Source organism: Leopardus geoffroyi, chromosome C1 (assembly GCF_018350155.1).
Source record: "Leopardus geoffroyi isolate Oge1 chromosome C1, O.geoffroyi_Oge1_pat1.0, whole genome shotgun sequence".
NCBI lineage: Eukaryota > Metazoa > Chordata > Mammalia > Carnivora > Felidae > Leopardus > Leopardus geoffroyi.
Genome location: NC_059328.1, coordinates 92,870,841 through 93,441,010, shown reverse-complemented (window position 1 = coordinate 93,441,010; position 570,170 = coordinate 92,870,841). Strand labels below are relative to the sequence as shown.

The 570,170-nt window shown below is 43.8% G+C and overlaps 18 protein-coding genes, 4 long non-coding RNA genes, 1 other non-coding gene and 2 pseudogenes across 70 annotated transcripts in view; 12 read left to right on the top strand and 13 right to left on the bottom strand.

Annotated features, from left to right (window-relative positions):
- GPR61 (G protein-coupled receptor 61) overlaps positions 1-6,039 on the bottom strand; it is a 6,835-nt gene extending 796 nt beyond the window's left edge. The window contains exons 1-3 of the mRNA XM_045478565.1: positions 5,944-6,039; positions 3,061-3,250; positions 593-2,821 (exon numbers count right to left, since the gene is read on the bottom strand). Of these exons, the coding sequence (XP_045334521.1) occupies positions 848-2,203 (1,356 nt within the window). The 5' untranslated portion in view covers positions 2,204-2,821; positions 3,061-3,250; positions 5,944-6,039 and the 3' untranslated portion in view covers positions 593-847. The remainder of the gene's footprint in view (positions 1-592; positions 2,822-3,060; positions 3,251-5,943) is intronic.
- Positions 6,040-32,234: 26,195 nt separating this feature from the next.
- On the top strand, positions 32,235-37,777 carry AMIGO1 (adhesion molecule with Ig like domain 1). Of its 2 annotated transcripts, none has more exons than XM_045478558.1 (2): positions 32,235-32,579; positions 32,978-37,777. In XM_045478558.1, exon 2 carries the CDS (start codon positions 33,043-33,045, stop codon positions 34,522-34,524), a length of 1,482 nt encoding a protein of 493 aa, XP_045334514.1. In that variant the 5' UTR covers positions 32,235-32,579; positions 32,978-33,042; the 3' UTR covers positions 34,525-37,777. The 2 variants fall into 2 exon arrangements, with proteins under 2 accessions (XP_045334514.1, XP_045334513.1); XM_045478557.1 differs by having other exon boundaries at positions 32,400-32,513.
- Positions 37,778-41,283: 3,506 nt separating this feature from the next.
- On the bottom strand, positions 41,284-48,171 carry LOC123598393 (probable transmembrane reductase CYB561D1). 2 transcript variants are annotated; one of them, XM_045478559.1, is made up of 3 exons: positions 46,723-48,171; positions 46,150-46,187; positions 41,284-45,558 (listed from the first exon to the last, which is right to left on the bottom strand). In XM_045478559.1, the coding sequence occupies exons 1-3, from the start codon at positions 46,868-46,870 to the stop codon at positions 45,055-45,057; spliced, it is 690 nt and encodes a 229-aa protein (XP_045334515.1). In that variant the 5' UTR covers positions 46,871-48,171; the 3' UTR covers positions 41,284-45,054. The 2 variants fall into 2 exon arrangements, with proteins under 2 accessions (XP_045334515.1, XP_045334516.1); XM_045478560.1 differs by lacking the exon at positions 46,150-46,187 and having other exon boundaries at positions 46,856-48,171.
- Positions 48,172-48,287: 116 nt separating this feature from the next.
- On the bottom strand, positions 48,288-56,908 carry ATXN7L2 (ataxin 7 like 2). Of its 4 annotated transcripts, none has more exons than XR_006712581.1 (11): positions 56,737-56,907; positions 54,755-54,820; positions 54,488-54,592; positions 53,876-54,083; positions 53,286-53,572; positions 52,611-52,693; positions 52,004-52,254; positions 51,012-51,210; positions 50,747-50,868; positions 49,293-50,256; positions 48,288-48,442 (listed from the first exon to the last, which is right to left on the bottom strand). XR_006712581.1 is itself a non-coding variant. In XM_045478555.1 (11 exons), the coding sequence occupies exons 1-11, from the start codon at positions 56,861-56,863 to the stop codon at positions 48,428-48,430; spliced, it is 2,259 nt and encodes a 752-aa protein (XP_045334511.1). In that variant the 5' UTR covers positions 56,864-56,907; the 3' UTR covers positions 48,288-48,427. The 4 variants fall into 4 exon arrangements, 3 of the variants coding, with proteins under 3 accessions (XP_045334511.1, XP_045334512.1, XP_045334510.1); XM_045478555.1 differs by having other exon boundaries at positions 49,461-50,256; XM_045478556.1 differs by having other exon boundaries at positions 48,288-50,256; positions 53,286-53,476; positions 56,737-56,908.
- Positions 56,909-58,574: 1,666 nt separating this feature from the next.
- On the bottom strand, positions 58,575-72,833 carry SYPL2 (synaptophysin like 2). The gene is made up of 6 exons (XM_045478553.1): positions 72,481-72,833; positions 72,246-72,320; positions 65,532-65,656; positions 64,297-64,498; positions 62,712-62,903; positions 58,575-61,355 (listed from the first exon to the last, which is right to left on the bottom strand). The coding sequence occupies exons 1-6, from the start codon at positions 72,532-72,534 to the stop codon at positions 61,203-61,205; spliced, it is 801 nt and encodes a 266-aa protein (XP_045334509.1). The 5' UTR covers positions 72,535-72,833; the 3' UTR covers positions 58,575-61,202.
- A 21,841-nt stretch (positions 72,834-94,674) lies between these two features.
- On the bottom strand, positions 94,675-105,177 carry LOC123598387. 3 transcript variants are annotated; one of them, XR_006712579.1, is made up of 5 exons: positions 104,976-105,177; positions 104,717-104,773; positions 97,888-99,797; positions 96,182-96,370; positions 94,675-96,079 (listed from the first exon to the last, which is right to left on the bottom strand). It is a non-coding gene; the product is annotated as an uncharacterized LOC123598387 (long non-coding RNA). The 3 variants fall into 3 exon arrangements; XR_006712578.1 differs by lacking the exon at positions 104,976-105,177 and having other exon boundaries at positions 104,717-104,969; XR_006712577.1 differs by lacking the exons at positions 104,717-104,773; positions 104,976-105,177 and having other exon boundaries at positions 97,888-102,234.
- An 89-nt stretch (positions 105,178-105,266) lies between these two features.
- Positions 105,267-129,370, top strand: PSMA5 (proteasome 20S subunit alpha 5). The gene is made up of 9 exons (XM_045478552.1): positions 105,267-105,438; positions 109,515-109,581; positions 115,910-116,036; positions 118,469-118,536; positions 119,445-119,552; positions 119,692-119,750; positions 120,634-120,736; positions 121,747-121,833; positions 129,119-129,370. The coding sequence occupies exons 1-9, from the start codon at positions 105,410-105,412 to the stop codon at positions 129,194-129,196; spliced, it is 726 nt and encodes a 241-aa protein (XP_045334508.1). The 5' UTR covers positions 105,267-105,409; the 3' UTR covers positions 129,197-129,370.
- Positions 129,371-133,092: 3,722 nt separating this feature from the next.
- On the top strand, positions 133,093-201,216 carry SORT1 (sortilin 1). Of its 3 annotated transcripts, none has more exons than XM_045478539.1 (20): positions 133,093-133,457; positions 155,743-155,802; positions 157,240-157,313; positions 167,082-167,184; positions 167,723-167,887; positions 171,824-171,897; positions 175,903-175,952; positions 176,833-176,960; positions 180,094-180,238; positions 181,221-181,376; positions 183,013-183,119; positions 185,991-186,093; positions 186,432-186,600; positions 187,435-187,625; positions 189,863-190,052; positions 193,657-193,773; positions 194,383-194,491; positions 195,917-196,023; positions 196,299-196,422; positions 196,639-201,216. In XM_045478539.1, the coding sequence occupies exons 1-20, from the start codon at positions 133,146-133,148 to the stop codon at positions 196,651-196,653; spliced, it is 2,499 nt and encodes an 832-aa protein (XP_045334495.1). In that variant the 5' UTR covers positions 133,093-133,145; the 3' UTR covers positions 196,654-201,216. The 3 variants fall into 3 exon arrangements, with proteins under 3 accessions (XP_045334495.1, XP_045334494.1, XP_045334496.1); XM_045478538.1 differs by having other exon boundaries at positions 133,109-133,457; positions 176,830-176,960; XM_045478540.1 differs by lacking the exon at positions 133,093-133,457 and adding an exon at positions 136,923-137,012 and having other exon boundaries at positions 176,830-176,960.
- A 45-nt stretch (positions 201,217-201,261) lies between these two features.
- MYBPHL (myosin binding protein H like) lies at positions 201,262-220,286 on the top strand. Of its 7 annotated transcripts, none has more exons than XM_045478546.1 (11): positions 201,262-201,372; positions 203,129-203,195; positions 203,690-203,878; positions 212,441-212,529; positions 213,090-213,285; positions 213,499-213,638; positions 213,782-213,941; positions 214,044-214,180; positions 215,272-215,458; positions 216,618-216,663; positions 217,819-217,913. In XM_045478546.1, coding segments are annotated over exons 2-10 (1,110 nt in total). In that variant the 5' UTR covers positions 201,262-201,372; positions 203,129-203,194; the 3' UTR covers positions 216,629-216,663; positions 217,819-217,913. The 7 variants fall into 7 exon arrangements, 6 of the variants coding, with proteins under 6 accessions (XP_045334502.1, XP_045334500.1, XP_045334501.1 ...); XM_045478544.1 differs by having other exon boundaries at positions 203,129-203,205; XR_006712575.1 differs by adding an exon at positions 217,206-217,256 and having other exon boundaries at positions 201,335-203,878.
- On the bottom strand, positions 211,039-221,432 carry LOC123598388. Its single transcript, XR_006712580.1, has 2 exons — positions 220,297-221,432; positions 211,039-212,107 (listed from the first exon to the last, which is right to left on the bottom strand). It is a non-coding gene; the product is annotated as an uncharacterized LOC123598388 (long non-coding RNA).
- A 181-nt stretch (positions 221,433-221,613) lies between these two features.
- On the top strand, positions 221,614-225,980 carry PSRC1 (proline and serine rich coiled-coil 1). 5 transcript variants are annotated; one of them, XM_045478551.1, is made up of 8 exons: positions 221,614-222,122; positions 222,595-222,652; positions 222,744-222,801; positions 223,258-223,699; positions 224,053-224,196; positions 224,388-224,506; positions 224,809-224,902; positions 225,328-225,980. In XM_045478551.1, the coding sequence occupies exons 1-8, from the start codon at positions 222,090-222,092 to the stop codon at positions 225,526-225,528; spliced, it is 1,149 nt and encodes a 382-aa protein (XP_045334507.1). In that variant the 5' UTR covers positions 221,614-222,089; the 3' UTR covers positions 225,529-225,980. The 5 variants fall into 5 exon arrangements, with proteins under 5 accessions (XP_045334507.1, XP_045334504.1, XP_045334503.1 ...); XM_045478547.1 differs by having other exon boundaries at positions 221,832-222,122; positions 224,053-224,167; positions 224,258-224,506; positions 225,328-225,943; XM_045478550.1 differs by lacking the exon at positions 221,614-222,122 and adding an exon at positions 222,147-222,221 and having other exon boundaries at positions 224,053-224,167; positions 224,258-224,506; positions 225,328-225,943.
- A 1,176-nt stretch (positions 225,981-227,156) lies between these two features.
- Positions 227,157-253,923, bottom strand: CELSR2 (cadherin EGF LAG seven-pass G-type receptor 2). Of its 4 annotated transcripts, none has more exons than XM_045478534.1 (34): positions 250,102-253,923; positions 245,112-245,759; positions 242,976-243,198; positions 242,450-242,565; positions 242,185-242,273; positions 241,644-241,801; positions 241,054-241,217; positions 240,775-240,900; positions 240,244-240,410; positions 239,676-239,963; positions 239,418-239,592; positions 239,042-239,183; positions 238,763-238,883; positions 238,182-238,365; positions 237,904-238,005; positions 237,172-237,266; positions 236,747-236,956; positions 236,080-236,263; positions 235,851-235,979; positions 235,584-235,764; positions 235,256-235,423; positions 235,031-235,157; positions 234,716-234,916; positions 234,166-234,340; positions 233,733-233,845; positions 233,523-233,602; positions 233,309-233,435; positions 233,096-233,218; positions 232,346-232,473; positions 231,807-231,895; positions 231,507-231,701; positions 231,208-231,378; positions 230,826-231,060; positions 227,157-227,714 (listed from the first exon to the last, which is right to left on the bottom strand). In XM_045478534.1, the coding sequence occupies exons 1-34, from the start codon at positions 253,427-253,429 to the stop codon at positions 227,390-227,392; spliced, it is 9,087 nt and encodes a 3,028-aa protein (XP_045334490.1). In that variant the 5' UTR covers positions 253,430-253,923; the 3' UTR covers positions 227,157-227,389. The 4 variants fall into 4 exon arrangements, with proteins under 4 accessions (XP_045334490.1, XP_045334491.1, XP_045334492.1 ...); XM_045478536.1 differs by lacking the exon at positions 227,157-227,714 and adding an exon at positions 228,758-230,506; XM_045478537.1 differs by lacking the exon at positions 227,157-227,714 and adding an exon at positions 228,758-230,363.
- Positions 253,924-263,542: 9,619 nt separating this feature from the next.
- SARS1 (seryl-tRNA synthetase 1) lies at positions 263,543-285,978 on the bottom strand. Its single transcript, XM_045478529.1, has 11 exons — positions 285,742-285,978; positions 278,627-278,697; positions 273,691-273,768; positions 272,268-272,426; positions 271,140-271,283; positions 270,218-270,373; positions 266,698-266,919; positions 266,011-266,140; positions 265,586-265,743; positions 264,314-264,443; positions 263,543-263,972 (listed from the first exon to the last, which is right to left on the bottom strand). Exons 1-11 carry the CDS (start codon positions 285,875-285,877, stop codon positions 263,815-263,817), a joined length of 1,542 nt encoding a protein of 513 aa, XP_045334485.1. The 5' UTR covers positions 285,878-285,978; the 3' UTR covers positions 263,543-263,814.
- LOC123598378 lies at positions 285,943-289,316 on the top strand. The gene is made up of 3 exons (XR_006712573.1): positions 285,943-286,052; positions 288,234-288,293; positions 288,962-289,316. It is a non-coding gene; the product is annotated as an uncharacterized LOC123598378 (long non-coding RNA).
- Positions 289,317-293,275: 3,959 nt separating this feature from the next.
- Positions 293,276-367,060, bottom strand: ELAPOR1 (endosome-lysosome associated apoptosis and autophagy regulator 1). Of its 4 annotated transcripts, XM_045478525.1 has the most exons (24): positions 367,045-367,060; positions 366,621-366,829; positions 329,649-329,769; positions 326,873-327,065; positions 321,684-321,831; positions 320,675-320,755; positions 319,988-320,093; positions 319,690-319,839; positions 312,875-312,963; positions 308,566-308,743; positions 307,756-307,884; positions 307,270-307,360; positions 305,193-305,298; positions 304,786-304,923; positions 303,999-304,262; positions 302,525-302,698; positions 298,093-298,273; positions 297,691-297,787; positions 297,120-297,221; positions 295,669-295,795; positions 295,413-295,591; positions 294,726-294,891; positions 294,427-294,482; positions 293,276-293,561 (listed from the first exon to the last, which is right to left on the bottom strand). In XM_045478525.1, exons 2-24 carry the CDS (start codon positions 366,771-366,773, stop codon positions 293,528-293,530), a joined length of 3,063 nt encoding a protein of 1,020 aa, XP_045334481.1. In that variant the 5' UTR covers positions 366,774-366,829; positions 367,045-367,060; the 3' UTR covers positions 293,276-293,527. The 4 variants fall into 4 exon arrangements, with proteins under 4 accessions (XP_045334481.1, XP_045334483.1, XP_045334482.1 ...); XM_045478527.1 differs by lacking the exons at positions 294,427-294,482; positions 367,045-367,060 and having other exon boundaries at positions 293,276-293,592; positions 366,621-366,965; XM_045478526.1 differs by lacking the exons at positions 294,427-294,482; positions 367,045-367,060 and having other exon boundaries at positions 366,621-366,964.
- On the top strand, positions 331,321-346,966 carry LOC123598379. Its single transcript, XR_006712574.1, has 2 exons — positions 331,321-331,360; positions 345,580-346,966. It is a non-coding gene; the product is annotated as an uncharacterized LOC123598379 (long non-coding RNA).
- CFAP276 (cilia and flagella associated protein 276) lies at positions 367,051-378,033 on the top strand. 2 transcript variants are annotated; one of them, XM_045478531.1, is made up of 5 exons: positions 367,051-367,359; positions 376,190-376,306; positions 376,831-376,946; positions 377,313-377,443; positions 377,886-378,033. In XM_045478531.1, exons 1-5 carry the CDS (start codon positions 367,057-367,059, stop codon positions 377,954-377,956), a joined length of 738 nt encoding a protein of 245 aa, XP_045334487.1. In that variant the 5' UTR covers positions 367,051-367,056; the 3' UTR covers positions 377,957-378,033. The 2 variants fall into 2 exon arrangements, with proteins under 2 accessions (XP_045334487.1, XP_045334486.1); XM_045478530.1 differs by lacking the exon at positions 367,051-367,359 and adding an exon at positions 367,414-368,010.
- A 1,352-nt stretch (positions 378,034-379,385) lies between these two features.
- Positions 379,386-379,796, bottom strand: LOC123600273. The gene has a single exon (XR_006713630.1). It is a non-coding gene; the product is annotated as a small Cajal body-specific RNA 2 (non-coding RNA).
- Positions 379,797-381,029: 1,233 nt separating this feature from the next.
- On the bottom strand, positions 381,030-386,478 carry TMEM167B (transmembrane protein 167B). The gene is made up of 3 exons (XM_045478533.1): positions 386,331-386,478; positions 384,063-384,194; positions 381,030-383,524 (listed from the first exon to the last, which is right to left on the bottom strand). Exons 1-3 carry the CDS (start codon positions 386,338-386,340, stop codon positions 383,442-383,444), a joined length of 225 nt encoding a protein of 74 aa, XP_045334489.1. The 5' UTR covers positions 386,341-386,478; the 3' UTR covers positions 381,030-383,441.
- Positions 386,479-397,634: 11,156 nt separating this feature from the next.
- TAF13 (TATA-box binding protein associated factor 13) lies at positions 397,635-405,617 on the top strand. Its single transcript, XM_045478532.1, has 4 exons — positions 397,635-397,756; positions 398,610-398,688; positions 402,566-402,663; positions 404,960-405,617. Exons 1-4 carry the CDS (start codon positions 397,730-397,732, stop codon positions 405,128-405,130), a joined length of 375 nt encoding a protein of 124 aa, XP_045334488.1. The 5' UTR covers positions 397,635-397,729; the 3' UTR covers positions 405,131-405,617.
- Positions 405,618-407,466: 1,849 nt separating this feature from the next.
- LOC123596836 lies at positions 407,467-408,467 on the bottom strand (annotated as a pseudogene).
- An 8,529-nt stretch (positions 408,468-416,996) lies between these two features.
- Positions 416,997-487,151, top strand: WDR47 (WD repeat domain 47). 14 transcript variants are annotated; one of them, XM_045478511.1, is made up of 16 exons: positions 416,997-417,326; positions 432,511-432,558; positions 435,734-435,900; positions 438,099-438,182; positions 442,853-442,958; positions 445,379-446,181; positions 451,220-451,346; positions 459,249-459,427; positions 463,265-463,525; positions 465,851-465,926; positions 468,437-468,594; positions 470,893-471,062; positions 471,829-472,005; positions 472,685-472,816; positions 481,997-482,215; positions 485,797-487,151. In XM_045478511.1, exons 3-16 carry the CDS (start codon positions 435,743-435,745, stop codon positions 485,937-485,939), a joined length of 2,793 nt encoding a protein of 930 aa, XP_045334467.1. In that variant the 5' UTR covers positions 416,997-417,326; positions 432,511-432,558; positions 435,734-435,742; the 3' UTR covers positions 485,940-487,151. The 14 variants fall into 14 exon arrangements, with proteins under 14 accessions (XP_045334467.1, XP_045334468.1, XP_045334466.1 ...); XM_045478516.1 differs by having other exon boundaries at positions 416,999-417,326; positions 442,853-442,937; XM_045478518.1 differs by having other exon boundaries at positions 417,000-417,326; positions 442,853-442,937; positions 451,223-451,346.
- A 2,660-nt stretch (positions 487,152-489,811) lies between these two features.
- Positions 489,812-494,645, top strand: LOC123596835 (annotated as a pseudogene).
- A 247-nt stretch (positions 494,646-494,892) lies between these two features.
- CLCC1 (chloride channel CLIC like 1) lies at positions 494,893-520,793 on the top strand. 4 transcript variants are annotated; one of them, XM_045478507.1, is made up of 11 exons: positions 494,893-494,987; positions 504,625-504,765; positions 505,184-505,285; positions 508,307-508,414; positions 510,834-511,055; positions 511,297-511,437; positions 513,039-513,132; positions 514,631-514,728; positions 514,988-515,134; positions 517,638-517,979; positions 519,403-520,793. In XM_045478507.1, exons 2-11 carry the CDS (start codon positions 504,637-504,639, stop codon positions 519,658-519,660), a joined length of 1,641 nt encoding a protein of 546 aa, XP_045334463.1. In that variant the 5' UTR covers positions 494,893-494,987; positions 504,625-504,636; the 3' UTR covers positions 519,661-520,793. The 4 variants fall into 4 exon arrangements, with proteins under 4 accessions (XP_045334463.1, XP_045334465.1, XP_045334464.1 ...); XM_045478508.1 differs by having other exon boundaries at positions 494,986-495,340; XM_045478506.1 differs by lacking the exon at positions 494,893-494,987 and adding an exon at positions 495,011-495,345.
- A 1,699-nt stretch (positions 520,794-522,492) lies between these two features.
- GPSM2 (G protein signaling modulator 2) lies at positions 522,493-569,711 on the bottom strand. Of its 6 annotated transcripts, none has more exons than XM_045478503.1 (15): positions 569,370-569,483; positions 557,550-557,854; positions 549,242-549,463; positions 548,734-548,869; positions 548,262-548,404; positions 547,599-547,722; positions 547,375-547,490; positions 544,684-544,839; positions 543,457-543,565; positions 542,148-542,277; positions 539,578-539,648; positions 535,141-535,317; positions 532,461-532,620; positions 531,384-531,601; positions 522,493-523,263 (listed from the first exon to the last, which is right to left on the bottom strand). In XM_045478503.1, exons 2-15 carry the CDS (start codon positions 557,603-557,605, stop codon positions 523,036-523,038), a joined length of 2,046 nt encoding a protein of 681 aa, XP_045334459.1. In that variant the 5' UTR covers positions 557,606-557,854; positions 569,370-569,483; the 3' UTR covers positions 522,493-523,035. The 6 variants fall into 6 exon arrangements, 5 of the variants coding, with proteins under 5 accessions (XP_045334459.1, XP_045334460.1, XP_045334458.1 ...); XM_045478504.1 differs by lacking the exon at positions 569,370-569,483 and adding an exon at positions 569,161-569,183 and having other exon boundaries at positions 531,384-531,568; XM_045478502.1 differs by lacking the exon at positions 569,370-569,483 and adding an exon at positions 569,161-569,181.
- Positions 569,712-570,170: the final 459 nt, after the last annotated feature.

The following is a 570,170-nucleotide window of genomic DNA, read 5'->3' as shown; positions in this document are numbered from 1 at the left end:
TCTTAGCCATTCAAATGCTAACCCCCACCTTCAGCCATCCAACTCCCAATCTTTCCACTTCTTCATTCTAAAAAAATGAGGAGAAAGAGCCATCCTGTCATATCCTTGCCTTTGCTGAGATCAAGCCCCAAGCTTGATCTCCCATGTGAAGTAGAGCGACAGAAGAATAGAACAGAAGGGCTCTTCCTCGAGGGTGGGAGAGAGCTGCAGTCAGCTTTCCTGCCTTCTACTCTCTGTACCCTGGCTGCTATTTCCCCCTTGCTTCTGGCCAAACTCAGGAAAGGAATAAATCCAGCTGGCCCTCAGGTCTAAAACTAGAAAAAGAGCCATTAACTCAAATGGAAACATTTGGCTGTACTTTATTTCGTTCTTCTTAAACCTAGCAAGGAAAGGAGAAGACAAAGATTTTCTTACCTTGCCTGAGTGCAGTTACTGCCCTGGACAATTGCACTGAAAGATGAAATATCCTAAAGGACCCCCAGTTTAACTCCAAACCTGGCCTGCTGCTCTATACCCTCCAACTCCTACCCTTCGAGAGTTTCCCTGCTTCCTGAGGCATGGAAAGTTCACTGGTTGAAAGGCATTATCTCACCTTGGTGACCGTTTATTCTCATTACCATCTCACCAGGTTCCCTCCCCCAGTAGTCAAGGATCAGAGCCATGTCCAAGGCTTTTGCCACACGTTCATCCTGTTGGCATTGTTCCTGACCCAGAAAAAGCTAAGCAAAAGCTGTGTGCAGAGACCCCAGCCCCAGCCCCTGCTAGCTGGGAAAAGGTGATCCCACAAGATGTTCCTTCAGTCATCAATGGCCCCAGCCCCATCTCCCTCCAAGTGTCCAGAAGCCCATCAGGATTCCAGTCGAGGTGAGGGGGCAGGCCGGAGGTAGCTGTCCGACATGATGATGTCGCTGGTGAGTTGTTGCTCCAGGAACTCCGAGGTCTCCTCAGCTATCTGGCCTGGAATTCGAAAGTCAACGGCGGGTGGCTCCTGCTTGGGGCTGGGTACTGGTCGGGAAACCCAGGACTCGGAGGGACAGCCAGTACCCTGAAGGAACTGCAGGAAGTTCTCCTCAATGGAGCCCTCCCGGCTAGGTAGCCTCAGCTCCTCCTCCGGAGCTGGCTTGAAGAAGCAGACAAACTGCTTGCTGAGCTCGCCCCGGATCTGCCGGTTGAGACATCCGTAGAAGAAAGGGTTGGAAGTGAAGCAGAAGTAGCCGATCCAGGTCACCACGTTCTCCACCTGCCCGGTCGAAATGGGCTGAGCACTCAGGGCCACGTAGAGGTGGAAAGAAAAGTAGGGCAACCAACAGAGCAGGAACTGTCCCCCCACAGCTAGGAGGACCACCGCAGCCTTCCCTCCCCCGAACGTCCGGTGCGGAGTGGTCTGGGGAGCCCCCGAGCTGGTGACCATGGTGGAGCGGCTGCTGAGAGACTCGGAGCGTTGCCGGGGCGTCTCCATCCACGTGGGCAGCGGTCCGTGCTGCATGGCAGCCACTCGAGCTACTCGGAACATGCTGCAGTAAACCACAAGGATAAGGAGCAGAGGCAACAAAAAGTAAAGGGCAGCAAAGACCACCACGAAAAGCTGGCAGTAGGCACTGTGGCTCCATTGGAGTGAGCAGCCTGGGGGGGTGCTGGGCGCTCCCTCCTCCCGGGAGACCCTTCCCAACACTGGCACAGAAGCCATGGCCAAGGCTTTCACCCACACACCCACCAGCACAGAGGCCACCAGCCCCAGCGTCATGCGCACCTCGTAGCGCATGGGGTGGACAACGTAATAGTAGCGCTCCACGTTGATGGCCGACACCGAGAGAATGGCCAGGCTTACGAAGCATATGCTCAGGAACAAGTAGAGGCGGCAGGCAACCTCCCCAAAGAGGTCATGGTCAAAGAGGGCAGAGCTGGAGAGCATGGCCAGGGGCATGAGGGTCAGGGCAGCCAACAGGTCCACCAGGCACAGGTGGAAGACGAAGACGAATTTTCGGAGGGCAGGTGTCTTGGCGATAACAGCCATCACAGCGGCGTTGCCAGCCACAGCGATCAAGTCCAGCAGGAGCATGAAGAAGAGGGCCACAGATTCTGAGGCCACGTCCCGCAGCCCCACCTCTGGGACCCCACTGGCAGTAGAGGGACCTGGCGTTTGAGGGACCCTCCCCAGAGTGGAAGAGTTCCCTGATGACTGGGGGATGGGAGAGGACTCCATGGGGCCGGAAGAGGACACCCAGGGCACCTCCCGTCACAGGCCCATCCCCCATCCTAGTCCAGTGACCCTGGGATGGCCAGCCCAGGCCCAGGCTTCCCAATTTGGTGTGTGGGGATGGGGGGGGAGGGCGCCTCCTGCTGGAGCCTCCTGGACAGGCTCTCACCGCCAGCCTCCCAGGTCAGACTGTGCATAGGGAACGGAGGGCTCAGAAGCTCATCTCTCCTTTCTGGAAGGTGGTGGCTCTGGTCCACCTTGGTGACGTCGAAGAAGCAGGAGATGTGAGAGATGCTGGAGCCTCACTCACTCAACACTCCACCTTCTGAGTGGTCTCGGGCTCCTTGTTTCTTTTCCTTTCCTCTGTTCTCCATACCCTTCTCCCCTCTCAGGGATTGTTATCCAGAGATTCTAAATCCTCTTTCTCCCTCTCCCGGGGTCCCGCTGAGGTCCAGGATAGTGCCCCAGTTTTAAAGTTGCTTATGTAAATTTCCCGATTTCTTGACTCTCCAAATGGCAGGAGCTGTTGGGGAGTAGAAGGGACACAGGATCTGTTTCCAGTTTCAGGTCTGGGAATTGCTAACTCTGTGACTCTTGTGAACTTCAGTTTCCTCACAAAGACATCTGTAAAATGAAGAGAATAATATCTACTTCACAACTGTGTTTGGAGGGTCCGGTGAGACTTCATAACAATACTACCAATAAGCATAATATTTACATGGTGCTTTCCACATGCCAAACCCTGTTCTAAGCACTGTACGTAAATAAACTCATTTTAATCCTCACACAACCTATGAGGTAGATGTTATTCTTATCCCCATTTTGCAATTGATGAAACAGGCCTAGAGAGGGGAAATAATTACCAAAAGTGGCAAGGTCTGCATGTGTACCCGCAGCCCAAGCACTCGGGCTCCAGGGCCAGTACTCTACCCACCAGACGGTGCCCCCCACGGCGGCTGGAACGCAGTAGGCATTCGATGAATAGTCGTTGAACTTGAACCACCTCTAAAAATGTCTGTCAGTGTTCTGGGGCTCCCATTTGGAAGAGATCACCTGAAAGGGGGAAGGACCTTGCTTTAGTCTCCTGTGACATCACCACCCCCCAAGACACAGAGTTGCCATTTGGGGAGTGTTGAAAAGGAACAGTGAAAACAAAATGTCCCAGCTGGAAGGAAGCTGGGATGTCAGCTCATCCAGCCTCCACTGCCCCCCGAGCCAGAAGGGGTAAGTCACTTGACAGCTGCCCTTCCTCACCCACTCATTAGCTTCTCAAGGCCACTGTGCCCCTGCAGATGGGAGACGAAATGCTCCCAACCTCACACTCCCCAGGTCCCAGGTCTCTGATCACTGGAGCAGATCCCTGGCCCAGAGTCCTCCTGGTCCTGGACTGTTAGCAGAATCCAGAGTAAGGAGGGAGGAGTAGGTGTCTAAGAGGGGCACAGGGGTGAGAGAGGGTAGGTCACTGTTATCATGGAAATAGGGGAGCATAAAGCAGAGAAGGCAACTGAAGGAAATTGGGAGAGGACGAAGTCTGGGGTTTCAGCGTCCCTCATTTCTCCTGATCAAAGGGCAGGTCAAATGTTTTATGTGTCTCATTATCCATATTAAGTTTGCATATAATTGAAATAATAATGCAATTATAAATTATTTTCATTTCCATATCCTATTCTTACAGTCTCTCAGTATAATGTGTGAAGGTATGCAAATTAGAGGCAAACTATGGACATGCCAAGTCTGATGGGCTGTCTGTAGACAAGTCACAAGTTCCATGGATCAGTTTCTTCATCTGTAAAATGGGAAGGTCGAACTGGACGACCGCCAAGATTCCCATATCTGACAACACTTAATGACTCTGTGAGTTCCTGGGCTATAAAGGGCCTTGTGGTTGCTCGATTAAAAAACCCATCGTGGGGCATCTGGGTGGCTCAGTCGTGACTTCAGCTCAGGGCATGATCTCGTGGTTTGTAATTTCGAGCCCTGCATCAGGCTCTGCACTGATAGTGCAGAGCCTGCTTGGGATTCTCTCCCTCCCTCCCTCTCTCTCTCTCTCTCAAAATAAATAAACTTAAAAAAAAAAAACAACATCATTTCTCTGACTGTAATGAAGTGGACCATGTAAGGCAGACAGGCCCCATTCCCTCTCCATAGTTACAGCCTTACAACCACCCTTGGGTTTTGGCATTACCACCAACCTTGCACTAATGCATGCAATAAGTACTCAATATAACTTTGTCAATTATATCAAACTCAAACTTCTCTGTTAAATCCCTGCCCCTGAGTACATACTCCCAAATACACTCAGTAGATCAACTATGTGCCAGCCAGGGGACTCTGCTTTGGAAAGGGTAACCTGGGCTCCTGGACTGGGGGCAGCCCTAACTTTGGACAATTGCCTAGAGAGATGCCTTTCCCCAGGGATAACAGAAAGCTCGTTTCACAATTAAAATGGCCACATAGGCTCAGGGTCTACAGAGAAGGTGAAGAGAGGGCTCAAAAGTGGAGACATCAGCTTCTCACAAGACAGTCTGACAGAAAAAAATGCAGAGAGCAACGCTAGGGGAGGTGTCCTTGCCCCTTACTCTCCAGGCCGTGACTTCTTCGTCCCTTCCACCTGGGAGTGGGGCCCAGAAGATGTGGCTCTGAGGCCCTGGGAGCTGAAGGATAGGCCTCCGTGTCTGCATGGACATCAAGAGTCTGCCAGCAAGGTGCACCCAGGGTCCCAGACTGAGGGAAGCAGACATGGTATCCACGTGGAGATGGAGGGGGTTCTGTGCAGCCATGATGGAGCCCTAGGCAAGAAGGTATTGGACGTTTCTCATTTCCATAGCCCCCTCGGCCTTGCCGGTATCTCCACACTGACTCCTAAATACCAGGATTCCAATTTACCTCCTAACAGATGGACCAACATTCCTGCTCCCCAGCACCCTTCTCACTGATGGGGGGGGGGGGGGCGTTGGGGATGAGAGGGTTGTGCATGACGGTGTCAGAGGGGAAGCCCAGAGAGCCTCACTCCACCCCTAGCTCACATCATCATGCCTTCTCACATGCTCTCATCTTCCCACTGCTTCCTTCCAGCAAGCCCTCCCTCACCTCCAGCACCTCTCAGTACCTGGCAGGCTTTGCCACCACAGGGGCTAAAGTCTGGTCTCCCAGCAAGGGCATGGTCAAGTTACAAATATCCTTGTTTCAGGATGCAAGATGTGCATAAGTGCCGAGCCCAAGGCCACAGAGGTGTCGTTGGGATTCGCATGCACCTGTTTCCCAAATACAGAGCTTCCACCTCAAGAACCCGAGCCCAGCCTTTCTTCAGACAAGAGCATGCCCCCTCGTAAGCCAGGGGAGATTTCCAGGGGGCTACCACACCTCTCCCCAGCAGAGTTGCCCACGCCCAGGACACAGAGTTGCCCATGAGCGTAGATATCAAGGGACCCACTCCTAGGATGTGGGGTACCCATCTCTATGACATGGAGCAAGACAGATGGGGAACCCTGTCTGCCCGTGGGATGTGGGTACTCCCGCTGGCAGGAGATCAACCCCAATCTCTAGGCTTCAGACATGCCCACACCCCAATACTGCCTTTGAGATACCTGGGAGCCCATCCCTTGACAAAACTGCCCACCATAAGGTAGGGTGGGCTGGGTGGGCTGGTCCCTGGGACACAGAGCTACCCTCCTGCAGAGTACCTCAGCACTCACCATCAGGCCATCGGACTGGCCCCCATTCCTGGCCTAGTCGGCAACTCCTACCTTTGCTGAGCAGCTCCCGGCTCCCATGTGATAGCTCCTCTCAGCTGATGCTTCTCCAAGGCTGCTGAAGCCTGAACCACTGCAGTGAGCAGTGAGAGGCAGCCGGCAGAGCAAGATGCTCCACGAGCTTCTGGGTCCTAATGGCCTCCTGCTTCCCACCCAGCCCCTTGGAGCCACTTCTGAAGCAAGGAGCCAGGCACCAGTGCCCCCAGGGAAGACACCCAGGGGTGGTTCCAATCCCCCTCACTTCTCTCAGGCTGCTGGACTGGCATCCCAAAACTCTAGTGGGACTAGGTGACCGTAGGCAGGGGAGACACTCCTGGCCAGCTTGATGAAGTATAAAGGGTATTTAGCATCAGAAAAATCCATTTTGTATTTTTTTTAATACAATTTATTGTCAAGTTAGCTAACAGACAGCGTTTACAGTGTATTCTTGGCTTCGGGAGTTGATTCCCATGATTCATTGCTTGCATACAACACCCAGTGCTCATAGAAAATCCAGGTTTAAGGCCTGGCTCTGACACTTACTAGTTGTATGACCTTGGGCAAGTCACTTGCCATTCCCGGCCATAGATTTCTTACCTGTTCAAAGAGAATATAGGAGAGATGATCCTGAGGCTCCTGACAGCCGTGCCACTGCATGCTTCCGTGTGACATTAGAACAAAGATGCCCTTATTAGCAGGCCAGTTAGTGCAGACACAGGGTGCCGGGGTTAGGCCTGGCAGCGGCCAAGACTTCAGGGTCTGGCTTCTTTGGCAGATACCAAATATGTACAAAGGATAGGTTTAGGAGTGACATTCAGTTTTGTTTTCATTTTTTTTTTTTTGAGAGAAAGAGAGAGAGAGACAGAGCAAGAGCAGGGGAGGGGCAGAGAGAGAGGGAGACACAGAATCAGAAGCAGGCTCCAGGCTCTGAGCCCTCAGCACAGAGCCCAATGTGGGGGCTCGAACTCATGGACCATGAGATCATGACCCAAGCTGAAGTCGGACGCTCAAACGACTGAGCCACACAGGTGCCCCAGACATTCAGTTTTGAAGGGGAGCTAAAGGCCTTGTCCTAACCCTGCATTTGTCCCTCAAACAGGCAAATTACCATTGTTTTCTTAGATTGTAAATTTCTTTGGTGTGGTCTGTGAAAACTTATGGGGATGGGGGGGTGGGGTGGGATCCACAATGCTTCTCCCTGAAGATAAAGCGGGCACCAGGGACTAGGGAAGGCTCAGGTTAATCTGGATTTATAGGACTGGACTGAGCTGGGGTACATTATCCATGGAGGGTCCAAGGCCATGTTGTTAAGCCTTTGGAGGTGAGATGGAGAAGGATGGCTTCCCACTATGAAGAAGCGATCACTTCCCTTAGGTATATGACTGACACCCAAGGATAGGATCCTAATATTGCAGAGCTCTAAGACATCCTACAGGACAAAGCATCCATGTTTCTGAGGCCCAGAGATGTGAAGAGATTGTCCAAAGCCACAGATGGCAGAGACATGAGATCGGACCAGGAATTCAGACAGGATAACCTACTCCAGAGCCCTCTGCCCAGAGACTTGCCTATCCAGAAATTCCTTTTTGTCCTCAAAAGGGAAGAAAGAGAGTTCTGGAATTGTTTACCAGACCTAACCCACAGAGCCATAAGAACAATGAATTAATTACCCAGAAAACCCAGAGAGAGCAAGGTGGCTGCCCCAGGCCCCAGGTCACCTGCAAAGAGGCCCCCGACCATCCCAGAGCTGGAGCAGTGATCGCCAGTATCCCCCCCACCATTTCTCGAGCTCTTACGAGTGCCAGGTCCTTTACATACAGTACCTCCACTCCCCACACAAGTTCTATGAGGCAGCCTTTATTCCCCTTACTTTATGGATGAGGAAAGGGCGCCAGAGGTTAAGTGACTTTCCGCAGATCATACACATAGGAAGTGCCAGAGCCAATATTTGAACCCAGGTCTGTTTGGAGCCAAGACATGTACTCTTTCCTCCGTGCTCCCTCTGGAGACCTAACATGAGACTCTGGGCTGAAGCCCTAAAGCCTATTCCATAGAAGTGGCCACTGCCTTTCAAGCAACAGCCTAAAACAAAACTACATATACCTTAGTACAGGGAAATGAAATTAAAATATCAAATGTAAACCTGTAGACAGCCAAATGATTTTTATCAAACCCTGTGCTGACATGTTGGCAGGATCATCTTGAGATCAGTCAAACCCTCTGGGATCAATCAGGTAAAACCTAATCAGCACCCACATGCTTCCTACAGGGGCCCAGCCAATGCCCCCTTCGAAGGATTGAGAAAGAACCAGGGCAGACTCAGGCTCATCAGAACAGGATTATAGAAAGAGCACTGGATTGGGAAGAAAACCTTGGTTCTAGCTGAGCTCTACTCTATTGGTTGGTGGTAAGACCTTGGCCTGTAAGTTGACCATCTGTGCCTTAGTTTTTCTATCTATAAAATGGGCAAAAATTGGGGCACCTGGGTGGCTCAGTTGGTTAAGCATCCGACTTCGGCTCAGAGCACGATGTCACAGTTCATGAGTTCGAGCCCCACATCAGGCTCTGTGCTGACAGCTCAGAGCCTGGATCCTGTTTCCGATTCTGTGTCTCCTTCTCTGTGCCGCTCCCCTACTCATGCTCTGTCTCTCTCTCTCTCTCTCTCTCAAAAATAAGTAAGCATTAAAAAAAATTGTTTAAAATGGGCACAAATTCTTAACACCCCCCCCCAACCCCTAGTTTATTGAATAGGGATAGGAAGTCTGAAATACAAACACAGCCTTCTTTTCAGGCTTGGGGGAGCTAGCCAAACAACTGGTGTGGCAGCCAGCGGGCAGAGTCTCCAGGCCCTGAGGCCCCTCCCAGAGAGCTGTTAGGACAGGTGGTTCCAAGGAGGCAGTGGACCTTGGAGCATCCTCTCAGCTGCTGAAAGCCATTTTGGTTTGGGAGTACGGAGGGAGGGAAAACTTCCTGTCCTGGCCCTGGGGCAGCTGATGACAATAATAATAATAACAGCGATGATATGATGATGGTGGTGGAGATACCACTTTTCGAGGGCCCGGCCTGCGGAGGCACTTCTTATGCTGTATCTCATTAAATGATCGAAATCAGCATTTGGAATAGCTATTGACATTACCTGCCACCATCCCATCCTGCCAATCCTTCTTTTTAGAGTTTAGCGCAATGGAAGATGGGGCAGACCAAGGTGGAGAAACTGGGGTGGTCACACAGACCACGTCAGAAATCCACTGCCCACCATGCCGCATGCAGGCCCAGAAATGGGCTCCTGTTACACTGGGGGCAGCGGCACCCCTCTCCTCAGTATTGTGACGGGCTCCCTGGTCCTAAGGTCTAATTTCTCCATCCCAGACTTGCTCCTTGGGGCGGCCCTGTCCCACTCACCCTTGCCCACCGGCACCCCTTGACAGGGTCACATCCGCCCTATGCTCCCCGGCCTCCCCCAGCCCTTTCCTGCTCCCTCAGGAGGAGACCTGGAAGCGAACCAAGTGTACCTTTCATCTGTCCATCCACCTAGTCAATAAATATCTATCAAATACCTTTTATGTGCCTACAGCTCTCTCCCAGTAACTCCTCACCTGCTTAGTGGCACCCACGGCCCTCCTCCGTTCTCTCTGCCTCTGTTGAAACCTGCTTTCAGGAAAGAGGCTGATAAATCCACTCACGCTGATAGCAGCTAATGTGTTCCCTCTCCCAGGGATATTAACAATTTAACAGGGAACAAAGGGAAGAAGCTGAATGCTGGGATTCCAGCATCGACCAGGGGTGTCCCTGAGATCCCACAACGTGGACTGTCAGTTCAGCCGCCCACTCCCCAGCCTGGGCTTGCCCCCCAGGATGCCAGCATTGGATCTTCTCTGCACCCCCCACATCCACATGGACACCCAGCTCTCCCCACACAGACAGCAGGCTCACAGCTGGGACCTCCCCGCCGTGGCCCATGGCTGGCTGTCCAGATCCCCTGTACCAGCACCAGCCATGCCTGCTCCCCGGGCACCCACCCCTGTGCCCACGATCTGGGGGCCAGGCTGAGGGGCTGAAGACGAAAGCAGAGTGAGAGCCTTTCCATTCCCTTTATTCCCCCCATAGTCTGGCCTACACCCCCTGCCAGGAGCCAGGATCCAACGGTATATTCAGCCTGCAGCTGCCACTGGTCATGTGAGCCCATTGCTAGGTTACAGGGACCCAAAAATAAATCCTTCCCAACCAGATTAGAAACTGGGGGCCTTGGATGAACCAGGCTCAAAAGAGTGGCAGGAACACCCACAGTGCATGTGCAGGCCAGGCCTGCTAGGAGACAGGGGAGCCTTCCCCATATGGCCCACCCTTCTTCCATCAGTTGGGGCTCAAGGCTGGACCCCCAAAGAAAAACTACAGACAGTTCCTGGGTCCTTGACAACTATACAATAAGTAGGTCTACAGGGGGAGTGGGTCTTCCTAACAGTCAGGGATTGCTTGGGCAATGCCTCTCTCCCTGTTCTTCCCATCCAACCTCCCCACCATCTGCCTACCCTCTGAAAGCCCCATCCCACCCCCAGTGCACCCACAGGGCACCATTAACCATTTTCCCTGTGGCCTGTGAAGCAATCTGTATCAACTGCCCTTTTCCAGGCTCAGGAAGGGAGATCCAGCAGGGACACAGTACTGGACACTTTCACAGAGTTCCACAACAATCTTCTGAGTTAGATTTAAGTAACTCCATTCATAAATGTGGAAACTGAAGCTCAGAGAGGTTAACTGACTTTCTCAGAGCCACACAGTTGAGCAGCTGGGCTTCACATCCCAGATCTGTATCTACTGAGGATGGGGATGTGGCAAGGAAGAGGACAGGGAAGCATAACAAAGGAAGGGGAATCCTTGAAAACCCTTCCCTGTGGTCTGATAACTGGGCACTCGACTTGCTCGGAACTGGGTACACCGTCTACTATTGCCACCCACCTCCACGCCCTCTAAGCCAGGCTACCACTTGGGCTCTGTCACCTTCTCTGAGAAACACTGTTCAGGACCTAGTTAGGGTCATTCCTGGTGCTCAGGCCTGGGGGGAGGGGGCATATACAACTCCCCACTGATCAGCACCCCTCTACTTCAGAACCTTGACATGGAATCAGAATAGCAGAACTCAAAGGGTCATAGGTGGCCAGGTACCTATTTTATAGATGAATAGGCCCAGAGAGGGGAAGTAACTTGCCCAAGGCTACCCAGCTGACCAGTGAAGGAGATGAGAATCCAAGCCTCCAGATTCCTACCTCCCTTTTTGTTTTTGGCCTGTCATTAAGGATGCAGCCAGTTGGGGTCCATCAGACCTGATGCTGAGGTCAACCTGCGGTTCCCCTAACACCCGGTGCCCTTTTAACCCTGCCCAGTCCCCTGTTCTCCCCAGCAAGGTTTTGAGGATGCCTAGACTCCCCACTCACTTCCGCACTCAGGTCCTGGCCTCCCCATTCTGAACATACCTCTATAGTCTCCTAAAGCTTTGGAGCACCCCCTCCCCACCCCCTTCAGCTCCCAACAGCCCAAACTGCAAGCTCCCTTTCACCCAATACAAGAAGTGTTTATTGAGTACCTACTCTATGAAAATGTCTGTGTAGGGGGTGAGAGGGATGAAAGGAAAATGATGCAATGATGATGAAAATGATGAAAACAAAACTTGCCCTTCTGGTGCTTACCATCTAAGATAGGGATGATGCAAGTTATAAGCTTCCAGAGAGAATCTGAGTGCTGTGGAGATTTAAAGGGAAAAAAAAAAAAAAAAAAAAGTGAACCACTCCCTCAGGAAATCTGGGCAGACTTCATGAAGGAAGTGGCATGGGTCTTAAAGGGGAGCATTGAATTTTCACTGGCAGTAAAGGAAGGGGGTCAAGGAAGAGAAGAGTCAAGGAGAAAGGAGTTGGTCTAGAAAAAAAAAACATGGGGACAGGCAAGTTTAGGGAATATCAGGGTACTGTGACTTGTTCAGTTTGACTGAAAAATAATTCACATGAAGGGAAGAAGTGAGAATGGAGAGGTAGATTGGTCAGGCTGTGGGTAAGCCAGACTGAAAGGCCAACACAGCAAAATGTTTTGAACAGGGAAATGAAGGACCTCAGATGTGCTGTCTCCTGTCTTTTCAGTGAGTCAGTCAATAAGTATTTACTGAACTCACAAGTTCCAGAGTGAGGGGTTGAACTCAAGGCTGGGAATTTTCCTTGTCATTCAGGCCCAGAAGGAGGGAAAACATACAGGTCACCAAGGACATGGTGTCTTCGAACACACAACAGAGTCAACTCAGAGGAAAGGGGAGATCAGAGACGAAGCAATGAGACCATGTGACATTCATGGCCCCAGGTGGGGCTCTCAGAGTGACCTGTGTGTCCATTCCGTGCGGAGGAGGTAAAATGTGGAGCGGTAGGATAATTTGAGTGCCTGGAAATCCTCCCATCTAGATTCGCGGTGTCATAAGAAATTGCCTGACCTGATGTGCAGGGACACGGCACCCTGGACCTCCCACTGCTCATTCCTGTGCTGGACGGCCAGCTCACAGTTGGGTCCTCCGCTCTGGCCTAAGAACAAAGAGCTAGGCTGGGTTTCCCAACTTGGGCTCCACAGAGCACACTAGCAGTGCCTGCTTTCTGACTTGGGGTGGGGGGCACCCTTACTCTACATTTCTGGGTCAGTCCCAGCTAAATGAGGGGCCCTGATCCCATCAGCCCCACCGAACCCTCAGGCAGCCTGACCCTTCCTTCTGCAGGCTGGATGCTGCTAGGCACAGGGATACAGGCCCTGTGGCCTTTTTCCCAGACATTCTCCTTTTCTACAAAGTCCTCTCCATGGATTCCTGATCCACCAAAATACAGGACCCTCCCTAAATTCAATTCTTATGCCTTTCAGTCCAAGGAAGGCCAGGACTCCTCAGGGATTTGGAGAGATGGCCCCTTAGAGGGTGGCAATGGTCAGCCTGAGGACCATATTAGAGAATGGTAGGTGAAAGCTCGGTCTCTCAGATGGCCTAGCCTGGAAGGGTAGCCCTGCAGGGTCTAAATCAGCCCCACACTGGGGCAGGGGTCCTGGGATGGTGAAGACCTGGGCAGGAAGGAGGAAACTTCCCCCAGGCTGCCCTGATGGCCAATAGCCACAAGAGGGCAGTGTTGGCCACAGAGACTGAAACCTCAAGGGGACAGGCTGCTGCTACCTTGGAAATAAATCCCCACCCGTTTTGTCTTTCTTGGGGGACTTGCTGTCCTGAGTCCTGACCTTTTCACCTCTTTGACTTCCCACAATCTCTGCTGGGGGTTCAGGCAAGAGGACCAAGCCTCTAAGAGAAAATCCCCCCTGCTCCTAGGAGGTGCTTAGGAAGAGACGGACAGACTGGCATCCTGGAAGGAGCACTGAACTTGGAGTCCAGAGGCTGCATCTGCATAAGTGAGCAGTGCATTTGGGGCTACTCTCCTAATTCCTCTGAGCCTCAGTGTCGACTGAGGGCTTGGGATAGGCTTGTAGATGTCTCTAAGGTCCTTTGCAGCCTTAGAGTTTGAGTCTGAGTCAGCAGTTGTCCTTGAGTGGCTTCTCTCTCCAGGGCCCTGACAGCTTGAAAGATTCAGGGCCCCAGGGGCAGAGGGCAGGTGCAGGAAATAGCAGAGGGCACTTCTGCTCTGCAAACCGGTCATGCCTCTGGGAATCACAGTCAGGAAGAAATGCAGTGCTAGGACTGGCAAGAGACGCAGGAAGGGCCTCCTAGGGTCCGCTGGGCCTCAGAAAGACCCCTCTAAGGGCCTCCATCTGACTGACCTGTATATGACTGTGTGAACAGTAAGAAGGCTGGAGGCTGCCTGAAGGGTATCGCCCGCTAGGCCCAGGCTACCCAAAAAGCCTCAGGGCCAGATTGGGCTGCCTAACGTGGAGACTGCAGAAAGCCTAGATCCCCTCCCTCTCTGGCCTTTGCACGCCAGACTCTCCAGCAGCTGCCTCCTCTCCTCCCCCCCACATTACTCTGACCTCTGCTTCCAGTTCCCCACCTGCGCCCTCACCCCCAGAAAGCAGAGCTCACAGCCCGGATTCTAGGGGAAGATCCTTGCCCAACTCCAGATGAGCCCTGTTCCCTGTGCCTCTCTGACCCCAGCCATTCTCTCGATGCCTATGATTTCACACCAGGCCCCTGGACACACTGGCCAGCACCTACCCTTTGGGGCATCTGATCTGGCACCTGGGGCCTGACCCCACCCAGCACAGGGTGTATCCTACTTTTTGTGTCCCATCCCCTTTCTTCCCCGTGGCCCCATTTCTCACTTTTCTGTCTCTTATTTGGCTTCCCTTCTTTGATCTCTCAAGAATTCACTCTCAGTTCTTAGGCTTCTCCATGCCCCAGGACCTCTTCACCATGGGCCTCTGCTGCCCACCTCTCTGTTTCTTTGCCTCAGTGAATACCTTTCCCTTTCCATCTCTCTCTCCACCCTCACTTCCTCCTCTGCAGTGAACACATTGAGAATCTGATCCATCCTTCCCTGGACTGAGGGTATAAATAGCAGAGGGAGGCTGGGCCAGGAGCCAAATTTGCTCCCAGCCTCTTTCTTACAGTCCCAGGGTTTGGCATCTGGGACCAGTGGTGGGGAGGGTCCTGGGCAGGGTCTCAGGGGCAGGGGGTTGCAGGGTTGGAATCCAAGGCCAGGCCCAGACAGAGACTGAGGTGTCACAGCAAGCTGGGTGTCACAGGAGCTTCCCTTGCAGGCCAGGATCTCCCCACCAGCCTATCCGCCCCCACCTGACATGGTTATGGAAGCCCTTCTGCTGTAGAGAAGGAGCTCTGGGTCAGAAGACTCCCCAGGGCCACTCGAGGGCCCTGCCCCCCCCCCCCCCCCCCCCCAGGGCGCAGATGCGCGGGACCCAGGTGGCTGCCAGCAGACAGCAGCTGGGGACTGCGGTGGGAGTGGTGCCCTCAGGAAACAGGCCGCACTCTCACCCCAGCCGGCTCCCAGGCCTAATTAGACACCGGAACGGGCATTGATCGTCCCTGAGCTCATTATGTCACAGCTGGGGAACAGCTGGCCAGTTTTTTCCAGACCATTAGCTGCACCATGAAGTGAAGAGAGGGAGGGGGTGTGCAAGTAGGATCAATACCCCGTCTGTCTGTGGGGGAAGGAGCCCAGTGGCTGCCTCCTTTGGCACTCACAGGGCCGCGGCTCTCCGGGGCTGGGCTGCCAGGAGCTTAGCTCCTTGGAGTTCTCAAACAAAAGCTCAACTCCTTCCAGCCTGGAGGGACAGAATCGGGGTTGCTGGGCTGACCCTGACCTGGCCCTCTGAGGCTTCTCTCTCAGAGCATGAGCAGGGCAGGACAGAGGTTCAGGTTACCCACGCTGGTCTCAGAGGAGACCTTCAAAGTCCAACTCCTCTCCACCCCCACAGCAAGAGGACACCTCAGGCAGCTGCCTCTGCTGGCCCTGGGCCCACCTCTCTGTGCCCCTGGGTTCCGCCCGGCTTGGTTTCCTCTGGAGTGAGGAGATCGCAGGGGATGCTCTGCTCCTTGGGGGTTCCAGGTGGTAGAAGGAGGGAGGAAAGAGGTGATAGCTCTCATTCTCTTCCTCTCTCTACCTGGCTGGGAGGGAGGGTGGGGGTTGGGGGGTGGAGGCAGGTCAGCTGGGGGGCACCCAAGCAGGAGGAAAACTACCTACACTGCCTGACCCCAGGAGGCCCACTGTCAGAGGAGAGTTCAGGGTGAAGGGAACCAGCCTTTTATTTATGGAGTCATAAAATGTCAAGGCTGGAAGAGACCTCCAAAATATCCCAAGCCATCCTCCAGAGGGGGCAAGCAAGCTCTAATATGCCTGAAGCTCTACTATGCCCGGATGACTGCCATCAAGTGGCCCTAGTTTTCTCTGTTCCTGTCCTGTTTGTTCTATACTGAGTTCTAACATGCCCCATGATCTCTCTCGGGCACATGTCCTCAGGCCACTGGTGGAGGCTTCACTTACCAGGAGAGTTGTGAAGACTGATGGACCCTGAACTCCCCTCCACCCTGCCTCTACCCCTGCTCCTAGCCTCACCTTGGGGAACAGCACCAATTGGAGGAAGTCCTGTTGGGTCCAGATGCAGAGCTCCTGGGCAGTTTCCCTGCCCTGCTGAACAGAAGCCAGGCAGCGCCCTCTGCTCCCTAAACTTCCCACCGTGGCCTTGGTTTCCAGAATCAGCAGTGAATATAGAGCATGAGAGTCAGAAGGTCTGGTTTCCAGACCTGGGTTCCTTCTGGCTGGGCTCCAGCCCTGAAGAGCCAGCAGACTGATAGTAACTAGAGGTACAGAAACGGCAGAAAGGGCCTTTAAAATGTATTCCTCACATTACAGATGAGGAAACTGTGTCCCAGTGGGGAGAAGTGATTTGCTCAAGGACGCCTAGCTGGTTAAGGCAAATCCGAGACAGGTTTGCCAACTCCCAAACCATTCCTGACCGTGTTTTGGCCCATTCCACCACAGGACCTCAGCTACAAGTTCCAAAAGCCACTGATCAAGATCTAGTGGGTCACTCTTGACCCATCCAGCAGGTCCAAACAAAGCCAACAAATCGATCTCTAACAAACCCAGAGCACACCCTCTTTCTCACAGGGCTCTCAGAACACAGAGGGGACCTGGGGCCCATCAGAATGCTCCTTGGTCACACCACTGCCACCAGAAGTAGCCCCTTCTCCCATGAGCCTCCATCAGGTCAGCAACAGCTGCTACTCATGAGATCAAGCAAAGACCAGCTGGGCTCTGCTATGTCTGATGTTAATCTGTCTGCCTGTCTGTACAGGTGCAAAAGGTGCTTAGGGCAGAGGGAACCTAGTGATAACGTGGCATTGCTTGAACTTCCTCCAGCATGATTCACAGGGATGGAGTGAATTAGAAGAAATCAAGTATTGCTCCTTCTGCTGGCACTGTGAGGAAAGAGATGTCTACATGGGCCAGAAGACGACCCAGCAACTGGCCTGGGAATCAGAGAGGGCACTAGGTGAGGTCCCGGGGACCCAAAGCCACTGGCAGGACAGCCTCATCCTTATTCTCTTCTCTCTTGGCTCTAGACAGCAGGTGCAAAGACGTGAAATCCTTCTGGTTCTAGCAAAACCGGGGGGGGGGGGGGGGGGGGGGGGGGAGTGGCCAGACAGAAAGGACTTCTGGCATAGGTGGCTTTGCTGTGGACCATTGTATTAGAGAGCTCTGAGAAGCAGAGCAAGCAGGAAGCAGCGCCTCGAGGCAGGAAAGGGGTCATGAAAAGGGAGTGAGAGAGGTGCCGGCGACAGACCATCTCCAGTCAGTGTCATGGGAAGGAGTCCCGGCTGGATGTCCTATCAGTATCATTTATTAGCTCTGTGAACCGGGGCCAGTCCCGGCCTCTGGGACCGTCAGCCTTTCCTGACCTGTGAAAAGATACAGGGAGGAGTTTGCTGCACGGTTGCTGTGGCTCTAAGGCCCACATGAGGGAATATCAATGAGAGGCTTTGGAAAGTGTACAAACAGGAACGATGATTTTTATTACCCCATGCTGCTGTCTGTCAGCTCATCAGCAATGTGTAGCATTAGGACTCTGAATCCTAAGCTGCCAGAGAATGGTTTGTATCATAACACCGCGCGCACAAGCATTTTTGTCAGGAGTGACAGAAGCAAAGGAGCTTTCCTTCTAGAAGGGACTTCCCAGGCCCCACTAGCAGATGTTTATGAATCTATAACAGCATTCATCAGTCCCCACAGGGTCTCTCTGCTTGCAGAGAAGGCACCTAAAATCCAGGCTTCCAGGATGTGCGTGGACACACAAGGATACAGACACGTGCATCATGGCAATCCCTGGTGGCTTTGCCATCAGCTGCCCCCCTTCCAAGGTGCCAGACCTCCTCAGTTCTCAGACTATTAAAGGAGTAATGTTTTTGAGAAGAACAACGTTGTGATAGTAACCAGATGAAGCACTGAAAGAGATGTCAGTGAGGGACAGTTTTGCATTCATCAGCTGTAGTTTTCTGAGAGAAAAAAGATACCATTAATGATTATATTTGGGATCATTTTATGAATTTCAAAGGACTGTCACATATATTATTATTTAAGCCACATGGCATTCTTGTGAGACACACTATTTTCTGAGGCTTAGAGAGGTGAAGTGCCTTTTCCCAGATCACCCAACTACTAGGTGACAATCTGGGTCATTTATCCCAACTCCTGTCTGCTTTCCATGACTCTCCTGTTTCTCACCTCCCCTGAACATCCACCCCTCACCAAATGTCTCTCCTGCCTGAGACCAAAGGTACACATGTTCCGTGTACTATACTCTGCTGTATACCACACACTATTATAGTCTATGATCCTTTTAACTTTTTTTTTTGAAATGTCAAACTTACAGAAAAGTTGCAAGAAAGGTACAAAAAACTCCCCTATACCTTTTGCTGAGTCTCCTGATTTGTTTTACTTTTACCACACTTGCTGCATTTTGAGTATGTCCTTTGCCCTCTCCCCTCCCCCTCTTTCATGTACATATAAGTGTAATTTCTGACCCACTTGAGAGTGAGTTGTAGGCCTGGTGCCCCATTAATTCTTAACACTTCAGTACATAGTACCTCAAAACAAAGATATTCTCCCACATGACTACAGTACACATTATAATTAGGAAACTAACATTGATACAAAACTACCGCCTAATACAGAGACCCTGTTCCAATTTATCAGTTGGCAAAAAAAAAAAAAAAATTATCAGTTGGCATTCTAACGTAAGTTAGCGCCTTCCCACAGGGGAGGTGCAGAGAGAAAGGGAGACAGAGGATCCGAAGAAGGCTCTGTGCTGACAGCAGCGAGCCCAATGTGGGGCTTAAACTCACAAACCATGAGATCATGACCTGAGCTGAAGTCGAAAGCTTAACTGACTGAGCCACCCAGGTACCCCTGTATATTTTTTTTAATGTTTATTTATTTATTTGGAGAGAGAGAAAGAGTGGAAAAGGGAGAGCATGAGTGCAGGGGGTGGGGGCAGAGAGAGAGAGAATCCTAAGCATCCTGTCAGCACAGAGCCTGACACAGGGCTCACGAACCCTGAGATCATGACTTGAGCCAAAATCAAGAGTAGGTTTCTTAACCAACTGAGCCACATAGGTACCCCAAAATGAGAATTCATGAAGGATTTTTTTAAAGTTTACTTATTTTTAAGAAAGAGAGTGTGAGTGGGGGAAGGGCAGAGAAAGAGAGAGAATCCCAGGCAGGCTCCACGCTGTCAGTGTGGAGTCCAACGTGGGCATCAACCCCATGACCCTGGGATCATGACTTGAGCCTAAATCAAGAGTCAGACACTTAACCAACTGAGCTACCCAAGTGCCCCATGGATTCTGTATATTGAAAAAAAATTTTTTAATGTTTATTTATTTTGAGAGAGAGAGCACAAGCAGGGGCAGGGCAGAGAGAGAGGGAGAGAGAGAATCCCAAGCAGGATCCGTGCTGTCAGTGCAGAGCCCATCGTGGGGCTCGACCCCACAAACCATGGATAATGGCCTGAGCCAAAATCAAGAGTCCGTCGCTCAACTGACTAAGCCCAGGCACCTGGATCCTGTATATTTTTGACATGTTCCCATCATTCTTTGAGCCCTTCCTCACTTTACAGCATAACAAGATACTCCAGGCTCATCTAGTACTTTCAGGCTGATCAGTCCTGGTTCTTTTTAGTGGAAAATGATATTTAGAAACCAAGATCTGGGTGCTTGGTGTGCTTGCAGCTATTGGGTTATCATTGCTTTTAGGACCTCACAGCAGACAGAGTTAGAAATATATATGTGTGTACACACACATGCACACACACACACATCTATTTATATTAAAAACATGAGTTGAAACAAGGTACCCCAATTCTGATCTAATACCATGGGGTTTATTCCCTTTCCATAAATGTAACTCCTTTCACTAACCTCGACAAATATGGTGCCCATTATCCTCAATATATTATCTATTTTCTTAATTCCTTTACTTATAATCAATGTCCTAACCACACAGGCCATCTTCTCTAGCCCAGTTCACCAAACATGCCAGTTGACTCAGCCAAATCTTGGCCCCAACTCTGCTGACCATGTGGTCATCCATGTGGTCTCCATCCAGATCAAAGGGAAAGAGGACAGGAAGAGCACATTCCATAATTTTTTAAAGGATTAGATTTATTGAAGAGTTTGTTTTCATCACACAATGAAATCAATTTCACAGTCACTCAGATTTTCGTCATGTAACCTAGAGACATCTGTTCCAATAGTAGAGCACTGTTTATGTGTCCAATAGAGTTATAGAGACAATATTTATGAAGTTTTTTCTAGATTAATCTGAAAGACAAATTATAATATGCATATATTGATTCATTCTGCATTTTTAAAGCTTTCTCATAATCTATTTTATATTCATGCTAACTTTTGGAGATGACAATGTAGAAGCCCCTTGCCCTTACCAATAAGTTTGGAAACAAAACTTCATAGAAGATATATTGGAGACTGGTTGTTTACCAGACCATTTTCTTTTACTTCCTGTGTGCATAGCTTGACTACATTTCCCAGCCTCCCTTGCAGTCAGATGTGGTCACATGACAGAATTCTAGACAGTGGAATATGGGCAAAATTGATGAATGTCATTTCCAGACCTGGCCCGTAAACCTTCCACACAATTCTGCAGGCTCCCTGTCTCTTCCCCCATCTGCTGACTGAATATAGGGGATACTGTAAAGGATTTCAAAGCCTCTAGCAGTTAGCAGAGCCACAAGATGGACAGTGCTGGGTACCTGATTCACCCCATCAACTGAAGGCCATCAACTGAACATCAGTATTGAACTCTCATGTGAGTGAGAATGTCAACTTCTATTGTGACGAGCCATTGAGACTTGGGGGTTGTAAGTTACATCGATAGATCACCTTACCAATACAGAGAGTAAATGAATTGCCCAAATTTATCCTTTAGAAGCAATGAAGTATCGGGTGCCTGGCTGGCTCAGTCTTAATGTGGGTGACTCTTAATCTCAGGGTTGTAAGTTCAAGCCCCACGTTGGGTGTAGAGATTACTTAAAAATAAAAACTTAAAAGAAAAACGGGGCACCTGGGTGGCTCAATTGAGTGTCCAAATTTGGCTCAGGTCATGATCTTGCAGTTCAGTTCATGAGTTTGAGCCCCACACTGGGCTTGCTGCTGTCAGCATAGAGCCTGCTTCGGATTCTCTGTGCACTTGCACTCCCCCTGCTTGCTCACTCTCTCTCTTTCTCTCTCTCTCATATTCTCTCTCTCTCAAAAATAAATAAACATTAAAAAAAAAAAAAAGCAATGAAGCATAATGTTGAATGAAATCTTCTGAGGTTGAATGAGCCCTACCTGAGGGCTCTTCCCATCAGATAAGACCATGTACATGCATTTGATACCTCAGGACACTGTAACTCTATCTTTCAGAATGTCTCACTATTCTAAAAGTGACATTTTCCTCCTTTGCCCAGATATATATTAGTGCCTCCCCTTCTCCCTTTTCTTTTCCCAAGGGAACTGTGGCCCCGAGTTTGCTCTTTCATGGGCTTATCTTTATCAGATGGAAACATCGGGTTTGTCTAACACCTGATCTCTGGCAGAGAGAGACTTACCCAGCCTGTAGAGGTGAGTATCCCCAAGGAAAGGGAACAGTCCTACTTCCTACAAGTGGACTCTGTGGTTGGTGTGGAGGTGGTGACAAGGCCTGTAGTCTCAGGATAGATCTAAATCCCAGGGGTTCATGTTGATTTCTTCCTCTGAACACAATAGGCCAGCAGCAGTTACTGGTCACATACACATCCTGGCTTTTCATAAGCTGATAATTACTGGTTCAGCAAGTTAACACAGCCCAAGCTGCTAGAAATTTAAATCTTCCCAGAAAGGGTATTCCTCACCCTTCTCCCTCTAGGCAAGACAAGGTTTCAAGATTTGAGAGAGTGAGAGAAGTCAGGTATAGTGGGAGGAGAAGGTGGAGAACAATGCAACTAAACGAGGGAAAGGAAAACTCAGTCTGGAAATGTGGACACGAAGCATCAGAAGCTTTCTTAGTATGACAGTCCAAATTACAGAGTTAGAGTCACACAGTTATATTTAGAGCTAGGCAAAGCCCCAAGGGTCGCCTGACCTTCGTTTCATACGGAGGGAATCAAGGACCAGGGTGATTAAGAAGCAGGTCCAAGGTCACAGAAGTAGTCAAGGGTAGGACTAGAACCCAGACCTCTCAAGTCCCAGGCCAGTGCTCTTAGTACTTTCCTTCTCTGCTTGCAGGTCTGATGGGAGCCACTCAGTTCTAACAGTTGGAGCAGCAGATGTAATTAGGATACTAAGTGCTGGAGAGTGTGCTCCCTGAGGACCTATCTCTCCATGACCTTGGCCAACCCCCAAGCCTCCCTGAAAGCCTTTCTCTGCTTCTACCAGAAGCCAGCTCCCCTCACCCACCAGGGTCTGACACAAACAGTCTGTCTGGGGTGAGTCTCTCAATTCCAAGGTGAAGCAGGAGTGGGAACATCTCCATTTAGAATCCCAGAGTATCTGGGAAGGGAAAGTCTCCAGACTGGAAAGGCATGGAAATTTCCCTGAACCCAGAAGCATGCTTGGAATAGTATCAACTGCCGCATCACCACTCCAGCCCAGCCTTGTTAGTGAGGCAAGCCACAATCAGGAGATAATTAGCTTGCTGTTATTTATTCCCCACACTAATCAGCAGCCCACTGCTTGCACAGTGGAGAGGGCTCCCGCCCCCAGAGCTGTGGGGGTTCTCAGGGACCTTTAGTTACCAGCCAGGAAACAAGTAGCAGACAAAGGGCTGGGCAGAGGGGGAGAGGGAGGAGGAGACCACAGGACCTGGCGCCCGCAGGCTTCCCGCACAGCACAGCACGCAGCTCCCTGGGGAGAGGCAGCCCAGGGATCACCAGGAGCCCTAGGCAGTGCTACACTCCTCTGCGTTTTGTTCTTGGGGTTGGGCTCTGGTCGATAAAGGGCGGCCGGCCTTCAGCTCCTGTTCTGCCTCACTGCAGTCAAATTGCCTTTTTCCAAGGCGACTTTCAAAAAAAAAAAAAAAAAAATGACATTTATCAAAGCCTGCTGAGTGGTGACCTTGATGGGAGGGAGAGAGGGCGGGTATACTGTCTGTGGAAGCAGGCAAAGAAAATAAGAAAAACCCGGAGGGAAGGAAATGCTTTCAAACCTCAAAGTTTGGGGAACAATCGCAGATTGATGGCTGTAGGTTTGAGGACAGCCACTCCATGATCACCAGCACTCCCTCCTGCCTCCTTCCTCATCCTCACCAGCACATTCTTACTGGTCGTCCCTGTCTTTCCAGCGCGAAGAGGAGACCAAAGGTGCTCCATTCAAATAGCAATCTCTGGGAAGGGCTCAGACCTGTGTCTTGATAACTTTGTGAAATACTAAACCTTCGATCAGTGGCAGCTCCAAAATTTCTCTATAGGACAGGCTAAGAGGCCGCCCATTTGGTTGGAAGGTGGTGAGTAAGGGAAGGTGAAAGGCTTGTCCTGAAGTTATGTTTGCATAGCAAGTACCCTGGGGTTGCTCCCATATATTGTACACCTGTTTGGAATAGTGTAGATAAAGCCCTCTCATGCCACATCCTGGTGTCATTGCCACATAGGATACCCCAAAGAGGACTTAAGAGGCATCTGGTCAACCTCTGTCCCTACACAGGATTCCCCACAAGTTTGCTCAAGTCTCTTTTCTGGCCTCCTAAGCCCTTTGTACCCTGGCTCATATATTATGTCATTAAGCACTGTGGCCACCTGTGTCTGTTTCCTTTGCCAAACCATGACAGTTGAGAACGGAGACTGTTTCTTATGTGTCTACCTTTGTATTTCACTTTTCTACTCCTTTTCTTTAAAAAAAATTCTTTTTTATTTTGAGAGAGAGAGAGAGCACAAGCTGGGGAAGGGCAGAGAGAGAGGGAGCGAGGATCTGGAGCGGGGCTCTGTGCTGACAGCAGAGAGCCCGATGTGGGGCTTGAACTCACAAACCATGAGATCATGACCTGAGACAAAGTCGGATGCTTAACCGACTGAGCCACCCAGGCACCCCTCTCTTTTCTATTCCTAAACACTCACAGGATTTCTTGCTATAGGCTAATGAGGTGTGTGTGATAAAATGAATGAACAAACACATGAAAAGATATCCGTGCAAAGTAGTCATCTGGCCCCTGATTGAATGCTTTCTGTGATGGGGCGATCATTACCTCAAGATGGAAACAATCCATTATTGGACAATTGAAATGTCAGCAGATGTTTCTGTCCATGGGACAGAAATCTGCTTCTCTGACACTTCTCCCCAGTAGAACAGTTCTTTCCTTTAAAGGTCCTAAAGAACAGAAATCCTCAACCTAGGATTCCATGCATGAGCCTTCTAAGATCCCTGTCCCTAAGAAATGTGTATAAAATTTTGTGTGTCTGCCCATGTGCTTAAGGGAAGAGAATCCATTGGTTTCACAAAGGAGTCTGTATCACCAAATTTTAGAGCCACACTGCATTTGTTTACCCCCTCCTCCTCATGGAAATGTATACTAGACAAACCAAGAGGCCTCAAAATGCTTGCTTTTTTTAATTTTCCTTCCTTAATTTTCCAAAGAAAGCGGATCCCAAAGTTGTCATGTGTCATGAGCAAAATTAGCTCTGCTACTCTAACCACAGATGATTGGATGGGGATTAATTCACATACTGAAGTTGACCACATATGGGTGGGACACACAGGAGGCTGAAGGAAATGGTTTGATAGGAATTCTGCTCGAAAGCGTTCTCCATGTTAGATGGCAGCAATTTGACTCATCGCAATTCTCTTACTGGGGAAGTAGACATCCTTGTGGTACCCACAGAAGGTGGGTACTTTGGGGGCTGCAAGCCTCTTTCTGCCATTTCAAACCACTGTTTCAGTTCTCCAAACGTAGGAAGCATTGGGTCCACAGTGACTACAGCTAATAAAGCAACTCCCTAGCTACAGTAAACCTCTGTGAGGTCCTGCAAGAAAACTCTCTTCTGAAAACTATGAGGTATGACTCTTCTTTTTGGTTCCAAACATTCTAATATGCAACCATTCAACTTTCCAAAGGGGTTATTATGACTTCCTCCCAAAGTAAAAGGTCTCATTGCTAAGTCATCCCTCATGTACGAGCTATGATAGTATTCACATATACTCTCATTTAATCCTCATGAAACTCTTCTGATAGTGGTTCTCCAGTTTGGGGGTACCAAGAATCACCAGGCTTCACCTTAAGTACAGATTCCCAAGCCCCCATCTCCAGAGGTTCTAAGCAAGTCTGAAGTGGGCCTTGAAATCATCTTTTCCTTTAAATTCTTTGGAGATTCTGAGGCAAGCAGCCTGAGGCCCACCCAAGGAGAACACTGCCCTAACCTGTAATGTTTCCCAACTTCCCTGATGATCAAAATCCTTCCCAGACTCCTCTCACGAAATTTCTGGGTCCGCAGATCAGGGGCTCTGGAATTTTTTCATAGAGCAGGTATCATAGCTCCCATTTTTGTATATGAGAAAACTGAGGCCCAGAGTAACTTATCCACAGCCACACAGCTAGTTCACGACAGGGGTGAGACTAGAACCCAGCTCTCTTGACACAGTCCAGTGCTCTTTCTACTGGGACACAAAGGCCATACCACCTACAGAGAGCCCTGAACATAACAGGAGATCGACAGATGTTTGTGAAATTGGAAAGAATCCACGTACGTACTTTCTAGGTCCTAGAGGGAAGAAACCATTTCTAAAGCATATTTTCATCTCACTCCATGCAGCCTCACCCCAAGGTACATAACACAGTGGTCTGCCCTAGGGGTTCAACGGATTTTTTTTGTGAGAGAATGCATTATGATATGATTACTGGACTGTGGTAACATCCATCAGCTACCCCTGGCTGTGCTCCAGACTGTAAATGAGCTGTCCAGAGCTGAACTTGATACTCCAGCTATGGTTTGACCCTAAATGAGTGCAGGAGGAGCTCCTTTGCCCCGGGTTTTAAAGGCGCTGCTGCCTGTTCTGGGGAGCTGGAGCTTGCCCTTCCTGGTGGTCTGGTGTGTGCCCTCACAGAAAGAATAGGAACTGACTGCTCTATTGCTGACCCTGGGCTCTCCTCAGCAACTTCAGCCTCTACCATGGCTTTCCAATCCTAGCCCCTCCACTCATTAACGCTTATAATTCTGCTAGGCCCAAAGTCTGGGCCTGAAACCCTTGGAGAACATAGGCCACAAATTCAGATTCTGCCCCACCCCACCCCCAGTTCTGTCTGCTTTGTATTATCCCTGGAAGTGTTATGATGCATCGAAAAGAACCCGGAACAAGAATGAAAGATGTAACCCACTCCTACCTGCTCACATTTGTAGAGCATCTACTGCACGTTAGAGGATCTGTTAGGTACATGAACTCATTGAATCCCCACAACCCCATTAGGCAGGTCTTCTGATTGTGCCCATTTTACAGGTTATGTAATAGCTCAAGTCCCACAGTGAGTGGCAGAGCTAGAATATTACCTCAAGAAGCTTGGCTCCAGAGACTACGCTCTTAACCGCAAGGCCACACTCCCTCTTCAGGTTAACTCAGCTCTGCTGTGAACCGGCTTGTGAACTTGACTTCTAAGGTAGCTTCCAGTCCCGGTAGTCTAAACTTCTGTCATTATGGGTAAGGGTCAGACAGGCTAACATTATGATTAGCCTTAGAATCAGCTAAGAACAGTATAAGTGGTTGAAAAGCAGAAACTTCAGACATAAATGAATAGCTAAGGACTCAAAAAGCATCATTAGAGGAAAAAGATTAACTCGAAGAGTTAGTCCAATGGACTTAGATAAGGGAGAAAAATCCTTAACGGAAAGTTTAACATTCAGTTTAACCCTAATCCTCCCCCAAATCATAAAAGCACGGACTTCCTAAACAAGAATATTAACTTCCCAGATATAATACAAACTAATCAAGGATTCATAGATAAGAATTACTGATAAGTCTCACATGAGTTAGAATTTAATTTCAGATATAAAGCCTTTAGAAGTCAAAAGAGAGGACCGCATGTACAGGATGAGAAAATATTTCCAGACTGATGACAAAACTTCTTAACGAAAAAAGGCTAAACTCCTTTTGCAGGACCTCCTGGTTATCCAGGTTCACATGGCGGGAGCTCCAGAGAAGCCTTCTTTATAATAGTGCTTGGGAACAAACTCTTCCAATCTCTGGGACGTCTGCTCAGCTGCAGGGTGATTGTGGTCATAGAACCCCACCCCTAAAGGCTGAAATAACATTTTGTACCATGAATTTATTTGTCAGCAATATTTCAAAGACACATTTACCTGATGACTCAGTGCTGGGCTATTTTGAGACATCCATATGTGAGTGTCAAAAGTCAAGAAAGTTGTTCATGATTTAGCCATCAGGAGTGATTGCTCCCCTACAGGAGAAGAACCCTGACCAAGAGCACGAGCTGTAATTGAAGAAGGTGCCCTCAGATCTATTTGACAAACCTGAAAAGCCCTGGACACTGACAGGTGTCTATGGCACCCCTCTACCAGTCATTCCTTCTCTGCCCATGGTTAACATCCATATCTTGGCAGTTTCTCCAGATCAAGTGGAACTTCTGAGGAAGTGGACAGGGTTGAGGTAGAAATGGGTAAGGAGTAGGAAAAAAAGGGAGAGTCAGATGTCACTTGAATCCCCAAAAAGAGGAAATGTTTGCCTCCTCGGCAGTAAATAATGGGTGGGCCTGCTACAGGGCAAGCTAAAAGGTCAAAAGGGTCAGTGAAATGAGTGATAGCTTAAGGAGGGGGGAGAGAGGGGTGGCAACAGGAAGTCTCCAAGCTAAGGACCTTCAGGGACAAATCAAAAATGGTAACATGGGTGACCTGCTAGAGTTCAACCCAATGCTAAGGGCTTAAATTTTAGCCCTTTAAGCAATACTTAACAAAGGACTAATCTTTATTGCCACCCTTCCCAGAAATAGCTTCGTTTTAGAGCCTCCTCTTTTTGGAGATACTCCAGGAACTACAAAAATGGTGCTGATATTAGTTACATACCGGGGTTTGCCACAAAATATAAGAATGTTTAGGGGCACCTAGGTGGCTCAGTCGGTTGAGCGTCCAACTTTGGCTCAGGTCATGATCTCTCACTCCGTGAGTTCGAGCCCCACATTGGGCTCTGTGCTCTGCAAGCAGCTCGGAGCCTGGAGCCTGCTTCCGATTCTGTGTCTCCCTCTCTCTCTGCCCCTCCCCTGCTCATGCTCTGTGTCTCTCGCTCTCAAAAATGAATAAATGCTAAAAAAAATTTTTTAGTAAAAATAAAAAATATATAAGAATATTTAAAATTAAAAACTTTTTAAAATTTGAATTATTTAAATTTGTAAATATTTATAAGTTATAAAAGATAAACAGAGAAGGAGATCTTGTAAATCTGAATGAATGCTCCAAACAGGCAATACCCTAGAACATGGGAACAGGCAGGTAATTGGGCAAGGTAATCTACGCACATGTTGACAGCAAGACTGAAGGATCTCCTAACTTCTATGGAGAAAACTAGGAGTTTTTTAAAAGATAACACTTATAAATGATAAAGACCTTTCACAAACGTTAGCTCATTTGATCCCCAAAATAACCCAATGAAGTAGGCTCAAGTGCTATTATTGTTCCCATTTTACAGATAATGGAATGAGATTTGGTAGAAGAAAGCAAAATACCCAAAGTCACACAGCCAGTATATAGCTGCGACTTGTCCAAGCCCAAACCTTATGCTTATCCTTACTTCTACACAAGGCATTGAGACTAACATATAATAAATGTGCAAATTTAATGCAATTATTAATTAATTAATTCAACAAACATATTTTGAGTGCCTACCACTGGCCAGACCTAAGGCAAATCCCTGCTCTCAAGGAACTTACAAACTAATGGGGAAGCAGACATGTAAACAGACAAAACAGTAGGTGAAAAGTTCTATAAGGACATATACACGATGTGAAATGGAATCACAGAGGGGCGCCTGTGTGGCTCAGTCAGTTAAGCATCCAAGCATCCGACTTTGGCTCAGGTCATGATCTCACAGTCTGTGGGTTTGAGCCCCACGTTGAGCTCTGTGCTGGCAGCTCAGAGTCTGGAGCCTGTTTCGGACTCTGTGTCTCCCTCTCTCTCTCTTTCTCTCTCTACCCCTCCCCCATTCACTCTGTCTCTCAAAAATGACTAAACGTTAATAAAAAAAAAATTTTAATGGAATCACAGAAAGGAACACCTAAGTGTGTCCAGAAAATTAGACCACATTGTCCTAAAGAAGGGTGGCCAGTCCCATGGAGTCTTTAAAGCAGAGTCAAACATAGCTTCTTAGTAGGGTGTCTTCCTCCAGTCTTCTCCAGTTCTGATTCTGATGGCCAATACTAGCTATTGAGAAAAGAAAAAAAAAATACTTCTAGAATAGAGAAAACTAATTTATCTAGTCTCATAAGCTGGTAGACATATCCAACCTCTTTTGCTCAAATGCTGAGCTGACCAAACAACCTTCAAAATTGTATTTAGGAACACTGGGTTGATCCATTCCAGCAAGAGGATATAAATACCCACTATAAATAACCTGTTTATCCTACCAAGGTCTCCTTTTTGTTGTGAATTAATAGTTATTCTGGTCTAGAAAGCAGCTGTGAGAGAGTTAGCATCAGTCAATTCCCCATGCCAGTGCCATCCAATGGAATTTTCCATGATTTTGTTCAATAGGGTTAGCTAGCCACATGTGGTATCGAAACTGAAGAGGCAGTTTACGATGTTATTTAATTTTAATTAATTTAAATGACCACATGTAGCTAGTGGCTACCGATTTGGACAGCACAGCTCTAGACCCTTGCTACTCAAAGTGTGGTCTGTGACCTAGCAGGGTCTGCATCACCTTATGAGTTTGTTAGAAATACAGACTCTCAGGTTCTCCACCCTAGGCCTCTTGATTCAGAAATTGTATGTTAAAAAGATCCCCAGATTATCCATATGCACATTAAAATTTGAAAATGGCATGGTTACTTCTGGATGAGCTGGGGGGAAAAAAAAAGGATTGACTGAGGTCCCTATCTGTGATGACCTCTCCAAATTGCAGACTCCCACACTTGAGACTGGTGTCCAGCATAAGGGGCCCTCTTTCTTTGTATCTGTCTCTCCTCCATCCCTTAAGCATAAAGGGGAAAAGGGAGAGAAAGAAAGAACCTGGAACATGGGGTCTAAGGAAAGTTAGTATAGGATATGGGGGATGGGGTGGGAAGAGTATGTGTTCCTCAGGGATACTTATACAAAATAAAATGAGGGAATTCCCTTGATAATTACTGAATATGGATGATGGGTATATGGGAGTTCATTATACTATTTTCCCTACTTTTGTGTATGTTTGAAATTTTTCAAAATTAAGAAATAGATGTGATTTCAAAGAAGATGCGTGTGATCGTCAGCTTCCAAGATGGCCCCCAATGATCCTCTCCTTCTGGTATCCATGCCTTTGTGTGGTCTTCTTTCATACTGAATCAAGCCTGGTCCATGTGACCAAGGTGGAGATAACAGGCATGACCTTGGAGAGCCAGGTCATTGTGACTTCTGCCTTGCTCTCTCTTGGATCTCTAGCTCTAAAGGAAGTCAACTACTATGGTGTGAGGACACTCAAGCAGTCTTGTGGAGAGGCCTTTATGGAGAGGAGCCAAGGCCTCCTGCCATCAGTCAGCTGCAAGGGTGAGCCATGTAAGCAAGCTTCTGTGGAGTTGACTCTCTAGTCCCAGTCAAGCCTTCCAGTGACTGTACCTCCACCTGACATATGATTGCGACAGCGTGGGAGACCTGCATACCATCATTGCCTGCCAAGCAGTATCTGAATCTGTGACCAACAGAAGCCATGACAGACAATAAATGCATATTGTTGTAGTAAGCCACTGAGTTTTGGGGTAATTTGTTAAGCGGTAATAGAGTACTGATGCAATGTCATTTCAATACTTCCTCCTCCCTGAATACTCTCCCCACCTATCACTGATGTCTCAAATGAACAGGGAAAGATCTTTCACGCTATGCATAAGGTGAAATAACATGCTAATACCCCTTGAAGAGATAATACGTTCACTTAAATTCAACCTAAAACATATGTGACAGATATAAATTCTTTCTTTTTAAAACTCTTAGCAGGCTAATGTATTGAGACATTAATTTCAGTCTCGTTCCTGCTGTTGTAAGAAACTAGAAAGAATAAAAAGGTAATTTCTCCCTCAGGGTCTACCATCCCAAGAAACAGCTATAGTCTTGAGTTATAAAAGGTTTAAGCTCTTCTGACATCTCCCTCACTCCATGCCCAACCCCCAAAACCAAACACTGGTTAACAGCTTCTTGGTGTTTCAGGGACCATCCTAAAGAAGACCCCCCACCCTCCTCACTGTCCCCACTCCCGCTCCAGGCTTTATCTTGAGGATTAGGTCACAGAGAAACGATGTTGGAATTGCTCCGTAAGAGGAGGGGAAAGAGCCGGTACTGGTTCAGGAAAAGGGCAAGTGGCCAGGCCTGAGGGATGAACGACTTCCCCCCAGGCTGGGAAAGGTTTTGGAGGTTCCAAAAGTGGAAACCTATTCTTGGCTTGTATGAAATCTGTGTGTGTGTGTGTGTGTGTGTGTGTGCGCGCGCGCGTGCCCGTCAGGGGTGCAGTAGGGATCGCTTCATGGGTAGCCTGGGAAAGTGGGATCCCGGGGCCTGGACATACACCAAAGACCACCACTCCTTTACCTCCCTGGCTTGCAGGCTGTGGAAATGTATCCTTCAGTGGTTACCCCAAGGGTCGTGGAATAATAGCAGCAAGACTGAAACAAACACAAAAACAAGGCTCTTCCCCCCAAAGCTTCCCCCCCCCCCAAATATTGAGACTTCACAGACCTAGAGAGAGAAGTGGGGAACCTCAGAACGTGACTAATGAATTTCCCGCCAACACTGACAGGCGGGCGCTGAGCCAGATTTCTTTAATTTGTAGGATTAAAAGACATGTGACGCTTCCTGCCCCGGAGTCAGTTGCCGCGGATTCATTCCAGCTAGACCTAGTTTCCCTAGGAGAGATTTCGGTAGGTAGAAGCTTGGGGGCTGTGCAGAGAATGAAAGAAGGTGGAGGAAGTCAGAGAGGGGCTAGGGGCCAGAGTCCCTTCCTGACAGTTTCCGTCCTCAGGACCCCGCCCGGACCGCCTTCCGAGAAAGAACCACCTGGCGCGCGGCCGCCTGTCCGGCTCCGACACAAACACACGCACGTGCGCCCCGCCCCCGCCGCGCGCACGCGCCCCGAGGCTCCGGCGACGGGCGCGCGCGCGGTGCTCGCTGCCCCCACGCTGCTCCCTCCGCTCGGATCGCGGCGTCTCCAGGTCCCCGCACCGCTCCACGCGGGACCCGCGGAGCCGGAGGCGGCGGCCGTGGTCGGTGGGCTCTGGCGGGCACGGCGGTCGAGGCGGCGGCGCGGCGGAGCGGAGCCCGGCGAGTCCCCGGGAGGCGATGTGGCCGGGCGCGGGCGCCTGCGTAAGGCGGGCGCCGCGACAGGCCGGCCGGTGAGGCGCCGGGGGAGGCCGCGACGGAGCTCCCGGACCCGCCATGGGCTGAGACACGTCCTTGCCGAGCAGGTGCAGTGACCAGCGGTGCCGGGGGGAGCCCGCCCCCACAGGCCCCGGGAACCCTCAGCCCTGTCGGTAGGCGCCCTACCCAACCGGTGCCCTGTTGACCTTCCCTCGGCTCCTCCCCAGAGGCCCCGCTGACCCTGCTGTCAAACCCGCTGCAACCCCTGTGAAACCAACAGCTCCTAACAATCCCGGGCATACTCCCCATCCTACACTCCTGTGACCCCAGCCGGGTAGGCCCGTGTGCTCACCTCCTCCTCTGCCCAGTATTTTGAGCCCACTGCCTGCACAGCGCTTGGGAACTACCCAGCATCTCTTTCTCTCTTCTAGCCCAGCGTTGGGGTGGAGGGGAAGGGGGGGGGGGAGGGAGGAGGAAGGGTCCTTCCCTTCAGAGGCGCTAGTGACCACAAACCCAGGCTGTCTCTCTGAAGCCTGTAGTCAAAGTGAGCCTTCCTTCCTTATCCCACCAGAACATGCCCGGGTGACTCCCTCCCAGATCTTGCTGGTGGCCTTCCTCGCCCTTCCCAGTGACACTATGCAACCCCAGCGTGACCCGCGAGGCCTCTGGCTCCTGCTGCTGTCCTTGTTCCTGCTCCTCTTTGAGGTGGCCAGGGCTGCCCGTCCTGTGGTTAGCTGCCCTGCTGCCTGCCTGTGCGCCAGCAACATCCTCAGTTGCTCCAAGCAGCAGCTGCCCAACGTGCCCCACTCCTTACCCAGCTACACCGCACTGTTAGACCTCAGCCACAACAACCTGAGCCGCCTGCGGGCGGAGTGGACGCCCACACGCCTGATCCACCTGCAGTCCCTGCTGCTGAGCCACAACCACCTGAACTTCATCTCCTCTGAGGCCTTTTCCCCAGTGCCCAACCTGCGCTACCTGGACCTCTCCTCCAACCAGCTCCGTACACTGGACGAGTTCCTGTTCAGTGAACTACAAGCGCTAGAGGTGCTGCTGCTCTACAATAACCATATTATGGCAGTGGACCGCTGCGCCTTCGACGACATGACCCAGCTGCAGAAACTCTACTTGAGCCAGAACCAGATTTCCCGCTTCCCTCTGGAGCTGGTTAAGGAAGGAGCCAAGCTACCCAAACTAACACTCCTGGATCTCTCCTCCAACAAGCTGAAGAACTTGCCATTGCCCGACCTGCAGAAGCTGCCGGCATGGGTCAAGAACGGGCTGTACCTGCACAACAACCCCCTGCACTGTGACTGTGAGCTCTACCAGCTCTTTTCGCACTGGCAGTACCGGCAGCTGAGCTCCGTGATGGACTTTCAGGAGGACCTGTACTGTATGAGCTCCAAAAAGCTGCACAATGTCTTCAACCTGAGTTTCCTCAACTGCAGCGAGTACAAGGAGCGTGCCTGGGAAGCCCACTTGGGTGACACCTTGACCATCAAGTGTGACACCAAGCAGCAGGGCATGACCAAGGTGTGGGTGACGCCAAGCAACGAACGGGTGCTAGATGAGGTGGCCAACAGCACAGTGACCGTGTCCAAGGACGGCAGTCTTCATTTCCAGCAGGTGCAGGTTGAGGATGGGGGTGTGTACACCTGCTACGCCATGGGGGAGGCTTTCAATGAGACACTGTCTGTGGAGTTGAAAGTGTATAATTTCACCTTGCACGGACACCACGACACCCTCAACACAGCCTATACCACCCTAGTGGGCTGTATCCTCAGTGTGGTCCTGGTCCTCATATACCTGTACCTAACCCCTTGCCGATGCTGGTGCCGGGGTGTCGAGAAACCATCCAGCCATCAAGGAGACAGCCTCAGCTCTTCCATGCTTAGTACCACACCCAATCACGATCCTATGGCCGGTGGGGACAAGGATGATGGTTTTGACCGGCGGGTGGCTTTCCTGGAGCCTGCTGGCCCCGGGCAGGGTCAAAATGGCAAGCTGAAGCCAGGCAACACCCTGCCAGTGCCCGAGGCAACAGGCAAGGGCCAACGGAGGATGTCGGATCCAGAATCGGTCAGCTCGGTCTTCTCTGATACACCCATTGTGGTGTGAGCAGGATGGGTTGGTGGGGAGATTCTGCCCCAGGAGAGGTAATGCACCCCTGAAGGATATGAGGGGATGGAAGAGAGGGCTGGCTGCCCAAGGGAGTGGGTTCCCCCTGACCGTGAGGGAATTGGTCACGGGTACAATAGCTGGCATAGACCTCAACCAGGGTGTGGCTGCCACGATTTTCAAATACGGATATGTCAAATCCTTAGGCAAGTGCTACACCCTTACCCAAAGCCCTGGGAATTCTCAGTGCGGTGGAGGAAGAGGAGCATGTCTGAGTTGGGTGGGAATGAGGTAGGGGCGGGGGGAAGAGCAGATTCCCGAAACTTTTTTGAGGTCATCCCTAGCTCCTTAAAAGAGAATCATTTGGGGGAAAAAAATTTTTTTTTTCTATCTCTGCCCACCCACACCTGCGGTGTTGTGTGTGCTGGGGGTTGGGGGGATCTTCCATAGGAGCCACACTGGGGAAGAGCTGTAGTATCTTCTTTGGCCAGGAAGTCACACTTCACAGCTGGGGAAATTGGAAACCTTTGGGAAAGTGAGTCAGGAAAAGGCTGAGGCCTCAATCAGTAATGCTCCCCAAAGCTATTGTGAGGTTTCCCACTAATGCCTCTCTTTCCCGATGAGTCCTGGATGGACGGATCTTTGCAGGAGCCTGGCCTGTTGCCTGTCAGATATGGCAACAATGTGAGAGGTGGTATCTGTCCCTTGTCCCGGAACCAGTGGCACAGAGGGATACAGCATGAACGGAGGGGGTCTGTGTCACAGCATACGTGCCATCACAAAACTTGTAGACGGGGGATAAGCTCCAGATTTGCTAATTCCCCGGTTGGTGAAACCCTTGATTATCATTTGGTTCCCAGCACCTGTGTGTCAGACCAGGGTGGGGGCTGCCGGAGGCAGAGCTTTCATGGGTGCCTGCCACAGACGTGGGATATGGGGCTGCCTCACACTAGGCAGAGGAGGGTAAATCAACCTCTATTATGTAGCATCCAGCTGGACGTACCTGATTTCGTGTTTGCCATCTCTTCTCTCAGGCTTCTTAGCAAGTTCAGGTGGGATTGAGTTTTCCCTAATATGCTGCTCTGCAATGGGAGGAATCCTGGAAAGTCTGGCCCCAGCTGGGCTAGACTGTGCTTGGGCATGGAGGGAACCAGTTATGTATTTTCTCTGTGTTGACAAAGCAGCCTCTCTTAGATCTCACCCTGCTGCAGAGCCAAAGCACGGGATTTCATTATCCGAGGGGTTGGAATTCTGCCCCAGAATGGCAAGGCGGAGTGCAGCTTAGAGTTCTGCCCCTCTCCACAAGGTTCTAGGCAACCTTGTAACAGACAGTGGCACTGAACTCTCAGAAGGAAAGTTCTGCCACCTCCATCCCTCTCAGCCAGAGGTCTGTGCAGTTGTGGTGGTCAGGCCAGAGGAACTTAAGAACAGGCCCAACATTCCATTCCATCCAAGGCTGCAGAATACTTTGGGTCTGGAGATGACTGCGTCCCTTGACTATACTGCAGGCCCTGGGAGATGGGTGCTCTGAGCTTTGGCAAGGGGACCAGCAGGGCACAGGTGAAAATGTCCTCTGATGTTGGTCTTTTTCAGTGTCTTCCCTTCTCCCAACCAAGTCCCCTGTCCATTGGAAGTCCTCCAGATCTTCTAGCTTTCTGACCTGCTTTTTAGGTTCCAAGAGGTGTCATCGACCTGTGGGTGAGGGCTGCTTGCTAGGAGGGCCTGACTCCTGCTGCCTGTTGGGATGGGAAAGGGGACCGGAACGCAACATCTTCCCCTTGTCTGTGCCTGGGATGTCAAGACTGCTGTCCGTCCTTTAATTAGTAACCTCGTTTGTTGGGAGAGGTGCAGCCTTTCCCTCAAGTACTTGCATGCTCCTAGGTATGCACGCTTATAGGTACGCATGCACACCAGCACCTTGACTTCCACCAGGACAGTGATTCTTCAGTCCCCACTAACGTCCCCTGTCAGAGTGGGTTCCGCCTATGCTCACAGCTTCATGCACACAGCTTTTGTATCCCATAGGAGAGACAGTGACTGCGCCAGGCTCCCCAAATACCAACTCTTGTACTTTTAATTTCTGAACTCCCTGAAGCTTTACCCACATCTCCCTGGCACCAAATAACTTCTCTGCAAAGGCTGGGGTTAGGAGAACCACAGGTCAGGGCACCTGGGAAGAAGGGCCCATGAGGAGCTAGCTGGGTCTTCAGACCCCTCTGAAACCTTCCTTGGATGAAAGTCCATGTATGTGAGAAATAAATGTATAACTAGGTCAATGACCGACCCAGAAGGAAACTGGCAGGGGAGCAAGCAGCTAGAAGTTGTTCTCCCTGTGTTAACTGCCCCGGAAAGACAGGCGCATGAAGGAAAACTTGTCTGGTTATGTTCCAGAGACTTCTGGGGATTTTGTTAATGGAGCTATAGGAACCAGGCATCCCTCCTCTGACTTATTAGGGAACCTGGGAAAATTTCATCTCCGTGCTGCAATTTCCCGCTAGGCACCACCTAGGGCTCTGAAAATCTTTAAAAGTCAAATGAAATTGGCCTTCTAGAGCATTCTGAGTTCCTGAGGACTAAGAGGGCCATTCTCTTCATAAGTCCTACCCCGTTTAGGGACCAGGAAAAGGCCCCTCGTAAGGCCCTGTATCCCTACTGTATCCACTAGGTAGGCCCCTCATTTGAAAGACTGGTAGATGTGCCTAGCTGCCCCACCAAGAGATTGAACCGATTAGCCTCTTCCCATGGTTTCAGTTGATAGAACCCAAAGGCAGCTTTCTACTTGGGGGATTAGGTACTCAGTATATATGAGCTCACTAGAACCTTGTGTAGGAAACTGCCAGGTCTGGTTATAAGAAAAGGCTGAGAAATCACTTCCTCCCTTCCCCCCCACCCTGCACCCATAAACGAGACATGTCTCCCAGGAAGCAGCTGTCCCTGGAGACAGAATATGACAGGGCTCTACAATCTGTCTATGTGATTATTTGTGATCTATTTTCTTTGCTTGTATTTATGGGGCTCCTAGGAAGGGGCCAGGAGAGAGTACACTCAGCTGGGGACAGTAAAGCTGACTGATACCAATTTTCTGTGTGTTCTTTCCTCTGTACTTCCTTGTAGCCCTGCTGGCAAAGCAAGCAGGCCTCCCAGTCCGGGATCCTATCCCTCCCACTTATGTACAATCCAGGCTGGCAGACCTTGGAGCCTCTGGGCTCTGACACTAGACTATGATCATTAAACCTGGCTTGAGTCTCTGTTCTGGCATAGTCTGTGACTGCTTTATTTATCTTTTCAGCCTGTGGGTGGGGCTTTCTCTACCTCAGAAGTATGTGGCCTAAGTAAGGAGAGGTATTTAAATGCTATTATAAAGGCAAGGGTAGGATCCACATCCAGGCATGAAAATAGACCAGGGTCAACAAACTCCTTCTGTAAAGAGCCAGATAGTAAATACGTTAGGCTTTGCAGGCCATACACTCTCTGTTACAACTACTTAGTTGGTCCATTGTGATAGGAAGGCAGCCATAGACAGTACATAAACTAATGACTGTGGCTCTGTTCTAGTAAAAATTTATTTACAGACATTGAAATTTGAATTTCACATAATTTTAACATGGCTTTTGAGTTTTTTCAGCCATTTAAAAATGTTAAAACTCTTATTAGCTCACAGACCATACAAAACCCAGCAGTGGCCTGATTTTGGCCAGCAGACCATAGTTTCCCAACCTGATAGGATTCTCAAAAGAAATGCCACTGACCAGCAGGAGAGAGTTTAGAAATTCCTTTACCTGAGACTACAGCCTATAGATAATGAAGTCTTCCTAGATCCCTGGGGAGGAGGGCTGCCTCCCCACAGAGTTTTCTTAAAAGTCTGGATGAAGCCTACTAACCGTGCTATGGAAAACACTTGGACTGGATTAGAAGAATTGGTGGAAAGCAGCTCAGTTTCAGTATTTTGATTATTACCTGTATTTTTGCATGCTGTAAATGGTAACTAAGTTCGGCTAAAAGTATATTCATCGAATGGGCAAGTTAATATTCACAGATAGTTTAGCGTGTCCTGGGCGTTGCATACAACAGAGAAATGCAACCCCCAGGTTCTTGGTACAGACACAATCTATCAGGATTCTACTAAACTCTGAACAGGCAAATTCTTTGGGTACTCTCTGGGTACTTCTGGAAGGGGATTGTCGGGGTAGATTCCAAAAGGGGAGAGGAGATGGTATAAAGAAGAAAGAAAGGAATTTGAATCATTACCTAATTTCCTACATTGATAAAATCTTGGCCAGAGGGCAGCCCTCTGCTGTCTGGAAAGTTGTCTTGTTTTCTTCATGAGGAACAACCAAGTGGTGAAGAGATGGAGACACCTCACTCCAGCTACATCAGACAAATCAGCGCTGGCAGTCAGCGCAATGGCAGATGTTGATGCCAGAGTGCCCCCACAGTCTACATTTAAATAGCATTTTTTCATCTTTTCAAAGCAGCTTTTGCTGTGGCTGAGGTTGGCCAAGAAGGGGACGCTGGTAAAGAGAACAGGTCTGGGAAGACTGCTGGGAGTTCTCCCCTCTGTCATGGCCTGTGCCAAGCCCTGTCTCTGAGCCTGCAAAGTTGTGGTGCTCCCTTCTCCTACCTCCCAAGGCCATGGCTGCACCTCAGCCCCACACCCCCCATCCCCAAACCACAAGAAGTTCCCTAAGATTCTGGCCAAGACATGCAATTTTGTCTACCATGTCTTGTAGCACTCAGCTCCTCTTAGGTGGCATTTCGGCGGAGTGGTGGAGGCTAACAGGACAGTTGCCTTGTGGAACAGAAGTAGAAAGTTCAGTTGCATTGGCCAGCCTACTCTCCTTTCCATTTGACCTCTCACCTCCTTCCCTTCTGCAGTTGTAGCTCTTGTAGCACTTACCGTGTCTCCCAGGAAGCCACCGTGAAGCTCCTTTCCTCATCCACAATGTAGAAAAGGCTCAGGCCTATGCAGTAGGAAGGTTGGCTTTTCTGGTCTGGCTACAGTGAGCCTGTGCCAGATGTGTCCTTTCCTGGGGCTTGAGAGAGGAAGGCTAATGCAGCCGCTTCATCAAGCCCCTTCATCAGGCTTATATGCTGTCAGGTAGGAAATACCAAGTGGCAAAGATACTTAGATCTGCCCTGAGGCCTTCTAGTCTGTGTCAGTGTGGTTACTGTCCCACACATAGAGGGCGTGGAACCACAGTCTGAGAACCATTTTTCTGTGAGCCAGGACACAGAGCCTTGCAGGGAGCCTTCCAGGCACCCTACAGCACTGGCATGCATAAGGTGAGAGTCATTGGCCCCTAAGTTAGGGGTGTGTATATGCACGTGTGTGTGTGTGTGTGTGTGTGTGTGTGTGTGTGTACATGCAAGTAGGCACACGGGGAGGGAGGGGGAAGCACTGTAGCTGGACAGAAGTAGGTGCTGCGTTTCCCTCACCTCCCACTGCTCCTTCACTTGGACAGTTTGCTTTGGGTGGGGTCTAGCTAGAAACGCCCAGCTCAGTCCTGAGCCCGGTGAGATAACTGACAACCTGCTTTAAAGAGAGGGGTGCTGGGGGCCCCTCATGTATACTCAGTGAGACAAAGAGCTGAATCCTCTGGTACCACAGAATGGCCTGAAGTAGCTATTTAATCTGCTTTTAGCAGAGGTTAAAAAAAAATCATCTGGGAAATTCTGACAATAGCGGGTAGATTAAAAACTGGAACTCTTATTCCCTACACATTGGTGACTAGCCAAGCCTTCTGGGTGGATATCTAGGGGGAAGGCTTCTTACTGGATGTAATTTGGGTCTGCTTTAAGCTTAGCCCACTGCTGGGGACTGTCTACTTCAAAACACCCACCAGGGCAGTTCTGGGGCCCTGTCCTCCTGTATGTCACCTATATCTGCTCTGTGCCTGTGCTGGTGAGAACTGCTCAGGCTATGCCCACAACGCCTGACTAGTGTCTCACTGCTGGATCCCAGGATAGAAAAAAAACAATTGAGATAAAAAACTGAATACTGGAGCCTCTGCACTGCTGTTGTTCCTGCCTCTGTCTGTGCACTCCCAGCAGACTGCTGGCAGTTCTCAAATGGAATGGAAAGTATCCTTCCCCTAATTTGACATTTAAATAGAACTGCTGTCATGGGGTGTGTGTGTGTGTGTGTGTGTGTGTGTTTTAATTCCAATAAAGTCCTTTGAGGAGGGGACTGTGATCCTACTCCAAGAGCCTGTAACGAGGAGAGAGAAAACACTGCGAACAAGCTAGGGGCCGCGTGTGTCAGCTCTACATCTCCAGTGCCGGGCATGAGGGCCTGAGGCAGGCCTTGCTCAGCCTGGGGCTACAGGGGAAACCAGAGAGTCAGGGTGGCGGTGTTGTGTCCGTTACTATTGCTCCTGCCTCCCTGGCTTGCCTGCTCCACTTTTCCCTCAGAAGTGCAGAATTAGGTAGGAGAGATTCAGACAGACCAGCTCCAGGAACTTCAGGTTGGATGACGGAACAACTGCACTGATTTCCGGATTTACACCAGCCCCATGCCTTGAAACCAGCAGCACTTAGGGCTGGCTTTGCCGGGCTTGGTGGCTTTCCTGACAGGAGTGGATGAGAGCTGACCTTTCATCTAGAAGGAAGAAATGTGTGTGTGCTCTCGGATGGCTGACGACACAAGCTGCCAGGGACTTGGGTCCTCTACGCATCTTAGCTGTAACTGTTTATCGCCTCCCTATAAAAGAAGCATCAAACCCAGAGCCAGGCTGAATGAAAGAGTCAAGGACAAGAACATACTATCACCTGTTTACATTTAATACTTTGGACTTTCCAATGCCTGTTAACATGCATTTTCTTATCAGACCCTCACAACATCCCTGTGAGGTAGGTCAAACAGTAAGTGATTTGCCCACAGCCACACCAGTGTTAGGAGCTGAGCAAATGTAGACTGCAGCCCTCCTGGTTCCCAGGTCAATGTGCTTTTTACTGCATGATACACAGGCTCTTAGGTCAACCGGATACAGGAAGAGTGGAGCACTACCCCAGAAGCCTCCCTGCTCCCTAAGGTTGCAAAGGGCCACCAGAAATGCTGAGATTGGGGCATCAGGACCAGGGGTGTCCTCTGGAAGTTAAGACAGATAACAGAAGGAAGGACAGGAGTACTGGAGGTTCAGAGTCAATGACAGCCACTGCCACTCTCAGCAGAGCCTACGCTGTGTTCCCGTCTTGATCTTTGTCAGGTGAAAAGGCCTTAGTAATATACCCAGAGGAAGCTCAAGGCCCACTCCCAAAGGAAAGCAGCCTCAAGCCATGGTTAGGAAGTGAGACTCTGACCACCCCCTCCCCATTCCATTACACTCTAGCTGCCCAGAAGGAGGGGGAAGGTGAGGGCTGGCTGACTCAGCCTGCAAGTGCCTAGAGCCCTGGAGCTGAAAGGCCCCAGCACTGTGCAGCTAATGATTATTGTTAACTCTGAACAGGCCTTGGCACAGCAGCCAGCTGGCTCAGGGAAGATGCCTAGATCTCCCACAGTGAGGTTTGAAAAACAAGACCCAGAGCAGCCATGCACGGGGGTGGAAGGGTGGAGACAATGAGAAAGAAGGGACAGGCTGGTGTCAGGGACTGGGATGGGCAGTCTGCCCTGTGAGATGCTAGGGAGAGGAGAAACAGGCTGGCAAGGGGCGGCGGCCTACCTTTGATGCAGCTGAACAGCCAAGAAGGTGAGGCTGGAAGAATTAATTCCCCAAGACACAGGGCTCCTGCCATTCAACACCAACCCCAGCTCTGGTGGGGCTCAAGGGGAGTGGTTACGGGAAAGATGGGGGCTGGGGGAGGGGTCTGAACCCAGACTGGTAATCCTGTTACCATTTGGATTTGGTTACAAAAAACATCTACATTTCTAATGTCCTCAAGGTTGAGTTTAAAATATCATATTTGGAATCAAGTCTTAGTGAGCCTGATATGCAAATTTGTGCAAATGACATGCTTTTTTTTTTTTTTTTTTTTTTAATTTGAGCACCCTGGCTTTTTTTAAAAAAGACAGTACAGGCTGACTACTAGCAGCTTTCCCTAGCCAGGGAACAAGGGCAAAAGGGTAGACATTCGCTTCTTCCCCCAAGGCCTCTGCCTCATTGCTGAGGAGCCCAGCTAATATCCCAGATGGGGAGATAAAGAGAGGTGGGGGTAACAGAGGGTGTAGGGAGGAGGAAACACACAAGCAGGAGGCATATGTAGCAGGCAGCTACCTCTTCCCAGCTGGAGGAAGAGTGCCCTGGCACTGAGGTCTAATGGTTGTCCAGCTGCTGGCCCAGGATGTGAGGGCAGGTGGTGATGGGATTCAGAGAAGGGGGGCGGAAGTCCCCCCACAACCTGGCCAACCGGGAAGAAGGGCTCCTCCTGGTGACCTACTCCCTATACTGCAGTCAGGCTAAGCAGAAGACCACCTGTGCCCTCCTCTCGGCCCTGTGCCCTTGCCCTCCAGGCCTCCTGGTCAGATAGGTGACAGCTGGCGCCCCTTCCTCCTGCAGAATATAAATGACTTCCCCCTTCCTCCGAGGGCTGGGAATAGACATCAGCTGGCACAGCCCACGCAAACTGCCGGCTGTCAGCCCGCCTGCCCGCCCGCCCACCAGCCCCCGCACCACCTGGGAGGAGGCAACACCTCAGGCAGGCTCAGGCTTTATGGCGCTGCCTGCTTGGCTCGCAGAAACTGGTGAACCTCACCGGCCCTGTCACCCTGCTGTAGACAGGATGGGACTCCCAGCACTGGCTGTGACAGGGGGAGAGGAGATGGAGTCCCTGATCCGAGTGACACTAGGGAAGAATGCCCCAGGAACCATCTTCTCCAAGTTCAGACCACATTGGGTAGAAGAGCAGACAATGAAACAGGTATAATCGCTCTCTGAACAGCAGAGACCCCCTTTAGATGCTCTGGGTCTGGAGAGCTCCTGGAGATGCCATCTGACCCAATGAGATCCACTCAGAGGACGCTTGTGCCCTCGCAGTCCCAATTCCTGGACTGTTAAATCATACCAACCTCCTTGCTTCCGAGCCACCCAGACAGGAAGCTCTTACATCTTAGGAAGACCTGGGACATCTAAATTATTGCCATCTAGGAACGCCTGCCCTGCTCCTGGGACCTGGAGCTCCAGCCCCTACACCCAGACCTCCCAGAGTGTCCCCTGAGCTGTCTTTACTTGCCTCAACATCAGCTTTTCTGGCTTAGCCATCTTCAGTCCTTGTCATCATCTATGGAGGTCCATCTCTGCGACCAAGCCAGATCACAGTTAACCAGTCCGGCATCCACCCCTCACCACTGAGAATGGTCTGGGGAACTAGCTTCAGTTTGGAACAAGGAGGGGTCTCTGCAGGGAAGAGGACCTGGCCCTTTTTTGCCAACTGGCAACAAACTCAGCCCCCTCCTAGACCAAAGAGCTGGCAAGAGACCGCAACTGAGAAAAGCTTAGCTGAGAAAGGGACCAGGGAGACTTTGTTTTCCCTAGATCAGAAAAGCCCTACCCCTCTTCCTTAGCTCTTAGTTTGTTCTAAAAGTTTCAGAACACCTACATAAAGCTATGTGCTAAGGCAAGAATGTGAGCCCTAGGAAGGGCTGAACATGAGAAGCTCAGGACTGCTTTGCCACTGAGAACACATGTCAGGGAAGGTGCAAACCCATGACATGCAGCCCTCAAGCCCAGATTCTGAGGTGGGCTGAAGGAAGTTCTTAACTGAGCTAAGACGCCCAGCCAGGAGCCATAGGCTTGGTTAGGCCAATGCCCTTCTGCTCCTTCAAAAGCTTTAAAGTGACTTTAGTGCCTTTACTGTCTTGGAGTTCAAAAGAGCCTCACATGGGACCCTTCTTTCCACAGTGCCTGACCTTCTGTGCCCTAGTCCAGGAGCCAAATTGGCACAGATTCCTGGAAGGCCACAAAGACAGACCTGTCCCTTCAGAGGGATAAGAGAATAACAAATGTATGAATCACATCCTGAGTCTGCTTAGTGGTCCAGCCACCGTTCCAGAGCGGGGAGAGTGTTCTGTGACATCAACCTAACAGACACTGAATATTGGGAGATTGTTTAGAAACTCACCCATGACACAGATGTGGAAACTGAGGTCCTGAGGCATGTGACTTGCCTAAGGTTGCACATTAGAACCTACAGGAACCATAACCCATGGGCTCTCTCCACACTGCTGTCTCCAACAGACCCAAAGAGCCACTGTGCTCATTCATAAGTTACCGTAACCCAACTCTCCATCAGGAGCACAGGCAAGAAATGACTGCCAACACCACCACCGCCGCCGCCCAACACTTCTGTGTCCCATCAAGAGTGGAGGCTTCAGGACCAAGGCCCCCCCCCCATCACCTTCCACTTGCACCCAGTATATTTCCCCACTTGGGCCCCCTGAATCGTCGTCAACAATAGCAGTTTGGGTTTCTGTGGCCCCTGGCCCAGCTAAGAAGTACAAAAATCCTACCACTTCTGAAGTGGATCCCTTGAAGGTCACCAGAGGAAACATTTAAGTCCAAGGCAAGTGTCCCACCTACATTCAAAGTTCAGAGGAACTTACATTTCCATTTTCTTCTTTGGCAAGTAGGAGCTGGAGATCTGGTGCATGATCACCAGGGCCGGATAGAGGGGCAGTGCCAGGCACAGGTACCAGGCTGCACCTTTGATCTGGGCCTGGAACCACACTGAGTGCATGCCTAGGAACACCGTTCCTGTAGCCATCAGGTAGACCACCAGTCCACAAGTCAGATGGTAGAGCTTGAGGCGAGCCACCCTTGAGACTCTGGCTGCTCGAGGACAGAGGAGGCAGAGCCCACATAGTGCCTGACCACTAGTGGCCAGCAGGGTCAGAGCGCCTACCCAGCTGTGCCAGGACACCAGGTGGGGCAGCTCACTGCGGGTCCTGCTGGAGATGATGAAGCCCAGGCCCAGGGCTGCACAGAGGATGGCTAGGGTCTGCCCTGCCCAGTGGAGTCGGATCCGAGCCTTTCGGGAGCAGAAGAAGAACGGGGAGTGCTCAGGCGAGAAGAGCAGGATGGCCTCAGCCATGCAGAGGCAGAACTGTGAACACAGGAGAGGGCCCGTGAGCCTCAGGCCAGCTTGGAGGCCTAAGAAAAAAGGGGTGCTCTTATACATCCAAACAGGGAGTACAAAGGGTGGAGGCCAAAGAACTCCCACCAGGACCTCCTGCATCACAGGTCAGGATTTCTGGGCACAATGGAGAATCAACACTCGAGTGGAAGTTTTATCACTCAGGCTGACATCCATGCCCTACCTCCTCCTCCTCCTCCACAGGCAATGATTCCCACTTCTTGACCAATATTAAGCAAATCTTTGGCAAGTTCCTTAACTTTGAGGGGGTAGGGGTGTTGGGGGGGGGGTGATTGGACAACACCCCTTCTACTTCCTCCTTTCAGACCATAGGGGAGAAAGATACATCTTCCATACTCTCCCAACCCCCTTCAACCACTTGATACTAACTACAGCCCGGCCCTCCATGTCTCCCAATCATAGGTTGCAGGGAAAGATGGGGCCCTTGCTCTTTCCCCCACCTCTCTGAGCCTCAGAAAGGCTGCACGCCTTCGGAAGGCTGGATGCTTCCCTACGGGCATATTCTAACGAATCAGCTGCAGAAAAGAAGCCCAAACTCACCGCCAAGGCCATGAATACAGGGTGCCAGGAGAAAAGACCTAAGAATCAAAGAGAACAGACTGACGGCTGGGCACCATTGTTTCTGCCCCTGTGGCTGGCTGGAGCCCAAAAAATCTGGCTATAGGGGAAAGGTCAGTGTACTATCCCCAGCTCCAATCACGAATCAGGAGCTCCGTGCAAAGTGGAGCAGTCAAGGGGACTTACGATGACCAACTAAGGGGACAAATATACATCAATTTGGCCTGTGTTCCCCATTCGGCACCTCGCAGCTGTCAGCCCAGTCCTAGAACGGACCTTGGTCTTCTTTGCTTGTATTCTCCATGAGGGTCTCTGCTTCTGATGAGCTGAGGTCAGTTCAGTGTCTGCCTCTCCACCCCAGCACCCAGAGTCGGATCCTTCCAGGACCCACCTCCCGGGGACCCGCCCCACCACGCCCTTACTACCCTTCCACAGTACGCCTCCCCCCACCACTGCGGGGGTCCCCACGCCAGTTCTCCGAGCGCTCCAGGCGCCGCTCCTCCAGCATCCCGGCTCCGCCCCCTTTCCTGGCCCCGCCCCGCCTTGCACACTCACTGGTTCCCGGCCGGGACAGCACAGTCAGAAAGATGGTGAAGCCCAAAGCCACCAGGTGCGCCAAGATCCCACTGCCTCTCCGCAGCCAGCGGGTCAGTCTCGGCTCCCTCGCTGGAGCGGGAACCAGACCTACCTCCAGGGGCTGCATGGCCGGGCCGGCGCACACTCACAGCTGCTAGAGCGCGTCTTCCGGGTTTGCGATCGCGGAGGCGGCCGCGACGGCGGGAGAGGCCCCTCCCCGGGCCGCCGCCGGCAGTACGGCGGACTCGCCCACAGCGCCCTCTGTGGGCTGGGGGGAAAGCGCGTCGGCCCTAGGGAGCCCTGGGGGCAGAAGGGGACCCGACAGCAGGCGACCAGCCTGGTTTCTTCGGTCAACCTCATTTGCACCTTTCTGTCCACAAGGACTTACGCCTCAAGTAGCCTGTGGAAATTACACGTATGGTAACTGATTCCACCCAAACCCCAATCACAAACTTCGTACACTGAACCAAGAGCGTGAGACCAGTGGTTTGAAGTCTTCTAGAAACACTGGATTTCTCCACCTGCCTACACCCTCCTGCCATCCCTTCTTCTGGCTTGTTAAGGGAATAAGAGTCTTTTCCGCCTAAAAGCAAAGAGACCGAAAGGACAAGGCCAAAAAATAGTGCCCTGTGCCTGGTGAGTTCAGGTTTGAGGACCAAAGGAGGGACATGCACTAGTCTCCAGTGAGATAAAGGGAAGAACTAGGGCACACGCAGCCCTTCCCACCTCCACACCATCTGTTCAGTCCTGGGGAGCCAGGTGATCCTGAGGGACCAGGTCCTCCCACATTCCTGCTGCCTCCCACACCAGAAGTTCTGTAAGTGATCATACCCTTCCCCTTCTTGCCTCCAAAAAGGTGTGGTTCACCTTAAGGAGGCCTACCTGGGAGAGACCCTATCCCTTCCTGAAGGGCAAACCCACAGGCTACGGACAGAGACCAAAACAGGCTGTCCCGCAGAAATCACGGACATCCTTAGAGCAGTTACCAACTCAATTCGAGCTCCCCGAGTGGTTGAGAAAATAAGGCTGCTAGTGAGAGGCGGGAAGGGCAGGAACAGCTGAAGAGACTGAGGCAATAATTCAGAGATGGGATGGAGGTCCAGGACTGGATGGAGGCTGAAAAACTGGACAAGGGCCCTAGCTGACTCCCGCAGAGGTTCAGGGCAAAGACCTGAGAGTAGAGCCGGAGGTGTGGCTCCCCACCCGGTCAAGTTTCCCTTGATGACTGGAGTCATCTCTGGGGTAAAGACTCTGGCTAGCCTTGCTCACTCAGAGCGACATGCCTCATCATCTTATCTGAAGAGAAGACTTCCCCCATGACACAAACCCCAGCCATTTCCACATTGTTTAAAAGGACAAAAATATAAGAGCTAAGAGACATCTGCAGGCAAGAGATGGGAGCTGGAGTCTGGCTGCCCATCATCTTGGCCTCTTGGGGTGCGGATGGGGACAGCAAGGACACTCATTTTATTACATCTTTTTCCTTCCTTTTCTACGTTTCTGTTTTTACATTTTCTTAGCAGCAACAGAACAGGGAGACAGTCTTGAGGTATTTTAAAGAGTTTTTTTTTTTTTTTCTTAAAAAAAATAATATAAAGTTATAAAAAGCGGCAGCAGCCTGGGGCCCGGATCTGGAGGGGAGGAGGTGCTGGCGGCTCCATCGCAGTGGGCAGGCACTTTCTTGTTAATGGGCTTTAGACTGCAGGAAGACAAGAGGCAAGAGACACAGTCAGGCTGGGGGGCCTAGCAGGCCTCCTACCCGTGCACTGTGTGGACCATTGGAGCTAAAGCTTGCTTTTCTCCTGCTGGGCTGGTGAGGGAAGCTGGGTGAAGGGTGAAGGGAGAGATGAATGCTAGCCCAACAAGGACAGCCTGAAAACACCCATGTACACATGCACACACGTGTGGGGCACTGCCCCAAACCCTTTCATATGGGTGCCAGAGGATTTGGTGCACGTCTGGCCCGTGCCTGAACCGGAAGGGCATCCCCTGTCTCACCGCCAGTAAGTCCCTCCTGGCTGAGATCAAATGGATAGCCCATATAATGCTACTCCAGGACTGCCATCAGAAGAGGCACATAAACCTGGCTGCTGGCTTTACCAGAAACCCTGGAAAACTCGCCTAGCCCCTGAAAACCTGGAAGTGGGCACATGTGCAAGGTGGACACATATACGTATGTGGACCTTGGGTGGTGTTCCTGCCCTTGCATGCCCTGATGCCCAGAGGCAGAACCAAAGAACTGGACCAGCCTGCCCACCCTGCTGCCCAGCATGTCGGGCCACAGCTTGGCAACCCAGACTCCACCCCATTGCCCAAACCTTTCCCATCAGAGTTCATGGAGTCCAACTGCCTTTCCTTCAGGGGACAGAGGTAGCTCTAGTTCCTGGTGTGAAGGCCACAGCCAATTCAGAAAGTGGCCCTTTGATTAAAACAGAAGCAGGTGTCGGGGCAGGGGAGAGGCAGCATCTCTTTAGCTCAAGGGAGAGGGCTGGAGATAGAGGGAGGCCCATCAAACAAAAGCTAGGTTACCTTTCGAAGAGCTGACCTACCTCTCCCTAGAGAAGATGGCCCAGGAACTGTCTCAATTTCCTCTTTCATCCCTTCCCTACACAAACATTTACTTAGCACCTTCTCTGTGTCAGATCCCCACTGTGTATTCTACCCTCGTCCATCCTGACTTTTCCCTGCCCATGCTCTTCAGGGAGCTGGGCTGGTACCTTCAGTGTAGAACACTTCTCCTCAAAGGCCATGGCTGGACCCGGCTTCTTGCGGCGCACAGAACAGGCCGCATCAGCAGGGGCGCCAGCCTGGCAGTGCTTGGCCTTCACTGGCCGGCAGTAAGTGGCCAGGTTTTTCCGCTTCTTGGCTACCTCCTCCTCAGAGAGGCAATTGGTTGGCAGGGCCTTGGCTGGGTGTCCAGCCGCTCCCCGGTTGTCCAGCTGAGAAGCCTTGACTGGAGTAGGGGGCTGATGAGGGGAACCCCGACAGTCCAGGGGCCCTGCCCGCTTCACTCTTGGCCCCACTGTCCCATTAAGCCCCATGCCCAGGGCAGTTTTAGTCTTGGCCGAGAGGCCCCGGCAGCCAGAGGGTTTGCCTTTTCCAGGGGGATCCAGGATGCAGGTCCGTTTGAAAGTAGTGGGGCCTGGTGATAACTTTCGCTTTCGAGAAGGGGCCTCCACCTCAGCCCCATCCTTGCCTTTGGACGACTTGCTGGCCTTCGAAGGCGGGAGTTTGCTGAAGGATGGGGATGGCGTGTTGGCAGGCAGTGGTGAGGTGATGGCCTGGCTCCCGCCCATGCACTCCGCCTGGCTGCAGGCAGCTGCCACACTGGGGGAGCCTGCAGGGTAGCTGGGGACAAGGCCGTCCTTGGCGGGGGGCGTGGAGGCTGGGCAGGCGGGTCTGAGGGGTGGGCCTGGAAGGCGGGGGCAGCTGCCAGTAGAGGATGGGCTCAGGGGAGCAGCGAGTGCGGAGCTGACAAGGTGGGATGGAGGCTCAGCCGCCGGTGGGATCTTCCTGCAGCAGAGAGAGAGCTCCACTGAGATGCCAAGCAAACAAGAGGCCCTCCCTTCCGACATACACCAGTCTCTCCGCCCCACCTAGAGATGGCCCACAGAGCCCCGGCCTTGCTGCCATCTGCTGGGAGACACTGGAACTGAGGGTTAGGAAGACAGCACAGGGATAAGCAGGAATGCACTAGTATACACACCCATTAAGAACCTCGTTTCAAATTTCAGTTTGGACATCCCCTATCCCTAGTCACCCAAGAGGTACTGGAAGTGATGGCTAAGAGTCGGGATTCCCTCCCAGACCGCCCACCCATGCCCTGCCTTAGCCCAGCTTCAGGCTGCCAAGTTTTCCCGCCTCCTGTTCGTTCTATCTGGGGTCTTCCCGACAAACGCCGAACCACATCCATAGGTATGTGAGAAGAATTAGGGCTTCTGAAGCTCACGTATGTCTGGGGCTTGAGGTCTAGGGAGGGAAGTTCTGGGCCTGAGAGACTCACTTCCACATGTGTGAGCTGAGGTGCCGCTCCAGCATGGAGCTCAGTGCTGAGCAGAACCGGTCCAGCCGGCGGCTAAACACGTAGCATCCTGGACTCACCAGCCGGCTCCCAAACGTGCAGAACTAGAGGCAGAAGGAAGGTCCGTGGTTAGCGGGGCCTGGGATGCAGGGAGGGCTCCTGTACAAAGGATCTGACCTCCTCCCCGCACTGTGGGCCAGGAGGGCTGGGCCACCCCCCACCCCAGGTCCCTGCCCCAGGTCCTTACCGCCTGTGGCCGCGGGGGCCGGGTTGCATAATGGCAGTCAGGGGGGAGGTGGAGGTCGTCAGATGTCCCCTCCTCCTCACTCTCCTCGCTGGAGGCCTGGGCCCCACCCCGGGGCAGGGGAAAGGGGAACAGGCCTGGGTCCCCATCACCACCACAGGGGCCTTCATCATCCAACTCACTCTCAGAGGAGGCCCGGGACCTGGAAGGGCCAAAGGGGATGTGAGGGCGATGAGACTGAGACAGGAGTGGGTCGGGGTGGTGGTGTCCCTGAACCGCCAGGGCAGACACCCTGCTGGGCAATCAGACAAAGAGGAAGGAGGACAGGAAGGGAGGGAACAACAGAGCTCACATTGTAAGAGCCGGAAAGGTCAGGGGCCACAGCTCCCAAGGGATCCTCTCCCCAGCCCCTTCACTTCCCAGGCCCTGCCTCCTGGGGGGTGGGGGGTGGGGTGGGGAATCTGCTCCAGATTTGCCTTCTCCAGAAAATCTTCTGAGCTTAACTGCACCCAGCTCTGGTCAGCCCAGTCAATTCTCTCAACCCCCTTCTTGCATGAGCCTGTGAGCTGAGCCTGTTTCACGTCTGCCCCCTGTGTTACAGGCAGAGATGCATGTGTCTCCTTCCGGCAAGGCAGGCTCTCCCAGGGCTCCAGCGCAGCCTCTGCACACGAAGGGGCCAGTGAATGAATACAGTAGGACTGCCTCACCCAGGACCCTGACCCTTTCGGTTCCCCAGTTACAAGTTTTGGCCTGTCAGAAGCAGCTGGGAAAATGTTTTTATCCCAGGTACTGTTAACTGGCAAGCTACACAGAGCCTGAGGTACTACAGTATGCTTGGTTAGAAGCAGGTAGTCCCCTACTTCCACACCACTGCTGGGGGCCCCCAGGTATCCCCCCAACTCAGGGCAGAGTGAGACTCCCTGGGTCGATCTCCCGGGGTCCCTGATGGTTTCAGACCAAGTGTCCCCAGATGGGGGACTGGATCCTGGACTTACCTGGGCAGTGCACAGTATGGGTAGGTCTGCTTGGCGCGAGCAGAGAAGGTGCTGCTGGGGGCGGCCGCTGCCACAACCTGGACTGAAGAGGGGGGCTCCTGGGAGGGGCGCTCAAGAGTGGGCTCCTTGCGCCCTGGGCTCTTCTCCTTGGGAGACTCCCCTTTGCGAGAGTTGGCCTTCAGTTCTGCCACTAGCACATCAAAGTCCTTGGCTCGGCCCTGGACCTCCCGGCGCTGGTGCACTGAGTGGATCTAGAATAGGGTGAAGGGTGGGGAGGGGGTGTGAGCTGAGCAGGAGTAAGAGGCGGCAGTGTGCTCTAGCCTGGGCAAGTGGAGAAGGGGGCTGTGAGTATGTTTGTGGGTGTATTTGTGTGTCTTTGTTTCACTCCCCCAAAGGACCAGAACCTTCCATTGGAGTGGGGCAATCTGGAAGCCACCCCTACCTACTGTTCCACCGCGGGCCCACTGAGAACAGCCTCCTCTCCCCTTGCTTCACTGGGGCTTTACTCCCACCCCCTGAGCTGGATCTTGGCTAACGCTGTGGTTTCTCCCCTTGCCCAGGACCTGTGTGTGTGCTGTCCCTCACGGTGCGGTGGGACTGGGATTACCTTGCAGGTTAGCAGGCGGGTACAGATCTTTTTGGTCTCTGGGTTTATTACACCACACTGCCTGTTGAGGTCGCACTCCTTCCCTGTGGGGAAAACAGTTCCTGTGAACCCCATGGCCATTTCCCATGGAAAGGCCTAGGGAGAGCTGGGCCTGAGACACAAGAGCCTCTGGCGGTCAAGTCCAGGGCTGCGGCCTCCCAGAGAAACGCCTCCCAGCACCAGCAGCTCCCTGCTGGGCAAAAGAACTATCCCCATCCCCATGCCCAGCCCAGGCCCTCCTTTTAGCAATGCCAAGTCCAAAACAGGGCAACACATATCAAGAAACAAAAGCAGCCACAGGTATGTGGGATGCCAGAGAAACCAGCTGTGGGAGCAATCGGGTGCCCTGGATCTAGGTGAGAAAAGAGCTAAAGGTCAACAGCCCAGGGTGATGCCCTGCTTGGGCATAAGCTCCCTTAGCCTTGATCAGGAAACCTGGGCTGGAGAGAGCCTTCCTAGAAAGCAAGGAGTTTAAGCACGTGTCCACATCAAGGGATGACCATGGGCTCCCGTACCCTGCAACCAGTGATGGCCGGGCCCACTCGTTCCTGACCCCTTTCCATCAGGTCCAAGGACAAAGTAGTCCAAAAGGGTTCCCACTCTACCTTCCCGACCCCCAAGATCATGACTACTTACGAGCCATCTTCCGGTGGGTTTTGGGGGGCAGTCTGGCCCCACCAGGCTCCTTTTCAGGGGGGCTGCCTTCAGCCCGGTGACTGGGGCCCTCGCTGGGGGTCATCTCAATGCTCTCTCTCCCAGGAGGTTCTTTAGAAGGGGTTGCCATGGGGGTTTTTCCAGGGGAGTCCTTGGTGAGGCCACCAGGCTGGCTGAGGAAAGCAGAGGGCGGGGCCACCCTGATTCCGTGTCCATCGGGCTTCGGGAGACTGGACATCTTCTCCAGATTCACCACAGGCACGAAAAGGCTACATATGGAGAGAGGGTGTGGGCTGGGGGGCAGGGGGGCTGGGCCTGGGCCCTGGACTCTAGCCCAGAGCCATCTCCTTCCCAGCCCTGGAATTTGGGTGGGCTCCAGCAGGGGTGCAGAACATGGGAAAAGGGGACCCCATATGCCTTGGAACATATGGAAGGGAGCGGCAGAGAGAGCTGGCTGCCTCCTGCTGTGAGCAGTGCCCATGGCCCCACAGCTGCCTGCATTTGTGTTAATCCCTCCCTGGGCTAGGGTCAGGGTCAAGGCTGGTCTCAGGGAGTTTCCAGCCTCTCCTTACCAGAGGTTGTCCTTCTGTGTCTTATCAGGAGGCTGGTGGCCACGGCTCCGGGACCCCTGGCCCTTCTCCCTGGAGGTTTTGGTGGAACCTGGGGCCCTACAAGCTGGGCCCTGCCCATTCACTACATGGCATTTCTGAGAGCTGGCAGGGGCTGGAGGTGGGGGTGGGGCCCGGGCGTAAAGCTTGCTGAGGGGCCCATGTCTTCTTTCTGTCACCAGGAGGTGGAGAGAGTAATCGAGGTGAGTGATATCAACTGCCTCCTTCCCCAACCTCCTAGCCCTGCTCATAGACTCACAATACAAACTCTGGACTTTCCCAAGACTAGATTTTAAATTTGCCGTCTTCCCACCTGAATCTGAGCCTTCAAGACTCAAAAATTCTAGGATCCAGTTTCTTGAACCTTTTAGCTCTTCCTCTAATTCCACCAGATGCTAGAATTTTGCTCAAACAATCACTCTGACCTGCCACAATCCTCTGAAACCGCCCCCAGGACCTTCTGATCCCCAGCGCCTTCCCCTATTACCCACGTGACCTCCCAACTGACCCTGTCCTCAGAGTTCCGCGCTCCACCTTCCCCTGTTCCCTCTATCTCCTCCCTAGGGCGCCCCTCACCGCAGTGCTTCTGGAAAGCTTGAGGCTTCACCACTTGGCTGCAGTGGTTACACACAACCAAATAGAAGTCGTCATGGGCAGGGCAGTGCCCGAAGATGGACATGTCTGCAATGACAGAAGTCCTTATCACTGGGGCTGGGGATCCCAGGGTTTCCCTGTAAGATCAGAGAGCACTCCTACCCCCACTCAGAAGATACCCTCCCCACCCCCACCCCCACAGCCCCCCATCTGCCCCAGGTCCCAGCCCTAATGTGTGTCAACTCCCACCTTCTTTAATGAGGGTCATGGCATCCAACTTCTTTGTGTTTTTGTTACTCTCCTCCAACTCAGCCCCTGGAGGAGAAACACAGCTCAGAAGGCCCACCCCTACCCCAGAAGCCCCAACTCCTACCCAACCAGCACTGGCAGCCAAGCAGTAGGAAGCCCACACTCCCTAACAAGCTCCTGGTGCTCAGGACCACTTGGAGAAGCTTTCAGTGGGTCATTTTCAAGCGCCCATTCTTCCTTTACCTGCTACCTCTGCAATGAGCTAATTCCATTAGAAGGGATCCTGGCACCTTTCCTATGGACCCTTCACTCCAAGGTGCAAGTCAGGGTTCCACTGCTGACTAGCTGAGTGATTGTGGGTAAATATGATCTCCTTCTGGGCTTGCTTCCCCATTTAAATGAGAAACAATCCTTAGCATATTTTACTATACCCTTCTTGAGATTTCTTAGATGGGTCCTTTCTGCTACTCTGTGCCATACCAAACATATACTCTCCTAGGACTCCATCCCCATGAATGCAATTTTGTTCCACTTGGGTTACCATGGCACTGACAAAGTTACACCCAGCTTCTCAGGTCCTGCGTTGACAGGATGGTCACAGAGCACAGAAACTGCTGTATTGGGGGTCCTATGGCATCTTCAAAGTCCCCTTGGTCAGCTATGCAAGCCCCTCCCCTCTTTAGGAGGGCTTTGGGCAAGGGTTGCCCTTGTACCTCAGTTTCTGGGTTGATGACAAAAACATCTTAGCTGTGCAAAGCAGCTCTTTCCCCCATCCCCCTACCTCACTCCTCTCCCCTCCCCTCCTCTACGCCCCCTCCCTGTCCCTTGGAAAAAAAAATCAATTCTGAGTCACCAAACCCGTCTGATTCCATTTCCGGTTCTCAAAGCACCCAGACCCTGACAATGGCCCCATCCTTGCCCACCCAGCATGGGGCAGTCCTGGGGTAGCCTGGGCTTCCACTTAGATGTGCATCTAACGCCTACTAATAGATTTGCCCCTTTCTAGGATGAGAAGATCGCTGACAGTCTTACATAATCTCCAGATATGAGGGGTAGTGGGTTAGACATGCAAGAGACAAGGGGCAGCTCCCACTCTTAAGTCCGTTTAAATGCAGTGATGGGCAGAACTGAGCTGGGAGTCGGATGTCTCAAGAGGAGAACAAGTGTCATCAGAGACCGCTCCATGCGGTCTCCTCCTCCACCTCTTCTCACTTGCAAACTTCTTCAGGGCTGTGATGCCTGCTGTCACCCCAAAGGCCACGAGGCCAGGTGCCCCTTGGGGCCCAGGAGACAAAGATCAGCAGAAGGGGCTGTCAGCCCCCTTACTAAAGGCACTCAGGGGCCTAGAGAAGGTGGGGGTCAGGGGAGAGAGCCAAGAGGGAGGGCAAGAGGCCCGGGAAAGGACTGAGGGTTGCAGGCAGAGAGGGATGGATGGACGAAAGGAGGGAGGAAGGGAGGATGGATTGATGGATGGACCGACGAACTAATGCGGAGGGGGCGGGGGGGGGGTGGTCCAGTAGCACTGTAACCGGCAGGCAAACGCCGAGGAGGAGCAGGAGGTGTGGGGCAGAAGGCGAAAGAACAAGGGGGGTTGGGAGGGGGGCACAGAAGTGGGGTGCGTGGGAAACACGTGGAGAGGACTGTTGCGGACGGGGAAAGCCCTAGGCAGGTGCAGGAGGGGCGGAAGCTAGAGGACAGCAGGCGAAGAGAAAGATAAAGGCAAGCAGATGTGGGGGCAGGTACTGGGCACCGGCAGAAGCAGAGGTGGGCAGGGTGGGCTGCGGGCTGTGAGCCGGCGCTAGGACCCGGAGGCGCGAAGGTGACGGAGCAGGCGGGCACTAGGACCCGGCGGGTCCTTTGTTTGGGGGGCCGGGGAGCCGGACGGCGGCTCCCGTCGGCGGCTCCCCTCTGCTGGCGGGGGCCCGGAGAGGGGGAGGGGAGACAGTGATGGGGTCCCCGGACTCTAGGGGAGCTTCACTCACCGTCGGCCGCGGGCAGGTCGGCCCGTTCCACCCACGAGCTCCAGCTCTGTCCCGCGAAGTCATCGAGACTCGGCACCCGCCGCTCCAGAGCGGCCATTGCTGCCGCCGCGCGTTCACGCACCGCCATCACCGCCGCGGACGCGCGCCCGCCCCGGCGCCACCGCCGCGCGGGCCCCCTCCCCCCAAGCCCCGCCGCGGGCACGCCTCCCCTCTCCCTCCCACCTTTCCAGCTCACTCTTTGCGCAAGCGCAGCACAGGTTGCCTGCCCCTCACTCTCCCTCCCGCGTAGCCTTCTGGGAAATGTAGTCTTGGAGGGCGTGCTGTTGCCTACCGTGCTTGCTGCAAAAGCCCCTGCAAAATGCACAAATGCGGGGGGCAAAGAGACCAAAGCCCCAGGACCTCCTCTCCTAACCCTTGTGCATACATTCTTTGTGCTACCAGCCCACTCTTCCAAGCTCACTGCATACACACCTTAGCCCCAAACCTCTCTCTGCCCAAGACGCCCCTCTAAGCCGTGTCTCCGCCAGCTGGCTGGCGCCCCTTCCCGGGCTGGCGGTCAAGAAGCGACTTCGCTCCCCAGTAGATCGAATAGGGTAGGTGCAGGGAGGTGGGCGCTGTGAATCAGAAGGGCAAGGGGAGGGAGTCTGTAGGATGCGCTGAAGGACACAAGGGTTGGGGGGGGGGGAGAGTCCTCGTCTACCGTGTTGTGCTTCATCTGTGGGAAACCCACGCTGCCCTGATGCAGGGCAGAGGGTTGGAGTGGCGTTGTCTGGGTTTGGAAGGACCTAGATGAGCTGATCAAGATCACCTGTCAGGATGACAGAAGGCTATCTCCGAGCCAGAGCCAGCCCCGGAACTGGGGTGGCCCCGAGGCTGCTGGTGTTTGCGGCATCTCTGCTGATCCTTCTCTCCTCCTGAGAACTGCGATCGATACCCTGTGCCGCCTCTTCCCAAACCCTGGCTGGACCCCGACTCCATCCATCACTTTGGCTTCTTTTTCTAATGAATATTTTCTCTGCTGGAAGGGCTGCTACCAGAGCCTCAGCATAGGGAGATTTCTCATCAGATCTGTCATTTTCCTTGCTATGGCCTGGAAAATACCTTAATCATCCTCTTTCTTCTTCTCAGCTGATAACATTTCTTCCCACCCTCACACAATCAAGAGACAAAAGCCTACCCCGCCGCATCACACCAGAAAAGAGATACTAGTTCTCTTTTCCCTCTTCAACTCCTCACACCTCACCCCATATTAATTTCTTAAGCTAAAGGGAAACCAAATTGGAGGCAAATAAGTCAAGGTCTGTGACCTCAAGACCTCAGACTTTCTTCTCATTTTCACCCAGGGAAGGTTTAAGTACCGCAAAGATAATCTCTGAGAGCAGAGATCCTTAACCTGAGAACGACAGATGATCCCTAGGGGGTCCAGGAACTTGGTGAAATTGAATGCAATATTGTGTCCAAGATATAGGGAATGCAAGGTAGCATGTCAGAAGGGGGATAGAGGTGCAAGTTTGTTCAGAAAGAACCTTTATAGTTAAGAGGGCAAGGCATATGGCCTTCACCTCCTGACAGGAAGCTTGTCTGGGTCACAGAGCAAATGGAAACAGTACTGTGGAAGCCACTATCTCTTGCCTTTTGAGTTTACTGTAAATCTGCTAATGAGCCTCAGTTACTTTGGACAAATTGGTGCCACCAAAAGAGAAAATGCAGATTCTATTGCTTGGAGTGCAGCGTGGAAAGGAGTGGAATGATGTTTTGGTGGAAATACTTATATCTGTCCGATAACTTAAAGTAATGGGAGAAGAGGGGGGGAAAAAATCTCTGGAAGGGTTCTAGGCTTGGCTCCTTCATGGCAAATGCTTTGAAGCACTGTTTATTCAAATGTGTAATAACAAGCACCAGAAAACAACATGCAACATTCTCCCCCCACCCCGATCTTCAATCCTGGAAGTAGGAGACCTATGACCATGATAGTGGGGAGAACTCAAGTTCAGAAAAAGTCCTTGGTGGGTACCCTGGCAGAGTCAGAATTTAGGAGGGCAAAGGGCAAATGCCCTGCCTGTTAGCCTCCTGCAGTCTGAAGAAACCAGACACGGTCTCCTACCTTAGGCCCTACTAGGCAAAGCAGTAGTGCCAGCCCTGATTAGAGGGGATGTGAGTCCTATGAGGACAGCTCTGCCCTCAGCACTTGGCTGGAAGTTATGAGGTGAAGTAGCCTTTCCTCTTAGGGCGGTCATGGAGAGGCCATAGACTAAATCAAGGCCCTTCTGGATGAGAACAAGCTAGGCTCTTGAGGAAGAGAAAGAGCCTTCTCTGCTCTAGGGAGAGTTCTGGGCTAGGAGTCCTTGGCAGGAGTGAATATCCACCCCACCCCCCTTCCCCTAGCTCAAGGGCCAGTTGCTAACTTCAGCCCCCAAATGAGAACACTTTATCCATCACATTTCAAATAAATTATAAATACATACACAGAATCCAAACAAAGTTCCAGTAGAAGCTGCTCACAGACCCTCACAGGGGCCAGTTTAGAGAAAAATGGTCACCTCTTTGTTCTCTGTGTCTCTGGAGCTGCAGGCAAAACTGTTCCCCCCTTTTCCTTGAGTAACCATGGGGACAGCTCAGGACAGAGAGAGGTTCAGACTTAGAAACACTCTCATCCCCATCTCCTCTCCTCTCTCCTCAAATCCCTCCCCCAAAATCTAAAAAGAAAAATAAAACAAAAAACCTAATTATTTCACTGAAGGATTCTGGAGCATTTGAGGATGTAAATCTCACACTCCCCCTGTCAAGTGGGGAAACTCTGACCCAAAGAAATGACGGGCCCCAAATCAAAGGTCCTGTCTTCTGGGTACCCCAGGAAAGTGCACATTACTGGGGATGGTGTTTAGGGAGGTGAGAAGGTGGGAGGGGATGACTCAGTCCTGAGGAGAAATTGGCACAGGGCACATTCACCTTTGGGATGATAAGTGGGCTAATTGGCACTGGATCAGAAAATGGCTGGATTCTTCCTTCTTCATCCTTCCCTGAGCAGCCCTATGGCCAGGGCAGACTGAAGTGCTTCGAGCTGGGTAGGAGATGGATGGCCCTTTCCCAGTCAGCATTGACTCTTAGGCCCTGGGGTCCAGAGAGGGACTGAAGGAGGTGTCAGAAAGAGGAGACATATCAAAGACAAATATGGAACTGGGTCCCGAAGTGAAGAAGCACCAATAGCATTGGCCTGCCCTGGACTGGGGGTTTGGGTGGGGAGGGATAGAGCCTGGGAGAAATGAGGAAGCAGGGGAGGAACAGAGGGCAAACCGAGAGGGTGTGTCCTTTTGTAAAGGTGAGATAGGGGAGTATGAAAGAGGGGCCACAGAAGGAGTTGGGGGTTTGGGGGGAAATGAGCAGAGAATGAGGAAGAAATAGGCCCATCCATCCATGTCCTGGGGCTCTGGGGCAACTTAGCCTCATGGTGGTCCTCTGGGCCCTTCCAAAGCCCCTATATGGCCCCATAGGAATGAAAGGAAAGCCTGGACAGACATGGAAAAGGATCTTGAATGCCTCAGACCCAAGAGATTGGGGAAGGGAGATGGACAGAGAGGTTGGAGGCAGAGAGGGCTAAAAGGGAGTTGCTCCTAGACCCCTCATCTAGTGTCCCCTGTGTGAGACTAAGCCCAAGAAGGAGGACAGGGAAGAAGGTCAGGGGTTTCTAAGGCAAGTACGAGTTTACTATTGGTGGAAGGTGCACCAGCCTGGAGGGGTGGGAGGGCTAAGGGAATAGAAGAAACTGCTTCCCCAGCAAGTTTCCTGGCTTCAGTTTCTTGAAGTTGCAACCCAGTTGCAATATATCTGCTCCCCATTGAGTCTGGGCCTCATCAGGAGCCCCTACAGGGCTGTCTTCTAGACTAGTTGGCCTCCTGGGTTCCCACATGGTAGGCTCTGTGGGCAAGCAGATGCCAGAGGAAAAAGTGAGAAGCATACCGGGCTCAGGCTGACTGGAGATCAGGGCAGACACAAGGCTTAGATAACAACCATTGAAGAGGGGTCACTAAACCACTGGTGGGCCCTTCATGCAAGGGACCAGGAAGAAGGCTGCCAGCCAATTTCCCCTCCCCCCACTTTTATTGAAGCTGACAGGTTGATAGAAGTGGCTGCTAGGAACCAGTCTCCTGCCCCCAACCCTCTCCTGCAATGGGAGGCTGTAAGTGTACGAGGAAGACCCCAAGCAAAATGTTGGGGTCCAGGCCGTAGACAAGAAGCACTGAGCTCCTGCCATCCGAGGCTCCAGCAAGAGGAGAGATAGGAAGCCACTGGTAGGGCTGCTGGGGTTTCTGACAGCTGATGCCTGCCCATCCATCGACGACGTCTCAAAGCTCAAAGCCCAGAATGATGGAGGAGGGGAGTTGGAGAAGGAGGAAGAGGGAGGTCCTGGAAGCTGGAGGTGGTTGAAGAGGTGCTGTCCTGTTCAGGAGTAGCCAGGTGGGAGCTGCTTACTGCTTCTCCACCGCTCCCTGCTCAGCTGCGCTCTCCTGGCTGGGGCCCTGGCCCTGGTCCTGGTCCTGGCCCTGCCCATGCCACGGGGTCTCCTTGAACACAAACCAACAGTTCCCGGCCCACAGGAAGAAGTTGATAAAGCCGAAGAGCTGCAAAGACATCAGGGAAGTTTGTGAGAATAGTAAGGGGGGAACTGTGGGAACAGGGAGGAGGAGTTCCTATGAGGGGTGAAGGAAGAGGCACAGGGGGCTCAGAAGACTAAAACACAGAGAACTGGAGATACAGGCAGGGTTCAATGCTGATACCCACTAAGGGGATCTCTGGCAAAAGTCCCTAACTGTCCACAACATGCACCCAGGTTGTAGCTTGGTTGCTAGGAGAGTCTGGCCCCTGGAGTGAAGCATCATGCAAAGCAGAGCAAGGAGCAGGGGCTCTGGTGGTGCTTTCCAAAGCACTGTTAGGAGTGCCTTTTTCAAGGGTGGGTGTGACCAGAGCTGTCCAAGGTGCTCCTTTCTTAAGACCAGGGACCCAGCCCAGGCTATATTAAACTATTTATTCAAAAATACTTAAAAACCTATCAGCAGGAAGTATTGGGGTGGGGGAGGTGAACTGATATCAAAGCAATTAGCGTCGAAATGCATTAAAAATCAGATGGTTTGATGGATGAAGGGAGGCGGGTAGATGTGTGATAAAGCAAGTCTAGTAAAATGTTAATGGTGCAGTTTAGGCGATGAGTGTGTGGGTGTTCATTGTAAAATTCTTTCAACTTTGATGTGTGAAAATTTTTACAATAAAATGTTGGGGGCTAAAACTGATCAGAAGGGTTCCAGCAAGTTCTAGAAGGCTCCCTGGTGTGCCAGCGATTAAACCCTTTAGTTGCTGGGCCTTGAAGAGTTCCAGGCCATTTTCAGGGCAGGGCTAAGGTGACGGGGCATTTGAAAAGCTTCAGGCCTCAGCTATCTACCAACTGATATGGAAAGATTTCCCCATTCTAACAACTGGGATGGCCAAACATGTGCATACCTGCCGGACTCACACCTGCCCCAAACCCCTTTCCAGTCTAGAGGCCTAAGTGACAGTGAACCCCTTCTCACTCACTCTGGGTCTGCTCCCAGCCATGAACCCAGCCACAGCCTGTGCTCTCCTTCATATGCTCGCATGTGCACACATACACACACAAACACATATTGTAAAGGAGGAGTGGGAAGCAGTCACAAAGGGCATGCCTGGATGCGGGGAGAAGGGAAATGGGAAGACAGAGTACAGAAGGAGGAAAGAACAGGAGGCTAAATGGCTCTTGGGTTCCCCCCAAACCAAAATGTCTTCTCAGGGTCAGCCAGGGACCAGCAGCCATCCTTAGGTGCTAGGGTCACCGGCTCCAGTTGTAAGGGATGCCAGCTGGAGAGACACCCTATCTTTTTGTCCCGGAACCTGCTAGCCGGGACAGGCCTGGGCATCTGGGATAGCACTGCCTCCCCTGCCCCTTCAGTGGCCACAGGTCTCACCACAGAGATGTTGGCCAGTCCCATGGAGGGTGTGGCCCCAGCGCTGCACACTGCTTCCTCTCCATGGCACACAGACATGGCTGCGGTCAGGCTGGATGGCCGTGTGGCCCCCTTGATGTCTGTCAAGCCCTTGCCCCAGGCCGCTGCAGCTACCAGCCAGAAGAAGGTGAAGGAGACAGTCACGCAGAAGTCCTGAAAGGAGCAGAGGGACAAGAAATACACTCAGAAAGACCCCCGTGATTACTTCTTTTCCTCTTGCCAGAATGCATTGGGATCCTGGGGTCCCAGGACAGCCACCTCTTCCTATCCTACCCAATACTTAGAACCTCTGAGAGCCCAGATCATCTTTTTTTTTTTTTTCAACGTTTATTTATTTTTGGGACAGAGAGAGACAGAGCATGAACGGGGGAGGGGCAGAGAGAGAGGGAGACACAGAATCAGAAACAGGCTCCAGGCTCAGAGCCATCAGCCCAGAGCCCGACGTGGGGCTCGAACTCACGGACCGCGAGATCGTGACCTGGCTGAAGTCGGACGCTTAACCGACTGTGCCACCCAGGCGCCCCGAGCCCAGATCATCTTAAGGAATCTGTTCAATGCCACCAAAGGAACCTGCTACCCAGGGCCACCCCTCCCCATGCCCTCAGAACTGAGGTCAGGCAACAATGTATCAAGGCACCTGCTGGTCAATGTTACCCCCACATCCAAGTGGCCTAAACTCCCCACTCTCCCCTTCAAGCTTTTCCTCTGGTCACCATTGTTCAGCTACAACTGGTGTCAGAGTGAGAGCAGACTGCAAGAGACAAATGGGGTCCCCTGAAGCACCCCTTCCACCTTGCATGCCTGGGATAGGGAGACAGTAAAGGGGGAATAATATTAATGATAGCCAACACTTACTGAAGCTAACTATATACCAGATATTTTACATGCATTTTCACTTCATCTCCCCCAAACACTATGAAATAGGTATTATTTTTTTTATGTTTCTTTTTTTTTTTTTTGAGAGAGAGAGAGAGAGAGAGAGAGAGAGAGAAAGAAAGAAAGACAGAACACAAGTGGGGAAGGGGCAGAGAGAGAGGGAAACACAGTATCTGAAGCAGGCTCCAGGTTCAGAGTCATCAGCACAGAGGCTGACCCAGGGCTGGAACCCACAAACTGTGACCTCATGACCTGAGCCGAAGTGGGACACTTAACACCCCATGAGCCACCCAAGCGCCACCGAGATGGGTATTATTTTATCCCCATTTTATATTGAGGAAACTGAGGTTTATAGAGGATAAATGGCTTGTCCAAGAGCACAGAGCCAGTAAGGGACCGCCCTGGAATTTGAACCCAGGCAGCCCAACTCCAGAGCCCACTTCTTGATGCTGTTATGCCTCCTGTGAGCACAGCAAGTGACAGAAAGTTGGTAGAGGCAGAGTCATCGGAGCTGTGGGAACCACAGAACCCGAAGGGATCAACAAGGAAGAGCTGGCAGGGAGATTCAGGAGCTTCCACATATGGGTGTCCTCCCCTCTCACTCTGACATCAGTCTCAGAAAGCACATCTCTCAGTTTCTCCACCCCACTTCTGGCCTCTGCTTACTCACCACCAGGGGGAAACGCTTGTTCTCTGCATAGAGGTTGTGGAAGCGCAGGTAGACAACTAGTGCAGCCATGGTGTAGAAGAAGGAAAAGATGCCCAGGGTCACAAAGAACTCAGCGGGAGCAGAGAAATCCCCCATCAGGTGCATAGTCTTGGAGGTGGAGTCATCGTCGCAGAGGGGCATCTCATACTGGACCCGGTTCAACCTGCAGGTGGCAGGGGATGCCATCCTAAGCTCGGGGCAATCCTCTTCCTGTGGGGGCAGAGGACTGTACCTGCCCTAGGGGTAGTCCTGTGCTCATTCTCACCCTGGGACTCCTACAGAGCCAAGAAAGGGGGTGTGTGGGGAGGAATGCTTCTGGAGGGAACCCTGCAGTCAAGACAGGAATCTCCCTGGAATTCTGGTCAAACTCTACCTCCCGTTCAGCCACTACCCCACACTCGTCTACTTTGCCCAGATATGGTGACCGTGTAGTTCCAAGGATCTCCAGGGCCCTTCAGGTCACTACCACATTTTGCCCCTGGGAAAGGGGCACACAGGCCCACAGTGGCCAGGTTAGTTTGGACTTTCCCATTCCCAGGCCTCAGTCAGGCCCCCCAAATGAGACTATATGGGATAAAATAAGGAGAGAAAAACAAACACCCTGCAATATACAAGAGATAGTTAATCATTGGTACTAAAAATTTCTGGAAAGACAAGTCCTATTCCCAGTTCTCCTCTGAACAGTTGGGACTCCCCTCCCTAAGCTCCCAAGTAGCCCAGAAAGAGTATTCTTTTCTGCCTCCTGGTCAAGGTGCACATCCTTGTACTCTAGTGGTACCAGGTGAGCACCCCATGTCAACTCTTTAGGATCTTAGTACTAACAAGTTCCCTAACCTTCAAGGCAGGGAGGAGGTTGCTGAAGGTCAGAAGGACCTGCCCAACTAGCTGAGACTCCTATAAGCCTCCATCCCCAATTGCATGGGTTTTTTTCTGTAGGAACTATGTTATACCTGCTATTGGTTATCTATGGACTGGAACATTATTATGACAATGATCGATCTGAGGTTCCCCGATATTTTTCTATGGTTAGTCTGAAATTCCTAAAGGGTGGAAAGGACCCAAGTCCTGTAGTTCTATTTGAACCTGGAGTGGCACTCAACAAAAGGCCTTTAAGTTTCTGGAGAAGGAAGAGACCAAGCAGGTCCTGCCAAATAAGCGAGAGAGGCTGTGTGGGGTCAGAATCAATTCCTGCTCACCTGAAGGGATAGCCGAACAAAACAATGATGGAGCTCACATCCTTGGCTTCGTTGTTGCAGCGAACTGTTGCTCCTGTCTCCCCGCTGTAGGAGCCGCAGGACCCGAAGGCGAAAATAGCAAAGAGCTGAGGGAGAGGGAAGCCCCTTTGAGAGTCGGAAGGTATATCTCATCAGAACCACCTTCTGACTCTTAACAGGTGCAGATACGGTGGAGGGGACCAGGATTTCCTTTAATCAACTCCCTCCTGGGTAGGGACCCGTGGCTTCCATTGGTCTTCCAGCCTCAGGATGCTGTGTTCACTGCATCTGAGTCCTGGACCAAACAGTCAAATGAATGAGGTTGATTTTGAGTGGTGTCTGGGGGGAAGATAGAGAGAAAGAAGAAATGGACAGTTTCCACATCTCCCCATTGGATGTGACAGTGGAGAATATAGGTAGCCTCCTTAAGATGATAAGCAACACAATTTAGGCTTTTGGAAACTTCTAGGATAAAGGTGGACTTGAATTCCACCCCCCCCCCCACAAGGGAGAGGCACCCTAGAAATAGATTCCTCTGTGATGAGATCAGGCATGCTTTGGGATTCTTTCCATTTCTCCTTTGAAGCTGTCATTGAATCTTGTGGTTACCTTGTTGCTAACTTCCAGGGGCTCCCAGCCTCACTGGAGGTATAGCGAGAAGTGGCAACTTCCCCTTCCACCAAGCCTTCAGAGGGGCCAAGCGGGGAAGAGCTATGCTCCTCTTCCTCCAAAGGTACTTTTCCTTGCAGCAACAATGCTGGCTGCGTCCATGCTGACAGTCCTGGCCCACGCCCAGAGCAAAGTACCTTCCACTTGCCTTATCAGCCTCCACTGTTCCCCCTGCAGTGTTTCCCCTTGTTATCTGTTGATGCTGCCATTGCTCAGTGTTAAGAACCAGAAGCATTTCAGGTCACTTGAATTGTTTTCCTCTCCACCTTTCATCACATTTTACTAAACCTCCTGTCTTGAGTGAAATGAAATTTCCTCAACCTATGATTTTCTAATTTCTTTCTGGGGAAACACACTGGTTAGAAAAGGAGGTGAGAAACTGGAATCACTTATCCTCCCACATCATCTGTTCAGGCCCCGTTTCCTGTGCACTTACCTTATACGGGCTTGTATATGATGTAATCATTCTTATTAAGCACAGAGCTTATTCTGTTAATGATCATTTTCTGTATGTTTCTCCATATCTTGGACATTAAGCACCTAGAAGACAGCTCATCTACATCCCAGGCTTGCACCCAGAGTTTAGAATAAAGTTATGTGCACGTGATTTTGCTAACTCTTGATAGCGTTATGGAGTTTTGAAAAGAGACCTGGATTAGGGGTTTGGAAATCTGGATTCTAGTCCTGGCCCTGTCACTGATGAGCTGGGTGACCTTTAATAAGTAACTCTGTTCTCGGAGTCTCCGTTTTCCCGTCTGTTAAACAAGGGGTTTGGAGCAGGCAATCGAGAAGCCTTTCTCCCACTGGATGGGGGTAATACTATCAGCATGCTCTTGGCCGGGCTTGCTGGCAGCTGTGCTCTGCCCCTCGGCGGTGTCCGGTGCCACTGCCCCGCCTTGCATTGCCTGCCCTGGCAGATCTTCTCCATGCTGGAGCCATTGACCCATCTCTAAAGGTCACAATGAGCACCTCTGTTTCCAGGAGGTTTAGTTCAGACAACTGAGAATTGTCTCCATTGTAAAAAAAAAAAAACATCCAGGAAAGGAGACAGTATAACTCTCTCCAATGCCTGAATAGCCTCCTCATCTGGCTTAATTTACAGAGACTGCCGTAGAGCCCTGTTTGCTTATCTTGACAGAGCTGAAGAGAATTTGCCCAAAGCCTCTGCATCATTACCCTTTATATACTCCAAGCCTCCTCACTGGCATAACAATGATGCTTCTCTAGCTCTTCCTCATAGGAATTCTCTAACTTTTGTCAGCTCTATGAGCCTCTTGCAAGTAGCTTCTGGTGCTCAGAACTGGACACACAATTTAGAGCATCACATTCTAAGAAGGGCAGCATAGTTTTACCCAATAAAGTCCCCTAAGAAAATAGGTATTCCTAACTTGGGGCAACGGATGGTGAGTTATGGAGCCTTCTCTTCACTAGCACTTCCTTGACAGGCACTCCTGAACATCTACAGAAAGATGACACTTATGGAGCACCTACTGTGTACTGGCACTATCATTTAGTAGTGAATAAAAGAGAAAAATCTCTGTCTTCATGGAGCCTGTACTCTAGAGCTGCACTATCCACAATGCTACGTAGCCACTAGCCAAGTGTGGCTATTTACATTCAACTTCATTAAAATTTAAAACAATTAAAAATTCACAGTGACGCAGTCACATTTAGCCACATTTCAGGTGCCACATTTCAATAGCCACACGTGACTAGCAGGTTACCATATTGGACAACACAGATAATAGAACTTTTTCGTCACTGCCCAAAGTTCTGCTATGTCTGGATGATCACCTTGAGGTTCTGAAAATCCTGAATCCTGCTCTCTGATTTCTCAGAGAGTGAAATATACCATGAATATAGCACTAGCTGCATCCTCTTCTGTTCTGATTCTTTGAAAGTCAGGAATCCCTAAACACCTTACATAGCTCTTTATCAACCAGAATATATAATTAAATCTGAACATCACACAGTCACGAGATGACAAATCGCATAAAGTTTGTTATGTAAGTGGACAATGGGAAAAATCTGAGGGGAACTTCATAGATTCACAGGACGGCAGAGCAAAAAAGATCTTAGAGCTTATCAAGCCCCATGGTCTCATTTCACAGAGGTAGAAACTAAAGTCCCAAAAGATTAAGTGACTCTCCCAGGGTCACATTTAGCCATTGTGAGGGCCAGCCTTAGAATTCACATCTCTTGATTCCCTGTCCAGTGCTCTTTCTACTTAATCAACAAACAGTTATTAAGCGTTATTGTGCCAAGTGCTGGAAACACAAAGATGAGTAAGACCCGGTACCTTCTTTTAAGAGTGTACATCCGGAAAAAGAAAAAAAAAAAAAGTGTCATGCTCAAACAAATAAATAAAATAAAATTCTGCATCATAAAATTATTGAGGCTAAAAAAGGGGATCTCTCCTATGTTCAGGGAGGATTGTAAGGAGGCAGGGAGTAGCTCTGCACCTGGCATGCAGGAGCAGAGAAAGACACCCTGCCCGAGCCCATTCCACCTTTCTGTACCAGATTTGCTTTCTTCCTTAAATGTACCAGGTGACTGAACCACTGGGAAGAGCGGGAAAGAACTGAAACCATCCGTGTCACCAAGCATAAGGGTTTCTGAGTTGAGCAAACTGCTCAAAAAGAACAGGAGCCAAGGAGAGAGAGAGAGACAGAGAGGAGAGAGACAGAGACAGAGAGAGAGAGTCCCTGAGACAGGGAAGGGGTGGATCTCTGAAGTTCCGATGCCAACCTTCCACCTTCCTCCTCTTGGACCTGTGTTGCTAGGGACAGAGATGGCCCTATATTGCTCTCCACACCCTCCTCCTCCTGCCTCTGTATCTCTTTGGGAAAGATGTCAAAATAACCTTGCCAGTTAGGTGCTGACTTACTTGATGGTGATGATCCTTTGTCAGCCTTGGGGACACTACCATCCCTAGTTAGTGCAGAGCACAAGACAAGATCTCCCCTCCAATCTTACCCCTACAGTCATCTTATTGGTTTGATGGACTCTAATAGTATTCATTCTCATTTCCCCACACCAACTGAAATAGTTTATTTTCATTATAGAGACCCCAGAGCCAAGTAAGTGGCTTTGGCACCTCAAATTATTGATCAGGGGTACAGTTAATAATGATATGACTTATTATGGGAACATTGACAGAGTAATCCAGGAGGTTCCTTTGTGCCTTACCCTCAAAGTGAGGATCTGGCAGTGATATTTGAATAATCCAACCAAAGGACAAGTCTAGCTGAGAGTATGCATAAAGAGGAGATTTGGGGACAGGGGAGGTTTGGGAACAGGAGGAAAGGGAACCAACACTTGCTGAATATCTCCTGGACTGTCTGGGCTGAATGCTTGGATGCTTTACAGAAATTACCTCTTATAATCCTCCCAGTGAACCCATGAGATGGATCTTACCCTCATTTACAGATAAGAAACCGAGGCCCACAAAGATTTTGTTACTTACCCTAGGTACCTCAGATTCTATGGCTAGAAAGCAGAGGGCGCTGCATTTAAACCAAAGCCCATTGACCTAAAAATCTGCCTTTTTCCTTTTTTAAAGGAAACCAGTTCTTTAATACTTGGTCTATACCTGTGTTATTTTGCTAGCTTTCTGTAGACTTAGTGAGACTCCAGAACTGGGAATTGAAGTGAGATTAATTTCTGAATTAAAAAAAAAAGCCAAGCTCTAAGCCAAGCTCCTGAATAATAAAAGACTAACATTGCTTTCTTCTTACTAAGATTCCAGCAAAATTGCTTTTTGATAACAATGACAACAAGTTTTCAAGTATCATTACGATAAACGCAAGATCCGTGTTTTCTTTTTCTTTTTCGTTTTTTTCCTTTTCCAGTCAGGGTCATTTGATCCCCTCCAATAAGGAAATGAGTGAAAATCCCAAATGACATTTTCACTGTCATTTCTGGTGCTGGTTCCTGTGTACTTTTATATTAGCTCATCCTGCAGAGACTCAGGCAAGTGAAACTCACGCTCTGAATTCAGGCTGCTAGGATGGCAGTAAAGCAAATCATGTCTCCCTTTGATGCTGCCCTTCGAATGAAGGCTGAGTTCAGAGTCTAGCCCTGGGCCCCTGGATTTAGCATTATGAGAGAAAGGCATCACCCCTCTCTAAGAAGCTGAGGATCATAAAAGTCAAACGGTTCTTAACTCTTAGGGATCAGTGCTGACCCTGGGAGGAGACTGGATCATTTTCCTAGGCATTGTTTTGTGCAGCCTTTACAGAAATGTGGGTATTGGAGAAGGAGGGCATTGAGAAAAGGATAGAAGGATTGAAGAGGGAAGCTTTACAGAATCCCCCCATGAAGGATGATTCCATGGTCTAATAACCTCATTGTTTCCCTCATCCCTTGACAGTCTTTCTCAAATTTCCCTTAGATCCATTTGTCTAGTTTAATGATAAAATTGTACTCTTATATTTCAGGTTCTGCTCCTCATAATGGTTCCCTAGTTCTGGATGGCAGTCACATGGAGGCTTAATAACATTCTTATACGGCCACCACTGGTACTCAAGTGGTGGGTCAGAACAGGGAAGTGGGGGAGGTGAAAGAGCTCAGTCAGCAGTCCATCCAACTGCTCTTGAGGCAGTAGGGAGAGTGGAAAGTCCCCATCAGATCCCAGAGTTTGCACTTGGGAGCTCCTTGCCTGGCCTGTAGCCCCAGTCAAGGTCTCAGATATCCACAGATAACCCCAAATGCACTATTGCCCCTGAATTCCAGATCTGATGATTCTCATCCAAACGATGATTCAGGCAGGACTCAGTGACACAGTGCTAACTCCTGTCTCCAGTGAGTTAAAAGCCCTTTAGAACTCAATCATCCTCAGTATTAACAGTAACTTATTCCCTAGCTGAATTCTGTGCTGAAAGCACATTAATTAAGTTATTCACACACCATTTGGTGTGTGGACTGTCTAACTTAAATCTCTTCAGTTATAGTGCACTAAATGCTCCCAACTAGTTTTCATGATTTGAAAGAATGACTGCACCTGTCCACATTCCTAAATTATACTCAGGAGGCCTTGGGCACTTATAAGGACAGAGAACATACCAATATCTCAAAGCACCAGTGAGGCAAGGAGATGGTATTTGCCCTGGACAGTTACAGAGGAAACTGAGGCCATGGGCAAGTGATTTCTTCAAGGTCACAGGGTGAGTCTAATGAAGGACAATATTCTAGCATACCAACCATTTAGAGCAGAAGGGGACCCTCGGGATGGTGTGATCAACATTTAACTAATGTTGAAAACTGAGGTCCAAAGAAGTGACTTGCCCTAGGTCACATAGCTGGAAAAGGCAGGACCACATCTGAAACCCAGAGCCCCAGCTTCCCAGCTCAATGTTTTATCTTATTCTACAAGCCACATTTTGGCCATAGTGTGATTTTTATTGTCTTGATATTTTTTCTTTTATTTAATCCTAGAGCCATAGGCTTCATTCATTCATTCATTCATTCATTCATTCATTCATTCACTCTCTTACTCAGTTACAGGAACCCAGATTACTTTAGTGATCTCAGCAGGACAACCGCCAGCCAGACAGGACCCTGTCTCCCGAGTCAACCTTCAGGATCAGTCAGGTCCTGGTGGGTTTGGAGGCCGGACGGTTTCCCTCGCCCGCCTCATTCCCTCCTCTGCCCTCCGTGGATTTCCTTCTCCTCCTTGTCCTCCCTCCCCCCTCCTGCCACCGAAGAGTGGTATGTGCAGGATCAGAGTTCTGGAAAGGTTACACCCGGGTCCTCTCGCTCGGGTGAAATGTGAGCGCCCTGGGCAAGGGCGCCTTGCACATAGAAGGACCGAATCCCGGACTCCAAATGCCTTGCTCCTCACCCTCCTGCCATCAAGTGCTGGAGAAGCACCCCGGCCGCCCCTCCCCCGCCCACCTGTCGCCGCCCCCCACCCTTCCGCCAGGGCCGGCCGCAGCACCTCCCCGCCCCCCACTCCGGCCACATTGCTTCGGGTCAGCGTCACAGTCCAGGCTCCCGAAATAGCCCGCGGCTGGAGCATCGACTCACCCACTGGAGAACTTTGATGAAGCCCAGAGGCTCCTCCAGCCGCCTCCAGCGCATGCCCACCAGCAGACGGTCCACCTGCGGACACGGGGCCGACGAGGGGTCAGGGCGGTGGGGGGCCCAGGAAAGCGCCGGTTTTCCTCCCACTCCCACTCGGGAGAGGGGACGGAATAAGGGTCCGGCCCAACCCTGAGGTGGAGAAGGGGTGGTAAGACAGCCTCGGGCGCGCGGGGAGTACCTGCTGGCGCGGTGACTTGTCCGCTGCGCGACTGGGGCCCTCCGTCGAAGACATGCTGGCGCAGCGGGTCCGGGGCGCAGCGCGGGGGCTCGGCTCCCTGGCCGGGAGGCTGTGGGCACCGCGGTCGGGCCGGCGACTGCTGGCCGGAGGCGGGGGCAGCGAGCGGTGCGGGAGCGCGGACGGCCGTCGGCGGCCCGGGCTCCAGGCTGGCGGGGCGGGTCGCGGGGGCGCTGCAGCTCGCGCTCGCGGAGGCCGGGACCGAGGCTCAGCCCCTCCGGCTGCAGAAAGCCCTCGAGTCCGATTCAAACTTCTGTCAAACTCGGGAGCGCACTTGGCAGCCGAGTCACGTGGCGTGCGCTCGCGAACCCTCCTCCCGCCCCCTCTGCTCCCTGTCGACCGGCAGGGCGCCTTAAAGGGACCTGTGGCTTCCGCGGGCAGTTTGGCCGCGAGGGGGCTCAAGTTCGTTGCCAGAAGCCTCCAGGGCCAGTCCCAAGCCGTACACGACAGCCGCTGCAACTCATGGCCAAAGTCGGAACTAGCCTGGCGCTCTGGAACGCACGGGTTCTTGTTTTATCTTTTCTTATTTGCGTGGATTTGGAGCCGCTCTGCGCCGTTTTTCTCTTCTTCCACACCACAATACCTAGAACCGACAGGATTTTCATCAAGCATTATCAGTGTTGAGATAAGCTTCTAAACCTTAAGGTTAACAAACTGCTTGCTTTCAAAATCTCCAAGAGCCACTACAAGAGGGAATGGGCAACAGAACAGAAATTGCTCACTTTTTATTGTCTCGTTACGCTATTGTTTAATTTTTTAACAACAAAAGGTATTCATATATTAATGACTTAAGTTATTAATCATTAAAAAGTATAAACTCGATCTCCTTTAAAATGGAGAGTGAAAATAGTCTTTGAGGAATAGGGAACTTAGAGAATAATTTGCATTGAAAAGTTGACATTGTTGCATTATGATTGACCTTCAATCGGTGCCTAATTTTCAAAAAGTGTTAGGAGCCCCAAGTGAGCAATCATGAATATTACAGTGTAAGTAGTGTAAGTGTAAGTAGTGAAAGGTTAAGTGATTTGTCCAAGGTCACTGAGTGAGCCATGGGGCGGCAGCCAGGTGGAAAGAACCGGCCTGTTCTTCTGAAGAATTGACTTGTAAATATGGATCCCCCTCGTCACAAAGTCATTAATGGGAGTTCTCCTCTGGTAATTTAGAACGACTGCTTTTTGAACAAACATTTAGCTATTGTTAATACAATTCATTCCCTCATTGAGCAAGTGCCTTCCTGAGGTTGGGGTAGAAGGGAGTGACTGGACTTGAAAGAAACTTCTCTAGCATATTTCCATTGCAAATCTAGAGGAAATAAGAAACAACTGAGTCCCCAATCCAATTTTTTTTAAATTTTTTCATGTTTTTATTTATTTTTGAGACAGAGAGAGACAGAGCATGAACGGGGGAGGGGCAGAGAGAGAGGGAGACACAGAATCGGAAACAGGCTCCAGGTTCTGAGCCATCAGCCCAGAGCCCGACGCGGGGCTCGAACTCACGGACCGCGAGATCGTGACCTAGCTGAAGCCGGACGCTTAACCGACTGCGCCACCCAGGCGCCCCCCCAATCCAATTTTTAACACATTGTTCTGCAGTTTGAGGTTCCTTTACTATAGAATGGGAATAATAGTGTCTGCCCTACTTATTGCATCAGGTCAGCGTGAGGATTAAGTGGTGTAAGGTGTGTAAATGCCCACACTACACAAATATGAAATAATACTCATTACCAATGGCCTACAACAATATGCATACAACATATAACACAATCAGAAAAGAATTCAGAATAATACAAAAAAATCCCACACATCTAGGAACCAACCTTATTAAATTTTAACGCTTTTCCTGGTTTGTCTCAAATCCATTCTTTAGGGGCTTCTAGGTGGCTCAGCCGCCTCAGGTCATGGTCTCATCGTTCATGAATTTGAGACCCATATTGGGCTTGCTACAGTCACTGCAGAGCCTGCTTCAGATCCTCTGTCCCCTTCTCTCTTGGTCCCTCCTCCCCTTGCATGTGCGCACGCACGTGCGTGCTCCTTCTGTCTCAAAAAAAAATTCATTCTTTAACAAAATACAAAATTGCATATAAAACAAAACCTGTGCATACTGTGATATCATTCCCTCCCTCTCTCCTTCCTCCCCAGAAGTAACCACTATCCCACCCTGAATTTGTTTATTATTAGCTTCATGCATATTTTAATACTTTTACTGTATAATGACATATATCGATATACAATACATTAAATTTACCAGACTTACTATTGTTTCTCACATGGTTTTAAACTTTATCTAAATATTGTGCTTTAGGTAACCTTTAGCTCGTGGTTTTTTTGTTGTTTGTTGTTGTTTTTTACTTAACAGTGGGTTTATGAGAGTCGTCTAACCTGAGGCATACACCTTTTAGTCCCTTCGTTTTAACCATATAGAATTCCACAACATACATATACCACAGTGTATTATTCACATATTGATGGACATTTAGGTTACTTCCAAATATTTACTCTTCTAAACAGTGTTGCACTGAATGTGTACACACAGCACTGAATTTCCAACTTTCTTTTTTTTTTTTTCCTCTCTCTCAAACACAAACCTTGGTAAGAGACAAATTCTTATGACGTGACCATTATATAAACTGAAACAAACATTTCATAAAACATTCTCATTATTTTCTATTCCATTTCGTTAAAAAAAAAAAATCTGGCCATCCAAAAGCCAATGTAAGTTTTTCAAGGCCTAAAATTTATACAATTTGGGGGCCCCCTTTAGAAAAAGAATACAAAATTAGTAACCAGACCTTGGAAGAAGCTTTGCAAGTGAGGGAGCCTGAAGCTTAAATATCATTAGTTTCAGGGTAAATATCTCTCTGAGGAGACATACTAGATTGATTTAATGATTCACTAATAATGAGTTTCTACCAACAGTTTGATATTGTTCTATACCTAAAAGTGAGCCAGCTAGGGCATATGATGTGAACATTTCAACTTTGAGTTTTGATAAATGTATATACCCATGCAACCACCACCATGATCAAGATATAGAATATTTCCATCATTCCAAAGAGCTCCTTCTTGCCCTTTTGTAGTCAATCCTCACGCAACTACTGATCTGCACTCTGTCATTATAATTTAGTTTTGCTTTTTTCTAGAATTGCAAATAAATGGAATTATGCAGTATGTACTGTTTTGTGTCTGGCTTTTTTTTCACTCTGCATAGTTTTTGAGATTCATGTATATTGTTGTGCTTATCAGTAGATTGCTTCTTTTTGTGCTGAATAGTATTCCATCCATATTATGAAATATGATCCGTTGCAGTTTATCTATTCAATTGCCAAAGTATATTTGAGTTGTTCCTTTTTTTTCTTTATTCTTTTTTTGCTGTTTTGAGTAGACCTGACATAAACATTCTGGTATAGGTTTTTGAGTGAATATAAGTATTTATTTCTAGGGTAAATACCCAGAAATGAGAATTCTAGGTCATGTGTAAATAAATGTTCTTAACTTTATATAAAACTATCAAACTGTTTTCAAGAGTGGCTGTACCATTTTGCTTTCCCACCAACAATGTATTCCAGGTGCTTTGCATCTTCTCCAGCGCTTGGTATTATTAGCTATTTTGGGGTTTGTTTTGGCTTTTTGTTTCTTTCTCTTTTTTTAGCCATTCTGATAGGCAAATGGTGGTATCTCTTTGTGGTTTTAATTTGCATTTCCCCAATGGCTAATAATGTAGAACATCTTTTAATGTGCTTATTGGCCATATGTGTATCTTTGGTGAAGTGTCTGTTCAATTCTTTTGCCCATTTTTAAATTGGGTTGTTTCTTTTTTACAAATGAATTTTGAGAATTCTTTATATATTCTGAATGTAAGTCTTTTGTTGGATATGAGATTGGCAAATATTTTCTCCCCTCTGTAGTTTGTCTTTTCATTCTTTTAACTGTCTTTTGCAGAGCAAAGTTTTACATTTTTGTAAGTCTATTTTACTATTTTTTAAATGGATCATGCTTTTGGCATTATGTTTAACCACTCTGCTTAACCTTAGGTCACAAATATTTTCTCAAATATTCTCAATGTTTTAATTCTAAATGTGTTTTATTCTAAATGTTTTAATAGTTTTATGCTTTACACTTAGATGTTTTTGAGTTATTTTTTGTGTAAGGTTTGGGATTTAGGTTAGGGTTATTATTATTATTATTTGGCATGTAGATATCCTATTGTTCTAACAACTGTTTTTGAAAACACCATTCTTTCTCCATTTAATTGCTTTTGCACTTTTATAAAAAAAATCAATTGGCCATATTTGTGTGAGTCTATTTCTGGCCTTTCTATTTAATCTAAGTGTCTGTACTTTTGCCAATACCATACTGGCTCAGATACTGTAGTTTTCTAGTAAATCTTAAAATAGGCTAAAATGATTCCTCCAACTTTGGTCTTCAAAATTGTTTTAGCTATCTAGTTCCTTTGCATTTCAGTATAAATTTTAAAATCAGATGGTGTATATCTACAAAAAATTCTGCTGGGATATTGATTAGAATTGCATTAAATCTATAGATCAATTTAGGCAAAATTGACATCATTACTATGTTGTATTTTCCAGTCCATGAACACAGAATGCCTCTCCACTTATTTAGGTCTTCTTTGATTTCTGTATCAGCACTAGCAGTTTTAAGCATACAGATCATGTCCATGTTTTTGGTAGATTTATACCTGAATATTTAAATTTTTTGGAGCCACTATAAATGGTATAATTTTAAGTTCAAGTTTCTATTTGACAATTGCTAGAAACTGATATTTTTCTGTTGATCTAGTATCCTGTGACCTTTCTAAAACTTGCATTTTTGTTCCATGAAGTCTTTGTAGATTCTTTTGGGTTTTCTATATAGACAACTATGTTGTCTGCAAATTGGGACAGTTTTCTTTCTTTCTTTACAACATGAATGCCATTTATTTATTTTCCTTGCCTTACTTCACTGTCTAGGACTTGCAGTACAATGTTGAATATGTGTGGTGAGAGTGGACATCCTTGCCTCATACTTCTTCTTAAGAGAAACTATTCAGCCTTTCACCATTTAGTATGATATTAGCTCTAAGTGTTTCATAGATTGCCCTTATCAGGTTAAAGGTGTTCCTCTCTATTCCCAGTTTGCTGAAAGTTTTTGTTATGAATGGACGTTGAATTTTGTCAAATGCTTTTTCTGTATCAATTAATGATGCTCATGAACATTTTCTTCTATGGACTATCAGTATGATAGATTACATTGATATATTTTTTAGAATATTTAAAGATATATATTATAATTAAATAATATAATATGAAAATATATTTTTTAAAGATATGTATATATCTCCTGTCTCTGTCTCTCTGTCTCTCTGTCTGTATATATGTGTATACACACACACACACACACACACACACACACACACACACACAACCACACTTTATTTTTAGGACAGTTTAAGGTTCATGGCAAAATTGGGCAGAGAGTACAGAAAATTCCCACCTCCCTCTCCCTCTCTCTATACACAACCTCTCCCATCATCAACATCTTGAATCAGTATAGTACATTTATTTATTATAATCAATGAGTCAGCACTGACACATTATTATCAACCAAAGGCCACAGTTTACATTGGAGTTTACTCTTTGTGTTATATATTCTGTGGATTTTGACAAATGTATAATGACAAGTATTCACCCATATAGTATCATACAGAATAATCTCATTGCCTTAAAAATCCCTTATGTTCTACCCATTCATCTCTTCCTCCCCCAACCCTCTGGCAATCACTAATCTTCTTACTGCCTCCATAGTCTTGCCTTATCCAGAACACTATATAGTTGGAATCACCCAGCATGTAGCCTCTTCAGATTGGCTTCTTCACTTAGAAATATATCTTTAAGTTTCCTGTATGTCTTTTCATGGCTTAATAACTCATTTCTTTTTAGTGATGAATGATATCCCATTGTATGGATGTACCACCATTTATGTATCCATTCATCTACTGAAGGATATCTTGGTTGCTTCCAAGTTTTAACAATTATGGATAAAGCTGCTATAAATATCCATGGGCAGGTTTTTGTGTAGACATATGTTTTCAACTCATTTGAACAAATACCAAGGAGTATGATTGCTGGATTGTATGGAAGAGTATATTTAATTTTGCAAGAAACTGCCAAACTATATCCCAAACTGGCTGCACCATTTTGCATTTCCATCAACAATGAACGAGAGCTCCTGTTGCTCCACATCCTCATCAGCATTTGTTGTTGTCAGAGTTTTGGATCTTAGCCATTCTAATAGGTGTGCAGTGATATCCCCTTTTTTTAATTTGCAACTCCCTAATGAAGTATGATGTTGAGCATCTTTTCATATGCTTATTTGCCACCTGTAGTTCTTCTTTTTTATTTTTTTAAAGTTTATTTATTTTGAGAGAGCGTGTGCATGGAAGGGTCAGAGAGAGGGAGAGAGAGAGAATCCCAAGCAGGTTCTCCACCATTAACACATAGCCCGATGTGGGGCTCAAACTCACAATGGTGAGATCATGACCTGAGCCGAAGCCGTACACTTAACCGACTGAGCCACCCAGGAGCCCCTGTAGGTCCTTTTTGCTGAAGTGTCTGTTCAGATCTTTTCCCCATTTTAATTGGGTTGTCCATTTTCTTATTGTTGAGATTTAAGAGTTCTTTGTGTATTTGGGGTAACAGTCCTTTATCAGACATGTATTTTGCAAATATTTTCTCCAGTCTTTGGTTGGTCTACTTATCCTCTTGACAGTGTCTTTCTTATAGCAGAAGTTCATAACTTTAATAAAGTCAAACTTTTCAATTTTTTCTCTCATAGGTCATGGCTTTGGTGTTGTATCTAACGTTTATTTATTTTTTGGGACAGAGAGAGACAGAGCATGAACGGGGGAGGGGCAGAGAGAGAGGAAGACAAAGAATCGGAAGCAGGCTCCACGCTCTGAGCCATCAGCCCAGAGCCTGACACGGGGCTTGAACTCACGGACCGCGAGATCGTGACCTGAGCTGAAGTCAGACGCTTAACCGACTGAGCCACCCAGGCGCCCCTGGTGTTGTATCTAAAAAGTCACCACCAAACCTAAGGTCATTGAGATTTTCTCCTATGTTATCTTCTAATAGCTTCATAATTTTGCATTTTAGATTTAAGTCTAAAATCCACTTGAGTTAATTTTTGTGAAAAGTGTAAGGTCTGTGTCTAGCTTCTTTTTTTTTTTTTCTTTGCATATGGATATCCAGTTGTTCCAGTGTCATCTTTTGAAAAACCTATCCTTTCTCCATTGAATTGTCTTTGTTCTTTTGTCAAAGATCAGTTGACTGTATATATATATATATATATTTTTTTTTTTTAACTATATTTTTGTGGATCTATTAACTGTTTAGTGAATATTGAGCCAGCCTTGAATTTTTGGTCATGATATGTTATCCTTTATGTTTTCCCTTATATATATTCTGTAATATATACTTATATATTATATATTACTGAATTCAGTTTTCTAATATCTGTATTTGTGAGAGCTATTAGTTTGTAGTTTCCCTTTTTGGATTGTCTTTCTTTGGCTTTATTATCAAGGTAATGACAGCTACTGAAAGAGATGGAAAACATTCTCCTCTCTTATATTTTCTGGACAGCTACTGCTTTTTTTTTTTTTTTATGTTTATTTTTGAGAAAGAGAGACAGAGCATGAGTGGGGGAGGGGTAGAGAGAGAGGGAGACACAGAATCTGAAGCAGGCTCCAGACTCTGAGCAGTCAGCACAGAACCCGATGCAGGGCTCAAACTCACGAGCTGAGAGATCATGACCTGAGCCAAAGTCAGATGCTTAACTGACTGAGCCACCCACGTGCCCTGGGCTACTGCTTCTTAAAAAGCTGACACCATATTGTAATCAAACCAATTGCACAAAGTAATGCCACTCTCTCAACATTTTTTTTTAATCCATGAAATTATTCAATAGCAGATATTTCATTTTTTGAAAATTCTGCCTGTTAGGAGTAGAGCCACCCTATAACAGGAGATTTAGAGCTTGCTAAATTTCTGTCCTAATAGTTTTTGGTTTGTCTGTCTGTTTGTTTTACCTAATCTTGGGAGATGCTAAAAAATTCTTGGAGTTTGGTAAAATGACTTCTACTATCTGGAATCCTAATTCCATTGGATTGAGATTTATAAACAATTTGTAAAGGCCTAATACATCTCAAAAACCACTTAATCTTCATACATCCTTCTGAAGAAAACAGTTTAAGGGAAAATACATCATTGAGAGTAAATATCAATAGCTGTTATTATAATGAAAAATAAAATTCATGATGATTATTGTGTAAACAATGACTTAAAGATTTTTTTTGTGGAGCAAGTGACATAGGGAGGGAGAGCAATTTTACATAAATAAAGGCATAGAATGTGAACTATTGAGGGAAATTGGTAATCAGCAACATTACTTGCCCTGAAAATAGGAAGTATGAAGGGGAGTAGTAGAAAATAAAATTGGAATGGCAGTTAAAGAGCCTTGCATGATAAGCCTTTACAATTCACTGACTGCTTGCTCTTAGATTTTGAGCAGAAGAGGTAATATAGAAGTGGTTAAGGACCAAGCTCCACAGTCAGACAAATCTGAGTTCCACACCTAGTTCTGCCATGTAGTAGCTGTGTTTCTTTTTCAAGAGATTTAATTTCTCTAAGCTTTTGTTTTCTTATCTACAGAATAGGGTTAATGACAGTACCTACTACAAAGGGTTATTGTGAAGATTAGATAAGATGATGTATGATGAGCCTGGTGCCTGGCACATAGCAAATATTCAATAAATATTAGCGACTGCCTGATCAGAACTTCAGGAATATTAACCTGGCAGCAGTGTGCATAAATGGTATAAGCCTATGGCTTCCCTTTTTAAAACAGAACCAGGGCCTTTCAAGATCTGTGCCAAGAATATTTCACAAGTCAGACTCTCTAGGTGGCATTTCATGTCTCTGAAGTTGAATTAACAAGATTTAGAGGCTACTATGACTGAAGGTCAGAGGAGGAGTCATGATTGCATTATTATTTTCTATATTCCAGTGTTCCAGTGTACTCTATTACTTTTTTTTTTTTAATTTTTTTTTCAACGTTTATTTATTTTTGGGACAGAGAGAGACAGAGCATGAACGGGGGAGGGACAGAGAGAGAGGGAGACACAGAATCGGAAACAGGCTCCAGGCTCTGAGCCATCAGCCCAGAGCCTGACGCGGGGCTCGAACTCACGGACCGCGAGATCGTGACCTGGCTGAAGTCGGACGCTTAACCGACTGCGCCACCCAGGCGCCCCTCTATTACTTTTTTTCATGTTTATTTATTTATTTTGAGAGAGAGAGAGAGAGAGTGGGGAAGTGACAGAGAGACAGAGAGAGAGAGAGAGAGAGAGAGAATCCCAAGCAGGCTCCTTGCTGTCAGCACAGACCCTGACACTGGGCTCAATTCCATGAACTGTGAGATCACGACTTGAGCTGAAATCAGGAGTCAGACACTCAGGAGCACCTGGGTGGCTCAGTCAGCTGAGTGTTTGACTTCAGCTCATGATCTCACAGTTCGTGGGTTTGAGCCCTGTGTCATGCTCTGTACTGACAGCTCAGAGCCTGGAGCCTGCTTCAGATTCTGTCTCCCTCTCTCTTTGCCCCTCCCCCGCTCACACTCAGTCTCTCTCAAAATTAAATACACATTAAAAAGAAAAAAAGAGTTGGACACTCAACCAACTGAGCCACCCAGGCACCCCTGTACTGTTCTTTTTAAGAACCAAAATGGAGGTATTCTTGTTGGGGCAATACTATTATTTCAGACACTGGTCAGTAGCTTTACTCTTCTTAGCTCTTTTCAAATCCTCCTCCCTTCTGCTGCTCCAGCCAGCTCCTCATCACTGCCACCACAAGCCACCCCAGCCCCTCTTTACTACCCAATTCCAGCAACTCCCTTCTTCCAAATCCCCTCATCTTCCACCACACTCCCACAGGAAAAATGCTGAGCAAGGACTAGGAAGGAGGAGGCTGTGAAGTAGGAAATGTCCCCATAGGAGATGGGGAAGAGTCAGACCCAGTTAGGGTCATTTCTCTTGGGCTCACAGTGGAGAAGTAATTTTCAATAGAGGCAGTAGTCCTGAAAACTCTATGAGGAGCTAAACTGGGCAGGAAAGTCTTAAAGCTCTTCCAGACCAACACATCAGAGATGATGGATGTGTTTGGGAGGGAGTTGGGGAGAAGTGATGTTGAAGAAAGCCACAGAGACAGGAGTGGCCAAAAAGACATTTTGTAAGGTGTTTATAATTTTTGTTTTAAAATGTGTTAAATAATAGCTTCATTAATTTTTTAAAACTTTAATGAAATTTTAAGAAATACAGAACATGTAAAAAGTAAAATCCAGCATTTTGGTCTTGCAAGAAATTATAGTAGAAACATTAATAATACAATTTTGCCCTAGTATCATAACTACTCACTGAGAGCAGAATCAAAGAAGTGTGAAAGACCATTGAGGGCAGTTATAAAAATAAGGAATGTCATCAGGACTATAAACATTGTCCTGTACTGTAAGATATGATGTCATAATTAGAGTCCCAAATTGTTTTCCTCTCTCCCTACTCCTCTTTCTTTCTTTCTTTCTTTCTTTCTTTCTGAGAGAGAGAGGGAGGAAGATATCATAGTTTTCCTTTGCCTTCCTTTGATATCAGCTCCAAGTACCAAAAACTGGACTTTATTTCATTAAGTGTTCAGAATTTGTAAGGTAAAAATAAAATTGCTAACAACAACGACAATACCAAAATTCTGCTAACTCACATGCCTCTAAGCAAAAACCCTCTTCTATTGTTGCTTCTGATTTGCCTGACCAGGACACCAGATGAATAGTTAAGACTCTTTTAGCGCAGACCCCGACTCAACTAGGCTTGCGGAAAAGGTAATTTATTGCCTCCTGTAACTGAAAAGTCCAAGTTTTAGTCATGACTGGTTCCAGGGTCCCAAATCATAACACCAGAACCTGGGTTCTTCCTTTCTCTGTCTCTTCATCTCTTTGTTCTTGTTTCCTTTACATTGGTTTCATTTTCTAGCTGGATTCTTCCCCATGATACCCCACATGAGTCTGGCCTTACACTTTTTTTTTTTAAGTAACATTATCCTATAAGATATAGTTCATGCAAAAATAGACAATTTAATGAAGTAAAAGATAAGTGTTAATACTAATGTTCAACCTTGCTAGAAATCTAAGATTTGCAATTTTTTTGGCATATGTATGAAAAAAGCTATTATTAAAGATAATTCTCAGTGTGTAAGAGATGTAGGGGGCTGGACACCCTCATTTACAGTGAGGAACACATTTGGACATACTTTCAGAAAAGCTATAGCAAGATTTTGTTTGTTGTGACAGAAACTAAGTTTAAACTAGTTTAAGCAAAAAAAAAAGGGAGGGATTTTTTTTTTTTTTTTTTTTTTTGGCTCATGTGTGAAAAAGTCCAAGGAATGGAAGTGGCTTTATACGAAGTTGGATCCAGTAGTTCAAATGATTCATTCTGTCTCTACCTCTGTCTCTGCCTTTCATTGCTTGCCTCTGTGTGGCTATATTCTCAGACTCTCTATGTATGCATGGTAAAGAGATAGCTGCTGTAGACCCAAGTTTACATTGTCCTTACTCCTTGCTGTCTGGGTCAAGGAGATGGAGTTCTCTTACTGGCTAGACCAGGTCACCATCTCAACTCTGGAGCCTGGGAGCTGGATCAGCTCCATCTGAGCCACATGTTTGGGGTAGGATTACTATAGAATGGGAAAGGATTTTCCAAAGGCAGGAGAGCTGGGAAGGCAAATCTGTGTCCATACCATGGACAATTTGGCACTATGTACCCAAAGTCTCTAGAATATACAGGTCTCTGAGCTTAGTAACTCCAATTTTAGGACTTAATTCTAATGAAAGGACCAGAAACAAATTTTTATTCCTGCTGTGCCTGTGGTAATGGGTAGGAAGCAGAGAAGGAGGCCACTCTGGCCTTACATCCTAACAACCTAGCAACCCCATTAGGGCTGTAGGCAAAGTTCTGGGTAGAGCTTTCAGTGGCCCACTTTGGGCCACATTTGCATTTCAGGATCAGTCACTGTGGCCAAGGACTGGCCAGATCTTGGCTATGTGCCCATTCTTAGACTTTGTGGGTAGTATTAGTCCTACCAAAACCACAAAACTGAAAGTTAGAGAGACCTAGTTTCCCCCAAAGCAAATCAGGGTGCTTCTGCCTAAAGAAGAAAGAATAGACGGTGACCAAGCAAAAACAATTGACGTTCACTACATCAGATAACTAAACCTGTTAGAACTGCATCTGGAATCATGGCGAATTTACTCTAAGTGAGGATCCAGGAAAGTTTCCCCAAAATAAAGTCTGTCAACTCTGGTATATAAACTTTGTGACAGATATTTTGGTAGTTCCAAGTGGTTTTGCAGAGCTGAGGGCAGAGACATTCTTTTACAGAATCATCTTCCTCTCTGTCAGCTCTCTAAGTACAAGCATTTTTTAGGGTTTTATTCTCTGAATAATTAAGTTGTCACATAAATGATCTCTGGAGAAGATGAGTTGTACCATAATCTGACAAGCTGTATTTCTCTTTCCGAATTGCACCAGCAAGTCATTAGGTTTCCAAGAGAACCTCACAGGATACTTAAGCCACCGAGAATACAGATACAACAACTCCTAAGTGTAGTATTTAAGAACTAAAGGAATCTGCAATTGCTTTCCAGAATGCAGCTAATTTTCAAAATGAAGAGTCAGTTCAATAAATATCAACTGAATACTTTCACTACTGATTGCTTCCACAGTATTCATATCTGCATTTTCCCAATGATTGTACCCACGTTTTGCTTAAGGAAAGCCATTCATGGCCAAATGGTTTGGGTGTGATAAATCCCACCTCTGGCTTTAGAGGTAGGGTCTAATTGACTTATGGCAATACTCCTGGTCATGATAATTCATTCAAGGGTGGAAATGCCCCAATTCAAGCCAATTATACTCAATTCTTGGACATCTATTTGAATGATAAGAATATCTCTTTCTCTCCCCTATCCTCTTTAATTGAATATAAATCCACAAGCATATAACTTCAGGAACTACCGGCAGCCATCCTGCATCAGGAAGGGAGAGTTTGCCTGAGAATGAAGCCAGTCTCAAGAAAGACTAAAAGAGAAAAACCTGGTCACATTATTTGAGATGCTGGATTTGAGTTGTGCTGGTCACATTGAGTCCTAGATCATGCCATGCCTGAAGCAACATACTTGTGGACTTTTCGGTAACATGCCCCAATAAATTCCCTTTACTTTTTAAAGTCTGAGTAGGATTCTCTGCTACCTGTAATTCTGACACCATCCCCAACTGCAAAACAATTCTGATGTTAACCACTCAGAGTTGGTGTCAGACTCTGCAGGTTTAAGGGCACAGTCCTCAGCAAGACTGCCCTTACTTCAGACATCAGCCAAACTTTGGGGGCCTCCAGACCACTCACACTTTGGTCTAACTGGTGAAAATTCAGAGGTGCCCATGACCCCCTCATGTTAAAAATTTACAAGAATTGCTCACAGAACTCAGGAAGGTGCTATATGTACAATTACAGCTTTACTTTAAAAATACAAATCTGGGTCAGCCAAATGAAGAAATGCACAGGGTGAGGTCTGGGAGGGTCTTAAACACAGAACTTCCATGCCTTCTCCCTGTTGAGTCCAGACACATCACCTTCTCAGCACACCTGTGTTCACTACCCAGGAACTTCTCTGAACCTCAGTGTCCAGAGATTTTACTGGGATTTCATTACATAGGCATGGTTGTTTGGATTGTTGGCCACATGACTAAACTCAATTTCCAGCTATGTTAAAGATGCTTCCTCAAGCTCTCCCTCTTTTTTGTTGCCTGTGCCTCTTATTAGTTCAATGTCTCATCTTAGTTCTCACTCTTATTCCATGCCAGATTCCTACAGCTTTGGCCTCACTCTGCCAGCTTCCCTGCTTTGATTAAGCCCTGGGGGACGGGCTTAGTCTGGAACAGCAGGGGTAGAATTTCCTTGAGCCCATTTAACCTGCAAAGTCTGAAGACATTCTTGAAGATCCCCATTATCTGAAACAGAGTATATAGTTAAGGAGACATTTAAGTTGTTTCTCATCACTCCTTTTCCTTCTTATAAATTTTTTTGAGTTTCGTGTCATTCATCCACTCATCTTTTCTCCCCTCCCAATGCAATCATCTTCCAAACTCTTGGCTATTTTCCTCATTCTCTAAAAAGCACCTGGCTCATGGCCTTCCTCCCTCCTCAACTTCTGCCATTCTCTTGGGCAATTCTAAGGTCCATATGGCTTTCTCAGTTTCATGTTCTCATTATCTCCAATCCGATAAATTTCTTGTCAGCTCCATATCACCCATAATCTTCTTCTCTTTTCATGCTACAATCTCTCCCTAGGCTCTCTTATGGCTTTACACACAATCTGTGTGTGTTCGTGACTCCCAGTTATTTTTCTAGCTCAGACCTCTCTTCTGAAATCCATACCTCCACATTCAATTGCCTTTTTGGCATATCCCCTTACATATCTCATATTCATGCATCTCATATCTACCCTCTCAAAACTTATCTATTTTCTCCTGACTCTCCTCTGGCAAATCTCCTGCATTTCAGCAAATGATCCCACCAGCCATTTAGTTGTGCAATCTACCTTCTTCATCCCTTTGTTTATTCTATCACTAAGTCCTATCCATTTTACCGCTAAGATATATCTTGAATCTATTTATTTCTCACCATCCACACACTATCACCCAGCCCAAACAATCATCACCTTTTGCTTGGACTATTGCAATAATGTCCATCTGGTCTCTCTGCATTCATTCTTACATCCCTTCAATTCACTCTTTACACAGGAAGCATTATGACTCTTTTCTAATACAAATTTTATCTTGTTATTTTCCTACTTAAAACCTGTTAGAGGCTTCCTATTTTTCTTAGGATAATATTCCAGATCCTTTGAATGTTCAACAGGGGCTTACATGATCTGGTTTCCACAGTCTTTTTCACATGTTCTTCTGCCACAACCTCTCCTCATTCACGGGGCCAGTCACACTGGCCTTCTGTCTTCTCTGAAGATGCCAAGCTCTCTTATGTCTCAGAGTATTCATGAACACAGCTCCTTCTACCTTGAACATTCTCCATGCCCTAGTTCCACCTCCATATACCTGATACTGTGTGACAGGAGCTATGCCCCAAATAAGGAAACACCTCTCTTCTCTGAAGAAGTTCACAGTTTAGGGGTGCCTGGGTGGCTCAGTCGGTTAAGCATCTGACTTTGGCTCAGGTCATGATCCTGCAGTCTGTGAGTTTCAGCCCTGTGTCAGGCTCTGGGCTGACAGCTCAGAGCCTGAAGTCTGCTTTGGATTCTGTCTCCTGCTTTTTCTGCCCTTCCCTTGCTGGCACTTTGTCTCTTGTTCTCTCTCAAAAATAAACATTAACAAAAATAAATAGGTGTGCCTACGTGGCTCAGTCAGTTAAGTGTCCGACTTCGGTTCAGGTCATCAGTTCACAGTCCATGGGTTCAAGCCCTGCACTGGGCTCTGTGCTGACAGCCGGAGCCTGGAGCCTGTTTTGGATTGGGTGTCTCCCTCTCTCTCTCTCTGCCCCTCTCCTGCTCCCACTCTCTCTCTCAAAAATGTATAAATGCTTAAAAAATTTTTTTAATAATAAATGAGTTAAAAAAAAAAAAAGCTCACAGTTTAATAAGAGATATGCATAGGGGCACTTGGGTGGCTCAGTTGGTTGAGTGTCCGAGGATCAAGCCCCACGTCAGGCTCCAAGCTGAGTGTGGAGACTGCTTAAGATTCTCTCTCTCTCTCTCTCTCTCTGCTCTCCTCTCCTCTCTCTCTCCTTCTGCCCCTATCCCCCACTCATGCACTCTCTTTCTAAAAGAAAAAAAAAAAAGAGACATGCATATATGCAAAAAAATTCACCACTTATAATAAATGCAATAGAAGTATGGCCACAGGAAGATATTTATCTGTCTCTCAGAGTTAGGAAAGGGCACTTAAGTAAAAGAACCAGCATGTCTTAAAGACAGAGGCAAGGACATGAGGAGATATTACAAGTTTGGTACTACTGGAGGGTTATGATAAGAAGATGGTAGGAGACACCTTGGATGCTGTGTAAAGGGGCTTGAACTCCATCCAATATGCAAAGAGGGTGTTCCCTACAAAGAGTTTTATGAAGGAGAGACATGAATATCAAATTGGTAGTACTTTGAAAGAAAGGCCTGGATAAAAGAAGGTTAAAGTAAAAGTCAAGTAGGAGAATATTATAATAGTCCCAGCAACTGATGATGACAACTGAATAAAGGCAAAAGTAGTGGGAACAGAGAGAAGGTGGACTGAAGATATTTAAGAGGTAGAATTGATAGTACTTGATGACTGAACAAAACAGGTAAATTTCTTGTCCTTATAGAGCTTGCATTCTAGAATGAGACAGCAGATAATGCCCAATAAACAAATACATACATGATAGGATCCTTGTAGTGTTACAAGCTGTGAAAGAAAATAAAGCAGAGTAAAAGCACAGCAAATGAAGGAGAGAGTTACAGATAGAGCAGTCCCTGTAAGGAGGTGACATTTGAACAGAAAGTAAATGAGCCACATGAACATCTGAAGAAAGACTATTTCGGGAAGAGAGAACAGCAAGTGCAAATGGCCAGAGATCGGATATGTTGGTCATATGTTTGAAGAATAACAACAAGACTAGTATGCTTAAAGCATGGAAAAAAGGAAAGGGAGAGTGGAAGGAGATAAGGTCAGAATACACCAAGAGATCAGATGTTGAGTGCCTCATAGATAATGAAAAAACTTTGGATTTTATTTCAGTGTAATGCAAATCACTGGAGGGATTTGAACAAGGGAGTGGCACGTTCCATCTTATACTGTTAACAGGATCACTCCCAGTAGACTATAGTCAGGGAAGTGTGGAAGCTGGATAGCTGGTTAGGAGGAAGGGATCTAGGTGAAAGGTGATGGTGGTTTGGACTAGAGTAGAAGTGATCAAGATGGTGAGAACTGGTCACAATTGGGATATGTTTTGAAGGCAGAGCTGATGTAATGTGTTGACAGATTGAATGAGGGTAGAGAAGAGTCAACAATGATCCCAATATTTCTGCCTAGAGCAACAGGCTGAATCATGGAGCCATTTATTGAGATGGAGAAGATTGAAGGGAATTAGGTTTGATAGACAGGGACTGAAGAATTTAGTTTTCAGACATGTTCTAACAGTTTGGAATACTGTTAGACATTCGAGTAGCTACTAGAGATAGGAGTCTGAAGTTGAGGGGAGAGGTTGAGCCTGTAGATTATAATTTTTGGAATCATTAGCATACAGATGACATTTAAGATGATAGAATTGGTTAAGACTTTCTAAGGTGAATATAAACAAAAATTGAGTAGAAGTCCAAGGATGGAACACTGGAATACTCCAATACTTAAAGGTTGAAAAAAGATGATCCAACAAAGAAACTAAGAAGGAGTGACTAGTGAGATGAGAAGAAAATAAGTAGAGGGTGGGAGCCAGGTAAAGACAACTTTTCAAGAAAAAGGAAATGATCACCTGGCCAAGCTGCTGTTGGGTCATGTAAATTGAGAATTGGATTTGGCAACATGAAGGTTATTGGTGACCTTGATAAGAGGTCTCAGAAGAGTTTATAAAAGATAAAATGTTTATAAAATGTTTATAAAAGATTTTATGTATCATAAAGGTTAAGATACACTAGAGAGAAAGAAAGTGAGAAGTTTCACCATTTAAAGGGAACAGAGAGGTATTGTAGTAGCTGGAGAGACATGCTGTCAAGGCAGAGAGGTTTTTGTTTTTGTTTTTGCTTCTAAGGGAGAGAAGATTGGTGATCCATGAGGCGGGGGGGGAATTAGTGTGGAGGCAAAGTCCTTGCATAGGTGAGTTCTCTAGACACTTTTATATTTAGGCCAAGAGCTCAAGAAAGAGGTGGAGACTGGAGATACATAGTTTGAAGTGATTAACTTATATATGAAAGGGACAAAGGTGGGAGTGGATAAGTTGTTTGAAGAGAGGGAAAACAGAAGCCAAGGACAGAACCCTAAGGTATCAAAAAATTTAAGGGGCTCCTGGTGGCTCAGTCAGTTAAGCATCCAACTCTTTTCAGCTCAGGTTATGATCTCACAGTTCTTGGGTTTGAGCCCTGCACTGGGCTCTGCACTGGCAGTGCAGAGCCTGCTTGGGATCCTCTTTCTCTTTCTCCCTGACCCTCCCCTGCTCACACTCTCTATCTCAAAATAAATAAATAAACTTTAAAAATTAATTTAAAAAATTTAAAGGAATAAGGGGAGAAGGAATGTCCTCTATTTTCCAATTATTTTTATGCACATAGCACATGGCACATTGTTTTATCTCTCATGCTTGGAAAGCCCTCCCTTCCCTGGATTCATACCCATCTCTCATAGTACTTTATGTGAATCTTTATTAGCACTTGTTTCACTGCATTTACATTATAGGTCTTCTTTTTCCATCATCCTGAAAGCTCCCTCTGCCAAAAACTTTATTCATCTTTATATCTACAACTCTTAACATAATGCATAGTAAGTGCTAAATAAATGGTGCATGGAACAGAGGGAAGTTAATCCACAAATAGAATGTGAAATATATAAGTATTAGAAAGTGTCAATATGCATTTTATGACTCTAAAAGAAATATACATGTTGGAAAGAATTCACCAGTGAAGCCATCTGGAGTTTCATTTGTAGAAGATTTTAAATGATGAATTCAGTTTCTTTAAAATATAAAATACGGAATTTTCTATTTATTATTGTTTTAGTCTTAGTAAGTCTGTTTCTCAATAAAATTTTCCATTTCATCTATATCATCAAATTTATTGGTAAAAAGTTGTAACATCTCCTTATATTTTCAATGTCTATAGGACCTGTACTGATGTCCCCCTTTTTATTGCTGATATTGGTAATGTGTTTTTATGCACTCTTCCTTGATTAATCTTGCTAGGAGTTGATTAATTTTTTAGCTCTTTTGAAGATTATAAATTTTGGCTTTGTTGACTGTTGATTAATAAGTGTTGGCTCTTGTATGTCTGCTTTCTATTTCACTGATTTCTGATTTTATCTTTATTTCCTTTTACTTCCTTTTTCTTTTTACTTTCTTTGCATAAATTTGCTGTTTCTTTCTCTAAATTTCCCTGTGAGCTCTGAATCCTATGGGTAGTTCTCTAGCCAAAGTGGCCCATTAGTGGAATCCCAAGTCTCAAAGAAATGAGCCTGATTTATTACCCCAGATGCTCAGTCATTAGCTAGGACAAGGTTGTGAGAAGCATGGCCTCAGTTGTGAACATATTGGTGGATCAAGGTCAGTAGTTGGGGCCATTGATTAACTATGCTCTGCAAAGGGAATTCAGGGACCCATTTTCAGAACCACATTTCAACTCCTTTGCCCCAAAGATTTATTTCTTCATGCAGGTTTGGGGAGAAGCTCTTCCATGGTTCCCATGGGCCTCTCTTGCTGAAAGGAAACTTAGAAAAGGAAGGTTAGTAGGATGGACTACAGAAATTGATCTAGAGGTCACAAGTGATACTCATCCTCTCCCTTTTCCACTATCCACTCTAAATTCCTCTCACTTGCAGTTATCATCTTAGCAGGTCTTCGTGGTTTTTGTGGTGGTATAATCCAAAGCTTTATTCCTGGTCTGAGATTTTGGTAACTATACTTTGTCAGGTCATGGTCGCTGCATATGTTCAGTTACAGTGGGGCAAGGGAGTGTCAGGAGATGTCCAAGGGAACCACATGAATTCTGCTAAAAACAAACAAACAAAACCAAAAACAGTGCTACCTTTTCCTATTGATCAGGGTCAATTATCCTTGTCATGATTGTGACTCCTCTTTTTGCCTACTGGTCCCAGGAATAATGAGTCCAAAGTGCAGAAGTCATATCTTGTGGTTCAAAGGGACCCTTGCTGTGTCCTTTAATAGGAGTGCAATCTCTTTGATGACCAGTACCACCAGCCCCAACCCTATCAATCCCAGATTTGTGGATATGGGAAACACAACATCCTCTAGTGGGTCATTGGCAGTAAAAGTAAATGGGGGTGTTCCTACATCCATTTCTTAGTGGATCCATGTATTTTTTCTATTGGGAGTCATGAAGACCTCTGATTTATTTGTATAACACATCCTGAATTATAACTCCCAATTTTTTTCAGAATGTTATCCTTGAGTGGCTTTTCACCTGTGCCTTTAGAATGTCATTCTGGCTTTCTATGAGGTCAGCTTTTTCCGGATGGTATGGTATGTCCAGCGGATCCCATGGCCATGGGTGCACTCCCACACCTCTTTTACCATGAAGCAGGTACCCTGGTCAGATGCTATGTTACATAGGATTCTACATCTGTCGATCAGGCATTCCATAAGCCCCAATATAGTAATTTTGGCTAAGGATCTGTGGGTGGAAAGGAAAACCCATACCCAGAATAGCTATATATCTCTGTGAGAATGAACCACTGACTCCTTCAAGATGGAAGGGACCCAATGTAGTCAACTTGTCACCGAGTATCCAGTTGGTCTCCTTGAGTAATGGTGCCATACTGGGGACTCAGCATAAGTCTCTGTGATGACAGATTGGACATTATGGCATCAGTAGCTGTATCAGTCTTGGAAATTTGGAGTCCAAGCTTTTGGGCCTGTACATAGTCTCCATCCCTGCCACAAAGGCCCCTCCATTTATGTGCCTGTATTAGTTTCTTAGCACTGCCTTAACAAAGTACCACACATTTGGTGGTTTAAACAACAGATATGTAATTATCTTACGGTTCTGAAAGCTAGAAGTCTGAGCTCAATATGTCCATAGGCTTGGTTCCTTTTGAGGGCTGTGAAAGAAAATCTGTCCCATGCTTCTCCCCTAGCTTCTTGTGGTTTGCTGGCAATCTTTGGCATTCTTTGGCTTCTGCTACAACACCCTGATCTGTCTTTATCTTCCCATGGCATTCTCTCTGTGTATCTCTGTCTTCACATGGCTATCTGCTTATAAGAACATGAGTCACATTGAATTAGGGGACCACCCTACTCCAGTATGATGTCATCTTAACTAATTACATCTGCAACAGCCCTATTTCCAAATAAAGTCACAATTTAAGGTATTGGGGGTTAGAATTTCAACATAAGAATTTGAAAGGGGGAAAAAACATAATCCGTAAGAGTGCTTATAACACATCATGCAGGTTCCAAGGTGGCCATTGATTAAGGCTGGTAATGATAATTGGATGAGTCATTTTGTCTCCTTGATTGCTTAGTGCCTCTTCCCTGGTGGATGTGAGATATGATACAAAACTCCTCACACTTCATGCCCACTCCTGTATATTTATCCACATGACTCTACTCAAGATCTCCTTGTCTTTGGTCTTCTAGTCCTTTTCCTTCCAGGTGCCCTACTAGGTCTTCTGACAGGCCATTGACACCTGCCCAAGAATCTATATATATTCTTACTTCAGTCTGCTTCTCCTTATACTAAAAGCAGACGATCAGGGATGATCTTTGTAATTCTACCAACTGGGAAGATTTTCCTTCTTTGCTGTTTTTCAAAGACTCTGAAGAATGTAACTATAATGCAGCCACTATCTAATTTTGGTTTGTACCTACATACTAAGCTGACTCATCCATAAACCAAACTTAGGCTTTACCCTTCTTCCTTCAGCTGGTCATGGTATTGGTGCAGCTGTGGTGGGTTATATGGGGATGTGGGCTACCTGGTCATGCAGCTTACAAGTGCCCCAGTTGTGTTTGAGCTCCATCCTGTATGTACCATTTCCATCTTATAACAGATGCTGCTGGGTCCATCTGAACCAAAAGAACTCAGTCCATAATAAGTAGTTCTGGACACATGGTTACCTGATGTCCTGTGGTTAAGTGTTCTGTCTCCATCAAGGCTCAGTATCTATCTGGTTCTCACTAGTAGCTGGTTCTTAAAATGTGTATAATTCTCAGTTGCAGATGGCATGGCCTTGCTCCAGAGTCCTGAGGACTGCACTGTGATGTTTTTGCTAGGGCTTACCATAAGCTCTTTCTTAGTCAGCTTGGGCTTCCATGACAAAATACCATAGACTGGGTGGCTTAAACAACAGAAATTTATTTTCTCACAGTTCTAGAGGCCAGAAGTCCGAGATCAAGATGCCAGCATAATCAGGATCTGGTGAAAGCTCTCTTCCTGACTTGCAGACAGCTACCTTCTCACTGTATCCTTACAGGGCAGAGAAAGAGAGCTCTCTGGTGCCTCTTTGTCATCATATTGGGGATTAGGGCTTCAATGTATGAATTTGGAGGGGGACACATTCAGTCTATAACATTCCACCTGTGGCCCCCTAAAATTCACATCATTATTGCACACAAAATACATTCATTTCATCCCCAAATCTCCAAAGCTCTTAATTTATTCCAGCATCTAAAGTCTCATTTGAATATCATCTAAATCAGATAGAGTGAGACTGGAGGTATGATTCATCCTGAGGCAAAATTCCTCTCCAGCTGTGAATCTGTGAAATCAGACAAGTTATATACTTTCAAAATACAATAGTGGGATAGTAATAGGATAGACATTCTCATTACAAAAGGGAGAAGAAAGGGGTGATGGTCCCAAGCAAGCTCAAAATTTAGCAAGGCAAAGTCCATCAGATTTTAAGGCTTTAAAATAATCCTCCTTGGTTCAATGCTCTGCCCTCCAGGTCCAGTAGGTGGCAGCATCACCCCCAAGGTCCTGTTGGGTAGTCCCCCACCAAAGGCTGTTGAAACTGAGGTACTGTAGTGGCCCTGATGATCTCTTAATCACTGTCGGCATCATTTTCCCCTCTTCTTGCAGAATAGTGCATGTGTGCAGCTGAATAGCTCTATCATTCTGTCTTGTCAAATTCAATAAGCCCAACAGCCTTCCTTTGTTTGGTCCCATCTTCATCCCCTTCAGTTCAAATTGGCTGCATTTCTGCTCATATAATCCCATAAACTCTTTATCAAGTGATAATCAAGTTGTGCCATTGGTATTTTCTTTAGAACATGCTTTCTCATGTTTTTCAATATGGGTAGGCTGAGAAATCTCTAAATCATCAAGTTCTGGTTCCTTTTTGCTTAACAATTCCTTCTTCATCTCTCTCCTTTCACATTTTACTATAAGCAATCAGGAGGAACCAAGCCCCTCCTTCAATACTTTGCTTAGAAATCTCCTCAGCTAAATATCCAATTTCATCACTCACAAATTCTACCTTGCACAAGACAGAACACAGTTCAGCCAAGTTATTCACCACTTTATAACAAGGGTCACTTTTCCCACAATTTCCATTAACGTCCTCCTCATTTCCATCTGACGTCTCACCAGAATTGTCCTTAATGTCCATATTTGTAGCATGGACTTTAAAACTTTTCCAACTCCACTCATTATCCAGTTCCAAAGCAGCTTCCACATTTTTAGTTATTTGTTACAGCTACATTCCACGGCTGGTGTCAAGATCTGTATTAGCCAGGGATCTCCAGAGAAACAGAAACATTATAGTTATATAGATGTAGGTGTAAGTATAGATATAGATTGTATAGCTATAGCTATAGATTTATTATAAAGAATTGACTCACATGAGTATGGAGGCCAAGAAGTCCCAAGATCTGCAGTCATCAAGCTGGAGACCCAGGAGAGCTGATGTGTAGTTCCCAGTCTGAAGCCAACGGCCTGAGAACAAGGAAAGCCAATGGCGTGATTTCCAGTCTGAAAGTTGGCGGGTTCGAGATCCAAGAAGAGCTGATGTTTCAGTCCAAGCCTAAAGGCTGGAAAAGACCAACATCCTAGCTATGCAATCAAGCAGGAGTTCCCTTCTACTTAATCTTTTAGTTCTATTCAGGTCTTCAATTGATTGAATGAGGCCCACTTACATTAGGGATGGCAATCTGCTTTACTCATTCTACCAATCCAATGTTAACTTCATCTGGAAACACACCCACAGACACATGCAGAATAATGTTTGCCCAAATACCGGAGTACCCCATAGCCCAGCCAAGCTCCAAACTGCTTCTTTTCCTAGTCTGATACCTCCAATACAAGATTTTACTGGAATACATGGCCAAAGTGACAAAGATGTCTGTACTGTAGCCTGGACTTCTGAAGAGCCTTTCACCTGCTCTGGGCCCCAAAGCTGGAAATCTTCAATGTCACCTGGTAAATGGGCTGGAGCAGTATTCCTAAGTGTGGTATATGTTGCTCCAGAACCTAAAGAGATATACCAAGCCCTGTGCATTCTTCTCTGTGGTAAGGGATGCAAGACTTTCACTTTGGAAAGATATAATGGTACACTCTGAAAACCTCACTGAAGTGGCAAGTCCTTGAATCTTTATAGCATTTTTCTTCTATTCTCTGGAGCATTAGTCTTACCAATGCCTCCAGCATACTAGCCACTCCACTTGTACATTCTGACCGGCATATCATTGATGCAATGGGTCGGTGTGCTACTCTATGAGATGTTTAGGAGGTTCAGATTTCTTTGGACCTTATTACGACAGAGGGCAGAGTTAATCTATCCTTGAGGCAAAACTGTAAATGGTTATCTGTCCCACATGATCTTTCCTAATCAAAATGGAAAATAATTTGTTCAACAAACCACTGGCCACACGTCATGTCCTGATGCCTTATTAATCTGCACTAGCAATAGGACTATATAAAGCACAGCAGGTGCTATTGGGGCTGTGACTTGCTATGGTGGTCTAGAGTCATTCTCCAGGACCCATCTAGTTTCTGCAGGGGCCTGACTGGCTAATAAAATGGAGATATGATAGGGACCATCCTCCCACATTTCTTAGGTCTTTAATGGTGGCACTGATTTCCACCATGCCCCCTGGTATGTGATATTTTCATTTGTTTATTTTTTATTTTACTATGTTAGCCAGGTCTGGAAGGTCATTTTCAGGTGTTTCCACTTGGCCTTCTCCACTATGATAGCTCTTCACACAGGTCAAGCATTTAAATGTTGGTATAACTGCAGCTGCTAAGTGTATCAACTCCAATTACATACTCAAGAACTGAAGAAATGACCACTGGGTGGGTTCACAGACACAGTGGACCTACCCTAACTAGACTTTAGTCAGAACTCCAATTATTACCCAGTCCCCATTTGCCTCCACTCTAACAAGAGGCTATGACAATGCTTTGGGTCTCAGGATATTGATGTCTGTGTTGACTGAGTCCAATAGTTCTTAAATTTCTGGTTATTCCTCTTTCCCACTGTGTACAATCACTGAAGTAAATGGCCATAGATATCTTTAGCAAAGGACTAGGGAATCATAACACTTACATTTGCTGCAGTGCCGCAGGATCTGCCGCCTCTTAAGTCAACAAGTTTCAGATCTGAAAAGTGGCTCAGATCGGGATACTGAACAAGGGACGATGACTTTCTGGATGAAACCACCCTCAGTCTCCTGCTCCTCCGTTTTGGCCTTTTTTGGGTTGTAGATGTTAATAGGATTCCCACCTATTTTGCCCCTAGAGATACCAAGCTCTACATCCATCTCCACAACTCCCTGTGAGTCAAGCCCTCTTGGCTGCCACTTGTCAAATGTTGTTGGTCTTTTTAATTGTGGCCTTCTGGCTTCTAGTGACTAAGTGCCACTATCTGGCCTCTATTACTTGGGGAAGGGGAATATTTTTCCCATAATCATTAATGGGTCCTAACTCTGTGACTGCTGTTGTTAGCTCAGGAATGCAGAGAACTTCTTGGTGGTGGTGTCCCTTACCAGAGGATTTCTGATGGCCTTGGTGAATGGTGTATCTTCTGGGCCCTCCTGTGAAACAGAATCCTCTGATGGGTCTTCTGGCTTCACACATATCCATTCCAGCATGCCCACTTCCCCCAGTCTTTTAATTCATTCTTCTACCATATGCCCGGGCAACTGAGACATTTCTACTTTGCTCAGCATTGGCCATCACTTTCTCTAGGTTTCTAAGAGATTCCCCCGCCCATCCCTCCCATGAGTTTGTTACATCCTCCGTAAGAGTCCATGCAGTGTTAAATCCCGAGAAGAAAGTGCTGTCAATGAATTCTTGATTATCTAGTCTAATATTCCAGCCCCCATGATCAAGCAACCTCAAAACTCCTCTGACTTGTTTGTATATGCTAATTTTTACAGCTCCTTTGTATAGGATCTCTTTCCTCCTTTATTAGGTCAGGCAGGTTTTCAGCTTGGTTATGCTAGGATTTGATTCCATTTATTAGCATAGTAGCCAGTAGAGAAGGAGTGGCTCTGTAGTGTCTTTGAGCATGGAGGAAGTACTAGTTCTTACTACGAAGAGGTAGACTATCTCTGCAAGCTTTCAAAGTTCACGAGGGCCTACAGAGCTAAGATCCTTACGGTTGTGCATACAGATGTCCCATCCCTTGTTTCAGGCGTTCAGGCATTTTCAGCCAGGGCCCTGACCAGCTTTGGCTACATATTTAAATGTCTTTGGGGCTCTGTGCCTCTATCATGTCCCAAGTTTGTGGCATAACTGTGTCAGGTCTTCCACTATAGAGATAAAAGCCTTTTTGTAAGTTACTAAAGAGGTCCTCTTGTCTCTCATACTTGGCTATTAATCAAGGGGGACCTTTGCTTTTTCGTTATCCTGCCTGAGTGTCTATACAACTTAGCAGTAACCGGCCAACTCCATTGTCCTTGTAGGCATTGCCCTCCCCGACCCCCATGCATTTCAAATGCCTGAAATTATATTCTTTTCCTTCTCCTCCACTGGGATGTTTTCCCAGGCCACCACTGATGAAATCTTTAGCGCCTGGTCACCACCTTGTGCTGGGAAGTATCCATGTCCGTACACTACTCACGATAATATTGTCTTTGCCCACCAGATAGTGAGTGAGCCAGTTCTGAAACTTCATTTTATTTTCTAGCTTTCTTTTGTTTCTGTTTTTTGTTTTTGGACCTCTCTTGGTACCACTTGTGTTAGTTTGGACCCTCTGAGCAGCTGCCAAGGTGGTATTTGGCATAGCTAGGGCCGCCATTACAAAATACAGTACCGCAGACTGGATAGCATAAACAACAGAAATGTATTTCTCACAGTTGTGGAGTGTAGAAGTCCAAGATCAAGATATCAGCAGGATTGGTTTCTTCTGAGGCATCTCCCTTGGATTGTAGATGGCCACCTTCTTGCTGTATCCTCACATGCACTTCCTCTGCACACATGCCCTCAGCGTCTTTCTGGGTGTTCAAATTCCTCCTTACAAGGACACTAGTCAGATTGGATTAGGGTTCACCCTGACATCTTAATTGCCTTTATAAAGGACCTACATCCAAATACAGTCACATTCTGAGTTATGAAGGAGAGGGAAAAGAAAGGATGAGTAGGCATTATCTCAGACTGCAGCACAGTTCTGAGGGTTTCAGGTAGGCTGATGGATGATCCTCAAGCCAAAGCTACCCATTAGAGGAGTCCCAAATATTTCTACAATGAAGCTGCATTGCTCAGTCAGTTGCGTTTCACTGCTCAATAAAGCTCCTGCCATGCTTAGTCATTGGCCAGGACTGGCCAATTATTATTTCTTGGGGGACTTGCAATAATCAAAGCTAATTAAATCTGTCAATATCCTTGGCTCAAAATCTTTGCTTATTTGAAGATATTCTTACAAAATGACTGGAGTAAAAATAAATCATAAGGGGAAGCAGCCAAATCTAAACTGTCTCTTTATGTAAATAGCAAATCGTAGCTGCTAGAGATAAAAGTGGATAGATGGATTTGGGGAACAGGATATTTAAGAAGAGAAAGGGACCTAGATTATAGATTGATTTGAAATCACTTATGAAATTGTCCATGTAAGTATACCTTCTGCCATTCACCCAGGAATGCCTGACACAAAGTAATCATACAGGACATTTACTAACAAATCTGAGTATTTTCAATATTTGTTAGGCTAGTAGCTTTATGAAATTACTTCCTTTACTTCTAGTGGAATGACAAGGCTTCTAATCTGTAGATACTTTATTGTAATATAGTTAAGATCTCTGTGTTTCATCTCTTAAAATGATTACAGCAGCTTTTAATTAGGGGGTCATATTTCTTTCTTTGCAAAAATATGCAAAAAGTACCAAAATATGTGAAAGCTCTCATTCAGCAGGTGAATGCAGAACTTTCATTAATATCTAAATGATCTGCATTTCTCCAGGAAGAAACAGTCCTTTTCATCTCTCAGTATTTCACCTAAAAAGATTGTGACCAACAAACTTTCATCAATTTTATTTAAAACCACAAACCAACCAATAGGGGCGCCTGGGTGGCTCAGTCAATTGAGCGTCAGATTTCGGCTCAGGTCATGATCTCATTTTTCGTGAGTTCGCGCCCCGCGTTGGGCTCTGTGCTTACAGCTCAGAGCCTGGAGCCTCCTTCGGATTCTGTGTCTCCCTCTCTCTGCCCCTCCTCCTCTCATGCTCTCTCTCTGTCTCTCAAAAATAAATAAATGTAAAAAAAAAAAAAATTAAAAAACACAAACCAACCAATCAACCAACCAAACAAAAGCTCCACAAAGGAAATAAAAGAAAAAGAAATATTAGTGTTAAATTATATTTTAAGAGTGGCAATTTGAAATACTGAATTTTCTACTTACTCTAATTCTCTAAGTAACACATACATTAATCTCTATATAACTAGTGTGTTTACAGCAACCAGTTGATAATTGTCTATTTACTCAACAAATATTCTAGAGCATCTACTATATGCGAGGTACTAGGCTGAATAAGATGTAATACTGGTCCTCAAAGAACTCACATTTCAACTACTTTCCTTTTAAAGAAAATATTTATTTTTACTGTGGTAAAAATATACATAAAATTTATCATCATTAAATGTATAGTTCAGTGGCATTAACAATGTTCACTCTGTTGTGCAACCATTACCACCATCCATCCCCAGAACTTTATCATCATCCCACACTGAAATTCTGTGGCTGTTAAACAATAATTCTCCAGCCCCTTCTTCCCCTGCCCCAGGTAACCACTAGTCTACTTTCTGTCTCTATGAATTTGACTATTTTAGGTGCCTTATAGAAGTACAGTAAAACCTCGGTTTGTGAGTGTAATTCGTTCCAGAAACATGCTTGTAATCCAAAGCACTTGTATATCGAAGCGAAATTTCCCCATAAGAAATAATGGAAACTCATATAATTCATTCTACAACCTAAAAATATTCATATAAAAATGATTACAATACTGTAATAAAATACAAAATAATAAAGAAAATATACAGTATAAAGAAAAACAAATTAATGCACTTAAATTTTTTTTTTAATGGCTATTTATTTTAGGGGAGGGGCAGAGAGGGAGACACAGAATCTGAAGTAGGTTCTAGGTTCTGAACTGTCAGCATAGAGCCCAATGTGGGGCTCAAACCCACGAACCACGAGATCATGACCCAAGCCGAAGTTGGACACTTAACCAACTGAGCCACCCAGGTACCCTAACCTGCACTTACTTTTGAAAACCTTCGTGGCTGGTGTGAGGGAGACAAGAGAGAGGAGGATTATTGTGTAGGACAATTTTCACTGTCACTAAGGGAATCACTGCTATCTCAATGGAATCTTTTTCTTTTCATGCAACTTTAACAAGGAACTTATCCAATGACACTTGCTTTTGCCTCCTTTTGAGGATTTCGTGGAAATGTGACATCGCATTGTCATTAAACAGATTCATTGCTCACACTGCTACAGCCTTTTTTGGGTGGTGCTTTTCTACAAAATTTTGCACTGTTTCCCACATTTTACACATTTCTCTAATCTCATTTGAAGTGAGGGTTTCCTCTGCCTTTTTCTCTTCCTCCTCTGCAGACAAGATGCAAACATAGGCTTCTTATAAAATCTTGGAATTTCAGCCACTCGCATACCTCGTTCATACTTCTCGATGATTTCCTTCTTAACTTCCACCATAATCATCTCCTTCTTATTGCCTATTTTTTTCTGCATGGAGGCTATTATATATGCTCGCATGGATGTTGACTATAGTACAGATTAATAAACTCTTGCCATATACTGTATTTAATGTAACTGGCAATAAGGCAGCAGAGGAAAGGGTCCATATCTGCAGGCAGCCTGACCTACAATAAAGCAAAGCATTCCTAAGCTTACTCTTGTATGGAAAAGCAAAGGACTCTCCATAGGTGCTCTAAAGTGACAGAAAACACTAGTGCCAGTTGTGGGCACCTTCCAACGTTCTGAAAAATCACTGATTTCTGCCAAATGCTGCAGCCTGAGACTGAGCATGGGAGACGATCACCAATAATCCTGTAGAGAAAGAGAGAGAGAGAGAGAAAGAGAGAGAGAGAGACGGAGACACAGAATCTGAAACAGGCTCCAGGCTCTGAGCTGTCAGCACAGAGCCCTACACAGGGCTTGAACCCATAAGCTGTGAGATCATGACCTGAGCAGCAGTTGGACCCTTAATTGACTGAGCCACCTAGGTGCCGCGAGTTTCATTCCTTTTTAAGGCTAAAATAATATTTTGTCGTATGTACATACTACATTTTGTTTATCCTCAATTACTTTACTCTTAAATAGATAAACTCTCATTTTATTTCTTTCAAAGAGATACCATGAGGCTTTTAAAATTATTTTAAGCCAGTGTCTATAGCATCACACTAGCTGTCCAGATGCCAGTTCCCTGCTTTTGCTGCCACCAAAGTACGAGGTGCTCTCTTTTATGGTTTTAGTTTCTGAAACAATTTCCGACTCTTTTCTTCTATATCTCTTTTTATAAGTCATGGGGACAGTTATACATACTTTAGGGTGTCTTTTTTTAAAGTAGTAAAATTTCTAGTTTATGTGCAGTCAGAAATATTTACAAATTAGGTAATTACAGGTATGTAAAGAATTGATTTTGGGGATCAGTTCTTACTGGTTTCTTTATTTGGGTAGTATCTGCGGTCCACCAGGGACTATTCTGCCACAGTTCATTTTGTTCCAGGACCAATGTGCCTAGCTCTCCAATATGTTTAGATACCTTACTCAGTTTCTGAATGTAGCTCATTCTCTCATGCTTTAGTACATTTCTTTTTTGTCTTCTTTGGCTCCTTTATCATTTTTCTCAGAGGAACACTTGGTTCAACAATTGATGATACATTTATTGTATTGACTATGGGCAAGAAACTATACTAGGTGCTGGATTTTTAATGCCATGATGACCCATTTTCTTGGAGAAAACAAGAGTTCCCTTATTACCCACCATCAGCTACCGGCTCCCCTTCATTTATGATATATAGGGCACAAACACATTTACCCAGAGGAGATTCCACATTCAAGTGACTTTGTGGGGCAGTCACTGCCATATCTGATATCAGTAGGACACCTTGCATCCCTGAGTGTTCAGGAAATATTATCATGCTCAAGTACCTATATAGGTTTATAGGTAATACCTATGTAAGTATATAAGTAGTTACTATATATTAATTTCAAAAGAACTTTGAAAGAGTAGGCACAGTGAATTTAACAACACTTTTTCAACAGAAAGGCCACAATAGTTGACCAGAAACCTAGAGGATATTGTTCTTTTCACAGCAATCTAACAGATTGCTGAGGATTGCTACTTGGAACTTCTGTTTTATAAGTGTCAAACATCTGACTGGCTAGGGACCACAAAACGATATTCTTGTTGAATTTATGAAGGCAGGAAATAAATGAGAGGAAAAACAGAGCCCATACCCCAAAGGCATATTTCTACATACCGCCTCCCCCTCAACTGAAATGCCTCATTTACAAATCTAACCTACAGCCAAACATGAACTTTACTTGAGAAATACGGGGCCTGAAGGAGACTTGACCAGTGGTATCATATTCACTGGAAACAGAACCCTGGCATTTCTCTCTGTCATATACTGCCCATCAAATGACTTCTTACTTGGCTATCTTTCTTGAACAAATAATTCATTTTACAGTCTTTCTATGAAGTTGTGACGTTGCCCTTTTACCTTTAGGGAAGCGAAGCACAAAGCACACAAAGGCGGCACCGTCAGCTAAATTCTTCACGAATAACAGAAAAAGCAGAGAGCAATACGAATCTCAGATCCAAGGCGTTACCTGCTCTAAAACCTGTACTGGGAAGTGTGGGGTGGGGGGAGCCGGGAGGGCAAGGAATGGAAGGAAATGCTGGTAAAATTACCTTGACCAGGAGGAAACTTGGAGTCTTTTCCCACTGACTGAAGCCCACCAAACTTTTCTGAAACGAACCAGGGTAGGGTGGGCTGCGGCAAACGGACCCGCCCAAGGCGCCCGCTCGTTCCCACCGCAGCGCACCCCGTCACCGCCCACGGCGAGTCCCGGAGCTCTCCGCGCAGCACCTGGAAGACTGAGCCAGAGCCGGAAGCGCGGGGAATCCCGCGAAAGGCGGGGCTGGTGGAGGGCGTGGAGAAAAACCGGACCAATTTACTCCGGCGGGGATTATTGTACAAGGAGCCTATCAACTCCTCCGTACAAGTTCTCCCAATTGCCAATCTTGGGGCGGGTTCACACCTTCTCCAAAGGGAAGAATCTCCCCATCTCCCCACATGCCTAGGGCTCGGAGCGCCCCTAGCAACCACGCAAGATTTAAAGCGGAAGGACGGCCCTGGGCCGGAGGTCCCTGGAACCAACCGCGGCCTGGCAGGGAGGCACTTTGGCCCAATCACCTTGGCGGGAACTACAACCAACCAATAGGAAGCAGGCACTGACGGGCGGGCTGAAGGGGTCGCCTGCGCACGCGCAGTTGGAAGCAGGGCCTCAATTTTGTGGTGGTGTGGGTGAGTTGGGTGCTGTTGGACTCGTGTTGGCCCTCGGAAACCTCACGTAGCTGCTGCCAGCTTTTCCTGCCCTCGCCATGTTCCTCACCCGGTCTGAGTACGACAGGTCTGTGCGTCGGGAGAAAGTGGGTTCGGGGTTGTGAGTGGGCAGGACTGGGGCCCGGCCACGGCCTGGGTTCTGCCGTGTCATGGGGCGCCCCAGGAACCCGAGGCTGGCCCGGCCTGGGGATCTCTTGTCCTCCCCAGCCGCCTGCAGTGATTCCCCAAGCTAGACTCGCGCCAGGTGCTACCGCTGAGTCACTGCTGGGTCCCAACTCGGTGCGGAAGGGAGAAGCACCGCTTTGTGCTTGGGGAGGAAGGCCGAGGGGCCGCGACTCCGACCTTTAACCCGGAGAAGTCCAGGGGTCAACCCCTCCTCCGTTCATCTTTCGTGCTGAGTATGACTGCCTTTTTAAAAAATGTGAACGTGTTGCCTGAAAAAAAAAAAAAAAAAAAAAAAAAAAAAAGCTAGAGATTCTTTAATGGCTCTCATAATTTCAGCTCCCCCTTCCTTCTAGGGGAACAACCTCGTTTTCCGTTTCTTAGTTGTGGAAGTAGAGTAACCTTTCCTTTGGTTGAAATGTAGGAAGGCATGCTGGTATGTATAGTTTCTGCAAAAGTCTGAAAGTATTCTCAGCTATGCCCGGATGGAGTGTGGAGTCTGATTTTATAGGAACTGGAATTTAGAGTGGTTCTTAAGAGTTTCCTCATCACGCTGATTCCACTAGACCTAGACTTTTCGGACTTTTTGAGAAGCTTAAAGCAATTTAGTTTGTGTGTGTGTTAAGGCCAGATCTGTTTTTAAAATTAAGGTTGTGAGATTGTTGTATTCATTAAAAGAAAAAAAATATTTTTCAGGGCTTGGAAATGCTGAGTAAAATTGTACATAGACAATTCTCTAGACATTGTTACTTTCAGTTTCTGTTTGGGTAGGTTAGATTTTTCACATAGCTGCAAAGATGTTTTTGGGTTTTTTTGTTTGTTTGTTTGTTTGTTTGTTTAGCCAAGAAAGGCGGATGTTTTCTTTCTACCAGGTCTCTAGAAGCTGCATTTCTTGTCAAGTGTATGTTGATCCTGTCAAAAGTTTTATCACTTGGAACTCCCACTTTTTTTATGCTTTTACTGACTCAGAATATATATATGTGAAGTTTTAAAACTGACAGCTTTTCGTACTGTCCTGTAAAATGACTTGGTATTTATTTTCCAGAGCATTAAAAAAAACTCCTCCTTGGGTGATACAATTTTGAGTTAGGGGGTGTATGATAGACATTATTATCCTTATCAGAAAGTCTTTATTAAGGTTCTGTGATCACTTACTTAACACCTTCAATGAGTGCTATATGTTATTCATTTTTATATCCTCCCAACAATACCTAAAATACAGCCTTTTTAAATTCACTTAGCTAATATACGTGCATGCTTGCTGTGTACAAGACACTGTTCTAGTTACTGGCCATACAGCAGTGAACAAAATCAAGATTCTTGCTCTTAAATGGGAGCTTGCCTTTTAAAGAGCTATTTAAAAAATATAGTGCAAGTCAGAAGTGCTTTCATGTCATTAGAGAAATTCAAATCAAGTACTATAGAAAGTTTGTTGAGAGAGGTTGCATTCAATATTAGGGGGTCATGGAAAACTTTAAAAAGGAGCTGATATTTAAACTGAGTCTTGAGAAAGAGGAAGATTTTAATAAATATGGACTAAGTGTCAGTAGGTTGGAGGCAGAGAATATAGGATGAACAAAGGAGGGGCAGTGGGGAAACAGTGCCTGTTTGGGAACATTCTTTTCTGTGTGGTACATTTGATACATGTATGGGAGTGGTGAACTATGGGGAAAACAGGATGGTGCTAGATATTGGATGGATTTTTTTTGTAGTGAAGGAGTTTGGGTCACTATTTTTTTTCAAAAATTTTAAAGTGTTTTTATTTATTTTTGAGACAGAGAGAGTTAGAGCATGAGCAGGGGAGGGGCAGAGAGAGAGGGAGACAGAGAATCCGAAGCATGCTCCAGGCTCCAAGCTGTCAGCACAGAGCCCGACCCGGGGCTCGAACTCACAGACCGTGAGATCATGACCTGAGCTGAAGTCGGACACTCAACCCACTGAGCCACCCAGGCGCCCCTGGAGTTTGGGTCACTATTTAGGCAACCATGTGCTATTAATTTTTATTTGAAGAAGTTACATAATTGTGTTTTGCAGAGATTATTTGACAGGAGCAGAAGAAAGAGTGAGTCAATACCAGTTAGAAGGCTTACAATAGTTAGGTGAAAGGTAATGAGGTCGTTGAGAATGAAAGAAGAGTGTTGAGTTACCATGTGGGAGGAATTGATGTGACTTGGTATATGATTAATGTGGGAGAGGATGGGGAGAAATGAGTCAGATCATTCAGAACTTTCTAGCTTGGGGAACTGAGAGATTGCAGGTGTTTTAAAATAAAAATGAAATAGGAATGACAGGAGATGGAACTGATTTTGCAAGGATGGCTGGATTTAAAGAGATATTTCAGGTTGGAAGATACTGAGTGTTCGGTGCTAATGGGATATCCAAGTGAAAATGCTCAGGATTCATTAAATTAATCAGGGAAGAGGTCAGACCGGTAATAGAGGTTTGAGAGTAGTTGGTGCTTGATGTAAATGAAATAACCCAAAGAAACAGTGAAGTTTGAGAAGACAGCCAAGAGCAGAGCCCATATAAGGATGTAGTAATTAATACTATACTAGGATGAAGTGCCTGAATTAAGGTGAAAATACTGTATTCACATGGTACTTTATCACAAAATTCTTTCATACTCTGTGCAATTCAATATTAATTATCTTGTGATAGATGTACGATAGGTTTTGTTTTTTGTTTTTCATTTGAGGGAATTAAAGCTACTAAGTGGCAGAACTAGAACTTAATTTCAGTCTTCTGTCCTCAGACTTTTCACTCAGTGATTTTTAAAAATTGTTTCTAGAGTTCTGAACTTTTTTAATGACCTCTGGGATATTACCTCTGGGGCCAGGAGGATTCTGGGATGGTGAGATTCTCCTTTCACTCCTGATTTAGCCCAGAGTAATAATTCCCAGAGGCACTATAGTGGAACAATTCAAAGATAGGTCTCCGCAGTCACATTGCCTAAATCCTAATTCCACCTCTGCCTCTTACATGCTGACTAACTTTGGGCATATTACTCAACCTCTTTGTCAACTTTCACATCTGTGAAATACTATCTGTCTTTAAATGTTACTTCATAGGATTATTTTGAGGATTAAGTGAATTAAATAATTTAAAGGTTTATAACAATGCCAGGTATATAGTAGATATGCAGTAAATGTCAACTTGTATTATTACCTGTTTTGTATTTTCGGGGATACATATACTTTTTTTTTTTTTTTTTTTGAAGAAAGAGTTTTTGATAAAACAAATTTGAAAACACTGTGTTATATATCATGTTACATGTTATCAAATCCAAACTCTATAAGCCAAGGATCATAACTACTTTCATTCATTTGTTCAAGTATTTTTGAAGTGTCCATTGTGTGCAGAAGACTTTTATAGCTAGGACCATGATTGATGCCTCTTCTCCATAGGGATTTCCAACAGAATGGAACAAGAAAAGGTGGGAAGGTGTTTTAGAAAGAAAAAGAAGTCTAGTGTGTAATTGGTGTAAATATGTATGGAATGAATAAACTAGCTTAGGCTTTAGGAACGAGCCAGATCTCAGTCTGTTAAGATAGCAATACTAATTCATACAAATAAATAGAGAAATGTACCTGTAACTGACTTTTACTGAAAAGTATGATATTGACATTAAATGCATGTAATGTGAAGGGGAGAAGGATAAAAGCATATTGGGAATTGCCAGGTAGTTTTGGGGGCTTGAATTTACTGAGGGAATTCAGTTTGGTTCAGAGTTGAGGTAGAAAGCCCCTTGCTCTCATTTAATCAGTTTGAAGTCTCTGGGAGTACCACAGAAGTGTTCCATACATAAGTTCCATTTTCTTGAAAAGCTGTTAATGTACAAAACAGTAGCTACAGATTGTTTTGGGCAAAGGAGAATAATGACAACATGCATATCTTGTAGCTATTTGAGCTAGATGTCAAGGAACTTGAGTTTTGTTTCTCTACACTTTTTCTGACAATCTTTAATGCTTTTTTTAATTATAGGGGTGTGAATACTTTTTCTCCTGAAGGAAGATTATTTCAAGTGGAATATGCCATTGAAGCTATCAAGGTATAGTATCAAGTAGCAAGTTTTTGAAATTTCATGGCAACCTACTGCATTGCTGGCAGAACATTTGGAGTAAATGTGTTTTAGCTATCTCTCCCTTTTTTTTTTTTTTTAATGTTTTTATTTTATTTTTGAGAGAGAGAGCGAGGTATAGAATCTGAAGCAGGCTCCAGGCTCTGAGCTGTTGGCAAAGAGCCCGACGTGGGGGCTCCAACTCACAGAACCGTGAGATCATGACCTGAGCCGGAGTCTGACGCTTAACCGACTAAGCCACCCAGGCGCCCCATGTTTTAGCTATTTGTTTAGAAAATATTCTGTATCTCCCTTTACCCAACCACTAACCATTTTAATATCAATTTCAATCCTATTCCTGAAGCCTTTTGAACAGATAAATGCTTCATAATTATGTAAGTATCTTTTTCTCAGTGGGGCTGAAGGGACATGTTTGTGTTCATAATCCTCTTGGCTATAAAGAGAGGGATATAGAGGTCTAGACTTAGCATCTGGAAGATACTTTGAAAAATTGTTTAACTCATCACCTGTATTCGTAAAATTGTGGATTTGTACTGGACACTTTCAGGACTGAATAAGAGACGTGTCCTGTAATGTAACAAAATCAAATAGTTCAAACCAGTATTTTTTTTTTTTTTAACGTTTATTTATTATTGAGAGAGAGAGACAGAGCATGAGCAGGGGAGGGGCAGAGAGAGGGGGAGACACAGAATCTGAAGCAGGCTCCAGGCTCTGAGCTGTCAGCACAGAGCCTGACGCGGGGCTCGAACTCACAAACCACGAGATCATGACCTGAGCCAAAGTTGGTCGCTCAACCAACTGAGCCACCCAGGCGCCCCCAAACCAGTGTTAACAAAATCAGTAAGTGAGCTATCTATACTTAAAGTTAGTTATCACATGGGATCTGCATTTGTTGAATTACGGATAATCTAAGTTCTGATTTAGGTTATCCAAGGAAGGTCCAGGCATCAGTATTTTTAAGGGCTCCTTCAGTGATTCTAATATCTAGCAAGGATTGAGAGTCAGTGATCTAGATGAACCCATTACTCTGTGCTTCAGTCACCTCTACATCCCTAAATAACCTCTGTTTGTATAGTCCTAGTGATAGAATATTTTCTCACTAGATAGCTCATTCTGTTAGAAAACAATTCATAATGGTTTAGAAATTTATCCTTGTATTGAATCAAAAGTCTAGCTTCCTGGGGTGCTTGAGTGGCTCAGTTGGTATCGGCTCAGGTCATGATCTCATAGTTAGTTGGATCAAGCTCTGTGTCAGGCTCTGCACTGATAGCATGTAGCCTGATTGGGATTCTCTCTCTCCCTCTTTCTCTGCCTCTCTCTCTCTCTCTCTCTCTCAAAATAAATAAATAAACTGTAAAATAAATAAATCCAAAGTCTAGCTTCTTTGAAGTTTCCTTAGTTGTCCCTAGTTTTGTCCTTGAACCACACAGGATGTTTAAACCTTTTCCAAAAACAGTTCTTCAAATAATTGAAGAGAGCTACTGTGTTTCTAAGTTACCTATTACAAAAAGAGTGTATTATAGAAAACTATTGTATGAGAATCTAGAAAAGGGCAAAAGAGACTGTGATTAGTTGAAGACATAGAAGTAAAGGTGGAAGCACTATGATAGATGGTGGGACAGAAAGTGGTGGGCCAGCTACAAGTGCCTGTTTCTGATCATCTTTGCCCTGTATTGAAACCATACGTTATTATGAATTGTGAAAACTATGACGATTTCAAGCTGTGGCATTTAAAGATAATAGTCCTATCCAAGCCAAGAATAATCCTCAGTTTTGGGGGGGGTTCTTCTTTAAGCTTCTTACTGCTAGTAATTTTCAGATTGCTTAAAGATAATTAGAGACCATGTGATGTCTACCCTAGGTTGGGCTAAGATAGAAATAGCCATGTGACCCTTTAATAGATGTGACTTAACCCATGTGAAAATTCAGGCTCTTTGGTATTTAAACAACCTGGTTGTCGCCTTCGCAACTTATGAGTTGTCAATGAGAAAGCAATTTGATAACCATAAGTATTCAGTAGCATGAAAGGAGCTGGAGAAACGACTAAGAATGGCAAGTATAAGTTGTCATTTGGAGGTATGGTATGGATGGCATGGGTGAAAGACAGCGAGCAGAAGTGGGGAAAAAATGCCTTTGGAGTAGGTTTTTTGGGGGAAGGAAGGATAATCTGTGGAAGTGTCAAAATTACCATATTAAACTGAGCATGTGGACATTGGTTACTATGAGTTATACTAAAGAAATACTAGGTAGAGTCTTCAAATGTTCCCTTACTTCCTTTCCTCAGTCCCCACCAAGGGGTGGGGTGGACTTTAGGCAGAATTGTAATACTGAAATATCTGGGGTAAATGTAAGTGTTCGAAAGAAAATTCCCTTGATTTTGGTACATTTTATTACTTAGTCTGTCTTGAAAATATTAATCTTTTTTTTGGAGTGGAAACTTAGGAAGTTATTTAAGTTGGAGGCCAAACTGAACAGGCTGTGAATTCTTATAATATGAAAATCCTTCATCCACAAAATAGTTATAGTACCCAGGGACTATTGACATTTTGGACTGGATAATTCTTTGTTGAGAGACCATCCTGTGCATGGTAGAGTGTTCAGCGGGATTAGATGCTAGTAGCACTCACACTTCTAACTGTGACAACCAAAACTGTCTCTAGACTTTGTCCTCCAGATACATGTCCCCTGGAGGATAAAATGGCCCCTGGTTGAGAACAAGTCTGCCAGATAAAATTTAAAAGTAGATATAAAGGGGGTGTCTAGGTGGCTCAGTTAAGTGTACAACTTTGGCTCAGGTCATGATCTCACGGCTTGTGAGTTCAAGCCCCACATCAGGCTCTGTGCTGACAGCTCAGAGCCTGGAGCCTGCTTCAGATTTTGTGTCTCCCTCTCTTCCCCTTCCCCACTTGTGCGCACGCTCTCTCTCTCTCTCAAAAATAAATAAACATAAAAAAAAAAAAAGTAGATATAAAGTCTGTCCTGCTCTGTTCAGTTGGAGATTTAAGAGCAATGTACTATATGTAAAACAACTAGAGAACAACTAAGTGCCAAATTAAATTCTCTAGTAATATTTTCTGACTTTTACATTTTTATTCTTAAGGCATACCTGCATGTAGTTTTAGAATCAAAAGATAAAATAATTATATCAACCTTGTAACAAAAACAGCAATCCCTGAGGACTGCCCCCTCTATCTTCAGCTTCCCAAAAGCAACACTTTAAGATCTTTTAGCTGATAATTTTCTTGGCATTTGCTTCCATATTTCTAGCACAGAAGCAGACAGCCAGCAGAAGTGGGGAAAAAAAATTTGTTTTTGTTTAGATATTATCCACAGACTTTATAGACGATGAAGATTTTTGCCCCCAATGACACACATGGACACACACACACACGCTTTCCTCCTGGGGTGGAAGTACAGCAATTCACTCAATATATACTTTTGTGAGATCATTAGTCAACACTTATAGTCATATGACTATGTAAATAAATGTATTCACAGCTGAGCCATTTTTCCATTTCTGCACAATATTTTCCTGGAGTTAAGAGCTCTTCTTTTTTAAAAATTTGCTTAATTTAGTGTATACATGTCATAAATAATCCCCAAAGTCTCTCTGGGTTATATGTATCTTCTCAAAATTTCCAAGCACATTAGGTATCCAGTAAAGATTCTTAAAAATATCTTTGAGCTTCTGACCTGTTCCAATTCTGGACTAGTTCTCTGGGCATACTGCTTTTTCAATTTCTAAGCTCCTTTATTTTTTCCTTTTTCTTATTAGTGTCCTATTTTTGTTTTATGGATGAAATATATTCTTTAAGGATTTTTTTTTTAACTTTTCTTTCAATTTTTTTTTTTCTTGAATTGGTTAGATTCTTTAGAGCTATGTTTTTTAAGCTACAGGTCTTGACCAATTAGTGAGCATTGAAATCAATTTAGTGGGTCAAGGTAGCATTTCTTTTTGAGTGGAATAGAACAGTAGATATCAGAATGCCATGTTGATACTATTGGTGTTTCATTGTGTTTTTTTTCCCACGTTGTTTCTATTGTATTTATTTGTGTATGTTAGTATGTTTTGATCCTGATATAAGATATATTTCTTAATGTCGATTTTGTCCAAAATGTTTGAAAACTGTTCTAGAGAAAACTGCCCCTTCTCATTTCATGCCTGAAGGGTGTTTCAGCTACTAGCTTCAGAGAGCTGAATGGGGAAAGAAGGCTGAAGTTCTTAACCTTCAGCTAGTCATTCTTTACTTAATCCCCTGTTTTCATTCTGGTACTCCTGTGTTTGACTGTGCTTAGTGTCCCCCAATCCAAAGACCACTGTCTGTTTTACCCTTTCCAGAGTTTTCTATAGGAGTGGGGGTGGGAGCTGTCATCTAGCTTTATAGCCTAGGGGAGGGGATCTGGAAATCTGTTTCTTAGGTAACACTGAACTGATTTTGTGATTTTTAGCTCCTTTGTTTCTATTTCCAGAGGTCCCTTTCTTTTTTGGGATCCTATAATGTAAATCAGATGGTTTCTTGATTTTCTTTACTACTGGTTTAGGGTTCAGATTTCTCAGGTCTATTAAGTAAATTATCACTAACCTGTCTTCTTTCCTAGAAATTTTGTTGCTGTGTCTTTGCCCATTCTCTTTGTGCTAGTATATTTGTGCATCGCCCCCTACCCCCTGACCCTGCCATCCTTTAATTTTGTACTATTACGAGGCTAGGGGAAGGAGTAGAGCTAATGTGTGTGTTCAGTCTATACCTTTACCTAGAAGTATGAATGCCCATTTTTTACATAAAGTTCGTTAACAGTCCTCTCCTGTAGTTATGCATATATATTAAAAAAAAAAAAAAAAGCTGGTATATACATTTAAAAACATTTGTAAATAAAGTCACAACTTTATGCATTTGAAAAATAATTCACTTATGTATGAGACGTGATTATGCAGTCTGCAGTCATGTTAAGCATGTTATGCATAATGATTCATGAAATTCCTTGGACTCCTTTACAATAACAGGTTCCAGGAGTCTGATGCTTGCACTGGCAGACATTGCTTTGTGGAACTAACTAAATAATAATGGTAATTCAGGGGCACCTGGGTGGCTCAGTCAGTTAAGTGTCCAACTCTTGATTTCAGCTCAGGTCATGATCTCATGGTTTGTGAGTTAAGGGATAAATAATATGGCATGAGAAAATGGGTTGGGCTATACCTGGTAGATTTTGTTGGAGAATAATGAGTAATAAAGTTTGAAGTGAAAAGTGAGATTAGGTTTTGAGGGCTTTGGAAGCTTATTTGGATTTTATGTGACAGGCAATATAGGGAGATGTTAGTTCTTCAGAGAAGTATAATTAAAATAGCATTTTATTAGATCAGTTAGGCTATAACATGAAATATACATTAAGAGAGAGATTAAGATGGGGAACCTAAGTAAGAGGATGTTGAAGTCTAGGCATATAAGAAGAATGACTAATTTTGTTACTCATTTATTATGTGCCAGGCACCATTTTAAGCATTTTATGTATTAATATATTTACTTTCTTGATGTTTTATTACCCCCATCTTGCAGATAAAGAAACAGACATAGAGGAATCGGTGACTAGAATGGTGCCCTGAAGATGGGGAGATGAAATTAAGCTATATTGTAAACTGCTAGTGACCTCAAAAGATTAAGTTAATAATTATGTTTGTGGTGGTGTTTTTGTTTCTTCTTTTGTTTGTCTGTTTGTTTGTTTATTTTGAGGGAGAGGGAGAGAAAAAATCCCAGGCAGGCTCCATGCTGCCAGCACGGAGCCTGGCACAGGGCTCTATCTTACAAACTGTGAGATATGACCTGAGCCAAAATCAAGAGTTGGATGCTCAACCCACTGGGCCATCCAGGCACCTTTTTCCTTTTTTTAATGTACACTACTTTTCTGGAGGTCATGTAGATTTGAAAAATACTACCTTTGGGGACACGTCAAGAGGACAGAGGTGAAAAGAAAACATTCTAGTTTTATTACTTTTTTGCCCGTTGATGTTTAGAACCTTAGAATCTACCCCTCTCCAAAATATTGGCATTAGAGTTGATCATTTTCCAGATGTTTTCAAGACTTCATTGAACTTTTCCCTTTAGAAGAACAAAATCTGTAAATCAAGTGTTCCTGCCATTGACAGGAATAACACATTACTTATTAGGGTGCTGTTTATACTCTCTGAATACTTGGTATGGCTAATTGAAGCTTCTGTCTTGTGCAGTATTCAGAGAGATTCCTGGTGAGTATGTGAGACTGTTCTTTGACCTGTACATGATAACTATAACACGTTTCTTTTTAGCTTGGTTCTACAGCCATTGGGATTCAGACATCAGAGGGTGTGTGCCTAGCTGTGGAGAAGAGAATTACCTCCCCACTAATGGAGCCTAGCAGCATTGAGAAAATTGTAGAGATTGATGCTCACATAGGTAAGGAGTAGGGGGAAGTTGTTTTATAGGATCTGGCTTGGATTAATTAGTCTTCTTTGGTGTTCCACAGGAGGTTCATTAGATGAACATCTTATCCCCTTATTAGCTACTGTTTTCCAGGCAGTAAGCCAGTGTGCATAATATAGGAGTGGGAAGCAATTGTAGGGCTCAGCCTACTTCCAGAAGTTCCTTTCTCCTTCAAATTTAGACTTGGCGAATGTGATGGTTGTCGAAATATGTAAAGGTTGAATCATAGGCCAGCTCCCTGTAATGGCTGGGTCTTCAATGTTGCATAATGTTAGCCCTAGTAGGAAGCCATCTGGAGCAGAGGATCATGTGGAAAACTAGAGTGTCCACTAGAATGAGGAATTCTTAAAGGTCTTTAGAGTGACTAAGGTTCAGAGAGCATGAGAATAATAGATTTTGAACAGATCAGTCTTCTTCCTCTGTTTTCAGATTTATCTTTTTACTCCCTGTCTTCCCCTATATCCCCCACACCCCAGCACTCTTTTTTGTTTTTGTTTTGTTTTGGTCTCTGTTATAATTTCCCTGCCTTAGCTTCTGGCATCATTGTAGCATTACAGGGTGAGTAGTTCTGCATTTTAGTTGACTGTTCAAATTTTCTTAACCATTTAGTCATCTAATTAGTGGAATATTGGTAAAATAATTAGTTGCCTGGGAAGGCCTCAGAACCAATGCCATGGTGACTCCAGGAGCTTGACAGTATCTTTCAGATGTAGAAGCTGAGATTTAGTCTTTTAAGATAAGAACATTTTGTCTACTTAATCCCAAGTTGTGTGTCTGGAGGTAGATCAGTGTCACTTCATTCAGCAAATTGAGAACCTACCATGTGCCAGACCTATGCTAGTCACCAGGGATACAGAGAAAAATGAGACATAGTCCTTATGTTTCAGAAGCATACAGTCTGATAGTGGAGGTGGACATGTAAATAATTAAATGCAGTTGAGTGACGTAGGTGTTAAGAGAGGCTGTAGTATGTGCTCAGTAGGGGTACAAAAGAGGAAATCATTAGTTTTGTCTGGAACCAGTGGTAGTGGGACTTTCAGAAAAAGATTCCATAAAGCGATGCTTGAGCTGAGTTGAATTCTAAAAGATGAGGAAATGGTCACTAAGTGAACAAGTGTGTGGGTATAGGAAGGGAGAGCACTCCGGTCAGAGGGAATAGAAATGAGCAAACCCTTAGTGGTGTAAAATAGGGAATACCCTAGCACAAGAAGTTTGGTATGACTGGCAGGTGGACTGTAGCAAGAAATAAGTCTTGGATCAGACAGTAGAAGTCTTTTTACCATGCTAAAGAGCTTCAACTTGATGGGAAAGATTTTAAGCTTTGGGGTAATATCATCAGATTTTGAGAGAGAGAGAGTATGAGCAGGGGTGGGGCAGAGAGGGAGAAAGAGAGAATCTCAAGCAGGCTCTGCACTGTCAGCAAGGAGCCTGATGTGGGGCTTGACCCCACGAACCGTGAGATCATGACCTGAGCCTAAACCAAGAGTCAGATGCTTAACCAACTGAGCCACCCAGGTGCCCCCAGATTAGTCTTTTAGAAAGACAATTCTCATAACAAGGTTGCAGGTAGAGTGAAGGGGCCTGAGACTGGAGGTAGGGAGACCTGGAAAGAAATTTCCTTTAATCCAAATAGAAACAATGAGGGATTTAACCAAGGCAGTAGACAGAGAATGGACAATGTAAGGATTAATGCTGGACAGGTTAATCAGATGGAGATTGATAGAATTTGGGATCTGATTGGTTGTGAGGGCCAGGGAGTCTAGAAGGAAGAAAGAACTTGATTTGAGTTGGTGATATGTCCAAGTAGATATATTAAGGGAGTCATTGGCTTCATAGGTTTGAAATGTGGTAGTAAGGCTTAAGCTGGAAATACAGATTTCAAGTTATGGCATATAAAGTAACAGCTATAACGTTGGCATCTTGGACCATCAGGCAAACTTTCTTTCTAAACTAATTGGTTTGTATTTGGTCAGGGAGGTGAAAAAGCTTTTGATTTTATCCTGGGGCCTTCTATAGCTCATAGTGACATGGTTATTTTTTTCCTTATTTCTTCTGTTGGGATGTTAGTGTTCGCTTAGTTTGAAAGTGTATTGTGGTCTATGAGAATGCTAAAGGAATGCTTAAGGATGTAATATGTGAAAATTCATGCTTGTTTGGCTGTTCTTGCCTGTCTTCTATCTTAATACTGGACTTCTGAGTTATTGCAGATGGTTTTATTTATTTGTAGTATAATTATACTTGTGTTCAGTATAATCAAATAATTTCCCATCTAACCTCTTGGGTGTATTGCTATGGGATTGCATATGGCCGCCATGGTTCCATTCCAGTGTTTCAGTATTTCTTGAGTGGATGAAAGAGTTCTGCTAGGATTTGGCCCCTGGGTCACTATTGCTTTTACATTGCAGGTTGTGCCATGAGTGGGCTAATTGCTGATGCTAAGACTTTAATTGATAAAGCCAGAGTGGAGACACAGGTAAAATTAGCATCATCTCTCCTTTTTACCTTGATGCTTGAGTTCCTTGTTTAATGATGTAGCTGCCTGGGCTGTATTGCAGGTTATCTGTGTTAATATCAGATGTAGCTCTTAGGAGTGATTTTGGATAGACCACCTAGTTAATAACTTGTTGAGGCTTGGAGTCTAGCCATCCAACCATTGCAGCTTTAAGGAAGCCCTGGTAAATAGTGCTGACAGTCTCTTGCTTCTTTTTGATTTGCCTTAAATAAAGCAAGCATTGCACTACATTCTGTTCCCTAATTAACTGTGGGAGCACCATAGCAGGAAGTGGACATAGCTAAAGGACATTCTACCCCAACTGCCTTTGGTGCTGGGCTTGCAAGTAACAGCTCTCCTATGGTGAGTAGTGTTATGTACCAGGTCAAGAATGCTGATTTTGTTTTTTTCTTTAATTGAGTACCTGCTGCTTCGAGAAAAGACCAGTAAGAAAAAAATTCCTGATTGATAAAACTTTTTGCACTTATTTTCAACTTTGCTGTCAGTACTTATGTAAGAGTAAGTCATTTAATTTAAACACCAACACAGTGATAAGGTAGGCTCTTTGAGGGAAAGTGGCACTTAGCTGTTAGCGTTCACTTTGTGAAAAGACTAAGCTTAGTGCTGTGAAGGGCTAACTCTGTTTTTCAAGGGAATAATCCTCTAGTCCGTCATTAATGCTTAGGGTACTTTGATCACAGTTTCTTTCTAGAGCTATTTCTCTTCCTCTCATGTAGGCCCAAGCATTCAAGTTCAGTGTTAAGAAAAACACACTGGAGCTGAGCCTTCGGTTTGCAACCATAGTCCACAGGGATGTATGTAGTGAGATGGTGGACTGCTTTAATGCTTTTCTTATTTAAAAGTTAGACCACATTTTGCTCTTTTTCTAGAACCATTGGTTCACCTACAATGAGACAATGACCGTGGAGAGTGTGACTCAGGCTGTGTCCAATCTAGCTCTGCAGTTTGGAGAAGAAGATGCAGATCCAGGTGCTATGGTGAGTGTGGTGTTTGTGGCAAGTTTCCTTCTAAGGGACTTAGGACATTTGTCCTCTGAACATACCTTTACCAGCCCCTCTTACCTCCTGCTTCAGTAGCCATTTGTTTATCTTAATACCTCTTGTTTTTTGGTTCTAGTCTCGTCCCTTTGGAGTAGCACTGTTATTTGGAGGAGTTGATGAGAAAGGACCCCAGCTGTAAGAATTTGCCATTTTTTCCTGTTTCTTTTTTTGTAGAATTATTTTAATTTGGGATGGGGACTGGTTGTCTAAACTGAGAGGATTATTGTAGAATTATAAAAAATGAAGGGCTTCTAACTCTAAAGTTCAGTGATTCTGTGCTGTTTATACAAAGACAAGCATTCTGTGAAGAACTTCCCTGTTGGAACCACTGCTGATTCTGGAAAGAATTAAAAGCAACTTTGTTACTATAGTCAGGGTGTGTTTTAGAGCTTTGCTTTAGAATGCTGATTTGTTCCTTTTCCTCAAATATTATTTAGATAGGCATACACAAGTGCCATATTTATATCTTCTATACTTCTAAATCTCTGAGGAATGAATTAATTTTCTTAAACACTTTTTAAAAGATCTGGTTTCAGGTGCCTGGGTAGCTCAGTTGGTTGAGCGTCCAACTCTTGATTTTAGCCCAGGTCATGGTCCAGTGTCCTGGATTAAGTCCTGCATTGGGCTCCATGCTTAGCATGGAGCCTGCTTGGGATATTCTCACCTCTCTCTCTGCCCCTCCCTGGCTCGTGCATACTTGCTATCTTAAAATAAATAAACTTTAAAAATAAAATAAAAGATCTGGTTTCTATAGCTGCATGTGACTCTGCATGTGAATTTTGATCTCGGGGTTGTGAGTTGAGCCCCACATTGGGTATAGACATTACTTAAATAAACTTTAAAAAAAAAAAAATCTGGTTTCTCTAGGCATACAACATCTTTTGGACCTGTACCTCAGTATTTCAGTGGAATTTCCACTGCAGGGCCAAGCATTTATATTCTTTAGTGAGATACTTGTTACATAAAATGCCACCACTCTTAAGCATTTGTAACCCCCTTCTTTTGGGGGGTTTTGCAGGTTTCATATGGACCCATCTGGGACCTTTGTACAGTGTGATGCTCGAGCAATTGGCTCTGCTTCAGAGGGTGCCCAGAGCTCCTTGCAAGAAGTTTACCACAAGGTAATTGAGTACTCTCACAACTTTTATTATTATTTTATAAATCAAGGTATAATTTACATAAAATGGGAAGACCTTAAGCGTTCAGTTCTAGGAGTTCTAGGAGTACACACCCTCGTGACCACCACCTAAAACAAGATGGAGAACACTTCCATCACTCCCTGAAATGCTTATTTCCTCTCCATTCACTCTCTTCCTCCCTTTCAACTATGTTTACCACTGTAGATTAGTTTTGTCTGTTCTTGTCCTTTCTATAAATGCAGTCATACGGTTTATATTTTGCATTTGCCTTTTTTGTTCAATAATGCTGTTTTTAGGATCCATTCGACTTTTTGCACATATCAGTAGTTAATGCTGAGTGCTGTACCATGGTATAGATGACCTCGGTTTGTTTACTCTTTATCTTGAAAGCTTTACTTAACAGATATATTTCCTAGTCTGGCTCTAGAAGCAAGTAGACATTTGGCATTTTTTATCTTGTAGGATGGGAAGACTTGGCTTTGGGTAACTTGTTGTGGTTGAAGGCTATCTTACTTACTGGTTCACACAGAGATGTCTACTCCCCTCTACCCTTGATAGTATTGATTTTATGTGTGGAAGAAATTGGGTTCATGGGTTCAAAACACGGTACTACAAAAGCAGGTTTACTAAACCAGTGGGCTACCTTTTTAGATCATTTGGGAGTTGTGAATCATAGGATATTCCCAATATTATCTTGTTTCTGTATTAAAGGAGGATAACTAGAGAAGTGTAGCCCTTTCCACTTCTTCAAAGATCACTTAATATGAAAGTTGGTGACTTTGATCTGGTTCAAAATAAGACTTGAAACTTTGAATAAATGTATTCTACTTATTTACTGTTTACTTGAATTCTAGAGATACCTGGTAATGCACTGTACTTACTAAGCTGCTTGATTTAGTAATATTTGCTACATCATTCAGGGAGATAGGGGAAATCTTTGAAGGAAGGAGGAATTACATAATGGCTACTCTTCTTACCCTTTTTGTTTCAAGTCTATGACACTGAAAGAAGCCATCAAGTCTTCACTCATCATCCTCAAACAAGTAATGGAGGAGAAGCTGAATGCAACTAATATAGAGGTATTTTTCTCTTGTGGTGTTTTTTATTCAGATATCATAGCTCCCATATCTCCCATGGAGATAATCACATTTTGTATGCTCAGCCCTTAAGAAGTTATTGCTATCCTTTGAAGCTCCAATACTTCTATAATAGTAATAAGAATGGACTGTCCCCAAAACATGTTAACTTATCCTAGGACATTAGGAAAGTTGCCTGGAAGAGGTGATGCTGGAAAAAGGAAGAGAAGGGTACTCCAGGAAGAGGGAACAGACATGTGCAAAGGCTCAAAGATATAAAATAACATTGTATGTAAAGGAGGATTTGAGGGTTTTCTGAATGCTGGGGTGCAAGATATATGTAAGGTAGTGAGTGAGGTGGCAAGAGATGATACCAGAGAGTTGTGGACCAGATTCTGACTGCCCTTATTTAGGATGCTAAGAGTAGATGGGAGAAAAGGAGATAATGGTGAGTAAAAAGATAGTGTAGGTTTGCAGGTGAATTGAGAGAGAGGTCATGTATTTCCCTGGTGAATGTTAGATCATCTGCTGAGAGTGGGTGAATTCAACAGTAGAGTTAAGGCAAGTGGGAACTATTTGGAAGAGTCCTTATGGGCAGGGAAAAAGGAAGGCTGGGATAAGCAAAAGGACTGCTGGGCTACGTTAAAATACTAATGGAAAAAAAAACTAGTGGAGGCTCGATTTACCAGATTGTTATCACAAGTTAGGATGGAGGGGTGGCACCTGGGTGGTTCAGTCAGTTGAGGGTATGACTTCAGCTCAGGTCATGATCTCACAGTTTGTGGGTTCGGGCTCTGTGTTGGGCTCTGTGCTGACAGCTCAGAGCCTGGAACCTGCTTCAGATTCTGTGTCTCCGTTTCTCTGCCCTCCCCCCCCCCCCCCCACTCATGATCTTTCTCTATCTCTCATAAATAAATAAATAAACAAACAAACAAACAAACATTAAAAACAAGGGGGGAAAGCTGGAAAAAAAAAGTCAGGGTACAGGGTGCCTGGGTGGCTCAGTCGGTTGAGCGTCTGGCTCTTGGTTTCAGCTCAGGTCACAATCCCAGGGTCGTGGGATCGAGCCCTGCAGCAGGTTCTGTGCTGAGTGTGGAGCCTGCTTAAGATTCTCTCTGCTCCTCTCCCCTGCTTGCTCGCTCTCTGTCTCTTTCTGTCTCTCTCTCAAGTAAAAGAAGGGGAAAAAAAGGTCAAGATAGTGGTCATAATATTATATTTCAATTAAAAAATTTTTTAAAGGCAACTGTGTCTGTAATCACAAATCAGTAATTAAACCAATCAGCGCTTACCAGAATTATGTCAGCTGTACTCAGTGTGCATTGAGAAAATGTATGTTTCGGTTAATCCCTGGTGAAGGATGGCTGGTTAAGGGCTGACAAATGTCTTGCCATTAGAGCCAGCCAGCTTCCACAGGCTGCAGTGAAAGGGGCAAACTTGAATGCCAAAACAAGGGGCTGGCCTAAAGTTGGGAAAGCGTGGGTAGAATTGGAGAGAGGAGGTGGGGGGACAGAGGTGTTACTTCTTGAGCAGTAACAGGGAGAAGAGGAGTTTGGAATAGAAATGGAAAAACTTACTACATAAATACTATTTTTACACTTCCTTAGTAACAGTGATACTCCCGGTCTGACCCTTAGGAGGGAGTTTGTCAGTTCCTTTCTGGTACTTTGGGGGTGTTTGGTACTGAATGAGATAGGGTCTTGCCATTTCTTTTCTTCTTCTTCTTCTTTTTTTTTTTTTTTTAATGTTTATTTATTTATTTTGAGAGCAAGTGGATGAGGGACAGAGAAAGAGGCAGAGAGAGAATCTCAAGCAGGCTCTTTGCTGTCAATGCAGAGCCTGATACAGGGCTCTATCTCACAAATCATGAGATCACGACTTGAGCCGAGATCAAGAGTCGGACATTCTGCCATCTGAGCCACCCAGGCACCACGGGTCTTGGCATTTCTGCCAAAACTACCCCCTTCTTCCTACCTCAGAGTAATTCAGAGATAGCTCTGCTGATTTCACAATGCAGGTTCTGAGGTCTGCTTGGTTCAGTTGAAACTGCATAGATTTTTAGCTCATTCAGTTTCAGTGTTGCTTTGAAAAGAGCATCAGATGTGTTTCAGTCATGCTCTCTCATTGTTTTTTTAATGTTTATTTTTGAGAGACAGCGTGAGTGGGGGAGGGACACAGAGAGGGAGAAAGAATCCCAAGCAGGCTCCATCTGTGCTGTCAGCACAGAACCCGATGTGGGGCTAGAATGCACGAACTGTGAGATCATGACCTGAGCTGAAGTTAGATGCTTGACCAACTGAGCCACCCAGGAGCCCCCATGCTCTATCGTTAACTATATTACTCCCTGACTTAGTTATTTTTGCATTAAAAAAGGTCACTTTCACTTGTCTAAGACAGTTTACTCCACCAGTACTCTGATAGTTTCCAAATCTGACTGTCCATCAGTCTTTGCAAATGAAGTCCAGAAATCTGTACTTTTGAAATCTCCTTGGGTGATTTTGATGGTCAGTCTGAGAAAGTCAGGCATTTGGGGGCCCCTGCTCTACCAGTTGTCCCTTGGATCACCAGCCTGTCCTTCTCTACAAAAAAGGAAAATTTCCAAGCTGCATCTTTTTTTAGAAAAACAAAACAAATCACACCTTTGTTAACTCCTCCTTCTACCTAGTATCCTGTCTTAAAAAAAAAAAATCCACTTTGTTGAGATATAGTGTACATACTGTAAAATGTACCTATTTTAAGTATACAGTTCAGTGAATTTTGACAAATGTATAATCTGCTACCACAATTAAGGTATAGAACATTTCTACCATCCCAAAAAGTCTCCTCATGCCCCTTTTTAGTTCGTTCCTTCCCACTGATCTGCTTTTTGTCGTTATAGATTTGTCTTTCATGTTCTAGAATTTCATATAAATGGGTCACACAGTATGTGCTCTTTTGTGTCTAACTTCTTTCACTCAGCATAATGATTTTTGAAATTCATCTCGTGTGTATCAGTCTGTTACATGTTATTGCTGGGCGCTATTCCATTCATCCTTTTTTGTAATCTTTATTACTAGGTCTTTTCCCAAGAGAACCTATATCCATTGTCCTCACTGCTTCTCCCCTCATTTATTCCTCAATTGCTACCATTTGTTAGTGTTCTTAATATTTCCCTGGGACTTTCCTTATTTTGCTAAGTTAACTCCAGTTTGTCAGATTTCGTGGTCACTTTTTAAACCTATTATCTGACTTTTCTGAAGCAGACTCCTCAAATTTTTGACAATTCTATGAATTTTTTTTTAATGTTTTTGTTTTGAGACAGAGAGAGACAGCATGAGCAGGGGAGGGGCAGAGAGGGAGGGAGACACAGAATCCGAGGCAGGCTCCAGGCTCTGAGCTGTCGGCACAGACCCCGACGCGGGGCTCGAACTCACGGACCGTGATATCATGACCTGAGCTGAAGTCAGACGCTCAACCGACTGAGCCACCCAGGTGCCCCAAATTTTTGACAATTCTAAAACGAAACATTATCTTTCCTGAAAACCATTTCATCTTCCTGCCCTTCTAATCCTAGTTGATGATGCTACTGGTATGTATACCTGTCATTCACAGTAGAAACCTAGAAGACTTTGGCTTCCCTTTTTTTTCCCTTCACTGAATTGTTCCCTTCACTGTCTTTGCCCCCTTGTAAATAATTGTCATATCAGTGCCTCCTCTCCATCCCTACTTCCAGTGCCTTCTTTTGTTCAGGCACTCAATTTTCTCCTGCCTTGTATCCTTTCAGAGGTTTCCTAACTAGTCTTCCTGCCTCTAGCCTTGCCATCTTTCATTTCATTCCATTTCCTTCATTGTGCTCACTGAGGTTGATTTTCTAAATTACATATCTAGTCTTGATTGTTCTCCACTTGAAAACATCTTTTCTGGGGGCACCTGGGTGGTTCAGTCGGTTAAGCATCCGACTTCAGCTCAGGTCATGGTCTCGTGGTCCTTCAGTTCGAGCCCGATGTTGGGCTCTGTGCTGATAGTTCAGAGCTGGGAGCCTGCTTCAGATTCTGTGTTTCCCTCTCTCTCTCTGCCCTTCTCCCCACTCTCATGCTCTGTCTCTCTCAAAAAATAAACATTAAAAAAATTGAAAAAGAAATCTTTTCTGACTCCCGTCTATAAGATAAATCCCAAACTTCTTTCATGGTATGATAATTTACTGTTCTTAAGTCATATGTTTAATCTGTTAGGCACCTTGCTAAGCATTTTGCGTGCAATTGTTTCTTTTAATCCTCACAGTACCTCTCTCAGACTGGTATTCCTATTTCCATTTTACAAAAGAGGAAACTGAAGCTTTGAGAGGGTAGGACCTTGCTCAAAATAACAGTGGTAAATGATGGAGTCAAAATTTGAACCCAGCTGTGATTGGCATCCAGTACTTTTTCTTTTTTTTAATTTATTAATTTAGTTTTGAGAGAGAGAGAACACAAGTGAGGGAGGGGCCGAGACAGAGAGAGACACAGAATCTGAAGCAGGCTATAGGCTCTGAGCTGCCAGTGCAGAGGCCCGCTCAGGGCTCAAACCGATGAATCGTGAACATGGGTTCTCTCTTTGTTGAGAGAACATTTTTTTTAAGTCTGTTCCCAGATCAGATCTTCAGGTGTTTTAAAATGTTAGTAGTCTTTTTGTGTTTTTCCTGTAGGTGAAGTGGCAAATAATAAACATCATATCATTGGATTATGCTAATTATGACCTGACTTGAGCTGAAGTCAAATGCTTAACTGACTGAGCCACCCAGGCGCTCCTGTGCCCTGTACTTCTTTTTTTTTTCTTAATTTTTTAAATGTTTACTTGTTTTCAAGAGAGTGGAGGAGGGATAGAGGTGGGGGTGGACAGAGAATCTGAAGCAGGCTCTGTGCTGACAGCAGAGAGCCTGATGCGGGGCTCAAACCCACGAGCTGTGAGATCACGACCTGAACTGAAGTCAGACGCTTAACCGACTGAGCTACTCAGGTGCCTCCTGGGGTCCTGTACTTTTAACCACTATAGTATACTGTCTTTCCTACTTCGCCTCCCGTTTTATCTCCTCCCATATGCAGTCTCTGCTCTAGCCATTCAGAATTACTTCATTTTGCAAATATATCCTCTTGTTGCATGCTTTATACATGTGCACATTCCATCTGCTCTTCTGGTTCTCCACTGTGTGACCCATTTTTGAGTTGTGACACAACTCAAAAGTTGCTTCTCTTTGAAACCTTTCTTGACTCCCCCTAGATCACTCCTTTGTGCCTCTACATATGCTCAGCTCTCTTATAACACCTGGCATTAAAAGCATTTGGTGTCCAGCACCCTTAGTAAATAAAAGAGATTTTCTTTATCTTTGGATCCCTAATGCCTAGTACAATTATAACTAGTACATAAGTGCTTAATAATTAATTATTAATTGAATTAATGAAAGAAAATGTTTCACCTGTCTCACAGAGCTTTTTGAAAGAATAAGATAAATAGAAGAGTATCTTTCATATTCCCTATGTAAATAAGTTTATCATGATGCAAATGCAAGGGGTTATTTTTACTCATCTAGTGATGAGTGAGTACCTTCCTAAAGGCAGTATTTGGGTCTAGTCTTATTAGCACCAATTTACAGCCAGATTCTATCAGACTTTTCTATTCAGAGCTTTCCCGGTTTCTGTTTTTAGCCCCTGAAATGGTTTGGGAAGACTAGTCTATGAGCTGTGAGCAACTTGACAAAAAAATTCTGTAGGCCCTCACTCTTCTCTGCTTTATTGACCTTGTGTCTCTGTCCTCATGTCCTTGAAAGATGTAGTAATAACATTATTTTAATTTCCTTGGAATAGAGCCCATGGTCTATATGGACATGAATGATAATGTTTAACATGTATTTTATAAATATGTGTTCTGACATTTTGTGTAATTGGATAGATCTTTTGTTGGGAGAATCTAGTGGGGACTGCAGGCTTTGTTGAGAGAACATTTTTTTTTTAAGTCTGTTCCCAGATCAGATCTTCAGGTGTTTTAAAATGTTAGTAGTCTTTTTGTGTTTTTCCTGTAGGTGAAGCGGCAAATAATAAACATGATGTAATTGGATTATGCTATTTCTGGAAGTTTCAGATTATGTTAAATATCAGTAATGAATATTACCAAAAATACCCTAGTATGTTTAACTGTAAAGTCTAAAGAAAAAGGCAATAGGAGGAAATTTAAAACCAACACAACCACTTTTTAGGCAAATGTCAAATGGCACCTATTGCTCAGTATTGGCCCCCAAAACATGGGACTATGTTATCAGCAGAGGTGATAGAAAACTTGGTAGTTTTAGTTAAATTTGAAACTGTCTTCTGACCCTCGTATTTTATTGTTTAAATAGATTCTATCTGGACTGCTATTTATAACTAATATTTGTCAGTCTCAACTGATTTCCTGTGTTGGTGCTAATGGAATCCTTTTATTTTCATGGCTAGTCCTTTTAAAAAACAAAACAGGGGCACCTGGGTGGCTCAGTAGGTTGAGCGTCCGACTTTTGATCTCGGCTCAGGTCATGATCTCATGGTTCATGAGATCGAGCCTAATGCCTGGCTCTGTACCTCTCTCTCTCTCTCTCTCTCTCTCTCTCTCTCTCTCTCTCTGCCCCTCTTCTACTTGTGAGCATACACATGTGCACATGCGCTCTCTCTCTCTCTCTTCTCTTTGTCTCTCTAATGAACTTAAAACAGACTTTGTTGTTAAGTTGCATTATGAAAAATTTTAAAGAAAATAATATACCTAATAATAATCGGTAATTATTTGGTGCTTATTATAATGTTCTAGGCAGTGTTGTAAGCACTTTACACAGATTAACACATCTTCACAACTTCTGTATGAATTAGGTGCTATTGTTATTCCCATTTTACCGATAAAAATTAAAACACAGGGTGGCCAGGAAGCAAAGGTCACACAAGCTTCACTTCCAAGTGTGTAAACACACTTTTCATATATTTCTAAGGAAAAAGTACTGACCCCAAGTAATTTGCTGCTGCTTTTCTGATCCTTGTTGAAGTAGTGTCAAGAAATGACCATGACACCAGGCATTTGGTTAACTGCTATGTGGTCTGTTAACCTCAAAATAGAAAACTTGGTCAATAAGAATTTTTATTTGGAAGTCAGAGAGCTATTTTAGGAACCTGTGGCTGGAAAGGATATCCCTTGGATAGCAGATCCCTTAGTTCCTAATGAACAGCTGCATCACTAACACAGCTTCTCCTGACCATGCTAGTGCTATCAGCAGGGTAATCGAGCCCAGCTCATTAACCCTTCTCTGCTTTCTTTCCAGTTAGCCACGGTGCAGCCCGGCCAGAATTTCCACATGTTCACAAAGGAAGAACTTGAAGAGGTTATCAAGGACATTTAAAGAAGCATGATCCTCAGAACTTCTCTGGGACAATTTCAGTTCTCTTAAATGCTTTTAACTTTTATTTCCAGCTCCTGTTCCTTGGAAAATCTCCAGTGTATGTGCATTTTTTTTATGATGTCTGTACATAAAGACAGTTCTGAAATAAAGAAAAATTTAAAATTTGTTAATAGAGTATTCTCTTCTAATGCAGTCTTTTGTTCGAAATGCTCATTTTAGGGGACAAAAAGGATAGTGGTACTAATATCCCTATCCTATCAGAGTATCTATTCTAAATTGTTTTAGTGTCTGTCTACAACAGAATCAACTATCTCATGAATCCCTTGATGTTGGCAAATGAACTTAAGCTTGTCCAACTGTTCGCAATGGTTTAAAGATCTTAATACCATTGCGAATCCATTTCAGTGCCATAGTTTCACCTGATGAAATAGGTATTTTTGCTGCTATTTCTTATATGAAGGAGATGTTAACAACATGTTTTGAGGGTGGTAGTTCATTAAGCCAACTACAATGTTGTCTCATTTCTTGTGTGTTGATAGGTAATTTGGAAAGAGATTTTCACTTTATGAAGATAAGAAGAACTATAAGAGCTGCCATCTTATGACTCATTGAAATTATTTAAGGAATCTTTTGGAGCCCGCAAAATGGCCATATGAAATGGATATCATTATCATACAGATAAAGAATCTAAGGCTGTGTGTCCGTGGACACAGAAAATTAAGCTGTTGGGATTTGAACTCAGATTTTCTGGTTTCAAATCATCAACTCTTGATTTTACAATGCCAGGTCCCTTGAAGCCTACACACCTTCTAAGTAATAGGGAAATCTCATTGAGATTTGAAATGTACTTGCACTATCTACAACATGACTGGCTAATCCATATGTGGATAATGCAGAATTGATTGTGTATTATCTTCATTAACATTTGTAGGCAGTTGTCCATGATGTCAAAATAAATTATGATTATTTGAGTAGGTTGAATTCATACTAAACTTCATACTGTGTCTCCAGGCAACTCTCCTCCCCCCCCCCCCCCCCAAAAAAAAAAAAAACCACAGAAACTTGTGTTTATATGCCTTTGGAAATTACAATGACTGGAAACACTTGGAAGAAAACTTTTGCCCTGTATATACACATAAGGAGAGTAGGGAACCAGAGTGTATTGTCACCAATGTTCCGGAGACTGTTACGGTTATTTTAACCCTGTTACTAAATACACGGTAGGATGCCTGGCTGGCGCAAGTCAGTAGAGCATGGGACTCTTGATCTCAGGGTTGAGTGTAGAGATTACTTTTTAAATATGATAATCATGAGATTCGTTTCATGTTCACCAGTTATCAAATCCTGATAGAAAATGCCACCGAAAAATCCTATCGCAATTTCTACTTATTCAAATCTAACAAACTTACTGAGTACTTAACTTCCTATGTGCCAAGTAATAATGTATTAGGCATTGGGAATAGAGCTGTGAAAACAGTATGGTCTGTGCTCCCATGAAGCTTCTTGTGGGGAGAACTAGACCACAGCATTCCCTTTAATTCTGTGTAGGTTCATGCACAAAGTGTGCCGCTTTAGGGAGAGGTGAGAGTTGTGTCTCTGAATCATGGGTATTGTTTAAGGGAAAATAGATCTTAGCATATCTTCCATAGCCTCAGCTTACACTATTTTCCTCCTTACTGCCCAGGCAGTGTTACTTGTACCTTATACAACTGGTGAGGCAGTAAGTTTCATACCCTCTATAGCTCAAACTTTAGAATTCTTAAAAGGATTTCAGCATTCTTGAAAGAGATGGAACTTTGTGGGGTTTTTTTTTTTTTTTTGTAGAACTTTAAAACTTTCTACAACACTTCTTGTGTTCAATTTAAACAGAACCAGAAATAATCTCACTAGGAAAAGCGATAGTTTTGTGATGTGTAACTTTTCTGTTCATCTTTCTGCTATAGAATGTATCTTGGAGGAAAGTACAGTTTTGAGATAAGTAATCTATATATTTTAGTCCTACAAGTAAGGTAAGATCTTCTGTGCAGTATTTCACAAGGGAGATAAAGTGCAACCTCTGTATTTAGTGCCTGTGTCAGACAAAAGTAAAATACCAGAACAGTTTATTCACTCAAAACACTTCCTCAGTGCCATATGCAAAATGCCATGTCCCCAGAAGCTGGTAGAGTTAGAGGAAGGAAATATATATTTTGTAAGCATATGGTAACTAAAAGCAATATATTCAAAAGAGAAGGTGCACATAATTACAATTTACTACTTAGTTTAAAAGTGGATTTAGTAATTTCTCCAGGAGATGGCACTGTTGAGTTGGCTTTTTTCCTTCCAGGGCTGTAAGACAATAGACCATTCATCTTTGTGTCACCCAAACAAAGAAATATTCCTCTATAGCCCCTCTTCTTCCCCAGCTAATCACATGCTGCTGGAACTGACTGTCTTGTGATCTACTCCATAGTTGGCATAGATTAAAAAATAATCTGTATTTTAAAAAATAATCTGACACATGGTAATTAACAGAAAGGAACAAATTGTACACCGGTTTTCATGGAGCTTTGTCATTTCAGCAGCTGAGAACTTGGAAGACTATTCTAGTGATTTCACCACCCTGCTCAGATGCCATTCAAAAATTATTTTTCACTTCTCAGGTCTTATGGTTGTTGGGAAAAAAATGTAAATTTGTAAATCTTTTTGCTTGCAAATTAACATGAATAGGATTTTAATGTAAACATTGGGTTGGGTGCATTGCACCATTTTGCTCTACAGTGAATATTATATTCTCATTTGGGTTTACGTCCAGTTTATAGTTAAAAGTAGTTTTTAGTGGCTTTATCTGGGTGTAACATTTTGCAGACTTTGTATCTATTTGCTACATTTTCTACTGAACAATTTCTGGCATTCTGAAGGGACGGAGCCAGTAAAGATTAAAAACTGGTTTTACCTGCGCTGCATGTTCTAAAAGTTAAGTGTGCAGTTTCTTCAATAAAGAAAACAGCATGGGGGTTTTATTGATTAAAGGCAGGGTGCTGATTTAGGGGGCATTATACACTGAAAACCAAACTTGTGCAATGCACTCACCGCAGGGTTACGGCACTTTGGTAAAGACAACATGCACCTATGAAATGATTGTCTAAAGTAAGCACTGGGTAATTCTCTTGCCCCTTTTACCTGCCCCTGATTCTATGCTACTTTGTAACTCTGGGGGAACCAATGAGCAATTCTACCTTTGGCCTAACTCCCTGCAGAAGAAGAAAGTGAGTGAGACCATACATGGTGGAGGACTCTTCTTCAAGCTTGCATGAGTCACGGATGTCCTGATGTCTATCTGCCTCCGTAGGACTAGCCCACACAATTCACATTTACCTCTTTTGGCAGCAAGAAGGCTGCTACATAGACAATGAGTGCTCCAGTACGCGAGGGTTAAAAACCTGAAGCACCGGTTCATGACGAAGCCCCCTTTTTCCAGCTGAGCGAGCTCAGGGATTCCCTTAAGAGATTTTCCAGGCGCTGCCGCAATGAAAGGAATTTTAGGGGTGTCTGTGGGGAAGACGGGGGAATAATCTATTCCCCAACCTGGGGTTCCAGAGTGGGGCCGGGCGCCAAGAGCGGGGGGCTATGCGGGAGGGGTGGGGGAAGCTCCTACGCTAACTCTGGAAGCCCGGCCCCGGAGACGCCGGGCGATGGGGGGGATGACCTCAGCCGTCTCTGCCACGTTCCAGCCAATCAGTCCCGCATCTTGGCATCCGAATCCAGGACCCCCGAAGCCGGAGGCGACGCGAGCCAATGAGGAGTGGGCCGGGGAAGAAGGACAGGCGGCCAGCCTATGGGGGCGGAGAGGCCCGGCTGCGCGTATCCAAGGAGCGCCGGGCTCCGGCTCGGGGGTGTGGCGCGGCGCCGGCGGGGGTGGGCGGGCGCGCCGGGCGGCAGGTGTCGGCGGCGTCTGCATTCGGCGGCGATGGAGCGGCCCCGGGGAGCTGCGGTCGGCCTCTCGCGCTGGCCCCACGGCCTCGGCCTCCACCTCCTCCTCCTCCTGCAGCTGCTGCCGCCGGCGACCCTCGGCCAGGACCGGCTGGACGCGCCGCCGCCGCCCGCTGCGCCGCTGTCGCGCTGGTCCGGCCCCGTCGGGGTGAGCTGGGGGCTGCGCGCGGCCGCGCCCGGGGGCCCGGTTCCCCGCGGCGGCCGTTGGCGCCGCAGCGCGCTCGACGAGGACGAGGACTGCGGCCGGGTCCGGGACTTCGTCGCCAAGCTGGCCAACAACACGCACCAGGTGAGCGGGCGCCGGGCCCGGGTGCCGCCCGGACTGCGAGGTGCCGCCCCCGGGCCCCCGGCGGCCGCCTGCCCCGCCCGCGCAGCCCGCCCCTCTTTCTCCGTCCGCGCGCCTCGCGTCTCCTCCGGGGAGACCCGGGCCGCTCGCCTCGCCGCGGCCCCGAAACTGCGGCGGGCGGAGTCCGGCCCGGGAGCGGCCCGCGGGACGCCGCGGCCCGCGCGGCTGTGTTTCGTCACAGGGGAGGCAGCCTTCGACTTTCACGGCATTCTTTTTTTTTTTTTTAAGTTGTCAAAATCTCTTGTGCGTCGCTGTTTTTGCGTCTGTGTAAATAATTAGGATCCAATAGCGCTGTAACCCACTAGGCAACTGGAGGAATAATTACCTCTTAAGTGCTTGGAGAAGTTGGGCTGCGCAGAAGCAAAGGTGTGTCCTCGCTGGGTCAGTACTTTCAGGGTGGGTAGGCGGGTGTTCAGAAATCCCACGGCAGTTCCTAGGTTACTGTGTGTATTTTAATAGGCAAAGGAACAAGCTTGGAAGTAGGATGACAGTATATATGTGATCTCTCTTACGCCTTCACATTTGACCTTCTATCCTGGCTTTGGACTCTGACCAGGATGTCTTCATCCTGTTGTTAACAAGATTTCCAACAGTTAGGACGCACGTTGCAGATACTCTCCTTTGCGCTAGGTCCTAGTCAACAACTTTAGAAATTGTAGCATTTCTGGCCCTGGGGACAAGCCCCTCAACCTTTGCACACTACTGGCCTGACAAAGCCCATTGTTAAGAAGGTCCTGGCTCCTTGCTGCAGTGCAACATGGGCATCTTCCTCTTGTTTTTCTAGAACTAACAGTTTAATTGTTGTTACCCATATTTGCACAATGTCTTCTCAATTTAATATGTTCTTTGTTATAGCTCTTGCTCTTTCAAAGAGAGTTGCATGGGGGGACAGAGATGAGTGGCTAACTGCACTTGTCCATGTATAGCCACGTTCCCTGTCAGCCAGATCTCAGTCTCCCCCTGAACTATCATTCTCCCTCTGCCTGGACTATACTTGTTACCTGTGCAGAATTCTCAGATCTGCACTCCCCCCTCCCCCTAGGGCAACTGCAGTCAGGGCACAAGCAGTCAGGGGTAGCCGGGTAGCCCCATGTAAGGCATTCCAGGCAGGAGCTGTGGAAAGGTGGTGAAACTAGTGCTGACGGGTGGGACTGGTTGGATGCAGATTGGGTGGAGTGAGTACCGGGAAGACTTCCTGTTTGTGGAGGAAGAAATAATGTTGTAGACTTCCATCTCACGGTGGGGTGTTGAGAAAGGCCTTGCAGTACCGAAGCTGAACTTACAACAGGACCACTTCCTTCCTGGAGTCAGCTGGACACAGCATTCTTACTCCATATTTGATTCTTCTCTTGCTGGTTGACCTACCTAATTTAGGACCTGCTGCTCCTCCTGGATTTATTCCTGCAGAACCTTCCCTGATTGGCTTGACTTGATACGTCATTTGTAAACTATTGATTTTTAAAGCTAGAGGTTGAAAAAACTGGCTCAGGGGATTCTTAGGCCAAATCTACTCAAGAGCAGGTCTTAAAATCTGGTTCTTTGAGGTCCATATGAAAAGAAACTTCCCTCTGTTTCTCTCATTTTATTTAGCTACTGTTTCCAGTGTTTTGTTTTGTTTTTTTAGCTTTTTTTCTTAGTCTTTCAGTGACCTAATTTTATTTTTTTTATTTTTTTTTTTCAACGTTTATTTATTTTTGGGACAGAGAGAGACAGAGCATGAATGGGGGAGGGGCAGAGAGAGGGAGACACAGAATCGGAAACAGGCTCCAGGCTCTGAGCCATCAGGCCAGAGCCCGACGCGGGGCTCGAACTCACGGACCGTGAGATCGTGACCTGGCTGAAGTCGGACGCTCAACCGACTGCGCCACCCAGGCGCCCCTCAGTGACCTAATTTTAAATAGCTCTTTTTGCACTTGTTCATCGTCCATGATCTCTCCTTCAGAGATCCCATCCTATTTATAACATGTATATGTGGCCAGAGTGAAGCTGTTGTTAATATTCTTCACCTTAGACATGGTTGAGTAAAGCAGGTCTTAGAGGTCCACCTCCTTTTTTTTTTTTTTTTTTAATTTTAATGTTTATTTGAGAAAGAGAGAGAGAAGCAGCACGAGTGGAGGAGGGGCAGAGAGAGGGAGACACAGAATCCGAAGCAGGCTCCAGGCTCTGAGCTGTCTGCACAGAGCCCTACGCAGGGCTCGAACTCACGAACCGTGAGATCATGACCTGAGCCAAAGTCATGGCTTAACCGATTGAGCCACCCAGGTGCCCCAGAGATTCACCTCCTTAACAGGAATTGTTACATAGTGGTTTGTTCTGGTTTTCGCTTCTCTGTTTTTAGAAGTCATAATAAATCTTCCTGAACTATATTGAAGAGATCTAGTATTTGGGGATCTAGTATTTTATCTAGTATTTTATCTCACACTATAAATAGTGTGAGATAAAAGTATCAGCAGGACAAAACAACTTTTTTTTATCAGGGATATTGTATACTTTTGTACAGCTGGGAAAGTGCCATTTAGAGTAGTTTTTCATAAGATGACAGGATTCACTTCCCAAGGAAAATCAGAAGTTCTTGGTTCTCTTCTTATTTGCTAAAATGTGCTGTTCGTGTTAGACCACATTAATCCATGCCCTAAAAATGTTCAAGGTGTGCTGAATGATACCAGGAAAAGATAATTCAGACTGGACAATGAAAAGCCTCAGAAGGGTTTAGCAGATCTCCTGGACCTATGGTTTGTTTGACTTATGAGAATATGTTGGTGTTTCATCTTCCTTAAAAAGCAAGGTAGTTCTAAACCATGATAGCACTTTTCTGTTCTGGTTTAGGAGACCTGTGCCCTAATGACCTGAAACTCGGGCTCAATAAATACCCTTTTTGCCTCTAACCCAAAACTGTTTTCACGCCACCCTTTTTACTGATTCTTTCCTTTAAGTGCTTGGAATGCTCATGACATGTATAACCTTTGTACATGAGAGAAATTGAGCAAGCATAGAGATTTTATTAATGTTGGTTGCTAAGTTGGATTGCTTCAAAACATTCCTCCTATAAGTAGCCCTTTGAGGTTAGGCATGAAAACTGTCTTAAAGAAACAGATGAAATGCCTTGGCCGGAGTTACGGCGGTTGCTGACATAATTTCCTTCTCATTCCTGGGTTCAGACCATTTGATAATTTCCTTAAAACTTTCAAAAGTTATGATTAAAAGCCAGAAAACTGCTGCTCCTTCTCTGTCCTCCCTCTGCTGCTGTCATTAACTACTTCTTTACACATAACTTCCCAACTTCTACCCCAACATCAAAGCATCTGGTTTCTTAAGTAAACAGGCCCTGTGGAGAGACTGTGTTGTGTGTATGTCAGCTCTGAGAAGAATGTGTGTGTGTGCTTGTTGGTGCTGGCAAGGCTGAGTCCAGGCTGACAGGACTGAATGTGCCTGTTGGAGGTTCAAGGAGCTGCCACTTCTAGCCTGTCGTGGATCTTTGTAACACCCGGAAATCTGAAGGTCAGTGCCTTTAGCTCCCCTGCAACTTTCTAAGTGCCTCACTTATTCCAACATTCAACCTCTCTTCATACTACCTTCCCCGGCATTCCCAGCCACACCCTCGAGTTAATCTTCTCTTGAGTCCTGTTCCACCCATTGGTTTGGGGGTCAAAGAATAGGAATTCTGCAGGATTTCCTTCTTGGTCCTGGTTGAGCAGAATGAGCAAAATCCTCATGGGATTCTACTCCCATGCAGTATACTAATCAGAACTTTAACCCCTAATGGCTGTTAACATGCCGTATGCATTGGGGATTTCAGTTACAAGTATCAGCAGATTCGATGAAGTATATTTATCTGGGGAAAGGTTAGTTAGTCCTCATCTGAAGGTTGGCTGGGGTGAGGGTAGACAGCTACCCAGGCAGGACAAGTGGCTGAGAGGGAATGCAGCGTGACAATTAGGTAAGTTCTCTGCTGACTCAAATATTTGGCTCTGTGCCTAGTGATTTTTAATTAGAAATCTGAGTCTCTTGTCTGTTTGTGGAAATAATTGGGAGAAGGCTCATGTTCTGGTCAATTTCTAATGGTTATTTTCTTTCTGTAATGATAATAATAATAGGCTCTCCATCCTGCTGTTTTGATCTGATCTTTCGTGTCAGGTTCACGGAGGCTATTAGCAGCTTCTTCTGCACTCTGCCGATTTCTAATCGGCTCCTGCCAGCAAGCATTGGATTCTCAGTGGGTGACTGCAGAGACTGTGCTCCCCAACTTTGGCCTACTTGGCCTGTTATCCTTGTGTGATCATCACATCAGGGCAATGCTTAACACTGAGTGGTAGTGGTCGGTAGGAGTAATGTCTGCTCCTCTCCCTCCCTTTCTGTGCACCCCGACCCCTCAAGTTCTGTCTCTACAGAAAGTGAACTGTGTTTTAAGACTGAAGAAATGACGTTCAAATGTTTTAGGTGATTAGAAGCTAATATTAGCATACACAAAACTATCAAATTTAACATCTAATTTAAAAATACAGCTTTTTAAGGAAAAGGTGCTATGATAGTAGCTCCAAAAATATTTTGAAATAGATAGTGCATTTGTAAATTTCTAAAAAATTTTTCAGTTGCCTTCTTATCCTTTTGTAACCAGTGTTTCTTTTGCATCTTTTACTCTTTTTTAAAAATTTGGTGAAAATTGATTGGGGTGCCTGGGTGGCTCAGTCGATTAGGCATCCAACTCTTGGTTTTGGTTCAGGTCATGATCTCACAGTTTGTGGGTTTGAGCCCCTAGTTGGGCTCTGTGCTGGCAGTGCAGAGCCTGCTTGGGATTCTCTCTCTCCCTCGCTCTCTCTCTGCCCCTCCTCCACTTGCTCACTCTTGTTTTCTCTCTCTCAAAATAAATAAACATTTTTTAAAGTTTGGTGAAAATTTTTCTTTCCCATTGTCTAGGTAGCCATGTCACTGATCTTTATGTAAATGGGTTTGAGGAGTAAAATGGGCCTTGAGGAACATGCTAGTCAATTTCAGTCAGTTTTAGACAAGTTTTGTATTGTTGTTCTAATAGTGACTGTAATCAAAGCTGGGTTAGTAATATATATCTTTGAGCTAGCTGGGTCGAATGGATCTTCACGACAGACCCTTCAAATCTGTAGAGGTTTTTAAGTGAATGCTGGACATGTGGAGGGTTTTTTTTCTGTTGTTCTTTTTTTTTTGTTTGTTTGTTTTTTAAAGATTCAGGCTATTTTCCCTACTCTACTCTCAACCGTAGTCTCAGGAAACCACAGTAAAAACAGAATCTTCCATTCAGAGCCTGTGGTGTTTTGCTGAGAAAGTTTTCTGTGACTGTAATTTATTTTCTGTTTTGCATTTCGCTTTCTAGCCCTCAATTCCTCATCTACAACATGAGAAATTTTGGATTAGATTTAAAATGTCTAAAAAAATTCTGATTCATATGGAAGAGGAGGAGGCCAGAAGTTGTGATCACAAATGTTTATTGCTTGATTCCAAATTTAGAAGCAAATTGCGGCTGATCTGCTTCACAGTTGAACTTGAACATAGCCTGGGATTTCACATCTGGGGGTAATTTGTTACCACCTCCAGAGCTTGCTTCACTGAAATACCAGTGTTGTTAAAGATAGCAGGAGTATTTTTTTTCATATAATTATGAAAGACCTTTGACTTGTTTATTTTTTGGGTAGTACTTTATCATTCTTTGTTGCCTGAAGAATCTAATGCTAAGCAAATGCTAACCAAAGCTTTTGGATAGTCCAAAAGCAAACCCAGTAAATATATAATAGTAAATTTGTTTTTTCTCCTTCCCTACAGTACTTTGCCAAAACTGGGGCTTTTTTTTTTTTTTTTTTTTTTTTTTTTTGTCCTGACTGCTTGTATTTGATCTTTATTTATTTATTTATTTATTTATTTTTGGGACAGAGAGAGACAGAGCATGAACGGGGGAGGGGCAGAGAGAGAGGGAGACACAGAATCGGAAACAGGCTCCAGGCTCTGAGCCATCAGCCCAGAGCCTGACGCGGGGCTCGAACTCACGGACCGTGAGATCGTGACCTGGCTGAAGTCGGACGCTTAACCGACTGCGCCACCCGGGCGCCCCCTGACTGCTTGTATTTGAAAACAGATGGCCAGGGGGCCTGGGTGGCTCAGTCAGTTAAGTGTCCTACTTTGGCTCAGGTCATGATCTCACGGTTTGTGAGGTCAAGCCCCATATCGGGCTGTCTGCTGTCAGCACAGAGCTCACTTCGTATCCTCTGTCCCCCCTCTCTCTGCCCCTCCCCTGCTCTCTCCCTCTCTCTTTCTCTTTCAAAAATAAATAAATTAATAAAAAAGATTGTCAGTTTACCATTCGTATACTCAGTCCTGTGCTAGTTAGAAATGTATGTGTGATTAATTGACTTGATTTTTTTCATCAGAAGAAATGTATGTTTTTTTCCCTTCTAGGGCTTGAGTACTATCTCTCTCTTATTTGCTTTTGTTAAGAGTTTTGTTCTTCCTGTATTACCTAAGGAACTAAGCTCTAGTATTGTACTTAAGCCAATTTGTAAGTCTGTTCAACAGTAAGATCACCCTGAAGAATCAAGAGAATTGAACTGGGAAGAAAAATTTTGATGAACCTCATACTTCCCAGACAAGATGACTCAATCAAATGTCTATCTGGTACATACTATTTGTCAAAGGGATTCAAATTACAGATATGTTGTATATAAAATTCAAAAGAGAGATCTCAATACCCAGATTTGAGACCTTGTTCTGCTGCTTTATAGCTATGTGATTCATGGACAGTCACTTAACTTCTATGACCTTTATAAGTTTATAAACTAGATAAGCAGCTTTAGGATTATTTGGAGGGTCAAATATGAAGTTCTATCAAAATGTTTTGTTAAACGTATTATGTGGATGTCATTCATTTAAGCACTTACTAAACTGTATAGTGGAGTTCAGGCCTGTGCATCATCACAGGTAAACATTAAAGATATCCTCATTGGTGCTACTTTAAGGGTTTAGGTGTTCAGAGATGGCTTGATGAGAGTTTGGAAGAATTTTTGAAGAAGGCTTGACCACTACAGTGCGGTGGTCTGGGAAGGCCTCCTAGATGAAGAGAGAATCAAGGTATGGAGGTGATTATTAAGGAGATCTGTAAAGGCATGATGGAGGGAAATCCAACATATGCTCAGGGAATGGTCAATGGAGAGATGAGGAGTATGTCTAAGTTTTCCAGAAGAACATATAGAAGAGTCAAAAAAGGTAGTTCTTGGGCAGGGATGAGAAGAGGAAAGAGAGGGGATGTCTGGGCAGGGAATTTTGTGTTGGGACTTACATCTCTTAGTGCTAGAGAGGGGGCTAGAGGTAGAGAAACCAGAGGTGGAAATGGGGAGCCAAGAAGAGTTATTCTTTTTAGAAGTTGACCATTGCTGTGGTCTTGAAGAATGCGTCCAACAGGAGAATGGAATAGAGGGCAGTGCAGACCACCTTTTATACTTGAAGTGCTGAAGGTTCTAAGGAACACTCCTGGACTCCTGGACCTTGTTGGAGGAGGATGTGAGCCAAGGCATGAGAAACCCAGGAGTGATAAGACGAAGCCGAGGAACAGATTTCTCTGTTCTGAACATTTGTGAACAAGCATAAGGGTGAATTCTTGCTGATAATGTGCTAAACAGTTTGAATCATAGATTGTTAGGCTAATTAGCTGGTCATATCTCTTTTACTGATGAGGCTAAATTACTTGCATGTGGGCCAAGAACTGAGAGTAGAACACAGATGTCCCAACGTGGTGCTACATTTGGAAGTGTTTCATAGAGACATTTTAAATCAATGTGTTTGCTTTAGGGATAAGGCAAGGTTATAGACCCCTGATGTAAGTCATATAGTTATGAATTCTTCTCTGCTCCTTAAGGTCATTGTACCCTCAGCAGAACTCAATTAGCCTTTTTATTTTTTATTTTATATTTATTTTTGAGGACAGAGACAATGTGAGTGGGAGAGGGGCAGAGAGAGAAGCAGAGAGAGAATCCCAAGCCGGCTCCACGCTTACAGCACAGAGCCCAACATGGGTCTTGAACTCACAAAACTGTGAGACAATGACCTGAGCCAAAACCAAGAGTTGGATACTTGACTAACTGAGCCACCCAGGCACCTGTCAGCCTTTTTAAACCTCAGTTTCCCATCATATAAAATGGAGCATTATCAGAGGCTTTGAAGAGAAAATGTTTTGAACACCTTGAAGTACCATATGTGTGTTGTTTATGTCATTTCTTAATAAGCCCGTTGATCTGTTCTTGAGGCCACAGGCCCAAATGTCAACCAAATGATCCTGATAAATACCAACTCCAGGGGAACACGTGCATAAGCGGAGATACATGAGATGAGGTGGTTTTATCACTTGGCAGGGTTGGGTGACAGGCTTGGGCGGGGGTGGCAAGAAGGAAAGTGAGTCAAGATTGGCAGAAATATGAGAAGCGTATGTGTTCTTTTTATAACCTTCATGATTACATCAAAATTTTAACTTGTTAATATGATCGACAGTTTTTTGAGGCAGTGGTTAGGAGGGAACATGATCTCAGGTCAGACCTGGCTGGATTCAAACATCAGTGGTGATCATGGGCAGATTAATCTCAGTGAACCTTAGTCTTTTCGTCTATAAAATGGGTAGACTACTCTCTGTGTCTTAGGGTCATTGTGAAGAGAAAATGAGACATGGGATATAGTGTGTATTCATCCTTTATCATATCTTATAATGATTATTTCCACACAGCTTCTGATGCATTCCAGTTAGATGCTCAAATATTTGGGTATGCACTTAACTCTTTTTTTTTTTCATAGCTGTAATATTCCTAAGAGAGTTATTATGGCTACTCACAGGAACCAAATCTGGATTAAGAAATATGTATCACCTATGTCCTTGGACTTGGGATTTTAAGAAAAAGGGTATAAGGTGAGAGAGAGATTATTTGACCAAAGTGTCGTTCCTGAAGCTATGGAAGATGAAAGGGGGGAAATCATAATCCCACCATCATCAGCTACTTGCTCATTGGGTTCTATTAATTTCAAGTATATATAGCTATTTACTTATAGTTTTAAGGAATTCACAATTAGAACAAATGAGACTACTTATCATTTCATAGCTACTTCTCTTTCATTAAGCTTTAGTTTATTAGAGTTAGCGTCCGTGGTTTCAAGTTGACAGCCCTGAAATGGCACCTTGCCTGTTTCACCCTCATTTGGTAACTGAGCAGCCACTGTTAGCTTTGCACTGTGCCATCTTCTGTGGACTTTTAAGAAATATTAACGAGATGTGATCAGTACTTCTCAGGAACTTTGCTGGGAAGCAGAGCAGACCAGAATGTCAATGGAATTATTTTTTATTATGTGCATATCTCTTTAGGCTAACATTTCACCACTTCCTGGCCTCTGTTAACCCTCTGTTCCAGTTAGTGCGACCTTTTCACCAGTCCCTTGAGCTCATCATGGGCTAGGCTGCTTCTCCATCTTTGTGCGCATGGCTTTTCTTCCCATCTGAATGCCCTTCTAGCTCTAGGTGCTTTCTTCTGTTCTTTCCTACCACATTGAACTATGCCTTGTGATCTAGCACTTAACTGTAGTATTCTGTCTTGTATTCACTCTCATTTATTAAATTTCTTATTCCCCACATTATAAACTTCTTAAAGGTAGGAGCGATACTTGCACGATTCTTTCACCACGTTTGCCTCATACAGTGCTGGGGGAGACTGCAGTGTGTGGTCTGGAGTCAGGAGTTTGAATCTTTGCTCTGCGACTTACAAACTCTTTGACTCTGGACAAATGACTTAACCTCTTTGAACCCACTGCTTCATCTATAAAGTAGTAGTGCGTTATATATCATAAGCGCTCAGTTAAACTTCAGTGCCATTACTGGTTTTCTGTACTTAACAGTCGCTAATTGCCCGCCTTCCAAAACTTAGGCATCGGTCCTGGGAAGTGATGGTGAAACACAGCAGACAAGATCCCTCCTTTTATGAACCAGCAGGACAAAAATGAAAATTAAACAAATACATAATTATAAGTACAGTAACTACCCACAAGAACAAAAGTAACTACAGGAGAATAACTGACAGAGGGCCTTTTACTCTGGGGGCATTAGGAAGGACTTACTGAGAAATTATTTAAATTGATACTTGAAAATGAATAGAATTTTATCAGGAGGAGTATCCCAGGCAGAGAGAACTATATGTTCAAAGGCTTCAGGCTGGAAAGAGCTTGGTATGCCCTAGGATCAGGAAGAAGGCCCGTGTGGTTGTAGCAGAGGCTGTGAGGGTTTAGCCCCCACCTGTATTGGGGAGTGGCTGGCAGCTGGGACCCATCCCTTATCACTGTCTTGTCTTCGAAGTGGGACTAGGATGTAAAAAGTAAATGCTAACTGTTTTGAGACTTAGCTCATTTATTGGGCATAATCAGAATTGAATTATCTCATGAAAGTGAATTTTTCAAAAACTAAGCCTATCCTTTTAAATGCTACAGATTTTTTGTTTTTGTTTAATGGAAACTCTTCTAAAATATTTCTCTGCCTTCTTAGTCAACAGTATGACCCTGGATCATTTAGGAAGAGATTAAATTATGCTATCCCACCACTCACATTATTTTATTTTGTTATTTTATTTATTTATTTTTTTAAAGCATTAGAGTTACTTTTATTTGTACCCCCCACAATACAAGTTCTCCAGGTACTAAGGATTATCAGTAAATGTCCCTTCAGTGGTTGACCACAAAACGCTGAAGTTCTTTATAACATAGTACAAGTCATTTTTGATTCTCTCTCTCACATTCAATGTAGAATCTATCAGCAAATACTGTATTTTCTGATTCCAGACACACTTTAAATCCATCTACTTCTCTCCATTTCCATTGGCTAGCACTCCATTTCAAGCCACTGTAATCTTTCACCCAGATTCGTGCAATTGTCTCCTCATTTGTATCCTCTTTTTCATTCTTGGTTCTCTAGTCTATTTGCTTTTTTTTTTTTTTTTTTTTAATTTACATCCAAGTTAGTTAGCATATAGTGCAACAATGATTTCAGGAGTAGATTCCTTAACACCCTTACCCATTTAGCCCATCCCCCCCTCCCAAAACCCCTCCAGTAACCCTCTGTTTGTTCTCCATATTTAAGAGTCTCTTCTGTTTTTGCCCACTCCCTGTTTTTATATTATTTTTGCTTCCCTTCCCTTATGTTCACCTGTTTTGTCTCTTAAACTCCTCACATGAGTGAAATCATATGATATTTGTCTTTCTCTGACTAATTTCACGTAGCATAATACCCTCCAGTTCCATCCACGTAGTTGCAAATGGCAAGATTTCATTCTTTTTGATTGCTGAGTAATATTCCATTATATGTATACCACATCTTCTTTATCCATTCATCCATCGATGGACATTTGGGCTCTTTCCATACTTTGGCTATTGTTGCTGCTATAAACATGGAGGTGCATGGGTCCCTTCGAAATAGCACACCTGTATCCCTTAGATAAATGCCTAGTAGTGTAATTGCTGGGTCGTAGGGTAGTTCTGTTTTTAGTTGCTTTTGTTTTTAATTTTTAAAAAATGTTTATTTTTGAGAGAGAGAGAGAGACAGAGACAGAGCACAACCTGGAGAGGGCAGAGAGAAAGGGAGACACAGAATTCGAAGCAGACTCCAGGATCCGAGCTGTCAGCACAGAGCCCGATGCGGGGCTCCAACTCACGGTCGGCGAGATCATAACCTGAGCTGAAGTTGGTCGCTTAACCAACTGAGCCACCCAGGCACCCCTCACATTATTTTAATATGGTGTGGCATTCATGCCCTCAAGAGCTGTTGAGAATGTGGAGCTGTTTTCTCCCCTTTTGAACGGCCCGTTGTCTGTTCGTTGAAGTTTACTTTTTTTCCTACAAAAGTGATAGACCCCTTGCAATATCCTGTTCCTCTTTGCTGCTGATCCTGTCTTGAGATACACTATCCCCCAAATTTTGTTTGCTTCTTTTGTAAACTAAGAAAATGGATTCCTAATGTTAGACCATTCTAGCAAGTTTAGCAAATTGACTTAGAGTGATGGTCTGCAGGTTTATCTTAGAGGTCAAATGCATAGATTTCTACTGCACAGACCCTGGCACCAGAAGTCTCCCTTGCTTCCTTGCAGTGAGCATTCGGCTCTTTGGGGCTTCTGTGTAACGCAGGTTGCTGTTGCCCCCCCCCCCCCCTTTGCAACACTAGAGTGTTATGGAGCAGACAGCTGAATTTGTTTGTTTGTTTGTTTGTTTAAACAAAAAGCAGTGGAAAAGCAAACTGAGCGGTTAAATTATTGATGAGTCATAGACTCTTAAAGAACTAGAAATGTCACTCCAGCCCCCTTGCCTTGGTGGTGAAGTTAGGTTGTGTCGCTCACGCTCCACACAGCTTTCAGCAGAGCTGGAAATAAAATTCAGGTTGAATATTATCCCATTGCTCTCCTGTGTATCATCCTGCCTTGCAGAAGACTCTGAATAATTGAGTAGGTATGAAAACTTGTGTAATATTTGGTGTTTAGCTGTTTCATTTCTAAGAATAGTCTCCATGAGAACTGGAACATTTGTGATCTTATTTTTAGCTCATGTTTTATGATCCTTGCAGCGCCTTATTTAACAGAACTGAATTCTGTTAAGATTTTCTCCCTGCCTGCGAGAGCATCACCTAAGTTGTGTTCCAGACCTCTTTTGGACATCACTGTGTCCTTTCTGTCCCTGTGTTTCCTAGTTGGGGTTTGGAAGCCTGAATCTTAAATTCCCAGCTTTTATGGAATCACCAGGGCCCTGCCTTTTTATGTTATTTCATTTGATTCTTATTATTCCAGTGAGTGAAGGAGCATAATTCAGTTTTACTCTGGAGGAAATGGATGCCCAAGAGAGAAAATAATTTGTGCCTGTTTTTCCAACCAGCTAATAACTGGACTGGGCTTTTGCACCCACTTTTGTGGTTTTATTTTCACTATTACAGGCTGCCGTCTATAGATTAAAGGTCTAGCATGTTTTGCCTTCATTTTTAGACTTCTGTAGGAGGTGTGTTTTGGGGTATAAATGCTCCACAAGCACAGAATGTGTATTATTACTTCTGTTTCCCCAGTGCTCCAAATAGGGCATGGCCCATGGTAGACACACAGATGTACTTGTCACAAGAAGGAATCTGTGTGAACGATGCCATCATGGGATTCATTCCCTCGTTTACTAGCCAGAGAGATGGTTCCTGATGGCAGGACAGTTGGGTCATCTGCAAGTGCCTTTTCATCTGGGCCAGGCCCTGTGAACCTGACCCACACTTGGTCGTCCAGTGTTGGTTCTTCCAGTATTTTACTTTTGATCAGGTGTGTAACTAAAGACGGGCAGAAGTTTCTCGTTACCAAGTGGTTGTTTTTTTGTTTTTGTTTTTTTTCCCAAGCTACAGTGACTGTCAGGACTAACTTTAAGTTCTCCAAGCTATAGCAACAGTAATTAATTAGGCTTCTGGTTTAATTAGATGTGAAGACAAAGTTCTCCCCCTGAAGAATGTTGTGGTTTGTGGCCTTTCTCTTTTTCCAGGTGGAACTAGCAGTTGGCCACAGGACCAGAGAAATGGACATTTGTGGTAATTCATGGTCTCTAAAATGTGTGGACCTCAGGCTTTAAAATGGTAGGCAATAAATGCATGGATAAATCTTACTGCCAGCTGTCAAGGTGGATGTATTTCAGAGAAGGTGTTACAAGTTGTCCCTTACTCTCTTAACATGATGAATCCCTGAAAACCAATTTGGTTATAAATGCCAGCCAGCGATTCCCTGCTGCCCAGAGCTTCCCTACTGGGGGCAGTAAACGGCTGTCAGTACCATCTGGGACACTAGAAATCACTGTTCAACAGGTGATGAACAGAAGACTGTGAGTGTATCAGTGAATAATGATGTTAAGATGTGGTATTAGGGAGTCTACCTCAAATCAAGACCACCCATGTTAGTGTGACGGGGGGTCCGGGGTTCTCTGACCTGTCCTGTAACCTTCTGTTACACCCCATTAGCCAGTATTAATAGAAGAATAAACTGATATGTTCTATGTGTACTTTTTATACCACCCTTTTATATGTTCTTTCTTCAAAATAAAAATAACTTCTATAGTTTTATGTTTAAAAGTGATTCCTGATAGTTGGAGGTGGGGTGAGGAGTAATTCAGTCAATCCAGAAAAACTATAAAGAAGTATCACCATAAATTCTACCACTTAGAGACAGTTGCTGTTAAATTTTGAAGGACCTCCTTCCAGATGTCTGTTATCCATTAATACATGCACAGGATTTTATACACTATTCCATAACTTGCTTTGTACTCAACACATTAGGAATATTGTACCTTGCAATGTCAGTGACTACCTGAAACATTTTCAGCAGCACCTGGTATGTTGTTTGATTGCACACCATAGCTTATTTAACAAAGCTTTAATCCCTCACCTAGAATATACAGATACAGTGATAGTTTATGGGATTGTTATATGGATTAAATGATAATGTGTGAAGATGCTTTGCAATGAAGATGGCCTGTAGGAAGTGCTCAGTAGTTGTTAGCTGTGGTAAACACCCAGGTACAAACACATCTTTTGTTAAGATGTGTAATTACCCCCTATGATAAATTCCTAAGATTGGGTTTGTTGGGTCACAGGGTATGGGCATGAGTTCTGATTCACATCACCAAGCATCTCTTCAGAAAAGTGGTAGCAGTTGATATGCTCCCATGGACAGTGCACACAGGTGCCTGGTCTCCGTGCCCTCACTGGATACGTTCTGTCGAGCTTTTCTGGAAGGTGGAAACGCCATCACATTATTCTTCTTTGATTTCCTTTGGATTACTCGTGAAATTGAATAGCTTTTCATATGTTATGAGCTGTTTCCTTGTCCTTTGTGAATTGCTTGTTTGTGTCTTTTCCCTATTTTCTTTTGAGGCCTTTGTCTTTTTCTTACTGACTTGACAGCTCTTTTCTATAGTAACCCTTTGTCATGTTGCAAATAATTTTGACATTTTCAAACTTGCTATGTGGTATTTTTGCCATTAAAATTTTTATATAAAGTCAAAGTAATCCCTATATTATGTTACAGGTTCCGGTTTTTGCATCATTTTTTGTAATGGTCTTCTCATTCTGAGATTAAAAATAGTCACTCATCTTTTTAGGAGTTTGATTATTTGACTTTTTGTATTTAAATCTTGGCTGTATGTGGAATTTATTTGGGAGTGGGGTTAAGAAGGGTTTTGGGGATCCAGCTTATTTTTTCCAAATAGCTAGTTTTTCCAGCACTTGTACCACTAACTTGAAATGCTAGCTTCATCATACACTAAAAGAAACCTTGTCCAGTCTTGGACTTTGTTTTGTTCCATTGATCTGTCTTGTTCCTGTGCCAGTAACTGTGCTAGGAGATTAATAAGTCTGTCTCTAGAAGTAGCAAATTTCATGCTTACCTGCTCCTGATAGAATCAGACTGACATTTTACATAGCCAGTCTTAAATTGCTTCATTTCTGAGCTTCCTTCTGTAGGGTATGATTAAGTAATCTGAATTACTGTATTTACTCTGTGGTCCCACTGGATACTGGTTTTTGGATTGCTCATCACATAGACAGCATTTTTACATGGTTTCCCTTAATTTTGACCTGCTTCTAGATTGTACACTTGGCTGAGTGCTTAGCAATATGAAGTGGCCAGATCATGTTCTCTTTGTGCTAAATAATCTACCTCGTAGGCATACTACTTTGGAGCAACACAGCTATTGTTTTCCAGAAATAAAACATGCTTCAATTCTCCCCACCTTCTCCGTTTCAATTGTCAGGCATACAGCTAACATGTAACATCGTTTTTGCAACAGTGCTTGAGGTAGACATTCCCTCTACCTTCTGTTGGCTGGACTTCTTGACTCCTACATGTTTTCATATGTTCAGTATTTTAATATTGTGGGCTATTCATTGGTAATACTGTTCTGAGGGTTTGGGGTTTTCTCCTCTTAAAGGGATTATTCTGCCTTTCACTTCTTTATAGCCACAGAGCTTTGTCCTCGGCTCATATTTCTTTTATTCATCTTAACTTTGCTTTGATTTGAACAATTGAGCCATAACTTATGGGTTGATTAAGTTCAGCTGTATATACAATTGGAAACCTTGCCTATTTGAGCACGTAATCTTGTGGCCTCGTCTCTGTTTTCTTTGGGTATTTCAAGCAGAAGTACTTTTCTTCTCACATTTCCTTTTCCGTATTTTTATTTTCCTTCTATTCTTACCATAACTTGTCTATCCTGATCTTAAAATTCTTATTTATTTTAACAAGCACTTACAGCATCTACTGCACACTCAGTACTTTACTATAGATGGTATTAATATGCTCTTTGTGTTATCCTTTGAAATTTTTCAGAATGCTTACACGTATCTTTGTGTGTGTTCTACCGCACAACAACATTCCCGCGCCGTCTTGCTATTGCTTGTATCTGCTCCCACCTCTGTAAGCCCTGCTTAAATCTCAGTATGCAGACCATTGTTTCTTTGTACTCAAATGTTTGGATTTCTCTTCTGTGTAGTCTACCCCTGGCCAGTGTCTCCAAATACTTTGATGTGTTCAGGGCATCTTTACCAGTTTGGGCCATATGGAGTTGATGGTAACTATAAAAGGAAAGAGGAGTGAGGTCCCTATTGTAGGTGTGAGCACCCAGGAACATATCCTAGTGGCCACAGTGCTCTGGCTGGCAGAGGTGTAGGGAGAAACCCTGTTTAGCCATTATTTACTGAAATGTTGGTAATCATGGTAGAAGGAAGATAACGCACAGGTCAATAATGTTGGTAGCAAGAGTTTGTGAATAGACTTTTATGAGATATTTGTGGAGCACTTAATACGTATAAGACCTTGTGCTATATACCTGATGGGTAATACCAGATCACAGTGCCTGCCATCTAAGAATTCCTAGCGTAATTTGAGAGGCAACCAGATATGTAAATAGTTATAGTACCAGCAACATCTAGAAGTGCTGTGAGAATAATATCTAGGAAGAGACCATGTTAACTGCGATAATTAGGAACCAGAATGGTTGGTGTTACATGGAAAGGTGGGATTTTGCACTGGCGTAGTCCTTCTCTTGTGGCTGTCAAGAAGGAACACCCACCATACAGTACTGAGGGGCAGTGAACAATTTCAGAAGAACCTTCCTTTTCTAAAACCTGCATTTAAAAAATATTTTCAGTGGGTATAGAATTCCATCTTTACAGTTTTCCCCTAGTTCTTTAAAGATGCTGATCCACTGGCTTGCATTGTGTCTAAGGGGAAGTCTACTGATTCTTTGCTCTTCTGTATGTAATGTCATTTCTTCTTCTGAGTGCTTTTAAAATTCTTATCACTGGTTTTAAACATTCTGAATAGGATGTGCTTTGGTGTAGTTTTCATTGTGCTCCTTCAGCTTGGGATTTGTGAGCTTCTTAGCTCTCTGGGTTGATACTTTTCATTAAATCTGGGAAATTCGGGGCTCTTTATTTCTTCAGGGTTTTTTTCTATTCCCACCCCCCACATCTTCCGGACACTCCTATTACATATATATTAGGTTACTTGAAGTTCTATAGCTCAGTGGTGCTCTGTTCATTTTTCCGGTCATTTTGGCTGTGTCTCACTTGGATGGTTTCCATGGGTAGGGCTTCGAGTCTGTTCGTGTCCTCTTCTGCAGCGCCTCCTCTCCTGGAGATGCCATCCAGTGTAATTTTCATCCCAGACGCTGTAGTCCCCATCTCTACAAGTCCAATTTCAGTCTGTTTTGTATCTTCTGTGCCTTTATTTAGCATGCTCAATCTACTCTCTCACTTCTTGAACCTGTGGAGTATAATTACAGCTCTTTTAATGTCCTTGTCTATTCTATTATCTGTGTGATTTCTGGGTCATCTTGATTGATTTTTCTCATTATGGGTCCTGTTTTCTTGCTCCTTTGCACGCCTGGTTTTTTTGATTGAATGTTGGATATTGTGAATTTTATTTTCTTCAGTGCTAGATATTTTTATATTCCTATAAATATCTTGAACTTTGGTCTGGCACATAGTTAGGTTCCTTGGAAACGGATTGGTCCTTTTTTGTTCTTGTTTTTTTTTTTTTTTTGTTTTGTTTTGGTAAGCTTTTAAGGCAAGACCAGAACAGCATTGAGACAAGGGTTGATTTTTCTTCATTGGTGAAGTAGAGTTTTTCCAAGTATTCTCTCTAATTCCTTGTGAAATATGAGGTTTTCTCCTTTGGTTGTTGGGAGCAGGAATTATTTCTGCTCCTGGGTGAGGGCCACATATGGTCTTCAGTCCTTTCAGGTGGATCTTTCCCTGGTCTCAGGTAGCTTCCTCACACGCATGCACTGATGAGGACTCAGCTGAAGGCTTGGCAGGGTGGTTGGGAAGCCTCCATCTGTAGATCTCCAGAGTTTTCTTTCTGTCCAGCTCTTGCCTCTCTAGCACTCTACTACTGAACTCCAGCCTCTGTGGCCTCCCCAGACTATCAGCTCATCCCTTCAGACCTCTGGGCTCTGCCTGAGTTTCCCTCCCCTGCACTATGGTCTGGAAATTCTTCCCATACAGTAAGCCAGGGAGGCCTTTATTTGTTTCCCATGTCTCTGGGGTCATTGCCTTGAGATCCAGTGTCTTGAAAACTATTGTTTTACATATTCTGTGGGTTTTTTTTTTTTTGGCGGGGGGGCGGGGGGGGGGTTGTTTCAGGTGGGAAGGCAAATCTGGACCTTGTGACTTCACCTTGGCCAGGGGCAGAAATCCTCTCAGAACATAACTTTACATTTCATACTCCTTCCCATCATAGAGAAATTAAGTGGGTGTGGCCTTTTCACTTCATCATCTGCCTTTTCAGAGCTTCACAAGTAGTTCTTTTTTTTTTTTTTAATGTTTTTTATTTATTTTTGTGAGAGAGAGAGAGAGAACGTGCGCACGCCAGCAGGGGAGGGGCCAAGAGAGAGGGAGACACAAAATCTGAAGACAGGCTCCAGGCTCTGAGCTGTCAGCACAGAGCCTGATGCGGGACTTGAACTCACAAACTGTGAGATCATGACCTGAACTGAAGTCAGACGCTTAACTGACTGAGCCATCCAGACGTCCCCACAAATAGTTCTTAAAGAAAATGAATTGGATGTTTTGAGTGCCGTCCATATGCTATGCAGTATATTAGTTCCTAAAATGAAGGTTTTGTCCCTGCACGACATGGGCTTCAGGTCTAGTGAGGGAGGCAGACAAGGTTCTTGTTGCTGTAATTAAAAGTAACACATATTTTGAAACATTTTAAGATGCCACTGCAACATAGGGTGACATATACATTGTACCAAGTGTGATAAATGATTAACCATATGAACTGATGGCCTTTTGCCAACACTTGTGAATTCTGTCTCCTAACCATGACCAGGTTGCCCACCCTTTCCTGGCCATCCATAATTCTCTCTTTGCAGGAGTAGGATTGTATCTGTGCTCTTGGTCCCCCAACGCTCCTGGATCTGTCTTCTTTCCATATGACCTTTTCTTTCCACCTGAGGTTTGATCTGTTGTTAGATCTGATTTCATTTTTGTCTTTGACTTTCACTAGAATGAGAATGTTAAAGACTGGAACCTGGTCCTCATACAGGATGAGAAATAATTCCTGTTCCCCCCAAAAAAGTTAGTTGCTTCTGCCATGGATGGATGGGTGTTTTTCAATGAGTGTATGTGTTTTCAAAAGTAAAATGTAATTGGTTATTGGGAAGGGAAGAGAGGGAAGGTTAAGGGTAGCAGAAGACCACAATTATAGTTAATAAACCTGACCTGTATTTCCAGAGGAACTCTTTGGATGGTAAATGAGGTCAGCCATCCTTTGAGTTGTTCAGGTGAAGCTGGGAGTTGCTAGTGATAGCTAATAATCCTCCTTCTTCTGTGACTGGGCAACAGGAACATGTGAGTAATGCATTGACTAGGTCAGGTGTGTAGAGCTTTGTCTGAAAAGTGAGAGTTGTAGATCATGATTGGCTCAAGACTAACTATACTGTGGCCTGATCAAGATAGCCAGGACTCCGGTGGTGGAATTTTTCTTGTATCCTAGTCAGTTGTGGGGGCCAGAGCCTTCCTTGGAAAGATAGCCTATGTTTAGATGACTGTGAGGCCATGTGGTCTTTCTGGTGCCTGTGGTAGCTCTGGATATTCCTGTTCCTCAAGGAGCTCATTGATGTAATTTCAGACACTATATTCTCACTCAAGAGAACATGCTGTCTTGCTCTGTGTGCAGTATCTTACAAGACACATTGCTGTGTCAGTTTTTAAGCTTCTGGTTCCAGATGTCTCTAGCAGCCCTACGTTTTCTCAGATACTTGGCCAGCTTACATGTATGAATGGCCTTTCTGTTCTGCAGAGGCTGTGAGAAGCTCTGCCTAAGCATTTGAGAGTTAACCAGCATTTAGTCAGGCCCTCTGTGAGGCACTGATTGTACAAGAAATTGTACAAGAGCTTCTGCTGACTTCAAAGGTACTTACAGTCCAGAGGGGAAATAGCATAGGTGAATTCAGAAGCCCTTTCAGGAGAACCATGAAAGAAAATTAGAAGATAAGCAAAACAGTTAGTGTTTTGAGTCCTGTCTCTTCAGACCTCTCTGTTGGGGTAGCGGCTTGAGTGACCAAGCGGCTGGCCTCCCACCATTTATAGACATGTTCTATTTTGAGACTGAGTTGGTGGTTTGGGAAGGACGTATAATCATTTTCAACAAATGCTTATTGAGTGTGTAAAGTATTGTGGTAGGCATAAGGAATACCAACAAGTATAAAGTTATAGCCTCTGCTTCTAAGGAACTGCTGATACTCAGAAAGGCAGGGCATGCTTAAGATGAAAAAACTTAATAAGATATATGTCTTTGTAAGAGAAAAGCACATAATTGTCACCATTTAGTAGAACTAAATACTAGACTAATTAACTGCGCGGAGAGTGGGGCTTGAGGTGGTGGGGCATGTGGCAGAGGGAGAGGAAGTATCTTCACTTTTTACTATACATCTGCCCTGTGAACAACATGGGTTTGAACTGCATGGGTCCACTTACACGTGATTTTTTCTGATGAGTACAGTATTGTATATGTATTTTTCTCTTCCTTATGATTGCCTTTATAGTGTTTTATTTTCTCTAGCTTATTTTATTATAAGAATATAGCATATAATACATATACAAAATACGTGTGCATCTACTATTTATGATATTGGTGAGGCTTCCAGTCAACAGTAGCCTATTAGTAGTTATGTTTTGGGGGAGTTAAAAGTAATATGCGGATTTTTGACTGTACCAGGGGGTCAGCACCCCTGACCACCCCCCCCCCCCGCATTGTTCAAGGATTAACTGTATATATTTGTGTATGGTTGGAAATTTTTACCAAGTGCCATTGTTGCCTTTTTGGAATTCTTTCTTTATCAGTTAAAAAATGATAGAAACTAGTAGATTATACAAATAATGTTAGCCTTGAATATCTCTGCATGATAGGGTTACAAATGGTTTATATTTTCCTTATCATACCTCCCTACTATTGCCTACATTTTCTATAACGGATATGTATTATTTTATAAATAAAGTATTTGAAAACCAAAACCCTAAAGCATCTATGATGATGATTATAACTATAGTCCAACATGCTTACCATATCTTGGAATTAACACACCAGCTTTCCCTTTTCTTTCTCCTCACTCTTACCACGACAGTTAAGATTGTTCTTCTATCATAATCATCATCATCACTAAATAAAGGTGAAGTAGGGCATTGGCTCTTTGATTCTGTCCCTTGTCATTTTGGGTCAGTGAGTTAACCTAGGAGCCAAAGGAATCCAGCTATTAACTGCTCAGCTGTACTGTGAAGGCTGCCTTGAAAAATGTAAATTATGCTGATTGGGTTACAATTATATCTGTCAATGTGGGCTGTGATCTCTTGTTTTAAAGCATCCTAAGAATACTTTCTGTATCTTTATATTTAGTCCTGTTGGAGAAAGCAATTAGATTATTCCATCTCCCCATCTGGTGCAGTAAGAAAACTCATCTGCTTGGCTTACTTTGTATGAGAGAGAATTAAAATGTCCAAGTTGTTTGTAATTTGGGTTAAGTAGTTCAGTCCTGTCTCTCCCGAATTTTGTTCTGGGAATCCGTATCCCCTTATAATTATGAACTGAATTACTTTGAAAGTAATAGTGTTCTGAATTATTTAAGGAAGTCAAAGATCAAAAGACAGATGTCGTTTCTAAATGAATTTTCTTTTTCCTTGTAGCATGTGTTTGATGATCTCAGTGTCTCAGTATCCTTGTCCTGGGTTGGAGATGGCACTGGGGTAAGTAGTATTTTGAGTCTGTTAATTCAGCGTAGCAAGAAGATGTCGATTTTAGGAGTTTAAGCAATGAATGTTGTTACTTCCTGAAATAGTCTCCAACTTCAGTTGCAGAAAATGCATGTTTGCGGTACCGACTTTCAGGACGATGATTGGTTTGGTTTTGCTTTAGAACTGGAAGCATCTTGTGACCGCCTTCTTCCATAATAGGAAGATAGACACCATTTTAGTCTGTGGTGGCTGCTTGGCATCAAGATGAGCAAGAAGAAGAAAGAGAAAGGAGAGTGCCATGTGCTGAGACGGGAGCCTCACAATACTTGGGAAAACCCCTGTGTAGAAGCGGAAAACTGCACATTGCACATCTTGGCATTTTTCCTCCAAACTGTATTGTTCCTGTGTCCTTTCCCACAGTTAGTGTTGAAGGACTGTGGCGCCCATGGGCTCATGGTTGCTCAGCTCCCTCTGTTGTCCCTTCCCCACCACAGAGAAGCCGCTGCCAGGATCAGGGGCGTGAAAGGAGAGTTCTTTAGCTCCTTATCCCTGCTAGTATAGACAGTCTCCCAGTAGGAGGGTGTGCTGAGGGTGGCCTCAGGTCTTGAATCTAGGCTTGACGTTACCTGGCTCTGTGCCCTGCTGTCTGAACAAGGTCAGGGACCACAGCTCATACCCTCTGGGATTCTGGTAATGTATGTATCGTAGCATTTAGGCATGTGATGGCTATATCAGGAACCAAAAGAAATAATTTTGATGTTGAAAAGCAAGCTACAAATTACTTACTTTAATTAATTTTAAAACTTCTGGTAGACTGTCTCTTTAATCATGTCTTAGTTTCTTCTAAAATTTGGGTTGTATGCCAATTTCCATGATTTATCCATTTATCTAAGAGAGTTGGCATCTCCAGGATTTCTTGTTACATGGCTACCTGAGACTCCTTAGCCTGTTGTGCTAATCTGTCAGAATCTTTTCTCCATGCATATTTTTGTCTAGAAAAATAGTTACTTAAAAAATTAACTTCATGGAGAAATAACAGCAAGGAGAAGAAGGAAAGGACAGATGTATATGACACCGTGACTTCTATTAGAGCACCCGTACTATTCTAGGCTCTGTAAGCAGGAAGAGAGATGATCTTTACCTGAGAATATCTTACAATAATAGAGATACAAAGTGGTTAAACCCTTCCTTTATTATAATGTGTAGTTGATTACTTTTGCCTCACTGTTACAAGTGTATGTGATGGGACCATTTCAACAAAATGAGTTGAGATCTTGAATCATTGTGAGCCCTAGTAACTTGGTATGTCTTGGTTTTCTGATATTAACAGTACAGGCTACTACAGACCAGGGCTGTTGGCAGCCTCTTAGATGTGATTTAATCCCATCACATGCAGACATGTAATTAGACTATCTTTCTTATTGACTGCATGCTTTTGTCTCTTCCCAGATCATTCTAGTCTTGACTACCTTCCATGTACCACTGGTAATTATGACTTTTGGACAGTCCAAGCTATATCGAAGGTGAGATGTATAACATGTGGCTGGGGCATTGGCTGAGTAGCATATCTACTTTTATAGACTTGATGGAGTCTCAAAGCTGATTTAAAGGATCTTCTAGGCATCTTAAATTTTCACCAGACTGTCACACTCAGCACACTGAGTGCCTACTTAACAACCTGAAGAAATATGAAAAGGGATCTAGTTCCAAGGAGATTAGGCTGACATAATTGAGTGGCAAAACAATAAAGGAAGATGAAGGAAGAGTCCATAGGGATGTGTCTGTTAATTTAAATGGGTATTTATCTGTGGGAAAGTAGCATAGACTTTAACCACCTTTCTATTTATTATGATTTTTTATATCCCTGCAGTAGCACAAAATGGTTTTTATGTCCCTGAAATGGTTTTTACAGTCCTCACTATACCTCCTAAGTGAATGTGATTTATCTTATAATAAAATGGATACTGGGGCACCTGGGTGGCTCAGTTGGTTAAGTATCCAACTCTTGATTTCGGCTCGGGTCATGATCTCACGATTCATGGGATCGAGCCCTGCATCGGGTACTGCACTCAATAGCACGGAGCCTGCTTGGGATTCTTCCTCTCTCTTTCTCTCAAAGTAGATAACCAAGCATTTAGAAAAATGGGTACCTATTTTAAGCCCTAAACAGATTGTTTCCAGATCAGGAGGAGGTCCTCAGGTCAGACCTAACCCAAGTGCCTAATAGTGTTCACATTGGTAATGATGGTGGCTGGCAGTGTGTGTTCAGGAGTCATAACCTATACTGTGACATTCACAAGGTTTTAGAGTTGTCTTTTCAAAGATACAGGTTGGTTAAATAGTAGGTTCTTTACCTTAATTATAAGATTCAAGACCAGCCAACTCTCAGAAATTGCTGATTGTCTTCTCAGTCATTTGTGCCTATCCCATTTTTCCCCAAGGGACCTAAAGAATATGACATCCCAGCAGATGACATAGAAACTACCTGTAGGGCTCCCAGGAGCATTGTACTCTCTCAGTGTTCTTTATTTGACTGTTGGCATTCACTTCAACATGGAGTGAACCCATGTTGAAGCTCTGAGATGGATCAACCTAACCTCCCCTCCCTAGGAGGCATGATCACTGACTGCTGCTACTAAGCCTGGAGCCAGTGCTCTCTGCCCTTCCACACAGTGATGTTGGCTTAAAAATTTGCTAAGAAGGAATTGCCATCTGGAATTGTTGTAAGCTCCATAAAGGCAAGGTTCTTGACTAACTCGGAGTTCTCCAACAACCAGCCAAACAGCTGACTCATAGCAGGCAAGCAGTACATACTAATTGAATGAATGCATGTCTTGGCTTCTCTATAATTTTTAGGCTGATATTATTTTTTATTTGATAAAGATTGACAACACATTGTAGAATCCCAGTGCTAGAAAGGGCTATAATTTATAGGTGATTTTGTTTATTCATTTAGAACAGCGGTTGAAACATTTCAGACAGATGAAAAGTATCCTGTTTGGGAAAGGAAAAACTACATTTAAAAAATTTGTAACTCTTTCTAGTGTTTACAAAAACTTGCTGTCATAAAATCTTTCCATGTAATACAGTTTTTCTTACCAATTTACATTTCATTATAAAAGGAATACAACCGTATTATAAGACATTTGGAAATTTTAAAAGAAAAAAGTTCACCGTAAGGTATAATCTTAACTTATTTGCAGTTTATTATCTTGATTTTCCCCTTTAATATTATTCGTATGGCCACGTAGTCTTGGGAAGCAGCATGGTGCAGGGTAAAGTTGCCAGATTCTGTTGGCAAATAGGCCTGGGATTGAATCTCAGCACTATCATTTATTTGCAAGCAGAATGAACAAGTCATTTAGTTTCCCTAAATGTTTTGTCATCTATAAAAGAAAGATGATAACAATGGTCATCATAGACCATTACCATTACTAATGGTAACTGTTGCAAGTTATGCTTTGCAGTGGCTGGCGTGGAGTAAGAACTTGGTGGGGTCAGCTGCTGCCGTGCCAACAGCCAGGGATGGCTCGTAGCCAGCCTGTTCTGGCACTGCTGTACCAGTTGTTAAAATGAATTTGAAAGCCTCCTGTGCCAGTTGGTAAAAAGTGATTGCCTGCCCCCAGATGCTTCCATGGCTTCTACAAATGCACACATCCCCTTGCCGCTGCCAATATGCAAGTATTACTAACACCTCGTGTCACAGCCTGTACCCATTCTGATTGGTGAATGTTCATACCACGATACTTTTCATATCCCCTCTGCTGGTAACTCATCATTTTTGTTAGATTGACAGAATTAATCACTATCCTCTTGGAAACTCAGGTTGTAGCTAATTTTTTCAGGATTACTAATGCTGCTGTGATACATATCACACATGTATGTGTCATAGAAGGTGCTGATTTCCGGTTCATTTTTTAGTAGCAAATCCTCTCCTATTGATTCCAAAGAGCCATGTTGTGAAGGCTGTTCACTAAACTCTTCCTCCTCCAGGTTGAACTACCTTCTATCCCTATTGTCTGCATCACTTATTTGCTTGCCTTCTGAATTCACTTTTTATTCTCTATGTTGCTCTTTAATCGTGTGGCTAGAACTGTTCCTGACAGGTTCATGAGTCATACCCAGGGGGAGTAAAATGTATTTTCATGACTCTTTTTTCCCATCCTTTTGCTTTTCAATTTTGTGTTTACTTTAAGGCAGCCAAAACCAAAACAGAAACAGTATCGCTAAATGTCACTGTTAAAATACCTACTACCATCTGACTCAGCCCTTTTCATCCTATACTTGTCTAGTCTTGTGAGAAACCCCTAACATACATTTTACCAGAGGGCAGTGCTATTTGTTTCTGATAGTCTTATGTTACTAAGGTTCTTTTGCTTCATGTTGCACAGCAGCGTTTTTGTTTGGTTGTTTTTTGTTTTTGCCAAGGTCATTTTGAATATTAATTATTTCCTCCCTGCTGTGAAGTGAGACCTTTTCCAGAGTTTAGGTGGAAACTTTAAATATGCCTCGTTGCTTCTCCCCCTGGGCTGGCCTGGCTGCTGTGAAGTGACTCATGTTGTTGAACGTGCCAGCCAAGAGGCACGTGTTGCTTTGGAGGGGAGGGGGCAGTTCGATTAAGATGAGTCCTGAATAGGGGGAGGTTGCCCAACTGAAAAATAAAATAAAAGCCTTTTCAATCCACTCTGAGACTCTTCTGTTTTTTACAGCTCCCATGATTATATTACTTACTGGATTATCTTTCCGTACCAAATCTTATGTGGTCAAAGGTTCATTTGGGGTTCAAAGAAAAGGCACTTTCCTCACATGCCAGCTGCTCTGAGTAGTAGGGCCCAGAGGCTCACAGGATTAGAAAGAAGCTTTGTCACCTACGCTGAGTTAGAGGGAAGTATACGTTGGTCTTTAGGTTATAAAAAAGAATTGTGGGGGGGGCACCTGGGTGGCTCAGTCAGTTAAGCTTCCAACCTGGGCTCAGGCCACAATCTCACGGTTTATGAGTTTGAGCCCCGCATCGGGCTCCATGCTGACAGCGCAGAGCCTGGAGCCTGCTTCAGATTCTGTCTCCCTCTCTCTCTGCCCTTCCCCCTCTGGTGCTTGTGCGCGTGCTCGCTTTCTCTCTGTCTCTCTCTCTCTCAAAAATAAATGAACGTTTAAAAAAAATGAAAAAGAATTATGAGAAGATTTTGGAAATAAATAAAAGCCCTAGGCATTAATGATTAGGTAAAATTGAATAATAGTATCTTCAATTAAAAGAGTTATATTTGAATAGTTTAAATTTTGATTCTCTGTTAAGGAATAATTTATATAATAGGTTGTAAAGTTCATTTGCCTTTTTCAAATGTGAAGTTAAAAAGGAAATAAACTAGATCTGTGGTAAACATAATTTGGTTTTTGGCAACTGAAAGATATTTTGCACCTTTTTGTTTTATGGCCTCTTGAGGCTAACTTTTCGTTGTAAGATCAACTTAGTGAGACACATGTAAGCATTATTGTGCATCAAAATTCTGTACCTAATTACCGCAAAACTGCTGCTATGTTATTTCCTATTGAGAGTTGTTCAACTTTTGGAAATTAGTAAGGGCATCTTAAGAAATTTCAAATTAAATGGGGCGCCTGGGTGGCGCAGTCGGTTGAGCGTCCGACTTCAGCCAGGTCACGATCTCGCGGTCCGTGAGTTCGAGCCCCGCGTCGGGCTCTGGGCTGATGGCTCGGAGCCTGGAGCCTGTTTCCGATTCTGTGTCTCCCTCTCTCTCTGCCCCTCCCCCGTTCATGCTCTGTCTCTCTCTGTCCCCAAAATAAATAAACGTTGGAAAAAAAAAAATTAAAAAAATAAAAAATAAAAAATAAAAAAAAAATAAAAAAAAGAAATTTCAAATTAAAGTTTATTCCATAGTCAGTATAAATTTTTGAGGATGTTACTTGAAAGGTAAACTTAAAGGTATACAACAGATATTAAAGTATAGTAAGCTGGCTTCTCTAAGACATCTTGTATGACATTCTTTTAAATGATATGCTTGGTTCAGTTTTCACTGTAGTTTCACTACAGTTTTCACTGTAGATTATTAACAATGACTGCATATGCTACAAGGGTAGCGTAAAGTCCATTTTAAAACATATTTACTGTTCTTTTTCCTTAAAGAAAAAGTTTATTAAAATGTATGATGATGGCATTTTTACTAAAACTTCACTTTTACAAACTTAAGGCATATAAAAATCATGAAACTAGGTGGTTTTCATCACGTAGGAAATATTCCCATGAAAATACCTATTGCATTGCCTTGTCAACCAAAGCAAAATAAGGACACTGGATACATTCTCATGTTCCTTGTGATGAAAAGTTCTGGGACTTGGGGCACCTCGGTGGCTCAGTTGGTTAAGCATCTGATTCTTAAACTCGGCTTGGGTCATGATCTCACCATTGGTGGGATTGAGCCCCATGTCCGGCTCTGCTCTGACAGCATGGAGCCTGCTTGGGATTCTCTCTCTCCATCTCTATCTGCCCCTCTCCTGCTCGTGCTCTCTGTCAAAGTAAATAAATGAACATTTAAAAAAAAAAGTTCTGGGATCTTATCCACAATATCTTACCCTTTTTATTTTCCCACTTATATTTTCAAAATTTCTACAGAAAACCTGTATCCTTTTTTGCATAAGGATTAAAAAAAGATTAGAATTAAAAGACATTAGGGGCGCCTGGGTGGCGCAGTCGGTTAAGCGTCCGACTTCAGCCAGGTCATGATCTTGCAGTCCGTGAGTTCGAGCCCCGCGTTGGGCTCTGGGCTGATGGCTCAGAGCCTGGAGCCTGTTTCCGATTCTGTGTCTCCCTCTCTCTCTGCCCCTCCCCCGTTCATGCTCTGTCTCTCTCTGTCCCCAAAATAAATAAACGTTGAAAAAAAAAAAATTAAAAAAAAAAAAAAGAATTAAAAGACATTAGACAATTAGCATTAGACAATCGGGGTTAAATAAAAAGTCTTTTTTTTTTTTTTTTTTTAATTTTTTTTTTTTTCAACGTTTATTTATTTTTGGGACAGAGAGAGACAGAGCATGAACGGCGGAGGGGCAGAGAGAGAGGGAGACACAGAATCGGAAACAGGCTCCAGGCTCTGAGCCATCAGCCCAGAGCCTGACGCGGGGCTCGAACTCCCGGACCGCGAGATCGTGACCTGGCTGAAGTCGGACGCTTAACCGACTGCGCCACCCAGGCGCCCCTAAAAAGTCTTTTTTTCAGCCTAATGTAAATTCACATTCTGCCCATTTTACTGGCTGGTCTATGATTTGAGGTCTGTAATTATGTAGCCACATTTTAATATGCTACATTCTCCCTATTGGTCTTTTAACTGGAAATCTCAGTACAGCTGATTTTCATTTTTCTACAAAGTCTCCTTGAACGCTGAATTAGTGAATACTGAACCATTGCTCCTAGGGGAAAGAAAGAAAGGTTTAGGCTCCTGCAAACCTCTGATCACAACATTCATTTTTGTCAATTGGTCAGTACGTAACCTTGTTTTGTGTGTGCTTCTGTTGAAAGATACATTATTTAATATATCTTGATTCATTAATGTTGAGCTCACAACCAGATCCTGCTCAAAAGATGCTTATCTAACTCCTTTATTTTCTCCATGAGGCACATCAAAGCCTTCTTGTGTGCAGGAACACTAGGTAGCCCTTCAACACTGTGCTAAGGGGCTATTTTAAACAGCAGAATAACCAACAAAAAATGCAAAAATGCAGAAGGCGTGGTGCTAAATAGACTGTGAAGAAGACCCTTATTTGCAGTATTAGAGCTGGAACAAGAAGGCAGAGCAGCTCCCCGTTGGACCTCAGCTGGGAATGGGCACGCTGGGTTACTCAGATGTTCGTCACTCTGTGCATGCCTGCAAATGACTGCCAGAGTGCCATGAGTATTGATTTTAGGGTTACAAATACATTTGAGTGAGTAGTCACATTTGCACATATGGAGTCCGTGAACAATCAGGATCTAGTGTGTAAGCTTTCCTGATTAGTGAAAACGACAAAAGTGTAGTTGTTTTTTTTTAAGTTTATTGTCATCTTTGTTGCTTTTATGTTGCAATTTATAGCAACTTAATCATGGCAGAAATGAACTAAAGAAACAGAAAAATGGTTAGGCCTGAAAGCCAAGCAGACAAGGATATCTATGCTTGTTTGATTGTTGAGAAAATTAAAATGTAAGATTATCTGAGATATTGTAGAACTCTTATACTGTTCCATTTCATTAAATGTCTGCAGTTCAAATGCCTGGTATTACAAGTTCCAATGTATTGTAAATGAAAAGTGTTCAAAAACAAGGATGTAATTTTTGGCTGTTGACATTGGGGTTGAGTGTCAATATATGAGTCTTCTGGAAAAACCCTCTTTTGAGTCCTTCATCTTGCTAGGAATTTGCATGCTTTTACTAGAAGTTCCATGTGAGGATTACTTTTTTTTTTTTCATTTATTTTAATGTCTAGAGTTTTCTTGTTTTTTGGGGTTATTAGGTTATATTCCAATAATATTTTTATTTTAACAGTTTCTTGAGCTGTAAACACGTGCATATTGTTATGCACGTGTTTACAGCACAGATACATGCATAAGTGATCATTTCTTTTTGGCAACAAGAAATTGGTTATTTTTTGTTCAAAAGACTTGTTCCTAAAGCAGGTGGTTTCACAGGGTTTTGTTAACTTATCATTTGACTGCTGTTTATAATGCTATTCATTATCCTATGGAATTTGAAAATGGATTTATTTTTCAAAATGTTTCGTTGTTTTCCTTTCCATGATACATGTTGTGTGTGGATAAATGTGCTGATAGAAAATAAAATTACTTTAAAATAAAGTTTTGGGGCACCTGGGTGGCTCAGTTGGTTAAAGCGTCCAACTCTTGATTTTGGCTCAGGCCGTGATCTCATGGTCCGTTGTGAAATCGAGCTCCGCCTCAGGATCCACGCTGGGCGTGGAGCCTGCTTGGGATTCTCCCTCTCCCTCTCTCTCTGCCCCTCCCCGCTTACATGCACACTGTCTCTCAAGAAAAAAAATAAAATAATAAAGTGTTATATTAAAATGTATTCCTTGGCCTTATGTGGTCTTAGCAGAACCCTACCTAAATCCTAGCAGGTTGATACTAGTCCATTGTACTCCAGTTGTTTTTTAAGTGGCTAAGGTCGTGTCACAGATGATTTTTTGTTTTGTGCATTGTTGCTTTCTCTTTCTGAAGGGCAGGGATATGTTTTGTTGTGCCAAGTTCTTAAAAAGCAAGCAGGCTTGCCAACAGGTTTGTGGAGGTTCCCTGGGGATGTCATGAAGGAGGGGAGATTTGTAAGCTGGTGATAAGCAACTACAAACTCCTTTAGATGGTTGTCTGAGCGATTGATGATATGTGCCTTGTAGAGCTATGAATTGTTCGTGCATATCCCTTGACCTGCTGTCTGGAAGATAAGAACACTTTCTGTACTCCAAAGCCAAGGAAAGGGTAATAAAGGAATTGGTTGGGCACTGCCTAATCCCCAGTTTGTTTAGGAATCTTCTGTGTGTGTGTGTGTGTTAAGAAATGGGAAGAGTTATTCAGACAACCTAAAGTCACATGTAATTTGCTTTGCATACCTATGCAAACACTCACAAATACTGCCTTCCTGTCTTCTCTCAACTTCCTCTGAGCCCATCTTTACTGCCAGGCCACAAGCCCTGGCAAGGTAGCGGAAGACTGCAGGTTGTAAGAGAAAAACTCACAAATAATTAAAAGTTGGTCTAGTATGGGGCTGAGAGTTAAGAGAATTGCTTGTAGTTTTACAAGAATTGTAAAGAATTCTTACAAGAGTTAAGAGTTAAGAGAGTTAAGAGAATTGCTTGTAGTTTTACAAGAATTGTAAAGAATTCTCAGTTAACTAGAATTGCCCCTAGTTAACTCATAGACTTTTGACAGTTGCCTCCCGTTGAACCTCCTCATCTGTGAGGGTAGTCGAACAAAATGTCCCCAGTCCCTTGTATCTCTCATGTTCTGTGGTTCTGTGATTATTTGTTGAGGCTGCTACCAAAATTGTGCCATCTGTTAAGTCGTCTATTCTGTTGGTGAAGACCACTGCACGTTGCACTTATCACCAGGCAGTTGACTTGCAAAACATGGTGGTCTTCACTGATGAACATTTAGATTCAGTGAATGTGCAGATTTCACATTCTATGTCATGTTTTATCAGAACTGCACACAGTATTAAACCCGTCAGAGGTAGAGAGCTACTGATTTTTTTGCTTTTAACTTTCAAAATCGAAACACAAAATTGAATACCTCTCAAAGACATTGTTGGAATGAACCTTGGGGGAAAGCTTTGACAACCCAAGAGATGAGATTAAGTGTGTTTGTTTTCCCTAGCTGTGTTTTGTGTGCTGCGTGCACTAGAGGCCGGTACCTGGGACGGCAGCCTCTGGAAGTGGAGGACTTTAAGACTCCTGCTGCTGAGTTTACAGCTTTATCATGTGTACTGTGCATTAACAGATTAGTTAGGAGGCCTTTGGCTACATTTAGCAGACATCTCAACCCAAACTAGCTTAAATAATAAGGGAATTAATGGCGCATAACTAATACAGAAGTTATTCAGTCCAATGTCACAGACTCTGGAATTCCAGAATCCCCTCAGCAGTTCTCTCCATGTATGTTGGCTTATTTTTCAAGCTACACTCTCGTTGTGTCATAATGCCTGTAGCAATTTTTTGCTTTGTGTTCACATATTACAGTGTTGGGTTTCTCAAATTTTGCATTACTGACATTTGGGACCAGATAATTTTTTCTCATTGTGAAGCTGTCCTGTGCATTGTAGGATGTTCAGCAGAATCCTTGGCCTCTACCTACTAGATGCCAGTAGCATCTCACCCCTGAGTTGTTGATAATCATAAATGTCTCAAGATGTTACCAAACGTTTGCAGCTGGGGATGGGGGTGGGGGGCAAAAATACACTGATTGAGAACCACTGATCTAAAAGGAGACATCGTTTTGTCAGGTGGCTATCTTAAGTGTAAAGAAATGTGTTTCCTAAAAGACTCCAAATTCCCCTCTTTGGTCTTATTGGCTCATCCTGGGTCACTCCCCATTTCTGATCCCATCACTGGTAAGGGAATGCGATTTCCTTCAGACTAATCAGGCCCACCACCAAAGCTAGAGATGGAATCAGCCCCCCTGAGGCTGTTCAGGGGAGGATGAGCGCTTCAGCCAAGCCAGTGGGAAGGGGGAAAGGAAGGCAGGCAGGAGCCCAGCAGTGTCCTCATTGACCATCGCATTCTAATGTGTCTTGTTTTTCTTCCTCTCAGTGAGGACTATGGAAAGAACTTTAAGGATATTACAAATCTCATCAATAACACCTTCATTCGGACTGAGTTTGGCATGGCTATTGGTCCTGAGAATTCTGGAAAGGTGAGACTCATTCAGATACATACGAAGTTGTGCTTGGTACCACACGCAGGCTGTCAGATAATCGTGGAATGATCCGGTTGTACACAGCAGTATATTTAGTTTGCTGTTAGTGTATTTTTAAAATTAAACATAATTTAGTGCTGTTCATAAAAGAACAGAATTCAGCACACAGGATTTTTATTTATTTATTTATTTATTTTTGGTCCCTATTCCAAGATCCAGCCAGACTCTTTATAATTATGTAGTGGTTGTTGGCATCACAATGTATAATCCATGAGACAACATTTTAGTCTTTGGGCAACTAGCTAATCCCAAACTGAGCAGGCTACGTTCATAGTTATGACACGCTAGCTCAGTGTAGGATAACATTTGTTACAAGACTAATAGTTGAGGAGTGCAGTGCACAAACTAATATTACTGTTTTTATGACTCTTCTTACTTTTGAAAATTTTCTTAACACCTGGTGGAAATGGTGTAAGAACTTCCTGTGCTTTCATAGTATTATATTCTGTACCTGAACTTTTTTCTTCCTGATCAGGTGATTTTAACAGCAGAGGTGTCTGGAGGAAGTCATGGAGGAAGAATCTTTCGATCATCAGATTTTGCAAAGAACTTTGTTCAGACCAATCTCCCTTTTCACCCTCTGACTCAGATGATGTATAGCCCTCAGAATTCTGATTACCTGTTAGCCCTCAGCACTGAAGTAAGTATAATTGAGGAACTTGTCTTGCTTTTTTGCATTTTTATAGGCTCAAAATATACTGTTTTAAAAGGGTGCTCTAAGATATGCTCTTTATTTTTTTTATTTTTATTTTTTCCAATTATGTCCTTTTGAAATTTTTTTTCTTTTTCTCAATATATGAAATTTATTGTCAAATTGGTTTCCATACAACACCCAGTGCTCATCCCAAAAGGTGCCCTCCTCAATACTCATCACCCACCCTCCCCTCCCTCTCTCCCCCCATCAACCCTCAGTTTGTTCTCAGTTTTTTGTTGTTTTTTTTAATATATGAAATTTATTGTCAAATTGGTTTCCATACAACACCCAGTGCTCATCCCAAAAGATGCCCTCTTCAATGCCCATCACCTACTGTCCCTTCCCTCTGACCCCCTATCAACCCTCAGTTTGTTCTCAGTTTTTAAGAGTCTCTTATGCTTTGGCTCTCTCCCACTCTAACCTCTTTTTTGTTTTGTTTTTTTTTCCCCTTCCCCTCCGCCATGGGTTTCTGTTAAGTTTCTCAGGATCCACATAAGAGTGAAAACATATGGTATCTGTCTTTCTCTGTATGGCTTATTTCACTTAGCATCACACTCTCCAGTTCCATCCACGTTGCTACAAAGGGCCATATTTCATTCTTTCTCATTGCCACGTAATACTCCATTGTGTATATAAACCACAATTTCTTTATCCATTCATCAGTTGATGGACATTTAGGCTCTTTCCATAATTTGGCTATTGTTGAGAGTGCTGCTATAAACATTGGGGTACAAGTGCCCCTATGCATCAGTACCCCTGTATCCCTTGGGTAAATTCCTAGCAGTGCTACTGCTGGGTCATAGGGTAGGTCTATTTTTAATTTTTTGAGGAACCTCCACACTGTTTTCCAGAGTGGCTGCACCAGTTTGCATTCCCACCAACAGTGCAAGAGGGTAGGATATGCTCTTTATATTGGACTGCTTTCTAGTGACTTCTTAAGACATTAATTACGTATTTTTTGCATCTTTTTCCTATTTGGTAAGGGCATGATTTTCATGTGCTATCTAGTTCAGATAAGTATGCTATCTAGCTGTCATTCCAGTTTTTTTTAAGTGAATAAATGTGTACTATCAGAGTAACGAACTAGAAAACAGTTTAATGTATTCATTCTTATGCTGCAGGGGACATGCATAAATTGTCAAATTTCTGATGGTCTTATTCCTTTGCTATGGCCAAACCACATTTTTATGATTTTTTTTTTGTTAGTTCCCAGTATATAAAGCATATTGATTTCTGTCTTTGATACTCATGTATTAACTATCCAGAGTCTTAAATGTCTGCATCCCCTAGCACATTCCTCTACTGTTCCCAGAAACCTGTGTCCCTCCCTGACCCTCCCACCTCTCTTTTGAAAGATCCCTGGGGAACATGTGTCACTTTTCCTTTCCTAGAGGACCAGTCTTCTGTAGCATGGATTTTTAGGGCCCAAAGTGTCTGAGTTGCTAGACTATGATAATCATAATTATACTTTACATTTACATGGCTCTCTCTCATCTTATTTCTGATTTCTTCTGTCCAGCAACATCAGATAAAAACCCCTGGGAGACTGGTTTAATATGCAGTTCCTAGGCCCCAATCCAGATAGAGTCCATCAGTGACTTTTGGTTGTGAGGTGGCTAGTATTTTTAACAACCTTCGCGGCTGAGCCTGCACACTAAAATTTGAGAGCCATTGCTGTGGTGACTATTCTGGGACAGAAACTGGACCATCAATGTGGACAAGCTGGGCTGGCACAGGGAGGGTGAAGGGCACTGGAAGAGCAGTCTGGGTTCTGGGCCTTCGGTGAGCAGGGGGAAGGCTGGAAGATTCAAGGAAGGTCAAAGTTAGGTTTAGCCAAAGGAGGCCAGAGGAAGGAAACTGCCCTGCTGGATAGGCTTCAGATCTTAATGCAACAATTCCAGGAAGTTGGCCTCCAGCAGCTTGAGCTATAGGCCCTTCAAGGGAGCAGAGAGACCCCCAGAGGGATGGACAGAATCACCAGCCCCCCCTTTGACCACCTCATCACCATTACCAAGTGTCTTGAGATTATTGAAACATGCTATCCTCAGGAAGAGGTAGCCACGGTCTGCTTTTATACCTCAAATTTCTTCCAGTTAAGGATAAGTAGGAAGTAAAAATAATCAGTGTGGATAAGATGGACCAATATCTACTAAAGTGAAAACAGGTGATATCAGACCCTTACCTATTTCTAAGTAGAATTAGGTACCTTAGAAATGCTGGGAGGTAAAAATTACCAGAGGAGCAAAAGTTACAGAAGGAAGAATGGTGGATGAGAGTGGGAGAACACTGGGGGTAAATTCTGCCCAGACCATCCTCATTTAATCTCAGCTGCACCAGGACATCTCTGTCCCACCTCCTTTGGGTCTGGGCCCAGTAGGCTTGTGTTGTCGATATAGCTGACATTGTCCATCTTAATCTTACTAAGTCTCTGCTACATTTGAAAATACTGGCCAGTCTCGCCTTCTGGGAACTCAGTTGGCTTGGCTTTTAGGACTTCATTCCTTTGGTTCTTTCCTACCTTCTAACCATTCCTTCCTGGTCTCTTTCGTAAACTCCTGTCAACCTACCCTTGAGTCCCTACTGCTCATTTCACTGTGAGCGATCTCTTCCACGCTGACCATTTTAACTGCCACTGTAATTAATGTATAAGGCTCTCAAATCCGTATTTCTGGCTTCCTCCTAAGGCTCAGATTCCTATCTTGCTGCCCCTCTATACTGCTAAAGATCTCTCTCTCTCTCTCTCTCTCTCTCTCTCTCTCTCTCTCTCTCCCTGCCTTACAGGAAAAATCACCCAGTTCTACTGAATCTAGTTTCTAGATTCTGGAGCCTATTCTTCATAGCTGTGGTGTAGGGCCTCAGTAACTCTTCATGAACTAATGTGGCACTACTTTTTCATTACTTTTCCTGCTTCTGAACAGAAATCTACCCCTTTCCGATTGCCATCCAAGTACTCCACCTTTAAAAAAGTACAACTGAGGGGCGCCTGGGTGGCGCAGTCGGTTAAGCGTCCGACTTCAGCCAGGTCACGATCTCGCGGTCCGTGAGTTTGAGCCCCGTGTCAGGCTCTGGGCTGATGGCTCAGACCCTGGAGCCTGTTTCCGATTCTGTGTCTCCCTCTCTCTCTGCCCCTCCCCCGTTCATGCTCTGTCTCTGTCTGTCCCGAAAATAAATAAACGTTGAAAAAAAAAAAAAATTAAAAAAAAAAAAAAAAGTACAACTGAGGGCCCTCTGTGAGCTGACCCACACCTTTCTTCCAAGCATTAGTCCCTTCTTTCCTCACCTTGGAATTTGTGCTCCATCCGTGTCTGAAGGCTTTTAGCTCCCTGCCCACCCTGCGATGTTGACTCGCCTTGACTAGTACTGGGATATATTTGTGCAATAACATCCCATCTTCCCATTTTCCTTCTTTTGGTTACACTGTTCATTATTTAATATTAGTTCAGCTGTCTTCACAAACCATCTCTCATTCATTGCCCCTCCCCTCCCTACTCTCACCCCAGAGACCATGTTTCTGTAACTTACCACATTGTATCAAACTTCGTATCTGCGCCCCCACATTGTGTCAAACTTCATATCTGCACCCCTTGTTAAACTGTGAACTCTTTGAGAGCAGGGAGCGTATCTTATTTGTCTTTGTGTCTCCTGTGCACATCTGGTACAGTGCCTGGCATGTACTGGGCACTCCATGAGCACTTGTCATTCTGAACTTCCCAAACCCTGACACGGCCGCCATAAACCTGTGTATAGCGCAGACAGCTTATGGATGGAGCTTCAGTGTGTGTTTTTACTGTCCTGAATGATTGGATATGAATTATTGAGGGTCATGTAAGCAGCTGCACAAGACAAAGCTGGAATTCTGATAAGTCATTTATAATCTTTCAGAATGGCCTGTGGGTGTCCAAGGATTTTGGGGGAAAATGGGAAGAAATCCACAAAGCAGTGTGTTTGGCCAAATGGTGAGTAACAGAAGACTCCATCTGTGCAGAGCCCTAAACCTTTCCTGACAGGGCTGCCAAAAGTCACATGAGTAAATATTGAGCACTTACCATGTGCCAAGTACTCTTCAGAGTGCCCTAAGGGATACAAGAGAAGGGGTATGACCCAGATCTTGACCTGCAGGAGCCTCTAATTCTGCTGGGGAAGAATACTTAGTCTCACTAAATGTTAGAATATAAAGTGTAAAACAAGGCACGTGACTGAGTTGCTGCTGCCTGCAAAGGTGTAGTCTACATTAATGGTGACATCAGTTGGAAAGCATAAAGTACAGCTTTGAGTTGAGGACTTACGTACTTCCCTGTGCCCAGATTTATATTCCCTCATCTAGAGCTCCATTTCAGTCGTGTGGAATGTAGCACGGACTCAGGAAGAAAGCCCAGAGAGCTTCCAGGCCATCAGAGTCACCCTGTCCGTGCACCAGAAATCCTTCACTTCTCTTGCTGGGCCCCCACCCCCACCCAGTGCCTGCTTAAGATGATGCAGTGGAGGAGGAGCCCCTGGGTGGCTCAGCTGAGCATCTGACATGAGTTCAAGCCCTGTATCAGGCTCGCTGCTGCCGGCACACAAGAGCCAGCTTCAGATTCTCTGTCCCTCTCTCTCTCTGCCCCTCCCCCACTCATATTCATTCATTCTCTCTCTCTCTCAAAAAAAAAAAAAAAAAAAAAAAGTGCCTGGGTGGCTCAGTTGCTTAAGCATCTGACTTCTGCTCAGGTCATGATCTCTGTACTGACAGCTCAGAGCCTGGAGCTGCTTCGGATTATGTGTCTCCCTCCCTCTCTCTCTGCCCCTCCCCTGCTTGCACTCTGTCTCTCTCCCTCCAAAATAAACAAACATTAAAAAAAAAAAAAAAAAGCCAGATGATTCAGTGGAGGAGTTCTTACTCATGAGCAGATCACCTTTGTCCTAACTGGCTAGTCAGCGGCTTAACCTCTGGCTTTTGTGAAAGGAGATTTACTGGGGGAGTTTGGAAGATTGTTGAGCAAGAATTGTGTTAAAAACCTTCATACCTCCCAAATTCTGATTAGACTCACTCCCCTGTTTAGAACCTCTTTCTTCCTTCTCTTTGAGTAATTTCAACAAACTTGTTAATGTAGCTTCCCTGTGGATAGCAGATTGGTGCCAGAGGTGGGGTGTGTGAACACCAAGAACAAGCACACCCAGCCTGAGAATCCCCTGCCTGAGAGCTGCATGGAGGTGGGGGGACTGTCAAAGCAAGAGAAACAGAAACTGTAACAGGATGTGATTATTTGGTGCCAGATCAAGAGAGCACACGTACCTCAGTGACTTCTAATGGGAACACTGTGTTACAGTTTCCTGCGGTTGATGTTCGTGAAGATGACCCATAGTCCAAGGACGACTTTCATATTTAATGTCCTGGACTTAGGGAGTCAGGGAAATGTGTAATAGAGACATTGCTAAATATATCTACTGAAATTAAAGTATTAAAAAATATCGCTTGAATAAAATGGCCTTTTCCCAGGAAACACTGATTACATGAGGTTTTTACAGCACCACCAAGGGACACATGCCACATCTACATTTGTTCTTTTTTTTTTTTTAATATTTATTCATTTATTTTTGAGAGAGAGCACGCGTGTGCAGGTGAGGGAGAGAGAGAATCCCAAGCCAGCTCTACACTGTCAGCACAAAGCCCAATGCAAGGCTTGATCTCACGAACTGTGAGATTATGACCCGAACAGAAATCAATAGACGCTAAACTGACAGAGCCCCCCGGGCACCCCATTCACTGTGTGTGTTTCAGTGAACTGTGTTTGTGCCTTATGTAGTCTTATCATGAAAGAACTAACTTTTATTTATCTATCTATCTATCTATTTATTTATTAAAGTTTATTTATTTTGAGAGAGACAGAGTGAGTAGGGGAGGGGCAGAGACAGAGGGAGAGAGAGAAAACCCCAAGCAGGCTCTCTGCTGAGTCACCTCAACCGACTGAGCCACCCAGGTACCCCTGGAAGGAAGTAACTTTTAAAGTAACTAAGTTAACAGATTGCTTCACTCTTGATGGACCTAAAGTACATAGGGTGTTACTATAGTAAGACTCTAGTAATTTTGGTCATTAACACTCACTTTTATGGGAGCTCCGAGGTGGCTCAGTCAGTTGAGCATCCAACTACTGATTGAGGCTCAGGTCATGATCTCACACTCCAGCTCCCACATTGGCCTCCAGGCTGAGCGTGGAGCCTGCTTGGGATTCTCGCTCTCGCTCTCTCGCTCTCCCTCCTGCCTCCCTCCCTCTCTCCCTCTCAAAAGAAATAAGCATTAAAAAAAAGAAAGAAACCATAAACTCACCTTTACATATGTATATCAAATCACCACAGTGTGCACTTTAAGTGTTGTCAGTTATACCTCCAGAGTTCAAAGAAACAAACAGAAAATTCATCTTTAAAAGTGAAAGTTAAGGGGTGCCTGGCTGGCTCTATTGGTCCAGCATGTGACTCTTGATCTCCATGTTATGGGTTTGAGCCCCACATGGGGTGGAGAGATTACTTAAAAATTTTTTAAAGGTAAAAATTTATTTTTGAAAGGTATTTTGTATTCTGTATAATATTTTTTATTTTTGTAACTCGTTTTTCTGATTAGTGTCTAAGTATAGGATAACTGGTCTGCTGGCCACTGTTACCTCACCTTTTAGATGTTTGATTTCTAGGAATTGATAGCCTACAGTACCAAAGGAACGTGCTCAGACCCAGCACCTTCTGCTGGTGCTGGTTGATAAGTACCTTCAGGGTCTGAATTGACACCTTCCGCTGGTGCTGATCTAGAAGTACCATCAGGGTCTGAATCAACTTTCCTGAAAATTCCCTTTCCAAGTTCGAATTTAAATAATTCAACCTCTGACCTTGCTGTCTATTTGAGATGAAAGAACTAAGTTACTTAGCACATGCAAAGCATGGAACTTGGTTCTGAGGGGAAACAACAGAGCACAGAACTTCACACCTGTCCTAAGAATGCGATAATGTAAGAGGAGAGAGAAGACATAAACTGGTGGATTAAGATAATTAAATAGGAGACAAAGGAATGCCGAGTGGTTGGCACAGAGTAGCACAGTGCCCTGAAACGAGGTTTCTCAACTTTGTTGCTAACGGCGTTTGGAACCAGACAGTTCTTTGTTGTGGGGGAGCTGGCCTCTGCATCGCAGGGTGTTTAGCAGCATCTCTGGCCTCTGCCCACTAGATACTGGCAACAACTGCCCATCCCCCAGTTGTGACCACTGGAAATGACCCGGGGGAGCAAAATTGCCCCCAGTTGAGAATCACTGCTCCAGAATTTTGCAGCAAAGAAGCTTTCCAGTTGGAGTGCCAGGAAAAATTTCATAGAAGAGCTAGATTTTGGGGTGCGTGTGTGCCTCAGTCATTTGGGCATCTGACTCTTGGTTTTGGCTCAGGTCATTATCTCACAGTTATGAGTTGTGGGTCATGGGTTTGGCCCGCATCAGGCTCTCTGCTGTCTGCGTGGGGCCTGCTTTGATCCTCTGTCCCCTTCTCTCTCTCTCTGCCCCTCCCCTGCTCATGCTCTTTCTCTCTCTCTCAAAAATAAATAAACATTAAGAAAAAAATTTTTAATAAAAAAAAAAAGAGAAGAGCTAAATTTGAAGCTGGAGCCTAAAGATTGTGAGGGTAAGATTTGGTTACATGAGAGAGAAAAGCATTTTAAGCCAGAAACAGGAACAGCAAACGCAAGAGGCAGATTTGGACAGAGTAAGTAGGCCAGTCTGACCCGCTGAAAGAGTCCACGTGAAGAAGTAGTGGACTGGGGAAAATCCTGGGGCCGGGCTGGGGGGAACCTTGACCAGCGAGGCTGCGAGAGTCTGGCACGCAGCATCCCCAAAAGCTGTCTCAGCTGGCGCCTGCGGATGGAGTGTGTCATTAGTAGACTTGCCTGGAGCTCGTGACTGCAGTTGACAGCAGTCTTGAACTGTGTCTTTTCTGTCTTTGCCTCTTTGTAGGGGGTCAGAAAACACCATCTTCTTTACCACCTATGCAAACGGCTCTTGCAGTAAGTATATTTTAGTCCCAAATAAGAGTGTCCTGTTGTCCACTCACGGTTGTAAGAAGTAGAAACATCAAAGATCCTTCCATTGTCCTGTGATTTTAATAGCTAAAGATAACTGGCAATGATTTTTAAAATTTTGAAATTACAACCAGATTCAAATTTTAAAAGCACTGAGCCTAGATCAAATAAAAATGCAAGCCACACACAGAAGCAGTATACTTAATTTTAGTAACGCTTATACATAAAGTAAATATTAGACTACAAACAGTAACAAGTTGAAGTGCATAGTAATTTCTGCAAAAGAGCATGGAGGTTGTGTTTGTGTTGGTGGAAGTTGTTAGCTGTCCAGTCCATGGCACCATTTCAAAGCAGAAAACAATCCTTCATTTATTCATTCAACAAATCCATTCCATTTATCCATTCATTCACATGTGAGCACCTGCAGTAGTGTGCCAATCACCGTTCTCAGGATGGAGAGAGCAAGACACCCAAGGCCTGCTCTCATGGGGCATTCCAGTAGGGGTGTTAGGTGATCAGCAAGAAAACCAGAAACTCAAGACTACTTAAAATAAAATAAGATTGTTTCCAAGCATGAAGAAAGCAAAACAGGATGCTGTGGCTGTGACACGTTTATATAACACTGTATTTTAATTAAGTAAGCTTTATCTTTCTATCCAGTGCAAAACCTCACCTGTATAAAAATAAAACCCCATGTTAATTTCCTATGCCTAATGCTGTGTTATTTCATATTGTTACTTGATTAACATGCATAAGATTAAAAATCCTTTAGCTATAAAATTAAGAACATTCTAAAACAGTTGTTTTGAACTAGGGACTCACCAGTATGTGCAATTTTTATTAATATTTTGTCTTGTTTAAGAAGCTGACCTTGGGGCACTGGAATTATGGAGAACTTCAGACTTGGGGAAGAGCTTCAAAACCATCGGTGTGAAAATCTACTCCTTTGGTCTTGGGGGACGTTTCCTTTTTGCCTCTGTGATGGCTGATAAGGTGGGTATTGCCCTTTTTTTGGCGATTTCTAATATTCTGTAAATATGTCTCAAATGAGTCCCTTTTACTGCTAGGACTGACAGAGTTTCTTGCCTTTTTTGCAACGTGCACTAAGATTTGGAGGGAGTCTTCCTAGAAGTTGACTGATTCTTCAGGGCTACTCTGTAGCTCAGCCTGTTGTCACCACATGACCTGTGGTACCTGTTCTGGGATGCATGGCCCCAGTGTTTGGACTCTACTCAGACCTGGGCATCTGAAAAAAGCAGTCCCATTTGCTCATTATCCAGTAATGAAATAGTGACATTAATTGAGTACCACCTATATTCTAGGTGCTATTCTAGGTCCCAGGAATATAGCAGTGAACAACACAGATAAATGTCCTGCTCTCAGAGCTTATATTTAAGTAGGGAATTGGATCGACACTAAACTAATAAATATGATATTATAATATCAGTTAACAATTAAAACTATGAAGAAATCTATAGCTGAGTAAGGAAATAGAATGCATTAGGAACTGGAGCAGTGCTATTTTAGATAGGGTGGTTTGGATGGGCTGTCTGAGACCTGACTGAAGTGAGAACTTAGCTCTGTGTACATTTAGGCTGAAGAAACAGTAAGCACAAAGACCCTAGGATTGGAACATGCTGGAAATATTGAAGAACAGTGAGAAGGGCAGCATGGCTGGAGCACAGGGAAAGGTGGTCCAAAGAGGGGGAGCCAATGGCCTTTATAGGTCACAATTAAGAGCTTGGCTTTTTTTTTTTTTCTTTTAATCTGTTTATTTTTGAGAGAGTGCATCGGAGCGGGGCAGAGAAAGAGGGACAGAGGATCCAAAGCAGGCTCCAAGCTGACAGCAGAAGTCTGATGCAGGACTTGAACTCACAAACTGAACCGTGAGATAATGATCTGAGCCAAAGTCGGATGCTTAACCAACTGAGCCACCCGGGCACCCCAAGAGCATGGCTTTTATTCTTCATGTGTTGGAGAGCTATGAAGGGTTGTTAGCAAGGGAATGGTGTAAGTTGGCTGCTCTTTTGACAGAATAGGTAGGTGCAGGAACCAATAGCCTGACAAGGGGCAGGAATGGAAGAACCAAGAGAAGCTGGGAGGCCATGACAGCAGTGAGAGAAGATGGTAGGTTGGACCAGGCTATTAACGTGGATGAGAGAAGAAGTGGTTAAGAGTGTGGATATATTGTTAACGTGTTGCCAGTAGGATTTGCTGATGGATTAGGTGTGGATTGTGAGGGAATGAGAGGAACCCAGGATAACTTTAGTCTTTGGCCTGAGCAACTGGGTGAATGGTGGTACCATTTACTGAGATGGCAGAGACCACAAGAGGACCAAGTTTGTGGGAGGGAAATCAAGAATTCAGTTTTGGGTATGAGATGCCTGCTAGATATCTAAGTGGAAATGTTGAATAAGCATTCGGGTATATGAATCTCTCCAAATTATATGGTATATAAAGCTATATGACTAGATGTTATCTTCTGGAGGCCTGAGCATGGGCCAGAGCACCCTAGTAATGCTGAAAGGTTGGAAAGAGATGAAAATCCAGCAAAGAAGACTGAGAAGGAAGGACCAGGGAGGCGGGGAGTAGGGCAGGGCTTCCACGAAAGCCAAGGGGAGAAAGTGTTTCAAGCAGGAGGAGTGATCTGCTGTGTGAAACTCAACTAAAATACGTAATTAGATGAGTCCTGAGAATTGTCTACTGGAGTTGGCAAAGTGGAAGTTGTCAGTGACCTGGACAAGCGTGTTTTCATCAGAGCACTGGGGTTAACGGGCTGATTACAGCGGGTTCAGAGAAAGGGGGAGTGGAGACGGGGAAGTGGACACAGTAACTATACATAACTGTCTCAAGCAGTTTTGTGATCATCTTCCCAGCAGCCCTAGGAGCTGGCCTCTCACCTCAATTTGTATTTGAGGAAATTGAGTAACTTGCTTAGGGTCACCCAGAGATAGAACCCTGGTGGAAATCAGACCGACTGCTTCCAGAGTTAGCCTCCTACTCTGTACTGCTACTGTCTAGTGTGTGCTTTTTAATTCTAGTTTCTACCTGTAACAATGAGTAAGACCGAAAGTAAACATCTAGGTATAAGTTAGAGATAGGTTAAATGTACTTGTCACTAAATTTTAAAGAGTATTTAACATAAGGAAGCCCTAGGACTCATTCCTGTGCCCTGGCTAACTATGTCTAGTAGCTATTTTAAGCTATTTATCTGAAAGGAGGTGTTAATTGCCTACCTAACAGACTCCTTTCAACAGATAAATAGTCCCTGATCAGCTCCCCTATATTAATTTCTGCCTCTCCTTGGCCTCTTCCTAGCCTGTGCATGTTCCCTTCACTATGGCTGTTTAGAGAGACTTCCTTAAAGAGGAGACTGTCACATCTTGACTTCCCTGTGATCTCCCAAGCATGAGTTTCGTCTCCATTTTCTAGAATCTTAATTGTCTCATTCTTTGGGTTATACTAGGACTGTCTCAGAGGGACCTAACTTTGGTACAATAATCATCATTTTAAGAATTATCTGAGCAAGCATAGCGAATGGCTGTAAAGCCAAACTAAAGACGATCCCATCATACCCTTAGCTCTATTGAAGAAAATGGGAATGTCAGAGGTTGGGAGAATTACATCTTACAGGGCCATACCAGAATGAAGAAGCCAAAGAGGAAGCCAAGATAGCCTTGCTTACAATAGAATGGATTGTTCCATTGCCTGGAACTTCGCTAGGGGTTAGAAATTGCTTTGGTGGGGCGCCTGGGTGACTCAGTTGGTTGGGTGTCCAACTTTGACTAAGGTTATGATCTCGCGACTTGTGGGTTCGGGCCCCACATCGGGCTCTGTGCTGACAGCTTGGAGCCTGGAGCCCGATTTGGGCTTTGGATTCTGTGTCTCCCTCTCTCTCTGACCCTTCCCTGCTCGTGCTCTCTCTCTCTCAAAAATAAATAAACAAAAAAAAATTTAAGAAATTGTTTTGGTAATTGGTACTAGGACGTGTCATTTATAACGATTGTACCCAGTGAGGAAATGGAGAGTGAGATTTACAATTATGAATAATAATGTTCCTATTCATGTCCCTGCACATGGCATCTTGGTGGAAAATTGAAAAGTTAAATATTGGCATTTGTTCCAGGATACAACGAGAAGGATTCATGTATCAACAGATCAAGGGGACACGTGGAGCATGGCCCAGCTACCTTCTGTGGGGCAGGAACAGTTCTATTCTATTCTAGCAGCTAATGATGACATGGTGTTCATGCATGTAGATGAACCTGGAGGTAAAGAGCTTTTTTTAGTGGCCCACCCTTGAACGCATAGAGATTTAAACTTCAAGTTCTATTTTGAGCTTCCTTCTTATGTGTTGACATTTCCTCTTACCCCTAGGTTTTTATTAGTGTCCTACTGAATACTCTGTCTTAGAGATACTGTGTAGTCTCTGTTAAGAAGGCCCCTTCTTTTGGCTCTAGAATGTGGTTTATGTGTATGTCCAAGTATTCTAGAGCAGTGCTGCTCAAAGAATGGTCAGAGGACCGGTGCTATACGGTTTGCAAGCTCTTTGTTGCCAAGTAAGCACCAAAGCAATAGCAAACATTGAGAAACTCTTCTTACCATTTGACAAAGTAATTTTAGATCTGTTGAATCTAATCATTAAAACATTGAGGATTAGATTTTGTATTTCACTCTTCTTAGGATTAATTTTTATTATATTTTACAAAGGATCGGTTTGTGCCATAATAGAAATTTAAAAATTGATCCTTCACCAGGGCGCCTGGCTGGCTCAGAGGAGTATGCAACTCTTGATCTCGGGGTTGTGAGTTCGAGCCCCATGTTGGGTGTGGAGATTACTTAAATAAATAAAACTTAAAAAAAAAAAATTGATCCTTCACCACAGATAGTTCAAGAAGCGTTGGTTTAGAATATAAAGATTTAGAGGTATGTATGATATAAATTGAAGTGTATTGCCTCTGCCACCAGAATATATCTGGGAAGGGCTTTTCTGTGGCATCTGGTTAATTCATTCAACAAACAGTATCCACCAGACTGGGCACCAAGCTGGGTAGTAGAATTAAAGGTGGACATGAAAATCATGAGTATCAAACCATGGTTAATGCTCAGGTCTCTGCCGACATCATGAAGAGGGACAGTTGGCTAATGTATGCAGTCAGTCAGCCATTTAGTCATGTGTGTGGTTGGACTGTTGTTTTTCTCTCTGTTCCCTCCCCACAAGACTTACTGTTTTTGTTTGTTTGCCTATTTCAGATACCGGATTTGGCACAATCTTTACCTCAGATGATCGAGGCATTGTCTATTCCAAGTCCTTGGACCGACATCTCTACACCACCACAGGTGGCGAGACGGACTTTACCAATGTGACCTCCCTCCGCGGGGTCTACATAACAAGTGTGCTGTCAGAAGGTAAGTCTGGGCACAGCTGTCCTTCAGCTGAAAGTGTTGGGAGTCGAGACTTTCAGAAACAATGGTGTTCCTGTCCCCCCAGTACTGTTGCTTGCCTAGCCGGCAAGCCTATCCATGTCAATACTGGCTCTTCATTTTACATCAGTTATGGTAAATAGAACTAAAAAGAGCAAAGCAGCAGCAGATAGAAAGAAAGATTTTTTGGGTTCTATGTTGTGTAGAGGAAGTTTTAAATAAATGAAAGTTTTCTATATTGGGAGGTTTAGGCCTAGAGGAATGAGCCTGAGTTTGAACCACTTCCTGCTTTTCTCCTTGTAGAAGGCACAGCTGTAGCCGGCCAGCGTTCCTCTGCTGTTCTGCTCTGAGGTTCTGCAGAGCTCACCTTTGCTAAGGCCCAGTTATACAAATAAACACGTCACTCTAAAGTACAAAGACTCTTAAGGTTTTGTTTATAGATGTATTTATTTTTTTTGGTGGGAGGTGAGAGGTTGTTTTTATTGGTAAAGATCTTGCAGTGGTCGGCAAGGTCTTAAGCAGTACTGACCCGTTTCCTCCCACCCCTCTCCCCTCCACCCACTGCATTCTGGTCACTGCAGCCCTCTGCCAGTCGTTAAACACACCAGGCACACACACGCATGGTTTAGAGATTTTCAGGGACTGTTCTCTGTTTCCCCAGATATCTGCAAGGCTGACACCATCCTCCTCCCAATCTGTGCTCATATGTTGCTTTCTGAATAGAGCCATAGAGCCTGCCATGACTGTCCCACTGGGAGCTTGTCTGCCCTCCCCTAGTCACACACACACACTCAGCCCCTCTTTAGCAGGGCAGGATTTTCCATGGCACTTATTTTCCAACATACTATATAATTTACCTGTTTACAGTGTCTGGCGTTTGTCTGACCCTGCTAGAATGTACATTCACCAAGTTTTATTTCTGTTTTGTTCACTGAGATAGTCCCGAAGGCTCGCAGCAGTTTTCACATAGTAGGCATGCAATAAATATTTATTGACTAAATGAATTGTCCTTCATTTGCTTTCTTGTTTGATTTTCCTTGGGAAACTCAAAGCATATTGTCTCTGAATTTAAACTTGCAATAGTTTATGTCATTAAGAATAGAGAACAGGGAAGAGCATGTAGAAAAAAAAGGTATAGGAGAGATCGGGTATGGGGTAGTGGAAAGATGAAAATTAGGAATTATTGAGCCAGACTTAGGCACATACATTCAAATCTTGAGAGTCCCTATAACAAGCCTGGTATCCTGGCCTTATCCGAGTAAAGATTGGGATGCCTTCCCATTGTAGATTTTACCTTGAAGGCAAGCAAGCAAGGAAGGAGAATGGACATTAACCTGTTTGTGTTGGTAAGGAGAAAAAAGGTATTTTTTCAAGAGTATCAGTCTAGATGATTTCTGGAATCAGCTGAGTCCTATTCCGGTGGGAAGCCTTCTTCAAATAGCATAGAGTGCTGCTCAGTTACTCACCAACACTGAGCTGTTTTGTTGGATGTTACAAGCCTGTAGGACTCTAGAGTTCTAATGGCATTATGTAGCCCCAGGAGCGAGAGATCCCATGGTAAACTGAATTTAATAAGGTACTTCCAGTCTATCAGACTTAAGACTGTTCTTTTCCCATTCAGATAACTCTATCCAGACTATGATCACTTTTGACCAAGGAGGAAGGTGGAAGCACCTGAGGAAGCCTGAAAACAGTGAATGTGATGCTACAGCCAAAAACAAGAATGAGGTGTGTCTTACTCCATGTGTCCTGTGCAGCCATTGTGTCCTGCTCTGATCGGTTTCAGGCCTTTGAATAATGAAGTTTTGTACTTGATTAGTGACCACAGCTGCTACAGGTGGAAAGTTTGGAAATCAGAGTAATGAAAGTAATGTAGAATGTAGGAAAAGGAAAAGCCAAAATACTATGGACTATTTGTCTTTTAAAGAAAAAACAAAACTAAAGGCTAAAATTTTGTGTTTCACTAAACCACTGAATGAAAACAGAACGGAGGATGGGCCGGTGATCAGTTAAGAGTCAGCATGGCAACTATGAGACTTAAGGAATTCTACATGATGCCGGGGACCAGCCATTCATGAGCAGTGCAAAGCCGTGCTGGCCAGAAACAAACAGAAGAGAACTTGGCCTTCTCTTCCCCTCTGCCTGGGCTCCACACAGCCAGAGGGTGTGGATGGTGACACGGTAGGGCCCATGAATGCCAGAACTGGCCCCTCTGAGGAGAGGCTAAGAATAGAGATACAAAGGTATTGCTCCAGGAGATCCCAGGTTCCAGGAGTGATGGGTCTGGACAGACAAGAAAAAAAGAAAAGAGAAACAAGTCTTGTGTCTGGATGTTACAGAGTTTGAGAAGAGCTTCGGGGAACCCTGGGAGTTTTCCTCAAAAAATGACAGTGTTGGTGGTTCCCGAGCTCTTCTCAGAATACCTGTGGCCGATATCCACTCTGCTGTTGTAGGCGGGACTTTTTGTTTCGTTTTAAGAGCCTCAGACCGTGTAAGATAGTGTACCTGTACCACCCGGTGCCCTTTCTCCTTTCCCCTTTTTTTCCATCCCTCTACCGTGGCCTTGCCCTGTGCCTGCCCTCTTCACCTTGAGCCTGGGCGGTGCAGTGGCCTCTTTACTTGCCTGGCCACTCTCACACTCCATGCCTTTCCTTCCTCAGTACGTTTCAGGGTTCCCCTTTGCCTGTGAATAAAGTCTGTGCCTCTGACCTGGTGAGTGAAGGTCCTCTCCTCCCCTGTCAGGCTCTCTTCTGCCTTTTCATTGTCATTGTCCATCTGATCACTGGCATGTTCCTTGTAGCCCTCTGCTGCCCCCTGAACACCCTACATGCGCTCCTGCCTCGGTGGCACTGCCCACGTGACTCTTGGGAGATTTATGCGTGACTCTCCCAGTCCTGAGCCATTAGAAGCAGCGGAAATCCTGATCATCCTGAGGGCCCATCTTCACCTAGAATTAATCCTGCCTCTTCATGTTGTCTGTAGTTCGTGTGAATCCCTTTTTACTGCAGTAAAATATATGACATAAAATGAACATTTTATCCAACACAGACCTCTTTTAAAACATTAACTTTCATTGTGCTTTATAGCTCCACTGGTTTCTCAGAAATCTTAAAGACAGGACTGGGTCTTACTTTGAATCAGCACCACATCTTGTACGGTGTCTGAAGTATGTCAGGTATTCATCAAGTTTATTTGTGTGGAATCATGCTTTATCTTTATTTTCATGTTTTTTATTCACGCTTTAAATATTGATCAGAGGCTTCGGTGTAATGCAGGAATAAAATAAACTAAGCATTACACATGAGAAAATAATTGCATAATTTGCTCCTAAATATACTAATCTATTTTGGAATCAAGAATATCCCACTGAGACCATAACTCAACAACAGAAAAAACAAATACCCAAATTAAAAATGGTTAAAGGACTTGAGTAGACATTTCTGTATAGGAAATATACAAGGGGCGCCTGGGTGTCTCAGTCAGTTAGGTGTCTGACTTGATTTCAGCTCAGGTCATGATCTCACGGTTCATGAGTTCGAGCCCCGCATGATCTCATATGTTGACAGTAAGGAGTCTGCTTGGGATTCTGTCTCTCTCCTTCTCTCTCTGCTCTTCCCGTGCTCGCTCACTCTCTCTTAGAATAAACAAGCTTAAAAAAAATATATATATATATATATATACATGGCCAAAAACTCACATGAAAAGATGCTTGACATCACTAATTATTAAGAAAATGCAAATCAGAGCCACAGGGAGAGATCACCTCTCACGCCTCTCATGTACATTAGAATGGCTACTATCAAAAACAAGACAAAACAAAATAACGTGTTGCCAAGGATGTAGAGAAGTTGGAATCCTCATGCGTCGTTGGTGGGTATGAAAAATAGTGCAGTCACTATATGAAACAGTATGCGGTTCCTCAAAAAATTAAACAGAACTGCCATATGATCAGCAATCCTACTTCTGAGTATATATCCAAAAGAAAGCAGGGTCTCGAAGAAATATTTGCATGCTGATGTTCATAGTAACATTATTCACAGTAGCCAAAAGCTGGAAGCAACCCAAGTGTCCTTTGACAGATAAACGGAGAAGCAAAATGTGGCATATACATGCAATGGAATAATATTCTGCCTTCAATAAACTGACACATACCACAGCATGGATGAACCTTGAGGGCATAATGCTAAGTGAAATAAGCCAGTCATCAAAAGACAAATACTATGTGGTTCCACTTATATAAGGTACCTAGAATTGTCAGATTCATAGAAACAGAAAGTAGAATGGTGGTTTCCAGGGTCTGGAAGGAGGAGGAATGGGAGTTACTGTTTAATGGGTGTAGAGTTTTGGTTTCAAAAAGTTCTGGAGATGGATGGTGGTAATGGTTGCACAACAGTATAAATGTACTTAACCCCACTGAACTGTACACTTAAACACGGTTAAGATGGTAACTTTTATGGTATGTATTTTTTACCACAATTTTTTTTAAGAGAGTATCCCGCTGAAGTCTGGGTTAAATTCAAAGCTTTCTTAGAAGGCTCTGTGAGATGACTAAAAATTTACACCTTTGGTTTTAATCTGAGCTTTGGTTTCTTTTCACAGTGCAGCCTTCATATTCACGCTTCCTACAGCATCTCCCAGAAACTAAACGTTCCAATGGCCCCACTGTCAGAGCCTAAGGCCGTCGGCATAGTCATTGCCCATGGTGAGCAGCCCGCCCCCCATCTCCACAGGAGCAAGTAGCTGAGCACACTCAAACTCAGCCACAGCCTTGAATCCTATAAGAAAACCACCATACATGATGTTTACCATCCTTTGTGAAATTTCTCGAATAATAATGATACTCTGGGTTTTTCATTAGACTCCCCATCAGAGAGAGAAACATGACTTCCTTTCCCAACTTTTCAGTGGCCTTTTTTTCCTATTACAAGAGGTATGATGGGAAATAATCAGAGTAAATTCACTGAAAATTATTCTCTTGGCAGTAAACCCTCTCCGTTTCATTGCTGATTTTTGCTGATGAGATGGCGGATTGTGTTGCAGGTAGTGTAGGGGATGCCATTTCAGTGATGATCCCGGATGTGTACATCTCAGATGATGGGGGTTACTCCTGGACGAAGATGCTCGAAGGACCCCACTATTATACCATCCTGGATTCCGGAGGCATCATTGTGGCCATTGAGCACAGCAGCCATCCTATCAATGTGATTAAGTATGCATGAGCTCTGCTCCACCCACACTATCTGCATGGAGGGCAACTGTGGGATGTTTTTCTGTGGGAGGTAGGGATAGTTATGGACCCTGATTCAAACTTGTGCATTCTAAGAACTGTAGGGAACATTCTTAAAAGGATTGCATCTAGAGCAACCCACATTCAGTATCTTTGCTTTTTCTTCTGAGTTCCTCTAGCTAACATTTTTTGTCACTTTTTAAAAATACTCTTCTTTTGGGGCACTTGGGTAGCTCAGTTCGTTGAGCATCTGACTCTTGATTTCAGCTCAGGTCATGATTCCAGGGTCATGGAATTGAGCCCCAAGTCAGGCTCCGCAACGAGCCTGGAGCCTGCTTGGGATTCTCTGTCTCTCCCGCTGGCTTGCACATGTGTGCGGTCGCGCTCGCTCTCTCTCTCTCTCTCTCTCTCACTCTCTTTAAATAAATAAATAAATAAATAAATAATTTTTCTTTCTCTCCACAAGAATCATATAGAAGCATTTAAGCACTTTGGATGGAAAATTACTTCTTAAGCATAAGTTCTCTAAAATAATTTTGTATGTTTATTCAGAAGCCCATTCGTACATGGGTCGCTACCCTCTGTTTCCTTTGAAACAATTTTTATAAAGGCATTTTCTTCTATATTCTTTGAATGAATCTCTTTTACCAACCCTGTTATCTGTAGGCATTAAAAGTTTATATAGTTATCAGTCACTAAGCCATGACATAAATATGAGGGTTTTCTCTGGTTTGGGATCAAACAGCCAGAGTAGTTTCCTGATACTCCCGTACATGTTGATCCTCTGTCACGACTGTTCTCTAATTGTGGTTTCAGGTTCTCCACAGATGAAGGTCAGTGCTGGCAAACCTACATGTTCACCAAGGAGCCCATCTACTTTACCGGTCTAGCTTCAGAACCTGGCGCTCGGTCCATGAATATCAGCATATGGGGGTTCACAGAATCTTTCCTGACCCGCCAGTGGGTCTCCTATACCATTGATTTTAAAGATGTCCTTGAAAGGAACTGTGAGTAGAGTCTCCTTTGACCTTTTCTACCAGAACATATAAGCCTATTTTCCTAATAATCAGTTCAATTTCATTTCTTTTAGCTGGAATAAGAAAATGCATATGAGGGCCACTGGCTGACTCAGTCGGTACAGCACATGACTCTTGATTCCAGGGTTATGAGTTCAAGCCCCACGTTGGGCATGGAGCCTACTTAAAAAAAAAAGCATATGAAAGAGGATTGAAGGATGTTCAAGGCAATGCAATGAATGGTATCAGAAATGCAACTTCCTTCTTTGGACTAGCACTGTCCAAAAGAAATAAAATGAGGACCACATGTGCAATTTAAATTATTCTGTTGGCTGCATTATAGAAGTAAAAGAGGTGAAATTCACTTTAATAATAATATAAAATAATAAATCATCTTACTATACCTAAAATCATTTCAATATGTAGGCAGTGTTAAGAACTATCAATGTGGGGCCCTTGGGTGGCTCAGTCGGTTAAGCGTCCGACTTCACCTCAGGTCATGATCTCACAGTCTGTGAGTTCAAGCCCCATGTCTGGCTCTGTGCTGAAAGCTCAGAGCCTGGAGCCTGCTTCGGATTCTGTGACTCCCTCTCTCTCTGCCCCTCCCCTGCTCATGCTCTGTCTCTGTCTCTCAAAAAATAACATTAAAAAAAAAAAGAACTATCAGTGAAATATTTTATATTTTATATTTTTCTTCTAAGACTTCAAAATCCAGTGTATACTTTACCCTTACCCTTAGAGTAAATCTCACTTCAGACCAGCCGTGTGTGGCTAAGGCTGTAAGCGTGGCCTCACACTGTTGAAGCTCTGTAACACTTTATGGGACTTTTTTCTGCTTGTAAGGATAATGCGTCCTTGTGTTTATCTAAAATTATTTCATGACATTTCAGGGCTTTTCACCCTTGATTGCAACAGAACTATAAGAGAAGCGTTAGAGGAAAGTGTGTTGCATAGAGCATCTGATTATCAAAACGTTGAAGTGAGGAAGTATTCGTGTAAAGAGTTTTGGCTTGAATGTCAGTCACAGGTGAGGTTCTAGAGTGGCTACTGGGTGAACTCGAAGCCCACACTGACCATTTCAGAGTTCTGTGATGTCAGACTGGAAGGCATGTTAGAGGCATGGAAAATGGCTTCCGAAAAGGAGGTAAAATGCTCATTGCAAGGTGTTGCTAAAGAATCATAAGCAGACCCAGGCCCCGGTACCAAAGATGCTGACACTGTACTGAAAAATATGGAGGATAAAAGAGAAAACTGGAGAAAAGTCTCCCACCCTGCGAGCCGTGGTTTCTTGTTGGCATGTTATGATAAAAGACTTAAGGTTTCAAGTAGCTTTGTTTGAATATTGGTCCTGTTATTAGATGGCACAATGGGTCTGTTTCCTCAGAATGTTAGTGTAGTGACTCCTGGAGGAAGCAGAAGCACTGTTTGGGCCTTTTCTGCAAGGTGTTTACATATGATTTAATACCCGAGAGTCATTATTTAATATCCAGATTCATTAAATAGGCTGTGAAGGAGCTGGCTTGTGAGTTTTCCCCTCAGAAGGCAGCTCTACAGTTATCCCTGAAGTTTAACGCCATTAAAAGATTTGGTAGACACCTGCTCCCTAACAGACTCTGCGCTGGTCTTCGTATCCCAGAGGATAAAACCCTAATCCACAGTCTAGGCCATGGCCTTTGAGTCATTTCTCCAGGAGTGGGTGATACGACTTACAAAGCTGGATTGACTGTCATCAGCAGTCTACGTGAAAGCCAGTCATCTGAAGTTAAAAGTCTAGAAAGAGATTGTCTTCCCTTCTGTTTGAGGCAAACTAACGAGTGGTGAAACTGAACTCTAGCTTTTAGCTAACTGCTGTCTCCTGAAAGGAAACGCCTGGTTGCTTACCTGTGACAGCTCCTGCTGACCAACAGCACAGGTGTGCAAGACATGGAGGCAGCAGTCTCTCCATGTGGAAGGAAGCTTAGAGGTCCTCCATCCAGCTGCCCACTTTGAAGCAAATAAGCTTTTTCCTAATACTCAAACGGGCGGTGAGATGTGAAGTGTCCTCCTCTGACACGAGGAGGTGCCAACTGCTAGTAGGCTCCAACTGACGTAACTCTTGTCTGCAGTTCCAAAATGAGGCAGTGGGATGAGTCTGACATCCCCTTTTTCTTGTCCTCCCTCTCCTTTCAGCCTGGCAGCTGCCTCGCACACGTGGGTGCGGTGGCCTGAACAGCCTGTCTTCCCTTTAGGTGAGGAGAAGGACTATACTGTATGGCTGGCTCACTCTGCTGACCCTGGAGACTACGGAGACGGCTGCATCTTAGGCTACAAAGAACAGTACCTGCGGCTCCGCAAGTCGTCTGTCTGCCAGAATGGTCGGGACTATGTTGTGACCAAGCAGCCGTCCGTCTGCCCCTGCTCCCTGGAGGACTTCCTCTGGTATCAGCTTCCCTCACATCTCTGTCAGCCCCTTTGCTGTGCAGGAGGTAGTGAAAGACCGTTGACTTATAGTGCTGAAAAATATTCAAATCCTTTCTTCTCCACGGGTGGAGAACTGCTGCTCTTACTGAGGAAATGGAGGCACAGAGAAGGGACCGAGAGTTATTAGCAATTGGACAGGTAATATTATCAGGCCAGTCAGTCAGTTATTGGACAGGGCCAGCAACAGCCCCCAGGAATCCTGGCCTGACAGCAAGGGAGGGAGGTGTATAAGGAGGAAGAGAACTCAGAAACAGAGAGAGGAGAAAATAGGGCAGAAACACCAGGAAGGACAGTACAGGAGCTGGGAGGAAGTTGGAATTCATGTGTTCACTAAACACTGGCGGCCTGAGTTCAGCAGGTAGGGCACTAGGTTTTGGATCATCTGCAAGATTGAAGGAGACTGGAGGGGATGTTTGAGTACTGATGGTCCAGATGTCATATCAAGGTCTAGAGGCCATCCAGATGGACTGCCTCAAGTTCAGGACCATCTAGGCTGAAGGGTTAGTTACCCTACTGGCATGGACTTAGTTGATTACACAAGGGCAAGGCGGGCCCCAGGTAGCCAAGCAGGTTAAGTTAGGTCAAATAAGAGGCACTGCTTCCCATCACAGCCAGTAATCTTATGGAATTCATTACCTGCAAAACATACTGACAGGAAGTAAAAGTGGATCCTAAAAGATCTAGAAAAGGGACGCCTGGGTTGTTCATTCGGTTAAGCATCTGACCCTTGATTTCGGCTCAGGTCATGATCTCACAGTTCGTGGGTTTGAGCCCCGCATCAGGCTCCATGCTGGCACCAGGAAGCCTGCTTGGGATTCTCTCTCCCTCTGTCTACCCCTCCCCTGCTCATGCTTGCTCTCTCTCTCTCTCTCTCTCTCTCTCCCTCTCTCTCTCTTTCAAAGGTAAAAATTTTAAAAGGATCTGGAAAAGAATGCAGACAGGTAGCAGTCGTGTCCTCCCACATCACATTCTCTGGGACTGAGCGAACACCCAGTCTGGCCCGGTGTGGTTCCCCATGTGTGGCTCACATCTAAATGCAGAATGGGCCAGAGGTCTTGTCTTCTGTGTTTCCACAGGAAACAGGATCCTTCCGGTCACTGTGGTGTCATATTAGGGCTAGAGCTTGTTGACACTGGGACACTCTACATCCTAGACTGGACCCAGACCAGGCTCTTAATTACCTCACCTTCTGCTTTCCAGACAAGCTGTGCTTCTTCAGAGCTCCATGCCATTTTACCTGCTGCTTCCTTTGCCTGGAAAGTCTTCCCACATTCCCTGCCTGACCCCCAAGCTTGGGAGTTCCTATTTGTCCTCTAATACTTAGCTCAGTTCTCACCTCCGTAAAGCCTTCTCCAGCTTTCACTCATCTGGGCTTCTGCCATACAGCTCTTGCTGTGTTTTGGTTATTGTGCACAGGTTTGGTTCTACCAGTAAAGTCTCGACTCCTTGAGGGCATGTTGTATATGATCATCACTGAGTAGTCGTGATAGCAGCTGATGTTTCCTGAGCAGTAACTATACCAGGCACTGTCCCGAACAATTTATGTTTAACCATGGCAGCCCCCTGAGCTAGGTACTGTTGCCATTTCCATCTCACAAAGGGAGGAATGAAGGTTCAGAGGTTACCGCTAACTCGCCCACCATCACCCAGCCGGGAAGCGGCACGGCTGGAATGTGTGCATGGCAACTCGGCCCCAGAGCCTACACACTGTGCCACCCATGCCTAAGAAATGTGTACTCTGTGAGTGGGAAGGGCACTTTCCCGGACATTTCGGATTGGACATCCTAAAATTTTCACCCCCTCCGTGCTAGAGGGGTGGTGTCTTCTGCATCTTCTTACCCTGTCCCCTAAATATCTGTCACAAAAACCTTGAAGTGCAAGCATCATCTGTGTATTCCCCAAGCATCCATCGCATACTTGCTGTGCACAAGGCAGTGCAGAGTGATGGTGGAAAGCCTGTTATTGACTCTCCTGGTAAGATGCACGTAATTATGCTGTGAAACAGTGCCTTGAAGATGTAGAGAACCTAGAGGCTGTTCCGTCTAGAGCTGAAAGGAGATGGGTCAAAGGAGGCTTTGTGGAGGAGGCAGCATTGGAGCCGATCCCTGACAAGTGGCAGGACCTGACCTTGCACATCTGGGAAGAAGCAAATCATTGAAGCCGTGGACTGGCGTACGTGTAGATACCACCGGCATGCTCGGGAACGGTGTGTCGGGAGATAGGCCATGAGGGGAAGTCACAGAGGTCACGACAAAGAAGTGAGTAGGGTCCAGATAGGGCATGCCCAGGCTGAATTTTCGACTTCGATAATGGAAGGAAGGCAGTGCCCTGGACAAACATAGGGAAATGTTGGGAGAGGCTGGCTTGAAAGAGAATTTGTGACATATTTTGGACACTTTATTTGAAGGTCTGTCAGATTTAGGTGGTGACATCCAGCAGGTACTTGGAAATGGAGGATCAGAGCTCAAGAGAGGTAAAACCTGGAAGTTTAGTTGCAACAAATAATGAAGCTCGTGAAGGCAGAGCAGATACAGAGTAAGAGGATGACCTGTGGGCCGCAGGAAAGGGTCTGCATTTCCAGGCTAGGAAGATTGAAGTGCAAACCGTGCCGAGAGAAACCGGCGGGCACAGTTGCAACGGCAGGAGCAGGAGCAGGTGCTGTGTCGGGGCCACCACACAGGCAGGGCCAGAGAGGGCTCTCCACAGTGGCATGACTAGGGAGTCTTGGGGGCCTCAGACATTCGCTTCCAAGGTGATAACGGGGGTTGAAGCCACAATGCATGGAATAAAAAGGAAATGAGTACAATAGAACAAGTATAAAATATCCTTCTAAGAAGGATAAGGAAGAAGAGGGGGAAGGAAGAGGACATGTGCAGGCTAAGGGACTGATAGTCGGTCCATACCATCAGTGAAGCCAGATCCCAGGGCAGTAGGAAGGATGGGCCCAGGGCGCTCGTGTACGGGGTCAGCCTTGGAGAGGAGGCGGTATATTTCTTGGGAGAAACAGAGAAAGGGGGGTGGGATGGAGGGCACAACAGGCATTTGCACTGGAGACAAAGGTCATCTAAGAAGCTAAGAGGGACAGAAATGGGGCAGGCAGGAAAGATTTGGCATACACCCTATGGAATACCTCCCAAAAACATAATAATGAGCGATTTGGAGGTAAATAAAAAGATTCCTAAGCATAGTGGGTTTAGATCTGTCGCTGTTGCCACTGTTTCTCAGTGTCTTTGTTCTTGGTGCACAGTCCCCCCCCGCCCCCCTGCTTGCTGCAGTCATCCCCTTCCTGGAGTCCGCGTGGTCTGTGCAGGGCTCCCAGCCGCTGAGTCCTCAGTCCACGAGGCCTGATCCGTAAGCTGATGGTCCCCCAGTTTAGCCCTCTTCATGTCTGTCTTCCTGAACAGACCCTCTTTACAGATGACACAGGCCTTCCTGAGCTGCTCTCACGCAACCAAAAACTGGAATATTAAGCTTCCGCTGCTCCTCAGAAACCCTTCATTACTAGTCACTTAACTGTCTTTCAGCAACTCTGAAAGATACTTTCTTTGCTGACTCTTGGCAGTGATTTTGGCTACTTCCGTCCAGAAAATGACTCCAAATGTGTGGAGCAGCCAGAACTGAAGGGCCACGACCTGGAGTTTTGTCTGTATGGCAGAGAGGAGCACCTGACAACAAATGGGTGAGGCGGCTCTCCTCTCAAATTGTGACAGAGGAGTCTTCACCCTTCAGAGTGAGACCCCCACTCGCAGCACTCCACATCTCCAAGCACATGGCATTCTAGGGCACGCTAGCAAAACACTGTCTAACAGAACTTTGTGTGGTGCTGGAAATGCTCCCTAACCTGCTGTGTCCCATATGGTGGCTGCTGACCGTGTGCAGCAACTGAGGCACTGAATTAGTTTTAATTAGTTGAAATGTAAGTAGCTACTGCATTAGGCAGCGCTGCTCTGGAGGGGACATGGTGCCCCCTCCCCAGATACATATTTCCCCCTCCCATTTTTGTACCACGTGTTAATGTGCTTTCCCTGGGTCACAGTTCTTTGGCCCCATCTCTTAAGGCAGAATGGTGGGCATGTCCCCACAGCATGGCCAGGGATGCTTGGTCTGTTCAAGGCCTGAAACTACACAAAATGTCCCTGAAACATTCCTGTGGCTCTCCCCTCTGGCCTGAGAGGTGGTATAAGGTGGAGATGCTTTTCTGCACTTTTCAAATCTTGTTTTCAGGAACTAACAAGAATCCAGGGATACATCCTAGTGGTCTGATAAAAAATGTCTTCTGCCTTTTCAGGTACCGGAAAATTCCAGGAGACAGATGCCAAGGTGGAGTGAATCCAGTTCGAGAAGTAAAAGACTTGAAAAAGAAATGTACAAGTAACTTTTTGAGTCCTGAAAAGCAGGTATATGAAAGTAGTTCTGGTTTAGGTACCAGTGGGGTTTCCTGTTCTGCCAGGAACAAAAAACATTAAGAATTTTATTACTGAATAAAAGTGGCCGAACTACTTCCGGCGGGCTTTGCTTTGCACAGGAAACCATTAGGGTGGAGGATGGGTCATGCGACGCAGTGAGAAACTCGTCCCCAGAAACTTCTTTGTTGGGGGAACAAAGTGGAATTCTGTAAAGTTGTTCTGAGTCTAGGAAGCATCAAGTTGAGGACATTTCTGAGGCTGAGAGTCATTTAGGAAAAAGGCTTGAAGCCTGGCTATAAAGGACCGGAGTCTTGCACCGGAGTCTTGTGGAAGAGAGGAGCCCTGGGCCATAGGTTAGGTGGTCTCTGTTCCAAGTCATGCTGAGTGCGTACAGAGTGCAGAACTGAACGATGGTCTCAGTGGGTTGGTTTTGACATGGGCTGATTACAGATCTGTAGTACTGAACTGTCTGGCTGGGGTGTGGGAAATGGTAAAGAGGAAACCTCTTGATAAAGAAGTACTGGACCAGCAGTGGGACCGGGGCAGTAAACTGTGAACACCAGTTTCCTAACCCATAAAATGAGAGGCAGACAGTCCGCAGCCCCCTCCTCCCCAGCCTTCTAAGGACTGAGGGCCTGACGGAGGTGGGATTAGGAAGGTAGCGGGAGAAGAATGCGTGGGTGTGTGTACTTGTCAGGGGGCAGGTTCCTCCTCCTCTGCGCCCCCCCGCCCCCACCCCACACTCCTGGCAGCTGTCCTCAGTGTTTGTGTGTGTGTGATTGCACTGGACTCCCACCCACAGGAACACAGCTTGTCCCAGAATCCAGCTCTGCCTCCTCTTGGATACATTGAAAACACACATTCCCTATCTCCCACCCAGAAGCAGGTAGGTCACACTCAAACAATGATATGAAAAGGCCTATTTGTAAAAGCATACCAAAAATTAAGTAAAAACACGTCTCAGTGTTACATGCTGTCCTGCCTGATAAGGCATTGGCACAGCTTCTTCCCAGGTGCTGGCTCTGTTCCAGATTTTTCCAACCCCCTGTTACCATCGTGTCTCCCTTTCCTGCTGCACCCTTAAGTGCTCCACGACTTACACACTGGTAGCCGGGAACAGTCACGATTGCTGTTTGACCGAGCTCACTGCCAAGGGCTCCCAATGTTACTTTGACATGAAAGCCCCTGAGTCTGCACCATTCTGGCAGCTTCAAGGAGCTGAGGTTCTGGTTACCCTCTGCCACCAGTGATGCCCTCCTGATAGCACTGAGAGGGCCCATCGTGGGGGAGCTGGGAAAGCAGTAAATACCTAGAGACTGCGGATCATTCACAGAGAGGCCAGGGAAATGGGCAGTCTCCTTGAATTCAGTCCTAGAATATGCACACCTGAAATTGTTTGTGTTTTAATTTATCAAGAATTCCAAGTCCAATTCTGTTCCAATCATCCTGGCCACCGTGGGACTGATGCTGGTCACCGTCGTAGCAGGGGTGCTCCTCGTGAAGAAATACGTGTGTGGGGGAAGGTAAGAAGCATGGAAGTCAGTCAGAGGTACTGAATTCAAACCACAGAGTCAGCCAAGGGCGCACGGTTGAGTTTGCTCTTGGGCAAAAACTAGCTCGTTGAAGTGATGTCCCTAAAGCAGGAGGCCCAAATCAGAATTTATATTTTCCACACGCCGACCAGGAGCGTATATGTATGACTCATTCTGTGAACATTTAAAACTCGGAAAATCCACAGTCCTGTGAGAAACACATCCATCCTCACCGCATGAGGACTCACAGATGTTTCCACCCCCAGGTTCCTGGTGCATCGATACTCTGTGCTTCAGCAACATGCTGAGGCCAATGGTGTGGATGGCGTGGACGCTCTGGACACAGCCCCCCACATTAACAAGAGCGGCTATCACGACGACTCAGATGAGGTAAACCATTTCTTCCAGAGGGGTGGGCCACAAGTACAAAACAGGAGTGTTTCTTTTTCTGTTTATAATCAAGATCTGACTGAGGCAAAGGAGGGTAAAAGCCAGAAGCAGCAACTTAATGACTGTGAGAGTTGGCCAGCCCAGCAACTAGGTCATAACTTTCAAAATAGGAACTTTTTAGTGTGTAAATAATACGGTCTCTGTTTTTCTTCTCAGGACCTCCTGGAATAGCTCCTCCAAGGAGCTGGGACCGAGGACAGATGATGGAACCGCAGTACCTCTCACACTCCCTGTGGCTCCGAATGGGGGGAATAAATTTCCCATTGCGAGGGACCCAGCTCTGTTTCTGCTGCTTCCACCAAAGCCAAAAGGACCTTCACTAAAGAAATGCAGGGCGGGGGGTGGGGGGGGGAACCCTAAACACTCTCATAATTGGCCCTGAGAAGGGGGGGGAAATTTTTAATTCTTTAACTTTTTATTTCAAATTCTTTTTGCAAAGTATAGGTTCTTTTGGTTTTGTTTTTGTTTTTTAAGGGAAACGAAATGGAATCAGAAGGGAACGTTTCACTAACCCCACTCTCGCATGTTTTGCATGGCGCCTGCTTCAGGGCTCCTGCCAACCCCAGCATCAATGTTCACAACGCACCCGGTGCTGTCCCTGGGCTCTGCCGGCGACACAAAGCAGCTGCCGAGAGGGACTTGGAGGCTGCAATGACTGGCACGGCCCGGGCAGCCTTTCCCCGGCCAGGGACAGCCCTGCCCCGAGAACACTGCACACCAGCTCCTCACACACACCCTTTTCTTTCTTTCTTTTTTGGGGACCGTAGACCACAGTGGTGTTTCTTTTCCCCTGTTTAATCGGGGAGTATACCCTTGTCAGTTGCCCTTTGACAACTGACTTAACCATGTGCTTCTAAGACACTAAATCAGGAAAACTTAAAGGGCAATATTTTTAACTTGGGGCAGGAAGAAGGGAGCAGCAGAGAATTGACTAGATTTAGCACCTATTAAAGGACAAATTCTTGCTTCTTCCAAGATCTTTCCAACCGTGCTTCATGATTGTGCCAGTGGATTTGCTCAAGGACAGGGTTAGGGCTTGCCCCGGATGTCTGCCCAGGCCAAGTGACCTCTTTGCTAGAGCCGAGGGAGGGTGCCCGGTGTGGCCCCTACGGACTGAACATCACACAGTCTTCCATGTCCTCTGCCACCTGTTGGCACGGCGGTGAATCATCAGGATGGCCGTTTACTTGCGTGCCTCCTCTTGGATTGCTGTTGTACATGGAGCCAGGACTAAACACATTTTCAGATTTATAGGCTGTTTTTTTGAAAATCAGGACTTTATTACCAGGCTCTCCTCCTCACCCATTTTTCCCAGCTTTGCCAAGGAATATGTTGCCGTGAAACTTTTGGCCGAACCAACTGAAGACACACTTCCAGTGTAGGTGATGTTTTATGTGATACATTAGGTTCGTATTTTAAATTTAAGGAAATTTTCCATTTGGCACTTTTCAAATTAAGTTCACGGTAGAATGTAGTGAGGTGGATTTGAAGATGGCCATATAGTAGCGGCGAGCTGCAGTAGTTAGTTTTCATACGGCTTGGATGTTTGCTCGCCAGGAATATAGCATGGTACAAGCTTGGTCTTAGCATCCCTACTGTGCTGGCCACAGTTTCACCCAGTAATTATGATTGGGACATTCTTTGGTAACTGCCATTTTGCTGCTCGTTCATTTTATGGCTGTAAAGTCACAAAAAAGTAAATGTGCCAAATTAACTTTTGTCAGAATGAGTGAGCAGATGGCCGTGTTCTCTCCTCCCCAGAATGGATTAACAGCAGCAGGGAAAGTGGGAGAGGGGGTGGATGGAGAAGGTTGGAGACTTTGAAGCTGCAGGAAAATTAAATGAGTCAGGGAGCCCTAGTTAGAAAATAAAGTTAGGGCAGTTTTTGTGAAGAGGATTCATATTTGCTAGAATCCTAGCACTGGTCTTTTGGGAAAAGCTCATTCATGTGACCGGCTCACAAATGATGAAGTGTCAGCCTTTGTCCCAAACTCCCTCACCTCCTGTCCAAAGTGAATTTGATGCCCAGAAAAGACCCACTTCTGCTGCACACCTTTTGCCCACGGCATATACGTGTTACCCGTTGGAGTACCTGTGCCAGTATGCAGTATTTCTCTGATTCATTTTAGGATGTAGGAAAGTTAGTATTCTGTAACCAAGTATGGTTAAAGCTCTTTGCTTATAATGGTATCTGGGATTTCTGTAAAACCTGGCAGCTTTCAGAGGACTTCATTCGCAGTATGTCATTTGAACCTTACCACATCCTCAGTGAGATTCTTCCTTTGAAGGCGGGGGTTTGTAATACGCATTTTTAGGGGATGGAGCTGAGATACAAAAAGTGAGTAAATTGTCCAGGGTCCCTGTGTGTGATGAGCAGTGCCGGTTGGCCATTGGCCGTCTTCAGGGCTCACGACCTTGTTATGCGTGCAGGTGCTGGATACCTGGAGCGGGAAGGGCTTCTTTCTTCTGGATGATTTGCTGTTCTTTAGAAGGGTCAGTGGCATTTCTGTCAGAGCAGCGTGTGAAGCCTTTTTGTCACCTTGGTAAACGGCAAGTCTTATTCTCCTGTTTTTCACGGCTGAAAACACAAATGAATGGTGATTTTGAATATGTGTTTAGAAACTGCCCCTCACCTCGTTGCGGGCGTGGGATCTCCCTTGATGAGCCACCCCTCTCCATTCTCCTTGTTTGCTCGGCCCTGGCCGGCTAGCTAGCTAGTTCCCGTTGGTTGGAGGACTGCCAACAAGCCTGGCTCATTCCCTTCATTGGCTAGTTAGCTTTCCATATCAGCCTGCTCGCTCAGAAATGTATGCCCTCAGCCAGAAAGCATAACAGCCTAAATCCATGATAGCTTATGAGGGAAGACAAGTTCTAATTTGTTCTACTGATGTTAGGTTAGGAGCATTATCTTTGCGTAAAGTATAGCTTACCATTGTGTAATAAAATCCCAGGCTTGATGGTAGCAGGAGAGATTATTGCTGGAGGTTTCAGTGATAGAATTTAGCATTGTAAGATAAGTTGGACATGTCAGACTGTCCAGAGTGGTCTGGGCTTTTAAATTCAGGTGGAGAACTCACCATCCCTCACCTGTGACAGGTGTCTTGGACCTAAGGGGGGTTCTTGGTTTTCAGTGGGTCCAGAGACCAGGGATGCATATACCGAGGCTGGTGATTGAATGGGAACACCACTTTGAAGAATCAAAAGTGTTTGGAGGGTTCTGGCAGTTCTAAGCTGGGCTCAGGAGATTCAGTAGATTAGTTATAACTGAAATTGAGAACTTGCCATCTGCCTCTAACTAGGCTTTCCAGCGTGTACTTCTCTGATTCCTAGGTTTGCCTTTGGGCCTCTACATGCCCAAGCTGGCCTTTCATCCCTGACAGATGAGTCACGTGCTGGCCACCTCCAGCTCCTGCACCGGCTCTATAAAGCGCAGCCGGTTCTTCCGTGGCCTTGGTCACAATACCAGGGTACAGAGAGGGCTGGCCGGAGCTTCAGTCAGTTCTCTGTTTCTTAGGCAAATCATCCAAGTATGGGAGGTTCTCTTTCCCTTCAGGAGAGCTCTAAAGAGCCCTGCTTCTATATACAGTGGTTTAGAGCTCATCCTGCCCATTGTTGGTACATTCCCCTCACCCCTCACCCTGGATACTTGGAACTACTAAAATAAGAGATTCAGCTTTTCAATTTTGCTACTGCCTTGCCGCAAGCAGGGAAATAAACATGGACTTAAATGTCCTTTGAACAAAACCAAAGTGTAAGACTTGCCACATGACGGAGCGATAGGGAGGGCCAGACTTACCGGCACTGGCGCTCAGCAGGTGCCAGACCTTCTGTTTCATCTGCTGCCCGTTTGCCCAGCAGCTCTGGGAGCATCGTCCTGCCCGAGCAGAGCCCGGGCCTTGCCCTCATGAAGGATGATTGAAATAGCAGGACCATGTTGATTCCTTGGTTATGTCTCATTATAACAGTAAGAATCAGAACATTAATTTGAAACTGTCTTCAACAACTTGCTGTATGCATTTTTTTCACACCAGTACATTCTTAAGCATCCTTGTTTATATAGAATAACATAAACTAATCTGTACCTTTATATATATATATATGTACATATATACATGTATAAACTGTATAGTGTACATGTTAATGATTTATTGATGTGTCCCAAATCTTTCATGACATTCTCATCCTCCGCATGCCCTCAGTTTGTGGTCGGGTGACTTGAATGTTCCCCGATGATTCTGCCCACCTCCCGTGTTTGGACGTCTAGGGAAGGAGGGTTTTGGTCGTACCTTCCTTATCCTCATGCACAGAAATGCTCAGGGTCCCCATGTGCCTGTTGTTCAATCCTTTCTTGTCTCTTGTCCCCTTTCTGAGCATGTGGTCCCTCCCTGTCCTATAACTTCTCTGCCCCTTCCCCAAGTTGTGGGACAGCTGCCTTCCTACTAAAGTGTAAAGCAGTATTAACATCATTACTGCATGTGCGCTAAAAACCCAAGTTTTCTGTTCCCTTGGGACAGAAAATTGCATGTGGGGTGGGATAATCAAGTTTCAGTGACCCATGTCAGTTACACAACAAAAGCCAGACCCCATTACAAAATTCCACAAAACGGAAATCAAACTCAACTTTCTTTAGCATTGTGTAAATAAATCTGGATGTGTTTAACTTTGTACTGGTAATTTTCTGTATATTTGCAATATTTGGGTTAGAAATAAAACAGACTGGACTTTGTTACCTGACCTGTTGAAATGACTAAGCTGTAGTTTGTTAATATGTACAGTTTGTTAATATGGTAGATTTTCCAGTTTTCTGGCCTCAGAAATCAAACTCCAGCCACCAGAGAATAAGCCAGTAAAAGAGGCAGGACTGTGCATTTGTCACATGAGAGGTATTAGGTAAGTTGCGGGGGATTACTGTTTTTTCTTGTTCTTTCCGCTCCTAAAAGTCTACCTCCTGTGGGTATTTGTGGGGCCAGCTTTCTCGGTCTCACACCCACACACCCTTTCAGTACACTGCTACACTCTTCCTTCTGGACACAGCGGCATAGAATGACTCTCCTGAGTTAGATGCTCCTTCAGGCAGGTTTGACAGACAACAACCCTGCCTCTCTCAGGTTTCTCTTGCTGTTCTTACTCCTAGCCTGCCTGATCCATTTCATTTAAGGACATTCAAAGAGCTGCCGCTTTCCTCTCTCCCCAAACTTGTCTTTTAGGAGAGGTTCCTCCCCAACTCCCTTGAACCTTTAGCTGAGCCTTGAAAATTGCTTCTCAGTCTGCCATCTTGGGTGATATTTCCAATGAATACCTACTCTGACATCATGGTCTGAAGCTGAAGAGGCAAAAGATTTTGCTTCTAAGGAGCCCCGCCACCTGGCGGAAGAGTTCCTCCCCTAGGAGATTATGTATGTAATTTTATTTTCAGCAAGTCTATCTAACCTAGTGTCCTAAGACTTTACCAGAATCACTAAGGTTGCTTTTTCTGATGCAGATTCCTAGACCCCACCTAGACTCATTAAATTAGACTTCATGATGGACAGACCCTAAGAGTCTCCATTTTTACCTTGATTCTTTACACCTCTATTGCAACAAAGGGCTTAGACTGAAAGCCTAGACCAGTTTCACCAAAGGATGGGTTAAGTAGGGTGGAAAAAGGGGGTTTTGGAGTCTCCTGATGTCGGAACTCTGTACTTATAAAGTTGTTGGCTGGCTCAGGCAAAAGAAATCGGGCAGCCACCTTCACACGAATCCTGATGTGGCACCAAGTGCAGCCTCAGAGGTCCAGCCACACAGCTCCCTCTCGGCCATCCCAGCTCCTGATAAATAGGTTCCTGGGCCAGAAGGGTGTCTACTAGCTTTCCTGGCCTCAGCCCCTACACAAGTTGCAAAGGGGAGTTTCCATTGTAGCACAGGCTCCTGGGATCCTATCGACTCTGTCTCTAAATTGAGGGCTAGAGGGAAGAAATGAGTAAGGAGCTCATCCATTCAACCACACTCATTTTTTTTTTTTTTTCCATAAAAGAGGTGGTGGAAAGGAGGAAGGGGTATATGGTAACTCTGTACTTTCTACTCAACTTTGCTGTGAACCCTTTGAAGCTGCTCTAAAAATAAAGTCTTTCCACACACACACACAAAGGGGATGCTGGTTTCTGGAACAAAGAAAGTGAGGGTATGATAGGAAACCATTTGGACACAGTACAGAACGTGTAGAATGATGGCTTGGTAAGCCTAGAAATCCTATAGGACCTTTAGTATGTAACTAATGACACTTCCTATGCTCTGGCCATTTCCTTCGATTATTAGCATTTTAGCCTCAACACAGTCATGGCATCATCATCTCTGGTTTCAGAGCCCTGAGGTTCAGACTCGGTGATTTGCCCAGGGTCACCTAGCTAATGAGTGAGTAGCCCTGCCCGAAGTCACACACACATACTCTGACCTCATGCCCCTGGCTCCCCTCCACCACTGCTGCCTCTCGCTTTACTGGTACTTTATCTCAGAGGCAAGGGAGCTCTCAGAGGGCCACGTGCTGGCCCAACCTAAAAATAGCTCCCATTTATCAAGCACTTCGCTCTACTCTGCTAAGCACTTTGCACAGATTACCTCTTCTAATCCTCACAACCACCCTATGGGCATTACCGTCTCCATTTTACAGATGAGGAAACAGACCTGAGAGAGACTGTGATGCAAGTCGCACAAGCTAGTTGGTGATGGAGCCAAAAGTGAGTCCAGGTAGTCCAGCTCCAGAGGGCAGACTCTACCTTCCCCACCACTAGGGGGGTTGGCGGAGGGGATGGGGACAGACCCTGAAAAGGGCGAGTTGACAAGACTTTACAGCTCCCTGAACACGGCACAGAGAGAGAAGGAGCCGTTAAAGGTGAAAGGTGTGCAGGTGTGCGTGTGAACCGCTGAGCCTGCTAAGCCAGGAGCCCCATTGTATGATCTGTGTGCGCGGCCAGGGGAGCTGTTTGAAGCTCAAAGCTTACCACACACACCCCCACCCCACCCCCGGGCTGTGTGAGTGGGGCCACCTCAGTCCTCTTGCGGCTATTCTGGGCTGCTGTCTGATCTCCCTCTCTTCCCCGGCCCCTACTTCAGCCCTTCTGCTGGGAGTAGCCGGGTGGGAAAAGGCCAGGCCAGTTACATAAGCCCATGGCTGGGACCCCGGAGGCCAGGCTGGAGAGCAGGTGCTTAGCCCCTCCCTCACCACCAACAGTGAAAATCTCCCTCTGGAGCCCAGCCTCCGGGCGGCCCAGCATGGAGGCAGCCACAGCTCCCGAGGTGGCCTCCTCAGGATCCACACTGAAGGTGAAAGAAACGAGCCCAGCGGATGCAGAAGGACCCCCAGCTTCACCTCGACAGGAGGCCGGCAGCCCCATTCCCCAGCTCCTGTCCCCTATAGAAGGTGACCCGTGGGGTTGGGAAGGGTGGGGCGGCTGGGTGGTAGGAGTTGGGGAGGATATCCCTCACCCCCTGACTGTACCTCCTCAGGTTTGTGCAGAGGGAAGCTTCATGGGATTGGTGCCTAGGGTGGGGGAGCATTCATTGGAGCTCCCACCCCTTTGCTTGGTGGATTCTTACTTGCTGCTCATGTGTCTTTGCTGGGTTTGTGCTTTTTAGCTGAGAAGCCAGGGGATGGTGTATGTGACGCTTTCCAGCGACTAAAACTGATCTGTTTATATTTTTACCTTTAATAACATGTCTGTCCCAGGGACTGAGGACCTGATATATACCAGCCAGGAAGGGATTGAGGGGTGAGATGGTGGCCGTCTGGCTTAGAAGAGGGCAGTGAAAAACTTACAGCAACTGAGAAGCTGGTGGTGAACGGTCCATGACACTCTGCCTCTCCCTTGGCAGTGCCACAGGTCCAGGACCTACCCCAACACCCCAGCTGGCTCCCATGGAAAATCCCAGCCTCTCAGGGTCTGACCTCCATGGAAGCAGAGCCCATCCAGGAGAAGCATTTGGCCGCCCTTCCACAGTGGTCTCTCTGGGCCTCTAAGCGAAGAGGCGCTTTTGAGCCAGGAGGTGGTGGGCGCCCCTTCCAGTCCCAGGTTCCCTGCCAGCAGCCCAGCCACCCACTCCCCAGCTGCCCCTGGCTGAGGCCTCTGTCATGTTCACCTGGGGTGTCGCCCACGGTGCCTGGCTTGGCCGACCAGAGGTGGAAGGCAGGAGCCAGGCGTTTCCTGTCTCATGTGCAGTAACCGGCAGAAGGAACCACGGGGGCTGCCTCAAACATTTAAGACAGTTACCTGCACAAAGTCTCTACTTTTGGCCCCTCGACATCTTAAGTGCAGGGGATGCAGAGACCACAAACAAGAAACGCATGAAACCCGAGGGTAGGGAGCGGTAGAAGACGCTGTGACCTAGACTCAATTCCCAGGCTGCCTCCAGCAGCTTTGTGCCCTTGGACAAGCTAACCAACTACTCAGTTTCAATTTCCTCTCTGTAAAATGGTAATTACTACTGTCTACCTAGTAGGGGGTTAGGAGGACTGTTGAGGTGACCCAAAGTACCTGGGAAGAGGCCAAATGACAATGTGAGTAGATAATAAAATGTTTTCAAGTTAGGGGTGAAGACAGAGTTCTACCTGCAAACAGGGTTGAGTAGGGAAAGCTGGCTGCCACTCGTCATCCTCACGGGAGGCGCTGGGTTTCCAGGAGCTGTTTCAATGCCACAGGGAGAGAGCCGGCTGAGTTCCTTCCATTGAAAAAGAAGAGGTAGGGGAGCAGAGTTATTGTGAGCACACTAGGCTGGGATGGTCTTGAGACAGAAAACCATTTCTTCCGTAAGGATCCAGAGAATAAGCGACACAGGCAGAGAGAGAGTGAGAGCCGGGACTGCTGACTCCCAACTCGGCTGGTCTCCCTCCATAAGACCCTGGGGGAGGTCATCATCCGTCTCCGCCACGCTCCTCCCTCTGGCTGTGAGTGGGCACTCTGGGCCGTCGCTCCTGACAGCCCCCGGCCAGCCCCAAGTGCAGCCTCACCGCCCCCCCCCCCCCGCCACCACCCTCCCCCCCCCCCCCCCCCCCCCCCCCCCCCCCCGCGCCAGCAGCTCCACTCATTAGCATCCCAGAGGTCAGTGAAGGTAAGCAGTGCTTGTGATAGTTTGCAATATATGTTTGCATCTGTTATCTGCTTAGAGAGGACAAGGTCCTAGCTCTGTCCTGTGACCCTAGGAAAGTCATTGCACCTCTCTGGGCTTCCATTTTTTCATCTGTAAATTGAAGGATGACCTTTTGATGGCTGTGGACCCCTAGGAAAATCTGATGAAATCTGTAGAATCTTATCCCAGGAAAAATACTTAGAAAATGTTCAGGGGGCCCACAGAATCCCTGAAGCCCATTCAAAGGTCTTTCAGGGTGCCATGGACCCAGCCTAGATGGTCCCTATGTTCGCGTGAGCTCTAAGGTCTTTTTCTTCCTCTTAACCCCTCCTGTACCTCACGGGGAGCACCGCCGGACCCAGAGGAGCACTGCAGCGAGCGTGCGTGTGCACAGGAAACGGAGCAGGCACCAGGGGCAGACATGCATTTGCAACGTCAAAATAAATTGTAACTGGCCAACATGAGCTTTTAGTCAGGAAAGCCTACTATGTGGCTAGAAGATGAGCAGACGTAGGCGGCTGGCACTGGGAAACAAGTTTCCGTCTCCCCTCAGCACTGTACGGAGGCACTGGGTCCTGCAGGCAGCGCTGGGTGGGAGGCTGGGGGGCAGGCTGTACCCCTGCCATGGAGAAGAGGAGACCCTGAGACCCAGAGGAAGGGCCCAGCTGCTGCTTTCAAAATAACTGCATCTCTTTTCAATCCAAACTCTTCTGTGTCTTCCAGCCTTGGGAAGCTGGAGCCCATGCCTGGGAGCAACCTTCCTTTCCTTCTTCCTTCTTCCTGCTTTCCTCCATTCTTCCTATCTTCTTTCTTCCTCCTACAAATATTTTTTTTATGCCTATCATGTGCCACACACTGCTAAAGAAATAAAAATAGGCAAAAGTAACTCCCCTTGTGGAGATTACCTTCTAGTGTAAGGAGATAGATAATAAATAAATAAAATATGTAAGATGTCAGATGTGATAAACGCTGTGCCGAAAAATGAAGCAGAGAGGGAGGGCACAAAGTGCTGGGGGTGGGAAACATGTCGGCAGTTTTAAACAGGATATTCAGTGAAGGTCCCATTAATTAGGTGCTATTTGAGCAGCAACTGAAAGGAGATGAGAGAACAATGCATGCAGATACTTGGAGGGAATGTCTTCCATGCAGAGAGAACAGTCTGTGCAAAGGCTCTGAGGCAGGAGTGTGTGCCTTATGGGTTGGGGCCACTGGGCCTGTTGCAGCGTGAGGAAGAGAACAGTAGGTTTGCCGGCAGAGAGGTAGCAGGACCCTTGTGAAGACTGGTTCAACTCTGAGACTGGTGGGCAGCCTGGGCAGGGTTTAAGTGAGAAACTGACATGGTCAGCTATAGGGTTTAAGGATTCTTCTAGCTGCTGAGCTAAGAATAGGCTGTAGGCAGGCCTGAGACACTAGCAAGATCATCAACTAAGGATGAGGACGAGGGAGAAGGTATGGAGGTTTTAGAAGAGGGAGGTACCCAATAGTCACCTGGGAGAATAGGAGGCAGAGTGGACTAGAACTGCCAGGGGCCATTTGGAGTTAGTAGTCACTGCTCATGGCCATCAGCTTACCGTCAGCCTCGCTTGTGTTTTTCCCCAGCATGCAGATGTGGGCACTGAGTGGGTGGAAAGCATGTCACTGGGGTTGGCCATTGCTAGGAGAGTGCAGTGGAGTAAAAGAGGAGTAAGGAATTTGAGTGGGGACACAAGGGAGGGAGTGTAATGACTGGAATCTAAGGTGGGTGGGAGAGAGAGTGGTAACAGAGAGGGTGACAGGGAGTGAAGGGGTAGGAAGACAGGGGATCAGAGGTCTCAGTGGTGCTGACGGATGGCTGGTAGCTGGAGCGGCAGAAGGGGAGCACTCTAGGGGCAGAGGCTGTGCTCGTCGGGGTTTGCCAGCTGATGTAACAAAGAGGCCTCAGAACTGAAGGCTCAAAAACAATAGATGTTTATTTCTATGAAAAAGCTTCTGTTTCTATTTATTTCTATTAAAAACCGTTCTCCATGCAATGATTCCAGGACCCAGGCCTCTTCCCTCTTGTGGCTCTGCTGTGCCTCAGGGCCCTGTACTCAGCCACATGGCTGCAGCTAGCAGAAGAGGATGTAGAGAACGCATTTCTTGAAGGCCTTGGCTCAGAAGTGATTCTCGTCATTTCCACTTGCACTTCATTGGCAAGAGCTAGTCTGATGGTCCTATAGCGAGGGGGCCAGGGCAGCCCCTTCCCAGAAGGCGCTACACTGTGGGAGAGACAGTATGCATTTGGGCAGGCAGTTAGCCACCCTCTGTCGTAGAGGTGAGGAGAGAGTGAGGCGCTTGAAATTCAGATTACAGGGTCTGCAGTTACTCAGCTAGAGAATGACCAAAGGAACCAGGGGCTAGAGCCAGAGAGGACGACACTGCTGGAAGAGGGGTGGGCACAGACGTGAGGGGCCCTGCAGGAAATGGAAGTGGGGACGGGGGGGAGGGGTTGAGATCACGAAGATCTGGAACTGTACCAGAGAGAGTGGCCATCACACAGCAAGCGTGATGGGGAGGACCACCCCAAAGGTGGTGTCTGCTTCTCAGACAGCAGTTCCCTGTTTCTATGTCCTTCTGTTTTTTCCTGACCTTAGTTTCACCGTCTTCAAGAAGGTGACACTCCTGTCCCACAAGGTACTTTGGAGGTCACCCTTCCTGTGACCTCCTCCAGGCAAGTTTCTAATAAGGCCAAGTCCACAGCCTGTTTCAAAGCCATTGCTCACCTTGTGCATTTGCCCTGTATGGGTAGCCATTCACTCACACAGGCCCGAGCACACACACACACATGCGCATACCCCTACCCCCTTACACACATTCATGCACACCCTGTCACACACACTATCTCTCACACTTGCACACACACACACACACACACACACAGCTCCCTCCCTTCTTTTGATGTGTCTGTCTTGTTCCTTCACTCTCCAGGCCATAAGTAATAACATCAGTATGAACTACATGGCACTTCAGGAATTGCTGGAGGACAGGCTTTAACTGTGTAAAGGGAAATTTTGAGAGAATATGAACATCTGTTTCCCCATGAGCACAGAATAAGGAAATGGGCATAAACTTCAGCAGAATGAAATTAGGGTAGAATTAAGAGGAAATTTCTAATCAAGAGGAGTCAAGATCTTTGGACTTTAAGTAGTCTCCTTCTCTGTTCATTTTAAAGAAAGAATTAGACGACATTCTGTCTGAGGGAAAGACGACCCCACAGGTCAGAAGCCAATGTCTCTCAAAGGACTTTTTGTTTTCAAAATGCCTTTTCCCCTACACTCCATGAAGGGAGAAAACCAAATTGTGGCTGTCTCAAACTTGGTCTTAGAAAACCTAGGTTGTGGGGCATCTGGGTGACTCAGTAGGCTGAGTGTCCAACTTCGGCTCAGGTCATGATCTCACTGCTTGTGAGTTCGAGACCTGTATCGGGCTCTGTGCTGACTGCTCAGAGCCTGGAGCCTGCTTCAGATTCTGTGTGTCCCTCTCTCTCTCTCTGCCCCTCCCCTGCTTGCTCGCTGTCTCTCAAAAATAAACATTTAAAAAATTTAAAAAGAAAGAAAGAAAACCTAGGTTGTGCTTTAGGGCTCTAGTCTTTGGCTCACATCCCTCCTGGCATCTGAGGAGGAGAAAGACCTTGGGCTTCAGGGAAAAGCCATGTTTCCCCAAGGTTGGTACAATTAACACCTCTCTTGACTGCAGATGTGTGAAAAGAGATGCCCCAAATGAGCCCTCCAATTACCATTCTTAGCAAAGGGCGAGGGCCCAGGTCGAGCTGGGAAGGAGTGTGCCGCTGCCTGGGCACCTGCAGCTGCCACACTGTCTCCTGCCACCTCCTGCACTGTCAGCTGCTTTTGCCCAAGCCTGTCCTCCTTCCTCCCCCCCTCCCCCCCCCCCCCACTGTGGTCTGGGAGCCTGCTGAGAGCAGAATCCTCACCTACTAAGCCTCAGATTCAGAGCATTCTACTAACTTAACTTTGTCCCCTATCGATTCACATCTTGTCAGGGAATCCCACTTACAAAGAACTGGCACAGGCGCCCCCCAGGGAGGAAGAGACTGCCATGCTAGCTGTGGGCCCTTCTCCTCTGTCTCTGCCTCCGCTGGGATCCCTTCTGGACCCCGGCCCATTCTGCTCATCTTCCTCCGAATACCACCATCTTTAAAAAAAAATTTTTTTTAATGTTTATTTATTTTTGAGAGAGAGAGAGGCAGACTGCAAGCAGGGAAGGGGCAGAGTAAGAGGGAGACACAGAATCTGAAGCAGGCTCCAGGCTCTGTGCTGTCAGCACAGAGCCCGATGCGGGGCTCGAACTCACGGACCGCGAGATCATGACCTGAGCCGAAGTCGGCCGCTCAACCAACTGAGCCACCCAGGCGCCCCATGAATACCACCATCTTAATTTATGTTCCACATAAAATTATTTCTGTAATTGTTCTCCTTAGTTCAGGTGAACCAATGCTAACATCTTCCAAAGTATCTCTCTAAGAAACAAGAGAAACACTAAGTGGGCACAAATAGATCAGTGGGCATGCACCCCTCTATAGAAGCCCATTCCCCACCTGAGCTCTAAGCAGAGCAGGACTCAGACAACATATCTTTCAGGTGTGACGGCTGGTTTCCTCGCCTCAACCTTTTCAATTCTTGAGGGTATCCCTCTGCCTTCCCCTCTTTGCCACCTCCTCCTAAGAGCAAGATTACTGTCAGAGCCCTGACAAGGTGCGCAGGCCCAGGTGGACAGTGGAGGGCAGGTAAGGGGGCAGGTATGCTGTGCTCAGAGAACAGGCTCTTTGGACGTACATTTCTAGACGGAGAGGCAGCACAACTTCACAAGTGTGTTTCTCTCTCCGAGCCCTTTCCTCCCTGTCTTCTTGATCCTGGCGCTCATCAAGCTCCCTCTGCGTCATGCAGGCAGAGCAGGGGACAGAAGAGCCGGCTTCTCTCCAGCCCTCCCTCCAGCAAGTGTGAAGGGCTATTTCCTCATCCAACAGTAGGGAACCAAGCCCAACAAGATGAGGTTTTGACCCTCCTTTTCAACTGCCACCCTCTTTTTTTCAGAAAACCCTTAAGTCATATCCGCTCGTTCTCAACTCCTTGGTCGCTTGCCGAGAGGGCCACAGGAGAGGAACACATCACACAAACGCTTCTTCTGTGTTTCGTGCCCCGCCCCCTTCCAAACCGCCAAAGTCGAACAGAGGGCAACCAGAGAACTGTCGCCCAGCCGCCTGGGGCTCCATCGCTGTCACCGCCGTTCTTACTGGGGCGCCAGGCCCTGAGCGACACAGGCAGGCCAGCCGCTCAGAGCACCTGAGGAGGCCCCGTGTCACTTCGTTCCTGCTTTTGCCAGGGGCAGGGGTGGGTGAGGTGCAGTCTAAGAAGCACAGACCAGGAGGAAACATAAGCCACACAGTGAAAAAGGAAACTAGATAAATAAAAATGGACAGTGTGCGCTATCTGTGTTTATATTTATTTCCAAAGGCAAAAAGTGACCTCGGGGTGGTGACAGGGCAGACCATGGGAAGGAGGTTCCTGCTCTCTAAACAGTGGGCTACAAATTGAGGTGTAGGAAGAACACAGTAGAACCCCTACGTACTGTATTTTAAATTTCACCATTCAAAAGTTTGCATTGCATAATGTACATATTTAAACAGTTCAATTTGTAAGTGAACACACAGACCGTGGAGTGGAGTGCTCAGGAATGTATTGTCGGGAAATGTTACGTTATCAGAAAGTTTACAGCCCACTATCACACAGTGGTGCTGTTTGCCTCGGGAGTGACCTGGGTGAGGCTTTTTACGACTCCACAAAAGAATTGTGCAGAGAGGCCGGGGAGGTAGTGAGGAATGAGGCGCTGTCACATTCCACTTTTGACAACAGCAACAGGCGACTGTCTGCCTGAGGAAGAAGGAGACAGGAGCCCCGAGAAAGCTAGAAAATGGTGCAGTCTCAGCCAGGCCCCCAAGGGAACCAGGTGGGATGTTTGCACTTTCTCAGCCGAGGCAGCCCAAGCCCAAGACATCCGGAGAGGAAAGCGGTCACACCTGGTCGTCTTCCAAACCTCACACTCAGCACTTTTCCTGAGCGTCTCCTGCCTCCATCCTGGAAGCCAAGGGACATAAACTAATCCCTCGACTCACTGGAACAGGCCTGGAACATCAAGGAGCAGGGAGGGGTGGCCTAGTTTTTCCCAGATTCCCAGAGTCTGTTGGTACAAAGCGATCCTCCACCAACTGGAAGAGCATCGCACAGGTCGTCCAAGCAGGATAGCCACGCAGAGGAAGGGACCCAGACACCAGCTCCCTCTTCAGTGACGTCAGTGCTGTCCCGGTGGGTCCAGGGTGTTGACTCTGCCTGCAGAGTGGAAAACTTTCTCCTCCAGTGTGGCCTCAAACTGGGAAGCAGGGCTGACGCTTGGAGGTCCAGACTAACATTGAAAGTGGCTTTGATAAATGGAGTGCTGTTGAGGACAAATGCAGAAATGGGGTAGAAAGGCAAACCCCACAGGCTGGACCAGTCTGTGCACAAACAGAAAAAGGAAATCTCAGTTAATGAAGAGTCAGTAGCTGAGCATTACAAATTAAAAGAAGTAAGCGTCAGGCTCACATTCCAGTGCTTTCTGCCAAGACCTGAATGCTCTCCAGAGGATATTTCAGCCAATCACTCATCCCGAAATTCCAGCGAGACGAAGGGAGCAATCTTCCCATCCCCTAGGAGAGGACTGATTTGCCGAGCACCTGGGGCGTCTGCCCATGGAGCACAGCCGGGTGCAGTGTCCACCTCCTCTGAGCTCTGCGCCTCCCACTACAGGAGGCTCACCACCCACTGTTCTCTCTCCTTCTATCATTCAGAGCACCCCAAGATCTGGCTACCTCGCGCCCTGAGGCAGACCTATATCCGGAAGGTCGGAGACACCGTGAACCTACTAATCCCATTCCAGGTAAGCATGCTGGCCCCGTGCTGACTCCGTGTTGGGTCCGGGCCGGGACCAGGCCAGGGTGTTGATTTGGAAACAGATACTGAGAGTCCTGCTAGCAGTAGGGAAGTTGTCCTGGCCTGGAGTGGACGGGGCCAAGTCACCAGAAGTCTGAGGCAGAACGACTCTTCCCTCTGCACTCCTGAGGGGGGGATGGGGTGGGGCGTGCCCCCATGTGACCCGCTGAGGCTAACCTCTGCCCCTTGGTCAGCAGAGGTCTGGGAGCTCTCAGTTTGGAGGGTTCTCGGGAGTTTAGACAGCTATTGTTAGCCCCAGCTGCCTCGGGTGATCTAAACTCTCAGAGGGCGGGAGACTCAAAGCCAAACCCCTTCCTTCCTCCACATCCTTTCAGCTGTTGCTGAAAGATGCAGGTCCCCTGGGACAGTGTGCGAACTTCTAACTCAAGGCATTCACAGTTGCGAGTCCAGTCACCATGTGGACCTAGGGTGGATCTGGTCCCCACTGCAGCAGGGAGGGTCACGAGGTCTCTTGGGGCTGCTCAGCGCCTTACTCCCATTTCTCAGGGCAAACCCAAACCTCAAGCCACCTGGACACATGATGGCTGTGCCTTGGATGCCGGCCATGTGAGTGTGCGCAATGGGGAGCGGGACTCCATCCTCTTCATCCGAGAAGCCCAACGTGCTGACTCAGGTCGCTACCAGCTCAGCGTGCGGCTGGGCGAGCTGGAGGCCACTGCCACCATTGACATCCTGGTGATCGGTACAGTAGGGGGAGTGGGAGCAAGTTGGTCCTCAGGCTAGAGGAGCCATCACAGACAGCTGGGGAGGCCAGGGTGACTCCCCACACCGAGTGTGGGGCACAGTGGTGGGTGAGGGGGGGCATAGCTGAGCAGAGAAGGGGAAGGGCACCCCGAAGTGATTCCCATGCATATGTGAGCCTTACCCTGCCCACTGCCACGCTTGGCCCTTTCAGAGAGGCCAGGCCCTCCTCAGAATATCAAGTTGGTGGATGTTTGGGGCTCCAATGCTACTCTGGAGTGGACACCTCCCCAAGACACAGGCAACACGGCACTCCTCGGATACACCGTGCAGAAGGCTGACACAAAATCTGGGGTGAGGCGCAGCTAGGGAGGGAGTGGGGAGGGAGCAATCACACGTTCTGGAATGGGGCTCTGCTACCTCCATGCGGTGAGCCGAGGTGGAGTGAGTTCACAAAACAGGCATCTCATTCACGGCATCTTCTTGGGCCCCCAAAGCTGTGGTTCACGGTGCTGGAACGTTATCACCGCACCAGCTTCACAGTCTCCAACCTCATCGTGGGCAACTCCTATGCATTTCGAGTCTTTGCTGAGAACCAGTGCGGGCTCAGTGAGACAGCCCCCATCACTGCTGACCTTGCCCACATCCAGAAAGCAGGTGGGGCGCAGAGACTTGGAGCTGGGAAGGGTGGAGGGTGGAGAGTTGAAGAAGGGTGGGGGATCTCAGGCACTACAGCAGGGCCCTTCTCGGTCTCCTCAGCTACCCTTCGCAAGACTGGGGGGTTTGCACAGCGAGATTTCTCTGAAGCCCCAAAGTTCACCCAGCCTCTGGCAGACTGCACCACGGTCATGGGCTATGACACCCAGCTCTTCTGCTGCGTCCGCGCCTCTCCCAAGGTAAGCAGGAGTTCTGCATGGTGGCCGTGCTGTGCTGCTCCCTGCTCCTGCCCTCACCTCCGCTACGTGGGAGAGCATTCTAAAACATGTGTTCCCATCACCATCGCCTGCCTCTTCCACCGCAGGTTACGTAGGTTAGGAACAGCTAGGGCACTTAGAGTCCAAGACAGGCTGACGTGGATGATGTTTCCAGTTTTCCTTTTAGTGTCTGCTCCTCTTCTGCAAAGATCACTTGCCGATCTGCTGGCAGTTGGGCATGAGCTTCAAGTTGTCTCTCTGGCAGAGGTGATGGAGTCCCGCTGGTTTCTCCTTAGTCACCCACCACGCCTCACCTGCTCAGGGCCATATGCCTACCAGCTGTCTAGAGTTGAGGCCATAACCCTGAGCAAGTCTACTTCCGATCTAGTCACTACTTCTGTACACTACACCACGTAAAACATCACTAACAACCTTACCAAGGGGGCGCCTGGGTGGCTTAGACAGTAAGCAACTGACTTCAGCTCAGGTCATGATCTCGCGGTTCGTGAATTCGAGCCCCACATCAGGCTCTGTGCTGACAGCTCGGAGCCTGGAGCCTGCTTCGGATTCTGTGTCTCCCTCTCTCTCTGTCCATCCCCTGAGCAGAGACACTCTGTCTCTCTCTCTCTCAAGAATAAATAAACATTAAAATAAAATTTAAAAAAACCTAACAACCTTACCAAGTACCTTTTGCATAGGAGTCCTGGGCCAGAGTACTACATCTCAGAAAGAGGGTACCAATAAGCCCACTCTAGAAACTACTTTCTAACCAGAGGGGACAACAGTGACTCCCTAGCCAACAGTGGAAACAGAATATGAATGATTCAACAACGAACATACAAAAAAGAGGGGATTCTGAGGCCCGGTGCCTCAGGGGAAAGAACAGAAGGTCCTACCTTTTTTCTACTCAGGAATACTTGATGAACAAGGCAAGGTTTCAGGTGCTCATTTCAACCAACAGAAGGAGCCTGGGAAGATTTTGAGGATACCAGTAAGGGAACCCCTCCCCCAACGTAAGGAATGGGGAACTTTCTCACCACTCCCATGCTGGCCCCCTCACCCTTATCTTGCAGCCAAAGATCATCTGGCTGAAGAACAAGATGGATATCCAAGGCAACCCCAAGTACCGAGCCCTCACTCACCTGGGAATCTGCTCTCTCGAAATCCGCAAGCCTGGTCCCTTTGATGGGGGTATCTACACCTGCAAGGCAGTTAACCCCCTGGGGGAGGCATCTGTGGACTGTCGGGTGGATGTGAGAGGTAAGGGCAGAACTCATACCCTCTCTCCACAGCTGGAAAATTCAGGGGCAGAGCCACAAGCCTGCATGGAGAAGGGCTTGGTTGGCTTCCCCTTCACGTGCTCTCGGCACTGGGCACCGTCATCATCAGGATGTATTTGAGGGGCCGTTTTTGTTATCCAATATCTTATTTCCCTCCAGCACAATTCTGTAATATAGAAAGAATGGCTATTTCCATTCTGCAAAGGAGAAACCTGAAGCACAAAGTGGTGATCAGCTCCCCTCAAGATTCCCAGTATTGGCTAAGTGAGGAGTCGGCACTGTGGTGGAAAGAGCCCAAGACTTTCCTTACTCAGACCGTTTTTCTTTTATACAGTCTTCGGCCCAGTCCAGGAAGCAGAGAGAGAGAGAGAATCCCAAGCAGGCTCCAGGCTCAGCACAAAGCCCCTTGTGGGGCTTGATCTCAGGATCATGAGATCATGACCTGAACCCAAATCAAGAATCAGACACTTAACCAGCTGAGCTGCCCAGGCACCGCCCCCCCCCCATACCTCTTTTAAAGTATTCATTCATTTATCTCTGCCTGTCACCTTGTTCAGATCTCCATCACTGCATTTAACATATTGTTATATAAGTGCCTATTTACTGGTTTCTCATTTAACCCATGAGCACTGTGAGGGCAGGTACAGCCTGATTCACACTTGTCCCCCCGGTGATGAGCCCAGTTTCTGACACAGTGGGCACTCTCTAAGTGTGCATAGCATGAATCAGGAATGAATGGGCCATTACGTGCCCTATTCTTCCCCATGTGTAGACTCCTAATTACATAATGGACTTTCAAAAAACATGAGAAGTATATCCCTTCCCAATGCTCCACAAGAAGGTTTCCCAGAAATTTAGGGGCGCCTGGGTGGCTCAGTCGGCTAAGCGTCCGACTTCAGCTCAGGTCACGATCTTGCAATTCGTGGGTTCGAGCCCCGCGTCGGGCTCTGTGCTGACAGCTCAGAGCCTGGAGCCTGTTTCAGATTCTGTGTCTCGCTCTCTCTCTGACCCACCCTGTTCATGCTCTATCGCTCTCTGTCTCAAAAATAAATAAACGTTAAAAAAAAATTAAAAAAAAAAAGAAGGTTTCCCAGAAATTTCTGAGATGCTAACTCTGAGAAATGTCTGAATTCTTGCAGCTCCTCACTGAGGCCTCCAAAGAAGATTAGGGCAACTCTGACAAAGGTAAAGAGAGGGACTGGGCTTCTGAATAGAGCATTTTGTATTTACAGTTAGTGTTGAATCTGTTAGTGTTAGTTAGGAATACATATCTGTATACAGAATGCAGATCTGAATACATATCTGTATTCCTAACTAAGCCTTTCGACCATGTAGTCATTGATAACTATTTTCCTTTTAACCACTTTTTTTTTGTAAGCTAATACTATCATCTCCATGGAAGGACTTTACCATAGTTGGTACTGCTTTTGTCATGTCCTCTTTCTGTACTCAAAGTGATGATAGGTATTAAATCTAACGGTCCTCTGGAAAGGAGTGATAGCATCTATCCGAGTGTAAGGGGGCTCAGTGGAAGGGAGGTGGGCAGGTGCTATAAGAAAAGGCATCAAGGGAACAGCCAGTAGAGTAGAGGAGTAGAGGTGGGTCACCACCACCAAGCGGCAGCAGCGTGGAAAAAGAGACAGGAGGCTGCTCCTGCTAACTGTTTCTACCGCCGTGTCATAAGCATGGTAAGAAGCAGATTCGTTTGCTTGTTTTTTACTTTGAAGTTTGTGGACTCCTTCCCTTCTGAGAGAAGAAAACCACCATTATCATCATAGGTCAGTAATAATTGAACATGCGGGTATGTGGTCCCAAACTCAGATCATCGTTTAAAATTTGATAGCTTCTTCAGATTCTAAATCACTCACAGTAGAAATGCTGTGCATGAACTAATGAGTGGGGTGAAAGAGCAGCTCATGGGAGAATTAGGGAGAACCAGTTCGCAATGTCTCCTGGGACTTGCAGTTCCTGGCTGACGAAAACAGAATGAACACCATCCCAGATGCCATTTATTTGAGCCCATCATTGATATAGATCAAATGGAAACCCTCAGGGACGCATTAAAAGTCCAGATTTCTCAAGAGAGCTCTCTCTGCCAGTTGGCTTGCAAAGATAGCTCTCTGGCCATGCCTTAGTTCCCTCTCTGTGTTAATGTTATATTGTGTCGGGACTTGCCCTGTTACCTCTCTCTCAGCCAGCACACAGCAACAAAGCAGGGTAAGGAGAGAATTCATAGCACGGGACCCAGGGACCGTGAGGAGAATTGCCTCAGCGTCTTGGGTGTGCACTGGTTGTTTGCTGTTAGAGCCACAACATACCCTCTCTTTTCTGTGCCTCCAGGAAGCCTGACTGTGGGGAGATTGTGTCCTTAAGCACTCCAGCACAACATCTGCTTTGGACTAATCTAAATAAACGTGTGGATCCTCGGTGCATAAGTGTCCATCTGTTTGAGCCTTTCTCTATGGGAAAACCATTTAGAAAGTTGGAATCCATTTTTTAAAATTGTTTGTCTGTTTATTGAGAGAAAGTGTGTATGTGCAGATAGGGGAGGGGCAGAGAGAGAGAGAAAGAGAGAGAATCTCAAGCAGGCTCCACACTGTCAGCAGAGAACCCGGCACGGGGCTTGCTACCACCAATCGTGAGATCGTGACCTGAGCTGAAATCAAGAGTTAGACACTTAACTGACTGAGCCACCCAGGTGCCCCCTCCTCTTTCTTCTTATATCCACATTCTCTTCCACAGAGGTTTCTAACACTGTCCTTTTGTTTAGAGTCTATGACGGAGCTAAACTCAACTCTATCCTGTGCCTGGTGCTGAAAGAGGTGCTGAACATGACTTGGTCTCTTCCTCTCTGATCTTTCCAGTATAAGTTGGAAAAGAGGATGCACATCCATCACAGAGACGCAGGCAGCAGAACACACATATACGTACATAGCTAATTAAAGACCAAGCACTAAGACTTGAGGGCTGGGAGACACTGAAGAAATTGGAGCAGAGTCTCACTAAGCCTTGGGGAAAGAATAAAGGTGAGGTGCTCTTGCTTACATGTTTGCTTTCATTCTCATAACAAGTAAGATATTAAAGCCATTCTGTAATGGCATCTGCAAAAGACAGCAACAGTTCCCCCCATCTTGGCTAGCAAGGGCATCGTGCTCTTCCCAAAGAGTTGGGGTCTCTTCCCCTCCCCTCGCATCTGGGCTGACCATGTGACCTGCTTTAACCAAAAGAAGGTAGTGGAGGTGATGCTGTGCCAGTCTGGGCCTAGACCTTAAGAGGTCTAGTAGTTGAATCTCAGGACAGATTTCCAAATTATGAGAGGCCACATGCAGGACAACCCAGCATCCCAGCTGACAGCTAGCACCATAGCCCTAGATACGTGTGGCTGCCTGAGACCTTTCAGCGCTAGTCAAGTCCAATCCACTGGGACTGGAGTAGAGAGGTCATGGAGTAGAGACAGGTCCTCCTGGCACGACTGTCTATAAAATCAAACTGTAAAATCATGAGATCTGGGGTTTCGAGCCCTAAATACTAGGGTGGTTTGTTACACAGTAGCACATAACTGAAATAGTCTTCTCGACGTCAGATATTGAACGTCAGGCTTTATCACTTTTAATCTCTATTTTCCAAATGGGGAAGTTGAAGTTCATAAGCTGCTCCAAGTCACGAAGCTGGTAAGTTAGCAGAGCTAGGATTGGAACCAGGTCTGCCTGACTTCAAGCTTTCTCTCTTTCCTCTCATCTCTTTCACCCAAGCGACGCTCAACTGTAGCAGGTCTGGGGGGTGGGATCATGGGTTGTAAGAAAGAAAAGACCGCTAGGAGGCAGTAAATCTTAGGCAAGGCTTTGAAGAGGAGGAGGGTGTGTTTCGGCTGAGAAAACTGAGACAGGCTTTTCTGTTCACACCAAAGGTCTATTTTCAGCTGAGGCAAATGTCTATTCCAGCCTTTCTCAACTGGAGCACTATGAGAATGCCCCAATGCCCCCCAAGGCATCCGTTATATGTCATAATTAACTTTTTCCACGCATCCAGAATGTCACTAGTTATGTAGCATCTTGGGAAAACTGAGAAACTAGCCACACAAATTATTTGTACGGTCAAATGCCCTTGCGGGACCCCTTGCTGCAACTGCCCGGTTGGGGAGAGAGGGGGACCAGAGTCCAGAGCCAGTTAGTTGGGGACACAATGGCCAGGAGGCCTCCGTTCAGCTGAAGCAGGGCCGGGGTCAGGAAGGAGTGGAATACACACAGCTACGATGCCCTAAGGATCAGTTAGACCTCTGGCCTCAGCCCACCGCCCCATGCCTCTGCTATCAAAGTACTCAAGGTTCCTATATGCTGAACCTTCACGGTGAAGGAATAAAATCTTCACGCTGAACAAGACTTCCAGTCATAGTTAATCTTCCCACATTCAAGAAGAACTGTACTGGAATCCTTAATTTTGTCATTTATGCCCTCAACACTAGGGAGTTCCTTCTGAAGTAAGGTCTACCACGTGCCAGGGAGGGGGTGTAATCTCTTCATTAATTCGTCTATTTATCCAAAATCTTGAACATCTGTTCATAGATGTCATTTTAGGGGTTGGGCTGAGGGGGACAAATAATTCCCAGGTTAGTGGCCTTAGGCTGAGTAAAGAATTCTTGTGCCTGAAATCTGTATCTTCTGGTTTTGTTGTTATTCTGATGGAGGAGAAAGTAGTTCAGTTGCTTTTTTTCTGGTACTGCAACAGCTTTCAAAATCATAACTGGGTGACAGGAAATTGGAGATGAGTTTCCATAGGAGGAACTAACTTCCAATTTGCTACAACTGCGTCCCCACTCACCTGAGGTTGGGAAGAAGCAAGGGTGGGGTTTCCCCAGTCAGGCTGCTCCTCGGCCCAGCAGGAATGCAGTTAATGAGCAGCTTCTTTCCCTTCATTCTTTACTTTGCCACCACCTGCCTGGAGAGAGGGAAACTACTGGCTCTGGTCTTCCCACCTCCACAGAACCTGAATCCTACAAACAACCAAAATTCCACCCTCACCAACAAGCCTACAGAAAACCAGGCAATCCTCTTCTCTCAGTTCTTCTTCACACAAGCCTGCAAGTTCTGCCCCCCCTCCCCGCCCTTTGCCTTAGCACCCCCACTAAACCCCAAGGCTCCTTTGCTTGCTGTGGCATTTCTTACAGTAACATCTCGTGCCTGCAAACCTCATCACCTCAGCTTCACAGCTAAAAACTAGAAAGTAAACCAAAAAAAAAAAAAAAAGCCTCTAAATAGCCAAAAGAATGGTCATAAACTCTGGAGACTAAAGTTCTCCAGCCATTGTTTTAAATTTTTAGAACATTTCTAAGAAGCCCTGTTAACTGGTGGCCCCAGCCTATTCACAGGCAACACTTGGAAACAACAAAAAGATCTCTAATAAGTAGGCTTAAGCACTTCACAAACACAGCTTTTAGTTTAGAGGTAGCAAGTTACAAACACCCCTCAAAAGCCCCTAAGGCACAAGGTATAAACTTGACTCTGGTAGTTCTCCTAGCCATGAAACCATGACTGACGGTCAGGGTTCTTCCTCTGCAGATAAGCGAGAGGTCACATACACTCAAGCCTGCCTGCCTTGTGACAGAGGAGTCACGGCTGAATTGGACCCAAATCTCCGTGTCCAAAAAACCTGTTTACCTCCGGTTCTGAATGTTCTCTTAAAATAATGATGGAAGATGTACTTCTTAGAGAACCTCAATATACCAAAGTAGTGAATGGATAAAGAAGATATGGTGTATATATACACAATGGAATATTACTCCGCGATCAAAAAGAATGAAATCTTGCCATTTAGCAACAACGTGGATGGAACAAGAATGTATCGTGCTAAGCAAAATTATTCAGTCAGAGAAAGGCAAATGTATGCTTTCACTCAAATGTGGAATTTAAAAAACAAAATAGATGAACATATGGTAAAGGAAGGAAAAATAAGATAAAAACAGAGGGAGGCAAACCAAGAGACTCTTAAATACAGAGAACAAACTGAGGGTTGCTGGAGGGGTGTTGGGTTGAGGGGAGGATGGGCTAAATGGGTGATGGGCATTGAGGAGGGCACTTGTTAGGATGAGCCCTGGGTGTTATATGTATGTGATGAATCGATAAATTCTACTCCTGAAACCATTATTACACTATATGCTAACTTGTATATATTAAAAAAAAAGATAATGGAGGCTGTACTTCTTAGAGAACCTCAATATACCTAAAATATAAATGTCTAGGTGCTTCCATAACTTGGAAAAATCACAAATGAGGAAACATGGCAGACGCGGTGCTCGCAAACGGAGTAAGCCCCTGAAAACAAATTTCCTCAAGAGGAGCGTTGGGTCTAGGGTGACTGGCGCTCGGAGGTCCAGCGGGGAGCCCGGCTCCGCCCAGCTGGCAGGGTGAGAAACGTACAGTCATTGGTCAGGTCCCTCGCACGCCGCCACGAGGCCCCGCCTCCTCCAAGGAAAGTCTCCCGGACACACGCGCGCGCAGGCGGCCTCCCCGCCTTAGCCCACCGGATGAAGTCTGTTTTAGAACCGCTCTCCACACAGCCCCCACCTGCAGACTTCCGGCCGACTGGTCGATGCCGCCCCGCCCCTGAGGGCAGGGATGTTGGGAACTACCAATCACGGAGCGCATGTGGTGAGAGTGGGTGGGGCCTGAGAGATTCGAAAGGAGCCCCACCCCCTCAGGGCTGATTCCCGGGACTAAGTGGTGGGAGGCAAGTGCTTTCTGCGAGAGGTGAGGCGGGGCGGAAAGTAAAAACAGAGGGTGGGCTGGAGGTGTGGTGTGGGTGTGGTGCCGTGTGAGTGGAAAGGTGGTTTGGGGAAAGAGAGAACCGGAGGATGGTGGCGGGGAAGAAGATGGGGCGCGCAGACCGCCCCCGGTGAGAAGAGCCCAGGTTGTAGGGGGGCGGCAGGGCAACCTGAGGAGGGGGATGGTGCTTTCTCGGCACCTTCCCCGGAATTCACAGGGCTAGTTACAGGGGCAGGTGCTACCCCTGGGACCCTTGCTTTATCTCCAGCATGATCCTCATCCCCTGGCTTGCACCCTGCGTTTAGCTGGGGGCCTTGGGCAGGATGGAGACCTGAAGAAAGGTGTATTCTGTCTCCAGCTCAGGTCTAATCTGACTCGTGCACCTGCTGGCTGGAACATGGAAGATTTAGAGGAAGGTAAGGAAAGTAAGGAGGGAGGAGTAAGGCGCTGCGATTGAGAACGGCGTTAGGGACCCGAGGCTGGCATTCCTTCCTTCCTCCCCTACAGATGTAAAGTTCATAGCGGATGAGACCTTGGACTTTGGAGGGCTGTCACCATCTGACAGGTACCAGCCTCTTTAACCTACTTGCTTTCCTCCGACAGTGCCTGTCTGCCTCTGTCCCCTTAGTGCTGAAGTATTGTCCTCTGGGGTCTGGGTTGGTAATTGGGGTTGGGTGCCCTGGGGCTGCTGGGTGACTTGTTGACATGGGCCCCTGTGACACTTTTGGGGGAGGGGAAAAGGGATAAGCTGGAATGAGATTTCAGGATGTTAAGAAGAAGGGTAAGTGGATTTGCTCCGTCCGCATCCTGGCATAATTTCCAGTGTCGGTAAGTGCTAAAGGCCTATGAGGCCTCATAGAACGGGGCATCTCATCACCTAGAGACCACCCTCACAGCCAGCATGGGCTTCCGGGTTTGGGGTTGTGTCCCTGGCTCTGTTGTGGAGGAGTTGCCCAGTCTCCTTTGCAGTCTCCTGCTCTCTTCTGTGTGGGCATGGCGCCTGGTTTGTTTTCTGTCTCAGTCGTGAGGAGGAAGACATAGCAGTGTCGGTGACTCCAGAGAAACCGCTCCGAAGAGGACTCTCCAATCGAAGTAATCCAAATGCAGTGGCCCCAGCCCCCCAGGGGCTGAGGCTCAGCTTGGGTCCCCTTAGTCCAGAGAAGCTGGAGGAGATTCTCCACGAGGCCAACCGGCTGGCAGTTCAGCTGGAGCAGTGTGCCCTGCAGGAGCAGGAGAGCACGGGCGAGGGCCTGGGGCCTCGCAGGGTGAAGCCCAGCCCCCGGCGGGAGACCTTTGTGCTGAAGGACAGTCCTGTCCGAGACCTGCTGCCCACTGTGAGTTCTTTGACTCGGAGCACCCCCTCCCCAAGTGGCCTGACACCCCGACTCCGGAGCGGCGATAAGAAGGGGTCAGTCAGGGTTCTCCGGGCAGCATCTGGAAAGAGGCCCTCCAGTGTGAAAAGGGTGAGTTTGGAGGGCCTGGGTTGGACGGGTGCCCTCAGACCCAGTGTGTGACTCTGTACAGCCATAGAGTGGTTTCCTCGTTGGTAAAGTGGGGATAGTAAAATTCTACCTCAGGACTGTTGGAATTGAGCAAAATACCATAAGCAAAGAACTTAGCACAGTATCTGTGCATAACTCTACACGGTCTACAATAAGCTCACGATAAATGGTATTGATGAGGATGACGATGTCGGCAGCGAACGTCTGCCCTTGCTTCCTGGGATCTAGGCAGCTCTCCACCTCTATTCCTCAAACAGCCAGCAGAACAGATTCTTTTTCCATTCTAGTCCTATTTTTTCTCTCTTGTATTTCAGGAGTCACCCACTTGCAATCTGTTGCCTACATCCAAAAGCCCAGCATCTTCTCCTCTCGCCCGATCTACTCCTCCAGTCCGGGGCAAAGCTGGGCCCAGTGGGAGAGCAACAGCAAGTGAGGAGACTTGGGCAGCAAAACTGTGGGTGAATGGGAGGAGCGAGGGTATGGAGCTGACCCCAAAATTCCTCTACTCCTCTCCACCAGGCCCGCCTACCCCTGTCAGACCAGTCTTGGCCCCACAGCCTCCTACCGGCAACTCTCAGCGCCTCTCTCGGCCGCAGGGAGCAGCTGCTAAGCCTTCCAGTCGACTGCCTGTTCCCTCTGCCATCCCCAGGCCTGCCAGCCGAATGCCACTCACCAGCCGGAGTGTACCACCCAGCAAAGGTGCCCTGCCTCCAGCTTCTCTGCCACCTCGGAAAGGACTCCCACGACCAAGTGCTGTAGGGCACAGAGGTGAGGAAGAGTGGACGTAATGGCTGGAAATCAGGAGGAAGAATGCCTACCCTTGCCCAGCTTGAATGCACCCTCCCAGAGCTGGGAACAGTGACCCCTTTCTCCATCTTCATTACAGCCCAATTTGAAGATGGGGAGACTGAGCTAAGGAGAGATGTGGGCCCGGGCAAAGAGTGTGAACTGGTTTTCATATACTTTGTTTTGTAACCTTGGGTGGGAGGAAAGGCACTAATCCCAGACTCACTCGGGGAGGGTCACTTGAACTTTCTGCTCACTTATTTCTTTTGTTAACCCCCATCAAGTTCCTGTTTCCCAGCGGCCAAATCTTCCCATCACTGCTGCCACTCGCAGCAACCTGCAGCCCCCCAGGAAAGTGGCGGTCCCAGGACCCACCAGGTAAGACTGGTCGAGATGCTCTCTCTCCCCTGTCACTGAGGCTTCCAAACTGTTAGGCACACCAGCCCTGAATCCTGTGTGGCAAGATGGGAATGAGGAGGGGAGACTAGAGGGTCAGGGAGTCCCATTTCTTCCTTCCCTGAGGAACTTCAACTCAGCTCGGTGACAAATAGGCTTGAAGAAGAGGGGAAGTTTGTTTGTTTATTTATTTAGAGAGAGAGAGCAGGGGAGAGGGGCAGAGGGAGAGAGAGAAAGAATCTTCAGTAGGCTCCATGCTTAGCACACAACCTGACTCGGGGCTCGATCCCACAACCCTGGGATCATGACCTGAGCTGAAATCAAGAGTCAGATGCTCAAGCAACTGAGCCACCCAGACAGCCCAGAAGAGGGACAGTTTAAAGCAATTCTTCCTTCTGACTCTTTAGGTAAGGAGATCAGATCAGCAAGCAAAAATTCAGGAGCAAACCACTACAGTCACTGCCTGGACTCACCTCTACTCGACCTCCCAAGCCCTCTCATGGAAGGCAGGCCCTGACTCCAGAAGATTCTGGCCCAGGAGCAGGAGGAAAAGATCCCACCAGGGCTGGTGCCCCAGGAGTGAAGAGATGGGAGATGGGGTGGATTAGGGTTGAGCTGGAGGGGAATCAAACTCTGTGGGTTGAAAGAGGATTAGGAAAAAGAGGTCACCTCCCAACAGTGAAATTAACAAGCAGAAAATGAGAAATGCAGGAGAGTGGTTTGTCCTCTTCCACCCCCCACTCTTGTGTTCAGTCCCAGAGAGTTTGATCTTCTTCCCAGGCTTTGGCTCACTGGACATTTACATGTGAATGGCCTCTGTAGCTAACCTCCCTGCTCTCTGAGGAACAGTCCTGAATCACATCCTCTACTGGATGCAGGCCTGTTTGGAGAGGCAGAGGCAGAGGCAGGCACCTGGTCTCTAGAACTTATTTCCTGTGAATTCTGTGACTCTTAAGAGGCCAGTTTATGATAAGCTTACATCGATCTGCGTTTTTCTAAAATAAAATGAATGTATTTTTATAATCTCTGCATGTGTGAACGTAAATGCTCCAATTTCAAATAAATACGTAGGAAACTCCTGTGTTATTCCAATGAGGGAGCCAGGAGGAGCCTCCCAGGCTGGGGCCTCAATAGGCCGAAGGCTCTTGTGATTGCAGCTCATCCAGCTGTGACTATCCGCCCTCCCTTTGTTGGCATTAGATGGGAACAAGCTGCCTTTTCACAGGATTTGTGTGTTACTGGAAGGTCCAGATCAAGTAAAATATAGCTTGATTCACACTATGTGAGGTTATCAAAGGTCTTGGTCAATTATTTATATCCTAAGCTTGCTAAGCTTGGGTGTCCTTTCCTGGCAAGAGAATGAAGCCTTTTTTTTTTTTTTTTTAAGTTTATTTATTTATTTTGAAAGAGAGCGAGAGAGAGTGGGAGCGAGGGAGGGTCAGAGAGAGAGAGGGAGAGAGAGTCCCAAGCAGGCTCCACTCTGTCAGGGAAGAGCCCAATGCAGAGTTCGAATCCACAGACTGGGAGATCATGACCTGAGCAGAAATCGAGTTTGGACACTTAACCTACTAAGCCACTCGGGCACCCGGAGAATGGAGCCTTCTGAGAATGCCTCATCATCTAGCCTGCGGTACTGAGATGAGGGGACCCTTTGACGGGTCCCCTGGTATTCAGTTTCACTGACTGCTTCAGTAGAAGATACTGGAACACCTCGTCATGTATATCATTAGAATTGTTGGTGTTCTCTTCTTATGTCCCCTCTTAGACGTGAGGGTTGGCACTAGGTTTTAGAAATCTCTGCAGTGCCTAGTGTTGTCATTTGTATGTGGTGGAGAATTTCATTTATTGAAAACATAAATTTGAGTGCAAGATGGTGGGGGATTGTTGAATGAAACAGACTCATTTAACAGATTTTGCTAAGCCTTTGACTCACAGCCTTTGACTCTTGCAACCAGAACCAATTCAATTCCTTGTGAGTTTTTTTTTTTTTTTTTTTTTAATTTTTTTTTTTCAACGTTTATTTATTTTCGGGACAGAGAGAGACAGAGCATGAACGGGGGAGGGGCAGAGAGAGAGGGAGACACAGAATCGGAAACAGGCTCCAGGCTCTGAGCCATCAGCCCAGAGCCTGACGCAGGGCTCGAACTCACGGACCGCGAGATCGTGACCTGGCTGAAGTCAGACGCTTAACCGACTGCGCCACCCAGGCGCCCCTCCTTGTGAGTTTTGAGAGAACTTCCCTCTTAGAAGGCTAGGCTGTGACTTAAGGAAGGCAATAGGCAACTGGACAGAGGGAGTGGAGTGTCAGCTGGTGTCCCCTGCCCCCCACATACATATGCCCACAAGCACCCTACATAGGCACTGAAATGCCCTTCCCCAGACAGAGGCCCTCCACTGCTGTCTTCTCCTTTTTATGGCCGATCTTAAAGTTCATGTAACACATTTCACCTATATCACAGTGACAGCTGCCTAGATGTTCACCCCTCTCCCTGAGCCTCTGTCAGCAGCTCCTACAGCTTCTGGGAGTCCAAGAATTGAGTTGGGGGAGGGGATGTGGAAACACACGAGTATTTGGCTCTGGAGAAATCTGGCAGAGGCCAGAAAACCTGAGGTGTGTTCCCCAGCTGTGTCCTGCGCGGGTGTCTGGCGAGCAGGGCCTGTTGGTGACTCCCGGCTCTGGCAGAAGCGCTGGAAGGTCGGCATGCCCAGGCAAGCACTTAGGTGTGGCCAGCAGATGGCACGTGTGTGTAGCTTGGGAGACAAAACCAGCCGCAGACCCATGTGCTGTTGCCACCTGGTGGCCGGAAAGGACAAGGCATGTTCCTTTTGCTCTCGGTCAGTCTTGAATTTCGTAACCCCCACCTCACCCCATCCCCACCCACCCCGCCCCCATCCTGCCCCACCCCCATCCCGCCCCAAGCCGGCTTAAGCAACATTCAGTAGGCAGTGCCAGCGAGGGAGGAGGCCCACCTGCCACAGCTGCCTTCCTTGTTCAGCTACCTGCTTCCTTCCTTCCCTTCAGGTCCGCCTTTCTAGTTGTCTCTTTATGCTCTCTAACCCCGCCCCTGCCCAGTAGCAGCAATGAGGGAAGCCAACATTTACTGGCCTCTTACTATGCACTGTGAACTGTTTTAAGTGCCTTACATGTGCTAACTCATTTAAGTCTCATAAAAGCTCAATTAGGCGGATGTTCTTACCATCCTCATTTTGCAGGCAAAGAAATTAAGTCAGTCTGGTGCCCAGGGCTTGTGCTCTTAATCACTACGCACCCTCTAGTGCCCCCATGTTAACTCCCTAACTAGTTTGCTGAACAGACCTTTGAAGAAAATACAAAACGTGGGAAGAGAAGTAATGTTGCAGAACATGTAGTTGGCTTGAGTGTGAATTGCTGCTTCATTTCCAATGGCAAAACACACAAGATGGCCCAGAGAAGTGGTCAGGAGGTACCTAGTCACTGAGCTTTGAATTCCTACCAGCCACTCAGCCACTCAACTCTGCCCTCCCTGCCTCCTGAATTCTGTCCCCAGGACTCAGCCGCTAAGCGACTGGACTAGAAACCTGCCTGCTGTTTGCAGCCTCTCCAGCCACACAAGTCCCTCCTATCCTGGTGAAAAGGAAACCTTCCTGCCACCTGCCGCATCTTCCTTGGACACGCCAGAACATGGGCTCCGTGCTGATGAGGCTATTTGGCTACTGCTGGGGTGTTGGTAGAGGGACTAGCTCATCGGCTGCTTAGCATCTGAGTCCCCTGACCTCCTGGCCCACCTAGGGCCCTGCCTGCTCTTGTTTTCCAGAGCTGCCCTCTGGAAGGACAGGGTACCACACAGAAGCACGTGATGACAGTGCTCAACCCGCACAGAGCTATAGTTTATTCAGTAGTATGGGGAAATGAAAAAAACAAACACAAAACCCTACTGTATTTACAGTAACAATCAAACTGTACAATCTGATGGTTAGTATCAAGTTAGCATCCAGCATCTTTGTGTTGTTTAAGTCATCAGTAGTTAAAAACCAGTTAAATTTTTAACCCTTTGCAGGAATTGCTGAGGGGAGAGGTCAGGGGGAGAATTCATGGCAGAAAAGCCAAAAACCAGCCTTACAAGTGAGAACAGGAACATTTTTTTCCCCCACCCATAGCCTCTTTTTCTAGCCACCTGCTCCAGAGGAAAGTCAGTGACAAGTCAGGAGTACATGCTTAGCATAAACAGTAACTCAAATGAATTGCAGTTGGCAAAACTGAGGAGGCCGGAGGAGAGGAGGCAGGAGATGACAGCCTGGAGCAGGGGAAGGGCCTCAGGCCCCCACGCCAGGATTGCTGGGTACACACCCAACCTGTCACAGCCACATCAGACCCCCTGGGACCGGACACGAACTCATCCCAACACAAAAAGCAAATAAATAAAATATATATTAACTCTCTCTTCGCAGGGAGCTGGGGGTGGGCATGGGACAGGGAGAGAAAGAGGAACAGGACCCGGTCCTTTGAAGAAGAGAGCCAATTCCAAGAAGGGGTTAAAAATAGAACATGTCTCAGAGGCCACAGCAGGTCAGACAAAGTGGGATTTGTCTGATCTCGGGTGGGTAGGTGAGTGGACACCAGAACCCAGGCTTGAGACCTGTGCTTGAGACGTCTGGGGGGCGACTGAGCCAGCCCTGGATTTACTCTTCCTCCCCGTCCCACCCACACCACAGCAAAGAAGCGCAACTTAACACACGACTGGCCTTCCCCATGCGGGTCAGGCAGGGAAATGAAGCACTTTTGGGTCAGCGAACTGAGCAAACGCCTGGACTGCAGCGCGTGGCCAGAGTCCAGGGAGAGAAGAGGGGCTGGGGTGGCCCGGCCGCCGCCCAGGGGCACGGGTTCCCCTCAAAATGTGTTCATGCAGCATTTGGGGGTCTGGGGGCGTGGAGTCCTTCTGCCCCCTCGCCAGACAGGGCTTTTTCCAGTTCCTGGGAGGGGCAGCACAGGCAGAGTGAGGAGTGCCCTCCACCTTGATGCCCTCACCATACTGAGGCCTGCCGGGGTGCAGCCTGCAGGGCTTGATGCCCTTGGGTGCATGTGGCTTTGTCCTTTCCTTTTGGTGATGGCAAATGAGGGGCAGGCCCCCCAAAAGTCCCTCTCCTCCCAGAGGCACAGCAGATGGGAAACTGAGGAGAGGCTGGGAAGTATCCTGGGAGGTCCTATCCTCTTTGGGAAGGGAAAGGGGAGTCAGTTTCCAGCATATAAAAAAAATTAATCCCTGAAGTCATGAAGAGTGGAGATCCTTTTTTAAATTCTTTTTTCCTCTTTTCTGAAAAACTTTGTCTTGGAGATGTTGGCCCCAGGGGTCCAAAGTGCAGTGAAGGGGATGGTGGGGGAGGGAGTTGGCACTAGATGGCCTTGGGTGGGGTGGGCGCCCCTCCCGGCAAGGCCCAGGCTCCTCAGATGGATGTTTCGTCGCTGCTGCGGGCAGGCGGTGGGGAGCAAGGGCAGGATAGAGCACAAGACAGGAGTGGGGGCATGAGTGCAGCTGGGGAAGGTAAGGGAGCCTCAGGGTGTAGGAACCACCGGCCCAGGGTTAATGCAGGAAGTTAAAGAAGAGAAATCTGGAGAGGCAGGAAAGGAAAGTGACAGAAAAGGCAGACAGGGGGTTAGTCGGAGCAGAGAAGACAGGGAGAAGCTTCCACCAGGAGAAGGAAACAGAAAAGCAACCCCAGCTCCCCACCCTCCCTCACTTTGCCCGATGCGGGCTGAGCTGACCCCATGGGGCACCATGGTCTGTGGGCATGTCACAGTAAGGCAGCTGGCCAGCCCATCCGTCCCCCGACCGCCTGCCAGAGCAGCCTGGCGAGGCCTGGAAGCGCTGTGAGCCCAGCCGGGCCTCTGAGGGGCTGCGCCCGGTCCCACCCAGCCAGCCTCACTCACTCGGAGCCCGACGAGTCCTCGTCCACTGTGCCCGCCTTGATACTCATGGCGATGGGCATGACCCCGTTCAGCTGCTCCTGGAGACTCTGCCGGGGTGGAGGGCGGGGAGGGGGCCCGCCCCGGCTGCCTTCGCTGGCTGAGGAGCCCCGAGAAGACCCTGTGCCCTGCTCCAGGGGCAGCCGTAGGAGGCTGCTCTTCTCACTGATGGTGGGCAGATACTTCTTCTTGAGGATGCCTGTGGGGGGAGGGGGGGTGCAGGCGCCATGAGGAACAAGTGGTAGGCTCACGGGACTGCCCTAGAGAGCCCTACCAGCCACGGGGCAAAGGTGAGTTGTGAGGTTGCCAAATGGGGGAGCATGGCAGCTGGGCATGCCCTGCTCACCTTTGTGAGGTTGGGCAGAAGGGCCTGGAAGGGGGCCCAGGGACCCCTCCCGAGGCAGGGCATCTCCATTCTCCCAAGGATGCTCCTCAGAGGCCCCATTGCCACTACTCTCCTTTGCTGTGGTCCCAAAGTCTCCTGGCCAGGGAGCCTTCCCGGACCCTGGGCCCCCATCTGGTGGAGAAAGGAAGTTGATAAGGCCCAGAGAAGACAGACAGCTAGGAACTCACTACCCTAGGAATTCCAGGCCCTTTGCCCTCCCGTTGCCCCCTTCAAAGGCCAAAGCCCTGGCGCTGGCCCACCCTTGGGGGTACTGTGCAAGGGCAGTCTCTCAGCGCCAGGCCCCAGCAGGCTGTCCCAGCCTGGCTCTCCAGGGAAGGCGGCCTCCTCCTCCTCCTCCTCTTCCTCCTCCTCACTGTCTGATGAGTGAGTAGAGGCATAAGAGCCACTCTGATCATCTTCCAGGGACAGGTCACTGTCAGAGTCTGTGTCAGGATCTGGGAGGTGGGGGAGAAATCACGGCTGACCAACCTGCCTCTGCACACCCTCCACAAAAGCCAGGCAGCTGCCCCCCACCGGCCATCAGGGGCTTCTGTTCTCACCATGCTGCTGGTCTTGACCTTCCAGGAATAGGCTACCTGGGTCCCCAAGGCCAGGGGGCCCTTGGCCAGGGTTCAGTGTGGACTCTTCCCTGAGAAGACAAGGCCATGTTAGAAGGGTCAGCCCAGCCCTTTGCCTAGTGTCCCGTTCTTTTCTCTCTCTCTCGTTTCCCTGTTTCTGCCCCATGCCCCTCCTACTTCTTTTTTTTTTTTAATTTATTTATTTTGAGAGAGAGAGAGAGAGTGCGTGCACACATGGGGGAGGGGCCCAGAGACAGAGAATCCCAAGCAGGCTCCAGGCTGTCAGCACGAAGCCCGATGCAGGGCTCAAACCCACGAACCATGAGATCATGACCTGAGCCTAAGTTGGACGCTCAACTGGTCTGAGCCACTCAGGCACCCCCCTCCTGCTTCTAATTTAAGCTGCCACCAGTCAGCCAGCCACCAAGTGCGCTATTCAACTCCCAGCAGGTGGCTGGCCTGGTTTCCAGCAGGCACAGCACTCTTCTCTCCTTGTGGATGCCCCCGTCACCAGGGCTCACCTCAGCAAGAAGGGGATGTAGCTGGGTTGACTCTTGCCCGAGCGGCTGGCACTGTGTAGAGAGCCTGCTGAGTCTCCGTACGGCTGGTAGAGCCGCCCATCTGCATAGGGGCTGGGGCAGTTGTAGGACTAGGCATGGAACGGACAGGTCAGTAGGTAGGGGGAGCAGGCCGGGGTGGCCCCAGGACGGGGAGCAGAAGGGCAGAGGGAGCTTGCCCTAAGTTCTACCACCTACACGCCCAGGTCTGAAAGAGAGAGGCCCCACATCTCTGCTCCCCCACCACTCCCATATCAGGGCCTGGTAGTAGCCATAGCTCTGCCGTACCTGGGCCAGCCCTGTGCACGCCAAGTACCCTGGACTCAGCTATATAAGGGCTTCCTGGTAAAAAATGGTACCAGGAATTATCTCCTGAGAATGTGCTGGACACAGAAAATCTACCAAGATCCACGAGGGATTCTCAGATGTTGGGCATCCGTGACTGGGTCACCTGTCTTGGTCACTTCCTCACCTTACTCTTCCTAGCTCTACACCCAACTCTTCTGAGTCAAAACCTTCCTCCCTACTCCCATGTCCCCCTCTTCCCAGGCCACACATACCATTTCACCACCCCTTCCTCCTTCCAGGAAAGGATGTAAGGATGAAGAAAAAGCGGGGCAAAAAGCACAGAGAACAAGCTCCTTGGGCCTTCTGCCTCTTCCTCTCTGCCCCAGACCTCCCTGATCCCACGTCCCTGATCCCTGGCTCCCTCACCGAGGTCAGGGTGGACTTGGTGGTCAGCGCAGGGTCAGGGCTCGGCTTGCGGCTGCAGGCAAACTTGAGTGCTTTCCGGACCTCCTTGCTAAGCACCACGTAGGAGAGGAAGATGAAGGGGCCCTGGCAGGCGAGAGGCAGCAGCTAAGTGCGGAATCGGGCACCCCATGGCCAAGCCTCACACCCCCATCTCCATGGGCCTGGGCCAGGTACCTGGATGCAATTGCAGGCAGCAAAGAGGTAGTGGAAGAGGAGGGTGTCACTGTTGACAGAGAGCAACGCCAGCAGCCACGTGGCGCTCAGCAGCAGGAGAACAGCGAAGGAAGGCCGCAGGCCTGAGCTGGAGAGGGGGAGGCTGTGAGCCCGGCCAGGAGGCCTCCCACACCGATGCCTGCCCACCGCCCAGGCACCCACACCCTATACTCACACAGGGCCTTTCTTCTCAAAGCCCTGCCGCTGGGCAGCACAGGAGGCGCGGGCTGCCAGGATGTACAGGAAGACACTCATCTAGCAGGGGAGGGCGATCATCAGGGGACAGACAGCTTCTACTCAACTCTGCGGGGGCCCAGCAGTTTCCCCATTCCTAAATGGGGACACACTCAGCCTGCTCACCCCCAGCCCACTTTCTAGCACCTACCGAAACAGCAAAGGCCACAGGGCCAGCAAAACTCCAGATGAGCGTATCATAGATGGAGAGCCAGCAGAAGTCAGGGTTCCCATAGCCCTCAGGGTCGAGGCCCACGGCTAGACCTGGGGGTATGGTGACAACAGCAGGGGAAGGGGTGGTAGGGCCTTGACACCAGTCAGGTGTCAAATGGGCTCACAGGGCCAGGTGCAGAGGACAAAGGGTTCCACCCACCATGTGTCCATGCCGACCTGTCCAGGATGGGGGACCCAGCCCCTGGTGGGGAGCCTCAAGGACTGAGAGGCATGCCTATGGAAAACTCAGCCTGGGTCATGGGGGTATGGGGCCTCTGGGACTGGGATGTGGGTGGGGAGAATGTGGCATGAAGGTGGACCCAGGGCCTAGGGATGCAGAACCTCAGGCCTGGGAAGGGGGTGGGAGGTACCTGTGATGAAGGCAGGCACACCCCAGCCCAGCATATAGTAGAAGCGCATGGGGCCAGCGTTGACGTCGCGCACCTCAGTGAGTGCCCGGTACAGGTGCAAGGCCTCCAGCAAGGCCCAGGAGAAGGTGCAGAGGTACAGGAAATGCAGCAGGATGGCGATGACTGTGCAAGCAAACTGGGGGCCCAGCCATGCCTGGTCAGTGACCAGGGCACACCCAGAGTGTCTTGTCAGGGGAAGGGCCTGGGTGTAAGGTGGTGCTTTGGGAAGTGTGGGCCAGAGGAAGGTACTCCTAGGATGCTGGCAGGGGGGGGAGGGAAGGGGGGAGGGAGGGCTGGGGGGCGGGGAGGCTGCGGGCGGGGGAGGCGGCAGAGGGGGGCGCGGTAGGGGAAGGTGAGGGGGAGCTGGAGAAGAGGAAACCATGGGCTGGGTGCTGGGCTGGGCTCTGAGTTCTTGCTGCAGAAGCAGAGACTGGGGAGCTGGGGAGGACTATAGGAAGTTTCATAGGACTAGAAGTTGTGGATGGTCTCTGGGTGAGGGGAGAAATCTTACAGGGAGGTCAGCCTGGTTGATTCCTAGGAGGAAGACCAGCTGGGCCAGGCCCAGAGCAGCAGTCAGGTTCCGTCGGATGCCATGCTGGTTGGAGCGTAGGGCACGCAGGATAGTGAGGAAGAGGAAGGCAAGCAGTAGGGCAGCCAAGGTGACCCCTAGGGCCACATATGTCAGTGTCTTCAGCGGCAGGATCTCTCCATTCTGCAGAGCAGGTGGCAAGAGGCCAGGAGAATTAGGAAGGGCAGGGCCTAAGAATCCAGCCCAGTGCCCTGGGCTCCCACCCCTAGCTCCGCGGCTGCCCCCTGGGGGTCCAACCTCTCGCCGGGACACATCCATGAGCACGGCGAAGCTTGTCATGTGGTTGCACTGGCAGCTGACGTGGCTCTCGTTGCGGAAGACAACCTCGCAGCCTCGGGCTGACCAGCCACCTGTGCCACTGACTCTGCACGAGGGAGGCAGGGGCAGGGGACCAGGAGTGTAAGGCACCCAGGGGCTTGGCTCTCCGCCCAAAGCCTTGGGGGAAGGGCAGTTTAGGCTCACAGGATGGAATGGTTCCAGAAGACACAGATGGGCTTGGTGCGCTCCTCCGTCTCCAGCAGCCGGAACTGCACCGTGACTGGCTTGTCCAGGGCACGGGGCAGAAGTTCCTCATCGTCATGGACGCTGATACTCACCACCGGCGTGTTGATGACAGGGCGTTTGGGGACTCTGATGAAGAACAGGCAGGTACACAGTCACTATGGCAGTCCCGTGGCTGAGGGAACACCCATCATCAGTTGGACATGCCCCGACCCCTGGCCTCTCTGTGCCTCAGCACTCACCCGCCCAACCTGCATCCCACCCACCCCTTGTCTCCTCAGTTGCTCACCTCAGGCTGCGCTTGTCCGGGTCATAGTTATGGGGCAGCAGCCCGGCCAGGGTGCGGTAGATGATGACGCTGGCCACAGCCTCACCCTGGCTCAGCTCTGGGTGCCGCCGCTGACGCCGAGCCAGCTCCTCTGGCTCCTGGGTCTCTCCAGGGCCCGCGGGCCTGACCACGGTGGGTGTTTCTGGGACCAGGACACTGTCCACTCAGCTGGGCCCCGCACAGATGCCCCAGCCTGGCCCCTGACCCACCCTCTGGCTCCCCACTGACCTCTGAAGACAGAATCAGGCAGAATGACCGTCGTCTCCAGGTCAGGGGGCCGCTCCCCCCGCAGCGCCTCATAGCGAGGCAGCTTGGCCCCAGCGAAGTTCCCCTTGTCCAGGCGAACTACAGAGATGACTAGGGAGAAGGGTCACAGGTCAGACCCTGGGTCAGGCCCCCAGCACAGCCACCTTGGCCAGGGCCTCTTTCCACAGCCCCCTCCCTGACCCAGCCTCACCGATGTTGGGCGTGACGATAGTGAAGGGGCTCAGGTAGGTGTGCCGCATGTTCTGAGCCAGGGCACTGGCATAGGCCTCGTAGTGCTGAAGCAGCCAGGCCGTGCCACCCTCCGTCTGCTGGATCAGCTCCCAGTGACGCTTGTTGGCCGCGTCCAGGAGGGCGCTGCCCACCCGCAGCAGATTCTGGGGTAGGCATGGTCACAGTGGGCTGCAGCCCCATACCTTCTCATCCCCACCACCGGGCCCCACTTGTGCCTCGACCAGCCCTGGCTACCCACGCCAACCATGCCGCTCCTTCAAACCTTCCCTCCTCATTCTGGAACTAGGAGCTTCCCAAGCCCTGTGTCTGGACCCACACACATGGCTAGATGCTGATTCCTCCCCAGCCTGGCAAGGTGGGCAAGGCCTCTGCTCCGAGGAACCTGGTCAGGCCGGGCCCCAATACAAACGTTAGTTTCTGTTAGCACCTTACTAGAAAAAGAGCTGGAAGGAGATGCTCTAAATTCCATGGCTCGAGGGACCTCCCGGAGGCTTCATGCCAACTGGGAGGTCCCCAAAGGCAGGGATGGAGAGTGTTCCCCATTCAGCCCTCAGGTTGCCCCAGAAACGGGCTCACTCACCATGACCCCCATCTAACCAGCCAGCCCTGCCCCATCCAAGCCCCACCTCGGTGAAGTGCACATCCTGCGTGGCAGACAGCCCAAAGCCCCGCTGGGCACTCTCATGGGCCAGCAGCCGTGTGGCCAGCTGGTAGGCCACCTTGACATCACTGCCAAAGTAGCCAGCCGTGTGCTGTGTGGCATTGCGCAGAAGCAGAGCCAGCCGCTGGGAGCGTCCCGAGTCCAGACCTGATTCATTCCGCTGTAGCCGCTCAGCCTAGGATGGAGCCGGACAGGACAGGGATGGCGGGAGGTCAGCACAGGAGGATAGCAGTGAGGTCCCCAGAGGGCAGGACTGGAACTCTGGAGTAAAAGGGCCTCAGGAAAAGGGAGAAATGGCCACTCCCGGTGGGGGGGACCCTGGGGGCTGGAATTCCAAAAGCCCTTTTCTCAAAGCTAGCAGCAGTGAGGGGAGAGAGGAGGTTCACTTACAAAGCCTTTCAGCTCTGAGAAGGTGACTGATGTGCAGTTGAAAAGGTTTGGGGGGAGCCACCCCCTGTGTTCATCACAGTGGCGCACGGCAGTCCCTGGGGGAAGGAAGCCCAGATGGCAGGCCTCAGGACAGATACAGGATGCTTCCCGGACCTGCCAGAGTTCCCGGGTGCCAGGACCTCATGGGCCAGAGACAGGAGACAAGCAAACAAGGGCCCTGCCCTCCTGCAGCCCAGATGAGAAGAGTAAGAAACCCCTGCAAGATGGGCCCAAACAAGGATGCAGGAGCACAGGGCACACACTCTCCTCAAGCCCCTAGACATCGCTGTCCCTCTGCACCTTGTGCTCTCTGCCACTCTCTGCTTATGAACTCTGTTCATCATCTCAGTCCAAGGACCAGGACTGGGGCTGGGTCCCCAGGAACAGCACCCAACAGCCCCTACTCCCCAGACTGCCTTTCTAGTGGCATAATTCCTGTTCCAGGCGGTGAGTTGAGGATGGGAAGGAACCTGTGTGATTCATCTTTGAATCTCTATACCCGTCACTGTGGCTGCACATGGCAGGTGTTTCAGCATTTTTGTTAAGAATTCAGGATGTAGGTGCCCTTCATCCCGGCAACCCTGGGAGCAGAGCAACAGTGTGGGACATGGAGTCTCCAGGACCTGGAGACCAGAGAGAGGTCCCGGGATCTGCAGCCAGTCCTAGTGATGAGAGGCCAAGTCCAGCACCTACCAAAGGAGCCTTTGGGGCAGGGAGCAGCAGCCGGCAGTCCGAAACGGGTACGGGGCCACCAGATCCCAGCCTCGATGGCCCGTGGGCAGCTGTCGTAATTCACTGCAAGGAAACACACAAGGTCACCCAGGAGTAGCTGTTCCCCTGCAGCTCTGCTCAGGCTCCCAGCCCTCCCTCAGCAGCCTCAGGACTGCAACCAGCCCCTGCTCCTGGCATCCCTGGGACATCGGGACCTGGCACACAGCAGGAGAGCCACCGACCCAGCATGGGAGCCCCACCTTCACAGCCATTGGTGGTGACCTCAGCAAAAGGGTTGTCACAGCGGTCACACTGGCGCCCAATGACGCCTGGCTTGCATGGACACTGGCCGTCCTCGGGGTCACAGACGCGGGACAAAGAGCCCGTGGGGTAGCAGTCACAGAGGAGGCAAGTGGGGCTGCCAGGGGGCCGGTAGTGGTTCTCCTGAGAGGGGGGACAGAGGATGCGGGTCACTGGCTCAGGCTCTCTCTCCTGGATGCTCATGGATCCTTTCAGCTGTGGCCCCTCTGGAGGGAGGCTCGCTGACTTCAGGTCCCCCCAGGAATGGTATTCAAAATATTTAACTGGTAACAATTTGCGGTTTAGCCCGTCAGTGAGATGCCAACCAGTCAGAACTGGTTGCAAACAACCAGTGAGGCCAGCCTAGAGTTCACTGGTAGAGTATCCATCCTGGGTCCCCCACACCCCAGACACATCAGAGCACGGGGCCACTTGTCCACCCCGTCAGAGCAAGGGCACACAGCCCTGAGCTCTCTGCAGTAAGGCCTTCTCCACTTAAGGGCCCAGGAGGCCACTGTGGAGGCCAGGTGGGGGCTGTCACCTTGCAGTGGCACTCGCCGCTTGTCTTGTTGCAGTCTGGGTCGAAGCCTTTGCTGACATCACAGTTGCACGGGCCGCACGTGGGGTGTCCCCACCAGCCTCGGGGGCAAGGCTGGTCAATCCTGCAGAGAGGAGCCCAGGCGGACATGAGCTCCCTCTGCCATCCTTGTCTGGTGCAGCCTTGTGTGGCCCTTCTGACTGTGGCTGTGGCTCACCCAGGTTCATGGTGCTCTGAGGGACACCCCAGAGACAGGCAACGGTCATGCCCTGGTCCACTTACCTGGTTTCACAATATGGCCCAAGGTAATTTGGGGGACACTCGCAGGTGTAGCCGTGGGGGGCACTGGGCTTTCGGATACACACAGACTGATGCTCACATGGGTTCAGGTCACACACGTTAGTACAGTTGTCGCCATAGTAACCTGGGACCATAAGGATGAGAGAGACTCAAAGCCCACCCTCCCCTGGCACTTTCTTAAAACCTGCCTTCATCCACCACCTTGCAGTCTGAGAATCATACCAGCTGGCTATGGCTTTGCAGTGCAGGAGACAAGGCTCAGAGAGGTCATATGACCCACCTCAGGTCACACAGCAGAGCTGAAATGAGACCCTGGGCACCCACCAACCTGCCCCATTTCCCTGGATCCCTAGCATACCTGGATCACAGCTACAGGAATAGCTGTCCCAGTCATCACTGCAATAACTGTTGGCAGGACACGGATTCGAGTCACAGGGGTCCGGCAGGCTACAGCCTGGCTCCACATTGATGCCTTCCCCACGGCCAGGATCCAGACTGCTAACCCCCTCGGGCATCTCGCTTACCCTCACACCCTGGGAGGGACGGAAGCGGTATTGGCCCTCTGTGGAGCAGGCCTCCAGGTGGTGAGGACTGGGAGGCAGGGGAGGAGGCTCACCTGCAGACAGCCCCGGAAGCCGCGGGCCACCCCACCGGCTGGCCCAGGCACTCCCCCAACTGTAATGTTGCTCAGGTGCAGCCCATGCAGCCGGGGGCCCAGGTTGCCCTCTGCCCGCTGCTGCCCGTAGTCAAGGGACAGGATGGCATGGCCAGGGCCCCCACTGGCTCCCAGCGCCAGCTGTGCACGATGCCAGTCGCCGTCATTGGCCCGGCCTGGCTCCAGCTGGAGAGACGAGGCCTGGAGCCCTGTGCCCTCCACACTCAGCACCACATGGCCTTCCCTCAGCTGGCAGCAGGAGAAAAGAAAAGAGGGTCAGCAGACTGCCTTAATCATCTCTTCTAGCCCACTGCCGTCCTTCCTGGACCACCAAACCCATCCTACTGCCCAGCTGAGGCCAGAGAAGAAAAGGTGTTTTTTCCCTTGGGGCCAATAGATGGCAGCAGTGATCCAACAAACAGCTCTTGCGGCCTCTTCCTTGGGGACAAGAATAGACCCCGCCCAGCCATCTCTGACCAGCCCCCTGGAGGCTACAGCAGCCCTGGTCACTACCCCCTCCCTGCATCACCTGCAGGGTGATAGTGCTGCGCCCCCTGGTGACAGCCTGCAGCAGGACACCGTTGGCCTGGCGTGTGCGGAACATGAGGCTGAGGTGCCAGGGCTGGGAGATGGGCAGCGAGAGGCCGTGCCAGGCCACCAGGCTGCTGCCCAGGAAGCGCTGCGGGTTGGCCATTTCTGAGGAGGCAGATAAAGGCAGATTCTGAGGGGTGGAGCAGCCAAGTGCCCCAGGGGGTATGATGCTCAGAGGTGGTGGCTCTGTGGGAGGCAGGGCACTGCCCCTCCTAGTGCCCACTCCCCTCGTTGGCCCCACCCTCCAGAGCATTTACCTGTCCTGCGCCTGCCCCATGCTGTGCCCAGGCCTGCCTCTGACTGGGCCCTTTGTCTCCAGTGCTACCCTCTCAGGGCTCTGCCCAGACACGCTTTTCCACCTACAGCCCAGCCTGGCTGGGCCCTGCCCAGCGCCTGCCCCGACCCTGCCAGTGTTCCCAGCACTGCTGACAGCTCTCGGGCCTCAGCCTCTGCTGGCTGCCCCTCCTACCCTGGGCACAGCTCTTGCCCCCGAAGCCCAGAGGGCACTCGCAGCTGAACGCGTCCCACTGGTTCACACAGGTGCCCCCATTGTTGCAACTATTGCTGTCACACACGTTCTTCTTGGCAGGGCAGCCTAGACGGGAGAGAAAGGGGCTCGGGTCGGGGCTCCAGACAGAAAACCTGTAGCCGGAGGGGCCTCTGAAACCCCCAACATGTCCCCATACCAGGCCCAGCCCTCCTTTCTGCACTGGGTTCCTGGCCTTGCCCCTGCCCCGGGTCCCCGTACCAGGCACGGTGCCGTTGTTGGCGATGAAGTCAGCCATGTCTACGTGCCGGCTGTCCACTTGCAGGTTCCTCATGCAGCCCACAAAGTGCCGCGTGCGGACAGGGAAGCTCTCGGGCAGGTCAGGTACCCCACCCAGCAGCAGGGGCCCTGTCAGATCCAGAGACCTGGGGGAGCAGAAATGATGGCAACGTGAGGTAAAACGGGGGAGCTTCTGGCTCTTCCTTCTCTCCTCTCCCTGCCACCAGGCCAGAGGCGGGAAGGGCCCAGGCAGGAGCCCAAGGGGCCCTGGAGAAAGCACAGAGAAAGCGGGGCATCCCAACCTGGAGCCACTCTCATCTCACATCCACCATCCCCCCTGTACCCCCCAGACCGCTCCATGAGACCCTGCCCTAATCGCCTAACCTTGCCGTTCCCGCTCCCCAACCCAAACCTCTGCAGAAGCCTGAGCAGGGGCTAAGGGAAGCAAGATGAGGGAAGGCCGCCATCTGGATTGGTTTCCATTTCAGGGCTCCCTGAGGCCCACTGTCTCAACCTCCCCTCCCTGCCTGGCCCCACACTGCACCCATCCCTCAGCCCTCTCCCCTGCTCACTTTTTGCTGCCACCCTGGGTACCCTGGGCAGCACAGGAGTAGTTGCCCAGGACAGCTCCAAAACGCAGGGCCACTCCTGTGTCACAGCCATCCACGGTCACCACAGCCACCTTCTGTTCAGATGGACCCTGCGGGAGCCCTGTCTGACCTAACAGTGGCTGGACAGGGAAGGGCAGAGAAGAGAAACAGTTCAAGAAGCCCACTAGGTTCACGGGCCAGGCACAAAGGCACCAGCACATGCTGACACCGCTCTGTACACACATATATACAGGTGTGCACACGTGTGTTCACGTGACATATGTGCTCGACTGCATTCCTCAATGTCTGCTGGAGTGTGTGCCTGTCTAACAGGACAGGGGACATCTAGTACTGCCGGGTGGAAGGGAGACACCCCGGCAAAGTGGCAAGTTCCCACCCCCTTCCCCCCCTTCCGTCAGAAGTGTCACCCATTACCAGCTCCCCTGGATGAAGCACCACCTAGATCTGAGCACCTGAGCCAAGGACAGAACCCTCCAGCTCCTTGACCCCCTCCCACACTCACCTTGTTGTAGTACTTCAGCTGGACTGTGTGCCACTGTCCGTCACTGACCCCTCCGGGCACGAATGGAGACACAGTGGTGGTTGACTCCCCTGGGGAAAGGACCCAGGTGAGCTGGGACATCAGATGAGGGCTGGGAATGGGGAGGGTGTGCTCACAGTTGGGACTGGGCCCAGGTTGGGCTGGGAGGGTGTGTGGCTTGGGGTCAGGGGCCACGACACATAGGGCCTTTGGGAGACGGGCAAGGACATGGGGCAACCGGGATCACCTGCAGAGAAGGTGAGCTGGACCTGCTCCTGGATCACCTCGAGGGCCACAAAGTCATGCTTCTCGTTAAAACGTCCGTTGTATAACAGCAGCCCATCGCGCTCCTTGGTGGCAAACCTGAGCAGGAGGTGGAGATGGGGGCAGGGAGCGGGACACCTAACCCCAGCCACCTAACTAGCCCCTCCCTGATCCTACTCAGGACACTCCAGAAGGCTGACACTTGGCTAAGGTTATGGGCTGTGGAGCTGGAACGTGGAAGATGAGCCCAAACCAGAACTAAAACCAGAACCCTGACCTCCTGACTCCCCACCCTCAAAAGTGGGGTAGGAAGAGTGATAAGTGGACCCTGGCGGGTGAGGAACGTCTGCTGGCAGAGCGCACAAGCAACTCTCAAGTGCAGAGCTGGCTCTGCCAACAACCTGTTCCAAGCACTTTCGCTGCCTGACCTCTTGCCTTGCGTGCAGAACGGGAGACACCCCAGGCTCCCGCCACACTCCCTCCCCCCAGCTCAGGGCCCAGCCACTCACGAGAGGGCCAGGGTGAAGTGGAAGCGCTGGCGCAGGCCACGGAAGGTGATGAAGGAGCGGGCGGGGAAGCTGCGCGTGGTCACCTGGCAGTAGGGCTTCTCGAAGTCTCCAGATGGGCAGTCGCACTTGAAGCCACCCACCAGCAGGTTCACGCAGGTGCCTCCGTTCTTGCAGACACCTGGGGTGCAACGGCCTGAGCGGGCACTCACCTCGCAGTGCTCACCTGGGCAAGGGGAAAGCCAGGGCGGATATCAAGTGCCTGAGAGGGTAGAGTAACTGGGATGGCTCCTCACCCAGCGATACCTCCCATAACCCTCCCAAATTCTCCCAAGCATCTGCACCTCCTTTCATGTGCCCACCTTCTCTGAGATCTAGGAAACCGGGGTGTTGTGTCTGGCCCACCGTGCCATTCTCACCACCATCCCATTATACTGCTCCCCTGCGAGTTCCTTGAAGCTCCCAGGCCCTTCTGTACTCCTTTTGGGGCTCAAGTGCACAGGCCTGCCGGGGTCTCTGGTCATAAGGCCCAGGTCCTAGTTAGCCTTTGGTGTCCTGGCTTCCAAGCAAGCTTGGGGGTGTTCTGTTCCCACAGGGGTGGATGTGCATGGAGGAAAGAGCCTGCAGGACAACACCAGGGCTGGTGCCAAACCCCCTTCCTCCCACCCTCCCACTGGTGCTTTTGTCTCTGTCAGGCGCCAAGATCAGTTTCCCTCTCTGGGGAAGAGACCAGGCTTCCACTTCGGTTGTCAGAGTTATGGGTGGGGGGTGAGGGGTGGGGGAAGCTGGAGACTCCCAGGAATGGGGCAGAGAACTCCCGCCCTGAGTCCTGGGGCCCAGAAGGAGGCCCTCTGTGCACTTGGGAGATGCTGACAGATTGGGGAACTGAGCCCTGGGAGCAGACCAGGATTTCTGTGGAGGAACTGAAAATTCCAACAACATCAGATGGGAAAATCCACCCCTTTCTCTCCCTCCCCATTCCCAGATTCTAGAGATAGGTTCTCAGCTCCTGTGCCTAGTGACTGGCTCTTGTTTCCATGGAAACTGTTGTTCGCCTACTCTAAGCCCCCCTCCCCATCCTCCTGGACAAAGACTCCCCTCCCATCCCCCAAGCCCTCCCCTCCCCTCCACCCCCACCCACAGCAGACTGAGAGGAGTCAAGTCTGGCAAGTTCTGGGCAGGAAGATGCAGCAGAAAGGCGGTGGGGTCTGCCCGCCAACGCTGGCAGAGCCAGTGGGCATGGCTGTGGAGGAGAGAGAGTAGGTCTAACCTATCTGGGAAGGAAGGGCCCAGGGAGGAGAGAAGGGGGTGTCCTGAGGAGAAACAGGAGCCTGCAGGGCGGGGTCAGGAGCACAAAGCAGAGGCTGGGGAGGGGATGTGTAAAAACCCAGGTCACAGGCCAACTGGGAGGCCTGACCCTTTTCCCAGCACCTGCGCAGGGGTGGAGCTATTCTGCTCAGGGTCACAAAGGTACACAGACCTTCTGAAACAACCCTACCCCGCACCCAAACCCCTCCAGTTTTTTCTATGCCTTCTTCTCAACGCCTGGGAAGAAAAGTATGGGCTGCAGCCCAAAAAGGTAACTCGCTCAGTGGTGGGGGAGACCAGATTCCAGGCCCAGCCTCAGGTCTAGTCAAGCTGTGAGGTGAGACTCAGAACAAGTCGCCTGAGTCCAGTGGTCTCTTAAATCACAGCCAACACCTTCCAAGGGCTCACTCTTTACATGTATTAAGTTAATTACATTAATCCTTACAACCACGCTGTGAGGTAAATCAATTCATCATCTCCATTTAAAAATACCGAGACACAGAGAGGTTAAGTAACTTGCCCGAGGTCACACTACTACTAGTGCAAAGCTGGAATATAAACCCGACCGGGCTGCCTCTAGAGCAGGCCTGACCTCACTTCCTACGCTGCCTGGGATGTGGGTGGGGAGTGCTGGGAGAAGGTGGGCTCCCCCCTCCTCCCTCCCCAGTAGGTCGCTGTAGAGGAGCAAGTGGGATCTGCAGATGGCCAGTGTAACCTGTGCCTGCCTTATTCTGGAAAAGAATGAGGCAGCCCCGGTCCGTAGCCTGATCTGTGCTTGCACTGAAGCGTTAGCCCTCCAGAACACCTGCCCCCCCACCCCCTCCAGCTCACCCGTGTAGCCGTCGCGACAGAGGCAGGTGTAGCCGCCCTCTCGGCTGCGGCAGCGCCCATGGGGGCCGCAGGGCCGCGAGTAGCAGAGGTCCACCTCGGTCTCGCAGTAGTCGCCCGTGAAGCCGGGTGGGCAGCGGCAGCGCAGCCCCCCAACGGGGTGGATGGGCCGGAAGAGCACCGAGGAGGAGGCGATGAAGGGCGCGGAGGAGTCAAAGCGCAGCACCGACACGCAGCGCATGTAATTCTCGCAGGGCTCGCGCAGGCAGATGTTGTCGTCGAAGGGCAGCACGCGCTGCGCCGAGATGGCCGTGAGCAGACTGCGGTTCAGGTACAGACGTTCCTGCAGGTCCTCGGAGGGCAGGAAGGGCGGCCCGCCCCCCGGCCCAGGCGGCTGGCCCACCGACAGGCTCACATTGAGGATGTGGCCACCGGGGGCGTCGGTGTCCCGCTGCACGTTGAAGACCACCACGTGGTCTGGGGGTGTGGCCAGCGTGGCGGCCACCGCCTGGATGAAGAGACCCAGTAGGGGGGACAGGAAGCGCTCTGGCGACATGTCCTCCAGGCGCAGTGTGATGCTGTGCGTGAGCATTTCGTCCGTGATGATGGTGACACGCAGTGCGCACTGGGCAGTAACACTGTGCACGCCGTCTGCGGATAAGTGACACGGGTCAGGACCCGGCACAGGGCTGGGAGGGCAGGGGTGCCAAGCCGGAGACCTAGCCTTGGGCAGGAGCACCCCAAGAAGGGAGCGGGAGCCGAAATCCAGCCCACACACTACTGAATTGCCCAGTTGCCACAGTGGCAAAAAGTGCCTAAGAGACTACATGTAGGGAAGTCACACCTTGCTGGATCGGCCCCCACCCACACTTAAGGTGATTCCATTTTTCACAAGTTCTCTTTGCATACTTTACAAAAACCCTGCACTGTGAAGAACGGCATGTCTTTTAATGTTTGTGCACCTTTCCCTGTCCAAGCCATGACTCTTACTTTCTTACACCAAATTTGGGACTTCCCTGCACAAGAACCCAATTTTGCCTATTTCTTACCTTTCTACAGGGCCCAGAGCACCATGAGATACCCACAAAAATGATCATCCTACCCCCTCAGCCTCTATACCTCGACACTACCATAACCCTGACCCTGGCTGTGCTCCCTCCTCCCCCACCGAGGCAGAGTGAGAGGTGAACTGGGTCAGTGGGCCACCCAGTCCCCCTCCCACTGAGCCCCATGGCTGCTTGGGCGCAGGCCTGCTATCCCCATAGCAACGCCCCACACAAAGCATTCTTCCCGCCCAACTCTCTGGGCTGCTGAAGATAGCCTGGGGAGGCCTCACCCCAGGAAATCCAGCTGAGCCACCTTTCCAGGGGCTGCACCACCCATTGCCCTGATGCTGTGAGAGATGGGGGTAGGGGGCAGAGATGGAAGGGCCTGGGCAGCTCTCCAACCTGAAACCCCAGAAAAGCCCCACTAGGCTGATCTCCCCTCCGGCCTTGGGCCTCTAGCTATTCATCGCCCGCTTGGCTCACTGCATTGCACCCAAATGCTACACCTGCAGGCCACACACTCACTTATAAACAGCTAGGTGCTAACACACTCTAGTGTCTCACTCCACCCACACTCTAAGCCCAGAAATACCATGCACACCTGAATGCACATATACGTGACATTGGATTTTATTTAGTTCGAAAATGAAAGCTGGAGGCCAGTGGGGAGGAGGAAATGGCTTGGCAGGGCTGTAAAGGGTATTCATTTTTTAAATTTACTACAATGTCCTACACATAGTAGGTGTTCGGTAAATGCTAAGATGCTGATGTCTCCATAGTGAGGAAATGATCTTTTAAACACAGCAGGAGGGGCCCTGAGTTGATATTAAGAAGGAACCCCTAGTGGGAACAGGGCAGAAGATGGTGTTTCTGGGGTGGGGTGGGATTAGGGGAGGGACCTGGGAATAGATTCTGCTTCTCTGCCGTACCTACGGGAGGTGGCTAACTACACCAGGCAGCTCAGCTCAGCCAGGGAAGGCTGAAGGCAGACACCCATCTCAGCCATGGCTTTGGTCCACCCACCTGCCCTCCAGCCTCATCGCAGAGACTGCCAAAGCCTGCCTGCTCTCACCAGCAAGCTTGCCTGTCATTCCCCACTTCTGCTCCTCCTACTCTCGTCTAGAGCTACCGAACACGCTGCGCCTTCCCACCTGGCCTACCCACAGTCCTCCTACTATTCTAACCTGCCCCAAGCTCACCTACTCCAGGAGGCCTGCCCAGATTTATGACCTCAGGCTCTACTTTTCTCCCTCTTTCAGACCACCCTGCACTGAGGTGGGGAGCTGGCACAGGGCTCTCAGGCACTTGGTGCCTCTGCCCAGTGATTCCTTGATGGGATAGTCCTTCCAGGCAGAAAGCTGCCGAAGAGTCCACACAGAGCCCCTAACTGATTAGGGAGCGGAGGGGGCAGTCAAAGCCAGTGAGCAAGAGAAACCTCACCACCACTCAGCCCCGGGAACAAGCACTCCTCCCTGTGTCTCCCCACTGCCGTCCCAGGCCCCGCCCATGCCCCTCACCGAATGTGTCTCTGTTGCTTCCCATCTGGTCTACCATCTGTGGCCACCTGCCCCCTCTTCTGTTGTCCCTCATCCCCAGCAGTCAACCTACTGCTCAGTCCTTCCTCTTTGTTCCTCTCCCTTGCCTTGACCTAGGTCACCCCTCAGGTGTCAAGGCAGGGTGGGAACAGGGGTCCCAGGTCCCAGACTGTGGCAGAATCAGACTCCAAACCTGTCTTCCCCTGGCAGATGTGCCAGTGGAAGCGGTAGGCCTGGAGGGGGAGTGGGTGGGGGTCTGCCGCTCTGGGAGCTGACCAAACCATGCACAAGAGTTCCTGTGTGTTCCAGAAGAGTAAGAAAGAGGCAGGAAGAATTGGGGCCTCAGAAGAGCCATCCAGCCCAAGCTGGGGCAGCTTCAGCCACAGGGACAAGAGGCAGGGAAGTCAGAGGGGCATGAACGTGGAGACCAAACAGGGGAAAACAAAGACCCAGAAAAAGAGCCAGCAATGGAGAAAGTGGGAAAGGAGGAGAGAGCTACACAGGAGATCAGGAGAGGGCAATGAAGTGGGGCAGAGCAGGAGGGCCTCGTGGGCAGGGGCGGGTAAGAAAGAGAGACAAAGAACAAGAGAAGGAAAACAAAGGGGCAGTGGGAGTCAGTTCCCCCTCACCCCAGCCTCCCTTAACTTTGGGGTTGCCGTGGTGACTGCCTCCAAGGGTCAGGGCTTAAGGGACATGGTGGGGCCAGGGCTGGAGGGCCAGCCTGAGGCCTTCCCTTCTGTTCTCAGGGAGCTGTGGTCAGGGGTTCTGCCCAGGTAGGAGCCTGAAGGCTGGGTGGGGCCTCCTCAGTGTCCTGCCATACTCGCCTAGGACAGGCTGTGGGGAGGACAAGAAGCAGAGGCCCTTCTTTTCCATCCCTCCCCACAGCTTGCTTCTCCCAGTAGAAAAGGGTACAGGATACAGGAGCTCGAGCCCTTCACTTCCTCCTCCTGGAGGGAAACTGAAGCTTCAAGAGGCACAGAGCCTTGCCCATGACCTCTAAAATCTCTTATCCCCTGGCTCCTGTGGCCACCTAAGGGAGTAGGGCAGGGGAGGCATCTGTCCAGGAAGGACCCAGAGCGGGGAGGGGGCTGACCACACCCTGCATCTCACAGGTCTTTCATTGCCCTCTAGGCCCAGACTCCCTGAGGTGGCAATAGAGAGGTGCCAGACTCTTTTCTTCTCCTCCCTTATGTGTCTGGAATGGGGTATCCTGGGCCATCCATCCCTAGGGTATCTCTAACAAGGGGCCCTCATGGGGGTGCCAGTTGTTCCCAGGCTTGGGGAAGGGACTCGGCAACCTGGGGCTGGCCCCCTCCCTGCCACTGCCAATCACTCCTCATAGCTGACAGAGAAGACAGAATGCCGCCCCCCCCCCCAACTCTCCTCCCCCAACCCTCTGTCCAGGGAGTCTGCAGGCTGAGCGCTTGGCCAAGCAGCAGGAATGCCTAGCCTGGGTCCTGGCCAGGCTCCCACGCCCCAGGACTCTGTTCTCTCCCCACCGGAGCAGGGGGCTCTACCCTCAAAGACCACCAGTCCCCTCGCTCATCCTGGTCCCCATACCCCATTCCTTGAGTCCAGGCTAGTCACAGACAACAAGGAAGGCCTAGCATCCTAAGAAGAGCCCATGGGGTGGCAAGGCGGCCCAGGAGGCCTCAGCCTGGCCCTGGCTTCACCGCAGCCCCTCCCCCAAGCTGGACCCCGAACCATGGCCTCTGACAGTGGGGTCTGTTTGGACAGAGACAATGAGCTCTGGCTTCACTTCCTGCGGGAGCTCTGAAGGGGTAGCCAGGCCAGGCTCTTTCTGCCTGGAGGGAAAAGAATGCACTAGACAAAGTCCCCCTCAGCCAGTCTGGGGCTCAGCCGGGAGCCAGAAGGGGCCAGAAGAGGCCCGACAGCAGGGTCCTGACCCCTCGGCGGCAACCCTGTGCCCCACAGCCCTCTGCTCTATCAGAAGGCTGTTATGAGATCACAAGAATACCCTGCCGGGCGTGAAGGGGTGCTGAGGGAACCGGCTCACCTCCCTACCCCACACACAACACAGTCCTCTCTACCCCTCCCCCAGCTCTCCTGGCCCCCCAGTCTTCCACGTGCCTTTTTTCTTTTCTTTTCTTTTCTTTTCTTACAATTCTTGGCAGCCATAGCCAGGGCAGCCTCGCCACACTTGCCCTGCCACGTCACAGGGTGGTAGGCAGGGGGCAGCCAACCGAAGCAGCCCAGCCCAGCCTGGGGTGGCAGGCGGGGCCTGCACCAGCTGCCAGGATTCCCAGGGCTCCTTCCCAAGCTGCTTCTCACCCCTCAACCTCTGTGCCAGCCTCTGGGCAGAGAGGTGAGTCCAAGGCTTCTCCCTGGACGGCTGCCCAGGGCCTCCTCCAATGGCCGCCCCCACCTGACACCACCTGGGCCCTTCCTTACCTGACACTAGCACGCTCATGATGGCCTCCAGAGGCCGATTGTTGTCCAATGCCCGGCTCAGCCTCAGTTCGCCTGTGGAGGCATTGAGCAGGACGAGGCTGAGTTCATTCCCCCGCTCAAAGCTGTAAGTCAGGCTGTCTGAGATGTCAGGGTCATGGGCAGGCACACGACCGATGGCACCCCCAGGGAAACTGCTTGAGCGGTTGGTGACATAGTTGTTGAAAAGGATCTCAAAGTTGCCCAGCACTGGTGGGTTGTCGTTGCGGTCAAGCAGGCGGACGTGGACAGTAGCCCGGCTCACCAGGGGAGCCGACGTGGCCTGGATGACCAGGATGTATTCAGGCCGGTCTTCATAGTCCAAATCCACCAGAGCGGTCAACTCCCCAGAGAAGATGTCCAGTTGGAAGACCTCAGGGATGTTGCCCTCCACTATCTGGTACATGATCTGGGCATTGGTGCCTTCGTCAGGGTCAGTGGCTGTGACCCGGGCCACGGCCAACCCGATGGGGCTGTTCTCTTCCACAAACACGTCAAACTCGTCCTGCTCAAAGACGGGTGGATTGTCGTTCACATCCAACACAGTGACCGTCACTTCCATAGGCGTGCGGGCGGGAGGCATCCCCTTGTCCACTGCATATGCCCGCAAAATGTACTGGGCCACATTCTCACGATCCAGCCTCCGAAGCGTTCTCACGATGCCTGATGTAGACTCTACGATAAAGTCACCATCTCCATCATCACCCCCTTGGAAGGTGTAGAAGACCCTGCCATTAAGGCCAGAGTCACGGTCAGTGGCCGAGATCTGCAGCACACTGGTGAAGGGGGGCACATCCTCATAGATGCTGCCCTGGTAGGAGTCACGAAGGAACTGAGGGGCATTGTCATTCACATCATTCACCAGTATCTCCAGGTAAGTTGTGTCAGACTTCTGGGGAATGCCATTGTCCCGGGCGGTGATGGCCAGGGTATAGGACACTTGATCCTCGTAGTCCAGCTCAGCCTGGGTGGTGACAGCCCCTGTATCTGCATCAATGCGGAACTGAGGGATGCTGTCCTCCATAAAGTAGGTGATGCGGGCATTCTCACCTGTGTCCTCGTCCGTGGCACTGATCAGCACCACCGTGGTGCCTGCTGGCCGGTCCTCATTAACATTCACCGTATAGTGGGAGCTCTGAAAGACGGGACGGTGGGTGTTGGCATCAGTGACGTTCACTACCACCTGTGCCGTGTCCTGCCGTGTGCCGTCAGAGGCAGTGACAGCTAGCACGTATTGCCGCTCAAGTTTGTAGTCCAATGGCAGCGCGAGCGACACCAGCCCACCACCACTCTGGCTGGTGATGGAAAAGCGGTTACGAGTGTTGCCACTGGTGATCTGGTAGGTGATGACGCTGTGGGCATCACGGTCCACAGCCGACACTGTCACCACACTGGTGCCCACAGCTGCATCCTCATTGAGTCTCACCGTGTACTCTGGTTGGGTAAAGGTGGGGTTGTTGTCGTTGACATCCAGGATGGTCACACTGACACTAGCTGAGGCAGTGAGCACTGGGGTGCCATGGTCTCGGGCTTCTACCCCAAAGCTATAGAAATCAACCTCTTCCCGGTCCAGCTCAGCTGCCACAGAGATCCAGCCTGTGCCATTGTTGATGGCAAAGGGAAAGTCATGCCCAACCCCAGCCAGGCGGTATTCCAGGCGGGCATTGTCACCAGCGTCAGCGTCAATGGCCTGGACATGGAGGACCAGGTAGCCTAAAGGGACACTCTCCAGCACAGTAGCCTGGAAAGGGGTGCTAACAAAGATGGGGGCATTGTCATTAATATCCAGGACTTGCACCGTCACCAGGCCAGAGACGTTGGAGAGCGGGGGGCGGCCACCATCCTGTGCTCTAACCCGTAGGGTATACTCCTTGGTTGTCTCATAGTCAAGAGGGCTCACCACATCCAGAGCTCCAGTCTGGGCATCCAGGTAAAACTGTCCCCGAGCGTTGCCACTCATGATGCTGTAATGCACCAAGGCATTACTGCCCTTGTCTCGATCTGAGGCTGTGACCCGGAGTACCGGGGCCCCTGGGGTCACATCCTCACGCACCTGGACCACGTAGCGCTTCTCACTGAACTGAGGGGCATTGTCATTGTCATCCTCCACAGATAGGAACACAGCAGCTGTGGCACTCCGTGGACCGGGGTCCCGACCCTGGTCACTTGCCTCCACTGTCAATTGGTAGGATTCTACTTCTTCCCTATCCACAGGGCCACGAGTTCGAATCACCCCAGAGCGAGGGTCAATCTCAAAGACTTCAGAGGGGCTGCCACCGGGGCCCTCCAGTAGGCGGTACAGAATATTGGCATTGGGAGGTGCGTCACCATCTGTGGCTCTGACCGTGAGCACCTCATAGCCAACCTCCAGGTTCTCCCTGAGGCTCTCCTTGTACTCCTGCTGCTCAAAAACAGGGTCATGATCATTGGTGTCAGTCACCAAGATGGTAAGTGTGGCCAGGGCACTGCGTCGGGGCATGCCATGATCCTGTGCCGTGACCCTGAAGACATGGGTGCTCTTGGTCTCACGATCTAGCTCCTCGGCTGTAGTTACAGCCCCCGTGATCGGGTCCAGAGAAAAGAAATGTTTGGAGCGGCTATCAAAGAGGGCATCCATGGTGTACTCAAGCCGGCCTGCCTCACCCTCATCTGGGTCAATGGCCCGCAGGGATGCCACAGGGGTACCAGCTGGCTGGTTCTCAGGCACTGTGGCCTGGTAGCTGGGGGGCTGGAACTGGGGGGCTGTATTCACATTCCTTTTCCGACGCCCACCCATGGACTCTTCTACTGACCTTTCCCCTGTCCTGAGCCCCGGGGTCTGCACCAGCTTGCAGGACTGGCATCTCAGCCGTGGGGCCTTTAAGCACGGGTGTTCCTGGGGCAGGGTGAGCTTGCCCTGGGGGGAAACGTGGCCTCCAATGCCCAGGAGACGACAGCTCCATGGGCAGCCTTCAGGCGCTGGCGGCAGGGGGATGTGGGCTCCGGATTCTGGACACCAGACCCTCAGACCGTCGTGGTGGGGCACCAGGTGGCCAGTCAGCTCCGTCCCTGCATCCCTGCAGCGGCTGGTGTAGAGCCAGAGGTTGGAGGCTGAGGCTGGACAGAGCCAGCCTACGGGGGCGCAGGCCCCTGAGGAGCCACGTCCCCCGGGCCCCAGGGAACGACAGGGCCCCACTTGGTCTCCCAGCAGTGGCGGCAGTAGCAGCAGCAGCAGCAACAGCAGCAGCAGCGGCGGCGGCGGCGGCGGCGGCAGTAGCGTTGGAAGGGGGGCGCGGGCTGCCCGGCTCTGCATCTCTCCCTGCTCCCGGCCGGCCGGGTCAACGGCGGCGGCGGCTCCTCCTCCGGCTCCAGCCGGCCCCGCCGCGCCTCATGCCCAGGCCGGGGCGCCAGTCCCCGGGGGCCACTCGTGCGCCCCTCGGGCCTGCGCCTTGCTGCCTCGGCGGGGCCCGGCGCTGAGCTCTCCGACGCACCCGGGCTCGCACCGCTCCCCGATCCCGGCCCGCGCCCGGGTCACCCCGACCACCGCTGGCTGGCGCCGCGCCTCCACTTGCGCGCCCGGCTCTCGCCACCTGCGCCCGCGGGCCCCGCGCGACCCTGGCCCTGCCGACTTCCCGAGTCTCGAGGTGCCCCTTTCGCCCCCGCGGGATCGCCCACCTGAGCCCGCGGAGCTACGCACCCGGACCCCGGCCGTCCTCGACTGCCCCGCGCCACTCGCTCGCGCCCCGCGTCCCCGCCGAGGCTGTTGCTGTCTCCGCAGCCAAGGGCCCAGCCCCACCACGATCCCTCGCCTCCCCGGCGGGCGGGCGAGCTCTGCAGAGCGGCGGCGGCAGCCGCGGCGGCGGCGGCTCATTACCATAGACCTGCTCGCGCCGCCGCCGCCTTAAAGCGGCAACGCCAGCCGCACCGAAGGAGGTGGGCCCCACCCGGCGACCTCCTACGCACCGACGTCCTAGGATTCCCGCTGGCCAGACCTCCATTCCCAATCCCTTCCCAGGCCTGCCCCTGGGCCGGGGCCAGATCCCTACCACAAATTAGAGAAGAATTAACAATCAGAAGCCAGACAGAGAATGAGAATAACGGTGTTTGTGCCCTAAGTATGCTTACAGGTTTTCAAAAATATTTTGAAGGGCTCTCAGAGACCAAGGGCCCACCTCACACCAGTCACCATGGTCGGCTGCTGATAAGAGCCCTCGGGTCCTGGGTCAGGCTGAGCTAAAAGGGGCCTGCTCAACAGTATACCCCACCTCCCTGGAACACAGAGTCCTGAGACCCCCATCCCCACCCCTCATCCAAGTTGTGGTCTAATTAGGATGCCCCTTGGGGTCCAGTTACTGGGCTTGGACACCCCTGGACTTTGTAGGGAGCGGTAAGCTGGGACTGCCAAAGCCAAAGCCAGTCAGTATAAACACACTAATATCAATCACCAGCTTCTGAGGCCCAGAATGGCTGAAATTTTTACGGGGTCACAAGGCTGGTTGGGGATGGAGCCAAGCGTTAGGACCCAGGCTTCCTAGATCCTAGACCAGTGGATTTCACTGCCCCATAGGGCCTCCTGTCTGGAGAGATGACCTTTTGCCCCCCTCCCTCCTTCCCCATCAGTGTCCAGCTGCTGTTCCCCTCCTTCCACCCACCGCTTTGTGATGAACAAACAGCCGTGCCTGGTGCACAGTGTAGGCCTACAGACTGAACCTTTCACTTGAAAGGGGTGTGTAGGATTCCAGGAGCTCTGGAGGTGGCCCAGGCATGGAAACTGGGCCATGAAGAAAAGCCAGGCAGGGCTGGTGGAGGGTGATCTGGAAGGAGCTTCCCTGTCTCACCTCCCACCCAGAGATGCCTATTCAGGGACAATAGGGCCAACTGCAGAGACTGCAAGGGGCCTGGCCAGGCAGTATGAGGGCTGGCCTGGGGAGGAGGGTAGGGCTTTAGTCTCAGTCCCACCACCCTCTGGTTATGTGACCTTGGTCAAATTCCTGTACCTCAATTTCCATTTTGTAAAATGAGAGGATTGAATACGGTACCTATATAAGGTTTCCACAAGTTAAATTAGCAGTAGAATCCCTTTTTCAAATGAAATTGAAGTAGAAGTCCAAAATATTAAACAGATAAAAGTAGTGTTCCTGGAATGAAGTGCAGGTTTGGGCTCTGCCCTATCCCCACCCCTCTGCCCATCAATACATCCCTGGGCCACCTTGTGGGGCTTGTGCTCTGGAGGAACCTAGTTTGAAAAGCACTGAACCAGATGCTCCTTTCCAACGCTTCGTTCTGGTCACAGTAGAGGGAAACATGAATCCCCTCTCAGGGACCTGGGGCCCAGGGTCACAGTGTGACCATACAGTGATGCCTAGGGTGAACTGATATATCACTTTCTCCTCAGGGGAAAGGAAAGGAGATGGGCCTTGGGGACAGCAAGAGGGATTAGGGTTAGGCTACATTTCTGGTGGTGGCGGTGGAAAGGATGGGGAGAAGGAAGTGGGAGGAGGACCCGTGGCTCCTGGGAATGTTCTCGCCTGGATTGAAGATGAGCTTTCTTCCTCTGGGCAAGGCCAAAGGCAGCTCCAGAAGCAGAGGGATGGCTTAAGCGGCCTCTGCAGGGCTCTGCCTCTCTGGACTTGCTTTGACTCTGGTTTGGGAGGATCTGGGGCTGCGTGGGCATTTTGCTCTTCACCTAATAGCCATGTGGCACGGAGAATGCTCGGAAATTATACCATCTGTTAATTATCCTTTGAATCAGGGTTGGGTAATGAGACTCTCATTTCTGATGAAGGCCTAAGCCAACACGTGGGGAAACTGCAGCTTTCCATTCATCTCTCTCCTTTTGTACTAAACTAAGCTTTCTGGGTGGGAGAGAGCAGCAGCCTTGGCTCTGGGCCATGTGTGGATCCCGGTTCTGGAACCTAGCACTGAGGCAGGGGTTGCCATGGAAGGCACAGGAACAGGAAGCCTCCTCCGGGTCAGTGGCCTTTCTACCCAAAAGTAGACAGTTGTGGGATGTGATGAACCTCTCCTTTCATCTCCAAGCGCATTTGGCAAATAGCCCTTAACCTTCTCCCTGCCCTGCCCCCAGGGGCACAAGACAGAGCTGCCTCTCCATCCACTGTCACCTCCTCAGCAGCATCCACCTCCCAAAAGCTGAAAGGAAACTTCCAAGTCTTCTGTGCACCAGAGTGTCTCCAACTAGGGCTTGCCCTGGTGGTGTCCTCCTTGACCCCTAGAAGAAGGGCTGCCTATTTCATGGAACTTTCCAGCTATAGGAACCTTTAGACCTCCCTCCTATGTGGGAGAAAACCAGGGTGAAGCAAGATCCTGGAGTCTGTTCAAAGGGAATTTACTGCTCTTCTAAGCCAAGTTTTACAGTGGAGGCTGGGGAGGGAAAGTGACCTGCTGGGATAGCCCCAGGCTCTCCCCCAGCTCTCATGGATCTTCCTCACCCAGGCTGTTTCCTGAGGGTTCCCCGGGCATATGGAGAATACATTTCTGCATAGGGCCTGGCCCTGGCTCTCAGCTGAACATGACAGCATGGGTGAAGTGCTCCAGGAGCAACCGAGACAGAAAGGACTAAAGGAATTCAGAGGAGAGAGCACTGAGGGTCGAGTAAATCCTCCAGAAAGCCCTGGTAGGACTTAGGTTGCATCTCAAATCAGAAACAGGATTCCTGGCAAGAGGAATTCATAAGCAAGTCCATTTAACCTGCAGGTTAAGGGTCTTCTCCAAGGTTACACAGCTTGTAAATGGCAGACCTGGGATTGGAACCCAGGCAATCTGCTTCCAAAGTTCATGCTTTTAAGCATTATACTTATGAATGAATGAGATGTGTCACCTTGGCTGAAGCCAAGGTTGGGGTGGGTATGTTGTGGCCCAGCACAGTAGAGGGGCAGACAAGGCCACATTTGGGAAGAACCAGGTGACCCTTGTCAGGGCAGATGCTTGTGGGCTGAAGTTCTAGGACCAATGGCCTGCTTGAAAGGAGGGGTGTGGAGAGAGGCTGCAAAAGGGAAGGGTCACGGTGACCTTTGCTGGGTGGGCAGGGCAGTTTCTCAGGCAGGAGAGAGAGGTGCAGGGATCCTGATTCTCCGAGGGCAAGATCCTGTTTCTGGGCTCGGTGTTGCTGTATAAAGAGCACAGAAATGGGAGGGGAGAGGCTGGCCATGTGGAACTTCAGACATTGCTGTTCTGGGACTATGGGGTGGGGTAGGATGGAAGGGACCAGGAACCAAAAGTTGGGGCAGGCCAAGACCTGAGTGTCTCTGGTCCACACTTGCCTTGTGTGCCCAGTCCGCTTCCCTGCACTTTTCTTCCCAGCTGAGGGTGCTCCTTGAGGACGGACCCCCAACTCCATGCCTGGCACTGAGGGGCTTTCCGTCAGAGTTGTGAGGATGCTTGGAGTCTTCGTGTGATTGCTTCCCCTCCAAACCAGTCTCCACTCAGCAGCCCAAGTAATTGTTTCTAAATCAATAAACATTTTTTAGATTAAAAAAAAAAATCTCTCCCAATGTTTTATTTTGGAAAATGGCAAGTGTTCAGGAAAAGGGCCAGAGGTGGGACAATGCATCCTCAGATACTCTCCATCAATTAGATTCACTAATTGTGGACACTATGTTTTTTCTCACAGTTTTTAGGGAATGAAACGAAAGTGAAGTGCAAACAGCATGGCGCCTCAACCCTTCGCAGCCCAGCACGCCCCTGTGCATTGGAGCTCTCTCCTGCACCCCACAGGGTGGCTGCCACACCCGGAACACAAAAGATGATTCCTGGTATCATCTAATATCCAGTCTAATCCAAATCCCTTGCTATCCCTCAGAGGTCTTTGATAGCTGCTACTTTCAAACCAGAGGTTTATATATAACATTTGGTTGTATATAATTTTAGTTTCCTTCCTTCCTTCCTTCCTTCCCTCCCTTCCATGTGAAAGTGACTGAAGAGTCCAAGCCAATTTTCTTATTGGATATGCCACATGCTGGATTTATCTGACTAAAAGACCCCTTATTGTTGTCTTTCACAGAGTAATACTGCAAAGTCTGATCTGAGCATGTTGCTGTCTTCCTGAAAACCTTGCGCTGGGCTTTTTGGAGGTGCTTGAATAAAAGCCAACTTCCTCATATTGGTCCACAAAGCCCAGAGGGGCCCAGCCTCCACCCTCTTCACTCTGTTCTGGGCACCCTGGCTTCCTTCCAGCTGTTGAATATGGTAGCCTTAAATAGCCCCTTTTTTCTTGGCACATATCACAAGTTATAATTACATAGAGCATTTATTTGTTAATTTATTTGGTTGACATCTGTCTCAGCCACTAGCAGTAAGTTCCAGGAGCAGAGAGAATACATGTGTGTTGAAGACTAGCACCGAGCACAGTAGGCGACCCATAGTAGGCACTTGGTAAATACTGGTTAAATGAATGGATAGATGAGTAGTTGGATGAAAGACTGGCAGGCTGGCTGGCTGGCATAGAGGAACGACCAGGTGTTTGTCCATTCTTGGAGCTACCATCTGGGAGGCCAGGTGTGCCTCTGGCCTCCTCTGTGGACAGCCCTGAACTCACTCACTTTAACCACAAATCTGTATTTCCAATGCCAGGTGCAGCCAGGAGCTGTAGGCCTGATGTCCCAGCCAACTTAGATAGACTTTCTTTGAAGCTCATTAAAAGATGGCACTAGATGCCTTAACCCAGCGATAGGTTCCACCCGCAGTGCCATGCTATTTGCTGAGGGTGGCTCAGTAGGTCTAGCATTCCATACGGCTGATGTATAGTCCATCCAAGATCCAGCTGAGATCATTTTTGGCTCCCGAGCACACAGGGAAAGAGACGGAGCCTGGGGCTGAGCTACGAGCAGCATATCCCAAAGCAACATCTGCAATAACTTAAATGTTAAGTGTATCAGAGCAGGCCTAGGAGAGAGCCCTGTCTGCCCCTAGTTATGCTCCAGGCACCAAACTAGGTGTGAGAGGTACACAAATGAACAAGACTAATCTGTCTAATGTGGACAGAGACAAATGTAGTGGTAGAGCTGTGTTTAGCTGTGTTAGTATTTCTATGTGGGGTGGAGGAGTTAGGGAAGGCTTTGGAAGAGTGTGGACTCTGGCTGAGAAGTCTGGGCTTGACTTGATAAGTTGAGAGAGCCACCTGCAGTGTTGGGGCTGGGGAGGGCAGGACGGTGGCTGTACCTTCAGAAGCCTCCTCCCACATCGTGACTAGTCCCACTGAAGGAGGAGCTGGGGGTACAGACTAGCAGGACAACAGTCCAGGAGGAGAGCCTGTGTTGTGGCTGGGGAACAGGCTGCCAAGGGGGCAGATCTGAGTGACCAAGAGACTCAGTGGGACTGTGTGAGGCAGGCCACTGGGGATGAGGAGGAGGTGGTCCAGGGTGACTCTCAGGTGTTTGTTTTGGGTGTCTGAATACCCAGAGGAGGGAGAGGGCAGAGGATCAGCTAGGGAGCTGGACTTTGTGCTTAGGACTTTGAGATCCTGGTGGAGAAGTCAATGTGTATGTGGGGGGGGGGGGGGGGGGGGGGTAGAAGGGCTGGAGATGCGTGGTGAGAGATGGCAGATTTGGGATGTAAAGTAGGACAGCATGCAGAGAAAGGGCAGGGAGAAGCCAGAGATCCAGGGAACCAGCATCTAGGGGCAGGTACAATCTCCTTATCCTACCCCGCTCCTCTACTTTTAACTCAATATCCCCTCATTCTCTGCTCTCCTGCTATTCAGGCCTTCTTCCTGTTCCCTCCTGTTGGTCCCTCTGTCTGGAACGTTCCACCTTCTTTCTGAGGGGGTGGGGACTAGGAGGGCCCAGAATGTTGATGAGGTAGGGAGAGCCTACAAGTGTCTGCTGTTTATTTATCTCTGAGGGAAAGGAGCCAGATGGGATCTGACTGAATTCGACAGCAGAGGCAGGGCAGCAGGAAAGCTGTTTTAAGATGGGAAAACTAAGCAGGTAGGTACTGAGGGGAATGGGTGAGGAGGGGAGAGACTGGAGGGGAGAGGGAGGTTCAGGAGAGAGCTAGCTGATGAGCAGGGATTCAGGGATGCCCGATGGTGGTGGGATCCAGGGAACAAGTAGACAAGGGCTGGTTCTGGAGGAAGAGTAGAGAAACAAGGGGGGAAAAAGGAAAGAAAACAATATATATATTTCTCTTTCTCTGAGACAAGATGGAAGGAGAAAAGGATGAACGTTATTCTAAAGGAAGCTTAATTCTTACCTTTCTTCGGGGTTTAAAAAAAAAAAAGTCTCCCTGAAGGGTCGCACCATCTTATTAGCAATTTACACCTCAATGAAAATAATTTCCCAGACCATTTCTAACAGCAGGTTTAAGTGGGGGGAGGGAAGTCCAAGTCCTGTGGAGGGAACCGTACTGCTCTCCAAAATGCAGGGTTTGTCAGCCAACCAATCAGAGCAGTGAAAGAGATGACCTTCCCCTCAGAAAAGGGGGCTTTCTCAGAATCAGTGGCTGCTGGGAACCCCCTGGGATCCAGAGGTTGGGACCCAGCAGGGTTGGCGTCCCAGTCTTCCTTCCAGCAGGTCGGTGGGGAGCCACACAGCACCAGGCTTCTGCAACAAGAATCTGCCTGCAGCACCCCCGCCCCCCCCAGGGGGTGCTCTTAAAAGGGCAACGTCAGAGGCAGCGGTGTCAGCCCCACCAGAACCTCACCCATAGGCGATGTGGGGTTGCACCCCCCTTTTGTGTGTATCTGGGAGGAGCTCTTGGGGAACCCCATGCTGGGAGGTGACTGGGGGAGTGGGGCAGGCCCCTCATTCTGGCACAGGCTCCGACATGCAGCACATTTCTCTAGGGCCCATCCCAGTTCTGCTTGTCAGACTCATCCCTGGAGTGCAGCCAGGGCTGCCCCAGGCCCCTTGTGGGAGGTATGGGGGAGGTCGAGGTGGAGAGAAGCTGTTCTTAGGACCCAGGGTAACCCGGAAAAGCTTCAGCGAAGGAAAAGCGGGACAAGGAAAAGTGTCAGATCCCAGGAGTGGCTTCACCACTGCAGGGTTTGGCTCCTTGGTGGCTAATAAACTGAACTTCTCAGCAGTCTCACACTGGGTCCCTAGGCTTGCCTGGCTCTTTAGAATTGCGTTCTGAAAGTCTGGCTTCTAGCTTTCCCTGTCTCCTGGTAGAGAGACCAGGTGCCTCCTCTCTCTTGCCTGAAGCACCCAGACCTGCTTTTTAGGCCCTGAATTCCTGGGTGTGGGAACCAAGGGTTGGTGAAGGACCCAGGGCTCTGACTCACTCCACCAGGCCTGTGGGGTTGTTTGCCAACTGAGGTAACCTGGGTAGCTGAGGTTGGAGATGGGGCAGGTCAAGATGCCAGGGATGAGGGCATCAGCTGTGGGTTGCGGAGGCAACTGCCAGGGTGGAGTCAAGGTTATCTGGGACGGTTCCCAAGTGCTCACGTCCAGGCCAGCCTTCCCATCCTAAACAAGGCTTGCATCAGGTCCATCCCACTGCTCCAGGGAGGGAAGGAGTCTGGTTTTCAGCTCACTCTGGAGCAGGCAAGCCACACCTTTCCTAATGACTGTGAGTTCTTTGAGAGCAAGGACTGTGTCCCATTCTTCCTGTAAGCCCTGTTCCTAATCGTGCCTGGAACAGAGTGAGCACTCAGTAAATGCGTGTGTTTGCCCATGTGTGCCCACCTACTGGCATGTTCTTGTGTGACCTGAGGGAAGGACCTCAGCTGCAGGGTCATCCTTTCCTTCACAACTATGTTTTTTCTCCTCCGGCTCCATCAGTAAGAAAGGAATACAGACTTCCCGCTGACAGACGAGTTGGGCCACACATCGGCTACTTTCCAGGCCTCCACTCATTCCTTCTCACTACACAGGCTCCCAGGCCTGTCCACATTTACCCAGCCATTGGGCAGGTAGGAGAAGGCTGGTGTGGGAAGCTGGGCAGCCAACAGCATAGAGCAGGAGGCTCTCTCTGCATAAAGCAATAGGCAGTCTAGGTTCCAGGTGCCAAAGGCTCCAGAAAACTGGTCAGGTGAGAACGTATGTCAGCCAGTGCAGAGAGGGAGTCAGGGTCAGGGCAGCCAGAAGCCAGGCCAGGTCCCTACAGGCTCAGAGCCCCAGCAACTGCCCTCCCAGGGTACTTTTAGGGCATGGAGAAAAGCAGTGCCTCCTGGTGGAAGGAAGGTCACAGGCACCAAGAGTAGAAGAAGGTAGGAGAGCGCAGAGGAGGCAAGTATAGGGACCTCTAGGGCTAGTTGGGGGTGTTCAGAGCCACTTGAAAGTTTCTAACCCTAAAGCCCAGTAGGCTTTTCAAACGGGGAAGTGTGTGTGGTAGGGAGCAGTTTGTTCTTTCATCCCCTTGCCCTGGCTTTGTTATCCCAGAGCAGAGGGCAATGGGCTACAGTAGAGGCAGGCTGGTGGAGCCTACCTGGTGGCAGGAAAGTCATCGTGGTCATCCTTATGGGTGGCCCAGTCCGACAGGGTTTCCAGTAGCAAGATGAACAGGATCAGTCCCAAGTCCCTAGTGGAAGACCAGCACACAGCCTCCTTCCTGGGTGCCAAGCTCAGGCAGGCCTGGGGAAGTTGCTGCTTAGGGACTAAGGGTGTGGAGATCAAGTAAAGGCTCCTAAACGACAGGCCAGTTCGGAGCCATGCCCTCATCTTCCAAAGAAACACAATAGGCACTGAGCACTGCTGAGAAGTAGGGACTCCTGGCTCCCACCTGGTCATGTTGTCTCATCTCCCTTACTCGCCTGGTACCCTGTCTTCTGTACAATGGAAGACGTATAATCATGTCCCCACCCTCTCGTCTGGGACTGTCACAAAGATAAAAGAGATCAGTATAGGAAGTCTGTTAGGCTCCTGGAAGAGAAGCACTATACTAACATAAGGTGTTATTAAAGTGAAGTGTTTGTACACTGCAGATGAAAGGCAGCAAATAAAAAGCCTAACCATCACCCTCCCCAGGGAAACGGTCAACTGGCCATTAGGGCAACAGAGGGAGAAAGGAGAAAATATCCTTCCTCCCTCCCTTCTGTTCTTCTGGTTGGTCTCCCACTTGGGGGTGACTGGGCAAGAGAAGCAGGTGTTAATAAGGCTCCAACTTGTGCTCCTGAATCTGGGGACTGTGGGATTAAACACAGTCTCATCTTTCCTGTGGTTTCACAGCCTCCTGCCCTTCCCATGGAGCCCATCCTAGGGAACAGAAGCACCGTGAGGCTTTTTATGTCAACTCTGGCCTCTAAGCTAGTTTTACCTAACTGTTTTTAAGCAGGGTCAGATTTACAGAGGAGGATCTGGCCCTTCTGCAAGCTTGTGTGTCTAAGACAAAGTTTTCACTCTCCCCTAGAGCCCTTCCTAATCTACCCCTGCCTTCACCTACCTTCTCAAAGGTTGTCTGACTTGCTAAATGGAACAGCCTTCTTTAGAAGGAAAAGCAGAAGTGTGGTTCCAGGGACAACTGTCAGAGACAGGGTTCGAGCCCTGGGCAGAAGACTGTGGAATAGTCCTAGCCTTCCCCAGAGATGCTTTATTACATGGTTTCATCAGTCATCAGTGATTGGATCCTATGCCCATGCAAAGAGACAGGAACGTTGTGTTGTACACGGCAGACTGTTCCCCTTTTAGCAATGCAGTCAGATGGGGCGGGGACGAGTGGGTGCTTGGCTTCCCTGCCCGTGGGCAGGTTCTGAGATCCCAGCTGACAGAAACGAAAGCCTGACAAACCGGGAGGAAGGAATGTTCAAGAATCAGTGACCTCCATGTTCTGCAGCTGGCTTTCTAGGGGGACATCTCTTGCTGCCCCTTTCTTTTTGCTGCCCTCATGTTGCTTCTTCTGCTTCTTTGATGGCTCCTGGTCAATGGGGGCAGGCTTCACAAAAGGGATCAGTTCTTGGAGACCTGGAAGAAGAGAGCCAATCAAATAACCCATCGTATCTCAGGAGTCAAAGCCCAAGGACCTCTGGGGAGAGTTCCACAAGACAATGATGCCTATGAACAAAAGGGCACCCACGATGGCAACTGGTTTCATTAATTCTTTTCTTCCCCAGTCTGAATTTTAGCTGCACTTGAATGTCATACCTGTACTGGCTACTCTCTCAACTTTGCCCCCTGTAACGCCTAGCACCAGAGGATAGGCAGAGTTTGGGAACAAGAAAAGCTGGCACATTCTGAAAGGGGCTTGCCATGCAGACGAGTATGAAGACAGAAGAGGAGGAAGATGGCCGGGCAGGGAGTTTTACCTGGCGGCATGAACTCCTTCAATTTCTCAGGCACAACAATGCCCTTCTCTGTCTGGTAGTTCTCCAGGATGGCGCAGATGGTGCGAGTGGTGGCGCACATCGTGGCATTGAGCATGTGGACAAACTCTACCTGTGAAGACAGGGTCCCCACAGGGAACACGAAACTCAGCCTGGTCTTACTCATGACCAGGAACCACCCACTCAGCCAGACTTCCCAACTGTAGATTTCCAAATCAAAATCATTATTGATCTTTTTCTGGATTTGAATTAAGATTCCTTAGGTCTCCATGAGCGACAAGTGGTAGGCCCCAGCAAATGGAGGAGAGCCAGGCCCTTTAGGGGGAGGAGGAAACTAACAAGGGGCCTCTCCCTTTTACCCCTTTCAAGTCCCTTCAAGACTTGGAAAACATTAGGGCCTGAGAATTGGGTTTGAAGAGATAAGCCTACAAACCCAGACCTTCTTTGGTGAGAGGGAAGACACTGCCTTCAATTTGTTTTCTATAGACAAATGGGGATTATCCTTTATCTGGAGTCACAGAAAACCAAGTCCAAAAGAGAAAAGCTAGAATTACCTTGTAGAATAGTGCTAGATTCAGGTTTCTATCTAAAAGGACTCAGGGCACCTGGGTGGCTCAGTTGGTTAAGCATCTGACCTTGCTCAGGCCATGATCTCACAGTTTGTGGGTTTGAGCCCTGTGTCCGGCCCTGTGCTAACAGTACAGAGCCTGGAGCCTGCTTCAGATTCTGTGTCTCCCTATCTGCCTCTCCCCTGCTGTCTCTCTCTCTCTCAAAAATAAATACTAAAAAAAAATTTTTTTTAAAGGACTCAGTCCTGGGACGCCTGGGTGGTTGGGTAGTTGGGTCTGATTATTGATCTCAGCTCAGGTCATGATCTCACAGTTCTGTTCAGGAGACTGAGCTCCACATCGGGCTCTGCACTGACAGCATGGAGACTGCTTGGGATTCTCTCCTCTCCTTCTCTCTGCCCCTCTCCCATGCGCGCGCGCACACACACACACACACACACACACACTCTCTCTCTCTCTCTCTCAAAATAAACTTAAAAAATACATACATACATACATACATACATACATACATAGACTCAGTCCTGATTCAGTAGAAGTCACTTTCAGGTTCCCTTTTTGGTCTAGACTGAGAAGCTCAGATTTTCCTATGATGATGGGATAGAACATACTCCAAGGGCTGAGAAATAAGATGGACCTATTCTGCACAAGGGCCCTATTTCCTGCCTCCCCAGGGGCCGTCTACCTTGTCCATCATCTTCTTGGTTTGCCCATATCGGATTCGGAGCCGGCGAGCCTGATAGTCTGTGCAGTTAGAACAGGAGACTAACTCACGGAAGGCTCCGGAGCCCGGAAACCAGGCCTCCAGGTCAAGCTTCTTACTGGCAGCATGATTCAAAGAACCTGTAAGGGAAAACCCCTAGAATTCATGAAGGAGGGATGGGATTTCACAAGACTGACCTTTAGCAAACCTGCAGAATTCCTTAATTTACATCCTCTCCCCAGAAGTGAAATCACGCCCAGATATTCTTATCACCAAACACTCCCAAGTGATAAGAGTGTGATGTTTTAATTAATGTGGCAATTAATTGGATCGTGAGCTATTTTGCTGTGTGGCAGCCCTGCTGGTGAGGGTGGTGTTTGTGCGACGCGGGAAAGGGACGCTGATACCTGAGACAATATTCACAATGTGGTAAGGGATCCCCAAAGACTGGTAGAAGTCCTCTGCGGTAGCAATCATCTCTTCAAACATCTCCCATGACTTGTTGTCGTGTGGTGACGAGTAGACAAACTGTTCAATCTGCAGAGGAGGACCCAAGGAGACCGTGACGACAGGACAGGGCTGAAGTGGGAGATATCTTTGCAGTGAAGACCTCTTCCCACACCTCTGGGAGTCAGTTGAGGCTGGGGCCCCACATGAGGTTGGCGCTGGACTGGACTGGGGCCCCAAGAACAAATGCTACGTGGAGCTCTTGCCCTGTGCACGCCAGGTACTGTTCTAAGTACTTTATCCCATCAACGAGTTGAATCCTCACCGCAGGCCTAATGAGGGACGTGCTATTATTATCCTCCTTTGGCAGAGGAGAAAACTGAGCACAGAGAGGAGAAGCAGTTTGTTCAAGGTTACACAGCTGCTAAGTGTTGGAGCTGGCGCTGGGACTCAGGCAGCCTGGTTCCAGAGTCTGTGCTCACAGCCACTCCAGCACGCGCTTCTTAGGCAGAAACAGATGTAGGCGGCGAGAGGGAAGAGTGAAGCCAGGGTGGGTCCGAGTAACACAGATCGTGCCTCTCCTCTAACCACCCCGGAGAGATGCATGGAAGAAGGGTCCTACTCCTCACCCTGACCTGACCACTCACCTTCTCAAACTGATGGACTCGAAAGATGCCGCGGGTGTCTCGGCCATGGGAGCCCACCTCCTGGCGAAAGCAGGTGGACAGGCCGGCATACTTGATTGGCAGATCCTCGGGCCGCAGCCACTCATCCCGGTGCAGAGCAGCTATAGGCTGCTCTGATGTGGCAATCAGGTATTTCTCATCATAGGAGTTGTCATCCGACTTTTCACTGCCTTTGCCAATCACCTGTAGGAGGAGGGACCTCCATTAGTTAAGACTGAGGGGTGAAGACCTCAGCTAGAAGAAACCACAGGGAAGATTTGAGTGATGGGATGGGGAGAACTGACTTCAATCCCTGCCTGGAAGTGAGCAGGGGAAGCTAAAAAGACAAAAGAGGGAACAGGTCACTCCAAAAGGGGATCCCTAGCAGAGATCAAAGAAATGCAAATTAAAAGGAGGTAAGATATTCTGATAATACTTTGTTATCTATCTAATAAATGAGACCTTTATGAATAACGTACAGTAGCCAATGACGGTTGGCTGTGCTGGTAGCAATATAAATGAATCCACTTGCCAAATGTTTGTTAGGTGTTTACGAAGTGCCAAGTTTGCCACTGCTGGGCAAAAGGAGGCCCGGGATCTGCTTTTGGGGTGCTTGTGAGTTAGTCTAGGATTATTCTCCTTAAAGAATCACTTTGGTGTTCAGCTGAAGAAGGTAACGCAGAAGAAAAAAAGGTAGAAACAGGGCAAAGCTCATTGTAACATGAGTTAATGATGGCAAAAAAGGAAGTCCCCCTAAATATTTCAACAAGGTAAGAGCCAACAATCCTACATCACAGCCATGTAATATTATGTAACCATTAAAAAATGATGGTTATGGGGCGCCTGGGTGGCGCAGTCGGTTGAGCGTCCGACTTCAGCCAGGTCACGATCTCGCGTCCGTGAGTTCGAGCCCCGCGTCAGGCTCTGGGCTGATGGCTCAGAGCCTGGAGCCTGTTTCCGATTCTGTGTCTCCCTCTCTCTCTGCCTCTCCCCTGTTCATGCTCTGTCTCTCTCTGTCCCCCCAAAAAAAAATAAATAAACGTTGAAAAAAAAAAAATTAAAAAAAAAAAAAAAAATGATGGTTATGAAGACCACGAAGTAACACTGAAAAATGATTTTGATGTAATGCTGAGGCAATCTATATACATTGTGATTAGAAGTAGTGGAAAATGATAGATGTATGAAAAAAGCCCCCAAAAGGATATTAAAAAATGTCAACTGTTGTATTAGGAATTGGGAAAGATGATGATTTCTCCCCACCATTTCCAAACTTTGTCACGTGGTATTATTTTAATTTTTAAAAAAGGAAGGAGGAAACTTCCTCTGGGTTAGTGCTGGGGGACCCGGAAGACTACGTTGCTACTTGACCATGGGAACTTAGCCTCTTATGAGGCTACCCACATACAACGTAGAAAAATTCCAGAGCTATGCAGTCTAATACAGTATAGCCACTAGCCAGCAATGGCTCTTTAAATTAAGTTAAAATTTTGGGGCGCCTGGGTTGCTCAGTCAGTTGAGCGTCCGGCTTCGGTTAGGTCATGATCTCGCAGTCCGTGAGTTCGAGCCCCGCGTCGGGCTCTGGGCTGATGGCTCAGAGCCTGGAGCCTGCTTCCGATCCTGTGTCTCCCTCTCTCTCTGCCCCTCCCCCACTCGTGCTCTGTCGCTGTCTCAGAAATAAACATTAAAAAAATTAAAAAAAAAAAATTAATTAATTAAATTAAAATTTAGTTCCTTGGCTTGCACTAGTCACATTTCAAGTGTTCGATGGCCACATATGGCTGGTGCTGCCAAACTGGATAGTAGATACAGAACATTCCCATCACTGCAGAGAGTTCTACTGGACAACGCTGCTCCAGAGAATTCACACACTGAGGTTATTAGGCAAGAAGTGCCAGCCCAGACTCTCACTACTGAGACCCGTGACTCTCCCTGTATATGGATCCAAGAAGCATCCAGAAAAGAGAGGGAGGGAAACATAAAGGGCACTTGCCACCTAGTGTGCCTCTCATAATCCTCCATATAAGCTTCTCCCTGGTGTTACCTGAAGGGCATCCTTCTAAAGCTCTGTTAGTGATTATCCAATCTTGGGGTTGAGATAAGGAAAAAAAGAAAAGAGAAAATCGGTTTCAGCTGATACATGAACACATTCCTCTCATTAAAAGAAAGAAAGAAAGGGAAGGGGCTCCTGAGTTAAGTGTCCGACTTCCGCTCAGGTCACGAACTCATAGTTTGTGAATTCGGGCCCCGTATTGGGCTCTCTGATGTCGGCACAGAGCGGGCTTCGCATCCTCCGTTCCCACCCCCCATTCTGGTCCTTCCCAACCTGTGTGTGTGCACACGTTATCAAAAATAAACCTGTAGGGGCGCCTGGGTGGCGCAGTCGGTTAAGCGTCCGACTTCAGCCAGGTCACGATCTCGCGGTCCGTGGGTTCGAGCCCCGCGTCAGGCTCTGGGCTGATGGCTCAGAGCCTGGAGCCTGTTTCCGATTCTGTGTCTCCCTCTCTCTCTGCCCCTCCCCCGTTCATGCTCTGTCTCTCTCTCTGTCCCAAAAATGAATAAAACGTTGAAAAAAAAAAATTAAAAAAAAAAAAAATAAACCTGTAAAAAAATTTAATTTAAAAAAATTGAAAGAAAGAGAAGAGAGGCAGGACATCAAGCTTACACTAATGATCAGAGTTTAGAAAACATTTTGCTTCCCAATGCATCTTGAATGAAAGCCTAACTAGAAGTCATCAATAGGACCCAGTGGGAAGAAGTTCTAACTATTAAACTCCTCTCTCTACCTAAGATAAGTCAAGTGAGCCCAAGAGCATTGTCTACCTCCTTCCCAGTAGGAGCAAAGTGGCCCCCTTCTCACAGAAGGACGGGGGACAAGTGAAAAGTGGACTATGCTGTGAGAGGCAGCTGTTAGCAGAGACACTCTAGAAATTCTACGTGCTAGGCAGACTGCGGGTGCCACAGCTGGTGTTGGAGTCAGCTCATCAGAATGACCCTCTGACTCTCAACGTGAATAGCTCTGGCTCTCCCTAAGATGGTCCATGATTGGGAAAGAGTCACAACCCGGAAGCCACATCCATCCCAAGGAAAATATGTCTCACCCTCCAGAAGCAACTAGTCTGGGGCTAGGAGTAGGAGGATACAGGAAGATCAGCCACTTCTATAATTTTCTTTTGTCCCAAGCACTCAAAAATGTGCTTCTTTTCAAAGCCCATGGTATTAAAGTATGCTCAATTTAGATAAATCATACAGATTATCTGGGGAAAGATAATATAGACTCTATGAATGCACTGTCCAGTGTGGTAGCCACTAGACACATATAGCTATTTAAGGTAAAATTTAACAAAGATTAAAATTGTACTAGCCACATTTTAAGTGCTCAACAGCCATGATACAGAATATTTCCATCACCACAGCAAGTTCTACTGGTCAGCACTGCTCTGTATCTTTGAAGTTAAACGTTGTAACTTAAGGCATTCTGCCACACTGCCCCAGGCTTACTCACCTTATACAGTTCTTCGTCAAACTGGCTGAGCTGTGCCACTTCCTGCATGACCTCCTTCCTCATGAAAAAGGGAGTATAAATGGGAGTGTAGCCCCGACTCCCCAAAGTGCGAAGGGCATACTGGATGAGCGCCTGTTCCAGGAATACCAGGACCCCCTAAAGGAGCAGAGACACGGCACTGTGTGATTGGGTTCTATCGCCATCATGTTAATCTGCTAGAACTTAACACTCAGAGGCAACTGGGGACACACAGGAGGCCAGCAAAGACTGTGAACCCCAACAGTTGACCCAAGAGATTCCTTCTTAACATCAATGCCCAGCACATCATCTAGGCACACTGTAAGGAGAGACAAAGCGAGGCAAAAAGGATTCTTTGTCCAGGGTGCACAGGAGGACTTTCTTGCAGTAACTCTCACGACACTGGACTCATGTGTGTATGGAGAGCATGTTTATGTATGTGTATATATGTACAGTATCTCCAAAATTATTTTCCCATGTTCCTCTGGAAGTCTTCCCTGAATTTATCTGCCCTCTGTCCCAACTACTCTGGGTTTGTTGCCTCTACCTACCTGTTCTCATAGTCCTCTGGGCTTATTCACACCCCAGCACTCATTGACTTGGGCTCGACTCTGTTGTCTGCTGGTCCAAGTACACTAAGCTCCTTAAAAGCAGACTGTTGTGATTCAGTCAGTGCAACATATATTCATAACAGAGGGTCACTTAGTGGCTTTTGTTCTAGGGGATCCTGATAAGCACTTTCCTGGCTCAGAAAGAGAACTGCATCTACTGCCAGTAAGTGTGCAGAAGAAAGGCAAGAACTAGTGCTGGATTTGTGGGCTTCTTTAAGTAGGTTATGTTTTCTGCACATATTGTTTTTAGCTCCTTTTTTATAATCCCATCGCTATGGGTTCCTGGCTCTTACCTTCAGGAAGTACCCTCGACTTCCAGCCACCACGGCCCCCTTTTCGCCTTCAAAGCCATCTACCATCACCACCAGGTCCACGTGAGAGTACTTTTTCCTGACCGTACAGTCACCCCAGATCCTCTCGACTTTGTTGTCTGCATCCTAAGGAAAACAAGAACAGGAGAGAAAGATGCACAATCACTGAACCCCGCAACCTCCACCTTTCCACACCCCATTCCAAGAACAACCTAGAGCTTTGTGAAACTACTGCTGAACTCAAACACTAGGCTTTGGTCATTGTGTACAGAAACTAGGGAAGGGAATTTGCTAGAGAATCTGTGCTCAATAGAGAAATAATAATTCACAAATTCCTAGAAGCAATTATAGCCATGGAACTGAAATCATGAATTTCTAAGAGGTCTTTTTCTCACATTTTTTTACCCTTTTAAAGGACTCCTAGAAAATCCGCAACAGGACAACCCCCTCCTCCCCAATCAGCATTGCCTGGGGTGCAGAGGAGAATGTAGATTTTTTTTTTTTCCAGGTTCTCATTGGTCCTGGGGCCACACGAGGGCGGGCTCAGGGCCCTGACCTCCCGAGTCTCCCACCCCAGGCAGCAGTGAGTTTAACACTCGTTCACCAGGGAATGAATGAAAGAGGCACAGATGGGCCTAGCCACGGCTGGGGTGTTGGGGAACAAAGGCTGGGCTCAGAGCAGCTTTGTGCTGGGGAAGCTCCCACTCAGCAGGAAACTTTTATCATGCAGATTTCCCTTCAACCTGCAGCTTCTCAGCAGGGTGTGGGTGAGGGGTGAGGTTGATTTAGCAGATCCCTCCCACAGGACCCGCTGCTACCACGGGCAACACGCAGTGGAGGACAGCAGCCCGATTTAGAAGAGATTTCTGTGCCAGGAGTCTCCTCCTACCTGCTGTCTCTGCTACTTCCCGATCAGACAAGGATCTGACTCTTTCAATTCTCAATTGGTGGGCAGAGTGAATTTTACAAAAAGCCAGCTTCTGACACAAGGCATATTATACAGAGAGTGCCAGCATTTCCCTGTCCTCCTCCCGCCCCGCCCCATCCCCAACAGAGGCGAGCAGAGGAGGCAGCCTGGAGGCAGCCGCCTGCTGTGACACCCACACCTACCTCGTCATTGCTGATGGGCACAGAGGGATGCAGAAGGTTCCCTATCTCTCGGAGGTTCTCAAACCGCTCTGCCTCCAACTTTACCCGCTCCGCATCACATTTTAGGATGGCTTCATCGATGAGGAGCCGGACTTTTTTGATTTGTGAGACTTTCAGGTTCTGTAGATGAACAGGCCAGGCCAGTACTCAGGCCACAGCAGGTCAAGGATACAGCAGGAATAAGATTCTGCTGCCCTATTGTGCTCTAATGACAATCCTTGTGACAGCATTTTAAAAATTAACAATGAAGGCTTTCAAAGAACCAGTTTCTCTCTCTCTCTCTCTCTCTCTCTCTCTCTCTCTCTCACACACACACACACACACACACACACACACACACACACACACACACAATCTTGCCCTTAAAAACTCATTGGCATTTTCTTTTGGGGTACCTAAGGCAGAGATGGATAAATTCTGGCCATTCTTCTCATTCCAATATATCTCAGGGGTTTTAATATTGTAGCTCTTGTAAGAGCTCTTTACCTTAACTTGTACTTTCTAGGGGTGCCTGAGTGGCTCAGTGGGTTGAGTGTCTGACTTCAGCTCAGGTCATGATCTCACAGTTTATGAGTTCAAGCCCGCTTCGGGCTCTGTCCTGACAGCTCAGATCCCGGAGCCTGCTTCAAATTCTGTCTCCCTCTCCCTCTCCCCCTCCCCCTGCTCACGGTCTGTCTCTGTCTCTGTCTCTCTCTCTCAAATAAATAAACATTAAAAAAAAAAAAAACAACTTGTACCTTCTAATATTCCTAATTAAAACAACTTAGCACTCTTACATACTACATTTAACTGTTCCCTAGAAAGATTATAAATTTGTTAGGAGCAAGAGACCCTGTCTTAAGCTTATTTTGTATTCCTTCTTCCAAGTGTTTCAAACTGATTTCTTGGGGCTGGGGAGCCCTTAGCAGGTTGGCCTGGACAGGAATAGCACCCCCAACCTAGCCCTTCAAGTGCAGCAACTGTGCTTTTGTGTATTTATTCCCTTGCTATGCTTTTGTGTTACACGTTTTAAGAAAAGGTTCGATGACTAAAAAACTTGAAAATTACTCCCCTAGGTTCACTGTTGGGAATATTTAGCAAATTCCAGCAGACTGAAAAATTCCTGGACTTTGTGAAAACAGGTTCTATAAACCAAACATAGCTCAGTTCCTTTTTTCTCTTCTTCCTACTCTCAACTTTTCCATTCCATCTGTCTCCATCTCTGCGATGTAACAAACACTCAGGTGGAGAGTACAACAAGAGCGGATGGGGCCACTTCCCACTGCACACATTCAACGGTGCACAGTGCTATGTGGGGCAGAGTGTGAGCACTTGCTTGTCTGGGAATAAAGTTACAATGAAAGAACAGAAATCCAGCCTAGAAAAGGAAAGGACAATAACTTACAGCTAAAGTGTCTGCAGTGAGGTCATCAAGATTTAATACATCCTCCGGAATGGACTCATCCCCCACTGGCTCTTTTTTCTGCAGGGACAACAAAACAAAACAATATATTAAATGAAAGAAAAATTTTGACATAGTTTTAGAAGCGCACACCAAATTAGTATATAAACTAATCTAAAAGCTGCAACACATAAGAGGAAAAATTAGTAAACTGGAAGTGAGAAATCAAAGTTTCAAGTCCTTATTCTACCACTCTCTAGCTTTTTGATCCTTGCCAGATCAATTAACCCATCGGGGTCAGAGGGCTGACACCAACAGGAACGTGAGAAGAATGTCTGCCCTGGACATGAGGGGTTACCGACACCAAGAATGTGTGAAAATGCTCATACCATTGCTCAGTGGTGGGGCAGGTGCCTGGGTGTGAATCTGTGAATTCTGGTCAACTTGCTAAGAACAATCCCAGCGCTGAGCACCGGGGGTAAAGGGAAAAAATGGATGTGATGATAGAATATTAGGATGCCAAGGAAAACAAAATTTTTAAGGAAAAAAGTCACCAAATCTAGAACTAAGTTTAAAGCAATCAATGCAGTGTGGCAAAACGGCAGAATGTGCCCAGGGCTAGGTTTTCTCCTCTCTGGTTTCTCTTCTCCTGTTCTTTATGATAGTCTGCCAAATCGTTTCCAATCCTTGCCCAGAGCCATGAAGAAAATCATTTTGGGAGTCAAACTCTTCCCAAATGAAAAGCAGTAAGGGACACCTGGGTGGCTCAGTCAGTTAAGTGTCTGACTCTCGGTTTTGGCTCAGGTCATAATCTCTTGATTCGAGTTTGAGCCCTGCATCTGGCTCCACACTGACAGTGCAGAGCCTGCACTGGATTCTCTCTCCCTCTCTCTTGGCCCCTCCCCCACTCACTCTCTGTCTCTCAAAATACATAAATAAACTTAAAAAAAAAAAAAGAGCTAGGGGCGCCTGGGTGGACCAGTTGGTTGAGCGTCTGACTTTGGCTCAGGTTATGATCTCATAGTTCATGGGTTCGAGCCCCGTTGGGCTCTGTGCTGACAGCTCGGAGCCTGGAGCCAGCTTCGGATTCTGTGTCTCCCTCTCTCTCTGCCTCTCCCGGGCTCGCACTCTCTCTCTCAAAAATAAATAAACATTAAAAAAAAATTTAAAAAAAAGGAGTTAAAGAAAATTATCAAAGGCCATTATAACAGGATATGTAAAACCTCAGCAAAACTTGCACAAAAACAAGGTGAGATTCAGAGCCTGTTTTACAACTACAAGTCATGTACAATATCCTAAAGATTTCTTTAAATTCTATACATAAAACAATAGGCAATTACGTTTATACAACCTCATATACCACTGCACAAAACTGAGTCATAAGAAAGAACCAAATCTTTCGAGGGTAAAGCATAGAAATCCTTTAGATTTATTACACAATCACATACACCAAAGTGAAAAGCCAGGATGCTAACCATAACTCACATCCTTCAGTGACTCAAGCAAACTCATCTTAAAAAGTGGCTAAAGTCCAGGGGTGCCTGGGTGGCTCAGTCGGTTAAGTGTCCAACTTCAGCTCAGGTCACGATCTTGCAGCCTGTGGGTTTGAGCCCTGCATCCGGCTCTATGCTGACAGCTCAGAGCCTGGAGCCTGCTTTGGATTCTGTGTCTCCCTCTCTCTGTCCCTGCCTCATTCCCACTCTCTCTCTCAAAAATAAACATTAAAAAAAAAAAAAAAAAAAAAGCAGCAAAAGTCTGAAAATACCAGAATGAGTCTTGTTAAGTACAAGCATGGACTACTGAGGTAGGAAAAAATGGCCTCAAATCTCAAGGTTTTCCATATCTAGTAGCCAAGATAGGCTGAGGCTCCTTGCTATCTGATAATTCCTCTGGGTAGCAAATTCAAGTTCCGAGTTGAAGTTCTGGGCCTGGAACTAACTTACGATGTGATTTTAGGAAAGCCCCTTAATTTCCTAAGCCTATTCTCTTACCCTTTTAATAAGGTTGACAAATATACTATACTCTAGGTTTGCAGCAAATTTCAAAACCAAAATGAGATGTACACAAAAGGTTTTTCAATACTTTCCAGCGCTATACAAATTAAAGCACTAAGACCATTCTAATGGACAGTAAGGGAGAACACTCGTTGCGGGACTACAGTAAAGGGATCTAAGAATGCTACTGCAAATGAAAACACTTCCATCTTCTTGCTAGGATAATACTTGGCTGACACTATATATACGCCCCAAAGAATACAGACAGGAGCATACACTGGAATTAGCATAATTATGGGGCCTCTGACATGCAAATGATGAAGCATCATGAGTCCCAAAGGAAGAAAACTATATGATCATTGATACCAATTTCCACAGCCAGTCACAAGCTGAAAGTGTAACCAGATACTGTTAGAGAGAAGGATTCAGATTATCACGAAGTGTAAGGTGCTAGAATCCGGAAGAACTCTTTTTGTTATGCTCTTTACTAGCTCAGGTTCCAAAATTTCATGTTTTGGTTTAGTTTAGAGGTTTACAACTTAAAAATGAGACAGATTTTAGGGAGCATTTAATATGTTTTTTAAATATGATTAAGGGGATGTGGCGCTTGGGTGGCTCAGTTGGTTAAGTGTTTGACTTCGGCTCAGGTCACAATCTCACAGTCTGCGAGTTTGAGCTCTGCATCAGGCTCTGTGCTGGCAGCTTGGAGCCTGGAGTCTGCTTCGGATTCTGTGTCTCCCTCTTTCTCTGCCCTTCCCCCATTTATGCTCTATCTCCCTTTCTCTCAAAAAGAAAAGAAAACATTCTGGGGCACCTGGGTGGCTCAGTCGGTTAAGCATCCGACTTCAGCTCAGGTTATGATCTCACAGTTTGTGGGTTCAAGCCCTGGGTCAGGCTCTGTGCTGACAGCTCAAAGCCTGGAGCCTGCTTCAGATTCTATGTCTCCCTCTCTTTCTGACCCTCCCCCGCTCATGCTTGGTCTCTCTCTCAAAAATAAACATTAAAAAAAATTTTTTAAATAAATATAACAAAACCTTAAAAAATTTTTTTAAAAAACGATTAAGGGGATAAGCGGACTTTTTTTAAAATGAGTAAATCTTTCATTCTTTTTTTAAACTTATATAAGATTATTTATTTATTTATTTATTTTTGAGAGAGAGAGAGAGAGAGAGAGAGTGCACAAGCACCAGCAGGAGAGGGGCAGAGAAAGGGGGAGACATAGAATCCGAAGCAGGCTCTAGGCTCTGAGCTGTCAGCACAGAGCCCGACGTGGGACTTGACTGCACAAACTGTGAGATCATGACCTGAGCCGAAGTTTGACATTCAATCGATGAGCCACCCAGGTGCCCCGAGGATATTTCTGAAGAAAGATTAAAAACATCAACTATTCTGGATACCAAAGCAAGCCCAAGCTGAAACTTAACATTCTCCAAGCAAGGAAAGAGTTTTTGGATGAAAACCAGTAACTACTTGCCCTCTGTTGTTACTTGCACTTGCTGAAGAACTACAATGTTGTAGGCATTGTGCCAGGTTCTCCACATTTAAAAACTTTAGTTCTTCCAGTTCTGTTCTGTAGGTGAATGTTAACACTGACATTTCACAGATGAGAAAACCGAAGCTCAGAAGTGTACTTGGCTGAAGCCACACAGCTAGCAATCCAGGATCTGAACTCCTTATCTGTGCTCTTTTCATTAAACAGCACGATGACACTGAGACAAAGAATCTCAAGTCCACCATAAGAAAACCTTTCTGGCACTGTAGGTTGAGCTTAAGAAATAACTGGACAAGGGGCGCCTGGGTGGCTCAGTCGGTTAGGCAGCCGACTTCAGCTCAGGTCATGATCTAGCGGTTCGTGAATTCAAGCCCCATATTGGGCTCTGTGCTAACAGCTCAGAGCCTGGAGCCTGCTTTGGTTTCTGTGCCTCCCATTCTCTGCCCCTCCCCCACCCACGCTCTGACTGTCTCTGTCTCTAAAAAATAAACATTAAAAAAAACTTAAAAAACAAGAAATAAGTGGACGAGATTACTGGTGGAATTTATATTCTTATTATAAGAACAAAATAGACAATGGGGCGCCTGGGTGGCTCAGTCAGTTGGGCGTCTGACTTCGGCTTGGGTCATGCATGATTTTGCAGTCCGTGGGTTCGAGCCCTGCATCGGGCTCTGTGCTGACAGCTCAGAGCCTGAAGCCTGACTAAGATGTTGTGTCTCCCTCTCTCTCTCTGCCCCTCCCCCACTCACACTCTGTCTCTCAAAAATGAATTAAAATGCATTAAAAAAAGTAAAAAAAAAAAAAAAGAAGAACAAAATAGACAACGAATGAGCAATGTGGCAAGAATCTTATCTTGCTGCAGACTGAATGTCTGTGTCCTCCCAAAATCTGTATGTTGAAACCTAATCCCCAGCGTGATGGTATTTGGAAGTGGGGTCTTTCAGAGTAAATTAGACCGTGAAGGCAAAGCCCTCATCAAAGAGATTAGTGCTCTCCTTATAAGAGACCCCAGAGAGCTCTTTTCTATCATGTGAGGATACAACAAGAGGCCTGCCTATGAACCAGGAAGCGGGTCCTCACCAACATGGAATCTGCCAGCTCCTTGATCTTGGACTTACTAGTCTCCAGAACTGTGAGAAATAAACTTCCCTTGTGTATAAGGCGCCCAATCTATGGTACTCTGTTATAGCAGCCTGAAAGGACTAAGACATATCTGAAGACAGAAGATGGACTCACCTTTCCCTGAAGGTGCCTCTTAGTTCCCTTCCCCACTTCCTTCTTTTATTTTTAAAATATTTTCCCCTGGTAAGAAATTCAGTATCTCCTAGAATTAGGTACTAAGAATTAAGTACCTCCTAGAATTAGGTACTAAGTTAGACACTACATGAGGGTTAACCAAGAGCAAGATGAAACCCCTCTGCTCAAGTTCTCAAGGCTGTTACCATTCTCTCACCTTCATTTTCTCTCCAATTGTCTTGCTGCATAGGTTCTTCAGCTTATTCAAGTTGTCTGCCCGAAATCGGCCTGAAGAAGAAAGAATCCAAGAATATACCAAAGACATGCACATAATTAAAACATCCCCCTCTCTTAATCATGGACCTTTAGGCAGAGCTAAAGGATCTCATGAAGCTGTGAAATCTTACAGCTTTAGAGCCCCCAATTTAGTTGGCATGTAGTGGTGACAAGAGGATTACCTCAGCATTTGATGACTAGGAAAAGTCCCTTCTGGGACTTAAATTAGAAAGTATCACAAGCTGGATAATGTCACAGTAGAATAACACATCTGAGAAACCTGGAAAAAACTCAAGTAACTATAACTTGCTCAATTATCTTAAAATCCACTTAAAGAAACTATGTGATATGCGCTAGACTCTAGAAAGAGGGCAGTCTTGTTTCTAGTCCCATGAACTTGTGCCAGAAATGGTTAATCTTATTCCCTTTGCTCTGACATAAATCTCACCTGCGGCTTTGAGAATAAGTTTCTTAAATTTTTTTTTTAATGTTTATTTATTTTTGAGACAGAGAGAGACAGAGTGTGAGCATGGGAGGGGCAGAGAGAGAGGGAGACGGAATCCAAAGCAGGCTCCAGGCTCTGAGCTGTCAGCGCAGAGCCCAATGCAGGGCTCAAACTCATGAACCATGAGATCACGATCTGAGCCGAAGTCAGATGCTCAACAGACTGAGCCACCCAAGTGCCCTGAGAGTAAGTTTCTTATACTTTAGTTTCTTTTGGGGAAGACAGTGCACTAATCAGCCTATAGGGGTACTGTGGCCCAAATTTGCATGTCAGTATTGTGGTTCATCAGTCTAATTAGCAAAAGTTGGACCACTTGAATCTAAGCCTGAGTAGCAATACAGCAAAAATCAAGTTTTTGATAGGTGAAATGATGACTAGAAATGAGACAGCACCTAGGCAGCTATTTTCTAAGGTTTTGCTGAACTTGAACTAATAAACTTCAGCACAAAATGATGTAACTACTTTCTCATTCACTTATATTGATTAGAGAGATAGGAACAGAAGAGTGGTCACCAGGGTTGGAGGGGAGAGGGGAAAACAGAATGGACTACAAAGGGGCAGTGAGAGGGTCTCTGTGGTGATGGAACCATTCTGTCCTGAGTGTGGCAGGTGTTATACAAACTTACACATGGGATAAAGTCACATAGAACCATACACACACACACACACACACACACACACACACACACACACACAAAGTGCATGTAAAACTGGTGAAATCTGAATAAGGTCTGTGAATTGTGGCAATGTCAATTTCTTGGCTTTAATATTGTACCAGCTATGCTAGATGTCGTCATTGAGGAAAACTGGGTGAAGGGTACACAGGACCTTCTTATACTATTTTTGCAACTCCCTGTGAATCTGTAACTATTTTGACATAAAAAGGTTTTAAAATTTTTATTTAGTCCCTATTTGCAAGGCCCTATGTTAAGTGCTGGCAATATAAAAGAAAATATCATGGTAGGTGTTGAAAAGAAAGAAAAGACAATTAAAAATAATATAACAATGCTGAATGTTTCAATCAATGAATATAGCATATCCCTTCATTATCTTTAATTTCTCAGGAATGTTTTGTAGTTTTCAGTGCAGGGATCTTGAACATCATTTATTAAAAGTATTCTAGATATCACTGCTTTTTAATTATTATTTGTATCTAGAAATATCATTGGGGCGCCTGGGTGGCTCAATCGGTTAAACATCCGACTTCGGCTCAGGTCATGATCTCATGGTCCATGAGTTCAAGCCCTGCATTGGGCTCTGTGCTGACAGCTCAGAGCCTGCAGCCTCTTTGGATCCTGTGTCTATTTTTGAGAGAGAGAGACAGAGCGTGAGCAGGGGAGGGGCAGAGAGAGAGGGAGACACAGAATCCCAAGCAGGCTCCAGCGTCTGAGCTGTCAGCACAGATCTGGCCCAACGTGAGGCTTGAACTCGCAAGTGGTGAGATCACGACCTGAGCCGAAGTCCGACGCTCAGCTGACTGAGCCAGGCACCCCAACATAAAAAATGTTTCTAAAAATTAAAAAAAAAGAAATATCATTGATTCTGTACATTACATACAGTGATCTTGCTAAATTTAATTCTAATAGTTTAGATGTTGCATACACAATCAAGTTATCTGCAAAAAATGACCACTTTAATTCTCTTTTTTACTGAGGTATAATTGACATATCTTACATTAGTTACGTGTACAACATAATGATTTGATACTTGTATACACTGCAAAATGATTACCACAGTAAATCTAGTTACCATCTGTCATCACATTCTATTCCAATCCTTTATTTCTTTTTCTTGCCTTGTATTAGACTGTCTAGAACCTCTACGTGATGTGGATTAGAAGTGGTGATAGCAGATATCTTTGTCTTGTTCCCAACCTCAGGGGACAAGCATTCAGTACTTCATCATTAAGAACATTAGCTATAGGCTTTTTGATAAATACCTATTATCAGATTAAAGTAGTTCCTTCTATTCCTAGCTTGCTGCATGGGAAAAATGAACTTGATCTCTATCTCACATCATACACCAAAACCAGTGTGAGATGAATCATCCATCTAAATGTGAAAGGCAAGGTAATACAACTTCTAGAAAAAATATTGGAGAAACTCTTCAGGAACTTGGGATATGAAAAGACTTCCTAAAAAGAACACAGGAAGCATAAACTATAAAGAAGAGATCAATAAACTAGACTTCATAAAAATTAATTTCTATTCATTAAATGACTGAAAGAGTGAGAGGCAAGTCACAGACTGGGAGTAAATATGTGCAATACATACATCTGACAAGGTCTTATATCCAGAATGGATAAAGAATTCCTACAAATCAATAAGAAAAAGACAAACAAATAATAATTGGTCAACATCCTTGAACAGACACTTCTTAAGATAGGCTATCCAAGTACTAAGAGGTTTATGAACAGGTGCTCAATATCTTTAGTCATCAGGAAAATTCATATTAAAACCACAATGAGGTACCACTACAAATCCACCAGAATGGCTAAAATTAAAAAGACTGCCAATACTAAGGGCAAGAATGTAGAACAACTAGAACTCTTCTTTTGCTAGTGGGAGTATTCACTGCTATGACTACTTTGGATAACTATTTGGTAATATCTACTATCTCTAAACATGTCCCTACCTCATGATTCAGCAACTCTACTCCGGGGCATATACCTAACAGAAATGAGTGCTTATGTCTACCAAGAGACACACAAAGCAATGTTCATAGCACCTTATTCATAACACACTTAAATCAGTAGTAATCCAAATGGCCATCAGTAGAACTGATTGGAGTATTTATATGATGATTGGTATATTTACATAAGGGAGTACTGTACAGCAATGAAAAAGAACCAACCACTGCTCCACATGAAAAGATGGAACAATCTTATAGGCATAATTTTGAGAGAAAGAAGGCACATACAAAAGTGTATATGCTATGTAAACCCATTTATATTAAGTCCAAAATCAGGCAAAATTAATTTATGGTGACAGAGGGCAGAATACTGGTATTTTTGGAAGGGGCACGAGAGAGACTGCTGGGATGCTGCGAATGTCTTTGATCTTGATCTGGATGGTGGTTACACAGGTATACAGATTTATAAAACCTATTAAGCTGCACATTAAAATTTGCATACTTTACTGAATATATTACATCTCAATAAAAATAAGCTTAGAAAGGTTGTATATCAAAATAGTGTAAACGCCACAACAAGATACATGAGATACAGAGAACACTCAACAAATGAGGTAGTGCTATGGGAACAGAGTTGGTTTAGCAAAGAGGGCTGATGGAAGTGGGGGCAGCAGCCTGGTAAGGAATATCCCAAGAAGAGGCAACAATCACAGGTGTGTGAAAGAGCATACGGGTAGCATAACAAGGCTAGAACAAAGAGTGGAGGGCATATGTTGGAGAGTGACAGAAGATGAGGCTAGGAAGACATGTGGAGCTTTGTAAATATGTTAAGTAATTTGCATTTTTATGCTTTAGGGCAACACTGTCTGATATGGTAGCCGCTAGCTACATGAGGCTACTGAGGATATGAAACATGGCAAGCCCAAATTGAGATATACTGTACGTGTAAAATATACATCGGATTCTGAAGACTTGTGAAAAAGAAAAAGGATGTAAAATGTCTCAGTTTTTATACTGATCACATGTTGAACATTAATTTTTTATATATTGGGTAATTTAATATCTTGCTAAAATTAATTTCCTAGGGCGCCTGGATGGCTCGGTTGAGTGACCAATTCTTGATTTTGGCTCAGGTCACGATCCCAGGGTCATGGGATGGAGCCCTGTGCCCGGCTCTGTGCTGAGTGTGGAGTCTGCTTAAGATTCTCTCTTTCCCCACTGCCCCTCTTCCCTGTTTGCTCACACTCTCTCTCCAAAATAAAATTTTAAAAAATTTTAATTTCTTGTTTTTCTTTCCCTTTTTAAGTGACTACCAGAAAATTTACAATCACACATGTGGCTCACATTATATTTCCATCAGACAGTGCTGCTTTAAGGTAAGAATGTCACTGCAAGACTTAAATCTGGATGTAAAATGATTAGATTTAAACTACAAAAAGATTACATGTTCTGGATGTGGTCCTGCACTAGGTGACTCTGGGGTGAAGCTGAAAGCAGTTAGAAAGTTCTCCCAATGAGAAGGACCTGGCTTAAGGCGTGTGCAGTAGGGTTAAGTGGAAATAACTTCAACAGTTGGTAAAGAAATCTCATGCAGGAGTGCACAGGCTAGATAGAATTCCTGTAATTAGTAGCAGATTTCAAGATACACTGAAATATAGTTGCTTTGGAAATAGTCAAGACAAATGCTTATCAGATGTCCAAATGTGTCCTTGCCATATTACTCTTTATTAAAAAGAAGAAATCGTAGTTTGAATCCTTGGAGTTAGAAGAGTTGTGGTCAACTCCGATGTGATACTATGACTCCAAGTTGTATCAGACATCTATTTTCCACACAAAGCCCTTGTGGCAAGTCTTGCAAGTCTACAGGCAGACAAATAGGTATACTTGTGAAGCCTGCTGTGTCCTCATTCAGGGAACATGATCTGAGTTTTTTTTTTTTAATTTTTTTTTTCAACGTTTATTTATGTTTGGGACAGAGAGAGACAGAGCATGAACGGGGGAGGGGCAGAGAGAGAGGGAGACACAGAATCGGAAACAGGCTTCAGGCTCTGAGCCATCAGCCCAGAGCCCGACGCGGGGCTCGAACTCACGGACCACGAGATAGTGACCTGGCTGAAGTCGGACACTTAACCGACTGCGCCACCCAGGCGCCCCATGATCTGAGTTTTTAATGTGGCTCTGGGTTACAAGTCCTTGTTGCAGCCAATAACAAAAGAACCCCAACCTCTGATCTGAGGTTCAGACGTAAAAGAACCTCGATGTAAGATCTGTTGATGTCCAACTTGGGCAGCCAGTGACTTGGGAAACATCAGGAACTTTTGGCTGCAAAGAAAGTATTAGGAAGGGATGTCGGGTAGAAAAGAATCAAATCAACAGCTATGTTGAAAATAAACTACATAAACTGTTTTTCATACAGAAGGGCATAGTGGCCTGAACACAGAAACTATTTGTGAATTCAATAAACCTTTGTCAAACCCTTGCTAAGAACCAGGTACAGTGCTAGGTACTGGGATTAAATGTATACACGTGTGTATGTATATCCTGTATGTATATGTATACCCTAGCTACTAGGACATACAGGTGAATAAAACAACCTTGTCCCCAAAGAACTCATCCCTTTACCACATATCCACTCATCATGTAAGGGACAGAATTTCCTGTGGATGTGCATGTTATAGACAAGAGACTAACACATTCAAAGTCTTTAACGGCTGACACAAAATCTGATACCTCTGACTTCTGATTCAGTAATAGTGTCCAGTCTAGTTTTTTTCTTCCATTTAATTCCATTGCAACTTAAAAATTCAGATTTACATGTGAATCGGTGGTGGGATCTCACAGTCAAATACCACATTAGAATGAATGAGACTACAGAATTAGCAGACAACAGGAATTAATCAAATACTCTTTTCCTACCCTATACCCTGATAAATTTAGGAAAATCAATTTTCCTAATAGAAATCCACCACATTTTTGGATAGCAAGTGCCTTTGCAGCGTGCTGTCATAAAACCTGGCCCTCAGCTGGTTGCAGACCTATTGCATCAGACAAAAAAAAAAGTCACATGTGCTTGACAGCTTCCGGCCAATCAGTGACTACTCCAGTTAATCCAGGCAGAGGTTGATAGGCAGAGGGTTCTCTGGTTTTATTTAGCTTCACGAAAGATGCCCGGATCAGTTCCAGGTTCTAGACCAACTCTGCTAACGTCTTTTCCGGAAAACTTGCACATATCACAATTAAACAGCCTTAATAGTTACAAGCTTGTTCTTGCCTCACCTCGCTTCTCTCCCCATGTCCGGTCAACTACGGAAAAGTCTTTCCTCGATTCTTACAGGTATGCCTGCAGGTCAGAGGGATGACCTTCCCCAAAGCTCGGAGATCTTTGTTTTTAGCCAGGAGCGGCTGCCTAAGTCTCAAAATACTTCCAATATGGGTGGACTGAAACTATTACGCTGCAACCGTGACTCAGTCTCAGGCTGGAGCCTTAGATCCTATCAAATTAGAGGGACACCACTCGGGGCTTACGGAAGATGAGAAAGGGACCTAAAGCGACCAAAGATAGGTGTTAGGAAAGGGGACCCTCCCACCCCAAACCTCCCGCTCTAGCTTTCTTCTGGCTACCCTTGCCGCAGGAAGGCTTGACAGCTCTTGATGCGCACGCGCCATGCTCCTCCCCAGACGACCAGAGAGCCGCACAGAGCACGCATGGAAGGCAGCTCCCACCACCCGGGCGGAGGGAAATGGTGGGACGGTCCCGGCTCGCCCCGTGCGTTTTAGGGGATAGTGAGAGCCTCGGAGTCACCGCAACCAGGGAGGGGACTGACGAGGGGCAGAAGCTGTGGTCTCAGGAGCGGTAACGAGATCAGAGAGATGAAGTTGGTATTAGAACCGTGGGACACCCTGAGCGTCCTGGTACTTACATCGTCGCCACTCGCCGTCTGCCTTCACCAGCTGATCTACTAGTCCCGGGTCCTTGAAGCGCTTCTCCTGCGTCTCTCGGATGAGGGCTGGGTCCCCTCCTTTATCTACCCGAAACAAATCCAGATCCAGCACCATCTTTCCTGCTCTCGGGCCACACTATGGGAAGTGAAGAACGTATCACCGCAGCCACTGACCGCCGCACTGCGCCGGCGCGCTGACCCGCCCTCCCCGCGCAGGCGCGGCCGGAGGGCGCAGGCGCCCCCTCTCGGCCGGAAGGAGCTGTGTCGGAGACTGGGCCGCGGATAGGAAGGTGGAGTGTTTGGACGTGGGCTTTTCAGGTCGTGCGCAGGTCCGGTCTGGTTCATGGGCTTTGTCCCTGTCTGTCCCAGTGCTGATTGTAGGGTCTCTGGTTGTCCCATAAAAGCGAGTGCCTCAGTTTCCTCATGTTAAAGGGGATATCTCAGTGTAGGCAGAGGCCTGCCAATATTGTCTCTGGCTTCCGGAAGCTGGAGCTTCCAATAGATGCCAGTTTTTGTCTTGCAAGGATGGTTCCTAAGACTGGACCGTCTCCCTGAATTTCTGTTCTCTTCTCCATCTTGTGACAAGACTATGGTTACATATTTTAGTCTCTGTTTTAGTCTCATGTTAAAGTCCTGAAGGTTGGTAACAGGAGATTCCTGTTTTCCTGCTAGGATACCTTTCCTAACCGGATTATTGAGTAAACCATATTGTCCTGTTACCAACCTTTAGGATCACAGGATTGGAAAAGTGCAGTTGAAATAGTTGAGAGACATGAAGAGACTCTAACAAAGAGGAAAGTATTTAGCAGATATGAAGGCAGTACAAGGTGTTGAAGTCACATATTGGGTCCTTGAACAAAGATTTCACCATATTTTCATTTTAATAATGTAAAGGCCTTTACAGTGAAATATTGTGGTTGCTGATTGGGGCCAAAGTTATCAAAAAGCCCTCCTGGTAACAAGAGATTATTTGGAGGATTTGGGAATAGACGGTCTGTTCACCCCATCCTCTACAGAGACTTTAGAGCCCCACCGCCCCAATGCCCCACCAGCTGACTATGCTAAGACCTCCTTGGTCTTATGGCATGTGCATGGGCTTCTGTGATGAGGATATGGCATTGCTCTCCCTGTTTCCCAGTAAGTGTCTGCCAAGCCAACTTAGATACAGTGTAGGGCTAAAGACAGTGGTGAAGCTGACAAGTAGAGATCTGGAGGGAGGCTTGAATAAGAGGGTTGTCTGGGTTTGCCTCTCTAGGTTCAGTTTGCCTAGGATGCTAGATTCAAAACCAGTGTAAAGGACATGTAGGAACCTGCAGTCTCTGAAGAAAACATGTAAGAAAACAGTCATCCAAGTGTTAGATTCCCTGAAACCTTCTGAGGGCAAGGTCTGATAGGGGCTGACTGCTTCTATGTCAGTGAAGTCACTGCCAAAGTGTGTTGTTTTGTTTACTAAGTTTCAGGATGGTGATGGGCGTTCCTAAGCCTGCACTGGGGCTCAGGCCTCCGGGAGGAGGTCCATTGGGCCAATCCAATCAGTATAATTGGAAGGATGACCTTAAAATTCTCTCTTCTTCAGGGGTGCCTGGGTAGCTTAGCCAGTTAAACCTCTGACTCTTGGTTTCGGCTCAGGTCATGATCTCATGGTTCATGAGTTTGAGCCCCACTTCGGGCTCTGTGTTGATAGTGTGGAGCCTGCTTGGCATTCTTTCTCTCCCTCTCTCTCTGCCCCTCACTTGCTCTCTCTCTCTTGAAATAAATAAGCTTAATTTTTAAAAAAAATTCTGTCCTCTTCAAATTTCCTTAGGAATTTTCACCATTAGTCTTATTGTTATATCACAGCCATCTTCCTTTAAAATGCTGTTACCTGATAAATATAACACATTAACATAATAGCATACTTCATCAGCTTAGAATCATAGCATTTTTAAAGCTGGAGGTGAATCTTAACTAACTGCTAGCCTAATAATTCCTAACCTTTTCATCACCTTGTCCCCCCTGTTTTGAAATGTTTGTCTAAAAAACATGATTTTTAAAAATTCACTCTCCCTTCTTACTAATCAGATATATGCAGCTGCTATTAGAATTTCTGATCAGCAGGAAATAACCAGTGTTACTATACTGCCAGAAGCTAACGCAAAAACAAATCAACATAATACTTTAGTTATGGAGTGATGATGTGAAGCCATACTACTTATGGATGTGTGGTTTCTGTTAAGCGTTAACACTGAGAATAGCTATTGGGTGCTGCATCTGAGGACTCAGGGGTTCAGGGACCCCTCAGCTGGAAAATAGCTAGGCCAACCCCTTTATCTTCTATGTAAGAACACTGAGGCCCAAGGAAATGAAGCAGTAGAGACAAAACCTGAATATTGGTAAGACTCTAAGATAGAGTGTGTTAGCATTCTTTAGCAGAAAACAGAGCCTTGAGGTACTTGACTAGAAAATGTGCTGTTGTTTTTTTTTTCTTATAGGGTAGAGACCCTTTAGTGCATCTTTATCTCCACGGAACCCAGCGCAATGCCTTACACGTGGTAAGTGCTTATTATATCCTTGCTGGGTGAGTGAGTTACAGGGAGTAGGCTGGGCGGTTAGAAGCTTGTGGTAGGTTCAGGAAGTAGAGTCCTAGCTGAGATATGGCCTTGGGGGTCCTGAGCAGCTAGTGGGGAGCCTAGAGGGCATGAGTACCTGCAGGGAGGGAGCAAGAAAACTGTTTTTAGCAGTTTGGTGCTGGCTAACGTAGGAGGGCTCTCCTGGGCCATGTTTTAGCTCCTCTTTTCATCTCAGATCTGGAGGAGGATTTCTCAGTGTTGGATATGCAAGCCCTACCCTCTCACTCCCCTTCTAGAAACCTTCAGCGACTATCTGTTGCCCTCACGAGAATGTCCAAGCATAGGTGTCAAAGCCCTTCATGATCTGCCCTCTACCGACTTCTCTAAAATGTTCCCCTTGTCTCTTGGCATTTCCCCCTCACATTCCCCATGCTGACCTACTTGTAGCTCCCCTTTCTGATCTCTGAGCCTTTGTGCAACGTGCTTCTAGCTAGAACTCCCCTTCCCTTCCCTGTTCCTCCAAACTGGCTAATTCCTTATTCCTCCAGGAAGTTGTCTCTGATACACTATTCACCCCTGCCCCCCAGACTGGTGCAGCACCCACCTTTCTAGGTTCCCACAGTCCAGTGACATTTATCATACTGTTTCAGGAGAAACTGACAACCCTACCTCCAGCTTGAGGCTGCCCACTCCCTTCTATCAGAGAAACACAGTAACAAAGGAAGTTCATGTTGCCATCCTTGGACAATGAAGGAGGAACCATCTAAAAATAACATGGGTCAGGAAAAGCTGCCAGGATGGGGGATGGGGGAGGGGACGACTTTGATCCCACCTCTCCCTCAGAATTGGAATGAGGTGTCCATTCTCCTACCACACTGTGTGGTTTGGGGTATTACATTTTATGTGGAATTGTTAACCTCAGCACTAAAATGGAGTTCGTTTATTTCCTAAATTCTCCTTGAATAGCTCTTAAATTATCCATAAACACTTGTATATGCAACCCTAGGTCAGTTTTTCTGTCTCTTCAATAAGGCATTGTTGCTTTGTGGTTCTCAATTGTCTTCTTTAAGGTTTAGACCAAGTCGTTAGCATCTTCTTGCCTAGTCACCTGTTTCACTTCTTTGTCAGTGATTGGGAAACCCTTAAAATCATTCACATATTTCCCCCACACACACTTTCAAGCTTGGTCATGTCTGTTGTTTGATGCATTGGAATACTACGCAATATATGGTTGAATTCATGTAAGTTAACTGTGGTATTCCCATGTCATTGTTTCTTCACCATGAAGTCCTCAGTGGGTGAGCTAGGGAAAGTTTCACAGTGGGGCGATTTTGAAGGCTGGGTGGGGGTCTAGCAGGTTAAAAGGAAGGGGTGAGGGCAGAGGCATAGGCCAAGACAGGGAGGCATGAAAGAGCTTATAAGTAAGGGGCAGTTAAAAGTTGTGTGGTTAGAGTAGAAGCAATGTGGGCAGAAAGGGGCAGGTAGGCTGTTAGGGATTTACACGCCACATTAGTAATTCTGTTGGAGACACAGTTTCTTCATTTATTATAATGGGGATAGTACCTGCTTCTATTTTAGACTTTATGCTTATAAGCAGGGGTGATATTTAAATAGTTAACCATCAGTACAACCAGGTACAACTCAGTCTGACGGAAACAACCAGCTGAGGGAAATCTTTTTGGGGGGTTAAGTGCCCTCAACTAGAGTGAAGGAAAGCACTAAAGCAGGAAAATCCGGCTACTACTAGAAATGGTAGGTCCTGATGTCTTCTAGGATTTTGTCCATATCTGCTCTGTAAGAATCCATGCCACACCCAAAGCAACGAATTTTGTCTTCCTACATATGTTGTTCTGTGACTGGCCTCAGTGTCACCAGAGAGAAAACTGAACTGGAAAGGAAGGGAGGGGACATGCTAAGTGTTTTACGTGTTCTCCCTTTGATCCTCACCCAATTTGGGGAGTGAAGGCATCATTAGATGCGTTTTATTACCGCGGAAACAGGCTTTGGTTGTTGCTGATTCCTGAACAGGTGGTGAGAGCCTTTCTAGGATAGGTCCCTATTGTTCTGAAGCATGCTCATTTCTGTCACTGCAGGGTTCCAGAATCATCCTCATCTTCAGTTTGTTTGTTTATTTATTTAATTTATTTTTTAAGAGAGAGAGAGTGTGAGCAGGGGAGGGTCAGAGAGAGAGGAGTAGACATGGAATCCGAAGCAGGCTCCAGGCTCTGAGCTGTCGGCACACAGCCTGACGTGGGGCTCGAACCCATGAATCGTGAGATCATGACCTGAGCCAAAGTCAGATGCTTAACCAACTGAGCCACCCAGGCGCCTCTCCTCATCTTCAGTTTAAGCTTCAAGAACATTTCCATTTCTCACTCACCCATCTGGCCACCCAACTCATGTTCGAGAAAAACAACTTGAAACATATGTTTTTATTTCACAAAAAAAAAAAAAAAAAAAGGAAAGGAAAAAATATGACATGCAATAGCCATCCCCTAACAAACTATAAACTCTTGGAATACAGAATAAAAAGGAAATCCAAGCAGTCCTGATGAGACAAAAATTTGGTTTCACAAAGCTGAAAAATCCGTTACAAAGTCTCTGTTGTATAAATATAGTCAGTCTTATCTTTAATGTAGAGTCAGACAAAAAAAAAAAAAGTTGTATTGGCATAAGAAATCTCCCAGTCCTTGAACACACCACAATGTTTGTTTTCCCAGCCGAATCAGGTGATGCCTACGTGATGAGAATTACTTGTGTCTTTTAGAACTCTAGGTAACCAAATGGGATTTAAGTATTTTGTCTCCAGAGCCCACACTTCCTCCCCCAGTAGCAAATCACTATTGCCTTTGTTTAAGAGCTAAATGCTCTTCCCATATAAAATCTAACATGTGTCTCTTCTAAAATTCATTATGGTGATGGCTGCACAATTCTGTGAATATACCGAAATCCATGGAGTTTTATATTTCCGATGACCCAATTGTATGGTTTGTGAATGATATCATAATAGGGCTATTAAAAAACATCTAATACGTCTAAGTCACAGGTGACCCCGATATCGTAACTGAGGAGCTCCCTGGCAGGACACAGGGAAGTCGGTACACTAAACAATAGTAAAAAGGAGATGCTTAAAGCATTATAACAACATTGAATCAGTGGAATTTGAGGTTGCTCTGTGGGCACTCAGTTTCAAGATGTCAGAATAAAGAAGTCAACAGGATATATACTTTTTCCTACTGCTTCGAAGGTGCCTAAGGACCTTGTATGGCTCTTGTCACAAAAGAAAGTTATTCAGTGGGGAAGCAGGTGTCCAGGGTGTTAACTGAGGCTACAGAAAACTTGAGGCTGGAGTTCAGGAGCTAGGTGTTTGCATCTGTTGGAAGAAATTCCAACATTGCTGCAGGGTCTGAGAGCCTGACTCCCATAAGAGGAGGACACCCCCCAAAAAAGTTTCTAGGTTTATTGAACCAAAGGGACTACCTTCCTTCAGCAGTGCTACTGATGACCAGAAGTGACAGCAGGGCCTGGTTCTCACTGACCCTTTTATAAAACCACTGCCAGGGCAGCAGTGGCTAACCAGATCAGCAAACCATTTTTATGGCAGACAAACCACTTAGAAATGCCAGCCCCCTTCTCTACCTACCTTCTGGGCACCAAGCGGCCACCCAAAAAAGAAGATACATACAAGCATGGGTAACTGGGCCCTTGACCGAGGGATGGTCGTGTTAGCCTGATAGGGAGGGAGAATTGCCAGTATTAGAAAGGAAACTGGAATTTAAGCTTTGCACTGGTTTTGCCATTGTAGTCACTGGAAGTCCATCGATTATACTTGGTGCAAAAGTAGAGAAAAGGGGCACAGAGGACACTCACTGTACTCACCTTTCAAAAGGGATGCTGCCAGAAATTGGGAAGTCTTTTTAGTTTTTTAGCACACATAGGAAATGAGAACAGGAGAAAGAGAAGGATAGAGACTTGGAAGTATGAGGTGTTCCAGTTTGCTACACATCTTGTTCAACTCCCCCTAGTCTTTCCTCCTTGAAGACTGATCTGGTTCTGTGGTTGTAGTAGGGGTTGGGAGTCAATTCCTCTTTTGACCCACCTAGAAAATGTTTATTTGGTAGCTGAGCAGATGAGTGAGTTAAGCTTAGAGGCAGACATCCTGGCCACCTCAGGTTCATCCCATTGTGGGCTGCATCCCCTGGTATGGCCCCATCAAAACCTTGGCCTCCTTGTGTTCTTTCAACATAAGATACTCCAGTTCCATGATATGGCTCAAGCCTCTAGGAATGGGGCCCTCAAGGACAGGAAATTTTCCTTACTGGTAGGGTTTGTCATCTCTGTGGGTAAAAGCAAGCAGAGAATAAAGCTAAAACATCTGTGTTTGGGGCTTACCTTTTCTCTTTAGTGTCACAGGGAGATGGTGGGATGTTAAAAAAAAAGGGGGGGTGGGGGGAGAATAGATCCACCAGGGCTTGGGCATTTTCTTGGTGCACTTTTTCCTTTGGCTCCTATGAGAATATTTATAACTTACTTAGGAAAGGGAGTTGAAGTACCTAGTTTAAAAAACAAAACAAAACAAAACAAAACTTTCCTGGTTGCCTCTCTTTGTGCTTATTGAGCCTTTTCTTCCCCAGGCCTTACTCACCTTGCCCTCAGCCTATCCATGAAACTCAGTTTGAGTTGGTTATCCAGGAGCAGTGAATCCAGGCCACCACGTGGGTCCAGGAGGGAATGCCCACACCCTCCTCACCCAGCCTCTCTCCTAAAGAGATCAGGAGCTGAGGGCATATCATCAGAAAAACTCCCAGCTGCTTCTGCCCTTCAATAAGAGGACAGAGGAAGTTGTTTCTATACTTAAGAAGAAAGAAAACTTTTCATTCCAGTGCTATAAGAATTATGAGCAGACGAAGCCATGGCTCTGGCAAGGCTGGACCATTTTGGGAAACAAGATGCAAGCAAGGGAGTAATATACAAACAAAGTGTGGGTGTATTTGACAGGTTTGAGGCAAGCAGAAAGGAGGGTTTGGGTACTCTATAAAAAAAACAGATATCTGAAATTCAAACTTCTTCTGATAAGGCCACAATGAAGAGATTTCCAGCAGGAAGCTGGCACCCAAATCGCCACAGGCTTGCAAGGTGATGTGCCAAGGTGAGGAGGCAGGGGAGGCAGGGCGGTGCCTCTCACAGGTCCATGTCTGGGCCTCCTGAGGATGTCTTCAGTGGCACGGAGTCAAATCCATCAGGAGTCCTCTGAAAGAGAGATGGTGACAGGAGCTGGCTGCTGCAGGGGGGCAAGTTTGCCGAACAAAGGAGAGAAAGGGAAAAGAGGTGACAGAAGGAACCCTTATGGAATTCCTGTTTCCAGCGGCTTTGTGGAAACAGATATAAGATTCCCTCTATTCTTCTTGGTCCTTTCAGTCAGTCAGAGGATGAGAAAAATCTTTAAAACCCCCTGCTTTGCATCTTTGCTGAATTCTAAAAGCCCAGAAAGACTCAGGGGTCCCAGGGTAAATTGTTCTCCTGTTGGTTAAACACACACACACACACACACACACACACACACACACACACACACACACGATTTTTAAAAAGGCCAAGGGAGTCACCCTGATAGGTCAGTACAAAGGGAATGAGATTCTACAATCTAAACACCTACCCGCCCTCCTTCCCTCACCAACCTTCCAGTCCTCTCCTCTCTTCTTACCACCCTCCCCACCCACACCTGTTTGATGAACTGGTTCAGGGCAGCAGTGAGGTGTGCGTTCTGGCAGAGTGGGGCTGCAGAGGGCTGTGGCCCTGGAGGAGTTGCTTGAACGCTCTCTGCTGGCCCCACACCCAGTGACAGGGTTGTGGGTATTGCATTTATGAGCTTCAAACTCGCTCACCCAGTCACACGGACAGAGCCAACTCTCCCAGCTCCACAATGCTCAGTGGTGAGCAGCCTAGACTTAGCTGTTGACTCAGCTCCCAAAGGACCAGGTCCAGACATAAGGGGACAGCACCCTCCACTGGTCAAAGGAGAGCCTCGCTTCTATCAGAAGTTGATCCTAGAGACCACTTCTTCCCCACCCTCAAAAATAAAAAAGGGGTGGGGGTGGGTGGAAATGATTCTTACAACGTAGATGGTTCAATACTCCTTCTGGAAGTTAAAAGGCCCAAACAGTTCATCAACTGGAGTGCATGTTGGGAGAGAAGGAGCCTGGTCAAGAGCAGCCTTGGACCCCATGGGAAATAATAAAGGTGTGGAAACACAGAAGGCAGAAGCCAGGATTTTGAGGGTGAAGGGACAGAACAGTAGGGAGGGTGGGGAGCAGAGTAGTGATCCCTGAACAGTGTGGGACCATTCAGTGTCCTAGGACTGGTGTCTTCTCCAGCCCTCCAGGCTGACCTCAGTGCACTGACGAGCCTCCCTACCTTGGAGGTAAACGATTTGATCTTTCCAAAGAGTGACTTCTTGCTGGTAAAAATGAGGTCATCCTCCACATCCTCGCCTTCCATGATGGCACAACTGTCGGCTGCTGGCAGGTCGCAGTCCTTGAGGGTGGCATTCATCACCAGCTTGGAGTACTTGTACTCCAGTCTATGAGACAGGGGATGGGAAAGATAAGACAACAAAATGTGGAATAAGGGAGGGAGGAGAGAGAGAGGCTGGGCTATAAACAGGTAACCATAGATAAGGAATCTGAAACAGCAAAATGGTGTGAGGGCTGGGCATATAGCTAAGGAATCTTGATTTCCAGTTCAGTGATCTTTTTTCCTTAAGTCTGGCTGTTTCTGTGTTCCCAAAGCTTAATAGAAATATTGGAATCGTAAATTTATTATTTTAATTGTTAATAATAACAACAGATTTAGGATACTCTTTGCTTTTCTTTTGAGCATCTAATAGCCATTTATAGACTGCCGTGTGATACTGTCCGTGTTCAGGAGTCAGGATAACCAATACATATGTTGGATAAGTGGCTCAACCAGTCTCTGGCCAGAGTCACAGCGTCTGTGGCCAACTCCAGAGGACAGCCCCATGAATTTAACTCTCAGATGTTCTCCTCCCACTTCAAAGATCCAACCCTGTCCATCCCCAAACTCCAATACCCCATCATGTACTTTTGATTCTTTTTCCAAAAGTAACAGGTCAAGACGGTGAGGAGGATGGCAGTACAGGTGCCAGCAGAGATGCCCACTTTCAGCCAGAAATCGATTGTTTTGCAGATGGTGACTCTCTGCTCAGGCAGGGAGATGCCACCCGCGCATAGCTTTGGTTCTCGCCACACATAGGTAGTCTTCTGTTGGGGAGGAAAACAAGAAACTTAGAGGTCACATTCCCTTCTCTCATGGGACATCCCCAAGGAGAGAAACCCACCTGGATCCCAGCCACGCAGCTGCTGACAATAGCGTGGTAGTCAGCAGGGGAGCAGAGCGGACAAGCAGCCACACTCTCCCACAGGAAGTGGAAGTTACAGCCATCACAGGTCCCATCGGAGCATGTGCTGACAAAGCAGAAAAGAGACTTGAGCGCTCACTGGCTGGGTGGTGGGAGTCCTGTCATCTCATAGCTTGCCTGATCCATCCTCTCCTTGCCAAACTGTGAACCCCACCAGGACCCTTCCAACTAGTCCTTAACACAGGTCTTGCTCTCTGATCTTCCACCCTCCACCGGGCTCTCTACTCTCTGCCCGTTTGTTTTGCTGACATTATCACAGCTAATGTCAGGTGTCTGAGCTCTAGCATGGCTACCCCAACCAACACTTCAGAGGCTCCTGTTCTCTCCGTGGACTTGTGACATTTTGCAAAAAGCCACTCTGATGCAGCTGGGGGGTGGGTTTCAGGAATAGACTTCGGGTCATGGGTAGCTGTTATGTACTTTACTGTGATGTTTACAACAAGAAAAGCGATCTTAACATTTTGACACCACTGCGGAGTGAAAATATCTTGCTTTGTTCCCCGTCTCCCTGAGTGGCTCTTATTTAGGAGCAACATTTCCCAAACCATGTTCCTCAAGACACTAGTGCCCCTCTGCCTGGGTGGCTCAGTCGGTTGAGCGTCCAACTTCAGCTCAGGTCGTGATCTTGGCAGTTTGTGGGTTTGAGCCCTGCATTGGGCTCTGTGCTGGCAGCTCAGAGCCTGGAGCCTGCTTCAGATTCTGTGTTTCCCTCTCTCTACCCCTCCCCAACTCTCACTCTGTCTCTCTCTCAAAAATAAACAAACACTAAAAAATAAAAATAAAAAAATACACACACACAAAAGACACCAGTGCCCCTCAAAATGTTAGTTGGGGTTAGGTGGGGCAAAAAAAGGAGGTGGGGGAGGGGTGCGGTCATCAAACTGGTTCCAGAATTCTCGATTTAATGCACTCAGCTATTAAACTCAGAATTGGGTCTTTTATTTGTGGAGGGATTCTTAGGATTCCTTAAACCGTTACTCATCCTAATAATAGCGAGTACATATGCCAGACACCATGAGAAGTCCACAAGTTCACAACCACCCCCGAGGGAACTTATTATTACCCTCATTTTACAGATAAGGAAAAAGAGGCCCAGAGAAGATAAGAAATGTATGCACAATAACGTAGCTAGTAAGGGGAGGAGATGAATCAAATAATCACTTGGCTATGCCGCTGTCCCCATAATGGTATGGGAATGCGAGAGTCGCTTTGACTCATCCTTCTGCCCCATTCTTAACATCTGAAGATCGAGAATTTGGAGCCATGACTGTGTCCCCAAGAGCCAATGAATGGCTCTCAGACTGTTTTCACTTTGGCTCTTGGGATGAAATGAGTCCAAAGAAGGGAGACCTTTTGTCACACCCCTTTACCTAGGCAGCGACAGACTTCCAGGGGCGGGTTTCAGTGGACTGCATCTGACACGGACGGTGGCTGATCTCCCAGAACTGCAGGACTGGGTCACATCACTGGACCTGCAGAGAAAGCCAACCCCCATAGGGGAACGAATCACTCACCTGTGCCATTGGAGAGTCGTTGATGTCAACATGGAACAGTTTCCTTGCTGGGGAAGTCAGGACTTGGGAGTGCACAGGCCTGGGGTTATACAGTGAGAGAGTGGGGATCGGGGAGATGTGGTGAAGGGGAAAGGCACTGGTCCAGGAAAGGTTAGCATATCCATAACACTGGAGTCTCCTAAATCAGGAAGGGAAGTCAGCCACAGATAATCCCGTATTTCTCCCTGCCTCCAGGGCACATCTGCCCCAGTAATACCCCAGAAGCTGGGAATCAGTGGACTCCCAGCCTGTAGCTGTCACTGCTGGGTGCTTCTGCTAGACATCGGGTATGTTCTGGCTTGATAAGTAGGTGGCTGGAGAGAGGGATGCACCAGAAATTGTGGAGGGGCCTAGGTTTCCCTTGTACAGACTGGTCTCTCATCGTCACCTATAAAAGAAGATCACGTCCGGTATTCCCAAGGACTCCGGGTGGAAAAGTTCGGCTGGGGAGGTGATTCCATCCAGAGTCATATCTGTTGTCACCCCTGCCAAATTAGAGCTCCTAATTAGTTGTCACTAGTAGCATGAGCCGGCAACCACTTCAATTCTTTCAATACCTGTCAACATCCAACCTTCCTCCATCTCATCACACCCCAGAGTGGCTCATGAAAGGGTGAACCAAGGTTTGTCAGAAGCCCCAGGGGGCACGTGGCATCCCAGGATGGAATGGAAAACAAAGGTCAGGAGGTTGGGTCCCTCATCTGGGGCCTTTTCACCTCAGAGCCTGGTAGCCTCACTCTCTCTTACACATATACAAGCCCAAACAGGTTGCAGCGGCTGATTTACTCACCGATAAGTCGGTCAGCCAGGCTGACAGGCTGCGAGGATACTCCAGCCTTGTAGCCTGTCACCTCCGGGGGGATGATGACCGCCTGGCAGATGTAGGCGGTGATGGATTTGGAGAAACCCGACTCACCCTCAGGAATCCGGAGGTCAGTGACATTGTCAGCACACACGGACATTTTCTTACCCTGGGTTGGCAGACACAGAGAGGATGAAGTGGGGAGCAGTGAATGGTCATAGAACTCCCAAAAGGAAGGAGGGCACAGCTCTTTCACATCTGAAATTTCAGCCTTCCGATGGTATGTTGCAGTGGAATGATTCATCCCAGATCTAATTATAAAACAGACTTTTTTTTTTTTAATGCTAAAAATAAGGTCTAGGTGTCCTAGTTTCTGGAAGCCTGGCCCAGGGGTCGCAAGCCTTTTTGTTTCCTTGCAATCACGTGGGAACCTTGTATAAGTGGTGTCGTGATGGTGGCAAACAATCTGGAGCTCTAATCTACCAGCCCACCTTACCCTGGCCAGTTTTCTAGATAGCTGCTGAAATATATGACTGGTTTCCTGAAATTTTTGAACATTCCCTCTCTGTGTCTCCCTTAGTGCTCTGATTCCACTGTGCTTGTCTTGGGAGCACTTTCCAGACAGAGATTCCCAGCAGTTGAAACAGACCCCATAAGTAACTGCCTCCCTGCCTTGAGGTAGGACATCTGGGAAATAATTAGAACCTATTCCATTTTAAAAAATGTATCAAGAGAAGAAAGTTTGTGTTTATATAGAGAACATGCCAAGAAAGAAACATTCCATAACAAGTCTCACTGTAGAGAACTCTGGAAGATGGTAGGCATAAGACTCCTTCCTCCTGGAGATTTTATAGTAGAGGAAATACTGAGATATTGTTCTTGAAAAAATGTTAAATTTGTGGAATATCAATATATAACTTATCTGCTAATATAAAATCATTTGTGGGGCGCCTGGGTGGCTCAGTCGGTTAGGCATCTGACTTTGGCTCAGCTCATGATCTAACAGTTCATGGGTTCGAGTCCCGCATTGGGCTCTGTGCTGACAGCTCAGAGCCTGGAGGCTGTTTCAGATTTTGTGTCGCCCTCTCTCTCTCTGCCCCTCCCCTGCTCACACTCTGTCTCTCTCTCTCAAAAATAAACATTTAAAAAAATTAAAATCATCTTTTCAAAATTTTTTTAAAAAATTATATTTATTTATTTTGAGAGAGAGACAATGAGAGCTTGAGTTGGGGAGCAGCAGAGGAAGGTGGGGGGGGGGGGAGAGAGAGACAGACAGAGAGAGAGAGAGACAGAATATCCTAAGTAGGCTCCATGCCCAGCATGGAGCCCAACGTGGGGCTCGATCTCACGACTGTGAGATCATGACTTGAGCCAAAATCAAGAGTTGGATACTAAACTGACTGAGCAACCCAGGTGCCCCTGCACCCCTAAGTTTATTGCAGCATGATTTACAATAGCCAAATTATTGAAGCAGCCCAAGTGTCCATCGATATATTAATGGATAAAGAAGATGTGGTATATACACACAATGGAATATTGTTTGGCCATAAAAAAGAATGAAATTTTGCCTTTTGCCACAACATGGTTGGAGCTAGAGAGTATAATGCTAAATGAAATAAGTCAGACAGAGAAAGATGAATACCCATGATTTCACTCATATGTGGAATTTAAGAAACAAAGGAAATGAACAAAGAGGGGAAAAAGAGAGAGGCAAACCAAGAAACAGACTCTTAACTATAGAGAACAAACTGGTGTTTTATCAGAGAGGAGGTGGGTGGGGGGATGGGGTAAATAGGTGATGGGGATTAAGGAGCACACTTATCACGATGAGCACAGAGTGATATATGGAAGTGTTGAATCACTGTATTATATACCTGACACTAATATAACACTGTATTTTAACTATACCAGGATTAAAATTTTAAACTTAATAAAATTTTTTTCTGGGGCGCCTGGGTGGCTCAGTCGGTTGAGTGTCCAACTTTGGCTCAGGTCATGATCTCACGGTTTGTGAGATCAAGCCCCGCATTGGGCTCTGTGCTGACAGCTCGGAGCCTGGAGCCTGCTTCACATTCTGTGTCTCTCTCCCTCTCTGCCCCTCCCCTGCTTGCACTCTGTCTCTCTGTCTCTGTGCTTCTCTGCCTCTCTCTCTCTCTCAAAGTAAATAAACATTAAAAAATTAAAATAAATAGAACTTAATAAAAGTTTTAAAAATGTAAGTGTATTAAGCATTTACAATGTAGGATTTTCAATATTCTAAGTTTTGTTAAAAATTAAGCAATGTCAGTTGCTAAATCTGGTGGTTCTTAGTTTATTTTTTAGAGTGTAAGAAATAAGGAACATGAGAACAGAAAGAAATCTGTACCTTATGGTAAAATAAAGAGTTATTTTGTCTTTGAAGTGCCAGTCTGTCGTGTGACAGTACACAGTAAGCATTTCTGAAAAGATAAAAGGAGCAAAGAAAAGAAGGCAATCTCTCCAAACTCCACATCTTCATCGCCCTTCCAGCTCACTGAATGAAACTTTTACTACATGGTCTTCCTTTAATCAGTCTCAATTCCTGAGTTATCACTAACTCACTGTGGAAGCTTCATTTTAACTTCTTCAAAGACTTTGAAAGACAAGATAGAGACATGTATCTCGAACTTTCCATAGATTAGTTCTTTCCTTCCTTCCTTCCTTCCTTCCTTCCTTCCTTCCTTCCTTCCTTTTATTAAGACATAATTGCCATAGAATATTGATTAGTTTATTTCTTGGCCTGTTGTCTACATAAACACAAGTCAAACTTTTTTTGCACGCTAAAGAAGGTGGTAAAAGCTGTGCTGTGTAAAGGCCTCACTGCTCACAGGGTCACAGACTAAAGGCTCAAGATGCTCTTTATTTTGTAACATTTGAAACTAATAACTCTCCAACTATGAATCCTGCCTTGTTTGTGATTTAGTTAAGTGCAGTAGTGGTGTGATTGCCCTTTAATTTCTGCCTTTGAATTTTTGATCCAAAATATTTGCAGCAGCATGAAATGGCTGAACATAACATTCTTTTAATATCCTGTAAAGCCTTTCACATTACTTTCTTTTATACTGTCAGCAAAGGTTCACAGGGATGAACTACAAACAGTTTATTTTATCCAGCCTTTAGAAAACAAATAACAGGGAAGCCTCTGGCACTGTTAGTGGGAATGCAAACTGGCGCAGCCACTCTGGAGAATAGTATGGAGGTTCCTCAAGAAACTAAAAATAGAACTATCCTATGACCCAGCAATTGCACTGTTAGGTATTTATCCAAAGGATACAAAAATACAGATTCAAACTATTGACAATTTAGCAGCATTATCAACAATAGCCAAACTGTGGAGAGAACCCAAATGTCCATCGATTGACAAATGAATAAAAATGTGGTATATATACAATGGAATATTACTCAGCCATCAAAAAGAATGAAATCTTGCCATTTGCAGTGATGTGGATGGAGCTAGAATGTATCATGCTAAGCAAAATAAGTCAATCAGAGAAAGACTAATACCATATGATTTCACCATATGATGGAATTTAAGAAACAAAACAGATGACCGTATGGGAAGGGGAGGGAAGAGAAGAGAGGGAAACAAACCATAAGGGATTTAAAAAAAAATTTTTTTTTTTACATTTTATTTACTTTTGACAGAGACAGAGCACAAGTGGGGGAGGGGTAGAGAGACACAGAGACACAAAATCTGAAGTAGGCTCCAGGCTCCATGCTCCAAGCTGTCAGCACAGAGCCTGACCGGGGCTCAAACTCACAAACTGTGAGATCGTGACCTGAGCCGAAACTGGATGCTCAACAGACTGAGCCACCCAGGCGCCCCTGTAAGGGATATTTTAAATGATAGAGAACAAACTATGGGTTGACAGCTGGAGGTAGGTGGGGGATGGGCCAGATGGGTGATGGGTACTAAGGAGGGCACTTGTGATGAGCACTGGGTGTTGTATGTAAGTGATGAATCACTGAATTCTACTCCTGAAATCAATGTTGCACTGTATGTTAACTAACTAAAATTTAAATTTAAAAAAAGGGGGGGGGGGGAAGAAAACAAATAACAAGTTCCATGATTAGTGAAGACTGCTTTTTAAAGGGAACAGAATCTTCATTCTGCATTGTTTTTACATATTCATTTTGAAAGAATAGAAGTCAGGTAGGAGTAAATGAACATCTTATCTTGAACACCTTTATTTTCCTAAATGTTTACAAACCAAACATCTGATTTTATAGGAAAAGGTCCTGAGGGAGAATAATAATCACTTAGAAACCTTTCAGTTTCCCAAACCGCCTGATGCCTGTTTTTTGTTTTGTTTTTTTTTTGGCTTTGCTCCTGTGTCATCTCTGGCTCTGACCCACTGGTGTCCTCTTTCAATATGACGCCATCAGCTCGCGTACACCTTACCTGGTTTCCACACAGACTGAGGGTAAAGTGATGGAAGTATTTCAGCCCTTTGGAAGTGAAGCTTGGCCCTCCAGCCAGAGAGACGGTTTTTGCCAAAGCCAGGAAGTTGTAGTCCAAAACCCTGGTCGGAGTGCTGATCGAGAAGGTGCAGTCATTGTAGCACAGAGAGTGGATCTGAGGGGAAAGGGTCCGTCAGGCCCGCTGCGTGGGCAGCACTTGGAGGAGACTGTAGTGGAGAGGGGTGGCTATCGTCCCCAGCCTGGTCCAGCCCAGGGGTGAAAGAAGCGGACGTACAGATTGAGTGGACATTAAAACAAGGCAAATGGGCTAGTGGGGGTCATGTGCATCTCACAGTTCAATTATTAGCACATATATGATGTACAAACGCAAATCTACTGTTTTCCAGTAAGGAATTTGGTCAGATTTTTATAGCCTTGTCCCTCAGCCTGAATATAGAACTCTCTCAATACACAAGGTAGCCCTTCTTGCTTTTAAGCAGAAGACAAGAATTGCTAACTGGAAGAAGGGTGTTCAGGATGGCACAGGAGGAAATACAAGCCTTGCTCCCTCCCCATTTAAAACTCACTGAACCCTGCCTCCTCTCTCCCAGGTTCTCTGCAGGACACTGAGCTTCAAAAGTGGACTTATTTCCCATAACCACCCCCCGCCTTGCTCTGTTTTAGGGTCCCTGTTCAGCAGCAGCCACATGCAACTGCCACTCCCTCCCACAACGGCAGAGGGAGCCCCAGGGGAGGAAGTTAGTGGCAAAAGTCTAGGGTGCTCAAAAGAGGTTGTCTGGGATCTGCAGAATTGTGGCTTTTTACTGCACAGCTAAACTGAGCAGCATTCATGGGCTGCATAAACAATGCCTTACAGATGTTTGTGTGTTTGTGTGGTTGTGATCAATAAAATACAAATTCATTTAAAAGCATTAATGAACACCTAAGAGCTTTCTGTCACAGAACTTTCTTAACTTTAGAAAGTATATGGGGGCAACAGCACTGCTTTTCTACTTTAGAAGAAATCTCTAGGATAAAAGAGAGCAATGCCAATTAACTGCATGTCCCAGCAAAGGTGGGTTGCCTTCCCAAAGGACTCAGGGCAAATACCCATGACAATTGTCTGGATTGAAGTAGGCTGAATGTGAACCCAAGCTCCTATTCCTTTCCTTTAAGTCTCTGCAGAGATTCCAAATAACCCTCTGGACCAGACAGTCACAGATCTCCCTAACCCATCTCTTGAAGATGAGACTTGTCCTTGACTGAGGCCTAGACCCTGAAAACCAATGTCTACAGCTAAGAACTTGCCGTCCATGGTCACAGTCTGGGTGGGTGTCCTCAAGGACTTAACCTGGGAGTAAGCTACAGGGAATGCTTGGGTATCAGCCCCTCAAAAATCCCACCCAGGTCCTGGAACCCTCTGAGGTGGTTCATCCAGAGGGCCAAGGTTAGGATGCATGACACATTGCTGGCACCTTGTTGCTCTTGGTCCCTGGACCACAGGGCATGCAGGCCTGGATGCCATAAGGCTGGTGGGCTTTCAGGATTGTGTTAGGGGGGCAGGAGTGGCAGGTTCCTGAATCCCGATCAATGTAGTAGCCAGCAGGACAAGCGGTGCAGGAGGAGCCCATGTCAGAGGCTTCCAGGGCACAGGGACGGCAGTACGAGGCCACCCCATCCATGACGTTGGTGACATTGATGGAGTAGATCTTGGCGACGTCATTGGTATACTTCCTGCCCTGGAAACAAGAGGAAAGAGGGCAGAGGCCTGAGACACCAGCAGCAATTGAGTCCTCTAGAAATAGCAAATTACTACTTAACCCTCTTTTACCTTGTAATACTTGAGAAAAGTCTTGGAAGAATCCTTTTTTTTTTTTTTTTTTTCTCACTAAATAGTAGCTCTTTATGTACATTTTGTGTCACATTAAACCAAGACTAACCCACTCTAAATGTTGTATAAAAATATTAAGTGCCATGGGGGAAATATGCAGTAGATAAGGTTATATGAAAAAAAGCAGGTCTTTTCCTTGTGAAAGGGGAAAAAAGTATTAGTACTTAGAGTGTCATCTTCCCTGGAAGTCATTTGGACAAGGCTGGGTGCTTCTCAGGGGCTGGAGTAGGCAGTTCCCTGCTGGACTCCTTAAGATCCTTCTAACCCTTGGATTCTGAACCTCACACTCATACTTAAGCTACTGCCAGGGATCATCCTGACTCAGAGGTGTCTCCTGGGAGCCAGGGGTCTGCGGAAGGGGAGGAGCTTACAGTCTCATGAAAAGTAGTCCTCTGGAAGGCCCAGGTGAAGCTCATAGTAGCATTCTCCTCGATGATATAGGTGTAGGATTGTTTGCCCTTGGAACCTTTCCATGTCTCTACGGGGGTGTTGGTCCTAGAATTCACACCCTGAACCCAAGACAGACAAGTGAAGACAGTACAATTGCTGGGTGGCTGGTGAGGGGCAGGGCACCCATGCTGCTGCCATCCCAGGGCCCATTACAGTTGGTCAGACCCATGTTAAACTGTTAAGTTCCTGATGGACAGTCCAGGCCCTTCCTCTGTGAAGTCACTATAAGCAGGTTGTCAGTTATGTTCATGTGCCAATGGGGCAGGGGGGGGCAACCCTCCCCATAGTCCCTGGAAGCCCCATAGCAGACAAGGAAAGGGAAACATACCACCATGAAGTAGAGCTCACAGTTCACAGAACAGATGGTCTCAAAGACAAATGTGATCCTGGCCACCTCTTTATTCTCTGTGTCTGCCATCACTGACTGTGGAGGTCTATGGCGCAGAAATTAAAAGTCAATTCCAGAGGTCAGGCAATGCTTATTGAAGAGCCCAGACAGCAGCAAAGGGTCTGCTGGGGGGACAGGATTAAGTTCTGAGTATGTTGGAAACAGCATGGATTAAGTCCAATTCTGCCACCTAGCTATGTGACCTTGTCCTAGCCAAATTATAGTTTTCTCATCTGTAGAATGAAGGTGATAATATCTTTCTTATTTACCTTCCATCATTGTGGTGAGATCCAAAGGCATACCAGATGTACGAGTGCTTAGTAAAATGCTATATAACCTCACTAGCAGAGTGGGGTCCCCAGACCAGCAGCATCACCCTAACCCGAGTTTATTAGATGCACAGAACCTCAGGCCTCTCCCCAGACCCACTGAATCAGAATCTGCACACTAACAGGATTCCTAGGTGATGCATAAGCACATTAAGGTTTGAGAAGCTCCACCATCATAAGATGTAAATTACCTACATTCACTTAGCAGCTCATTCTCTGGGGTGGTGGGAGCTTTTCCTGGGTCAAATGAGCAGATATTTCAATTTATCATCTCTTCAAGCCAAGTTTTTAGTCTGGTCCTTATTTTGGGAAAGAGATCCATGCCCAAGGGGGCAGGTAAGGGGTGGTGGTGAGTGGGTGATTTGAGGAAGGACTTTACCATAGCAATCAGATTTGAAAATTGATACGTACTTTTAGGAATGTTATCCCCCCCAAAAGCCTAAACATTTTGCTCACCTTGCAAATGGGATATAACTGCTCATCTCTGAGTAGTGTAAATTAAGGGAAAGGAAATGAATACCTTTTGAGCAACCACTGTGGGCTGAGCACTGTGCCAGGGATGGAAAGGAGGGAGTTTGAAGAAGGTAGTGGAGAAGACAGACTGGAAATAGGGAACCTCTTCAGTGGTCCCCCCCACCCTATCCTGAAAGCACATATGGGTACAAGAATTCACTTTGGCTTTGGAAATCCTTTTATGGCTTTTCTTTTGGCTTTGGCCATTTGCTTGTATTCTAAGTACCATCAGTCCCAGCTCCCGTCTATACCGTTGTGCCAACCACTGGGCTGGAAGAATCATCTCAACCTGAGTTAGTCCAAAGTCACAGAATGTGACTTGTTTTACAGATGAGGAGTTTGAAGCCTATAGGGGGAGTATGGTGACTTTTCCAAGTTCACAAAGCCAATAATTGGCAAAGTTCAAGTGTCCTGTCTTCAGCCTACTGTTCTTTCCACTGTACCACACTGCCTGTAGTATTTTTTTTTTTTTTAATGGCAAACAAATTGCTTAATGTCCTAGGTCTTCTTGAGATATGGGGATCAATATGACAATGAGAACAATCCATCTCAGTCTTCTTACCCCAAATAAAGATGAACTGTCTAGGGGTATTTCTGGCTCTCCTTTTTAAAAGGGTTTTTGGTTTTTTGATTTGTTTTGTTTTGTTTTGTTTTTGGTAACATTTTATCTAGATGCCATGAGGAGGACAAATTTATTTTTAATTATTTATTTTGAGAGAGAGAGTGTGTGTGCGCACATGTGCGGTGGGGGAGGGGCAGAGAGAGAGAGGAAAGAGCACCCCAACCAGGCTCTGCTCTGACAGCACAGAGCCCCATGTGGTGCCTGAACCCACCAACCATGAGATCATGACCTGAGCCGAAACCAAGAGTTGGATGCTTAACCAACTGAGCCATCCATGTGCCCCCAGGAGGAAGAATTTGAGTAGCATGTGGCCAATAGATGAGAGAAGCCAGATGAGAGGGAACGCGACCTGTAGGTCCGCCAGCATGGGCAGCAACTAAGAAGCCATATTAGCATTCAGATTATCTTTGTCAGACCATTACCATTGCTCTCCTCTATTCTGAACTCATACTTCTGCATGCCAGAAGCCCTCTCCTCTACAACCTTCTAAGCTATGTGGGACTTGATTGTGGCCAAGGTGGTGTGGGATTCCCCTGGGTTTTGTATTCCTCACCTGAATCCTGGCACAACCAAAGTGAGAATCATGAAGTCATTGTCTGAAGCTCCAACTGCTGTATAAATGTGATCACCAGCCACCTCCCAGCCTGGAAAAAGAGAGGGGAGAGTTAACACCCCAGTGGTCTCAGATGAAGGCCAAGCGTATACCCAGATGACATGCTGAGAGAACACTGTCCTTTGAGGCATCCAGAACCACTAGCCCAACCAAGTCATGTTATTTATCCTGCTACTTGGGTCAAAGCCTCTGAAACTCTCAGAGCAAGCTCTTTGGAGTGTGCACCTTGCTTCTAGTTCTGGCTTTGTCTCTAAAACTAAGTTTTGGAGGATAAATGTCCGCAAGGAGTGGAACTTTAGAGAGAATGCATGGCATGATTAGCTCATTTCGTTGTAGACATCACTATTATGAAGAAATGTGAAGTGGAGGAGCCCCTGTAGGGCGAGCAGGGAGCTGACAGCTCACAGTAAGTGGGGACGCACTTACCGGTCATGCCCTTGTACTCAAAGTTGATCCCACTGAGAACGGTGGTTTCCATGTTTGAAGGCAACGTGTTCCACCATTTGTATTCGAATCCCACAGCAGGCTCAGTCCCGGCTGGGCAGTGGGTACAATCTGGGGTAACCACAAGATCCACACCTTCAGCGGGGAGGCCGCGGCCACCCTGACCAGAGCTGCTGTCACACAGATTAAGTGGCAGCCAAAGGAGGGTGATGCTGAGCACCATAGCACGGTTATATCGAGTTGACTCAAAAACATTCTGACAATGAATTTAACAAACTCAGGACATAAACTCTGACCCTGAATTCCAAAACTCCAGCTGTCCTACTTGCTCACCAATTCTTCATTTTGAGACTTAAATGTGTCTCCTAGTCTGATGCATGTAGTTCATATTATTTGTCACATTATTATCAGTAAATGCATTTACATGAATAGGTACACAAATCCTCCCAACTCCTTTCTGCAGCATGGCTTATGGCTCTGATTGTGTCAAGCTGGCCATCCCAGCTTCCCAGACCTTCTGGTTAGCATCCCTGCTGCATGCTAGCAGTCTCTGTGGTGAGGACTGGGTACTTCAAGCCCGAGTCACATTCGCAGTTGGAATAGGGAGGAAGGCAGGCAGTTCTCAATATGACTCTGACCTGCAGACAGGTCCCACCCTGCCCTCTCTTCTCCTGAACTTAGTCCACAGAGTGGCCCAGTCCTTACTGCGTCCTTGGAAGGACAGAATGCACATTCAGCTGACCACCCATGTGGGTGATGTGGGAATGGGTAGAATGCAGATAAAGAGGTTACCAGAGCCGTTGGAGTAAGAGCCATAAGGGCAGGGCTCGCAGGAGCTGTTGTTGGTTTTGGAAAAGCCTGGGTTGCAGGGTGGGCAGCGGGTCTTCACGCCAGAAGCGGGCAGTTTCACGGCCCCCTTGAGATCTTCACCACAGATTTTTGGCTGGGCCCATTTGTACATGAGCTGTGTCTGCAGAAATGGATTAAGAAAGCTCAGCCTGTGTGGCATTTGGCACATCTTTAGGAATTTATCTCGAGAATGGGGTGAGGTGGGAGGACTCTGGGCTATAACGAAAGTTCCACCAGGGTGGGGAACTTGTTTTGGTTACCAGTGCCTCCCATGACCCTAGCCCAGAGCCTGGCACATGGTTGTGCTCGACAAATATTTGCTGAATGTTGACTGGATGAAGAGGGAAATACTTAATGAGGACTTGTGTGACAGAATGGTCATGGGAGGACCAGCTGTCTCCAGAGAAAGCTCTGATTCCAATGTAGAATCTTATCACTACTAAGGTCACGGGAAAAGTAGCTGATGAAAACCCCAAAACATAGAAAGGCGTGTCCCAATTTGTCTTCCAAGTATTTTCTTTGCCTTTTCATTTACTCAATAGACATTTTAGAAAGCCTAATACATCTGTGTGCCAGACCTGGTGGCTCAGAGATGAATGAGACATGGCCCCCTGCCCTTAAGGTGCTCACCATCTAGCAAGGGCAACAATCACATAATAACAGTCTATGGCTACTGTGTTCTCTGAGACATCAAGGCAGAAGGGACAATGTTGGCCAAAGGGTATAAACTTGTAGTTATAAGACCAATAAGTTCTGGGGATCTAAGGTGCATCAAGGTGGTTACAGTTAGTAGTACTGTATTTCTGTATATACTTGAGAGTCGCCAAGGGAGTAGATCTTAAATGTTCTCACTGCAAAAATAAAAAGGGTAATTAAGTGATATAGTGGAGGTATTAATTAATGCTATGGTGGTCATCATCTTGCAATATACAAATACATCAAATCAACACACTGTACACCTTAAGCTTACACAATGTTATATGTCAATTACATCTCCATAAAGCTGGGGAGGAGGGAAGAGGAATGGTCAGCTATCACATCAGTGGGGAAGGGAAGCATTGTATCTGTCATTCACTAGGGCCATCCCTACTCTTCTGATGGAGGCATCTATACAGAAGAGGGGTTGACCTACAGGAGGCTCCTGGTTCAGCAGCTCCAAGCCTCCTATGTGGTCCTTGGGCTGAGTCAGAGACAAAAAGTACTTCTTTTTGGATTACGCTGATGTGATAATCTGTGCAGCACTACCATATATGTGAAAAGGTGGATGAATAAGGCATCTTTCCATTCTATTCAGGATAAGAAGTGACAAATCTTAAAAGGAACCTGTGCTGTCTTTGCTGACAGTGAGTGCTAGAGCTCCTCCTCTCCCTGCTCAGCTCAGCTGTGAAGAGATTCCTCCCTTGGAAGAGCAGCTAATGGCCAGAGCCCTCAGCTTGTGCTCTAACCTAGGCGCTCTCAGCCTGTCCCCTTGAGTCTCATGGAGAGAAGGGTCTGGGGAGCAGGAAGACTGACTTGGGCCATCCCTTAGAGCAGCACATGCAGCAGCCCCAGTGAATTGGCCAATCTAGTCCCTGAGAAACCGCCGAGGCACGGCAAAGGTCACCAGGGCAATCATGCGAGTCGGCTCGAGTTACGAGTTACAGCCCTTGATTTAAAAATACAGTTTAGGCGCCTGGGTGGCGCAGTCGGTTAAGCGTCCGACTTCAGCCAGGTCACGATCTCGCGGTCTGTGAGTTTGAGCCCTGCGTCGGGCTCTGGGCTGATGGCTCAGAGCCTGGAGCCTGTTTCCGATTCTGTGTCTCCCTCTCTCTCTGCCCCTTCCCTGTTCATGCTCTGTCTCTCTCTGTCCCAAAAATAAATAAACGTTGAAAAAAAAAATAAATAAAAATAAATTTAAAAAATAAATAAATAAATAAATAAATAAATAAATAAAAATACAGTTTAGGGGCACCTGGGTGGCTCAGTCGGTTGGGCGTCCGACTTTGGCTCAGGTCATGATCTCACGGTCCGTGGGTTCGAGCCCCATGTTGGGCTCTGTGCTGACAGCTCAGAGCCTGGAGCCTGTTCCAGATTCTGTGTTTCCCTCTCTCTCTGACCCTCCCCCGTTCATGCTCTGTCTCTCTGTCTCAAAAATAAATAAATGTTAAAAAAAAATTTTTTTTAAATACAGTTTAGGGGCACCTGGGTGGCACAGTGGGTTACGTGTCCGACTCTTGGTCTCAGCTCAGGTCATGATCTCATGAGTTGGAGCCCCACGTAGGGCTCTGGGATGATAGCACAGAGTCTGCTTGGGATTCTGTCTCTCCTTCTCTCTGCCCTTCCCCCGCATGTGCTCTCTCTTTCCCTCTCTCAAAATAAATAAACTCTAAAAAATATTTTTAAAAATACAGTTTAGAAGGCAAAGTGAAATCATGAGACTCAGCAGAACCAGTGTGGGCATGAGGCACAAATCACAAGAGTTCTGTAAAGCATTCCTGATGAACCCATGTTCGTGTGCACTCACGCTTCAGGGCTCCTCCCCTGAGCCTTAGCTGGGCTGCTAAGGCGGAGCACTGGTTCTGGCCCTACTGAGCATCCAAAGGCAAGGGCAGACAGCCAGGCTGGCAGGCAGCAGAGCTCACTACAGATTTAGAGGGCCTTGGCCTGGGCCTGGGAGGGGAGAGACTGGGGCAGAAGGAAGCAAAGAGCCACATTCAGTCATATGTTATGCCAAGCGGGGAGAAGAGGAGCAGGATTAAGTGTCCTCATTTAATTAGTGAGTCAACTGATGCCAATAAAATGAAAATAATTTTTTCAAGGTCATACAGAACCCCAAACACTGCAGAACTGAATGTAAGGTACAACTGATGATATGTGCAGCCATTCTCCCTTGGCTGTTGGGCAAGGGAATGATGCTCCAAACATGAAGAAAGGGGTGGGGGAGGGTGGAGAGTAGGAGATGATTATGAAAAACAGCCACTGCTAAGGACCAGACTTTATCCCGTGCTTATTTGGCAAAAGGAGAATCTATCCAGCCATCCAGCCGGCAAACACCTATGCACCATAAGAGCCATGCACATGCTTAATGCTGAATGCAGATTTCCCAACTTCTCATTCTCTCTACCTGAGAGGCTGTGGTTTAGGGATACAGATACAGACAACTCATCTAGAACGTCTAATCTAAGACAAATCGTCTTAGGACCTCCACACCTGCTGTGCCCTCTGCCTGGAAAGCGCTGGGGCCCCCACTCATCTCACTCAGGTCTCTGTTCAAATGTCACCTCCTCAAATGTCATCCCGACCCTCTCTAAAATAGTATCTCCACCCTCTGTCATTCTCTGTCTCCTAATCTTTTATTTTTTTTCCCTCCACTTACTGATATAGTCTAATTTGTTGTTCATCTGTTGTCTCTCTCTCTCTCCACTTGTGCCCCAGCAAGAATTAAGTTCCATAAGAGTAGATGTTCCCTCTGTTTGGTTGACTGTTGTATACGGAGTGCTTGGCACCATGACTGACTGTTGAAATGAACATATGACCGCTGAAAGGCCTTCCTGGACCCCCAAGTCCTGGTCACTCCTCTCCCGGTTTCTCCCAGGGCCCTGCGCATCTTTCTTCTTGCTTTGGTCAGGCCCTGTTCTCCTCCCTCACCCTCTTTCTTAGGACTGTGAGCTCCCCGAGGGCAGGCACTTCTGTCACCGCAGAGTCCCCAACTTGAGCACCAAGCCTGGCACTGCATTAATACTCAAAACACGGCTGCTGACTCAGTGGCGATGCAGACTACAAAGGAAAGTCTTTCTGAGGCAGAAAGCCTGGGGGAAAGAGGGAACCAGCAAAGACTGAACAGTCAGGCCATTCTCCAGTGAGCCAGGAAGTAGGAATCAATTCCCTTTGCCAGCCCACAAAAGCAGCACCAAGGGGACAAGTCTGATGAGTTCCATGAGGAAATAAGTGTGCATGGACAGGCAGTCATTGCCCAGAGGGGCTAATAAGCAAATGGAAGAAAGCAAACAAAAGAAAATGAAATGGCTTTTTTGCAACAGAGCACATGTAACTAAGGAGCGGAACAAATGGGGCAAAAACGAGTCTCTGATCTGAAAATGAATGAGGCCGTCTTGTTTTGCTTCCCCCCTTGGCCCCAGGGTCACTGCGGAGGTCTGTGGGGTTTTCTCTGGTGCCAGCTTCGCTGACCTCTGGAACTCCAAATGTGGTAAAGCCCAAGGAGCAGGCAAAGGAACTATCTGGGACAAAGGGGCTCCAAGATTACGCTACCCACCTCTCCGTTGGCATCACAGGCTGTGTGAGTGTAGAAGTAGTCTTTGTCTGTGCAGGCTGGGCGTACTTTGCAGGAAGAAGATCCTTTTTCTAAGTTGGAAAAGTAAGGACAAATAGTTGAAGTTATATAAGAAAGCAGAGCTCTTGCCCACTTGCTCATGACCTGTGACCTCTAAGACCCAGGGGTATAGCACAACACAGGTACTGACGGGAGTAGAACACCCTGCATACCCACCCTTCCCTTTGTTTCACTTCCGGTCCCTAAAGCCCTGCTCAGATACCCCCTTTGCACCTCTCCCTAGTGCTATGAGAAGCCACTGGGCCCACACGGTGGGGAGGGGCAGAGAGAAGGGGACCGGCCAGGGGACCAGTGAGGAGGGCGACTAGCTGGAAAGAGCATCTTACGGATTAACCACCATTAACGTAAGTTCCTGAAACCTGCATCCTGTTTTCCCTTTTCCATGCAACCATCCTACACAAATGAGCTGATAATTTCCTCTGACTCCACCTAAGACATGGAGCTCTTGGGGTGCCTGGGTGGTTCAGTCAGTTAAGCATCTGACTTCAGCTCAGGTCATCGTCTCACGGTTCCTGAGTTCAAGACCCACGTCGGGCTCTGTGCTGACAGTTCAGAGCCTGGAGCCTTCCTCAGATTCTGTCTCTGTCTCGTTCTCTGCCCCTGCCCTGCTTGCGCTCACTCTCTCTCTTTCTCAAATATAAATAAACATTAAAAAAAAAAAAGATATAGAGCTCTTTCCACTTTCCCTACCCCCAAACATCCTGGTGCCATCTCTAACCCTGACCTGTTCCTAATAAAAACCGTCTTAACTATCATTTTATTTATTCTACTCTCTGTATGTCAGTTTGCTTTAACCCTATGAGTGCCTCGATAGCAAGAACTATTTCGGTGTATCCCTCTTTGAAACAATGAATTTCACCTTTTCTGAATTACAAACATGTTGAGAATTTGCAAAAAGACCTGTTTCTTCTATCCAGAAAAATATACATAACTTTTGAAAATAAATTTTTAAAAATTTCCAGGGACTTCACTTCCCCAAAATAAAAGTCATGGCTTTATAGAGTGCCAGTACAATACTACCACTACACCTGTCTCCATCATTTCTACAGTGACTATTGTTGTCACCTGCAGGTAAACATTTAATACAAGCGAGACCTCCTCACTCTATATGTTATCTGACAGGCTGTGTGATAGAGTGGACTGAGATTTTAAGTTAGACAGAACTGGGTTTGGATCCTGCTTTATTTCTTTAAAAAAAATTTTTTTTTAAATGTTTATTTATTTTTGAGAGAGAGAGAAAGAGAGAGACATGGCATGAGAGGGGGAGGGGCAAAGAGAGCCGGAGACACAGATCCAAAGCGGGCTCCAGGCTCTGAGCGGTCAGCACAGTGCCTGATGCGGGGCTCGAACCCACAAACCCTGAGATCATGACCTGAGCTGAAGTCAGACGCGTAACCTACTGAGCCACCCAGGCACCCCAGATCCTGCTTCATTTACCAGCTGTGTCACTTCAGGCAAGTTACTGAACCTGAGGCTTAGTGCTCTCATCTGTAGAGCAGAAATAATAATATCCACCTCACTGGAGCCAGCACATCCCTGGCACATCATAAGTAGGGACTCACTAAATGCTAGTAACTATTATTACCTGGGTTTGTGTGAATGATTTCTATCTGGTAACTGTCATGGGATTTTTTTTTTTTTTTCAACGTTTATTTATTTTTGGGACAGAGAGAGACAGAGCATGAACGGGGGAAGGGCAGAGAGACAGGGAGACACAGAATCGGAAACAGGCTCCAGGCTCTGAGCCATCAGCCCAGAGCCCGACGCGGGGCTCGAACTCACGGACCGCGAGATCGTGACCTGGCTGAAGTCGGACGCTTAACCGACTGCGCCACCCAGGCGCCCCCTGTCATGGGATTTTAAATAAGGATTGAGGAATTTCTTTCTCTCTTTCCCAGTGAAGGCTTATTTCCCAACTGATCCCTTCTTCTTTCCAAGGCACCAAATGAGTTCCTAGATCAGAGAATCTCCTAGTTACAGCTTCCTTGGCCTGCCCTGGGGAGCTTCCTCAACCACGCATTCTCACACGTCTTCTGTCCCCGTCTTATTAGTCTGGGCAAGAGGGAAATACTGCCTGAGAGACAGCTGGAGTCTTCTCAGCTCATTGACTTGGCTAACAAGCAGAAGGCCTCATTCAGCACAGAGAGATCCAGGGACTCCTGCTTTTGACAAACTGGGCCAGGAGAAATTTGGGGGGGAGATGCTGAAAACACACCAATTCCCAGGACCTTGCATATTGGGTCTAGCAAATTGCAAGTTGCATGGAAGAAAGTACATTCTGCACAAGGACCTTTCTCTGTTTGTCAAATATTTGCTCAACCTGATGCCCTAGCTCCAGGTTTCAGCAAAAAGGGTCCAGCTGTTTACACACTGACAACTGCTAAGGTAGTTTTAAGAAATGATTAACCCAAATGCTGAGACGACCTTACTTCCCTAGCTCAGGTTTCATCAAAGTGTTTAAGTTGGGTACTAGTCAAGTTTGAAAGATCGGCCTAGATGGTTGGTGAGGGAGTGAAAAGTGATTCCTATAGCATTGGCCCCGGGGCAAAACTGTGAGAAGATAAAGTTTATCATAGGGGCTCCAGTTTCTCTCTTTGAGCCTCCCACCTCCTTCCAGGACCTTCTCCCCACCTCTAGGAGTACAAGGTCTTGTCATCCTGATCCACTGCATCACAGGAAAACATTTCCCCTGAAGGTTCAAGCATCTAATGAATGCTTGGCCCAGGTCAGACCCCACTTCAGACTCTGCGCAAATCTCTCGAATTCTCTGTGCTGCCCTTTGTTCATTTATAAACAGGGAGATCAGTCCTGCACTCTGCTATGAGTAATACATGAGAAAATGTTTGGTAAATTGTAAAGTACCATCCAAGTGACGTGTTACTGTTGTTACCTATGCTAAAAGTACTTTCATATTAAGCGAAGACAGCTGGGACTAGCCTTGACGTAAATGAACACAGTTGACCCTTGAACAACACAGGTTTGAACCAGGCGGGTCCACTTATATGCAGACTGGGTTTATACATATATATATATATATATATATATATATATATATATATATATATACATATATATATATATATATATTCAGTATATATACTGAATATATTCAGTATATTCAGTATATATATTGTAAACGTGTTTGCTCTTCCTTGTGGTTTTCTTTTTTTTTTCTTTTTTTATTAATATTTTATTTATTTTTTAATTTACATCCAAGTTAGTTAGCATATGGTACAACAATGATTTCAGGAGTAGATTTCCTTGTGGTTTTCTTTTTTTTTTTTAATTTTTTTTTTTCAACGTTTATTTATTTTGGGGACGGAGAGAGACACAGCATGAACGGGGGAGGGACAGAGAGAGAGGGAGACACAGAATCAGAAACAGGCTCCAGGCTCTGAGCCATCAGCCCAGAGCCTGATGCGGGGCTCGAACTCACGGACCGCGAGATCGTGACCTGGCTGAAGTCGGACGCTTAACCGACTGCGCCACCCAGGCGCCCCTCCTTGTGGTTTTCTTAATAACATTTTTCCTCCAGCTTCTTTTATTGTAAGAATACAGTATATAATACACAAAACATACAAAATATGTGTTGATCAATTGTTTTTGCTAGCAGTAAGGCTTCCAGTCATTAGTAGTTAAGTTTCTGGAGACTCAAAAGTTACATGTGGATTTCTGATTACCTGGGGGGTGGGTACCCCTTGTCCCCACGTTGTTCAAGGGTCAGCTATGATAAAATACGTGCTTACTACATACTGGGCACTGTTCCAAATCCTTTATCTGTAGTAATCAAATGATCCACACAATAACACTATGAGGTAGATAGGATTATTGCCACTCCCATTTTATACATGAGGAAACTCAGGCACAGACAGGGGACTTGCCCCAGGTGACAGAGCTAGTAAGTGGTGGAGCAGGGATTTGAACCTTAGTAATTTAGTTCTGGAGTCCATGCTCTTAAACCCAAAGCTGTTCTACTAGGAAATAAGTCCCTAATATTCAATGTAACACAAAGGAATTCATCTTAATGATCAAATTTTAGTTATAAGAAAGATGCGTTTAGTCAAGTCTTTGTCCTTAACAGATACAGGCCCATCAGCTCCTAGTCTAGGTCCTGGATACCGGCAATGATGCCTGTTGCAAAATCTCTGGCCTGTGGCGTCCACCTCCAGTTGTTCCATTCCTCATCCATTTTCCAAATGGCAGCTAGAGTGGTCCTTCAAAACCACAAGCCAGATCATGTTACTCCCCAGCTAAAATTCTTTAATGCCCCCCCCCCCACCCCATCCCTGCTGATAGGATCAAATCTCAAATGTTTAGCCATGACACAGAAGGGCTGGTGGATGGCCTGTTGCCTGCCCACCTCTTGGCCTTGGATGCTAGGTCTCTCCAAGTCAGTTCCTGCCATGCCAAGTTTCTTCAAGATCCCTGAGCCTTCTGGCTTTGGCTACACTTCTAGAACATCCATCAAATCACCAACTCATCTTTCAAGACCACAGCCACTGAACCCTTTCCTGTCTCCACAGTAAAGGACTGACCAGTTCTCTTCTTTGCCTCTACTGTGTGCTACACTCAGAGCTCCTATCCCAGCAGCTACTGCACCATGGGGTTACTAAATTCAGGTGTTCCTATAACGGCGTTCCTACTTTCCGACGTAAGGTAGAGGGTAGGCACCAGCTCCAACTCTAGCACCAAGCCCAAGCCCTGGCACCTGGCCGGCACTCAGGACTTAGTTGTAAATGGATGACTAAATGTTCACAGGGTCTTCTGACCTCCCTTTACGCACAGTCCATCATAGGCTCTGATCTCTCCCCCACCCCCGCCTCTCTCTCTCTCTCTCTCTCTCTCTCTCTCTCTCTCTCTCTCTCTGCATTTCCCCAGCCTCCCACTGACCCTGTATTCTGGAAGAGTCAAGTCATTGTAAAAACTCACTTTCTAGTCAAAGAGGTGGATTGAGAACCTGGTGGCAAAAGTTCAAAAACTCAGACTCCCAACCGAACACTTTCGTAACAGTTGTCTGGATGACAATCAGTTTACATACAGAGTTGATCAAAACATTCCCGGGCGGTTTCTCTACAGCCACCTTGCCATTCAAACTCTTGTACAGCTGCTGGGCTGGAAAGGCAGCTGGAGACTAAGACCAACAAAGGCTGCCATTGATAGAGCAGGGAAGGAGAATGAGAAATGCAAGCGGAAAAACAGGAATTTAGACTTATGGATTAAAAACATCCCTCAAGATCTCAACATTCCTGTTCTTGCTGAAAACTATACTCATTTGGCAAGATCTGTGTAGATAAACAGGACTGTCGTTTTAGGAATAGTGTAAAAAACAAGTGGTTCACATGGTCAGTGGCTCGTCTTGGCCGAGCAAACACATAGTGTAACACCTGCTGAAGGGTGTATCTGTGGACAGGTTTGAGTGTCTGCTTGAGAGAGAGCCTTGAGCTGGGTGTGTATGTGAGTCTGGGTAAGAAAAGGAAACTGGAATAATTATGAGTGTTTGTAGGGAAAGCGAAGGGACTCCTTCTCCCTCCCAGCTTATTTGTTTAGAACCTGTCTTAGAGATTGGCCGCTGTGCCAATGCCTGGGGTACCTGAGCAGAGGGTCCTCTGGGGAGACTGCCCACCTTACACCATAGCCCTGCTACCCTGGGACTCCCTCAAATGACCAGTTCTGTTTCTCAAGTTGTGGAAGCTACTCAGAGACTAGCAACAGCCTGCTACACCTGTCCCCTTATTTTCCCTCAGAACACTCGTTTTTAAACTATGTTCCAAGGAACCCTGGATTTCCTGAAAAGGCCTCCCTTGAATTCAATGGATGCTCAGGCTGCTAAAAGTAGTAAAAAGATTGTAACTTCCATCTTTAGCCCTTGCTATCAAAATGTTTTGCTCATCAGTACAGCCTCATGGCTCTTCTAAGTTAACTTTGATAATAATTGTTATGAATTAAAATATATAAACATATACCTTTTACTTACAGTATCTATTATTTATAACTATAATATTTTTTTTTATGTTTATTTATTTTGAGAGAGACAGCATGAGTGCAGGGGAGGGGCAGAGAGAAGGAGAAAGAGAGAATCCCAAACAGGCTCTGCACTGTCAGCGCAGAGCCCGACGCGGGGCTCGAACCTGTGAACGATGAGACCATGACTTGAGCCGAAGTCAAGAGTCAGACGCTCAAATGACTGAGCCACTCAAGCACTCCAACTGTAATCTTATATAAGGTTTCGTGTCTACAAATTTCACTGCTTAGGAAAAAAATAAAAAGATTGCAACCCCTTTCTCCAACTTTCCTAATCCCTGTAACCCTGAACTGCTTTTTCTTTTTGCCACAGCCCTCTGCACGTTTTACTGTCTAATGTACTATAATTTATTATATATTTATTATCATTACTGTTTATTGTCTGCCTCCCCCACCCCCCCCCCCCACCAGAATGCAAATTCCATGAAAACAGGGAGCTTTGTTGATTTTGTTCACTGGTGTATTCCAAGCACCTAGGACCTGGCACATAGTAGGGGCTCAATAATTACTTGTTGGACGATTTCATTTTTGTTTCCAGAGTGATCAGTGGAGTGTGGATCAGCAAGGCTCTTCCAGTGTCCAGGAAACCAGGGTTTAAGAAGCATCGTCTTCAGCATGGTCAGAAGGATGCTCTCCTTCCTGTTTTCTCCTCATGTTTGTTGGTTATCACCCCCTCCCTACCTCCACCAAACTCTACCCACCCTCAGAAATATCACCTGAGTATTTGTCAGGGTCACACTGGTGGCAGGAAGTCTCTCCCTTATTTGAGTAAGAGTTGGCTGGGCAAAGTTCGCAGAAAGAGGAGCCCTGCTTGTCTGCATATGTGCCAGGTTTGCAGGGGAAGCATTCTGAAGTGTAGGCCACCCCTAGGGAGGATGAACAACATAGAAAAGCAACGGTTGAGCCTAGAGACTGAGGCCTGGGGACCGGCCCTCACCAGCCCCCCCCCCCCCCCCCGCCACCACAGAGTTAGGAAATCAGCAGCAGATGCCGGACCCAACTCCCCCTTGGTACCTGTTATGGCGATGTTTCTCACCAGCACGGGCTTGGAAACTTTGGACCACACTGAGAAGGCTGTGGTTCTCCAATAGAGGACATTATTGCCTCGGTTTAGCTCGACCTAGAAACCGCAAACAGAAAGTTAATTTAGCTGCAGAGATGGATATCCCTAATCCATCAGATTAGCCTCTTGTGGGGATCCTTCCCCTTACTGTCTGCGTGGAGGCACCTCTTCTGATCCCTTCCCTCAACTTCCTCAGCTCTGCCCTTCCTCCCAGATCAGCTTAGCTCCTCTCTGCCTTGAAGTCTCCTCTTACAACCCTCATGGCCTCTCCCTCACCCACATATACCACGAGTATCTCCAAGGTAAGACCCATGGAGGAGCCTGAAGGTGCTGACAGGAGGGTGAGTGGACTTCCCTCACTCTTCTCTGGTTCTGTGTATCCCCAGAAGACCTGGCCCTTAACCCTGCGAAGCTGCTGGTCCTTGGGGTCGAGCCATGGGAGCAAGTCGGCCCACACCCCTATTCTGTCAACTCAAGAGGACAGAAACTATGGCATCCTCATCATGTCAGACCCCTGCCTTCTAGGGACAGAGGGATGGGAAGCCCAGACCAGGAGGAAACTTCCTTGGAAGAAAAGCCCTTGATCCCTTTTCTGGTATCCCCAGGAAAGGCTCCAAGAAGGCTGGTATGATACTTACACTGTGGAATTCCCACCCTTTCTCTGTGGTTTTCATCCACCTGGAGTCATCCACGTTGGGCTGGCACTGGTCATTCTGAACCTGAGGCGGCAAGAGTTTGGGGACAGAGTCAAAGCTTTCCAAGAAAATGGGTTCTTCACCCCCCCCCCCCCCCGCCATGCTGCAACAGCCTTCCAGAGGGCTCTTCTTATGGGGGAAGAGTTTCCAGTTTCCTTTGGGGACTGAGCTCAAAACACAAGTCCTGAAGCAGGGCAAGAGCTAGTTATACACACAAAACGTCAAAGCAGCGGTGCCTGGGTGGCTCAGTCGGTTAAGCATCTGACTTTGGCTCAGGTCATGGTCTCATGGTTCGTGGTTCAAGCCCCGCATCGGGCTCTGTGCTGACAGCTTGGAGCCTGGAGCCTGCTTCCAATTCTGTGTCTCCCTTTCTCTCTGTCCCTCCCCTTCTCACGCTCTGTCTCTCCCAAAAGTAAATAAACATTAAAAAAAAAATTTTTTTAATTTTTTTTTTTTTATTTTTGGGACAGAGAGAGACAGAGCATGAACGGGGGAGGGGCAGAGAGAGAGGGAGACACAGAATCGGAAACAGGCTCCAGGCTCTGAGCCATCAGCCCAGAGCCCGACGCGGGGCTCGAACTCACGGACCGCGAGATCGTGACCTGGCTGAAGTCGGACGCTTAACCGACTGCGCCACCCAGGCGCCCCCAAAAAATTTTTTTTTAAAGGCAATGCATCAACACCGAAAAAATAACTCATAACTCAGAAGCCTTTACATGCTGTTTTCATGTCTGAGCAGGCGGAATGCCTAGGGTCTCCTGCCCCTGCAGAGCCCCCGAAATTCTGCCTTTCTCCCCACATCTTGAAGTCTCAGCCTATTTGTCCATAGTTCTCTCCAGAGGGAAGACAACTGTGGAAAATCCCCAACTGGAAATGTGCTTGTGATCCTGTAAATGAATCTGAGCCTTGGAGAGCCTTTACCTCCCAGCCTCCCCCATGGCCAGGGGCTTACAAAAAACTCGAAGATGATGCTGGAGTCTGGGTAGTAGTACTCGAAGTTGACGGAACCAGACTGCTTCAGGTTGACAGCATACATCAGCGTGGCTGTGCATTCGTCCGTGTTGGAGGAGATGTAGTCACCCAGGGGAACCCACTTGGACCTGTGAGGGAACGAGAGCCAAGTTCACTGGCAGGCGCACGGCCCATCATGCTTTGTGGGAAGTGCAGGTCTCATGTCCTGCTGGGTCTCTGTGGAATTCCAGACTCGTGACTCGCAAACGGGAATTTAGTCACGAACATGCTCAGTAAAGAATGACCTCTGGATCAAGGAGGCTGGAGATACAGCCGACATGAGGAAGACAGGTAGGTGTACCCCCACCTGTCTTCCTCCCAGGTACTGAACTACACGTTTTATACTCATGATTTCCTTTCATTCCCATTTAATGGATGGTAAAACTGAGGCTCAGTGAGTACCTTGCCCGGTATCACTCAGCCAGCAAGTGGCAGGGCTGAGATTCAAACCCAAGTCTGCCTAATTCCGAAGCTGTCAACGAAATTTAGCAGACACTGCTGTTTTTCAGAAACCAAGAGTCCATCCAATCTATCCCACCTGTTTTTCTGGAAATGCCCACTTTTAGATGCTGCATGTAACTGGCAACTGGGAAGAGGGAAGGCCAGAGAACCTTCTAGACTCCAGCCCTGCAGCATTTCTTTCACTTTCTCTGCCAAACTTTCCCTCCCCCTGGGTATTCCCACATGTTGTTCACTCTTCCTGGAACAAACTGCCTCCTCTCCCACTCTGTTTACTTCCTCCTCATGTCTTAAAATAACGTCACCTCACCTGAGAAGTCCCCCTTGACTCTACTGGCCTCTGCTATGTGTACCCTGAGCTCTCACAGATTCTCTTCTCGTAGCCATAACTCTCCTCTACTTCACTTACACATACTATGAGAGACTGAAGACCCCCACCCTGCTTAAGAAATACAATATAGCAGAAGCCTTGGTGTACACCCAGCTAATCTCAAGCCCTTGACTACCACCTGCTCCTTTCAGCCAAGTAACAACTTTCCAGAATATGGTGCTTACCATCTGCACACGGTTCCTTATCCTTTAATAATCATGCAGGTATTTCTAAACAATATGCCCTATCATGGTTTTGCACGTTTTCAGACCTCATGTAAATGGCATCATATTTATGTGTGCTGAAACTTACTTTTTTTGTTCGTTTCAGTATGATGATTGTGGGATTCATCCCTATTCACACAGAGCTATTTTTTCATTTCTGCTACTCTATAATATTGCCTTGGATGGTTCTACCACAGTTATTTACCCATTACTCATTGGTGGACTTTTAGGTTGTTTCCAGTGTTTTGCTCTTGTACCCACTCTGTTAGAAACACTTGCTCTGCTCCTCGTACGCGTGTCTGAGGGAGGTGGTTGGGAGAACAACCGCTGGGTTAGAGGGCATGTGAACCTCCAGCTCTCCCAGCTCCTGCCATACCGTCTCCAAAGTAGTTGCTACCAACTTGTGCCCACCAGCACGTGAGAGAGTTCCTGTTCCTCTACGTCCTCCCCAAATTTGGAATGGTCAGACTGTAAAGTTGTTGCCAATGTGATGTAGTAAGAGACAGTGTCTCATTGGGCTTTACATCTTATTTCTTTGATTATTAGTGAAGCTGAGCATCTTTTCTTTATTTGCAATTTGGCTTCTTCTTCTGATTATATTCTTTTTTTTTTTTTTTTTTTTTTTTTTAGAGAGAGAGCATGAGCAGGGGAGAGGGGCAGAGAAGGAGAGAGAGAAAGAGAGAGGGAGAATCTTAAGCAGGCTCCAGGCTCAGCACAGAGCCTGACAAGGGGCTCAATCCCATGCCCCTGGGATCATAACCTGAGCCAAAATCAGATGCTCAACCAACCGAGTCACCCAGGTGCCCCCTCTTCTGATCATATTCTAATTCTTCTTTAATTCTTCTTTAATTGTCTGTCTTCCTGGCTGGCTTACAGATGCTGTAAGGGCAGAGACCAAACTTATCTTGCTCACTAATGTAGCCCCAGGACCAAGCCCTGTGCCTGGCACATAGGAGGGACTCAGAATTATATAGATTAATGTAGAAAATGGTGACCAAAGATAATCCCACTCTTTCATTGTTTTGCCTGAGACCATCCTAGGCAAGTATTAACAGTGGTCTGTTAAGGGGATCTGTGTTTGTTAGAATAATAGCATGTATTTCAAGTTCCTTATTTATTTTTTTTAATGTTTATTTATATTTGAGAGAAAGAGAGAGAGAGAGCAGGGGAGGGGCAAAGAGAGAGGGAGACACAGAATCCAAAGCAGGCTCCAGGCTCTGAGCTGTCAGCAAAGAGCCCCATGCAGGGTTTGAACTCAAGAACTACAAGATCATGACCTGAGCTGAAGTCAGACACTCAACTGACTGAGCCAGCCAGGCGCCCCTCAAGTTCTTTAATAGTGTTATTCTCAGGGCACCTGGGTGGCTCAGTTGGTTAAGCGACCAGCTCTTGATTTCTGCTTAGGTTATGATCTCACGGTTCGTAAGATCAAGCCCCGCATTGGGCTCTGCCCTAACAGCCTGCTTGGGATTCTGCCTCTCCCTCTCTCTCTGAACTTCCCCGCTCGCTCTCTCTCAAAATAAATAAGTAAACATTAAAAAAAAATAGTGTTATTCTCAAATACCTACGCTGAGCTCATCCCAGACACCCCAACTAATCGAATGGTATTGATTTCTCCTGCTAAAGGAGACAACGCTTAATGCTGATGTGCTCCATGGCATCTTCCATAAATAACTCCTAGAGTGAGATGAATAATTAAAAGGATGCCATAAGTGGGCTACTTTGCAAAAGGCATCACGATTCTGGGTTTTGTCAGAGTTGTCTCTGGTGAAGATCATTTCACATTCAATAATAACAACATGTGTTGATTGATTTCTAGTGGCAGGGATTGCTCTGAATTCTTCACATGGATCATCTCATTTAATCCTTACCACAACCTACAAGAATACTGTTTTTAACACTGTTCTTTTTGTTTGTTTGTTTTGTTTTTTTAGGATGAGGAAATCGAGGCATGGAAGTGATTAGGAAACTTAACTAATCACACAATTGATCACATAGTAATAAGTCTGCTAAGTGCCATAAGGAGAAATACAAGATGGTGCAAGAGTGTGTATGTGATGGGAATCTGTGGGGTCAGAGCCGGCGTCTCCGAGGAAGTGACCTTCAGGCAGAGACCTGAGTGTGAAGCAGCAGTGAGCCAGAAGACCTGGAGAAGAGCGTGTCCAAAGACCCAGGAGGGAAGGAGTATGGTGGCCACGTGGCTGGAACACAGTAAGCCAGAGGGAAGGCATTTGGGTGAAGCTGGAGAAATAGGCAGAAGGCAGAGGCCAGACCAGGCAGGCCACGCAGGCTGCGGCAAGGTATTGGATTTTATTCCAGGAGCAACAGGAATCCACAGAATCTGGAGTTTCGAGTGGGGAAGTACGGTGGTTGGACTCGTGTTTTTGCGGTCTGGCTGCTGGCAGCCAGTGGCATGCAGAGGCTGGAGCAGAGGCTGAGACGAGTTGGGGGCGCCGGAGGCAGAACAGCGGGGAGGCTGGCTCTGGTCAGGTTGGAGACAGTGGACATGGGTTCGGGTAACATCTCGGTACTAGCTCAATCATTGCCTTTCTGAGGGCGGTGAGGAAATCACACAGCCTCTCTAGATGGCCATTTCCTCTCCATTTCTACAGAGGAGAAACATTCTTTCTCCCCTCCCAGGGATGGATGCCTTAAGATGCAGGCCCTGAAGCAGTGTGTGCTGTGGAAACACAAGTTGTTATTAACTGGCCCACATCCTGTCTTGCTGAGAGGTAATGATTTCTGGACTCTCAGTGAGGTCCCCAGAGAGATAAACCCTTTCTTCAAGCGGGTAAGAATTGATTGGGTGACCAGGCCTGCACCTTGTTGCAGGGGTGGGGAGGTGGAGTCAATTACATTCTCTATTAGGACGTAAATGGGTCTCCTTTCAGCTTTAATCCTCCCTGGCTTTATCTCTGTTGCCAACGTTGTCATGCCAATGATTTTGACACATAATATTAAACTCTAAAGTGACATTAAAATCGGACTATAAAATACCTGTTGCCTGGCTCCGCTAATGGGCCTTCTTTTTAAATGTAGGAACCGGACACATTGGTCCCAGTTTTAGAGACCCAAGTGTAAACAATCATTAACTCCTTTTATCCTTTTGATTACTTGGGGGTAAGAGAAACTTTCATGTACTTTCCTCGCATCTTATTTGTCAATATTTAACAAAGAGCATCTGTGCACCCCTCTGCTTCTCCTCCCTAGGACCCGACAGTGCCTAGCATACACTAAATGTTATCTGAGGGTGGCTTCATGGGGCAGTAGAGAGCTTGGGACTGGGTTTGAATTCCAATGTCACCAGTTCTAAGCTGGGTAACAAAGGACAAGTCACTTTAACCTTGCTAAGCCTCCAATTCCTCATTTGTGTAAAGGAAATAATGATAACCAATTTCAGAGGGTTCTTGAGAGAATTATAGAAAGTAATATATGTAAAGCATCTAGAATAGTGCCTGACACATAGAAGGCACATCATTTAATTCTGTCCCTGGAATTAAATATCGAAAGATATGATAAGGATCACTCACCAGTTACTCAAGCACCTGGGGCTGAGCTTTTCAAGTACTGAAAAGATCTCCTTCTGAGCTAGAAATTTTTTTCTGGTCACCAGGGTCTCAAGAGGTTTGGAAGATCCCACCCACCACTGACCAAAGATCTGGCCCTCGTCTATCTCCCTCAAACCTATAAACTCAGGTTGGGCTGACCAGTTTTAGAAGTTAGCACCAAAGCCAGGAAGATACCTAGCGCTTTACACATTGGGTTGCAATCAAGTTGAGGCAGCTTATTGCTGATCCAAAATCCCATGGCAGAAATCCAGTTAGGTTCTATTTTAAGTGGACGGGGCCATTTAACCCTTATCCACCATATCCGCCCCTCTCTATTTCCCCCTGTTCTTTACCCCTCACCAACGCCTGTCAGTCACTGTAAGCTTGGATCAGTAAGAGTGGGTTGAGGTGGGCGTTATGTCCAACAGTCCTGTGGGAAGCTGCTCCAACCTAACCCTTGGCTGCTTGGCTCCCTGGTTTCCATCCTCCCCAGCCCAGCACAGGGGAGGGGACTATAGGGGGCACTCACGCAGTGCAGTTCTCTGTGGACTCGGTGGTGGTGTCCTCGATCTCCATGTTGGTTGAGAGGCTGGCAAAGCCATGGGGCAGCTCATCCCACTCATCAAACCGGATTCCCGTGCCAAGGGAGTAGCGGCCCTCAGCGCATGGCTTACAGGACTGGTCCTTCATGTCCAGAAACTCCCCGGCTTTGCAAGAAAAGGCTGGAACGCAGAGAAGGGACAAGGGCAGGGTGGTGAGGCCACTGCCACCAGGAGGAGTAGGCAGCCTGTGGGCACCCTAAAATGAGGAGCAGAGGATCAAGATCCAGAAGTTGACCCACTAAGATTTAAAACATCTTGTATGATTCCCGTTATATGGAAAGTCCAAAATAGGAAAATCCACAGAGACAGAAAGCAGATCTATGGTGCCAGGGGCTTGGGGGAGGGGACGTGGGTAGAGATTGTTCACGGATATGATGTTTCTTTTGGGGGTGATGAAAATATTGTGAAGTTAGATAGTGGTTGTACAACTGTGAATATTCTAAAAACTAGACTTTACACTTTAAGGGGGTGGATTTTATGATATACAAATTATATCTCAATAAAGCTGTTATTTTAAAAAATAAAATTTGGGGCGCCTGGGTGGCTCAGTCGGTTGAGCGGCCGACTTCGGCTCAGGTCATGATCTCGTGGTCCGTGAGTTCAAGCCCCGCGTCAGGCTCTGTGCTGACAGCACAGAGCCTGGAGCCTGCTTCAGATTCTGTGTCTCCCTCTCTCTCTGACCCTCCCCCGTTCATGCTCTGTCTCTCTCTGTCTCAAAAATAAATAAACGTTAAAAAAAATTTTTTTTTTAAAAAATAAAAAATAAAATTTAGGGCTGTGGGAGCTCTGCTTTAGTGAACTTGTCCCTGACGGTTTCGTTTCCTGAGGGACCGCCTTGGCCATTCTGAGAGCTCTCCAGTAGAACATACCACGGTCTTCTGAACGGTGCCCAGCCCTTCAGCCATGAATTTCCCTGAGTCTCTGGTCTCTGTCTCCTTTCTGGCTCCACTGCCACCATGCTAGTTGGGATTCTCCTGGCTGTTAGCTCAATGATTATAGAGTCCTCCTAACTAGTTCCCTGTTTCCTGCTTTTGCTCATTCTGTGGTCAGAGGTATCTTTCTAAAACATGGATAGGTACTATTATTCCTGTTATTTAAGAGATCATCAGGCACTCCCCTTGGGTTATAGAATCTAAGCTCTCAGCCAGGCATTCAAAATCTTCTGCAATTTTTTCCTCAACCTAACTTTCCAGCTTGATCTCCCACTATAGGCTTTGCTCCACTACAGCCCCATCTGTCACCATCACCTTCCATGCGTTGCCTCCACCCCAGACCACATGTTCTTCCCTGAATGTGTCTGGTGTTCCTCCACCTGCAAACCTCTGCCCAAGTAGTTCCCCGAGCTGTTCCTGAGCCCTAGGCACCCGTACCTCCTGTCCTTTGTCATCTCATATGAATACATCATATTGATGTGTGCCTGCTGCTAGGCTCTGAGCTCCTCTGGGGACAGTGGCTCAGTAACTGGCACAGACACAGTAGGGGCTCCATATAGTTTTGCTGAAAAAATGAATGGAGGAATGAATGTCTGCTTCTTCCACCAGACGTTAAGCTTTTGAAGGCAGAGACTGTGCCTTATATATCTCTGTGGTTCACAGTGCATGCACATAAGAAGAGCTCGGTTAAGCTGGCGGAGTTACCTGAAGATGGCTCACTTGTTTGCAGCAGTCACACCTCAGTCCCGCTCAGATCTTCACAATATCCATTCAGTAGTTTAACAAGCATTTATTTGCTCACCGACTGAACCAGGCTCTATGTAAGTTTTTGTGTTTTTTTTTTAAAGAATTTAAATGCCCTCGGGGTGTCTGGGTGGCTCAGTTGGTTAAGCGTCCTACTTCAGCTCAGGTCATGATCTCGTGCTCAGTGGGTTCGAGCCTCGAGTCAGGCTCTGTGCTGACAGCTCGGAGCCTGGAGCCTGTTTTGGATTCTGTGTCTCCCGCTCTCTCTGCCCCTCCCCTGCTCATGCTCTGTCTCTCAAAAATGAATAAATATCAAAAAAAAAAAAAAAAAAGAATTTAAATCTCCTCTCCAAATCTCCAAGTATTCCTTGATTCTAGTCCCTGTTTTATCCCTTTACACTGCTAAGAAGAACAGTGGAGGGGAAATAGCTGCCAATTGTAGAAAAATTGTGACTACAGAGTCGCAGAGGTGGGGACAGAGCTGCAGACAAGTCACGGCTTTTCTGATCGCACAGTCAGCTCCACAGCTGGGCAAGGTTCTTGTTCCCTGAAGTGATGCCCAGTGCATTTTAAAGGTCTGTCTGTGCAGAAATTTATCTTCTCTGGCTTCCTTTTCAAGAACAAAAGCAAATCACAGTCTTTTCCTAATGCCTGATTGTGGCTGGTAAGTGCAGACTGGAGAGAGATGCACAGGCACAAAAGAAAATGTATGCAAACAGAAAGAAATCGCTGACTGGCACACAGCTGGAATTGCTCATACTTTATCCCCTGATGGGATGTAAATTTAAAAAAAAGAAAGAAAGAAAGAAAGAAAAAAAGAAAGAAAGAAAGAAAAGAAAAGAAAAGCAAATTTAGATACCCAGTTTGCATCCATGAAATCACATTTCTGTACCAAATCTCAAAGGGGCTGGGGACTAACTGGGGGAGAGATCTGATTCCTTAAGGCAGCTGCACTGTCAGAGAGGGCCTGGCTTGGATGGCAGGAGGCTCGGGGCAGAGGCCAGAGGTGAGCAGCAGGAATGCTTACAGCACTCAGTGCCCTTGACAGGGTCGGGGAGGCTGGTGCACAGGCCCGGGGTGTGCGGCACGGCGACCCTCCACCTGGATCCCGTGCTGTCACACGCGGTGTACTCGTAGTGGTACTCAGACTGCAGGGGAGACAACAGTGGGCAAAACATGCATTAGCAGTGACCAGACATTAACAGCTTTCCACCCACTTCCCGCCCAGCACGAGGGCTGCCGGGCTGCCAACACGAGCCTGGGGCCCCAGCAGGGAGCAAGGATCATGGTGCCCGAATGTTTGTTAGGAAGCCCACAGGAGCTGCAATGATTTGGATCACTCCTCTCCACCCAACCACAGTCCAGTCCTTAGAAATCCTTTCTGTGTGGTGACTCTCTTGCTGTTGCATATAGATAATGACCCAACGGGCCACAGGAATGTGAGAAGGAAACTACGGAACAGGCTGGAAACAGGTGCTGGCTTTCTTGTCCTAAACTGTAGAATTATGAGCAAGAACTGGTCTGTGAAAAATGTGCAAAGGATTGTCACAGAAGCTGTATTTTCCTGTTCTTCACACTCCCTTCTGCCTGGAAAGATGATGAGTTCCCACCTTACATTTTATGAAAACATCCTATCTCACCCAGGCAGCTCTCATCACCTGAACCTATTCATGCCTAATTTCTCTATGCAGTGGGACACTCACAGTTCAGTTGCTTTACTGAACTAACAATAACCTAAATAAGAGCCACAAAACAGCCCAATCAAGCATTAAATAGAACAACAGTAACAACAAAAGTAATAAAAAGCACTATTTGGGAGGATAAAAAAAACCCACAATAGATCCATCAAATGCCCTTAAACATTTCTCACTCTTTTAAATCTTGTAATAAACAACAGATCACAGAACTATTATCATTTTGGCTCTGACAAGTATTTTATAATCCGCCCTTACCTAAATCTATATTCAAGTGCAGGGAAGTACTTGGTACTATTGTGTCCATAAGAAAAATCAATTTAATGTCCCCTTTCAACCCACATAAGAGCATGATTGCATACCACGTGTAAATGCAAGGAGCTGAGACTAAAAATGAGACCATTTTGAAGTTTGCTGATCTAAGAATGCATCAGAATGAAAAGCAGAAAGCTTTACCTTTTGGAAGAGGTAAACACACTGCATTTCATTTATTCTAAAATGCATATTTATTTCACATTTTAACATCTGTGAAATCAAAGTGGCTTATAATTGACACAATAAGGAAGCACCGTGTCATATTTTAACTGATAAAGCTTTTCCTCTCTTTGCAATACGTAAAAAACGGTGGGTCTAAGAAGCAATGGCACTTCAGATTTGTGGAAATATAGTGAACGTGTTGTTTCTCGAGCTGTAGTTTCAGAAACTCAAGATGATAAGAGAACAATTTTATTTCCCTCTATTTTAAATATTTACCAAATATATATTCTATGCCCAGCCATTAGAGTTACTAAGTGCTGTGCCCAGTATGGCTCAAGATAGCAACATACAAACTCAGCAATTTCATCCAAAGGGAGAAGATGCGGAGAAGGGGAAAATTGGGGGAACTGTTTTGGGAGTTCTAATTTTTTTATGTTCGTTTATTTATTTTGAGAGGGAGAAAGTGCATGCAAGCAGGGGAGGAGCAGAGAGAGAAGGAGAGAGAGAATCCCAAGCAGGTCCTGTGCCGTCAGCGCAAAGCCCAACACAGGGCTCAATCCCATCAACTGTAAGTTGAAATCAAGAGTCGGATGCCTAACTGACTGAGCCACCCAGCTGCCCCAGTGAGCCTAACTTTTGATGAGAATCTTTGGCTTTGGACTTAGACGTCAGTGTCATCTAGGAAAGAAAAACATCAGGATTCTTTGTGCCCTTGGGCTACCATCTCTCTGGGTCTATTCCCCCCACCCCCAATTCCAGTCTTTTCCTTATCTCAGAGGACTCCAAGGTGAAGAGAGCAACTACACATATAGCAATTCCAGGTCTAAATATGATACTCCCCAAAGGGTTTTACTGCAAGAATGAGGGGTAAAATTCACAGTATGTAAATTAAATGCAGAATTGAGTGAACCGGGCAGAAAGGATTTGATGTCCCCACTGTGAGCATGATTAAGCTGGTCATCTGCATAGTGATTTTACGATTCCCAAACACAGTCTCATTTGATCTTCAAATTCCCCATAAGGCAAGCAGAGCAGGAGTGCTTCCCTCACTGTACAGGTGAGGAAATACTCACACAGGGGAGAAATGGCCTAAGTTCACACAGCTGGTAAGTCACTGAGCTAGAACCCAGGCCTTCCCACCAGAAATCCACCATCCTTATACACCCAATCAAACACAGACTCACACTGGGCCAAGTTTAACAGCCAAATCTGAAAATTAAATAAGACAGTGTTGGTTGTGTGCCAGCTGACAGGCTTGCTTCGGAGGCCTGAGAATTGGTGTTAAAATATCTAATCTGTTCGGGCAGATAATTTAAGTTCACTCTGACTACATTTGGCGTTTTGGAGACACACGGGCCAAGTCCATTTCTTTTCATCGCCTTTCATTTGGTGTCCCCTGGGTGCCACTTGGGTGGGGGGTTTGCCGGGAAAATGGTGGTTCCAAGCCTTAGAAAATTCCCTTTTCAATATGTGCTAATTTATTTCATGTCACTTGGGGATATTTCCACCATCCAAAGTGGCTGGGTCTACTGCAGCTGTTTCAAATCTAAACTATCCTTTGAGATCTCACTATTCACAATATAAGCTTAGACAGATAGTTAAATCAGAGATATAAATGGCAGCGCTCCTGGGCTATATTCAGCATTCTGTGAACAAATCAAATCCCCAACAGTACCTCAGTTCACCCAGTGATCTTTGAAAGCGTATAGTCTGCATAACATACAGATTCACAAAGGAGACCCACAAATATATTCAGCATGTATGTCTAGCACACAGTTCCTCACTCCCCTGTGCACATATCCAACTCACAATTTCAAACAGGGCACAGTAGGCAGTGGCTGCTACCTGTCATCAGGAAAAGAAGGGTAGGGTTTGGAAATGAGGGGTGGGCACCTTAGTTAATCTGCCCTCCCCTAAATCCTCCAGCCACATGCGATACTCCTGGGGAATATGAGAGACGAGAAGAAAAAAATCCCTAAGTTGGAACTTCCTTGGTCAAATGCTGAGCTGTCTGTTGGCACAGGAAAATTATGCCAATTGTATTAAGCCACTCACCAAAGGACAAATAGTGTATGATTCCACTTATATGAGGTACCCACAGTACCTCTCAAATTCATAGAGAGAAAAAGTAGAATTAGTGGTTGCTGGGGACTGGGCCCCTGAGTACAGAATTTCAGTTTTGCAAGATGAAAAGGGTTCTGTCAATGGATGGTGGTGATGGCTACTTAATGCCTGACCTGTTCAGTTAAAAATGGTCAAGATAGGAGCATCTGGGGGGCTCAGGCAGTTAAGCGTCTGGCTTTGGCTCAAGTCATGATCTCGTGGTTCGTGGTTTCGAGCCCCACTTCGGGCCCTGTGCTGACAGCTCAGAGCCTGGAGCCTGCTTCAGATTCTGTCTCTCTCTCTCTCTCTCTCTCTCTCTCTCTCTCTCTCTTTCGCTTTCTGCCCCTCCCCCACTCACGCTCTGTCTCTAAGATAAATAAACATTAAAAATTCTTTTTAATGTTCAAGATAATTTTATGCTATGTGTATTTTACCACAATTAAAAAAAAATAATTAAAAAAAAGATTATGCCACAGGAAAATGCCCAACCTCTGATTTATCCTATTAAGTACCCCAGAGAGTAGAAATCTATGATCTGGTAGTTGCATTTAAGAAATATCCTCCCAGGGGTGCCTGGGTGGCTCAGTTGGTTAAGCGTCTGACTTCGACTTAGGTCATGATCTTGCGGTCTGTGAGTTTGAGCCCCGCATTTGGGCTCTGGGCTGACAGCTCAGAGCCTGGAGCCTGTTTCAGATTCTATGTTTCCCTCTCTCTCTGCCCCTCCCCTGCTTGTGCTCTGTCTCTCTTGTCCTCAAAAATAAATCAAACATAAAAAAGAAATAAAAAAAAAAGAAATATCCCCCAAAGTGTGTATCTATCTATCTCTCTCTATATATGTATATATATTTTTAAATATATATATTTAAAAAGTATATCTACCTATATATATATGTAGATATATATATAGATAGATAGATAGATGCCAAATTCAAAAGACACCAAGAGGGAGGAGTGGAGGAAAAAGTGGAAGGCAACAGACAGAGCGGACATTATGACACTCTCACTGGATACGCCCATGGCAGTTCCCTGGTGCTTATGTGTTGGCTACTGACAACTGTTTGGAAGCATCGTGTTACAGTTGTATAAATAAATATTAAGTGCTAAAAAATAACTGTTTTTCAAACATTCTGCTCTTTTGGAACTAAAATGTTTAAACTCTGGGAATACCGTTAGCTTGGAACATGTCGGGTCTTCCACATTCTAGGAAAATGGTGTTTACTCATATACCGCGTTCAACAAGTAGTTACTGAGGGTCTCTTATGTGCTAGGTTCTGGTGAAGCAGTGGTATCCGAGACAGTCACAGCTCTTAAGGGTGTAGATGTGGGCATGGTGGGGAGTGTGCTGGCAGGGATGGCACAGGGAGGAGACAGACCATAAACACATAGGTAGGCTTATTTCTGGTCTTCCACCATTCTCTACAGTTAGTTATCATTGCATACTCCTGCTTGCCCCCACGTTCTCCAGAGAAGGTTTTGATAACTGTTATGGGCTGCACATTTGTGCCCACCCCCAACCAATTCATATGTTGAAGCCCTGATAAGATAGTATTTGGAGGTGAGGCCTTTGGTGGGTAATTAGGGCCTGAGGGTAGAGCCTTCAAGAAGAGATTAGTGTCAGGACACCTAGGTGGCTTAGTTGGTTAAGCGTCCCACTTCGGCTTAGGCCATGATCTCATGGCTTTGGGTTTGAGCCCCGCATCGGGCTCTGATCCTCTGTCCCCCCCCTCTCTCTTCTTCTCCCCCGCTGGCACTCTCTATCTCAAAAATAAACATGAAAAAGAAAAAAAAAAAAAAAAGAGGAACAGAGCCATGTGAGGCTACAGTGAGAAAAGGGTTATCTGCAAACCAGGCAGAGTGCTCTCACCAGACGATGAATTTGCCTACACCTTGATCTTTGACTTCCTAGTCTCTGGAACCATGAGTAAGAAACGTTTGCCTTTTAAGCTACCCAGTCCGTAGTGTTCTGTTATAGTAGCCAGAACGGACTAAGACCATGTGTAAAGACTCTGGCAAAGACTGTAACACGTCTCTTGACTCCAACGTGACAGTAACCATTGAACTGCACTGTTTCTTTTTCAACTCATGATGGCCTGAAAGCCACAAGGCCAGACCCCACAAACATTTAACCTCACTCCTTAGAAGTAACCACAGCAGAACCGAGTAGGCAGGGATAGTTGGCTGGAACTGTCAGAGGGAGAGGCACTGTGATCGGGCGGCAGTTGGCCCCTTGCTCCTCTGGCCTTCTTCCTGTCAGGTCATTTCTGCAGCCCCGCTGGCCAAGGACGCTGGCAACAGGTGGCCTAGACTGGAAAGACAAAAGGCTGCTCCCCAAGCGGGGCCTGCAGGGGTTAACACGGCACACTCTGGAGCTGCGAAGTTCCTGGGAGGGAAGTAAGGGCTCCGTGTGGTGCTAAAACAAGCAGTCTGAGAGACTGACAACAAACAGCCGAGGGGGTCGTTTGACTCTTCTGGGCCTCAGTCTTCTCATCTGTAACTGAGAAATTTGGATTTAGGCCACTTGCAAGATTCCTTCCAGTTCCAGTACCTTACTATTTTACGGCTAGGACCTGCATGGAAATCTGTTCTTTCTTCCACCTTTTCCTCCTGCTTCCTTCAAAATGGCACTTCTCAGTCTTTAAAATAATTGTCAAAGTGCTCAATGTGCATTGTAGAAAAGATGAAAATATAGGCTAGAATTAAAATGAAAATAAAAATCTACAAGCCCAGCAAACAGAGATCACTACTTTAAACCTATGATTGTATTCCTTTCCACATTCTTTTTCTATACATGCACATGCATTTCTAAAAATCAAATGAAGATCATACAGTGTGGAGTTTTGTACTCTTTTTTTTTTTTTTTTTTTTTTTTTTACAATTTCGGTCACAAGCACTTTCCCGTGGCTTTAATGATTGCACTGCAGTTCCTTTAACATGGAATTTTGTCCAACTTTTTCTTATTTTAAATAGCACTACTATGAAGCCTTCTGTGCATCTCTCATTATTTGATTTGGATACATTCCCAGAAGTGGAATTACTAGGGTAAAGGGTATGAGTTTCTTCAAGATTCTTGAGTGGGGAAGGGGCATGTAGGGAGACTTCTAAGAGAAAACAGACATCTCTAAGTACTTTTTTTTCTTTTTATTGTGGCGAATGTCAAAACAAGAATTTTGGAACAGAATATGATGACCCCCACTCCCCAGCTTCAATTCTTAATTTCTGTCATTCTTCATCTACCTCTACTCATTCCCCATTTACTTCCACCCACTCCTCCCTTCTGGAAGTTGTTGCTGTTTTTTTGTTTTTTTTTTTTAGGTAAAATTTATACACATTGGAATGCACACATCTTAACTGTTCATTTTGGATAAATGGCTCCACTTGAGCAAAACATTGACAGGAGGAAGGATTACTGCAGCAACTACAGTCGGGGGAAGGGGATACATCCCCCACCACAGGCAGGAGAGACAGAGCCAACCAGCGTCTCATATTCCAAGTCCGAGAACCACCAAGTCATGCAGCATAAAGTCACAACCACCCAAGGAAGCAGGAGAGAAACACGACTTGGGTTTGTCTTGGCTGGGATAGGGCCTGCGTCAAGAAACAGGTTCTTAAGTAAACCCGGATTTTGACTACAGGCGTTGGGGTCTGGAGAAGGCCGCCTCCTGCTCTTCCCCCAACTGCAGGTTCATTCTCCTGTCCCCTCGCTGTCCCTGAAAACCAGATCCTCCGAAGAGAATGTCAGGATGGAGGCGAGGTAGACCAGTTAAAACTCCCCAAGCTTGGTACAGCGGGATCAATAGGTTATTTGTTGACTCAGTGGCAAATGCTTCTTTGCTTGGAAAGCACCTGACCCAGATGGGAGCAGATCCCATTAAGCAATCCTGACTATTAAGGAGACACTAACCCTTTGCTAGGAGGGAGGAATGACCTCTCATTAGTACGGAACATGGAAAACCACAAATATCGGAATTTGAACATCAGTGTCCCAAATGAGACTCTTTCTTAGGCCCAGTCCTAGCTGGATGGTGTCCTGAAGTACTGGTCTTTGTTCTTTTTGCTTTGGAGTGCCTCATTTGAATTTTGAGTGGAGGGCCTGGCTGAGGCTCAGGGGCACAAGTAACCTCAGTTTCCCATTACGAAGAGCAGGATGGAGATTCCTTTCCTATTCTCCAGCTTGTCAGACTAGAGGGGGAAAGCAGGGCTTCTCTCTCTCTCCCTCCCTCTTCCTCACCCTCATTAGGGCTGCCAACTCACAGCAGTGTCTCCTGGGCCTTAGGGGCTAGACAAATCACCTCCAGAGTCCTGATGCCCATGCCTACCTGATCATCACAACTGCTTGGAGATCATGTTAAAAATACAGACTCCATCCCTAAGATTCTGATTCTCCTCCCTCCCTCCTTCAAAACTCACTCTTCTCAAGACTTAAGTATTGTCCCATTTGGAAGTAAATCAGATAAACAAATGTCCTGAAAGACAGAGAGCTCCTTAATCTACGGTCTATGGACAACTTCCCCGATACAACCAGATGCAGAATTTCACGTATGTGCATTTTCCTGGGCAGAGGGTGTACAGATTTCATCAGATCCTCAGAGGAGTCTGTTCTCCACCATCCTTACCCCAGCAGAAAACCATGAAAATATGTCATAACATATTAGTAATTTTAAAATAGCTTAATATTGGGGCGCCTGAGTGGCTCAGTTGGTTAAGTGTCCGACTTTGGCTCAGGTCATGATCTTGCTGTTCCCAGGTTCAAGCCCCGTGTCAGGCTCTGTGCTGACAACTCAGAGGCTGGAGCCTGCTTCAGATTCTGTCTCCCTCTCTCTCTGCCACTGCCCCACTTACGCTCTGTCTCTCTCTCAAAAATAAACATTTAAAAATATAAAATTAAAATAAAATAAAATAAAATAAAATAAAATAGCTTAATATTTTGCTGAACAAAGGCTGTTCACTTTTTAACAGGGGGCTGAAATACTTTAAGCCAAGGATTTTCAAATTATGGTTCAGAATCTAGGGGTTTAGAAAGCCCCTTCAGCCGGGAGTAGGGATTCCCCCCTTTAATGAAGCAATATTTTCCTCCCTAAAATCTCTTCTGCATATTTAGTCTTCTCAGTTAAGATTTTGTTTTAGCCCCCAAAAAGTTTGACACCACAGACTTTGCTTGAAGGAGCAAATTGCTAAAGGTGGAATTGCAGGCCCTGAGGCCGACTCAGAGTCAAGGATGGCTTTTTGGCTTTCCTTTAATAACCCTACACAGTCAGGTGTTTGCTTCCAAGTGCCACAGCCTCTCCCCCGGAACAGGTACCAGACCCAGCAGCAGCCAAAGCAAACAGACCCCAGGCAGGCTGGCCCCTGCTGGCTGCCCTCAATCTGTGTGCTGTTGCCTAGCAACACGGAGCTGGGAGCCCCGGGGCTCCCAGTCTGAAGGAGGATGGGGGAGCCTTGGCCTTCCGCTGTCCCTTCTTTCAGCATTTTCTATTCGACTCTGGGGTTTTCAACTCCCGTTTTGATCAAAAACCGCAGACGGCACCCGGTCACCCCAGCTCATTTGACCATGGGCACATTACACAAAACTGGTTGCTGGGTCTTCACACCCAGCTGGGGCAGTTTGTGCCACCAGGCCCTGGGAGTGGTAGGACCCTGCTGTCCAGCCTGTCTGGAACTAGAGCTGCCTGTCCACTTTGGGCACAGGAGATGGAACTGGTGTGGTAACGACAGCCACCATTAGTGACACGTACGAGCACCCTTGCACCCGGCTCTGGGGCTCCTCTCTTTACGTGCATCCTCCCCTTCAGCACCTACCAAGGCCCCTGATATTATTCCTCCTGCTTCCACCTCCCTATTTACAATTGTAATTCCTCCCCTCCCACCCTATCGATTTTCAAATCCTAAGTGACTCCTTTCTTCTATACACTTACCACCTTCAAACACACTTTCTAACTTAACTTTTCGTTGTGTTTATTGTCTATTTCTGCCCTTGCCCTCACTCCAGATCAGATGGAAACAACATAAGAAGAGGCATCTTTGTTTTTGTTCACTGATGTAGCCCAAGGGCCCAGAACAGTGCCTGACACAATCACTATCAATTAGTATTTGTTGAGTGACTGAATGGTGGCAAAAGGGCAGACTCTAGAGTGGTTCTGGAGTTGTGCAAGGCGCTCTGGATTAGACCCCAGGGATCCAGACTCTCATCTTGTCCTGCACAACCGCGGACCCGTTGTTAAACCCTGTGCCCATAAAACAGGGATGACAATGCCCTGCTAAGATGATTGAGTGGATCGCACCCACCCACCCAAACTGAGTAACATCAAATTCTCAGGACAATTAGGAGATTATGTTCAGCTCTTTGTAAATTGGCTAACAAAAAGAAAAAAGAAAACAAAGCCAGCTGACCCTGCCTGCAGAGAGCTCATGGAGGGAGTGCCCAGGCTCTTCACTCCTCTTTCTGTGAGGGCTATGAGGAAGGAGCCATTTCTGGCCTAACAGCAATGATGACAGCAGCAGTTAGACCTCCCTGGTTCCCCTTGCTGTTTACCACCCGTCTTGACTCACCCCCTAATCCCAGTCTGCTCATACATATGAAATAACATCTGTCCTTTTTCCACTTTTTCTCCCTCAACAACTCCTCCAAAGCTAATCTCTCCAAGAGAGAGGCTGGTTGCTGACATTTAGACACTTGGTACCTGCAGCCAGTCTGTCAGGTGCAGAGAGCTTTTTGGTATTGCTTGTAAATATCCCTAGGATTGAAATGGCTTTGTCGCCAGGAAACAAAATGTCCCTTTATAAATTTCAATCCCTTTCTGATAGGTGAGAATTTGGTACACACATCTGTCTACAAGCAGGGTTTTATGAGATTATATTTCAAAGATGTGCTTTTCTTGGTTTTTAATGAGATCAAAATGTTCCATCAGATTTTTTTCACCTGAGCTTTTAATCATGCATGAAAGACACAGGCCAACTAGGCTTGGCCTATGCAAAGCTCTCCAAGGACAGCTTCATATTCAGATGTGTTAGCTGTTTGTGATGGAGAACTTGACCTGGTGGAGAGACTTCCAGCCTGGAGAGCCAGGTCAGCAGTCAGGGCTTCAATAATTCCAATGAAGCAAACATATCTGAACAGCTGCCATGCCACAATCTCTTAGAATATTGTTTCTCAAACTGGGGGTTAAGAGTCCTCAAAATCTTACCAATCAACATTCACTCTCCATCTTCCCCTCCCCCAGCTCCTGGCAACCACCAGTCTACTCTATGTGTCATGGATTTATCTATTACAGACATTTCACATAAATGGCATTATACAATAGGTGGCCGTTTTATTTTATTTTATTTTATTTTATTTTATTTTATTTTATTTGTAATCTCTACACCCAACATGGGGCTTGAACTCATGACCCAGAGATGAAGAGTCTCATGCTCTACCAACTTAGCCAGCCAGGCGCCCCCAATAGACAGCCTTTTGTATCTGACTTCTCTTACTTAGCGTAAGGTTTTCAGAGGTTCCTCCATGTGGTAGCTTGTATCAGTATTTAATTTCTTTTTATGGCCCAATAACATTCCATTGTATGGATATACCACATTTTATTTATCCATTCATTACTCGGACATTTGGGATGTTTCCACTTTTTGGCTATTGTTAATATTGCTGCTATGAGTATTCATGGACAAGTTTTTGTGTTAACATGTTTCAGTTCTCTTGGAAATATAGTTAGGAGTGGAATTGCTCGGTCATATGGTAACTCCACGTTTACTTCTTGAAGAACTGCCGAACTGCCTTCCACAGTGGCTGCACCATTTTATATTCCCAGCAGCACTGTATGAAGGTTTCTACACTTGATCTTGGCCAAAAGGCCGAGAAGCGATGTATGAAGGTTTCGATTTCTCCACCTCCTTGTCAACACTTGTCATCTGTCTTCACAGCCACACTAGTCATTCACTTTATCTTCAATGTATCCAACACCACTCCCAGATAGAACCCTCCCTCTCCATCAGGACTGCGTCTAGCTGTGGGCTAAGTTCACTTGCTCACAACATGAGCTTACAACAGCTGATTGTGCTCATCTGTTCCCAACCCCATGCTCAGTGACGCGGATAGCTTGACAGTGACTCTAATGGGAGCATTTATACCACGGAAATCAGCAAACACGATAAACCAGGGTTTCCCTTCACCTCTGAAGAGCAAGTTGTTAAACATTGGCCAGCGCACGGCTAACAGTATCCACTTAATCTTAACACCATAGCTTTCTTTGCTTTGCTCTTTTCCTCAGTTTGTAAATCCATCCTTCTACCTACACATCTTCTAGTTCAATTAAAATCCTAGACTTTCCTAAAGCTCAGTTCAAATCGCTTACACAAAGCTATTTCCAAAGTTTCAATTGCCTTCATGGACTGATAATTCCAAGTTTATACTTTGAGCTCAGCCCTTACCCCAGAGCTCCTGATCCTTATCCTTATTTTTTTTAAGTTTACTTATTTATTTTGAAAGACAGAGAGTGCTCACATGAGTGGGGAAAGGGCAGAGAGAGAGGAAGAGAGAAAAATCCCAAGCAGACTCCGTGCTGTCAGAGCAGAGCCCAAGGCCGGGCTTGATCCCACAAACCTTGAACCGTGAGATCATGACCTCAACCAAAATCAAGAGTCGGATGCTTAACTGACTGAGCTGCCCAGGTGCCCCTGACCCTTAGCTTTAATTGCCTATGCAGGTTTTCGTCAGGCACATCAGAACCAACATTTTAAAATAGTTCTCAGGGTGTCTGGGTGGCTCTGTAGGTTGAGCATGTGACTTTGGCTCAGGTCATGATCTCATGGTTCGGTTTGTGAGTTCGAGCCCCAAAACAGGCTTGCTGCTGTCAGCACATAGCCCGCTTCAGATCCTGTGTCCCCCTCCCTCTCCACTCCTCCCCCACTCACGCCCTCTCAAAAATAAATAAAACATTAAAAAAAAATAATAGGGGCACCTGGGTGGCTCAGTTGGTTAAGCATCTGACTTCAGCCTGGGTCATGATCTCGTTGTTCCCAGTTTGAGCCCCGCGTCGGGCTTTGTGCTGACAGCTCAGAGCCTGGAGCCTGTTTCAGATTCTGTGTCTCCCTCTCTCTCTCTGCCCCTCCCCCACTCATAGTCTGTCTGTCTGTCTGTCTCTCTCTCTCAAAAATAAATAAAACATTAAAATTTTTTTTTTTTTAATTTTTTTTTTTCAACGTTTATTTATTTTTGGGACAGAGAGAGACAGAGTATGAACGGGGGAGGGGCAGAGAGAGAGGGAGACACAGAATCGGAAACAGGCTCCAGGCTCTGAGCCATCAGCCCAGAGCCTGACGCGGGGCTCGAACTCACGGACCGCGAGATCGTGACCTGGCTGAAGTCGGACGCTTAACCGACTGCGCCACCCAGGCGCCCCAAAATTTTTTTAATAAAAAGTAAAAAAAAAAAAAAAAAATAGTTCTTAACTCCCCTCCCCACCTGGTGTTCCATACCTAACTGAATGATACCGTAATCCACCTGTGGTAGCAATAATGGTCTTTAGGGTTTGTTGAATAATACTTTATTTTCATTAATTTTATCTGCTAACAATTTATATGAGAATGATAATAATGTTTATATTTTTATGAATGTGATTTACTTAATGTGTTATAGAAGGTGCACTTGAAAAGTCTGACTATTTAGTGGGGTGCTTGAGTAGCTCAGCTGGTTGAGTGGGGGAGCCTTGATTTCATCTCAGCTCATGATCTCATGGTTTGGGAGATCAAGCACTGAGTTGGGCTCTGTGCTGACAGCGCAGAGCCTGCTTGGGATTCTCTCTCTCCTTCTCTCTCTGCCCCTCCCCAACTCATGTGCACGTGTCCTCTCTCTCTCTCAAAATAAATAAAACTTCAAAAAATGTTTAAATATTTAGTTTTACTTATTTCTTTAAAATATTTAATAAATTCCAAACACTTTTTTAAAGTAGGGTTTTTTTTTTTAAGTTTATTTATTTATTTCAAGAGAGAGAAAGAACATGTGCTCGTGCACATGTGTAGGAGGGGCAGAGACAGAATCCCAAGCAGGCATCACAGTGCAGAGTGAGTCAATGCAGAGCCTGACTCAGGGCTTGATCCCATGAACCATGAGGATCATGACCTGAGCAGAATTCAGGAGTCTTATGGCCAACTGACTGAGCCACCCAGCCACTCCCCCAAACACTTTAAAAGATAAAATACCAGTCTTGGCATTGTCTTTTTGCTCTGATATTGAAACTGCTACATTCAGTACTTGTTCAAGCCAGCAACTGTGTTCCTGACACCTCTCTTAGGCCCCACGTAATCACTGAGACCTGTTTTCTACCTCCACAATATCTTTTGAGTCAGTCCACCTCTCTCCATCCACACTGCTACCAATGAAGACAAAACACAATTACTTCTTGCCTAGAGGAGCCTCCTCACTTGTCTCCTGGGCTTGGCTCCCTCCTTTCCTCCAAGCCACTCTCCAGGCCACAGCCAGAGTGACCCACTTGAACCACAAAACATAACGTACCACTGCCCCACCATTGCCCTCAGAGTAAGCACCGGACTCCCTGCAAGGTTCACTTCACTCCCTGGCCCCTGCTTACTTCTACCGTATCTCTATTCCGACCCTATGCCTTCACCATAATCCTTTGAGATGTTTCCTGCTTTACTTCAGAGTAATTCAGCTAAAATATTTACTATGGATATGGTGAGGAGATACCAATATGATCAAGGCGGTCCCGGCATATATAGGCACCAGTACAGTTTTCATTTTACAGGACGAGAGAGGGAGAATCTGTTCCATGCCTCCCTCCTAGCTTCTGGTGATGGCCGACAACTTCTGGGATTTCCTTGGTTTGCAGCAACATAACCCCAATCTTTGCATGGCATTCTCCCTTGTGTGTGTGTGTGTGTGTGTGTCTGTGTCCAAATTTCCACTTTTTATAAGGACACTAGTCATATTGGAATAGGGCCCACCCAAATGACCTCATCTTGACTACAGTCTGCCAAAACCCAAATTTCAAATAAGGGCACATTCTGAGGTGCTGGAGGACATCGGGGTTACTCCAAGGTACATATGAGTTTTGGAGGACACGACTAAACTGACACCAGTGCCCATACCTCATATTTTCTATCTAGACAAAGAGAGAAGTATGACTCTAGGCCCTATACTATAAAATTTGAGGATGACTTTTTTGGACACCCCCTCCTGAAAAGAGTAAAAGCAGCATCATGTTACCTCCTCTGAGGGAAATGAAATGAATATTTAATAGACATCTCTCAGGGTCTTCAAACTTTGCAAATTTTCTCTTTTTAATCTTTACAACTACCCCAAATCCCTTGACATCAAAGATGGTCTCATTCATTGTCATGTCCCCACCAGCTAGCTTAGAACCTTGGTACTGCAATAGTTATATGACAAATATGTGTTGGATCAATGAACTGTGGGGTAGATATTATTTACCCCATATTAAGAATGAAGAAATTAGATCAGAGATGCTCAGGCATATGCCCCAAAGTCACATGGCTGGTAAGCTGCTGGTTTGGGACTCAGGCCCAAACCCACCTGTCTTCAAAACTCTTATCCTTTCTATTAAATTTATTATTATTTTTTTAGAGTTTATTTATTTATTTTGAGAGACAGAGTGTGTGCAGTCAGGCAGTAGAAAGGGGCAGAGAGAGAGAGAGAGAGAGAGAGAAAGAGAGGGAGAGAGGGAATGCCAAGCAGGCTATGTGTTGTCAGTGCAGAGCCTAATGCAGGCCTCAATCTCACAAACTCTAAGACCATGACCTGAGCCAGGCGCCCCTCCTTTACATTAAATTTAAAGCAGTCGTTCTCAAAGTGTGGACCTAAGACCACCAGCCTCAATAAGTTCATGTGAGAAATGCAAATTCTTAGGCCTTTTCATTGACCCACTGAATCAGAACCTCTAGGGTGGGGCCAGCAATCTGGGGTGTAGTAAGCCCTCCATGTGCTGCTCATACCAGCTGCAGCGGGGAGCCCCTTCACTAAACCAGGAAGCTGGCTGGGAGATGTCGAGAGTGGGTGGGGACTTAGAGATTGGCTTGGTCATTTTTTTTTTTTTTTTTTTTTTGAGTCACCTATGCAGTTATAGGATTTCCAGAAACCTTGTCTTCCAATTCCCACCATTGTCACTGCTTTTTATGCTGAAAAGTTACATGGCTCCAGTGTTCTTATTTTATTTTATTGTTTTTTTATGGTTTTTAAATTTATTTTCAGAGAGAGAGAGAGCACACGTGCAAGCAGGGGAGGGGCAGAAAGAGAGGGAGCCAGAATCTCAAGCAGGCTCTGAGCTGTCAGCCCAGAGCCCCATGTGGGGCTCAAACCCACAAATTCTGAGATCACGACCTGAGCAGAAATCCAGAGTTGGATGCTTAGGGACACTTAGGTGCCCCTACTCCAGTATTTTTTAAAAGGAGGGAGGAGAGGGGTGCCCAGATGGCTCAGTGGGTCAAGCATCGGCTCAGGTCATGATCTCATGGTGATTCCTGTGTTCGAGCCCCAAATTGGGCTCTCTGCTGTCAGAGTGGAGCCCACTTCAGATCCTCTGATCCCCCCCTCTCTACCCCTTCCCCCCTCTCTCTCTCTCAAAATTAATTCATTAATTAATTAAAAGGAGGGAGGAGAGTGCCTGGAGGTAAGTGTTTAAATCTGAACCCTTTCTTCATGTTTCTTTGCTCTGCTGGAAGTGATGAGACATCCCTGGGAGAAGCTCTGATGAAACACCATGGAGGACTTTCCACTGGAAAAGAAGAGCTGACAGGCCTCTCCAGGGCAAGAAGCTTTGAAAGCTGCCAAAGGATTTCAAAGTTGCATGAAGTGAAGATCCAGGTGGAACCAACTAGCTGCACAGCTGCATAGTCGTGAAGAAAAGACCAGAGCAGGAGACACAGCAGCCAACTGAACAGATTAACTGCTTGTTATCGGTAAACCGAGGAGACCATCATAGAGGCCATCTGTTCACGGGACAGAGGGCCAGGACTCAGCAATCCTTTGCAATAATGAGCTGATTCTTAAAGGAAGTCACTCTTCTTTCTAAGGGTCTTGGTGGCAGACGAGGGTGGCAGCCAGATGCCAGCCAGGGAGAGGCCCCGGAGCCCTGTGAGGTGGAGAAGGCCTGTGAGTGGCCCAAACCAGAGTTCCACCGCTGGGCTCTGCCTGGAGCAGGCTGTGAGGCTTTGTCGAAGAAAATCTGAAAACCTAAAGCTAAAGCAAGAGGCTGGAAGAAAGAACAGGGTCCAAAGCAGAATGCTCAACTTCAAGCCATTTGCCTAAATTTACTTTTTCAGATGGCTTCTGCTAGGAGGTAGAAAATGAAAGGCTTCTTTATGCGGTACTAAAATTGGTAACAGAGTTCCTCCCGCCCTCCCGCATCCCCCCACCCACGTCCAGGCACCTGATGGTGCCTGAGGTTCTGGCAACCACTGCATACAACAGTCTCGAAAGGTTCCCCTGGGGCCAGCCTGGAGCACCATCACTGGGAACACAGCTCACATCAGCACCCCTTGCTTTGCCAAAGCAGAAATGGCCTGGGTCCAAGAGTGAAATCTGATGGAAGAAATTAAAGCAGGATGCCATTCTCCCTAATTTTCAGGAAAGCCTCAGATGATCCTGCTTTTTAGCAGGAGAAATCAGGACAAATCCCCTGCTTCTTTATTTTTACACTTACTGATAAACAACCCATCTTGTTTTTTCCTCTCACTCCAAGCAGTACCAACTTCTGTAATGGTTAATAGATAGCAATCAAAACACTGTATCCCCTGCAATTTCAATTAGAGACCAAAGGAAATTAGCTTGGCTTGAAAAGAAGATAAATTCCATCTCTATATCATGTACATATATACAAGAGACAAATAATAATCACTGGTCCCATAACAATCTCCAAAGATACTGAGAGATAATATCCACAGGTACTATAGAGTCTCAGTAATATATTAACTAATCAATGAATCTCTCTGCAATGTCTTCCTCTGATGTTCCTAATCCTTCCCATTCTCATGCCACAGCTGCCCTATCAGTACATCTTTCTGTTGCATCTTCCCGCTAAGTAATTTTCTCATGTGTTTTCTTAATGGGCTCTGAGAATGTTCTATAACGTTTTCATTTTTTACCTTGGCCACCAGGAAGCTCAGGGTCAAGTTTCCAGTCCATTTGCTTGCATAGGGTTCATATATTCATTTAATTATTTTTTCTGGATTTGTCATTCTAAATTGTATTTCTCCTGCCATAATCTTTATTTTATATTTGGCTTTTACTATTTTGATGGAATATTTCCTGAAAACTGAAGTCCTTATAGGTGGAGGCACTGCTAATTACTTAATTAAAATAAGACCATTCAGGGGCGCCTGGGTGGCGCAGTCGGTTAAGCGTCCGACTTCAGCCAGGTCACGATCTCGCGGTCCGTGAGTTCGAGCCCCGCATCGGGCTCTGGGCTGATGGCTCAGAGTCTGGAGCCTGTTTCCGATTCTGTGTCTCCCTCTCTCTCTGCCCCTCCCCCGTTCATGCTCTGTCTCTCTCTGTCCCAAAAATAAATAAACGTTGAAAAAAAAAAAAATTTTTAAAAAAAAATAAAATAAGACCATTCATGGTTTGATTGACTTCCTTTCCTTTCTTATTTCTCACCATGTTCTCCTTCCCTGCTCCTCACACTATACTGGCCTTCTTTCAGTCCTTTGTACTCACTTCACGGCCTTTGCATGTGCTGATTCCTACCCCTTCATGGCTTATTACTGCTGGACATCCTTCAGACCCTAGCTGGGTTATCACTGCCCTGAAAAGAGTTACCTGAACTTCCTGCTTAAGTCAAATCCCCTAATAGGTGCTCTCATTGCACCGTGTACCTTCCCTTTGTAGCACTTGTCACAATTGTAATTTTATCTTGTGATGATTTCAGATATGTGTATATCCCATTAGACTATAAACAATGCCTGGCAACATAGCAGGTCTGCAATAAAGTTTGTTGAATGAATGAATGGGTGAATGAATTAGTGAATGAATGAGTTCATACACACAGCTACACTGGTTTCTCTGGTCTAACTTTTTCTATTCTCCAAAACATCTATCTAAGCATTCGCTACCCTCCTGAAAAAACTCCAGTGTGTTCAGAATCAAGTTCAATCTTTCTCCCTAATACTGTCTATTCTATAAGAGCCTCTAAGACTGGCCTCAATCCATCTTCCCATTCCCTTTCCTTCCCCTTCCATGAAAGCCACCCTGGACAACCTGAAAATCCCCCATACAAACCTTGCACATTCCCATCTCCTGGCCTAGAATGTCCGTCCCCAAAGACCTTCCCAGCATCTACTCTATACCAAGAGGTGGCTAGGCTTGAGGTGTTACCCTAGGCCCTCAGATACCACCTACCCCTAAAAGCCTTCTCTGATTTCTGCAGTTTCCTTCTTATAGTGCAAACGCAAAGCCTTTTGTTTATATTCACTTTTGTCACTTATATAAGAGCATTATATTTATGACATAGTCCCTCTCCCACTAAACTATAAACTCCTTGAAGGCAAGCATTGGACCAATGCATTCCAAATCTCTAGCTGCAAGCACAGTGTCTGGCATACTGTCAGAGTTCAAAATGATTATTGTATTAATACATAGTAATAATAATAACATGGAGATTTAGGAACATCAAATTTAGGAAACTAGTCCAACAGTTAAAGGAATGGATGATTTCATGATGTACTATGATGTGGTGGTTTTAAAACATGTCCACACATTCTTGAACGCTCCTCCTTCCAAAGGAAGAAAGAGCTCAATCCTCCCCCTGAGTTGGGGCTGGACTCAGTGATTTGCTTCTAAAGAACAGAAAGAATATGGCAAGAGTGATAGTGTGTGACTTTTTGAGATTAGGTCATAAGAGGGTCCCTGGATGCTTCTTTGCGCTCTCTGTCTCTCACTCTCTCTCTGACTACCTGCTCTGGAGGAAGCTGGCTGCCATGTGGTAAGGGTGCTCTGGCAATCCTATAAAGAGACCCATGTGGGAGGAACTTGCTCCTGCCAATAGCCATGTGAGTGAACCATCTTGGAAGCTGATCCTCAAGTTCCAAACAAGCTTTTGGGGACTGCAACACGGGTTGACATCTTGCCTGTAACCTCATGATAGACTCTGAGCCAGAATCACCCAGCTAAGCCACTCTTAAATTCCTGACCCACAGAAACGGAGATCATGAATGTTTGTTAGTTTTAAGCCACCAAGTTTTAGGGTCATTGGTTATAAAGTAATAGATAATAGATAACAATAGACAATATATGTGCTTATCCATTCAGAAAAAGATTGTAGTTTTTAATTCCTGTTGGAACAAAGGAGATTTGTCTCATTAATAGCTGATTTTACACGGTTAATAGTCCCATTGTTAAAATATTGATATGCCATTCTCCTCCCCCACCATACCTACACCTTCAGTTCTTATCTAAATTTTACCACTTCTCTAAAGCCCTGCTTGACCTTCTCACATCTTTGGAGAAGCTCTCCTTAACCACACCAGCTTGTACTGAAATCGGTTTTCTCGGTTCGTTTGCACTTTGGCTCTTGGTAACCATAATCACTTCGACTTACTGAGTACTTACTATGTGCTGGTGTACTGGCTGAATAGTGTCCCTCCAAAAGTCATGTCCACCCAGAGCCTCAGAATGTGTAAACTTATTTGGAAATAGGGTGTTTGCAGATGTCATTGGTTAAGATGAGGTCATACTGGAGTAGGACGGACCCTCGATTCAATAACTGATGTCCTTATAAGAAGGCCATGTGAAGACACAGAAACACACCAGGAGAAGACCATGTGACAAGAGAGCAAGGATTGAAGTGATGCTACCAATCAAGGAGTGCCAAGGATTTCTGGCAACCACCAGAAGCGAGGAAGAGAAGGGAAGACTCCTTCCTAGAGCCACCACAGAGGCACCGCGACCCTTTGAATTTGAACCTCTTGCCTCCACAACTGTGGGAGAATAAATTTCTGTTGTTTTAAGACATCCAACTTGTGGTACTCTGTTACTGCAGCCCTAACAAACAAATACAACTTGTCACTGTGCATATCTTATTTCTCATTTCTAATTTCACAAAAATCCTTCAAATTACATATGATTAGTTCCTTTGACAATTGAGTCTGACAGCCAGTGAAGCTTCACCAGGGATATGAACCCGGCTCCAGGGGCAGTGCTCTGCCCACTGCTCCTTCCGATCTGGCCTCATCCTATCATGCACTGATCTCCGTTTGTAACTGCTTGTTCCTTGAAAGACTGTAGGTGGCACTGATGTCAGTTTCATGTCCTATCATTCTTCCAGGGTTCCTTCAGTGCATGATGTTCAATAAATACTTGGTATGTGAATTATTTTAAATTTCAGAGGATTAAATATATAAGAGAAAAAAATAAGTATTTGGTGGAGAAAACTTGACGATGGCCCATGATCTCTAGAGGAAATCTGTCATTAATGTTTTCAAACTGTGAGTACTCTAACGATAACTGTTCTCTGGGCCTAGGTACCAATACGGACAGTATCTGTCAATCTTCCTAAGAAGGAAAAAAACAGGAAGGGTCTAGGGTGGAGGAAACGAGTGTCATAAACAATAGGGACATCAGAGGACTAATTATGTTGCTTCATAATTACAAAGTTTAGGAAAGAATACTTTTTACCCCAATAGTAGGGGGTTCACTCTAGAAATAGTGAGCCTCTCATTATCTGGGGTGAAAAGTACTTTTTTAAACAATTGTAATTGTTAAGCAATATAACCCACCTGAGGATAAGCACCATTCCACTATCTTAGGGAGCTAGTCAGGATGCCTTATGTCTGGATGGCTACTGAGATCCACCTTAACAGCAGTTTTTTGTGAGGTCACAGTTTTATATCTAAATGACACTCCCCAGAGTGAACCAACCTGTTGATCTCCTTGGGCCTCAGTTTCTGCACATATAAAATAAAGATTTTAATGGAAATGGGGTGATATCAATAACTTCAAAAACAAAGCCTGAGATTTTTAAGTTATCTAAAAATTAAGAGGATGTCTCATCTTTCAGAGAAGCTCCTGAGAATCTGTTGCATATTCCCAGCGGTACCACCTTTTTCTGCTCACACTCATTCATGCCCACTCCCTTTGGTCACTCATCATCTGACTAGAATGAGAGTTACATTGAACACAACCAAGTACATTGGCCACAATCACACGTTCTTCTGAAACCTTACCTGAATCTATCCCCACCTAAGAAAAACTAGCTGGTGAATATAAAAATCAGGAGTAGTCTTTTAGATAACCTAGGGCTAAAAACACATGTGATTGTTTAACAACATGTCTTCCCCTCCACCCCCCATAGTTCTTTGTTTTCTTACGACTTGCTGCTAAGCTGTTATTTACTTTATATTTGGTCATAATCCCATCTTTTCTTTTCTTTTTTTTAAGTTTTTAAAAAATTTTTTTACATTTCAACAATAGCCAAAGTATGGAAAGAGCCCAAATGTCCATCTATGGATGAATGGATAAAGAAGATGTGGTATATATATACAATGGAGTATTACTCAGCAATCAAAAATAATGAAATCTTGTCATTTATAACTATGTGGATGGAACTGGGGGGTATTATGCTAAGTGAAATTAGTCAGAGAAAGACAAAAATCATATGACTTCACTCATATGAGGACTTTAAGAGACAAAACAGATGAACATAGGGGAAGGGAAACAAAAATAATATAAAAACAGGGAGGGGGACAAAACAGAAGAGACTCATAAATATGGAGAACAAACTGAGGGTTACTGGAGGGGTTGTGGGAGGGGGGAATGGGCTAAATGGGTAAGGGGCACTAAGGAATCTACTCCTGAAATCATTGTTGCACTATATGCTAACTAATTTGGATGTAAATTAAAAAAAATAAAAAAAAATAAATGAATAAATAAAAAGTAAAATAAATTTACGTTTATTTAGTTTTGAGAGAGAGAGAGAGAGAGACAGAACATGAGTGGGGGAGGGGCAGAGAGAGAGGGAGACACACAGAACCCAAAGCAGGCTCCAGGCTCTGAGCTGTCAGCACAGAGCCCAACTCAGGGCTGGAACTCGTGAACCGCCAGATCATGACCTGAGTTGAAGTCAGACACTTAACCAACTGAACCACTCAGGTGCCCTGTTTAAACATTTTTTTTCTTTAATGTTCATTTATTTTTGAGAGAGAGAGAGTGCACGTGTGCAGGAGTGGCAGAGAGAGAGGGAGACAGAGGAGCTGAAGCAGGCTCCGCACTGACAGCAGAGAGCCCAATGCAGGGCTCAAACTCACGAACCGCGAGATCATGACCTGAGCCAAAGTCAGATGCTTACTTAACTGACTGAGCCACCCAGGTACCCCACAATCCCTTCTTTTCTTTTACAGATGATTTATACATACAGCTGAATGTATGCAAATGGGAGCTCTAGCACTGATTTATTAAAACAAATGTTTTACAAGGAAAGGAAGTTGACCCATTAATTCAAATTTTATGGAGCATCTAGTTCAGCACAGAGCTTGGCAGGCCTGACTTTTCCAAAGTGCTATCCTGAGCCAGCACCATCCTTATGAGAATCTGAACCAAGTCAGATGAACAGATACAATTGATGCTTCCTTTATCTTTCCTCTTGGTGGATTATTAGCCACTCTTTTATTTTCACATGATTGAGGTTGGAGGGCAAAATAATCAATTTCAAGCAGAAAATTAGCCAATTTCAGTTTCCTTTCTAATTCAGAAACAGGTCTCCTTGACTGTTGTGCATGCAGTAAAGAGAGGATACTCCAATTAGCACACAGGCTTATTAAAGTCCAATTATTATTACTAGTTTTGCATTTTATTTTGTATCATCAGTACAATTCCAATTTAGAAAATCACATTCTAGGCCTGTGAAAATCAGCGTATTTATTTTTTCACCCCACATAGTTCTGTGGGTCTTTTATAAATGCCTTTAATAACACATGTCAAATCAAAAGAGAAGAATGGGTGATAACCTCATATTAGGGCTCTCAGACTTAAAAAGATTTTGAAAAGTGGAGAGCTCGGAAGTATGAAAAATATATTTTCTTTTGGCAGCTGTCAAGCACTAACTATAATTATCTGTTCTGTGCTTTATCTGGTATGACATAGAAGGAGAGCTTAAGAAGAAATGTGACAAATGGCACAATTTTTGTCACTTACAAGAGGAGTGATACAGACTGAGAAAAAGCTATAAATTGGACCAAATTATTTTCTGAAAATCTGGCAAAATTAGCCATCAGGCCCATCTGCCCTGACTCGGAAAAGCTGGCAGCTTGATAAAGCTGACAGGCTCTTCAACTCTGCCCTCTGGGTCTCAGTGATTCCCAGGGGGGGAATAAATTGGCAGCAGTCTTACCAGGCAAGGCCTCTCTCTTCCTCCATCTGACTGCAGGTGGAGAAGGCTAATGTTAGCTTTAAAAACCCATGCTCCCAACCTGACACACATCTATTGAAATGTTAAACACTTGGACTCTTTGACCCACTATGTCTACATTTAAGAATTCATCTGATGTTTATACCTGGGATGCAGGGCTGGTTCAGTATCCACACAACAATTAATGTGATTCATCACATCAATAAAAGAAAGGACAAGAACCATATGATCCTCTCAATAGATGCAGAGAAAGCATTTGACAAAATACAGCATCCTTTCTTGATAAAAACCCTCAAGAAGGTAGGGATAGAAGGAGCATACCTCGGGATCATAAAAGCCATATATGAACGACCCAACGCTAATATCATCCTCAATGGGGAAAAACTGAGAGCATTCCCCCTAAGGTCAGGCACAAGACAGGGATGTCCACGTTTGCCACTGTTATTCAACATAGTATTGGAAGTCTTAGCCTCTGCAATCAGACAATACAAAGAAAGAAAAGGCATCCAAATTGGCCAGGAGGAGGTCAAACTTTCACTCTTCACAGATAACACGATACTTTGTATGGAAAACCCACAAGATTCCACAAAAAAACTGCTGGAATTGATTCATGAATTCAGCAAAGTTGCAGGATATAAAATCAGTGCACAGAAATCAGTTGCATTCCTATACACCAACAATGAAACGACAGAAAGAGAAATCAAGGAATTGATCCCATTTACAGTTGCACGAAAAACTATAAAATACCTAGGAATAAATCTAACCAAAGAGGTGAAAAATCTATACACTGAAAACTATAGAAAGCTTATGAAAGAAATTGAAGAAGACACAAAAAAATGGAAAAAGATTCCATGTTCCTGGATAGGAAGAACAAATATTGTTAAGATGTTGATACTACCCAAAGCAATCTACATATTCAATGCAATTCCTATCAAAATAACACCAGCATTCTTCACAGAGATAGAAAAAATAATCCTAAAATTTGTATGGAACCAGAAAAGACCCCAAATAGCCAAAGTGATCTTGAAAAAGAAAACCAAAGCAGGAGGCATCACCATCTCAGACTTTAAGCTATACTACAAAGCTGTAATCACCAAGACAGTATGGTACTGGCACAAGAACAGATACTCAGATCAATGGAACAGAATAGAGAACCAAGAAATGGACTCACAAACGTATGACCAACTAATCTTTGACAAAGCAGGAAAGAATATTCAGTGGAATAAAGACAGTCTCTTCAGCAAGTGGTGCTGGGAAAACTGAACAGTGACATGCAGAAGAATGAACCTGAACCACTTTCTTATACCATACACAAAAATAAACCCAAAATGGACGAAAGACCTAAATGTAGGACAGGAAGCCATCAAAATCCTTGAGGAGAAAGCAGGCAAAAACCTCCTTGATCTTGGCCGCAGCAACTTCTTACTCAACACATCTCCAGAGGCAAGGGAAACAAAAGCAAAAATGAACTACTGGGACCTCATCAAAATAAAAAGCTTCTGCACAGCAAAGGAAACAATCAGCAAAACTAAAAGGCAACCCACAGAATGGGAGAAGATATTTGCAAATGACATATCAGAGAAAGGGTTAGTATCAAAAATCTATAAAGAACTTATCAAACTCAACCCCCAAAAAATAAATAATCCAGTGAAGAAATGGGCAAAAGACATGAATAGACACTTCTCCAAAGAAGACATCCAGATGGCCAACCGACACATGAAAAAATGCTCAACATCACTCATCATCAGGGAAATACAAATCAAAACCACACCTGTCAGAATGGCTAACGTTAACTCAAGCAACAACAGATGTTGGCGAGGATGCAGAGAAAGAGGATCTCTTTTCCATTGTTGGTGGGAATGCAAGCTGGTGCAGCCACTCTGGAAAACAGTATGGAGGTTCCTCAAAAAACTAAAAATAGAACTACCCTACGACCCAGCAATTGCAGTACTAGGCATTTATCCAAGGGATACAGGTGCGCTGTTTCGAAGGGACACACACACCCCCATGTTTATAGCAGCAATATCAACGATAGCCAAAGTATGGAAAGAGCCCAAATGGCCATTGATGAATGAATGGATAAAGAAGATGTGGTATATATATACAATGGAGTATTACTCGGCAATCAAAAAGAATGAAATCTTGCCATCTGCAACTACGTGGATGGAACTGGAGGGGATTATGCTAAGTGAAATTAGTCAGAGAAAGACAAATATCATATGACTTCACTCATATGTAGGATTTAAGATGTAAAACAGATGAACATAGGGGAAGGGAAACAAAAATAATATAAAAACAGGGAGGGGGACAAAACAGAAGAGACTCATAAATATGGAGAACGAACTGAGGGTTACTGGAAGGATTGGGGGGGGGGGCTAAATGGGTAAGGGGCACTAAGGAATCTACTCCTGAAATCATTGTTGCACTATATGCTAACTAATTTGGATGTAAATTTTAAAAAATAAAAAATAAAATAAGTTAAAAATAAAAAATAAAATAAGTAAATAAAAAAGATAGCAAAGACAAAAAAAAAATTCATCTGATGATGTGGAGAAAGGGGAACTCTTTTGCACTGCTGGTAGGAATGCAAACTGGTGTAGCCACTCTGGAAAATGGTATGGGGATTTCTCAAAAAATTAAAAGTAGGACTACCCTACAACTCAGCAATTGCACTTCTGGTATTTATCCAAAGGATACAGGTGTGCTGTTTCAAAGGGACTCATGCACCCCAATGTTTATAGAAGCGCTATTGACAATAGCCCAAGTATGGAAAGAGCCCAAATGTCCAATGACAGATGAATGGATAAAGAAGATGTGGCATATATGTACAATGGAGTATTACTCAGTGATCAAAAAATGAAATCTTGTCATTTGCAACTACATGGATGGAGCTAGAGGGTATTATGCTAAGTGAAATAAGTCAGTGAAAGACAAATATCATATGACTTTACTCAGAATTTAAGATATAAATTTAAATTCTATATAAATATAGAACAGATGAACATAGGGGAAGGGAAACAAAAATAATATAAAAACAGGGAGGGGGACAAACATAAGAGACCCTTAAAATATAGAGAACAAACTGAGGGTTGCTGGAGGGGTTGTGGGTAGGGAAGGGCTAAATGGGCAAGGGGCATTAAGGAAGATACTTGTTGGAATGAACACTGGGTGTTATATGTAGAGGATGAATCACTAGGTCCTACTCCTGAAATTATTATTGCACTATATGCCAACTAACATGGATGTAAATTAAAAAATAAAAATAAATAATAAAAAATAATAAATTAATTAAAAAAAAAAAAGAATTCATCTGATGAGGGACGCCTGGGTGGCTCAGTCGGTTAAGCTTCCGACTCTCGGTTTCGGCTCAGATCATGATCTCACAGTTTCTTGGGTTCGAGCCCTGAGTCGGGCTTTGTGCTTATAGTGTGGAGCCTGCATGGGATTCCCTCTGTCTGTCTGTCTGTCTGTCTGTCTCTCTCTCTCTCTCTCCCTCCCCCTCCCTTGCTCACACTGTCTGTCTCTCTCAAAATAAATACATAAAAACTGAAAAACAGAAAGAATTCATCTGACAGACTCAAGCAAACAATTATGCCTCAATACACATAGGAGGATGTTCACTGTGGCACTGTTACCATAAAAATGACTGGAATTGACCTATTCATCAAGTTTCTGTTTCAATAAATCATAGCACATGCTTATAATGAATCATAATTCAGTTGTTAAAAATAAAGACATGGGCCTAAAGTAAGGAAAACAGTAAATTATAGAACAGGACAAATATTCTGATCTGATTTGTATAGAAGGTAAAAAGAAAAGACAGATGTGCTTGTACAGGCATAAAACATTTCAAGAAGAATATATTTAAGCAGGAGTTGACAGAGGTTAGCCTTTGGGGATTTGCAGGGAGGAGGGGAAACCTTTACTTCTCAGCTCATACCCTCTGCACAATTGGGACTGACATGCAGAAAACAGCACGGTGATTAAGAGCTCAGCTGCCTGAGTTCTTGCTCTCTTACCAGCCAAGTGACCTCTGGCAGGCTCATCTCTCTGTGGCAGGCACTGGAAATGTGGCAAGGAATAAAACATACAAGAATACCAGCCCTCAAGAGTTTACATTCTAGTCGGAAGATATGGACAATTTAAAAAATATGGGTGTATATGCACGCATATGTTTATATGTAAAATATATGCCAGATGGCAGAGAGTGCTGTAGAAGAAAGTGAAGCAGGTAAGAGGACAGGAAACCATGGGAAGTGGAATGGAGGTTGGGTATTAACAGCCTACCTCATAGAGTTCCTGTAAGGACCAAATGGATTGCTTAGAGTTCCTATAAGAACCAAATGCCTGTACGTCACTTAGGGCACTCAATAAATGTGAATGATTATTATGAGCATATATTACCTTAAAATGTAAAAGTAAATAACAATTTTTAAACAAATCCATGCCAACAAGGACTTTTAATTAAGATCTCGTGGGGCGCCTGGGTGGCACAGTCGGTTAAGCGTCTGACTTCAGCCAGGTCACGATCTCGCGGTCCATGAGTTCGAGCCCCGCGTCAGGCTCTGGGCTGATGGCTCAGAGCCTGGAGCCTGTTTCCGATTCTGTGTCTCCCTCTCTCTCTGCCCCTCCCCCGTTCATGCTCTGTCTCTCTCTGTCCCAAAAATAAATAAACGTTGGAAAAAAAAAAAAAAAGATCTCGTGTCTTCCTTTAATAGTTTTGAAACTTCGAAATGGGGATATACATTCTTCCTTTTGCAAGTATAAAATCATGTTGTCAGGCCCTCTGGCCTTCTCTCTGTCCTGTAAGCACAGACTCTTTCCTGCCTGCAAACTTGTCCACTCGTCTTCACCTGCCAAACTTCTCCAAACCTTCAGCTCGCCACTTAAACCCACTCCTCAGAGTGGCCAGCTCTAACCTTCCCAATCTATAATCTAGGTTAGGCCTCCTTGCCACAGCTTTTGCTTTTCTTTCTTACCACTTAACCAAATTTGTAAGTCAATTGCATTGGTAATTTGGGAGTGTACAGTCTGCCTTCCAAGCCCAGTTCCACCCCAGAACCATTTAGATGGGGAAATGTGAAAGAGAGTTTTCATTCATTCCTGGCTGGTGGAGGAAGCAGCTGAGAAGCGACTTGGATGATGTATAGGGATTTGTTTATATTGTTTGCTATAGAATGAGGAAGATTCTGTCTCTCAGTTGCAGTAATAGCTTCCGGAAACACTCTAAGGTAGGTTGGGAGCTCTAGGTGGGGTCCTTCTTGAAACAGGAGGGGTCCTTCTGCTATGGACCAAGAAAAACCAAAGGGTGTGTTTGTGTGTGTGTGTGTGTGTGTGTGTGTGTGTGTGTGTGTGTGTATGTGTTTCCTACTGATTTGTCAAGTTTGAAAGGACTGACAGTATTGCCAAAGGTATGAGAAAAGGTGAGGACATTTAGTGGAAAATAAAATTGGTGCAATTTCCTCAAAAGAGAAATTGGATAATATAGAGCAATATAAAATATATGCGCTCTTGGGGCGCCTGGATGGCTCAGTTGGTTAAATGTGTCTCTTGATGTCAGCTCAGGTCATGATTTCGTGGTTCGTGAGTTTGAGCCCCACTTCAGGCCCTGTGCTGACAGTGCAGAGCCTACTTGGGATTCTCTTTCTTTCCCTCTCTCTCCCCTTCCCCCGCTCTCTCTCTCTCTCAAAATAAATAAATAAACCTTAAAAACATATTTTAAAAAGTATGTGCTCTTTGATCAAGGAATCTCCATGTCTAGCAATATAACTTAAGGAGTTAACAGGATAACAATTGAGAAAGTATTTACAGATATATATGCAAGAGCATTCATTTCAGTATTGTATATAGTAATAGAAATTAGAAGTCATTTGAATTGGTTAAGTTGATTAAATAGGTTATATTATATACATGCTACAGAACTCTATGCAGCCTTAAAAATGATGAAGTCAGGGGGCGCCTGGGTGGCGCAGTCAGTTAGGCGTCCGACTTCAGCCAGGTCACGATCTCGCGGTCCGGGAGTTCGAGCCCCGCGTCAGGCTCTGGGCTGATGGCTCAGAGCCTGGAGCCTGTTTCCGATTCTGTGTCTCCCTCTCTCTCTGCCCCTCCCCCGTTCATGCTCTGTCTCTCTCTGTCCCCAAAATGAATAAACGTTGAAAAAAAAAAATTTAAAAAAAAATGATGAAGTCAGACCTATATTTATTAACAGAAATGTCTCTTGTAAATTATTGCATGAAAAAATTAGGTTATAACACAGCATGTGCGATATGATTCCACTTTTGGAGAATTATATACTTATATCTATACATATAAGTGTAGAAGCATAGAAACTCTAGAAGTATAGAAAGAAGTCTGTAAACATGCAACAAAATGTTTATGGTGATTTTAGCCGGTTACAAACTTTTGGGTAAGTTTTGTGTCCTTGTTCGCATTCTATATTTCTTGAAATTTTAGAGTAAGAATGTATCATTGTTACAAAAATAATAAAGCTATTTAAAAATAGTATTCAAGGGGCATCTGGCTGGCTAGTCAGAAGAGCATGAGACTCTTGATTTCGGGGTTGTGAGTTCAAGCTCCACATTGGTGTAGAGATTACTTAAATAAATAAATAAACATTAAAAAATATTCAATAGGACAAAAGGGAAATTAAGAAGTATTCAATAGGACAAAAGGGAATAAAGTATTCAATAGTATTCAAAATAGTATTCAATAGGACAAAAGGGAATAAAGCAATCTGGAGTTCAGTCCCATTCCTAAGTTTTTAACAAAGATTTCATAAAACAGTAACAAACACATTTATTAAGCACTCACTATACACTATGCATTTTGCAAAGCACTTTAATCCTCCCCCAATCCATAAAAGGTAAGAACTAAATTATCCCCACTTTCCAAATGAAAAAACTGAGGCAAAGAGAGGTGAGTATCTTGCCCAAGACAATGCAGTTGAAATGGTAACTAGGATTCAACCGCAGGTGACAAACTCACACAGCCATCACCTCCAGGCCACCATTGTCCCGTAGAAACACTATGCTACGGGGTGCCTGGGTGGCGCAGTTGGTTAAGCGTCCGACTTCAGCCAGGTCACGATCTCGCGGTCCGGGAGTTCGAACCCCGCGTCAGGCTCTGGGCTGATGGCTCGGAGCCTGGAGCCTGTTTCTGATTCTGTGTCTCCCTCTCTCTCTGCCCCTCCCCCGTTCATGCTCTGTCTCTCTCTGTCCCAAAAATAAATAAACGTTGAAAAAAAAAATTAAAAAAAAAAAAAAAGAAACACTATGCTAGCCACATGCAAGATTTTAAAATTTCCAGCAGGCACATTTGAAAAAGTAAAGAGACACAGGTGAAATTAATGTTAATAAGGGGCACCTGGGTGGCTGAGTCAGTTAGGCATCTGACTTTGGCTCAAGTCATGATCTCATGGTTCATGGGTTTGAGCCCTGCGTTTGGCTCTGTGTTGACAGCTCAGAGCCTGGAGCCTGCTTCGGATTCTGTGTCTCCTCCCTCTCTCTCTGCCCCTCCCCGACTCATGATCTGTCTGTCTGTCTCTCTCTCTCTCTCTCAAATAAATAAACATTAAAAAAAAGAAGTTAATTTTAATAATACTTCAACATGCAATCAACATGCAATATTACTGAAGTATTCTGCATTCATTTTTTTGTACTAAGTTTTCCAACTCTGGTTTGTGTTTTATACTTTACCGTACAACCGAACTCAGATGCTACATCTTCATCAAAAATACTTGATCTCTATTTAGATTTCATAAATTTATGGTTATGAAAGTACCCAAGTAGTTCCAAACACAGCCAATAATTTTTCAATGATTGAATTGAGTGTGCATTTTAATTTCAACTTAATTAAAATCACAAAAATTAAGAATTCATTTCCTCACTGCACTAGCTGCATTTTTATTTCTTGGTAGCCACGCACAGCTAGTGGCTACCATATCTAGATAGTACAACTCCAGACCCTTAACTGCTATGCTTTCTTCCATCTCTTGGCCAAATTCTACCAACTTTGTCCTCAGAATATCTTTCACATCTACTCTTTCCCCCTTTCCAACACTTTTACCACCATTAAATTCTTATTAATTTTTTACTACTATAAGACCATGTTAATCATAGTTCCACTAAAAATTCGTAACAGCTAATGTTTATTGAGTACTTATTATGCACCAGTAACTGTTCTAAACACTTTACATGTATTAACTCACTTAACTGTCATAATATAGTAATTAAGTGGTCTTTATTAATATTCCCACCACAATGATGAGGAAGTTGAGTCCTGAGGAGATTAAATAATTTCCCCAAGGTCATACAGTTACTGAATGGAGGAGCTGGAAACTGAACCCACCCCACTTAGTATATCCAGACCCCACTCTCTGTACCACTAGTCTGCCTCCCTCTCACAAATACATACATAAAAATGACGGTTTGAATGCTAGGATTATAGGTGATTTCTACTGTCTTCTTTTTATTTATTTTTTCCAAGTTTTCTGTAAATGAAACGAGTCACTTTTACAATTTTTAAAGTTTTTCTATTAAAGTAAGGCAGATAATGATCAGTCTGGTTCAGTTTTATACTCCTACCTTGAGACAGGAGAATAGACAAAATGACTTCCTAACTGTCTTCAGATCTCAAGAATTTATTACTCTTTAGTGCCCTCTGATATCAAACAAAAACAGAACCTCTTGCAACCCTATAAATACTTCATGATGAATGGAGACTTTCAATTTCCCCTGTCCACCAAATATGGCAGGATGTTTTAAACATCCAACCTTGATGATTCCCAATCAAAGGAGTCACTTTAACTCTTATGCTTTCAGTGAAATATTTCCTGAAAGCTCAGAGGTCCTCAATGTTTTCTAGATCAACTTGTTTCCCTGTGGAGTTCAGACCTTGAATAACGAGTTAGAAGCAAATACAGGAGGAAATATAGAAGCCCAGAAGCTATGATCAGAGGGTAAAGTGTGGTGCCAGGGTCTCAGGCTATTCTCCCTCCTGGTACAGGGGCTGACTCTGGGGAAGTCAGAACTGCGAAAGGCCATCACTCTGATTCAAGAGCTGTTCTCTCTGCATCTCCCATGCCCACTCTAAAACCCTGACCAAAACCCTCAGCTTGCCCCTTTTCTTCACCCTGCACTTAAAGTCAGTCGCCAAACCCTCTAGCCTTCAGTGTATTTTTCATATCTACACCTCTATGTGTCCCATTACCACCAGCCAGCACAGTCCCTCTGTTAGCCCCCTCCCTGACCAGTCTCCGTGCCCCCATCTCCTTCTCTCACCTTTTGGCCTACCTCAACCACGTTTACTTTTCTTTAAAAAAATTTTTTTTAAGTTTATTTATTTTTGAGAGAGTGACAGAAACAGAGTGTGAGTGGGTGAGGGGCAGAGAGAGGGAGACAGAATCTGAAGCAGGCTCCAGGCTCTGAGCTGTCAGCACAGAGCTTGATGTGGGGCTTGAACCCACGAACTGTGAGATCATGACCTGAGCCGAAGCGGGACTCTCAAACCGACTGAGTCACCCAGGCACCCCAACCATGTTTACCTTTCATTCATGCTAATCTGCTCTGAGCAGGCCACTACCTCCGCCAGAAATCCTTCAAGGATTCTGCACTTCAGGTTTCTAACTCTCCAACCTTGATTTTTACTGTACCCCACACCGACTCCACATTCCAACCTTATCTCCCATTGTACTCACACCTACTTCACATTTCAGCTGCCTGGTCTACTTGCTCTTCCCAGGATCCCTTGCATTTTCCTGGTGTACCTTTCCACAGGCCCCTCCCTCTATCTAATCCATCTCTGCCCATTGCAGTCCTACTGATTATTCCAGAAGTAGGTCAAGTGCTAACTGTTCGAATGTTTTCTTCTTTTCCTATTCACGTCTATATTGCCACTCTTGCATTGTTCACCACATGTTAACCTTATGTTATCATTTATGTATCATTATTTGTGTACTTATTTCTTCTGCCTACCAATATTTCTCTTTTTTTTAAAAATTTATTGATTTATTTTGAGAGGGAGAGAGAGAGGGAGGAAGGAGGGAGGGTCAGAGAGAGAGGGGGAGAGAGAGAATCCCAAACAGGCTCCGCACTGTCAGTACAGAGCCCAATGAGGGACTCGAACTCAGGAACTGTGAGATCATGACCCGAGCTTAAATCAAGAGTCAGATGCTCAACCGACTGAGCCACCCAGGCGCCCCTGCCTACCAATATTTCTTAAGCACCTATGACATGTCAACGGTATGCACTAGGCGTTTTACATGTGTTATCTAACTTAATCCTCACAACAGCTTTGTGAGAGTAAGAATAATGAAGAGTATTATCATCCCCACTTTACAGATCGGGAATCTGAGGTTGCAAGAAATTAATTAACTTGTTCAAAGTAGCATCCTTACTAAGTGGCAGAGTCATCACTCACTCAATTGAATTTTATTACAATCCAGGTATGCCAGATTCCTAAGCCCTACAGACTTTTCAGTACAGATTGGGAAGTCCCTTTGGGGCAGTTAATGCCGGAGCCTCAGGACAAGGCAGATCTGTTAAGAAGGTTTTCTGCTCCTCTCTCATTAGATTGAGACTCATCGTACTATAGGAAATGCTCCTTTGGCTCTCAGTCAGCACTTGGCCCACGTTAGCACAGGGCTAAAGAAATGATTCATGAAAACAAATACCATACACAATTCTTAGTTCCACTGGTGACCCTGATTATTATAAAACTGTGAAAGGAAATGCATGCCACACCCTGGCCCAGGTTTAGCAACCTAGAACTCCCAGTTCTCTGTCACCTTAGTCTAGGCCTCATGCTAAACCTCTCTGTCTCCTGATTAGATCCAGAGGGATACCTCAGATTTGAGAAACAAGGCTGCAACAGCACTGTTGTTATTAGGGTTGGCCTAATGACTCTGATAAGAGTCCCTGTCAGTAATACCCAAATTGGACTCACAAGAAATTCATATGAAGATTAATAATAGAGAAGGGTTAGTCTACCTTGAATTGTTTTTTCACCATTTAGGGTTGGAAGCCCCCAAACTTGTTGCGTCAGTTCATATTGCCAAATGAAGAACATTATAACAATGGGCTTATTCTCTTCCTTATTATTTTGGCATCACGTGTGTTCAACAGCCACTGTTTGCTCAAGGAGAGTCTCAACAGGACTTGCTGATGCTTGTGGCCAATAAGCATGGTTCCTAAGCCACTTTCACTCTGGCACGGGGTATGGATCTAATGGTAAAGAAGCTGAATGGGAAAGGAGGTTAGGTAACACAAATTTATGTTTTTATTTTTACTCTCTCTTTCGGTACTCAAAGCAGTCCTTTTTCAGGTAGGTAATACTGAGACATCCATCCTACAAATCCAAAAACTGTGTGGTAAGTGACAGGCAGGGAGTGGAACCCTCGTATAAATGAGTTGTACAGCCTTCCATTCTCCTAAGCTCGTGCTCTGTGGCAAGACCTTTTGTTTAGGCAAATGCCAGCCATTTAAAAGGGACTAAAGGCTAAATTTGTACCCAAGTTATAGTTCTCAAGTGTCAATATTCTTCCCTCCCTCCAAACCAAGATGATACAACATCTTTAATTTCTCAAATGTCTCATATTTTCCAGAGCTGACAAGATCTCACCAAGAAGTAGTGGCTGCACTGTAAGACTCTTACCTTTCACTCAGAAGACTCCCATGTTGGAGTCTTAGGTAAGTGGGCTTGTTTGAACTAGTTATCTCAGTTGGTTAGACCACAGGCCACCAAGGACAGTCAGCCACAGTCACGGACAAAATCATTCTGTTCCCAGCCATCTTTAAAACAGGTCATAAAGTGGCTGAGTGGCAACACAGATGGCCCAGGGCAGGTCTTCAAGGGGACTGACGAGAGTTACCAGAACTGCCATTAACTGGAGCCACTAGTATCATGTTCATGAATGAAGTAAAAAATTCTAAGGGGTGCCTAGGTAGCTCAGTTGGTTGAACATCCGACTTCAGCCTAGGTCATGATCTCGTGGTTCACAAGTTCAAGCCCCATGTCACGCTCTGTGCTGACAGCTCAGAGCCTGGAGCCTGCTTCAGATTCTGTGTCTCCCTCTCTCTCCGCCCCTCCCCTGCTCACACTTTGTCTCTCTCTCTCAAAAATAAATAAAAACATTAAAAAAAAATTCTCTCTCTTCCCATCCCTTCACTTCTTGATCTGTTATGTTGTAGACAGTGTAATGAATAGAGCACCTTCATAATAATGTATGTCCATATGGGAGGGGGTTGTTGTTACTAATCAGTCAACACTGACAACTTACAAAAAGTATTTCAACCTCTCAAAACTCTAGCCAAGTATGACACTGGAGATTCCTTTTACGGGGCTAAACTATTGGTGCATTACGATTCTTTCACATTTCACAGAAATAACGGAACAACTTTTATTTTGCCTTCCCCAATGCAGTTCTTGTATTTTGTTACTGTCTCTGCCATATGGTTAAAAAGGGTTACTCAGAGAACAACCAAATATTGTTATTTCAACACTATAGAAACTACTGAGTTTTGTTACTCCTTAATACCTTGTGTATCCCTCCAAAAAGAATGCTCAAAGACATTTTTAATTGGAAGACATTCACTACCTATTGTCTGAATTGTGTTGGCAACGTTTGAGTAGCACCTTGAAAAAAACTCATGACGTACGTCAGCAGAAGTCCAGAAAAGGAAAGTAGAGATTTGTGGAAAGCGAAATATTACAGGACTCAAAGTGTGGTCAGAGGTGGGTCTTGTGCTATCAGGTATACTAAACAAAGCGCACTGGGAAAGGCAAAGCATTTAGCAGTCTGCAAAGTAAATGGATGTTTGACACGGAGTGGGGAGAGAGAGGTGATGGGTTCCTTCAGTTCCCCTCACACATCTTCCACCTTCACTCTCCTTTTTTGAAGCCATGATAAAACCACCAGGATTCCCACTTTGCTCCCCTACTTTCCTCTGGCCTTCCTAACTCTTCTCTTACCCCACTTCTCTCTCACTTTCCATTTTGCCCCTCTGTACATACTCTTTTGTTTTCAACTAAAGGTAATTTCATTGCAGCTGGAAAACAACCCATGCCTTCTTCTTCCCTCATTCCCGAGTCCAGGGACCTGGGTCCCTCCTGGGCTCCTTGGAGCTGGGACCTTCCCCCCTGAGCTCAGCAGCCCAAGCTGTGAGGATGATCTATTTCGTGAGTCCTCCAGTAGGCTGGCCTCTCCATGACGCCAGTCTGCTCCTCTTCCCTCCCCCAGCCCCACGTCTCATCCCCAAAGAAACCTAAACTCCGTGGCCTCTGAAACTGTCTGTGCCTGGGTCCTCAAGGTCTCCGCCAGGATCCAAGATTTTTCTAACCAAAGTGGGGTTGAATCGGGGAAGACAGTACCTCTTTGCAGGCGTGAAGCTCCGGTCCCGCTGCCAGGGTCACCTGGAAGGCGGTCCCAACCCAGAGCAGCAGCCACAGAAGCCGGAGTGTGCGCCGCTCAGTTCTTCCCCTGCGTCCGGAAGAGGGATGGAGGCTGCGCCCAGGCTCAGCCATAACGCTGTCCTGAGCGAGCGGCAGCAGCGGCTCAGGTGCTGCGGCTGCTGCTACTGCTGGCAGAAGGCGGAAAAAAAGGGGAGGGAGGTTCACAGGGGGAGGATGCAAGGGGCTGGGCTCGCTTCAGTCACCTCCCTGCGGCTACGCCGAGGCCGCCCATCCTTCCTCCTCCCTCCTTCCTCTTCTCCTCCTACCCACGTCGCCTTGGCAACCGCCTCCTCTTTCCCTCCGCGCGGGTGGGTCAGGGACCACGAGCTCCTCTGCCGCTCACCTGCCGGTCGCCATGGCAGCCGCCGCCGCTGGCGCGCGCCGCGTGGGAGGGCGCGCGCCCGGGGTCTGCAACCGGCCCAACAGGCGGGCACAGGGGGCGTGTAAAGAACGCAGTGGAAACATCCTCCAAGCCATCGCCACCAAATCCACCTTTTCCATTGCCCTTTTGTGCCATGGGCCTTTTAGGAGCACCTCTAATTTTGCAGACGTGGCGTTCGACAAATACTTATTTAGCACCTCCTGTGTGTGGAGCGATAGAAGGAAGATTGAGACGCCATCTCACCTCCAGAAGTTACAGTTTGGAAGAGTGGCCCCGGTACGTGTTACCTACTGCAGCAGCCTTTTCTGGAGATCTTAACTTCCGTCCCACCAAATTCAGCGGTGCCTTTACAACCGGCTCTGTGAGAAGGCTTGAGGCTGGCATAAACGGGTTTAAGCAAGGAGTGTTTGTGCAAGACACTTGGGCTCTTCCGTCTCCTGACATCCTCATTCTCTCATTGCTTTGAAAAATCCTTCTGTTAGATGCGAGGTAGAAGGAAATTCCTGGGTCATCTTTTAGGACTTCTTTCCCCAGATGAAGTCTTTTGCAGAAGTCCTGCACGCCAGGAGGCCGGCGTTTTTCAACTAAGCCTCCCGAATGCAAATACAGGGCTCCTTGGTACACTCGGTGACACTTTCCCTCTGCGTTCCCAGGAGCTCCCTCGCAAGGGGTCTCCCGCGCTGCACCGCCAGGTGGCGCCCTTCTCGAAGGGAACTCACCTCAGTCACAGACGGTGGGGCAGTTGCTCGGCAACCGAAACTGGGCGTTCCAAACAATTGGGACCCGGGATCCTCCGCGGGTGCGGCTGCGCGGGCCCCCTGTCCTTCACACCAGCGCCTTTTTGCCATGCCTTTCACCCGAGACCCTTTCCAGCACCCTACGTTGGATAACGATGATTCCTACTTGGGAAAAGCCCGAGCTTCCAAGGTACTGTGGTTTCTTGCGCAGATTCCCACCAGGGTCGATGGCACTCTTCTTTCTGTTCGCCTAATGGGCAGAGATGGTAACTTAAAGGATTCTGGTGAGGACACTGAGTCAAGTACCGGATAAGTTTGCTTTCTGCCTGCCTCCTTGGCCCCATATTCAGGTCTGCTAACGTTTCAGAGGTGCTTTTGAGGAGAGTGAAGTAGAGCTCTAGTCCAGAGGAACAAGGGGCTCTCGTTGCCCCAAGCAATGCTGTGTAATGTGGCTTAAACAGTCGCAGGTCCCGCCAAACCACCCTTTGCCCTGTTTGGAAAACTGTTCTCTGAAGAGACATGAGATATGGAATGGGAGAGAATCCTCTGGAAGCCACCAGGTCATGCCTTATACATCTGCCTTCACACCATCTCTGTCTTTTGGTTAATACTGGAATGTGTTTGTGTGTGTGTGTGTGTGTGTGTGTGTGTGTGTGTGTGTGTGTCAGTGATTTGGGAATTTAGATGATTTTTTTTTTCTGGCAGAGGTATTTGGGATGCTTGAAGTGGTGTGAAATACGGTGAATTAAATAGTAATTGTGGCTTAAATAACAGGATCAAAGAGCTTCCTTTGGTTTATTCAACATTTATCATTTACCATATGCCAGGCAATCTGCTCAACACTGAGGATATATAGATGAATTAGATATGGCTCCTGCTGTAGAGGAACTCTGGTAGAAAAGCTTACTGACAACCACAACAGCAAGAATGCCTGCAAAATAGCACAGGTGTTATGACAGAGTTATATGTTGTGTATCAGGAGAACTGGGAGCTTAAAGGAAAGCTTCCCAGAGCAGGTGAGTTTTCACATCCAAATAGCTGGGCCAGGTGAGGGAGGAGGTGGAATGTAAGTTAGGAAGAAGGAAACAAGAACCAGACGTTCAGGGCAGAGGAGGCAGCAGGTGCCCATACATGGAAAGGAGAGAAAGAGTGGCCTGTTGGGGACCAGAGTCCAGAATGGCTGTAGCATCAATGTGAAATGGAGGAGGGGAGAGAGCAGGAGCCGGAGCGACCTTGTTGGACTGGATGTGCTGTGTACACCATGCTAGTGAGCTAGGATTCCATCCTGGAGGCACCAGGGCATATCAGGATTTTAAGCACTACAATGACATATTCAATGGGTGTTTCAGAAAACACAGTGACAGTGGATTGGGTAGAATGGGAGTTAGGACAAGAGGAATCAGCAAGGAGGCAAGAGCCTCAGGAGGCAGCAGTCTCCAGGAGGAATAACGGATCTAAAGCAGGGGATGGCAATATGGTGCAGATGTGAAAAAGATGCAAAGGGCAGGACTGATGAGACTTTGTGGCTGGATATGGATGGGCCCAAAAGAAGGGACAAGTCTAGGATAGCTCCTAGGTGTCCGAGGACTTAATTGATGCCATTACTGAATGAGGGATTCAGGGGAAGCAGGTTTGGGGAGAAAGATGTTCAGATAAGTTATGCAGATGTTGTTTTGTGGTGCCTGTAGGACTCTTAAGTGAACATGAATAGCAGGCAACATGCTTGAGAGTTCTAGGTTGAAGATGTATATCGGGAAATCAAAATAGCCATGTGGTGGTTGAAGCCATAGGAAGGAATGAGCTCATCCAGTGAATGTAAGAATACAAAAAAAAAAAAAAAAACAAAAACAAAAACAAATAAAAACCTTGGAGAATGCACTAAGGGGCAGAGAAAGAGAAAATAGTGCTGACAAGGGAGCTAAGCGGTTACAACTAAACTCAAGAGGAAAACAAGGAGGAACTGGACCCACAGAGCATGGAGAGAACATTTGAGGGAATCTGAATCATGGTTCCAGAAACTGCAGAGGTCAAATAAGATCAGGTCTGGAAAGGATCCTCCAAACCTAGCTAAAGATAAAGATCACTGGTCACTAGCAAGAGCATCTTCAGTGCTTGCTTGAGAAAGAGGTCAGACTGCAGTGGCTAAAGAGAGGACGGAAATGGGGAGGAAGTGGAGATAGTAAATGTCAACTCTTGAAGTCTAGTTCTACAGGGAAGGTGATAGAGTGGTAGTGAGACGGTGATAAAGGAACGAGAGAGAAGCTGAGTACAGGGGATGCTAGGATGATGCAGGTCTCTCTGAAGCACAAGGCTAGGTTCAGGGGGAAAAAGGTTATTCCTTTTTATTATTATTTTTGAAGTATAGTTGACATACAGTGTTATATTCATTTCAGGTGTACAACATAGCGATTTGACAATTCTATTCATTACTCAGTGCTCCCCACAGTAAGTGTAGTCAACACCTGTCACTGTACAACATTATTACAATATTATTGACTATATTCCCTATGCTGTACTTTTCATTCCCATGGCTTTTTTGTTTTATAACTGGAAGTTTGTATATCTTAATTTTTTCATCTATTTCACCCCTCTCTCTACCCACCTTCCTTCTGGCAACCTTTAGTGTGTTCCCTGCATTTATGGGTCTATTTCTGCTTTTGTTTTGTTTTGTTTTTCAGGCTCCACATATAAGTGAAATAATATGGTATTTGTATCTCTTTGTCTGACTTCTTTCACTTAGCAGATACCCAGGCTCCATCCATGTTGTTGAAAATAGAAAGATTTTTCTTTTTTATGACTGAGTAACATGCCATTGTGGATGGATAGATAGATAGATAGATAGATAGATAGATAGATAGATAGATGAATGGATAAAGAATAAAGATATAGGGGCACCTGAGTGGCTCAGTCGGTTAGGTGTCTGACTCTTGATTTCGGCTTAGGTCATGATCTTACAGTTGGCAGGATCGAGCCCCATGTTGGGCTCTGTGCTGACAGTGTGGAGCCTGCTTAGCATTTTCTTTCTGCCCCCCTCCACTTGCACTCTCTCTCTCTCTCAAAATAAATAAACATTAAAAAAGAATAAAGATGTATAGATAAATAGATATCACATTTTCTTTATCCATTCATCTATTGATAGGCGCTTGGATTGCTTCCATGCCTTGGCTATTGTAAATAATGCTGCAGTAAACATAGTCCATATATCTTTTTTAATTAGTGTTTTCTTTTTCTTTGGGTAAGTACCCAGTAGTGGAATTATGGAATTGTATGGTATTTCTATTTTTAATTTTTTCAGGGACCTCCATACTGTTTCCCGCAGTGACTGCACCAATTTACATTCCCATCAACATTGCACAAGGGCTCCCTTTTCTCCACATCCTTGCCGACACTTGTTATTTCTTGTCTTTTTTTTTTCTGGTCTTTTTGATACTAGCCATTCTGACCCGTGTGAGGTGATACTTCATTGTGGTTTTAATTTGCATTTTCCTGATGATTAGTGATGTTGAGCATCTTTTCGTGTGACTGTTGGCCATCTGTAGGTCCCCTTAGGAAAAATGTCTATTCAGGTCCTCTGCCCATTTTTTAATCAGGTTTTTTTTTGTTTGTTTTGTTTTGTTTTGTTTTGTTTTGTTTTATTTTGTTTTGTTGGTGTTGAGTTGTATAAATTCTTTATATATTGTGCATATTAATTATCAGATATATTATTTGCAAATATCTTCTTCCATTCAGTAGGTTGTCTTTTCATTTTGTTGATGGCTTTCTTTGTGAACAAGCTTTTTATTTTGGTGTACTCCCAATTCTTTATTTTTCTTTTTGTTTCCCTTCCCTGAAGAGACATATCCATAAATATTTTGCTAAGGGTAATGTCCAAGAGATTATTGCATATGTTTTCCCTTAGGAACTTTATGGTTTCAGGTCTCACATTTAGGTCTTTAATCTATTTTCCTTTTGTTTTTGTGTATGATATAAGAAAGGGGCCCAGTTTCATTGTTCTGCATGTAGCTGTCCAGTTTTTTTCCCAGCACCATTTATCAAAAGAACTGTCTTTTCCCCATTGTATATTCTTGCCTCCTTTGTCATAGATTAATTGACCATAAAAGCATGAGTTTATTTGGGGGCTCTCTATCCTATTCCATTGATCTATGTGTCTATTTTTGTGCCAGTACTATATTGGGTTTGGTTTTTTTTTTTAGTTTATTTATTTGTTTTAGTAATCTCTACACCCAGTGTGGGGCTTGAACTCATGACCCTGAGATCAAGAGTTTCATGCTCTTCCAACCAAGCCAGCAAGGCACCTAAAGTACTATATTGTTTTGATTACTATAGTTTTGTACATGTCTTGAAATCTGGGATTGTGGTACCTCCAGCTTTGTTCTTCTTTCTCAAGATTGCTTTGGTTATTTGAGGTCTTTTGTTCCATAAAATTTTAGGATTATTTGTTGTAGTTCTGTGAAAAATGTTATTGGTATTTTGATGGGGATTGCACTGAATCTTTAGCTTGCTCTGGGTAGTATGGACATTTTAACAATATTGTTTCTTCCAATCCATGAGCATGGTATATCTTTCCATTTGTGTTGTTTTCAATTTCTTTCATCAATGTCTTAATAATTTTCAGAAAAGAGGTCTTTCACTGCCTTGGTTAAATTTATTCCTAGATATAATATTATTTTTGGTGCAATTGTAAATGGAATTGTTTTCTTAATTTGTCTTTCTCCCACTTTGTTATTGGTGTATAGAAACAATGGACTTATGTATATTAATTTTGTATTCTGCAACTTTACTGAATTCATTTACTAGTTTCAATAATTTTTTGGTGGAATCTTTAGGATTTTCTATACATAGTATCATGTCACGTGCAAATAGTGACAGTTTTACTTCTTCCTTACCAATTTGGATGCATTTTATTCCTTTTTCTTATCTGATTTCTGTGGCTAAATCTTCTAATACTATGTTGAATAAAAGTGGTGAGCACAGACATACTTATTTTGTTCCTGATCTTAGAGGAAAATCTTTGAATTATTCACCATTAAAATTGATATATACCTTTATGATGTGGAGATACATTCCCTCTATACCTACTTTGTTGACATTTTTTTGTCATGAACAGATGGTGTATTTTGTCAAATGCTTTTTCTGCATCTATTAAGATAATCATATGGTTTTTATCCTTCCTCTTGTTAATGTGATGTAACATATTGATTGATTTGTGAATACTGAGCCCCCCTTGCATTGCTGGAATAAATCCCACTTGGTCATGGTGAATGATCCTTTAAATGTGTTATTGAATTTGTTTTGCTATATTTTGTTGAAGATTTTTGCATCTATGTTCATCAGGGATATTGGCTTGTATTTTTTTTTTTTTTCATTTGTAGTGTCTTTGATTTTAGCATCAGAGTAGTGCTGGCCTTGTAGAATGAATTTGGAAGTTTTCCTTCCTCTTCTATTTTTTTGGAATAACTTGAGAAGAATGGGCATTAACTCTTCTTTATTTTCCTAAAATCTTTATTTTTGGGAGAGAGAGAGAAAGAGAGACAGAGGTAGACAGCGAATCCAAATAAGGCTCCTTGCTGTCAGCACAGAGCCCAATGTGGGGCTCAAACTCATAAACTGTGAGATCATGACCTGAGCCGAAGTCAGATGCTTAACTGACCGAGCCATCCAGGTGCCCCAACTCTTTTTTAAATGTTTGGTAGAATTCACTTGTGAAGCCATCTAGTCCTGCACTTTTGTTTGTTGGGACTTTTAAATTACCATTTCAATTTTGTTACTAGTAATTGGCCTGTTCAAATTTTCTATTTCTTCCTGATGTAGTTTTGGAAGATTCTGCATTTCCAGGAATTTATCCTTTTTTTCTAGATTGCCTAATTTGTTGGCATATAGTTTTTCATAATATTCTGTTGTAATTATTTCTGTTTCTGTGATGTTGGTTATTGTTTCTCCTCCTTCGTTTCTGATTTTGTCTAAGTCCTCTTTTTTTTCTTTTTCTTTTTCTTGATGAGTCTAGCTAAAGGTTTATCAATTTTATGTTTCCCATGGTTTCATTGATCTTTTCATGTATGTGTGTGTATGTTTTAGTCTGTATTTCATTTATTTTTGCTCTGATCTTCATTTTTCCTTCCTTCTACTAACTTTGTTAGTTCTTTGTTAGGGTTTGTTTGTTCTTCTTTTTCTAGTTTCTTTAGATCATTTGATTATTTTTCTTGTTTCTTTATGTAGGCCTGTATTGCTATAAACTTCCCTCTTACAACTGCTTTTGCTGAATCCCAAAGACTTCGGACAGACAGTTCATTTTCTGTTTCTTGATTTCCTGATTTCTTAGTTGACCAATTGGTCATTTAGTAACATGTTGTTTAGCCTCTGTGTGTTTGTGTTTCTTTCAGGGTTTTTTTTTTTCCCCCCTTCTAATTGATTTCTAGTTTCAGCACTATTGTGGTCGGGAAAGTTGCTTGTTTTGATTTCAGTTTTCTTAAATGTATTGAGACTACGGCGCCTGGGTGACTCAGTCAGTTAAGCTTCCAACTTCGGCTCAGGTCATGGTCTCACAGTTCATGAGTTCAAGCCCCACATCAGGCTCCATGCTGACAGCTCAGAGCCTGGAGCCTGCTTCAGATTCTGTGTCTCCCTTTCTCTCTGCCCCTCCCCTGCTTTCACTGTCTCTCTCTTTCTCTCTCAAAAATAAAAAATAAAACATTAAAATTTTTTTTAATTTTTTTTAATTAAAAAATTTTTTTATTGAGACTTGTTTTGTGGCCTAATATGTGACCCATCCTGGAGAATGCTCTATGTGCTCTCAAAAAGAATGTGTAATTCTGGTGCTTTGGATGGAATGTCCTGTATATATCTGTTGGGTCCATCTGATCTAATGTGTCATTCAAAAACATCATTTCCTTGTTGGTTTTCTGTCTGGATGATCTATCCATTGATATAAGTGGGGTAAAGTCTCCTAGTGTTATTGTATTACTATCAATTTCTTCCTTTTTTTTTTTTTTCAATTTCTTCCTTTATGTCTATTAAGATTTGCTTTATGTATTTAGGTGCTCCTGTGTTTGGTACATAGGTAATTGTAATTGTTATATCCTGTTGTTGGATTGATCCTCTATCACTATGTAATGCCCTTATTTGACTCTTGATACAGTCTTTGTTTTAACATTTGTTTCGTCTGATATAAGTATTGCTACCTGGCTTTTTTTTCTTCCATTTGAGGGGAATATGTTTTTCCATTCATAAGGGTTATTCTTGAGTAAAAGGGACATCTCTTTCTTTGAGATGGAAGGACATTGGATGTGAGGATGGTATTCATGCTCAACAGTCTTGACTTCCTCAGTGAAAGACAGTCTCATCCACTGAATGGGGACATGATGAGACTTCTGTAGCTTTTGAAAAGTGGGAGGAAATCTGCCTATGCTTGCCTCATATATAGTTTTCTTGTTTCATTTGTCATCTTTTTTGCTGGTGGCACACTGCCTGGAACATAGTATTCAATTAATGTATAACTGACCTGAGTCACACAGCATTTTGCCATATATAGAGGGGAGGAGAGTTTCAACATTGGATAGGTTGAATTTGATTTCTACTAGGTTGGAGTTGTACTCACTAGAATTCAGTCATCATTCAAACAGTATTTCATTTTTGAATGCCAAGTGTTAGGTTGCTGTTCTAGACACTAGGGATACAATATAGCTTTACATACAATGAAGAAAATCAGTTACGTGCTTTTCACATTCATGCTTATGCGGTTCTATTTAGAAGATTGACTAACCAGTGTACTTTTTCTTTGACATTTCTGCAGTCACAATAATCCTTCCCTGCTGATATTTTTCTCTTCCTGCTTAGACACTGCACTCTTCTGATTCTCCTGTCTCTGATTGCCTTAGTGTCCTTTCTCTTTCCTCTCCACCCGCCCCCCCCATTATAATATTATACAGTCATGAGCCCTTTTGGCCACACTCCTTTTGCAGGCTTCAGCTACTACTTCATGTGGACGACCATCAAACCTCTATTACGTGTTCTGAGCTCTCCTCTAACTTGCACACTTCCCATTTTCTACCTGTTGACTGCAATCAGATGTCTTGCCTTTTCTTCAAACTCAGGACATCTAAGCCTGAGCTCATCATCTTATCTCCTCTGCACTCTTTACCCCCTGTCCCACTTCATCCCTTTCCCTGTATTCCTGGCCTACTTCTGCCAGTTCTAAGATTGAAAACTTAGGAGCATCTAAAGTCTGGGAATCTTGCCTCATATTGTTCCTCCCTTGGAAGATATCTGAGGTTCAGTTAAAATAGGATGGAATAAGGAGATGGTGTCACTGAAGCCATCACATCAGCAAGGCCTCCTGTAACCAGGTCCTGTGTGTGGTTTCTCTTTTGCAGAAAGTGCCATATAAGAACCCAAATCACCTTGCTCAGCAACAGGAACCCTGGAGTCGGCTCAGCTCAACTCCCACAATCACCTCCATGAGGCGGGAAGTTTATTTTTTTGATCCTGAGGTACCTAGTATTGAAATGCTATTTCTCTTTACATCCGCTTAAAGATTCGTGACTATCATTTTTGGAAAGGTAGTCTGTCCTTAACTGCATCACCATCTTTATTTTGTCCCCAATCCAAGATCCTACCAAATCCAAAACCAAATATTGATTTATCTGGCCCCTGGGAAGTTGGAAGGCTTCGGTTTTTTCTCCAGTTGATTATCTGGAACAAGTTGTTTTCTTACCAGACTTCTCTTCTGATTGTAACCATAAATGAAGTAAGGCCCATTAGGCCTAACTAAAGGACAGTATAATTATTTCCATATCTCCAGTAAGAACTCATCCCTCCTTAGGCCTAACCATGACACAATTCTACATTGACAAGAGTTAAGATGTCTTTGGTGTGTAAGGAGTTGGTGGGTCTCAGGCACAAAAAGGGTTCGCTCTGCTTTTGGGGAAAAGTAGAGTCCAGCAGAACTGACTAGAGTTGGGGTAGAGGTGGCAAGTTAACCCTGGGGGTGGGGGGGGATTGACTTCCTCTGTAGATACCAAAGGATGACCTGGATTTCCGCTTAGCAGCCTTGTACAACCACCACACAGGGACATTCAAGAACAAAAATGAGACACTCTTACATCAGGAGACTACCCAGGATACCCATGGGTAAGTGGTGGAGGTGGAGCCTCTCCGTCCTAAGGACAATGCCATCCAGTCAAGTAAGGTAAAGTGTTACCTGAGAAATAACAACGATAACCAAGAGGTACTCATTTGTATACAGATTTCTATATTTTTTACATCTGTATCTGTAATGCAATTTCTATATTTTTATTATCTTAAATGAATAGCGATCCTCCAGGATTGTGCTTATCTGTATAAACAAACAAAAGCTTCAGTTGATTCTACTGAAAAAGATAAAAAGGATCTTTGGCTGCATTATTTCTGAGGCTGCATGCAACTATCTTTCCCTCCTCACCTTTCTCCTTCTGATTGATTTCACTCTCCCCTGTTCTTCCCCATACCATCTTCTAGAATCATCAAGACCCAATTCCCTGGAGAACCTTTACCCCCTCCTCTGCCACCTTCCATCACTTCCCAGGCTAACATCAGACACTGGATCAACCCTAAGAAGGAGTCTATCCACAGCATCCAGGGATCCATAGGTAAGGGTTAGAAGACTGGGGGGCAGATGGGTGGTACAAGAGTTTTTTTTAAATGGACCTAGGAATCAGGGAGTTGAGGTGATTGGCCATTAGAGAACTTAAGGGATAACTTAGGATCTAGGAATAGCAGTGACTTAGTTGACATATATCAGGCTAAACCCAGGGGACATGCTGCCTATAAGCTAGGAAATGAGTTCAATTTTTCAGAGCCTTTAACTCAGCCTTAGGTCTAGGGAACAAAATTTCTAGCAAAGGGCAGAAACCTGGGAATGAAAGACCTCTAGCTATCTCCCATTAGTCCCCTATATGCCAGTTTCCCAGCTGTTACAAGACAGCTTGTTACTGCTCCACAGTACCCAGAAATGTATGGATGATTACAGGTTCCCAGAAAAGGCAAACAATTGAAATTCACAACCTACTCCCTCTTCTCTTTTCTCCACAGTGTCCCCTCATACTGCAGCCACCAATGGAGGCTACTCCCGAAAGAATGATGGTGGCTTCTTCTCTACCTAGTGTTGACAGGCCCCTGGACTAATTAATCATAGTGGAACGTCCTTTCGCCCACCTCCATTAAATAGATTTGTGCTGGATGAAGCTTGAAGTGTGTTGCCCAAGGACTAAAAGTTGACACTTGACTACTCTTAAAATATGGAAGTTTCCCAACTTCTAGAAGTTAGTCCTGTTGGACATATTTGCAATTTGGAGTCATCATTCCAAACATAGATGTATCCATTCAACATTTCTTGCGAACTTTTATATGTCAGGCACTGAGCTAAGTGTTGAGGAAACAAGAATGGACGTAGCCCATTTTCTTAATGAGCTCACACTGCCATAATTCTGGTAGTTCTATGTGGCATTAATGGTTATGATGAGGTCACACTTAACATACTTCGGACCAAGTGGATTTTGTCATCTACTGGACTCTACCTTGCCATGAGGGCTCCATCTGTCTGGTCCAGGCTCGTTGCCATTGCTCATTCTCTGACTCTGCGGTCTTCTTGCCTGGGAGTCAATTCCCTTCTTTGTCAATTTGTGCCGTGAAATACAGGCAGTTCTTCTAAACATGGTTCAATAATCTGGTGCTTGGGCTTGAGGGGACCTAAAAACCGATGCAGTAATGTGGTTTCTAAAATTACAAGTCACTCAGAGGGACCTGCTGTTAAATTGGGCAAGAAATGGCAGACCTTTTAGAATATTGTAGGGTAAACTTCCATTTCTAAGTTTGGACAGCATGTGCATTATTGAATAATGCAGATATGAAAGGACTTCTTCCTGTTACTTAGGTACACATGGTCCTTAAATCCCACCAATCTATCATAGCCCCTCTTCCACAGTTACTCCACCTATTCAGATAGTATCTGCTGCCAAGTGACAATATGAAGTTTCAATTCTCATTATTTATAATGGCTGAAAGCGGCAGAGATGGGTGACTCTCCAGATAATCATCTCATGCAGGTTATTTGATACTGAAATATTTAAAAATTTATTACTGTGACCCATACATCAAGGTTTTTAAAAATACAGACTCGTTGACCTCCCTAATAAATCTAATTCAGTAAATTTGGGGCGGGTCCCTGGAATCTGAGTATTTACAAGCTCTCCAAGTTCTCTTACGGATACTCACACACGCGTGCGCACACACATATAGGCGTGCATATATACATAGAGCCTTTAGCGACAGACGCTGTAGTGTGCTTCTAGATCAGCGGGCCCAGTGTTGGTACCATACAAACGGTCATCACAAGTCGGGACTAAAGGAATAAAGGGAGGGGTGCTAAAGAAAAACACTGAAGCGGCAAACACGACTTCGTGCCCTTCCAGCTCCAGGGGGCGGAGCGATGGCTCCTTCACCCGCGCCTTCCCCACCCGTCAGCGCCCCTGCCGCCGCCGATTGTAAACGCTTAGCCCCAATGCCACGGGTGGCCGTGCCCCAGGGCCGGGCTCAGATCAGAATCGCCTCGATAATCAGTGGCCCGGGACTAGCCCGGCCTCGTCTATCTGATCAATTCATCATTTCTGAGCGCCGGGCCCCGTAAGACCGGCTCCGGGACCGCAGCGTCGCCGCCGCCAAAGGGGCCTCGCTGCACAGCGCCCCAGAGGAGGGGGCTTCGCAGGAGGGGAGCTTTTCATATCGGGTCGGCCCCGCGGGGCAAGGGTCACAACCCGATCAAATAAGATCAAGGTGTAGGCGGGGGAGAGTGGCTCAGGGACGGGCGCACACACTCGCCTTGCACGCCCCACGCGCACACTCACAGTCGCGCACCCACTCACACTCAGCCCATACGCGCCTTCCATTCCACACCAAAGCACCACACAGACCACCTGGCCCTAGGCCGCTCTCCCTCCGGAAAGAGAACGGATGTCCGCATCCTCTTTTAAATCCCTCCGCCCCTCCCCCACCTCGGAGGATTCTGGGAGGAACCACTGAGCATAGGCCCTCGTGACGGTATGCGTTTTGCTGCCCTCGCGTGGCTCGGAGGGGAACGAACCCAGGTCAGAGGGAAAGGCTGGACAAAATCCGGCAGTCCTAAATCGTGCTTGTCTTTTGGTCTTTGTGCAGCAGCATATTTATATCCATATCTCTAGTTTTTCTTTGGTCTTTGACCCAAGTTCTGGATATAAGATGATTCCGTCTCAGATTTATAGGTGGCTACTTTCCCATGGAGAAGGCAAATCCCGGTCATTAACCAGTATCAGGTTCTGCAGGAGTTCCTCCCCCAAGGGAGAAGGAAAACATCATTTTACCAAAGGGAAGGGTGAGAATAGGTTACTTAAATCCAAGGGCTTGGTAGTCATGATAATTGTGAGATGAGTAAAAGTAGGAAGGCATATCCCTATCCTCATTCACAAGAGCCCTCTTGCTACCTGGAACTTGGTTCTGTGGCAGTCATATTGCTGAACCTTCATTAACTTGCATGTCTGTTAAAGCATGTCTAACTTTCCAATTCCAGAATAAGTAGTGAAAAAAAAAGTAGTGATTATATAATTAGTATTAGCTCCTTTCATATCAAGGAACACAATTTTAATGTCTCAGTTACCTTCTCTTTTTTCAGTGAAAAAGGTATGCATGAGGGTAAACCAGAAAAATATTGTTAATTTATAATTTGTAACTGTACCAATCCCACCGTGCACTTATAAACAAATAGGGGGAAAGTATCCATTTATGTGCCAGAATCCCATTGGCTTAAGGATTGCCTAGGTTCATAGCTGGTTAACCCAATAACCTCATTTGAATGAAGGAGTTTATGACTGGTAATGGCAGGTGATACTTGTATTTTAATAGTAGTGGTAGATAAAATGTTTTGAGGAGTGCTATTTACCTTATTTAATACACCTCAACACTTATTCATGTATATATGCTGATATATATGAATGCTGATGCATGTATGAACTCCCTCAAAGGAGAAAACCACACGCTCATAAATTATGAACTATATCGTATATTTGGTGACCATCACACTAGGTTAACAGGAATGATGGTATTCACTATGATGTAAACTAAAAAGGTATATACCATGGGCAGAACCCAGAAGAGTATTGAACAAAGTTCAATGAATTCATGTGACAAATAAAATGGACAAAAACGGTAGGGAAAGGAATTTTATTTTCAAGGATTTGTGCAGACAGTGGTGAATAAAAAATTGTATTTCAACTATAAAAGGCTGACTTCATTCCACCCTGGCATTCAGGGTTTATGGTGATGCCAGTTTGAATCTGAGACAATATTGCTATCCCCATTCTCCTACCCCTAAGACTTCCTTAGGGGAATAACGTCCTACAATTTTCAGTCAAAAAATATATGACACACCAACCAAAGTAATGAATTAAACAGGTTTCTGCTTATCTGATTACATAAACACAAGAAATGAAATAAGCTGTGTTATTTGTTTCTTGCTGCAAATTACCTTCATTCTGTACACTTTTTGGTACATTCTCATATGAAAACACCTCAAAATATAACAATTTAGGGCAAGATGACCCACCCAGGAGGCTGTAAAAATTGGGTTTGAACTGGAACTGTGAAATGAGTTTAAAATGGAAGCAGCTCTATTCACCAAGCTTAGAGACATTAGCCCTGTTGGAAAACAAGTCATTAAAGCTACAGAATAACAAGTGCAAAACATGCTGAACCTGTATTTCCAGGGAGTGGCACTCCTGCTGGCCAACAGATCCCAAACTCACACCTACAAGGTGTAACTCTTCCTTTCTGTTCCAATAGATTTCCTTTCCCTCGTGTGAAAGATCCTCAGGAGGGACACTGGAAACCATATTAATCAGTGAAATGTACCCTCTGGGCCAATTCCTGAAGAGAAAAAAGCACAACTCCGAGAGGATGAGATGTGTAGTGTTTACTTGGTGACCTGCTACACCTCTAGAAACCCTCAAAGCACTACACTGCCTATTTTGAAACCTAAACTTCCTAGCAGCTTTTCTTTGGGGATAAGACAAAAGACAATTTCCTGCCACACAGAGGTCAACTACAGCTAACTTGTCCACAATCATGTTTTACTGTATGGGTGATTCAATTGGCTCCTATGCTTACGCCTGCTTTTTACAATAATGTAATTTTAGACCAACTCTTTTTCATTTTTTTTAATGGAGAAGTCATCCCTTCAAATGTTGAGTCATCTAAAATGATTTGCGCAAGAGTTACCACACTCCATGGGAAAGCCCATCAATCTCCCTTGCAAACATGTTTTCCTTTATTCTCGAAAACACCCTCATTTCAATCATGGATTCTGTGAACTATCCAAACATGCCTATGCATGTCAGCAACTTCTCTCTCTCACTTGAATTTTATCATGTTCTTGTAACACAGAATTTCCAAGGGATAGCTAAAAAGTACTGCAATATGAGGCAACCTAAGAGTTGCCCAAGAAAAACAAGTAATCAATTAAAAACTGCCATTATAAGCCAGACTTAAACACAGAATAAGACTGTGGAGAAGTCTTGGATAACGTGACATAACGTGGATAATCCAGTAAGTCTTGGATAATGTGACAAAACGTCCATCTAACATCACAGTAAATTCTTATACTAGATGACTTTACTAGTGTATGAATTATATACTAGATTTCTTTTACCCTAACTGCAAATATATTAAAAATTATTTTTTCAATACTTTCTCTTTCCCCTAGCGATGGCATTTAAAACTGAGTGACACTATTCAGCACTCAGTAATCTAAAATATATAAAAAGGCTTTAGGAAAATTGCAACACTAGATTCATTTTCCATCTACCATTTGATGGGGTGAAGTCTCCTTTGGGGGATACTGGTGAACAGAACATTTTTCCTTATCTAAGTTACTGCTTTCTGGTCTCATCACAGATAAATCTTACACAGGCCCAGATTTTCTTGGCAAACTCTTAAGCTGCCAGCACACAGCACAGCTATATCATCTGTTCTCTTTATGCAATGAGGACCATGCCTCTCTCTTATGTTCCCATATGAGTATATGAAAGATAAATTTCCAAAGTCAAAAATTTTCTTGGCATTGTTTAACTCCTCTTTCTCCCACCCACCCACCCACCCCGTTCCCATCAATTTGCCAAATGCAAATCAAACAGTGAAAAAGAAAAGTCAAGTCTTGAAAATTCTCTCACCTTCTTCACAGCCTATGTCCTTCCCTAATGAGTCTCAGTTTGAAAAGCTCCTGATGAGGGACTGAAGAACAAAATAGGTGACAGGTTTTTATGCAGGAGGTATATGTAATCTTATCACCGTGGAGTGTAATTTATCTGGACATTATATGCTCTCTGCTGAGGACTGATTCACACACAGATCAAAGGAAGTTGGCTTCCTCGAGTCCCCTGAAGCATAAATAATGTTTGTAACCATGAGGAGTTTTCCCCACATATGGTAGGAGCAGATGCTGTGGTGTCATCTTGGGGACTTTGATGATTTTAGCTGAGCTCTCTCACGTTGGGCCCAGGCCCTGGACAGGTTCTTCACCCTCATCCTCTTGGTTGGCAGCTGATGAGATGGACGCATTGGAATTCATTTTACAAACAGGACGTAAAAGGCCATTACAACACAGGCGATTGCCACAGCAGCATGCAGCCTGGTTCCAATCACAGCGGCTAGCAGACAAAAGCAAAAAGAGAAAAGAAATCAAACCCTGCCATCATGTAAGTCCTCAATTTCAAGGTGATGCTCTGAAATCTCTAGTTACACGAAGAGATCTATCAAGGTTTTCAAGAGTCCGCCCGGGAATGCATTTAAATACTATCCTTAAGCTATAGGTTCTAGGTGGATATACTGTTTGTTTATATTTTGCTCTGTTTTGAAAAGAGATTTAGATAGGTAGGATTTATCTATAATAAAAAATAAAAAAGCCTCTGAGTTAACGAAATCAAAACTTAAAAGAGACTCCAATATATTCTTCCCAGAAATTCAGAAAAACTTTTCACTGGGAAAATATTCCAACAATTCTAGTCCAGTCTAAAATTCTTTATCTATTTTTACTCCATGGAGAATATTAAAATTACCTTGATGCTAAAATAAACAATTATGTAAATGTGGAACCAAATACAATGCCAGCCTATCCCCACCCCCACTTTGTAGCACCTCACTGTCCAGAGATGGCAATCTCCATTCACTGTCTAGCTATGATCTTACCTTTGTAAAACACACCCCAAACTCCCTTCTTCTCTGATAGCAGCCAGGTTTTGAGACGAGGTACTTTCTTGAAGTAAGCACAGGTGCAAACAAAGAGCAAACCAAACACCAGGATCCCATCCAAGGAGTACACTGTTACAGAAAGAAAACAACAACAAAACCTTTGATGCTAATCTAGTTTGGGACAGGTGATAGGTGATCCCACTTGAGAACTCAAGAACAGAGTGTGATATAATATCAAGACGATAAACACAACTGACAATGCCAACCCTTGATAAGAGGGAGCCCAAATCCTGGGACTAACGAGGTTACTTTATTGTTCCTCAAACTGCTTGTAGACAACCCCCGTACAAATATTTCACTGCACCCTCTCCTCCCCTTTCAAGAACTACGAGTTCTGAGAAGAGGGTATCAGTTTTACGTGGAATCAACCTCCTAGGAATGGCCACTAGTGGTAACAGGTTGAGAGAGGCATAAGAATCCTTGGAGCCTGAGCTAACGAAAGTACACATGTTCTTATGATCAATCACTCATGTGATAAAGGAGAGCCAGATGTTTAGCCAAGTCTCCCCAATCTGCATTTGTTGGTGAAGAATATGTTAAAGCAAAAAGTAAAGCTTAATGGAAATACCAAGAGTTAGAATTCAGGGGTGCCTGGATGGCTGTCAGTTAAGCGTCCAATGTCAGCTCAGGTCTTGATCTCACAGTTTGTGGGTTCAAGCCCCGTGTCAGGCTCTGTGCTAAGCCCCTCGTTGGGCTCTGTGCTGACAGCTCAGAGCCTGGAGTTGGCTTCGGATTCTGGGTCTCCCTCTTTCTGCTCCTCCCCTGCTCGTGCTCTGTCTCTCAAAAATAAACATTAAAAAAAATTTTTTTTTTTTTAGATCTCATAAAACTACAATTATCCTATGCTCATTTCACACCTCAGGCATAGTACTCTACTTACAAACCAAATTTCTGGTAGAATAACAACAGACTCTTGTAAAAAAAAAAAAAGTATCTGAGGTTTCAACATAGTGAAACAATTGTGGGAATAAAGCTTTCAACAATTAGTTCTATTTCTTACATATATAAAACAAGCTATTTCTTGTACACGTAAGCACAATGAGGCACCTAAAAAAAATAATCAGATAACAAAAGGAGGGAAGGTTAAAAATTACTCAGTAATTATTCTGCATCAAACTGCTATTCTATTTCCTGGTCCAGATGATGTCTTCCTCCAGGTGATGTAACTTCTGGTACTGTGCTTAGTAACCTCATACCTATGACTTACCCAGGAAGCTCCAAAAGGATATTTTACACAGTATCTGCCAGTTCTAGACCACTCTATTTCCCTCCAGTAAAACTACCTCACAGCCAGGTGTCGTACGAGAAAGAGTCCAGTAAGTCAACACATACACTAAGTTCTTATGAAGAATGATACCTTAGTGTGTTCTTTTACTCTCACAAGTTCTTGCAGACAATGCCAAAATTCACAAGGAGGTGAAATTTGAGTCACCACTGCCAGGCTTACAGAAAATGTACTTTTGAGAAATACTTTCCTGTACCCCTCAAATCATACCAAGAGGCCTTCTCTTCTTTCCTGTAAAGTTGACTCTAAAGACCATAAAATCCCTGCTTCCTGCCCTTCCCTGGAATTCCGGAAATCATCTCTATCAAGTGTATGAAGACGTTTGGAAAACTAGTTTGGATAAACAGGGCTGCAATTGCCACATCGTTTAGAAGAGGCAGTGTCTAAATCCAACCCTTGCAACACTAGCCAGGGTCTCCAGATGGGATCACCCAGGCAGGACTTTAGACATAGCTTTCTGGAGAACTTTTTTTTTGTGTTCCAATGGTCTATATTTGCATCCAAAAAATGTGAGACTTGACATCCTCTCTGATTTCTTGGTCCTCCCAACAAGCCTACGTAGGGGGCTGGGAGGAGGATCCTCTCTTTTTCCTGGTGCTAAAGCAATAGTTCAACCGGGACTGGCCTGCCCAAGAGTCTTGTAATGGCCAAAACGAACTTCTAGGAAGGAGAAAGAGAAAGTACGGGGTAGAGACCGAGGACCCGGGGTGTGGGCACATGAGACATATGTATTTCTAGATGCGCACGGGACGGGGGAACCTGCGGAAAGACTTGGGGGATGAGCGACAGGGGCAGCAAAAGGCCATGGTGGGGCTGGGCTGGGAGGGGGCGGGGAGAATGGCCACGTCAGTCCGGGTCCCGCCCGCCACGTTTCCCCTCGTCCTTTACTCCCATTCTCCACTCTGGGCACTGGCTCTCACCGTTCGTCATGGCGGCTGGGCCCGGGCCTGGTTAGGGGGTCCGGGATCGGCTGAAGGTGGTAGCCGCGAAGACTGGGGAACCCAGCTCCGTGTTGACACTTCCCGATCGGGGCCGCGGCGACGGGTACGAGGCGTAGTACGCAGGCGCAAGGGCAGACAGGCGAGCGCCGAACGCAATCAGGAGTGGCTAGCTGATTCCCAAGCTACGGGACTTGTGTGGGTAGTGGCACTTGCTTGCCAACGCGAGCATAAGAGTGCCATCCGGGAGGCTTCCTAGGTGGCCATGGTAACCAACTTTCCTTGGTGTCCTGGCAGCAGTAGTGCTGGGGGCCTAACCTGACCTTTCGCGTCAGTGTAGTTGGAAAGGTAAAGCTTGCAGCTTTGCACTTTATTTTGCGCTGTGGCAGCTGGTGTGTGCGTGTGTGTGTGTGTGTGTGTGTGTGTGTGTGCGCGCGCGCGCGCCTTCCTGTGATGGGGAGGTCTCGGTCCCGCGCTTCCAGTTAAGAGAAACCTGACAGCGAAGGTCATGAGGCGGTCCCTGCAGTCTCCAGGAAGGATTTCTTTTGCTTCGCGGCTCCTTTCTTCTTTTCTTTCTTTCGTTTTTTCCTTCCTTTCTTCCTTCTTTTTTGCTACCGGGTATACCAGAATCTTCCCCCCCCTCCATTTTTTATTGAGAAATAATTGACCTAATCACTTCTTTCTTACTCCTTATGGAAATCAGAATAATTAGGTTCCGTCTGAACTTTCGGAGTGAAATAAGAAACATTATAACAGAAACAAGTCACATATTTCAGATCCTAAAGCTCCAGTCTGTCGGGAAACATTCAGGTAATTGCCTGTTTGTTTCTGTGGATATTTCTTTAAACTTTCAGTAGAGTCTCGATGATCTCCTGTGTTTAGTTAAATGCTAGGGTCAACTTGGCCACTTTAATCAAGAATTGGCGATATCTCGACAGCGCTTCTCACAAAACTTTCACACGCTGAGGAAAGATACCAGTTTAATGAAGGAGAGTGGAGGAGACAAAGCCACAGATTCCATTCTGTATATCGAAATCTTTAATTGTGCACAACCCGACCTGCTTTATTAAAATAAGGGCGAGAGTGCGACTCCGCCTTCCCAGGCTGAAATTACAAGTTAGGTTACCAGTCTGTGGTGGTTGACAAAGGTCCTAAAGGAACTCTGTGCCTCTCTTGCTGCAGTGCCATCTGCTGACTGCAGACGGCTTGGTTACAGGAAAAAAAACCTACCAGAATGCCTCCTTCTAAGAGCTGGAGTGGAGAGGCAAGCCAAAAAAAAAGTCTGATGGAAGACAGACTCCTTGCAAAAATATGCATCAGTGCACGAAAAAAAAAAAAAAAAAAAAAAAAAAAGGAAAATATAGGGGACAAAATCTAAGACAAGGCCAGATATATTTATGTACATACACACACAGACAAATCCCCCTGCCCAGATGAACTGCTCAGTACCACTCAAAAACAACTGAGTTTCCCCTAATTGTCTTGGCGTTTGAACCTTTCATCAATTGTTATCTAAAACAACATCAGTACTAATGTCATCACTAGCAACTGACTGTTAATTCCCTGCACCATGGCTGGATAGAACTCAAACCAAGTCCTAAATAAATTCATGTTCACCAATTTAGTTTGAATCGTGTAGCTCATCTTCAGCTAAAGAAAGTCTCCTGTTTTTTTGGATCCTATTGAACTGTGCTAGCCTCACTGACCTGCACCTAATTGTTCTCTTTACTTTGGTTCTTCTTCTACCTAAATATAGATGTTCCTAAGAAACCTGCACCCTCTTTTTCTCATTATTAACTCTCACTTGGCGACCTATTCTTTCTGTTCATGGTTTCAACTGCTACCTCTTTGAAAAGTTCTTTTAAACATTTTTTTTAATGTTTATTTATTATTTTTGAGAAAGAGACAGAGTGCGAGCAGGGGAGGGGCAGAGAGAGAAAGAGAACAGAGAATCTGAAGCAGGCTCCAGGCTCTGAGCTGTCAGCACAGAGCCCGATGTGGGGCTTGAACTGACAAACTGTGAGGTCATGACCTGAGCCAAAGCCGGATGCTTAACCAACTGAGCCACCCAGGCACCCCAAAAAGTTCTTTTTTTAAATATATTTTTAGGGGCGCCTGGGTGGCGCAGTCGGTTAAGCGTCCGACTTCAGCCAGGTCACGATCTCGCGGTCCGTGAGTTCGAGCCCCGCGTCGGGCTCTGGGCTGATGGCTCAGAGCCTGGAGCCTGTTTCCGATTCTGTGTCTCCCTCTCTCTCTGCCCTTCCCCCATTCATGCTGTGTCTCTCTCTGTCCCAAAAATAAATAAACGTTGAAAAAAAAAATTTTTAAAAATATATTTTTAAATATATTTTTTGACACCTGGGGCTCAAACTCACAAACCATGAGATCATGACCTGAGCCGAAGTCAGACACTAAATCAACTGAGCCACTTAGGCACCCCGTCTTTGTAGAGTTCTTAAATCGATGTCCTATCCAAGCTCCAATCCTACATTTCTAATAGATGTTCTTCTGATAATCTGAAATGTTTAAAGCCAAACGCAATTCCTTCTCACCAATTTCCCAGTTTCTAGGGTTAATATGCCTTTTCCCCTAATCGCTAAAGTTTAAATTTGTAAATTATCTTTGAATCAATTAACTTTTTTCAGAGTGTCACTCAGATTGTTCCCTTTTCAATCCTGCAGCCATCATGTTAGTGATTTTACCATTTCAGTCTTCTTTAAGCATCAATTTTATCCTCCAGAAGTGAAATGTACATTTGTATGACATTTTGACATTTCAAAAGCCAAACACACCTTGTTGTATGATCTTATTTAATCCTCACAAGTGCCTTATTACCCTATTTTAGAGATAAAGTGAGCTTTAGCCTAAGACTACCCAGTATCACACTCAAACAATAATACTGGTCTTCTGAACTGAGGACTGGAAAATTTTGCTCCAAATCACAACTGTTGTTTCTTGTAACAGCAACCACCGCCTGGTAAATATTGTTGAACTCCTTAGCTGTTATCATGGCCTTCTTGCAGCATTTTCCACTGTTCTGTGTATACTTTAAGCTTCAACTGTGAAAAAACTTTTCTGTGTTCTTCAAATGTGCTCTTGGCTTTCACAGTTTTTGCTCATGCCATTTACTCTTTTTTTTAATATATATTTTTTAATGTTTATTTATTTTGAGAGAGAGAGAGAGAAGCAGAGAGACAGAGTGCAACCAGGGGAGGGGCAGAGAGAGAGGGAGACACAGAACCCAAAGCAGGCTCCAGGCTCTGAGTTGTCAGCACAGAGCCCTACATGGGGCTTGAATTCGTGAACTGTGACATCATGACCTGAGCCAAAGACAGATGCTCAACTGACTGAGCCACCCAGGGGCCCCTCATGCCATTTACTCTTTTGGTGATAACTTTATCTCCTCATTTTGTACTAGATGGAAACCACTCCAATTTTTTGTCATTCTCTGAAAGACGTCTTTTTTCCCCCATCACTCGCAGAATTTAGGAATAAAGTTTGAGGACAAAAGAATCACAGTTGAAGGGCAGAGAAGAGTAATTGAGTAGTTGGCTAATTACTATTTCAAAGGACAGTGATAGACCACAATGTCTTACTCTGATTAAGTAGTTATTTTTTACACCGCTCAGAATTTACACATTTCTGTTTCTTCTTTTTCCATGTGTCTTTCTTCTTCTTCGTACTCTTTCTTCCCACTTTTACATTTATGTCCTTTCTTCTCTCTCTACCACATTTTTTCCTTTCCAGGTTTTATAAGCATTTTATGTTTTTTTATTGAATAAAATTAATCTCACCAGATTTTTGTTTAAAAATCTGCTATATTAGGAATTTTATATTTAAAAATATTATATTCTGTTTTCTCTCTTTAAAATTGGGTTGTATTGGTTGCTCCTTTCTAGGGTTGTTGAAGTATTAAATGAATTACTATTTATAACAATAGCTAGCATGAAGTAGGTGCTCCATAAATGCTAGTTATTACTGTTGTTGTTGTTGTTGTTGTTATTGTTGTTCATTTGTTTAAAATATGTGTGTACTATGTGTGTACATAGTGTGTACAAAGTGCTGAGCACTTTGCTAGATTTTGCAGGAATAGAGGCAAAAAGGAGTCTCTGCTCTCAGGGAACAAACTGTATTGGGGATGATAGATGAATAAACACATTTAATAAAGCACAGGCATTATGTATGTAAAGACATTATCTTTGATCTTCACAACTGTTTTGCAGGTTATTTTTATTTTTTATTTTTTTTATTTAAAGAGAGAGAATACGAAGTGGGGAGAGGGGAAGAGAGAGAGAGAGAGCGGAGAGAGGGAGAGAGAGAGAATCTTAAACAGGCTCCACACTCAGCATGGAGCCTTATGTGGGGCTCGATCCCATGACCCTGGGATCATAACCTGACCTGAAATCACCAGTTAGACACTCAAACGACTGAGCTACCCAGGAGCTCCTGCAGAATATTTTTAAAATGAGAAACCTGAGACTTAAAGAAGGCACATGGGTGACATCACATGTCCAGTTAGGATCCAGACCCAAGTCTATCTGACTTCAAAGCCCCTTTCCCCTTGTCTTCACACTGCCTCAAATTAGGATAGTTTCCACTGATGCTAATCTTTGATGGTTTTGTTCCAAGCATTAGTGTTTCTGTCACTGTGGAAAGCATCATAGCCTCACATCAGGTCAAATCCGGGCCATTGGCTCTTGCAGCCAAACTGCAAGGAATAAATAGAGCCCCACTGACTAGGGACTCAGTTCAGACAGTCCTTCCTCAGTTCATTTCAGCCTCCATGAGAAGACAGGCAGTTGTTGCCAAACACCTGCCAGTCAAGAACAGTGGCCTGTTTGTTAGGGTTGTTGTGGTCACTGTGGTGAACACTAATCAGTATTGGGACCATGACTATGGCATTCTGGTCTAACCAAAGAGTAAGTTCATTCCCAAAGGCACAGCTTGCCACAATAGCTTCATTTGAATTACAACATATTTGAAAAGGGATGTCAAACAGGCATTAATTTATGCTACAAATATTTGTTCCAGGACTTCTAAGCCTAAGGAATGTGCTAGCCGTTGGGAGCTCAAAGATGAATGATAAACACTCTGTTTTTAATAAGATTTACTAGACAAGATAAGCTGTGTGTACAAATAACCAGAAAATACAGTAGAAAGTGAGAAGGAAAATGAAAATTAAGTGCTGTGGGAGTGTAAAAGAGAAAGTGCTTTCAGCTGGAGAGCCCAGGGAAGGCTTAGTGGAGAAGCAGATGTTTTAGCTGGGCTGGAAAGGCATGTAGCATTTCAATAAAAAAAAGAGGTATTCTAGTGGGAAAGGAGAACAGTGATCAAAGGCCTGGAGAAAGGAAAGCACAGGACAAGTTTGCGGGCACAGCGTATTCTTCCCTTTCTCCTTCACTGACTAACTCCATTCATCCCTCAGGTCTCAGCTCAAACCTCACTTGCTCAAGGAAGGCATCTCTGACCTTCTTGGGCTGCCTTCCCCCATCATAAACTATCAGAGCATACAATATCTATTTAGTTCATGTCCCCCTGCTACACTGTAAGGTTTGTGAGCCTGGGACTGTGCATTTTCATTGTTTTTCATTTTATCCACAGTCCCATACAAGCGCTGCACATTTTATAGGTGCTTGTTAAATATTTGTTGCGTGAACAATTGAATGTGGTTTTGTGGAACTAGAATGTAGAGTTCATGAAGGAGAATAGAAGATACTGCTGAAAAGATAGGTTCTTGAACAAAAACAGCTGACACTCACAGAATGTTTACTACCTGCCAGGTACAACTCAAAGCGTCTTATGGGTGTTAACGCATCCAAGCCTCATAATAACCTTATAAGGTTAGTAACTGTTAAAAGCTCCATCTCACAGATAAGGAAGGGATGTATTGAGAGGTCAAGTAAGTTGTCTCAAAAGTGACATAGCTGGTAAGTAATACAGCTAGGATTTTAAAACCAATTTATCTGACCCCAGAGCCTGCTAGTTGAACCAAGGAGTATAGGTGTTCTTTAGTAAACAAACATGTGGTTAAGATTGCACAAGATTATTGTGGAAGTTCTGAAAGCCACTTAAAAAAAAAATGACACTACTTCCCTAAAGCCCCTAACAGTGAGTAGCAGAGGTCTGTACCCTGGGGTGTAGGGGTGAGAGTGGTGGTGGGGTGAGTGTGGGACTGCACTGCTTCTGGATTTGGGGTCTAGTTGGTACTCCCTGCCTGCCCTCTCCCATCCCATCACTACTACATGCCTCAAGCGCACCACCCAGCCTCTGCTTTCCTCATTTCTGATAGCCCCTCCTACTGCCTTTCTGTCCAAATTTTTCTCCCACAACTCAGCTCTACTGCTTCTTTCTGTCAGCTACTGCTGTCGGCCTCTCTATGGACTCCATTCTTTTGTGAACAGATCTCTTTTGTCATTAACCTTTTCTTTAGAAGCTCATTCCATTTCTTTGCCATAACGAAAACCTGGATTTCCTAGCAGTTAAGTGTCTGGTGCAAGTTCACGGCCTTACTCATTCGGTAGTCATTTATTTAAAGTCCACCTTCCTTCACCCTACTGCCCTCTAAGGCTATTTTCCTCTCCTTGCTTTTCTACCCTTCACTGTCTAACTATACACTCATTCCTTAACCACTTATAATCTGGCGTCTGGCTTCACTATTGCCCTCAAACTATTTTGTCCAGATTATTCCACCACCTCCTAATTGTAAAATCCAAGACATCATTTTAAATCTCTTAAACCCTTACTAATTTGGATGTAAATTTTAAAAAATAAAAAATAAAATTAAAAAAATATAAATCTCTTAAACCCTTAATCTCTGTGGCACAGAGCACTCCTGACCACTTGCTTCTTTTTGAATTTTTTTCTTTTGGCTTTCAAAATATATTCTTCTTTTCATCATTCTTCTTTTATCTTTTCCTACTATTAAAGATAATTAGGGGCGCCTGGGTGGCGCAGTCGGTTGAGTGTCCGACTTCAGCCAGGTCACGATCTCGCGGTCCCTGAGTTCGAGCCCCGCGTCAGGCTCTGGGCTGATGGCTCAGAGCCTGGAGCCTGTTTCCGATTCTGTGTCTCCCTCTCTCTCTGCCCCTCCCCCGTTCATGCTCTGTCTCTCTCTGTCCCAAAAAATAAATAAACGTTGAAAGATGATTAAAGAGATTTAGTAAAAGGCCTTGGATTTGAACACTTAATGAAGCAGTCTCCTTTCAAAGAACTGCAAAATGGGGTGGAAGGAAGAATGCTTTTTATAGGATAAAGAATAACGAACAAGAAAGAAAAATTAAAATATCTGATTGGCTGGCTGATAGTCAACCTTGGTTGGAGTAAGAAGGCCCAGAGTTTGCTGGGCATTTGGGGATTGGCTGAGGAATATGCTGCATTTCTGGTAAAATAGAGCATTTAAGTTTCCGTTTGCTGACATGGCACCAGGGGCGGGAATGGCTCCATCGTCGGCCTAGAGATTTATTTCAACACTGCCTCCTGAACCATTCCTTCTGTCTTTCTGTTTCCTGATGTACTGTTTCTAAGGATCTGCTCTTTGACTCCTTTCTTTCTTAGACTTTGTTCCTGTGCAGTCTTTTTTTTTTTAATTTTTTTTTTCTATATTTATTTATTTCTGAGACAGAGACAGAGCATGAGCAGGGGAGGGACAGAGAGAGAGGGAGACACAGAATCAGAAGCAGGCTCCAGGCTCTGAGCTGTCAGCACAGAGCCCAACCGGAGCTCGAACTCACAGACTGTGAGATCATGACCTGAGCCGAAGTGGGTCGCTCAACCAACTGAGCCACCCAGGCACCCCTCCTGTGCAGTCTTTAAACTATCACCTTTGTGTTGATGTCTCCAGTGCCATTTTCTTTGGTTCTAATTTCTCTGTGGATTTCCAGGCCTGTCTATAGGACATCTCTAGACTCTTAGACCGAGTTCATTTTATTCTCCCCACCCCACCCCCAGTTGCTTTCCCATTTTACTTTCCAACTTATATTAATAACACATTCCATCTATCTGTATGTAAACTTCTCCACAGCTCTCAGATTCATTCAGACACAAAGTCCTGCAAATTCTACCTTTGAAAGTTCCTTCTTTGTAATTCAGGTTTTAATCATCTCTCATCCTAGGTCTCCCTGCTAAAGTGATCTTTTTAAAAAAGATAAGGTCATATGCCTCTTCTGCCTAAAGACCTCCCAGGAACTCTGCAGTGTGAAGTTTAGTCTCTGAAGAGAACATTCCAGGCCTTTCACACTCTAACTCCAGCTTCATTCCAGCCTCATTTCCTGCATCCCCACCTAACAAACTTGACTCTGGTAATCCACCCAAAACATCTTATGGAAGCACACCAGGACTTTTCACTTTCTGTGCTTTATTTCTGATCTGCTCATAACTGCATGTTCTTCCCTATATATTCTGGATCTCAGGTTTTGAAGGCTGAATTATTGATGCTCTGCAGTTGATGACATAGTATTGAAATTGGCCCTTCCAAAGTCCTTCACTTGCTGTTTATCTGTGCATTGCCCCACAACCTTTCAATGTATTTAATGTCTATGCTTTTTCATTTGTTCCTATTTTTTGTGTGTATGTATATTTAATTTACATAAATGGTATTGTTATAGATCTCATTGTGTTTCTTTTTAAACTTAGCGCTGTGTTTCTAAGCTCTGTCCATGTTGTTAGTCTATTGCTTCTGATTGCTGCATAGTACCTCTTGGTCTGCATCTGGCACATTTTATCTGTCTGCTGACACTATGAATGTTTTATACTCGAACCCAGAGTTTCATCACTACCTAACACAGAAGTTCTCAACCCTATCAGACTCAATAATCTTTCTCAAATAACAAAAGTATTATAATGTCTCCTTTATTATTCTGCAATGACATTCACAGATAATATAACCTACTGTGGTGGGCAGCCTCTCAGAGAGCCCCCAGTGATGTCTGCCTTCTAATATACTCATCCTTATGTAATCCCCTCTCTTTGTGTATGGGCTGCAATTATTGATTTCTAGTAAACAGAATAGGACAGAAGTGATGGGATGTCACTTCCAAGGTTAGGTTACAAAACAGCAGCAGCAACAACAACAACAACAACAACAACAACAACAACTGTGGCTTCTGTGTCTTGGACGTTCCTGGTTCTCTCCCTCATCTGTGCTAGTTGAAGCCAGCTGCCATGTTGTAAGCTGCTGTGTGGAGAGGACCATGTGGCAAGAAACTGAGGGAGGCCTCTGGCAATTGCCAATGAAGAACTAGGCCCTTAGTCTAACAACCTAAAGGAACTGAATCCTGCTGACAACCGTGAGAGTGATTTTGGAAGTTCATCTTTCCCCATCAATACTTCAGATGAGACTGCAGCCCCAGCCAACACCCTGACTGCAATATAAGGGACCTTGAGCCAACTAAACTGCACCCAGATTCCTGAACCACAGAAACTGTGTGATAGATATTTGTCTTAAGCCACTAAGTTTGGAGAGAATTTGTTACACAGCAATAAATAACAAATGTATTTAACTACCCAATAATTTAAAAATAATATATAATGCCCTAATGTAATATAAAGGTAAAATACAGACAGTGAATTATAATACGTGTTTCAATATGTGAATGCTCAGGCATGACTACACTAGAGGGTATAATGGTTTCAGATGCTTGGACCTATATGTAGAATAACAATGAATGTGGGAGCTACAAAAGCATTATCACCCAGTGAGTATGGGCTACCCAAGTTATTACAAGTGATTTGGCCTTTGGTGACATTATTTCCTGAAATGGTTCACAGCTCTTGGTAAGTTTCAAACAAAACAAAGTATACACCTCTCCACTTCTATGGTACTTGCTATTTTGGGAAAAACTCTGGTTCATTCCGTATCTTTCCTCTTTACTTTCACACAGGACACTTCACTTCTGACACTTCTGGTCACTAAATGTGGGGTTTTTTCCCACAGCAAACAATTCTGTGACACTGCTGGGTGTCCTACAATTTAATTCAATTTAATTCAAGTCTAATTTAATTCAATTAGATCCCATGAGTTAAGAGTGCAGTTCCACCAGACTGCTTCCCACTTTAGATGCCAATTACAAGTAGTAGGTGCCAGAGTCCCCACCTTCTGTCCAACTTGGCTATAAATCAGAGGTTCCCATGACTTCCTCCCCCTTGGATTTATTTGCTAGAACACCTCACAGAACTAATGGAAACATTTACTTAGATGAACAGCCTATGATGAGAGCGAGGTCTGGAAGGGTCCTAAGTAAAGAGCTTCTCTGTCCTTGTGGAGTTGGGGGTGTGTCATTCTCTTCATAGGTGGGTATGTTCCCCAACCTGGAAGCTCTCCAAAACCCCTACTATTGGGATTTTTATGCCTCATGTAGGCATGATCAATTATTAACTACATTTCCAGCTTCCCTCCCCCGTCTGGAGAATGGGAGCTGGGGCTGAAAACCCCAACCTTCTAATCATGGCTTGGTCTTTCTGGTGACCAGCCCCCATCTAGGATCCCATCCTAAATTGCCTCATAAGAACAAAACATGCTCCTATGCTCTCATCACCAAGGAAATTGCAAGGGTTTTAGGAGTTCTGTGCCAGAAACTGGCAGCAGAGACCCATAAATATTTTTTTCTATTATCTCATAGTTTCATTCCTAGAAAATTAAATGTAAGTTAAAAGCATAGGACATGCTTTGTGTCTATATTTTAACAAAGGTTCTAGGTTCAGATAATTACAGATTTCTCACTTGCATGAATGTTTAGCAGGACATTCAGAAACATTGTGGAACAACTTTTCCTTGTGTGGTATCGTGTCTTGCATTGCATAACATTTTATATCCCTACCTTTAGCCTTCTAACGCCAGTGTTTTTCCCAATTACTGTTCTGATCAAAAAACTCCGCACAAATATTGAATCCTCAGTCTAAGGGGTAGTATCACCCCCTTAAAAACTAGTAGCTTAGAAAAACACACCCGATAACCGGTATAGTGCTTGGCAATTAATAATAGTGTAACTGAAAGTTGTTAAAATCGTTTAAGTACACTCTTCGGGCAGCCCAAGGACTGCTAGGACCCCCAACGATGCATAACTACACAGCCCCAAATCAGGAAGAGGTGATTCGATATGTAGAAGCAAATTCAGGGTCACAAGGAGATACACGCCCCCTTTACTTTGCGAATGTTTAATTAATCTGTGATCTTGAACACAGAGCCTAGAGCTCATCCCTCTCTCCCTAAACTCGGCTTGGGTCCCCTGTTAGTTTGTCTCGGCGCATTTTCCACTCCAGCTGGCCGGCCGGGACTAGGCTCCGTCTCGCCCCGCCCCTCCCTGCGCGTCACCGGAAGTGAGGCCGCGGATATAGTAAAACCCGCTGGGAGCGAGGCGGCTGATCTCTGTAAGCTGGCTGGTGGCATGGCAGACGAGGAGGAAGATCCTACCGTGAGTGACCACCACTGTTACAACCCAGTCCTTTCTTCACTCCCTGGGGTGCAGAAGTGGAACTCGAGTTCAGAGTCACTCGAGGTTTTCCTTCGCGAATTCACTGGAGAGAGTTCGGGGACTTCACGCCGTGCTAGCCCTTCCCTCCCGATTCATCTGTTAGTGTGTGGGGCAGGACGTGAAGAGTGGGAAGGTGGCCCCTTGCCCTTTGCTTTTGGTCTCTATTTGTCAGACACTCTTTGAATCGCCTGGAGAATCATCATAGGACGAAGCTAATTATTTTTAGCTCTCATTATGAACCAACACTTCAACTAGTAGCAAAACTATATACTTACTGTAAAGTAGTGGGAATAATGGACCGAAAGTCAGGGAATTTGTGTTTCAAAATCTCTATTATCTATGAGCAAGTTACTTAACTTTGAGCCTTGGTTTTCGTGTCGTAAAATGGGGTTAAGGCTTACTTGAAGAAAGTTCCTGGCACTGTATAAGCAATGCTTAATAAAAAATAAAGATAGTTTTACTTACTTCGATTCACTCTTAACAGTGAAACTGTGTAGTAATAGGCTAACTAGTTGGTTTAAAAAAAAAAAAGTACGGTCATTGAAACGCTTCCAGCAGAGGCAGTAAAATTATTTGTTAGGGACATTGTAGGAGCCATTCCTGCATTGAGTGGGAAGTTGGACTGGATAGTCTTTAAGGCTCCTAAAATGCTAAGGTTTCATGATTTTTTTGCTGCATGTTTTAGGCTTTCTGGCATGATAATTAGTGTTGAGAGTGGAAAAAAATTAATGTTAATTGCTTAAAAATCAAATGCAGTGCTTGACATTTCTGTATATACATTTTTAACTTACAGTTTGAGGAAGAAAGTGAAGAAATTGGAGGAGGTGCAGAAGGTGGACAGGGTAAAAGGAAGAGACTTTTTTCTAAAGAATGTAAGTAATATTTGACAATGATTTAATTATAGATGATAAAAACTTTTGGACATGTTTGTTCAAAGTAGATTAATGTTTTGAATGTGTTTCTCTGTAGGGACAATATTCTCAGACTTGCCTGTAAGATTGTTTAACTTGTGAATCATGGATAGTAATGATCCTGACCCCAATTTATATGTTTGTATGTGGGTAGGTGGGTTTTGTGTGTACACATTTTGAAAAATTTTTATTTTAGAGAGAGAAAGAACGCACATGCTGGGGAGAACACACATGCTGGGGAGAGGGGGAGAGGGGGAGAGAGAGAGAGAGAGAGAGAGAGAGAGAGAGAGAAAGAAAGAAACTCAAGCATGCTTCACGCTCAGTGTGGAGCCCAACTTGGGGCTCAATCCCATGACCCTGGGACTGACTACAACCTGAGCTGAAATCAAGAGTCAGTCACTCAACCAACTGAGCCACCTAGGTTCCCCCACATTTTTTTTTTAATACACAGTTTTTTAAAATGAGGAAATGTGATCAGTGTTTCAACTCAGGGACTAAGAACATACCTCCATTACTTTTTATGTCCTTTACTATTGCAGCAGTAGGAGCAGGGACTCCTTTGACTGTAAGTCAAAAATTATAATGGATCCTGGAACAGGTGCTGAGGGTAGGAATTAAGTTGGGGCTGTGGACTAAGGCATTGGAAAATACAGAAAAATGGTGAACAGTGTAAGGCATTACAGTGGCATGGAAATTACAGTGGCATGTAAGGCATACATGGCATGTATTGATTGGTTCTCTAGTGTATTCCCTCAATAGACAGGTTTGACCCTTTTTGGCAAGTAAGTGGAAGAGCTGCTGTGTCTAGTGATGGTCAAAGCCAGCCCATGAAAGGCACTGTGAGAATGCACTCTCCAACCTGTGTCCTTTACATATAGTTATGGCTGAGTATTAACAAATGAATATATGGTTTATTTATGCTGGGTCAGGCTCAGTCGTTTCCAAATGCTCTTGAGACTGCAGGCAGTATGTCTTTTTATTTTTATATTTTTAATGACTCAAATCCTCCATATCTCAATTTCTCACCTAAAGCTGACCACTGTTTAATCCATCTCTGATACTGTTTACTCCATTTGTATGTGTTTTTGCTTCTTAATCTGCATAAGAAGGGGATTCCCACACTAGAGCATCTCAGTGTGATGTTTGCATAGTCAATTGTTAGCAGAAACCTTTGTTCTACTTGAATTGCTTTATTTTTGTGATGGTAAGAATTTGGAATTTTCACAGCCTTCTGGTCTTACCTGAATCTTGATATCTGTTACTGGCCAAGATCTGTTCTCCTAAATCTTCTTCTTAAAAAATTTTTTGCTACTATAACACAAAGTTTCAAAGCATTCACTGGTATTTGTATCTTTACAAACCTTTTAACCAAGTGCAGTTTACATACATACTGGTGAATTGTGCCCATCAAAATGTTCATGACAAAGTATCTTACTCAAAATATTTAAGGAAAAATAGTAAGCTTACAATGGAGAATCCTGGCAGACAAGTAATGTCTAAAATGTTAGCTAAATGATCAAAGTCAACATCACCAGTAATATATATTAACATCACGTGATGCATTAAGATTGCACATCAGGGGCGCCTGGGTGGCTCAGTCAGTTAAGAGAGCACATCACCTCTATGGTATCCTTTCTACTAATGGGTACCCACAGCCTAATAATGAAAGAACACCAGACAAACCCAAATTGGGGAACATTCTACAAGATAACTAACAAGGAATCTTCCACAGTGTCAAGGTCATAAAAGACTAGAAAAGTCTGAGGAACTGTCACTGATCAGTGAAAAGTAAAGAGGCATGGTAATTAAATAACGTGGGATCTTGAAATGGAAAAAGGATATCAGTTGAAAAACTGGTACAATCTGAGTAAGTTCTATATTTGTACCAATGTTAATTTCTTAGTTTTGATAAATGTCTTTGGTTATATAAGATGTTAAAATAAGGGGAAGGTGGATGTAGGGTATTTGGGAACTCTACTATTTTTTGCAACTCTTCTGTAAGTCTGAAATTATCTCAGAAAAAAAAAAAAAAGCAAAGTTGTCAGAATCTAAAAGAGGAAAAAAAAAAACTTGTTTTCTACTCCCTGTATCTGGACATAAAGGCTCTTACCAGTTTAAACTCTAGGGATACCTCTGTCCCAGGCTAACTTCCAAGTCGCCCCATTCTTTTCTTCCCTAGGCTTGATCTATTCAATTCTCCTTTCAGTTCTACCAGCTTTTGCTTCTCCTAAATAGGAATTATTCTTAATGTACTCATTCCTTCATTATTTTTTTTAACGTTTTAAAATATTTAATTTTAAAAGAGAGAGAGAGAGACAGAGAGAGACAGAGAGAGACAGAGCAGGAGTGGGGGAGGGGCAGTGAGAAAGGGAGATACAGAATCCTAAGCAGGCTCCAGACTCTGAACTGACAGCACAGAGCCCAACGCGAGACGCAAACCCATGAACTGCAAGATCATGATCTGAGCTGAAGTTGGCCACTTAACCAACTGAGCTACCCAGGTGCCCCTCATGTCTTCCATTAGAAATATCCTAGGAGTTCCTTTTTTTTCTTTACTGTACTTAAAATAAATTGTATTAGTCTTAAATGAACAGCTTAATGAATTTTACTTATTTACGTATGACCACCACTCAGATCCATATACAAAACATTTCCAACCTGTGACCCTTTTTTTTTTTTTAACATTTGTATACCCCTTTCTGAACTGTTAAGAACAGATTGTTCTTTCAAGAAAAATGCGCACACACAAATAATGTATAAAATTTTTGCATTTAATTTCAGAAGGCCTCGAGGATTTCTTAGAGCCTATCCATGGACTAACTGGGGGTTTATAGACTATAGGATGAGAATCCACATGGATTCCATCTGCCTTAAACTACCAAGAAGTGTAATACTGTTAAGAGGAGGAATATTGACTCTGGAGCAAGATTGGTTGCATTCAGACTGAGGTTCCATCTCTTATGTCTGTGTGGAAAATCACTTAGCTTGGGTAAATCACTTAGCTCAGTGCCTCCATTTTCTCATCTATATGGAATAGGGATAATAATAGTATCTACTTCAAAGGATTGTTGTGAGGTTTAAATGAGTTATGTATGTGAAAGGCTTAAAACTATATCCCTGGTACATAGTAAGGTCTATGTAAGTTTTAGCTGTTAGCACCCATTTTTATTACTCTGTATTAGACTTTTCTTCTCTTTTGCATTTTCTATGGTTCTTTCGGTTGAAGCCTGAAAGGACTTTATTAGCAGTGCATTGATCTAGGGAATGAAATGTCAAGATTCCACATAGTTTGCTTTCTCCTTTTGATTACCATGTTCCTCCTATAAGAAGCAATTAGAGTACTTTCTCTCATGTCCTTTTTCCTATGTTAGTATCAGAAAGGATTTTGCCTTCTCTTTTCCAATGCCCCCCTGCCTGCCCCTCCTGCCCACTCCCCCCACCCCCCCACTCCATACACACATAGAATACTCCCAGTAAGAGCTAAGCCATTGCTACTCATCCTGTCCCTGGCATGGAGTTTCCTAGTTACAGGTATTCTGGGGTTGTTGGTGAATAGATAATAGAGATTAGGGAAAGAATATTGGTATCAGGGTTCAGTGGCTGGGAGGGAACAGGAGTTCCTAGTAGGGAAGGACAGGTAGGAACAGTTGTAGGAACAGTTGGTTATGAGATTGTGGTTAAAAGTCTTTTACACCAAAATCCATACTTGCAGACAACAAATATATAATATATGCTTATACAAGTATCTTGTCTTATTTGGTCCATTTCTAATTTGAAAAAGGTATTGGTAAAATTTTTAAATTTGTTCAAGTAAACAAAAATGATTGTTCTTTTGCAGTGCGATGTATGATGTATGGGTTTGGGGATGACCAGAATCCTTATACTGAGTCAGTGGATATTCTTGAAGACCTTGTCATAGAGTTCATCACTGAAATGGTAAGATTTTTTTTTTTTGTAATTTGTCTTAGTTAATTTTTTTTTTAAGATTTCATTTTTGAGAGGGGGAGGGGAGCACACACACGCGCATGGGGGAGGGGCAGAAGGAGAGGGAGAGAGCATCTCAAGCAGGCTCCATGCCTCATCGCGGAGCCAAACATGGGGCTCTGTCTTAGGACGGGGAGATCATGACCTGGCTCAGTCGGTTAAGCATCCGACTCTTGGTTTCCGCTCAGGTCATGATTTCATGGTTTGGGAGTTCACACTTGAGCCTGCTAGGGATTGTCTCTCTGTCTCCCTCCCATTCTCTTTGCCACTCCCCTGGTCACGCTCTTGAGTACTGTCTGTAAATAAATAAATAAATAAATAAATAAATAAATAAGGTTAAAAAAAATATTTAAGATATACATATGATATATACATATAAACATACACATGTATATGTGCACACACAATATTCTACCTTCTCCTGAATTTTATTTATAAGGACATAATTATAAGATTCTAGAATAAAATTTACAAATACTAACTATAATCCCATTATCTAATGTAAGATCTCCCCTTCCAGTATTTATTTAAAAATGTATACAGTGCTGGGGCACCTGGGTGGCGCAGTCGGTTAAGCGTCCGACTTCAGCCAGGTCATGATCTTGCGGTCCGGGAGTTCGAGCCCCGCGTCAGGCTCTGGGCTGATGGCTCAGAGCCTGGAGCCTGTTTCCGATTCTGTGTCTCCCTCTCTCTCTGCCCCTCCCCCGTTCATGCTCTGTCTCTCTCTGTCCCAAAAATAAATAAACGTTGAAAAAAAAAAAATTAAAAAAAAAAAAATGTATACAGTGCTTAAAAAAAAAAAAATTAAATTAAAAAAAGGGGCGCCTGGGTGGCTCAGTCGGTTAAGTGTCCGACTTCGGCTCAGGTCATGATCTCGCCGTTCACAAGTTCAAGCCCTGCTTCGGGCTCTGTGCTGACAGCTCAGAGCTTGGAGCCCGCTTGGGATTCTGTGTCTCCCTCTTTCTCTCTGTTCATCCCCTATTCGTACTCTGTCTCTCTCTCTCTCTCTCTCTCAAAGGTAAATAAACATTAAAAAAAAAAAATGTGTACAGTGCTTACATATAGTGGTAATCATAGTAAACATTTCTTTTACTCAGAGTTTTATAATACATATTTTCTACATTCTAATCACAATTATTTTAGTAGTTAGATGAAATTCATTTAAATTGTTTTCTAAAAAATAAAAATAAAAAAAAATAAATAAATTGTTTTCTAATATATTTAACCATTTCTCTCTTGCATGAGTTAGTTACAGATTATTTTGATCTAAATAGATATGACCATATTCATGAAATGTCCTCCCATCTCCTCCTTGGATATATTCACAGGGATAGGAATACTGAGTTTGGTTATGTTCTTGTGAGTTTTTACCCTGTGTTATGGATTATTTCCTTAGTATAGAATAATAGAAGTAAAATTCCTGTCAGTATGCATTACATTTTTTTTCCATTTATAAAAAGAATATTTGTTAAATTTAGGAATTATAAAAAAGTACAGGAGAGAAAATAGAAATCTGTAATCCTGCCATCTAGACAACTAATGCTTAGATTTTGGTGAATATTTTTTTGTTTTTTTGCACATATTTTTAAACTTTATTAAATTGAAATCATATAATGTATTTAGTCTTAGAGCCTTCTTTTTCACTTACATAAGTAGAACATTTTCCCCATGTCATTGCATAATATTCTATAAATATTTTTAATGGCTTCATAATATTAATTGGTTGGATGTACCCAAATTTGTTTATTTAATGCCTTATTAAACACTTAATTTCCCCTTTTTTAGTCCTTAGAAATAATATTATGACGAACCTTTGTTTTTGCACAGGATGAATATATGATAGGAGATGAGATTTATTTGAATTTAAGGGGAAAACTGACCACTGTTTATTTTTACTCACCGCTATTTATTCGTTATTAGACAAAGCTTAAACGAAATATGCAGTTACAATGAAATTACAGAATTATTTTATACAAATTGAAGACAAGGACTAGATATACTAAAAAACAAAAAAAAAGAAACAATAAATTTGATAGTTTTAATGTCATTAGTATTAAAAGATGTCTATAAAGCATTAAGCATTGCTATAACACAGTAGCAAGTGGACAAAGGACATGAATATAAACACAATTCACAAATGAATAGCTATAAATAGAAGAGAAAGTCTTCAAACTCACCAGTATTAAGTAAATGCAAATAAAAAGTAAAATATTAGATTTTTAAAAATTAATTTATTTTTTTGTAATAGACTCACAAGGCAATGTCAATCGGAAGACAAGGTCGGGTACAAGTTGAAGATATCGTCTTCTTGATTCGAAAGGACCCAAGGAAGTTTGCTAGGGTTAAAGACTTGCTTACTATGAATGAAGAATTGAAACGAGCTAGAAAAGCATTTGATGAGGCAAACTATGGATCTTGACACCTTTTGTACTTTCTGAAGCTTCATTATCTTCTGGGGGAAACCATATATAATAACTGTATATTTTCCACTGTAACATCTCTATATCTAGCCATGAAGGTGAAGGATGGAGGAACACAAAGTTTTCCATTTTTTTTTTCATGTCTTCAATTTTAGAGTGATATTTGAGCCTTGAATTGTCTGCCATTATACTACTATACTTGAATTACTTACTGGGTTTTAATGACCACATGTAAGTTGAAGTACCTTGCAAACCATGCAGTTCCTTCTGACTTTTGACTGTCTAAATGATGAAGTAGTATTTATGTATTAGGTATTTGTGCCATTAGGTGTAGGCTATACTGTGGCTGTTTAATATATGAAATCTAAAGGGCACCTTCGACTATGATAGCTAAGACGTGTTTCATGTCTTCTAAAGTTTTTAGACTATAGTAGTCTAAGAGATTATTAAAAGATAGCTGGTTTGCTTTTTTTTAGGGAGAAGATACAAAAAAATACAGTCTTTTGTAGGAATGTTTATCTGTCTTGAGATATTTGTTGTTTAATATTCTTTTCTTTAGATAACAAGAATGTTGGGTTTTTTTTTTTTTAACTAAAAGTTTCATGTGAATTCTTCCGTATTGGAAGGCTTTTTTGATTTAAAACCTTTTGAGCTTATAATATACTAGTTGTCAAGTTTTAAGAGAACTCATTTTCCCAGGTTAGATTAAAGCGTCTAAAAATAAATGTTTTCAGTAACAGGAAGGTATTGCTTAAAAAGCTGATGGCGGGGGCGCCTGGGTGGCGCAGTCGGTTAAGCGTCCGACTTCAGCCAGGTCACGATCTCGCGGTCCGTGAGTTCGAGCCCCGCGTCGGGCTCTGGGCTGATGGCTCAGAGCCTGGAGCCTGTTTCCGATTCTGTGTCTCCCTCTCTCTCTGCCCCTCCCTCATTCATGCTCTGTCTCTCTCTGTCCCAAAAATAAATAAACGTTGAAAAAAAAAAATTTAAAAAAAAAAAATAAAAAAAAAATAAAAATAAAAAGCTGATGGCAGGATAAGCATTTAGGATAGTGTTTTATTAACATACTTGTTAGTACTTGTTCATTGTGGAAATGTGTACTTGACTAAACCATGTATGGTTGTGGAAACCACTTTTGTAGTTCAGGATATACAAGTTTTGTGTGCGTTCAGCTTATTGTATTAAATTATTGCACTTAGTTTAAAATAAGGATTAAAACTGCATTTAATGGAATCACTGAATATTACTCTGTGAAACAATGTTTTGTGTGCTGCTTGTAACATTATCTATAAATCAATATGTAAGAGAATTTTGCTTTCTTAACCTGTTGATACAAGGAATAAAGTCAAAAGTTAAAAGGATGAATACCTGAATTTGACTATGTGATTTATCAGCTTTTCCTCTCCATTACTAGTAATGTAATTCTGGCTGCTTAATCTCAGTAAAGACTTTTTCTATATTGATAGAATTTTTCTGATTTGATGAGATTCAAGATAGCTGGGCAGAGCGTTTTGTTACTTAAAAAAAGTAAAAACCAATTGAAAAGCTACTCCAGTCTAAGCTGAAATCAAGAATGGGAATGGAATAATAAAATGTCAATATATTACTATTTTTGCTAATCAGGGTCAACTTCACCCTGAAAGAACTGGTAGTAACTGGCACTAGGAGAGCTATACTGGTACCTGTCTGAGCTAGGGCTGCCGTAACAAAATATCATAGACTGGGCAGCTTAAACAACAGAAGTTTACCTTCTCACGTTTCTGGATGCTAGAAGTCCAAGATCAGGGTGCCAGCATGATTGGGGTCTGGTGAGGACTTTTCCTGGGTTGCAGATAGCTCCTTCTTGCTGTGTCTTCACTTTTCCTGAGAGAGCTGTCTTGTTTCTTTTCTTATAAGGTTACCAGTTCTGTCAGTTCAGAGGTCCACCCTTATGGCTTCATTAACTTTAACCACCTCTTTATTATTTTTTTAAATATTTATTTGTTTTTGAGAGCACAAGCAGGGGAGGGGCAGAGAGGATATGAAGCGGGCTCTGTGCCGACGGGCTGACAGCAGTGAGCCTGATGTGGGGCTCGAAGTCACGAACCACAAGATCACGACTGGAGACGACTGAGCCACCCAGGTGCCCCTTAACTTTAATCACCTCTTTAAAGGCCCCATCTCCCATATTGTCAGATGGGGGTGGGGGGTAGGGCTTCAACGTAATAAATTTTAGGGGGTTACAATTCAGTCTATAGCAGTGCCATTAATCTTACTATTTTGCTAGTGACCCTGGCATTTGTTTAGTTTTGTGTGTGTTTTTTGTTGTGGGTTTTTTTTAAGAGTCCAGTGAGACATTTTATTTGCATGAATGTATTACATCCCTAGAGAAAAAAAATCCCAGGATTTTCCCTCCTGTGTATTTTCATCTTGCTTCTTCATGGTCCATGCTACCAGCTGAGGTTGTCAGTACAATGAAATCAAACTGGCAGGACAGAAGCAGATTATTCTGCCATTTTTCCAGATCTTTGCATTGTACATCAAACCTGGGGCTGATCACTCCACACTTGTTTAACCTGCCCATGAGGTTCACAACAGTTTTTCCCAGTTCTGTGATCATCGATGATTTCAAATTTGTCAGTGTAACCATGCTTCATCATCCACAGTTGAAAATCGGATGATGACTTTGGAGCATGGCCTAATAAGAACCTGGCATTTGCCTGTCTTTTCAGCATTGTTAATGCTCTTCAGAGTATCCATGACAACATTCATGTGCACCATTATGGTAGCACGGAAAAATGGAGTTAAGTTTTTTGTGGGACATTGTAGGTTGCAAATGATAGAACTTGACTCAAAAATAACATAAGCAAAAGAGGAATTTATTGTTTTTATCCAGCTGAAACAAGGGAAAGTAAGGATGGTATTGACTCCCCAGGGTTGACTAGGTCTAAGAACTTGAGAATCAAGACTGTCCATCTTTGTCCTAATTTTGATTTTACTCTCTCAGAAACCTCAGCGTGTGAAGAGAATATAATAGCAGTTCTAAGGTTTCTAGTCATACAACTGATGGAGGGTACTACTTCACTTACCAATACAGAAAATCCCCAGAAGTGATCAGGGTGGGAGGTAGGAGCTGGATTGTATTAGGAAGAAAGGGAAAGAGAGGCTGGGCAGACAAAAATAGCAGATGTGTGCTGACTTGATTCACAAGCTTACTTATTTGAATTCTAATAACAAGACATCATGGCTCTCTTCTAATATCTAGAGCTGCACTGTGTAATATTGCAGCCACTAGCCACATGGGACTATTTATTTATTTTTTTAATGTTTATTTCTGAGACAGAGAGAGACAGAGCATGAATGGGGGAGTGTCAGAGAGAGAGGGAGACACAGAATTCGAAGCGGGCTCCAGGCTCTGAGCTGTCAGCACAGAGCCCGACACGGGGCTTGAACTCACAGACTGTGAGATCATGACCTGAGCAGAAGTCAGAAGCTCAACCGACTGAGCCACCCAGGAGCCCCAACATGGGACTATTTAAATTTAATTAATTCAAATTAAATAAAATTAAAACTTCAGTTCCTCATTTCAAGTGCTCATCAGTCCCATGGCCAGTAGCTACTGCATTGAACAGTGGAGATGCAGGACATTTCCATCATCACAGAAAATTGTTTTGGACAGTGCTGATCTGTAATATTCAGGTACTCTTTCCTAAGTTAATTCACTTAAAAAAAACTTACTATGAAAAATCTCAAGTATACACAATAATAGAATAGTATGAGCCCCTATCTTCAACAATTAACTAATCTTTTGCCAATTTTAATGTCTTATCTATACCCCCACCTTTTGGAGGTAAAGGAACAGTTTTTTAAACCAAATCCCAGCTTTCATTGTATCATTTCATCTATACATATTTCAGTATGTCATCTCTAGCAAAAAGTTTTAAAAGGTAGCCCAGATACTATTATCATACTGTAACAAAAGTTAATATTAATTCCTCAATACTCCATTTAATACCCGATCCCTGTTTAAATCTTCTAGTTTGTCTCAAAATATCTTTTTGAGTTTTTATATTTCTTTTCTATTGTTTCTATAATAAATTACTGTAGATTTAGTAACTTCAAACAATATAAATTCATTATCTTACCAGGTCTTTAGGTCAGAAGTCTGACATGGGCATCCCTGGGGCTAACATCAAGGTACTACATTCCTTTCTGGATATTCTAGGAGAGAATCTGTTTACTTGCCTTTTCCAGCATCTACAGCCTGCATTCTTTGGTTCTTAGTCCCCTTTTGCCTTCCAAATTAGCAATGTTTCATCTTTTTGACTTTCCTTCCATAGTCATATCTCCCTCTGATCCCCGCTGGGAAAGGTTCTCTGCTTCTAAGGACCCAAGTGATTATAACCCAAAATAACCTCCCCATTTTAAAATCTTTAACATAATCACACCAGCAAAGTCTCTGACCATGAAAAGTAACATTCACAGGTTCTGAGGATTAAGATGTGGATGTCTTTGGGAGGGGCTATTATTCTGCCTCCCACTGTTTGTCTACAGTGGAATATTTTTTTAAAGTAGGCTCCGTGCCCAATGTGGGGCTCAAACTCACAACCCTGAGGTCAAGAGTTGCATGCTGTACTGACTGAGCCAGCCAGGCACCCCATGCAATAGAATCTAAACAAGGTGTCCCCCATTGCATTTGGTTGCCCATTGATTGCATTGGGTAAAGTCTAAATCTCTGTTAATCTCTAATAGCTCTTCCCCCCCACCCCACACTTTGTTTAATGAGGCTCTCTCTTTAAATAAATTATAACTTTTTTTTTTTTTTAACAAGCATGTTTATTTGCTGTTCAAGCAGAACATCTAATATAATCTGTGATTCACTTAAAATGGGCTTTACTGTATTTAAACTGATTTTCTTAAGTAAAAGCTATAATATTAATACTAAGGGTAGAAATTTTTTTTTTTTTAAACTTTATTTATTTATTTTTCAACGTTTATTTTTGGGACAGAGAGAGACAGAGCATGAACAGGGGAGGGGCAGAGAGAGAGGGAGAGACAGAATCAGAAACAGGCTCCAGGCTCTGAGCCATCAGCTCAGAGCCTGACGCGGGGCTCGAACTCACGGACCGCGAGATCGTGACCTGGCTGAAGTCGCACGCTTAACCGACTGCGCCACCCAGGCGCCCCATAAGGGTAGAAATTTTTAAGTGGAGACCATAGCTCACTTGACTTCACATCAGTGGAGAGAGGTGGTATCTGGAGAGTCTGTTGGCCACTTCCCAAGAGGCCTCTAGAGGTTGCATTACTTGGGTGAATATGTGGTCCAAAGTTTGATTTGCATCACTGCAGGCTTGGAAACTGATTTCGTTAGCAAATGGAAAGCACATCCATCTCTCAGGGTGGACTCACAGAAACCAAGCTAGTAAGTATGAACATGGATGCCAATTTACAGACATAGATAAAATTTGTATAGGTTTTCAACGTTTATTTATTTTTGGGACAGAGAGAGACAGAGCATGAACGGGGGAGGGGCAGAGAGAGAGGGAGACACAGAATTGGAAACAGGCTCCAGGCTCCGAGCCATCAGCCCAGAGCCCGACGCGGGGCTCGAACTCACGGACCGCGAGATCGTGACCTGGCTGAAGTCGGACACTTAACCGACTGCGCCACCCAGGCGCCCCAAATTTGTATAGGTTTGACCAGCCAATTTTTCCTTTCCCTAGGCGGACAATGTGGGAAATCAAAACATAAATATGAAGGTGAATTAGAATGAGGGGAATTGGATGAATGCATTGCCTAGAGCACCAAATAAGAGGATAAAGTTAATACAGAATCAGGAAGAATGGCTCCCCAGGGCCCAAAGCAATGCACTGGGGTATGTTTCCTGAGGAGCATCCTTTAAGATTCCTTTGTCACTGGTACTGGAAAGTTGGCTTGAGTTTTCATTTCCAGTGACAGTAGGCATCCAAGCATTGTCTGTTTGTGGCTTTCAGGTGACTTAGTGTATTTCTACTCTAATTTCTTCAAATGTTGAGCTCAGAGGTAATTCAAAGAGGGGAATTTTACTTTCAATATCTTCAGGGAAGCTTCATAGTTGTTCCCAAGAGCTGTCAACACTAAACATTGTGCCTGAAAATCAGGAACTTTTCAAGAACTCTGCCTGTATCCCAGAACATTCCTAATCTCTAGGCCTGATTTTTCTGAGGGTCCTATGTTTACCTTCTTTTTTTTAATGTTTATTCATTTTTGAGAGGGGGAGGGGGCAGAGAGAGAGACACAGAATCCAAAGCAGGTTCCAGGCTCTGAACTGTCAGCACAGAGTCCAACGAGGGGCTCGAACTCACAAACTACAAGATCAGGACCTGAGCTGAAGTTGGACGCTTAACTGACTGAGCCACCCAGGCACCCCCCTATGTTTACCTTCTTAGCACAGAGACTGAGAGGTGGATGACCAGTGAGCAAGGTATTAAATGTGTTGTTACAGGTTGCTGCTTTTCCTGGATCCTGGTAAATGACTACATTAGCTAGATTGTTATATTATGATTGGGAAATGCTAGGATAAAATAGGCAGAGAGGGAAAGGTTAGGACCTGAGGTCCCTGGGTGGGGGAAAAACACATATTTTGGAACAATGCTGGGAGCATTTGACCACAGCAAACCCCCTCGGGCTTAAGGTTCCTCTTAAGAACTTAACAAACCACCTACTCTCCCTCAGGTTCCCGTCAGGAATTTGACTATCAAAATACCTAACTAACAAAAGTAAACCATAAAACTTGTGTTACATGAGGGACAGTATGACCATAGTCTGACTCCTCACACAATGGAGTCGAGCCGATCAGGAATGGACAAGCCAGGACCTAGAGTTATCTAGCCAGTAAGGGTAGAACCTGAAAAGGAACAAGGGAGAAGGGAAGGGAGGGCTGACCAGAATCTTATACAAAGACCCTTGCCTATTGTTGCAGAAATTCACTTTCAAAATGTCCCTTCTCTGCAAAAGAGCTTTCATACTATTCTTCCTTTCTAATCTTTAATAAACTTAAAAAAGATTTTTTAATGTTTATTAATTTTTGAGAGACAGAAACAGAGCACGAGCCACGGTAGGCCAGAGAGAGAGAGGGGACATAGAATCCAAAGCAGGCGCCAGACTGGATTGCCAGCATGGAGCCTGATGTGGGGCTCAAATTCACAAACTGTGAGATGGAGATTGTGACCTGAGCTGAAGTCTGATGCTTAACCAACTGAGTCACCCAGGCATCCCTACTCTATTACACTTTTGCCTGCTGCTCATTTTGTTTTGTGTCCACCTCTTCATTCTTCAAAGCGGTAAGAACGTATCCCAGGTATTGGGGTAAAAAATCCTGGAACATTATGGGATAGGATCACAGAAAATATTTTGATATGTCAGCATGTATTTATTAAGCACCTATATTTTATTTGAGACATAGCACTGATACTATTTTGCTATATGGTATCTGTACGAGTGGAATTCTAAAGTTATCGAAATAAAGTAAGGAGAAATTTCTTATGTTACCTGTAGATTGGTAAGAGTTTCAGTTTGAACTTTTTTACAAAATCCCAATTCATGTGTAATTGGTAGCACTGAGACTTCTATGAATATGCTCACTATATTATACTTACACAGAAACCCTGGTAAACTGTGTTGAACTTGGGTGCATTCTTTTAGGATAGGAAGAACAGTCACTGAAACATAAAGCATTTTGTCATTTGCCTTTGTGTGGCTATATTATTTATTTATTTATTTATTTATTTATTTATTTATTTATTTATTTATGAGCCAGGAAGAGGGGTAAAGGGGGTGAGAAAGGCAGAGAGAGATGAGAGAGAGAGAGAGAGAGAGAGAGAGAGAGATCTTAAGCAGGCTCTGTGTTCAGTGCAGAGCCTGACTTGGGGCCCAATCTCATGACCTTGGGATCATGACCTGAGCCAAGATCAAGAGTTAGACACTCAGGGGTGTCTGGGTGGCTCAGTTGGTTGAGCATTCTGACTTCGGCTCAGGTCATGATCTCACGGTTTGTGAGTTCAAGCCCTGCATCAGGCTCTGTGCTGACAGCTCAGAGCCTGGAGCCTCCTTCTGATTCTGTGTCTCCCTCTCTCTCTGCCCCTCCCCTGATCACACTCTGTCTCTCTCTGTCTGTCTCTTTCAAAAATAAATAAACATTAAAAAGTAATTAAAAAAAAAAAAGAGTCAGACACTCAACCAACTGAGCCATCCAGGGGCTGTGTGACTATTTCAGATAAATAACTCAAAATTTAGTTGGAAAGGGCCAATTTAGTTACTGACCAAGCTCTAAAAGAAATGCTAATATGATACTTAATTTTTCTGAAATAGGATTTTTATAAATATTTTGGGGGCACATGACTTACAATAAGATACCTACCTAGACTCATTTTGGTCAATCTCTGTTTTTCTTTGCTCTTTCTAGCAAGTTCTATTAAATAGCCTCAAGATTATTACTAGAAAGTTACTAACCTTACCCTAAAATACCCATCCAAAATTATGATGCTTAATGTGATTTATGTATTAACATTTTTAATCTGTAGTTTCCCCCATTTTTGACTTTGAAGTATGCCAGTGGTTTCATTAAAATAGGGTGAATTTTTTTTTCAAAACAGAATATTTAAAAATTTTTATTTTTGTTTTCAGTAGAACATCCAATTACTTAACATAAAAAAGCACATCTCTTTTATGTTGAAACAAGAGTGTGTGTGTGTGTGTGTGTGTGTGTGTGTGTGTGTGTGTTGCTAGGTTTAGTCATTGACATATAATTTAAGCTTTTGTTTAGGGGTCTGGAGAGGAGTGCTGGTAGACCCAGGTATTCTACCTACCTAATCTTTGAGACTATTTGAAAGAGAAGCAGTGGTGGTCTCTTGTTTGTTCTCCCAGAGCCAGGGCACTGCTGGCTATAAATCACACAGCTCTTTGGTGTGTGTATTTATGTGTGTGTTCTAATAAGGAGAGTGGAACTTTTAAAACAAGTGCTCATATCCCTGTTGAACTTCCCCTGAAACAGCTTGAGGCAAGATTTCCTATTTTAGGCTTGTGCTCAGATTCCTTTCCACTATTTGGGGAAAACCAAAAACTTCTATTTCCCTTTTTAGAAATGAGATTTGAGAATCTTATTAAAAGGGGTACACCTTAGCCTATAGGCATTTAAGTCACAAGCACTATGAATCATTCTGTCAAGTTAGGACCTGCATTTTCAAACGATGCCTAACCTAGTTCCACATCCAGAGTAGGCACTTGATAAATATTTGGTGAATGATTGAGGCAGTACCTCAGAATCCAAGGACAGTCCTTCAACTGAGAAAGCCTTGTCCTTTCTGAACAATTCACTGCTTTGCAGCAACTAGAGTGAAAGACAAGAAGATCTAATCTTAATCAGTGTGGCTGAGTATAGAAGGAAAGGTGATACCTTAGGCTAACAGCTATTAAGGTTGTAGTGTAAAGCTTGATGATGTTACATTAGGAAGTGAATATACAGTCAATGCATTTATTACTGAACAAGATGTGCCAGATGTCATATTTCAATGCCTGATTTCTCCCTTTTCCCCACCCCCTTTTTCTGGAAATACGGTTGTGTGTTTGCTTCTAACAATTCTGAGGACTTGTTCAAAATTTAGACACAGGTAACACTGCCACAGGATATGGGGGATATAAACATGAATAAGACCTTATTCCCTCTACCTTTTCAGGATAAGTCCATTTTTTTCACACTAAAATATCCAGTTGATACACTGAAGTAGAGTGCAAAAAGAAGGGTTTAAGAATCGTATTGGTTGAAATCTTAGCTCCCCTACAGATCAGCTATTTGCCCTTAGGCAAATTATCCCTTAACGTCTAAAATGGGAATAGTTAACAGGCATCTTAAGGGAGATTGTGAAGCTTAAATGAGAGCATAAGTAAAGTATTTTATGAATGCCCAAACCAATCTAGTACCAGATCACGTTCTTCCTTTTATGTAGCACTCTGCCTCTAATAGGTGGTCAAATGTTTGTCAGGCTCCCTGATTAGTAACTCTTTCTAGAAATGATGTGAGAAACAAAGGCAAGCTGAGGGCAAAGCACAAGCTAACAGCTACCCCCCACCCCCCAAGGTGGGATATGTGTGACATTCCTCAAGCACTCCTGGCTGCCCAAGAACAAAGGAAAGGGAGAAAAAAGTGGTTAACTGATAAAGATCACAGTGATGCCTCTATCGTGAGCCTCTATCAGCTTGCAACGGTCTTTTTTTTTTTTTTTTAAGTTTATTTATTTTGAGAGAGTGAGAGAGCACAAGCAGGGGAGGGGCAAACGGGGAGAGAGAGAGAGAAGATCCCAAACGCTCTGTGCTGAGCTGATGAGAGACTTCATCTCATGAACCCGTGAGATCATGATCTGAGACGAAATCAAGAGTCTTAACTGACTCTTAACTGAAATCAAGATGCTTAACTGACTGAGCTGCCCAGAAGCCCCAGTTTGCAACTGTATTAATGATTTACAAGAAAAAAGCAATCATCAATAGTCAAACTTCTAGAAACCTATAGATTGAATTTCCTAGGACCCTGACACCACCATCCCTTCCGTAGGATAGAAAAATCTTATATAATCAGTCACTCCTCACAACCCAAGGGCAGCTATTTCTGTCCTCTGTCAATGGGTCCTGTCCTTGTGCTTTAATAAAGACATTTTTTTGCACTGAAGACGTCTCAAGAATTCTTTCTTGGCCATTGGCTCCAAACCCCAACACTTTAAACCACATCAGATCTAGCTGAAAATTTAAATAAATAGTGCTTGGTTCTTGCAGTGGTATTGAGAATCAAATTTAAGAAGCGGACTGGCAAAAACCATACTGGCATTCCCAGGATATATTGTATCTGCCCACTTTTTCAATTTAAATACTCCGTAAAATTTTTTTCTTTTTTCTTTTTGATATCAAGACCCTGGGTAACATTAATTTGTGTTTATATTCATTTGCCTGTCACTTATTACTGAGAGAGTTTCTTAATGAAGACTTTCTTATAGGAGTTAATCAGGACTAGGTAAAGTTTTGCATAAACTGTTTTCCCTGAATTCGTAAATACTTTTCTTAGAACCTTTCCTTCACACGATCGCTTCTTTTATCTTGAATTAGATTAAATTTTTCCTGTTCATAAGTGTTTTTGATGTTTATTATTACCACTCTCTCTTATGTCCTTTCCCTCAGTCTGGAGGCCCAGCTCACTCTTGGCATTTGGCCCTTATGAAGGCGAGGTTCTTACAGGTTTGTATCACTGTATTCTTAGCTCTTCTACATCGTTATACCCACTGAATACTCAATTCAGCTGGGTTAAGCATCATGTATATTTGTGGAATCGACTGCACTGGTGGGGTCGGAAAGTGAGGTTCTGTTGTCATGGGCCTTGCAACTAATAAAAAGGGTAGTAAAAAAACAAATCTGTGAACAAGTAACTGTAAATTGCTCCAAGGCATATCAGCATCACAAAAGGAGAAATCAAGAATGGGGCAAATAAGCAGCTGGAGTTTTCAGGAAGAAAGTGAGGCCAGGAAGAGCGGAGAGAAAAGGGCAGGCTAGATTTATTTCATTTGCGTTCAGTAATAAATTGTCAGGAAAGAGTATTATAGAGGCGATTCTAATGAGCAGAGGACTTCTCGATTCCGAGGCGACAGCCCCCTCCGCGCTATTTCGGGACGCGGGGTCACCGGCCAGCGACCCGTCTGCGTCCCGGCTGCTGGTCTCTCACCCAATCGCCAGGCCAGCTCTTCCTCCGAGTCCAGCAGGTCCTTGGAGGGCAGGCCAGAGCCCGTCTGTCTAGGCGGGTCCCCACCTCTCCAGGCTCGGGCCCGCCCAGCCGACTCTCCCTTTGGCTCAGGCACCTGCCTGGCCGCCCCTCGGCGGGGTCCTGAGGCGCCTCGGAGAAGCGCGATGATTGGTTGCCGCTCGGGGCTGGAGCTCTGCTCCAGCGCCGCTTGACAACCGCAGTCTGCAAGAGGCTGAGCCGAGCGGTCCTCCGGGAGGGGCAGACGCGAGGAAGGACTGCCTGACGATCTGATGGATTGACGCGCGGGCGGCAGGAGGGAGGACCGACGCCAAACCCAGACATAGACCTCCGCCCTCGCGCTCCAGCCCCAGCCCGGACCCGGCCGCGTCGGGGCCCCGTTCGCCGGCCTCACAGCCGCTTTCTCCTCAGCCGCTTCTCTGGACTCGTCCGGGAACCCTCAGGTGAGTGACTCCGGGAGGCGGAGGCGGGGTCGGCCGCGTCGCACCTCGGGTTGCCATGGTCACCAGTCGCCACCTGTCACCAGCTGACAGGGCTCCGACCCAGGCGGCCCTTGGCCCAAAGGGCGGCGTTTGCGGCCCGGGAGAAGGGTCTCGGGTAGGCTTCGGTGCCTCCTGGGTGGGGACTGGGGTCGTGAGTGAGGCCCCGGCGCCGCCGGATGAGGACCTGGGAACTGCCGGCCCCTATTTCGAGGCCGCCTGTCCTGGACCACACCTTCCCCTCTCTTCCAGCCCGGCTCTGGGGTAGAGCGACACCCCTCGCCTGGTACCGTCGGCCCCGGAGCGGGGAGCTAGCGCAGGATCAGTGCCCACCTCGCCGCTGCTGAGAGGCGGGAGGGGAGCTGGCTGCGTTGATTTCTTCCTTCCTCGCCCGCGGCCGAGCCCTTGCGAGAACTGAGGGGCGCGCTCGCGTCCCTGTCTGGGCACGCCTTGGCCGGGAGGAGGGGAGGAAGCTGCGGGGCTGGGAGCCGAGCGGCGGCGTGGGGCAGCTCCGCGGGGCCGGCTTTGGCCTTTCTTACGTCAGTGGTTCTGTGGGTGCAGTCTTTGGGGGTCTGGGCGGGAGGCGGGGAGAGGGGAATCGACTGGTTTGGAACCCGGCTTTGCTGGGGCTGAGGAGCGCCGGCGTAGAAGAGGCGGGAGGCTGTAGAACTCTAGGGTTCAGCCGGTTCCTTGTATTGGGGAGAAAGATTGGGGCTCCAGCTCTGGGGCGAGGCCTTGGGCAAAAGGGGCAAGGTAGGCTGGCCGGCATTTGAACAGCATTTGATTTTTTTCATCTCTATACCCAGACGTGCAGTCAGTAACCACGCATGGTATCTGAGCGGAGCGTTTTTGGCAACTTGGTTCTCTGCATAATGAAAGGAGAAGCCTTTGTTCCACCCAGATTCATAGGTTGTGATCTAACACTTATTTGCCTCCCTTTGTTGTAGACTTCATAGAATGCTTCAAGAAGTTAATGGCACAGAAATTAACATGTAGGCTTTAAATATGCTACAGATCTTTTTTTCACAGTCAATCCAAGTAGAATCTTTTTTGTCTCCGGTGTTGGCTTGAGTTGCATTGAAATTTTACTAGGAAGGAGAAACGCCTAAGAGCCCATTTTCCTTTATATGGCATATTCTAGGAGTCTCATTTAGGACAAAGATGTAATGAACAATTTTACCTTAGGTTTTAGGGGGTAGATTGCTTCCACACAAAAGGAACATTATTATACAGTGCGGGAAAAGACAAGCAATTAAACCATTAGCAGTATATTGTCAGATAAAAAAAAAAAGCAAGCACCACAGAACACTGGAACTTATATGCCATAATAATATGTAATTTTTTGTGAAGGGATTTCAATATGTTTACCTCTTCTTCCTACTTCCTAATTCTTTTCTTTCTTTCTCTCTCTCTCTCTTTTAAAGCCAGTATTAGGACTATATCATTAGAGAACAGGGGTATTATTCTAAGTTCCTAGTTACATACTTGGGTTCAGCCTCTGTTTCTGTTTGTGAAATTATCAGTTACTGAATGGACAGCATGGGATATGGTTGATATATACTGTAGTTTGAGAAATACTTCAAAATAAGTATGAAAAGATGCAGTTTTCCTTAGCAAATCAGTAAGCTGGAAATCAGATTGCCTGGATTTAAGTGTCATTTAGCTATTGATTACAATCATGGAAGAGCTACTTAACCTACTGTTGAGTCTAATATCTAGATCTGTAAAATGGGGATAATACCTACTGTTGTTTTAGTCTGGAATGGGCTCTAAGTTGAACAAGATAGTCTGTTTGAAAGCACTTTGGAAAAAAATTAAGGCATCTGTTGATAACCTCTTAATAGAGTGGAGCGTTGTCAAGGATAATTAAAATACTCTGCGTGATCTATTTAGTATTTTGAGGCCCAGGACCTTATTTCTTATAATGGCCTTACAGGGCTCATGGGAACTATTAAGGTGCATCCATCCTTACTCTTTGATGGAGGTTCTTTATTACCCTGGTGACATGGAAAAAGGGTGTTTCTTTCCTGTATGTGTGCAAGGATTGCTTTCCTGCTTTCAGTACGATTTTCTTATATTTAGAGAATATAAGGTAGATTTCAGAGACTTCAAAGAAATTTCATGCTTAAGGGACCCTGGGGATGTGTTCAGTCTTTTTCTGCCCCTATGGAAAAAAATTTAAGAAGCATTGCCTTAGACTCACTCAGCTAATGAACCACTACTTAGCACAGGAAATAAGTTGAATTTCAATTTCTAAAACTTTGACACTAGGCTTATTATTCTGATTATCCCCTCTTGTTCCCCCCGCCTCCTGTAAATGTCAGAATATTGTAGTGGAAAGGTCAAAGGATTTTAGTCATATAGACCCTCTTGTCCCATTCATAAATACTGTATAGGAGTATTAAGGGCCTGTCATAGTAAATGCACAGTACATGTTAGTAGTTTTTCCTTTCCCATCTCTGCATATTAGGATATTAACAATCTCTCAGACCCATTCTTAACAGGAAACCCTATTATTCCTCTGAACTTCCATGGCATTTCATTTGTAATTCTTTTATGGTGCTCTTTATATTTTATGCATATTACTTTTATATAGAAGACTTGAATCCAAGTCTTCAAACTCCAAATCCCCATACCTAAGGATACTTTTTTATTCTGTGTAATTTTGAGACCATTACATTGAATAGTCAAAGCTTATATATTTCAACTGATTTTTCTTGCTTTTTTTGTTTTTTGTTTTGCTTTTTGCTTTTTAATTTGTTTCTGTTTGGGTAAAAAGCTATCCTTACAAAACACCACACACTACCTTATAAATCTTGCTTTCATGTTTTATCGTCTTCACTGTAGTAACTCAGTGATTGTATTCCTGGGACGCAGCATGGTACTAGCACAGAGTAGATACTCAAATATTTTTATTATTATTATTTTAATGTTTGTTTATTTTTGACAGGGTAGGGAGAGATTTAGCAGGGGAGGGGCAGAGGGAGGGGGGACAGAGGATCTTTGCTTACAGCAGAAAGCCCCATGTGGGGCTTGAACTCACGAACCAGGAGATCATGACTTGAGAAGAAATTGGACACTTAACTGACTGAGCCACCCAAGCGCCCTGATACTCAAATATTGTTAAACAAATACTGACCTCAAACAAACATTATCATAAGTACGAGTCTCTTCGTGTGGCATCTGCAACATAATTTGATCTAATCAAGCTTCCCAATATTTTGTTTTATTTTTTATTTTATTTTATTTTTTAATTTTTTACAGAGAGAAGAGAACATGTGAGTGGGGGAGAGGAGTAAAGGGGGAGAGAGAGAATCTTTTTTTTTTTTAAATGTTTATTTACTTTGATGGGGCGCCTGGGTGGCGCAGTCGGTTAAGCGTCCGACTTCAGCCAGGTCACGATCTCGCGGTCCGTGAGTTTGAGCCCCGCGTCAGGCTCTGGGCTGATGGCTCAGAGCCTAGAGCCTGTTTCCGATTCTGTGTCTCCCTCTCTCTCTGCCCCTTCCCCGTTCATGCTCTGTCTCTCTCTGTCCCAAAAATAAATAAACGTTGAAAAAAAAAAAACATTAAAAAAAAAAAATGTTTATTTACTTTGAAAGAGAGAGGGTAAGAGAGTGCGTGCATGTGTAAGCAGGGGAGGGGAGCAGAAAGAGAGAGGGAAAGAGAATCCCAAGCAGGCTCCATGCTGTCAGTGCAGAGCCTGATGTGGGGCTCCATCTCAAGAACCACAAGACACAAGATCGTGACCTGAGGTGAAATCAAGAGTCCGGCACTTAATGGACTTAGCCACCCAGGGGCCTCAAGCTTCCTAATATTTTAAAATTACACCTAAAATATATTTAAAACCAGGGTTAACTTTTTCTAAAGTAAATTTTTATACTTTATCCACAGCACAGTAGCTCTCCCATAGCATGTTTTTAGTAGCTCTTTTGTCATACTGGTTTTACCATGGGTATGAACTCTGAAGGGGAGAAACTTATATTTATTAAGCACAATTCACATGCTTGCCACTCTGCCTGGACCTTTATCTTGTTTTGCAAGTCAACACCCTATTTTATAGAGAAACAGTACTACATGAAAAAGGACACAAACATTTTATACTATTTGATACATTGACTTAAATAATGAATTCTATAAAATGAACAGATTTCTATGGCTAAGTATGTTTTGTGACTTTTGTTGATGTATTGGAAAAGAAAATAGAATCTTGTAATAAAATTTTTGAGAAAACTTTACAGAAGTGAACTAAAATTGGAGCCTTAATGTCCACTTTTTGGTTTAACCTTTTTTAAAATGTTATTTTGAAAGCCTGGAAATTGCGTTGGATTGGTTTTCTTTCCAACTTCAAGAGAAGCTTTAGAAATTAAATTCTGGGAAGTGCAAAAACAGTATCTGATGAGCAGATGATGATGTAAAGCAACTTTAGGTGTTTGGGCGTGTTTATTATATAGTGCGCACATCATGGGAAGTGTTGATTTCAATGTATACATTGAAATACCATACCTGGAGTGTTGTATTCTATTTTGGATGTTTTAAGAGAGTGATTAACACATGTTAGGAAGGGAATGATTAGAATGGTAGGGGTTCTGTAAGCTGTATGAAGAATTGCTAAAGCGTATAGGAAAATAGACATGATTATTGGTCAGATTCAAATGTGTGAAAGTTTGAAACATAATAAACTTGTATCATGATGACCCGAAGACGTGAATAACTAGATGAAAGTTGCAAGAAAGTAGATTTCATTTCAGTATTAGGAAAGCAAAATTTTTATACTTGTGAAAAAATTAAATGAGTGTTATCTATTGTTACAAATTACCTTTTCCAAAACAGTGACTTAAAACAACAAATATTTATCTCACTGTTTCTGAGGGTCAGGAATCTGAGCACAGACCTGCTGAGTGCCTCTGATTTAAGATCTCTCTTGAGGTTCGGTCAAGCTGCCACAGAGGCTTTGGTGTCATCTGAAGACACAAATCAGGGATGATCTCCTTCTAAGCTCAGTGGCTTGGGTCTCTGTTCCTGTGGGCTGTTGGACTGAAGGCTTCCATTCCTTGCCAGGAGGTGAGTGGAGGCTTCCCTCAGTTCTTTGTCACTTGGATCTTTCCACAAGGTTGCCTCATGACATGGCAGCTGGCTTCCCCCAGAGTGAACATTCTGAGAGAGAGGACACACGCCTGCACTCAGGACTCACACTACTATCTTTTTACAAATCTTGGAAGTGACAGCCCAACACTTCTGCTATGTTCTTGGGTAGAAGTGAGTCACTAAATCCAGCGCACATTCAAGGGCCAGTGACTACAGAAGGTTGTAAACACTAGTAGGCTCATTGGTGACCATCTTAGAGACTGCCTTCCACAAGTGGCTTGTAAGGGGGGCATAAAAATTTTCTCTCATTGGAGGCATTTATGTAGAGGTTGGCAGACCATCTGTTAGAGGTAAGTTTTGGATATTCTGCATTATAGGAAAGTGGACTAATGTACCTTCCGACTCAATTCTGTGATGAATATATAAAAGGTAAGGAGGTAGAAAAGCTAAGGATGAAAGACTTTAATAGGTAATTATATAGTATATATTCTGATGTACTTAATTCAGTAGTTAATGCTTATATAATTTTGACTTTTTCAGTACATTTTCAAGTTTTTGTGATTCTTGGTTCAGTACATTTCCTGCTGTGTTTCTGTATGTTGACCTACTGACTTTAAAAAAAAGCCATTTTTTATGTAGTTCAATGTCTGAAGTATACACAAATACCTTAAGTTCTGTTTTTCCCTTTGAAAATAATAGTGTGTATGGGAGTAAAACAACATGAAGGACTTTTTTTTTTTTTTTTTTTTTTTTTTTAAAGAGAGAGAGCTCGAGTTGGGGAGAGGGGCAGAAGGAGAGAGAGAGAATTTCAAGCAGGCTCCACGTTCAGTTTAACCCCAGTGAGGGTCTGGATCCCATGACCCCAGCGTCAGGACCTGTGCTTTAATCAAGAGTTGGGTGCTTAACCAACTGAGCCACCCAGGCGCCCCATGAAGCACATTCTTCATCTGTTTTACAAAGCACACTTCTGTACCTTGGCTTTAGGTGTGACAGAAAACGATACTAGAGGTCTCATATAATGAAAGGTGAAATTGTGTTCTTAGATAAAACATCATTTTTACCATAAATAAATAAAGTAGAAACACACAAATAAGAAAATAAATAAGGAATATAGTATGAGTTTATATGAATATTTTACTTTGACCTTGGTTGATATGGCATTAATTTGTGCTTGGAGTTAATTTTTATTACAAATATTAAGATTATAAACTTTCTAGGGACACCGGGTGGCTCAGTTGATGGAGCATGTGACTCTCAATCCCAAAGTTGTGAGTTCAAGCCCCATGTTGGGTGTGGAGCCTACTTCAAAATATATATATATATATATATACTTTCTACATTTCTTATTTACATCTTTATAGGTTGAAACTCTGCCTAATAAACATTTGAATTTTTACCATGAGCTGCTGTGATGATTTAAGTAATAAATCGTTTAAAAAATCTTTTAATTCTTTGTATGATTAACACCTAAAGCTTTTGCCTGTGAGTCAGGAGACCTGGAATTCTTAGTTCTGCCTAATGTCTAAAAATTGTGTAATCAAGCAGTGGCACTGTTGCTCACTAGTAAGTGGGATTCTCATTTTAAATTGTTTTAAAGAATAGACTTGGGGCGCCTGGGTGGCGCAGTCGGTTAAGCGTCCGACTTCAGCCAGGTCACGATCTCGCGGTCCGTGAGTTCGAGCCCCGCGTCGGGCTCTGGGCTGATGGCTCAGAGCCTGGAGCCTGTTTCCGATTCTGTGTCTCCCTCTCTCTCTGCCCCTCCCCCGTTCATGCTCTGTCTCTCTCTGTCCCAAAAATAAATAAACGTTGGAAAAAAATTAAAAAAAAAAAAAAAAAAAAAAAAAAAAAAGAATAGACTTGCTTTGGTCTGCCCGTACCTACTGCTAGGTTTCTCTTGAGTTCAGTGACACCATCTGTGAGTTTTCTGACGAAGCTGTTCAGTCTGAAACCAGAGAACACAGCAAAGGTCTGATAGGTTTGTTTTGTTTTTTTTAATATTTATTTATTTTTGAGAGAGAGACAGTGTGTGAACAGGGGAGGGGCAGAAAGAGAGGGAGACACAGAATCTGAAGCAGGCTCTAGGCTTTGAGCTGTCAGCAAAGAGCCTGATGTGGGGCTCGAACTCATGAACCTCAAGATCATGACCTGAGCCAAAGTCGGATGCTCAACTGACTGAGCCACCCAGGAGCCCCTGATAGGGTTTTTTGTTTTTTGTTTTTTTAGTTTATTTATTTATTTTGAGAGAGACAGAGGCAGTGCAGGGTGAGGGAGGTGGGCAGAGAGCAAGGGAAAGAGAATCCCAAGCAGGCTTCATGCTGCCAGCACAGAGCCCGACACAGGGCTTGAAATCCTGAAACCAGGAGGTCATGACCTGAGCCAAAACCAAGAGCCAGAGGCTTAACCAACTAAGCCACCCAGGTGCCCCAAAGGTCTGATAGGTCTTAAAGAGATCTGCCGAACCATGTTCTAGGCAAGTGAACTAAAAATGTATTATTTAAGAATAAAAAAAATTCTCTACACATTTTGTTTTTTGATCTAAAATTCTTATGCAGTAGGGGCTCCTGGATGGCTCAGTTGGTTTAGCGTCCAACTCTTTGATTTCGGCCCAGATCAAGATCTCAGTTCGAGAGCCCCATGTTGGGCTTTGTGCTGACAGGCTGCTTGGGATTCTCTCTCTTCTCTTTCTGCCCCTCTCCTACCCCCTCCGTCTTGCTTGCTCAAATGCTCTCTGTCTCTCTCTCAAAATAGATAAATAAACATTAAAACAATTTTTTATATAAATAAAAATAGGGGCCCCTGGGTGGCTCAGTCGTTTAAGTGTCTGACTTCAGTTCACGTCATGATCTTGTGATTTGTGGGTTCGAGCCCAGTGTTGGATTCTGTGCTGACAGCTCAGAGCCTGGGACCTGCTTGAGATTCAGTGTCTTCCTGTCTCTCTGCCCATCCCCCACTAGCACTCTGTCTCTCTCTCAAAATGAATAAACATTAAAAAAATTAAATAAAAATTCTTATGCTTTAAATCAACACTGATTTTGCTTTTAGTTGTGCTCTAAAAGCTAAATTGTGTTCAGAGTGAAGCATTTGTAGCAACACACTGTTAAATTTATCTAAGTTTATCTAGGTTTCCCTATATTTGGTGTGGTTTTCATAGATATTTTAAAGACCGAGGTCCATTTTAAAGTTGAAAGTTAAACTCTAGAGCTCTTAGATCGAATTTTTTCTTTTCTTTCTCCTTCCTTCCTTCCTTCCTTCCTTCCTTCCTTCCTTCCTTCTGGTTCCCTTCCCTCCTATCAGTTTCAATATTCCTTATTTTTTGATGGCAATATTCATTTAGATAACAATTTTAAATTAAGTGGGGTTGATTAAATAAGGGTTAAGAAATATATTTTATTAGACCTGGGGAGATTTTTTTTAAATGATAAGTAGTATCAGGGCACCTGGGTGCCTCAGTCAGTCACCTGACTCTTGACTTTGGCTCAGGTCAGATTCTCATGGTTTGTAGGTTCAAGCACCATATCCCACCGTTTGTGGGGATTCTCTGTCTTTCTCTCTCTCTGCCCTTCCCTGGCTCGTGTACTTGCTTGCTCTCGCTCTCTTGCTCTCTCAAAATAAATAAACTTAAAAAAAAAAAAAAAAGAACTGATGATCTCCCGGAAACCTTTATTAAAAAAAAAAAGAGAAAAGTAATATCTAATTTTATTTTAGTTTCTTACACAGTTGGGCTAATCCTTTTTGTCTCTCCTATTAAAAGTGCATGTTTAAAATTCTGGTTAGACTGTTATTAATGCAGGGTTTTATCTAGAAGTCTATTTACCCTATTAACATTGTTTAATAGAAAAACAATGTGAAAGATCATAAAATTAGGGTCCTCAGTTGGAATAATTTTTAAAAATTATTTCACTACTGTGAAGTTTTTTCCTTTAACATGTTTAGATGACTCTTTCCTTATTTTTGTGAAGTATCTTTGCCCTTCCCTTTCTTGGGAATTAGTGTGATATAGCAGAAAGAGCTTTAGCATCTCACAAACTATGGTTCCATTCTTGCCCAGGGTTGTAACCTTTGGCTACTGTATTTCCTTCTTTCCTTTTTCCTACCCTTTCTCCTTTTCTTCCTCTTTCGCTCTCTGCCTGTCCTCTCTGTTTCTGTATTTCGGTCTCCCTTTCACAGTCAGAAATTCTAATTTTCATTGCTGCAAAGCTTAGGATTTGAATTGGGGAGGGGGAGACAATTTCTTGTCTGGCTACCAAGATAAGGCAGCCCAGATGCTTATGGAAAAAATGAAGAGTTGAAGAGTTCTACTTGCTCAGATGTTTGAGGAGCTAATGAAAAATTGACCTAAAGATTAATCATATATATATACATAATAAAATTAATCATGATTAACATACAAAGATTAATCATATATAATATATATGTAAATATAAAATTTGCCTCCCCTTTGTTTTGCTACCCTGTTAAATAGGTTCCCTCTGGTACTTTTTAAAGATTTCCTGATTGACATGGATGCTGATATCAAGATGTATGTCCTGATGTACTTCTGAAAGAAGTATTCAGTTGCTGATGAAATATATGTTTAATCTTTTTTTTATTATTAAAAATCTTTTTTCATGTTTGTTTATTTTGAGAGCGGTGGGGGGAGGGGCCAGGGAGGGGAGAGGAAGAATCCCAAGGAAGGGTCCCTAGTGCCAGCTTGGAGCCTGACACGGGGTTCAAACTCACGAACCATGAGATCATGACCTGAGCAGAAACCAAGTTGGTCGCTTAACCAACTGAGCCAGCCACCCAGGTGCCTCTAAATTATTATTATTATTTTAAAATTATTATTTTTAATGTTTTATTTATTTTTGAGAGAGAGAGGCAGAGTATGAGCAGGGGAGAGGGAGACACAGACTCCGAAGAAGGCTCCAGGCTCTGAGCCATTAGCACAGAGCCCGACATGAAGCTGGAACTGGTGAACCGGGAGATCATGACCTGAGCTGAAGTCTGATGCTTAACTGACTGAGCCACCCAGGCACCCCTATTATTATTATTTTTTAATGTTTATTCATTTTTTGAGAGAGAGAGAGAGAGAGCGCATGTGCAAGTTGGGGAGGGGCAGAAAGGGTGGGAGACACAGAATCTGAAGCGGGCTCCAGGCTCTGAGCTGTCAGCACAGAGCCAGATGGGAGGCTCGAACCCACGAACTGTGAGATCATGACTGAGCTGAAGCCAGATGCTTAGCCAATTGAGCCACTCAGGAACCGCATTTTTATCTTTTTAATTTAAATTTTATTTAGTTAACATAGAGTGCAGTATTGGTTTCAGGAGTAGAATTCAGTGATTCATCACTTAACACCCAATGCTCATCACAAGAAGTGCCCTCCTTAATACCCATCACTTGTTCAGCCCATCTCCCACCCACCTACCTCCATCAACCCTCAGTTTGTTCTCTATCATTAAGCATCTCTTGTGGTTGGTTCCCTTTTCTACCCACCCCACCCCTATATGTTCATCTGTTTTGTTTCTTAAATTCCATATATGAATAAAATCAGATGGTATTTGTGTTTCTCCAATTGACTTATTTCTCTTAGCATAATACATTTTAGCTCCATCCTTATGTTTAGTCTTAATGTAAATACTGGGTTAATTTCTTTTTTGTTGTTGTTTATTTATTTTTGAGAGAGAGAGTGAGACAGAGCATTAGTGGGGGAGGGCCAGAGAGAGGGAGACACAGAATCTGAAACAGGCTCCAGGCTCTGAGCTGTCAGCACAGAGCCCGATGCGGGGCTCAAACCATGAACTGTGAGAACATGACCTGAGCCGGAGTCAGACACCTAACCAACCGAGCCACCCAGGCGCCCCTGGGTTAATTTCTTAAACTTACAAAGCCCAATATCTTCATCTGTTAAATGGGGATGAAATTGCCTATCTCATAAGACTGTTATAAGGATCAATTAAACAACGTAAGTAAAGATCTTAGAATAGTACCCAATAATTATTTCATTGTAAACATAGCAGTTAATCCTATCTTTGGGATTCTATTCTAGTTACTATCTTGATATAGAAGAGAACCTTTGGAATCTAATCCTGTAATTTTTCATAGTTTTTTTCTTTTTAGAGTTAAAAATTGTATTCATGTAAGAAATGTATGTATAAATATACAAGTAATGCATGGATATATATTGGTTGTAAACCATTCTGATAATACAAATGATGAAGAGTAAAACGGTCCCCCTTCAACTCCTTTCTCTTCCTAGTTTCATGCCCTGCATCCATTACAATTCCTGTTCAGAAGTAACCACTCTGACCAGTTTGATATGTATCCCTCCAGACCTTTCTTTATTTATTTAGACAGATATCAAAAATAAGTGGATGCATGTATATTTACAAAAATATAAAAATAAGTGGATGCATTAAAAAAATAAGTGGATGCATTTATATTTATCCATTCAACAGATGTTTATTAATAGCTATATTCTGTGATGTGCCTTTGCACTGTGAGGATGCATTAGTATTCTGTACTATGAATTTACCATAATTTAACATTACTGCTATGATGAGAGCTCAGTTCATTACTCATTTTTCTCTATTACAAGCAAATCTTCAAGGAACATCTTTGTATATGTATCTTTGTGTGTATTTGCAAGTACTTTTTTGGGATCAGTTTCTAGAAGTAGAATTAGAATTGGTGAGTCAAAGAGTATAAACATTTAAACTTTTTATAGAGGGGGTGCCTGGGTGGCTCAGTCAATTAAACGTCCAACTTTGGTTTAGGTCATGATCTCACGGTTCGTGAGAGCCCCCCGTGTTGGGCTCTGTGCTGACAGCTTGGAGCCTGGAGCCTGCTTTGGATTCTGTGTCTCCCTTTCTCTGCCCCTCCCCTGCTCATGCTCTGTCTCTCTCTCAAAAATAAATAAACATTAAAAACATTTTTTTATAGATAAGAATTTCATGCTGTCAAAGTCTCTTTCAAAAAGTTTGTCCCAATTTACATTTTTAACACAATGTGTGAAAGGGCATTTACCCACACTCTTGCCAAAACTAGGTATTATCAGGTAGGCCAAAATTAGTAGGCCATAAATGGTGTCTTGTTTTAGTATCACTAGTGAGGTTGAACATCTTTTCATAAATTTTTGGTCTCTTTTGTAGTTCTGTGAAGTGTCTGTGTAGTCTTTGCTCATTGTTCAACTGGAATTTGGGGGGGGTATTGATTTGAAGATGCTATCTATTTGTTCTCATTGGTAACCATTTAACCGTTTATGTATGTTGTGTTTATTCCTGATTTGTCCTTTGTCTCTTGTTTATGACAACTTCTCTTAAATGGAAGGTTTACAGTTTACATTTTTAGTACCAGATTTGACCATTTTTTCCTTTACATTTTCTGGGTTACAAGACTTAATTATACAGTCTGAGTCAAAACTAGTTTTGCTTATCTTGTAAATTTTTAGTTCTTTAGCAATTAAATATGTTTTTTAAATTTTTGTGAGTTTCAATATGGAAAGAACACACATACTTTAATCTCATAAAGAAAGATTGAAATAATATTTGAATCAGATCTGAGAAGAGGTCTTGTGTTATAAAAAATTTACAAATCATTCTGAAATATTACTTTCTTTACATACCTAATGAATATATTATATTCATTTTATTACTAATACCTTTCATTTACTTGCAACTAGAATTTTCAAGTAATTTGCAATTGGAAATTCTTACTTATATTTCATATTATTATTTAAATTTTTTGAATAGGTAATATTTGTACATAGTACAAAATTCAAAAGGTATAAAAAGGTATGTAGTGGAAAGTCTTACCATTTCTATTCTTTATCCAGTTTTCCTTTAAGACCCTTTAAGAACCATTTTTATCAATTTTTTGTGTCTTTTTTCCCCAGAGATATTTTATGCAGATACACAACATATAGTTTATGTTAATTGAATTCTTTTCTTTTTATAGCTATATTAAGCAACACCTGCTTAAAGATAATTTGGTCTTTAAGCCAAAATTATTCACAGTTCCAGAAAGTAAATTAGAATAATTGATGAATAGAAGAACAGCTGTCAACAATAAGAAGTGACACATGCTGTATCCATGTTATAAACATTAGTTGATTAACAGACATGACAGAGCTTTGCAGTTAGAAGGGCTTTTGTTTGCTTGCTTATATGATTTAAAACAAATCTATTTTCTTTTTTTATTAAACTGACCTTATATGTTAGAGACTTCTAATTATCCAAGACTTTATATTTCCCCCTAAGAATATATGTATATCAATAACAAGAAGTATATTGAAATGTGACTTAAAGCATATTATAAAACTTAAAGGGAAATCCTAGAAATTGCCCAAACTAACCCTCTTATTCTATTTTTAACATATTTTTTATATTTTTAAAACAATTTTTAATGTTTTACTTTTGAGAGAGAGAGAGTGGGGGAGGGACACAGAGAGAAGGGGACAGAACATCCGAATTGGGCTCTACCCTGAAAGCAGCAAGCTCGATGCCAGGCTTGAACTCACCAACCACGAGAGCCAAAGTTGGCTCTCACCAACTTAAACTCACCAACCTGAGCCAAAGTTGGACACTCAACCGACAGAGCCATCCAGGCGCCCCTATTTTTAAAGATTATTTATTTTGAGAGAGAGAGAGAGAGGCAGGGAGAGAGGGAGAGGGAGAGGCAGGGAGAGAGAGAGAGGGAGAGAGAGAACCGCAAGCAGGCTCTGCACTGTTAGTGTGGAGCCTGATGAGCAGCTTGAACCCATGAGCTGTGAGATCATGACCTGAGCTGAAGCTGGATGCTTAACTGACTGAGCCACCCAGGTGCCCCTAACCCTCTTATTCTATGTACGTAGAATTGAGGCCCATAGAGGTTAAGTGACTTGCAACATCACATTTATAATTCTGAAGGACCAGACATTTACAGTTAACTGACCTGGCAGCAACGTAAGTTTTTAGAATGCTATTTTATTAAATTTATTGCTCTATTTTTTAAAGGAAAAGGTCCAGTAGTTTTATGTTACAGTTTGGTATTAAAAGCCGTTACAGTTTTGTATTAAAAGGGTTCATGTACTTCATTTTCTTATCTGCATTTTTGTCTGTAAACAGGAATCTTAAGGCAATGTAATTCATTGTTACATGCTCTATAATACTTGGAAGATTAAAGAGGGTAGTTTTTATTGTGTGGGATGGAGTTGGAGATTAATGGAACTTTTCTTCAGCATTCTTTTCTTGACTATAAAATTTATAATGGCTGTACTTTGATTCCCTCAATCTTGTACTTGTGAGTCATTCTTAGTTTTGTGCATTTTTCTTCCTTCCTAATCTGTATTACAAGTGAGTAAAGAAACATTTCAAATGTTCCTCATTGCAAAGGAACATTTAAATCCTATCTATTTATATTTGATTAGAAAGTTACCACTGATATTTTTTTCATAAAACTTTTTCCATATCCATGTATAGAAATATACATAGAGGTCAATATATTTCTGTTGACATCCTTTTTTTTTCTTGTTAACATTTTATCTTTAATATTAGATTTCTAAAAATAATTTTATTTCTTGCCCCTTAATATAGTCTTCTAATCTTGTTTGACTAAGATAGGAATCAGTATGAGTATAGAGATAGCATCTGGAATTTAGTTTCTGTAGATATTAATTGTATCTAAGTACTAAAATATTAACTACCTTCCTGCTGGTGTCCAGATATACTTATTATTAAAGAAAACATTTCTTTATCTCACCTAGTCCAGGATTGGATATAAGTAAAAAGTTCTTTTTTTTTTTTTCTTAAGCTTATTTATTTATTTTGAGAGACAGCGCACAAGAGAGGGGCAGAAAGAGAATCCAAAGCAGTCTCTGCACCAGTAACATGGAGCCAGATGTGGGGCTCAAACTCACAAACTGTGAGATCATGACCTGAGCCCAAACCAAGAGTTGGACACTTAACTGAGCCACCTAGACTCCCCAAGTAAAAACTTATTTTTTTAAAATACATAGAGATGTTTTTGTGATTTTTTTTTATAGGTAAGTGTGTCATTTATTATGGAAATACAGAAACATTCTGATTTTTTTTTTCATTTTGTTTTCTGTTTTCAGCAGAATACACTTTATTGTTGGCTCTACATAAATTCTGCCTGGTGAGTAATTGTTCACATGCACCATGCGCTGGCATATCTAACCTACAGTATTGTCAGAGCTGACTTTGGCTTAAATAGGTTAAAGGGCCAGAGTTCTGTCCTTCTGAATGATTTTTAGAATAGTTGCAAACAAAATCATCTACTCCGTACCTTTTAAGAGGCATTTCTTCATTGATTTTTGCACCTTAAGTTAATTCAAGTAAACTTTATTGTACACTTATATACTGTACATCTCATTTAAAAGATAATTTTAGTTGTTTCTAAGCTAGTTAACTCTTACTGTTTTATATCTTCCCTGAGAAGGGAGGATGAAACATTTATTATTGAATTCTACTCTTCTGAATTAGAGAAAAATTCTGCTTGGTAGTGATTAATAGCTTAAGGAGATTAAGAATGTGAATTATGTTTTTATGTGTTATCTTTAAAAGTTATATTTATAATAATGTATTTAATTTCTAAATTATATAGCTGGGATTTGGGGAGCCTCTACAAACATTTCAGTAACACAGAGTGGTTAGAAAAGAATAACGAAGATACAGTCATTAAGCATGTGCCTATGTTATATATGCTATCTAGCAACAGTGAATCTTATAAGAATTAAAATTCTGGGTTGAGTGGTTAAAATAGTATACTTTTCTGCTAGGAATTTCACAGTATAGAATTAAAGCTTGTCTTTTAAAAACCCTGAACAATTCTCCATTAATTAGTATACATTTTTTGTATTTATTCAAAGTTTAAATGTAAAGTCAGTATAAAAATATGTATTTGTAAGAATTTATTTCTTCTCTTAGACTTTATTAATCAGAAATGATGGTGGTATTGAACTTGTAGTTATGATTTATTTTATTTCTTTAATGTTCATTTATTGATTTTGAGAGAGAGTGCGCGTGAGCACAATTTGGGGAGGAGCAGAGAGAGAGGGAGAGAGAAAATCCCAAGCAGGTTCCGCACTGTCAGCGCAGAGCCCGATGTGGGGCTCAATCTCACCAACTGAGAGATCATGACCTGAGCCAAAATCAAGAGTCAGGTGCTTAACTGACTGAGCTACCCAGGCACTCCATAACGTGAGATTCATAGTAACTCTAGAGTTCTCCCATATTGAGGCTGAATGTAAAATAAATTGAGGCCTATAAAATGTTCGATATCATTGGGTATATTCAACAACAATAGAAAATTGCATCTCAATTCTGCAGCAAGTTGTATGGTTGGTACATAGTGATATAAGTGAAGTACCCACTAAAAAATTAAAAGATGGAGGGGGCAATTTTTTATGATAATTAAATTAATAAAAGCCATTCTTTTGCTAGTAAAAATTATATGAAGATTTGGGGAATGCTAAAACCACTAACCCTTGTGCTCTAGGAGTAATCTTAGGCACCTCTGAAATGTAATTAAAATTTAGTGAGCAGAAATATCACTAATTTTACTGTATCCTTTTTTGGACAAAGTCTGTGAACAGGAGGATGGTCAGCTCAAAAGAGAGCAAAGAGAAACCCAAAGCATGCAGACTGGTTAGCTGCCCTTTTGAGAGAGAGATTGGTGATATGTTTGTTTCTTGAGGCAAGCATGTCCTTATTGTGGTGATGGATGTAGGAGATTAGCCTGATGTAGGAGATTAACTTAATTTGATGTCATTAAATATTTGAGTCATATGATATCTTCCCATGTTCTGTCCCTTGTTTACCCTGCCACCTTCTCTACCTAAAAGAGAAAATCTACTCATCTGATATGAGCATTATAGTCGGCTGGACATTTACACTTCTCATTATAAAGAAAGAAATTGACAAGATAATAAACAAATTGGAAAAAAATTAACACGTTTGCATACATATGTGTGTTTGTTTCTGTGAACTTGGTTAAAGTTAGTTGGTCCTGTGAGAAAGATGTGCTTACAATAGTCTGCTTCATTGATGATGCGTGATGATGTGTCTTTGCAGCTAGTCCCTTTAGCATGGTAGTCTTTTGTACTGCTGTTAGCCTTAACATTTGAAAATTTCAACAGCTTAGGCCATTTAACTTGTGTGATCTCATCTGTGAAATGATCTTCAGAATTCCTCCTAGTTCTAAATCTTTATGAATTCATAACCTATGTGCTCAGTTGTATCACTGCAAACTTTTAGGTAAAAGTTAGAAGAGATTGTAGAGAATTGAAATATCTTTGTTCATGTTTAGGTTGATATGAGTTAAAGTTGTACTTTTTAATCAGCCTTGTTTTGTTTGACTCCAAAGTACAAGATATAATAGTTTGTGTTGCTATAGACTATAAGCTTCTTAAGGACAAGGCCAGTGTCTCCTAAGTAGAACAGTGCCTATCACAGAGAAAAAGCTGCTTATTGAATGAGTGTATGCCTACGGCAAGGTATTTAGGACATGGCTAAACATGGTTATTAATGACTTTTAAAATGTTCTTTTTTATGACAGATTTTAAAAATGTGTAAGAATAGATAGAATAATATTGTCTCAGTCCATTTGGGTTGCTGTAACAGAATACCATAGACAGGGTGGCTTATAAATAGCAGAAATTTATTGCTCACAGCTTTGGAAGCTGGAAATCTAAGACCAGAATGTTCACATGATCAGGTTCTGATGAGGACTCTCTTTCTGGTTGCAGACTACTGACTTCTCAATGTATTCTTACAAGGTAGAAGGGTTGAGCTGTCTTTCTGGGGCCTCTTGAAGGACACTAATCCCGTGAAGGACAGAGCCTTCAAGATCTAATCACCTCTCAAAGGCTCCACCTCCTAATTCTGTCAATATGAAGATTAGGATTTCAACAGATTAATTTTGGGAGGACACAAATGTTCAGACCATAGCAAATATAAGTGAATCTCCCTCCATTTACCCATTACCCCACTTCAGTAGTCATTATTCTTGTTTCATCTTTACCTCTAACAATCCCCTCTTGTATTATTTTGAAACAAGTCACAGACTTTATATCATTTAATTTGTATTATTACAGTGTGTATCTCTCAAAGATAAGGACTTAAAAAAATTATAGCCATAACCTTTATTCCACCTTAAAGAATGACTGGTTTTGATAAATATTAAGTTAATTTCAAAATACCTATACTAAATATTTCCAAGAAACCTATTATGTATAGTTTCCAGACAGTTAATAACACTTAGAGATAAAATAATAGGACTAATTTTTGTTTTTGTTCTGTTTAATATTTAGGCTATCAACATGACGGCTGAAGAAACAGTGAATGTAAAAGAGGTTGAAATTATTAAACTAATTTTAGACTTCTTGAATTCAAAGAAACTTCACATTAGTATGTTAGCCCTCGAGAAGGAAAGTGGAGTCATAAACGGCTTATTTTCAGATGATATGCTTTTTCTGAGGTATGATTTCGTTAGTTTTATAAGGTTTGTAGCTCCTTCAAAGAAGTGTTAAGTATTAATGAAATAATATGTGTATTTCAGGTGGGATATTTATAATCGTGAAAAGGCCATATAATTTGTAAAAATAATGTTTGTTTTTATAATAGAACATTTATAAAGTCATGTTTTCTATAGAATCTTTTCAAGATCAAGAAGTCCATTAAAAAAACTAGAGTCACAACTCCATTGTGGTTGTGGCATCATCATGAAAAATTCTTGATTTAAAAAATAAGAGACTCCAGAAGGATAAAAAAAAAATTCTGAAATACCATCTTTTTGGCCATAGAAATGAATATAGATATATTCATTATAGAAAATATAGAAAAGGAAAAGAGAAAAATACCCGTCACCCAGACACACTACATGCTGATGATTTTCTGTGCATATTAAAAAAAAAAAAAAGCAATTCTGTTACATTCTATTAGAAGGATAACTTAGTATCCTTCTTTATCCATTAACATTATAAGGATTCTCTGTGTTACTACAAATTTATACTTAAAATTTTTTGATTTAATTGATTTCCTAATGGTTCCCCAATTTTAAACAAATTATTTCCAATTTATCTTAAATAAATGCTCTATTGAACATCTTTTATACATAGGACTTTTTCTGTATCTTGAATTATTTCCTTAGAACAAGATTCTTGGAATTGCAGAGCAAAAGAGAAATAACATATTTGCCAAATGGGAAGCTAAATATATCCTAACTTGAATTAGATGGAAAAAGAAAAACCCAGATTTCCAGACAGAAATGCACTCTCTGCTTATGTGATACTGAATATCCTTGATGAAGAATACAGATTCTTGGACATGTGGCATTTTGTGACTTGGAAAGCTTTAAAAAATGAAGCATTCCTAAGTCACGAAAAAGGAACTTAAAAAAAAAAAACTTCAATGTATTAAGAGTTTATTTAAATTCCTTGAACTTCCTTGTATTTGGTGTTATGAATGTCATTTAGCCCTGGGGAGCTTAGTCAATATTCTCAGGAACCAATACTGAGGCCGTTCCGGCCCTGTCTTTCAAGCATTGCTACTCCTGGAATTTAGCAGTGGCTCTCAAATATCCCCCCTCCAAGAATCAGCTGGGTTTCTGATGAAGTTTTACTGGTCTGAGGTAAAATGCAAAGAATTGTAGAATAGTTAAGTTTTTCATTAAACTAAATGTATTCATCTTAAAGGACTAACCTTTGAAATTCTGCCCTTTCTTTTTAAATATTAAAATGCCTCTTTGTAAAATGATTATGATATATTATGATTGCTTCTTACTAATATTCCTTATTTGCAGGCTTAAAAGTTGGCAATCTTATTTAGATCCTCCTGCCCATCCCTTTTTAAATTATATTGTTCTAAAAATCCAGAAGTAGGGAAATTGCTATTATAAAAGAAGAACAGCAGTAAGAATGCCTTATAACTTTTGGAAATTCCCATAGACCACTAAAGTGGAATGAAACCTGATCTTATTCTTTGCCGTTTTTATTCTCAGAGTATACATTTTAGTGTTATATGCCTGAAAGATGTAGAAATCATAGTTGAGAGCAGGATTTCTCAACCTCAGCAGTAGTAACATTTTGGGCCAGATAATTCTTTGTTCTTTGGGGCTGTGGGGGTTTTCCTGTGCATTGTAGGATGTTTAGCAACATCTCTGACCTATACTCAGTTGATGTCAGTAGCACCCCCAAATTGTGACAACCAAAATGTCTCCAAACATTGCCAGATGTCTTGGGGACAAAATCACCCCCAATTAAGAACCTCTGATTTGGTGAGTCTGAAATATAGCCATACATTGGCCCCTAAATAATACAGAAGAACTTTAAAACTGTAAGATGAGTAGGAAAATAAAGGAACGTTTAGACTTAGCCCAGTGTTTTTATATAGGTGAAAAAAAACCCACATATATATTAGAATGAGAAGTGGATGCAGATTCACAAATTCTTCTCATATAGGATATGTTGTTACAAATAAGTTGTGAAAAATTTATTTTAGTATAGTGGTTGAGGATGTTAACCTCATTACAGATTTCAGACTGAAGTTTTAATGCTTCATTTATTCTGCTTATCATTTATTCTTATCATTTATTCTGCTTTTATTCATTCTTATTTATTCTGCTTTTAATTAGTATAACCCAAATTTGATAACATGCATGTGTTTTTCTTTATATAGGCAGCTAATCCTTGATGGTCAATGGGATGAAGTTCTTCAGTTTATACAGCCTCTAGAATGTATGGAAAAATTCGACAAAAAAAGGTAAGATTTCATCAAAATTTTTTATTGTCTTATCACTGGTATAGGCGTAGCAAAACAAAATAATAAACAAAAATTTAAAAACAAGACTGTTAGCTTTCCTAGAAAATAGTATACTCAATACCATTGAGTTGGAGCACTTCTAGAGGACAAGTTGTATGTACTTCAGTTGGTTGAAAATCTGATTTATAAACCTACCTTTTTTGACAGTGTATACAAAAAGTCACAAGGGCCATATCTGAGACAGTTGTTTCTTCATAATTTATTTATTTTGAGAAAGAGAGCATGAGCTGGGGAGGGGCAGAGCGAGAGAGGGAGAGGAGACTCCCAAGTAGGCTCCCATATCATAATTGAGAGATCACAACCTGAGCTGATACAAGAGTCCCAACAGAGCTCAAGCAAGTGAGCCACCCATATGCCCCAATAATATGAAGATTTGAAAGATGTCATTCTATTGTCTCCTCGCCTCCATTATTTTCTGATGAATACTTAGCTGTGTTTGTGTCCGGATTCTCTTATATGGTTGTTGTTGTTGTTTTTGTTTTCTTTTTTAGTTGCCTTCAAGATCTTTTTTTTTTTTATTGAGGTGTATATGTGTGTGTGTGTGTGTGTGTGTGTGTGTATTTTTTTATGTTCTTTTTTTTTTATTTTTGAGAGAGAGAGACAGTGCGTGAGTGGGGGGAGGGGCAGAGAGAGGAGACACAGGATCCAAAGCAGACTCCAGGCTCTGTGCTGATAGCACAAACTCATGAACTGTGAGATCATACCCTGAGCTGAAGTTGGCGCTTAACCAACAGAGCCACCCAGGTGCCCCTGTATATATATTTTTTTCAGTGTTCATTTATTTTTGAGAGAGAGACAGAGCATGAGTGGGGGAGGGGCAGAGAGAGAGAGGGAGACACAGAATCTGAAGCACGCTCCAGGCTCTGAGCTGTCAGCTCAGAGCCGGATGTGGGGCTTGAACTCACAGACTGCGAGATCATGACCTGAGCCAAATTCGGACACTTAACCGACTGAACCACCCAGGCGCCCCTATTGAGGTATATTTAACATATAAATAACACTATATTAGTTTCAGATGTACAATACAGGGATTGGATATTTGTATATATTGTAAAATTGTGATCACAGTAAGTCTAGTTAACGTTCATCCCCATACATAGTTATAAACACTTTTTTGTGATGACAGTTTTTGTTTTTTTAATTTTTTTTAAACATTTTTATTTTTGAGACAGAGAGAGACAGAGCATGAACGGGGGAGGGTCAGAGAAAGAGGGAGACAGAGGATCTGAAACAGGCTCCAGGCTCTGAGCTGTCAGCACAAAGCCCGACGCGGGGCTCGAACTCACGGACCACGAGATCATGACCTGAGCCGAAGTCGGACGCGTGACCGACTGAGCCACCCAGGCGCCCCTTGTGATGACAAATCTTAAGGTCTCTCTTAGCAATTTTCACATGTGCAAAACAGTATTATTAACTATATAATGTACATAATGCTGTACAGTACATTTCCATGACTTACTTTATAACTGGAAGTTTATATCTTGGGACCCACTTTACCCAATCTGCCTACCCTTCCAACTCCTGCTTCTGGCAACAAGATTTTATCATTTGCTTTTAGCAGTTTGATTATGATGTGCTTAAGTGTGGTTTCTTTGTATTTTTCCTGCTTCAGGTTTGCTGTACTTTTTGGATCTGTAAGTTTATATTTTTCATCAAATTTGGGAAGTTTTTGGCCATTACTTCTTCAAATATTTTTTTTAGCCCTTTTCTCTTCTTCTTCTGGGACTCTATGCAGTATTAGATAACTGATATTGTCCCACAGGACTGAGGTGCTATTCATTTTTTTAAAAATATTTTTGTGTGTGGATTGTGAGGGAGACACAGAATCTGAAGCAGGCTCCAGGCTCTGAGCTGTCAGCACAGAGCCCGACACGGAGCTTGACTCACAGACTTTGAGATCACGACCTGAGCCGAAGTTGGACACTCAACTGAGTGAGACACCCAGGCGCCCTTTTATTTTTTTAAACCTATCTAGTCACTTTTAAAATATGGGGCACCTGGGTGGTTCAGTAGGTTGAGTGTCTGACTTCGGCTTAAGTCATGATCTCACAGTTCATGAATTCGAGCTTTGCATTGGGCTTTGTGCTGACAGCTCGGAGCCTAGAGCCTGCTTTGGATGCTGTGTCTCCCTCTTTCTCTGCCCTGTTCCCGCTTGCACTCTGTCTCTCTCTTAAAAATAATAAATAAACATTAAAAAAAATTTTTTTAGTGTATTCTGCACATTGTGGATTCATTGCTGAGGCTCTGGATTCTGTTATCTGCCTTTGAAAAGTGTTGACTTTTGTTCATGAGGTAGTTAACTTCGTTACACTCCCACTTAGTGGATGCCAGCTGAGATCTTTGTCAGTTAATTAGCCTTCCATCTGTTGCTTTCCCTGGGCTCCTTGGAGTCTCCCTTGCATCTTCACAGTTTCAGGGACAGCCAAAGATTTTATCTGAGTTTGTACAGTAGATTTTGGTGTATTTTTCATTATGGCTTCCTTTGTGTTTGGATGTCCTCCTGCTTTTCAGCTACTCTTGCAGTACCAAACTTTTTGCTGACTTTTTAAGAAAGTGAAACTGTAGCTTTCTACTTGAGTTTTAGCTCACATTGTGTTGACTGGAGAGTGCCCCCAGCTGGAAGACCTTATACCCTTGAATCTCACTCCAAAGGTTTTTTATCCCCGCCCCCCACCCCCCCGCAAGCCTCCCCCCCCACCCCCGTCGCCAAAGATTGACTTCCCTCTAGTTGTACCAGCTTTTTGTTGTTCTTCATTGCTTTCAAATAGTTACTTTTAAAATTTTATCTACGGTTTCTCATTTTATCTGTAGAAAGGTTAGCCAGATAACAAGTGACTCTACCATCAATGGAAGTACAACCTTATATTGTTTTTTGATCATCTGTTCATACCACTGGTGCTATTTGATACCTGTTTGCTTTTGCACATTCTTCATTTATTGGAATAGTATTCCTTTCACCATCTCCTACCTTTATACAGCACACACCTGATCATCTTTTGAGAGTCAGCTCTTATAAAACTTGCCTTATACTTTCCACCCCTTCTGATAGAATTGTTTTCACATTCCTTTGAGACTTTGCTGAAACAGTGTACATATTTCATACAACTTATTAGATGACCCTCTTTTTGAAGGCAAGTATTTTGCTTTATTGGACATACATTTGCTACTGTAACAATGGTTGAAAGAATGACTAAAGTTTCATTTTCTTTCAGTCCTTAAAAATAATTTTTCTTTAAGGTGCTTAAAGCATCCAGAATTTTTTATTCTTAGGCAAGTCAAGTAGACCTCTCCCTGAAAAATCTCTGTTAAAAAACTTTAAAGTTTATGATTATTTTATGACTTCAGAAATGTTCATTTCTTCCTACTCTTTCAGCCTGATTTTTATTAGACTTTTCTCATGTTCGAAAAGAAAAAAGGACATATTTTGAATAAAATGCAAAATAATAAAACAAAACATAATAAAACAAGACATTTTGAATGTAAAGGATTTTGATTTCATATTAGACTATAATTTTCATCTTTCATAAAACTTGGCTTTTGGTTAGAATTAATATTGGAAATAGAAATCCTTCGAGTACTAAATTGTATTTACTTACTGAAATTATTTTAATTGTGGCTCCAATGTGATAAGCTTTTAAGAATTTTAAGAATTTTGGGGCGCCTGGGTGACTCAGTTGGTTAAGCTTCAGCTTAGGTCATCTTGCAGTCTGTGGGTTCGAGTCCCACATTGGGGCTATGTGCTGACAGCTCAGAGCCTGGAGCCTGCTCCAGATTCTGTCTCCCTCTCTCTCTGCCTCTCCCCCACTCATGCTCTGTCTCCATCTCTCAAAAAAATGAACAAATGTTAAAACAAAATTTTAAAAAAATAGTAATTTAAGAATTTTAAGAATTTTTTAAAAGTTTATTTATTTTTGAGAGAGAGAGAGAGCAGGGGAGGGACAGAGGGAGAGAGAGAATCCCAAGCAGTCTCCGCACTGTCAGTGCGGAGCCTGACATAGAACTCAGACTCATGAACTGCGAGATCATGACCTAGGCCGAAATCAAGAGTCAGATGCTCCAAGTGCCCCAAATTTTAAGAATTTTTTGAAAGCAGGGCCATCTGGGTGGCTCAGTTCGTTATGCATCCAACTTTGGCTCAGGTCATGATTTGTTAGTTCAAGCCCCACCTTGAGTTCTCTGCTGTCAGCACAGACCCCACTTTGGATCCTCTGTCCTCCTCTCTCTCTGCCCCTCCCCAGCTTGCCTGTGTACGTGTGTGTGTGTGTGTGTGTGTTCTGTCCTCCTCTCTCTCTGCCCCTCCCCAGCTTGCCTGTGTACGTGTGTGTGTGTGTGTGTGTGTGTGTACACACACTTGCTCTCTCTCAAAAATAAACATTAAAAAAATAATTTTTTGAAAGCAAAGGTGGTTATAGTAACTTATAAGCACATTTGATTTATGAGACATTGGAAAATTAATTTTTCTTAAAAATCTTTTTTTAGAGGAATAATTAGCCCTTTAAGACAAACTTGGTCTGTTTTGCTCTAAGAACCTGGGTTTCATTTCTAATCTTTGACTTTGTTGTAACTCGGCTTTTTAATCATTTTAATGTTTTGTGTTTTATTTTTCACAGGTTTCGTTATATTATCCTGAAGCAGAAGTTTTTAGAAGCCTTGTGTGTTAATAATGCAATGTCAGCAGAAGATGAGCCCCAGCATGTAAGATTTTTATTCCTGAAGGTTTGCGCTATAGTCTTGTTTCAGTCATAAGTATTTTATTTACTAAAACAAAAGATCAGTATCATGAGTTTTCAAAGTTTTTATGAGCTGGGATGGAATAAGATCTACTCTTTTGCAGCTGGAGTACTTTCAATCTATAATGCTTTTGAACTTGTTCCAAGATTTAGACACAGACGATAATGAATGGCTGGCTGGTTGGAGAGTGTGTGCTTTTCCTGTTTAAGGTGATTTAGATTACAGTAGATGTTTGACTTGAAGATTCTACATCTTTGCTTCTTTTTTTATTCCAGAAGTGGATTATGTTTACTTCCTCTTTTTGTTTTTTCAGTATTTACATTGATCCAGATGTGTTTTTTTTTTCCCTCCAAGTTTTTATTTAAATTCCAGTTAGTTAACTTACAGTGTAATATTAGTTTCAGGTATAGAATCCAGTGATTAATCGCTTACATACAATACCCCAATGATCAGTACAACAACAGAGGTGGTTTTTGATAAAATATGTGTGTCTTTATGACAATTCAAATTTAAAGATACTAAGGGTTTTTTTGATTAGAGAGTTATTTTTAAAGTTTTAATTATAGTATTGTTATATCCCAAACCAAGGAAACTTATTAAGTGCCAGTAAGTGTTCATTGAAATAAACTCAAAAGATATTACAATGAGAACTTTCATATATAGTAAGAGAAATGTTTGCCAGACAGTAATGGTTATTTTATTTATTAATTTTTGAAATTTATTAATGTTTATTTATTTTGGAGAGAGAGTGACAGAACGTGAGTGGGGGTGGGGGGAGAGAGAGACACACACAGAAATCTGAAACAGGCTCCACGCTCTGAGCTGTCAGCACAGAGCCTGATGCAGGGCTCAAACTCCAGCTGTTAGGTCATGACCTGAGCTGAAGTCGGATGCTTAACCCACTGAGTCACCCAGTCGCCCCCACAGTGACGCTTAAATTTGAAAAGAACACTGTAAGTCAGAAGACTTAATTTTTACTTTGTCTTTGTCATTAACCAACTGAATTACTTTAGTTAAATCTGCTCCCTAACTTTTCCCATATGTAAGCTAAAGAAAGGTGAATTCCATAAACTCTGAGATTCCTTACATCATTAAAAGCTTATGATTTAAGATAATATTCAGTATACAAATTACTGTAATTTTTCTCTCAGCTAAGCTTTCTTTGTTCTGTCTTCATACTAGGTTTTTTGTTTTGTTTTGTTTTCTTTTGTCTTAGAGAGAGAGAGAGCATGAGTCAGGAGGGACAAAGGATGGGGGCGGAGAGAGAATATTAAGCAGGCTCCACACCTGTCATGGAGCCCAACGTGGGACTCAATCTCATGACCATGAGATCATGACCTAAGCTAAAATCAAGAGTCAAACATTTAACTGACTGAGTCACCCAGGCACCCCACATACTATTTTTGTAGCAAATGAACTGTAAACTGTAGAGTCCCCCCCCCCCCCCCCCCCCCAGTTTGCTTTCTTTCCCCACACAAATTTCTCCTACAGCAAGTTTAAGAATGACTTTTTTTGCTTTTTGGGTAAGCTGGAGTGATAGCAAGCTTCATAAACCATTGAATATTGGCATGCTTCGGTTTTCATTTCTAGAGTGCTCAATTATTCTTGACCTTAAAAAAGTATACATTTGAGAATGATAGTCCAAAGCCTGAACTAGAACAATATCTTAAAAAAATGTTTACTTATTTATTTTGAGAGAGAAAGAGTGCTAGTGGAAGAGGGGCAGAGAGAGAGAGAGAGAGAATCCGCTGACAGCACGGAGCCTGACTCAGGGCTCCATCCCACGAACTGTGAGATCATGACCTGAGCTGAAACCAAGAGTATGTGCTTAACTGACTGAGCCACCCAGCACCCAGGCATCCCTAGAACACTATTTTTTTTATATCTTTTTTTAATGTTTACTTATTTTTGAGAGAGAGAGAGGGAGCACAAGTGGGGGAATGGCAGAGAGAGAGAAAGGGAGACACAGAATCTGAAGCAGGCTCCAGGCCTGGGGGACACAGGGTCGAACCCACAAACTGTGAGATCATTACCTGAGTTGAAGTTGGACGCTTAACCGACTGAGCCACCCAGGTGCCCCGAACACTATTCTTATAGTAAGAGTTTAATTTGCTAAGTAACCAAATTATTTCATATTTTTATTTTAATAGTGAAAAAACATTTTAGCTCCTGACTTTAGAGTTGTTACATAGCCTGCAAATTATATGAGTACTCTGTGACACTAGAGTTTATCCTTTTACAATTAAAGTTTATGAAAGCTTATAAAATATTTGATTAAATATTTTTTAAAACATTTTATAAAATGTTTTATAAAACATTTGATTAAATGTATTTGATTAAAATACTCTTGCTTTCATATCTCACAGCATCTTTTTTTGTAGTGATCACTTATATTTTTCTTACAGCTGGAATTTACCATGCAAGAAGCTGTGCAATGTTTGCATGCCCTAGAAGAGTATTGTCCTTCTAAAGATGATTACAGCAAGCTCTGTTTGCTTTTGACTTTGCCTCGTCTGACCAATCATGCTGAATTTAAGGACTGGAATCCAAGCACTGCACGAGTTCACTGTTTTGAAGAGGCTTGTGTCATGGTTGCAGAATTCATCCCTGCTGATAGGAAGCTAAGTGAGGCTGGGTTTAAAGCAAGTAACAATCGTTTATTTCAGCTTGTAATGAAGGGCCTACTTTATGAATGCTGTGTAGAATTTTGTCAAAGTAAAGCAACTGGAGAAGAAATTACAGAAAGTGAAGTACTTCTTGGCATTGACCTTTTATGTGGTAATGGTTGTGATGACTTGGATCTGAGTTTATTGTCATGGCTTCAGAATCTCCCATCATCTGTCTTCTCTTGTGCTTTTGAACAGAAAATGCTTAATATTCATGTTGACAAACTTCTGAAACCTACAAAAGCTGCATACGCTGATCTTTTGACTCCTCTTATCAGCAAACTTTCTCCCTATCCATCGTCTCCAATGAGAAGGCCTCAATCAGCTGACGCCTATATGACCCGCTCTCTGAATCCTGCTTTAGATGGCCTCACTTGTGGCCTAACCAGTCATGATAAGAGAATCTCAGACCTTGGAAACAAAACGTCTCCAATGTCACACTCCTTTGCTAACTTTCATTATCCAGGGGTACAAAACCTCAGTAGAAGTCTCATGCTTGAGAATACAGAATGTCACAGTATTTATGAAGAATCCCCTGAACGGTAAGTATTTCCTCATAAAAATTAGAAATTATTCAGAGTGTGAGATTGTGTGTGTGTGTTTAATGTTCAAGTCCCTTTAGTTGAAAGTTAGTCCTTAAACTTTATAAAGCATTTCTAAAATAAATTATGATAATTAAAATTATCAATGAGAATCTTTATTTTTATATCCTGTATTATTTTGCTTATTATTAAGGCAATGGATGTGCATTGAAGACATTTTGGAAAATACAGGAGAGTATAAATATGAGAATTAAAATCCCATGTAATCTCACACTTCGATGATGTCTTTTTTTTTTCTATGAATACATTTTTAAAGATTGGGAATGTACTATATATATTCACATAATTTGCTTTTTAAAATTTGATCTTGAATACTTTCTCGTATTTTAAACATTTATTGGGATAATGATTAATGATGTATGCAGTATTCCATTGTATGACTGTATCATAATTTTACCTAATTCCTCATCATAGGATAGCAGATTATTTCCACTTTTTTCTCCTATATGAATAGTACTGAATAGTAAATAGTATTGAATGTGTGTGTGTAAAAATCTCTGATTATTTCCACTCTGATTATTTTTTCTAGTAACTCTTTTTTTTTTTTTAAGTTTATTTATTTAGTTTGAGAGAGAGCAAATAGGAAGGGGCAGAGAGAGAGGGAGAGAGAAAGAATCCCAAGCAGGCTCCACAGTGTCAGTGCAGAGCCCGATTCAGGGCTCAAACTCACGAACCATGAGATATGACCTGACCTTGAGTCAGATGCTTAACCGACTGAGCCACCCAAGCATCCCTCTAGTAACTCTTAATATACATGAAGGAAATAAGGGTTAAAGCCAGCACTCAGTTTTTCTTTCAAACTTGGCATGAAATAATAATTTCCTGGTTAGCGGTTCTTTATTTCAAGAGTTAGAAAAGTTCTTCCCTCACTTTCTAGGAAAACCACTGGGACATATGGCTGGTTTCCTATACTCAGAGTTGATACTATGAAGTATGATACTATGAGTAGGGAAGAGGCAGAGAGAGAGGAAGAAAGAGAATCTAAAGCAGGCTCTGCACTGTCAGCACACAGAGCCTGACACGGACTCAAACTCATAAACCACGAGATCACGACCTAAGCTGAAATCAAGAGTTGGATGCTTAACTGACTGAGCTACCCAGGCACCCCAAGCGTAGGGTGACTTAAGAGTCATCTTAGGGGCGCCTGGGTGGCGCAGTCGGTTAAGCGTCCGACTTCAGCCAGGTCACGATCTCGCGGTCCGTGAGTTCGAGCCCCGCGTCAGGCTCTGGGCTGATGGCTCAGAGCCTGGAGCCTGCTTCCGATTCTGTGTCTCCCTCTCTCTCTGCCCCTCCCCCGTTCATGCTCTGTCTCTCTCTGTCCCAAAAATAAATAAACGTTGAAAAAAAAAAATTAAAAAAAAAAAAAAAGAGTCATCTTATTGCTCTACTTGAAAGATAGAGATGATATCTAGTAATGAAAATGGATGAGTATAACTTAATATCGAAGGATCCTATTATCTAAATCCCAAAGGAATAGAGTCTTGAACATTGGTAGAGACTATCTTAAACTTTTCTTGGACTTTCCAATCTCTTTAAAGAAAATTTTCATTGTCTGGTATGTTGGGCTTCAATTCTAAGGGACTGTTGATATTCTTCTGAGGAGAACTGTTGATATTCTTCTGGGTACGTAAGATGATTGGAACTTCTTCGTCAGTATAATGTTTGGACTTGTTCACCAAAGGGATTGTCTTTCTTTTTTTCTTAATTTTTTTTTTTAAATTTACATCCAAATTAGCATATAGTGCAACAATGATTTCAGGAGTAGATTCCTTAATGCCCTTTATGCATTTAGCCCATCCCCCTTCCCACATCCCCTCCAGTAACCCTCTGTTTGTTCTCCATATTTATGAGTCTCTTATGCTTTGTCCCCCTCCCTGTTTTTATATTATTTTTGTTTCCCTTCCCTTATGTTCATTTCTTTTGTCTCTTAAAGTCCTCATATGAGTAAAGTCATATGATACTTGTCTTTCTCTGACTAATTTCACTTAGCATAATACCCTCTAGTTCCATCCACGTAGTTGCAAATGGCAAGATTTCATTCTATTTGATTGCCGAGTAATACTCCATTGTGTGTGTGTGTGTGTGTGTGTGTGTGTGTGTGTGTGTGTGTGTATATATATATATATATATATACACCACATCTTCTTTATCCATTCATCCATCAATGGACATTTGTGCTCTTTCCATACTTTGGCTATCGTTGATAGTGGTGCTATCAACATGGGGGTGCATGGTCCCTTCGAAACAGCACAACTGTATCCCTTGGATAAATACCTAGTAGTGCAATTGCTGGCTCATAGGGCAGCTCTATTTTTAGTTTTTTGAGGAACCTCCATACTGTTTCCCAGAGTGGCTGTACCAGTTCGCGTTCCCACAAAGGGATGGTCTTTCTAAAGAAAAGAGACACAAAAATCTAGCCAATTCTGACTCTACATGTGCTGTTGCCTATGTAAAGGAGTAGTAGAAATTGAGGAATGACTAAAGACAGAAAGAAGTGGAGTATAAGCTACTAGACCATTATAGAATAAGTAGAGAGGTAAAATGTGACATATTAAAATGTGAGTAATACATGTGTTACTAGCTGAGCAGTAGCATAACCAAGAAAATATCTGTCATGCCTGTGAAATTGGAAGACTTAAGAGGCAAAGCAGTGTGGAATAATGAATGGTCTTTGGAGTCAGACTTGGACTTGAGCAAGAGCTTTGCCATTTACTAGTTGTGTGACCTTGGGACTGTTATTACTTAGTCTCTCTGAGCCTAAGTGATCATCTGTATAAAATAGGGTGTTGACTTGCAAAGTGAGATAAAGTTCCTAGCAGAGTGGCAAGCATGTGCATGGTGCTTAGTAAATACAGATTTCTCCCCTTCTGAGTGTCATACTCCTGGTAAAGACAATATGTCAAAAGGGCTGCTAATAGCATGCTATAGGTAAGCTACTGTGCTGTGGATAAAGTATAAAAATTTACTTTGGAAAAAGTTAACCTTGTTTTTAAAATTATCTTAGGTGTGGGGTACCTGGGTGGCTCAGTTAGTTAAGTGCCCAGCTCTTGATTTTGGGTCAGGTCATGATCTCACGATTTGTGAGTTTGAGCCCTGCATCTGGCTCTGTGCTTATTATAGTGTGGAGCCTGCTTGGGATACTCATTCTCTCTCTCTCTCTCTCTCTCTCTCTCTCTCTCTCCTCTCTCTCTCTCTCTCTCTCTCATTCTCTCTCTCTTTCTCTCTCCCCCTCTGCCTCTTTCTCTCTCCCCTTCTGCTTCTTTCTCCCTGTCTGCCTCTCTCTCTCCCCCTCTGCCTCTCTCTGTCTCAAAATAAATAAACTTAAAAATATTTTAGGTGTAATTTAAAAATATTGGTAAGATTATTACACAATTATCTTGCAGATGCCACTTGAAGAAACCTCTTATTTGTGGTGATATACGTTTGAAGTCAGTATTTGTTTAAAAATATTTTGAGTGTCTACTCTGTGCTAGCGTCATGCTGCATTCCGGGGATACAGTGATGGAATTACTATGGTGAACAAGAAGATAAAACACAAAAGAAGGGTTTATAAGAGAGTGTGGGTTTTGTAAAGATAGTTTTTCACTCAAACATAAACAAACTCCAAACAAAAAAGGAAGAAAAATCTGTTGAAAAAAATATAAGCTTTGGCTATTCAGTGTAATGGTCTCAAAATTAAATGGCAAACAAACAAACAAACAAAAAACAAACAAACAAAAAAAACCCAACCCAAAAACATCTCAGGAATGAATCAGCATTGGATTTGGAACCTGACAATCTAGATTGAAATCCTTTATTTACTGGCTATGCAATTTTAGGAAAATCACTTTATTCGTCATCTGTGAAATGAGAGTTACAACCTATTTCACAAGTTACTGTGCAAGTTAAATGAGACAATACATATGGAAATGTATAGACTGCAAAATTAAATGTTACATTATGAAGGTCATTTTATTTTATATATAGTTAATAACTCTTATTAAATCTATCTTGTGGGCATAAAATTGGGCTTCTTATGGGCATTAGCAGGTTACAGCAGAGATTGGTCCTGAAAACTTCTCCAAGTCTTTCTCTTTCCTCTTCTGGGTGCATGTGTATATATGCATGTTGAGGTACTTATCAGTTAGAAAGCTTCTGACCAATGGTGCCTTTATGAAGATGACTATTTAGCTCTGCTTCCTGACCTCTACAACTGTAATTTGTTATGTATTACATACTCTGCCTGGAGAGGCCATTATGAAGCCCTCTCATAATCAAATTCCTTCAAGGCAGAGGTCATTTTACTTTTGTATGTGTTCCCATGGTGCCTTGTGCCAACAGGTTATCTGTGTAAGTGTCTGAGGTATTCATCATCTTTGGATGATGTTAGTTATTAAAAATTTTGAACAGAATAACTATGAAAAGTAGAAATTGCTAGTGTTTAGAAGAATATTAGGAACCACCTGACAGAGATGTTAAGCTCACTAACTAGTATACATTAAAAATATTGGAAACATGTATGTTTAGCTTTTATGTTAAGTGCAAATAAACCAAAGAAAGCCTTTTAATAAATAGTTCTTAAATTTTTGTTGAAACATATTGGAGGGGAAAAATTAATGTTTGGGTAACAGAATCACAGATTAAGATTCATAAAGAGAATTTAGGCATTAGGTCATCCAGCTTATTATTCAGTTCAGTTTATAGATGAAGCTGAGCCACAGAGAATGTAAGTGATTTTCCAAAGACCACAAATCTTCTTTTAGACTGGACCCCCTACCCTCCTTGCTTAATAATCCAGTGCTCTTCCATTATAGGCATATTCTATTAAAAAAAAAAACAAACCTTATATATACACTTAAGAAAGGAAAATTTAAAAATCTATTTTTGAACATTTGGTAAACACTTAGACTAAATAGTCATTGTTTTAATTAAAATTTCTCTGAAATATCTTTTCCTTCACTCCCACCTCTTCCTTTTTGTTTTTTGCACTTTCTGGAAGAAGTGATACACCTGTTGAGGCACAGCGGCCTATAAGCAGTGAAGTGCTGGGCCAGAGTTCAGTTTCAGAAAAAGAACCTGCAAATGGAGCACAGAATCCAGGACCAGCTAAGCAAGAAAAAAATGAGGTATTATTTAATACATCTAGTGTCTTTTAGAGTTGTTCTCTTTGTAAGAAATAATAGTGTTTGCTTGAGTAAATGTAAATGGAATTTTTTAATATTTGAGAGTAGGTGAGAGAATATCTAGACTTACTAAGTCATTTTCTCCCTTAAGGATATATGGTATCTTTAGTTGTCATGTATTTTGGAGAATTTTTAACAGGTGAATTTATTAACAATCTAAAATACCACAGTTTACATTAATCTTACATATTTCAAGACTCAAGTAATTGAACTCACATTAAATGTGGGTAGCTTGATATGCTCTATATTTTACTAATTAGATGTAATGAACAAGAAATGACATTTTAAAAAAATTTTTTATTTTTTATTTTTGAGAGAAGGAGAGACATAGAGTGAGCAGGGGAGGAGCAGAGAGAGAGGGAGACACAGAATCCGAAGCAGCCTCCAGGCTTTGGGCTGTCAGCACAGACCTCTGAGCTGTCAGCACAGAGCCTGACGCGGGGCTCAAACTCATGAACTGTGAAATCATGACCTGAGCCAAAGTCGGATGCTTAACTGACTGAACCACCCAGGCACCTCAGAAATGACATTTGTAATAGAAAATACTTTTATCCAAGTCTTTCTTTTTTAACATTTATTTATTTTTGAACGAGAGAGACAGAGTTTGAGCAGGGGAGGGACAGAGAGAGAGGGAGACACAGAATCCGAAGCATGCTCTAGGCTCCGAGCTATCAGCACAGAGCCCAACGTGGGGCTCGAACTCATGAACTGTGAGATGATGACCCGAGCTGAAGTCGGATGCTTAACCTACTGAGCCACCCAGGCGCCATTTTTATCCAAGTCTTTAGAGTTCTAAATTATTTTTCTGTGGTGTTTTAGAAAGGAAATTGTATTATGAAGGAGATTATAAATTTTATCTTATATATTACGCCACTTAGAAGAAATGAAGAGGTAGTTTTAAAACATTCAATATTTTTTTTTGTTTTCAACCAAATACTAAGAATGAAGCAGAAAAATTATTGTTAAAAATACATATAAGGGGCACCTGTGTGCCTCAGTGGTTAAGTGTCTAACTCTTGATTTTGGCTCAGGTCATGATCTTACAGTTGGTGGGTTTGGGCCCTGTGTTGGGGTCTGTGCTCACAGTGCAGAGCCTGCTTGGGATTCATTCTCTCTCTCTCTCTCTCTCTCTCTTTCTTTCTCTGCCCCTTTTCTGATTATGCTCTCTCTTTCAAAATAAATAAACTTAAAATTATAGGGGCGCCTGGGTGGCACAGTCAGTTAAGCATCCAACTTCAGCTCAGGTCATGATCTCATGGTTTGTGAGTTCAAGCCCTGTGTTGGGCCCTGTGCTGATAGCTCGGAGCCTGGAAGCTGCTTCAGATTCCGTGTCTCCCTCTCTCTGTCCCTCTCCCTCTCACACACTCTCTCTCTCTCAAAAATAAGTAAAGATTAAAAAAAAAAAATTTTAAGGGGCGCCTGGGTGGCTCAGTCAGTTAAGTGTCCGACTTTGGCTCAGGTTGTGATCTCACGGTTCATGGGTTCCAGCCCCACATCAGGCTCTGTGCTGACAGCTCAGAGCCTGAAGTCTGCTTTGGATTCTGTGTCTTCCTCTCTCTCTGTCCCTCCCCCACTTGCACTCTGTTTCTCTCTCTCTCTCTCAAAAATAAACATAAAAGTTAAAAAAAGTTTTTTTTAATATATTTAAAAATATGTATGAATATGCACCAAACAGTAGAACCCCAAAATCTATGAAGCAAACATTGGCAGAGTTGAAGGGAGAAATGATAGTTGGAGACTTCAATACCTTACCTACTATAATGGATAAAACATCTAAACAGAAGATCCATAAGGATACAAAGTACTTGAACAACACTATAAACCAACTAGACCTAACAGACATCTGTAGAATACTCCAACAATTTTGTTGCTTTGGAGGATGCACCTTTTTTAAAAAAAAATTATTTATTTATTAAAAAAAATTTTTTTTAATGTTTATTTTTTGAGACAGAGAGAGACAGAGCATGAATGGGGGAGGGGCAGAGAGAGAGGGAGACACAGGATCGGAAGCAGGCTCCAGGCGCTGAGCCATCAGCCCAGAGCCCGACGCGGGGCTCGAACTCACGAACCGTGAGATCGTGACCTGAGCCGAAGTCGGACGCTCAACCAACTGAGCCACCCAGGCGCCCCCCAAAAAATTTTTTTTTTTAATGTTTGTTTATTTTTGAGACAGAGACAGAATGTTGAGTAGGTTAGGGACAGAGAGAGAGGGAGACAGAGAATCCAAAGCAGGCTCCAAGCTCCAAGCTTTCAGCACAGAGCCTGATGCAGGGCTTGAACCCACAAGTTGCGAGATCATGACCTGAGCTGAAGCCGGTCGCTCAACCAACTGAGCCACACAGGTGCCCCAGTGCACCTTTTTTTTTTTTTTTTTTTACCCAGAGGTGCCTGTATAAGTCTTTTTAGAGGAAGTTGTTTTCTTAGGCCCTCAGGTCAGTGATAGTATTCCAAGTGTTTGTAACTTGTTTTGTGAATATGTGAATATTAACAATATCTGAATACAAATATGTAAATAAAGTGATACTAACAAAAAAAAAAGAACACTTCAGCAATAGCAGAATACACATTTTTCAGGACTATATATTAGGACACAAAACAAATCTCAATAAATTTTAAAAAATTGAAATCACATGAAGTGTCTTCTCTGACCATAATGGGATGAAGCTAGAAATTAATAACAGAGGGAAAATTGGAAAATTCACAAATGTGTAGAAATTAACACACTCTTAAATAACCAGTGGGTCAAAGAGGAAATCACAAGGGAAATTAGAAAATACCTAGAAACTAATAAAAATGAATACAACATACCAAAGCATACAACATTCCAAATTGATGAGATACAGCAAAAGCAGTGCTCAGGGGAAATTTATGCGTGTAAATGCTTACATTAAAAAAGAAAAGGGGTGCCTGGATGGGTCAGTTGGTTAAGCATCCAACTCTTGATCTTGGCTCAGGTCATGATCTCACAGTCTATGAGATTGGGCCCTGATTTGGGCTCTGTGTTGACAGCATGGAGCCTGCTTGGGATTCTCTCTTTCCTCTCTCTCTGCCCCTCCCCTCTCAAAATTAGTAAAACTTTTTTTTTTTAATGTTTTAATGTTTGTTTATTTTTGAGAGAGAGAGTACAAGTGAGGAAGGGGCAGAGAGAAAGGGAGACACAGAATCCAAAGCAGGCTCCAGGCTCTGAGCTGTCAACATAGAGCCCAATGTGAGCTCAAACTCATGGACTGTGAGATCATGACCTGAGCTGAAGTCAGACTGAGCCAACTTAACTGACTGAACCACCCAGGTGCCCCATAAGTAAATAAAAATTTAAAAGAAGAAGAATAAAGTACTCAAAGTAATAACCTAACTTTATGCCTTTAGGAACTAGAAAAAAGAAAAACAAATTTTAGCAGAAGGAAGTAATAAAGATTAGAGGGGAGATAAATAAAATAGAGAAAAGGAAAACAATAGAGAATCAATAAAATCAAAAGTTGATTCTTTGAAAAGATTAACAAAATTGACAAGCCCTTAGCTAGACTAACCAAAAAAAAAAAAAAAAAAAGAGAGAGAGAAAAGACACAAGTAAAATCGGAAATAAAACTGGGGACTTTCCTGTCAACCTTACAATAATAAAATGGATTATAAGAGAATACTATGACCACTGTAAGCCAACAAGTTAGATAACCTAGTTGAAATGGACAAATTCCTAGAAATCACAAATTACCTAAGCTGACTCAAGAGGAAATAGAAAATCTCAACAAACTTACAATGAGTAGAGATTGAATCAGTAATCAAAAACCTTCCAACAAAGAAAAATCCAGAATCAGGTGGCTTTATGGATGAATTCTACCAAACATTTAAGGTAGGGTTAACATCAGTCCTTCTCAAAATCTTCTAAAAGTATATAAGAAGAAGGAATACTTCCTAACTCATTCTGTGAGGCTAGCATTACCTAATACCAAGGCCAGATGAAGACATTACAAGAAAAGAAAACTAAAGCCTGGGTGGCTCAGTCGGTTAAGGTCTGACTCTTTGATTTCAGCTCAGATCATGATCTCATGGTTCATGGATTTGAGCCTTGTGTCAGGCTCTGTGCTGATGGCCTGCTTGGGATTCTCTCTCTCCTTCTGTCTCCTCTCCCACTCACACACTGTCTCTCTTTCAAAATAAACTTTTATGTGTATTATCTTTGAGAGAGAGAATGCAGAAGCCAGGGAGGAGCAGAGAGAGAGGGAGACACAGAATCCAAAGCAGGCTCCAGGCTCTGAGCTATTAGCCCAGAGCCTCACGCAGGGCTTGAACCCAAAAACCGTGAGATCATGACCTGAGCTGACATCGGACACTTAACCAACTAAGCCACCCAGGTGCCCCTCACACTAAATAAACTTTAACAAAAAGAAAGAAAAAGAAAACTACAGACCAATTTCTTTCATGAATAGAAACTAAAACCCTAACAAAATACTAGCAAACTAAATTCATCAGTATATTCAAAGGATTATGTACCCTGACCAAGTGAATTTATCCAGAGTGCAAGGTTAATTCAACATTAAATAAATCAATGTAGTATGTCACATTAGTAGGATAATGGACAAAAAAAACATCTGACCATGTCAATTGATGCAGAAAAGGCATTTGACAAAATCAGACACTCTTTCATGATAAAAGCTCTCAGAAAACTAACAATAAAATGGAATTTCCTTGGCATGGTAAAGTTCATTTATGAAAAACCCAAGCTAACCTCTTACTCATTGGGGAAAAACTAAAAGCTTTCCCCTAAGATCAGGAACAAAGACAAGGATGCCTATTTTTACCGCTGCTATTCAGCATTTCCTGGAAGTTGTAGCTAGAGAGATTAGACAAGGAAAAGAATCAAAAGCCGACCCAGATTGGAAAGAAAGAAGTAAAACTATCTCTATTTACAGATGACATGATCCTGTTTGTAGAAAATCCCAAAGAATTCATAAGAAAGCTACTAGAGCTTACAAACGAGTTTAGCAAAGTAACAGAGTACAAGAGCAACAATAAGAGTTAGTTGTGGTTTATACTACCAACACTGAACAATCTGAACAGGAAATTAAGAAAGCAGTTCCATTTACAATAGCATATAAAAGGATAAAATACCTGGGAATAAATTAAACCAAGGAGGTGAAAAACTTGTATGCTAAAATCTATAAAACATTGCTGAAAGGAATTTTAAAAGATCTAAATAAATAGATATCCTGTGTTCACACATAGGGAAACTTAATATTGTTGTCAGTACTCTCCAATATGATCTACAGATTTCATGTAATTCCTTTTAAAAAATTCTGCAACCTTTTTTGCAGCAGTGAAAAGCCAGTATTCAAGTTCATATGGAGTTGTAATGTGTCCTGAATAGCCAAAACAATCTTTAAAAAGAACAAAGTTGGAGGACTCACACACAGTTCATGATTGCAAAGCCACAAAGCTACAGTAGCTACAAAAGCTACAGTAATCAAAACTGTTTGGTACTTGCATAAGGACAGAAATATAGACCAATGGACTACATTGAGAGACTAGAAGTAATCCCATATATCTGTGGCTAATTGACTTTTGTCAAGGATGTCAGGTCCATTCAACAGGGAAAGAATAGTCTCTTTAACTGATGATGATGGATCAGCTGGATTTGTACATGGAAAAGAATGAAGTTGGATCTCCACCTCACATAATGTACAAAAATGAACAGATCAACAACTTAATTATAAGAGCTAAAAGTATAAAACTCTTAGAAGAAAACATAAGGGCAGATCTTTGTGATCTTGGATTTTGTAATGTATTCTTAGATATGATACTAAAAGCTTGAGCAACAAACATAGAAATTGATAAATTGAGCTTCATCAAAATTAAAAGCTTTTGCGCATCAAAGGACATTATCAGAAAAGTGAAAAGACAGCCAGCAGAGTGGGAAAAATATTTGCAAATTATATATCTAATAAGGGTTTAATATCTAGCATATATGAAGAACTACAACTCAACAACAAAAAGACAATTCAACTTATGAAAAAGGAGTTAAGGGGCATCTGGGTTGCTCAGTTGGTTCAGCATCTGACTCTTGATCTCAGTTTAGGTCTTGATCTCAGGGTTATGAGTTCAAGCCCCTCATTGGGCTCCACGCTGGGTGTGAAGCCTACTTAAAAAAAAAAAAAAGTTGAACAAACATTTCTCCAAAGAATATATTCAAATGGCCAATAAGCACATGAAAAGATGCTGAATACCACTAGTCATTAGGGAAATGCGAATCAAAACCCCAATGAAATATAGCTTCACAACTACTAGGATGGCTGAACTCAAAGCAGTGGAAAATAAGTGTTGGTGGAGAGTGGAGAAATTTGAACCCTCATACGTTGTTGATTTGAATGTATAATGGTGCAGTCACTATGGATTGGTGGTACCTTAAATATAGAATTAAATATAGAATATAAATATATAAATAAAATATAGCTTAAATATAGCTAAATTTAGAATTACCGTATGACCCAGTAATTCCACTCAAAAACATTGAAAGCAAGGACTCAAACAGGTATCTGTACATCCATGTTCATAGAGGCATTATTCACAGTAGCCAAAAGGTAGATACAACCCAAGTGTCCACTCACAGATTAATGGATAAACAAAAGTGGTATATCCATTCAATGGAATTATTATTCAGCCACACAAAGGAATGAAATTCTGACATATGCTACAACATGGATGAACTTTGAAAATATCATGCTAAGTGCAATGTCAGATACAAAAGGACAAATATTACATGATTCCACTTATATCAAATGTCTAAAATTGACAAAATCATAGACAAAATAGAATAGAGGTTACCAGGAGCTTGGGGGAGGGAGAGAAATGAGAAGTTACTGCCTCATGGTTACAGAGTTTCTCTTTAGGGTGATGAAGAATTTTGGAAATAGTGGTAATAATTGCACAATGTTGTGAGTATAGTTAATGCCACTGAATTGTACACATGAAAATGGTTAAGATGACAAGTTTTCTGTTTTACCAACAATAAAAAATTTAAAAGGACACATAATTTTTTCTCAGAGTTATTGCTATTAAGTTATGAAATGGAAGAGGATTGTTACTATTTCCTGGAAAAGGGAGACAGTTTTAGCTTAAGTTAGCCGTATAAGACTCTTAGCTAAGCTTATTGTCACTGTTGGCCAATTTCAAAGATAATTGATTAGTTCCAGGGTAACCCTGGTTCACATGATCTTTGTAATATGACCAGACTCCACCTTGGCAGAGGAGTCTTTCTTTGCCAATATTGGAATTTACTGAATATCCAAGTCCTGTAAATTTGAGTGCTATACAGTTCTTTGGAAGAATGAAGCAGGAATGTTGGGATTAAGTTTACCATTCATTTATTCCACTTTCTTGTGAAAGGTCATTTGAAACCTGAATTAAGGTATTGATTTTGAGGGAAATTTTTAAAGTTTCTCTCTAGAGTAACCTATTAAACCATTTACCTGCTTAAATTAAGTGTGTTGGACAAGGTTAATACTGTGTTTATTAAATCCTAATGTCTTCTCTTAGTATTTTTTTCAAGCAATACAGATCTAACCCCCTTGTGACAACTATAATATATATTTTTCTTTTGCATTAGTCAAAGATCCAGGATAACCATTCATTTTGGTCAGTCTTTTGCTATAGAATAAAGTAAATTAATTGATCTACTTGATTATAAAAACTCATGGATACTATGTTATTTTTCAAAGAGCAATATATTAAGTATTTTCTAATTGTTAAATATAGCTACTTGCACATTTCATCCAGCGTTTATAGAAGTTACTGTTGAGTAGGGACATATATTTAATCATAGTCTGTTAAAATATATTTTCTAATATTTTTAAGCTTCGAGATTCAACAGAACAATTTCAAGAATATTATAGGCAAAGATTACGCTATCAACAGCATTTAGAACAGAAGGAGCAACAGCGGCAGATATACCAACAAATGCTGCTCGAAGGAGGTGTGAATCAGGAGGATGGTCCCGATCAGCAGCAGAATCTTACGGAACAATTTCTTAATAGGTATGTCTTTCAGTCATTTTTTAAAATGTAAGGAATTATTTCAAAGAGATTACAAGCAGGCAATGACTGCTGCTTTCCATGTATAGTTTGTAATTTTTAAGTGTTTGAAGTAATACAGAGTTACAGAGTATCTTCTTGTCACAGCATTCTGAGGGTCCATCTAATTTTGTTCTTCTTTCCTTTAAACCTTTTTTCACATCGAAGCAACGAGAGCAGAAGTGTGGTGGTTCAACTGACAGCTGGAAGCAAATGGCTAGGTGGATCCAGCTCTGTCCCAAGGTAGTTCAGGTCCTAGGGGTCCTAGTTACTTAGCTTCGTTTTGCTTGTTTCCTCATCTGCTACACAGAACAGCCATGAAGATGAAATGAGTTAATCTATGCAAAGTACTTAGAACAGTATCTGGCATATAGTAAGCACTATGTTAAGTGTTCACTGTTGTTTTTATTGTTATTTTGGGTGCTTGAACTTCCAGGTTCTTTTGAATTCAGTATATTAAAATTATTATTGGATTCAATATATTAAAGTTATTCTTTCTTATAATTTCTGCCAAGGTAATATGACCTTACATTGCTTTTAATTATAGGAGGTGTGTGTGTGTGTGTGTGTGTGTGTGTGTGTGTGTGTGTGTGTGTGTTTGTATGTATATGGACAGGTAGATAGTAATGTGTCTTTTTAAAAATCAGTAAACTAGAATATATGTCTCTGAGCAAAGCTTGTTGGAAGATTAAATGAGTTAATATATAAAAAATTACTTAGAATAAATCCTGGTGCATATAAGAAGTGTACCATAAATGTTGGTTATTATTGTCATTATAATTAGGCAATTCAGTGGTGACTATCAGTTCTTTATTTGGTTCAATAATATTGGAAGTAATCTGCTTGAAATTCTGAGGGTTGGGCAAGTCAGTGAGCCTGAAATTGATTCTGTCTTCAAACCTTCAGGAATGTTTAGTGGTAGTCTAGAGTCTAAGTAGGCTTTTGAACATTGCATTTGAGGATCATTTTCTTATCTCCTCTGATAAGTCTGTGGTTTATTAGAATTATCCTAATTTGATGAACTGCCATTTCTGGTTCTTGGATGTCTTCTTCATAGCCATAAAGGTCATGGTTGCAATTGGATTCTCTGACCATTTTATTTTGCAGTGAAAACAGATAGCTGGCATTAAATCAGAAGATAAAATGTCAAGGTTCTGTGATCCTAACAGTGGTAAAGGATGTACTTCCTCAGGAAAAAACTATTCAAGATGGTTTATCCTTCCTTTAAAGACCATTATAAATAGAATTCAAGTTCTTTCTTGTTATTTAGCTTTTGAAAATTAGTTTCGTATAAATTCTGTTGTTCTCCTGGCCCTCTCTTATCTATTGTTTTCTAACCCTTTAATATTTTATTCAATCCTTTTTTTCATGTATCTGAGGCCGTACCAGGACTTTATTTACTTTTTGAAAAATTTTTAAATGTTTATTTACTTTTGAGAGAGAGACAGAGCATAAGCAGGGGAGGGGCAGAAAGAAAGGGAGACGCAGAATCCAAAGCAGGCTCCAGGCTTTGAGCTGTCAGCACAGAGCCCAATGTGGGACTCAAGCTTATAAGCGGTAAGATCATGACCTGAGCTGAAGTCAGATGCTTAACCAACTGAGCCACTCAGGTGCCCCGCTGTACCAGAACTTTAAAATACCTAATACCATGGACAAATTGAATAGAGATAGAATCTATAAAATAAAATATCCTTTCCCTGAAATGTTAATGTTGTATTTCTTCAAGTCATTCTAGCAATAGAGCATAGTTTCCAGATTTGAATTTTGCATCTTTTTTCCAAGAGGCATAGACAGAGGGAAAGAAATGAGTCATGTTACATAATAGATCTTATTGAAGAAAATAAACTAAAGCATGATAGAATTTTTATTAACCATACTGTGTCACTACTTTATACTTCTTGATATTTTGTTTCTTCTAATACTAATAATTGGCACTGCTGATTTGGCACTTACAGGCATATTCTGCCACATCCCCATCCTCACCACTTTAGAGAGTCAAAATGATGTTAGCATTTTACTCTTTATACTTAGCACTTCCCAAATTTACTCGACCTCAGACTCATTTTTTATGAGGAGCATTTCACAGGATTAGTGTTTCATAGAACACAATTTGGAAAATGCTGCCTAAGAGCCAAAGCATAAGAGACTGTTAAAAACTGAGAACAAACTGAGGGTTGATGGGGGGTGGGAGGGAGGAGAGGGTGGGTGATGGGTATTGAGGAGGGCACCTTTTGGGATGAGCACTGGGTGTTGTATGGAAACCAATTTGACAATAAATTTCATATAAAAAAAATGCTGCCTAGTTAAAAATTTTAACATAAAAAATAATGGCTGGCAGTTCCTTTAATAATATTGAGTTACTTTTTAAAAGTCTTTTCTAAGCCCTAAACATACACACACACACACACACACACACACACACACACACATGCGCGCCAGTGTTTAATGTAGGAAAAATTTCAAAATACAATAAACCACAGCACCTCTTGGAATTCATACCCCTTGTGACTCCTCTCTCATATTGAATCTAAGCTGTAAAAAGTGATGCTGGGCCAGTTCTGGGTCTCAGTCTTAAGAGAGCTTGTCAGCTTCCTCTTTGTGCTCTTTGGAGCCCTGAGTCCAACAAAAGAAGTCCATCTATCCTGATGTAGGGAGACTTGTGATGAGGGAAAGACCTTGAGGTTCACTTGCTTTGCTTTCTCTTTTATCCCTCTAGTACCTAGATCAGAGCCTGTCAGAGAGTCTGTGAGATTGAATATGTGAACAATAGGATGCCACTTGACTGTTCCGTCATGGCCTGCTCTAATCATACATTTCCTACTTGATGTGATATAACTACAGAGATGAAATGAAAATGATTTGTTTTGTTGGTGAGAAATTTTGGTAGTGGTGATATTTTTGTTGACTATTTTGGGAAATTAAGTTTTAAGTGGAAAATTAAACCAGTTATACTGGAGAAGAAACAGATTTTTTTTTTCTTGCTGTTATGGTAAAAGGTGCTTTTAGGCCTATATCCTTCTACAGTGGCATACTTTAGGAAAATTTGGATCTTCTTTTGGTATCTTGGTTATGTCTTAAGCCAATTTTTTAGTACTAAAAAATTACCATTTATCTATTACCATTTATATATTTCATATATATATTACATGTGCATGTATTTGCCTTCTCAAACTTCTAATAATCTATATGGTAAGAATGTGGGGCACCTGGGTGGCTCAGTTGGTTGAGTGTCTTGACTCTTGACAGTTCAGGTCATGATCCTCAGGGTCGTGTGATCAAGCCCCATGTTGGGCTCTGTACTGAGCATGGAGCCTGTTTGAGATTCTCTGTCTCTTCCTATGCCCCTCTCCCCCACTCATGTTCTCTCTCTTTCTGAAAAAGAAAAAGAAAAAAAAGGAAAGAATGATTGGGGTGCCTGGCTGGCTTAGAAGAACATGTGACTCTTGATCTTGGGGTTGTAAGTTTGAGCTCCACATTGGGTGTGGACTTAATTTAAAAAAAAAGGAAGGGGCGCCTGGGTGGCGCAGTCGGTTAAGCGTCCGACTTCAGCCAGGTCACGATCTCGCGGTCCGGGAGTTCGAGCCCCGCGTCAGGCTCTGGGCTGATGGCTCAGAGCCTGGAGCCTGTTTCTGATTCTGTGTCTCCCTCTCTCTCTGCCCCTCCCCTGTTCATGCTCTGTCTCTCTCTGTCCCAAAAATAAATAAACGTTGAAAAAAAAAAATTTTTTTTTTTAAATAAAAAAAAAGGAATGTGATTAAGTTTTTTTTTTTTTTAATATAATTGCATTGTTTTATTTTATAGGTCCATTCAGAAGCTTGGTGAATTAAATATTGGAATGGATAGCCTTGGTAATGAGGTATCAGTGCTCAACCAGCAATGTAATGGGAGCAAAAGCAATGGATCTAATAATTCTTCTGTAACTAGTTTTGCTACACCTCCCCAAGACTCTAGTCAGAGATTAACACCTGATGCTTCAAATATTCATACAAGCACCCCTCGTAATCCTGGATCAACAAATCACATACCTTTTCTTGAGGAGTCACCTTCTAGTGGAAACCAAATGTAAGTACTTTATAAAACCTGGAAATATTAACTTCCTGCTAATGAATGGAAACCTAAAAAGTTGAACTTTTCTTTGGAGCCTTACAAATAAAAGTTTTTGGAGCTCATGGGGCACCTGGTTGGCTCAGTCAGTTAAGTGTCCGACTCTTGGTTTCAGCTCAGGTCATGATCTCATGGTTGTCACCAACCATGTCGAACCCCTTGTTGGGCTTGACACTGATAGCACAAAGCCTGGTTGGTTGGTTGGTATCCCCCCCCCCCCCCCACCCTCTGGCCTCCTCTCTCTCTCTCAATAGACAAATTTTTAAAAAGTTTTTAGAGCTCATTACCTACCAAATCTTTTTCTAATCCATCTTTATGTTTTTCTACTAACTTCTAAATTTCTTAGTAGTTTTTTTTCTCCTGTTTTTATTTTTGCTTTCTCATCACTACCAAGAAAATTCTATCTTTTAATACATTATTTTACTCAAAGATCTTACAGTTTTATCTTCTGCCTGGTTTTCTTTTTTCTTGCCATTGGTACCTTTCAACAAATAATATTTAATTAACAGATGTTGAGAGCACAAGATGTTTTATAACATGTTGGGATGATTGCAGCAAGACACTCTTGGCTGTTCTGGCAGTTACAGCAATTGAAGGTTCATTTAAAAATGGATAACATGGGGCGCCTGGGTGGCGCAGTCGGTTAAGCGTCCGACTTCAGCCAGGTCACGATCTCGCGGTCCGCGAGTTCGAGCCCCGCGTCAGGCTCTGGGCTGATGGCTCAGAGCCTGGAGCCTGTTTCCGATTCTGTGTCTCCCTCTCTCTCTGCCCCTCCCCCGTTCATGCTCTGTCTCTCTCTGTCCCAAAAATAAATAAACGTTAAAAAAAAAAATTAAAAAAAAAAAAAAAAAATGGATAACTTGCATTTGGCCTTTGGACGCTTATAGGAATTAGATTAGCTTTATAAATTTTGTATCAAGAGTTCTAGTTTTATTATTATTATTTATTAAATATATATTTATTATTTAGTATTTATATATTATTTATTATATAACTATAGACTGTATAGTCTATATTCATTATTAAATATAAATATTTAAATTTATTATCTATTTTATTTATTATAAATAAAATGATTTATTTTTCTATTTTTATTATTTTATTTTGAAAAATTCAAGTTTTATATATAAAAGCGTAAGTTCATCTAATATTTGCTTCCTTATTAGTTTCAACAACTGTATTTTTGCACTCCCAAAACTAGAACTCAAAGTTTAAAATTGTGTGTTTTTTTTTAATTAAAGTAACCTACATTCATGATTTAAAAAGACAAATAGCACGTGAAGGTAATCTTACCCGTCTTTATCTATGATTTCAATTTCTGGTAGGCTGCCGTTTTCAACCCAGTTAGCTGGGTTTTTTTGCTATATATTTCCACATTTCGAAATAACATAGTTCTGTTACTATTTTTATTATCCATTGACTTCCTGCTAATTAGATTTAGCTACCATACTCCTCACCCACAATACATTTACTTTGTCTACTTTTTCTTTCCAATATGTATCAATTTTTGTTTAAATCAATATTCAATGTTGATGGTCTCGTAACGTGATACCTGACTTGTGTGATATAATAAATGATTATGTTTCCTTTTCATATAAATTCTTATTTTTCATGGAGACAGTAATTGCCTCATTTTTGGTGTGCCTTTGTGGGGCTAGAACTCATGAACCACAAGATCATGACCTGAGCTGAAGCTGATGCTTAACCAACTGAGCCACCCAGGTGCCCCTAATCTCTGACTTTTATATAGTAGACTTTCTTAAACTATCTGGAAACCTTTGACTGTCTATAAAGAGTGCAACCTTAATGGAGAAAAAAAAAAAAAGCCAATTGGAAGGCTATGGAGGTAGATGGAACATGGCAAAAAGTAATTAAGGAGAAACATTGTTTTATTGTAGGACTTGAAACTGTCAGTTTCTGTAGTCTTTTCTCTTGGGCCAGAGAAAATTTTCCTAAAGAACAATCTAAGTTCCTGTCTGGGGTAGCATTTAAGCATAGCATCCAGGATTCTAGAACTTAGCAGGAGAAAACTACTTGACATCTCACTATAAAATTTATGGATTTTGACTCAATCTCCTTTCCAGAATGACTTCTCACTTCTCCTTAAAATGGTGCTTGGTGTCATTGAGCCCAGAACCTCTTAATAAATGGCTTCAGAGCGTAACTTTGACTGGGGTCAGTGCGGTCGTTTGCCAAAAAAAATTTGGAAATTGAAAGGATAAATTAATTCAGTTTATGTTTTGATATTCAGAGTAAACTTTATTTGAATTTCTATTCATACAGCTCATCAGAACATTCGGTCATTAAACCACCTCTTGGAGATTCTTCAGGGAATCTATCAAGGTCAAGAGGGGAAGAGGTAATACTTTGGGGAAGGAGGTTTCATCATTATTTTTATATATACTTGCAAATTTTGCTAAGGAATTCTCAATTCATAGAACTATTTTTAGAAATAATCATTATTATTAATGCTGTTATTTGTCTCAAGGTAATTGAACATTCACTGGGCTACGTGAAGAGGTTGCCTCAGAAAATACTTGCAAGTATTCATTTTAATGGTCCAGTAGCAATCTGGGCTCCTGAGTTGGGCCTGTGCACTATTCTCTGAACCTTGTGGTTAATTTCTTTAGATATTATTGGTTTTTCCTTTGGGCTTATCTTCAATGCAGCTATTTTTTTGCTTTGGAACCAGATATCCTTACCTAATTACTATATAATTTCATTCTATCTTATTTCTTAGTTCAAATTTTAACCCCATAAACACAGCCATTATTCCAGATGCTTATGGGCCAGATAACATAAATGAATAAAGTTGGCTATGGTTGTGATAAGCAGCACATAAGAATATTTTTCGCTTGCACAAAGAAATCTGCTTATCTAGTATTTCTAGTTCTTTTCATTTTCAAGAAATTGTAGGAATGTAGATTTTTATTTGAAATATATTTTAAAAATAGCAACAAGTTTTTTAAAAATTTAAACACTGCAGATGAGCACATAGAGTTAATTGGTGGCTCTGCTACATCTATTCTAAAGCAACCCTTTGTAATTATTATTCGTGTGCTATAGGCCATTTAATCAGTTAGTCATTCTCCCTTTTTCTCTTATCTACCAATGCTATTTGTTTGACGGTCACATTTCCTATATGTGGATCAATGGGAAATATAGCATTTCTAGTCAAATAAATTCACATGAGTAATTTAAAAAAATTTTTAAAAATGTTTATTCACTTTTGGGGCACCTGGGTAGCTCAGTTGGTTAAGGGTCCGACTTCGGCTCAGGTCATGATCTCGCAGTTCACGGTTTGCGGGTTCGAGCCCCATGTTGGGCTCTGTGCTGACAGCTCCAAGCCTGGAGCCTACTTTGGATTCTGTGTCTCCCTCTCTCTGCGCCTCTCCCACTTGCACTCTGTCTCTCTCTGTCTCTCAAAAATAAATGTTAAAAAAAAAAAAAGAAAACAACTTTAAATGTTATTCACTTTTGAGAGAGAGAGGGAGGTAGAGAGAGAGAGAGAGAGAGAGAAAGAGAAAGAGAGAATATGAGCAGGGGAGGGGCAGAGAGAGAGGGAGACACAGAATCTGAAGCATGTTCTAGGCTCTGAGCTGTAAGCATATCTGAGTTAAAGTAAGATGCTTACGTGACTGAGCCACCCAGGCGCCCCTCAAATGAATAATTTAAGAAATGAATTCAGTTACGTAAGGCAGACATAGTATGATCTATCAAGTTTTTCCCCTGTTCCCCCATGAGGATGTATTACATGAAGACATAAAAGTTTGTGTAGGAAGAGGCATGATCTCTTCACTGACTGTGGGTCCTAGAGCTGTCAGGTTACAACCAGAGCGGAAGACATTTGCCTTTGTATGTGTACTTGACATCTGTACTTCCCAAAGACAGGATTTGGTGAGGTGTGTTGACCACACCTAGGCTAGAGGTTCCTGTTCCAGGTCCAGTCCATTGTAGTCAGGGTAGCAGGGTAGTTTCAAACTATACTAATAGCAGGAGTCACGAAAGCTTTTATATAGCCACCCAGGCTTCAACTTACCTTCCTCAGAAGAGGACAGAGTTTGACAGTTTAAAATAAAAATGAGGTTCAAATTAAATGTTCTGATTAAAATCCTTTTCACAATTTTAAAAGAGTATTTTATAATTTCAATTTGAAATATTAAAGTATTCATTGCTAGAGATAGTGAAACTATCCCCCAACCCCCAAGTGGATTGAATAATAGTCTTTTATACTTCCTACTTTTAGAAGCACAAATGATATTCTGTTAACTTTGTGAGAATTATGTATGTGGGCTATTTTTTTTCTTGATAGTTAAAGGTAACTATATGGGACTGCATAGTCTTATATTTTGTCATAGTAAGCAAAGAAAAACTTGAATGTCTATGTGCTCTCTGAATTTAGCAATGGGCAGCAAAAAATAGGAAAATTTGGCTTAATTTGAATTTGCCATTTAAAAGAATATGTGATTGTAGGTAGTGATTTATTTATGTGTGATTTATTTATATGTGATTTATTTATCACATAAAGTGATAAATAATACAGTTCAGATGAATTTAAAATGGACGAGGGGCGCCTGGGTGGCGCAGTCGGTTAAGCGTCCGACTTCAGTCAGGTCACGATCTCGCGGTCCGGGAGTTCGAGCCCCGCGTCAGGCTCTGGGCTGATGGCTCAGAGCCTGGAGCCTGTTTCCGATTCTGTGTCTCCCTCTCTCTCTGCCCCTCCCCCGTTCATGCTCTGTCTCTCTCTGTCCCAAAAATAAATAAACGTTGAAAAAAAAATTAAAAAAAAAAAAATAAAATGGACGAAAGAGGAATTCTTTTAAATTTGCTTTTTTCATAGAATGACTTTCATATTTATTCTTTCCACAGGATGACAAATCAAAAAAACAATTTGTTTGTATTAACACCCTAGAAGACACACAAGCTGTTAGAGCAGTGGCTTTTCATCCAGGTGGTGGTTTATATGCTGTAGGTTCAAATTCAAAAACTCTGAGAGTATGTGCCTATCCAGAAGTAATCGATCCAAGGTAAGTAAGGATAGATGGTTTGTACCGTCAATCCTTAGTTTTTAATTTAGCTATATTAGTTCTTTTTTCAGAATTGCCATTTAGTAGTGTTTAATTTTTATTTCTCTTTATTAAACATTAAAATTTTTATTTTCAATGCTTAGGAAATACACATCAGAATTGTAAATTAATTTTATAAGTTTTTGTCATAAAATGTTTTTATTGGGCCGTGAATTCAATGTGCAACTGAAAAGAAAATCTTTTGATCTGATCTATTTTCTAGATCAATATTAAGTACCTTCTAGGTATTGGCAATTTATCAGTCTTCTTTTTCTGTTTTTAATTACGAAACTTTTCAAGCACACACAAAATTAGATGTCAGTACAGTGCAGTGCAGTAATTGTTGAGATTTTTGTCATATTTGCTTTATCCTTTTTGTTAAAATAGTTTAAGGTAAATCCTGGATATGTCATTGCACCCTTTAGGATGAATCTCCAGTTCTTACAGACTTGATGTTATCATCATACCTAAGGAAATTTTTAGTATCCTAGTGTTAGTCTGTGTTTTATTTTATTTTTTTATTTATTTTCTTTTTTAAAATTTACATCCAAATTAGTTAGCATATAGTGCAACAATGATTTCAGGAGTAGAGTCCTTAGTGCCCCTTACCTATTTAGCCCATCCCCCCTCCCACAACCCCTCCAGTAACCCTCAGTTTGTTCTCCATATTTATGAGTCTCTTCTGTTTTGTCCCCCTCCCTGTTTTTATATTATTTTTGTTTCTCTTCCCTTTTGTTCATCTATTTTGTCTCATAAAGTCCTCATATGAGTGAAGTCATATGATTTTTGTTTTTCTTTGGCTGAATATTAGTCTGTGTTTTAAAATGCAGGTAAGATCTATTACTCCACTAAACCAATTTTTGACTCCCATTAAAGGCCAAACTTATGAGCATGACATTCAGGACCTTCCATAACCGTGCCTGCAACTCCCCACCTACCATGTCCATCCCACTCAGTCTGCAGCTGGCACTTGCCATACTATATTTTATCTTCACTGGAGTGATTCTGCTGTCATCTTTTTCTGTAAAAATTCTCCCTGTCCTTTAAGGCCTTGTACTTTTGTACTGGACCAGAACACTTACACTTGCCTTACTGTTTGTGGGTAGTCATGACAACATCGACCCTTGCAAGATTTTTTTTTTTTTTTTGAGAAAGAGCGGGAGAGAGAGTGTACATGCTCATGGGCTCACGGGAGAGGAGCAGAGGGAGAGGGAGAAAGAGAATCTCATGTAGGCTCCATGGTCAGAGCAGAGCAAGATTATGACCTGAGCCAAAATCAACAGTCGGATGCTTAACCAACTGAGACACCCAGGCACCCTAACCTTTGTAAGATTTTAAACTCTAGAAAGAATTCTCGCCTCCTTTCTTTTTGATTCATCCCTTGCATTCCCTCAGCCCCAGCCAATTGCTCATATTATATGTTTAATATAATATTAATATATGTTTTTTGAATTTGGAAGCTTTAGTAGCTCTTTTTTTTTCATTCCTCTGTGTTTCTGAGTTAAAATCTATGAAAAGGAGATTTTTTTAAATATTTATTTTTGTGAGAGAGAGAGACAGGGCGTGAGTAGGGGAGGGGCATAGAGAAAGGGAGACAGAATACAAAGCAGGCTCCAGGCTCTAGGCTCTGAGCTGTCAGCACACAGTTAGACGTGGAGCTCAAACTCGAACTGTGAGGTCATGACATGAGTTGAAGTCGGACACTTAACTGAGCCACCCAGATGCCCCAAGTGAAATGAAGAATTTTTAAAAAATAATCTTGTTCCTTATGTGGTCTGAAATAGAGTTAGGTTAGTCTAATAATAGTTTATAATTTTACTTTTCAATTTTAAATATACTTTAAATTCAGAGCGCCTGGGTGGCTCAGTCGGTTGGGTGTCTGACTTCAGCTTAGGTCATGATCTCGCGGTTTGAGTTCGAGCCCCACATCCGGCTCTGTGCTGACAGCTCAGAGCCTGGAGCCTGCTTCAGATTCTGTGTCTCCCTTTCTCTGTCCCTCTCATGTTCATGCTCTGTCTCTCTCTGCCTCTCAATAATGAATAAAACGTTAAAAATAAATAAATAAATAAATAAATAAATAAATAAATAAATAAATAACACTTTAAATTCATTTCTTTTGCTTTGAGATTTTGAAGATTGTTATTGACATGTTGTCTGATACACTTTTTTGCTCCCTCCCTCAAGACAATCATAACATAGAATTTCATTAACTTTGGCAAACAAAAAATTGAAATGTATTTCTGTAATGTTTCTGTTTAGTGCACATGACATCCCTAAGCAGCCAGTGGTACGTTTTAAAAGGAATAAACATCATAAAGGATCCATTTACTGTGTGGCCTGGAGTCCTTGTGGACAGTTATTAGCAACAGGATCAAATGACAAATATGTTAAAGTGCTGCCCTTCAATGCAGAGACTTGTAATGCAACAGGTAGGTCCCAAGTATGTAAGCAGTAGTGTTCTTAATGTTTCTTAATGTATTCTTAATGTTTTCCTTATGTTCTTTGGTATATCTCTGTTTTATTTTCAATAAAATCTAAGAATATAGCCTTTAGAGTTTTCTTGTAATTGCTTAGTTGCATTCATAAGGCACTATTCTTTTTTAGTAAGTTCTTAATCAGTGTTGTCTAATTCTTAGAAAATTATTTTTATTCAGAAAGATAACTTTTGGGGTGCCTGGGTGGCTTAGTCGATTAAGCTTCCAATTCTTGATTTTGACTTGTGTCATGATCTCATGGTTTGTGAGTTCGAGCCTCACATCAGGCTCTGTGCTGACAGTGAGGAAATTGGGATTCTCTGTCTCCCTCTTTCCCTGCCCCTCCCCCACAGATGCACGCTCACTTTCTCTCAAAAATAGACATTTAAAAAAAAAAAGGAAAGATAACTTTTAAATAACTACCAGCAGTGCATTAATGAATATGTTCCAGAGAGTACCTGTCTTCTCTTTCTTTTTCTTTGGCATAAAAGAAAGGATAACTCTCTAGCTGTTTTAAGGATGATGATAACTGAATCAGTATTTTGATTTCTTGAAGTTTTTTGCTCTTTAAGTAAAATGAAATTGATAATAGTATTATCCCTACGTGAAAATATTAACCACTCCTCTCTACCATTATTCTTGCTTAGTTTTGAGACAGTTTAGCAATACCAAATTATCACAGTAAGTTGAGCAGCATCTTTTTTTTTAATTCTTATTGTTGTTTCAGGACCGGATCTGGAATTTAGTATGCATGATGGGACAATTAGAGACTTGGCATTTATGGAAGGCCCAGAAAGTGGTGGAGCTATTTTAATAAGTGCTGGAGCAGGGGATTGTAACATTTATACAACTGATTGTCAAAGAGGACAGGGCCTGCATGCTCTGAGTGGACATACCGGTATGTGATAGTTTCAGATGCTACTTTTCTTTTTGTTCAACCTGTGCTTTTTCCCTCTCTGCATTTTCATTAATGGGGTATATTTTATCAAAAGTGACTTCTTCAAGACGAAATTTTTATTTTAAAAGTTTTAATTGGGAACTTTAGATAACAACACAGTAACAATAGGTAACATTTCCCTGTGCGCTAAATCCCTTGCTTATACACATAATTTAATCCTTACAATAATCTTATATGGCAGGAAGTTGTATCTTCATCTTATATATGAAATAAACAAAATTTGAAAAGGCAAAATGGCTTGACCAATATCTTGCAGCTAAATATGGCAGAATTGAGATAAGACCTCAGGTCTGCCTCTTGCAAAGCCAGTGTTCTAACACCATGATCCTGTGCTTTGCCATAATTTGCCATAATTTCAAATGATAATATTTTTTTCAGTACTAATTATGGTATCCTGAAATGGTCAGTAACAAGATTGTTTAGTATGATTTTGATGTGCAGTTTATTGAATTTTAGTGTTTTGAACATTGCCAGTATATTTGATATATATGGAAAGTCTCTACTATCCAGTGTATTTGATTAACCAGACCATCACATGTCTAATAATGAGTACCTAGCTTTGAATGTGTTTAAGAAAAGTACTGTTCACCATAATAACTGAGTATATGATCTTTTATAGGGCATATTTTAGCACTTTATACCTGGAGTGGCTGGATGATTGCATCTGGTTCCCAAGATAAGACTGTTAGGTTTTGGGATCTTCGAGTACCAAGCTGCGTTCGTGTTGTTGGCACAACATTCCATGGAACTGGTAGGTTTTTCAGGAATTTAAATGAATTTATATGACAAAGAAACTTTGTAAAATGCGCTTGTCTAGTTCCTCTCCCCTGCAACACATCTGTTAAAAAAAATAGGAATAAATAGTAAAACAAATAGTTGGTATTTTACAGATTACCTTAAATTCTCTCAAAATACTTTCATCTTACTTTCTTTGTAAAAATAACATTCAGCTTAGGAAACTGAGGCCCAGAGACATTAAGTGTCATGCGCCAATTATTCTGTCAGCAGGGCTCTTTTAGAACTCAGACCTTTAAAAAACATGTTTTAAAATACACACGGCAGAAATTGAAATTGAACAAGATCATTTTCTTCTCACTCCCATTCCTTGGTATCTTTCCCTAAGGAACCAATTTCTTATTTATTCTTCTATAAATATTCTTTAAGTGTATAACCAAGAAATTTGTATATATCATAACCTCCTGTCTTCTTTAAACATATGTCTAAAGAATGCACACAGAAATGGTAGCATATAATACATGACTTACTTTTTGAACTTAACAGTATACCTTGGATCGTTCCATGTAAACCGAGGGTATTGCTCTTTGTGTTATGTCACCTTTTTAATTTTTTTTAATGTTTATTTATTTTTGAGAGAGAGAGAGAAAGAGACAGGGTGTGAGCTGGGGAGGGGCAGAGGGAGAGGGAGACACAGAATCCAAAGCAGGCTCCAGACTCTGAGCTGTCAGCACAGAGCCTGACACAGGGCTTGAACCCACGAGTAGTGAGATCCTGATCTGGGCTGAGGTTGGATGCTTACCCAACTGAGTCACCCAGGCACCCCATGTTATATCACCTTTTAAGAGAAGCACAATATCCTGCAATTGTTTTTATTTTAGAGTCCCTTTTCTGCTTTGTAGTTCTTATGGCACTGTTCAAAATGAAAAGGACTACTTTTCATTCTTAATTTTTGGTGGTGTTTTTGTTTTGTTATTTTAGTGCTTTATCAATTCTCTTGGCTTTCATGGAACTTTTTCTTCCCCAGGAATATTTTACTTACTGTTTTAATAAACCTTCATTTATGACTAGAGGTGGCATAAAATTACCAGCCAGCTATCAATAAACAGCTCACTAGGGACTGGCATTGACGCAGCGAATATTGCTAGGTGTTTCACTTGAGGTTCACTCAGTGCTTTAGGTTTTAGGTTTTGTTTTTTTTAAGGTTTTATTTTAATTCCAGGTAGTTAACATGCAGTGTTACATTAGTTTCAGGTGTATATTATGGTGATTCAACTATACTGTACATCACCTGGTACTCATCAAAAGGGCATTCCTTAATATCTCCATCCTCTATTTAACCCATCCTCCCAACCACCTCCCCTCTGGTAACCATCAGTTCTCCATAGTTAAGAGTGTGTTTCTTAGTTTGTCTCTTTTTGTCCCCCTATGTTCATCCGTTTTGTTTCTTAAATTCCACATATCAGTGAAATCTTACAGTGTATTTCACTTAGCATTATAGCCTCTAGCTCCATCCATGTTATTGCAGATGTCAAATTTTCATTTTTTTTTTAATGTTTATTTTTGAGAGAGAGACAGAAAGACAGAACTTGAGCAGGGGAGGGACAGAGAGAGAGGGAGACAGAATCTGAAGCAGGCTCCAGGCTCTGAGCTGTCAGCACAGAACCCGACACAGGGCTCAAACCTACAAACTGCAGTATCATGACCTGAGCTGAAGTTGGGTGCTTAACCGACTGAGCCGCCTTGGTGCCCCAAAGTTTCATTGTTTTTTATGGCTAAGTATTATTTCATTGTGTATATATATACTGCATCTTCTTTATCCATTCATCAGTTGATGGACACTAGGGCTGCTTCCATAATTTGGTTATTTTAAATAATGCTGCTGTAAACATAGGGGTGCATGTGTCCCTTTGTATTAGTATTTTTGTATTCGTTGAGTAAATACCCAGTAGTGCGATTGCTGGATCATAGGGTAGTTTTATGTCTAACCTTTTGAGGAACCTCCATACTGTTTTCCAGAGTGGCTATATCAGTTTGCATTCCTACTAACAGTACACAAGACTTCCTTTCTTCTTCACATCCTTACCAACACCTGTTGCTTCTTGTGTTTTTTATTTTAGCCATTCTGACAGGTGTGAGTTGATATCTCATTGTAGTTTTGATTTATATTTTCCTGATGGTAAGTGATGATGAACATCTTTTCGTGTGTTTGTTGCCATCTGTAGGACTTATTTGGAGAAATGTGTATTCATATTTCTGTCCATTTTTAATTGGATTTTTTTTTTTGGTGTTGTGTGGTGTAAGTTCTTTATATATTTTGGTTACTAACCCTTTATCAGATATGTCATTTGCAGATATCTTCCTCCATTCTGTAGGTTGCCTTTTACTTTTGATGATTATGTCCTTCAGTATGCAGATGCTTTTTATTTTGATGAAGTCCCAATAGTTTGTTTTTGCTTTTGTTTCTTTTACCTTACTTAGTAGACATGTCTAGAAAAAAGTTGCTTTGGCCAGTGTCAAAGAAGTTACTGCCTGTGTTCTCTTCTAGGATTTTTTAAAAAAATGTTTGTTTATTTTTGAGAGACAGCATGAACAGGGGAGGGGCAGAGAGAGTGGAAGACAGAGGATTTGAAGCAGGCTCTGTGCTGAGAGTGGAGAGCCAGATGTGGGGCTCCAACTCACGAACTGTGAGATCATGACCTGAGCTGAAGTTGGACACTTAACCGACTGAGCCACCCAGGCGCCCCTCTCTTCTATGATTTTTATGGTTTCAGGTCTCACATTTCGGGCTTTAATGCATTTTGAATTGCTTTTTGTATATGGTGTAAGAAACTGGTCCAGATTCTTTCTTTTGTGTTTTGCTATTTAGTTTTCCCAACACCATTTGTTGAAAAGACTGTCTTTTTCCCATTGGATATTCTTTCCTGCTTTGTTGAAGATTAATTGACCATATAGTTGTGAATTCATTTCTGGGTTTTCTGTTCTGTTCTGTAGATTTTTGTGCCAGTACTGTAGTTTTGATTACCAATGCTTGGTAATAAAACCTGAAGTCTGGAATTGTGTTGCCTCCAGTTTTGCTTTTCTTTTCCAAGATTGCTTTGGCTATTCAGGGTCTTTTGTGGTTCCATACACATTTTGGAATTGTTTATTTTAGTTCTGTGAAAAATGCTGTTGGTATTTTGATAGGGATTGCATTAAATGTGTATATTGCTTTGGGTAGTATAGACATTTTTAACAATATTTATTCTTCCAGTCCATGAGCATGGAATATCTTTCCATTTCTTTGTGTCATCTTCAATTTCTTTCATCAGTGTTCCACAGTTTTCAGAGTACAGGTCTTTTACCTCTTTGTTAGGTTTATTCCTAGGTATCTTATTATTTTGGGTGCATTTGTTAAGATTTTTTTTAAACTTCTCTTTCTGTTGCTTTATTATTTGTGTACAGAAATGCAACAGATTTCTGTACATTGATTTTTGTATCCTGTGAGTTTACTAAATTTGTTTATTAGGTTCTAGCAGGATTTTGGTGGAGTCTTTCAGATTTTTTTATATATAGTATCATGTTATCTGCAAGTAGTGAAAGTTTTACTTCTTCTTTACCAGTTTGGATGCCTTTTATTTCTCTTTTGCTGTTTGATTGCTGTGGGTCGGACTTCCAGCATTATGTTGAATAAAAATGGTAAGAGTAGACACCCTTGTCTTGTTCCTGACCGTAGGGTAAAAGATCTCAGTTTTTTCCCATTAAGGATGATGCTATCTATAGATTTAAAAAAAATTTTTTTTTAGCATTTATTCATTTTTGAGAGACAGAGACAGCATGAGCGGGGGAGGGGCAGGAAGAGAGGGAGACACAGAATCCAAAGCAGGCTCCAGACTCTGAGCCTTCAGCACAGAGCCCAATGCGGGGCTCGAACCCACAAACCATGAGATCATGACCTGAGCTGAAATTGGACACTTAGCCAGCTGAGCCACCCAAGTGCCCCAATTACTAATTTAGTATCTTTGCTGGTTATCAGTCTGTTTAAATTTTCTATTTCTTCCTATTTCAGTTTTGACAATTTATATGTTTCTAGGAATTTATCCACTTCTTCCAGGTTGCCAATTTTTTGGTATATAATTTTTCATAATATTCTCTTATAATTACTTGTATTTCTGTGGTGTTGGTTATTATTTCTCCTCTCTCATTTGTGATTTTATTTATTTAGGTCCTTTGTCTTTTTTTTCTTCATAATTCTGGCTAGAGGTTTATCAATTTTATTGATTTTTTTCCCCCCAAAGAATCAGTTCCTAGTTTCATTGATTTGTTCTATTGTTTTTTTAGTTTTTACATGGACCTTTTTCTATACTTTGATTCCAACCAGATATGATTTGTTCTAGCAAGCTTGATTCTGGAATACACACACATGTGTATTTTTATATATGAATATGTGATCATTGATTTGTTAAGCTTTAGTTTGCACTGTCACCAAAGTTAATGTGTAATATGGTTTAAAGAACCAAACAGTTCAATAAGGTTTGAATAAGAAAAATATCAGTACCCTGAGAATTGTCCCCTGGCCTTCAGCCGTTGCCTCGTTTCCCATTTCTCCAAGGAAACCTTTTCTTTCATGTTTATTTATTTTTGAAAGAGAGAGAGTGTGCACGTGTGCATGTGCCACATGCACAAGTGGGGGAGAGGCAGAGGGAGAGAGAATCCCAAGCAGTCTCTGCACTGTCAACGCAGAGCCCGACATGGGGCTCCATCTCATGAACCTCATGAGATCATGACCTGAGCCAAAATCAAAAGTCGGATGCTTATCTGAGTGAGCCACCTAGGATTCCCTCCAAGGCAACCATTAAACTTTTGTAGTAGTTGTATTTTCATAGTTTCCATATTTCTAAATAACATACCCATAATCATAGATTTTTAGGATTGTTTATTCCCTTAACACCATAAAAGATGAAGGTTTAACTTTTCATGTCCCTTTCTGATTCCTGTTGTTCCTCATCCACTCACATACTTTCTGTCTCCTATCTTTTCAATATAGCTGTACCATTTTTGGTTAGATCAGTATTCATTCTTTACATTGTTTTAACCACTCTGAGCACTTACTGTGCTATCCATATCTTTTTTTTCCTTTTCTTTCATATCTTTTGTTTTTCTTGGTGTTAATAATTGTATTTTTTGGTTTTCTTTGCTTAGTTTCTATACATTTATCTCACTGACTTATCTCCAAACTCTCCCCTAGTTTTCTAAATTATTCCACCCCCTTTTCTCTCCTTTTCAGAGACTTCAACATTTTGGTCATCTCCTCTCTCTTGCAACATTATCTCCTCTACTGGATCTGCCCTTCTTTCTTGTCTACCATAGACCTACAAAAATGTTATAGAATTGGCAATGCCCCAAAGTTCCTCTGTTGACCTCCTTATCCCCCTCCCAATTTTTTGCTCTTTCTACCCAGATGTCTCAGAAGTCTTGCTTACATATACTGTTTCCATTACCTCACCCTTAGTCTTCCACCTATTCCAGTCTGTCTCTTGCTTCCTCCACTCCAGCAAGAGCTACATTTTTCAAGGTCACCAACAATTTCATTTTGTCACATCACCTTTTTTTTTTTTAAGTTTATTTTTCAGAGAGAGAAAGAGAGAGAGAATGAACCAGCGGGGGAGCAGTAGAGAGAGAGGGAGACAAAGGATCCAAAGCAGGCTCTGTGCTGAGAGCAGAGAGCCCAATATGGAGCTCGAACTCAAGAGCCATGAGATCGTGACCTGAGCCACAGTCTGACGCTTAACCGACTGACCCACCCAGATACCCTTGTCGCATCACCTTTAAATCCTTATTTTACTTTAGTTCTCGGTGACTTGCAGCAGTTAACCTCTTTCTCCTTTCTTTTGGGCTTTTTATTCTCCTTTTACCTTTCTGTATAACTGTTCCTTTGTGATTCTTTCTTATCTGCTTAGTCTCTAAATTTGACATTCCCTAGGACTAGGACTTTTGTCTCCTTCCTTTCTCTACTTGACTACATCTGTTCCTCCAGCTTTAAGTGTAACTCATATGTTGACAGACCTAAAATTTTTGTCTCTAGCCCAAACTTTTTCTGCATGGCTGGCTCATATTTCTAACCTCCTTTTGGATATCTTCTAGGATATGTCAAACTTAACGTGTCTTAAACCAAACTATTGAATCAATGACCTCTCTCCTTAAACAAAACTACCCCACACCTCCTCACCTAAGTGGTAATACCACCCATTGTCCATGCCAGAAGGAGTCTCCCCAGATCCCTCTTTCTCTCCTTCCCTCCAGTAATCAATCCATACACAAATTGTTGTTTTAGCCTCCAAAATTTATCTTAAATCCATCTACTACTTTCCATTTTTATTGGCACCACTCTAGGATAAACCACCACCATCTCTCAACTTAACCACTGCAAGAGCTTTCTTAGTCTGCACTTACACTTTTGCCACCTCCAGCCCACGGTCCACACAACAGCCAGAGCACATCAGACTGCTTACAGCACTTCAGTGCTTTCTGATTGCTCCTAGGTTAATGTGCAGACTCTTTACCATGCCCCCAAGACCCTGCTTGATCTGGCATTGTGTATTCCTCTAGTCTTAACTCAGATCACTTGTTTTTCCTTTCATTTCCTGGAATGTACCAAACTTCCCACCTCTAGTGAGTTCACATGCTGTTTCCTTGACCTGAAATGTTCTTCCATTTGTCTTCTCTTGGTTAGGTCCTTCGAATCTTTACGTCTTAGCTTCAGTAGCACCTTGCCAGAGGGGCCTTCTTTGCACTAATTGGGACCTCACCATTATTTTCTATCACTGAACTCCATTTGTTGACTTCATAGCTCTTATCACTATTTAAAATTATATATTTGTGGGGCGCTAGGGTTGCTCAGTCGGTTAAGTGTCCCACTTCAGCTCAGCTCATAACCTCGTGGTCCGTGAGTTTAAGCCCTGTGTCGGGCTCTGTGTTGACAGCCTGGAGCCTAACAGACTTTCCTGGATTTCTGTTGGCATCATCAACTTTGCATGTATAAAACTAAAGTCATTATATTTCCCCTGCAAATCAGTTCTTCTTCTCATTTTTTCCCTTTTTTTGGATAACGGTTCTCTTATTTCCTCATGCAACTAGATTTGAAATCTAGGACTCGTTTTTTTTCCTCCTTTTTTTGCCCCATTGAGGACAAGACTATTGATTCTTCATTCAATTTTTTTTTGGTAAAATGTGTCCGTCTTCATTTAGGCTCTTACTCTCATGTTATTCTATTAGTTGTCTTGTCTTCTAGAGGTTACCCTTTTAGACTTCAAAGTCTATTTGAATTTGAAACACATTTTCACATAGATTAATCTTTTTAAAGTACTGGTTAGACTATATAATTCTCTGGCTGGGAAATTTGCAGTTATGTTTCACTGTGTATAAGAACAAGTTCAAACTCTGCAGTTTGACACTGCAGATGCCTAAAAGTCTGGCCCTAACCTGCCTTTTTTTTTTTTTTTTTTTCATGTTTGTTTATTTTGAGAGAGAGAGACATAGCATAGAGCACAGCAGGAGAGGGGCACAGAGATAGGGAGAGAGAAAATCCCAAGCAGGCTCCACACTGTTAGTGCAGATCCAGATGTGGGGCTTGATCTCATGAATCGTGAGATCATGACCTGAGCTGAAATCAAGAGCCAGACACTTAACGGAGCCATGCAGGCACCCCTTGACCCTAATCTGCCTTTTATGGCTCAGCTACAAACTACCTTTATGTTAACTTGTTGAACCAAGTGACTCCAGCAAACTAAGCCACCTGTCCTTAAACATTTTTATACTTTTCCTCTAAATGTTATTTCATGTAATTCTGTTTCATGTAATAGCCCTCATCTTTTCTCTATCAAAATCTTAGGCAAAGATTATTTTTACATATGTGTATAATAAATACAGTTTCTCTCTTATTTATACTATTTACTGTTCTTTAAAGTCTAACTTATGTCCCTTTCTTCTGTGAAGTATTCCCAAGCCACGTCAGCCTAGAGCAGTGTTCTTCAACCTTATTTTCATTATTGCCCCCTGCGAGGAGAGTAACTAAATTAAATTTTTTCCTAACAAGAGAAATTAAATACTAAGGAGTAAGATTTTGTTGGGTGGGGTTAAGCTTTGGGGGGTGGGGGTGCTAACAAACTTTTTTTAATGTTTAAGAGTTTTTCTATCCCCTGGAAACCATTTTGCACTCCCTTGGGGGCATTATTACCCCCATTGAAAATGCCTAATCTGGATTTAGGGATGCAACCTGTGAACTCAGCACTTATTTTCATCCAGTTCCTGCTGGCAGTTATTCTTATGTTGCTTAGACACATTTCCTCTACTATGTCCTAAAACATATTTTGTTACTTAATTTCTTATTCCCTTAACTAGACTCTGAGCTGGTTACGGGAATATTTCTGGACACTTACCCAGCAGTGATAGCACTGCCTTAGGAATAGTGGCTCATCTATTGTACTTTGTGTTATAGGTAATGGTGTCCCAGGGGGTTCTCCCAGATGATAAAAAAAAAACAACAACAGACTTTCTTGTTTCTCATAGAATCTTGCTTACACTTTGTCTCTAAAAAGGATGAAAGTGTTTATTGGTTGAATGTTTTTTTTTAATGTTTATTTTTGAGAGAGAGAATGAGAGTGTATGCATGCATGGGGGGGGGTGGTTGTGCAGAGAGAGAGAGGGAGACAGATGATCTGAAGTGGGCTCCTTGCTGTTAGCACAGAGCCCTCTGCAGGGCTCGAACTCATGAATAGCAAGATCATGACCTCAAATGAAGTCAGACACTAAACTGACTGAGCCATCCAGGTGTCCATGGTTGAATGTTGATTTGGATTTTTCCTTAACAGTATGGACAAGCTACATTAAATTAAAAAAATTTTTTTTTTAATGTTTATTTATTTTTGAGAGAGACAGAGACAGAATGCGAGTGGGTTAGGGGAAGAGAGAGAGGGAGACACAGAATCAGAAGCAGACTCCAGGCTCTGAGCTGTCAGCACAGAGCCTGACGCAGGGCTCAAACTCACAAGCCGTGAGATCATTACCTGAGCCGAAGTCGGACACTCAGCCGACTGAGCCACCCAGGTGCCCCAGCTACGTTAAATTTTTAATGTATGGTTCCATGAACACAATTAGCTGTTGTAGTTTAGCTGTATTGGTTTTTCCATGTGAAACTTTTATTCTGTCTTCTATACAGGCAGTGCAGTGGCATCTGTAGCTGTAGATCCCAGTGGACGTCTCTTGGCCACAGGACAAGAAGATTCTAGCTGCATGTTGTATGACATAAGAGGAGGAAGAATGGTACAAAGTTATCATCCTCATTCCAGCGATGTTCGCTCTGTTCGATTCTCTCCTGGAGCTCATTACTTGCTAACAGGATCCTATGATATGAAAATAAAGGTGACAGACCTGCAAGGTGAGAGAGATTGACTTTTTCCTTTTTTGTGGTCTCTCCTATTTGGGATTTTTTTTTAATCCACATATTTTTTTTTAATTTTTCTTTTTAAATTCCAGTATAATTAGCATATGGTGTTATATTACTTTTGGGTGTAAAATATAGCCATTCAACAATTCCATACATCACCTGGTGCTCATTGAGATAATTATACTTGTAATCCCTTTCCCCTTCCTTTATTTCATCCATCCCCCATGCACCTCCCCTCTGGTAACTATCAGTTCTCTTTAGTTAAGACTCTGGTTTTTTTGTTCCTTGTTTTCTTTGTTTTGTTTCTTAAATTCCACATATGAGTGAAATCATATGGTATATGTCTTTCCCTGAATGATTTATTTCACTTAGTATTATACCCTCCATCCATGTTGTTGGCAAATGCCAAGACTTCATTGTTTTTTATGGCTGAGTAATATTCCTCTCTCTCTCTCTCTCTCTCTCTCTCTCTCTCTCTGTGTGTGTGTGTGTGTGTGTGTGTGTGTGTGTGTGTGTTTGTGTGTGTGTGTGTTCCATATCTGTTCATCTATTGTGGATATTTGGGTTGCTTCCATATCTTGGCTATTGTAAATAATGCTACAATAAATACAAGGGTGCATATATCTTTTGAATTAGGGTTTTTGTGTTCTTTGGGTAGATACCCAGTAATGGAATTACTGGATCATATGATAACTCTAGTTTTAATTTTTTGAGGAACCTTTGTACTGTTTTCCATTGTGGCTATACTAGTTTACATTCCCACCTTTTGGGTGCACAAGAATTCCTTTTTTCTCCACATCCTCACCAAAACCTGTGTTGTGTTGTTGATTTAGCCATTCTGACAGGTGTGAGTTGATAACTCATTTGTAATTTTGACTTGTATTTCCCTGATGATGAGTGATGTTGAGCATATTTTCATGTGTCTGTTGGCCATCTGTCTGTCTTTGGAGAAATGTCTGTTCATGTCTTCTGCCCATTTTTAATTAGATTATTTGGGGTTTGTGTGTGTGTGTGTGTGTGTTTGTGTAAGTTCTTATATGTTTTAGTTACTAAGCCTTTATCAGATATGTCATTTGCAAGTATCTTCTCCCACTCCATAGGTTCTCTTTCTGTTTTGTTGATTGTTTCCTTTGCTGTGCAGAAGCTTGTTCCTTTGATGTAGCCCCAGGAGTTCATTTTTGCTTTCGTTTCCTTTGCCTCAGGAGACATACCTAGAAAAATGTTGCTACTGTTGATGTCAGAGAAATTACTGCCTGTGCTCTCTTCCAGGATTTTTATGGCTATTTGGGATGTTGTTGTTGTTAATCCGCTGTAATCGACTATATAATATTTTCAAATTTTAGTTTTATAGTATTCAGTGGTCAAATTACTGGTACTGTATTGATGTGATCTATAGAAAATTATTAAACAGATCAAGTGAATAGTCTTATTAAATAGTTCTTAAAATATTGAAAAGAATCAGCACTTATTACAATGAATCATTTTGAGTTCAATGATGGTAGATGTTAAAATACACATTTATGTACTCCACTTTGCTTCTACTTTAAAGTTTATTTATTTTGAGAGAGAAAGAGAGCTCAAGCATGGGAGGGGCAGAGAGAGAGAGAATCCCAAGCAAGCTCTGCACTGTCAGTGCAAGCCCAACACAGGGCTTGAACGCACGAACCATGAGATCATGACCTGAATTGATACCAAGAGTCGGCTGCTTAACCGAGTGAGCCACCCAGGCACCCCTGCTTCTGCTTTAAAAAATGTATAATATGTGTAATTATATCTTCAACATCTAGTTTTATTTTTAATCACTTAGCAAGCAATCATTTATTTTGTATCAACTAGAGGCAGAAGAGAGATGAATAAGACAGGGAACTTCCTCCTTGATGGAGCTTACATTTTATTTTATTTTTTTTTTTTTTTCAACGTTTATTTATTTTTTTTGGGACAGAGAGAGACAGAGCGTGAACAGGGGAGGGCAGAGAGAGAGGGAGACACAGAATAGGAAACAGGCTCCAGGCTCTGAGCCATCAGCCCAGAGCCCGACGCGGGGCTCAAACTCACAGACCGTGAGATCGTGACCTGGCTGAAGTCGGACGCTTAACCGACTGCGCCACCCAGGCGCCCCAAGGAGCTTACATTTTAAATATATTTTTTTAATATTTATTTTTGAGAGAGACAGAGTGGGAGCAGAGGAGGGGCAATAGAGAGGGAGACACAGAATCTGAAGCAGGCTCCAGGCTCTGAGCTGTCAGCACAGAGCCCAACGTGGGGCTTGACCCACGAACCATGAGATCATGACCTGAGGCAAAGTCAGACGCTTAACCGACTGAGCCACCCAGGCACCCCTGGAGCTTACATTTTAGAGGTCAATAAAAAGTAAACCAGATAATGATGTAATTTCAGGTATTGGTAAGTGCAGTTAAAAAATTAGCAAGGTGGGAGAGAATGGGTGGATGGGGAAGGCTATTTTAGGTAGGCTCAGGTAGATCTCTCTAGGGAAATGCCATTTGTGCAGAGACTTGTGTGATGAGAAGGCACAGCCAGGGCAGGACCCCAGGAGGAGATCGTAGCTTCTGGAGAGGTGCTGAGGCAGGAGTGAATTCAGCATGTTCATGAGGCTACAAGAAGCCAGTGTGGCTGGGACTTAGAGAACTAAGGGAGTGAGGGACAGAAGAATAAATCTGAGGCAGGGTTTTATAGGCATGTTTAAAAAGCATAATGGGAATCCTTTGGAATATTTAAAACAGGGAGTGATCTGATTTGATATCTATTGATATTGTTCAAAAGGTAATTTTGAGTTCTGTAGGGAGAATGGATTATAAGTATAAATATCAGGAGATTATCAGAACAGTTCAGTTGAGGGATTGATAGTAGCTTGGGCTAGGGTGGTAGAGGTGGAGGGTGGTGCAAAGTGACTGAATTTGGGATATATTTTAATTTGGATTAAATTTGAGGAGTTAGGGGAATGCTAATTCCTAGGTTTTCGGCATGAGCAACTAGGTGGTGCCGTTAATTGAGATAAGGAAGATAGGTAGGAGGAGGAACAGGTTTGGGCAAGAAAATCAAGTGTTCAGTTTGAACAAATGAAGATGACTATGAGGCAGTCAAGTGAGATGTCGAATAGCTATTTGCATTCTAGTCTGGAGCTCAGGGGAGAAGTCAAGGTTGGAGGCGAAATGTGTGAGTCATAAGTATACAAATGGCCATGGTATCATGGTACTAGATGAAATTTCATAGGAAGTGGATATAAAGTAAACAGAAAATTTGAAGGCTGATTCCTGGGAAAGGAACAACAGCAAACCAGCAAAGGAAACCAAGATGTAGTGGCACCAAAGTCAGAGAGAAATTGAGAGATAGTTTCAAGGAGAGAGTGGCAGCTGTGTCCAATGTTGCTATGTATATTTTACCCAATCCTACTGACAGATATTCAATAATTTATCCCTGTTTAAACCTTCAAATGTATTAGATTGATGTAGTTTAGGACTTTGTATACTATGTCTTCAAGTAACAGGAAGTGTGTGAAATCTATACATATACTTATTTTGCATTGTAAATCAGTATTTCTCTTTTTAATTTAGGAGATCTCACTAAGCAGCTTCCTATCATGGTGGTAGGGGAGCACAAGGACAAAGTGATTCAGTGCAGATGGCACACCCAGGATCTGTCCTTCCTGTCGTCCTCTGCAGACAGAACTGTAACCCTCTGGACTTACAACGGATAGAGTAACCCAGTGTCAATCTATGCAGTGAAAGCACAGAGACTTAAGACTACTCAGTTGTGAAAATAACAAATCTGAAGAACATAGACTGACTGGGAAAGCGGCTTAGCACGAGGAGGCCCCTTATTACCATGTATCCCTTTGATAGGAACTGTTGGGTGGTGTTATTCTGCAGTGCTTTCAGTCTTCCACGTGAGCTCGTGCTGCTGTGATCTGCTATATGTAGTCTTGTTGCCAAAGTCTGCGGAAGAGCTCTTATGTTGTCAGTGTGCACTCCGAGGTGGACGATGTGTTTACGGTTTAGTATTAAATGCATTCCTTGGTCTTTGCCTAAATAACAGTTTTATATACACATTGAAATTGAGCTATACTTTAAGCATACTATTACATGTAACGCAACCAAGCTCTACACGAATTAAACATAGGTGTTCAGAAATTACTTTTCTCACAAGCCCATGATACTGTATCACTTGTCAGCTAGAGGTCAGAATTTTTTATGTCTCTCAAAAGTTACATGGTTATTTTCACTAAGGATCATTATGGAGTTGAAAGATGGATGGAAAACTGCTTCTTAGTTCATTATGTGGTATTGGCCTTTTCTTTCTTAAACCCAGGGATATGATTACTATTTTGTCACATTATTTTGTTTCAGGCTTAAAAGGTAAATATGTTTGCTTCAGAAACTTGTTAATTTCAGTTTTTTGAATGCAACAGGATACCTCCCTTCTAAACTGTACTGTAGAAGCAGAGCAGCAGCGCTATGTGATGCAACACTTGATGGTACAGTAAACTGACTGGCTAGCATTTTTCCTCTTAAAAATAAAAAAATTTGCCATAGACTATAGCATGGTTTGAAATGCTATGTCTGCATGATAATTTAAAATGGAAAAATTTAAACTTTGCACTCCAAAAGCTTATTTGGATTTGTTTCTTGCACTGTTTTGTGTAATGCAGAATAATGATTTTATTTCTATGGCATTGTAGATCCTAACATTTATGTATCTTTATTTTCATATTGTACAGTAATTTTACTTTAAATTATTAAATAGGCTATTTTATTTATTTCAAATGCAGTTGAGTTGGTTCTAATTATTGAACTGTCTGTGCACTGTATGTAGCAAGCATTTTTAATCTATTGTATACAAGTGGAAAGGATATTATTAGAAGTGTAACTGTGCTATTATTTCAATAAAGACCTCTTGACATCTAAAAGAATTCCTCTTCCTCAGTGTCTGTGACTTTCAATTTAGAGTGTTATTTTTTCCAGTTTACTTGGAAGTGTTGTGGCCAGTGGGTGAACCCCACAATCAATTTCTTAAATTTCTTCCTGTAGTTCTACAAACTTACTTTTTAGTTTATTTTTATTTTTTAACTTGAGAGAGAAAGAGAACATGAGCAGGGGAGAGGAGAAGGGAGGGGGAGAGAGAGAGAGAGAGAAAAAAAAAAGAGAGAATTGTAAGCAGGCTCCACGCTCGGTGTGGGAGCCTGATGTGGGGCTCGATCCCACAGCCATGAGATCATCACCTGGGCCAAAATCAGGAGTTGGACGCTTAATCCACTGAGCCTCCCAGGTGCCCCTACTAACTTACTTTTTAACCCCTGGCAACTGCCTAACTTTTGTGTGTCTCCTATTTCTTTTATTCACAGTCTAGGGAACTGTCCATCCTGGATATATTGTGAAAGTTGATTAATAAAAGCCCAGGAAAATACATAAATTGCAAGTTAGACTACAAATATGTTGAACTGAGTGCTTTGGAAAGAAATGAAATCTAATTAGTTGTGTATATTCAGCGGGTGCACTGTTTTCCTACCTTTGCAGAAGGGAATTCTGTTAAAATTTGCCACATCTCCTCTTCAGTTTACTTCCATGCTTAATTTTACACATTCTACACATTACAGCAGGTCATTAGTGTTAAGTTTAAAACTAGGAAAAAAGGCATTTTCCTGATACAGACCAGTTCAACTTCATGGTAAAAAAGTGTTCATAAAATTATTCCATCTTCATCACTATCAAGGAGAGAACTTTAAGATCCTCCTATATATGGGATATAGAATTCATTTTGCAGTGCATTAGATAATAAGCACTAGAAATTATTTTAATAAACATCTTATTATATATTTCCTTTTTCCCATGCCTCCACACTGTCTTCTCCATGGCATGGAGGTGAATAGATTCTTAGAGGTTCATGTGAACAAGAAAATAAGAGAATTGAGGTATCTACATTCTCTGAACCCTTCTCAGTGGGGTTGGGGAAGGACAGTGAGGAAGGGAGGGGGTGCAGAAATGTTTAACCCCTTCCTACAGAAGTATCAGAAGTCTGATTCAAATCTTATTTTTTAAAAAAATATTTTGAGGGGCGCCTGGGTGGCGCAGTCGGTTAAGCATCCGACTTCAGCCAGGTCACGATCTCGCGGTCCGGGAGTTCGAGCCCCGCGTCGGGCTCTGGGCTGATGGCTCAGAGCCTGGAGCCTGTTTCCGATTCTGTGTCTCCCTCTCTCTCTGCCCCTCCCCCGTTCATGCTCTGTCTCTCTCTGTCGCAAAAAAAATAAATACACGTTGAAAAAAAAAATTTTTTTTAAATATTTTGAGAGGCACCTGGGTGGCTCGATCAGTTAAGCGTTCGACTTCGGCTCAGGTCATGATCTCATGGTCCGTGAGTTCGAGCCCCACGTCGGGCTCTGTGCTGACCGCTCGGAGCCTGGAGCCTGTTTCAGATTCTGTGTCTCCCTCTCTCTCTGCCCCTCCCCTGTTCATGCTCTGTCTCTGTCTCAAAAATAAACGTTAAAAAATTTTTTTTTAAAAATATTTTGAAAGGGAGAGAGAGTGAGCAGGGGAGGGGCAGAGAGAGAGTGAGAGAGAATCCCAAGCAGGCACTGCACTGACTGTGCAGGACTGGATCTCAAGAACTGTGAGATCATGACCTGAGCTGAAATCAAGAATTGGACCCTTAACTGACCGAGCCACTCAGGTACCAAAGCACAGAATCAGCAGGGAGAAAATGCAACCCACAAAATGGGAGAAAAGATCTGCAAATCATATATCTGATAAAGGATTAATATCCAGAATATATAAGAACTATAGCTTAAAAACAATGAAAAAAACCAACCAGATTAAAAAATGGGCAAAGGGGGGCATCTGAGTTGCTCAGTCAGTTAAGCATCCGACTTCGACTCAGGTCATAATCTCGCATTGTGTGGGTTCGGGCCCCACATCAGGCTCTGTGCTGACAGCTCAGAGCCTGGAGCCCGCTTCAGATTCTGTTCTCCCTCTCTCTCTGCCCCTCCCCTGCTCACACTCTGTCTCTCTCTCAAAAATAAACATTAAAAAGCATAAATTTGGGGCGCCTGGGTGGTGCAGTCGGTTAAGCGTCTGACTTCAGCCAGGTCACGATCTCGCGGTCCGTGAGTTCGAGCCCCGCGTCGGGCTCTGGGCTGATGGCTCAGAGTCTGGAGCCTGTTTCCGATTCTGTGTCTCCCTCTCTCTCTGCCCCTCCCCCGTTCATGCTCTGTCTCTCTCTGTCCCAAAAATAAATAAACGTTGGAAAAAAAATTAAAAAAAAAAATAAATAAATAAAAAGCATAAATTTTAAAAATGGGCAAAGTATTTGAATAGGCATTTCTCCAAAGAATGTAGACAAATGATCAATAAGCACATGAAAACATGCTTAACACTACTATTCATTAGGGAAGTGAAAATGAAAACCACGATACCACCTCACACCCATTAGGATAGCCATTATCAAAAACACAAGATTATATGTGTTGGCAAGGATGTGGAGAAATTGGAACTCTTGCATAAAATAGTGTAGCCCCTATAGCAAGGGAAAGGCCACTACCCTGACTCTATCTAATTCCCAGGCTCTTAGACTTAAATCATGCCCAAGTTCACGCAATGAAGAGGAAAGCTAAAAGCCAAAGTGAAAAGATTATCCAAAAAAAAAAAAAAAAAGTCTTTCACTTTCAGTTCAACCTAATTATACTTCCCAGTCTGCCACCATCACCAGAAAGAGTGGTTATTGCTTCAACAGATAACACTCAGCAGAAGCTGGCTAAGATCATACTGGAACTTCAAATTTCCCAGTATCGAAGATACAGTAAAATAGAGTGTGGTCTATGTACAACTGGTGTAGGAACTGCAATGGCCCAGAGTTTAGAAGTATTGAAAGACCCCATCTTTCCATTCTGTATCTGCCACTAAGAACTTCCTGGTCTAAAACAATGGTTTTGCATTTTGGAAAGTGAATTGTGCAAACTCCAGGAAGCACTGAAGGACCATCTTGGAAAATTTGACCTGTCCGAGCTCTGGTCAAATGTGTCACATAAGTGGTAAATTTACAAATGTGCCTGCCTGTGTCCTAACCATCCCTGGAGAATCCTGAGCTGCACTTCCTCCCGTGTTGCCACAGCCGGCCAGCCATCTTCCTCCTCATCCAATTCTGTCTCCACTCCCTCCACCTCCTCCTCTGCCTGTACCTCCACCACCTATAGCACCTTTGCTGCTCAGAAATTCTTTTTTTTTAAGTTTATTTTTATTTATTTTGAGAGAGAGAGAGAGAGAGAGAGAGAGCAAGCAGGGGAGGGGCAGAAAGAGAGGGAGAGAGAATCCCAAGCAGGCTCCGCGCTGTCAGCACAGAGCCTGAATCAGAGCTCAAACCCATGAACAAGGAGATCACGACCTGAGTCAAAACCAAGAGTTGGACGCTCAACTGATTGAGCCACCCAGGTGCCCCTCAGAAATTCTGACTGTATTAAAACACTTCAGCCTGGACCATGAAAAAAAAGATGGATTCATGCAGCCAACAATTAAAGATCTACTTACTGAAATTAAAGAAGACATAGGTTTTTTTTTTTTAATTTTTTAATGTTTATTCATCAGAGAGAGAGAGAGAGAATGAGTGGGGGAGGGGCAGAGAGAAAGGGAGACACAGAATCCAAAGCAGTCTCCAGGCCCTGTGCTGTCAGCACAGAGCCCAATGCGGGGCTGGAACTCATGACCTGTGAGATCATGACCCGAGCAGAAGTCAGATGCTTAACCAACTGAGCCACTCAGGCACCCCAAGACGACACGGTTTTGATGGAGATGTTTGTACCAGCACCAAAGGCATGGAATCCACTAGTTACTGTCTCTGACCTGCAGGGTGTTATCCTGAAACCCAACTCCAAAGTGTAACCAACTCAACTGACAAATGTCTTACTTATTCCTGGTAAAAGCCAGATAAATCTGTGGAAACTACTTAGGAAAGTCGCTGTAGAGAGGAGCCCAGGTGGAACCTCACTTACCAATAAAAAAAATATGGAAACAGGAGCTAGGTTGACTCTAGTCATGACCTGGGACTGAAGGAGAAAGTGGAGTGGAGACAGTGGAGTCACCTTAGAAGCCCAACTCAAATTCTGCCACTTTCTATAAGCAGCTTTGTTGAACAAAACTGATGCCAACTCTGCCTGACTGCATGTGATGGTCCAAAAAAATACACAGATAAAATCAGCCAACCTTTTTTTTAATGTAGTAGAGTATGTATAAATAACTATACTAGTCTATAATTCTATCTGAAGGATTAAAGTATGTTTGGAGCCCATACATACTGTGGTATAAAGTGGGTATTTGGATATTTTTTGTATGAACAATAAGAGAACAGATTCGAGAAAATGCAATCCCCAAAGTGATGTTTTTCCTGCAATTACCCAAATTAGGTTGGAAACATTGTTCACATTTAACTAGATAACTAATTTGTACTTAATAGGTACAGTTATGACATTAAGAAATGTCCATTCATCTTGAATATTCTTGGGTAATTAAAAATAAAAGTATTTCAGCCTATAAAGCTAATGCATTCATTAAGTGCTGAAACTTGATCAGTAAAAAAAGACCCTCTAGATTTGTTTTCTGTTCTCTATAAGCAGTTAAGAGGTAAGACCATCCCCCATCCAAACCCAATTATTTTCCAAAAGGATTTGAAGCAAAACGTCCAATGTCACCTTAAAAGTCAGATTGTATCATTTCTAGCATCATAAGTAGGTAGTTCTATCCAGCTCACTGAAGTCTGAAATTTTCCTTACTTTGATATCTGCTGTCCACATTCATGCGGCTATATATAAGTTTCACGAGGACCTCAGCATGAACCTTGCTTGTATTTCCCACAATTCCCCGAAGGATTCTCTGAAGTCCATAACATATTCACTGTGAGACCTAATTCCCTGTCCTCAACAGCCTGTCAGTTCAATAACAGTAACAACGCACACCTCACTGGATTTTTGTTCTTTCCTGCCAGTCCAGAGTTGCCACACTCAGTGATTATAAATACACGACACTCAATCAAATTTGTATTTCAGATAAACAACAAAAAACTTTTTTTTTCTTTCTTTTTTTTTTTTTAGAGAGAGAGAGAGAGGGAGCATGCGAAGCAGGGGAGGAGGGGAGAGGCAGAGGGAGAGAGAGAGAATCTCAAGCATGCTCCACAATCAGCTTGGAGTCTGACACAGGGCTTCAACTCACAAACCATGAGATCATGACCTGAGCTGAAGTCAGATGCTCAACCCAGTGAGCCACCCAGGTACCTCACAACAAATAACTTTTAAGTATAAGTATGTTCCATTAAACAATAGATGATTTCTTTTAGTATAAGCATGTCCCAAATTTTGCATGGGACATAGTTATACTAAAAAAAAAATATTCATTTTTCATCTGAAATTCAAATTTAACTGGGCATTCTATATTTTATTAGGCAACCCTATCAGTAAGTCCCCTACAAAGTTGCCAAGTATTTCTGGGAGCCCCCCGTTTGTCAGATATATCTGTTTAGCAGTGGACACTACTATAGCTTCAGCCAGGATCCCCATCACTAGTGTGTTAAGAATCATGGAGGAAGGGGAACTCTCATCAGGGGTGAACATGACTGAAGGCATAGGATTAGCTTTGATGGTGATAACCTCCCCTTGCAGTTCCAAGAATAAAGATAGCAGTGCCTCATGGTTAGGAAACAAGGGGTTTTAGATCTTCACTGAAATTCTAGCCTGACAGGAAGCAGCTATATATATGGTATCCTTGAAATATCCCCCCCGGTTAGCATAGGCTAAAAAAGGTATTTTAGTAATTTCCCAGAAATGCCTAGATTTCCACAGATAAATACTGCTTTGAGATGCCAAATACAGTGAGTGTTGTGGAAAGTCCCCAGCCTGGAAAGCAGACCTGGGGACAATGTTGTGTTCTTAGGAGACCCACATTTATGTTTACAACACACTTATGAATGAAAATTAAACAGATAATGAAGTTATGAAACATATATGATTCTAGTTTGTTTCAAAAAACCTACTAACTACATTTGTATTATGTGAGAATAAAGGGAATAATCACTGAGAATAAGACATTTGAGTATTTGTAACAATATTTTACGGGGGCACTTATAATGTTTATAATAAAATAAACCAGTATGTACTGTCTCTAAATGATGATTTGATCATTCTTATGGAATAATGGTTCATAAAAGATGCTATAAAATAAAAAAAAAATGCTGCAGAAATTCTATAAATAAATACTTGTAAGGCTGCCACTTGCCATTGTACCAGTATTAAAATGTTTTCTGCCTTGCATCTTTTACTAATTTTGATAGGTTTTATATTATTTCCACTTGAAAATCCTTTAAATGCTATGGCTTCATTAAACTGTTGCTAATCATATTAAAATGGTTCATGCATTGTAGAAAACAGCATGGTGGGTTTCAAAAAATTAAAAATGGAAGTACTATGTGACCCAGCCATCCCACTTCTGGATATATGCCCAAAAACATTGAAAGCAGAGTTTGAAGAGATCTCTGCATGCCCATGTTCAGAGCAGCAACCTAGGAGTTCATGAACAGATAAATGGATAAACAAACTATGGTAAACAATGCCATGAAATATTATTCAGCCTTTAAAAAAGATGGAATTTTTGACATGTTACAACATGGATGAAACATGAGGACATTATGCTAAGTGAAATAAGCCAGTAACAAAAAGACAAATAGTGTATAAGTCTACTTAAGTACCTAGTGTGGTCAAATTCGTAAAGATACAAAGTAGAATGGTGGTTGCCAGGGGCCAGGGAAAGGGGGTGGGGAAATGAGGAGTTGTTTAAAGGGTAGAGTTTTCATTTTGCAGAAAGGAGTTATGGAGGATGGATGGTGGTGACTGTTGCACAACAATATGAATATACTTAATGACCCTTAACTGTATACTTAAAAACGGCTAAAATTAGGGATCCTGGGTGGCTCAGTCGGCTAAGCTTCCCACTCTTGATTTCAGCTCAGGTCATGATCTGAGGGTTGGTGGGATGGAGCCCCCTCTACCAGCAGAGTCCCCTTGGGATTCTCTCTCTACTCCTTCCCCGCTTGCATACGTGCTCTCCCTCCCCCCCCCTCTCTCAAAATAAGTAAACATTCAAAAATATTAAAAAGTGTTAAGATGGTAAACTTTACGTGAGGTATATTTTAATCTTAAAAAATTGTAATAAGCAACATGCACACTTAAGTGTACCACATTACACATTTAAAAAGCATTCAAATTTGTTGCCAGTAACTCTTGTGTACTTCTCATTTCTTCCTAGTTTGTAAAACTCATCATTTCGTCTTTGGAGAGTTTCCTGAAACTGCCAGGGCAGCAGTTAAAGACAAAAACAAAATTTACAATTTCCAATTACACCATAGTGAGCATGTCCTCCTCCACGCCCATACATAGGACTATCCTCGTCGTTCATTATACCTTACTTAAACAATTATTGTAGATGTTGCACATTCGTACTTACAAAATACATCAATACTAAGAAAACACGCTTCCCATTCGTATACATTTGGCTTCACTTGCAGAGAGCTCAGCTAGCTGATCAAAGTAAAAAACCCTGGCCTAAACCTAGCCGACAGAGCCAGGCCCCGCCCCCTCGGCGGGCCAATCAGCCACGCGCCCGGGAAGGACGCACAGCTGCCAGCCGAGTAAGTCGATGAGGCGGTGCCAGAAACCAGGCGCCCGCTGAAGCGTTCGGCGGCTCCGCTAGGCGGCTCGCCATCTTTTCCAGCAGGCCGGGTAGGTGCCCTTCTTCCCGAGACGCAGGCTGGTGACCGGGCCTTGAGTCGGCGCGGTTGGGTGTATGTGCGGGAGGCGGATTACGGCTTCGGCCCCGGCGGGTTGGGCGGGCGCTGCCCGGGGCAGGGAGCCGCGCTCTCCCGGGCTGCTGTGCCTGGATCGGCGAGGACTGGCAGCCTTATCTTCGGGAGCAGCGCGGGCTGCTGGGGAGTTCCACGGTTCAAAGAGCGGCCTAGGGAAAGGGGCAGCAACTGCAAAGCCAGAGTCGAGCGAACGCTGAATTTCCTGGGCTTCAGTTATCTCTGAAAACTTTACGCAGCGTTTGATCGAACACCGCCAGCGGAATAGCTCGGGTTTGGTTGTAGTTAATTTTTTAAAACTTCAAATCTGATTTGAATATAAGGATTAGAGATACATATTTATGAGTGGGTGGTGAAAAACAATTCATATTTTCTCCATGGCAGTGGTTATGAAGGTGTGGTCCCCAGATTAGTGTCATCATCGCCATCTGGCAGGTTGTTAGAGACGCAGATTCTCAAGTTTGAGAGCCATGACTCCAGCAAACCAGACATAGGCACACGAACTAAATTGCGAACTCCTGACTTTTGTGCCATGCAACTTCTTGGTTAATACAGAATTTGACTCAAGTTAGTCTTGTCTTTCTCATACATGTGTAATTCATTGAAATCAGATACTTTTCTTTGCTGATTTCCACTCAGTAGCTGTAACTTTCTTTGGAGATCTCAGTCTCTCTTGGTAGCTCTCCACTCAAGTTGTTATCCCAAACTGTAAGATGAAGATGACAGTACTACTTCCAAGAGTTTTTGTGAGGACTGAATGAATGAATGTATGTAACAGTGTTTGGCATGTAGTAAGAGGACTATATATAATATATATTATATACATAATAATTATATATATTTATTATGTTTTATTATATTATTATATATTTATATATATTATATATACTTGTTATATATATTTATTATATATATAATAATTTTGATATTAGTGTCAAAGCCTGAAGCAGATGAGAAAGGTGATTTAAAGTAAGCTTATTAGTCACTGTCAAGTAGTAGAATCACAGGTGCCCCTCATTAAACTAAACCAACACAGGATGGTTACTTTTCCTTAACACTTTGCTGCTCAGAGTGTGGTCTGTGAGCCAATGTCTCTGCCATCACTAGCAGCTCTTAGAAATGCAGAATCTCAGGCCCACGTCAGATGTATTCAATCAGAAGCTGTTTTTAACAAGATCCCAAGCAGGTTTAGATGCAGCTTTGGAGGAAGTGTGAGATCAGCTATAAGATTGCTCAAGGAGTTACAGCCTTCAGTCAGTGACCACCGGGATTTGGCAGGAGGACTTGAGTTTGCAGCTGGTTCCACTCTTCTACCTCAGCTCCTGGTCTTGTGTAATTTTTCATTTCTAATTCCTAGTCCTAGATAAATCTCTGGATCTGCTGATCATTATTGGAGAAAGTAGCATAATTGCTAATAGCATGACTTTGTAGGGGTCATAGTCAAAACTCAGCTGCTCAAAAGGTTGTGGTTTTTTTTTTAAGAAGTGGCTTTTTTTTTTTTAATGTTTATTTATTTTTGAGAGAGAGAGCGTGCACAGGGGAGGGACAGAGAGAGAGGGAGATAGAGGATTCAAAGAAGGCTCTGCGCTGAGAGCAGAGAGCCGAACGTGGGGCTTGAACTCACAACCTTAGCTGAAGTTGGGTGCTTAACCGATTGAGCCACCCAGGTGCCCCTGCTTGAAAGGTGTTTGATTCATCTCCCTTTACATAATGCTCCCTATAGAGCTGTTTTCCCAAATCTCCATTCCTGCATCCCAGCTTCCTCACCCAGTGACATTCCTGGCTTCCTAGTGGATCATTTCACCATCTTCTTGATACATGTAATAATGTGAACTCTGTCAGCTTCTCTTCTTTTTGCTTTAGAACCTTTATTTCCATTCCTCTTTATTCATTTCTGTTTATGAAGGAGGGTAAAATCTTGTTGCCTATGAAAAGCCTTTTCTGTAGACTTGATTTTGTACACTGCCATCTTCTCAGAGCTTCTGCTCCATTCAGAGATGCCCTTTGTCACCTACCTAGTTCTTCACTGCTGAGAATTAGGTTTCTACCTATTAGTCTGTGAAAGTCATTTTGCAGATGACCAACGAATTAAGCAATCCTGTGTGTTTTTTCCCCCAGACTTTATTTTTCTCAGCTTCTTTGAAGTATTTATTAACAGTTGACTAATGCCTCTTTCAAATTAAGCTCCTCTCAGTTTCTACACATTGCATTTTTTAGCTAGTCTTCTACCGTGCTTATTAGTCTTAAGTGTTTTCTTTTGTGTTTGGGCCTTCTCAAGGCTTTATTCCTTAGTTTAACTCCTCCTGCCCCCCCCCCCCAATAAAGTATACAGTCATCCAGTATTTCTAACAGTCTCTAGAGCGTGACAGGGATCCTAGGATACCTTTCTCACTGTTATTTTACTTCGTATTTGGGTTTTACATTTTTTTTACATTTACACTGGGGGGGGGGGGATGAGAGCGAGCAAGCAAGTGGCGGAGGGACAGAGAGGTAGTGAGCAAGAGAGAGAATCCCAAGCAGGCCGCTGTACTGTCAGCACAGAGCCTGAGGTCAGGCTTGATCCCACGAACCATGAGATCATGCATAACCTGAGCTGAAATCAAGAGTTGGACACTTAATTGACTGAGCCACTCAGGCTCCCCAGTTTTACATTTTTAAACATAAAAAGTTGTGGGGTAAAAAGAGTGAGTTGTGGGTGTTTTGTTTTTATTAGTGGTTTACTTAATTAGTATATTTGAGGGGTGCCTGGGTGGCTCAGTCGGTTAAGCGTCCGACTTCAGCTCAGGTCACGATCTCACGGTCGGTGGGTTCGAGCTCCGCCTCAGGCTCTGGGCTGATGGCTCAGAGCCTGGAGCCTGCTTCGGATTCTGTGTCTCCTTCTCTGTCTGCCCCTCCCCCGTTCATGCTCTGTCTCTCTCTGTCTCAAAAATAAATAAAAACGTTAAAAAAAAAAATTAGTATATTTGACCAGTTCCTTTGCTCATTATTGTTTCTTTTATTCACACCTTTTCTCATTGAGGTTAAACTTCTTTAACGTATCAAGAGTCTGTGGGTTGGAATCTTTCTTAGTCTTTTTATGTCTGAAGAAATCTGTGTTAGTTTGCTGTACCACATACCACCAAATTCCACAGATTGGTGGCTTAAACAACAGAAGTTTATGTTCTCACAATTCTGGACACTAGAAATCCGAGATCAGGTTGTCGGCACAGTTGGTTTCTTCTGAGGCCTCTCTAGGCCTGTGGATGGCTGCCTTTTTCCTGTGTCCTCCTATCTTCTCTCTGACCTGTGTCCAGATTTCTTCTTCTTATAAGGACACCAGTCATATTGGATTAGGGCTGATGCTAATGACCTCTTTATGACTTAATTACCTCTTTAGAGACACTATCTCCAAATACAGTCATATTCTGTGAAACTGGGGTTTAGGATTTCATCGTATGAATTTTAGAGGTATACAGTTCAGACCATAACGGTATCTCATTCTTTCCCATTTTAGAAAAGGCTTTTGTAAAATCTGAAATACATATACAGAAAAATGTCTAAAATATTAATGTTCTTATCAAATTTTTAAAAAGCATACACCTATGTGACTACTATCTAGATTAAGAACTAGAACACTTGTTGGGGCACCTGGGTGGCTCATTTGTTGAGTGACTTCAGCTGAGGTCATGATCCCTTGGTTCATGGTATTGAGCCCCGATTCGGGTTCTGTGCTGACAGGCAGAGCCTGGAGTCTGCTTTGGATTCTGTGTCTCCCTCTCTCTCTGCCCCTCCCCAACTCATGCTCTGTCTCTCCCCATCTCTCAATGAATAAATGTTAAAAAAAAAAAAAAAAAAAAAGAACTAGAACACTGTCAATATCCCAGAAACCTTCCAGAGGTTTTCCCTTGTCTCCTTGATCTCAGAGGGAAAGATTTCAGTATTTATCAAGTGTAGTGTTTGCCTGTAGTACTCTATCTGGCAGTTTTCTTTTATTCGTGGTTTGCTAAGTGTTTTAATCAGGAGTAAGTTTATCCTGTTTCATTTTTGATTTGGGGGAGGGGCTTCTCTTTTTCTTCATTAATCTTACTATAGGTATATCAAACTTTTTTAGTCATTTCAAAGAACTAACTTTTGGCTTTATTTTCTCAATTACGATTTTCCTAAATTTTTTACTCATGTTTATTTTTTAATTTTTTTTTAAGTTTATTTGAGAGAGAGAGAGAGCACACACGAGCGAGCATGATTTGGGTGAAGGGAGAGAGAGAAGCCCAAGCAGTCTCTGCACTGTTGGTGCAGAGCCAGATGCAGGGCATGGCTGATTAAGTCATTGGCCATGTGATTGAAATCAGTCTCCACTTTCCTTCCCTCCCCTGAGGTTGGATGGATGAAAGTTCCAACCCTCTAATCCTGTGCTTGGTCTTTCTGATGACCATCCTCCACCTTGAAGCTACCTTGGGCCCAACGTAGTCACCTCATTAGCACCTCATCACAGACACTGCCATCACTCAGGAAATCTCTAGGGCATTTGGAGGAACTGTGGTCAAAGACCAGATATCCTTTATTATGTGGCAGGGACCCTCTGCACATAACAAAGGGGTTCTGTCTCTCTGCAGCTTTCTCTGCCTTGGTCCCCCCAGATACTCAGCTCTGTTTCCTCTGTTTTCTGGGCTCTGCCTGAGTTCCCCCTCCCTGTGCTCATGGCCTGGAAACTGTTAAGACAGTAAGCTGGGGCAATGGAAGGACTGTCTGTGTTTGTTTCCCATTTTTCTTTCTTTTTTTTTTTTAATTAAAAAATTTTTAAATGTTTTATTTATTTTTGAGAGAGAGTGGGGTGGGGGACAGAGAGAGGGAGACACAGAATCCAAAGTAGGCTCCAGGCTCTGAGCTGTCAGCACAGAGCCCAACACGGGGCTCAAACTCATAAACTCTGAGAACGTGACCTGAGCCAAAGTTGGACGCTTAACTGACTGAGCCACCCAGTTGCCCATTTCCCATTTTTCAAAGACAATTAGCCTTGCTCACCTAGTATTCAATGTCTTGAAGATTGTTGTCTCATAGATTTTGTGCAGAGGTTTTGGTTTTTCAGGCAGGAGAGTACATTTGTCCCCTGCTACTTCATCTTGGCCAGAAGTAGGAGTCTAGAGAGTGCTTTGGAGTACGGTGTACTGTGCACCTTGACCTTCCTGCTCTTTGAATGCTTCAAATTTTCTCCCCACTCTGATCTTTATGCTTGCTATGCCCATTCTCTAGATGTTCTTTTCCCAAGTCTTCTAAGGTTAGCTTCTTACCATTTTTCTGCTTAAATGTCGTTGTGGTTATCTACTGCTGTGTAACAAACCACCTCAAAGTTTAGAGGCATTTAAACATTTTATTCTTATGATTCTGTAGGCTTATGGGGCTTGACTGGACTCATCTGTGTAGCTCTTTTATTCCACATGATGTTGGCTGGGTCACAGGTCCAATACTGTGGGATTGGACTGGAACTACCAAGACGGCTCATTCACATGGCTGGCCATTGATGTTGGTTGCCAGCTGGGAGCTTAGCGTGTCCCAACACATGGCCTCTCCATGTGGCTAGGTCTTCTCACAGTATGGCAGCTGAGGTCCAAGAGCAGGTGTTCCAAAGTGATAAAGTAGAAGCAGCTGGGTGTCATATAGGCCAGGCCAGGCCCGGCCCAGAACCAACACAGCATCACTTCTGCCACAATATTTTGGCTAAATATTGTGAACCTGTGTAAAACATTTGTGCATAAGAGACTTCATTTTGTGACTGAAACTTCATCCTGTTTTTATTTATTTATTTTCTTCATTGTTTAGAGAGAATGCAAGGGGTGGGGGGGAGAGGGACTGGGGTGGAGAAAGAATCTTAAGCAGGGTCCGTCTGGGGCTCAAGTCTGGGATCATGACCTGAGCTGAACTCAAAGAGTCAGATGCTCAACCGAGAGCCACTCTGGTGCCCCATTCATTCTGTTTTTGAAACAGGAATTGCATTCCACTGTTGAACTGGGCAAGGGCATATGACTGAGCACCTGACTGCTGTATCTGTATTTTTAACAAAAATTGGTCACTCTGCAAAAGGGACTTTGCTAGCAACTAATACCATATACCTAGAAAGCCAATGAATTATAAATTGTAATAGTATCTCCCAGTTACAATACTTGGGAAACAACTGATGTAAGGTATTTTGTTTCCTCCTTTTTCTTATAAAAACCCCTTTTTCGGGGTGCCTGGGTGGCTCAGTTGGGTGGGCTTCTGACTTCGGCTCAGGTCATGATCTCACGGTTTGTGAGTTTGAGCCCCGCGTCGGGCTCTGTGCTGACAGCTCAGAGCCTGGAGCCTGTTTCGGATTCTGTGTCTCCCTCTCTCTCTGACCCTCCCCCATTCATGCTCTGTCTCTCTCTGTCTCAAAAATAAATAAACGTAAAAAAAAAAATTAAAAAAAAAACCCTTTTTCCCTGCAGTGGGGCCACAATTTGGGCTTCTCCCCAAATTATAGTTCTAAGCCCAAAATAAATGCTTTTGTATCAGTTCTTCCTCTCTTCTCGGTTGACAGTGGTCACAAGGTTAGCCCAGATTTGGGAGGAGGGAAAATAAACTCCATCTCTCTCTGGGGACTTGACAGCATTTGTGGCCATCTTTAATCTCCTCAGAGACCTTCCCTAAAATACTCAACATTTCCTAACTCATCCATACCATTGTCCCCCTTTATTTTTTTCACAGCACGTATCACTACCTGAAATTATATTTATTTTTTGGTCAAGTTACTGTCCCATCCTGTCCCCCATCCCCGTGTGCTCCTCCCTCCATGTAGCTTCTTAACAAATCGTGGCCGGTCTAGTGTCTTGGTATCCCTGTCACATAAGACAGTGCCCAGTATCCAGTAGGTATTTAGTAAATGCTGTACAAATGAATGCCTGACTTTCCACCAAAACCATGTTCTCATTCTCAATTTCTTTTTGAGGTTAATAATACCATGTTTTTGTAGTTGGTCAGCCTTGAAATCTTGGTCATGCCTGCCATCTTTCTTCTCTTTTGTGCGTTCAGTAGCTGAGGCCTGTATGTATAGCCAATCTTCAGGATGTGATTCAGCATCCTTTTGCTACTTCAGCCTCCTTGGAGGACTCTCAGAATCCAGCTTTTCCCCCTCATTCTGTACACTTAGTACTACCTTCATCTTCCCCAAATGTAGCTCCCATGCCTTTGAGAACTATTAGCCGAGAAGTCTGGCCATAACTTTTCACATCAGCATTGTCACTACAGCGTTGCCATCCCGCCATCTTCCTGTCTATCTCCCACCATGTCCATCCTCTGATGGTTTCGAAGGTTCACTTTGCTCCTCTGCCTCCCTTACCTTGCACACTTCCCGGTCTATTTCCCACACCCCATTCCTCCATGAAATCGTGCCCGTGTCTTCCAGTCAGAGACTGGCCTCTGAAGCCTCTAAACCTCTAAAACCTTGTGAATCCCTGTATGGCTTTGACCATTTGCAGCTTAACACTTACTGGGTATCTCATGCACCAGCCACTGGGCTAGGCCTTGGGCTTGGAGAGGTGGAGGGGACAAGATGGAGAGCCATTAGGAAGGTGAATTCTGATACCTTCCCCTGGAAAAGTTCACTTTATAGCACAGTGGTTTTCTACCCTGGCTGCGTATTGAAACAACCTGAGGCGCTTTAAAATTCCAGTGCCTGGGTCCCACATTTAAGAGATTCTGATTTAATTGGCCTGAGATGTGGCCAGAAGATTGGGATTTTTAGAAGCTTGTCAGGTGATTCATAACACACAGCCAAGATGGGCAGCCACTGTGCCAGTGGAAGAGATTGGCCAATAAGTGGCTGATTTTGTTGTGTGTTGTGCTGGAAGAATAAAGAGAGCACTCGGGGAGCACAAAGAAGTGTTTAATTTAGCCTGGAGCTACTTTATTTCTACAGGTAGACTATAAACCCAGGGCTTTCTCATCTTAGAATTCTCTTATTTGATTTTTATTCATAGTAGGTATAAGATAAGGTGTCCAACAGAACTTTCTGCAGTGATGGAATTGTTCTGTGTCTGTACTGGCAGGCACAGGCCCCCTGTGGGTGTGTGAACACTTGAAATGCTGCTAGCATGATTGAGTAACTGAATTTTTAATTAATGTAATTTAAGTTTAAATTTGTTGTTTATGTATTGGACAGTGTTGAATAGAAGAGGTATTAAGTATTGAAATGATTTGGGGCACCTGGGTGGCTCAGTTGGTTGAGCATCCAACTCTTGATTTTGGCTCAGGTCCTGATCTCAAGGTTTGTGGGTTTGAGTCCCACATTGGGCTCCGTGCTGTTGCTGTGGAGCCTGCTTGGGATTCTCTCTCTCTCTGCCCCTCCCACACCCTCCCTCTCTCAAAATAAATAAATAGGGGCGCCTGGGTGGCGCAGTCAGTTAAGCGTCCGACTTTAGCCAGGTCACGATCTTGCGGTCCGTGAGTTCGAGCCCCGCGTCAGGCTCTGGGCTGATGGCTCGGAGCCTGGAGCCTGTTTCCGATTCTGTGTCTCCCTCTCTCTCTGCCCCTCCCCCGTTCATGCTCTGTCTCTCTCTGTCCCAAAAATAAATAAACGTTAAATAAATAAATAAATAAATAAATAAATAAATAAATAAATAAATAAACTTAAAAAAAAATGATTTGACAGTGTTTCTGCCGAGGCTTAGCTGAAGCAGGTTACTTTCTCTGAAAGGTTTGGGAGTTTAGTCACCTCATTTGAATCTTAATTTTATACCTTTCTAATTTTCCATGTGTTAAAAAAAATTGGGGGGAGAGGGTTTGGTTAAATACCTGTTTATCTTAAAGCAGTTTTACTGATAAATGATTCACATACTGTATATAATTCACCGATTTAAAGAGCACGACTCAGCGGTTTTTAATGTATTCACAGATAATTGCAACCATTACCACAGTGAGTTTTCGATCATTTTTCATCACCTTAGAAAGAAGCCCTGTATCCTTTAACTACCAACCCTCTGTTATATCCTCAGCCCTGAGGACCTACTAATCTACTTTCTGTCTCTCTAGATTTTCCTGTTCTGGCCATTTCACGTAAATGGAATCATATTATGGTCCTGGGTGGCTGACTTCTTTCACATAGCATAGTGTTTTCAAGATTCATCCATATTGTAGCACTTATCAGTATTTGATTCCTTCCATGGCCTAATAAGATTCCTTTGTATGGCTAGATGACATTTTAGTTATCCATCAGTTGATAGACATTTGAATTGTTTCTACTTTTTGGCTATTGTGAATAATGTGGCTATAAACATTTGTGTATCAGTTTTTGTGTGGATAGGTATTTTCATTCCTTGGATATAAACCTGGGAATCGGATTCTTCTGAGTCTTATGAAAAATTCTTACTTTCTTTTTGTCTTGGCAAAAATATGTGTGTATATGTTTATATGTGAATACCATTTTGCTGAGTATTTTTATTTCAGTTATTATTCAGAAAGAAAGCATTATCTTAGCACTAGAAGGAAGTAGATAGCCTTTATTACAAAACCATGTCTTCTAAAAATAATTCTGTTTCATTATATCTATTAATTTTTTTTTTTTTTAGCCTTCATGCAGGATGCTGTATTCTCTGCTCCTTTGTGAATGTCTGTGGCTTATAACTGGTTATGCTTCTGATGATGACTGGATTGATCCCACAGACATGCTTAACTATGATGCTGCTTCAGGAACAATGAGAAAATCTCAGGTATTAAAAGAAAAAGAAAAGCGTGTGTGTATGTAAGACCTTCCCAGGTCTATACTGGAAATAGTCCACTTCGATTGCTGTTTTTCACAGAGCTGTGACAATTGTGTATCAGTGACTAGTAGCCGTGCAGATTATCTCCCTGACCTGCTTAATCTAAAATGATTTCAATCCCACCTGGTTATTTTTGTTTTGAATTGGAACGTAAAGCCCATTAAGCAGCAACTAATTTGATTTTAGCTCTTAGTATAGAAATTTGAGACTCTTTCTTTTTTGATGGTTCAATACAATTGAAGAATATAACAAAGTCATAAAATGAAGTCAAATTTTAGTCTTAACTATAGGTTTTACAACTTAACTATAAGTTTTAGTCTTAACTATAGGTTTTATAAAGGAAATAAAAATCTCTGTTTTGCTTTAGGTGAAATATGATGTATCAGAGAAAAAAGATGTCAGTCCTGACTTGTCATGTGCTGATGAATTGTCGGAATGTTATAGCAAACTTGATTCTTTAACTCATAAGGTTAGAATTTTTTTTAATTCATGAATTTTATATTCATAGTATGTTTAATTGCTGTTTCCTATATTTGCTAACATTATATATGCTTCTGTGTACTGTACAATTGATATATAATTTTTTTTAGTTATTCTGAACTTTTTTAAAAATAGTACTTTTATTTTCCTATAATAACATTTATTTCACCATGTTGTAATTATTTCTTTATGAGATGAACATTTCTTTTTTTTTTAAATATATGAAATTTATTGTCAAATTGGTTTCCATACAACACCCAGTGCTCATCCCAAAAGATGCCCTCTTCAATACCCATCACCCACCCTTCCCTCCCTCCCACCCCCCATCAGCCCTCAGAGATGAATATTTCTTGGGATCAAGAATGTTTTATTTACTTTTTTAAGATTTTATTTTATTATTTTTAATGTTTTATTTTTTTTTTGAGAGACAGAGTGCGAGTGGGGGAGGGTCAGAGAGCAAGGGAGACACAGAATCCGAAGCAGGCTCCAGGCTCTGAGCTGTCAGCACAGAGCCCGATGCGTGGCTCAAACCCACGAACCGTGAGATCATGACCTGAGCTGAAGTTGGACGCCTAACCGACTGAACTACCCAGGTGCCCCTATTATTATTTTTTTATTTTTAAGTAATTTCTACACCCAATATGGGGCTTGAACTTACAATCCCGAGATCAAGAGTCCCATGCTCTACTGACTGAGCCAGCCAGGCACCCCTGTTTTAGTCATTTTTGATTCTCTGTCACCGTGCTTGGTCATAGACTCATGACAAATGTAGCCCACGAAGAAATGGGCCTATGATCATCTGATGAGCATAAGAATTACTCTTGCAAATATAAGGGATTATTATAATTTAGTGTGTGGTAGCTGTTCCTTCATTTATTCAGTCCTTTTATTTGTGAGATGAAGTAGAGATGATGAGAAAGGAAATAAGTCACTATTATTAAGGGTTTGAATGTGTGTTGTGGGGTGGGAACCAACCTCTTGGCTGTGGAGACCATGAGCTGGTGGCCCCATGGAGAGGCCTTGGAAGGAGAGGGGGTGACAGGGGCCCAGCAGTGCTCAGTGCTCCAACCAAGGCAGTGACAAGGGTTGAAGAGGGAAATGTGGGACTTCTTCAAGGTGGAATAGGCAAATTTGGGTAGCTGAGGGAGAAGGGAAAGGGATGGAGTGAAGGACAGAGGTTTCCAGCTTGAGACACTGGGGGAGCTTGTGAATGGAGACACAGAGATCTCGATTATGGATCTGTAAGCACTGCTGTGGTGCTAACCGGCTGTGAATGCTGTGTCACCCAATGCCGGTAAAGTAATGCTTGGATAAGATTTGCCTCAGTTTAGTTGTGTTTTGTAGTATCATTGAGTTTGTTTGGCTGCACACTAGGAAATGCAGAAATGCCTTTTTACAGAAATTTTTTATTCCATTCTTTGCAACATGGGCTCAAAATTGTAGAAATATGATTGGCAAAATGGAGTCTTGAGTTCTTATTCTTTTAATTTTTATTTATTTATTTATTTTAATGTTTATTTATTTTTGACAGAGAGGCAGAGCATGAGCAGGGGAGGGGCAGAGAGGGAAACACAGAATCCGAAGCAGGCTCCAGGCTCTGAGCTGTCAGCACAGAGCCCGACGTGGGGCTCGAACTCACAGACCCTGAGATCATGACCTGAGCCCAAGTCGGACGCTCAACCGACTGAGCCACCCAGGTGCCCCTTGAGTTCTTATTTTAAAAAACATTGTCTTTGGGGCGCTTGGGTGGCTCAGTCAGTTAAGTGGCCATCTTTGGCTCAGGTCATGATCTCACAGTTCGTGACTTCAAACCCCACATCGGGCTCTGTATTCACTGTACGACGCTTGCTTCAGATTCTCTGTCTCCCTCTTTCTGGCCCTCTCTCTCTCTCTCTGTCTCTCTCTCAAAAATAAACGTTAAAAAAATTATAACATTCCCTTTTGGATGCCTGGATGGCTCAGTTGGTTAAGTGTCTGACTCTTGGTCTCGGCTCAGGTCATGATCTCAGTCTGTGGGGTGGAGCCCCAAGCCAGGCTCTGTGCTGACAGCGTGGAGCCTGCTTGGGATTCTCTCTCTCCTTCTCCCCCTCTCCCGCTCATGCACATGCTCTTGCTCCCTGTCTCAAAATAAAACAAAAACAAACAAAAAAACCCACACATTCTCTTAAAGAGAAATTTAAAAGGTTTTTAAACCTTGCCTGCAAGCAGAGGAAGCTGCCACATGACTTCTCAAGTGTCCTTCTATCCTAAGTCTGAGTGTAACGCTCGGTTATTCTGTTTATCATCTGAAGCCCGTTTCCATGCTAACTCAACTCATGGTCCACACTCAATTAGAAAATAAAAGTTGCTTATCACAGGTTCTAATGTCTATAAGATAGGTACTACCCTCACCTAGCAACTTGACCACTGTGGTGTCAGTAGAGCTAGGTTCAGAGGAAATCTGAATGATGAATTACGTGCTGAGGGGTTGCCATGTGTAGGACACTCTGGAGAAGCCATGTTCCTGCCCTTCTGAAGCAGCCCATAAATAGAGTTGGGGATGATCGATCATTTACAGGAAAAATTGATAAAAGGCCAAAAGTAATATGCACATTCAAGAAACTCCTTGCTGGGCCCTTCATTTCAGCTTCTGGCTTCCTCTTGTATGGTTTCTCTCTCTGTTCCTTATTCTCTTCCTTTCTTCTTTTGTTCCTTTGTTCATTGAATCATTACTTTGGAATTGGGAAGAGGCAGATGGTCCTAGATGTTCTGCTCATCCACATCTCTGCCTCCTTGCTTCATGATTTTTAGCTTTAAAATTGCCAGAGCCAAGTGCTGAACGCGTGTTTCTCATTTGTTGCCTTCCTGCCCTTTGCAAAGAGAACCCACAGAAAGTAGGAAGTTCTACATTTTCATATAGTTGATAATCACAAGCTCCTACCTTGATCTTGATGGGATCTCTAGGCTAGAAACTTGACCCTTACATTAAACTTTGATGCTAACTAATGTTGAATTTATTCTGTGATTACAGATCAGTGAGTGTGAAAAGAAAAAGAGGGAAGACTATGAAAGTGAGAGCAATCCTGTTTTTAGGAGATACTTAAATAAAATTTTAATTGAAGCCAGGAAGCTCGGACTTGTGAGTATTGATGTGATATTCATCAGTGTGGTGGATCTTTTCATTATTTATTTCACATGGGAGGAGGTGCTTTAAATTTGCTCTTTGAACTTTACTAAATGGTTGGAAATGACTTGGCAAGGAAATTCTATGCTGGCCCTTGTTTTCTACCACTTACACACTTTCTCATTCTTGTGATGTAAGATCATTCTGTGTTGAGAAAGACAACAATGTTTTTTAAGTAGTTTCCCCCCATCGCGGAAGCTTTTTACTATGTCAAGTACTACTTTGTAGAATTGCATATCATGTGCATATTGTTCATAATTAATGTTAGGATTCCAGTTTTTAGAGTCATTGTTTTCACTCTGGAGATTCAAAACATCAAGAAAAGTGAATTTTTTTTTTAATGTTTTTCTTTCATTCAAGAGAGACAGAGAGTGAGCATGGGAGGGGCAGAGAGAGGGGGAGACACAGAATCCGAAGCAGGCTCCAGGCTCTGATATGTCAGCACAGAGTCCAACACGGGGCTTGAACTCATGGACTGCAAGATCATGACCTGAACTGAAGTTGGACACTTAACCGACTGAGCCACCCGGGTGCCCCTAAACATCAAGAAAAGTTTAAAGGGGAAAAGAATGTTAGATGAATATTTAATCATCCCACCTTATTTTGGAAGTGAAAAAGCAGATGTTCTCATACATGCACCATTTAATTCAAGTCTTACAAGTGTGTGGGGTGAGGACACAGATGAAGGCAGAAAATACCTACGATGGAAATATTTAATGTAGTGTTTTTTAAAAATAGTAATCGATGACTGCTTTTTTAGCTCAGTGACGACTTGTGATACTACATGACACTTTGTTTTCTTCTGATTTTATATTTTCTTTTTATATAAATATCTGTATTCTTGGAAAAAAAGAATATTCTATTTGTGTTAACTGGTTAATGAAAGTAAAATGTTTGTAATGATTTTGCTAACCTGAATACATGCTAATAAAAAGTTATAAATATGTATGTTCAGGGGCGCCTGGGTGGCTCAGTCAGTTGAGCAGCTGACTTCTGCTCAGATCATAATCTCATGGTTTGTGAGTTTGAGCCCCGTGTTGGGTTCTGTGCTGACAGCTCAGAGCCTGGAGCCTGCTTCGGATTCTGTGTCTCCCTCTCTCTCTGCCCCTTCCCCACTCCTGCTCTTTCTCTCTCTGTCTCAGAAATAAAGAAACATTAAAAAAAAAATTTAAAAAAAAATATGCATGTTCATAGAAACTCCAGTTGGGCTGTTTTTCGAGATTCTTTTTCTCTTTTGTATTACTGCATATTTTAGGACTTTTGAAAATTCAGTCAGATGGAAAGTCATAAATGAATCCTAAAGTAAACAGCTCATGTTCGTTATTTGTGGATTCCATATGTGCGAATTTGTGTACACACTGAACTTCTTTTGTGACCCCAGAGTTAATCCTTGCAGAGCTTTTGTGTTGCTCAGACATGCACAGAGCAGCACAGCATTTGAATTGTCTGGTGCACCCATTCCCAGCTGAGGCTGCGCAATGCTGTGTTTTGCCTTGTTTCAGTTCTCAGACTATAAACAATTACTTTTTCATGCTTTATTTAGTGCCACATATTTCACACTTAGGCTGATGTTGTTATTTGGCTGTTTAAAACAATGCCCAAGATTAGGGGCACCTGGGTGGCTTAGTTAAGTGTCCAGTTCTTGTTGTTGGTTCAGGTCATGATCTCATGGGGTTGTGGGATCGAACCCCGTATCAGGCTCCATGCTGAGCGTGTAGCCTGCTTTAATTTTTTTTTTTTTAATGTTTATTTAAACATTAAGAGAGAGGCAGGCACAGAATCCAAAGCAGGCTCCAGGCTCTGAGCTGTCAGCACAGAGCCTGACGGGCTCGAACTCACAGACTGCGAGATCACACGTAGCCTGCTTTAGATTTCTCCCTCTCTCCCTCTGCCCCTCTCCCCTACTCATGCACTCTCAAAAAAAATTCCCAAGAAAAATCCTGTCCAGTGCCTCCGAGCACATGAAGGCTGGGATGTGCCTTACAGAGAAAAATATGCGTGTGAGATAAGCTTCGTTGGGGCATGAGTTACAGTGCTGTTGGCTGTGAGTTAAGTGTTAATCAAAAACATTAAATGAGGTATCTTTAAGTAGAAACACACATTAAAGGGCTATGCATTGACAGGCTGATGAAAATGTGTTTGGAACCTGACCGTGTATTTCCTGTAGGATCCATGGTTCAGTATTTGTTGACTAGCGTCCGAGGTGACTTTATAGAACAAAATCTCTGGTTTGTGTGTGAGAAAAATAGGTGGATAGTATTATCCTTATTTTATACATGTGAAATAAGAATCACATACATATTTAGTTCCAGACTGGCTGTTGTCTTAAAATGTTTCTCTCTTCTGTTGTTTGTTTTTGGCAAATTTAATTCAGCCTGAAGAAAACAAAGGTGATATGCATTATGATGCTGAGATTATCCTAAGAAGACAAACCTTGTTAGAAATACAGAAGTTTCTCAGTGGAGAGGATTGGAAGCCAGGAGCCTTGGATGATGCACTAAGTGATATTTTAATTAATTTTAAGCTTCATGATTTTGAAACATGGAAGTGGCGATTTGAAGACTCTTTTGGAGTGGATCCGTATAATGTGTTGATGGTAAGATGGGATGAGGGGGACGTAAGTAACAGCTCAGCTTTAAAAATCCCTTAAAATCTCCACCATGATTGTTAGGAGCCTGTATGGAGACCCTCCTGCTGTACTGAGGAGCGTGCGGCAGAAGAGTACACACGATTCGGCCTAGGAGTCCGGTTCTTTGGTCTCTGTTGACAGTTCCCATTTTCTGGTGGGGAGGATGGTGTGGCAGTAACTTTGCTTTCCCCTTCTTCCTGTTTTTGAGGTGCTTCTGTGTCTGCTCTGCATCGTGGCACTGGTGGCTACCGAGCTGTGGACCTATGTGCATTGGTACACCCAGCTGAGACGGGTTTTATTCATCAGTTTTCTCGTCAGTTTGGGATGGAATTGGATGTATTTATACAAGGTATTAAATACGCGGGAGGCTTTAAAACGTCAGATGTCATTTCATAATAGAAGAAGACCGTGCATCAAGACCTGATACATAACCTTCCTGAGGGCTGGAGGCAGTGGTTGGAGATGAGGCGGGGGAGGAAACTGGCAGCTGCTCACCTGCACCTGGTGTTTTGGGTCCTTGACCAGCTGGCGTGGTCCTCGTCCTCACAGCCCAGTTCCTGACGGTGGCAGCTGGGCAGCTAAATCAGAATAAAGCTAGGTAGATTGTTTAAAATTTTATGTAGGTAATTTAGGGTATGTCCTTTTATTCTTTGCTAGAAAAGATATCAAAAGATTATTTTTTAAAAGTTCGGTTATTTTCTGAATATGAAAGCGATATGTTGATGGTAGACACATCATCAACAAAAATAAAACATAAAAAAAAAATTTTTAAATAAACTTCAGTTCTTTCAAAATTGGGATCATACTGAATACAGAAAGTCAAATGAAGCACTATTCTTCTTGCCAAAATAGCATAACCAATGAAGGGCAATTTTAGATCGTTTTCGCAGGGTGAGTCAGGTAGCAAAGTGTTTTCGATGCATTTATCTGATTTAAGTCACTGTGATACATCCTTAACTTTTTGCTCTAAGTTCTGCAGCTTCTAGAACTAATTCTTCACAGATTAAAGGAAGAAAGTTTGGTTGAATATTGTTATCTTGGTGATTCCCCCCAGGGCTTTTATATAAAAAGATATAGTATCTTTATATGGACCATTTGTACTGAAAATCATCCAGAGTAAAACACTTTGTTGTGAATTGTAAAAAGAAAATGAGAAGTAGTTATTTAATGTATATATTTTGGGACGTGCTGTGAATTATATTTGAACTGATATTTAAAAATTTTTTTTTAATATTTATTTTTGAGACAGAGAGAGAGGTGGGGGAGGGGCACAGAGAGAGGGAGACACAGAATTGGAAGCAGGCTCCAGGCTCTGAGCTGTCAGCAGAGCCCGATATGGGGTTCGAACTCCTGAACCGTGAGATATGACCTGAGCTGATGTTGGACGCTTAACCGACTGAGTCACTCAGGTGCCCCTTAAACTAATTTTTTAAAACAATCTTTTTAGTACAAAGGTTTTCCTTTCTCATCAAAAGTATGTACAAAGAAGGAAACTATAATTCTTTATCCTCACTTGTTGTATTAAGACTGTGCTTTGAGGGCACCTGGGTGACTCAGTTAAGCGTCCATCTTCAGCTCAGGTCACGATCTCACAGTTCGTGGGTTCGAGCCCCACTTCCAGCTCTGTGCTGACAGCTCAGAGCCTGGAGCCCGCTTCAGATTCTGTGTCTCCCTCTCTGTCTGCCCCTCACCTGCTCATGCTCTGTCTTTCTCTGTCTCTCTCAAAAATAAATAAATGTTAAAAAAAAATTAATTAAAAAGAGAAAGAGACTGTGCTTTGCCATGAACTGAAAAGAGCTACTATTTTAAAATAATACGGTTTTTTTTTGTATCGAAAAAAATGTGAACAGTCTGGGGTCTGGTACAGACACTCTTTGAAGTAAGGTTTTGGATATGTAGACATAACCTCCTGTTAGCGGCCGCTCACAGCTCCTTCTTGGTGTTGGTCAGCTAGCCTTCGCACAGCATCAGGCCGAGGTTGCCAAGATGGAGCCGTTGAACAACGTGTGTGCTGAGAAGATGGACTGGATTGGAAGTCTCTGGGGTAAGGTGTTGGTTCACTGGGCCTTATTTTGAGTAGAATTTCTGAGAAGGAGAGAACATATTAGTAATTACAGAGAAATGATAAAATGCCGGAAAGACGCTTCCCATGACCAAATGAATCTTCAGTATCAGAAGAACATGCCAGAAGCGTTGGGTTTCAGACCGTGACACCTGTGCTCATGTAACATCACAGGGAAGGAATAGGAACTGTCTTTGCCGGCTCCAGTGTCACCTGTCTTCTCCATTAGACTGTGATGGAGCCTGTGCTCATGTCGTTCATCTAGTCCTTAGGAAGAGGGTTCGGCATGTTTATTAAAGAAGTGAATCGTGTTTATATAAATTAATATCCAGCTTAGACTTAATCTCCTGATAATGACTTATGAAACCTTATATTGTAACTTTACTATACATTTTTTAAATAAGAGGAAAATTATTTGACTTTTTTTTTAATCTCACAGACTTTATAAACATTCTCACTAATGTGACTGTCTTTACTTCTGTATATCTAGCAATAGGAATGGTTTAGTGTTCAAAGGCACTTTATAAATGCACGTCTGTAATAGCTGACCCAGAATAGACTCTCGGCAGATTGTACAAAACAGGGTGTCCAAATTAGCGTTTCTTCAAAAGTTATGGGAACTAAACCAATCCAGCCTTGCTTCCTGGCTGCAGGAGACAAGTGAATATATCCTCTAGCCCAGGCTAGTATGCAATGTACTGTGTACATACATTTAGAAAAATTGGGAGAACTAACGTTCTTTATTTTGTAAAGTAAGAATTGGTTTCTTTTTTTAATGTTTGTTTATTTTGAGGGAGAGAGAGAGAGAGCAAACAAGTGGAGAAGGGACAGAGAGAGGCAGAGAGAGAGAATCCCAAGCAGGCTGTGCGCTAGCAGCTTGGAGCCTGCTTGAGATTCTCTCTCTCTTCCTCTCCAGAGCCTGCTTGGGATTCTCTCTCTCTCTGTCTCTCTCTCTCTCTGTCTCTCTCTCTCTGCCCCACTCCCACTTATGCTATCTCTTTCAAAATAAATAAAACTTGAAATTTTATTGAGATAATTCTAGATGCACACGTAGTTGTGAGAAGTAAAACAGATCCTGTGCCCCCTTCCCCCATTATCCCCAGTGGAACCATCTTCCACAACTATAGCAACACAGCATCACAGCCAGGATATTAACTACCACATAATCCAGCGATCTCTGATTTCCCGTTTTCCTTGGACTCATTTGTATGTATAAAGAACAGTTTTTAATGTTTACTGTTTAGAAATTTTCATAAAGTATGTTTTCTCTGCATAAGACTCATATAATTTGAGGGGATTTTTAAACATTTTGGGCATAAGGTGAAAACTTTTTAAATCAGTGTTACAGGGAGTCTATTTGTACAGCAGTTAAAATTGGTTGGCGGCAGGGACAGGGACAAAACCAAAATGTCTTCTTTGGGAATGAAATGCAACTTTTTTTTTTTTAATGACTCAGTGTTTTGTCTGTTTCTCTAAATAGAAGTGTTTAGAAGTTCATGGACCTATAAGGATGACCCATGCCAAAAATACTATGAGCTCTTGTTAGTCAACCCTATTTGGTTGGTCCCACCAACAAAGGTATAGAACACATTTTGTCAAAATTACTTATACAAAGTCAAAAATCCCTTGTATTTATTAAAAGTTAGTGTTTTTACCGTCATTTTGCTAATAATAAACCTTTGCTCTAGAAAAAATACTTCCGTTACAAATGAATTTCACATTAAACGCATTTCAGTTTATGAACATAATTTCATCCCAGTGCACAGCGAATTTTGGCTTGTTCTGCGCACTCAACCATTTGAGGGAAAAATTAAGTTGCTATTATGTCTTGTTTTAGGCACTGGCAGTTACGTTCACCAACTTTGTCACGGAGCCATTGAAACACATTGGAAAAGGAGCTGGTGAATTTATTAAAGCGCTCATGAAGGAGATGCCAGTATTACTTCACATTCCCGTGCTGATAATTATGGCACTGGCTGTCCTGGTTAGTACACAGCACTGTTGACTGTTAACAGGACTTGCAGGAAAAAGGCAGTTCTAAAATTGCAGACTTTTTTTTGCTGTGGTAAATCAGGCTAAATCATGCTTAATGGTATGAAAAGATGATTTTAAAGTGATGCGGATTTATTTATACTTACGTGTGTATTCTTACGTGTATAAGCAAGGAGATGATTCTCAAGTTTGATTGTGGGTGTCATGGCAGGGACTTCGAGTAATAACACCCTTTTAAATTTGTTCTTTAACTTGTTGAAGTAATACAGATGAAATCAGTTGTTTTGTCCTCTTTGAGAAAGGGGGCCTTGTTTCAGTCTGAGTTTTTGCAGCCCTGAGAAGGGAAGGGCATTGGCTTAAGCGCAGAATCAGGCAGGGATGTAGAAGAAGGTGTTGTACTGGGAAACAGTTTGGGGATCCAGGAACAGACATTGATTATGTAGAAACATTATTCGTCATTCATCCACAGCCTCTTCAGCTTTCTTATTGTTGATTTTCAGCCCTTACCCTAATGAAGTAGTTGTCACATAAAACAAAATACAAAGAACCCAGATGTGCCATGGGAAAAGCCAAGTTTGTATCTGTAAAGAAATTAAGCTATTTAAAATGTACAACTTTAAATAATTTGCAGCATTGACTTTCTATGTTGGGTGTGAATATACACAACACGTGAGCAATTATCAGACGATTAGTACCTTCCAATTTTAATTATTAAATTAAAAAGGATTATCTTCCCTAAGGGTACAAAATTTACTATGCTTTATTCATTTTGAAATTGTTCCTGTTTTGTTTTTTTTTGGGCTTGTGATTTTAGGAGTCAGGTTTAGGGGGATGATTTTGTTAGGTGACATTAATTGTGTAGTAGTGCAGATTTCCCTTGACTTACGGGGTTACATCCTGATAAACCCATTGTAAGTTGAAAATACCATACGTCAAAAGTGCATTTAGAATACCTAGCTTAGGGGCGCCTGGGTGGCGCAGTCGGTTAAGCGTCCGACTTCAGCCAGGTCACGATCTCGCGGTCTGGGAGTTCGAGCCCCGCGTCAGGCTCTGGGCTGATGGCTCGGAGCCTGGAGCCTGTTTCCGATTCTGTGTCTCCCTCTCTCTCTGCCCCTCCCCCGTTCGTGCTCTGTCTCTCTCTGTCCCCCTAAGAATAAATAAACGTTGAAAAAAAAAATTAAAAAAAAAAAAAATAGAATACCTAGCTTACAGGACGTCATAGCTTAGCCTAGCCTGCCTTAAATGTGATCAGAATGCTTATGTTAGCCTGCAGTTGGGCAAAATCATCTAACACAAAGCCCATTTTATAGTAAAGTGTCAAATATCTTGCACCGTTTATTGAATATTGTACTGAAAGTGAGAGACAGAATGGCTGTGCGGGTAAGGAGTGATTGAGGTGAAGGGGTTGTTCATCCTTGTGACCGCGCGGCTGACCGGGAGCTGCCCTGCCCGGCATCACCAGAGAGGAGCGTACCTGAAATCGTTAGCCCAGGAAAAGATCCAAACTCTAAATTTGAAGTACAGTTTCTGCAGAATGTGTATCACTTTCTCACCATTGTGAAGTCTAACAGTTGTAAGTTGAACCATTGTAAGGGGTGGACTCCCTATAATCTAGTGTCTGACAAAAGCCCATCATCTCTTGATTCATCTGCCTGCGGAAAAGGCTTTTACTGCTTCTGTCTTCAAATAGTTTCTCTAGCTCAGTGATTTTCAAATTTCTTATTCTCAGGACCTTTTTGTACTCTTAAGAACCAAAGCCCACAAAACAAACAAAAACGGAGGACCATGAAGAGCTCCTATTTATGGTGGTTTTGTTCATTGATAGTTTACCATATTAGGAATTAAAACTAAGAAAAATTTAAAATTCACGTCTACACGAGCACACTGTCCATGAGCTGTCAGAGTGAGGAAGTCATTCCAGCCCCAGAAGATTCCACACTCAGAAGGGAAGAGTGAGAAAGACTAAGGTCTTTGAAGTAGAAAAAAGTCTGACCTCACAGAATCCCTGAAACTGTCTCAGGGATCCCCCTCGGGGTCCCTGGGCCACACATTGAGAAATGCTGCCTAGGTTTTCTCATGAAATGGGACTCAAAGCCTGTTGGAAACTTACCCTACCTGAGAATGTTTCCATAATGATGTGCAATTCTGACTTTTAGCAATTACCTTATATGGTGGGTGTGAAAATAGACAACTGATGAGCAGTTATCAGTACCTTCCAATTTAAGTTTCTAGACTTTAGCCAAACTTCCCTTGGGACAATTCATTCAGAATGTGTTTAGCTGATTGAAATGTCTACTTAAATGTGATTTCTCACATTTTATTGGCTATTCTGGCCCAGTATTAATTTAAAGAAGAGATCTCTAATGAAACAATAGTGAAATGAATACGTCTCCAAATGCCACAAGTCAAGTTAGGTAATTTTGTTAGCATCCTGAATAATTTCATTGTGAGTCAGCTATTAAATACTCAGGACTATGTATTTCTTTTCCTTCTAGAGTTTCTGCTATGGTGCTGGAAAATCAGTTAATATGCTGAGACAAATAAGTGGTCCCGAGAGAGAACCACCCCGGGCACTTGAGCCAGGTGACAGAGGACGCCAGAAGGAAGTTGATTATAGACCCCATGGTGGAGCAGGTGATACAGATTTCTATTATAGAGGCCCGATCGGCCCCGTTGAGCAAGGCCCTTATGACAAAACATATGAGGGTAGAAGAGATGTTTTGAGACAGAGAGATGTTGACTTGAGACTTAAGACTGGCAACAAGAGCCCCGAAGTGCTCCGGGCATGTGACTTACCAGACGCAGAGGCGAGAGAGCATCCCAAGGCGGTACCCAGTGTAAGTCAGCAACTGTTCATTTTGCCGTCCTGTCATGCTAGGCCTGAGTGCTTCCTACAGAGCTTCTGGTTAAGCGTTTTTTCCTCTCTTAACTTTCACATTTAATTATATCGTTATTGATATAATTGTTTACTCTCTCCTCCTTTCTAGTCAAAAGTTTGGCCTTCTCAGAAGAAATAAAGCCAGATTTGATTTTTATGTAAAGTACTATTTAACAAGTTAGAACAGGTGGTAGTTCATAGGAAATTTCATTAGGAAACCGAGCGAGCATGACTAAAATTTCTACCCGTAAAGAGCTCAGAGAGAAGTCCCCACTGAAGGCCTGGAGCCCTGGGGAGCCCGCAGGAGAGCCCTAAAGGCTCAGCTGGGCGGAAGAGTGGGTGGGGAGGGGCCACACCACACTTTCCCAAGTCTTTGGTATCATTGGCTGGCTAGAGTCTACTTTCTACCTGCCGAATGTTGAGGTGTTTTCTCTACATTATGGGCCATTTGAAGAGACATGCCATTTCTGTTTGTGAGAGGAATTTATAGCGTCATTTGCAAAGTTCAAGTTGCAACTGTAAACCTTTGAGAAATAGCTGTGAGTGCAGAATCTAGGAAATTATAGAATCCCTTCCACGGAGTTTCTTATAAGAAGAATAAACATACCTGTGTACATCTAGAAAAATTTCAGATGTGCCTTTCAGCTTTAATAGGTAACGGGTAAGATACCGTTCATCCTAAGCCTCAAGTGACTTCCCATCTCACTTAAAGGGAAAGCTAGTTATCATGGTGACCCGGGGCTCCCTTGATCTGCCCACAGCCCGGCTCCGTTGGCACATGGATCTCTTCTCCTCCTGCTCTCCTGCTGTGCTTACTCTCCTTCAGCCACAGGAGCCTCCTCACTATTCCGTGAACTTACAACCTTTGTACTTGCTGTTCCCTGTCTAGAATGCCATTCCTGTATATTCACATGGTTCATTTCTTCAGGCCTTTACTCCTGTATCACCTGATGTAAACCCAGCGTGGTAGTGGTAGTTTGTTAATTTGTTGCTTCTTTCCCCCAAGCTAATTGGAAGTTCCAGTGAGGGCGCGGGTTTTGTCAGTTTTGTTCCTGCTGTGTCCCCAGCACATAGAACTTAATACAGACTTAATAAATAATTCAAATGAATTACTCTCACCAGGCAAGAGGAGTTAGCAGTACTGTTTACCTGTCCTCTTGTCCCTTCCTAAACCTGGGTCACTAGACCACCTGCCATATCCTCTGTGCCCCTGCCCCATTCCTCCGTGTATAGTTCTGTGAGGCTTAATAACATCTGTATCCTTACAGTACAGCACTGGAGCTGGGATTCGAAAGAGTTCCAAGTTTGATACAACAGATTTGCATAGGAACTTGTTAAACATGTTTGATTGCATTAAACAATTAAAATGTAATTCTCTACAGCATAAATTTCCTGTTTTGGATGCAAAGCCCAAAGAGATTGGAATCCCAGGAGAAAGCACACTGCCAGAAAGCAGCACTGAAAGCAGCCAGTCCACTAAGCCTGTCTCTGGTGCAGAGACATCAGAGAAGGTGGAAGGTACATCTGCAGAGGAAAAGGGCCAGCTCAGGACCGGGGCCAGAGGCAGCCCAGAGGAAGGCGGTGGTGCATCCAGCCCCGCCAGCTGTGGAAAGGACCTGGATGCTGGCCCATGTGGCTAGAGGAACACAGACTCGGACCACAGCTCCAAGGTTGTCTTTGGGTTTTGTAAAGTATACTCTTCACAACCATGCACTCTTCTCTACACATATTCTGACATTTACTATACAGGTGCCAACTTCTACATTAATATTTTTATTGACCGTCAGAACGAATGAATACACATGTATTTCTGTTTAGTTTTTAATCTTTTGTCAGTTTAATTTCATTTTCATATTGAAACCTCCCAAAAAGTTTTAAAGTGTTAATTTTGGAACGGGATCTCATCGATGAACACATGGCAAGTATCACTGATTTCAAATAAAGAGGTCAGTTTGATTCAGGGGACAGTGAAAAAGTTGATGGTTCACAGGCTTAAATAGGAACCAACTAGCCAATGTGCGTGGTGCCTAGCGGAGAAGCCCGAGGACACCTACCTTAGTTAATAATTTGTTAGTCGTGCATTGGATTCAATATGTTTCTGCAAGTGGGAGTACCCAAAAATAGTTTTTAAGGAGAGTCCACTGTGGTCAAGTTTACTCTCGTCATGCACTTCGGTGTCTTCATGCAGCCATGGAGTATGCGTCCGTTTGTCTCTGTGTAGGCTGCCTTAGCTCATCATGGCTTTGTCATTCCCTATCCCACCTCCATCTCTCAACTCTCCCAGCGATGACTGGGCCTGCTTCCTGGCCACCTATCTTACTTTACCCTCAGCTAAGAGCTGAAGATTGCCAGGAGAATTTAGTTATTAGCACAGCTTAAGTCGGTAATCTGGGTTTTACATAGTCCGTAGACTTTGAGAATAGCTCTATTTCAATATGTACTTTACACATTGGTCAAGTACATTATTTTTGCTAAACAGCATAATCTCTCTACATCCCTGGTCAAATACTAAAAAATGCCACTGTCAAGATTTTTAAAAACTTACCTCAGCAAGAGGGTGTAAAATTTAATGTTACTATTATTTTCTCGTTTAATATTGCAAACATCTTTAGTATTTCATCAAAAAGGTAGTATTCCCCCCCCCCCCCAATACAACAGAATTTTGTATAAAAATTTGTAACATAGTAGGTATGTAATATATGAACTAATGCAAGGATGCCTGCAGTTTGGGGATTTTTGAACATCAATACATATAAAGGCCTCTCTTGTGGCACCTGGGTGGCTCAGTTGGTTAAGCATCTGACTTCAACTCTGGTCATGATCTCACAGTTTGTGAGTTCAAGCCCTGCATGGGCTCTGTGCTGACAGCTCAGAGCCTGGAGCCTGCTTCAGATTCTGTGTTTCCCTGGCTCTCTCTCTCTCTCTCTGCCCCTCCCCTGCTCATTCTCTCTCTCCCCCCCTCTGAAAAATAAACATTGAAAAAAAAGCCTCTTTGAGGGCCAGACCTGTTCATGCTAGTTGGGAAATATGCACCTAGGGTGGTTAGGTGTCCTTTGAGCTGTGATTAGACTCTAAAGAGTATCGAATGCCTCAGGTGACAGACTGTAACAATGAGAGTGGAGTTAATGCTGTTTGAACTCCTTTTTATCAATCTAAAAACGAGTGTAAAAAATTAAAATTTCGTCTTTGTATTCTTTCATTACAGATAACTGTTGGGGGATGCAGTCCACTTTGACAGCTAGCAAAGCAACATACATTCAACTGCTGTCGAATGACAGCAAATAGGGAAGACTAAAGCAAACTGAACAGATCAAGGGCAGTCTAGAACTTGGAGTAATAGGCTTGTTTATCGTCCAGCTCATATTTATCAAAATCAAGAATTGTAGCAACAGGCTTTTAGGAGAATCAGTAGGGTATACAGCTTTTTAAAGTAGTTTTTAAATGGAATAATGAATGTTTACAGGCTCCTAACTACAGTATACACAAAATACTTATTTTACATTATTGTGGTTTGGTATGCTGTCTTTGCTCATTGAATATGCTTATAAGAAAAAACCCATGATTGGGGCGCCTGGGTGGCGCAGTCGGTTAAGCGTCCGACTTCAGCCAGGTCACGATCTCGCGGTCCGTGAGTTCGAGCCCCGCATCGGGCTCTGGGTTGATGGCTCAGAGCCTGGAGCCTGTTTCTGATTCTGTGTCTCCCTCTCTCTCTGCCCCTCCCCCGTTCATGCTCTGTCTCTCTCTGTCCCAAAAATAAATAAACGTTGAAAAAAAAAAAATTAAAAAAAAAAAAAAAAACCCATGAAACTTACATACAGGTTTTAAAAGGACGCTATCTAGGACATTATATCCTATATATAATATATACATCATAAAGTGATCCAGGTGTTAACAGAGTACTTTTGACAAAATTTGATCTTAGAACCAAGAATACTTTTTTTTTTCCTGAGCCTTTAATGTGACTCCAGATCAAGTAACTTTCTTCTGTTTTATTTTTGTGAACATTGGCCATTTGGAGAAGTGATTCTCACTGCCCATCAAGTCACCTGAAGGACTTTGAGAAAGGACAGAGGCCCAGAGCCCCAGATACCATCCCAGCTGTGCAGAATCAAAAGCAACCTGAGGTGAATGAGTTCTGGGTGTGGGCATTTGCATTTTACAATTCAGCCTTAGCCTGTCCCATCCTTGCTGTCTTCTTTTGCTAAATTTACTTCCTGTCATGTCGTATTGTGTACCCTTGTAAACTGCCTTCAGTTCCTGAGATGAAGGGAGGCTTAATGACGACTGAGAGCTTAACCTAGATCTTTCATACTTAAATTTTGTGAGTTTTCATGTGTTCTCTATTTTCATGGCCTAGGTTCTTGATACAACCACAGGAATTTGGGGTTTTTTGTTTTTTGATATTAGGTCTTAAACAGTATTTTGCAACAGAAGATATAATTTTAAGCCACACACACTTTAAAATTCAAGGGTCCAGAACATGCTAAAAGTTTATTTCTTAGAGTTGTTTTTATAATGGGTTTGAACTAATAACATACTGAAAATAGGATTTTTAGCAGAAAAAAGATCTAGATTCTTTTAATAAAGACTATATAACTTTTTTACACATTGATCAAGTATATTATTGTTTACTAAACAGCCTAATTTCTTACTATATCCACGGTTCAGTATTTAAAAAATGCCATCATCAATTAAAAGTTAAAAAAATTATCACTTTACAAACACTACGGAAAGGAATCTAAAAAGTTGCCAAAGAACACAATCCCAAGCATTATTCAAAAAAGTTGATGAAGCACCTTGTATAAGACACCTCCACCCTGAAACAAGTGAGTGTCCAGAGAAATGTGAATTAATGCTATACTATTAAAGGTTAAATATTTACATCATTCTAAAAACATTTTAAGCTGTATTACAGTGCTATAATTTCTCCTTTTAAGGAAAAAATGAGTTTCCCTGCAGTGTTCTGAAAGGAAATAAGGTCGTTTAAAAAAAAAATATCCGTAATAACTAGTGGTTTATTTTTTTCCTGTATTTTTAAATTCCAACAAAGCATTACTTTGCAAAATGTCTTTCAGCCCAAATTCAGCGTCTCTGTTTTGATCTCTTTGTAAAAGAACTCTCTGTTCATCCATTCTTTTCGCCTGAGAACGTAAAATCAGGCTAAAAAAGTCCTCGTCTGGTACTGTTGGTCCCTTTGTGGTGGCAGGTGGTGGAGCACATCTTTGATCATCTAATCTGGACCCCTGAAAATTTATGAGAGAGAGATTGAAACACAAATATTGTAGGGAAGGAGAACACCAGGTTACATTATGTTGTCATCACAAGAAAAACATTTTTTTTTTGCCTTGTCTCAGAAATTTAATCTTTAGACCTGAAACCTAATAAAACCTTTTCAAAGACTTACATAATCAGAACATAACAAGTACTATGTAGAAGTATAGCCATAACCTCAAGACTTTGGTAAGATTACTTAAGATACAAGGTCAAATCTTACATAATCGGCATTGACAACTTACCAATCCTTAGAAATACAATGTTATATCTAAAACCCCTGCAGCACTACTGTGTCAGGTCAGGGGTCAGCAAACCATAACCTGCTGCCTGTTTTGTGCATAAAGTTTCCTTTCCATTTCACCACAATACTCATGTGTCTACTAATTACGAATTAAGTGTGGCTGGCAGAGTCCAGCAGTTGTAAGGGCCTGAAAAGCCTAAAATATTTTCTATGTAGCCCTGTACAGAAAGTTTGCCTCGCCCTATCTTAAACATTTAAATCTGTTAAAGAAACAAGCCAGATTTTTTTCCTTGAAGTTCTAACTTCTGATTCTTCTTTTAGAAGTACATTACAAATGTTACCCATCAAATAAAAAATATAAGCATTTAAATGTGTATAGTATAGTATTTGATATTGTAGCTCCAGAGTGGGACTGTGACAGCTGACATTTGAGTGCCTACTATGTTGCTGGGCACCGTGCATTTATATGCCTTAACCTTTCGCCCCACAGCCAGCCCTGTGACTCTCAGTGGCCGCCTTGTCAGCAGCCCCCCACCACCCACACACCTGGCTCCTGCTTCTTCATTTCTCTTGTCTTTAAGTTGGGGTGATTTCATTGTCCTCCAATTCATCCAACACTTCGGTACTTCACACCTTAGACCTCCTCTCCTCTGGTCTCCAGTCTTCACCTCTGCCTTATCCATTAAGCTCCCATCATCATAGGCCAGACTTGGTCATTCTCAATAACTGCACTGTCTTGAAAATCAGGATTTCAAACATCTCATGTTGACTGCCACCTCCAATTTTCCAGATCAGGCTAGAGAGTACTCCCCCAGGAATTTTTTGTTAAATTGTGGTAAAACAGAATGTTTACCACTTTAACCATTTTTAAGTGTACTGTTCAGTATTAAGCACATTCATACCGCTGTGCAGTCATCAGCATTATCCATCTCCAGAACATTTTCATTCTGCAAAACCAAAACAGTAGCTCCCATCCTCCCCTCTCCAGCCCCCGGTAACCACCATTCTTTGTCTCTGTGAATCTACTTTGCCTCATGTGAGTGGAACTGTATTTGTCCTTTTGTGACTGCCTACTTCTCAGCATAATGTCTTGAGCCATGTTGTAACCTGTGTCCGAATTTCCCTCATTTTTAAGGCTGAAAAATACTCCATTGTACATGCACACCGCATTTTATTTATCCATCTGCCAATGGGCACTTGGTTGCTTCTACCTTTTGGCTATTGTCAATAATGCTGGCTGCCTGAAGGTAGGTGTACAAATATCTGCTCATATCCATGCTTTCAACTGTTTTGGGTATATACCCAGAAATGAGATTGATGGATCATATGGTAGTTGTTTTTAAATAATTTTTTGAGGAATCACCAAACCATTTTTCATAGCAGCTCCTCCATTTTGTATTCCCACCTGCAGTGCATGACAGTTCCAATTTCTCCACATCCTTGCCAACTGTTTAATTTTTTTAATGTTTATTGTTTAGAGAAAGACCAAGCATGAGTGGGGGAGAGGCAGAAAGAGAGAGGGAAACAGAATCTGAAGCAGGCTCCAGGCTCCAAGCTGTCAGCACAGAGCCCTACCTGGGCCTTGAACTTGTGAACTGTGAGATAATGACCTGAGCCGAAGTGGGATGCTTAACTGACTGAGTCACCCAGGCACCCATTTTTTTGTTTTTTGTTTTAATGGTAGCTTCCCAATGGGTTCGTGAGATGGTATCTCATTATGATTTTGATTTGCATTTCTCTAATTTGTGATGTTGAGCATCTCTTCCTGTGTTTATTAGCCATTTGTAGATCTTCTTTTGAGAAATATCTATTTGGATTCTCTGCCCGTTTTTGGAATAGGGTTTTTGTTTCTTTTTTTGTGGTTAAGTTTTAGAGTTCTCTATATTCTGAATTAATCCTTTTATTGATTATATGTTTTGCAAGTATCTTCTGTGGGTTGCCTTTTTACTTTGTTGATAGTGTCATTTGATGTACAAAAGTTTTAAACTTTGATCAAGTCTAGTTTGTCTATTCTTTTGTTGCCTGTGCCTCATAACTAAGAAATCACTACCAAATCCATAATCTTGAAGCTTTCCTCTTATGTTTTCTATAAGTTTAAAGTCTTAGCTCTTCCATTTAGCTCTCTGATCCATTCTCAGTTTTTACATATGGTGTTAGGTAAGGGTCCAGCTTCATTATTTTGCATGTGGATAGTTTTCCCAGCAGCATTTGTTGGTGAGATTCCTTTCCCCATTTAATAGTCTTGGCACACTTGTGGAAAATCATCTGAAGACACATTCAAGGATTTATTTCTGGGCTCTCTTTTCCATTGGTCTATATGTCTGTCATCATGTCAGTACCATACTGTTTGATTACTGTAGCTTTGCAGCAGAATTTGAAATCAGGAAGTGGGAGTCCTCCAACTTTGTTCTGCTTGCTCAAGATTCAGTTATTTGGGTTCCCGTAAGATTCTATAGGAATTTCAAGATGGAATTTTCTGTTCTGTAAAATACCTTATTTACATTTTGATAAGGAATGCATTATGTGAATCCATAGATTACACTCTGGGTAGTACTGGCATTTTAACAATATTCCCATTTATGTAATTTCTTTCAGAAACATTTTATAATTTTCATTGTTCAAGTCTTTCACTTCCATGGTTAAGTTCATTCCTGCTGATGCTGTTTTAGGAAGGTTTTCTTAGTTTCCTTTTTGGTCTGTTCACTGTTAGTGTATGGAAACACAACTGATTTTGGGATATTAATTTTGTACCCTGTTATTTTGAATTTGTCTCTTAGTTTTTTTTTAACGTTTATTTTTGAGAGAGGGAGCGAGCGCGTGAGTGGGGGAGGGACAGAGAAGGAGGGAGACACAGAATCGGAAGCAGGCTCCAGGCTCCGAGCGCTCAGCTCAGAGCCCAACGCGGGGCTCAAACTCACAGACTGTGAGATCATGACCTGAGCTGAAGTCGGACGCTCAACCGACTGAGCCACCCAGGCGCCCCATGTTTCTTAGTTCTAACAGGGTTTTTTTGTTTGTTTGGTGAATCTTCAGGATTTTCTGCACATAAGACTCCTTTCTGAACAGAGATAATTTTACTTCTTTCCTATCTGGATGCTTTTTCTTTTTCTTGCCTGATTGCTCTGCTCGAACTTACAGTACCATTTGAATAGAAGCGGTAAAAAATGAGCATCTTTGTCTTTTTCCTGCTTTTAGAGTAAAGCTTTTGTCATTTACCATTGAGTATGATGGTAGTTATAGGTTTTTCATAAGTGACTTTATTGCGTTGTGGTAGTTTCTTACTATCCCTAGTTAGTTGAGTGTTTTTATCATGAAAATGTGTTGAATTTTGTCAAATGCTTTTTCTGCATCAGGTTAGATGATCAGGTGTTTTTTTTCCCCCCTCTTTCATTCTATTAATGTAGTGTATATATTACATTGATTATTCCCTTATGTTGAACCATCCTTGCATTCCAGGAACAAATTCCACCTAGGCATGGTGTATAATCTTTTAAATATGCCATTTGATTGTTTGCTAGTATTCTATTGATGATTTTTGTATCTGTATTCAAAAAGGATATTGGACACATAGTTTTCTTGTAGTTCCTTGTCTGGCTTTGTTATCAGGGCAATATTGGCCTCACAGAATGACTTAGGAATAGAAAGTATTCCCTTTTTTTCAGTTTGGAAGAATTCACCAGTGAAGCTAGCAGGTCCAGGGCTTTTCTTTGTTGGGAGGTTTTGATTACTGATACAGTATCCTTATAGATTATGAGTCTATTTTCTATTCATGATTAAGTCTTGGCTGATTTTGTTTCTGGTTATTTGTCCATTTCATCTAGGTTATCCAACTTATAAGGATTCACAGTATTATCTAAAAATTCTTTTTATTTCTGTAATTAGAAGTGATGTCCCTACTTTTGTTTGTAATTTTAGTAATTTGAGCCTTTGTCAGTTGTGTTAAACCTTTTAACTAACCTGCTTTTGGATTTGATTTTTTTTTTTTTTTCTGTTCCTCATTTCCTTCTTTCTGCTAGTTTTGGGTTTAGTTTGTTCTTTTTCTAACCCCTTAAGCTATAAAAAAGTAGGTTGTTGATTTGAGACATTCCTCTTTTAACATAAGCATTTGCAGCTCTAAATATCCCCCTGAGTACCGCCTTCCCTACATCCCAAGGTTTTAGGATATTGTATTTTCATTTTTATCAGTCTCAGGGTATTTTCTAATTTCCCTTGTGTTTTCCTCTCTATCCACTGGTTAATTTCCACAAATTTGGGAATTCTCTAAAGTTTTATTTATGTAGAGAGAGACAGTGTGACCCAGGGGAGGGGGAGAGAGAAAATCCCAAGCAGGCTCCTCACCTTCAGTGCAGAGCCCAGAACGGGGCTTGAACCCACAAGATCATGACCTGAAATGAAACCGTGAGTCGGATGCCCAACCAACTGAGCCATCCAGGTGCCCCTCCTTATTACTTATTATTTTAACTCCATCCTGTTGTGGAGATGTGGAGAAGATACTTTGTATGGTATCTAATCTTTTAAAATTGTTGAGACTTGCAGCACCTGGGTGGCTCAGTTGGTTAAGCATATGACTTTGGCTCAGGTCATGGTCTTGCAGTTTGTTGAGTTCCAGCCCCATGTCTGGCTCTGTGCTGACAGCTCAGCCTACTTCGGATTCTGTGTCTCCCTCTCTCTCTGCCCCTCTCCCACTCATGCTCTGTGTGTGTCTCAAAAATAAAACTGTTGAGAATTTGTGGCCTAACATGGTCAATCCTGGAGAATGTCCCATATGCATTTGAGAAGAATGTGTGTTCTGTGAGAACTAGCTGATTTATTGTGTTGTTCATCATCTGTCTGGTTGTCCTACCTATCACTGGGGTGGAGAGCCTTGAAATTGCCAGCTATTTTTATAGAAATATCAATTTCTCCCTTCAGTTCTGTCAATTTTTTCTTTTCTTTATGTTGATGGCCTGTTACTAGGATTTCAGTATTTTTTTTTTAATGTTTATTTGAGAGACAGGGAGGGAGACACAGAATCCAAAACAGGCTCTGAGCTATCAGTACAGAGCCTGACACAGGGCTTGAACTCACAAACCATGAGATCATGACCTGAGCCGAAGTCTGATGCTTAACTGACTCAGCTGCCCCAGGTCTTTGCTATTAAAGCCACCAGGATTACTGACAGTTGTCACTTCCATACCCTTCATTTTCCTACCTCCTTTCTTAGATGCAGCCTAGGTTCCAAAGTCCATTATTAAAATCATTTCCTGGCATGTGCTTCTCTCCTCCTCCATCCTAGTCTATCAAATTACTGACCCTGATTAAATCTCTATCCTTAAGTAGCTGGTTATGCCTTGAGAAAATACACCACTGTACTTACTTTAGTGACTGTGAACTTCGAAGGAGTCCTCAGCGTAGTTCAATAATCCTATTACTTTTTGCTGGTCAACATACTTTCAGTTTCTCAAAGTAACTATGTTCTATTCTCTTCAAAATTACAATGCCCCAACCCCAATCTCTGTTAACGGCCCTACTTCTTACTTTGCTAAGAAAAGAAAAACCAGAGAATTCCTACCTGCACCTACCTCCAAATTTGTACACACATACTCTGCTGCATCACTGGTTCCTCCCTCTACTTGATCATTTACATCAGCAGACATGAGGTATTAACTCCCCAAATAAGAAAAAAACCAACCTCTATATACTTCATCTTTAACTCTTTGAAAATCCCTTGAAAGTTTTGTTTACTGTCTCCCCTTTAACACTTTCCATTTTCTCAACCCCCTCAATCCTTTGTCCCCATCACAGTATCTTTCAGAATGACTAATAATCTCCACATTGCCAAAGCTAGTAGATCAGTCATCATCTTACTTGGCTTTTCAGCAGTGTCTGACACAGTTGAACATTCCTTAAAACATTTTCTTCGATTTGCTTCTACCACTCTCCAGGCTGACTGCTGCTTTGCTGGCTCATCTTCCTCTATTCAGTTAGATTTTGGAATGCTCAGGGCTTAGTCCTCCTGTTTCAGTATCTATTCTTTAGGTAGTATCTTCCTGGGACTTTAATACCAGCTATATGCTGATGACTCCCAAAGTCATTTCTCTCTGGGGCTATAGGTTTTTTGGGGGAAGGAGGGGAGAGTAAGTATGCATGAGCCTGGGAGGGGCAGAGACTGCGCCGAGTGTGAAGGGGGCTTGATCTCATGACCGCAAGCATCACAACCTGAGCCCCCCAGGGGCTCCAGATTTTTATATCCAGTTGTCTACTCAACATCTCCACTTAAATAACCTATTTATGTAACTCAAATTTACATACCGAAAGTAGAACTCCTGCATTTTCTTCCCAAACCTGTTTCTCCTCTCAACTTCTCTATTTTAGTAAACTGCACCATCCACTGACAACAGATATTCAAAGCAAAAAAGGCAGGAGCCCTTCTTGATTATTTCTTATACCATCTGATTTATTAACAGGTCTTGCCAATCAACCATAACTTCAAAATATATCCCTGTTCTGACTGCTTATCATCACTACTACTACCACCACACTAGTCAAAGTCATATCTTTTGCCTGAATTACCACATTGGTTTTCAAGCTGGTTCTCCTACTAACAGCCTTTGCCACTCCACATGCTTTCAGCAGTAGACAGGATGATCTTTCAGACCCTCCAATGTCTTCCTATCACATCTGGAACACAAGACCTCATCATGGCCTATAAGATCATAAGATCTAGGCTGGTTACTTCTCTATCCTTATCCCCTACCACTCTCCCTTACCCTTTATTTACTCCATGCCAGTCACATTGGCCACCTTGCCATTCCTTGAACCTGCTAAGCTTTTATATCCAAGAAGGGACTTGTCTCTGCATAGAATGCTATTTCACTAAATATTCACATGGCTATTTCACCTTATTCAGATCTCTGTTCATCTGTCAACCCAAGAACATCTTCCCTAACCACCACCACCCCTGGCTACCCCACCCTTTTATCTGGCTCTAATTTTCTTTATAGCAAGTATCAGTACCTGTCATATAGTATCTATCTCTACACGCGCAGAGACTTACTTATTGTCTCTCCCATTAACACATAGGATCCTTTAAAAGCAAGTACATGGCAGGGCACATGGGTGGCTCAGTTGGTTAAGCATCCGACTCAGGTCATGATCTTACAGTTTTGGGAGTTTGAGCCCCATGTTAAGGCTCTATGCTGACAGTGTGGAGCCTGCTTCAGGTTCTCCCTCTTTCTCAAAAATAATAACTAAAAAACTTTAAAAGCAAGTACGATATCTCCATAGTAAGTGCTTAGTTTTTTTGCTGAATAAATGAGAGGTTGGTAGTACGTATCATCATCTCCTCTTTTTATGGATGAAAAAACAGACACAGAACTAGGGTCAGGCAGTGGAAATGTCTCTTTAGTGAAAATAAGGATTATTTTTCTCATGGTCGTGTTCAAGCCATCTGAGGTATTCCTTAACCATTGTGGCAAATAATTATTAAAATAAAAAATGAAAGCTATCTCATTTCTCCTAAAGCTCTCAACAGCATAAAGGGCCCCAGCTAGACTCTCCCCATATTAATCACTGGTTGCTCCCGATACTAACATTCAGGAAAGCGGGGCTCTTTTCTAGGTCTCCTCCCAATGCCCTTCAGTCTCCTCTCCACCACAGGTCAGAGAGAGGCATCAGCAACACCTTACCTTACCACCCAAAATACAAAATAAGAAGCTATCACAGGGATCTATAGTGTCTAAAGGATCCCTGAATGATAAGTGTGTCCCTAATACAAAATGAGCCTTTCCCAAATTATAATCAAAATACTGCCAAAGCTCTCAACAGCATTTGAGCTACACACAGACCAACAAAAATATGCATACATACTTGACATTTTACAAGGATGTCAAAGAAGTCTTCATCAGGCTCTTTGTTGTCATTAGTCATCAAGTGGCCAAGTACGGACTTATTGTTGTTTTGTGTCAGACGAAGCCCTGGCAAATTACTGAAACTGGCCCTTTGGTCATCGAGACGACGGCTCTGTGAGCTGGCAAGAAGGTCTAAAAACTCATCTGTGTTGGGGGACACCACGGAAACAGACGGTGCTATGAACAGGGGAAAAAAGTCCCAAACATTATGAAAGTATTTAAGCATATTTTTAATATACATCTAGTTCTTTCTGCCTTTTTCAGTCCCAACATCCACTGCCTCCTGCTTTAGCTCTGAGAGGCTGGGGCCTGACCAGATGGGCAGGGAGGGAAGAATAAATCCCAGAATACTTCAGGTGATTCACTTGGAGGTTATTCAGATTTGACTATCTTTCCTTTTATCAACCACCTGCTCAAAATGTAACTTTACAAGATCTTGGGCTAGATTTCAGAAGGTAAATAATCTCTCTTACATAATTTCTCACGTGAGGATGAATGAGACTGTTTTTATTCTCTGCCCTGCATGGGAACCACTTAGCTAACTTAAACTATTGCTGCTAAGTCCTGGTCTACAGAGGAAATCTTCTGGTAGCTGAAAGAGAAAATCTTAGGTAATCCATTTTAGACCTTTCTAAGGCTCAGGCAGGCCTTAGCTTCAGCCTGAGTTAGAGGTTCCTCTTCAGTCCGTCTTGGCTTTTCTTTTTAATCCAGACAGAAAGCATTTGTCTTTTACATAGAATTATAACTAAATTTTTTCCTATTTTTAAAGTTAGATTTTTTTCTTCCTCCAGTCCCAAAGAATCTAGGGAGGAAATATGATATAGTTAGTAGAAAGTACCTGGACTAAAATACAGATAAACCTAGGGAAACCGAAACAAAACCTTGTTTCGAACTGAAGAAATACCAGCATTTCAGATACACCTGGATTCAGGCTCATTTACTGTACCTGCTCTGATGAGAACTAAACTCTCAGAAAGAAATCACAAGAATATCAAAGGGAACTACTAAAATTGGGGGAGAAGCACAGATCACTCACCTTTCATCATCACTCGAGGTGGAGTGGAAGAAGCCGCAGCTGAAGCAGTCCCGCAGCTCTGTTCTTGTAAGCAGCACCTCTGATCATCCATCCGATTGCTCTGAAATCGGCTTACCAGGTCAAAGAACCCTTCGTCTCCAATAATATCTGCACCGATTTTCTGAAATATTGAGAGAAAATCTGAATATTCCAGCATTATCATGAGATTAATGGGACAATATCATGATATATATGCAAAAGGGTTAAGATTAAAAATTGACACTTTCGGGGTGCGTGGGTGGCTCAGTCGATTAAGTGTCCAACTTTGGCTCAGGTCATCCTCTCGTGGTTTCAGTTCGAGTCCTGTATGCAGCTGTCTGCTGTCAGTGAAGAGCCTGCTTTGGGACCTCTGTCCCCCCCCCCCCCCCCCCCCAAAATAAATAAACTTTAAAGAAAAACTTACATTTTCATTATAAAGAATTCAAGATGGCAACCCTGGTAATCAAGTTATTTTAATCCAATTAACAAAAAGCATTTCTAGTTATTTTAGTTTTTAATCTCTGTATTTCCAAGGCTAAAGAATAATGAAATGTACCTCAAACTGCTCCAGATATTGAATGAATTATGTAAATATTAGTGATCCCAGGCTCAAAGTTTGGTTCTAAGATTCTACAACAGAATTTAAAAGTAAACTAAGAACTGAAAACTAAGAAAGCACACTGATTTCCAAGATCCTTTATTATATTTACAGATTTGAAGATCTTGAAAAAAATGTGAACTTCAAATAAATGAGTATTTGAGGCAGAGGGGAACTGGTCATACTTTATTTGGAAGGCTTCAAAGCTTAATATGACACATGCAATGTTTAATAAAAGTTTCATTCTTCACAATGATGTAAATATTATAGTAGAGATACATATATATATAATGTCCTAGGCCTCAGGAAAAAGGCAGAACTAATTCTTCAGGGAAATAGGGGAAACTGGTATTTGAGTTGGCTCCTGAAGAATGAATAACCATTAGCAGGGCAGATATGTTTCATACTGATTAATGTGCAATTCCAAAGGTCTGTAGTATTCAGTGGATTAAGAACTGAAGGGTTGGGGAGGTGAAGAAGGAAGAAGCTGCCAAAACAAGGGCCTCTGTGTGATATACAAGTTATACTGTGTGAAATAAGAGAAGCACTGGTAACAATTTTAAACAGAAATGGCGCCTCCAAAAGGTTGCAGAAATTACGTAGGGAAAGAGATCAGGTTCAGGTGCCTATTCCAAAAATCTGGCTAAGAGATGCAGTACTGCCCTAAGAACTAAGACACAGTAGCAGAGGTTTATTTTCAAAAGGTGGGGGTGGGGACAGATCTAAGGGATGTAGGGATTGATTGGATATGGTTAGGGGGAAGGAGTCTAGAATGACACCTAACTTGGGTGACCGAGTACATAGCATACATAAAGGAAACAGGAGGGTTTGAGAGAGTACAGAGATTGCAGTACAGTACATGCAATCTGAGGTTTGGGATTAAATATATACATAAGCTATAGTAAGATGTATTAATCACTAACAAGACTTTCCTAGGTGCAAAAAAGGCTCAAATTCAAACTTCTAAACATTAAAACACAGGAAGGGTCCAGAAGTGGACGTTTTTCAGTTGAGCTAAGTGGGCTTCGTTAAAACCTGAAATCTTGAACAAAGGGTATGCCTTTGAGATCTGCTCTAGGTCTATAAAAATATTCCTGAGCCATTTTTATATACCCATAAAGTTTCCTTTTGTTAGTCATACACATAAAAAACTGGTAAAAATCAATACAAAAGACACTACCAGGGTACAGATATGATGGGATGCTGACAAGAGGACCAAGAGAAATTGGTCAAAAAAATAAAAGACCAGCAGTTTTTCCAAAAGCTCTCACTGAGGGGTGCCTAGGTGGCTCAGTCGGTTGAGTGTCCAACTTCAGTTCAGGTCATGATCTCATGGTCTGTGAGTTCGAGCCCTGCGTCGGGCTCTGTGCTAACAGCTCAGAGCCTGGAGCCTGCTTTGGATTTTGTGTTTTCCTCTCTCTCTGCCCCTCCCCTGCTTGCACTCTGTTGCTCAAAAATGAATAAACAAAGAATTTAAAAAACTCTCATTGGAAAATGGACTTGATAATTGGAAGTATCATCTTTGTAATTTATTTTGGTTCTTTTATCAGAGTGTAGGGTAGCTAGATTAGAGATATTCCTGATATTTTCTTATTTCTAAATATTTTAAGTTATATTTAATAAGCTGATTCCTGTGATCATTTTTCATCAAAGCAGTTTTTAACTGTTATAATTTCAACATAAATAGAAGTTGATGCTAGCAGATACTATTTTAAATCAGCATTTTAAAATCCTTGAACATATGAATTTAATTTGTTCTAACTTCTACAATGAAAGGAGTTTTACTAGGAGACACTGTAGTAAACTAAAAGGTAGTATTTTTGTAATTAGTGACAAATAATTACTGTCCAGAGCAGTGAAGCAACATATCCATGAATGGAGTAATTACAGTTTCTAGCTTTGAAGAAGACAGAAAAGATAGGGAAATAAGGAAGACTTCTTTGAATAAAAAAGATATTTTATATTAAATGTCTAATATAATTTATCAAATATTCAGTATGAATACAAGAAAACTAAAATGTAGGTACTCAAAGCAGAATACTCAAAAACTTATTTCATACATACCCTCTCAGAATTTGGAATTCGATTATCAATGGAATTACTGGCATCTTGGAGAACTTTAGTGGAGGAATTAGTTTTGCATTTTTTCCCCTTCAATCTGTTGACAAAGAGCAGCTTCGCAGAAGGTTTGGCAATAAGAGGTTTTTGTTTAGCAAGAATTTCACTGTTCCAGTTCTGTACCTACAAAATTATAAACAGATATGGAAAACAGGGCATGAAAAAACCAAAGCTATTTCTGGTTTTCTATCATATTAACCTGCCATTGCCACTCCTCTAGTGTGGGGTGCAGCTAGATCTCTTAATAAATTCCTTTTTGCCAGTATATCTATTTTCAACAGCTTGTACCAAATGCATACTGTGAATTTTTCATCACCAAAACATTAAAATGGTGACTTTTAGGAACTTAAGAGTAAGAAAACAGGGGCACCAGGGTGGCTCAGTCAGTTAAGCATTCTGACTCTTGATTCTCACTCAGGTCATGATCTCAGAGTTTGTGGGATCAAGCCCCCATTGGGCTCTGAGCTGATAGTACGGAGCCTGCTTGGGATTCTCTCTCTCTGCCCTTTCCCTGCTTGTGCCCTCTCTCTCCCTCTCAAAATAATTTTTTAAGAAAGTAAGGAGTGCCTGGGTGGCTCACTCGGTTGAGCATCTGACTTCAGCTCAGGTCATGATCTCACAGTTCATGGGTTGGAGCCCCACATCGGGCTCTGTGCTGATAGCTCAGAGCCTAGAGCCTGGAGCCTGTTTTGGATTCTGTGTCTCCCTCTCCCTCTGCTCCTTCCCACTCACACTCTGTCTCTCTCTCCTTCAAAACTAAATAAGCAAAAAAAAAAAATTAAAAAAAAAAACAAAGTTTGCCAAAATCCCATAAAAATATGAAAGGTCAAAGAGCAAATTTTATTCTGGATGTGAGTTAATTAACCTGTTACAACTGGAAATTCTGGATATATGTGGAATTTTTAACGGTATAAATTAACATCTAAGCCATACAGCAGTAATTTTTTTTTGTCATTTTTTGTTTTCACTAACTACTAAATTCTCAACAGGGAAAACATCATTTATATAGGTCTAGACCTGGTTTAAATATACTTAACCTCTAAACAACAGACTCAATATAACAAATATTTACTGGGGGTTGTGGGAGGGGGGATGGGCTAAATGGGTAAGGGGCATTAAGGAATCCACTCCTGAAATCATTGTTGCACTATATGCTAACTTGGATGTAAATTAAAAATAAAGTTACTAAAAAAACCCCAAACCCTAAAATAGTAAGAATGACTAAAAACCATAAAAAACAAAAAACAAATATTTACTGAGTGGAAAGGAAAAACACAGTATGTATAGTAGCTACATGACATTTGCAGCTTTAACATTCGGTCTTAAGTGTTTGTAAGTCCAAAGGTCTATAAAGTTACATCACATGAGACACAAATTAGGATAAGTCTTGCCCTGAGGCTATTGTACCTGAGTGAGAGGTAGCTAGTGAGTGAACAAGCCAGCTATCTGGGTAAATTCTGGGTAACAAATAAAGTTTGTTTTATTTTTTTCCCTCTGTTCCTTTTCTCATACAGGTGATAAGGAGAAACTATTTGTTGGGGTGGACTACAGGGTCTATTGACTGGAGAAAAGTAAACAAGCCCAATTATTAGAACATAAAACTCAGGGTGCCTGGGTGGCTCAGTCGGTTAAGCACCTGACTCTCAATTTGGGCTCAGGGCATGATCTCATGGTTTGTGATTTGAGCCCCATATTAGGCTATGTGCTGACAGCCTGGAGCCTGCCTGGGATTCCCTCTCCCTCCCCCTCCCTCACTCATGCTCGCTCTCTCTCTTAGAAATAAATAATAAACTTAAAAAAAAACCAAAACATAAAACTCTACCTAAATCCCAAGTGGAAATGTGAAAAAAAAAAATTTTTTTTTAATCTTTATTTTTTAGAGAGAGACAGCGTGTGAGCAGGGGAGGAGCAGAGAGAGAGTGAGACACAGAATGCTAAGCAGGCTTCAGGCCCTGAGCTGTCAGCAAAGAGCCTGATGCGGGGCTCAAACTTGTGAACCTCAAGATCACGACCTGAGCCGAAGTTGGACGCTCAACCGACTAAGCCATCCAGGTGCCCCAGAAATGTGAAAAATTTTTAATGTTTCCTATATACTTATTTGGACTTCTCAACAAAAACACTGAAGAATACAGACTGGAACAATGTCTTCAAAATTATGTAGGAAAATTATTTCCAATTAGTAATTCCATAGTAAGAATTATCAGTCAAATGTGAGAGTAGCAAAAAGGCATTTTAAGACATGTAGGGTCTCAAGAGTTCCCTTCAACTGTGTTCTTTCCTAAGAAATATCTTTAACACAGAATCTCCTTTTTTCTTTACATATGCTTCTTAGGTTGGTCGAGAATAATGAAATAATGAATCGCAACTTTATTATGAGGGAAAGAAAACACAGAACTAATTCCAAACATATTTTAGAGACAAAACTTTGCCATTATTTGGCTCTTGGAAAATTAAAGGGTTGAATCTAGTCAGCTTCTTTTTTTTTTTTAATTTTTTTTTAATTTTTTTTTTTCAATGTTTGTTTATTTTTGGGACAGAGAGAGACAGAGCATGAACGGGGTAGGGGCAGAGAGAGAGGGAGACACAGAATCGGAAACAGGCTCCAGGCTCTGGGCCATCAGCCCAGAGCCTGACGCGGGGCTCGAACTCCCGGACCGCGAGATCGTGACCTGGCTGAAGTCGGACGCTTAACCGACTGCGCCACCCAGGCGCCCCAAATCTAGTCAGCTTCTTAATGAAATCTATTGTTAGTACCACTTCAGAGCTAGGCACAAGGCAGCAAATTAATTTTGCTAATTAGTAGGTTCCTACAAGAAATAGGAAAAGAGACCTAAATTGACTTAAAAGGTGTTTGTTTTTTTTCTCTTAATAATTTGCAGGGGTGCCTGGGTGGCTCAGTCGGTTAAGTGGCCAACTTTGGCTCAGGTCATAATCTCAAGTTCATGATTTCAAACCCCAAGCCAGAATCTGTGCTGATAGCTCAGAGATTCTGTATCCCCCTCTTTCTCTGCACTTCCCCTGCTTGTGCTCTGTCTCCCTCTCTCTCTCTCAAAAATAAACATTAAATAAATAAATTGCAGATTAGCCTAATTAATTAATTAATTGCAGATTAGTCAGATTTGCAAACTGACAAGATAAGATGTAGACAGATATCTGGGGAAATCACAAGTCCTTCAGGAGTTAACTAGGATTTCTGAAAAACTTTATATATATCTGGCTGATTTGAACTTATGAAAACTTTTCCCACAAAAAATGTCAATATTAAAAAATCATATGCCTATTATAATAGGGCAGAAAAATGTTTAATAACATGGAAATAATATTAACTACACATTATAAAATATCTATAAAATATTAATATTCACATGAAAATGCAAGATGAATAAATACCAAAATATTACTTGTAGTTACCACTGAGGGTGGGATTACTGATAATTTTAATTTCCTTGTTGAAATTTTCTGAAGTTATTATAATGAACCTATTTTATAAAAAGTATTTTAAAAAATATACCATAAAAGAACAACAGCCTGCTTTAACAATGTAAAAATTAAAGGTGGAAGAAAGGACCTAGATTTCTTTTCTTCACTAATCTTTTCCCTGGGTGGGGGGATGGGTGAAATAGGTGATGGAGATTAAAGAGTACACTTAGCATGATAAGCACTGAGTAATGCACAGAAGTGTTGAATCACTATACTGCACACCTGGAACTCCCATAACACTGTATGTTAACTACACTGGAATTAAAAAACTTAATAGCAAATTATAAAAGAAAAAAATAACTTTTCTAATTATAAAGTCCCTTCTCTGTTACTGAAAACAAAAGCCTAAGGAAGATGCATCTTGAATAAACAGTTGTTAGTGAAGAAAATGCTTTTAAGAAATGCAGCCAGAAAAACTAGCTTGATCATACATATCACTTACCTTACTAATAATGTTGCTGTTACTTAGTTGGGGGAAAAAAAAGCTTCCTAACCCTTTAATTTTCCCATTTAAAAAAAGTAATTAAAAAAAGTAATACACGTACATGTTAAAATGTTCAAACAGTTCAAACTAAAACTGTGTACAAAGTATCTCTTCTGAGAGATCCACTCCTTTTCCCAGAAGCAATTGTTATTTTTATTAGCAGGTTTCTTAGAGATTCTTCCTGAAATGTTTTAAGCATCTACAAAGGATATAGATGCATAATGCTTCTCTTAAACAGATGGCAGCATATTAGGCACATTCTTTTTAGACTGTACTTTTAAAAAATTCTTTTTAAAGGAAAATTTTAAAGTGATACCCATACAACACAAGGTTTATTTAAACTATTCATGTAAGTTAAAAGTTACTTAAATATTTGATTATAACAGTTCAAGAAATTTAAAAACCTAAAGGCTGCCAACCTTTTCTGGTGTTAACTTCATAAGTTCCATGTTTTCCATACTGTGTCGGCGTCCAAACTTCGGGCGTGCACCTTTGTAAAAAAAAAAAAAAAAAAAAAAAAAAATCAAATACATGGGGAAGTCCTTAAGACTACAAATTCAGCATGATTAGGTTATTCAATTTTAAAGTCTGTTACACAAGCCCATATGGAAGGAGGAAACATACAAACATGTATTTTTTTAAGAATAATAATTTTCCATACCAACTACATAAAAATAGAATATACACTCCCTCTAAAATGCTTTGATGTAGGGAAGTTACATTTTGGTTGGAAACTAACTTTGGTTACTGACATTACCCCTTAATTTAGAAAAGGCATTTTATAATAACTGGTTTTATACTATCCACAGAAACTCTTAAAAGAAAATGAGAAGGACAAATCCCGTATGATCTTATAGTGGAATCTAAAAAGAAAAAAAACAACCCGAACTAGGAAGAAAAGAGATCAAACTTGTGATTTGCCAGAGGCAGAGGATTACAGAGGGGGAAAGGAAGAAGGTGGTCAAAAGGTACAAACCTCGGGTTATAAGGTAAATAAGTACTAGGGATAGAACGTACATCATGATGACTACAGTCAACATTGCTGTATGACACTTAGGAAAGTTGCTAGGAGGGTTTATCCTAAGAATGTTCATCATAAGAAGAATATTTTTTCCCCTTTTGCTATCTGTATGAGAAGATGGATGTTAACTGAACCTACTGTGGTGATCATCTCACTAGGTATAAATCAGGTCATCATACTGTACACCTTTAATTTACAATCATGTATGTCAAATATTTCTCAAACTGGAAAAAACACAAATTTAAAAAAACCACTAAAATGATTATAGTAGGGGAAAAAACAAACTGTAGGGTAGTTTAAGTAAGTAAAAACCAGTCGGTTAAATGTCCGACTTTGGCTCATCATCTCATAGTTCATGGGTTCGAGCCCTGCATAGGGCTCTGTTTTCAGCATGGAGCCCGCTCCAGATCCTCTATCCCCCGCCTCTCTATGGCCCTCTCCAGCTCATGTTCTATCTCTCAAAAATAAATAAACATTAAAAAAAATAATAAGGGGCTCCTGGGTAGCTCAGTCGGTTGGGCATCTAACTTCAGGTCAGGTCATGATCTCACGGTTCGTGAGTTCAAGCCTCGTGTCAGGCTCTGTGCTGACAGCTCAGAGCCTGGAGCCTTCTTTGGACTCTGTGTCTCCCTCTCTCTCTCTCTCTCTGCCCTTCCCCCACTCACATTCTCTCAAAAATAAACAAACAATAAAAAAAATTTTTTTAATTAAGTAAAAATCCAAGGAAAAGGCTTTAGGCCTTCAATTTTAAGGTAAGAATCAAAGTAACACCTCTAGTTCTATATTGTTACTCATATTCATTTTAAGATCACATTAGATGAGAGATTTAATGCTGACCAGGAAACATGTTAAATAAACATAAACATGGTCCTCAAAAGTTTTTTCAATAAAGTTAGCATTGAATATAGAGAAATATATTTTCATATCCATTTTCACATTTTCATACCCATTCAATATTTTAAAGATTAAGCAATATTTTAAAGGCATAAGGAATATATGATACCTAATACCCAGCTTAACAAATAAACCACTATCAACATATTAACTCCTCTGTGACTCTCTGAAAATGTGCCTCCTCCTCCCTATAATTTTTTATATTTTCATATATTTCATGTTTCATCTATATATTTACATATATGTAGATCTCCAAGCAATTTAGTTTATTTTATAATAAATGCTCTCATACTGTATATATCATCTAACTTGCTTCCTTTGAGAAACTTTATGTTTGTGAGATTCAGCCAAGTTCATATGTGTAGTTTAATTTTGACTGCCATTTTAGGACTAGGAAATTCTTTATCCATTCTACTGGGGACAGAGATTTAGACTGCTTCTTATTTTTTGTTATCATAAGCAGTACTATTACAGAAATTCTTGAAAATGTCTCTTTCTCTTAGTGACACGAGCAAGTGTTTCTTCCAGTTTGGATATCAGTGGTATGTAACCGGCAGTGGAAATGCCAGATCGTATGCTCAGTACATCCTCAACTTTACCAGAATGTTGCCACATTGTTCTTGAGAGTAAACACATCTCTATCATCGTCAACACTGAATGAGAGCTTCCATTACCCACATTTCAATACTGGTATTATCAGACCTTTTAATTTTCATCTAAGAGATAACCTTAGAAATGAAACAAGAGCTAAACAAAAATCAAATATGTAAAAAACATTTGAATCAAAAAGAATAACTAAACAATAAAATATTTTAATTTTGTCATCAAACATTTATAAATTTGAGTGACCCTATAGAAAATAATCATACCTTTACCATTCCTAAGTTCAAGATAACAACCGTAAAATACCGTATTCTATAGTGATACATCAACAGGACTATGGTAAAGCAAAAAGGTATTATAAAAATTTGAGCTTCCTAAGTTATATATTCTCTCTGGAGATGGTTAACATGTGATGAGTAATTTACATGTAATTGAGGATAAAGAAATTGGGTTTGAAGACCTGTTACTTACCATGCAAATTGTTATCAATTTCAATATTTTCAGACATTATTGAATTATTTGTGCTGTAGCTCAGACCAAGAACCATTTGAAGATCTGAGAGATTCAGTCGTGCTGTTAGTTCACCACTTCTATCCCCAACCTACAACCAACAAGCATTTATATTTTAGAGTAGTATTTAAAGACAATGGTGAAGATTAGCTGAAAATGTTATGAACCTAAAACTGGAAGAAAATAGAAATGAAAACAGTTCTATTAGAATTAAGAGACTGAATGAAATGGGTTTTTCCAATAATAGTTGCTTTAAAGAAAAGGGAAGCTTCTAAAATATGGCAATAGGAAAGCTGATTACATTCTACCAATACTTCCATTCTCTAAATACTAATTGCTCTTAATCTCTACAATCATATTTAATAATAACGTAGGTTATTCTGTGACACATTAAGTTGCCAACACATGAATAAAATTTCCTTAGAATATTGTTTCCATACCATAGTAATAGTATCTATTAAGCCAGCAATAGATATTACACTAGGCACTTTTACATACACTATCTCTAATTCTTATAATGATTTGCAAGGTAGATGTTATTCTTCCCATTTTACAGATGAGAAATGAGGTTCAGAAAAGATTTCCACGCTCAAATAGCCAGAAAGCAGAACTGGAACAGGAACAGATAACAATCTTTTTTTTTTTTAATTTACTTTTTTAGTGTTTATTTATTTTTGACAGAGAGAGAGAGAGACAGACAGACACAGAGCATGAGCGGGGGAGGGGGCAGAGAGTGAGGGAGACACAGAATCCGAAGCAGGCTCCAGGCTCCGAGCTGTTAGCACAGAGCCCGACGTGGGGCTCGAAACTCACAGACAACGAGATAATGACCTAAGCCGAAGTCGGACGCTCACCGACTGAGCCACCCAGGTGCCCCAGGAACAGATACAATCTGGATTATAAATCCTCGATTATAACAACCATGTTAAAAAAAAAAAAAAAAAGACAACAACTACAACAACAAAAAAAAACCCGTTTTTTCTTTCCATACCATGCTACTTTTCCATGTAGAGACAGGAGGCATATTTTAGTAATCTTTCCATTCCCCTATGCCTGGTCTTACCTTCCTATCTTCCTACATCAAAGCCAATGCAAACAGACCTCTGATCTGTATCTCAAAATGCTTTGTGCAGTTTTTATGCCAAGGGAATAACATAGATTTATTACTAGGTTATACAGGAGAAATCCAGAGAAATAATAGGGCTTCCCGCCCCCCCCCCCGCTAATTTGTGAATCACATAGCACAGACAGCCATTTTTTAGTTACATACCTCTCTTGAAATTTCCAAGTGCTTTTCAGCAAAATGCATTGCTTGATCATGATTCCCTAGAGCTGTGTATGCATTTCCTAAGCTCCAACATGCTCTTCCTTCACCAATTCTACAAAACAATTCAAAGCTAACATATAGTTATATGAAAGGAGAGCTGTGTGTAGAATAAAAGCTATTTAGCAGTAATTAATGGTATAAACAATGTTTTGGATTTGTTTTTTTAAATATATGAAATTTATTGTCAAATTGGTTTCCATACAACACCCAGTGCTCATCCCAAAAGATGCCCTCTTTAGTACCCATCACCCACCCCCCATCAGCCCTCAGTTTGTTCTCAGTTTTTAAGACTCTCTTATGCTTTGGCTCTCTCCCACTCTTGGATTTGGTCTTTCATATAAAGAACATACTATCACATCACTGGAGACATATTAGAATACCCAGATAATACCAAACTCAGAGTCAAGCAAAAAATGAGAAACATCCTTTTCAAACATACAATTTATTATAAAATAATAAAATCTAACAGGTCTTCTAGTTAAACTGCCCATTTTCTTTCCATGACAGCCCTACCAGGTAATCATTCAGTCCAGGTTTGAACACCACTGGGGAGAGAGAATGTACTACCTCTTGAAGTAACATATTTCATTTTGAACAATTACAGAAAAGCAGTTCTTCATACTGAAGTAAAAATCTCTTTCTAAAGCAAACATCACAGACTAAATGCCTGCACAGATTCTGTTTTATCATACAGTTTTTTATTTAAAAAAAATAGCCACCAATATTTAAAAATCAGAAGATTTCAAATAAAACTCAGGACTTCCAGCTTCTCTTGAAAACAGAGGAGTACCTGGACATTACAGACCCTTGGTCCTGCCTGGCATCAGTTAGCTGGAGCTGAGTAACAGCTGTCCCCTTATGCTGGGCCTTATCTCTAAGATCACCACAATTCCCACACTGTTCTAGTCAGGAGGACCTTTGCAGGCAACCGAGTTTGTGACCTACTTATTGATCTTGGTTCAAGGCTACATGGATCATTGCAAACTCCTATGACATGCTAGCCCTTCAAGCAGTAACGTACAGAGAAGGTAACTAAAACAGAAGAAATTCCTTAAAAAAGAATTAAAAAGAAAACAAAGGAAACAAACTTAAAAACAAAGGAAAAATTCTAAGGATTCAATAATGCATCTATATTTTACTATAATTATAGTAGGGAGCTGTATAACTTACCTATCATTTAGCTCTTGAGCAATTGCTAAGTGCTTCAGATGATAATCGATGGCCTTTTCATAGTCTTGAAGCAAAGTGTATGTGTTTCCGAGACTATAGCAAGACTGTGCTTCTACAGCTCTGTCTTTAAGCTGTCGAGCCAATAGTAGTGTCTTTCTAAAAAAAGAAATTAATTCTTACATAATGATCATTTTTATTTTTGGCTATAATAATCATAAAATAAAACACTCATTTTTCTTCCTGCCTCTAAAGTAAATTTATTTTAGAGTTTAATATCTCATACTTTCCCCATTACTTTCAGACAAAATGAAGTTGTTTTGGAAACACAAAAACCAAATCTAGACTCTCAGAATAAATTTGAGAGCCCTATTAAATATTCTTCAGAGAAAAGGAATACTGACACAAGACCAAGTGTCTCTAAAAAAACTATCCAAGTTGTAGTGGCAATAGCTTAAAAGTAAGAAAATTTTGTCCACATAACCTCTCTTTTCAATTATACTGTTGTCTTTCCATTTTGTCAAAATTCAAAACATAGTACTCAAAATTCTAATGTGTAGAATGTGTACAATCGGTAGTCACTGATTCATGAAAAATATTAAATACCACATTTAAACATTAACCAGATTCTACCTAACACACATTGAATCAATGAGAACCTAGTGTCCAGTTAAGAGTGTGGACCCTAAAGTTAGAATGGGTTCAAATCCCAACTTTGGCAATTATTAGCTCTGTCACAGGGCAAGTCACTCAAACTCTCTGTTTCCTCGTCTGTAAAATGGGGAAAATACCTCACAGGGTTTTGTGAGGATGAAACAAATTAGTATATATGAAGTGCTTAGAATGGCATCTTGCTCACAGGAGATGGTAACAAATGTAAATACTGTTTTGATTATTATTATCAGCACTTAAGCCTACAGATGCTTTAGATCCAGTAACTTAAATGACTCCTACAGTTTCTGCCAAATAGTACAAATACTTCATGTGATTTATAATTACACAAAAAATAGGTATATGATAGATAATATACTTTTAAGCAAACAAGCCTAAAATTTTATATTTAATGGTGATACCTTCAAAGCTGTCACCTTGGGAGACCACACACTTATTCTAACACTGCCTCCTCTCAAACATTTTTGCAAGACTTCTGGAATTGCTTTGAGGTCCTGGAGTATTTTTCTGGCACACCATTATTCTTTGACGATATAATTTGTAAATATTCAGAAGTCCTTCTGGAACAAATTCAATTGCTAAAGTAGGTTTACCAAACTGCTACTAACTACTGCTTTCTATCCTGAAGGATAGCGATTTAAAACATTAAGATAGCCTTCTTGTGCAGTCCTGAAAGTTCTGAGTTTTAGCCTGCTTATGGAGAGGGCAGCGGGAAGAAGTTTCATTACTTCATACTCCTGTTCTTTACTCAAACAGCCACCATCCACTTTATTGCAGAACTTTTAAGTATTTAATACAAGTAGATCATCTATTAATTAAGACATTTCCATGTCTTTTGGCTTTAAAATATAAGAAACTTTTATATTTAAAATCAAAATATAGGGGTGCCTGGCTGGCTCAGTGAGAACAGCATCCAACTCTCAGGGTCAGGAGTTTGAGCCCCACGTTGGGTGTAGAGCTTACTTAAATAAATAAAACTTAAAAAAATAAATCAAAATAAAATCAAAATCAAACTACGTATTCCTTATATAGTAATGTATTTTATTTAGGAGGATATCTTATATCTAACTAATCAACGAACAAATATTAACCATTAGTCAATGTTTAAAGTAGGGTGGGATGACATTCTAGTTTTTAAGATGGACCTAAAGCAATTTTACCTTTTGTTTTTAGATGACAAACTATCCCAAACCCTCTCACACTGGATTCTTTAACAATAAAATACAACTCAATCATTGTATCTTTGGTTCAAACTGGCTTCTGCCTAAGGTCTATATGGGCCTTCAATCCCCACTAATTAGAGAAAACTCCAAACTAGAAAGCACAGACCAGACAATCTCAAACAGTCTACACTTTGCTATTATCTATGTGTCAAGTCTATTGAAAGACCAGAAAGACCCTTCCCAGAAGAAGCTAGGTTTGCCAACTCCTCAGGCAAGTGAATGGGGGCCTCAGTTTATGGTGAGGATCAAAGATGGGCAGGAGAGGGTGGGTGAAATGTTCAACACGAGGGTACAATGGTGGAGAAAAGAATTAAGTGATCACTGATGAAAACTAGGTCATATTTTTGTTACCAGACTTTCTTGTGGCTTTTTGCAAACACATAACTGGGTGAAAAAAAGCATATAAATATACATACCCCACACACTAAACAGGTTTAAAAGACTTTAAAAGTTTAGAATTTCATTTAAAAACAGTTTTAAAGATAAAAACTAACAAAAATATAAAGGAGTCATACTGCTATGATTGAATCAAAGGTACAATATTTATTTAGGACTATGTGCCACGTCCTATGCAAAGTAAATGCTTAATATATTCTTTCATTCAATCCTCACAACAATCCCAAAAGCATTGTCCGTTGCTTTTGGGCATCATCCATTACAGATGAAGAAACTGAGGCTTAGAAGTATAAGTTCCTGCTGCTAGTATGTGCAAAAAGCAAGTTTTAAACCCAAAGTCTATGATTTTATAGGACTGCATAACTATTCATTTTACATTTATCTATAGAAATATTAGACTAACTTGTAGTATTCAGAGGCAGTTTCAAATTCACCAAGAAATATATATGCATTTCCAAGGTTGCTATATGCTCTTCTTTCAGCTGCTTTATCTCCAAATTCTTTTGCAATAAGGAGACGCTGAAACAGAAAATTCTAGTTAGATATAGCTATAACAAAACTAAAGAATAATCACTATTCAGAACACTGATGGGGAAAATGATCTGGCCTCAAAGCCTTGCACTATACCTGTTCATGGGCTATAACCGCATCCCTGAAGTTGCCAAGGAGGTAATGTGTGTTTCCAAGATTTCCAAAGGCACGTCCTTGGGCTGCTCGGTCACCCAAAGCAGTCACTAGTGATAAGTTTTCCCTAAATGATAACAAAAGTTGTGAAAAAATACGTTTGAGAAAAAAATGTATTGATTTAATTTACAAATCAAATTCTTATCAAAAAAATTTCTAAGCTTACAGTCATAGTGTAAATTTTAGAGGTATATGTATGATGGAGGATGATTATGGGAAATAAATGGGAACACTTTACTGAACCATTCAGGCAGGTTTCTGTCCAGAGTCAAGGACAGAGTCAATCTTGGAACCGTTACAGCTAAGAAGTTCTATGAAATTCTACTGATAAAACTAAATTTAGTCCAAATAGTTTAGACTAACGATTGATATTTCTTGTTTTTGCCACTAAGTGGCACCGGTTAACAATTTAAAGGAAAGCTTTCCTGGGGAGGGGATTACTCTATTCCAACACTACAACATTTTAGCAGCGATTTGATGGTTTATTTTTACTTGCTAGTCCAGAATTCTAAAACCTTTCCCAAACTTAAAACGTATTACTGGATAAAGAATGTAGAGCAGGTCCAAGCCTTAGGTGGGCCACAGGACTGCATCAGTGCTACTTACTCATAATAATCCACAGCTGCCTGCAGAGCATTTCTCACGTCTTCTGGAAATTCTCCCATGTCTTGAGGACCAGGGCAGGCAAAACTTTTCCCTTTGGCATGATACACATTTCCAAGATTGTAAAGTGCTCTTGCTTCTCCCACCTAGATGAAGATATCAACAGAGTTTACATTTTGAAATCAGAAGCCAGGTATTATAATGCTTATCACATATATTTATTTATAATTATCCTTGATGGTCAAAAGAAAGAAATGTTTATGATGGCCATCCATACAACCAAATAAATGATTACTTATGAAAGAATGTCTACTATTTTTTCTCCACTATTTTAAATTTTTTACTTCTATTTTTCTATGAATATTTTCTTCATTGGTATTAACTTTTAGATAAACTACAAAATAATTAAGTAAAATTAAAACACAAAGCAATTTCAAATAAAACATTTGGCCCACTATGTAATATTCCTTATTACCTTGTCATTAAGCTCTCTGGAAATATCTAGGTGTCGCTGACAACAAACTACAGCTTCATCAAAATTCCCAAGAACTTTTAAGGTGTTTCCCAGATTACCGCTAGCTTTGGCTTCCCCCAGCTGATCTCCAATAGTCCTGCGGGGTGGGGGAAGCAAATGGTGTTAAAAATAAAGCAAGCAGCCAGAGTATAGTTTTCCCTAGAGGACAACTGACATGCTTTAGGTAAGAAGGACCCGTTATTAGCCTTGAAACCTACTTTAAATAAAAATGTAAAACTTATGTTTCTGTATTTAAATGTAATTAATTTTCATTCATTTAATTAAACTCTGGTGTCATTTCACTACTATTAAATCATTTAATTAAACTTTGATCAGCCTAAAGTTTTAAAATGCAGTGCTACTGAATCAGAACTCACTAAAATGTATTAAGTTCATTTTTTTTAATTGAATAAACATTTTTTAAGAAACATTCAAGGAGAAAGAGTATTAAAAAGCTTAAATTAATTACCTTGCTAGAGTTAAATCATGATGATGGTATTCTAATGCTTTGGCATAATCATGCAAATAGAAATAAGCATTGCCCAGCTGGCTGTAAATAGCACTAAGTGTTTTTAGGTCTTCAGTTCCAACTTGAACTGCAGCTTCAAAGAAGGACACACCAGCACGGCAGTCTCCTGACTTACACAGACGTTCCCCTTCCAAGGCCAGTTCTAGGCAAGAAGCTTCCATTCTATAAAATTACATAGGACAGACATTTACAACATTATATTATAACAGCACCACAGTTATTTTTAACTTGAGGTAATACAATTTTAATGTTGGCTGTGTCTACTCTTGCTTAGAAGAGCTGCCTCTATAATTAAAGTATATATACATTATTGATAAAACAGTAAACTATTATTTATAGCATGAGCTAATTTGCCTAATCAAATGTCTCTGAGCCCCAGATGTCTTTTATATAGGATAGCTAAATACCTCTATATGGAGCCCATTTTAATTGGCCCACCCAGAGCAACCAACTTCACCAACGAGAGAACCTAAAGTAGTGTTTCCTAAAGGATTCTGAGTTGTGGCAGACTTAGGGACTTCCTCAGAGTGTGGGAGAAAACAGGTACCTGGGGAAGGTGATGTCCTATAATTAATACTCTTCTCTATCTAGGTATCTAAGTGATCTACTCAGCCATACATCAAGCCCTCCTACCATCCCTATCTCTTTCTCTGTCTCACTCACACACACTCCTTTCTGTCCTTACCACCACATGGTATCTCTACCTCAGAAAAAAAAGGAGCAAAGTATTTTGATCTATAAGGCATACTTCTATAAGAGAACTAAGTGACAAGAAACTTTGTTAGAAAGCAGTAATTTAAATATTTTCAGAAATTCTAATTCTCAAAGTCTGTCACTGGATTTTTAAAAGCTAGAAGAATTAAGTTATTTTAAATCTACGTTGGAGAAAAAGCAATGATACTTTAGGTTCTAATCCTAGATTTTAGAAGGTGACTTTTACCAAAGTTGCCACTGTGTTTCTTTAACATTTTTATGATTTCTGCCATGTTTATATTTTACATAATCATCCACTTAAGTGTGTTTCTACAATTTGGCAAATTTCTTTGAAATTGGCACATGTAATTTTTAAAAATCTGGCTTCAAAGCAGTATCCATGGAACTGTGAGGAGTTTGGTGTGATACTTATTTTCTAATGTACATTAAAACAAATATGTAAGTATTAAAATAAAAAAGTAAAATTACCTTATGTAACACCAGTGGTAGGGACACATATCACCCTTTGGGAAACTCTGATTAAGCTCATCAAGCATTCTAATTTTGTTGAGCAGCATGAAATTACTCCTTACTGGAATTAGCTTTGAACAACTCTAACAGAGCAGTGATTCCTGATCCTGGCTGCACCACAGCAGAGCTCATATGGAGTGCTTTTTAAAGCTCTCAATGCTGGGTCCCACTCTCTAGGTATGAGGTCTGGCTCATAGTATTTTTTAAACACCCCCAAGTAATTCCAACATATAAGCCAGAGTTGAGAATCACTGCTTTAACAAGAAATAGAAATTAAACCACAACTCGCCCTAAAGTCATTCAAATAGGATTATACTTTTGTATTTCTAGTAGCAGGCCAATCAATTAACATGTTTCTTCAGATGCTGTCTTTTAGCCTATAAAACTTCACGGTTCCTTAAAGCCATAAATTAAAATGGGATTGCAAAAGTGGAAAATAAATCTGATAAAGAGAAAAGTCTGGACTAAGATTAACAGATCCAATTGCAAAGGTTCAAAGCAGACTTTTGGTTATGTAGCAGATTTATGTAGTTATCTATGATAGGTAAATTTCAAGTTTTACATCCAGGTATCCTTTTTTTATAATTCAAGTAATTAAGTAAAAGGATACAGTGTGATCACAATTACACTAGTGATTTCACCCCCACTTAATGGATTTAGGCAAAATAATGCAAGTGAACCTCTATTTAACATTTTGCTTCAACATTAGACCAGTTATATACAAAGAAGAAAGATCTAAAGCACACAGAAAAATTAATCAGTTAAACCGGAAAACTTAGAATTTTTGCTATATTTACTTATTTATAAATTTTTTTTAATGTTCATTTATTTTTGAGGGAGAGAGAGACAGCACAAGCAGGAGAGGGGCAGAGAGAGAGAGGGAGACACAGAATTCGAAGCAGGCTCCTGGCTCTGAGCTGTCAGCACAGAGCCTGACACGGTGCTCAAACTCCGAAACTGCGAGATCATGACCTGAGCCAAAGTTGGACACTTAACTGACTGAGCCACCTAGGCACCCCTGCTATATTTATATTTCTTGTCATTTCAAATTAATAAAACCAATTTTCATCTTTCACAAGTAAAAACTGCCCTTTAAAACTGTATTTTTGAGGGGCACCTGGGTGGCTCAGTGGGTTGAGTATCCAACTTCAGCTCAGGTCATGATCTTGCTGTCTGTGAGTTCAAGCCCCACATCAGGCTCTGTGCTGACAGCTCAGAGCCTGGACCCTGTTTCAGATTCTGTGTCTCCCTCTCTCTCTCTCTGCCCCTCCCCCACTCATGCTCCATCTCTGTCAAAATTAAATATTTAAAAAAACTGTATTTTTGAAAATTAGGGACTTCATAAAGAAAAAGATTATTTTTGAGGTTTTATGAGGTTATTGCTGTATTTTGTGTATGAAGAGAAATGAGGCAGTACAAAGACTACTATGTAAAAAATGTGATTTTCTTAAAGGATTCTTTCGCTAGACTGGCTACCTAAACTAGGTGTCTTTATTTGTCTGAATACTGAAACCACTGAACTTTCAAGAATTACCATAGGAAAAAAAATTGGAAAAGATATTTTTACATATAAAATACTTTTTCTATTAAAAATTTTTAACTTAAGCATGATTCTAATTATGTAAGAAAATTATATATTGAGCAATTTCACTGGTAGGAATTGATCTTAAAGTTATATGTACACAAATTCAAGAATATATATGTGAAAGGACATTCACAGCAGCAAAAACACACACACACACACACACACACAACTTAAATGTCCATCAACAGAGTATTAAGGAAAATTACATGCCACTGTAAATTGAATACTAATAATGACACATGATTTCACTGAAGGAGAAGTAGAGAAATAGTTACATACAGCAGCACCATCAGTTCAAGATGATTAGCTGGCTGGCCAGGAAATTAGGGACAAGGCAGAACTGGCTATTCATAGATAAGACATGTAAAAATTGGAAGTTTACAACATGTTTGCCTATATCCATATAAACCAGAGAAGTGTCTTCTTCAAATAAACATCTTCACCACAAATATTTGACTTTCTGGTTTGAAACTTACACAACGTTTTACCAGAACCATCAATCCAAATTATGTATGTAACAAAATTTAGCTGCAGACTGAATTTATAGCTACAAATTTTTAAGAAGACATTTTAGATAATTTCATTAGAAACAGTGACAGCAAACTGGAACCCTGCTGGCTGCTCAGCTGTCTCTGAAGTCCATGAAGTAAGAATGTCCTATAAGAGAAACTACCTTGGAAAAGTTATTTCAGTAAGTAATTCCCAAAATAAAGTCCCCAAATCTCTAGTAATGATTAATTCTAAGATATATTGTAGCTCTGGTATGTTTTATTAGAAAAGAGGTCAACATTTTGGCAAAATCTCCAACACCTAAAATCAAATATATCTAATTGCATAACAGTCAAGGCAGGTTGGCTTATAAATTTTTTAGAAGATCATTAAATAGTAAGAGAGAAAGTAATTTCATATCCTTTCTGTCTCTATGAGAGAATAGAATTACTTCATTTGTTTACCAGCTGGGTTGGAAACAAAGAACGCACTCAGAGTAGAAGACAAATCGGGAAAATACCTCCATTAAAATACATCCCACATACAAAGTTTCTTTTATTCTTCCTAATGGCCTAACTAGTTGTAGAATCAAAGAAAGTACATTCCTAATAACTACAAATAAGCACAGTACTACTATATTTAACTGAAATGTTTTCATTTTGCCAAAATGTTATAGTTATAATTCCTCATTTTTTGCACAAACCCATGTCATTTCAATTTAATTTTTATATTTTTAATTATTATTACTATTCACTTTTCTTCCACGCTAGATTTTTCCTTTACCTTCTTAATTTTAGTTTCTTGTGTTCATAGTATATCAATGAAAGCAAGAGAGGATTAAAACCTCAATGCTACATCATTTAAAAAGATTTCATACAGATTATGTTCAAATTTGACCCTCCCCTCAAAAGGTTTACATACTATTTAAGAATAAACAATGGGATTGAGGTCTCAGGCTTCAATACAAGAGTGTTCTGCATCTTCTCCACTGTGCTGTCTTCTATAGCTGTCAAATCTCTTTACAGACCTTAGTTCCACCTTCCATGTGTTCTAATTGGGCATGGATCTTTTCCATTACCAATCCTACCTCCCACAAACAATTTTCATCCATTCTGTTTACCACATATATCTATTCTAGTTTACTTGCGAAAGGGAAAGTAGTATAAATTTACCTTGATTTAGATTTAAGTTTTGATTGGTAACTTAGTTTTAAAAGTGATTTTACTATATATTATATTAAGTTAAATTCTCAAATAACCTTCTTGAGAATTACTGTAGAGGTATTACTACAGAAGAGGAAATTGATGCTCAGACAGGTTGAGTGACCTATTAAGATCATAGGACTGCAAAGCTGAGAAATGAAATCCTGTCTTTGTCTCTAAATCCAACGCTCTTTCCACTATTCAACATTACCTCAAACTCAATATTCCTCAAATACTCTTCAGGAAAGAATATTAACCACTACATTTACCTAGCAAAATTAAAGAATTCAACACCAAAACTGTATTCCTTTACAAATTGTGTGCAATAGTCTAATTTTTACAATATGAAAGTTACTGAAGTAGGAACAAAGACATTTTTCAAAGAAATACAAGAGAAACTAGTTTACTAATGAACCTGATACATCCATCTTTCAACATCAACAATTACCAGTATGTAATATTACCAGTGTGTTTCATCTCTATTTCCATCCTCACTCTCTAACCCTAGATTCTTTTAAAGTAAATTCCAGAAAGCATATGATTTCATTTGTAAATATTTTAGTATGTATCTCTAAAAGAGTCATTTTCAAAAAAAATTAATACTATCATGCCTAAGAAAACTAATTATAATTATTTCAAAAATAATCATATACTGTTAAAACATTTTTTTTATTTTTTAGAGACAGCGTGAGTGGGCAAGGAGCAGAGGGCGATGGAGGCACAGAATTTGAAGCAGGCTCTAGGCTCTGAGCTGTCAGCACAGAGCCTGACGTGGGGCTTGAACTCATAAACTGTGAGATCATGACCTGAACCGAAGTTGGCCACTTAACCGACTTAGCCACCCAGACACCCCCATCATATATATACTGTTTTAAAGCTTAGAAACTAACTTCATTTTACTATCAGTCTCCATTTCTCTCTACCTTCATAAATAGGTCACAAAATATTTCATAAAGTATTCTAATATCTCTCAGGAGGTTCCTTAGTGTCTAAAGAATTATTCTATTTCAAAATTATAAACTCATTGTGTCACAGAATGTTCTCCAGGGATGGATGAAGACTTCCAAAATGAAAGAACAAGAAGGATAAAACAATATATGCTACCTGTTTACCAGAGCAGAGTAATAACTTATACCAGGCCATGAGTCCTAACAAAAAGGATAAAAAGTATTACCTGCAATTATACAATAATCCAATATACAGAATATATATCAATATACAGAACGCTGATCCTAAAGCACTGAAGAAGCTAAAGCTTTGTTTGGCATATTGGGATTTGGTTTTTGTTTGTTTGTTTCTGTTTTTGTTTAAGCCTAATCTCATGACCTTGAGATTAAGACCTGAGCTGAGATCAAGTTGGATGTTTAACTGGCTGAGCCACCCAAGTCCCCCATGGCATATTCTTACTAAAAATAGTTACAGTGTTTAAAGTTTCATTTGGTGAAGTCCTATACCAATACACAACTATGTCTGACCTATGCTATATCATAGAAAAAGGACAAATCTAACTTTCCCATAGGTAGATGTATAATCCACTCCTCCTTACCTGCTGCTCTTCCACAGTATCAAGAAGTATACCACTCTTGGAAATGTTTAGCAAGATGAAATCTTACTTACTAGGTTCAACTGATAGTTATGTCCAATGAAGTTCAATATACATTCCATCACACGTGCACTATGAATCAGATAACATGCTTAGCATCATGGCTGCCCTAAGGAAGTTAATGGTCAAAGGGAGGGGTCAAAGAGGACACAAACTTATAAACAGATCAAATGAATTTTAATATAGTTGATGCAAAGAAAGAGATATGCAAAGCATGTTATGGGAGCAAACGGAGGGCACATAGCCAAACTATGGCATTTAGAAGTGGTTTCCAAGAGTAGATAATTCAAGTCATAGAGTGCATCATGAGCAAAGGCACAGAGACATGGAACAGCAAGACATGTATAGGAAACCAGAGCTCAAAGTGCAAGGCTAGGACTGGAAGAAAGTAAGAACAAAGGAATACACAGAAGCTAGAAAAAGGAAGATATTGCATACTATGTTAAGCTTGGCTCTGCCCTACAGGTGACTAGGAGGCACCAGTGATTAAGCAGAATTTGCACAGTTAGCTCTGTTTTTGGAGTGAACCCCCTAGTGGCAAATTAAAAAGATGGCTTCTAAGAGGTGAGAATGGAGAATGGAGTGAGTCTAGAGGAAGATGAAGGGGGCCTAAACCACAACAGTGATATGGAGGATACAGATGGGGTAGATAATTCCGAGCAACATTTAGGAGATAAAACTGACATGACTTCACACTGGATACAGAGAGTGAGAAGCAGAAAAAAGCATGTAAGATAACTCCCAAACTTCTGGAACCATGCCCAAAAGGGTAGAGTTATATTAAAAGCTCATTTTAATTATGTTGAATGTCCCCCATTTCTTTATTCAAAACTTTTTTATTTTTATAAATTTTTTTAATGTTTATTTTTGAGAGAGAGAGACCGACCACGCGTGCGCAGGGGAGGGGCAGAGAGAGAGGGGGAGACACAGAACTCAAAGTGGGCTCCAGGCTCTGTGTTGTCAGCACAGAGCCCAACATGGGGCTTGAACTCACGAACTGTGAGATCATGATCTGAGCTGAAGTCGGACACTTAACCAACTGAGCCACCCAACTGCCCCTAAAACTTTTTTAATAGAAATACCCTCATATTACAGACTATACAGACTTCCTCGGCACCATGCCCTAACACAAATCTGCTCCAAAGTACAATTCATCTATTTCTTAAATGTGTGTTAAGATATCTAGGATTTGGCAACCAACACCTTCAACTTATTAGATATGCTGAATAATCCTCACTGCTACAAGTTTTATTTACTATTAGCTTATGACATTTATGTTAAAGAATCTATTAGTATTCTAATCACCTTACTAATATGGTTACATGCCTTTCATTCTAATATTTATGTTTATGTTCATTATATAGTTTAGTGCAATGACCAGAACTTCTAGAATAAAAGTTAAATAATGATGGGGGCACATGGGTGGCTCAGTCAGTTAAGCATCTGCCTTCAGCTCAGGTCACGATCTCACAGTTCATGAGTTTGAGCCCCACATTGGGCTCTCTGCTCACACTGCAGAGCCTGCTTCAGATCCTCTGTCCACCCCCCCACCTCTCTGCCCCTCCCCTGCTCACACTTTGTGCTCTCTTTCTCTCCCTCTCAAAAATAAACAGAAATTTTAAAATAAAAAAGATATCATTGCTTTGCTCCTAAATGTATCCGAAATGTCACTAATATTTTATCATTAAATATTAACCTATTAGTTTATCATGTTAAGAAAGTATGCATCCATTCCGTTACTGACTTTTTTAAAAGTTCACTTATAAAAGATCACCAACAAAAACTGAAACATAAAAATTAGGTCATTCACATATGGTCCTATTACAAATCCAGCTTTTACCTCAAACATTTAGAAACAGATTTCATTTTTATACCTGTATTATAAGTTACAAAATATAAAGTAACTACTCATAAATTCTTCCAAAAAATGTTAATAAATGATAATATATAATTGATCTCTACCACTATTTTCCTATAGAAAGGATATAAAATCTTACCACAACAAAAAGAAAATATAGTTTATAAGAGATACTAACTACAGCTAGTATATTTTGAATATATTCAAATTTAAATTTGAAATGATCAGAGTGAAATACATGTTTAATAAGGATTAAAAGTCACCCACTAAGAAAGTAGTGGTCTTACCTGTAACGAACATGAAAAGAATGGTCTTCCCTCATGCTTATCAAATTTTCCTCCATCGAGTCATATTATAAGCTGAGTAAAATATGAAATTATTTTATTTTCAGCCAATCCAGTTCTTTACAATGTAGAATTGTTGCAGAACATTGTCCAGTTAGTATATTAATGAGTTGGTGTTAATACATCCTAAGCTCCTGCTTCTTCTTTATTAATAATGAAAGGAGGTCAATGTCAGACAGCTTAAAGGTTCAAAATGTGTCCCAAATCCTTGCATCTTTGGCCCTTTCGGCAGCACTTCAGCAACATTTCTGCAAAAGGAATACAAGATGCTTTGCTTGAAGTCCTATTTTCAAACAATAACCTAAAGTAATTCCAAGCCGTACATAATCACACAGACTGCTGTCATGTCAATCATGGGAGAAAAACAGCAGAGGGCTTAACTGTCATCACACAGCTTCTAAATAAGGATGTGAATGAATAGATGAGATTCATCTGAGGCCTGTACTTTAATTTTTTAAATCGTCCTAAAATACGATAATTTTATGTATTATTTTCTATTTATACACAAATTTAGGAGAATGTGTTAGAGTATCTAAAAACAAAATTATGATACTTCGAGCTTTTAAAAATTGCTATTGTAACAAGTTAAATGAAAAATTGGTAATTATTCGAACAAGTCAAATCCAAACTTTAAATTTATTTCTTCACTATATTTGGGCTGATCATTAGATTATATTTGTATTCCTTTGTTCTCAGAGCATATTCTATTTTTACTTTTTAAGATCTTTAAAATGTTTTTATTACTATTAAGTACAAAAGAAATTTAGAAAATATGTGTATAGTAGAATAACATAACATTTATATAACACCACCCAATTTAAGAAAAACAACAATATCATCACTGCCTTTGAAGTCTCCTGGGTGCCTCAGTCTAACCCATCACATCTTCCTTTCCCCTCTAGGGTGATCTCTAAACTGAATTTTGTTCATTATTCCTTTCTTGTCTTTCTAACTTTAGTACAATGCTTATATAGGCCTAAAAATCATATCATTTAGTTTTATGTGGTTTTACTTAACATTATGTTTCTGAGATTCATCTTGTTGCACATAACTACAGTTTGCATATTTTTACTGCTGTGGACCAAATATATTTTTATTCTGCTACTGATGGGCATTTGGATTGTAATTTTTGGATTTTTTGCTACTACTAAAGTACTGTTATGAACATTGGTAGTAATAACTCAATGTACTGGTTAAAAACTACAGCAGATAAGCTAAAGAGAGAATGAGTGAACTAGAAGGATATCTGAAGAAATTATCCTGACATTCACAAATAAATTAAAGAGACAAACACTGAAGAGCAGTTCAGAGAACAGGAAGACAAAACGAGAGGCTCTGACAGAGGTCTAATTATAGTACTAGATGGAAAAAACAAAGAAAAGTAAAGGCAAAATCTTCAGTGATAAAGAGAATTTTTCAGAATTGAAGACAGATTTGAATTAGCAGATTGATAAAGCACACTAAGTCCTAAACAGGATAAATAAAAATGAATCCCATACCCAGATCTATCACAGAGAAACTACAGAACATCAGATATAAACTATAACTTCTAAGGTAACAACTGACAGAAACAAAGAAGATATATGTATGTGTATATATAAATAGATGTAATTTATAAACACACACAAACACAATTATTAAGTCCTGGAATCTCAATGTTATAAACAACACTATAGGTAAATTAGTCTAACATTTTACTACCTCATTCCCGGAAAAGTCTTAAGGTAGCTAATCCTAATTTTGAATAGTCCTTTTAGAAAGTTGTTCCATACTTTGAATAATCTTTCCATTTCTACCTATTTTTTCCCTTCTCCATCCAATAAGCCTAATTCCTTTTGCACATCATCCTTTTAAATATTTCAATTAGGGATGCCTGGGTGGCTCTGTCGGTTATGAGTCTGACCCCTGCATTGGGCTCTGTGCTGAAGAGTGCAGAGCCTGCTTGGGATTCTCTCTCTCCCTCTCTCTCTGCCCCTCCCCCATTCAGGCTGTCTCTGTCTCTCTCAAAAATAAACTTTTAAAAATAAATGAATAAATATTTCAACTATAACTTAAACTAGACTCTAAATCACACATACCCACTGTGTTGTTAATCAAGTACAGTTTGAGAGAGGTTAGTAGGAAACAGAGTGGTAAGGATTCCTGAGGAGGAAGAAGGTAGAAGGTGGAAAGGACTTGCTTTGGGAATATTGACAAGCTTCCCAGAGGAAATGATGTTTTCATATTAATAACCAGTTTGACACATAAAAAACACAAAATATTATTCCTCTTATCCTTCCCTTGGCCAGCAAAAGAAAGTGTCTTAAGAAATGATGAAAAGACAGGGTAGCAGCTATTAATCCAACAAACCTCTTTTTCTTTTGTTCAGAATTCCATTGTGCCTCCTTAATAATAAAACTCTATTAACACTATTAGTGTAGATATTAACAGCAATAGCTTCAATGTACATCTAGATTACACAACAGCTAAACTGTCAACCAAAAGGTCTTCCCCTATCCACATTGCGGTTTAGGCTATTTAGGCTGTTATTTATAAAATGGGGCAGAAGGTGAAGTACTAGAATAAATTAAATTTTGAATTAAGTTATAACTTAATTGGAAAGTTATTTTATCCAGATTATGAAATTCCAAATTTTAGCAATCATTAAAACTATATTAACTTCATACTTATTAAAATGGATACATGTAGTCAAATTAACAAATGTAAATAAATGGAATTGTGAAATACCTTATTTAAGACTGCATAGAGAAATATTTTAAAAATAATTAAAACAAGCAAGAAGATAGAATGCTATTCACCATTTCTGTATGGACAATTTATAACATGGTTTTACTATTCCCAAAAGAAATGTATACCCAAAGAAGTCGCTCTTTCATTTACAATCTCCATAATAAAGTAGCATTTCTTATCTTATAATTATTCACTGAACAAGTAATTCTTGATTCAATGATTAATTCTGCAAGAATTCTCTGATTTAGTAACAATGTGTTCATTTATGCTCCACATTACAAAGAGTTAACCCACTTCATATTTAACACACAGTTTATATATTACCAGTGTGACAGTAATAAAATCTTTAATAAATATTAAATTATGTTCATTAGGATAAGAAAATTTAATGACAGGACCAGGAAATGGAATGGAAATTATAGATTTGAAAGAATATTAAGAAGTCATCAAATTTAACCTCCAATCTCCATTAAGACTTATAACTAATACTTTACAAGGAACATGTATGTGCTTAGTAGTATCTCCCAGGTTTTAAAAAACAATGCTCCTAAAACCTCACTGCTAACAAAAACTCTCAGCATCTTTTGGTCTGACCATACAGAAATAAAGAGAAAGATAAATATTTTTTTCTATATGCTAGAAATTGACAAAAGCATATTGAAAGATAAGCTAGTATATAATTCTGATTGCCTCAATTTTTTTTTAATTTTTAAAAAAATATTTATTTATTTTTGAGAGGGCGAGAGAGAGGGAGAGCATGAGCAGGGGAGGGGCAGAGAGAGGGAAACACAGAACAAGAAGCAGGCTCCAGGCTCCGAGATGTCAGCACAGAGCCCGACGCGGGGCTCGAACTCAGGGACTGCGAGATCATGACCTGAGCCGAAGCCGGATGCTCAACCAACTGAGCCACCCAGGTGCCCCAGCCTCACTTTTAATTACCTGATTAGGAAGTCAAAATAGGCAGACTCCCATTACACAGCTAGGTGGACTTCTAGGCACTGTCCAAGGTATGTAATCAGAGTAAACAATAAATCCTATCCTTACTTTACTCCATCAACAGTAAAATATTTGCAAACTAAGCAATGCGGAAACACAGTACACAGTTACATGTATTATCATTTGTCCTTTCTTTCAATTTATTCAAGCTATCCAACTTAAATGCCGATAACCTCTGGTCTGATTCTTTAAGTATCTCTATAAACTGGTAACACTCATCAGACAATAAATATAACTTACTTTTTTTGCCTCCTGGTTAGATAATCTAAATTCTTTAAACTTTTTATCCTAATAATTCCCTGTAAGGAGCAACAGTCAAATTCTCCAAATCCCTTTCAATTGTAATGTTTCAAGTCAGATACAGTAGCCCTTTAACAATTTGGGCAGGGATAAATATGGACAAAGAATCAAGAACACACTTAAAATGAAGTTCTTTTATATTAGACTTAAGGGTACAGGTTATAACAAATACATATCACAGTAATAATGGGGGTAATAAAAAAAGAATGCCAAAATAAAGTCCAATAGAGAGAAAAGTTCAGAGCTTGGTTTTAGTGTGGCAGGTGCTGAGGGAACAAAATAAAAGCAAGAAAAATTATTTTGACATGAGAATACATGACTGACATGGGAAATTAGTGCCTAAAGCAAGGGAAGTCAAACCCTAGAATGGCTGGGTACTTGATTAGGTAATCTAGCTAGGAATACCTAAAGAAAAATGAAAAACAATGGCCACTGATTAGATACGAGAAGTAAAGGTCAAGCAGTAACAAAGAGCACGCCAATATTTCCAATTTTCAAGGTAGATGGAACAGTAGCATTGCACAGTGAATGACAAATCGGATTACAAGAGGGATACTTCCAAGGTGAGAAAATGGAGTCTTAGACTTTGAGGAGGGAAAAGTGTAATACTTCTTTTAAACTTGTACTTGGTAAAGTCCTATATTCACAAATAATAGCTGGAAAAAATAAAGATATCAAATGAGATAATTTGAAATCACGTAAAATTTGATAAATGGGAAAGAATCTGAAGGGTAAAAAAGTAGAACTGAGTGACCGACATTACTGAATTTTTGCACAACTTACATTAAAAACTGTTAAAGTACCAATGAGATCTAAATGTTAATCCTGCAATAAGTCAGCGGCAAAATTAAAGAGAAAGTGCAATGAAATAAAAATTAAAGCAATGCATAAAAGTTCTGATTCTTTTTTCAACATACTCAATCTCTAAACCAATACTATAACCAAATTTTTACATAATACTCTGAACTAAAGTTAACTCAAAATTATACCTGTGTGTGTATCCATATATAATCTATGTATAGTGTTGAACATGGTTTTAGTATCAACTGATAATTGTAACATATAGCAAATGTAAATTACTTTACAAGATCCCAAGTTAATAAAATAATCACAGTGCTTAGTTAAGCAAATCATTCTATTCTCTATCATTCTGGAGAAATGCAAATTTACCACAGATTATGCTGTAAAACTGTATGAATAAAATTTTCCTTAAGCAAATACATAATCCTAAATACATACTCCAATTAAGGCTAAGTCTTAATTTATTGTAAATTTTTAAATCTACAACAATCAATGTTAGTCTGTGAGACAGTAGGCCAAGTTAGTTTAGAAAACAAGCATAGCTAACAGTGTAACTGCTATGTAACAGTGTAACTTTCTAATGAGCTGTTTGTGACTATCAATCAGCTAAATAAATAGAATAAAATTCAAAGAACAGATTAATGGTTCTAGAATCCAAATAAATCTTAAAAAGGTATACTACCAGTCAGAAGGCTTTCCAAGTGTATTTGAAATTAATCCTCAAGGTCATTATGAAAGATAGCAAATCTATGCAAACTAAAGGCACTATTTCAAACTTTTTTATTTATTTATTTTTAAGTTTATTGGTTTATTTTGAGAGAGAGAGAGAGAGAGAGAGGCAGCACGCGTGCACAAGCAGGGAAGGGACAGACAGGGGGAGAGAGAGAATCCCAAGCAGGCTCTATGCTGTCAGCACAGAGCCAGATGTGGGGCTCAAACTCACCAACAGCGAGATCATGACCTGAGCCGAAACCAAGAGTCAGATGCTTAACCGACTGAGCCACCCAGGCAACATTCTCATTTTTATTCTTGGCAGGTTAAAAAAATATATTATGATCCAGGGGCATCTGGGTGGCTCAGCCAGTTAAGCATCTGTTTCTGGATTTCAGCTCAGGTCATGATCTCACAGTTTGTGAGTTCAAGCCCCATATCGGGCTCTTTGCTGACCGTGCAGAACCTGCTTGGGATTCTTGCTCTGTGCCTCTCCCGCAGTCATGCTCACACACTCTCAAAAAAAAAAAAAAAAAAAAAATCTGGATATACGTGTGTGTGTGTGTGTGTATACATATATCCAGAGCTATGGCCTTTAGAAATGTCAAAACAACAAATGCAACCATTTCAGAGTACTGTAACCTAAACAATTTTAATGATATACAGTAAGAATTCCTTTTCATGTTTTCAATGTTTACAACTAAAAGCTCACCACTCTAAACAACTACGCATAATCTTCCTTTTTTGATGGGGAAAATTTATACTTAAAGACTCCAATGAATTATTCCTGGATAACCAAATACAAATATATATGAAATTTCAAATTAGATAAATACTAAAAGAAAATGTAATGTAGAAGAAGAAAAAGATTTGAATATTTCAAACCTTCATCTTAGCATTGTTGTTAAACAGCGAGAAAGGACCAAGTATGCATCTACTTATATGAGAAATGCTGAATGTTTGTAGGTCAACAGCAGTTTCCAAAAGTCTCCACACAAAGCACTATGGATATAATAATTATTGCATGAGCAAACTCAGTGTCTTTGGTTTGGCAGGCCATGATAAATCAGGAAGAATATTGAAGATTTTTCTGGGGGGTGATAAACTAGAAAGGGGCTCCATTTTTATACTATACATGGAGTCAATCTGAATTATGCCAATCACTACACCAATCATTAAAACTGCTGTTTCGTCATTACAATCCTCAGTGATTACAATAATTCAAGAGGATGAAATAGTTGTTTAAAAATTTCAAGGACAAAAGACAGATTACTTTTATGTAACATCCCTAATCTTGGTTTCCTTTTTTCCCTGCAAAGCAGTTACCGAATCACAAGTACTGCTCCAACAAGACTTTATATTTAAAAATATAGGTAAAGGAATAGGTATGTTCGTTAGATAAAATTAGTATTTTTCTCCCTATTACTCGGTTTTCTCATCAAACTAAAGCCGAGTTTACAAATAATGTTAATTTTCTCTCCCACAAAACAATGTTAAATATAGTCCTTTTAATCTATTAGAAAATTAACAATCTTGGGGCGCCTGGGTGGCGCAGTCGGTTAAGCGTCCGACTTCAGCCAGGTCACGATCTCGCGGTCCGTGAGTTCGAGCCCCGCGTCAGGCTCTGCGCTGATGGCTCAGAGCCTGGAGCCTGTTTCCGATTCTGTGTCTCCCTCTCTCTCTGCCCCTCCCCCGTTCATGCTCTGTCTCTCTCTGTCCCAAAAATAAAAATAAAACGTTGAAAAAAAAAATTAAAAAAAAAAAGAAAATTAACAATCTTCTGAGTTTCAATTAGACACATAAGAAAAATGATTTATAGTTAACTGTTATAAACACATAAAAATGGGATTCATAGAAGTATTACAATACCAAAGATACAAAAGACACTGTAAGGACTGAGGGAAAAAAACACATTCTAAATTTTCATCATTCCCAATTATATATTCAGTGCTTTCCAAATGACTACTCAGGTTAAAAGACCAAGAGATCACAAGAATATGTCTGCAATCCAAAAACACTGACAATTTACACTAAGCCCAATTTCTACCAAAAGAAAACAAAACCCTTAAGTGTATATATATTAGTTCTTGCCCTTTCTGATCTGTAATCTTTTTGTTAATGAATGAATGAATGAATGAATGAATAAATGAATAAATAAATAAAGTAGGTAAGTTTATTTAGGTGTTTTTCTTTTTTAGGGCCTATATAAATTTTGGACAACCATGATGCAGTTAATTGGAGCTCAAAGAAACAAATTAAAAATACAGCTTTTGAAGACACTGCTGTGCCCAAAAAAAAAAAAAAAAAAAGAGAGAGAGAAAGAGAGAGAGACAGAAGAGATAGAACGAGGAGAACACAACTCACAGAAAAACTCGTTACCAAGTTACCAGAGAATATTGACTTATAGCTATTTAGTACTATCTGTGTTGGTGAGTCATCAGCTTACATCAATACATATATGAAAAACTCAGTAGTGAACAGAAGTGGTCCTTTGTATTAGGCATTGTTCTAGAGTTAAGTGACAACAAACTAGTTCTCTTAACAGAAGGACTTTAAAGAGGCATAACTGGTTTCAAATAAATTTTTAAGTAGAAATAAATCCCAAACGCACAATGGTTAAAAATGTCTATAAGGGTCCCTAGACAGTTTGAATTTAGAATTCTTTATAGGAAAATATAACTTTATCTTCTTCCAAATGTTATCACTATCCTGTGAAAAAATATGATTATTCATGGGATGAGCACTGGATGTTATATATGTGATGAATCACTAAATTCTATTCCTGAAATCATTATTACACTGTATGTTAATTAACTTGGATTTCAATTAAAATAAATAAAAATGATAATTTTTTTTAAATGTGCTTAGTCAATTCAGTAATGCTATGAGATATGGTAAGAATGATTCTAATTTTTTTTTTCTAGGTTTATCTATTTTGAGAGAGACAGAGAATGGGGGGAAGGGAAGAGAGAGAGAGGAGACTGAATTCCAAGCAGGCTCCGCCCTGTTAGCGCAGAGCCCAACACAGGGCTCAACCTCACTGAACTGTGAGATCATGACCTGAGTGGAACCAAGAGTCCTACGCATAACAGACTGAACCACCTGGGTGCTCCTGGAATGATTCTAAATAAAAAGGACCAGGGAAAGCTTTTTGGAAGCAAGGAATCCACATTGCACCTTAAAGGATGGGTGGACCCTTGTTAGGCAAATGGAGGAAAGGCATTCCAGTCACAGGGAAATGACTCAAGCAAAAGCAAGGAGGTAGGAATGCACAGAATGTGTGCCCAGGACAAGCACACTGGATTAGGAGTAGGAAAAGACAAGTCTAAGAAGGGACTAAAGTGTACCTCATGATCTCACAGTTTCCTGAGTTCAAGCCCTGCATCAGGCTCTGTGCTGACAGCTCAGAGTCTGGCACCTGCTTCAGACTTTGTGTGTGTGTGTGTGTGTCTGTCTGTTTCTCTCTCTCTGCACCCCCCCCCACCCACTCTCTTTCTCAAAAATAAACAAACATAAAAGTATTAGGGGCTGTGAATATATATGTGGCCTTGTATTTAACCCTGTAATTTTTTCAACGAAGGAATAACAAAGCTGGGTCTGTGTTAGTAAGATAAACTGGCAGCAATGCATACGGTAGAACATGGAGAAAGAAGATAGATACTTCAAAAAATTCTAGAAGCGGGGCACCTGGATGGCTCAGTCGGTTGAGCATCCAACTTCAGCTCAGGTCACGATCTCATGGTTCCTGAGTTCAAACCCTGCTTCAGGCCCACAGCTGTCAGCTCAGAGCCTGCTTCAGATCCTCTGATCTCTCTCTCTGCCCCTCCCCCACCCACACCCTCTCTCTCTCAGAAATGAATAAATATTAAAAAAAAAAAAAAAAAAATTCCAGGAGTACCTGGGTGGCTCAGTCAGTTTAGCATCCAACTCTTGGTTTCAGCTCAGGTCAAGATGCCACGGTGAGTTCGAGCACCTCATGGGGCTCTCTGTGCTGACAGCAGGGAGGCTGCTTGGGACTCTCTCCCCTTCTCTCTTTGCCCCTCCCCTGATTGCTCTTTCTCTCAAAATAAAATAAATAAACTTTAAAGAAAAGTTTTGGAATAATTCCAGAAGCAACTACTGAATAGGAAATTTTCTCTTGTCATCTCACAACAAACACCAAGCAAATTGCTTTGCACATAATTGATGGTCAACAAACTTTTGATTTCTTGCCTGTGAAGAACTATGAAGTGGCAAAGAATCCTAGAATAGTGAGAAAACTGGGCCTTAACACATATGTGCTCCACAGTAAAGAGTAAATTCATATTCATGTAAATACCTCAGAAAAGTTTTACTCAATTTTTTACTGTCTTTATAAAATAGATGATTAAAGGATATTGAAAGTGTTACATGATTTAAAAGGTCCTAAAAGGAAGACAGTTGTCCTAAAAGGAGGACTGAAATATTTCTGCATGGTTACCAACACACAACACCTAAAGGCATCTTAAAAGTGAATTATGTCCCTACAAATGGAATCCAGAGATCTGGAGGAGATTTAAACAATCGCACAGAAGCAACACAGCGAGGGCTCTGGGATCAGGCCACAGTTTGAATCCTAGCACAATGACTTATTAGTTATGTGATATTGAGCTAGTTAAACTCTCAGAGTTGGTTTGGGCATAATGACACTTATCCAACATGTGTTGTGATGATGAGAGATAGGATTTATAAAGTCCCTAACCCAGTGCCTGGCTCTGGTACTTAACAAAAGTATAAAGTATAGTAGTAATAATGATAGATGTCATTTTTTTAAATGTCTACTATTAGACTAATCTAAATCCACATCAGGTTTTTGAATTCCAGAAAATTACAAAATTTTACTGTTTGGGTAAATCTCAGACATATTCTATGCTTAAGTACAAGGCCATTTACAAAATCACTATAGGCTATCTTCGTTGTAATTAGCCTAGCACCAAGTCTGGAATTTATATTAAAATATAATATTTGTAACACTTCATGCCTGACTTAATAACATTAGAAAATACAGCTAAACTGCTGATCTAGCCAAAGCAGATTTGGGGGGAAATGATTCTACAGCAATATCGTACAACTTTTTACTTTGTATCTGCTCCACTGCTTATATTATAAATAACAGCCTAAAGAAAGAGCTTGCCTGAATGAATCCACGGTAAGGTGTAAAGCAGAGGAGGTCCGAGACTGCCCTCTTCCCGAGCCCTCCCTCTTCTCACACCCGCCCGGGTCAACCAACAGCGATCGTCCTTTGTTTAGAAGGAGGCAGCAGAAAAATCAACTAAAGCTGTTTCTCCAACAGGGACAACCCTAGCAAAAGTGGTTTTTATCTGAGGTAATCACAGCGGTGGTTATCAGACCGGAAATCTTCGCGCACCCTCCTAAAGTGGCAGCCTGAAAATTCAGCTGGGTTGGTACATTAACCCCCCACACACACCACGAGAGCTTCCAACACAAGCCGGCAGAAAGGAAAGCCAAGAACCTACTCCGCTTAACTCTGTGGCAGGCTTAAATTATGCATGAAGGCAAATAAAATTGCCACCCTTACTCGTTTTCTTGAGCAGAGTTCAAATGCTGCTAGTTAACACGATCTAACTAGTTACCATTTAAACAAGGAAAGTATAGATTTTCCACTTTTTACTCTTCGTAGGTTTTTTATAGATTTTCGGTAAGGGCTTTCTCAACATTCTCTGCTTGCGAAAACTTTCCGCAGCAACTACCAATTTCTACGGTAATTCGACAAGTCTGTGCCCAGAATCCGCGAACTGAAAACGAAGGAGACGCAGGTGTCCGACAAACACTGCCGGCTTCAGTCGGCAAACGCAAGACTACAAGTGAATGCTGTCTGCCTCGGGTTAATTCCACAGGCGTTCGGGGTTTTAAGCCACTGTTTGTTACACTCAGAATGCGTGAGGAGTCGCTGTACCCTATCATACTTTTTATTTTAAAAGGGGAACAAAGCTCTTAAACTTGTAAAAACTTGAAAAATCTCTCAACAAGAAAGCACCTCGCACATCAGCCAGCTACTCCCCATCCCGTTTCTGGTTTCTTCACTCGGGTCCCTGGCAGCGCCTGTCCCCGCCGACCACCTCGAACAAAGCGGACGGCCCCGGGACCCCGGACCCTGAACCCACCGCCTACCCCACCGTGCCGCACACACCCGACTCTCCCCGTCAGTTCCCTCCGCGAGGCGCCCTCAGACGCCTCAGAACTCACCTCCCGCGGGCCGGCGAGTCCCGGGAGCGCGGCGGACGCCACTGAGCTGCGGCAGCGGCCGCCTGGGGCGAAGGACGGGTGACTGTGGCCCCTCCCCCAGGCGAGTCCGCGCGCCGCGGGCGCCTCACCAGGCAGGGGCACCGCGGCAGGCAGGCGCGCGGCCCCCGCCCCAGCTCGCTACGGGTCACGTGAGCCAGAGCTCCTGCGGCTCTCCTCGCCCCCCTCGCCTCCTTCCCCTGTCCAGGGGTCCCGCAACACCGCCCGGCCTCCGCCGCTCCCTCCTCTGCGCCTGCGCCCCAGCTGGTCTCTCCCATTCAAACCGACAACGCCCCGCGTCTTTCGGACCCGCCAATGGCCGGCGTGGGGGAGGAGGGGCGGGGCGGGCGACGGCGTTTTTGCCTCTGGGGTCCCGGACGGGCGTGCGGGAGGGGAACTGGGCTGAGAGAGACTTTGGGGGGTTTGGCCCCCTGCCGCTCCGGGGCCTATCCTCAACCGTCAAGTTGAAACTGCACTATTATTTCTTCTTCAGACGCTGAAGGGTGGAGCGATAAATATCTCCCAGCAAAATGTTCAGAGAGGGTGGGCGCCGAGAACGAATGCGATCCGCGCTTAAAGCTCCGACGGCCTGGAGAATGAGTTTCCCAAGCGGCATATGCGGGATATTTAAGAAAAAAGAGGGCTCTGTGACAGGAACAGAGGGACCCGTGTCAAAGTCGAACAAGGCAGCCTCAGTTCTTGCGGGCCTGTCACAATTCTGGCGTTTCCATCTGTTAGGAAAGCAAACTTGTGTTGACTGCAGAG

Coding starts and splice junctions, on each gene's coding strand:
- SORT1 (XM_045478538.1), top strand. CDS start 133,146: ATGGAGCGGCCCCGGGGAGCTGCGGTCGGCCTCTCGCGCTGGCCCCAC. Junction 133,458..155,742: donor TGGCCAACAACACGCACCAG/GTGAGCGGGCGC, acceptor TTTTCCTTGTAG/CATGTGTTTGATGATCTCAG. Junction 190,053..193,656: donor TCCCTGGAGGACTTCCTCTG/GTATCAGCTTCC, acceptor GACTCTTGGCAG/TGATTTTGGCTACTTCCGTC.
- ATXN7L2 (XM_045478554.1), bottom strand. CDS start 56,863: ATGGCGGTGCGTGAACGCGCGGCGGCAGCAATGGCCGCTCTGGAGCGG. Junction 54,593..54,754: donor CATGACCCTCATTAAAGAAG/GTGGGAGTTGAC, acceptor CTGTCATTGCAG/ACATGTCCATCTTCGGGCAC. Junction 51,211..52,003: donor CCATACTGTGCACTGCCCAG/GTAAGTCCAGGA, acceptor TGGCCCTTCCAG/GTCCCGGGCCTCCTCTGAGA.
- PSRC1 (XM_045478551.1), top strand. CDS start 222,090: ATGTTGGGAACTACCAATCACGGAGCGCATGTG. Junction 222,123..222,594: donor CCAATCACGGAGCGCATGTG/GTGAGAGTGGGT, acceptor TTCTGTCTCCAG/CTCAGGTCTAATCTGACTCG. Junction 224,903..225,327: donor GCGGTCCCAGGACCCACCAG/GTAAGACTGGTC, acceptor CTGACTCTTTAG/GTAAGGAGATCAGATCAGCA.
- TAF13 (XM_045478532.1), top strand. CDS start 397,730: ATGGCAGACGAGGAGGAAGATCCTACC. Junction 397,757..398,609: donor ACGAGGAGGAAGATCCTACC/GTGAGTGACCAC, acceptor TTTAACTTACAG/TTTGAGGAAGAAAGTGAAGA. Junction 398,689..402,565: donor GAGACTTTTTTCTAAAGAAT/GTAAGTAATATT, acceptor GTTCTTTTGCAG/TGCGATGTATGATGTATGGG.
- AMIGO1 (XM_045478558.1), top strand. CDS start 33,043: ATGCAACCCCAGCGTGACCCGCGAGGCCTCTGGCTCCTGCTGCTGTCC.
- TMEM167B (XM_045478533.1), bottom strand. Junction 383,525..384,062: donor TTGGGGTGTGTTTTACAAAG/GTAAGATCATAG, acceptor TTTGTCTGCTAG/CCGCTGTGATTGGAACCAGG.
- GPSM2 (XM_045478500.1), bottom strand. CDS start 569,683: ATGGGAGAGACCAGCTGGGGCGCAGGCGCAGAGGAGGGAGCGGCGGAG. Junction 548,405..548,733: donor CCAGAGAGCTTAATGACAAG/GTAATAAGGAAT, acceptor ATCTTCATCTAG/GTGGGAGAAGCAAGAGCACT. Junction 539,649..542,147: donor AATTGATAACAATTTGCATG/GTAAGTAACAGG, acceptor TTTTTTACAAAG/GTGCACGCCCGAAGTTTGGA.
- CLCC1 (XM_045478507.1), top strand. CDS start 504,637: ATGCTGTATTCTCTGCTCCTTTGTGAATGTCTGTGGCTTATAACTGGT. Junction 511,056..511,296: donor ATCCGTATAATGTGTTGATG/GTAAGATGGGAT, acceptor CCTGTTTTTGAG/GTGCTTCTGTGTCTGCTCTG. Junction 513,133..514,630: donor CTGGATTGGAAGTCTCTGGG/GTAAGGTGTTGG, acceptor TTCTCTAAATAG/AAGTGTTTAGAAGTTCATGG.
- CFAP276 (XM_045478530.1), top strand. CDS start 367,681: ATGCAAATACAGGGCTCCTTGGTACACTCGGTGACACTTTCCCTCTGC. Junction 368,011..376,189: donor GAAAAGCCCGAGCTTCCAAG/GTACTGTGGTTT, acceptor TCTCTTTTGCAG/AAAGTGCCATATAAGAACCC. Junction 376,947..377,312: donor ACTACCCAGGATACCCATGG/GTAAGTGGTGGA, acceptor ACCATCTTCTAG/AATCATCAAGACCCAATTCC.
- CELSR2 (XM_045478534.1), bottom strand. CDS start 253,429: ATGCAGAGCCGGGCAGCCCGCGCCCCCCTTCCAACGCTACTGCCGCCG. Junction 240,901..241,053: donor CAACAACGGCACCGTGCCTG/GTACGGGGACCC, acceptor TCTCCCGTCTAG/GCTGCCCTGCCAAGAAGAAC. Junction 239,593..239,675: donor GCTTCCGGGGCTGTCTGCAG/GTGAGCCTCCTC, acceptor CGTCCCTCCCAG/GGTGTGAGGGTAAGCGAGAT.
- SYPL2 (XM_045478553.1), bottom strand. CDS start 72,534: ATGTCTTCGACGGAGGGCCCCAGTCGCGCAGCGGACAAGTCACCGCGC. Junction 65,657..72,245: donor TCATCAAAGTTCTCCAGTGG/GTGAGTCGATGC, acceptor CCTCTCCCTCAG/CTCTTTGCTATTTTCGCCTT. Junction 61,356..62,711: donor GACTGGCCAACATCTCTGTG/GTGAGACCTGTG, acceptor ATGTCTTTGCAG/CTCTTCGGCTTTATCAACTT.
- LOC123598393 (XM_045478559.1), bottom strand. CDS start 46,870: ATGCAGCCCCTGGAGGTAGGTCTGGTTCCCGCTCCAGCGAGGGAGCCG. Junction 46,188..46,722: donor GCTGTCCCGGCCGGGAACCA/GTGAGTGTGCAA, acceptor TTTGATTCTTAG/GTCTTTTCTCCTGGCACCCT. Junction 45,559..46,149: donor CTGTATTCATGGCCTTGGCG/GTGAGTTTGGGC, acceptor CTGTGTTCACAG/TTCTGCCTCTGCATGGCTGA.
- SARS1 (XM_045478529.1), bottom strand. CDS start 285,877: ATGGTGCTGGATCTGGATTTGTTTCGGGTAGATAAAGGAGGGGACCCA. Junction 272,427..273,690: donor TCACTGCAGACACTTTAGCT/GTAAGTTATTGT, acceptor GTTCATCTACAG/AACCTGAAAGTCTCACAAAT. Junction 264,444..265,585: donor CCAAGAAGATGATGGACAAG/GTAGACGGCCCC, acceptor CTGTCTTCACAG/GTAGAGTTTGTCCACATGCT.
- WDR47 (XM_045478510.1), top strand. CDS start 435,743: ATGACGGCTGAAGAAACAGTGAATGTAAAAGAGGTTGAAATTATTAAA. Junction 459,428..463,264: donor ACGGAACAATTTCTTAATAG/GTATGTCTTTCA, acceptor TTTATTTTATAG/GTCCATTCAGAAGCTTGGTG. Junction 463,526..465,850: donor CCTTCTAGTGGAAACCAAAT/GTAAGTACTTTA, acceptor CTATTCATACAG/CTCATCAGAACATTCGGTCA.
- PSMA5 (XM_045478552.1), top strand. CDS start 105,410: ATGTTCCTCACCCGGTCTGAGTACGACAG. Junction 119,751..120,633: donor GATGAGAAAGGACCCCAGCT/GTAAGAATTTGC, acceptor GGGGTTTTGCAG/GTTTCATATGGACCCATCTG. Junction 120,737..121,746: donor TGCAAGAAGTTTACCACAAG/GTAATTGAGTAC, acceptor TTTTGTTTCAAG/TCTATGACACTGAAAGAAGC.
- MYBPHL (XM_045478542.1), top strand. CDS start 203,626: ATGGCTGGGACCCCGGAGGCCAGGCTGGAGAGCAGGTGCTTAGCCCCT. Junction 212,530..213,089: donor ACCTACTAATCCCATTCCAG/GTAAGCATGCTG, acceptor CCCATTTCTCAG/GGCAAACCCAAACCTCAAGC. Junction 214,181..215,271: donor GCGTCCGCGCCTCTCCCAAG/GTAAGCAGGAGT, acceptor CTTATCTTGCAG/CCAAAGATCATCTGGCTGAA.
- ELAPOR1 (XM_045478525.1), bottom strand. CDS start 366,773: ATGGCTGAGCCTGGGCGCAGCCTCCATCCCTCTTCCGGACGCAGGGGA. Junction 307,885..308,565: donor CTCTTACTCCAACGGCTCTG/GTAACCTCTTTA, acceptor TGGTTACCCCAG/ATTGTACCCACTGCCCAGCC. Junction 294,892..295,412: donor TTTTGGAAAAAGAATCAAAA/GTACATGATGGG, acceptor CCTGTCTCATAG/ACTGGAGTACAAGTACTCCA.